Below are 576,716 nucleotides of genomic sequence, written 5' to 3' on the forward strand. Positions count from 1 at the left end.
GAAGAGTCAGGATTGGCCGCATCTCGCCATACATCATCCGCGCATTTATGATATTAGGAGTGGTAAATAATAATTTATATCTGTGGTCATACTTGAGATACACACGTCAAACTTTTGGATTTGGATCTAATGTGTCATATAAACAGCTTTATTACAATTTCATTGAATTTGTAAATATGCATTTCAAGATTGCACGTTTCCCTAAAATTTCAATTTTTGAAGTATCTAGTGAAGATCTGAATTTGAATGTGCCCACAGAGGTGCAAATATAATCCGTCTTCAAGTACAAAAATCTCAATGTTTTATCAGGAGTTCTTTATAAACTGTATGATGTAAAGTTCGCCATTCTTGCAAAGTGGGAGAAAAACTACACTTTTTAGTGAATTTTCCTTATTATAAGAAAATGCAATGAAGAATAATTTTCAGATGACACTTATTAAATAGTAGATCCTTGAAGTTTTTCAATGAGATGTATTTGACTTTTCTCCTCCTACAGAGTACAATTTTACAAGTAGAGGGCTCTATATTTCTGTAATGGATAGTAGATTCTCATTGGGCAATTGGTTATAGGCACATGAGTTCCATCACTGTTGTTATTTTTGTTTTCTAGACTGTTATCTACTACTACTTTCTTTCTAATAGTTTTCTATTTTTTAATTTTTTTTTTTAAAACAAACACTATACATAAACCAGTATTTCTGCACACCGAAATACAGTAGCTCCTAATGGGAATCAAATGTAAAACAGCTCACATGAATGCACAGAGTGCTGGCTATTTATCTGAATGGAGCTCTTGAAGATGAAATGCCCCTTTAAAAGCTGCGAGTACTCTAAGCGAGGGAAGAAAGGTTTGGTTAAATCCGGTGTTTTACATTACAAAATTTACTGTAAATTAAAGCAATTCAATTGCTCATCAAACCTAGTGATTGTTCGAAGAAAAATCCTTAATAGCCCATGTCAATCAAGGATTACAGTGCCACTTTATGATATCTAGTGTTGTTGAAGAAATATTTTTCTATTTTTTTTAAAATAATATGTAGTCTGAAAGAACCTGTTGCAAGTAAATGTTATACAGAGATAAGTGTATGTGGAATATTCATAACATCTAAAGATTAATAGAAATCACTCAGAATTGCACTCTCTGAGAATTCATTTATCACCTAAGAAGGTTCTATAAATTTTAGTGAGCAATAAATTAAACAGAAAATAAGGCATATTATTAACAATGGGTTCTGCTTGATCGTTACGCATATTATTGAATATGTGCCTTCCATTATGCTTCTGCATCATTTCTTACTTTGTTCTAGAGAATCCATTTATCTTGCAAGGAGAAGAGGAAGAAACACTGTGCATCAGATTTTGGAGTAAATGAAAATTTATCCTTAATCCAGAGAGAAGAAAGGAAGGAGAACATATTAAGGTAAGAAATTTCCTTTAATCTCTTTCCTACATTCCCCTTCCCTCTTCATTAGTTGATTTGATTTCTCTTCTCTTCCTCTCTTGACGTTGGTGGATTAATTTTCCACTTATTCTCCTCTCTCTCTCTCTCTTTCTCCCCTCCCCTTGAAAGACTCAATTCTTCCTATCTCCACTGTGCAATTGGTGGATTCTCTTCCTCCAATCTCCTTCCATTGTTGTAGAAGACTTAGTACAACAACTAAAATAGATGAAAAATTAACCATCTTCAAAATCTTCCCTTCCAGTGTACTCCCTTTTTACATTACCATCTCAGTGGTGGAGCACATTCAGTAATTTATTTATGGTTCCTATTGCAGTTCGCAAGTTTGAGAGCTTAGTTTTTGATGTTATATATGAGTGCCCCTTCATCAACTGCATTGCATCATCACTTATCCTTGTTTCGCCAAAACTGACACAAATGTGACTAATGGAAATTACAAACAAAATACACATTCCGCCTATCTTTCTCTTCTACTTGAAGACTCAGTTCTTCCTATCTCATTCTCCTTTCCTTGGATGATGAAGCTTTTCCTCAACTTCTTCCCCTCAGTGGTTTTTCTTCCTCCTATATACCATGCTTCTCCTCGAACCATTCAGTTCTATTTTACTATGTTACTCCATGTTGCAGTTACATCCTCCTACATCTCTCCTTCCTCCTAACAGGAACCAGTTCTTCTTATATTCAACTTTCACCATTGTGATTCCATTTCGCTATCTCTTTACTATCTCTTTGGAAGATTCAGTTTTTCTCATCTCCCCTCTTCATCTTGCTGGATTCTCACTCATCCTGAGAGAAGGGAGAAAAATTTAAGGAAGGCAATCCACCAAGGAAACACAGGGAGATAGGAACAATGTATTCCTTCAGAGACAAGGAATGAAAATTGACGGAATATAATCCACCAAAATGAAGTAGGGGAGATAGGAAGAATGTTGTTCTCCAGAAACAAGGAATGAAAATTGCAGTAGGGAAGATAGGAAAAATGCAGTCCTCCAGAGAGAAGCGACTAAAATTAAAAGGTGATAATCTGGCAGGGGGAAGAGAGAGAGAGATATAGAAAGAGTGGACTCCTCCAGAGAGAAAGAGGTGGGGCAATTAAGGGAAGATCCAGCAAGGGGAGGAGACAGAGAGATTGGAAGAATAGACTGCTGGAGAGAGAATGGAGGAAATTAAAGGAAGATAATCCACCAAGGGGAAGAGATGGAGATACTGAGAATGTAAAAAGAGGAACATTGAAGAAATATAAATTAACAAGTAGAAAGGAGAGAGAGAGATAGGAAGAATGTTGTTCTCCGGAAAAATTGAAAGAAGTTATTACATCAAAATGAAGAAGGAGATATAGGAAGAATGGACTCCTCCAGAGAGAAGGGAGGAAAATTGAGGGAAGGTAATACACGATGGGGAGGAGAAAGAGAGATAAGAGAAAATGGACTTCTGTAGAAAGGAGGAAGGAAAATTGAAGGAAGATTATCCATCATGAGGAAGAGAGGGCATTAGAAGAAATGGACTCCTCCAGAGAGAAAGGGGGTGCAGTTAATGGAAGAACCACCAAGGGGAGCAGAGAAATAAATTGGAAAAATGGACTCAACCAGAGAAGGAAGGAAAAGTGAAGGAAAGTAATTCAACAAGGGTAAGAGAGGGAGATGGAAAGAATGGAATCCACCAGAGAGAAGGGAGCAAAATTAACAGCTGATAATTCACTAAGGGGAAGAGAAGAGACAGAGATAAGATGAATGGGCTCCTCTAGAGAGAAGGAAGGAAAATTAAATGAAGGTAATATACCAATGGGAGGGAGGTAGGAAGAATTGTCAGAGAGAATGGAGGAAAGTAAAAGGAACATAATCCACAAAGGGGAAGAGGAAGAGATACTATGGAAGGACTCCTCCAGAGAGAAGGAAGGAAATTTGAATAAAAATAATTCATAAGGGAATAAGAGAGGGAAAGAAAGAATTCATTCCTCCAGATAGAGGGGAGGAACATTGAAGGAAGTTAATCCACCAAAGAGAAGAGAAAAAGATAGGAAGAATGAACTCATGCAGAGAGAAGGGAGGAAAATTAAAGGAAGATAATCCATCAAAGGAAAGAGAGTGAGATAGGAAGATAAGACTCCTCCAAAAAGAAGGAAGGAAAATTGAGGGAAGATAATCTATAAAAGGGAGGGGAGAGAGAGAGGTAGAAAAATGGACACTACTACAGAGGAGGAAGGAAAATTAAAGGAAGATCATCCAGCAAGGGGAAGAGAGAGAGATAGGAAAATGAACTTCTCCAGAGAGAAAGTGGAGGTTCAATTAATGGAAGATCCACCAAGGAGAGGAGAGAGAAAGAGATAGGAAAAATGGACTCATCCAGAGAGAAGGAAGGAAAATTGAAGGATGGTATTCCAAAAGGGGAAGAGAGGGAGATGAAAAGAATGGACTCCTCCATAGAGAAGGGAGGAAAATTAATGGATTATAATTCACTAAGGGGAAGAAAGAGAGATATAGGAAAAAGGATGAAAAGTTAAAGGAAGATAATCCACAAGAGGGGAAGAGCAGGAGTTACAAAGAATTCACTCCTCCAGAGAGAAGGGAGGAATCTTAAATGAAGTTAATTGACCAAGGGAAGAGAGGCAGATAGGAAGAATGCACTTCTCCAAAGAGAATGGAAGAAAATTGCAGGAAGATAATACACCAATGGAAACAGAAATAGAGAGGAAGAATGAATTTCTCCACAGAGAAGGAGGGAACAGTAAAGGAAGATAATCTCCCAAGGGTAAGAGAAAGAGTTAGAGAAGAATGGAATCTACCAGGGAGAAGGGAGGAATACTAAAGGAAGATAATCCAGTAAGGGGAGGAGAGGCAGATAAGGCGAATGGACTCCTCCAGAGATAAAGTAGGAAAATTGAAGGAAGATAATCTAGCAAGGGAATTGCTCCTCCAGGGAGAAAGTGGAGGAGCAATTAATGGAAGATCCACCAAGAGGAATAGGGGATAAAGGCAAGATGAAGTGATTTAACTAAGGAGGAATATGGGAGAAAATAGAAATTAAAAAGTGAAGTCAATCACTTACCTCAAAAGGTTTTCCTTCCTCTCCTGGTCCATTGGAAGCAGGGCATCTGCTTTTCTCCTGCTTTTCCCTTGAGGCCAACAGATCCTCTGTAACAAAATTTGAATAAATACAGAAGCATAATAGGAAGCATATAAGTAAAATATACTGCATAAACAAGTAGCATACTGTGTATTAATTGAAGGTTGTTACAATTAATGTACTTTTAAAAGTAGATAAGGATAATGCTATCCCATGAAACCACAAACACGTAATGTCGTTAAAAAGTTATGTTTTTGATTGATGTGTATCCACAACTTATTTCAACCATTTATCTCATAAAGAAAGTGTAAAAAAATCATTTTAATGGAGAATTCTCAAGAAATAGCTATATTGAGCATTATCAGAATGTACTATTCAATAATTTTTATTTTAGGCATCAGGCCCCTGTGGTGGAGTTAGCACATCATGCTATGATGCCAGGGGTCCCAGGTTCGAATCTCAGCCTGTGCATGGTTGTTTGTTGTGACTGCCCATTCATCAATTTTTCATCATATCATCACTCATCCCTCTTCGCAAATTAACCAAAAGTGGCACAAAAGGCGAAGTAAAGCAAATCAATCAATATTATTTTATGCTGAATACTAGAAACTATAAAGACTGGGAGGCATGACTAGTATTAAATCTTTGTAAATATGCAGCAGAAGTATTACTTTCTTTATCTTGTTGTATGCAATATTGCTTGAATTGTAAAAATTACCTTTTAATTTGCAGCTGTTTTGGGCAATTAAATAATTTTTTGGATGTAAAGTTCTGGTACAACAGATGCTCCCTTCATCATACATACATATATTCTTAATTTGATCATCTATATACACCACATTTGTTTAAGAAGTAAGCTGATGTACTAAAGCACAACATATATTTGGTTTGGTAAATATATAATCTATCATGAATTGTCCCCTCAAAATTTTGAGAAATGCCAGAAAATACTAGATTACCTTGTGAAAAAATTACAGAAAGGATATCAGGAATCATCTAAGTTGATGAAATTAATATTAATAATGCATATTTTCCTTATTTTCTGTCCTTTTTCTTGCTTTTTAGGCAATGAATAATGATAATTGATGAAGTGACTCTCAGAATGAAATACTCGGTCATGCAAGATTTCAAACCAGGAAATCATTTCTTTTTTTGAGTAATCGAATGACGAAAATACTGGAGATGCCAGAAATGTTTACCTTTGAAAGCAATATAATGGTGGACATCCTGATTTCCAAACTCAGTGTGTTATTGACAATCTTCAACCACAATGGAAGTCCAATGTTTACATTTTTCAGGTAAGTAAGGTGAAAGAACTCAAAATGTTGGAAAATGTAAAGTTACAGGAACATTTTATCAGTTTCAAAGGAATTAGTTAAAAGTACTGAAATTGCAAGAAACACTTTACTTTCGAGGAATTGTAAGTCTAACTAGTTACTTTTAAAAGTAAGTAAACAGTTGCTTTTTTGCAATAGAAGTAATATTGTCAACAGTTACTAATACAGTTACTTTACAACACTCAAATTGTTTATTTGTAATTTTGGGGATAAGAGCTGAATTTGGCAACTCTGTTTCCAATTATTTGCCTTCTCTGGACACAAAGGTGAAAAGATTTTAATGGAATCATCTATGACAAGAAATTGGGCTTCATTTCCATACCAAATTTAGAACATCCACACTTTATTTCAATTCAACATATCTTATTGTACAGAATAAGTTACTTTTCAAAATGAGTATCGGGTAACTGTAACTTACTTACTTTTTGAACCAAATAACTGTAATTGCAACTTAGTTACATTTAAAAAGTAACATTCCAAACATTTCATTTTTATAGGATGCTGCTCTCATGACACCTTGCAAATTGAGTGAATATATGAGAAAAAATAAAGCCCAAAGATGTAAAATGTAAAAATGCATTATGATCACAGTTGAAATTATTATTTCTATTGTAAACATAGCATGATTTTAAATCTTAACCTCTTATCACTGCTTCTCTCAAACAGTGAGTTTCTTTGTGAGAGTGCCTTCCTTAAAATAACTTAATCATGTATTAATATTTGTTCTAAAAATTATATAATTCATGTGTAAAATTTGGACTGAAATTGACATAGTACAAAAACATATGCTTGAGGAAGACAGACAAGAGGAGAGAGAGAGAGAGAGAGAGAGAGAGTTAAAGAGGCCAGAAAGAGAGGGTAGGAGGTTACCCAGTTAATTTCAAGTGTAATAATTACTTCCTACCATCTCAGGTAACAAATGATGAATCCATTAACTTAAAAATGTTTTGCAGCATAACGTCATACCATGCCATTGACTCAAGTTCGAGTTCTGTACAAGTCTTCATTTTTTACTTTTTTTCAACAGAACAGTCTACCAAAATGAAACATATTATGCTCTACTATTTATCACACTCTAATGTGTGGAAATGTTTTAGTATCATTATCAGCAAGGATTGATAAATGCATATGTATCATTTTATTAACATGGTCATGAGAAAAAAAAATATATTTCTTAGATTTATATTTTGGAGTTTTTCTTTAGAACATGTATCACAATTGAGATTTTCATTTTTTGGGGGTAAAAACTTTAACTCTGAATGGATTACATGCTGATGGAATCTTTTCAATTTAATGTCATCACCTGTTATTCTACTCACTAACAGGTCATGCAGTCTCCAGCTTCTACTCCAAGCATCTTCCTTCAAATTACTGTATCAACTTCTTTGTCAAATCATCCAAACATGTTTTTCTGTTCATCCTCCACCCACAGTAGTATCGCCGTTACCTTGTAATCAAGGGGTCCCAGGTTCGATACCCAGTGGAGGCACATAATGGTTCTGTTTCCAGTTTTAAACTGTAGGTCCAGTCCCAATTGGCCTTACTGTGCACAAAGTGGACTTAAAACACAAAATCAATCAATCAAACCCAAACCACCTCCAAATAACACTCTATTACCATTCTCAATATTATTTGTTTCTCTTTCAACACATGTCCTATCCAGTTTCTTTTCCTTCTACCAATCACAAAGACTATCTTTACTCTTAAATTGCTTCAAGTATTTGTTCATTTCACACTTTATTGATCCATTGAATTCTTCCCATCCTCCACAAAATACACATCACAAATGTTTCTAGTCTTTCTGTCTCCCATCTTCACTTTCCATCTTTTCAATCCATACAACAATACACTCCACAAAAGCACTTAATAGTGCTTTCTTAATTCCAGGTCCACATTAGATCATATAAACGCTTCTGGAGTACCCCAAGAAAGTTGCTTAGATCACTTCTGTTATGAATATGAGTGTTATTTAATTTACTTGCATTAAAAAATTAAATCTGTAAAGGCCAACACTTGATCAAGTAAACATGGTATAAAAATTTATTCTGAGATATCATTAAATATTCTCAGAAAATGTGGTTGAAATCCTTATTCTACCTATTGTAAAAGTTGCAGGTACAGATATACAAATAAGCCAAACTTACAAATATCTGGGTGTAATGTACAATAATTTGGTATGCAAAAGAGCTTTTGGAGTATTGCACTTTCTTCCAGCTTAAATATTTTCTGCCAACTAGTCTTGTATTCAACCTGTTCAAATACTTATTTTTTCTGCATTTAGATTTTTGTGATTCTATCTACTCTGATTAATCAGATGAAATGTAAAAAATGCCTGCAATGACTTTAGAATGCCTTTCTTTGCATTATGTATGAAAGGACCATTCAACTCCTTTCTCCTTAAATTAATAGATTCAATACAACATATGCAGCTGTTATGCTGGTCTTCCACTATGTCACACATTGATCAGTGGGATCAGTGTGGCACCATAGCTTTCCTATGTGCTGACATGGCCTGATTCTCCATTCAGTATATTCAGTATATAAATTGTCACCCTGAGCCATGTCTGATCTATTGGGCAGCTGCTCATAAGAAATGTATGACAGACAATCTGTTGTTTTTTATTATGTAATGTCCGATTTATGGCATGAGTGCCCTAATATAGAAGCTTATCCTATAATAATTATTTTTTGAAAGAAACTCCTGCATTTTTTAAACTTCTTTCCAACTCCCACATTATCAATAATAGATTTAGAAGAGATGTTAATTTATTTACTACCGAAATATCTATTCCAAATCTTTCACAATTGTCTTTACATGTCTGTGGAATAAATTATTCCCCACTCTCCCTCAATTTTCAAAAAATTATTCATATAATACATGAAGTATATTCCAATGTACATTAATAGTTGATTCAATGGTTCAAACTTATTTTTCACCACAATTAAATGTACTATATATTTAACTGTTGAAAGCTCATGGGTTGACCACAAAACATACTCAGCCATTAAGTGTTTTCATTCTTGTTCATAACTTCTCCTTTCTTTATTTTTATCTGTTCTCTTGAATGTAGGGAAAGTGACATTAAAAGTAGATATGTTTACCTATAGTCGGCCAATGGTCCCCTACGGGACCATCAAAAATGTAGGCCTAGTCTGCCGATGGTCCCATACGGGACCATTGTGCCTATTTAAAAAATTCATTTGCTTTTAGGACCTTCATACTTGTATGTGACATTGTAAACACTGACAGATGTTCATATAAAACTTTGAAATGTCATGTGGAAGAAAACTCACTCACCCACCCAGGACCCTTCCCCCCCCCCCCCCAACTCCAAAGTTACGTATGGAAGCCGGCGCAAATTTTAAATTCGTACACTTATTTGGCAAAAAATGTTATAGCTTGTAGACTATTTGACCAATCTACTTTGTTAACTTTGTTTTTTGCAGCTAGAACATCAGGGCATGCAACCGTGCAGAAATCAAAACACCAAAGTCAATAAGAGGGGTTGGGTGGGCCGTGGCCCTCAACTTTCAATGAAGAAATCATAAAAATGGGATGTTTGCCCCCTCTTCCCCCACAATTTTGGAAAGGGGAGGCAAACTTTAGCCTTATTTTCAAAGAATGGTCCTTTCTCAACCGAATGAAAGTCATTTCATGTTCCTGGGTTCATTACATTATAGAATATGTGAAAAATTCCCCATTTTTATGATTTTCTTCATTAAAAGTTGGGGACTGCAGCCCAGCCAACCCCTCTTATTGGCTTTAGCATTTTGATTTCTGCACGGTTGCATGTCCTGATGTTTAACTGCAAAACAAAAGTTACTCGAAGTAGATTGGTCAAAGAGTCTACGAGTTATAACATTTTTTGTCAAATAAGTATACGAATTTGAAATTCGCCCCAAAGGCTTTGGCGAAACCGGGGTTACTTTCTGACGATCCCCTCGGCAGAGTAAAGATTTAAATTATAGGCTAAGCCTCACAGCTTTCACTTTCCATAGTTGTAAAAGAGCCAAATTATATTTTTGCCTGGAAAGAAGCTACAGAGTCCTCCACACCTACAAAACCAACCTTGGACAAGTCATGTGCTTCTTCCAATGTCATTCTGTGTTCCCATCATTAGAGTTAAGTTGTTAGCATCTGTCTTACGCTCATTGTGCACTGTAAGCTGAGATATTTGATGACTTCGTTGAACTCATTTTCCCTCCACAGGGACAGATATTTATATTTGTCTGCTGTTTCTATGGTAGCATTATCTACAACAATCAAATTGATTATTTATAACAGTTGGGCTGAAAAGTTCGTAGGCTGACTCATAGATGGCATTACTAGAATTAAATCCATGTGATTTTTACTTAGTACTAACCTTCAAAAGATACGTGTATAAATTTCACAGCTGCCGGATAATTAGTTTGTAAGATATAGCATTGTGAGTGAAGCAGCTTTTGTTATTGTGAAAAAATTAATAAAAAAGAATTTCTTGTGTTAATAAAGCATTGCTTTTTGGCGAAAAAAAAATACTGTTGAAGCCAAGGCTTGGCTTGATAAACATTATTCGGACTCTGCACCAGGAAAATCAACCGTTGAGAAGTGGTTTGCTAAATTTAAACGAGGCGAAATGAGCATCGAAGACGATGCACGCAGTGGACGCCCCAAAGAGGCTGTTACCGACGAAAACATCAAAAAAGTCCACAAAATAATTTTAATTGATCGTAAAGTGAAGTTGATCGAGATAGCTGAGATTATTACATAGCGTTGTTGGAGCATTTAAAGGATGAAATCACGAAAAAACGGCCCCATTTGAAGAAGAAAAAAGTTTTGTTTCATCAAGACAATGCACCGTGTCACAAATCAATGAAAACGATGGCAAAATTATATGAATTAGACTACGAATTGCTTCCCCATCCACCATATTCTCCAGATCTGGCCCCCAGTGACTTTTTCCTGTTTGCAGACCTTAAAAGAATGCTTGCTGGAAAGAAATTTAGCACTGATGAAGAGGTAATCCCCGAAACTGAGGCCTATTTTGAGGCTAAAGAGAAATCGTACTATAAAAATGGCATCGAAAAATTGTATGACCGCTATAATCGTTGTATCGCCCTCAAAGGCAACTATATTGAATAATAAAATCGAATTTTGTCAAAAAATATTTTTTACTATGTTAGCCTACGAACTTTTCAGCCCAACTGTTATAACAAGCAACTCACCCAATCGACAACGATAATCAATTGAAATTGATTCTATTTAAAGATAAAAGAATGCTTATAAGACATGAAACAGAACTCAAAGAGATGATTAATGTGGAAAAATATTACAAAGCTTTAATATAACCTAGTTAAAGAACACTCCCTTACGGTGCCAGCCTACTGTATTAAATAACCAATCTCATTTTTTGGGACACGTGCTGCATTTATAAACCAATAACAAAAATCAAATATTTCCAAGGGTACATCTTTCTACAAGTAAATGTATTTTATATGAAGGGCCTTTAGTAATATTATTGCAGAATTGCCCAAAATTTGAAGAGTCAACACTGTTTGGAATATACATATTAAAAGACTGAATGAACAGAATGTCTCTCTAATATTTGAATGAAGGTCAGCTTTTCTAATATGAGAATGGTTTTGCATCATAATCCCCTGTGTTGTTGACTTAAGATGAATTCTTGAGAAAGTCTTCAGGAGTTAAAACTTTGTGTGTGTGTGTGCATATATTGGCGACCAAATACTATGTTATTGTATGTCCATCTTCGCTAACTTTCCAGGAGAGTTGATTAAAGTTCGACATTTATGGATTTTGAATGCACTACAAGATTTGTGCAACATTTTATCATTGTTGATAATAGGTGCTGAAAAACAAAGTGTTTGTCTAAATGTATCATGAAACGTCAAAATAAACAAAATTTTTGGAGATAACACAAAAGAGCACAGTAATACATACCTTGAGCTTAACATGTGGAGATACAACAATTGCTTTTAGCAAAATAGTGATACCATTTATGATGAAGTTAAAAGGTCCCATACAGTCTTACAAGTCAGAATCATCGATTACCATTTAACATTAAACAGTTTAGTCTATGTTCAAGTATACATGCCTGTTTTAATATTTCGGAAGAATTGTTTTTGAATAATATCTCTATCAATAAGATACATAATTTTCAACATGCTCATCATATCATTTTTTCTCTTATGAAAATCAAATAGTTTCAATTTTAGCACAGCAATCTCAGCAGAGGGGCATGTAATATTCTGAGAAGTACACTCACTGACGAATCTTTTTCTTTTCCCGAACTCAGAATTAAATGAAAACTTACACATAACAAAATTTGTTTCTGGTTGTAGAAGATAGCGTAGGCGTTTCAGTTGATAAAGGACCTCCACAATATTTGTATAATTTTGGAACACACTGAAAATCCAAGATTTCAAACTTACGCAATTGTAAAAATATGAAACTTTTTTTTTTTTATCTTATTGTCTTCATTATGTATTCTAAGCAGAGAAGTGAAACTCTATATTTCATTTTGAGCCATTTATTTTTCTTGGACACTATGAGCAGAATCTACTTCTTCTAGATTAGAATGCCCTGGTTCTGAAAATTTCTGATGACTCTCCAAAATTGTTGAATTCCTTTCGAGAAAGTACTTTAGAACAAAACTCATGATAGAGTACTTGTATTGTGAAGTACAAGTGTCAGACCACAGAACAAACCTTTTAATGTTTGGATGTTTTCAAGAATCATAGATAAAAGTTTGACAACTGCACTTGCAATATGATTGGCAGATCTCCCACACATTCTTTCATGTTACAAAGCACAATATGTGTTGTTGCCAACAGAACAGGGTTCTGTTACATGTCACATTTTTCTCCCTCTTACAATAAAAATTGAACACTGATGCTTGTGGAAGGCCTATAACATTATGCAAATTAAAAGTAACAAAACATGTTTTTGACACTCTCATGATTTCTATTTTCCCTTTCTAATTGGCCCGATACATTTCTAGCTTCCTGTTCAGTGAATGCCTACCTTCCTTCAATTTTCTTTAACAACCTTATGTTAAACTCAATGTTGAACATTTTTCTGTAAATACACAACCTCAATGAATTTTCTATGTGTTCACAGCAAAATTAAAACATTTTCATCACAGTTAAAAGTTCTTCTAGAGACTGTTGTTTTGTGTCTGAGTGGCAATAATGAGATTCAATGAATGGAAATATATTGATGCTTACTTGGTTGCATGACCCTTCTTGATAAATGTATCTGTATTCTTTCCTCCATGAATACCTACACATTTGCTTATCCTTCAGAGCAAGGAGAAGCAAGGAGAAGTGAATGAAGAATGGTGAATTCTTCATTCACTTTTGTCTAAAGTTTAAGGGAAAAAAAATCTTGCACATTTTCTTTGAATTTGTCACTGAAAGGAAGGAACAATTGAAAGTCAACTCCTTCTGCTGTGTTCGTTTGCTGTTTGTTTGTGGGATTTCACTTGTCTATTACCATACTGATTATAAAATGTCATTATGTTTTTTAAAAAACAAATACGTATTCTGCTTATGCTAAATGGTATATTGTCATAACTACAAAAACCTTATTTATAATAATATAAAAATTGTTCTATGATGTCACATATCCTACATATTTATGTTACTCATCATACAAAGTATTGCTACTTTGTAATATGTCACATGTATCAAGTCTTAACTTGTAAGATGTTTTCTAAGAGCCATAAATCTTCACACACTGAAAATGTGGTCTAACAACAGAACACCAAAGAAAGTATCATGTCAAATGGTACAAAATGACTGTATTGATTGGCAATGAAGATTCAAAATATCATCCTACTCAGCTTACTTCATGCAGAAGCTGCAGTGGAGGAAGAAGGCAAAATAGATCTGAAGCAACTTGATTCCACAATGCAACAAAGCTCTGTATGTATGTCATTGATCAAATGGTGAGGAAATACACCACTGACACCATCAATAGACAAGCCATATCATTTTAATATTCTGCATATTGCAGCCATCACTGCATGTATCCTTTACACCCAGGAAGACTTTCATTTGGAAGCTGGGAGAAGTATTTCTGAAGAAGCCACAAGGAAAAATAGGGGAGAGGAAGCATATTAGAAATGATAATGTTGGAATCGGCAACAATACAAAGAAGAAGGTAGCAATATCAAGTAGGTGGATTCAATAAGAATTAAAGTTTAAATGCAATGCATGTCATGTGGAATAGCTGTATAAGGATCATGTTCCAGGGAAGATAAGGTTCTGTGCTTCAAGTGTGTGTAGAAAGCAACCCATTTTATATTATAGTATCCTAAAATGTATGTAAAATGATGTCGCTACTCTACATAGAAGAAAAATAAATATAATTTGTGTGGCTTCTGGATATTTTGTGTCTGTTTTGTGCTTGTGCAGCAGAAAAAAATGTTCTTTGTTTCTTGTGTGTGTAACTAGCAAATATTGTATCATATTAGAGGTATATTATGTCACAATGTTATTCTAATAAGAGAGTGTTATGTCAGGTAATATTACATGGAGGTCAAATTGACTGCTTCCTGTAACTCTAGGGTGGTAAATTTTTTCATACTTCTAGTGAAGTCACCTTTATGCACAAATAGCCTAAATAGAACTGGACCTACATTTTAAAATGGGATCTGAACTGTGTGACTCCACCATTAATTGAACCAAGGACCTTTTGATTACAAGGCAAGGCATGCCATGCCATCAGAGAGGCCCCTCAAGAAGTGTGCCATGGAACAAACAATGGTAATCAGATGACATAAGAATTAGGCCATATACTGGGTAGTATTTCCAAGCTATAGAAGTCCTGCATTTTCTTCTAGCCCAAACATGACTTGTAGCATTGGACATTGTCACACTGCATGAGGACATTATATTGAGTCACCAATGGTGGATAACACTGAAGCAGAATATTCAACTGGATGAGAAGAGTTGGAATCATTTGTAATTCTGTTGTAGGATGCACTATCCATTCAGCTTATATCCTGTAGATTAGTGTTTGGAAAGTTACTTTTAAAAAGGTAACTAGTTACAGTTACAGCTACTTGCTTAAAAAAATAACAGTTACAGTTACGTGTTTTAAGAAGTAACTCAGTTACAGTTACATGTAGTTACTTTTTGCTGGAAATTTTCTTGCAACCAAATTACACAAATCGATCAGTAATTGTAATAAAATATTTTCTGAAGACTTACATGTATTTTACTTATGTTACTGGTACATAATATAAGTCTTTGTATATTTATATTTATTCCAAAGTAAAGTGTTCTCCTGTGCTTTGCGTGATGCCATCATGGCATATAGGGGTGTGGAGTTAGAGCCCCACACTTTTTTGATCATGGTCGAAGGTGGGGCTGATGAGTACAGCACAACATCCCTGGCATGCTTTACCCCCCCCCCCCCCCCTCCAGGATTTCCTCCAGATACCCACTTTAATACGATGCTGGGTGGGTGCTGGAGATGCTTCAATAGGTGGAACAATCTCGATTCTCCCCCACCAAGGATCAAACCCGGGGTCTCTCGCATGGTAGTCAGGCACCCAAATGACTATTTTTTTAAGGAATATCCTATGCCATAGTATCCCCTGTTGTTCACATCCTCTCAACTTTTACGTATGCCAATTTTCTGTTTTCTATATTCTCATTGGAACAAGCACAAACATCCATGTCTGAAATGAACTAGAATCTGGAACTCCTGACATATAGTGTGTTGTGCTAACCACTCTGCCACGGAGGTTGATCTGAGCTACTGCAACTTAAATATTTGTATTTTTTGTATATTGTTGTTCTTAAGGAATGTCCGTTAAAGTAGGGGAGATTATACAAACTGTATATTCACTCATGTAGAATATATTCTAAGAAGGGAGGTCTGCTTCACATAAAGGGCGTGTCTGAGAGAAATGAATTTGTTGTATAATTTCAAGGGTTTATGAACCAGAAAATGATAAAAATTATAATGTAGTAGCCAGTGGCGGCGAATGGGTTCCTAATATTGCTTAAATATGTCTGTATTATATAGTGACGCAACCACAGGGGGCAGGGGGGTCATTGTGACCCCCACCAACCTTTGATGGAAGTCAATTCTAGGGGGGCAAGGAGAACAAACATTGATGGCCAAGGGCACCTGCAGTGGGGCACAGAGGAGAATTTTCCCCTTCAATTTCAAATTTTATGCAAATAAAAATACATTTTGTAAAATTTTCTTGCTTGCTTCTCTCGCATTATCTGCTTTTCTCATTTTCGTCAAGTTCAGAACTGTAGCTAGGAGCAGCGAGAGTTGGCCATGGGCGCCCAATGATCTAAATGAAATAAAGTTGTGAAAGAGAGAATGCCTTAGCGCCCCCTGATATTATTTGCTCCTTATTAGGGGCAAATTTGGGGGGGGTGTCAAACATTGACCACCAAGGCCACCTGCAGCGAGGAGCAATTACCACCTACGATTTAAATTTTTATGCAAATAAAAATTCACACATTTTGTAAAATTTTCTTGCTTGCTTCGTTCGCATTATCTCCTTTTCTCGTTTTCGCCAAGTTCACAGCTGTAGCTAGGGGCGGTGGGAGTCGACCATGGGCACCGAATGATCTAAAAAAAGTTGTAAAAGAGAGAATGCCATGGCATCTAGCGAAATTATTTGTGCCCTATTAAATCAATATTATTTTCTATTTTTCAAAAATTGGATCTAGAAATTTTCTTGCTCACTTCGATCACAATATCCTTGTTCTCTGTAATGTGCAACGTACTCCAGTTGGACACCAGTCATCAGAAAGTTACTCCGCTACTCCTTTAGTAGGGAACATGAGAATCTTTGCAAATCATCAGGGCTTGCTGGGCAGAAAAGAAACACAACACAATATTCAAAGTTATAATTAGTTTTATAAGCACTTATATTTAATATCGTATGTGTACTTACAAGCAAGGCACTGATTTGCTTACGTTTCTGCCTGAAGAGGAACAATTCTATATCATATTAAATCACATCACAATCACTACAGACACTTGCATATAGAATTAACGTTGGACAAGACAAACATAAATACACGAAAGTTTCTGTACTTAATTATTATTTCGAGTATAGCCAGAATGAAACGAAAATAGTTACCATGACATTTTTCCGGCATTAACTGTTACCACGTTCTTGTTGATTCCTCACCTTCACCTGTTTTTCAAACTCAGTCTGTCGTCAGGTGAGAAACATTCAGGTGTGTTCACTTCCTCTGCTGAGATGAGAAAGTGACGTCAACACGAACAGATTATGACGTATTTATAAACATCTACACAAATTCCAAACAATAACTGTATCAATCTAACTATAATTATCTGTGACAACTTGAACATTATTTGAAGTAACAAACATTTTAAAAATCTTAACGTCTTACAAATATAAAACCTTAAACTCTCAGGTTCGTTACAAATGTAATGTATTTAAATAACATGTGTTGTATATTTGTCTTGAATAAGCTTTCAATACGTACACAATTTAGTGTTAGCTTGTTGCATATGTATTTTCTTATTTTATGTTGCTCTGTGTTGCATATATGTAAAACATATGTTGTACATGAAAGTTACACGTATATCTTCTGCATGCATTTATCATTCATTTTCTGTCATTTAAAAATACAGCTTTTGTCCATGATTTCCATTATTACCTAATTCGAAATTGACGGTGTTGAAAAAATATTTCAAATCGTTTGTTCAAAACAAATGGTTTAGTACAGACTTCTACCCCCTTTAATCGTAATTTATGAGGATAATAACTACTACTACTAGTAATAATAATAATGTCATCATTATTATTATTATTATTATTATTATTGGTATTGGTACGTTTATCCTGGTACTTGCCCCCCACCCCACCCCAGATAAAAATTTGTGGTTGCACCTCTGGTATTATACGTATTTTTCCACAAATTTTGCCTGACAAAATAATTTGAGTAATTAATTCGGCATAAACGGAGGGGGCAAATATTCTACCTTTTGAGGGGGGGAGTGCGTCATGAGCCTTGAGGGGGATGGGCACCTCTGGAGCTAACCACTCTATTAGGAGGATGGCATGTTGTACTTTAAACACTCGTTTCAAACAAACGAATACTTCTCTCTCTTTCTCTCTCTCTCTCTCTCTCTCTCTCTCTCTCTCTCTCTCTCTCTCCCTCTCTCTTTTTCTCTCTCTCTCTCTCACACTCTCTAGCTGTCTCTCTCTCACACTCTCTAGCTCTCTCTCTCTCTCACTCTCATGCTCGTTTTTGAAAAATCAAATTAATTAGTTATTCATATTTGTGTTATTCTGTTATTGATTTTAAATGTTTCCCCTTTTCATTGTTGACTATCTCAGCATGAAATGGCCATCTGTGCATTATCTGGAATTTGCTCAATAAATAAATAAGTAGCCTTGTTTTTGCTTTCTACTTCATTTCTTACCATACATACATTTCTGACAATAGGTTAAAAATTCACAACAATAAATTAACAACCTACAAGACAACAATAGGTATAACTGAGACAACAGAGTAAAATGGTGCAAGGTGGAAGTCAGTGCTTCTTTAATACAATTCAATCTGGCTTGGAAATTCAAAAGTATTCAACGCTTAGAGTACAAAGTGCACGTCCTTTTGCAGGAGCAGTTCAACAACGGACACAAAGTGAAGCCCTGAAATATCGTCACTTAGAAGTAAAACCAACGAAGCATTGCAAAGTGATGGAACTACAAGGTCCAAGAAAGGGTACATTCAGGTGATTCAATTAAGTATTGCATATGCTCGAAATTATATGACTTAGATTCGAATTAGCAAAATCGAGAATTATAAAATGCTTTTCAATTTTCGGGTTTCAAGTGAAAACAGTGATACATATTCACATATTTAAAAAGCCAGATATTGTGAAAACAGTGCTTAGATAAAGAGTAATATGTTTGATGATTCGCAGAAATATTCCGACATGTGCATTCAGGGAAATTTTAACACACTTCTCATATTACATCAGTCTAAGAGAGGTCTACATTTCTAGCTACTGTGTATCATCAGTATTTTTTACTTTTTATGGAAAATAAATAAAACAAACTGCAAAGTGATATCGAAGTAGTATCACATCATAAGTTAAAATGTCTTACACGTATTTGTAATAATATATAACAGTGCTGGCCATAAACTCTTATTTTTTTCTATTAACTTGCATAATAAGTATCTCTGGAGAAAATTCGAATTTCAATAGCAGATTCGGCCATCAGCCTAAAGTTAGGCAACACATATAACACATTTGCAGTGAAGTTAGTATTGCAGGATCTAGATGCTCACTTGTATTGGCGGTGACTGTACAGTGGGGTGTAAACATTACCAAGCAAATTGTCCATCTCACCATACTTCTTCTCATTGTTTTAGTCAATGAGAGCTTCAAGATTTGAAACCAAAAGCAGCTGACAAACTCTGTACCCAACTATGTAAGAGGCCATGCTTAAAAACGTGTGGTCCCGGTGCAAATCAAACTCGGGCTTGGTTGTTTGTGAATGTCCATTCATCAATTTCATCATTTCATCACTCATCCCCATCTTTGCAAATTAGCCAAGAGGCACAAAACGCAAAGTAAAATAAACTAAATCAATCAATCAATTAAAAATGCGCATCATGCACGGGAAAATTTAATGAAAATAGCCGTGGAAAAATTGCCCAGAAATACTTGTGCATCAGACTGTACATGAACGAAGGTGATGTTCAAAGTCATTGAAGGAATTTCTGATTGTCTAATATTTTTTTTAAAACAATAAAGCACCATTTGAACTGGTTAAACTGACTGTTTCAACAAGGTGACTTGTAATTGTGTATTATATAGATAGTAATTATAGGGTGGCTCAAAAGGATGCGAAAGTTTTGAATGGAGATTAAAAAAAGGAGAGCACATACCTTTGAAACATTTAGTGAAGCCAGTGAATAGTACATAGCATGCCATTGTTGAATTTGATACCGTTAAGTTATTTCTTGAAGATAACATCTGATAGATGACCACCTTCTCTGCTGAGACATTCCTGAAGCCTGTGAGAGACATTTTGCATTGTGAGAGATGTAACATTGCAACAGGAATCCTGGCAATTTTCTCTAGTATTTGTGTCTTAGGGTCTTCTGTCATAGCACGCTCGCGTTTGAGATGATGCCACAGAATGAAATAACATGCTGAAGTTATGCTGGTGGCCAAGCAATGTCACCGTTCCTTGAAATATGCATTGACGGCAAAGGCACGATGCACATCACTACACTGCTCCATGATTACTAAATGAGAAGCTGTTGTGAGCAGCTCTGTATATGCCTTTCAGTGCTACCAGGGTTGCCAGGACACGATTCAAAATTTCCCGTTCTTTTGAGTCACCCGGTATAGTTCAAGAACCTACTTAAAGACTGCCAGAATACAAATAACGTGTTCAGCTGATACTTTATGTATCCTGCGATCACTTCATCAATCAGTTTTATTTACACGAAGGATGCTCTGCAAACTAAGAAGCATGTCTGAAAAGATGGTGCAGTGTGAATGAAAACAAGAATTGGAATCTTCTATTTTTGGAGGAATTTAGCACCGCTAGAAGATAAGATTTGGTTTAAATCTCTTCTCTTCTATTGTCTGATCAGAAAATAACAATGTACATGTTGTGTATTTTCTAGTTTTTGAGAAATAGCAACTCAGTAATAGATGATATTCAGCAAACGAATTCCCCCACAATTCATTGCACCATATTTCGGGCAAACAGATAAGATCCCACATTGAAAACATGTCTGGTAAGCATTGTGCTTTTTGGTCTTTGTCGAAGTGATTGAAGATATGATTATTGTGATCATATACAGGGTGATTCAAAAGTCTCCTGACATTTTAATCAGAAAACATTTAATTGACAAAATTGATAGTATTGCTGAAAAGTACTCTAGAACAGAAGACAAACTGAGTACACTTCAATGTGGTGGCCCTGTAAGTCTAAGCATAGCACCCACCTCTTTTGCGTAGACCGGAACACATTCTCCAACATATTTTGGATGATCTGCCCTGTTGTTGCAGCTACTCCATGCATTTTGGTGTTGATCTTTACTTGGTACATCCTAGACTTAATGAAACCCAGACAAAAAAGGCTAGGGGAGTCAGGTCTGAGAGCGAGCTGCCCAAAGTCTTGGTGAGCCATGACCAACCCAGCTATTGGGGAGGTAGTCCCAATCGATTCTGGCAAAATGGGGTGGTGCACCATCTTGCTTGAAAAGAATAGTGTCCTTCATCCCATCCTGAACACCATTCATTAGCCATTCTGGAAAATGTCACGAGAAGTTTGAATCACCCTGTACATGTACTTTTTACCTGTTCTGAAGTTCTACAGAAACGGTGAAAAGTGAGTAAATAGGTCAAAAACAAATTTTCTGGCTGTACTTTTCTTAACACTAAAATCTGTTTGCCCGATTTCTTCCCAGAGTACATTGCGTGATGACGTCACGTTGAATATCATCCATTTTAAATTAAATCAGCATTCATTTTCATTCACAGGGAACATCTATCTCATATTCACGGTAAAGTCATGCATATTTGTTTATTTGGTCATCTGTTTAATTTAATAATTCTTCCTCATTGTCACGATTTGCGCAAAGAATTAGAAAAATTGACACTGAAAAAACAAAAAACAATTAACAAATAACAAAACGTTATTATTTTCTGATCAGGTATAAAATTTTGGGCTCTGCAGTTCCCGATTTTGTACAGGTATAAAGCATAAGGGAACTTTATATACATACGAGCATCCACCAGCGGGCTTTGATTTAGCATTGGTTTTTCATAAAATACAGGTAGATGAAATTGTATGTCAGCCGACTATGCTTTTCAATAATGCAATAAAAGCAAAAGGTGGAGAAGGAAAAATGTTATTATTTTTTTTATTATTTACAAAGTTTTGAGATTTGGAGTGCACGTACAAAGGAAGAAGCTAACATTATTGAGATAATAGCAACGTGTTATAAAATTCATTGTGGGTTCAGGGCTGTAGTCTAACGTACACAGCGGTATACGCACTACACCCTCTGCTAGCTTGTCTCTTCTGTTACAATGCGTATATCTTCTTCTTTCTTCTCGTTGATATCTATGCATGTCACTTGGTCAACACTCCAGTAAGGTTATGATTAGGGAAAGGATTTTAATGTGCAAAATTATGGTTGGGAAAGGGGAAACAAAGGTTCTGATAAGTTATCAAAAAGGTGCAAGAAAGAGGTGTTGATAAAATGCTTTTATCCAAGGGTCTCTTTTTCTGTGCCTTCCGTATAGGTGCTTTTCACCTACGTCACAAACTGTTGCATTGTGGGATCGAGCAGCCATGATTGTGGCCGGTTCTCATAAACATACGGAATTCATGCGAGCAAGTGGGAGATTTCAACCTTGTTTACGATGGTACTCTGCCGTATTCAGTTGCTTAACAGAAACTCAACGTTCATCCTCTAATTTTCCGAGAAAGAACAGAATGTGCACTTCATGGCATGGAAATCGATAATTATTGATCAGTAGATACTGCGTCGTTTGGTTGGCAAGAATATATCGTGCCAACAATAATGAACAAAGCAAATATTACAGTGTGTGCAGTGAACATTTCCTCTCAGCTAAGTTTTTTATGTGCCACCTTTATCTGTGACCTTTAGTACAAATGGATCGAACTGGTGTGTTTAATCATACTTGCAATAGTGTTTCTTTGTTGTTGTTTTTTTTGGTAGAAAGGTACTGATGCTTCCGATAAGTTTGATGATAAAAATGATAATATTCAAAGTTTAATTCATCTTGATAATTGTACTTTTGTACTTGATTATTTATTATATTTTGTTCGTTAAAGCAAACTGTTACTAATTGTTATTCGATCCATGAGAAAATGTGCCAGTAGTAGGCTTTTGAGTACTGTCAGAAAAAAAAACCACTGCTATCAAAGTATTCCAAATTGATTGATTGGTTTGGTTTATTTTACTTCACTGTTATTCCAGTTTTGGCTAATTATGAAGACGAGGCAGAGTGATGATATGTTGAAACTGATAAAAGCAAATGTTATCAGAATACCATGCTGAGCAAACTTATCAGAACACCCATGCTCAGGCTGTTATTCAAACCCAGGATCCCTGGCATCCTAGCGTGCTGTGTTAGCCACTCTGCCATGGAGGCCAGTATATCAATATTGTTAAAGCAAGGAGTTAAATTACTGTTTTTGAGCAACTCAACATTTTAGGTTACAACACTTGAAAAACCTTAAATTGAAACAGACGATAATGGCAGAGCCTTGAAAATATTAGTAAATCTCTACTGGATGTAAATATTTCAAGCCAAATCCAAATCAATAATAAACGAAAACAAATTGATTCCACATAGCTGGGTCAAATCATTAAACACACGTGAACTACAGTTGGCCAAAGGTTTAGGCCTCTTTTCATTTTGTTATTGTCCAGTTCATATGGATCTACACTGCAAAATTTCGCAATTTCTCCATTTTTTTTTTTTTGTGTTGACTGCGCAAAGAGCTTGAACATGAAAAATTACCACCATTTCCAGATGGCACAACATTGTCATTAATTGTGTGCAATGTCACCGAAATTTTACAGAGTATTAACAACAGGGGCCTCCCCCATGGCGCAGTGGTAGCGTCATTGTCTTGTAATCAAGGGGTCCCGTGTTCGATACCCGGTGGAGGCACAAGTGGTTCGGATCCCACTTTAAACTGTAGGTCCAGTCCCGATTAGCCTTACTGTGCATAAAGTGGACTTAAAACACCAACTCAAACCAAATTATTAACAACAAACGTACAGTTGGCTCAGGTGTAACAAACGCTACATACAAAGAGAATGGATCCCATTCTCCTATGTGGTGGATATTTTATTGCAGATGACAAACAACTCGGCCGAAAACATGGCGGTGGTACCAATTCTGACATCACATGAAATGCACCTAATGTTGAAATTTGTGTTTCTCTCGTGTGTCTGCTCTTGGGAAATGTTGGGGCTACAATGATTATATTATACCATTTTAAAGCTCTCATCCTGCTCTACAAGAAGAGTGAAAATCATTTATTTTTCTGTCCATTTTTTTAGCAAAGCATGAAAAAAAGGAAGAAAGAATGTGCTGAAGCATCAAAGAGGGGCTAAAAGGAGAATAAATGTGCTAATTTCAAGAAAAGGTGCTAAAAGGTGCAACAAACATTGTTCATTTTACTTGATTTATGTCCTAAACGTATAAATGTATGAGACGATCAGTGTGAAAACAGCTATATTTTTGGAAAGATGGTGCACCTTAAAATCCATTCCCTTTATATGATACTCAAGTGTCAAGTTTTGTGAGTAGCTTGTGGCTTCAGTGTGAAATTTCCTTAAGTAATGTTCTTCTCTCTATTTGTCAAAACCATTGCTGAGGACTGTAGATAGGTACTCTTATAATTAAATGCAACAATTGCCGTCTGTTGTATTTCAGTTTTAAACAATGAGAGAATGAGAGAAAAGAGAACTGTTGCTATTTTTGTTCATTCTTGTTTTCTTACATAAGTATATTTTCAAGATTTTCACTTTTGGTCCAAGTAGCCGTATTATTTTTTAACACGTTATGCCAACTAATAATATCAACTAGCAATATCAACAAGAAAATTCAATATAATAACATGTTGCACTTAGGCTGAAAATTACTACTGTAGTCTTTATGATTAAATGCAATCATTAGAATACGCATTCATATTTTTGTTATTTCAATAATACCTGCTCTATTGCGATATGCCTCTCTCATGCCAATTATGGGTATATGATAGTCATCAGTATTCTACCAAAAATTACATTCTTTTCAGAAGTTCAATGATTTCTGACATATATTTAATTTAAGATAACCCAAAATAAATGGGAACATGGTCTTCACTTAAAATTTCACGAAATTTAGCATATACCATGTGAAAATTTTGGGATTACAGCATTGTTTGTGTATTTTTAGTCATTTTGCTGACAATTAGCACAAACATAATAGAATATTGACTACACAGTGCAGAATGATTTACACCAGTACTTATTATAAACCCAAATACATAATTTTCCTTTTGACACACAGCATGTAACAAACATTACACACAAGTACAGAAACAGTTGCTGTATAGGGAGATACCTATCATGCCAACTGTATTGTAAGAAAACTGTGTTCAGTTCAGAGAAAATAGAATAATAACCAGCTGTTGATACATATTAAAAGAAAATTGACAATTGATAAACAGTGTAAAACATACAGTATAAAAGATTGTCTAGGTACAAATTATTCAATATAGACAAATTGGGACTAGACCTACTAAAATTGAATAAGAGATAAGGATTTATGCAGAGGCAAATAACTTCATGGTGCAACCCAGCATTTTAAGATATTAACTATGATATACTTCTATACCAAAGAAACGCCATACATGTATATGTAAGACGATGTGATTCAAATGAAGGGGGATCACAAATAAAGATGCAGGTCCATGGTGAAACTGAATGAGGAACATTCGGTTGCGATATCACAACAGAATCGGCCAACCACCAAATTGTATTTGGATTGAATTGTATACATTCCTCCGAACAGACACATACACAGAATCCTTGTTTGATATCAAACTAGCATGACTTTTAAATAATCAATTACAAGAAGAGATAACGAAAGAAAACATTATAATTTTCTTATCAGGTACAAACATTTTGGGCTCTGCAGTGCCAGAATGCTGCTTACAATTAACAATGTCCTTGAAGTAATAAGCAGAAAGTATCGAGATTAAATGTTATCATTCTCTGGTTATGTATAAAACTTATGGCCCTGCAGTGCTAGAACATCATTTTAGATTGAAAATGCTTTTTTAATAATGTATAAAAGCAGAAGGACATGAAATTAAACATTATAATGTTCTGGTTAAGTAGAAAACTTGAGCCCTTCAATGCCTGAACATCATTTTAGATTAACGATGCCTTTGAAATAATGCCATATAAGCAGTAGGTAATGAAATAAAAAGTTATAACTCTCTAGTTAGGTACTAAAATTGGGTTCATGCAGTGCTTGGACATCCTTTGATTAACAATGTATTTTTTTAAAAAAATAATGCCATAAGCAGTAGGAAAAGAAATAAAAAGTTAGGCTTGTTAACTACAAAAATTTAGGGCCTGCAGGGCAAGAATGTCGTTTCATCTTAACAATGTTTATCTTAAATAATGCATAAAAGCAATAGGTAAGGAAATAGAATGAATATTATTATTACAGCATTTTTGTGTCTAAAATATCTGTAGTACATATTGTGATTACAAATAGAGCTGTATCAATAATGTAGTTTTTTCCTTTCTTTATTCTATTCTAATATGAACACTTTTTCACAATAAATATATGTGAATAAAATATAAAATAATATTATAAAATTTTTTGGAATTGCTATGCACTGTGTGGTGTCACATATTGCACAACTTTAGCAACAATACAGGCTAGACTATGTTAGTTAAATATCATTGTTGATCAAAGGAGCAACTTACATAGCAAGTTTCATTGTTATAGGTGGTGAGATACTATGGAGATACAACTCCCAGAAGAATATTTATGAGATAAATGAAATCATTAGAGTTTACTGTTTACAAGTTATGAAGAAAGTGCTAATAATGCAGACAACGTACATCTCATGAGGGGAACCCATAATATCATCAGAAGTAGAATGCAGTCAGCACTTGATTACTTAAAGGTTGGTGTAGCATATGTATTGAACGTACTGGAGCTATATTCTCAGCAGAATATTTTTAAAATTATTTTTGAGAAAAAGTACAAACTACAGTTCTAGTAGTTCAGGGTGGTGTGAAGCTAATTGGCACATTTCAAATTGGAATTCTGCACTGGCGCAATAGCTAGTCATGGTTCACAGTAATGGTAGAGGAGAGGATGCCATTTCATATAGTCAGTTACAATGGAACATTGCAACTAAGTGGTAAATGTGTTTGTAGTTATTATGAAACCAGGTCTGTGACAGGAGTGCAGAGTATCTTTAGATGGAAGTTCAATGTTGATCGACATGGTCATGTACTGTCTCTGAATGCCATATTGACCTGGGTGAAGAAATTTTATAAACGTATCATGGCTATTAAAAACTAAAACAAACCATTGTTCATGAAGTTGTAGCTATTGATGAGGTGCAGGTGTGGCAACTTCCAGACATGCTTGCAACAGCATTGATGTAAAGAATGGTTATCTGTCTGATATGTGTCTGATATGGTTTTCAACAAAATAAGCTTGTAATCTGTAAGTAATAAATAGCATACTTTGACGTATTAATAGATTCTATAGCTTCTTTTGCCATTTCCATATATTATCTATGACCATTTGAAATGTGACAGTTGGCTCCGCGCCACCTTATATAATTTGCATGAGAAGTTAATCGACATTTTCTGCTTAATGTTATACTTATATTGGATCATTTATTATTAAATATCATAAAATAGTCTTCTGTAAGTAGCAGAACATACAGATTGAATTGGAAAGTTCCATCACAATGCTATTGCATAGTTTTCACTAACTGATTAATAATCTTCTTAAAGATACTGGAAATACAAACAGAAAATATATATTGCACCAGAAATCCTGGGTTCAATGTTAATAGGGGGAAAGAACGAGAAAATTTGCTGGAGAATTGTTATAAAATATGCTTCTAATTATGTAGACAAATTTCTTAATTCTGCAATATATTCAGTGCATTGAATAGAGTTTTATTTTCTTTTTCAAAATCACCTTGTTTAATTAAAATTTTAGTAATACCTGTTTATCATCACATATAACTGACAGATAGAACACACCTATATGAAAATTTAAACAGAGATGAACTAAAGTATCATGGACAAGTTTTGATTTACATGCCCAAAGAAGAAAATACTTAACATAAATGAATCAATAGGGAACCAACATTTTGATTGCAACATATCTGCACTTGCATTTCCCTATACAGTAACTAGCACAATAAAGAAGTTTTAAATAAACATATTCTTGAATTTAGATAAAATATGTTATTCACAAACCAAATATAAAAAAATTCCACAATATGTTTTTTTTATGTAATTGACTTCAATATTTTCAAAGCTATACACTAGCGTTATCAGAATTAGATTGAGAACAGGTTTGCAACATGTGATGTGTGAGAACATTTTCACACTAGAACAGTGGGAGGGTTCAAAATGACCCTTAGCCTTACTATTTCTTTAATAACTATCCTATTTTTCTTATTTCCCCCTAAAAATTTTGTGACTTTTCATAATTATTTGTCCTTTTTGAAATGGTATATTGAATCTACAAAATACCTATAATTTATTTTTATGAAATTTCATCTTATACCCTAGGACAGTGGTAGGGTAAATTTGACCCCTGTAAAGTTTAATTTGTACTTGCTGCAATATCAGTGTAAAGTTGTGGTTTCAGTATCATCCTGTCTTGAGCATATACCCACTTGTCATAATTTACATCCATGTCATCATTTAGGTAGTGTCATTGGACTGGGAAGAAGGAAGGACACCTCCGAACATGGCATGTCAAGTAGCAGTTTCTTGTGATGAAATGTTGTGTATCTGGAGTGTTCTGTTGTTGATGTTTATAACTTTAATTTTTAATCAAAATGCATCATAGACCACCTAAACACTTTGATTGTAATACATAAGGCACTAAAAATAATATAAAATAAAATTATGTTCCCATTCCAAAAAAAAAAAATAGAATTTTAGAATGAGGGGTCAAAATGACGTTTTTCTGCTGTTCTGGAGCTATTGGATCCTTTGCCGTTCTAGTGATAATGAAAACATGGTTTCAGCAGCAACTTTAGAATATCTCATTTCTTTTTCAACTATCATGAAAAGTGGCAAACTTTATATGTAAGTGTATTACTGCATCTTTCAATCCAATATGTGTAATTTTATTGTAATTTTGTCATTGTGTGTTGTATTTCTGCAACTTGTGGCTAATTGAGATATCCGAATGACTGATGATTAGATAGAAAATGTGAAGGGACACTCACAAGGAATACCCATGCCTAGACTGGGACTGAAACCAATAAAGTTTAGCTAATGAGATCAAAGGTCGACTGTTTAATGCACTTGGAAACGGAGTCAGGCCCAATGTGTAGGAGCAGACATTAATTGCATAATGCTACTTTATTTTACTTTTATTGCTTTACATTCCTTGTCTACTTCTGTGCACCAGTTAATTGTAATGATATAGATGTGTGATGAATCAACAAATAGATGTATGAACAAAGAACTGAGATTGAAACCTGACCATAATATAACCGTTTCGTGACTATCCACATATCAGAATTAATGAGAAACAGACAAAAATAAATAAATGCTCTTCTCAGCTTCATATTCACGTAGAATACAATGAACGGGGATTCTGATCTAGAATTACATTATTATTACTGCAAGAACTGTTGTAATTAATTTTCACATGAATTAGTAAATTAAGACAGTGTTTCAATTTAATAAGGGTACACATATAGCATTGTCAAGAGTGCAAATACAAATATTTTTCAAATAGCAATGCAACCTGAATGCAAGAAAATTTATTGAAGTTTAAATATCATCATTGGAAGTGTGGCTTGGTGTGATACATCTTCCTTGATGATCCAAAAGCATCCATTATGTTTCTAATATCAATGTATTTATTTGCTATATCGCTGATTTGATCCCTGAGGGGATTCAATTGTTTTAGTATTGACCTAGCATTGAGAAGGCAATTGGGAAGCTACTTGAAAGAAATGCAAAATTATAGTAAAAATAACTTTAATTAATAGAGTAATCACAAGAACATCAAAACCTAAATGTTAGAAGATCAGTCTCTCATTGGGTGATAAGTTATATATAAAGCTCAATCACAGTTTTATCTGTGTTTTTTGACTGGAATCTACTACTTCTTCCTTTCCAGTATTATCTCCTTTGTCTTCTGAAATAGAGTACACACTGTACAGTATTTCCGTACACTGAAATACTGTAGCACCCAATAGAGATAGAGCCTAGAACAGCTCACATAAAAGACAAACTACACACATGCACACAATGGCTATTTAGTTGCATCAGAGAGCTCTTGAAGATCAAATACTCTTTAGAATGCTGTCAGTACTCTAAGTGAGGAACAAGAGATTGGGTGTAATGACAAAATTTGCATTTAAGAAATTCAATCGCACATCAAACCTAGTGCATATTGGGACAAGAATATCCCACAATTTAGGTCAAGCAAGCATGGCTCTGCCACTTCAAGAAATCTGCTTTTATGAAGACATAAATTCCCAATTTCTATATATGTTTTTCATTATATTTAGAAATATGTAATATGCAAAAGCCTGTTTCAAGTAAATTCTATGCACATATAAGATTATGTATAATATACGTAAAGTCTAAAGAGAAATAGAAATCACTCACAATTGCCCTCAATGGGAATCCATTAATCACTTAAAGAGGTTCTGATCATTAAACATATGGGTCAATTTATTCTTCCCGTTGTGCATCTGCATCATTTCTTACTTTGTTCTAGAGGATCCATTAAACATGCAAGAAGGAGTGGAAGTGACACACTGCATCAGATCTTGGAGTAAATAAACAGTCTCCCTACATCCACTGAGCTAATATGTGAAGAAGAACATATTGAGGTAAGACATTTCCTTTGCTGTCTCTTTCTTATTTTCCTCTTCCCTTTTCTTTAGTAGATTTGCTTTCTCCTCTCTTCCTCCTTTCTCTTTGGTAAATTTATTTCCTCCTATTCCTCTCTTCCTTGACTCTGTTCTTCCTATTTGCCCTTTACCATTGGTGGATACACTTCCACCATTCTCCTTCCATTCTCATTGGAGGACTCAGTACAACTATTATTGATGAAAAGTTAACCATCTTCAAAATCTTTCCCTTGAGTGGAAAGCTGGGTGGCCGAGGACATTAATGGTTGATATATGATTTTACCATGAAGACTCCAAGTTTGAGTGAGAGCCTGAGATTGACTGTTCTTTGTGAATGCCTCTTCATCAATTACATCTCATGAACATCATGATCTTCATCATAGCCAAAACTTTCAAAATGTGACTAACAAAAATGCCAAACAAAATACAAACATTCCACCTATCTCTTTCCCTTCTGCTTGGGAGACATCATTCTCCTTATCTACTTCCCATCTCCTTGAAGGACTTACTTCTTCTTATTACATTCTCCTTTCCTTGGAGAATTAACTTTATCACATCCCAACTTCTTCCTCTTAGTAGTCTTACTACTTCCTTTATCTTTTACTTCTCCTTGAAGGAATCAGTTCTTCTTTATTCCCCTTCTCATTGTTGCTATTCATTCATCCCATATCTCTCCTTTCTTCTTCCAGAAACCAGTTTCTCTTATCTACTACTTTCCCAATCATGATTCCATTTTCCTATCTCCTTCCTGTCTCCTTGGAGGAATCAGTTCTTCCCATTTACCATTTTTTTATTCGTGGATCCCTTCCTCCTCTCACTTTCCATACTATTTGTAGGACTCAGAAAATCTCATATCCTTCCCTTATACTTGGTGGATTTATTTCACTCTATTCTACTTCCTCACCTAACTCAGGTTATCCTAATTTCTTTTATACCTCCAATTTCCAGTGTATATTTCCTTCCTGTAATCTCCTTCATTCTCCTTGGAAGACTGAGTCCTTCCCTTGGTCTTCCCTTGTATTTGTTTGACTCATATTCTGATATCTCTCTCGTATTTCTCCACAATACTTCCTGTAATATCTTATTTCTTTGAATCAATTTTTATTCTACTTGCAGGACAGAAATCTTACTACTTTGTCTATTCCACTTCGTTCATTGTTTTCCTTTTGTAACCTCGCACCTTTTCTGTGGTAGTTTCCCTTTCTTCTATCAATTCCAATTCTCCTTGTAGGGTTCAGTTCTTTCTATGTCTCCTCTTCTACTTGGGGATTTGCTTTCTTTTTCAACTCTGTTGATCTTAACTTCCTCTAATACACTTGGTGTATTTATTTCATTCCATCTCTCTTCATCTCTTTCCCCTCTTCCACTTGGTGCATTCTGTTTGTATTTTCTTCCTTCATTCTGCATGGAGGATTCAATTCTTCCTATTTTCCTCTTTTCACCTATGTGCAATTCCCTCCTTGTATTTCTGTATCTTCTCCATGCAAGAATCACTTCTTCCTAAATCCTTTCCCTGTCCTTTGTGAATTTACTTCATACCACCTCTTTCCTTCTCCTCCCATTTCTAATGGTGAATTTACTTCCTCCCACCTTTCCTTTGAGAGTTTCCTTCTTCTTAAATCTGCCTCATTTCTTCGGTGGAATCCATTCCTCATATTTTCCTCTGTTCTCTTTGGCAAATCACTTATCTTATATCATTCCATAGTCCCTAGTAAAACTTCATGTGGCCTTCCTTCTCCTGGAAGGATTCAGTTTTCATTATTCCAGTCAATGTTTCTTGTGCACTTACTTCATTTTCATCGATTTCCTTCTATATCCTTGTATTGTCCTTGAGAAACTTAGTCCTCCATGTGCCCTTCCCTTGTCATTGGTGATTTACTTCCTGCTATTTCACTCTCCCTTCTGATGTATTTCAATTCCTTCTATCTCTTCAGTGATGAATTCTCTTCCTTCTACCATCTTCTGTTTTCGATGGAAGACTCACTGTCTATGGTCGAGTTGCTTCATCTCATTCATTCTCCTGGAAGTCTCAGTTCTTCCTCTCTCTCTCCCTCCTCTATACTTGGTGGATTTACTTCATTCCATCTGTCTACTACAGGTGGTGGACATTGAAACTGAAACACTGCCCTTTATGGAACACGTCTCTGGAGGACTTGCCTGCACCACCTGTTTGTCATGTACAGCGTAGTGAGCTTTTGAGCAAATAGGTGTGTGTCTGTCAGTTACATTGGCCCAGTAGAAACTGGACTTTTTGTCGAATATTTGGTTTTGCACAGTAGAATGGAGGACATATCATAATTCCAAAGAGAGAAAATTGTTGGTGCTTGTCTCATCGCTGCATCAATAATGTATACTCTAAACATTTGAAGAGCATCAAGAGCCAGAGTATAATGGCTCATGACAGCATACCAGAATGAAGGACGAACCACACACAGGAGGAGAAAATGTCGGGCAAAGTGGAAGATGTCTAACAGGGATGTCAGGGTGTTGAAGAGTATTGTCTCCAAAAAGCATAAAACCAACAGTGCAAGTTACCAAAAACCAACTGTCGAGAACTTCATAGGGCAAACATCCATGACAGAGCTGCCACACTGAAACTCTTGGTCACTGGCACAAATGTCAAAAAGCAATTTTACTGGTGCCAGCAGCACAAATCGTGGACGTTAGACAACCTGAAACGTGTCATGTTCTCAGATGAGCCAACGTTCACTGTTTTTCTGACATCTGGAAGAGTTTACATGTAGAGAAGTTCATCCGAAGCATACCAACCACACTGTTTAGTGCCCAGAATGAAAGATATGGGGAGAGGTTGATTTATGATGGTATGGAGTGCAATATCGTGGCAGTCTTTGGGACCACTGATTGTTCTAAAGGGACAGGTCACTGCCAACACCATATTAATGAAGATTTGTGTCTGCGTTACAGCTTTATCAGTTTCCATGACCAACATCTGTACTCTTCCAGGCCTTCATTCTCCATTTCTCATGATTTCCCTCATTGATGGAATTTTCCTGATATATATTTCGCTTCTTCTTGAAGGATTACGTTCATCCTATCTTCCCCTCTTCTCCATGGTTGCTTACATTTTTCCAATGCCCTTCCCTTCTGCTTTGAGTACTCCTGTGCTCCTATTTCTCATTCTTGCAATTGCAAGACTTTCTTTCTTCTCTAACCATCCATACCACATGGAGTATCCATACCTCTTCCACTTGGTGGATTCTTGTAATTCTTGTAAATCTTTAACCTTCCATTAACCTTCCTTCCATAACTGATATGACTTAGTTCTTCCTATAGCTCCATTTTTACTAGTTGGATTCATTTTATTCTATCGCATTATATTCTCCATGCAAGACTCAGCATTCTGTCATCTTTTCCTTCAAGGACACAGCTCCTCCTATCCACTTGGTGGATTTCTTTCCTCCTGTCATCTTCCATTATGATTACACAATTCAGTTCTTCTTATATCCCCTCTTCCACTTAATAGATTCTGTTCCAACTCTCAGCTTCCATTCTCAATCGAGTATTCAATTCTTCGTATCTCCCATACTTCGATTGGTAGATTATTTTCTCATCTTCCATTCTCCATAAAATAGTCATTTTCCAACAGCCTCTCTTCGATTTGGTAGATGGCTTTCCCCCTCTCAAAATTCCATTCCCAACGGATACCTTAGTTCTTCATTTCTACCCTTTTCCATTTGATTATTCTCATCACCTTTTCTTCTCTTTGAAGGATGTTCTTACTATCTCATTGTCTTGTCTTTGAATATCTTCCTCTTATTTCTCCATCTTCTCCTTGGAAGCATCAGTTCTTCTTGTCTCCCTCTTCTTATCTTCTTTGACTCATTTCCTCCTATATCAGACAATTTTCCTTGGAGGGCCCAATTGTTCCTCTCTATCACCAGGTGGATTGTCTTCCTCTTTTTGCTTCCGTTGTATAGCTTAACAAATTAATTCATGTACGGCAAAAAGCTGTTTGTATAGTAACATAATCTGTGTAAAAATACTGTAAGCTTTAGTGTAACCCTTCTTCAAATAATAAATAATAATAATAATAATTGCAAGGTTTCAAATTTTCTTCACAGGAAGCAAAATGTGCAGAGGAATTGTTTCTTATTGTGGAAAAAACTAGTTTCCCACTACAACACTTTCTTTCATTCATTTCTCATTCAAATGGAAGGGGATAGATAGGAAATATGGTGTCATCCACTGAAAATGGCAGATATGATGAAGAAGAAAATACACCAGGTACAAGGTAGGAGATAAGTAGAACCGAGTCCTTCATTGAGAATGGAAGGTAATAGAAGCAAAATAATCTGACAAATTGAAGGGGGATAATGGCAGGTGATAGAAGAATCCCCAAATGGAAGAGAGGAGACAGGAAGAATTTCGTACTCCATGTAGAGTGGCAGGAGGAGTGAGAGGAGGAAGAAAATCCACCAAGGGGAAAAGGGGAGACAGAAAATTCTGAGTCCTCCAAGAAGATGGAAGAGGGATGAGATGGAGTTAGGCATTAGAAAAGAAGAGGTGGAGGAGTTTGTTCCTTCTGACATTTCTCTTCCACTTGATGGTTTCTTTTCCTCCTCTCACCTTTCGTTATCCATGGTAGACTCATTCTATGTCTTCTCTTCAACTTGGTGAAGGACTTTCCTCAAAGAGAAGGGAGGCTGATAGCAGAAGACCATGGCTCAAGGAGAAAGGTTTCATGATAAATAAGCAGCTCTTGCTCCTAGAAAGTGTGTGTGTGAAATAGAGAGAGAGAGAGATTATGATTTTCTCGAAGTTGGAGAAGAGGAGGAGGTAGGGGAAAATATATCCTCAAAACAGAAGGAAGGGAACTATAAAGAGGATGCAAGTCTTTCAGAAAGATGAGAAGGAAAACCACTCAAGGAAGAGGAGTTTGAAAGGATATCAGTTCACTAAGGACAAAGAAAGATCATGAGATAAAGCACTCATCCAAGGAGAAGACAAATAAGTAGTAATAGAATGGCGATGAAAATAGTAGATAGCAATCCTACAATAAGAAATAAGAGATAGATAATAGAAAGATAATTTCAAAAGGACAGAGGATAAGGATGTGAAGAGACAACAGGAAAACTTAGCAAAATAGGAAGAATGAAGTCCTCAAGGAAGATGGGAGGATCTACTGAATCTAGGCAAGTCTTCCAAGTATTATTGCAGGATGAAACAAGGATATAGAATATTTCCTAGTAGTAGAAAGGAAGAAGATAAAAAGAGGCAAGTTCTCCAAAGTAAATGGAGGGAGATATGAGGAGGCAAGTCCTCAAAGGACCAGTGGAGAATGTTGAAGAAGAGAGGGGTATAGTAAGTGGCAATTCCTCCGAGGAGAAAAAAAGAGAGCAGAAGTAAAGTTCCACAAGGGGAATGGATGAAGGTAAAATAAAACAAGCCCTCTGAAGAGAACAGAGCATGATAGGAAGATGCAAGTCTTTAACCCATGAGCGGAAATTTGATGAAATAAATGATGGTGCACATTTGGAACACCCATACGCAGGCTTCAGTGGCAAGTTAAAAAGTGAAGCACATAATCAACTTGACCATTGAGTAGGCTAAATATAGAAGGGAGGTTAATGAGAAGCGTGTTGTCAAAAGAGAGGAGAAGGAGAAGAATATTCCATTACTCAAGGAAAGAGGGACCGAATATGATGACAGTTAAATAAGTAGCTAGGAAAATGCAAATCTTTAAATGTGAAAGAAGAAAGAAAGAAAAATATTTTCATGCAGATGGAAGGATACAGAAAGAAGCAAGTTCTAGAAGGAAGAGGAGAGAAAGAGAGGAAGGAGACCAATTCACCAAGGGAGAGAAAGGAGATAGAAAGATCTGACTTCTTCAAGGAGAAGACAGAACAATTAGGGAAGATAATCCACCAAGGAAAGGGAGGGAGAGGGGAAGAACTGAGTTCACAAAGGAGAAGGGAGAGCGGTAAAAGAAAGCCAATCCACTAAGAAGGAAGGGAGAAAATTAAAAGGAAAATGTAAAGTCAATCACTTACCTCAAAGGTTGTTCTTCCCTTCCTGATCCAGTCGAATCAGGGTATCTGTTATTGCTATGGTCTCTCTCTATGTGGCTGTGATGTTGCAAGTAATTTTTCACTTTCTTCAAGATCTCATTCACAGATGCTTCTCATTATGAGACCAACAGATTCTCTACTACAAAATCTGAAATAATACAGAAGCAGAATGGGAAACATAAAGTAAAATACACTAGCTATACTAGAATGTATTGTTTGAAATACAGGGTATCCGGGCTTCAGGTAAACGAAAATAACATGCTATAAGTTTCAAACGAATTGATAGAAATGTGCAAGCAAATACTCATTCGATAAGAATTATCTTCAAGATTTTATAGCCAACATGGCAACACTGCAACTGCCATGCTGCACGCTGCATGATGGGAAAAAGTAAAATCGTTAGGTATCGGAGCACGCTTGCTTGCTTTGTTATTCATGATGTGGACCCCACAGTGAAAAGTGCAGTGTGTGCTTTGGCTAGCTGAATTGAAATCTGTTACACATGTTCAGCAGCGTGTCAGAATGGAATGGAATGTGGATCCTCCCACAAGCAAAACCATTTATGAGTGGGACAAGACTCTAAAGGAAATCTGCAGTTTGCTGTCTCAGGCAGGAAAGTATCTGAAGAAGGGAGTAACTGAAGAGACTGTTGAACGTGTGTGGGACTCGTTATTCAGGAGTCCATGGAAGTCGGTAAGACAGGCAAGTAGAGAACTAGGGATTCCTCATTCAACAGTACACGATATTGTCCACAAACGTCTACATTTGCGTGCGTGCAAAGTGCAACTGCTTCAATACTGTAAGCCAGACGATCCACAGAAGAGAAGAAAGAGACTTTGCTGTGACAATGCTGACCCAGATTGAAGAAGATGAAAATTTTCTTCATAAGGTGTTTTTTAATCATGAGTCCATTTAGTCAACGTCTTGTGGTAAGGTAAATTGGTATACTTGTTGTGTGTGGTTTAGTGAGAATCCTCACCAGCTGATGGAATATGAAATTTATACACCGAAAATTAATGTCTGGTTAGGACTGCATAAAAATGGCATGGTAGGACCTTTCTTCTCTTTAGAGCCTACAGCGACTGGACAGGTCTACCTAGACATGTTGGAGAACTTCGTACTTCCTGAGATACCTCCTGATTTTCTTTTCCAACAGAATGGGGCCCCTCCTCACTATCACAGAGACGTCAGAGCATTGCTCAATCGGACATCTCCGGAACAGTGAATTGGATGAGGCATGCCAATACCTTGGCTCCAAGGATTCCCAGATTTGCCGCCATTAGACTTTTTCCTTGGAGATTTATTAAGGACATTGTGTACCAAACAAAAATTCGAAATGTGGCTGATTTGAGAGAACGTATCAATAATGCAGTTCAGCTTATAATGCCCCAAACACTTGTCAATACGTGGCAAGAGGTAGATTATAGTTTTGATATCTGTAGAGCTACAAATGGTTCTCATATTGAGATTTATTGACACATTAACACTTTCAGCTATTCTTCTACGATTATGAACAGTTCATACATAGTAGTTTCCTTTCGTTATTTGTAACTTGTGACATGAAAATCATTTCATTCATAACATGGCTGCTTAAGAAATTCTACTCTTTTCATTTGTATACCTAACGATTTTGCGATTTCCCATCATACAGCATGCAGCGTGGCAGTTGCAGTGCTGCCATGTTGGCTATAAAATCTTGATGATATTTCCTATCGAATGAGTATTTGCTTGTACATTTCTATCAATTCGTTTGAAACTTATAGCATGTTCTTTTTGTTTACCTGAAGCCTGTTGTTACAATTAATGTATTGTATTGTAAGGGCAGTAAGAGGTAAAGCTATCCCCTGATCTGGTATCATGAAAAAAATATTATATGATTGATGTGTATCTATCAACTCATTTCAAGCATTTATCTCATGAATTAAGTTTAAAAAACATCCAATTTGAGGGAAAATTCTCAAGTGCTAACTGTATCGAGCATTATCAGATGTACCATTTAATAATTTATCTTATGCTAAATATCAGAAAACAAAGAGCCATGACTAGTACAAAATCATTGTAAAAAGGAAAATTAATTATTTGACTTTTTATTTTGTTGAATGCAAATATTGCTTTAATTGTAGAAATTACCTTTCAGTTTGTGGTTGTTATGGGCAAGTAAATACTTTTTTGAAGTAGGTTTGAGGACAAGACATGCTCCTTGCACCACACATATATTCTAATGTGATCAACTGTAAAAACACTCCACTTGTTTAAGAAGAAATATCTGGTAGTGTCATTTTAATGCAAAGAAGCCCAATTTAAATAACTTCTGTGAAGGAAAAGCTCTCATAAATTGTCCCTACAAAATTTTGGTTAATGTCACATTCTCAGAGTATACTAAATTAACTTCTACCCAAAAAAATAGCGAAACGTCTAAGTTTCACTTCGCGAAAGTATCCTAGAATATCAAGTTCTGCATAGAGGTTAGTTGCAAGCCTCTAAAAACTGCCAAATCCACTTTGGTTTCTACAGCTGAGTGTCTCCTATGAAAGCAGTACAGGCCACTGGTTGTTACTAGGTATCAGCAGCAACCAGTGAAAGTGTACCTAAATGCTACTCTCTGAGGCAATACGTGATTAGTTGTCACAGACTCTCACCCTTCATTGTCATTTTTTCACCCCCTTTTTGAATCTAAGAGAAATAAAGCCACTCCAGTGTTTCAGTTGAAAAACTCCTAGATAATTTGGCAAAGGAAAGGAAAATTGATACAACATAAAATGAAATGAAATGCATGAGAAGAGTGTAAATAATTAAATCATGAAACCAAAAGTTTGTGGTATGTGCATTATTGTGTGCACTTTAAAATATGGGGGTAGGAGAGTGAAGAAAATGTGCACAATTTGCAACTTTTTTGATAATTATAAAATCTATTGTGAATTGTCCCCTCGAAATTTTTATCATTGTCAGAATTTACTAAATTACCTTACATGCCCCCCCCCCTCCAAATGCAGAAAGGATATAGAGAATTATCTATGTAGATTTAATCGATATTGATAATTTATAGTTTCCTAATTTTATGTTACCTATCTGGCCCTTTAGGCAATGAATGATGATTAAGTGATGTTGCTGAAGTGACTCAGAAAGAATATCCCATGCCCTGGCCAAGTCTCAAACCATGGATTTCAGCAGTAAGATCAGGGTTTGGCCACCGAATGCCATTAGCTCCTGAAGCTACACAAAAACAATTACAATTACTGTAGTTGAAAGGTGATATCCTAAAATGAAATTTTTAAGCAATTCAATTGGAACAATACTGAAGATGCAGAAAATGTTTACCTCTGTAAGAAATATAATTGAAGAAATTCTGAATTTCAACCCCTATGTGTTATTGGCAAATCTGTAGCTACAGTGGAAACTCAAATTTACATTTTTCAGGGAACTAATGTGAAAGAACTAAAAATTTTGGAAAGTGTGAAATCCAGGAACATTCTATCAGTGTTATTTTAAAAGTAACCAGTTTCAAATAATACAGTTGCAAGTAACAGTTGAGTAATTGTAAGTGTAACTAGCTATTTTTAAAAGTAACTAGCTTTAACTCTAACCAGTTACTTTTTGCAATAGAAGTAACATTATCAACAGTTACTTTGCAACACTTAAATTGTTAACTTGTAATTGGGGGAAGAGTTCAATTTGGCAACACTGTTACCAACTATTTGTCTTCTCTGGATATGAAGGTGAAAGGATTTTCATGGCATTGCCTATGACAAGGATGATTGCAAACCAAATTTAGAACATCCACACTTTACTTCAATTCATCATATCTTATTACACAGAAAACGTCTGTGTTTTTGGTGAATTGCTACATTGAGTTGGAGCATGGTTGTCAAGCTAGAATAGAATGGGCCTTGTTGAACTTCGAGTGGAAGATACAAGCAGGTGCAAGTGGAATTGATTTCATTACACACAAGGTATTGTGGATGGCATACAAGCAATCCTTCGAATTAAACATTCAAGAAAAACTGATGCCTTCATCCATCAGTTTTTACTTGTTGTAATGATATAAATATCTAAACACTTACATCATATAAAGCACATGTATTTCTTCATATATTTATTTTATTACAATCACCAATTGTGTGATTTGCTTGCAAGAAAATTTCGAGTAGAAAGTAACTGTAATTTTGAAGTAACTGAGTTACCTTTCAAAGTGAATAACTCTAAGTCCGTCACTTTTTGAATCAAGTAACTGCAAATGGCACTCAGTTACATTTTGAAAGTAACTTGATGAACACTGATCTTTATAGCATTTTGCTCTACTGAGATCATGCTAATTGAATGTATAATGAGGAAGAATATAAATGCCGAGAATGAAATGAGAGTAGGACTCCAAACAGGAGCATATATATGTAAAGATAAGGATGGAGGACTGCTAAACAATGACCAGGATATTTTAACCAGATGGCAGGAACATTTTAATGAATTTTTGAATGACCAGAACCAGAATGAGAATGAAAGGAAGCAAGAACAGAAACAGGATAGGGAAGAAAATCAGAATACCAAGAACCTCCAATTGAATGAATGGGGAAAAGATGGGCCTAGCCTTGAAGATGTTTGGAGTGCCATTGCAAAGCTGAACAACAACAGAGGACCAGGATCCAACAAAATAACAGCTGAGATGATGAACCTTTATGAAGTGAGTTCATGGGAAGCATGCAAAAGCTACTAGATAGAATATGGAAGGATGAAGAAATCCCATTACAATGGGGACTCTTCTATGCATCAAGGGCTTTCCTCAAGACCTGACAAGAATCCTCTGGTGACAGTGTTAAACTGTCGAAATGTTATCAAGCTTATGGGTTGGTGTAACTGACGATATTAATTGTTTGCGGCATCGAGGTTAACCCCCGGTCCCCCGAAAGTAGACAGAAATGAGTTAAGTGAAATCCGTGATATCCTCAAGTCTCTCCAAATTTCGAACGAGGCTATTATGAATGAAATCAAGGAAATGAAAGATAGTGTCACCAAGCTGGTCACAAGCATGGAACAGGATATGGATAATTTGCTAGATGAAGTGAGTGACTTACAGGGATATTCTAAGTTTTTAGAATGGCATGTTGAGGACCAAGAGAAGATCGAGAAGGCAAAATCTCATGTTTCATGGCATCGAGGAAGAAGATCGCGAATTGTATGCCATGACCGAGGCAAAAATCTGGTAACTGATCAAAGGAAAGCTAAAAGTGTCCCTCGGTGAGCTCTATCTCGATCTTGTGCATCGTCTCGGAAACATGGAAACAAGAACAGACCTGTGATATGCAAATTTCTGTCAGACAAAAAGAAAAAGGAAGTGTTATGCAACAGCAAAGAACTGAAAGGAAGCTGTGTGTATTTGGAGCAGGACTACTCTGCAAAGGTTTGAGAAGAATGGAAGAAGCTGCAGTACCACATGATCGAGGCCAGGAAACAAGGAAAGTATGCGTATCTGCGGTTTCGGTACCTGTTCATTGACGATAGGCATTACACACTCGGCGACCTGGAGAGCATGCAACTGGACGAAATACCTGGAATTTCACCTAACCTTTCCGTGCCTCCGTCGGAGGCCGTGACAGCAGCTGGAGCAGCTGGAGCAGCAGGAGGGCAGGGACCGAAGCAACGTTCGCCATCCACATTCACCCTCTCCTCCCGTCGGGACCCGAGGGTAAGGAACAACAATAGGGAGAGAGGTCATTCCATCCTATGATGGACAGGCAGTTAATGGTCATCCCCAGAAAAAGGGTAAGAGATGGTGAGTAAAGCATTATTTAATCTAGCATTTCAAAATACCCGAGAACTCCGTACGAAAATCAGGACTTTCTCTTAAAGCGTTTTTGCCAACAACCATGCTGCAGTGTCTGTAGTAGAAAGCTGGCTGGTACCAGGCATCAGGGACAGTGAACTGTTTGATGACAGATATGGATGGCGTAACTAGATGTGACCGGGAAACAAAAACCTTGGGGAAAAAGAATGGAGGGGGGTTATTTTAGGAATACAAAACAAATTCAGATCAACCACAATATAATTACCTGAAATACCAATTGAATGTGTCCTCGGAAAAACTGTAATTAACAATATTATGTCTCTGTTTATATGCATAGTATATTTCCCACCTTTGTGTACTACAGAGGTTGTTCGCTTTATATCCGACCATTGTCGATTCGGTTCTGCCACCTGGCATATCATGCTGGAACTATGGGTCTACTGGCGGAAGCAGTGTTGTGTCTGACCTTGTAGGTATGAATGAGTGTTGGTAGTGTATGTTATCAAATGGCACCGAAAAACAACCGGTATTGGGAGGGTTACGTAATGGCCCTTTTCCATGCTAAGTTTTCATATGTATGCATTGTGAAACAGTGTCGGGAGAATGGGTTAACACTCAGGGTTAAGCTATTGTGGCCCGTTACACACAACAGGCTCTACTTGCGAAACATTCACCCACGAAAACCACCAGGAGAAGGGCTGGGGGTCCAATAGAACATGATCGGTGGTGGCGGTGCGGTATCTCTTAAGGTGAGTACCCGTCAAAACTGTTCAGATATAAAGCAAACAACCTTACTGTATTTCAATTTATGAAGCGTTTTATGAAGCGATTTATTCTGTCTGTGTTCCCAGTTCACACATACTCCTCGTAGGTGATTTTAACTTGCCGGAAGTAAAAGGTTCTAATTATGATTTCAGCAAAGGCTCGCAAAAATCTAAAATTCTCTCTAACTTTATGTCTTACTATAATTTAAGTAGTGTAAACAATGTGTTAAACACCAACAACAAAACACTAGATTTAGTTCTGACTAACATCCAAAATGTGTCGGTCTGTAGAGAAACTAAAACGTTAGTACCAGAGGATGAACATCACTCCCAACTTAGCATAGAATTCTTTGTTTCAAAACACGTTAAAGCAAATAAAGATAAAACAATCACTATACGTAATTTCCAAAAAGCAAACTTTGAAGTAATGTACCTTGAAATTGCTACCATCAACTGGGAAGAAATATCCAATCAAAAGAATGTAAATGACACTCTTGATATTTTATATAAAAATTTTGATAAAGTTTTCGAAGTCACCATCCCGTACAGAAACAAATCTATAACATCACCCTATCCTAGTTGGTTCACCAGTGGCATAATTAAAAACATTAAAAGCAAATCCCACCACCATAAGAAATGGAAACGCAGAATTGGTAATATCAACTATCATCGTGTACAGTTTGAAACTCTCCACAAAATAACGAAAAGGCAAATTGAAAAAGCTTACAGGAATTACATATCAGAAACAGAAAATTATATAAAACTCGATTTTAGACACTTCTGGTCCTTCGTCCAAAATAAAGGAAGGAAAAATACGTCCATGCCCCTCAAATACAATGACACTACACTAGACGATGATGAGGCAATTACGAATGCCTTTGTTCATCATTTTCTTTCCACCTATAAGAGCACACCCGCGAATTACGACTGCAATTTAATCGAAGACCACGAAAAGATAGACTAGACGTAGGTGAAGCATTTGTACTAAACGCAGTCAGTATTGAAGATGTTGAAAAGGCAATATAAAAGTTAAAACCAAAGATATCTTGTGGCTCTGTCGCCCTATGTGTTAAAAGGTTGTGCAAGCTTATTAGCCCTATCCTTAATGAAAATATTCAATTTTTCCCTAGCTACTTCTGTATTTCCCACGAAGTGGAAAACATCTACAGTGCATCCAGTACCCAAAAATAGTGGCACCGATAACATTGAAGAGCATAGGCCCATAGCTTTATTGTCTACACTACCGACAAAAAGTTTAAGACCACCAGGAAAATGTGCCAAAAATCAGTAGAAATGAATGTATTTCATAATTAATGTACAAGAAACATATGTAAGAATCTGCTTGGCAATGTACAAACATAGGTACATCCACTATACATACTATTGTCACATTCACATTCACAGTAACAAATGGTGCAGAATAAATTATCTTAATCTGAACATAGAAAAATGCTGCACGATGACTTACTCATGCAACAGAAAGCAAATTGAATTCAATTACAAAATAAATAACACAAAAATAACTGTTGTATACACATATAATTTAGCGTTGACATGTTTTATGTTTATTTACATTTCTGCACAATAATATTTCTTATAAAACTGTAAATTTACAAACTCAAAGCAAGAAATGTAGAACACTGTAATTTGGCATTTCCCCTGTTGTGTTTAATAATAAATAAATAAATATTAAAATTGCATGTTCAAAGTATTGGTAAATGGGCAATGCTTTACAACATTCATTTTGCCATTGAAAAATTTAATTTTTCTAAATAAACTACAAGAGTTCTCAACACATTAGAAACCAACCTTCTACAAATCATGTGTTGCCTGCATTCGACTTTTGAAGCTGGACTGGGACATCTTCATTAGAGTCAAATTGTTGTCACTCTTCTCAATATCTCTGTACTGTAATATGAGAAAGGTGATGATTTCATTGATCCCATTCATACTGAGAGGAAGTTGAGATTCTCTGCTATCTCCATAGCAATCTTAGCATCCATAACAATAGAACACATTGCTTACCTAAAAATTAATTCCTCTGATCAACAATCAAATTCAAATTGTATTATACCTAGTTGAATGTAATTATCACGTGTATATACTGCAAATAGAAAATGAAAATAAACTACAATAAAATACTCTATTTCATCCAGTACTGCCTGCTGGTAGTGTTAAAGAAACAGTTCTACTTTTCATGTTAAACTTAACATAGATCCATTAGACATTTTTGAACTCTCTATATTTGGTTTGTATAATCAAAATGTCCATCAGCTATTCATTGATATTAAAAAAGCATATGATTCAGTCATAAGAGATAAATTATATAATATATTAGTCAAGTTTGGAATACCTAAGAAGCTTGTTAATATGATAAAAGTATGCACCAGTGAAGCAGAAAAAAAAATGTGTCAATGTTAATATGTCTAACAAATTTACAATTCATGGTGGGTTAAAAGAAGGAGATGCATTATCTCCATTCTCTTTAATTTTGCCTTAGAATATGCTGTAAGGAAGGTAAAAGAAACTAAAGAAGGACTAAAATTAAACGGTGTGATTCAGCTGTTTGCATATGCAGATGATGTAGACTTACTGGGGGATCATGTAAATCAATTAAGAATATGACGTAATGCTAAAATATTTTTCAAAGCAGCTAAAGAGATATGTTTGGAAGTTAGCAAAGAGAAAACTAAATATATGCTTACAGGCCAAAACCAAGTGTTAGGTAATAATCAAAATCAAATTATTGATATCAACTCATTTGAAAGAGTTTCCAATTTCAAGTACTTAGGAGTAATACTAAGAAATGAAAATGAAATTAAAGAGGAAATAAAAAGTAGGCTTCATTCAGAAGTAGGCTTAATTCAGGAAATACATGTTACTTCTCTCTTCATAAACTTTTGTCTTCTTGTTTAATATCTAACAAACTAAAAGTTAAAATACACAAAACAGTAATTTTGCCTGTAATATTATATGGATGCGAAACTTGATCCCTTACATTGAAAGAGGAACATGAATTGAGAGTATCTGAAAATAATATCCTTAGGAAAATATTTGGACCTAAAAGGGATGAGGAGACATGTGAGTGGAGAAGGTTACATAATTTAGAACTACATAATTTGTATTCATATCCAGATATTATTAGAATGATTAAATCAAGAAGACTTAGGTGGGCAGGCCATGTGGCATGAATGGGAGAGGAAAGAAGTGTTTACAGGATTCCTTTTGGGAAACCTGATGGTAAGAGACCAGTAAGAAGGAAACCAAGACGAAGATGGAGGGATAATGTTGAGATGGACCTATAGGAAATTGGTAGGGATGGAAAATAGTATATAGATCTTGCTCAGGATAGGGACAGATGGAAGGTTTGTGTTGCTGCAGCCATGAACCTTTGGGTTCAAGAAGGCTAGAGAGTTAGTTAGTTAGTATAGTTGGTTCAACTTGCCCTGCGCCTGTTCAACCATTGGTGGCTCATGACTTTTCAAAGATGCATGCTACAGACGATGTTCTTTCTTGCATTTACAATGACCCCCCCCCACACACACACACACACACACACATACACATATACATTCGCCAGGAACCACTAGCATAAGCAGGATTTTTTTTCTGAGGGTGCTGGGATTATAAAAGTTGGTATCACATAGCTGCTTTCTAGGTATGGACAGAATAAACTATAAAATATTTTGGGATCACCACTTTTAACCTTAATTTTAAAAGTTGTACAAAGAAGAAACGGTAATTGGAGATCATTGTAAGGGGAGTTTGTATTTACCACATTGTTTGTTTTGCAAAAGGTGTTTGATCATTGTGTGATAAGTTTCTCGCATTTTGTTTTGGCCCAAACACTGAAGTGCTACATAACCATTAGGAAAGAGATTTATAGTATTTATAAATAGTGATTTAGATCAAATATCAAATTTAAATATTCAAATATACATTTTATGTAGCATATTGCATTTTTGGAAGCTCAAAATGCATGGATTATACTTTAATATTTGCAATCTATTCAGCTTATCACCAAAATAGATTAAATTCCGAGCTATATAGTCAATTTGTGTTCCAACGCTTTACAACTGGTGCTAATATATATTACACATTAGAAATATTTCACAAATGTACACTAATAATGTAAGGAAAGTGTAGGAATGACATTACAAGTTGGCCTTCTGAGAGAGACAAGAAGGTTGATGCAGGCTTTCTTCTTATACTGAGATGGCAGCACTTACTGTGCAGTGGATTTGTATAGCATGCTAGCAGATTGTCTTCCCAAGCTGAGACCTTATCTCTCAAGTAAGAACCAAGAGGCATGGTGTGGAAGTATTCATGTTTGCCACAAGGTTGGTAAAATGTTCTATGAAGTCAATAGCACGTTATGGTATTCGTTATTGTAGTTTAACAGCATGCAGAAAATACATAGCTGACCCTCTTAACGTCAGGAGTTTCATTTCACTTCAGTGTTTTATTGAACTTCTTAAATCTATTACATTTGTCCTTTTCTTTTTTTTTCATTTCAGCAAATTGAATAACATGATATGGCATGGTAGCATGTATTAAGCAGCTGTCACTGTTTTCAACCTGCAGCAAGGCTCCAACAAATTCAAATATTCTAGTACATATTTTTATAGGTGGGAATATGTCTCCTGCATGTGACACCATTTCATGTCAAGATCAACATCACAGCAATCAAACACAAATGTAAAAATTGCATTTGCTTTTTTCTTAACACAGATGACACACTTTATTGGGTGGTTGGGTTACTGTCTTCTATGATATGAATGTTCAAGTGTTCAAGTCAAACGAGAACTTGATTTTTCATAATAAATGAACACTTTTAAACTTCTAGAAAATACTTATTTCTCGTTGTAATTATCCTTTATGCAAATACACACTTACCACAGACTTTCAGTAGTGCTTGGATACGAGAGGCATAGAAATATTTCTCAATATATTGGAACATGGTTGGACTGCTGTCTTCAATTTTTGTCACTGCTGAAATGCTAGCCTCCGAGGAACCTCTTTCAGGATGGAAATGTGTGAAAATAATTTGGAGCAAGACCAGTACTACATTAATGGGGTGTGTGGCAGTAGCTCCCAGTTGAGTTCCTGTAGTGTACAAATTGTGGTGTGAGCAGTATGTGGTCATGCATTATCTTGCAGCAACAGAAAGCCTATTAGTGATGAGACCAGACTGTTCTTGTGATTGTGTTCAAACTGTCCACAGAAAGTTGCTTCTCTTTTGCAAGTTAGTGACATTATTCATAGATATCAGGCATGAATATTCATGGGAACAAGTGCAGCAGGCCCTGAACCACCTTGACTGGTATCAGCTTGAACTAATATATGGCCATCTCTAAACCAATTGCACCATTTCTTCTATGAGTATCACTCACTTTTGTTCACAAGAAATTTCATCATAACATTCCATTCCATGTTTGTACTCACAGGCTTGTCTACTATCTTGTTTTAATAACGCGTATTGCCTGCAATGTTAATACTCCATGCAGTAAAAGTAGGCAGTCTACTATAACTTAAGTCTTATATATACTTCTGGCTGTGTTCTGTTATTCTGAAAATTGAAAAGTCCTTGTTTGACTTAAATGTCCATTGTAGATAGATTATTGAATATAGCATTGTATAATTAAAAAGTGTGGACTTTTGGAAGAGGGGATGAGCAACCAGGTTAGTGTGGACTAATGTGCCTCAGTCCCTGGAAGACAACTCAAGATTTAGTATTTAAAACTGAACTGATATTTGATCAGATTGGGACACATGGAATGGTGTTGTTTGGTTTTCCAAAGCTTGGGTGAAATTGAGAGATAAGAACAGGGAGTGGATCACACACTGAAATTTTGAATCTTGAAGGAGGGTGTCATTTTCTATGGAGATATTTGGTGATGAAAAGTCTCAGTTTCATAAATCATTTTCTACATGGTTATTGTAAAATTTTGGAGCGTTAGAATGGTTTAGGTATGACCTCTTTGGTGTGAATCAATGATAGCTGTTAAAGTATAGATACTGAACATGATTGGCAGGCTTAATGTGAATGAATGTCTTTGAGGACACCATTCTTCTTTATGTTAATGTTTGATGAAGGTGAACTCTCCTGAAAATGCTTTCAAGTTAAATTGACTATGATAAACTTGTTAAGTTCATTAAGGTGGAAACAGTGGCAGCGATCGGGGGGCTGTTGCCTCCCACTTTATGCTGCTTTTGCCTCCGCACTATGCTAAACCTTATCTTCAAAGATAAATATACTGTCTTTGCCCCCCACCATTTTGGCACCTTGCACCCCCCCCTCCCCCAGTTTTGGCACCCAATCGCCACCACTGGGTGGACATGTTCTCTCCATGTGACCAGGGGAAAAGTTTTGTTATTTATAAGGCAGAGAGTGATAATGGTTGAGTGGAAGAGTTGCTGTTCTGTCTCCCATTACTATATAATAGTAAATAAAACTACTGACTGCCGACCTCAGTCCCACCTACAAGGGTCCCGGATTCAAATCCTGCTCGGGCTTGGTTGTTTCTGAATGTCAATTCATCAATTTCATCATTTCATCACTCATCCCCATCTTTGAAAATTAGCCAAGAGGCACAGAACATGAATTAAAATAAACTCAACCAATCAATCAATCAATTCCACCTGATCCTACTCACCCGAGATGGGAGATCATCCAATTAGTTACAGGGTGATGTGATAAACCTAAGTAGTTGTTGCATGTTTCCATGACCTGGCCTGGCCCATTACTATCTGGTATGGAAGTGTTATTCTTGAAACCTCAGATTGTTAGATGTGAAAACTATGTAACTCAGATGGATGTGCAAAGAAGTTATTGATTTTTGGGATTAGGGGTGAATAGTTCTAAACCTATATCTGCTCTCAATGAAAATTAATAGCCAATGCATGTTAAAGAGAAATGACAAGCAGCAAGCGATTACTCAAAATGTATGGGTTTCACCAATTAGAAAACAACCACAGATTTGTTATTTGTCATCATACGGATAAGGAAAATTACTATCAACATGAACTGGCCATCTATATTTATTAACTATAAACAGGCATTTGAAATTCAAGACAGGAAAGAATTAAATATAACTATTCAAAATACAGACAACAAGCAGGAACTAGTGAGATTATTAATGATGACAAGAAATTCCAAAAAAGCAAAAGGGAACTTGATAATGATGGGACATAAGAATTTGTATTCAACAGAGAAGTGGAACAAGATGGTGGATTATCACTTGTAATATCCTAGCTTCACACATTGTACTAAAAGTTCCCCATCAATGCTTCAAGGAAGCAGAATTTTCAATAAAAAATGTCACATAAGTGTATGTACTGATAACATGATACATGAAAAGAGCAATAGAAATACATGAGCAAATTGTAGGAATGTATATAACTGTAAATGAAGAGAAATCTAAACATATGTCAATGTCAGTATCAGAAACCAGCCACAGGATTTCAAGAAGATGTGAAAACCTTTAAAGGGTAAACGGTTTTAAAATATGCGATATTTGAATAGATATATGTGTGTATGTGTGGAAAGAGAGGCTCAATACTAAATTAAAATTCAATTAAATATTTTTTCCTTTCAATTTTCCAATTTTACACATTTATTCATATCATGGAAAAATTACATCATTATCTGCCAACAACATAATTAACTACATATCTGCAATAGAATATATCTCCACACAATTATCCTATTATCTGCTTTTCTAAAGAAATGTCCTCACTATAATTCCTAATGCATCGTCAGACCTAGGAACAGAATTCAATAGGTCAATGGTATTACTATGTGTGAAAATTATATAACACAAAGGTATTAAAAGAGTAAGATTATATTAATGAACATTAAATTGATTAAACTAATTTGATATCGATAGAGTTCTAACAATGGTAACAATGAATGAAACATTGAGTCACAATTTTGTAACTATGAAACATGACTTTGGAACTAAGAAAACTGCTAAAGGCAAGTAGAAAAGAACAAAACAAATATTGATAAAAAATGTCAATGGCTGTATGAAAACATTTCCATGCACATTGATGATGGAGAAAATTCATCTATGCCAAGGTATGTGTAATAAATTTAGGCAAATACAAATCATGTAAAATTTAGTTTTAATCTGGGAAAATACCAAAATTACTTACTTTGTAGTTTGAAAGCTTGAAAGCAAAAAGTCTGTCTCTGTAACCTTCCCAAACATATTTACACACCTTATGCTGCTTTCCTCAGCTATTCTGGTGTTATTGTTAAAATGAAAACTTCGCAACCCCATAACTATGAATTAAAGTTGAAATGTGCGTATGAACTAGCAATAATCATTGTCTACATCAATGAAAGATTCTGCCTACTTGCACAGTCATACATGCACACCCAAATAAAGCTATGAACCAATTAACTTTTAATGTTCTTATTCATTGAGAGCCATCTCCTTCAAAATATCAAATATTACCATGCCACTTCACATTCCATTTGCTTCCTTACTTCACAGTGTCTGTTGTTGGTCTCTTGCAGAGACTGAGACTCAACTCCCTTCAGTGTGTTTTCCAAGGGCTCTCTCAGCACACAAAATTTGTGAGCAACTACCCCCAATCATGCACCGACACCTGTCTCTTCATCATAGTGTTGCAACTTACATATAGATTTTTCCTCCTCTCAGAAAAGGAAAATTAGATGGTACAAATCTCTATAACAAAGAGAAAAAACTGTTGGTGTTTTGTTTGAATGTAAAATATAAGAACATTGCCAGTAGAGAGCAACTGACAGTCAAACCGGGGTTCAAAATTTACTATGTGCCTTGGTAAAAGTCAAGGGAGGGAAGAGACAAACTGTACATGATGAAAAAGTTCCATAAAATGAGAAATACGTTGGCCATTGTGAAAACTTTGTCACATGTAAAAACCTATTTCATATCATGTACCTATAAATCTGAAAAAACGAAGGGAAAATTTGCTTTTTAAATTTCAGACAGCATAAAGTTCAGTGAGTTTAGATGAACAAATGATGTGATATATTATGGAATTATAAATTTGTTTCTGTACCATGCTTTATTAAACAAAAATTAACTTGTGTAGTGAACTTACAGCATTGAACCTCTTATGAATAACCATAAATATTTCAAAACTCATTTTCAGCCAAGGACCAGAATTGTGTCTTTTACCTGCATGAAATTTTAATAACAGGCACCCATGCTAAATCAATAAGTCATAGGTCTGAAAGAAATACTATGGTGGATGCCACTAGAAATTTTGACCTTAAAGGTTATATCAAGGTCATATTGTGACTAAAAAGCATAAAATCTCAAGGTCATCCAAATGTAATCATGGAATATATCAAATGAAAGATATTTTTAAGTCAGAGTATTCATCTCAGAAGTAGCAGATCTAGCTCAAAGTTAATTAATGTAAATTTATATACACTGTAGTCCTATGTAGTAGACCAGTCATAAAGCAAAAAGGCATTTAAAAGAAAAATAACTGCATTGAATGTTAATAATGGGCACCATGCTAAATGAATCAATCATAGGTCTGACAGAAATATTAGGATGGGTGCTTCTAAAAATTTGACCTTGTACGTCATTTCATAGTCATATAGTGGCCCAAAAATATCAAATATCAAGGTCATCCAAATATAGTAGTGGAATATATCAAACGGAAGGTATGGATGAGACACACTGTTTGGTGCTATTTTTAAGTCAGAATATTGATCTCAGAAGTGGCTCATATAGGGCAAAGCTTGCCCTGTCAGACCTATTACACATTGACTAATATTTCATTCAGGTATTTTTTTCTTTACAGTCTACTCAGAGAAAAATACCTCTATTTTAATGTAGTGTTTGTTTATAATCCCAAGAATTAATATACTAATGTATCATCTCAAGTAATAAAATATATTTTAAAGAAACTTTTGTCCATGCAATCTATAACTGACACAAATAGTCTTCGTTTGGATGGATTACAACAATCTCTCTAGAATCGCAGCACACATTTCATATTGATTTTGAAGCAGGCGCATTTTGCAGTTTTGCACTTCGTTTTGCAAGTGCAGGTCACAAGTTCGAGGCAGGGCAATGGTGGAGGAGGTAGCCTGGTCCAGTGAGATATGAGATAGCCTGACTTCCTTTTTCAAGCATCAGCAGGCAATATTACAACCATATTTTTCATCTCTGCTTAAAGCCAAATCTTGGACTGGTAATTGGCACGTTGCACATGAAGCTCCAGAGCATCACGTGTTAGAGAAGCACTTCCAGGGCTGTCCTGGCCTTTTCAAGAACATGTTCAATCTTGCAATGTTAACTGTTTGCTGCCCTGGACTTCCATAGAGGTTGCAAGCAAACTCTTTAAATAGGCCAAGCTCACCACCATGACAAATCCTTCTACAAGGTATTTTTTTTTTTTTGTTTAAATTTTCCAGCAGGTTATTTTTTTAATATCCTGAATGAATAGGTTGCCAGAAACGTACGTACGTAATGCTTCAGATGCATGAAGAATCAACACTGTGTCAGCTTCTTCATGATTCCCATTACGTTTGAGGTCATCTTTGTCTCTCCTGATTGATTTTGCCTCACTGTGGTCCATGAATCTGCCTCCAGTCACTACTTCGAATTCTCCGGGAAAATCTTTGGTTTTCTCAATGATCATTTCAGAGGAAATGTGCTAGATCTGTCTTGTTCTTATCCATAACAACAAATTGACTCCAGACCTGAGGCAGTGAAATGTGTGGTCCATCTATCAGCTTTCGAATAGGCTTCTTCTTGTTCACTACTTTTGATCTGACACCAATTTGATTGAGTTTTAGTCAGATAATGATTAAATACAATGTCAACTCATGTAGTTTTATCTCCAAAGTAAAGTATCATTGAACAAATAAAAGCAGCAGCATGATCTCCAAATGTCTTACATCCAAGAGGCTTGCCTATGCCTATCAATGAGAAAACAAGTCTTCATGTCAGAAAGATTATGTAGGTACTGGAATAGTTTGAAATTTGTTAATCAAAACAGCAACAGTTCTGCTTTGATGAATTTATTTCTCCTCCAGAGTTTGCCAAGGAGAATGGGATTGGTGATATTTCATGTTTATCACTTCCACTGTTCTACCCCAATCACTGTATTCAAATACATTGAAAAAATTTCCATCTGTCTTAATAGTCTTTTGCTTCTGCTTAATTACATTTCTTGCTATGTAGATATTTGCAAATGCTTTGGAATAGATTTTGGGAAGTGTGTTATGAAATTGTACTTTTTTATCCGCTAATCGTTCTGTCACTATATATAAATTTAACCTGATTAATTTTGAGCTAGATGAGCTACTTCTGAGATCAATATTCTGACTTAAAAACAGCACCAAACAGTTTGCTTCGTCCATACCTTCCGTTTGATATATTACATGACTATATTTGGATGACCTTGAGATTTGATCTTGTTAGGCTACTATATGACCTTGAAATAACCTTCATGGTCAAAATTTTTAGTGGCACCCATTCTAATATTTCTGTCAGACCTAGGATTAATTGATTTAGCAGGGATGCCTATTAATAACATTCCATGCAGTTATTTTTTTTTTAAATGCCGTTTTGCTTCATGGCTGGTATACTATATAAATTTTACCTGATTAAATTTCAGATAGATCTGCTACTTCTGAGATCAATATTCTGACTGAAATATAGCACCAAACAGTTTGTCTCGTCCACATCTTTCAATTGATGTACTCCACGACTATATTTGGATGTCATTGAGATTTGACCTCTTTGGGTCACAATATGTCCTTGAAATAACCTTTAAGCTCAAAATTTTTAGTGGCATCCACGCTTGTATTTTGTTCAGACCTATGATTTATTGATTTAGCATGGATGCCTGTTATTAACATTCCATGCAGGTGAAAGTTTATTTAAAGATTTTTTTGCTTCTTGGCTGGTCTACTATAAAGCATTTTTGGAGATTAGATTTTATGTAAAATAGATAGATTTATTTCATCCATGAATCATTCTTTGCTCTTACATACTCTGTGATATCAGACATGTCAATTTGTGTTTACGATACCATAAATATTACAATATAGCAATTCAGTGAAATGCAATATATGGAGACAGTAAAATACAGTGGGGTATAATATATTGTGCAGGAATACTGCAAGGGAAATGTTACCAATTTGTGTTTTCAATACTTTGATATTACAATTCAATAATACAATGCATGTTACAGTGGATATTAATTAAATATCATTAAATGAAACATATATAATGTAATGAAACATTGCAATTAGAAATGTCACCTTATACTAGTTATAGCAGAATAGTTGGAGAAACTGCTTCCTCTGGAAGCTTTTACCATATGGTTCAGCCTTCAATGGGAAGCGTAATGCAAACCAGCGGCAGCAAGTGCAAAATGTTCTGCTCTAGATTTACCCTGCAATGGTGAACCGATAGAAAGTCTTCATGCAGTGTGAAAATTTCCCATGCTAAAGGGCTGCTTGGTCTGAAAGAAAATTCAGGACTTTGATAGCCTGGAAATACTACCACACCCAGCCTATAGCCTTGACTTTCTGCCATCTGATTATCACGGTTTTGTTCCATTACATGCTTCTTGATGTGCATCCCTGATCACTTTGTGGTACTGTCATTATCTTGTAATCAAGGGGTCATAGGTTCGATACACAGTGAAAAAAAACAGTGATTTGTATCCCATTTTAAATTATCGGTCGAGTTATCTGGAGGTCGCTTTACAACTAGGCATTTAACCTTCCTGAAGGTGCTTTTTACACCCCTATTTTAACTCTCATGTAAACATTTTGGATAAAGGAATTTTCCCCCTTATTCATTGAAGGGTGCAAAATAGCCATATATGCCGATACATCCAAAAAAAATGTCTTCTTCATTCATTCATTTTCTGAGGAACTGGTTTATCTTAAATTAACCCTTAACCGGTGACGACCCATTTTGTGTCATAGATAGTGATGTGGAGTCTCACAGACTCCTGTATAATAGTTTGACTCCTGTCAAAACTGGTTCTTTTCTGATGTAAACAGCAATTCCTAAGGTTTTTTTTACTTATTCATGAATATGTTCTGTGCTAACTTGATAAAAAATAGTAACAGGTGCATTTGTGACATAGCATATTGTAAGGAGACGTCACTGAAAAAGAAACAAAATTTAGGTAATTTTTTTATATATATCAGATAATCAAGAAGGATAAGAAAAGTAAAGATTGAGATCCTGTTAGACTAATCAAAGAGCAACTTATTTTCAGAAAAAACAACTATAATGTCAAGCATGACAAAAACCACAATACATAAAAATTAAAAGAAAAAGTTAGTCTTTTTTTTTTTTGCATAACAATGTTTGCTTTGATTGACTGACTGATTCGGTGTTTTAAGTCCACTTTATGCACAGTAAGGCTAATTAGGACTGGATCTTCAGTTTAAAGTGGGATCCGAACCACTTGTGCCTCCACTGGGTATCAAATACGGGACGCATTGATTACAAAGTAATGATGTAACCATTCCGCCATCAGGGAGGCCACACTCTTTGCAAATTCTAGAACAGCAATCATACAAATTGGCTTTTTGCACTCACAATTAAGAAGGATAAGAAAAGTAAACATTGAGATCCTATTAGACTAATCAAAGAACAACTTATTTTTAGAAAAAAGAAAACCATAATGTCATGCATGACAAAAAGTTTCAATTTCACAGTCAGAATCACAACCTGCATCTCTGTCTTCAGATTCTAGGCTCTTATACCAAGCCAGAGCTACTTCCTCAAAGCCAGGATCCCGTTACATGAACGCTATATGATGTACTTGCTCTAGAAGCCATTCTAAACAAACCAAAAGCAAATGCAACCGATTTGCAAGACACTCCGTTAACTGTGACGTGGAGTCTCATAGACTCTGATCTGCTGTTTTCATCAAAACAGCTGAACGAACACTGCTGGTAATAACATGTAGACCCACTATCCCCATTCCTAGGAAGGTACAAGGTCACGTGTTGCCGCCAGTGAAACAGTTTAAGAGTTATTGAAACAATTTCTTCTTGAGGAGTCTCCCAGACTCCACGTCACCGTTTACCGATTAATGTGCAGGAGTGAGTACATTCTCATATCTTGAAAATATGGGCCTCACACAGATATTACATGGAAGATTCTGTTCATATTAAATTCTGTTCATTTCCAACTGTATTGCAGTGCACAAAATAACATTCCAAACATACCACATACAGAACAAATATTTTCACATTTTAAGAAAGAGAAATTTAGAAATGGACACAATATCAATTAATCTTTAATGGAAAATAAACATATATTACAAGCCTGTGCCTTCAAAGCAGCTTGTGTGAAGAAGATCTACATGTAGGAGCATATTCTAACCCTTTTGATGTACTTTAATGTGACTCATTGTTCGATTAGGTGGTTTTCACTGATATATCCCTGTGAATTTTACTTTTTTCAAATTCCCTAAGATTTCCAGGTTTTCCAGTTTTTTCTAGGTGTGTGGGAATCCTGATTTATTCTTTAAACATGTGTGTTCTAAAAGAAATGAGTGGTTATTTAATACAGCTGATTAACAAAACTTGTTCTTTAACTAGGATATATTTAAGCTGTGTAAGTTTTTCCACACTCAACATCTCTATGAGTCCTGCCTTCATGAATTAATTTTTTGCTTTATGTAAATAGAACAAATTTCAGTTATTATTATTGGATGAGTTAATTGTTACTTAAATAATGAGTTTGATTGTTGCAGATAATGGTACTATAGAGACAACAGACAAACACAAATACTGTCCCTAAGGATGAAAAATGATTTCAACAAAATTATCCATTTCCTCGGCTTTCAGTGTACAATGAGGATAAGAAGGCCATCTAATGAAGAGAATCGATAATGCCATTCGAAGAATCACATGACTTTTTGAAGGTTAGTTTTATGTGTGTTAAGCACTTTGCATACGCAGCAAAGTGAAAAGCTTTGCTTGTAATTTAAACATATCTACTTCAGAAGCACTCTTCCTATGTTCAGGAGAATACATACAAGGCCTGTTCAAATAAAACCGTGTGTGTATCAACTCGTTGAAGAAAACTGACAGTGTTGGTGCCTAGCAGTGTCCTTAGTTATTAATTTGGTCCAGTTTCAAAGCCATTGCTAAACTGCAGTACTGCAGTAGACAGCTTTGAGTGCAGATGTATTTAGTGCACACCGCAATTTTCAGTTACCCTATTATGAAGTAACTGGAAGGGAAGAGCAACGAGTATGTGTGAAATTGCAGAAAACTTTCAGAGACGTACGGGATGTTACATGAAGCCTATGGTGAGGAATGTTTCAGTTGAACACAGTGTTACGAATGGTACAGACTTTTCAGATCAGGTTGAATCTCCGTTGATAATGACGAATGAGAAGATCCCATATTAAAGTGATGTTGATCATGTTCTTCGACTGGAAGGGGATCCAAGTTTGTGCCGGTTGGTTTCACAGTGAATGCAGCATTCTTCTTTAATGTCATGCAATAATTTCAAGAAAAGGTGCAGCACAATAGGCCACAGATGCAATAGATCAAGTCCTGAATGGTTTGTCACGATAATGCGTGTGCTCAATCCTCACTCATTGTCCGGGAGTTTTTGGCAAGGTATCAGACACCAGTTGTCCCTCAATCGGCCTACTTTACTGATCTTGCACCAGCCTATTCCCAAAGTTGAAATCAACCCTCTAAAGTCACAGATTACAGACAATGGAAGAGATCAAGGGGAATTCACTATAGGACCAACAGGCCATTCCAAATCTGGAGTTCAAGCAGGCATTCCTCAATTGGAAGAAATGCAGGGAGCAGTGTGTGCACAGTGGAGGGGAGTACTTTGAAGGAGACAGGTTGGAATAGCTTGTGAATATTACCATTTTCTCAATTTTGTAAAAGTTCTGTTTCTTCTTGAACAGCCCTTGTATAAGAACAGATAAAAGTAAAGACAAAACATATTAAAAACAAGACAGTAAACACTTAGTGACTGATTTGATTGATTGAATAGTTGTTTTAAGTCCACTATATTCACAGAAAGGCTAATCTTAAAAGCTACAAAACGTAGTAAAAAAAATTCAGAACAAATGTCACGACAGAAATATACACTCACAATCACATATACTAACACATATAGAAACATTTGTAACATATTGAAATGTAAGAGGGGATATAAAAAGTAATTGAGTAATTTTCTTACAGCCAAACGGAAATGTATTCACAAAAACTGAAATATACATTTTGAAGGTTAAACTTTTCCACATAACATCCATTCACATTTATACATTTGTCCCACTGTGACACCAATTTTTCTATGCCCATGCAGTAGAAATCGTTCAGCTGGATGCGTAACCAACGAAGAACACCTGTCATAACTTCCGTGTTGCAGCCTAAGTGTTTACTGGTAAGGTGTTCCTTCAGTGGGCCGAACAGGTGAATGTCTGATGGGGCCAGGTCTGGATGCTTGAGAATTTCCCAATGCCAGGAATTGACTTTTTGCATCACTGATGCAGCCAGCATTGTCATGGAGAATTATGACTTCCTCTTTCACTTTCGTTCAGGCGTGTAATGAAAAACCCAGTATTTGTACCCCGTAACAATGCGGTGGAGGAATGCATTTCCAGCCCTATGGTACTGGAGCAAATGCTCAAGGCTGTGTCCCATATGGTCCTCCATATGCTGTGGTGTGAGCTGTGTACTGACCCATCTCAATGACACTTTGCAATACCCAAGTTCATAATGAAAGATGGAGTATGCACTGCCATATGAAATGCCCACTGCATGCATCCACTGTTGTTTGGATTGTTGACTGCCGGTCCTCCTGAATCAATGCCTCCTCAGCATCAACGTTGCTCTGTGTGTGGGATGTGCGAGGCCATCCAGAATGGGGTTTATCGAAGACATTTACAGGTCTGTGTTGAACTTTGCACACCAGTTACAGACATTTGTGAATGTCATGCATGTGTCACCATATACTGCACACAACTCACGATAGATTTCAGATGGTATCTTTAACTGTCACCACAGAAATCCAGTCACACTCTGCAGCTTTACTGTGTCGAACGTCTCAAGCGTAGTTGCCATTTTGAAACAACTGCCTCATGGCATGCATAAGGTACACACACCTTCCATCTTGTGGAAAGGTGGCACAATACATGTACTTCCAAATGTATATTTCAGGTTTTGTGAATACATTTCTTTTTGGTTGTAAAAAATTTACTCAATTACTTTTTGATATCCCCTCGTATTTTGGAATATGACTTACATTTCTGTGCACTTTTCAATAACTAATTATAGTACATTTAAAGTATTTCCAACTGTGAAGATTCTACTTATATGTAATCCATTTACAGCTTAAGTTTTCTACAAGGACTACAATTTATAATTGTGAATGATATTATAAGGACAAACTCAAAGTTAAAATCTAAGAAATGCAATTCCCATGATGACTGTACTGATAATGATCATATGCTTTTATCAGTTCTCATTGATAATGGTACCCAAACATTTCCACAACTTAGAGTGTGGTAAATATTGAAACATAATATCATTAAATTTTGGTGAATTGTCCTGTGGTATAAATAAATATTAAATGCAGGCTTTGTGAAACTCAAACTTAACTAAATAGCATGATCTGCTACAAACAGATTTAAAATATTGCATTCTTCACTTGGCATCTCAAATGAGTTCTTAGTGGTTATCAATAGTTAAATTTTGATTATTACCTAACACTTGGTTTCGGGTTGTAAGCATATGTAGCAAATAAGTAACATATGAATTATCAATGTTGATGATTTTCTGGTGTTCTGACAATTTTTTTTAAATATTAATTTATTTTTTGACAAGATAATTAAGCATACTCTCAGTATTTGACATTAATCACAATTTTGAGGGGACAAAGCATGGGAGATTTTGACTTTATCAAAATAGTTGTAAATTGTGCACACTTTCTTCCCTTATCTAACCCACATATATTGAAGGGCACTGTGGAAACAGTAATTTAGATGCCATAAAATGTCTTTCAAAAGCAAAATGTCTTCTGGTTTCACAACTTATTATTTACACACTTCTCATGTTTCTCTCTTCCGTTCTTTTCCTTTGGAAAACTACATATTGGGTTCTACAACTAAAATATTGGGGTGTCTTTGCTCCCCTCTTGGATCCAAAATGTGGGTGAAAAGGTGAAAAATGGACAATGAAACTAATCACTTCCTCCATCATCGGGTAGCATTTAGGCACACTCTCACTGGTTGCTTATGATGGCTATTAAAAATCAGTGGCACATAGTGCTGTGACAGGAACAGCTCAGCTGTGGAAACTAGAGTTTGTATTTTATTGTTTCGAGGCCTGAAACTAAACCATTAACAAAACTTGATATTCTAACATACTTTTCTAAAGTATAAAATAAAGCAATTAGTTGCACCAAGAAAAGCAGTTATTTGATCATGATAACTGCATATTAAGAGAATTCAAGCAATACTTGCATACAACAGGATAAGAAAGTACTTATTACAATGATTTACAAAGATCTTACACTAGTTGTGTTTCTCTGGTTTTATAGTTTGTGATTTTGAACATCAAGAAATAAATTATTCAATTGTACTTTCTGGTAATGATCAACATAACTAAATTTTAATGAACTATTTTCCCTCAAACTGAATCTTTCTTACACTTACTTTATGAGATAAATGGTTGAAATGAGTTGATGGACACATACCAATCACATACAGATTCTAGTTTTTTTTTTATCTAACACTATATTTAATGTGTCCTTAAAGACATGTTAAAATACACAGGGGAAAATTTTCCACTTTTATGTTTACCAAGACAATACATTAACTGTAACCACTTACATTTAAAAAAATGTAAACTACTTGATTGGCGATTACATTGTATTTTATGTTTCGTGTTCTATTTCTGTATTAATTCAAATTTTACAGGGGTAGACCTTTCAGTAAGGCATCCAAAAGCCAACCTCATTTCTATGTATTACACCCCAGTAACTGCTTTTTGCAGGCCAACAAGTGTCTGGCACCTACACCCATGATGAAGATAATCCTTTGTGCAGTTATTTTGTCCTGTGTTTGTTCCCTTGTATGCTGAGTGCATCTTTACAATCTCAGCTTTAAAATTAGGTTAGGAGATTTTGGTCTTCTGAAATAGTATAGTTTAGTTCTTGTTAAGTAATAAATAGAGATTGAGATATTGATTATATTTTTAGGTAATGAGGTATTGAATATATATTTAGACATTGAGTAAAAATGTTCTGACCAAATATAGTTATTTTCTTTTTAGAAGTCTATCCTCAATTATGATTTAGTTAAGGAGCTTATCCCAATATTCCATAATGGGTAAAAACAGCCTACGTGCTGATCTACCCATAATATAAAATTCATGGACCTCCCAAAGAGAAAGAGGAGAAATTTCTGTGCATCAGTTCTGGGAGTGAGCAAAAAGTTATTTGCCACAACATAGACAATCAGTGAGCTTAGAGAGTCACAATAGTTTCAAAAGATGCTCTACTTCAACAGTACCAAGAGGGGAAAAACAAACTGTTACGGTAAGTGATTCAATTCATTTTCTCCTTTCTATTTTCTTCTTTCCTTCTCCTAAGTACATTCACTTTGTTGTCTCTTCTCCTTGCTGCACTCTACTCTCTCTGTCTCCCCCTTCCACATGATGGATTAATCATCCTTTAAATTTCCTCACTTCTCTTTGGTGAAGTCCATTCTTTCTATCTCCCTTCTCCTTCTTGGTAAGTGATTTCCTTCTGTGTTCCTTCTGCTTAGAGAACTTGCTTCCTTTTGTCTCCTTCTATCACCTTGGAATTAGTTAATCTCTTTCTGTTATGACAACATGCTTCTTATTACTCTCCCCTCTGTAATAAGCCTGCTCAGAAGGCGAGTGTATTTAGTAGTCGACTTTCTACGTTGTCACCAAAGTTCCAAGCGAGTGTACTTTCATTTATTTTATCAAATTACTACTCATCGTCTTCATTGCAATTCGCCAAAACGAGCAGCGCATGTTCCTCTCTATCTATCTCTCATTTTTTTTTTTATCTCTCTCCTTCTCCTTAGTGTATTTACAGTCCATTGTGTTCATCTCCTCTTCTTGGAGGACACATTATTTTATATCAGCTTTCATTCTCCAGCAAATACATGTTTCTTCCTATCTTTCTTTGATTCCTTTTACTTCCATCCATTCTCCTTCTTGAACTCTACAACTGCTGTCTCTTCTTATATTTTTGAATTAATTGCCACTTACTATATCCCTCTCTTCTCCTATGATCTCTCCTTGTACTTTGAGGACTTGCCACCTCATATCTCCCTCCCTTTACCTTGGCAAATTTTCCTCCATCTATATCCTTCCCTTCTACTCCTAGGTAATATTCCTTGTTTTACCCTCGCATTCTACTTCGAAGACTCTCCTGGGTTCACTTGTTCCTATGTTCCTCCAATATAATTTCGAGGACTTACTTGTTGCTATTTCCCTCAGTATTTTTGGCTTCTCTTATCTTCACCCCTTGTGGTTGAGATTTTTTTTCCTCCTCTCTCTTTCTCTCGCTTATTTCTCAGTAGGATTGTCACCTACTATTTTCTCCGCCCTCAATGAAAAACTGGTTTGATTTTAATTTTCTGTCTTCTACTTGGATGATTGCTCCTCTTTATATCTTTCTTTGTCATTGGGGAATCTGCATCCTTTTCTTCCCTTTTATACTTTTATATTTCTCCTCATTTGCTTCTTTTTCTATAGAACTTGCATCGTTTTCATATTTCCCTTCCTTCTCCTTCGAGAATATGTTTCTCCTTACTTCCTTCTTCCCCTCCTAGTTGTAGAATATCATATCTCCCTATCCGTTTCTTCCTTCATAGAAAAAACTACTACTTATCGCCAACCCTTATTCTTGGAACACTTATCTCCTGCTATCTCCTTCCCTTCTCTTTCAGGAAGGAAATTCACCAAGTTGAAGAGGCGATGTAGGAAGAAATGAGTCCTCTATGGAGAAAGGAAGGTGAGTGATGGAAAGGAATTCACAAATGGAAGATGGAACATTGGGAGTACTGAGTCCTTTCTCCTCTATTCAACAATGGAAAGTACGAGGGTCGTTCAAGTCAATCGGGGACTTTTTTTTTTAAGAAATAGAAGAACAAATTTCAAAGTGTGGTAACTGGATTTATTTTTCCACATAACCTCCTGCTACAGTTATACACTTATCCCAGCATTTAACTAACGCCTGGAATGATTCGGCATAGAAAGATTTATCATTACTGCGGAATCATTGTAGGACAGCATTCTTCACTTCATCATCAGTGTTGAAATCTTTTCCTGCAAGGAATTCCTTCAGGGGTCGAAACAGGTGAAATTCACTTGGCTGTAAGTCAGGACTATAGGGGGTGGGGGTGGTAATATTCCCCAGCCGATTTCCTGGAATGTGCATTGAGCGGTATGCGGTCATGCATTGTCTTGCAAAAAGAGAACACCCTTTGTGATGAAACCCGGACGTTTCTTCCGTAAACTCTTATGCACATCACGCAGAACACAGCAGTAATACTCACTGTTGATCGTGACACCATGGGGTAAAAAATCAACGTGAATAATACCCTGTTTATCCTAAAAGACACATTCCACGCGCTATATGTTCCCAGGAATGACTGCCGTGGGCTGTGATCCACCACGACCGGGATCGTCAGTAATAGAGATACGGCCATCTTTGAAGCGCTTACACCATTCAAATGTCTTATTGCGACAGAGTGTCTCATGACCGTACTGAACCTGAAGTCTTCTGTAAATTTCAGCAGCTTTTCTGTCCTCGTTCACTAAAAACTTCATCACAACACGCTGTTCCATGTAGACGTTCACACTGTTGTCTGCCATCTTGAATAACGGTCTATGCAGAAGCGTGGGATATGAGCGCCGCCTACCAGTAACAGCACACAGTTGCCAGTTCCTACTGCATACAAAACCTCCAGCCTAGGCATCTATTTAAACCTGAAAAAAAATAAGTCCCCGATTGACTTGAACGCCCCTCGTAGGAGGAAAGTAATCCATTAAGTGGATGAAAGAGGACAGGAAACACTGAATCCTCAAAGGAGAAATGAAGGTGGTAGAAGGAAGATTTTAAGAGGGGAGATAAGAAAATCTGAGTCCACCATGAATAATGGCAGGTGACAGAAGGAATACAATCAATCCACTACATGGAAAATGGAAGATAGGAAGAACTTAGTCTTCTTTATCATCATCCTCCATTTGTAATCCATTCCTTCATCTCACCTCTCTTCCTTCTCCTTGGAGAACTCAGCATTTCCTGTCTCCTCTTTTCCCCTTGGTGGATCCCTATCCTTCTATCTTCTTCCATTTTCCATGGATTATTCATTTCTTTCTATTTCCTTTCCTTGTCGATAGTGGATTAAACTCCTCCTATCTTCCCTCTCCTTGGTCATTTAAGTTCTTGATATAATCCTTCCTTAAAGTGCTGGTTTTCCTTCCTTTCATCATTTTTCATTCTCCATGGAGAACTCACTTCTCCTCTACACATCCATTGTCACGGTTTTTTCCTATCTCATTCACAATCCTGGTATATCACAGTTCCTTATCTATTCTTCCACTATGATTGGTGGATTTACTTCAGTTCATCTCTCACTTTCTTTTTGCAGGACTAGATTTTCCTTATCTCGCCCTCCCTCTTATCCTCTTCCTTTCTCCTCCTTGGAGTACCAAGATTTTCCTATCTCCTCTCCTGAACTTCATGTATTTCCTCCATTTCTTCCTATCACTCAACTCCCTCCTCCTCTCACTCCACTCACTCCTCCTGTCACTCCATTCACTCTTCCTGTCACTCTACATGGAGGACACAATTCTTCCTGTCTCCCCTCTTCCACTTGGAGATTTTCCTTCTTCTATCACCAATCATTGTCATTCTTCAATTTGGCAGATTCCCTTTCTTCCTTTTCTTTCCATTCTCAATGAAGGATTGATTATCTTCTACATATCTCCCCTCTTGAATCTGGTGTATTCTCTTCTTTTTGTATCTCCCATTCGCAATGGATGACGACACAGTTCTTCAGCAAATACTTTAAGTACTTTCTTCCACTTGGTAGAAATCCACCAAGAGATAATTTGGAGATAGCAAAAAATGAATTCTCAAACTACAGGGTGGCTCAAAAAGTCACTTAACACCCCCCGTACAAGGCCACTGCAGCGCACAAGATGGAAATGGTGAAGACCAATCTTTATCAGGCCATGGGGGAACCACATTGAAGCCACCACGCAGTCGGCGACCATCTGGATGTTCGCCATCTTGAATTCAATGTCAGAATTTTAAATGGGTACGGGGTGATATGAGATATCAAATCAGGCTAGAATTTCACGAGAAATGCAATGGTGAAGGTTTTTTCGATGTATCTTTAATCTGTAAAAAGTTATGACTGAATTCTTGTACCAATTTGCTCCTTTTCAAGGTGTTAGAAAAATGCCTTAAAATTTGTTTAGCGCATCGGTAATGGATCGAGATCAAAGTGATGTCTAGGGAGAGAAGTTCGCATGCCATTGCACAAGATTTTAATTGGATACGTCCACAAAGAGCTGCGCATTATGAATGGTTGTCGCGAACAATTTACAGTGTGATGCTTCAGTTGAATTAAAAGTCCTTCACAGTGACAAGGCTAATGTTTATGTTCATAAGGAAGTTCACCAACAGAATATTCGATGCTTTTTATCTGATAACTCATTTTTAACAGATCAAAGCTGAATGGTTAATGCTGGTAAGTTAATGGTGTGGCATGCTGTGTGGAACACGATTGGTTAGTCAATTTTCCATCAACGGATCCTTAAATGCTTAGGGCTACTTGGATTTGTTAAATAAACAGGTTTTTTCATCCTTGCTTATGGAAGAATGTACTTTTTACAGAGTTTTTTTCAATAGGGAGGAACACCAGAACGCTATGGGAACGTTGTGAAGCAGTTTCTGTCCAAAGTTAATTATCAGATAAAAAGCATCGAATATTCTGTTTTTGAACTTCCTTATGAACATAAACATTAGCCTTGTCAATGTGAAGGACTTTTAATTCATTGGAAGCGTCACACTGTAAATTGTTCACGACAACCATTCACAATGGGCAGCTCTTCATAGATGTATCCGATTAAAATCATGTGCAATGCATGTGAACTTCTCTCCCTAGACATCACTTTGATCTCGATCCATTACCGATGCGCTAAACAAATTGTAAGGCATTTTTCTAACACCTCGAAAAGGAGCAAATTGGTACAAGAATTCAGTCATAACTTTTCACAGGTTAAAGATACATCGAAAAAACCTTCACCATTGCATTTCTCGTGAAGTTCTAGCCTGATTTGATATATCATATCACCCCCTTCCCATTTAAAATTCTGAAGTTGAATTCAAGATGGCGGACATCAAAATGGCCACCGACTGCGTGGTGGCGTCAATGTGGTTCCCCCTTGGTCTGATAAAGATTGGTCTTCACCATTTCCATGTTGCGCACTGCAGTGGCCTTGTACTTTTTTGAGCCACCCTGTACATCAAGAGAGAGATAGGAAGAACATAATCCATCAAGGAGAAGGAGAAGATATGAGAGGAAAGGAATCAAAAGAACTGAGTCTTTCATGGACAATGGAAGAGGGGAAGAGAAGAATACATTAGCGGATAATGATAGATGGGAAAAATTTAATCCTTCATGGAGAATGAAGGCTGTAAGGTTTAACCGAAACTGCCAGATTGAAATGACTGTGTCATCTATGGAGAATGAAAGACGAATTGATTAAAGTACCAAGTAGAAGAGATGAGATAGAAGGAACTAATTTTTCCACAGAGAATGGAAGGTAAGAGGACAGGAATTAGCAAGTTGAGGAGGAGAGATATGAAGAACTAATCCTCAAAACAGAAAGAAAAGTGATAGAATAAAAGAAAGCCATCAAGTTGAAGAGGGGTATAGATAGAAATCAGTCCTACATGTAGAATTGAAGGTGAGATGAGAAAAGGAAATCACCAAGCAGAAGAAAGAAATAGAAATAACTAAGGCCTCCATGCAGAATTGAAAATGAGAGGAGGAAAGGAATTCTTTAGAGGGAGAGGTGAGATAGCAAAAACTGAGTCCTTTGTGGAAAGTTGAAGCTGGGAGGTAAATCGGAATCCACCAAGTGGAAGAATTGGCTTGGGTTAGGTCATGTTAGCATAGATACCAAGGATGGAGTCTTTCATGGAGAATAGAAAGTAAGAGGAGGAGCAAAGGAAACCACCAAGTAATGGACAGAATATAAGAAGAACTGTGTCATAACAGATAGAGATTGGAAGGTTAAGAAATTAAATAAATTCACTAAGTGGAAGAGATGACATAGGAGTAGACGAGTATTGCTTGGAGAAAGCAATATGATATGAGCAAATGAATTGACCAAGTAGAAGGGAGGGGGAATTGAGTCCTTCCTGGAAAATGGACCTCAGAGAATGAATGAGATACACCTAGTTGGAGGATGGAGTTAGGAATAACTGACAAAGGAGGTTATCTAAGTGTCCCCCTCCGATTTCCATGAAATGTGGCAGGTGTATAGAGGGGTCCAAAGGAAGAAATACGTGTGTTTTTGTTTCAGCTAAAAAGACTGTTTTAGGGGGTAAAACCCTCCTCAAATGTCAAGATGAAAACAAATTGAAGTGGGGATCTGATCCCTATATCCCCCTTCGATTTCCATTAAAATTGGCAGGTGTATACAGGGGCCCAATGGAAGAAATACATGTTTTTTGTTTCAGCTAAAAAACAGTTTTAGGCAGCACCCCCCCCCCCCTTCAAATGTCAAGATGAGGACAATTTGAAGTGGGGATCTGACCCCTGTGTCCCCCTTGTATCCTTGGCTATGGATATCAGCTATATGATATCAAGGTCATGTTTGATAGGGTTATGGTTCCTGTGTACGGCTATTTTGACACTCCGTTACCCTGCTCTGGTCCATCTATTGTTGTGCCCATGCCTATCCGGGAACAACGGTGTCTATGAATTCGGCATCTCTCTACAATTGCACTGCCTTTGGTACCGACAATCCTACAGTTCTGTGCTGTGTGTGTTCGAATTATATGTGAGTGTTCTTCCTATGCCAGATTTACGTGGTTTCGGGGTCAGATTACCACTTCAATTTGTCCTCATCTTGACATTTGAGGGGGTGGGTTTGCCCCCTAAAACTGCATTTTAGCTGAAACAAAAGACATGTTTTTCTTCCTTTGCCCCCCTCTATACACCTGCCAAGTTTAATAGAAATCAGAGGGGGACACAGGGATCAGATCCCCACTTCAATTTGTTCACATCTTGACATTTGAGGGGGTTTTGCCCCTAAAACAGTTTTTTAGACAAAACAAAAAAACATACATTTCTTCCTTTGGGCCCCTCTATACACCTGCCACGTTTCATGGAAATCGGAGGGGGACACTTAGATAACCTCCCTTGTGAGTCCTTCATAGACATCTGAATGTGATTGGAGGAAATATATCCCCTATGTGGAAGAGGGGAGATAGAAAGAACTGAATCCTCCATGGAGAATGGAAGACTATAGAATAAAGTAAATCTAGGAAATGGAAGTACAAATAGAAAGAAAAGTACTCCAAACAGAAGAGAAGAAGATAGGAAAAGATGAAGCAGGGAACATTGTAAGAACTTAATCCTTCAATTAAAAGAGGAATAGAACACAGGAGGAAATTATTTCACCAAGTAGAGAAATTGTAACAAAAGTAGAGTGAAGTGCTGCAAGAATAGTGGAGCAATGAAATGAAGTAAATCCACCAAGGATAGTGGAAGGAGAGACAGGGATCATGAGGAAAACTGAGTCCTCGCAGAAGGAAGGGGATAGAAAGTTGCACGAAGGACTAGGGAAGGATATAGGAAGAACTGAGTCAATCGAGGATAACAGAAGAAAAGATGAGGAAGGAATTCCACTAACAAGAAAAAGCGTAGATAGGAGGATTGATACTCTCCAAGGAGACATGGGATGAAGTAAATCAACCATGAAAGTGGAAGGAGAGATGCTCCAGGAAGAAGAAAGATGGTAGGAGGAATTAAATTCATGAAGGATGAAGAACACGATATAGGCAAAAGGGAATTCTGTGGGAGATATGAGGAGGTAATTACACTTAAGGGGAGAGGGAAAGTTAGAATGTCCTCTGAGAAGAATGAAAGAGATGGAAGGAAGCAAATCTACCAAATAAAATAGAAGGAGAGAAGACATACTATTTCCTCTCAAGAGAAGATAGATATTATTTATCTATTTCAGTTGTTGCATTGAGTCCTCCAATGAGGAAGGATGTAGATTGGAGGAAGAGTATCCACCAATGGCAGAGGGAGATACGATGAACTGAGTCGAGAAACGGAGGAATTGGAGGAAATAAATCCACCAAGGGGAAGGGAGGAAAAGAGGAGGAAGCAAATCCACTAAAGAAGAGGGAACAGGGAAAATAACAAAAAGAGAGTGTATAGGAAATGTCTTACCTCAACATGTTCTTCTCCCATCTTGACTCAGTGATGGAGGGCAACTGTTTAGTTACTCCAAGATCTGATACACTGTGTTTCTTTCACTTCTTCTTGCCGTGTAAATGGATTCTCTAGAACAAAGTAAGAAATGATGTAAGAGCTTAACAGGAAGCATAAATCAAATCATATTGGTGACGATCAAGCAGAATGCATTGTTATTAATACGTATTTTTTTCAGTTTTAAATTATTGGCCTCTGAATTTTTCAGAATCTTCTTGAGTGGTTAATGGATTCTCAGTGAGGGGAATTCTGTTTGATTTCTATTCCTCTTTAAACTTTATGTATATTTCAAAATCTTATCTATGCATAAAATTTACTTACAGTATTTTTCAACTACATATTTCTAATTTCTAACTTCATGTAAAAACAGAGAATTTCTGTCGCCATAACATCAGATTTCTTAAGTGGCATGGTCATGGAGGATTTTTCTCCCAAAATCACTAGGTTTGATGGGAATTTGAATTGTTTTAATGGACAGTAAATTTTGTCATATTGAGCACCAGGTTACATCAAACCTCACTTCTCTCACTTAGAGTACTGACAGCATTTTAAAGAGTATTTTATCTTTATGAGTTCCCATGCAGATAATTGGCCAGCACTCTCACCTCTCATGTGAGTTGTTCTATGATTTCAGTCCCAATTGAAAGCTACAATATATTGGTGTACAGAAGTACTGCACAGTATATACTGTATTTCAGAAGACAATGGGGAAACTACTGGAAAGGAAGAAGTAGTAGATATCAGTCTAGAAAACCAAAATAATAACAGTGATGGAACTTGGGGTGCTGATAACTCATCACTAGAACCCAGATATGTATGTAATATCATATTCTATTCCTTTCTAAATACATACCTTGAACGGAAGAATGTCAACGAATAATATAACTGACATGATTTTGCATAAGTTTTATGTTCCATATTTTTACATATTTGCAGGATATTGCATATTTTACATATTTGCTAATTTGGTTTACATAAAACAACATATTTCAATATTTTTTTTCCTATCTTTATTCATTTTCCAATATTTTCGATCTCTGAAACATGACAAAGAAAATTTGTAGCTCATGTGATATATTTTTTAATCAATGAGATGCATAGTGCTCACAGTCACCTAAAATTGACTGTCAAGTCGAAAGACAGGCTGAAGATCAAAAAAATCCATGGACTGTTATTTATCAAAAGATGCTGGAGTAACCCCCCCCCCCCTTTCTGGCTACATATTTTCATTTTGCTTTTGAGTTTAGGCAAAACTTGGCATTGGTGGACAATAAAGCAATGTTCCTGTACGTAGCGAGTTACACAATATGTTCACTTGTACAAAGTTACAAAGTACAAAAAGTACCAAAGTAGCTATGTTTCAGTCGATTGTTCTTTCCGTAGATGCCTTTTTATTTACAATTTGTTTCGAACATTACAAAGAGTTCTCTTACATATTTACATATTCTACAATAATTTACAATGTGAAAAGTAATTAATAGTTGACAAAATTGGTTTCTTAAATATGTACACGTTGCTGTGAATTTTTGAGTTTATAAAGCTTGATACAAATTTTAATTTGAACAACGTATGTCCTTCAAATTATGTTGAATATGTTCAAATAAAATAAATAACTAGCAGAATTCTTTAATTTGCTTTGATACTCGATTATTTTTAATATTACATATTCTTGATACTACATATGTTGCTACATATCCTTTTGATAAAACATTTTTAGGTACATATTTTATCAATTATTGTTACATATTTATGTACATATTTTGTAAGAATCTGGAGTCTACTCATCACTCAGAGAGAAACTGGTCCTCAAATCTTTAGATATTGATGTTCAAGTGATTATTGTTTTATTCTATTAATGGAAGTTATTCTTACTTCCATTTTTTACATTACATTCTTCCTTTCAAGTAGTTTCCTAATTGTCTTCACAATACTAGGTCAACACTAAAACAATGGGACTCCAAACAGACATTGACTCTGGGACATAGTGAATAAATACATCAATATTACACACATAATGCATGTTTTTGGATCATTATGAAAGATGCAGAAAAATCAAATTATCCTTCCATTCAGGACATGCAACTACAAAAAAAATCTTGTATTGAAGTTGCATTCAGATTTGAAAAACATTTGTGTTCATACATTTGACACTAGTATATATATTTACTGTTATCTAATTTAATTGAAACACTTTTAATTTACTCATTCACGTGAAAATGAAATGAAACCGAGAAAAACACAAATGAAAGGTTGGCCATTACATTGTGACCCAAATGTTAATTGGTTGACTTTTGATCTCATAACCAAAGTCTCTGGGTTGAGTCCCAGCCTGTTTATGGGTGTACTTTGTCCCTTCATATATTTTGTCTAATGATCAGTCATCCTCATATCACAATTAGCCAAAAGTGACAGAAAAATGACATTAAAATAACAAAATTACAATTGCAATTACACATATTGGGTTGAAAGATACTGTAACATACTTCAAGACAAAGTTTGGCATATTTCATGATTGGGTAATGAAAAGAAACATTCTAAAATTACCCTCGAGCATTTCAGTGTTACCTGTATAACATTCAAATATAAAATTTAAGGTTCTAAACATGGGATTGGATTAACATATTCATAGTGAACTGATTTCATAGAATTATGAGGAACTTTGTGTCATCTGCTAACAATTAAAAAATAGAAAGATGATTAGTATAACATAAAAGTGAATGCATGAAAAGCATTAACAAAAATGTGTTACATGTGTGACACTTAAAATTTAGCAAAGTTTGACTTTCTTTGTCTGTGAATCCTATAGGATACATACACTAATATTTTTTAACTGAAATATACAAATTATGTTTATTCACAAACATTTAAACCCTAATCCAATTAAAAACAATAATTATACCCAGATTGATTCATTTTGTTATTTACGTGGAATAGGACCACTTTTCATGGAATGTCCCAAATACATATTGTGTAATCTTTGGTAATGTATGGCAAATTTAAATGCAGAAATGTTGCAGCCAAAATGTTGGTTCTGTTCTGATTCAAAGGTGTAACTTGGAAGTGGCAAGCAGGGGCACTTGGCCTTTCAAAATTATATGTTTATTAAAATTTAGAACTTAAAAGATAAGAGTGTTAACTTCTTGGGATCTGAGGAGCAAAGTGATAAATAGTAATATTTGTGATTTCACAAATGTAACAGTTATTTAGTAAATACTTCTGTATGCTACTTTCATGAGATGGAAAACTTTTTATTCTCTTCCCAAAATTAAGCCTCAAGTTAAAATCAGCTCCTCAAAATTAAGTCCCAAGTTACGACCATGTTCTGATTCATTTATCCATTCATTATCATTGGTTCATTTTTGTTTAATATTTTTGCAGGTGTGTTTTGTCCATTAATTTATATATAATGCGAAAGTGGTCATATTAACACAAATTGATTTTGGAAAAAAAAATGAAAGCAAATTCCATCACAAATCCCAAGCATATTTTCTTGTTCCTTTTTATCATTTAAATTTGAAAAGAAAATATCTGGTGTGATATAAATTTTCTGTTTGTACTTTTGGTTTCGAAGCATTTACACCAATTCATCCTTCCATGTAAAACCATGCAACTTCATTGTAATGGCAACCATCCAATGCAATATATATATGTTCTGCTATTTGTAGCAGACATGATATAATATAAATATGTAATCAAGGGGTTCTGGGTGCAGTACCCTGTGGAGGCATATGGCATGGTGCCTACTTTAAACTGTAGGTCCTGTCCCGATTAGCATTTCTGTGCATAAAGCAGACTTAAAACAACAAATCAATTAATCAATATAATATAAATATAACATTAAACATTAAAATGGTATGGAGTCAACTCAATTCTCATACAAATTATACTACTAGGATTGAGTTATGTACTTTTACTTTAAAACATGCATCTCCAGAGTATTCAATACACATGCTGCACAAACCTTTAAAATACCAAGTGTTGTCTGCATTCCACTGCTGATGGCATTTTAGGGTCCCTTCATTATGATTAGGTTATCTCCATTTTGACTCGTAAGCGATAGAACACTGATAATTTCAAGTCATTGATCTCATAAATAATCTCCTGGAATTGTGTAACCATAGTACCCTTACCAACCACAACAACGAAACTTGCTACATAAGTAAGTGTAACAATTAGCTTCTCTGGCATCACAAAGTTCTCTTCACTTTCAAAATATTTACTTAATATAATTGAATCTTTTATTCAGTTTCATTTCTAATGCAAGAGCGATCACATTAATATAGAAGAAAAAAAAGAAACTGAACCTACATTAGCGATACAGCTCCATTTGTATATTTACTAAAGAAGAAGAAACCAAAATTTCAAATGCAAGCTTACTGTGAAAAGAAATTTTTGCCATAACACAGTTCAATCACTTGTTTGTGGCACAACATTAAACAATTATCTGTTGTAAAACATATTATTTTAGAGAGCACAGGCACCATTGTGATTCTTTCTGATGATGTTTTAAGTGTACTCCAATTGCCGCACTCTTGGATTATATCAATTAGCTAAATTGAAATATGACAAGAAGAGGATAGACCATGGTAGAGACCGTAGTCTTTGTTAGCATATTCCCTTTTGTTTGTTTTGATTTATTTAGTGTTTGTTATTTAGTGTAGTGTCACTTTTCTGCCACTTTTGACTAATCACAATGATGAGGATGACTGATGATATTGACACTCATGGCGACCCTAGGGCAAAATACTCAAGTAGCCCCTCTGACCAGTTTATGCCATTATAGTGACTGGATCTACTAATACAAAAATAATGCAATTTCAGCATATGGGGTGGTAAACAAATATATTTATCTTGATTATGATTAAAGATATGTTTATTTATTTTCTTTTCTTTATAAATGTTAGAGACTAATAACAAAGAGTACCCACAGCAGGAACTCTATGGCAGTGTATCTCCACCACCAGGTCACCGAACCATGCTAGTTTCTCTTGAAGTTAGCAAATAACAGCCCAAGCTGGCAACCACCTCGAAAGATAACCTTTCATTCGGCGTTCACCATCGATAGCAGGAAATCCTTTTTGACCAATACTATTGAGAAAACGAAGCTGCTGAGAGGGGACTGTCATCTATGCAGTCTGCAAAATTTTATTTTAATTTTGAGTCTTTTTGAAATTTTAATCTCTCTATTAAATCTCTATGTACCTATGTGTACAGACCTCAGTGTCTGTACATCATGAAAAATAGAATTTTGTATTACTTCCTAGATGACTACAACTGCTTCCATCTCTTTGAAACAATTTAATTTTAATGGTTGTGTATTTCTTGAGTTAGAGCCAGGATGGTGGAGCGACTTGCAACCATCCATGAATGATGATTTTTCACTTGGGTTTGAGTTTGACTGTGATAACAGGAAATGTTTTTGCGATGGTGGTGGTGATTGATGAAGCGATCTAATCCAGGATGCACGTTGCTTCTTGCCTCCAAAATTTGGAAGTTGATAATTGGGAACCATGGTCAATTTAGTTTGTGCAGTAATTTTCATTAACAAAGATATTGAAATAGGAATATTCTGATTAATTGGAATTTCTCAGTGTCTGCAATTGGAACATGCCAATGAAAATCAGCACTTAGGATATTAGCTTAATAATATTGGCCAGAGGAAACTAAAAGATTCCATTTGAACCAGTCATTGTCATCCAATAAAGTTTTAAAAAATCAGAAAGTTATTTACGAGTAAAATTGATGTGATCAGACCATCGAAATTTTAAAAAAGTGAATTTAGTGGGCAATGGGCTCATGAAAGTTGAGAATCACTGCTCAATGCTAATAATAAGAGTGTGTGTAAAATGACAAATAAAATTGATAGCTACTGTGAAATACTGTGCATTCTTTACTCATAAACAAATTAAGGCAATCCACACTCATACTAGTCCTCCTCCGTAGTCGAGCGGGTTAAGGCATTCACTCGTCTTGAGATCGTTCGCTGCGGGACGGCGTAGGTTCGAATCCGGCTCTGGTCGGAATTTATTTGGCCTACGTATAGGGCCGGTGGCAACCCACCATCGTGAGGAAATTGGGGAGCTCCGAGTGAGTGAGCGTAATCCGGTCGAGACGACCTACTATAACGGCTGGGGATACGTCGGGCTGACCCCCCGACTATTCCAATACTGGTTGCAGATCTCCACGCTTAGAGGTGACGAAGGAAAGTGTAGGAAGGAGACCAGCAGTCGGTAGGTAAGCCAAGGCCCTTCATGGGCTGTCGCGCTAAGGATTATTATTATTATTAATCCACACTCGTACTGCGTAGATTGGTTTTTAGATTTTCAATTTGAAATTAATCTCTCTGCTAATGTGAGAGGGGCAGTAAGGTACATAAAAAATTCCTTGAATGCATAAGAATAACTGGAAGCACTCGTACTGCGTAAATTGGTTTTTATATTTTCAATTTGAGATCAATCTCTCTGCTAATGTGAGAGTGGCAGTAAGGTGCATAAAAAACCCTTGAGCACATAAGGATAACTGAAAATGAATGTGTCACAATGAGATCAGCAAGCTCTTTTACATAATTCATGTCCTTTGAAAGAACATCTAACTGATAATATTTCTGATTGAAATAAAGGCCTGCAAATGTCCTAGCATTTTTTAAAGTTCTCCACAAAACTCAGTGTCTGTTCATCATGAAAAAATAATGTTACATTACTTTCTAGATGTGTACAACAGCTTCCATTCCACTGAAACGATTGTCCAGTTGTAAGCAAATTTTGTTTATCAATGGGTAAAATATTGATAGGGTGAACCAGTTCCCTTGATTGGTAAGCCTTTGATCCTGCCAGAGTTTGTCAAAATGCTTCTTTAATTTCTTGATTTTTTGTCAGAAAATTCACTTAAAATTCCCCAATAGGCACAAATTTTCATCACTTCAACAAGTGAATCAAATCGAAGCTCAGACATTTCTAAGAAGGGAGTGTTCCCTAAGAGATTATATGCAGCCATAATATCAAGAGATTCTGCTTGTGTGCCTTATACATTATATTTAATTCTTCTGAAACTTTACATTGAACTGTAGATAATACATTTTAGCTGAAAAATTCAATTTAACCCTTACGGGAAATAGCCTCACTTCTTTCATTTGTCTTCCTGCTTGCTAAAGTATACAAGATAAAACTTTCACATAACAAAAACTTCTCTTTAAGAGCATACACAGCTTCTTATCTACCTGCCCATCATGTTGGATTATGCATTTTGAGAGTAGAGGTAGGCTTATTTCATGTTCAAAATTTTAGCTCTTGCCATCTTGTCAGAGTTCAATGGATACCAATGATGCTGATGAATTTGCCAGGACCATCCAAGTGATTTTTTGGTGGTTGTCATGTGGTCAGCTTCCAGTACCATTGCTGCTGTCTTCTGGCTTCCAAGACCAGAGGCTGCTATGATTGCTTTCAAGTAGCTCCCTCATCGTCCTTACGATGTTAGGTCAACACTGAATGTTTTAGCTCCCACCAGGAATTGAGCCCTGAACTGTTTGCACCAAAGGTAAGAGCTCGATGCAGAGGAGTGTTCAGCAATGTTAATTTGTTGTATGAATTTTCATTAACTTATCGCCTACATAGTCAAGTTACATATTCCTTAAAATAACTTCATGTAACGTACTGTAATGAATTAAGACTTTTGACCACTGATTTGCTTTTATTTCGATGTTTCAGACACTTGTTTTGTTTCCATTTTTCAAGGATTCCATGATATTGATGCAATGATCTGTATAATAATATACAGATGTGAGTTCCCATGAGAACACTGTCTAGGATTATTTAATGGTGGGTAAAGCTCCACCATATCCTTGCTGAGAATAGAGAACTATTGTGATCTTAAACAGGTGTTCTTCAATTACAAGCCAGATTAAGCTGTCGCTTACCTCCAACATTTCAACCCCATATATTGCTCTCATCATCAGGAAATGTTGAGTGCAGACCAGGTGTAAGTTTAAATAAGCATGCATAAGAGATAGAGCTTGAAATGCCCAAAATATTACATTGTAGTTGTCTGTTATTTAGTGGAAATATTGTGTTTGTTCCTTTCTTAACTTTGTAAATATTTATGATGTCACAGGCAACTAGTGTCAGATGGACAAATAGACTAACCTTGATGTGTCAACCTGCAAAATGTAACAAACTTAGATATTTATCAACAAGCTAAAAAATACGATAGCAACAAGTAATAGTAGTACAAAAAGTGTGGTAAATATTTCCAATGTATAAGTTCAAGTTTATTAATTGCTGTTAAGGAGTTCATAAAAAGATAAACCTTTTATTAAGGTGAAATAGTACATTTCGTTTACCATGCCTTGTGATTGCTAGAGTCTTTTTCCAATGACATGAGGAGTGAAGGGATAATTCCATGTTAGACTCAAAGTTTCATAACAAGCTTAGACTATTCCATGCTTAGACTGTATCCTGTGATTTGTTCACTCTAGATCCCAGTGTTTTCATTGGATGACTATGCTTTTACATAGAAGTGGATTCCAGAAGCGAGTGAGGGGAGTTCCATGTACCTGTAGAGGTTTGTTCTTTCTTGGACAATGACCATTGAGAACCTCACAAGATGCAGTCTAAGCTCCTCTGCAAGGTACCTTTATTAGGTAGGCCATTCCCGAGGTTCCGAGATTTTTTCCCATGATCCTGTGCGTGCTATGACATCATTAAGAGGACAGAATGGAACTTGTTTCATTAGCGTTTACGGAAGCTTGAAATAAATGGGTCGATTTTTTACTTATACACACCTTTTCTTGAATGCCAGTAGAATGAGAACAAATCAGCCTGTTTGTGCTCTTTCCACATGCAATAATAATAATAGAAGAAAATCGCCTGGAATACATCACTTCCCAAAAATACAAGTTGCTGCAGCAGGATTGATTCAATTTGTTCCTCCAATTTTCGGTCTTACTCAGTCGTGCAACGAGGGGGGGGGGCAATTCTAGGAGGGGCAAACATTGATGGCCAAGGGTGCTTGCAGGGGGAGCAATTGCCTCCTTCTATTTCAAATTTTATACAAATAAAAATAAATTTCATAAAATTTTCTTGCTCGTTTCGCTTGCAATGCCTGCTTTTCTCAGTCTTGTCAAGTTCAGAGCCGTAGCTAGGGGGCGGAGGGAGTCGGCCATGGGCGCCAAATTATCTAAAGTAAAAAATGTGAAAGAGAGAATGCCTTGGCGCCATGTGATGTTTTCAGATGCAATTATTGAATCTAAAAATTTTATTTCTTGCTTTGCCCGCAATATAATTGTTTTCTGTAATGTAATGTATTTAAATAATATGTTTTGTATATATGTATTGAATAAACTTTGAATAAGTACATAATTTAGTGTTAGCATCTTGCATATGTATTTTCTTATTTTATGTCGCTCGATGTTGCATATGTGTAAAACATATTTTGTACATGAAAGTTATAAATGTTATATGTACAAAAATATCTTCTGCATGCATTTATCATTCATTTTCTGCCATTCAAAAATAAAGTTTGTGTGCTTGTTTTCCATTATTAGCTAATGTAAAATTGCAGGTGTTGAAAAATATTTCAAATAGTTTGATCCAAATAAATGCTTTAGCACAGACATCTACGCCCCTGTTGCATAATTTATGAGGATAATAACGTCTTTGATACTACTACTACCACCCCTAGTAATAATATTAATAATAATAATGCCATTATTAATGTTGGTGTTATTATTATTACTATTATTATTATTGTTACGTTTATCCTCGTAATTGCCCTCTCCAGACAAAAAATTCGTGGTTGCACCTCTGGCCTTACTTCCACACTCTCCTTCCGTATCATCATGTATGCAACTTCAAAAACCATTACACAATCGCAACTCAGTTTCTAAGTATTGCTTCATTGAATATTGAGAGCAAGATAAGATTTATTAGCTTTGAAGTTCAAACATCGCCCGCGAAAATAATACTTTGAACATCTCATAGGTGGCCAACAGAAATTAACAATTGCACTGTGTTACTTTACATTACATGCCGTTGTTGAGAAATTGTGCTGAAAATGTAATGTACGACTTACAGGACAGACGTTTTGCCCTTGCACATCATTTCAATCTTCTCATCAATCAATGAGAACAACTGTCATGTAAATAATGCCCAAAGAAGCTATTCATTGTAAAACATACTTATCAAAGCAAGGAAAATTTTATCAATGATTTTTGTATTATCAATATAATATGTTGTATACACGTCTATTATACAGGGTGGGCCAAAAGTCCCTTACCACCCCTTGTAAAAATCGTTTTAGTGGAAATTGATGAATAACAACCATGTGTGACCACATTAGGCCTAGGGGGAAGTCATAAGGTGGGGGTGCCCTTGACGGCGGCCATCTTGAAAGCCGCCATCTTGGATACAAGTCCAGTTTTGTAAATGGGAAGGTAGGCATGTGATACATGATTTTAGGCTAGAATTTGATAAGGAAAACAATGGTGAAGTTGTAATGTTGAAATCTTCATTTGTTAAAAAGTTACAGGCATTCAAATGTTGGAATCACAACCTTCAATTTTTATTTGTTGCTGGTGCCTAAATCATGCCACTAACCACAGAGGAGAGGAAAGAGTTAATAAGGGCATGGGGTGGAAGGAGTGCAGGGGTTGTAGCACCTGAATTTAATGAACGGCACCCAGATCGACACCCTGTGTCTCATGTGAGTGATGCCAACCTCTTACAAACAAACCCAGGTCTGGAAGACCCACTACTGCAACAGACGAAGGCACAACCATAGAAGTGTTGGCATCTGTTGCAACATCACAACATCCCCACACCGCAGTACTCGTCGTCTCTCAGTGGCATGTGGTGTCAGCTGTACATCCATCAGATGCATCCTAAAGAAAAACAATTGGCATCCGTACAAATTGCAACTTCAACATTATTTATCAGAAGACGACCCAGATCGACGCCTGGAATTCTGTGACTGGTCAGTTGACCAACTTGAAGCAGATCCCACATTCGCCTCAAATATCCTGTTTTCCGACGAAGCGAATTTTTATGTGCAAGGAGAGGTCAACAAACAAAACTGTCGCTATTGGTCCGCTACCAATCCTCACTGGGTTGACCCCTGTAAATTGATAGGAGCTGGTAAAGTTATGGTGTATTGCGGCCTATGGGGTACCAAACTAATTGGTCCATTCGTAATTCCTGGTAACCTTAATGCTGATCATTATTTGGCAATGTTGCGTGATCTCATCCTGCCATCCGTGTTGTCCAAGGATGGCACATTTCCCTTATTTTTCCAACAGGATGGTGCACCTCCCCATTATGGATTAAACGTCTGTGATTATCTGCCTGAACAGTTTCCTGGATGGTCGATCGGGCATTGTGGTCCCATTGAGTGGCCGGCACGTTCACCCAATCTGACTCCATTAGATTTTTATTTGTGGGGTCATTTAAACGCCAAGGTATATGCCGAGAAGATCAGAAATGTTGCTCACCTGGAAGAAAGGATCTTTGCAGCCTGTGCTGATATTTTACCTGACACACTTAACAGGGTCATGGGCATTTGGGGTGAACGACTATGTACAGACGTGCGTGGCGCTGGAGGGCACTCATATAGAGCACCATATGTAAAAGTGTGATTCCAACATTTGAATGCCTGTAACTTTTTCACAAATGAAAATTTCAACATTACGACTTCACCATTGTTTTCCTTATCAAATTCTAGCCTAAAATCATGTATCACATGCCTACCTTCCCATTTACAAAACTGGACTTGTATCCAAGATGGCGGCTTTCAAAGATGGCCGCCGTCAAGGGCACCCCCACCTTATGACTTCCCCCTAGGCCTAATGTGGTCACACATGGTTGTTATTCATCAATTTCCACTAAAACGATTTTTACAAGGGGTGGTAAGGGACTTTTGGCCCACCCGAGAGAGAGAGATAGAGAGAGAGAGAGAGAGAGAGAGAGAGAGAGAGAGAGAGAGAGAGAGAGAGAGAGAGAGAGAGAGAAAACAAATTTCTTAATGTGTCAGTATTCTTGCAGCATGTATTCAAATATGTACTAATACAGGGCTAATGCCTACCTACCGACTGCCGGCCTCACTTCCACCTGCCGAGGCGGGAGATCATTCAACATGTTACGAGGTGATGTATGGTCAGCAGGACGACCCCCCAGTCATTATTGTAAGTTTCCATGACCGGATTATGCTACTCATTTGTAATTCTCCAATTTCTCACAATGGTGGGTGACCACCGATCCCATACACAGTCCGAAACCTCAGAAGGAAAGTTGTTACGCTTTCCCTAGGGGACTCGAACCTGCGTGTTCCGTAGCCAGAGCCCAAAGCATGACATCTTTGATCAAACGCTCAGTTAGTGTGGTTGGGTTGCTTGCCTTACGTTAAAAAATAAAAACACTTTTCAAATTCAGAAACATCTTATGTGTAAAAAGTACTAAATAAGCACATATTTAGGAAAATCATATCGTTTCTGTGAAAATATTGGAACATTTTGCTATTCCCCTGGAAGCTAGCCACAGATCCCAATGGCGGTGTGGCGCACACTTTGGGATTCACTGGTCTCGAGAATCTTCTAAATACTTGCTCCTACTTAGACTTCAGCTCATAAACAAGATTAAACAAATATAATACAGGGTGTCCCATGAACGGCGCAACTGGGAATTAAGAGTATCGTTACTTTGTAACCGAAACCTGTACATACATAAGTCATACACCAAATGTTAGCCCTGGCCAAGTAGATATTTTTAAACATAGAAACAACAAACGGGGTGCAGTGTTGTTCATGCAGTGTTGCCAAATGTAAGTGAAAGTGTAAATTTATTTTTCCACAAAGCATGGAAAATTGCATGTCAAACATTCGTACGGAAATTTGGACGTCAATTTCCACCTTGGGTAGGTGGACTATTTCGCCATCTATAGTTCAGAGAAGAAAACCGATCGTTTTCGCATATTGCCAATCCTGAAATGCCTCGTAAAGGCGTACTGGTCCAAATGGGTGTTTTAAAAAAATTATGAGGTACAGTGGCAACACTGTTGATGTTTGAAGGCAACAAAAGGTGTGTTTAGTGATGGTCTATGACATGAAAATACTGGAAACAGGAAAAAAGAAAATGAAAATTATGGTGATAAAAGTGTTACTTACCTACTCCTGGCAACCATGCAATGCGATAAAAGTGCCCACCGAACGAGAACAAAAGAATCAGTTAGTTGTGTACTCAGAACTGTTTGAGCCGTGCATTTCACATTGTTCGTAGGGGAAGATTAGAATTGTTCTGTGAAATGAAGTACTCTTTGGAAGAGAGGGTGTTCATTGTGGAACATTATTTTTGTTCAAAATCGTACACTAGTGTAAAAACTGTGTTTCGCGAGAAATATCCGAATAACAGTGTTCCAAAAAATTCGACGATATATCGACTTGTTTCCAGATTTCGTGAAACAGGATCAGTTAATGACAAACTCTACCACAGACAACCACCAGTTTTGACACAAGGTATGCTGCAGGATGTGGAGCAGAATATCACAATCTCCCAGGAAATCTGTTTGTAAACTTGCTGCACAGTCAGGTGTATCAAAAACAACAACTCACCGAGCGTTAAAACAAATGCACCTACGTGCATATAGGGTACAGGCTGTGCAAGCACTGAAGGAAGCAGACAAAGGTGCACGTGTAAGATACTGCCAGTGGTTTAGAAATTTTATTAGAGACAATGGTGTGAATATTTTGAATGATTTTTTTTTTTCATGGATGAAGCATGGTTCCACTTAAATGGATATGTCAACAGTCAAAATTCTCGACACTGGTCAAGTAACAATCCCCATTTGTTACATGAACAATCACTTCATCCACAAAAGATCGGTGTGTGGTGTGCGATTTCGCAGAGGAAAAGCAATCGGTCCATTCTTTTTCAACACAACAGTTGACGGAATAGTTTATCGTGACCTTATCACATAGTTTATTTCTCTGTTGGAACGTGATGAACGTGATTGTTGGTTTCAACAAGACTCCGCAACATGTCAAACGTCTAATGAAACTTTAGACATGTTGGCAGAGTTTTTTGGTGATCACATTAAAGCAAAAACTTATGGCCCAGTCGCTCCCTGGATCTGACATCTCCAGATTTTTTTCTGTGGGGTTATTTGAAACAAACAGTTTACATTAATAACCCAAGAACAGTTGATGATCTAAAAATAAACATTTGCACAGCCATTAACAATATAAACCAATCAACCTTGCATAAAGTTGCTTCCAACATGATAAAACGTGTTGATGAATGCCTCAGGGAAAATGGTTGTCATTTTCAACATCTTTTGTAAAGCTACACTGCCTGTTACGCACATTGCATAGTTGCCAGGAGTAGGTAAGTAACACTTTTTTCACCATAATTTTCATTTTCTTTTTTTCCTGTTTCCAGTATTTCCATGTCATAGACCATCACTAAACACACCTTTTGTTGCCTTCAAACATCAACAGTGTTGCCACTGTACCTCATAATTTTTTTAAAACACCCATTCGGACCAGTACGCCTTTACGAGGCATTTCAGGATTGGCTATATGCGAAAACGATCGGTTTTCTTCTCTGAACTATAGATGGCGAAATAGTCCACCTACCCAAGGTGGAAATTGACGTCCAAATTTCCGTACGAATGTTTGACATGCAATTTTCCATGCTTTGTGGAAAAATAAATTTAAACTTTCACTTACATTTGGCAACACTGCATGAACAACACTGCACCCCGTTTGTTGTTTCTATGTTTAAAAATATCTACTTGGCCAGGGCTAACATTTGGTGTATGACTTATGTATGTACAGGTTTCGGTTACAAAGTAACGATACTCTTAATTCCCAGTTGCGCCGTTCGTGGGACACCCTGTAGCTGCTGTTCAGGTTCTGTGAATTTATCTTTCATCTAGTTGTGAGCCAAATAATTTCTGCTGTGTACATTTTCACTCTTCAGCTCAAACAAATTAGAATACAAAATAGTTTTACCTAATGTCAAGGGGTGTGGCGGCAGTGCCAGAGGGGGCTGGCAGCCCTGCCGCTATGGGCCTGATACACAGGGGAGATGAGTTGGATGAACGCAGTTTGTGAATTCAAAACCTGCCTCTCTCTCGAGAGAAGATTGCATGTTTCAGATTACCATTACTTCTACAGTCAGGTCAAATTTAAGCAAAATATTCTTCATTAATGGTCAATTTCACAGATTTTGGTCTTGTGCCCATTACCAGTAACAGGAATGTCAGAGTAGTAATATTACATTATAGTATTATGTGCATCATATTCAGTGTATATTATTAGGAAACTTATTAAAAACGACTGACTTCATATGCCATTGTTGCAACGTTTATCCTTAGGAAGTAATTGTTTGTGTTACCATGGCTATGAGAGTGATTATACTTGATCTTTGTTCTCAAAGTGATCTATCTGTTGTGCTGCACTCCTCATTATGTGTTGAAACTCTTATTATGTGCACACAATTAATGTGGAACAGATGATCAGTGAACATTAGTTACTAATACTTTCACCACAGGACTTGTAGCAAAATCTACTCTCATTTCATCAATGAAGTCAGAAATAGGAGAGGAATAAGAATGTGTTGTTCCAATCACATTGTGATATCTTGTGTGCTACCACTGTCAAGTGTCCATGTTTTAGACAATGGCTACTAACTAGATTCTACAGCTCTACAGGCTTAGATGAAAATGACAAAGGAAGGAAATGTGCAGGTAAGATAATGACACATTTAATTGAATAGGAAATGTTATTGTCAGCATTAACTTCTTGTCACCATGTGCCTTCTTAGTAAGTTTATTTGCCACTAGTATTCATTTATTCCCAAACGTTCATGTTCTAAGTCAAAGGGCTACTATAAATGATTCATTCAAAACATTGTATTTTCCAAAGTATTGTGAATACAAATATGAATGATACATGAAAATATCTGAAAACTCCGTAACATCAAGTCGATTTCCGCCCATACATTTTGTAGCAATCCCCTGTCAATGGTCATCAAAGAAGCATTGATGTATTCCCTGAGCTCTACCAGGTTATAGTAGCCCTGTATTTGAAAATGTTCATTCCTACTCTGTCAGATGGGAGAACTGGTCACTTTTTGAAGGCTTGTCCGCACCATAATTCAAAGAAAACCAAGCAAATCTGGAATATCCCATTATGCTTGAAAAGTAAAACACCTTAAAATATAAATTTAAAAGAATTGCCATGATGATAAAAAAGCAGGTTCGTTATTTGGAGTAACAATATTAAAGATGATGGAAATATCCTAAACCTACTTTTCCTAAGCCTATTTCAGTTTATTGTCTGATATTTGGTTATTTTACGTCGCCTTTCTGTCACTTTTTACTAATCATGGCAAGGAGGGTGACTGATGATATTATGAAATCGATGAAGTGACACTCACGAACAATCAATCATCTCCAGACTGGAATTCGAACCTGGGATTCTTGGCATCATGGATTGCTGTGGTAACCACTCCATCACGAAGGTCCGCTCTTAGGCCTACCTGAATTGAAATTAGTTTATTCTGGGAATCTCAAGTTATGTTAACAAGAAAGTTATGTTTTATTTGGTACAATAATACAGAATCGTTTACAACAAACTCTTATTGCAATATAGACTGTGGCGTGCATAATGGGTGGTGGTGGTGGTGGTGGGGATAATAACCCCTCCCCCCCTTTCGCCCAGTAAAAAGAATGTCAAAGGTAGGAAAATATGGTGGCAAATAGATGGCTGCCTACTAAAAAAAAAAAGTGTATCTCCTCTCCCCTTTCGGAAGTCCTTGGTATGCCACTGTATATAGAGCTTTGTTTTAAGCCCACTTTATTCACAGGAAGCTAATCAAGACTGGGGACTTGCAGTTTAAAGTGGGAACCTAACAACTTGTACCTCAACCTTGCATCAAACCCGGGACCCCTTGATTACAAGGATGTGATGTTACCACTACGCTATGCATCAAAGAAAGAAAATTGAAAACTCTCCCACAACTTGTCAAGACATGGGCTGTTCCATTTGGAACAAAGAAAAGTAGGAGAAAGGTCGGTTCCACTTTCTCATAGGGGAGGAAGTGTGATAATTTACATTGACATTTCCTAATATTATAAAAATGATTTTCTCGAAAATGGGACAAGGCTCCAAAGTTTTCAATTTCCTGGTGTTAGTACATATATTCACCTACAAGTTGGTATACTTAGTGTATTTTTACCTTGATGCTGTTTTGAGATAGGCCTAATTCTAAACATGCGGATTTTGCAATTCTTGAGTATTCAAAGCATTATATCTGCTAACAGCATCAATAACAAAGTAATGTGCTATATCAGGTAGCTTGTCCTAATAGTGAGCTTCAATGACCAGTAAACAAATCTTTGGGGTAGTGTTTCTGAATCAAGATATTAAGGGTCGAAAACAGGAAAAAACTGCATTTTGGAGCCTCTTTCTTGCTGCATAACAATGGAAAGCAACAATGTCCCATCAAAACAATTGAATGTATGTAAGCAACCAGTCTTTTATTAACAGTTCATGAAAACAAAATTTTGGGATGTTGTTAATTTCCAAAGATACAGCACTATGAACTTACCCATGTTTCACTTTTCATGAAAAATGGGCAGTCTGACCTTGAATTTTGACATTTTCTACAGGGGAGAGAACAATTTTTCAAGGTCTCAAAATTACACAATATTAATTTCTCATGACCTACTTCAACATATAAAATAATGATGCCAATCAAAAAATACAACTATCCAAATATCCCTTTTTTGTTTGAATTTCAAAATAATGGCTCCTAATACTATAGCATATCCAAAATCCATTGTGTAGGAGGGTCATCATATGTATACCAGCCAAGGGGGAATATTTCACAGACCAGAGAATTTCCCCTAAAAAAAAAAATACTTGGAAAATGAACATCTCAGAACGACTCTTCTAGGTAGCACTATAAAGAGGTGTTCAAAATCCCCATCAAAGTTCATACTAGTGAGACAGAACATCCATTTGGCATTTGAACCCAAGACTTTCTGGGGACAACATATTTGATGTGATTTAATTTTTGTTATGTAGTATCGTTCTCCTGTCACCTTTGCCAAATGTGACAATGAGGATGACATATGAGTGATAATATGATGAAATTGATGAAGGGAAATTCATAAAGAACACATATGCCCAGACTGTGATTCTAACCTGATACTCTTGGTGTTGTAGGATGATATGCTAATCACTCTGCCACGAAAGTTGTCTGAAGACAAAACAAACAATGACAAAAAAAAAGCAAAGCTTTTTCATAACCCAAAAGGTGAATCCTTTGAAAGTAATTTGAGCACTACTAAATAAATTCAGAATAACTTTATTTAACTGTATTTTACTAACTAAAACCATTTTACTTTCTTATTTTGAGCCATGCTTAGGTCCTAATATTTATTATTGGCAAGAGCTAAAAACCTGATTTTCTGCTACAGTGAAATACTCTAGGTTAGTTAGTTTATGTCTGGACTATATCTGTCAGGAAGGTGGCATTACATGTATAACCAATTGTACATAATAGAATTTAAATGCCGTGGAATCTGTTTTTCCGAGAAGGAGATATTTAGACAAAGAGACTTAACTGAGAGTGGAGCTAAATACTAATTTACACAGAAATGCTAAATACCTATAGTTTAAAGTTTGACCCGAATCACTATTTGCCTCCACCAGGTATTGAATCTGGGACTCCTTGATTACAAGGTGAAGACATTATCACTACAACACCATTCTAATAATTAACATCAATTGCTTTTTCTGAAATGAAATTATGTGTGTGAAATATCTGTGGCATGTTCTGTAAATTTGGTCTCGTTTACTGCAAAAATTCATATTTATTGTAAATGTTTATTATATATTAATTAGATGTAATAGAAATGAAGCAGCAATGCATGCATGCAAGTAAAACCCAGCATGACATTTTCCAATTAGTTCCGATATTCAATATGAGTTTTAGACACTCTGTCAGAACAGATTGGTCAATGACAAGATAATTGACTACATGAAAAAAGTAGTGAAGGCATATTACTTGAATTAGTATAAATTCTGGGAAAAGTTACTGCAACTACACATTTGCAGAACAATACTCATGAATGTGAAAAATGAGAAAAAAGAACAAAATATTCCTAGACAAGAAGGTTCACACTGAACTGATGAATAAATGAGAGAAGCAATATCATGCACTACGTTGTGCCTGGCTTCTCATATTAAAATTTTAATAATTGCACTTTTAAATGACACATTCTTGCAGGAGATAATCAAGGTAAAATTTTCACCTGAGAAAGGTAGATTTTGGGGAACTTTCCATGTTTCTCCCATGATCATGTTTGTTATTTTGAGGCTTAGTGACAAAATATAATAGTCTTATTTTTTAAAAAAAATACTTAACCTCTTGACTACCAATATGTAATCGAGCCTGCATGCTCTCCTACCACTATGTAGCTGGTACTATTGGCCGAATAGGAAATATTCTTGCATGGTAATGGCCAAGAAAACATACGAATGCCTCTGGTTGGGAAGGACCGAAGTCTATGTGTTGCTGTGACAGCATTTGAGCACGTGACTATCGCAAGCAATGATCAAAGCATGCTCGTTACGCCATCTGTTGCTAATAGTACGTAACTGTGCTGTTGAGGAGACCTGTGTGTTTCAGGCATTACTTAGGCATTTTATTAGTTAGGCGTTTTTTTAGCAGGAAAATATGGAGGAGGGTAGTAGTTTGTTGGATTATGTTCCGGAAGAAGAGGAGAGTGATTGTAGTGACTGAATATTCAGATATATCCGATGTGGAAGACGGGTGAAATGGAAAACAACACAATATTCACGTTAGCCACACACTGTATTCAATTCTTCAATATATTTTTGATTCTTACAATTTTTTTTTTGTTTATTTGTTTTTCAACACCCCTTTACATGTGTCTGATGGGGGACTGAATAATGTTAATTCTGGGGTGATCTTCCTCGTAGTACACCCAATTGTCAACCTCATTTCCACGAGGTTCTGGCAACTGGTCCTATGGCCAGTATGATTTTGTGTGTGTTGTAATGTTTTTTGTCCTTGTGTATGCTGAGTGCCCGTTTACAGCCTCAGTTTTTACCGAAAGTCAAAATATTTTAATATTTTAGTAACTCGACATTGGAATTATGCTATTTTATATATGGAAAGAGGCTAGACCTCAGATAATGGGACAGGTGCAAAATAGCCTAAGTGCTGATGCACCCAAAATATTAAATTCTAAATTCAAATACAAAATAATGTTAATTCTAATAATTTGAATACAAAAATTATGGAATTAGCAACCAATGTGCTAGATTATTTGTTTGCACTATTACTGGGTGTCACCTAATGTTCTCTGCATAGCATGGTCATGGGATTCTGCTCTCCATTTTCAGACTGAAATTCAAGAGGTTAAAAGTGTTTGCAATTAAAGAACACATTTAGTGTACATATGTGTTTATTTAACACCTACAGAATGATAGCAAAATAACAGTAATTTCTTACTTTAAATTGCTAAATGATTTTGCAAGAAACATATTAAGTTTTGCAGCAGCTAATTTCAATTTGTCCAAAATGATCAAAATCAGTTTAAGACAAATGTACACTTATCTAATCAGAAAAAAATATTTTGGTGACACTCAAAGTGGTGTCAGGATTTGGTGCTCACATGGGTAATGTCTTAGGTGGTTCCCAAGTCACCTAAATCCTAACCTATCCTTGCATTTTTGGTTTACATTTTTCATATGATTTTGTAGTAGAATAATTTAAGTACATGACTAGAAAATCTATTAGAAAGTTCACCACTCATGAGCTACTATAACATAACCCCACAGCTCTACAGCACCTTGGCGGGCCTTGGCTTACCTACCGACTGCTGGTCTCCCTCCCACACTGTTCCGCCGTCACCTGTTATAGCGTGGAGGTCTCAGACCAGTGTTGGGGTGACGGGTGATCAGCCCGACGAACCCCCAGCCGTTGTTGTAGGTCTTCTTGACCGGGTTACGCTCACTCACTCGGAGCTTCCCAATTTCCTCACGATGGTGGGTTGCCACCGGCCCTATACATAGGCCGAATAAATTCCGACCAGAGCCGGATTCGAACCTACGCCGTCCCGCAGCGAACAATCTCAAGACGAGTGAACACCTTAACCCGCTCGACTACGGAGGAGGACCATGAGCTACTATACGATGCAGAATGTGAAAATATGTATACAGGGTGTCGCAAAAGTCTTTCAACAATGCTTGGGTGCTGGTAGATATCATAAAAACAAGTAACTTTTCCCTATAAAGTTTACCTCGAAAGTGCTTAGTTCCTGTGCTATAAGCACTTAAAAATCTATCCTGTACATATGCAACCCAACACAGCAAACGCTTGCTTTGACATAACTACCAGGAGCATGTGGCAGGGTTGCCACTAGCGTTTCTTGTTAAGAGAAACAACTTCAAAACAACAACTTGGGATTCTTGTCTGAGCAAAATCCAAAACCTTAATGATACTAAAGTGGAACCACAAGCATAACAACTTGCGCAGACCCACGACTCCTGTGCACCGTACCCCTGCAAGGAGGGGAGGGGGGAGAGTAGACCATGCTTCCTTATGGCCCGAGGTGGAGGGAAGAAGGGAAAGCTGCACGGGGACTTTTCGTCCCAAGGTTTTTTTCCTTGTGGTCGATCTATAGCGATGTTGTAAGAAGCATTGACAGTATTTATAAACTGACCAAGGCAAATAATGGACAGACTGAAATTCAAGATTACTCATTCTAAAATATCTCCATGATTGATTGATTTGGTTTCTTCTAATTCGCTTTTCTGCCACCTTTGGCTAATCGCGAAGATGATGATGATATGATGAAATAACAAATGACAACAACGTCTAGACCAGGAATTAAACCTAGACACCTGGTGCCGTAGCGAGCTGTGCTAACCACATCACTAAGGAGTGTTTCATGTATCATGCAATGTCAACAATTGCAAAGGACACCTGAGATAGGGGAAATCCACAAAGGTGGCTACTTTCTTACTTTTAATTTCTTTATATAAGAATATTTATAATATATAATACACATACACATATTTTCCTGAAAGTAACAAAAAAGTTCTATTAGAAAAGAAGTGGTGAATAAAGCTAAAATATAATTTTTCTAAATACAATACAACACATACAATACCAGGGACCTGTAACGTAACCCAACTTGTAACGCTGTCAAGTTACGAACGGAACTATGGATATGCGTTACAATGGCATTGGCGTTCCACACAGTACCGGACAGATTGGACCTACCTACAACCTGGGTAAATTAGGTGTACCGTTACTCAACGACCCATTCGTTTCAGGTACTGAGTGGAATGGGTCTCGGATGGAACGGGTACGATCGTACCCGTACATACTGTACCTGAACGGAAGCTACCGGGTACGAAATGGAACCACAAGTTGGTAACCGGTACTGAAGCACTATGAACAGCGCTTGTTATTAAAATACCGGTACATGGATAGAAATGGATGAAGCGGGTAATATTTGTAACAGGAAGTTATGGTAAGTATCAAAACACATACTGAGCGTATCCAAATTAAGTTTACTGTCAATCAAAATTCCACAGCAGCAAATGGAATACCGATAAATATACACTTCGTTGTTTAAAAAATTATTATAATAACTTTAGAAAAAAACTAATGCGTGATCTTTCTGGATAATTATTTATCCGAAAAATATGTATAAATACTATCTAGTTTATCTTTCATTAATTTGTTAATAATGGTATCAGCTATGCAAAAAGTTCGAAGACCTCACTCTGGCAAACTATTAACAATAGATACAATTAGTTTTTACAAGCTCATGTAGAATATACTAATTACAACGACCTGCGCAGAAGGTCGATATTCGTCCTTCAGGCAACCTGTTACTAGGAGGCATGTGCAGTAGGCCCCATTACTTTTAAAATAGATAGAGAAGTGAAATTGAGTTTGACGGTAGCTTATCCTAATTAGAGCACGAAAAATCAACAAGATTGTGGAAAACCGGAAGTTGATGGACGCCATATTGAAGAAAGTTACTTCTTAAGATAGAGACGTGAAATTCGGTTTGACGGTAGCTTATGCTAATTAGAGCATGAAAAATCAACATGATTGTGGAAAACCGGAAGTTGATGGACGCCATATTGAAAAAGTTACTTCTTAAGATAGAGAAGTGAAACTTGGCTTGGTGGTAGCTTATGGGAATTAGAACATGGCAAATCAACGTGATTCCGGAAAACCGGAAGTTCATGGATGCCATATTGAAAAATGTTATTTCTTAATATAAGGGAGTGAAATTCGGTTTGATGGTAGCTTGTGGGAATTAGAGCATGGCAAATCAACATGATTCTTGAAAACCAGAGGTTGATGGATGTCATATTTAAAAATGTTATTTCTTCAGATAGAGGACTAAAATTTGGTTTGGTGATATTATGGATATTACTGCATTGGAAATCAACATGATTATGGAAAACCGGACGTTAACAGAAAAATTTTACTTTAATATTCCTCTTTCCTTTGGTGATTGCTTATGTTAATTAGAACATGGTCAATTTATATGATATTATAAAACCGAAAGTCGATGGACGGCATAATGAAAAATGCATTTTATGAAGATGAAGAAGTAAAATTCGGTTAGATTATTGTGCTTGGTAACTCGAACATGGACAATGCATATGCTGTTGTAAAAGTGGAAGTTGATAGACGCCATGTTGAAAAAGAAATGCTTTTTTGTGTCGATTTAGTTTTCTTTATTAAATATTAAATATGAATTCCATCAACCGCAGGTTTTTCAGAATGATGTTGATTTGCCATGCTCTAATTCCCATAAGCTACCATGAAACCAAATTTCACTCCTCCATCTTAAGAAATAACATTTTTCAATATGGCGCCCATCAACTTTAGTTTTCCGAATCATGTTGATTTGCCATGCTCTAATTCTACCATCAAACCGAATCTCACTCCTATACCTTAGGAATCAACGTTTTTCAATATGGCGTCCATCAACTTCCGGTTTCCCACAATCATGTTGATTTGCCATACTGTAATTAGCATAAGCTACCGTCAAAGCGAATTTTACTTCTCTATCTTAAGAAGTGACATTTTTCAATATGGCGTCTAATTTCCAGTTTTACCAAAATCATATTGATTGGCAATGCCAGGTCAACCCGAATTTAAGATCTGTAACTTAGATGGTAACATTTCTCAATATGGCGTACATTAACTTTCCCTTTTTTCCACATGTATTAGTTGGTAATATTCTAATTACATAAACTATCATCATGTCGAACTCTCAATATTGCTTGAAAAGATTTTTTTTTAATATGTTGGCATCACCTTGCACCCTAATATTACATGTATTGGTTATATAAAAGTAACATTATTAATAACAAATCTTACGATTCCATATTTATTTTTATATATATATATATTGCCTACAACCTCCATTAATATTAGTTATTATCGATTTTTCAAGAATTCAACAATGAAAGTTTTAAAATGAAGAGTTACGTGACATATATTTTCTGATCCATTCAATACCCATTTGATTTGTTGAAAATACGTTTTGTTACAATTGTACCCGATCCCAAAGTTTCAGGTATACCCATCATGAATTTGTACCGGTATGATTCTAAGGAGAGGTACGTACCGTAACGGAACCGGCATTCAGAGAAGGAACAAGTTCAAGTTCTGGTATGGGTATTTTAACATTCCACTCTGTGTACCCAAAGCTGTCGTCCCCGAAGCACTCTCGGGTACGAATGGAACGGTATAACAGAAGCGTTACTGTTCGCCTTACCAAGAGGTTCTGGTATTTTTCTTGGAACGGTCCACGGCACTTGGGCCGGTATGCGGTACCCGGTACGGAAATAACGCAGAACGGTGACAAATACCAATGAATTGTGTTATGTTACAGGTCCCTGTAGAATACCAACCTTCAACAAAATATACGCTTCTTCCATTTTACTTATCTAGGCTATCTTCATTAGAGCCAAGTTGTTGCCATCCCTCTCGATCATATTGTTCTGTAAGTTGAGAAAGCTGAATGATTTTGCTACTCCCATTCATCATCAACTGGAGAGGCTTTTGGGGTTCTCCGCTGTCTCCATAGCAATCTTTGCATACACAACAATAGAACACATTACTTATGTAGCAATTAACTGCTCTGATCAATACTCATATTCATCTCGTATTAACCTAATTTAAGATAAATTGAAGCTAGTTAAACATGAAACATCATGCCTATGAACTGTAAATATTAAGTGGAAATAAACTGCCATAAAATGTCAATATGTTCTGTTGTACACCACAACTGCCAGCTGGTATTACTAAAGAAAGAGTTCTGTAGCTTTGGACGATGCATATTAAAATATCGGTATTTGTATGAACCTTTCCAAAGGTGAGAATATGTCTTCTGCATGAGGCCCACTTCATGTCAAGACCTTATTTACTGACAGACCGGTTCAAGTTTAATTTTTCACAAGACCCTTCAGAAAATTGCTATCATCCAAGTAAAGAGCTGCCACGTAAAAACAGTGTAACTGAAGTGTAAAAGTTTCTCCAAGATGGAAGGCATTACATAGCATGCAGATCAGAATGTAAATGACATTAGGTGTTGCATACATACACTTTTGGGTGAATGGGTTGCTGTCTTCTATGGTCTGAATGTACAAGGGTTGCTCAAGTCAAACTAGGAACTTGGATTAATGGAATACATTTGGACGTCTATAAGTGACTTTTGTTCTCGATGTAACCTTCCTCTACATTTCACTAGTGTTTACCAACAGTATAGAAATATGTGCCAGTATGTCAGACCATGATCAGACTGCTTGCTTAACCTCTTCATCACTGCTGAAATGCTGACATATGAGGAACTCTTTTAAGAGTGCAAATGGATGAAAATCGCTTGAAGCAAAATCAGGACTGCAAGGGGGTGTGAGACAGTAACTTCCAGCTGAGTTCCTGTGGGGTGCAAATTGTGTGGTGAGCACCTGTACTCGTGCTTAGTATTGTAGCAATATAATGAGTTTAGTGATGAAACCAGGCTGTTTTTTGAGATTGTGTTCAAACTTTCCACAGACAAATGCTTCTGTTCAGCAAGTTGGTGGCCATTGATATTCAAGGATGCACTCACTGAATAAATGGCCAAAAGTTTGAAAGCCTGTATGAAAAATAGTGGTTATGGAATGACTGCAGTGACCAGGATCATCTTGACCTGATATACAGCTGTCTGTCTTTAAACCATTATCACCAATCAAATATTTTACTGATGTTAAGAATCTGATCACCATACTGTGAATGAAGTCCTCTTTAAATGCTGGTCAGTTTATACATTCATAAACAATACATTTCATCGTAACATGCAATTCCTTGTTTTAACTTACAATCTTGTTTTACAAGTGACTCATGTTGCCCACGATGTTATCCCTGCATGCAGTAATGATTGACACTTGTTTCTTATAAGTAGAGTTATTTATATACACTACCGACAAAAAGTTTAAGACCACCATGAAAATCAGGCAAAAAATCAGTATGGAGTGTTGTATGGAACCAACGTTCCTGTCCAAGAAAGACGTGACAATGAAACACATGGAAAATGCAATGTAGTCTAGGATGAACCTCGCAAGACGCGAAACCAATATTTTGCCGAATGTGTAGCATGTGGTTGGCAAAATGGAAAGTGACAAAAACGTTGCTGAAGCTGGCAACATTGCAGCTGTGTGCGTAAAACCAGTCAGTACGGTAGCCAACCTCATGCGCATCCTTATCAGTGACTCAGGGTCAGTTGCTGTTCATGCAGGCGACATTGCTAGCCCATTATTGTGTGTGAAGTCTGCAAGGTAAGTGAAGCTGTGTGAAATGGCCCATCATCGTGGAGCACAGACGATTTCGGTTGAAAAGCGTGCTGTGATATGTGCGCTGAAAAATGAAGGTTATTCGGAACGCGAAATAGCAAGAAAACTGAATATTTCCAAAACTATTGTTCACTGTGCATTGGACAGATACCGTAAAACCAACAGACATGCTGACCGTGCACGTAGTGGAAGAGTTTGTGTAACGTCTGCAGCTGAAGATAGATATATTACAGTAACTAGCAAACGGAACAGGTGCGTAACAGCACCAGTCATCGCTGCTTCCCTGAATAACAGCAGAGTGACGCCTGTGCCTGTGTCAACGGGGAAGAATAGGTTCCGTGAAGAAGAGCTGCATGGCAGAGTAGCTGCTATAAAGCCATTGTTACGACGTGTGAACAAGACGAAACGATTGGCCTGGGCTAAAATGCAACAAGGTTGGACTGTGGATAACTGGAAACGGGTACTCTGGACCGTCGAATCCAAATATGAATTATTTGGCAGCAATAGGCGAAACTTTGTGCGTCAAAAGGTCGGAGAGAGAATGCAAGACGAGTGTCTTGTTTCCACAGTGAAACATGATGGTGGAATTTTAATGGTGTGGGGATGTCTTGCCGGAAACCATAGAGGGTACCTTCATAAAATTCAGGGAACATTGGTAAAAGAAGGGTATCATCAGATATTGGTGCACCATGCCATACACTCGGGTCGTCGTCTTGTTGGTAATGGGTTTATTTATTAACAAGATAATGATCCGAAACATACATCCAAATTGTGCATGCTGTATTTGAAACGCAAGGCAACAGAAGGGACATTAGTTATCATGACGTGATCACCACAGTCTGCTGATCTTTCACCAATTGAACTGCTATGGGACCAAATCGATAGAGACATCAGGAAGAAGGTACCCAGCAACACTCAACATCTATGGGAATTCATCAACGATGCCTTTCGTAACATTTAACCATCCTATCTGGACAAACTATTGGAGCGCATGCCACGTGTTTGCACTGCTGTCATTAAGGCCCATAGCGGACATATTGATGAAAGCAAAATATGAGGTGACATTAGTATGTATAGTGGAGTACCTATGTTTGTACATTTCCCAGCAGATTATTACATCTGTTTCTTGTACATTAATTACGAAATACATTCATTTCTACTGATTTTTGGCACTTTTTCCTGGTGGTCTTAAACTTTTTGTCGGTAGTGTACATGTGGGTGTGTTCCATTATTCTCAAAAATTGATAGTCTTGGTTTGACTTGAATGACTCTTGTGGATTTCTATAGACTTGTTGAAGCTGAGAGATAAAAATAGGAGGTCGATCACAAATTGAAATTTTGCGTTTTGTGGAAAGTCTGTATCATGCCTTTACAGAGATGTTTGTTGATGAAAAAAATCTCTGGTTCTTGTAAATGTTTTTGTATTATTGTGGTTTAAGTATGACCTTTCTGGGATGATGGAATAGCACCTGTTGAAGTGCATATATTGAAGATGATTAATAGTTAATATTAATGAATATGTTTGAGGACATCATTCTCATTTATGTTCATGATTGTTGTAGGGTGGAAATCACTATGCAAAACTTGTTACGTTCATTTTCAAGAAAGATGGTATGAGATCAGAGAAGGAATATGAAGCAGAGAGGGATGAATAGTTGAGATGTCTGAGTTGAAGAATTGTTCTCGTTTTCCATGACAATTTTTTTAATAGTACTGAAGCGTAGATCTTGAAATTGTAGAATGTTAGATGACAAACAATGAGAGTCAGATGGATGTTGAAAGAAGTTCTTGGTTTTGAGGGTTAGGGTTGTTGATTCAGAAAATAGTTCTGAACCTGTATCTGCTTTCAGTGCAAGTTAATAGCCAATCAGTGTTAACACATTGGGGTCTCATGACGGGCATAGCCCGCAGTGCACTTAAAGTCAATGTGGACGAACGACGGGCATAGCCCGTCCTGCGGTATGCAATCGCTTTGCCGATTGAACGATGGGCTATGCTCGTACTTCGTCTCATGCGCGTGTTCATTCAAGCGCCTCTGTTGAAATTCCGACCGCTAGGTGACTCATGTGCTATTTTTATCTTGCACCTGCAACTGTTTGTTGTCGGGTTGATATACTGTGCATTGTTTAGAATGGCGTCCTTAGATCCAGACTGCATAGAGAATTCCAAACACAGAGTTTGAAGTTAGCGACGATTTTGATGATGCAGATGAATTTGAAGATTTGGAAGGTAGGTTATATTCGTAATAATTATTGTCGACAATATAAACAGTGTTGCAAACTCTAGTATTTTATGAATGAAGTGAGAAGAGGTAATTTTTTTGGTCTATTCATCTTGCCTCTTCCTTGATTCTCCAACATGCACTGATGTTTCTTTAGTTTTTCCATTTATTATTTTGTATAGTGTATGTAAAATGACAATGTATTTTATTTATTTAGTTTATTTATTTATTTCTTTAATTTTTACAGATGACGCAGAACCAACTGATACATCGTCTGGTCCTATCCTGCAGCCACTTTTTCATACAAAAGATAATTACTTGTAATTTGTAATTATTTTTTGTTATGTGCACATAAGAAGTATTCTTATGCAAGATTCAAAAGATGTATTGATAGTTTATGTAGTTAATTATTGAAATTTCCAGATTACGAACTTAAAATATCTCTATATTAACATTTGTTACAATGTTGTACTTTTTTCTTCTTCACAAAACATTGCTGAAAAAAATATTAAAAAACGTCTGAAAATGAAAATAAAATTTAAGAAATTTTTGTTCATTGAAAAGAGGAAGTTTTGTAGATTTAAGAAATATGTGGTTTAATAAAAACAAATGAAAAATATTTTTTCTATGATTTTTTGAAAAGCAACCAAAAACCGCAGACCAGAGGTAACAATGCTGTATTATGAGGCCAGACCCGAATGTGTTAAAGAGAAATGAGAAGCATCAAGTGATTTCCAAAAATACATAGATTTCACCCTATTAGGGAAACAATGGATTAGTTATTTGTTATCAAACAGATAAGAAAAGACACTATTAACATGAACTTCTATATTTATCAACTATAAACAGGCATTTGAAGTCCTAAACAGCAAAGAGTTAAATAAATCTATTGGAAATATAGACAACAAACTAGTAAGATTATTATTAATTATTGCAAGGAACGCCACAAAAGCAATAATGATATCACTTAAGAATTATAAATCAACAGAGGAGTGGAAGAAGGTGATGGATTAGCAACAGACTAATCCTACCTTCACACATTGTACTAAACGTTATGCATCAAGGAGGCACAATTTCCAATAAAACATGTCACATACATACACTGATAACATGTACTATGAAAAGAGAAATATATGAGCTAAGGTGGACTTAAAACACCAAATCAATAAATCAGTCAAGAAATATGTGAGCAAATCAGAAGGAATGTCTACAACTGTAAATCTGAATTTAACTAAATATACGACTATGTCAGGATCAGAAAACAGCAACAGAATTTCAAGAAAGGGGGGAAATATTATAAGAATAAAGAGTTTAAAAAAATGGAACATGGGAAAGCATACATGTTTGTGTGTGTGTGTGTGTGTGTATGTGTGTGTCTGGAAGGGGGTGTTCAATATTTAAATAAATATCTTGCATTTTTTTCCAGTTTTACATATCAGATCATAGAAATTACTATTTAATTCTCTGTCAGTATCATAATTATCTACATATATGCAATAGAATATATCTAAATCCATTTCTTCTGTTACCTGCTTGTCTAAAAATGTCCTCACTATAATTCCTGATTCAAGATTACTCATCGTCAGTCCTTTGAACAGAATTTTTGAAGAGTAAAATGATACTCATAGATCATTGCAATTGAATAAATTATTTTGGAATCTTAGAGTTTTAATAATGGTAAAAATGATTGTAACAATGAATAGCAATTCTGTAACTATGAAACGTGACTCTTGCACTATGCCAAGGAAAGTATAATACATTTTTAATTTTAGGTAAGTACAAAACAGATTATGAGTATATAACAGGTGTGGCAGTGAAACGGGCGATTTTGAAACCCTGGAAATAGCAAGTTACGTAAGGAATCAGAAAACGGGAGTGGTGCCATCTGGACAACAAAACTTTGCCATTGACACTGATATCGGTGTTCAGTCGAAATGGCATCGTGAACCCGTGAACAACCCGGTTTTGCCGTAAAGGCGTGTGACAAAAACGCTGCGCGGCGACGTAGCTGCCGTTGTTTTTGTTTCAAAATCGCCCGTTTCACTGCCGCACCTGTTATATATACAAGTGGCAGATATTGCAACTGCAACACCTGGAATATTAATACCTTTATTAGTATAGTTTTGGATCATCTTGGGATCGCCAGAGCAGCAGCAACTTGTCTGGGGAAGGATCAATAGAGGTCTTGCACAGTGGTGAGAGAAATTTGCAGCCATTCCTCCTGAAGGACACCGATGGTTTCATGACATGTTGTTGGTGGAGAGGAAACGTTGCCACACCTGATCCTCTGAAAGAGCCCATAAGAGCTCAATAATGTTCAGGTCTAGCAACTGGGCAGGCCATGGCAGATTTTCAACTTCACGTTCATGCTCATCGAACTACTCTGTGACCTATTTAGCAGTGCATATCATTGAGTTATCACCCTGGAGTATTTGACCACCATATTCCTGGAATAATATTTGCAACATAGGGTGAAGATGCTCCTCCAGAATGGCCTTATAGTCCTTGGCAGTGACATGTCCCTCTAGAACAAGCAGTGGTCCCAAAGACTGCTACAATATTTCACACCACATCATCATGGATCCACCGCATGTTTCACTCTGGAGATTAAGCAGTCTGGTTGGTATGCTTTGGATGGACATCTCTACATGTAAACTCTTCCACATGTCAGAACAACAGTGAAGGTGAGCTCATCCAAGAACATGACATGTTTGAGGTCAGCTAACGTCCACGATTTGTGCTGCTGGAACCAATAAATCCACTATTTGGCATTGGTGCTAGTGATCAAGGGTTTCAGTGTAGCAACATTGCCATGGATGTTGGCCCTATGAAGTTCTTGATAGATGGTTTTGGTAGAAACAGGTTCAGTCAAGTATGTATTCAATTCTGCGGTGAATTTTTCAGTGGTGGTTTTACACTTTTTGGACACAATCCCCTCCAATACCCTGACGTCCCTGTCAGACAGCCTCTGCTGCTTCCCCCGACAGTTACTCCTCCTGGATTGGTTCCTCCTTCATTCTGGTATGATGCTATGACTCTTGATTCTTGCAGTCTCCATTACTAATGTACCGGCGACACGAGCACCAACAATTTGCTCTCGTTCAAATCCCATTCTACTTTGTGAAATTCAATATTCGATGTGCGCTCCAGCTACTACAGTGCCAATGTGACTGGCAGACACACTTATTTGCTCAAATACCTGCTACACTGTGCCTGATCAAAAGGTTGCGCAGGTGAGCACTCAAGTGGTGTGTTCTGTAATCATAACTATGTACTTTATCAGTTATTTTCTTTTATAGAATAACAAAACAGGGAAGTAAAGTTTGTCATCATTAATACACTGTAGCACAAAATTTACTACATTTTTGCATATATAATGGTAAAATGTTCTCCTTCAATTTGATGCAACTCTCTATCTCCTGACAAGACAAAGCTTGAGTGGGTTTCACTGTCCTTTGTTTTTTAATGTAACATGTGAAATTCGATGTTAATCTGGGAAAATGCAAAAAATTACATTATTTGTAGTTTAAAAGCCCAAAAGCAAAACAGTCTGTCTCGTTAACCTTTCAAAACATATTTACACACTTTTTTCTCCTTTCCTCAAACAAAGATATGAACATATTAATTTTTGATATACTAATTCATTAAGAAATATCAAATATTTGCAAGCCACTTCACATTCCATTTGTTTCCATATATCACCAGTGTTTTTGTTTGTTGTTAATCTCTTGTAGTGACTGAATTCCAAGGACTCTTTCGGTGGCTTTTCCAGCTGTGAGAAACTATCCCCAGTCATGCACTGACATTCCTATGTCATCATATAGTGTTACAACTCAGATATCATTGCGAATCGAGATTTTTAATCACTCAGAAATGGGAAATTCGATGGTGCAAATCTGCACAACAAGAAGGAAAAAACCTCTACAGCTGTCATTGAGTTTTCAAATCTGCTCAAACAGCGTGGATGTGAATGAAGCAACCAGCTGTTTACATTATTGTTACCCTGTTTCTGCATTGTAAAATGAAGAGTGCTGTCAAAACCTCCTTGCTTTCAACTTTATCCATGATAAATAGATGTACAATAAATGTGCATAAATAAATGAAGAACATTTTCATTACACTTCCGTTCAAAACATGGGACAATATCCAGTTCCTTGACATATTCAAGTGCATTGAACAAACAGGCATGAGCAATAGGGAAGCAGAAGGAGAAACAAATGACTATCCAGTTTATTATTTATCACAAGTTTGCTATGGTCTTTCTCATTTTAGTACAAATTAATCATCATCATCTCACCCTGTTCTGACAATACAATTTACATCATAAAAACACACGAGCTCTTGGTATCTTGCCTTGAATGTAAAAAAGTAGTAACCTTGTGAGTAGGGAGGAAGAAAGAGGAGGGGAAAACAAATGAGAGTGAAACTGGGGTTGAAAAATCACAACATGCCTTGGTATGATATGAAACTATTACATGTACCTACCCATCCGAATGAACAAAAAGGAAATTTCCTTTTTACAATTTCCGTAATGAGGTAATATTAATGGAAGTATGAATTTGTTTTTGTATCGAGCTTTCTTTAACAAAAATTAACTTCCATAATGAACTTACAACATTGAACCTCTTGCGAATAATCATAAATAAGTAAAAACTCATATTTAATTTTAACTGTGTACGTACAGAGATCAGATTTTATGTAATATATATATATATCCTTATGTATAGAAAATAGTGTTATTTAAAATATTTTCAATATTTCAAAAAAAAAAAAGACTACAATTTCTTGAAGGATGCCCCTCCCACACTACCCCTTCATCTGCTTTTCAGAAAAAAACATCAAAGGAGCTACAGCTTCATACATTGTAGTGTACTATGAAGAAACTGAGACAAATGAGACTATGTTTTCATCCCTATTAAAACAGTTAATGAACATCACAGGACCTTTTCCTTACTCTGGAAAATCAACTGATTCTCTTAAGCCCGGAACACTTGAATTGCTAATACAATTATCATCATATGTCTTCAAAACTAGGTGTGAGTAATTGGAGGATTGAAATCTCTTCTGGATGTGAGGCTGAAATGCACACCCATAGTCTCAAACCACTAGTCGCTGGTCTACATGGTCCTTAAAAGTAACAGAAAATTTGCAACACTTGCGTTTACATCAGTGGTTGATTCTGAAATTGCTTCATCCTCATAATTCTCTTCTACTTCTATAGTTAATTTGTGATGATTTGGATGAAAGATGTGTAAATGAAATTCGTGAATTGAAGCTAACATCTGTGTTGGAGTGGTTTCGTGTAATGCTCTTCGAAGCCAGTAGGTCATAAGTTTGAATCTTGGGTAAGCCATAGATTTATCATTGTATTTGTTCTATCGTCATTTCATGAGATCCTTATTCATCCTTATCATCACAATTAACCTAGACATGCTGAAAGTAATGTAAAATAATCCAAATTAAATAGAGATAAAATAGATATATCAGGATGAGTCATAAATTTGTAGCATTTTGTGGAACAGAGGCAGATGCTCCTCCAAACAGGTGTTAAATGTGTAGTAGAGTAAAGTGGGTACTGGTCATCATCTGTACACACCCATAGGCTTAACAATTGCGATTAAGATGTTTGAGGAATTTCCTTTTGTTTGTGTACCATTGCTTAAAAAATGGGTTGAACAGTGAAGGATATTTATAGCATAGCATCTGAAGGGATAGTGTATCCTACAAAAATAAATCTAACTCTTTTGGTCTGAAGATTCCAGTCTTATATATATTGCTTCGTAAAGAAACTGTCTGTTGTAACATTTCTTCCTTTTCCAACAAGGATTTCCATCAAGTGAAGTACAACATATTCTGCAACAGGCTGTTCTTCATCTTTACCCAAATAAAGGAAATCATTTATCAGGTACTTACTGTCAACATCAACTGCAAGCCAGAATTTAATGCTGAACTTGTCTGGTTTACTTGCCATGTATTTCAAAAATCTACACCTAACTTTTGTAGGAAATAGCTGTTCATCTACAGTGATGTATGCTCCTGGTATGTAATTTCTGCCACATTTTTCAATGAAACAATTCCATATTTCGGACACATGCTCAAACTTGTCACTCTTTATGCATTCGGACCTTGTTGTTTTATGATCAAAGCGCAGATATCGCATTATTTCACGGAAACTATCCCTAGCCATGGTTTCACGAAAATATGGTGGTGCCCAGGTACTGTCAAACAAACTGTCTAATTCAAGACTTTTTGCACAATGTGTTACGCGAGCATACAAAATTGCGATAAATGAATCAAGTTCCTGTAATGTAACAGACCAATCATTTCCTCCAGTTTGCCCATGAGCTTCTTCTTCAGTACAGGATTTTATGTGATGAAGAATCCTCTCATTCACAAAAAGACACCATGCACTTCAAACCTTTCCTTCAAGGATGTTTGGTTTAGTAAATCCTGACGGGCCAGGCTTTTCTTGTAAAACATTATGTGCTGGATGCCTACCAGGAACATTTACATCGGCATCCATTAAGTATATTCGCTTCCATCTTTAGCACTGTATTTCATTCCAGATAGAAAAGGAGACACTGTGGCTTTTCTTTTTGCTCCCGGTTGAACTGTAAAAACAAGTGCTGTTTAGTGTTCTTCATCTTCTGATGAATGGTTCGATTCAATGTCTTGTTCTAGTGGGAAAAAAACGGGATCCTCTTCACTTTCACCTCCATCAGAATTGTCAGCATCTATGTCCTGAATTGAGTCTAAATACTTTGATATATCTTCAGCTGATAGTCCGCGTTAAGCCATATTTAGAGCACAATAATCACTCATGTGTGTGAGAAACAAATATCAAGAACAGACGAGAAACAAATATCAAAAACAGACGAGAAACAAAAACAGTGTTTGCAAAGTTTCACAACTCCCTATTTGGCTCAAACAAAGAGATTGAACATTTACCCGTAAGCTGCTGCCACCTAGTGATAAATCTAATAAATGACACACCAGGTGGAAGTAGCTTGAAGGCGAATTTTGTAATACATCTCCCGAAAGGAGGTTTGCCTTTTTGTGTTTACCTTTGCATAAAAAATGGAGGGTAATGCACACCGGTCATTTTGACCGCTCCCGCGGTTGGAGGTGTTTCGATGAATAACTACATAATAAATTTATTATTTTTAATTTTTAATTCAAAAATATATTCTCAACATAAAAAGGACAGAAGTCAAGGAATTTCAGATGATTCAAAGAGATATTAACGTCTTAACAGCAATTTGAAATTCAACAGCTGTCAAAATGACCGCTTCCGCGGTTCTAGTGTTAATCAGCCACTTATGTCTGACATTAATAAATAGAATAATTCTTGCCTTCATCTGCCTTTGTTGTACTACAGCTTGAAATACTGATTGTTGGCAATATCGTAAACTTTGAAAACACAATAAAGCCCTCATATTTCTTTCAAGAGCGAGTGTATAAAGTAAAACAGCTCCCCTGTGCTTTGCATCATGTCATGAAGCCATATAAGGGGTGTTGAGTTAGGGCCCCACACTTTCTTGATCACGGCTGAAGGTGGGAGTGATGTGATCAGCACCATGCCCCTGGCTGCCTTTACCACTAAGCATTTCCTCCAGGTACCCACTTTATATGATGCTGGGTGGATGCCAGAGCCGCTTGAGCAGGTGGAAAAAAATCAAGGTTCTTTCCTGCCGGGGATCAAACCTGGGGTCTCTTGTATAGAAGTCAGATGTCCTAACGACTTAGCTACCATGGGTCAGTAAAGTAAACCATACAAAACTTTGATCACCGCACACCACAGTACGTTGCAGAGCAAGGATTTTCCATACCTGTCTTCCTTCCAAGTTGAAATAAAGTAGTTTATAGGTTGGTCTTAATAGCATTGGATTTTATTTAACCCTATAAAATAAGTAATCATGTTCAAATGTTCATCAACTTTTTAATGCTTGGTTAAACCGAAATCACGGATATTGATAACATCATACGACCAAATATTTTTCTGTGGTGCTTCTGAGACTGTTTTTTATTGCTACTGCAGTGGGGGATAACTCACAAGATCTGAATGAGCTATGTACAGTGGGATCCACCAGCCCTGGCCCAAAACCATGGTAACGGTTGAAGTTTTTGCTTGCGATGACGTGTGACCGGCCAAGTGAAGCCATCACTTCAATGTAAAGTCACGTGAAATGACAAAACGACAGTGTTGCAGTATGCAGATATTAAACACCAGAACAAGAACAATGTCTAGATGAGGATGTGTACTACAGGCTGTGGAAAAGGAGATGCGATAACCACTAACGCCGTCAAACGGTTGGGCGGGAACTTTACGTCACATACCATGAAGAAGTAATAGGGTCTGAGCTGATTATGTCCTTTGCGATTAGTCGCTTCATTAAATGATTTACTAAATCTCATCAATTTACATTGTCGAGTTTATTATTTGTGTTCTTTTTGGTTTAGGTTCAATATCTTCTCCGTAGAGAAAATTATGTTCATTTCTTTGTTTTCCTTGACCCTGTACATCCAGGGCCAAGGAAGTCAGTAATAAGGTGTGTTATATACAGTGTACACCAGGGCCGCCGCTAGTAATTTTGCCGGCCTGGGAGGTAGCGGAAGATGCCGCTCCCTCTCGAACCCCCCCCCCCCCCCTCCCGTCAGTACGTAGCAACGGTAAATTGAAAATTAATATATTCCTAAGTAAAACATCAAACTATAAAATAAATAATTTTATTATACTATTAACCAAAAAAGGATATCTCGCTCGACCACAGTTAAACACTAATTTTATATTAGACTTATTATTATACTTTATGAAAACTCTCCCTTTCTTTTAAATTTATCTTAAATGTAACAAGTATTAGGAAAGAAATGAAGGCTTGACTTCATATGTTTAACGTTGTAGGTCTGTGATACATGATTGGATTTTTAAAATGTGGGTGATCTAAGGTCTTAATTCTTTCCTGCGTTTTCCCCGCATAAAGCGGCTCTGGGGTTCACCCAGCCTCAAATGAATGGGTGTACCATGGGGGCAACCCTGGGAGGTAATGGATTTTTTTAAAACGACGATATGCTTGCAAGAAATCATCAAACACATCGTACATTAATATTTTGAAGGCATTTGCTCATTACATTACGTGGAATAAGAAGTCATACGTACCATATAACTAGTGAGCAAAGAAATGTAAAGCCACACAACTAGTTTGCAATACACCGAGCCTCATGTGCGACCATTTGGACAGTTTTATTGTCGCCAATTATTTGAAGGAGCGCATCATAGACCTCTCCCATTTGACATCTCAACAAAGTTAAGGCATATAGTGCTGATTACAAAAATATAAAAAAGTCAAGACAGCGTTTGTAATTCTTCTCCTTCGTGACCCTCACGGCCGGGTATGTGGCAGTCTTGATCAAGAAGGTGTACAACACTGGGAATTGTGGAGGAGTACCATAGAATTGAATTCGTAGTAGTAGCTGTGGTCATATAGATATCGCAATACTATACTTCACTTCACTGACCTGTAACACTGATCACAAACTTGCATATACACACAAATTTTAAAATTAAATACCAATCTGGCGGGCAAAACTATATAGTATCCACATTGTACGAGGGGGTGGGGAGACGATAACAGGGAGTGTATGATACAGGAAATGGTATCTTGGCTCTGTGTAGTATGTTAAAAAAGGGCGTGTCTGTGTTTGTTCCTTAACGTGCAATGGAAGAATAGATAATTTGGCGTTTGTTTGATTACTCTGCAATCACATGCAGGAGATTCATAACGTGATGTTCTTTTGATTGTATGAAAAAAAATACTGGTGACATTTTGAAGGATTCTATAGAGCACAAGTTTCAAATGTATTATACAAATTAGTAATAGTATTTTAAATATTTGTGGCAACGTGTTCAATTCACTGAAGTATTCTTAAAAATGTATACTACTATGTAAGACCATTACAGACACATTAACATTTATTTCATAGAACGTATAAGCGATATTAAAAAATACAATACTTCTGCAACTCAATTCTGCTTTATGGCCAAGTTACAAAGCAAAAAATTAAACCATTAAGCTAAACTCCTACAGCTGATCAAAATCTAATTACGGCTTCGCAGTAACGCAACTTAGCTTTGAACAAAACTTCGTGTATATGTTGTGCTTATAAAATACCGACACGAAAGTTGTATTAATCATTTTACACATCGGTAAGAAGCCACACTTGGTTTCTACTGCAGAAATTAAAGACTACACATCGAAAGGTGGAAAAAATCTGCCCTTGCATGTTGACCTGAGACTGCAGTGGCGTTCCCAGGATTTTCGAAAGGGAGGGGTTACGTACACTATTTTTGGTAGTCATCCCTCATTTTGCCATATTTTACTACATTTGACGTTCTTTCTTTTTAGGAATACTAGGCCAACGGGAAGGGTTATAACCCCCACCAACTTACCCTTGGGCACGCCACTGCCTGTGAGAATGAAATATTACTTTATGCCAAGTTTGCGTGAGAGCAAAGTTGTACAATATTACATTTCATGTTAGGCAGACTTTGATATATTCGCGGAAACATGTTGTGCACTGAAGAGAAAAATACAAGTGCATAGCCTAGTGTAAATATAGCGTACATAAATGCTCATTTGAACTTTTCTTTTCTGGTATACACAGTACATTATGTTCAACGTACTTGGAAGATGTATCTTGTAATAAATAATAATAACAAGTGGTGTGCGGTATCTAGAAAAGTCGGGACCGGGATCGGAAAGAAAAATTCTGTCCCGATCCCGACTTCAGCAAATGACTTCCCTACTTTTCTGGATCCCGAGCAGTTGGGAAATACCGAATGGTCATTTCAAAACGGTATTAATTCTTTTCTTTTCTACATTGCAAGTGCCTGGAACTTATCGGAAATTGTTAGTTTTCATTCCAGAAATACAAAGACAATCACTTAAGGTGAAAATGACGTGTAGAATTTGAAATTTCCAGAGCGTCGGAAAATGTCGAAATTTCCCGTCCCGAAAATTTCCCGACTAGTCGAGAAATTGCGAATATTTCCCGTCCCGAATGACGGGATTTAAAAAAAATTCCCGTTTCGATCAATAATATTCTGTCCCGCATAACAATAAGTACCTATCGATATTTATTTTCAATTTGTCTAAAGCCACAAAATGTAAATGGGTGGAAATGCTCATTTGTGTACTCGATTTCGTGTGTTCAGTTTCTGGTATGGTTTTCCTATCTGCATAGTGCAACACTAGCGCATAGATTTGGAATTCATTTCATTGATAAATTCACTTCTTACCGTCGTTTCGTCATCACGAGTAAACAACGGATTGGCCCAACCTATACTTCTAATAACCTTGGGATCCACTAGTATTACCATGCAAATTGTCCATCACCATGTTCGTGCACTTTATTTGACCCAATAAGAGCTTCAAGAATTAAAAGAAAACTCAAAACAAGCTGTTGACAACTTCTGTACCAGCATACATAAAAATCCATCGCTTAAAAATGCATATGGTGTAAGAGAATAATTATTGAAAATAGTCATGGACAATTTGCAGGGTAATACTAGTGGATCCCACAGAACATTCCTGGAACTTCCAGTCTCTCCCGGTTTTTGATTATAGGAGAAAAAGGTTACAGATAATCATAACAAAGAAATAAGAATCTACAATAATATCTTGTGTCATAAAACATTATTAATATAGTAAAATCTTTGGTTAGACTAAATTAGCTGTGATTTGTGATGAGTTTCTATCAGTCAGGAGATGAATGTTGCAGGAAGCTATTCACTCTAGTAGGAAGGAAGCACCATGGGACTGGCCTCATGTTGTATATTACAAGATGCCTGCCTGTGAAATTAGACTACCCGCACATGAATTTTATAGGATCGTGTAATGACTACATGAGTTTCTCACAAATGTTGCAATCAATGATGACAATGATGAGTACCAAATAAGAATATAAATTTGTGGTAATTATCATAAGACCTACAATTTCAGTTTTCTTGTATTGCACGATGCTTATTGAAATTAGTACTATTATAGTATGGGTGAGACACCTATAAATCATATATTTCACACTTTTTTACATTACTAACGTACTATTTTGGAATGTGGAACATTTCCTAAGGTGAAATAATGCATTTCTAACTAAGATAATGTCTATTTCTTACATTTACGGTACTTACTGTTACTTGTTATTTCGATTCTGTAACACATTATGACAGGCAATAGCATATTGGTTCAGGGCACATTGTGAGAGTGTTTTGTCGATTTATGCAGTGTTGCAACCTCGTTCACCGGAAAATACCTACTTTCATGCCCGGATTTGAAATTATGCTAATATGTCGCAAACCATTGACGTTAGCCCCACAAACCATTGACGTTAGCCCCAAAAACCATTGACGTTAGCCCCAAAAACCATTTTCCGTAAGGTTAGGTTAGGTTAGGTTAGGTTAAGTTAGGCAAGAATAGTTAAAAAAAAATACAAGTCATGTTCTAGTGAAAACACGGCGAGTTTGAAACACTGACTAAGGGGTTATGTCATCTTAACACATTGGAGCATTGTGCTCTCATGCAGAAAGCAAATGGCGGCAGCAGAAACAGCATGTTGGACAGAGATTTTCGCAGAAAACAACATGTATTTGCATTAAAATGGATCAAAACTACATTCACGAACTTCCACAATGCTACAGAAAATGATTTCCGTAAGTACTTTCTCCTGTAAATTTGAAGAAATCAGTCTCCCCTATACTTAAATGTTACCATGAAATTAACTAATGAAGTGTGTAATAGACAAGTAATCTGTAAGTAGATGAAAAAAATAAACAGAACTCATATTTTGTCCAGGACACGAATCTATAATATTCATTAAACATGAGTTGATCTCACAATGATCCCACCTGCAGAGTTGGAGAAAGATTGAAAGAAATGCTCAAATTGCATAAATACAAATTTGCAAAAGGCCACTCTGAGCTGAATGTCAAAAAATGTGATCTTTTTTCAAGAAGAGAAAATGTTCTCAATGAAATTTGAAGACTGACGTAACCCTCTTGACATTTTTTTAAAAATATACTATAACCTCAGCTTGTTGCAAACAAATTCTAAAAATAAATTGTCTGCCATGTGATTTAAGCTTACAGAAAAGGCAGACACCATCTTTGAATTCAGTCTTCAAGCGATTTTCATAGTGAGAGCAAGCAAAACTTTTACCTTGATTGAAGATGATATGGTAAGAAAATTACGGTAAGTTCAGCTTGTACCATCACATGTATAATTGGTTATATACATTGCAAATAATTTGTGTCAGTTGAATATCTACTACGTGATGAATATACAATAATACTGTAGACTTTATCCTCTATTTTTTTTATTCATGTCATATCTTGCCCTGAATGTTTTCTCACAACACATACATACATTTTACGACTGCACAAATGACAAATAAGTTTGCTATCCTTTCTTTTTCTTCTTTGCACAACATACAGAACATACATTACATCACTTCAGGCTCTTAATAATTGCAGCAAACAACAGAAACACATCAGATATATTACATTATATCCCACATACATTACATATACCATATTGTCATTCACTATTTTTCATTGATTAACTTTTTACACTGACGAGAGAGAATTTGTTTAAACACATTAGTGACACGCAAAATAGACTTTTGAAAGATCTCAACAGGATTATATATACTCTCTTTACCACCATTATTAACAACCAAATGCAGAAAACAATCATGTGAAATAATCCACAACATACAGTACATGAGATTCTAAAAGAACTAGTCACATCATTGCTGAAAATGGTCCCAAAATACACTAAATGAATTGAAACTATTATTACCACAGCGTACATAAAAGAAAAATTAATATAAAAGTGATTTGATTAACAACGAAATTACAGTATTGTCATATCGAGGCAGCTATATCCCATTTTCATCATATACATATAATATTCTGTTTATTTTTTATTTTGAGATCATATAGGCTGCCCGTTCTGCCGAAATGGCAGAGTTCAATGTGGAATGAGTATAATTTTAAAAAATCACAAATGCATCAATGCATTTGGAAGGTAAAATATACGTACTATAAAAGATATGGAGGACAATAGTCAAACTATCTACCTAATTACCCTGCAAGAAGGAACTGCATTCAGAAAAAGGAATATTTCTGCATTCCCTACACAAAGTACTATCTTACAAAAATATAATTTGCACAAATTAAACTTCTATTCACTAAAATAATATGAACAAATGAACATACACTTTTTGGCGCTTGTATTAAAATTTTGCTCTGATATGTAAACAATAAATAACTTCCTTGGAATTAAAAGTTTCTTAAAATTAAAAATGAGTGATTCTTATGATGGACCAAGTTATATTTTCCTTTTGTTTAAAAGAAAATGCCTCGAGTTGTGGATAAATAATTCATCTCTCATTTTCTTACACATTCGCTGGAGTCTCTTTTGCTACAACGATCATCAACTTCTGTAAGCACCTAGTTATCTTGACTGAAAGAGAAAAAAACAACAATATAATGACAATTACAACAGAAAACTACAAATTTCACGTAAGTAATTTTAAACCGCGTTTACCGCAACCACCATGAAGAAAACTACAATTTCTTATAACATTTATGTAATAAAGAAAACACCTTATCTTAATTCTATGATATAAGAACACAAGTAATACATGAAGTACTATTTGAAACTTCCAAGAATGTAAATATAGAAACAAATGTTCCAAACTTTTGCACTCAACTCAATTTTATGCACAAATAGATTAATCTATGCTGGATGACAGTTTGAAACCAATTAAACGTACCCAAAACTGCATGATATGAAATCTTGAGTATTGTCGAAGTTGTGTCAAAAGTTCTACTTCTAAATGAATTACACAAGAAAATAAATTAGTAATGTGCAGAAATACTAAAGCAATTAACCTAATTCACTCAGAACACATAGTATTACCACAACAATAGGCCACATTAATTTGCTATTCACATTAAGTCAGGTGTGTTTCATGGTATTCATGTTAGGTTTGGTTGCTTTAGTATTTCATACTTTCCATATTTTGTTTTTGTGACATCATTCATTGAGAAATGAGGCTTGTACTATAGTTGTGTGAAAAGTAAATCCCACACCAATATGCTTGGGAATTCAGAATGCGCCTTCCTGAGGTAGAGATGAAAGAAATTGTGAAGTGTCTTTATCCTCCATTCTCAGTCAAATTTTGTTTTGCATGTTCACAAAGTTCGGTCCTCTAATGTTAAGCAGAGGGCAGCCTTTGCCTCAGAACAATTCCAAAAAACTCGTAGAATGAAACTGCAATAGCAATTTATCTATGTTATTTACAGGACATAAAGCCAGGCAAACTAAGGCGTCAGGCTTTGGACTATGAGACATGCGTATTCGAGTATCCTAGGGGAAGCATAACAACTTTTCTCTTGAGATTTCAGCCAGTGTATGGGACCAGTGGCCACCCACCATCGTGAGGAAATTGGGGAGCTGCAAATGAGTAGCGTATCCAGACCATGGAAAACCACAACAATGACTGGAGGTTTGTTGTGCTGACCACACATAACCCAATAACTAGTTGGATGATCTACCCCCTCAGCAGGTGGGAGTGTGGCCAGCAGTCTGTAGGTAGGCCCTGGCCTTCAATGGCTGTTGTGCCATTGGTTATTATATTATTATTATTATTATTATTATTATAAGCCAAATCACTGGTGGTGCTCAACCTGCTGATCAATAATACTTCCAGAACATAAATCCTTCTCACAATACTTACTGGGATTTATAATGGCATCTCAAGAGGACTATCAAGTCAACAATGGTAAAATGCCAGAGTAAGCATTTGTATGTCTGAGAAACACAATAGATACATTTCTGGAACTTTTGGATAGCACTTCATATTATAACCACTAGAGTAACTAATTTATTAAAATATAAATGACACACTAGATCTAAGATCAAATATGCATCAACCGTCATCATACTGTGTGGTACAATACCATGCAGTGCTTATACAGAATTATGTGGGTGAATGATACAAGTCTAAATTACATATTTTAATGCATAGTGAAAGGGAAATGCTGTACTATGGAACTTTCCATTAAATTTGACGAAAAGACCAAAGACTGGAGGCAAAAGAGAAAACTAGTATAACATCACAGAAAAATGGAATATCATCAATAGGGAAGTTTTAACACCACTTGCCCACATTTAAATGCAATAATGGTAAGTCCTTACCTTTACATGTTCATTATTCATCTTGCTATGTGTGTCTTACGATTTGTTATTTTGCTTTATTTGGAATAAACGTCGTCGTTGTTTCTTATTTTGATTTTATTTTTGTTATTGAGTATTGCTTTCCTGCCATTCTTGTCTAACCACGAGGATGAATGATATGATGAAATTGATTAAGGGACATCTACAGAGAACACCAAATGTGCCCAGACCAGGATTCTACAAGTAGTTTCTCTTTTTTTCCATAATGTCTGCCAACTTAACAATTTGCAAGAAATGTCCCATGGCAGCTTTAACACATTCCCTCCCATAAATGACCAGTCGTTTTAAAGTATGTGCTTGTATTTGTCCGTAAACGACTAAGGTTGTTTAGCTGCAGGGTGCATTTTCTTCCCTCATGTTGACTGGTGAATGAAAAGGGGTGCACCGGGTGACTTTGGGGGAGATCTGATGCAGTACCCAAGAGCATGTCCAGGGTGCCAATTTACCGAGGGCTCCAGGGCAGCCCCAACATGTTCTTTGGAGGACCAATGGGGTGGGGTCATTGGTAGGAGACACCAGCAGGAACCCTCAAAGAGGTCAGATTCCTAACAGTCCGGCTAAAAAAAGTCAATGAAAAAGTGCCATTTGCAGCCTCCAGGGCGCCATTTTGAAAATCTCGAAAAATATAAGATGGTGGCCACATTCCTTTTAAAGTTTGGATTCAGAAAATGCCTGGGATGGCTTTTTAAATGCCCCTCCCAGAGCTGGGCTAGGATGTGTTAACTAACTTTCATTCCTTTCATTTGGGTCTTTCCATACATGTGTTTGACAACCATCATCTTCCTTGTTATTTTCTATACCCTGAAATAGTCCTTGTAATGTTCCATTTACTTAAACCTATAAATTATTTATTACATGAGCAAATGCAGCTGCAGATCTCAAATATCAAAAGTAGGTCGAAGATAACAGACATATCTCCACAAAAGCAGCACCAGCATCATTGACGCATTAGCTAGGACATGTACACACTTGATAAATAAAACTATTTAAATCTAAAACTGCATAAGCAAAACTTAAAATTTTAAAGTTGATAAGATGAAAATATTATGAAAATTTCATTAAACCTATTTCCAAATATATTTTTTTATAAGCATAAACAACATATCCTACAAGAAACCATAAATGGAAACATTCCATCAAGTTCTCATTCATATATTCAACAAAATCAAAAATAAATAAAATCAAGAAGCAATCAGTAAATTAATTCTCATTTTGTTTTGGTCTATTAACCATTGGGACTCACTGCATGACATAGTTTTTCTGATTGCATCTCAGCAGGCCACAGGGTATAATTAACATATATCAAAGTAGTTTGTAAAATGATGCAATTTGTAGTTTGTTGTAGAGTATGTTTTTACACTTATAGACAGTACCAGTGAGTGAGTGCCAAAACTGAAAGGGGGGGGGGGGGGGGCAAAGACAGTTTACATTCTCTTGGCAGACAAGACAAGCATTGAGAGGTTGTATTGCAGGAGCAAAAAGAGGGGGAGCAACTGCCAGCACTGCTTGTAAAGAAAATTTTCAGTCCGTTATGACATTATCTTATGTCACATTACTTGCAAATGCTCATTCTAATACAGTTTCCATCTTAATTCAAACCTAATATGTACCTTGCATGTTGTCGTTCTTTTTCAACTTCAATGTTTCTATCCAGTAGTATTAATAATAATAAAAAAAAGTAAAGTGAGTGCTCCCCTGTGTTTAGCATCAGGCCATGAAGGAGTATAGGGGGTGTGGGGGTAACGCCCCACACTTTCTTGATCCGGTCATGAGTGGGGGTGATGTGATCAGCATCATGCCCTTGACTGACATGTCGGTGTTAAAATGGTGAATAAAAACCTAAATTTGATTTAAAAACTATACAATAAGTATAGTTTTACAAAAGTTACATTTCACATCTAATAGAACATTCAGAGCATTAAGTTTATTCCTGTGTAAAGGAGTTCATTTTTTGCTTCTCAAATATTATACGAGAATTCATATATTTTCTATGATTTGCATCACTCACAGGATAATTCAGACCTCAGAAGGAGTCATGTTTGTAAATAAACCCCAAATTTCAGGTTTAAGAGCTTCTTTCGCATATTGCAGTTCATTTCGCATCATTTCGTGACAAAACATGATAGCAAAATGCACCTCACACCTTTCAAATGTAGGGCCTTTCTGATGGTGCAGTGGTGGCATCATTGCCTTGTAATCAAGGCATCCCAGGTTCGAACACGGTGGAGGCCCAAGTGGTTCGGATCTCACTTTAAACTGTAGGTCCAGTCCTGATTAGACTTACTGTGCATAAAGTGGACTTAAAAAAACAAATCAATCAATCAATCCAAAAAAAAAAACTTTCAAATGTATGAAAAATGAACACTACAATGTGTTACTTCACATTTTGAGTTTTCATGAAAAACGAAATATGCAACCATTGGGTTGACACCTGTCCCTTTACCAAACTGCAGTTTTGAAAATATCAGATACTGATCAACATACTAAAAGCTCATTGATTCATGAAACACCCTGTAGACCAAGTAATATCAGTCGCAACAGTCTTTCCAAATCTTTGAAAGAATATCCAGTCTCACCATTCTTGAGAACCCTCAATGCCATATTAATATTGCTGCGGAAAAAAGGTAGAAAACAATGGCTCATGATGGAAGAATTCCTACTTGTAACCTCATACAGTGTAATAGAGAAGTGCTGTGTTACTAGCAATGTGCTATTTTTTGTGCTGTGGGGAAGACCAGGAGTGGTTAACAGTTAATATCCTTGATATTGACCACAAAGCCAAAGTTGCTTATGTACGTAGTTTCATGGCGATTGAGTAAAGCATCAGAATTTCTGAAGGTATATGTAAGCCTCTAGGTATATAACTGATTGTAGAGTATGATATTATATGAGCTGGCATCAGCACGTTGTTACACTCCCACTTGATTCAATAATGCAATGTTTAAAATGTTAAAATGTACAAAAAATAGGTCTCATGTTATGAAATCATCATTAGTTTTGATTTAATGTTGTAATTTGTTCGAAAGGTTATTGACTAAACTGGAAATTACTTTCCGGGCATTGCTAGGAGATGAAAGTTGTGGATTTAAAGGTTGGTGTAAGCTGGTAAAAATGTAAGATTGCAATAGCATAATTACAGAAAAGTTTTCAAGTTTCTCTTTTGTTGATATTTGATTTGATTTAATTTTTGTTATTTAGTCACTCTTCTGCTGCATTTGGTTATAATGACAATGGTTGACTGATATAGTTTATTTTACTTTGCTTTCTAACATGTTTAGCTAATCATGAAGATGAGTATGAATGGTGATGACATAAAATGCTAATCGTAAACATATGTGGATGACAGGAACCACACAGACGTCACTAGTCTGAAAAATGCAGGCCAGGATGTAGTACTTAGAAATTAGGTTGACATTTTGGTGTAGATGGGATGGTCACCCCTTACACCCCTCATGAGAATTAGGATGAGAATTCAGAGATGTCCATTTCACTTTGGCCTCAGATGGCCCAGCATCTAAGCCCAAGGTCTGCCTCACACAGCCTCCGAGCCCAAGGTCAGCCTCACACAGCCTCCGAGCCCAAGGTCAGCCTCACACAGCCTCCGAGCCCAAGGTCAGCCTCCGAGCCCAAGGTCAGCCTCACACAGCCTCAGCCTCCAAGCTCAAGGTTTAGCCTCCCGTATCACATGGCCTCAGCCTCGCACAGCCTAAGCTTCTCTAGGTTCTTGAAGGCACAGGCTGAGGCCGGGTCTCGAGGCACTGGGCATGTCTGGTATTGATATGATTAAAATGAAGGGACAGTCACAAAGAACACCCATGCTGTGATTTGTCCCCTGGACTCCTGGCATTGTAGTGTGTTGTGCTAATGACTCCACCAAGGAAGGTCAGGGACTTTTGTTGATGTGTGTTATGACTGTTCACATATTATGCTAGTGTCATCAGTTTTGAAGGATGAGAATCGTAGAGTATGACAAAATTAGAGATTTGATGTAAGAAATTATGGGAAAGGGCCATTGTTAAAAGAATATTTATTTTGAAGACCTATAATAATAAAAAACACTTGTAGATTGTGGCAGTAGTTGTACTTAATCACCACACAATGTGACATGTGGGGCAAGTTGGCAACACTTCACACGAAGCTATATCACAACATTAGGAAGATATTTGCTTTGTTTACTAAAGCAAATTTTGGTCAATTTTAATAGTTTTATTCAATTTTAGTGATTGTTTATTTGAAGTAACAATAATTGTGCAAACCATCCCTGGTTTCCCCTAATGTATTCTTTATAAATGCACTTATAACAAATGTGTGGTGCAGGTGCAAGTTACCAAAAAAGTGAAGCCAGATCGATGTGTTAATAATAGTATCATGACATAATAGACAAATCAACATCAACTGTTATATGTTGAATCAGAAAGTGAAGTACAGCAATGCAAATCCTATTAATGCAGCTTTTAGCTGAGTAGAGCCAGAAATTATTTCCAAACTACAGCAGAAGCTGCAAAAATCATGAAGAAAAGCAGTGTCTAAAATTATTGGCATTATAGAGCATGTTACTTTATTGAACAAAATGTTCATACAATGACATTACAAGCATTCAACAATATGAGAGACTCCGTCATTCTGACAGAAAAATTGAACATAGACTTTTCATTTCAGGAAACTCATTATCTCTTATAAAATGGATTCAGTGAAATATTAGGTTTGTGATTAAGGATCTTTTATGTCTTTGTTCTCCTCCCATCTGTGATACGCAACCTGCCATATAATGCTCTGATAATGTTATATGGGATATATATTATTTACTGAAGTACCCTGTTTTCTTCATTTTCTATGTTCAAGTATTTTAAAGTGTTATATTTTCAAATATTCAAATTCATACTATCCACTTTTTTAAAAATAAGGAACTAATTTTATTATCCATACAACAATGAAATTGCAGTTCTGAGCATTTCTTAGTAAGTTTTATTAAGAAGGCAAAATTTTGAAAATAAAAACAATATTATGCATTGCCTGAATTTAGGCAATGTTTTTTTTTTAAATATTGATTATGTTATTCAATATTTCATTTAGATATTTTATTAGATTGTATAATTCAATTTTCAAATTTGTTATTAATCATCAAATGGTACTTAGTTCTAAACATACATTTAAGTTCCATTTTTTTTATCCCCCCCCCCCCCCCACACACAGTATTATTGATTTTAAAAATTATTTGTAAAATCTTTAAAATGCAAATGTGAGGTAAAAAGGCAAAGATGCCCATGCATATAGCACCGTGCCATGGAGGCACATCTGGGCGATGTGGGGGTAGGACCCCACACATTCTTGATTTTGACCATTTTGGAGGTGATGTAATCAGCACCATGCTCTGGCCACCTTTACCCCCCAGGGTTGCCAACTGGTACCCATTGATTTGAGGCTTTGTGAGCTCCAGAGCCACTTTATGCAGGGATAAGGCCAGAAAAATTCCAGCCTTATATCACCAACCCTGGGTATCAAACGCGGGTCTCCTACATAGCAGTCTGATGCGCTACTGACTAGACCACTGGGGCTCAAAAAAAAACATAAAAATGCAAATGTGGCAAGTCTTTTTATACCCTTACATATTTGAGCAGAAGATTACATCTTTTAAAAAAACAGTTATTGATGCAAGCTCATTCACAAAGACAATTCAGGTTATATTTTTTGCTTTAAAATAGAGAATTATTGATGATCTACCATCAAATTGTGCTTGCTGTGGATGACAATGTTTCATCAATTGATAAGTAAAAAAATGTGTACTCAATTCCTGTCAACCATAGGTAGCCAAATCAACATCAATAGATTTAATGAATGCTGCAATTTTTTATATGTTCATAAATGAGTAAATTAATATCAAAGTAGCATAGTAATTTCCTTAACAATAGAAAATTAATTACAACTGTTTAATAGTATTGGTTTAGTAAGTACTCGTTATACTTTAATATGCAGGTGAGATATATAGTGGTATACGCATACATAGCTTGTAATTTGTGTGGGCTTTGTTGTTAATTTATAAAAACATAGCAGTTAAGTGTTATATTAAATTTGGTGGAATTATTTGTTAAAATCATGGAAAAGTGGATTAAAATGTGATGTTGATTTGGGGTCTCACTTACAGATGGCATACTAATAGGAAACCAATAAATTATTATAAATTTTAAGTTCTTTAACAATTGTCTTCTAATTTGATTCATTCTTTGAATACATATACAAAATAAGATGATCCACGCCTGCAAGGTATTACCTACAAATTGAACGAACCATTCTCAACCAGTGGAAAGAATGTGTTGAAATTAAATGTTTATTGATTTATAAGAAATATTAACACCAAGTCTTGCTATTGAAGAAAGAGCTAGCAACGTTAGACAAGAGATTAGAAACCTGTTAGAAAATGGTCTTACTCACCATAAAACCAGTAATAAAAAAACAGAAATAAAATAAAATATTTTAGATATTCTCGAAACTTTTCTCACGCATGCTGTGCTTTTATGTACTATCATCATTACATGTTCTCCCCACTTTCTAGTTGCGTGCTTTACTAAAAAGTTATTAAAATATTTCTAATAAAATAATGTATATTAAACCTTTTAACAGGTCGCACGACCAGCATGAGTGTCTGTAGATATCGAGTTGCTGCATCTGGAAAGATTATAAAGAATAAAGAGAAAAATTCACGGACAAAAGCAGAACAAAACAAGAAAAAGAAATGCATGCCAACTTCATGAAAGTAAACACAGAAATAATACAAGAACACAAAGCATACAGTGTCACTTAAACAAGTAAAATTGTAGAAAGGAAATTATGGCAGGCTACTACAAAAACGAATAACTAGGAGAGGTTCAAGCAGTAGCAAGTCACACATATGCACTATCACATGCCAGGCTAACTAACGTACTCGCAGGCAATTCTACAAAACTTATAAAAACCTCTTTGGTAACTAAAATAGTTCAGTCTTAGTGCAAGGATCAATATGAATAGAAATAGTTAAACAAATAATATTAAGAAGAGTGTGAGAAACATGATGCATCAGTTTTGTGCATATTGGCAATGAAAAAGTTAGGTGCATAGTCCTTTCCATATACAATTCTTGCCTTTCTCAACTTTGATTTGTGTTCAGTTTCAGAAGTTAGGGGCATTACTAGGCTAAGTAACAACTGTGTCCACTAAAGGCTCAGTTGTTTCCGAAGCTCGCATCTTTGGAGGACGAATCTCTGTAGGGCAAACTATCAATAACTTCTGCAGGTTCCTAGTCAGGGCAGCTGGGGAAAAACCAGGACCTACATTAATACATTTTCTTCCAATCGTAAGAAGCAGATAACAAAGGCCTCATCAATTTTTGCACTAGTTTTACACTGCTGATCTGGGTTGGAAAATGAGGCAAACGAATAATAAAACAAGTAACAATTACTTAAATTGAACAAGGATTTAAAAGTAACAATTATGAATTAAAAAGTACATGTATACAAGTTAGAAAATTTCATTCCAAGGATATGAAACACTTCAAATAATATATATACCTTAACTTAAAACAAATATACTTAAACTCCTTCACTACCATTTAACCTGGTAAATTATTTGTATTTGTATCGTGCAATTTCTGCAAAAGAAACAAATTAGACTTAGGAAATCTTTGACATCCTGGAAGATTGGAATAAGCTGAAAAAAATGAAAAATGCATGTAGGAGGTTTTGCTTTAATAACTTATGAACCAAAATAAATGCTTACTAATTTGCCGGATTTCACATATCACACTGTCATAACTATGGAGTTGTACTTTGTAGTTTTCATGGAAATACTTCAGTTTCAAGTGGAAACCTTAATCACTTCTACAACAAACCAGAATTTTCAATAGAGCTAGAATTAATTAATTAACAGTAATTTGCAAATGATAATGGCATATGGGTACATTTGCAAGGCTGATATTTTTTAGTTCCCTTTAACTTGCATAGTTTTCTGAACCATTTCATTGTTAATTTTCTACATTAGTCTCTTGACGTTCCTCCTTAAATTCAAGAGGACATTTGAGAAACATGTCGCTCTATATTTTTTCTATATATCAAGAGCAACTATGGTTTACATGATTTATGCGTTGATCTTTTCTTCCAAAATTAATTCAGTACATAAATTTTCGTATAAGAACCAGAGAAACGTAACTCCAAAAAGACTCTTTTCAGCTTTGTTAAACTGACAATTTGGAGTCAGATTGGCATGTGTCCAATTTTAATCTTTAGCAGTAAGGTGGAGTCAGTATCTCCAATTAACTGACTTTTTGTAAGAGTCTGATGTATTCCTTAAGAAAACATTTTCCCCTCTCTCCTGTAAATTTGATAAATTGGATTTACATCCCCCTGGTTCTCACATGATGGAATTATAAAGATTCCTTCAACAGAGTATTTAATTTCTCATTGTTCACAAGTTACATTATTAAAAAGTTGATATTTCATTACGTTACGTGTCCCCAACTTCATAAAGTTATTCATTGGATTTTTCACACTCAGTATGGACCTTACAACAGTTACTGAAGTTCCATATATACCTCTATCCTCCATTTGATTCTTAGTAAGAAAGATCTAACAAGCATAGGCATGTGCACGGAGGGGGGTAATTGACCCCCCTAATAATGGTCATCATCCGCAGATTTTTTTTACAGAGGGACAAGCAGAGTATTTTTCCATGGAACATATTACCCTAATAATAGTGTTGCCCCCTCAAAAAATACCACTTGAATTTTAAATTATCGCATAAATATATATCAAATTATACGTGTTAAATATATACTTTTAGGTTGACATTTGATTTCTAAGGGGGAGGTGTGGCCATTCTTGCACCCCCCCCCCCCACGCTTTCCAGACGTCCTACATTATTGTGCTTTTACCTAGAAATTTAGTGGAGAGGAATCTTGTCTCCTTTATTAAATGATTAAGTATTTTCAAGCCCATTAAAGTTCAAAGCAACTGTCATGCAATCACAAGGGGCAATGGGGGCAAACATTGAGGTAAAAGAAAGTAAGACTAGTAGAATCTAAGAGTATCAGGACAAAAGGATTCTTACAATGAAATTAGTTTTCACGTCTTTCTTGCATTATTTCTTCCAGACGGCCAAGAGCACCTGCTGGGGGACACAGAGGGGCAATTGCCCCCTCCTCCTCTCAATATCAAATTTTATACAAATGAAAATACATTCAGTAATGTTTCTTGCTCACTTTGTTCACAATATCTGCTTTTCCTACAGTTTTGTCAAGTTCAGAACCATAGTTAGGAGGTGGCGGGAGTTGGGCCTGGGTGCCGAACAATCTAAATGAAAAAAATTATAGAAGAGAATGCCATGGCATTTTTGTGCTGTGTCAGTATTGTTTTCAGTTTGCAAAAATTTGGAGCTAAATGTTTTCTTGCTCACTTCGCTCGCAATTTTATTGTTTTCTGTAATGCATCGTAAATTACCAAAGGGAGAAGTTATAACTGCTAAGCACTTCAGACTCTTGCTGTTAAACAGTTTTGTCTTAATTGTATGAACACAATTGTTTGGAGGAAAAGGAGCATGGTACAATTTATTATTTATTTGTTACGCTGCCTCTATGTTGCTGCATTATACATATATAAATACAATTAAATTAAAACAGTGATAAAATGAGGTTTTTCTTTCCCAACTAAAATTTCATCAAGGCTTTTGCACCCTCCCCACCCCCCAATCAGAGGATCTGCACACACCTACGCTAACAAGATTCATGTACATGTGAGGTATATGTTGCGACAAGTGGTGCATTTTTCTGTTAACTGGCTTACCGCCAGTAAACCAACTCTTTCATATACAAGGTCTGGAGCATAAGTCATGGCAACTATATTTTTTCTCAAAGTTAAACGGTGGTATCACAATATGATCGCACGTCCCGGGGAAAGTGACACAGTATGTGAACACGTCACTAGATGGAAATGTGATGAATGGTTATTGTACAGATGGCAGTGGTAATTTATTGTTGAGGCTACAGGCTTTCCATGGCATGAAAGCATTCATGTATCAAAATAGCCATCCTAGGGGAAGAAATGCCAGAGTATGTCACAAGGAAACTGTGGGGAATGGTGTGCTAGTGTAGTATGCACCTCTTTTGTTCCTGTAAAGCTTGTATGCTTTGTGACTAGTAAAACATGTGGAACGATGATATCTTTAATGATATTTTGTTTGCTTCTCTATCCTAAGCCTGGTACACATCATCTACATTGTTCATATTTCCACAGTACCATACACTGCCCCCTTCCATTTGTATATTTTGGATTTTCGTGCCAGACCCACATTCTCGTGAAAATAAAATATTTGTCATGCCCTAATACATATAGAAATTGCTGGCAAATTTGAAGTTATCAGATTTCTGTTTCTGTTTAACTTTCATGCCTGAACAATATTTTACCTCTATTATATCTAATTAATAATATATAATAAATACATACGATAAATATGAATTGTTGCAATAAACCAGATCAAATTTTCTGAATATGCCACTGGTTGAGACTTAAGTCAAGGACCTTACTTTGTTACAAAATTCTGCTAAACTGTAAAATATAGGTGTTAACGAAAAATAACAAGATCCCTATTTGTTAGTACATATTAGTAAATATTTTATCAATCCGTTCCAGGAAAATTGAAAACGTTGTCACTGCTATAATGTTATTTGCTCTCAGGTATCATTGTTGCTTCCACATAACCAACTGACATGTCTATGGTTCCAAATTTGTCCGCTAAAAGACTAACCAACCAGGTCCATGTATTAACAATTAAATAAATGTTCTGTTGCAAATAGAAATTGTGAAGCAAAATAGAACTCTTAAGAACCATTTTCTGAATAGACATATAATGTTCAAGATGAAACAATGCAGTAGGACTGACTTTTCTCAGAGCATGGTAATTCCACACCTTACAAACATTCAGAACTCGCTGACCTTGTCATCATTAGGAAAAAATAAATTCAAAGAAGTAGAGACTCTTTTCAGTTATTAAATTCAATGATTTTTTATGTGAATACTCAACTATATGATATTACAAATTATCTTGCGCATAAAATTATTCTTGCAATTCTTTTTTATTTTTTTATTTCCGATGATATAAACAGCTGAAAGTGATAATTCCAACAATGGCGTTTACAAGTTATAGGAAACTGTATCTAAATGACTAACTAACTTTCTAGTCTTCTAAAACCCAAAGGTTTATGGCTGCAGCAACACAAACCTTCCATCTCTCCCTATCTTGGGCAAGATCAATCCAAAATGTCCATCCTTACCGATTCCCTTTAGGTCCATCTCAATGTTATCCCTCCATCTTCGTCTTGGCCTTCCTACAGGTCTCTTACTATCAGGTTTCCCAACAAGAATCTTGTAAACTCCTCTTTCCTCTCCCATTTGTGCCACATGGCCTGCCCACCTAAGTCTTCTTGATTTAATTATTCTAATAATATCTGGACATAAATACAAATTACGTACTTTTATATTATGTAACCTTCTCCACTCACCTGTTTGCTCATCCCTTTTAGGTCCAAATATTTTTTAAAAGGATTTTACTTTCAAATACTCTTAATTTATGTTCCTCTTCCAATGCAAGGGATCAAGTTCCGCATTGATATAATACTACAGGCAAAAATTAATGTTTTGTGTATTTTGACTTTTAGTTTCTTAGACATTGAATGAGAAGGTAAAAGTTGATGAAGAGAAAGTAACATGCATTTCCTGAATTAAGTTGGCTTTTTATTTCCTCTTTAGTATCATTTCCAGTCGTTAGCATTACTCCTAAGTGGAAACTGATTCAAACAAGTTGTTATCAATAATTACATTTGGATTATTACCTAACACTTTGTTTCGGCCTGTAAGCATATATTTAGTTTTATCCTTGCTAACTTCCAAACGTATCTCTTTAGCTGCCTTTAAAAATGTTTTAGCATTAGTCTTAATTATTTTTATATCATCCCCTAATAAGTCAAGGTACATCAAGTGCATATGGTAACAACCGAGTCAGACCATTTAATTTTAGTTCCTCTTACCTTCCTAAAAGCATTTTGCTAAGGTAAAATTAAAGAACAATGGAGATAACTTGTTTTAACACATCATGAATTGTAAATTTGACAGATATATTAATAAAAATTTTACTTTCCGTTTCATTATCGAATACTTTTATCATAAGAGACTGTACGCATTCAACAATAATTAAAGTTACCCTCTGAGATAAAGTATTTAATGTTATGTGCTGTGTACAATGAGGTTCTGGGTTCAAATTGCAGCATTAGTATGGATGGTAATAGTACATTAATAATTCATTAATTTCATTAGTTAACCATCAATTTAAATGTGAGAAGATATTAAATTGAAATAGAAATAAATACAAAGGAAAATAAAATATTCACTTTTATCAACTATACAAATGACAATACAAATTAGAAGTTGGTGAAATAAATCTAAACAGCTTGCCAAAAACTGAGGATCATATGATATTGTGAAGGCTTTCATCTCTTGTACCAGAAATATGCAAGATAAATAGTTGTAGGACATTTGGACTTTAGGACCTCTAACTCATGTTTTGAGTTAACTAACATTCTTTCTTTAAACATTGCTATGTAGTTTTGAAAACAGTGTCTTCTTTCTTGTACATGAGCACAATGCAGCTGTGATACTGATGACTAACATTAATTATGACTATATAGTTTCAGATATACGCAATCTTGATATTATATTCACATATTTACATTTTTCCAGCATAAAACAATTAAATTTACAATTCCATCAATAAGATAATTAATTAACAAGATTTGTTCTGTATTATAAATGTTATTAGGCATAGGTCCTTTAAAATGCAAATTTCAGGTTCCATTGTTTGAATTAATTTTCCACACTTCAGAAAGAAATCAACATACAATTGCAATATAACTCCCAATATTATTATTCATTAATATTATTCAAATCTGTTTCATATTAATATCATTTGTGGTAGAATTGTTTTAATGCCAATTAATGAGCTATTAAGAATCAATGCATTTCTGGGGGTATTGATATATATATATATATATATATATATATATATATATATATATAACTCCATCTCAAATTATGTTTTCAATGAATATCATTGGTAGGCATTACTTACATTTTTTTTTACAAAATATACTAGAAAGGTAAGAGCACCTGGAATAAATAAGGTGCAAGTGGAAATGATACTAGGAGCAGGAGTGATTGGTGTGCAGTGGTAGTACAGAGTGTTGAAAAAAGTGTTGCAAGAGAGAGAAGTGCCAAGAGATTGTACAAAGAGACTAATAGTTCCCATATTGATGAAGGGGGACAGAAAGGAATGTAAAAACTACTGAGGAATAACACTAATGTGCCACTCAGCAAAGATGTATGAGAAAATATTAGATTAGAGAAAAGAATAAGGGAAGTAACAGAGCTGAACATGAGAGAGGAACAGTATGGATTCAGAAGAAGCAGAACTTCAGTAGATCTGATATTCACCATAAGGCAATTAGAGGAAAGGCACTAAGAGTATGGAATTGATTTGATTATGGCATTCCTAGATGTAGACAAGGCATAAGATAGCATGGGCAGAACAAAGATTTGGAAAGCTCTAAGAGAGAAAGGAGTTGACGAAGAGATAGTGTGTAGAGTGCAGAGCACATATAAGGCCAACCAGAGCTGTGTGAAGACACCAGGAAGAACAGAGTGGTTCAGTATGAGTAAATGACTAAAACAGGTAAGTGCTCAATCCGCACTGCTCATCATAATTACAATGGATGCAATTAACGAAGAGGTGGGGAAGAAGATAGGAGAGGAAGAGATGAAGGCCCTGTTGTTCGCTGATGACTTAGTAATATGGAGAAACAGTAAAGAAGAAGTACAGAGACAGCTTGATATTTGGAATGAGGAAATTAGAAGAGCAGAAAATATTGAGATGCTAATAACAACAAGAAACAGAGCCAGAAATGTACAAAGAATAAAAGTGGACATATGTAGAAGAGTTGAGGAAAGGGAAGAGTTTCAAATATCTAGGAAGCATAATTGAGAGAAGTAGAAGAAGAGATGAGGACAAATGGGTGGTGGGCTCTATCAAAGCATTTGAAGATTAATATGGAACAGGGATGTCCCTACGAAATGCAAGAAGGTAATACACTTAGTGCTCACTGAATTGCGACCACCCCTCCAAACAACAAGGAATGATCGAGCAGCTGCTCAGATCACATGACCACCCCAACTGGAAGTATCGTGGTGAATGTAAAGACACAACGCACACGTTACAATGGGAGTTGGTCAGGATTTAACGTCATTCCAAAAGGGCACGACTGTGGGCACCCGATCATCAGGTGCGTCAATAACCCAGACAGCGACACTGGTTGGATGTGCCCATTCCAGTGTGGTGAAGATGTACAGAGAGTGTCAAGAAAATGGGGCAACGAGCACCAAGAGGTGACATGACGGGGATAGCATTGAGTCAAACAGCTCGTGACAACTGAACACACCATCAGCGCCCAGGAATTACGGGACCAATACAACAGTGGATGCACAACACCCATATCCTGCACAACTGTCTGGCGCATACTGACATGCATAAAGTTCCACAGCAGACAACCCACTCCTCATGAAGCATCACCACCAACTTCATCTCACTTTGGCTCATGAGCACACTGATTGGACCGTGGACAATTGTAAAAGGGTGTGTTGGTCTGACGAATCATGGTTTTTGCTACACCACTCTGACGGGCGTGTGTATGTGTGGCACCAACAGCACCAAACTATAGGCCCTTCCTGCATGATTAGTGCTGTACAGGCAGGTGGGGGTGGTTGTATGGTGTTGGGTTACTTCTGTTGCCATGGACTGCGACCATTGGTGTGTATGAATCACTGTGCGACATCTGTTGCATATAGGGAGGTGTTAGGGGACCACTTACACCCCACAATGCAACACTTCTACCCACACAGGGATGGCATATTCCAGGACGACAATGCACGGTACCACCGAGACAGGACTGTACTTGCTTGGCTGGAAGAACATTCCACAGAGATTCAGCATATGAATTGGCCCCCTAACTCGCCAGATCTTAACACATTGGGGTCTCACGATGGGCATAGCCCGCAGTGCACTTAAAGTCAATGTGGACGAACGACAGGCATAGCCCGTCCTGCGGTATGCAATCGCTTTGCAGATTGAACAACGGGCTATGCTCGTACTTCGTCTCATGTGCGTGTTCATTCAAGCCCCTCTGTTGAAATTCCGACCACTAGGTGACTCATGTGCTATTTTTATCTCACACCTGTGACTGTTTGTTGTCAGGTTGATGTACTGTGCATTGTTTAGAATGGCGGCGTTAGATCCAGACTGCATAGCGGAAATTCCGCCTCACAGTTTGAAGTTAGCAACGATTTTGATGATGCAGATGAATTTGAAGATTTGGAATTTAGGTTATATTCGTAATAATTAATTGTTGACAATATAAACAGTGTTGCAAACTCTAGTATTTTATGAATGAAGTGAGAAGAGGTAATTTTTTGGGTATATTCATCTTGCCTCTAGATTGATTCTCCTACATGCACTGATGTATTTTTAGTTTTTCCATTTATTATTTTGTATAGTGTATGTAAAATGAAAATTTATTTTATTTATTTAGTTTATTTGTTTAATTTTTACAAATGATGCAGAACCAACTGATACATCGTCTGGTCCTGTCCTGCAGCCACTTTTTCATACAAAAGATAATTACTTGTAATTTGTAATTATTTTTTGTTATGTGCACATAAGAAATATTCTTATGCAAGATTCAAAAGATGTATTGATAGTTTATGTAGTTAATTATTGAAATTTCCAGATTACGAACTTAAAATATCTCTATATTTACATTTGTTACAATGTTGTACTTTTTTCTTCTTCACAAAACATTACTGAAAAAATATTTAAAAAAAGTCTGAAAATGAAAATAATATTTAACAAATTTTTGTTCATTGAAAAGAGGAAGTTTTGTAGATTTAAGAAAAATGTTATAAATAAAAACAAATTAAAAATATCTTTTCTATGATTTTTTGAAAAACAACGAAAAACCGCAGACCAGAGGTAACAATGCTGTATTATGAGGCCAGACCCGAATGTGTTAATCCCATAGAGCATCTGTGGGATGTTGTGGAACAAGCTCTTCGAACCATGCATCCTGCACAAACGTCAGTTGGCTCGTTATGGAATGCCATCAGGAATATATGGTGTCAGATCCTCATGCAATCCATGCAATGTTGTGTCCAGGCCGTCTGCCAAGCCAAAGGTGAACCAACAAAGTATTAGGTAGGTGGTCTCAATTCAGTGAGCACTTGGTGTATATAACACATACAATGTACCAATAATTATGTATGGAGCAGAGACTTTGACAATGACAGAGAGAAACAAAAGAAAGATGCAGGCAGTGGAGATTAAATTCTTAAGGAGTATATTGAGGAAGACTAGAAGTGACAGAATAAGGAATGAGGAGATCCTACAGACAGTGGGTGTGATGAAGCTTCAAGACAGGATAGATTAGGCACAGATGAGATGGTTCAGACACATGAAGAGGATTGGTGCAGAAAGACTACCAGTGAGAGCTTACAATGCACAAGGAGTGGAAGTAAGGTCAAAGAGGAGACCAAGAGGTCAGTGGAAAGAGTAGATAGCGGAGAGTGTTAGGAGAAGAGGACAAGATTGGAACACCGTCGAAAGAGACTAGTGGTGGAAGATCAGAAAAAATGGACAGGATTGACTTCTAAGCCAACCCAGCCAGAGGCAGGAAATGGCAAAGGATGATGATGATGATGATGACTAGAAAAAGTAGGTTTTAATTAATAGTATAATGCATAATAAAAGTGGATATCTGAAATTATTATTCCAACAGTTTTCTTGTGCTTTTTATCATGACTTTCTTCAATTCTTTAAAAGATTGTTCTGCTGTGCAATAATAATATTACTCTCACATATCTATATATATATATATATATATATATATATATATATATATATATATATATATATATATATATATATATATATATATATATATATATATATATATATATATATATATATATATATATATATATATATATATATATAAGTAACATTGTGATCAAGATTCAAATTTTACTTTTAATTTTATTGGTACTTCATAGTTAAGGATGGCTTGTTCCTTTTCTATTACGTATTACCCCTTCTTTATCAATCATAACAAAAAAATCTAACCGAATTGAAGGAATTAACAATCCTTATGACTCTTTGCAGTAATAAAAAAGTATGTAAAGTAATTCACACTATTTCACATACAGGGGATGGACAAAAATATGGAAACACTTGCAAAAAAAGGGAATGCTGTAACTAATAAAGCGTAGGACTGCCTTTAGCATTCAAAACGGCCTACAGTCTCAGAGAAATGGACAAATACAAGTCCTGGATCGTTCAATGCAAAACGTGGTCACAATCCTCCTCAATGCCCTTCTGTCTCTGTAACTCAGTGTACATTTTCGTCCACGGATGTTTTTATCTGACAATGTATTCCCTTACACACTGTATGCCATCATGACCTTGGATATAGTCCCTCTCGATATGTCAATAACATGGCTACTTTCGTCACAGAGGCGCCTGCAAGGCAGGCACCAACAATTTACTCTCTATGAAACATTGTCAGCTCAGACATGATTCGGTATCAACTACACTGCATGCTGTCTACAGCGCACCTACCAGTCCGACAGGGTCCTATCTCATGGTGCAAAACAAACGAATGTCGCACCTAGTCAGATTTCAAGAAGAATAATTGTGTCAATTTCACACATTTCGATGTTGTAGTGTTTCCATATTTTTGTCCATCCCCTGTATTTTAATATCATAAAACCATTATTGAACCATATATACATGAACCAGTGCCATATATAGACACTGGATACAGGAATGTTTAAAAATATTTTGAACTTTATTGTCCCAAACATGAGCTTTTGCTTATTCACCTCATATGAACTTTTCTCTCTTTTCTCCAAGATGTTGAATAACTTCAAACTCAACCAAGGTAATTAATTCCTGCAAACTATTTTGTCCATCAAAACTATTATCTGATAGGTTATAATGGTAGTGAAGGAGTTTGTTCATTTAGGTTTATACATAAAATATCATAAATAAATACAGTGGAAATACTAAACATTAAAACACAAAACATAAAGAAGCTTTTCCCATAGGCACAACACGAAACTATGTTAATACAAACTTACCAAACACTTTCTGAACATCTCTGGGTTTGTTTCTCCAATAAACAAATATGAAGTAAACTGGTATTCCTGTTAATATCATTAGAAGCCCATATGCTAGAAAAGAAAATAATACAAATAAATGTACAACAATGTCCAGTAGGGCATAACATAATTAGTATATTTTATATACAGGATTAGGAAGAAAAATTCCTTGATTTTTTTTTTTAGTTTTTTTTGGTTTAAATGGAAATATCAATCATAGTAAAACTGTCACATAGGTATTGTATTTTGATAATGTTTTTTGTAATGTTTTGTTGTTTGAAACAAGTTAGATCATCTCTAAAAAATAAACCAAATAAAATATACAACTCTTGAGTATCATGAACACATACACATAAATTCTTCACTTTCATAAAATATCTCAATCTCTTGTGTGAGTGTGTGTGTGTATGCGTGTGAGTATTACATAATGTATTATAATAAATTGAAATTACATGTTTTATTGAAGAAATGTGCTTAAAAATAGATTTCAATAAAAAAATTTACCAACATCAATTGTGCGTTATTGCAAAGTTTACTGATAGTGACAACTGGTAATGTAGAGTTCCCACATATCTAGTGGTCAACACTTGCCTTTGGTGCAAGTGGTCCCAGGTTTGATTCCCAGTGGGAGCTCTAAAATTTCACTGTTGATTTGATTTTTGTTAGCATTAGTTTTCTGCAAATTTTAACTAATCTCAGCATTGAGGATGAGTGATGAAATTGCCTGAAGGGGCACTCACAAATAACATTCATACCCAGGCTGGGATTCAAACCTGGGACCCCTGGTATCATAGCACATTGTGCTAACCACTTCACCAAGGAGGTTGGTAAAATTTCACTGCTGACCCAGTGTCATGAGGACAATTGAGGAGCTACTTGAACGCAATGGTAGTGGATTCTGGTCTTGAAAGCCAGAAAACATCATCAATAGGACTCGATGTGATTACCATGCATCACCCAATCAAAGCTGCTTTGACTAAATTTTGCCCTCAATGGGCTGGGCTGTTTGTGACTTTTTATTTTAAATATCTGATAATGGACTAGTTTTACCTGCATTAAAATCACGACACACACACACAGAAAACAGCATGGAAACAAAAGGCCACAGCTAATGTTACAGAGCTATCTTATTTCCCGTTCTGTAGATAAAAATGGAACGATAGAAGAAAACTCACAAAAACTTGGCAGAAGCTGAACTGTATGTAATGTACTAATCTGTTACAAAATGTCAACAATTTCACGAAAACCCTGAATAAATCATGTATGTGTTTAATTAAGGTATACGAGCATAATTCCCCTACAAAGAGAAACTATTAAATATTATTAATTATGTTCCAATTATTCAGTGCCATCCTTACTGTACCCATTAATTAGTGCTTCAAGTGGTTTCAGTCAATAGCCAGAACACCAACCACAAATGAATAGACAAGTAATACTACTACTACTACTACTACTAACACCACTAATCTCTCTATATATAAAAATGGATGTATATGTGTGTGGGTGTGGGTGTGTGTGTTTGTTTGTTTGTTACGGCATAACTCTCAAACACCTGGAGCAATTTCAACCAAAGTTGGTACACATATCACTTGCAATCTGGAAATAATATTTTGGGGGTAAGACACCCCTGGCATGCATAGGGGTGGGGTGGGAAGGGGTGACATGTAAAAATAATCCAAAACGACCGATATTAAATTCCGCACGAACAGACATGCGTGACTATGCAATCCCGCACGACGATAGTGTTTCTCGGGTTGTCTAACATTCAGGCTGTGTTGCAAAAATGGCCGATATTAGTGTCAAATCCATAGTTTTCAGAGTCTCTAAGCTAATTGGTGATGTTCACGATGAAATAAAATTAGTTACATTTTACACTATAGTTAGAATTCATTATTTTCCTGGCTAATAGAAAGATTGGGATAAATAAATACCCGGGCAATGCCGGGAAATCAGCTACTTAATAATAATAATAATGATAATGATAATGATGATAATAATAATAATAATAATAATAATAATAAAAAATGCATATTGAATAATAGTAATGATTATTATCATTAATGCTGCTTTTTCTGGGAAGAAAGATTACAGTGCTCTTCAAGTTGTGTTTTGTTATTATTATTTGTGATTGTGTTTATCATAAAATCTACTCTAAATATTGTGGTATGTTCATAAATTATTGTGCATCCATGTTCACAGACACACACAAACACATCTCTTTCATTGAAAAAAATTGTTCTTAGTTTATTCTCACCAATAAACAGATGCCAGTACGGTGTACCATTACATACCACCAGAAAAAAAAACACTAATTATCATTATTATTGCATCCAAAGTTAATATATAAGCACAAGATCTATCATATCTGTCATTTTAGGAAATTAGGTTCTCATTTACATCTTAAATGAATAGCACTGCCAGAAATATAATTTTTCAAAATTTCCAGACCAACCAGTGACAGAGGATTAATTTGGTACAAGAACTTACAACTTACTCTTTACAAGAACTTACAACTTACTCTTTACCTCGTCTACTGTTTACAAGAATTAATGCAACCAAGGGTGGACATTTGCATAGCACATTAAAAAAAAAATAATGACTGTCCAATATCACAGCAGTACCAAACTGATTTGTCAGAATGGAATTCCAGTGACTTCTGGCTCACTTTCAATCCTGACGCGGCCCCCCGATGGCATAGTGGTAGCGTCGTTGCTGTGTAATCAAGGGGTTCTGGGTTTGATACCCGGTGGAGGCACATAGTGTTTCGGATCCCACTTTATGCTGTAGGTCCAGTCCCGATTAGCCTTACTGTTCACAAAGTGGATTTAAAACACCAACTCGCTCACTCAATCCTGACAAATACAATTAAGTAAAATTTACTTCACTTTCAAAGTCACTTCAACATAATCCCTTCCTTTCATTTCAATGATAATTGAACAGTGTATTGAGGAGATGCAGGTCAAACCTAAAAGTTACAGCTAAAATGGTGCATTACCTGTTTCTATAGGACTTGCAACCATGGGAAATATTGTAACAAATATGCTAGCAATGATGTAGATTACTGGGAAGAAAAGATTCACTCTGATTGGCCTCACTCTGTCTGGCTGCTTCCATCTCAACCATGGCAGGCAAAATACTGCTACTCCAATGCTCAACTGAAATCGGAAACAGAATTATATTGCTACATATTGAATGCACAAAAAACTTACATCATGAACATAGGTAAAAAAGGCAAATGTAAAGTTCCCCATGCCCCCACTATGCACCATGCCATGAGGCATATATAGAGGGATGTGGAGTTAGGGTCCCACACATTCTATCGATATCAGCCTTTTTGGAGGTGATGTAATGTGATCAGTACCATGACCAGCCACATTTACCCCACAGGGTTGCCCCCAGGCACACATTTAATTGAGGCTGGGTGAGTCCCAGAGCTGCTTTGTGCAGGATCAAGGCAGGAAAAGTTCCAACCTGAGAACACCCAACACAGGAATCATCCTGGGTCTTCCATGTGCCAGCCAGCCACCCTACTAAGTAATTTCTCAAACATTCTGTGAAAATAATTCTGCAATTTATGGGACATAAACCAGGATTTTCAGGAAGAGCAGCATTTCCACCATATAATTTCTCTGTTTTGATGCTATACATTGTTGTATGTTTGCTCCCATACACACACACCATCGCCACCATTCACAATTTGACAAGCCAGGTGAGAGAACTATATTTCTCTGTACCAACTATATCTTCGCTACACATATTCATATATATATTTTTGACTTAGAGGTCAGCACTGTAAGTGTTAAATATGAATTGGAAATTCTGCTTTTCTGAAAGGTTTGCAAACCTTTGGGTAAGAAAATACAAATAAAAACTCTCAGGTTAGCAGATTCACAACTTTACTGAATCTACATTCTCCCCCCCCCCCCATGCAATAAAATTAGTATTAATATATGTGAACTAAATATAATGAACATAAAGAGTAAATACATTCTATAAATTAGATCTGCACAATATTTACTTTTGAATGTACACCAATGTATTCTAAGACAGCTTTTACTGTTTCAATATCACACTTGCTGGTTAAAAATTAATATAAATATTTAAAACATAATGAAATATAATTTACAAGTTAATGCATAATCCTCACCAATAACTTCTTTTCTGCTATTTATATACTTATTGCATTCAGTGCTTCTACATAGTTTAAGTAAGTGTTCATTATTGAGAGTTCGGTTTAAAATTGGTAGAAATTATGCAATGAAGTTCATAATTCTTGTTTTGTTCAACAACATTATTTTTGGTAAAATAAATAGAAAAATAAGATTCAATCTTCCCCTGATAATGACCTGAGAAGAAATTGAAATCTTAGTATTAAAGTTTGTATCTGCATTCATGCCGTATCTTACATGTATTTAACCGATTTTAAGGCAATCATAGTGTCGTTTCCTTGTAATCAAGGGGTCCTGGATTTGATACCTGGTGGTTCGGATGCCACTTCAAGCCATAGGTCCAGGCCCAATTAGCCTTTCTGTGCATAATGTAGACTTAAACAAAGCCTGAAATCTATATTAAGGCAAGTGAAACATGAATACTGTCATAATTCTTGTTTCACAATAGTGGAAATAAGGACTTGACATTTCACTGTAACTAATTTCATTTGAGGTAGAAAGATTCCAATGTAGTTTATTTCTGTGTATTAAATTACATAACTAACAAATTAAAGTTGTATACAATTTATCCAGATATGAGACTTACCCATGTTGCAAAACCAACATAATTAATAAGTGCACCGATGTCAGATACTGTAAGGTACAGTAGTGATATGAGAGCCTGCAAAGAAGAAAAATGAGTTAATTTCAATTACATCAACTATTATATTTCACACTTTACTCTATTAACTGAGGAAACAAAAAAAATTGCTTCTGTTATGTAAAATTAATAAGGCTGACCCAATACCACTTTGAACCAACACCAAAGTTGATACCATACTGACTTCCACTTATACAGGTATTTGAAAATTGTAACAATTAAAAGCAATTTAAAGTATTTATATGCAGTACTAAAAAAAATGTTGGATATTGTGAAAACATTGTGAGTGGCCCCACAGTGCCTGTATCATCAACCAGTTCCTGAAGGAGCACTGCTTCCACCGGATGCCTTGACCAGCTTATTCCCCAACCTCAACTGCATCAAGAATGCATGGACACTCCTGAAGAAAGCTATCGTGAATCATCCCAACCCACCACAGACCTTCCGATAGCTCACCGAGGCTGCCATACAGGAATGGGGCCGCATTGCTCATGATAGGCTGGAGAACCTGGTGTGAAGCAAGCAACGTTGTAGAGAGAGGTGCATACATGTTAGGGAATGGCTCATTGGCTGAAGACCGGGAACAAATGCATCAGCGATGGCCATTGTTATTTCTGACGCTCATTCTGCACCTCAGTTGTTTAGGTTAATTTGTAACAGTGCTAGTGTATACTTTTTTCCTCTGGTTTCATGTAATAAAACACTTCACCTTTGCTTTCAAATAAACATTTTTACTTTCTGCCTCATTTCCTGGCATGCTCCATTCATTTCTGTAAGTATCACATTATGCAACATTTAGTTAGCACTGTATATTAATTACTGCTGACCCAATACTGGATCACGCCTAAGGCGTGACTCAAACCCGGGACCCCCGGCGTCATAACTCGATAGACTAATCTCTTCACCAAGGGGTCCGGCTGAAGCGCTGGAAGTATCTTCTTACAAGCATATTACACCGGTGAACTTCATTGGATCTGTAAACTCCGCTGACACAGGAATCAACAGGAAATCGTATGGAAATAAGTAAATCCAGCTATATGCTCTTTGCACAGTTAACAACAGGACCAAACTCGCCCAACGGCTTTAATGATTGGAAAGTTGAATCTCGCTTAAATAGATCGCAAGAACATTTCTCACCCCAGTTGTAATCAGAAACTTATCGAGTGAACAGTTGTTGCCTCCAATTTATGGTCTGATTTTATCAAAAGTGTTACCGTGAGGAGTGATGCGCTAATCTTCACCTCTAGATCTACAGGTAAATGAACATCCCTTTCTATTACATGTTGACCCTGCCAGACCAGTCAATCAAAGCGTTAAATATTGAATGTTAAAGTGTTCTCCTTATTTCTCCGGAGTGAGCTCCCTTACATGTAAAAGGTACCGCTTACATAAGTGAGTTGCTTTAGGCTGACACAGCCTAAGTTCTATCCCAAAAACCAGTTAGATGCTGGGTACCGATCCCAGTACCTCTCACTACTTTGAAGAAATACCCACGCCAAAGCTGACATTCTTACAGATTCTAGCTCACACCGATATCGCTTGAAAATTATAATAATAAAAAGTTCTTCAAGATATTAAAAAACAGCAGTGTGAATATTGCATTCTAATTGTAAGCATCAAAATATCAAATATTTCTTCAAAATATTCAAGAATTATGTGAGAATATTAAAACACTCTTGGTGCAAGAAAAAAAATGTAAACTTCCAATTTTTGCATAATTTCCAGGATAATTAGACTCCTCTAAAGTGTAGCGGAATTTTTTCAGACAACAAAAAATATCAAAATGTGGAAAAGTATCGGCCACACCAATAGAGGAGAAGGTCTAAATATGGGTGAAGGTTTGAATATGGGTTTTGGAGTTATCAGCCTTGCTGGGTGCTGCAGCTTGGCAGAGGCTATTGGAACTTGTTATCTGTCAAGCACAAAGGTTGCAGCCCCAATTTGCAAGAGAAAGTGGTGGTTACTTTCAGCCTTGGATGCTGTTATAGAATTGCGACCTCCGAAAACTTTTTGCAGGTATGTTTTAACTCAGTGTTTTCTGAATTCTCACCTGCTTTGTATAGGTTATGATAGCGGTACATAAAAATATGTGGGCTTTTATAATGTCATGATTTGTTTGAGAAATATGTACCACAGGAGCGAAAATAAATTGAAGAAGAAAAATATCATGATGGTCTAAATATGGGCTATGACATGAGGTCTAATGTTGAGATCACATTTTCAACAAGTATTTGGATGTTTTTCTAATTTCGATTTTTCCAATTCCGCGTGATTTTCAAAACAACAAATTTATTCATAAATATGAATTTTATAATGTTTTAGCGATAAATGACTTTTTTAAAATTTTAATTGCTTTTTGTGATATTGCCACTAGTAGCCCATATTTAGACCACAATTTTGAAGTACATTATTTTACCATTTTTTGGAAATTGCTTTTTTTTTAAAAAAAAATGGAGACCTTCTATAAATTAGCATGCTATTACATTTAAGTATATATTTCATAATATGCTGCATTTTAAAGGCAGGTGCTTGATATATTAATTTTTTTCCTCCAAAAATGACAACATAAAAAGGGAGGCCCATATTAGACATTTTCCTCTATACAGTATAAAATCTGATACGGGTACATTGGCATTGGGTCAGCCTAATTTTTATAAAAAAAGGTAAAGTGCACCCCTGTGCATAGCACCATGCCATGAAGGCATATAGGGGGTGTGGGGTAACGCCCCATAAATATAAATTAATATACAGTTGAACCTGAGTTATACATATGTCAAGGTGAAGAGAAAATAATATGTATAACTGAGAATTACTTACAAATCAGATTTAGATACCATTTCATATCATTATTAAATTATATTTTGCTGGGACCTACAGTAATTTATATATGAAACAGAATAATGCAGAACTGAGTTATATATAAAGCAGTTTACCAGGGTTTCGCTTTAAAATATTGATAATTTCACAAGTGAATGTACAGGAGTGAGGCAGTCAAATGGGAAGATTTAAAAAATTCACAAAAAAAAAAAGAGAGCAAATATTAGTTAATTTTTGAACATGAATATACTGTACATGAGTTAAAATTACTAGTGTACCTGAGAAATGTTCATTTTTTTTAATATGGTGTCAGTAAGATAGCATCCTAGGTGTTGCACACATTGTCGGGAGTCTCAGAGTAAATCTGCCCATGACGCTTCGTAGCATCTCCAACAGAATGTTGTGGATCTGTTGCCGAATTCACTCCTTCAAATTATCCCTGGTTCTTGGGAGGGTTGTCCTTGAATACTTTGGATTTGAGGTACCCCAAAGGAAAAAATCAGGAGCCGGCAAATCTACCGGAATATCACCGAATGTGCTGACAGGGTGGCTACAAACAAGCAGAAATGAAATTCCCTGACTTTCCCAGGTTTTCCAGGACAAAATTTACATTTTCCCCTGACAATTACAAACTAAACTAAATCGATGTTTTTACAAATAGAAATAATAAACTCTCACAGATCCACGTATGGTTTTGTTAAGTACCAATATTATCTTCTCTTAAATTGACTTAATTTCTCTATTCTCTATGATTTGAATTCAAACTGCAAAATAGTGAATTTGAAAAATTATTACAATTCACAAGCTAGGGAAGGATTACGGAATTTTGTCATACGCAGTAAGTTTAAAATAAAATACTTGATTATTCTTAAAGTTACGACTAAATGAGATAAGAGGGAAAAGTGAATGATTAAGAAATACAATTTGTAATTTATCAGTCTCCTTATTATATGTTGATATTTTCACTGAGGTTTGGAACCCTCTGCATGCAAGAACCATGAGTGCGGACAGCGGACTGCGCACTCATTTTTCAATGCATAAAGCTACTTCTCTCTTCTCTGTAAAGCAAACAACTTAACTCTTGTATATAAGTGAAACAATTGAATCAAACAAAATAAAGTGTCATATTTCCTTACATTATCGATGGGATTTCTGCTTCAGTACAGTATATCCAACTGAAGTACTGTGAAACTGACAACATGGAGTTATACCATTATTGCTGACGAAAAGAATATGTAGGTATTAGAAATTTAACGCAAGGAATTTATAGAATTGCATTGTATAGGTACCTGATTTAGCTAACCACATTAAAACAGGAACACTCTAATAATAAAAGCTTCTGAAAGTTCATATACGAGGGGAATCCTGAAAAAAGCTCCAATGGTGCCTATATGCACCACTGGTGGTCCCGCCAAGAAGCCAGGGCGAGAGAAATTTATCTCTCTCTCTCTCTCTCTCTCCCCCCCTCCTGCCATCGCTGGTTTCTGGCGCTGTGGTTGTGTTGCGCATAAAAGGGGCCTAAAAGTTGAGGCCGAAACTTACGAACGAGATTTCCTGTTCCCGTGCAGAGTTCCATAACGATATATTTAAATAAATAATAATAATAAAAAAAGTAAATGAAGACGAAATTCCCTGACATTTCCCTGACTTTTTTTGGCACCTCACATTCCCTGACTTTTCCCGGTTTTCCAGGTCTGTCGCCACCCTGGCTGATGAGACGACCATGAAATGCGAGTCTAAGCTAATCCATAGACACTCTGACAGTCCAGCTAGTTGCACCATCTTGCTGGAAGAGTGTTTCTTCATCTGGGTCATAGTCATCGAGGACAGGCAGGAAAAAGGTTACCAATATGTCAGCATAACGTCCAGCATTTCCAATCACAGTGTTACCACTCAAGGTCATGGCCCTCACTCTCATAATCCTCAACCATGCCCGCCAGCCACTCCTGAAATCTTCCCGTTTGACTGCCTCTCGCAACATCATGGGCGGATTTACTCAGACTCTGACAATGTGTGCAAAACCAAGGATACCATCTTACCGACACCATATTTAAAAAAAAATGAACATTTTTCAGGTACACTAACAATTTCAACTCATGTACAGTACATTCATGTTAAAAAATTAACTAATATTTGATATTTAAAAACACTACTGGTAAACAATGACATAATTGGCATAACAATGCAGACTCAAAACTCAGTTTAGTTTAGAAAAGTGTGCCACTGATTCTCTTCTTTTGTATGGTGTTTCATCACACTCCCTAAGAAGACACCAACAGTAGTCACCCATCATCGAAGGGTTAAACTGCCCTTGATAACATAACAATGTTCCATAGTAAGGATGCTGGTGAAAGCGCTCACCCTGCTCATAGCTTACAGAACCCAACTTTCCAGGAAGAAGTCAAGATGTGAATGTAAAAAGTGCATTTTAAGTGACATTCTACATCCCATGTTCTTGTAGTTCTCTAACAGATCAGTCACTAATGAAACATAGTTATCACATTTTCTGTTGCCAAGAAAGCCTGTAACAACTTCTTTGAAAGAGGGCCAAGCAGCTAATTCGAGATTTGTGAGCTTAGCATCAAAGGTTGGATCTTTAAACAATTTTCTGATTTGTGGTCCCACAAATATGCCTTCTTTCAGCTTTGCTTCACTAAATGTAGGAAATATGTGTTTCAAATAATTGAAGACCTCACCTTCTTTATACAGAGCTTTTACGAAGTTTTCATCAAGCCAAACTTGATATGAAGCGGAGGCAATATGATTTTACTCTGTTCAACCAATGGAGTGTTTTTCACATTTTTTCCCCAGTAACAAATGATTCTCTCTTAGGCCATTCCTTGACTTTATAATGATTCTTGGTGTCTCCGCTGTCCCACAGGCACAAAAAACAGCAGTATTTCGTGAACCCACCCTGTAAACCTGTAAGCCATGCAACAACTTTTAAATCATAGCAGAGTTACCATTGATGGTCTTTATATTTGATTGCCTCTAGTAGCAAAGCCATGTTTTCATACGTTTCTCTCATGTCTACTGCAAAAGCCAAAAGCACAGATGGCAATAGTTATGTTGTACACCTAACTGCATGATTAGACCATTGACATTTCTACATACACACATTCTATTCTGCATGTCGAAATATTCAGTGAAAGAGCTACTTCTTGCTCTAAAACTGGATATTTTTGTCCCTGGTGCTAGAAGGTTCCATTGTTGCAATCTCGATTCAAACAGTTGAGATTGCTGCTAGAAAGTTTTAGATCATGGACTAAATCATTCAGTTCCTTCAGTTCTATATGATGAGGCGAAGTGGACCGAGATTGAGGGAAGGAGTAGTCTTCTACAGTTTCAGAATCTTCTGATTCACTTGGTGTTGCGTCTGATGAAATGTTTTGCAAGTTACAGAGAGGAACAGGCAAGCCTTCACCATGGTGCACAGGCATATGCACTGAAGACACATTTACGCAATTTATTTTATGTCTAGTTTTGCTTGAATACCCTGCAATTTTTGTGAGGCAGAAGTAACAGTCTGAACTATGGTCTGTTGGTTCACACCACACCATTGGGACAGCGAATGACGCGGCTCGGCGCTTTCCTTTCAACCATTCTGTTAGAGTAGTGGTACAGGTTATGCAGGCAATTTGAGGTGCGAAATTTTTATCTTGATCACTAAGAGGACAATGAAAATATAGTCTATATGCTTTCTTAACTAAATCAGTGATTGGCTTTCTTTGCTATTTTGGAGTGAATTTCCCACACACGTAACAAAAATTGTTCTGGTGGTTTACACAACAACGACGTTTGCTAGTTGTCATTTCCACTAAGTTCTAAACACCACACACTGTCATGTATCGCACATGAAACACAACAGTGCAGATAAATACAAGCTGAGGTACCAACAACTCAACAACACACAGGTTCAGCTGAGGTATGTATGATAATAATTGCATCATTCATGTTTAAACACATCCTAGACCATAAAACCTCTGTTGGAGAACATCATGCCATCTAGTGAGTAAAATTTTAAACTCCTTCCACCCCTCCCATCTAGTGATTATATTTGGAACTTCTACCACTATAACACGTCTTCATATTATAAAAAGAATAGCAGACAAAGTATTAAAAAGACCAATAAAACATGTAAACAAAAGGACAAATCAGAGAATAGCCAAAGACATACGTAAAATTCTAAAAATCTAAATTACTCACAAACCTTACGTGCTAGAACATTTTAGGTGGCAGATTTGGATTCTAATCACAAAACTGCTGCTGCTTCTACCCTGAAGGTGAGAGTAACATTAGCTCAAAAGCTCAGAAACCTTTCCACAAATTATGGTCTATATCCCAAGAGAAGGTTCAAGACTTACTTCGGTATAAAAGGTTGTCAATGGCTAATGATCAATTAAGATTATATGCTACTTTTTTTTAAATATTCACAATTGACAAGAAGTGTCCAAATTCCCATACATGACTTTTTGTAATGGTCGTTTAAGCATCAAAAGTTCTGCATGAATCTACTACTGTATTAACAGAGAAAATCACAAACCATGACCAAAACAGCAGGAGTAGGAGTCATCCTGTGGATGTGGATCATTGTGAGAAGTTCGGGCATTTGCCCTTCGCATGCACCAGCATAGAAGAGCCTGAAAAGAATAAAGTTAGTTAAAAATACATATTTATTGAATGTAATAATACCATTTTATGTTCATTTTAGAATATTAGAATAATTATAGTTAAAAACACTAAACAATGAATAATGTCCAATTAACATTGCATGCTAATGTAGAACCACTGACACTAACATTCAGTGAACTACCATCCACTGATATTCACTTCCTTTTAGTGTAGGTAAAATCTACATTTATTTTAACATTTCCAGACAAGCCTGAAAATACTGAGTTTTCCCAGGTGACAGGTTTTTGCTACTTTTCAGAAAATCATAGGAAATGTTGTTAAGTGTGTTCTTATTTAATTTTTTTTTCTAAAATGTGCAACATTTCTTCTTTTAACAGATATTTAATACCTTACAATTTTATGTATTTTTTTATATTTATGATTTTTTCTGTAACATTTTTTAAAATTACAAAAAATAGAACATGCAGAAAATTTACTGAAAACATATTTTCAATAGGTAATATATAATTAATTAACGAAAATAACTGATAAACTTCATATTAGGATAGAAATCGCCACTGACTGCGAAATCCGAAGTGGAATCCTTGTAAAATATTTCCACAAGGTGCCTATGAATTATGTGATGCTATTCTCAAGAGTATAAAAGAAAGTGCAATGTAATTCGACATTAGTACAAGTAAAATTCATCAACAAAAAAAGTGACATCGAGCAGTTGGAATTTGAAAGAGGTTGTTACAACACATGTCACAATAGAATTTTATAATGAATGAGAGGCTATGCCCATCTCCCACCTTATTGGACAGAAATTGCATGATGGGCTATGCCCATCATTTGTCCAGAAAGGCTTAAGTTCCCATTCCCAAACTGGAAATTTCTACTGTTATCAGTAGACAAATTCTGTTTTCAAATGTCTTCTACTGTGTACTGTGAAATGTACTGAAATCCTATTGTAGATCTACTGTACAGCTACTTTACTCTACAGTACGACTACTGTACTGTGCAGTAGGGCTACTGTACTGAAAAAACAATGTGAATAATAATGCATAATACTTGCTACAATATATTATAAAATCATTTATTGACTCCAGAATAGACAAATTAATTCTTGACACTATATTTTCAGTGATTTTGAAGTGAAATGGAAAAACAGTACATGAACTGAATTTCTACTGTTTTTCTAATGAATACTACTGAAATCGGATATATCTTAATGAATAAGTTACTACAATTCTTTTTTTAAGAAATAACTCAACCTTAAAGCAGCTAGCAGTTTGAATACATGATCATATCAGTTGATTTTTATTCAGCATGGAATTTCCATGGTTATTATTATATCTGTGTAATGCAATTGCAGAAAGGATCCATTTTTTGATCAACGTAGTCAACAGTGTTTGATTGTTTTGATTTTTCAAACATTGAGGGTCAGGTCTTCATTTAAACTAATTTTTTTGCTGTTTTCTTGTGAATATAGAAAAAACAGTATGTCAACTTATGTATAAAAGAGTATGTTTTTCAAGTTTCTACAAGTGCGTTAACCACAATGAAGCTAAATACTTAAAAACGTGTTCACTTTATTTGATTTCTTTGTTGAGTGACACATTCCTAAGTAGCAAGTTCCACATGCTATACCATCAAATTGTTTTAGTTGTTTATATGATTTTTTCATTGCATTTTTAGTTGTATAGCTAAAATTTTTATTACTGGCAAGAGTACTGTTTTCAGACAACAATATACTGAACACAATAAAATGTTAGTTGTACAATTATATTACTGAAAAATTTAAGAGCACAGTTCAACTACTTAAGATGGAGGAAACAGTTGGACTACCAAAAACCGTAGAAAACATTAGCAATACAGTTCATCTACTGAAAACAGTAGAAACAGTTGGGCTACTAAAAACAGTAGAAAACATTAGCAGTAGAGTTCAGATTCTGAAAACAGTAGTCTACTAAAAACAGTAGAAGACAGTAGCATTACAGCTCATCTACTGAAAACAGTAGATGTTTCAAAACACCCATTGATCTATTGAAAACAGTAGCAGAATTTTCAGTACGGTAGGCAAGAGTTCCTATTCAAAGTGCAAGGAAGATCTGAATAACTGCAGTCAAAAGTTGCCACTAAGCGCAAACTGACCAACATACATGTGAAAGTGTCCGATGAAGCACAGACATCTAGTATGCATAGATTGTCCACATGGGATAGAACATGTACTGCAAATGCTACTTGCCTGAATTTGCAATATGACCTACTATGCTATCCTCTATATACTCAAATTCTAATGATGATATATTCTGACAAACCTGGAAGATGTTAGGAGAACACCATTAACTGCTCCGAATGTGGAGAGTGCAACAAAAACTGGAATGATCCATGCCATGTAACCATACAGTCTGTTAGCAAATGTCTGCAGAAAGAAAGAAAAGGAAGCATAAGATAAACAAAATCATTTCATATAAATAAATAATATGTATAAAACACATTCTACCTAAAGGTTGTATAAAATTCAAACATAACAACAAGTTTCACTTGTTGAACATTCTGAAAGTTTAATTTTTGTCTCAAAACCCTATCACCTGCACCATAATACTATTATATTTTCTTTTAACACATATATTTTCAGCTTCCAATAATAATGAATTACTTTATGCAAAATACTGTGGATTAGATACAATAAATTTCAAAATATAAAAGTAATGTAAAGCTGCCAATATCTATTTTATTTCTCTTCTCTGTTCACTGAATACAAATGCTCCAAAATGTATGCATGACTTTGGATTATTGGAAGAAATAATACACCAACTGCATACATATGGATACATATTATATGTTTATGAATTACTAGAAGGGATTTGTTCTCACCCCCACTCTTCTTGAAATTCTGATACCTATGAATGCACATGAGCTACACTTTCAATTACTTTGCCTTGGAAAGAGTGAAGTTGAATATGAAGTGATGTAGTCTAGATATGGTGGTGTAAGAATTTGAAAAATACACAACAAAAGCGCTGAATTTAATGGTCATCTTATGGTTGACAAGTGGAGACAAATTGTGTATTTTAAGATAGCGATAACATCCATCCAGAACCATAAGTAATTAGCAAGGCAGCTACTCACATAATCACGAGCAATATTTCATTTATAAATATACCCATAGTAACAGATAGCAACTGTGTGCATATAACTTCTTATAGCTATTAACATTCTAATCTTCATTTTATTTTATCTTTTTCAGTTTATTTTTGTATCATTGATTGTTCCAGCTGATTGTCATACATGTACTAAAGATAAAAGCTCAAACATTAGATTTCTATGTCCATTAATTTATACATGTAATCCTTTTGTTTCTTTTTTTATTCAATATATATTTCAATATATTCAATCAATATCGATCTATATTCTTGTATAACATTTTTACGTTGTAATACACCCAGACAAGGGTTTGTTGTAAGAGTAGCTCTTGAGGGAGAAACATGCCTGCTCTAATAAAGACAGCTTTATTATTATTATTATTATTATTATTATTAGAGAGTCTAAATGTTAATATTTATATAAACTGAAGGAAAAATGGGACTAGGCTACTATAGAACACAAAAGGACCATTTGGTCCAATATAAAGCTTTAAGATTAGAAAATGAAAATATCACATGAATAGGGAAACCTCAAATTAGGTTATTTAATACTGCTTAATTTACTGCCAATTGATTGTTGACTTTTGTCTGTCAGGCATTAAATTGCATTTAAAACAGTTTTAGATTTGTTTTGAGTTCACTTTTATGCACAGATAGGTTAATGGGGAATAGATCTTGTTAACCTTCCCCCTATGTCAGGGCAACACTGTTCTTTTTCCATATGGAAATATTTATTAATATGTTAATTAATTAGGTAATTACGTGTATAAAAATATGTGTATATGATAAGTGTAACTCAATTTATTATGCATTTTTAGGTTCATATATTCCATGTATAGAAACCATGTAGCAATCTTGTTCTTTCTTCGTGTTTCGAACGTCCAAGAAAAGGCAGGCGTTTTAGCTGTTAAAAATCAAAACTTTTGAAAGAAGGGCAGTTGGCAACAGCCACCAACCAAACATATAACTTATAAACTACCAGATGAGAGTGGGGGAGGTTGGCTGTTGTAACGGCAACTTGGAAGGAAGAGGCTGTTTCTCTTCAGTCAGCTTGGATCAGAGGACAGATCTCCTGCAACAGATGCTATAAGAGATTGGATTGCCAGGCAGGATAGTGCCTAGGTGTCTGATTTACAGGTAAAAGGTAGTTTGTACTGAATGTTTCTTTGAAGTAATTACGGTGCACCAGGTAGCCTAGTGCCTTGTCACTGTGGACTGTTAGAAAAATGTACACGTTGGCGACCTTGCGCCTGTTAAGATGTTTCTTGGGGTAACGCGAGTCTACCTTGTGACAAGCATACTCCCGATGAAATTCATGAAATGTAAAGCATCCAGGTACAAACAATAGAGATTTTCAACATCAAAATTAGAGTTTTGGCCCGATAATTAGAGAAATGAACGTTCGGATACGACTTGTATATATTTAAATTTACGTTAATTAAACTTTAGAAAATATCCAAAATTTCTATTTTTAATTTCACAGTTGCTGGACAAGGTCATTTTTCCCCCTGATCAAAAAAGTTTCGTAAAGGTTATCCATTATCTCTTGTTGTTTTGTAGTTAATTATATAATTATGTTGACTTGTTCCAACCCATGTGCATTGTCATACAAATAAAGATACCCCTAGACAAATCAGATACGAGTACGGAATGCACAGAACCTCGAGTGCAGAGGTAAAGTGTGGGGGCCAGTCAAGTAACAAGCTACAGTTTAAATTGGCATCGAACTACTATGTGTCTCTAGTGAATATCAAACCAAAAATGTATTTTACAAGGCGATGATATTACCACTATGCTATCAGGGTATAAATATGAAGTATACATAAAACTCAAGTCTTGTTTAGATATTGTGCTACAGATGGCAACCGAACATTCTTATCTGTAGCTAATGATCAAAAGAGTGATTCTAGATGGAATCATGGAAATTCCAAGGGAGAAGAGCTCTACAGAAAAATGAACGTCAAGGCTCCGGTACTCCTTTCTACACCAGGGTTGTATTTTCTAAATGACTTGTGGGATGGGATAATTTGCGACTTCTCATTTTTATGATGGGAAGGGAGTGGAGGGTGGTATTCTGTGGGAAAGGACAACAAGGACTTTCAACGTAGGAGTTACTTCATTTTTGGACTTACAAATTTAACTTCGACCCACAATTCAGTACCTGGCCTTGGTAAAAAGAGGTAAGTTACCTTCTTAGGTTTAATTTTAGCCTTCATTTTTGGTATCTTCATGTGTCAATGCAAAAAACAGTGAGAAATATTGTTGGGGGCAGGTGACTCCGGCCAATTTCTAACATGCCTTTAAAAGGGATTCTATAGATAAAGGCAGGGCTGCGGAAGTAGTAGGAGGCGGTAAGTCAATTACCCCAGGGGCGGAGCTCGGAATCGGTGGGAAATTTGGACTCAACAATTTCAAACGACAAAATCTCAACTTTAAACGGCTGTACAGTTGTAAATACTTCTTTCCACGCTCCAATTTCTTTTATTCACAATTAGGATCACATAATCTTCATAAAGCAAACCTTTTTTTGAAAATTCGAGGGTGTAGAATAGGGTACCCGACCCAATGGCAAAACTAAAAATATACATTTCACACATAAAACTTGATTTTGGTCACAGTAATTCACATTAATTACCACAAAGAACTGACAATTGTAGACAAGACTGGTACAGTGGGATCCATGAGTATTATTATGCAAATTGTCCATGACTATTTTCATTAATTTTTCTCTTACATCCTATGTGTTTTTAAGCAATGGCTTTTTGTGTATGCTGGTGCAGAAGTTGTCAACACTTGTTTTGAGTTTTCTTTTAATTCTTGAAGCTCTTATGGGTCAAATAATGTGCACGAACATGGTGATGGACGATTTGCATGGTAATACTCATGGATCTCACTGTACGGATCATTGCAAGAATACAATAACTTGAAACTTAAGCAGCACCTTAATTGTTCTCCCCAACCCACAGAAAAGTCCTTGCTTTTTATTCACATGGGCAGTTAAAAAAATACTCTAATCTACTACTAGTAGAAGCAGAGACTTTTCTGCATAGAACAGCATGATAAAGTAAAATATTAATAAATTTTAGTAGGCAAGAGGCATGATAATGAAAACTTCTTGTGAGTATATCACTTGGTTTCCACTTTACAAGTAATAAAATTTAGCAATATGCAAATTTTAGATAAATCTACACCATTAACAAATATATTTTGTAAACTGTACTCTCTCTGGAATCTGTGGAATAAGGCAGTGCATAATAGAAGAAAAGGGGTGAAAGAGAGTTGGCAGAACCAAGCAGTGTCTGCTGGTGCAAACGACTGATAGCTGCAGCTGTCTTTCCCTCTGTGCACTCACTTCCCAATTCATGCATTCATTGGTCAACCACTATCAAGTCACTACTTGCTCTGAGACTTGTTTTTGTTTGCTCACTCCAGATTTTCTCTAGGATGGAGTGTAAGAAAGATATATGATAGATAAGAAATCCAAAGCATACCACAGCCACTGCTTCTGATCCCAAAACTTCTTCTGGAGACAATGTTGTGTAGAAAGCCACATTTGTCAGTACGTACACAACTGTCACAAGAGTACACGAGATTGCAATTGCACGAGGTAGATTTCTGAAATAAGGAAGTAGAATTCATTAGGTAACACATAAAATGTACTCTTGAAATTCTACTTATCCATATGTCTTGTACGTAAATGTGTGTAGATGATAATTTCTTAACAAGACAGAGTTTTAGCAATTATTGCAGCAACAGATTAGAAGAAAAAGTAAAATGTTAAATGTTTAACTTTTATGTGCAAGACACTGAATACCTTTTAATTATCTATCATATGTTGTCATGACTGAAATTAATCTTTACCATATGTAAAATAAATCATAAAAACAAAAAAGTCTTGACATGAAACAATAGTTATCAACAAAACATTTAGACAATGTACTATTGTTTCTTCTACTTATTATTATTATTATTTATAACTTCCATCAACCTTACTTCCTGACTATTGAACTGACTACCGGTACGTGGAAAAAATACTTCCAAATGAAATAACTGATTAACGATGCAAAACATTATAACACAGTTATTTTTAGTGGTTTTTATTTCATCTGCAATGTTTCGTCACACTTCTGTAGGGTGACTAACCATGTGAGGTCTGTTGTATGTGTATCTAGGCTAAGCTTGAAAAAGTCCTGGGAAACCAGGACGAAACATCGCAGACAAAATAAAAATCACTAAAAATAACTGTGTTAGATTATTTTGCATCTACAAAAAGTGGTTAACCTTTAGAGAAAGAACATAACTGATTAACTTAAAAATATCTTCTACTGCACAGTTCAAGATTATCACCTTCCTCCTTAGCAATTCCCAGTTTCTGACTGGGTTGATAATAATAATAATAATATTAATATATAATAATAGATTTCCTTTATTAAGCAGGCGAAGTTCAGCTTAGGGCTGCTCTGTCACCTAACCCTTGTCAATGTAATGTTACATATATGATAACTGCATATGGAGAAGTAAGTTACATGTAAAATAATACATATACATCTGTAAGAAATACAAAATTAAATTGAGACACAAATGTGTACCTAAAAGTACAACAGACAATAATAATAATAAAATACAATTCCACATAGTAAGCCACGGTAGCTTAGTCGTCAGGGCATCTGACTACCAAGCGAGACCCTGGTTCGATCCCCAGCGGGGGGAACCAGGATATTTTCCACCTGTTTAAGTGGCTCCGGTGCCCACCATCGTACAAAGTGGGTACCTGGAGGAAACTCTGGGGGGTAAAGGTGGCCAGGTGTGTGATGCTGATCACATCACTCCCACCTTCAGCTGTGATCAAGAAAGTGTGGGGCCCTAACTCCACACACCCTATATGCCTTCATGGCATGGTGCAAAGCATAGGGGAGAACTTTAATTTTTTTTAAATGACTTGATACCTTCAGGTATGTGGCCTGAGTCTGCCATTGTTCCATTAACATCAAATCTTTTACTTAACTTCTGAAATATGTAGGTTTGATTATGTATGTGACGTTAGAAGGCAATGCATTCCTGCGGAAAAGGAGAAAGATTATTTGTAGGTCATGGTTGAATGGTGCATAAATTGAAATTATTTTGCTTACAGGCAACATATTCAAGAATATCCTTACGAGAAAGGTATTGCCGTTTACCTTCTGCTAATATACGTGATACAAAAGTCAATCTTCTGTTCTTACACTGCTTCCCTCTTTCCACTATTATGTCAGAAAGGCCTCCAGCAAGAGCATACACTATACATAGAGTGAGGAGTGAAAAGGGTGATCACAAGGTGATTATTCAACTAGAATCGTCACCCTTTTCACTCCTTACTCTTTGTATAGTGTATGCTCTTGCTGGAGGCCTTTCTGACAATTTCTTCTTCAATGCAAAAACCACCTCAACTCATATGATAATACAAGGTGTACACGATGGGGTTTAGATGCAATGTTAAAAATCAGAAAATAAAGTTACGACAATCCAGTCTTTTGTATTTGGCGTCATATACGCTCAAGTTTCAGTGTTTTTTTGTTTTTTTTTAGTTCGCACACGTCATGCTGGGCAGCGCTGTTGTCGCTTTTGTGAAAATGGCATCTTCTCACGAGAAAGCACATGCTTTCGGACAAGGGGCCCTATCCCCTGGCCACCACATAGCCCAGATATCACTCCTCTGGACTTCTTCCTCTGGGGTATGTTAAGGATACAGTTTACTCAACAAAGGTGCCAAACATGCATGCTTTGCATGACCGAATTGTTCCTGCAGTGCATGTGGCATGAAGTGGAATACCGGCTGGACATTCTTCGTGTCACTAAATGTGCTCACATAATAGTGTGGTAATTTTTTGTAAGAAACTTTTTGAGTTGCTCCTTTCAATAAAATTACCAAACAATGTGCAGGTGTGTTCGTTTAATTTCCCATCACTTCAAAATCCCGAAGGTTCATCGTGTACACCCTGTATATTTTGATCAGTTTTCAGCTTCACAAACTCCACTTTCTATTGAATATCCCCATTTCTTATTCTATCTCTTCTTGTCTTTATCACTATATAACTTGAGAGTTTCATCTTCACTCACAGGTTACACCGACTTCAACTACAGAAGGGTGATAAAAGTGCATTAAGACAAAAGTTCTTCAAAAAAACAGTTTGGAATTTCTATATTTCTAAGTTTGTGTCTGTGTTATTGACTGCACTTCAAACAATTTTGAGATTCTAGTGTCTATCTTCTGTTATCCTCTTCCACACCTGTATCTAAATTGCACTTTAGTGAAGAGGTTTTCTCAGGCAGTCAGCCAAGTGATTTCCGGATAGGCTTCCGAGCTTTCAACAGCTACCGTCACTCCCATCTTCAGGGATTCTCTCTTCTCACTTCAATCCCTGAAGATGAGAGTGACGTTAGCTCTCAAAAGCTCAGAAGCCTATCCGGAAATCACCTGGCTGATTGCCCAAGAAAAGCTCTTCATTATTCGCACCAGGAAAGCTTCAATAATTATTTGCACTTTAGTGGTTATGAAAATCAGTGGGGAAAGCACTGATGCTGAACTGCTGATAAGGTTCAAGCAAAAACCTGTTACTATTACATTATTTTCTTCCATTATTGTGTTCTGGACAGGTACAGAGACAGAACTGGGCAATCGTCAACCTAAAAATTCTTCTTCCCACTTAAACAAGTTCAAATATGAATATTAAAACTTAAGAAGAGTATATTCCGGTCTTCACTCTGTGTATATAGTTCTTGGGCTGAGTCCCTTAGCAGAGTGTTAGTACAGCACGCTATGACACCATTGCGTCCCAGGTTCCCCACGTGAGTTTAGCCCTGATACACACATTATTTCCCCATGGAGAACTACATGTGGAGATGGAGATTGGGAAGTCATTACTTATACGTTTCATTCATTCATTGTTTTCTGCCTAATTGGCAGGTTTTTCACTGCAATCCCCAGCTTTTCCTATTCTCCGCCTTATGCTTCGTAACAGCATACGACCCAGTTAATTTAATATCATCCGTAAGCTGATATCTCTTTCTTCCACAGACTTTTCTTCCTTCAACCATTCCCTCTAAGGCATCTCTTAGCAGGCAGTTGTCCTTCTTAGACACTGTCCTAACCAGTTTCTTTTCCTCTTCTTGATGGTCTCCAGTATAGATCTTTTTTCACCAACTCTTTTCAGTACGGCTTCGTTTCTTACCTTGTCTGTCCATTTTACACGCTCCATTTTTCACCATGTCCACATTTCAAAAGCTTCGAGTCGTTTCTCTTCATTTCTTCTCAACGTCCATATAGTGCTTATACGTAATAGCCCCTTAAATGAATGCAGTAACTAATTCAATTTAAAATATCTTATGAAACAATCTACCTTCAAATGAAGCACCTGATAAAGTCAATATAACTTCCAGTACACACAAAGAATAAAATCATTAATTGAGTCACAATTGGCTACTTGCTTTACAATGCAGTGTTGTAGTCCCAAATGTTTCACAAAGTATACACTAAGTTTCGTTAAACAGTAACTCTGGAATATGTTTATATTAATATATTCATGAAATCATTTCACTTCTATGAAAGCAGAAGAAATACCCACTGCAGCAGAAGATTAACTACAGGGTATACAGCATATACCACCGTATGGCCTCTACTACAACCCTGAGTATCTATCACGTCTATAAAGAAGAAAAATAAATATCTTACCTAACAGGATCTTTCAACTCTTCGATGATGAAGTTGAGGTAATTCCTGCAAGAGAAACAAATATTTATGCTACTTTATTTGTGTGGTGAAGGGATATCTTAATGAAATAATTTCAGTACATAATAAACTTATAATATGCAGTTTGTCTTGGTGACTAGCATAATTTTCTTTACAGAAAGAGAATACACACAGCCAGTGGCACCAACTTATATGGACCTGTGCAGTCCGAACACACCCAATAATTTGTTATTACATTATTATTATTATAACTAACTAACTCTCTAGCCTTCTTAAACCAGAAGGTTTATGGCTAAAGCAACACAAGCCTTCCATCTGTTCCTATCCTGGGCAAGATCAATCCAATCTATTCCATCCTTACTGATTTCCTTTGGGTAAATCTCAATGTTATCCCTCCATCTTAGTCTTGGCCTTCCAACAGGTTTCTTACAATCAGGTAATAATGAACCAACAAGAATCCTGTAAACTCCTATTTGTGCAACATGGCCTGCCTATTATTATTATTAAATAGTATATTTGTTACTGCAATTCATGGTGGATTGCATCTTGAATTCAGTAAATAACAGATTAGAACAGTGTGCATTAAAATAATGATAGATGAAAGTGAGAATATACGAGATACTTTTGTGAACTTACAGACCCTAACTCAAGTGTTTGAGCCCATCCAATGTTTTTCAAAAGTTGGTGCCCCTGCACATACCAAGTTCAAAAACACTTGAACATTCAAAATTATTGTTAAGGTAAAAATCAGAAGAAACATGATTGAAGAGGATTTAGCAATTATATTTGGAAGATCACTATAATTATCTTCATTATACCAATGCTTTCTATCATTGGCGTCACTTGGGACCTAACTTTGGGGGGACAGAATCGAACTTAGGGGGGGGGGGAATCAAAATTAATGCTTAACATTGGGAGGGGGGCAAAATTCAAAATATTTCCATCCCATAAAAATAGCATCCAAGACTAATTTGCTAAATAACTGTTATATTTGCAAAATCATAACAATTACTTTTGATTACTTTCCTCCTCAGGTCCCAGGAGGTTAGCAAAAGTACTTTTAATAAGTCTGGAAATTTGAGGGCAAGTGCCCCCTCCCTTTTTCCCAAAAAGTTAAACCTAAGCTTCTTATAAACTTTCATGCAGTAGAAAAGACGAATATGGAACAGAATAGTCATGGCAAAGACATTCTAAATCTGAGAGAAGGTTCTCAACAAGGAAAATTCAAAGGAAGAGAAAAAAATAATACGTTCAGAATTGTTAGTCTGAAGTATACTGTCTCTTGATACCATTGAAAGCCTGATACGAAACAGCAGCACATCTCAAAGAGGCAAAAGTTAAGCCTCTTATCTGTTGCAGCCACACTACCGGTTTGTAATTGGATGGTCTGTGTTTCAGAAACCAATACCAGGACAGAATGAGACAAGGCAGAAAAGAAATAATGCCAATTAAGCAGAACCTCAGAAAAAGTCTGTTTACTGAAGAAATCCTCTCTACTAATTAAGCAAGGCTTCATTTCTAATTAGAAGTGGGTTTTAACTGTAACAACGGAGAGCTCCAGAACTCTTTCGATTAACTTGTTTCAGAAGGAGCCTGTCAATGTAAGTGAAGCTCTGTACACTTTGTTTACATTTTTTGGCAAGTAGTATGTTTAAGAAAACAATGGCTACAAATTTCCTTTTATGTGAATAATGCACCTACATGACATAGCTAATCGTAACATTATATTATTGCTTACTGATAAGTTATGTGCAAATAAAAGCTCAAACCAGGTACCTAACCTGGGATTTTGGGGTCACGTGTCGATACTATACCACTGAGCTATCAAGTAAATTTTTCCCTCCCACAATTTTAAAAATGTATATCTCTTGGCAAGTCTGAATTCACCTTCTGTGGAAATTATCAGGGAGATAGATGTTGGCTTAATAGCTCTTTGATAGAGTATCAACCTGGAATGCAAAAAATACCTAGGTTTGTTTCTTGGTTGAGACGTAGTTTTCACAAGTTTTCAATAAATTATAATATCTAAAACTTGCATAAGTGAAGTAATTCTGTTTCAAATCTTGTAACTGTCCTGTACAATTATAACTATTACTAATACAGGGCACGTCTTTCCCAACAAGACCCTGGAAAATGCAAATATCTCAAAGGCAATGCATTTTATTTAGAGGATTCATACAAGTTGTGGACATTGAAACTGAAAAACCTGGAATGCAGACACTTGTCTCTATTAGTATGGTGTTGGGCTGGCTTTGGTGGCCAGAACAAAAGCAACACGTCTGGGGAAGGACTGATAGAGGTCCTGCACAGTGGCGAGAGGGATTTGCAGCCAGCCATTCCTCCTGAAGCACACCGAAGAGTTCACAACAAGTTGTTGGTTGCGGGAAGGTCGTGGCATGCAATCTTCCAAAAGACTCCATAAGGGCTTGATAATGTTCAGGTCCGGCGACTGGGCAGACCATGACAGATGTTCACCCTCACGTTTATGCTCATCGAACCCCTCTGTGATCTGTTTAGCAGTGTGTATTAGTGCGTAATCCTGGAACACTGCATCACCATCCAGGAACAATATTTGCAGATGGTCCTCCAGAATGGCCCTATTGTCCTTGACAGTGATATGTCCCTCTAGAACGATCAGTGATCCTAAAGACTGTCACAATATTGCACCCAGCACTATCATGGACCAGCTCCCATGTTTCACTCGAATGACCACTACAATGTACATTACCAATAGGTGGCGCAGGTGAGTCCTCCAGCAGCGTATTCCATAATCACCTGTGTTTCAGTTTAAATGCTCATCACCTGTATATGAATACATAGATAGCTTGATTCATGACAAACATGTCATTATTACAGAAGGCGTTGACACACCACTGTCTGGGCAGAGTCAAACTCGATGCTACACATTTTCAACGAAGACATGCTCCACTAATGTGTAACTCATTCCATTCCTCTGCATTAACCGCACACTAAGCAAAAATTGAAAAGTATCCTGAGCTGAAAGGAAGAGCATAAATGGCAATGATGTGGCACGTCATTATCATGGTGCCACTCACTGTTATGGCCACATATTTATACTGTCAGCTATTTCCTTCTTATCTCAAAGCATAAGGTACTTTTAACATGTTTCATGTTTGTATGTTTTCAACGAGCTGAGACATTCACATTTTCCAGGCTCTTGCAGTGAAAGAATCAACTGTAAGATTTTGAGCCAAAATAGAGGGTCCTTCACACAAACTCAAATCCAACATTACTAACACAAGGAAATGTTTCCAAATGAAAATAATGCATGTTTTGCACAGGAATAGTTTTCTCAATAATGCAACATTCATAAGTCCATTGTTATTGAGTATTTGATTTACTCAAAAACATTTGCATTTTCTATTACTTTGAATGAAAATTTAGTATGTACTCACCAACCGTTGTAAGCAAAAAGGCCCGAGTAAAATGAGAGAGCAATCTTGGTGACGTCAGTCTGAGTATTTTCAAAAGTGAAGTATTCTGTATGTCCTGCAAGAAAAATACATGGCATTAGTGACTTTCTCACCTCCCTAAATTTGTTCAGAAAGGCCACATTTATTGCAATTTGCCACTATATTTTCTGCTCGCCCACCAGCTTGAAAATCCTGAATAAACAATTACTTATAATTTATGCATATAAATGTAACCAAACTATCTATATTTGAGAGCTTCCCTTGGTTTGAATTTGTATTTGGTCTTTTACACCATGAGGATGATTGTAAAGTTACTCCTCTACATACTGTACACGATTCTTTAATACTACACATAAACCTTACTCATACTGAAATTTGAACAAAGTGGATACTCAAAGGGACTGGAATGGTAAGATTCTAGAATTAATTTAAATGAACACTTACAACAATTGGAACTTTGCACAATAATATTTAATTAATGAATTAATTGTCATAAATTGTTACGTTTCTACATATATTTTAAGCTTGTTTCCATGTTAGAAAAACACAAAAAGGTGCTGACCAAGACAATCTTTATTTCATTTTAGTATTTAGTCTGAAGATGATTCTTACACAGGGTCAAAACGTTACGTGTGAAATGTTCTTTTACGTAAATAAAGACTGCCTTGGTCAGCATATTTGTGTTCAACTATTTTAACTAATTGTTCTTGATTTTGGAATTACTATATGTACATAAAACAATTTAATTCTATGTTTTGATTTAGCTCCACATGTCAGTTTGCCCAAGTGCTCCTGACTGAACCAACAGACCCAAGCAGCCACTATATTTGGAACAGTTCTGAATTTAACAAGAACAAGTAATATAACATTGCAGATACTAATGAGGCATTCCATATCAAAGTGCTCGTGAGTGAACAATCTAAACTTGTCATTCGCATAAAAATTCAAGTATTATACATAATTAAGTTAGAAGGTAGAAGGTGTATTACATATTGTTCGTTTATTTTAACTTCTTGATTTACTCTTGTTTTGTATTGTGCACCCATGACAAAAAAAATCTCCTTCGACTGTTACATTGCCTCCTCAACTCCACTAGATTATTCAAAGGTCAATTAACTTCTCTCTTTGTCTTAAATAATTTATTTTTCAACATTTGACAATTCACAGAAATAAAATATAAGTATTTTATTAAGTAAAGAGGCAGTGTTTATGTCTGTCCCCCCCACCCCCGTGACACAAAATTGTTCACTTATAGTTACAAATCTGGGAAAGTATTTTAAGGGTAATTATGTTTAATCAACAGTGTTAAGTTTCATATTTCATTGCACAAAAACTAAGAAAAATGTTGCTTAACTATCAATAGAATAGTTATTGTTAGAACTGAGCCGATATCACCATTTGCCGATACCCACCGATACCGATACCGATACCGATACTTGTGTAATTCCAGTACAAAATAACAAAGGCTAGTTACCGAGTCATACTAACTCGTCACATCACTAGGCACGTATCTAGAAATATATAATTTGGGGAGCCAGTCGAGTCAAGTGTATCAGAAATATAATAATAAAAGTGTTTCTATTTAATACGTTAATATAAGTATTTGTAATAATGTGAAAATTATTTAATTAGTACTTAATTTCTCGGATGCGTATGAAATATTGTTGTATGTAACCACAGACTAAGAAACTGAGGAAATACAACGTTAACCCTATTTCGTTCTTTCTATCTTGACTAAAAAATATTGTTATTACATAAATAATAAAAAAAGCTACAAAATCAGAGATAAAACAGCAAATATTCATCATCTAGCTTACGCGTAGTTAAGGCCGCTAAAATTTGTGTAAAAACAACAGTCATGGCAAGAAAATTTATGTCAAAGAAGTAAAAAATTGAATATTTATTGAATAACAAAAAGAATGATGGTACGTCCATTTGATGAAAAGTAAAGTTCCTGATAAATAGTTTATGTACATTATTGTAAGTAGTGGTGTACATATATATTTAGAGGAGCCTCTCCGATGGTGTCGCCGTCGCCTTGTAATCAATAGATCGCGGGTTCGATACTCAGTGGAGGCACATAGTGGTTCGGGTCCCACTTAAAAATGTAGGCCCAGTCCCGATTAGCTTATCTTTCTTAGTACTGTCATTCAAAGTCGTATGTTCCCAATCTAATCTCGGCGGAAATCATTGATTGATTGATTGAGTTGCTTTATTTTACTTCGCTTTTTGTGCCACTTTTGGCTAATTTGCGAATTAGTGATGATGTATTGAAATTGATGAATGGACACTTCCAAACATCCATGCCCACGACGGGATTCGACTCTGGCGTCGTAGCGTGATGTGCTAACCACTCCGCCACGGGGGGCGGCTTTCAGCGGCAGTCAAGCGAAAGACAGAAGTGAAGAGGATAAGTATAAATTACTGATTCCCCTTTGAGCTTGAACGTAGATACAACAAAGCTAAGTTCACAGTGACCTTCATTCCTCTTTTCCAAGAACTCCGCAACTACCTGACCCGGCATTAGTGCGGCGGGGGGTTAGAAACATTCACCTATCTTACAACCACTATCTTCAAGCAAGAATTGGCAATGAATGGTTTATTTCCTACAGCGTTAACTAAGCAATTACATGCGTTCATGGTCACCTTTGGGTTCAGCCCATGCCTTTGATCTTGCCATCTGCTTCCCAGGAGGGTGGGAAGTGTTTCTAGGAAAATCTATGGAACTTTCTGTGCTGGTCTCCCAATCTGTCACAAGGAAGGGTGAACGAACTTTTAAAAATGACAAATGTTGAGACGATCTGTTGCCTTTGCCCGCTCTCTAGCCACTTAAAATCTTTGGTATCGGATGGTATCGGTAAAAGAAAATCAACCGATACTCACCGTATCGGCTCGGCTCTAGTTATTTTAATATATAAAATGTGACCCGTGTGTCCCACCATTGACAATGGATGTCCTAATATAATTTTGACAATGAGATGCAAACACAATTATCATGGAAAGTAATGATTCCCTTGTGTTACGATACTCCCAGAAAGTAATACATAATTGATACTTTTGTAACAACAAATCTTCCACATCAAAAGGTCCAACATCAGCCAAGCCCTTGATTGGATCTCAACCTGAGGCACTGGATTTTCTCTAATGAGAGAAGGGTATTCTGAGGTTGTCCAAAAGTCAAAACCAGTTCCTTCAGACTCATCTTGTGTCAAGTGGCTTCATGGACAATGCAGGAAATGGAGCACAACCATTGTGCAAAAAGCAACAGACCATAGAACCCTTCTGGCAATATGGTTTTATTTAATTGGCAAAGTTCAGACTTCTTTTTCCTCAATAACAAACCAAGTTCTTGTTAGCTTGGGGAGTAAATTCTTTCTCACAAGCTAATCGCTTTCGCCCATAGTCACACACTTCGGGAAATCCCATGCCAGGTTAGTACATATGACAAGAAGTTAGAGAATATCTTTAAGTAGCATCGTGGCCCAAAATGAAAAATTATTAAAATCTAACTCTAGGCAAATTACTTCACTTAGAAAAATTATAATGAACATAATAAACTGCCACTTTAATAGATAAAATAATAAAATTTGACATTATTTCAGCATGGTTTGGCACAACTGCTCACAAATACCATTCCAAGTTTTAATATCAAAATGCATTTGCATATATTAAGTGGAAGCTTGTATTCTCTAACACGTCTCACCTCATAGTCCCTGCACTAAAAACTCTCCATTCGAGGCCAGTTTCACAAGACGCGGAAAACTCAAAGAACATGTGATGGGATCTGAAAATGCTTTCGTGCTAATTGCAACAAGATTTTCCTCCCCTGAGAGCGCTTTTGCACTTCCAGCTACCGCCAAAGATTTCGAGAAAACTGCTGCTCCTTCACGGGAAATTTATCGTCGCCATTTATTAAGGCAGCGAAGGCTTCAAACAGAAAGCATAGGCATTTTTCAAGGCAGTAATTTGTGATTTCAATGATTTACTGCACACTTGAGAGATGGAGCAATCGTGTTTCTCCGAGGGAAATAAAACTCGCCTGGTTAGATTGATAGACAGTTAGACACTATACTCCTCCACACCTCTCTCTCCTTCTCTCTCTGTATGCGTATGAGAGGGTGCGCGTGTGTGTAACAAAGTCTTCGACACATAATGTGTTACATGTAGGGACCTAGATTTTTCGCAAACGCGATAATACCGAAAAAAAATAATTTCTGCAAGAAATTGTTTCTGAATGCGCAGTGACATGTTGTAAACACATTTTCATGCTCTCTAAATGGAGATTTTGGCATAAAATGCGAGTTGTGGTCATTTCGCGAATTTCAGCACTTTTTGTGATTAAACGAAGAAAATTACCGCGCAAATTCAACATTATTGTGTTTCAGGCTTTAAAGTATAATATTTATGCATGTACAGTACCAGAACTACAACTTTTGCATTGCGGTTCAATATTGGCATAACATTGCTAATTCTTTTCGAAGTACCATCCTCCCTAGGATGTACATTTAGCGTACGTATGAGACGTGAAATTACCATACATGTAAGCCAGGACCGTCGGTTGTCGACCTCCGTGGCGTAATGGTTAGCACTGCGCCCTACGATGCCAAGAGTCCCGGGTTGAAATCCTAGCCTGGGCCTGGGTGTTCTTTGTGACTGTCCCTTCATCAATTTCAATATATCATCACTCATCTTCATCGTCAGGATTAGTCAAAAGTGGCAGAATTGCGACGCTAAATAATAAAAATCAGGACCGCCGGTTGGAAACACTTCCTGGTTGAGATTTGGAAGCGCCAATGTTTGACAGAACTTTCGCCTGGAGAGTATGCAACGCGAGAAGCAAAGACGTAGGTCACGTACTCGCCGACTCAGCAAATCCAAGACGTCCGAGAAAACTTGTCAAGTGAGAGAACGCATCCGGCCGCTGTAAACAGAGAGCTTGTTGAGCCGAAAGATTATTCTGGTGTTTTATGTACTTAAACTCGTCATAAGTTTCAGCGTTCTTGGTAACGAAGTGCTGTAGATTTTTTATGCCCGATGGAGTTTTGAGCAAAAGATATCGACAGCAGTAACTGCACCAAGCGGCAGGGCAGAGTGACGAACAACAAGGTTCGATCACAGACAAGTTAATAGTACAGTAAACCCTCGTTAACACGAATCCCAAGGGACCGAGAAATCAAGAGTTCGTGTTAAAATAAATCCTGCTAACCGGAGACTCAAATTTTATTGTTGCAATACAGTTCTTTCTACACATTAACCATTTACAATACGTATTATGTATGTCATCATAGATTTGGCAATTCCATACTGTTCAGCAATTGTAGTTTTGTTCAATGCACCACGGTCTACTTCCTCTAAGATTTTCAGTTTTGTTTGCAGATCTATGCCTGTCTGCTTCCTCTTGGCCATGACTCCCGTCTTACTGCTTCCAACTTGATGTTACTCGTACTAGCTACGTTTTAAAGAATAGAAAACACATCTGAACACACAACTGAATTTGTTAGTTAAATACGTACAGTATAGGTCATCGTTGACGCGATGATTGCGATTGTCGAGCAATTGCACCCAAGTTTTAATCTTGATGTTACTCGTACTGGCTATGTTTTAAAAAATAGAAAAACACATTTGAACACATTGTTGATCTGAGTCTGTTGGTTACAATACTGTATAAGTTGATTGTTGACGAGATGATAGAGATTGTTAAGCGATTTCTTACATACCTAGCAGAGGGACGACAGAAAAAAAATATGAAAAACTTTGAAAGTTTGTGTTAAATGGAATCTATAAACGCAACGGACTAAAAAACAGTTCGTAATTCGTGGTAACCGAAATTAGCGTTAACCGATAAAACTTTCTACAAGATATAATACATCCCTGCCGGGACCAACATTTTGTTCATGTTAAGCGAGTATTTGTCTTAAGCGAGTTTGTGTTAACGAGGGTTTACTGTAACTTGTCTGTGGTTCGATCAGTCCGCCTCTTCTACCGTACCCTGCAAACAAGGAAAAAAAAGCTTATTTTTTTAATATGAATTTTATGTACAATTTTCAAAGGACATTAAATGTGACTACATTCCCCCCAAACACATATCCACTCATTTTATTCCAGCCGTTACTAACCTGGGTATAGGTGTTCTTTGTAAGCGTCCCTTCATGAATATGATCGTATCATCACTCATCCTCATCTTCGAGATTACCCAAAAGTGGCAGAAATGCAACTTGACGCGGAACTTAATGATGTGCGGGGCTTGGGACGGCTGCACACCAAATATTTAGGAATCTTTATCTTTGTATATCTTAAAAAATAGGATTGATACGAATGTTTATGAACATGGAAAAATTGCATCACCAAAAGATCAGGCAATGAATAAATGGATCGTAAATTGTATTGATTTCTATATTACGAAATTTCTTTCTCTTGCTGTATAGGTGGGTTTTATGTGACGTCAGGATGCGCAAAGCCGTCATGTTTGCTGCCAATTTTATTTGCCGTTTGCAAGGAAATATCCACCGCATAGTGTCCGTTACGATAGGCGTGCGCAGACCCTCTTACTAGGGGCGTCAAAAACCTTGATGAAAGTTCAATCGGGAAAGAAAAACTCAATCTTTTAGATCCAAATTTTTGCAAACTGAAAACAATATTAATTTAATAGGATCCCATAAATTTCATGGGGCGCAATTGCATTCACTTTTAGATTTTTATTATTTTGACCGTTCGGCGCCCTGGGCCAACTCCCGATAAAATTTCAAGTCGAGGGGCAATTGCCCCTCTGTGCTGCCCTGCAGGCACTCTTCGCCGTCTGGAAGAAATAATGCAAGAACGACGTGAAAAGTAATACCATCTTGAGTATCCTTTTTTCCAGCTACTCTTAAATTCTACTCTGTTTGGTTTCTTTTACTTTAATGTTTACCCTCTTGCCCCCAAGAATTGATTATCGCCAAGGTTGGGGGGGGGGGCATTTACAATAATTATTATAATGGGGATGCAGGAATGCGACAATTTCAAATTCAAATAGTGTTCTTTGAAATGGCAGCACTATTATCGGGGTAATATGCTCCATGGAAAAATACCTTGCTTGTCCCTCCGTGGAAAAAATCTGCGGACGTCCATGATTAAGGCTCTAATTCCCCCCCCCCCTCCCCCGTGCGCACACCTATGTCCGTTACATCTGCACCAACTGCACGTTCGTTTTAAATCACGAATGTCTGCGTTAATATCTCCCGCACCCCCCCCCCCCCCCCCGCTTGAAATCCGTAGGCTTACAAGAACTGGCCTCAATCATGGCTGCTCGAAGCCACAATGCAAAAACACACTAACACATTGCCATCTTTCGGTAAAATATGAAATTAAATCGTTGTCGATTTTTTCTTTGATCGTGTAGGAATTCAATTGCAAACCTTTCAAGGTTTCCAATAAGAACGTTGCTAAATGCCTTTGAAATGTCGATTTTCTTGAGTCCTGAGTGCTCTATTTCAATGTGGCAAATTGATTTGTAAATACAAAATGAAACACTGTGTTGAATTACTGGTGTCGCAAATTTTTTCACGTGTGCGTGCGAGGAAATTATAACCTCATAATGCTCGGAATTAACGAAATTCACGGTCGATACACACACTGTGACTATAGAACAGTTTTCTCTCGTAATAAATTTCGATAAACGGTCCCGACAGCCTCGGCAACTATCTGTAAATCACCCTTTCAAAGTTGAACCAACCAACCACTCCAGTGAGGTTTGTCTTTAGCCGACAGCAACACAACGTCAACTGGGTTGAGGTCTTCGTTAATCGTTCTTTATTGAGTCGCCAGATGGCGTCGAGGTGAGAGAAATGGAGCGTTCGACGGAAGTATTCCGGAGCAAATTGAATTCCTGCAAGACTCCGAGGGTAGAAGGGTGTGGGGGTAATGGAAGGAAGCTGAAGAATCTTTGACCTCATTCTGACGTCTACAGGCCTTTCTGCGACCCGAAGAAAAAGAAATAAATCGAAGCGAGTTCCTGAAATCTACTGCTCTTAACTGAAATGCTCGAGAACTTTTTCTATGCTTCTTTTTGGAATCGCGTCTCGTTCAAAATGGAACATCTTTACTTCCCTGTCAATAGTCTGTGCGTCAGAGAAAGAAATGTCACTTTGTTCTGCAAATAAAAGTGCATTCGAGACTTCTTTTTCAAAAAGCAGAAAAATTGGAAGCATTTGTTAAAATGTACTAAAATTAAATGAAATTTCAATTGTAGTAGAAAGTTATAATATGTTGCGGAATTAAATGCATCATGTCAAAATATCACAACGTGATAAATTGCATAACAAGGGAAACATCGGACCTTCCGACGGCAATCGCCAAGAAACTTGCAGGGGTGGGCAAACACTGGAACAAAACAACAGGTGTGACGTTTGGCATATCGCAATCGCTCGCAACCAGCGTTGGCAAAATTTGTGATTTTTAAAAGAAGCAAACCAAACAGTTTTTTAAACGTTTTAAACAGTGTTTTAATCAAGAACAAAAAACATGTTTCAAACCAATTAAACGTGTAAAACATAATGCCAAAAAGACTTATTTTATAAAGGAATCTGCTATTAACCCAAGGAAATACTGTTATTTCTCGTTGAAAAATATACACTTGACTCTTAAAACACCTATTTATGACTTTTAAAACACATTTTGATACTTGATGTTTGTTAGTTTGTGGTTATTTGCGTGTTTTCTAACTTTGCCCTTTTAATTCAATCTATGTCATTTTGTTCATTGTGCATATACCGTGCGTTCATTTCGATCTGCAGCCGAGAGATCGGGAGAAGCGTGGCAGGCGGCGCTGACGGAGATGCCGACATTTGCGGCCTGTAATGCCCGCTTATTTTTATAGACATATGCAGACATTTATATAAATATTGCAAAACGATCACTAACCTGTGTTATAACACGCAAAAGTTCTTCTGTAATTCATCCAAGTTCTGCTCTTATATACACAAAAAAATACGCTTTAGAAACGATGTTAAGAGCCACAGATAATAAAACATTTTAATCATAGTTTTGACCAGTAACGTCCTGCTTAAGTTTATATCCTTGAAAGAGTTTTGTGGCGATGGGGATCGTTTGGAGGTTTTGAATGTGCAACACTGTATCAAGATTACGCTGTAGAAGAAACCGTTAAAAGTCAATAGTGTTCGTGAGCTTCCTTGCAATCCGAAATCTCCGAGCTCGAGTTTTTTGTTCCTTCGCGACTAGATGAAGACAGAGCAGTGAATACGGGCGAGCAGATGTAAACCAAGAGCGTGTTAATTTCGTACTGTGCGCAAGAGTGTTATTCTTGGTTACTTGCAGTTACTTGTTTGTGTTATTGTAGTGTGTATGTGTGACGTGTCAGTGAGACGATTGGAATGCCAGCCGCAAGATTCACGTTAGAACAAAGATTTTTTTATGTATGACACGTACCTACGTGAAAACAAACTCGTGTCGAGACGTGTGTAGGTAATTTGTACAGAAATTCCCATGCGTTTCAACTCCACACAGAGATACGGTTAGACATCTTGTCCTTAAATTACGAGAAACTGTATCGTTAAATTTTAAAACACCTAAGCAAAAACGACGGATTCTAACCGAAGCAAAACTCGATGATATTGGTGCAGCGTTAGAACGTTCTCCAAACAAACCTCTACGCCGTGTTTCACAAGAGGTGGGCGTGTCAAAATCATCGGCACATACAGTCACTAAGCTACTAAAATTAAAACCATACTCTTATAACACAGGTTAGTGCTCGTTTTGCAATATTTATATAAATGTCTGCATATGTCCATAAAAATAAGCGGGCATTTCAGGCTGCAAATGTCGGCATCTCCGTCAGTGCCGCCCGCCACGCTTCTCCCGATCTCTCGGCTGCAGATCGAAATGGACGCACGGTAAATATGTTCAGTGGCTGAAAATGTACATTATATTAACAAAGAAACACATCCTGATGAATACCCGTGGTCCACGTATAAAACACCTGGCTGTTTTTTTACAAGTGTTTAAAACGTTTTTAAAATTGAAAAATGAAACAGTTATATTTCTCACTTAACATACTGCACATAGTTGTTAATGTTAATATTTAGTTTCATTCACGATAAAATGTTGCATAAAAACAAAAAAAAAAAACGTACGACTAGCTATCACGTGGACCGAGTGGGGCCTGGCAACTGTGGATTAGTTCAAGCTTCTCGAACAGCTACAAACGAGATTTAAGACAGACATAAATATGTATTTTAAGAAGTTAGTCAAGCGTTTACTTTACAAAAGGAACACAGTCCATCCTTGGATGATTAACAGATTCCTTATTAATCATTATTCTTAGAAAAGTCTTTTTGGCATTATGTTTTAGACATGTTTTTTTGGTTCTTGTCCCTTACATTCAAAGAGGAACATAAATTGAGAGTAATTGAAAATAAGATCCTTAGGAAAATATTTGGACCTAGAAGGGATGAGGAGACAGGTGAGTGGAGAAGGTTACATAATTTAGAACTACATAATTTATATTCATGTCCAGATATTATTAGAATGAATAAATCAAGAAGACTTAGGTGAGCAGGCCATGTGGCACGAATGGGAGAGGAAAGAGGAGTCTACAAGATTCTTGTTGGGAAACCTGATGGTAAGAGACCTGTAGGAAGGCCAAGACGAAGATGGAGGGACAACGTTGAGATGGACCTAAAGGAAATCGGTAGGGATGGAAAAGAGTATATAGATCTTGCTCAGGATAGGAACAGATGGAAGGCCTGTGTTGCTGCAGTCATGAACCTTTGGGTTTAAGAAGTCTAGAGAGTTAGTTAGTTAGTTAGTTTTTGGTTCTTGTTTAAAACATGTTTAAAAACTTATAATCGATTTTTAACACAAATTTTGCGAACCCTGATGCCAATCTCTCTTCAACGTGGTACACCCCGACTGTATTTTGCAGACTAACGAGGCTTTGCAGCCAGTATAATTCTCCGCGGGACTTGTGTTGTGTTCTATAGGCGGAGTTGAGGTTTTGCTTTGGGGGGGCGGACTCTGGGAGAAGCATATGATGTACCTGAGGGTTATTGAATATCCCCTAGTTTATAAGGGGTCCGGAAGCCTTCGCTCGGAAATTAAAAAAAAAGAACAACTTAAAAACACTGAGTTCTAGGCCTTTTAGATTTGAAAATGTTAAATTTCCTTGCTTAAGTAAACAAATGTTAATTAGTATATTAGTTGTAAGTTTTAAAACAAGCAAAACAGTACGATTATTGCATTTGAGTCATTCCATGCCAAATCAACACAGATATGTGCAATTTTTAACCTGACCATCTCCGATTTTCATGAAATTTGGGGAGTTGAAACTATGCATGGAACTTAGTAAGTATGAAAATTTTTAGTCTCGTGCGTCTTGTAATTGTTAAATTATTCAAGGTCAAAGTTAGCATAAATTGCCCTTTTTGAGCCCGCTTAGCTATACTAAATGTGCTGTAACTCCGCCACTATTTTGCCTAGGAAGCTCAAATAAAGCTTATTGTACAGGGAATTGAACAAACTTTCCAGTGATATATAGCAAGCCTACCTTTGGATAAAAATATAATTTTGTCACGTGACCTTGACTTTTGACCTTGAATATCTCAAAACATGTCATCACCAAAAGTCGTGGAAAAAATATGTTTGGTCCCTCATACCATACTCTAAAACATACCAAAAAATCATTCTGGGACTGCAATGGGATCAGAAGATACAAAATAATATGTGTAACTATGTGACTGATAAAAGCCCCATTACATGAACTATGAAGAGTTAAATGTCCCTTAACACACCCTACAAAATGTGAAGGAGTTATCCTGGGTATAATTGGTCATGAAAGAAATAGGTTAGGCACAGGGAGATCCCTAGCCGTGTGTGTCAAGCGCAGGTCCGGCATATTGTTGACCGCCATATTGAATTCAACGCAAAAATTTCAAAGGAAAGGGGGTGATGTGATATATCAAATGAGGCTAGAATTTCACAAGAAATGAAGTGACGAAGGTTTATCCAACATATATTTAACCAGCAAAAATTTATTACTGCATGCTTGTAACCATTTTCTCCTTTTCGAGGTGTTAAAAACAAAGCATTGGAATGCTCCTCACGTGTTAGGAACTCATCGAGATCACGCTGACATCTTGGGAGAGAAAGAAGTATACGCACCATTGCATATGATTTTAATCAGCTACATTCACCAAATAGTTGAATAGTGAAGAATATTGGGAAAAGTATCTCAAACAATTACGTGACACTTCCTTTGGAATGAAAAATTCTTCAGTGATGAGGCTAATTTTTATGTTCACGGTGAAGTTAATAAAAATAATATGCAATACCTGTGATTTGCTCAGTCGAATGGTTGTTGCTGGTAAGCTAATTATGTGGTATAATGTATGGCGAACGGAAATGGTTGGTCCATATTCAACAACAGAACCTTAAATGGTGAGGGCTTCTTGGATTTGTTAAGTGAACAGGTTTTTTCACCCTTGCTTACGGGATATGGCACTTTTCGAGAGTTTTGAAACAGGACAGAGTGTGACCACACTATGTGGACATTTTTGCAATTTCTTCATGGTAATTTTCTAGGTAGATTGATGGGCACACAGGGATCTATTAAAAGGCCTCAACATTCCCCAGATCTAACATCTTAGGAGGACTTTTACCTTCAGAAACATTTGAAGAGAATGGTGCATGCACTAAAAGTCCCTGATATTGACCATCTGAGAGAAGGCATAGTTGCTGCTTGTGATGTTGCACATGCTACATTGCCAAATGTTCTATGCGAGTGTGAGAGACGTCAACGAGTGTGTTCACAGGAACATTGACAACATTATAATGTGCATATATCGAAGTGAAAGATATGTGTATAACTTTTTGCTGGCGTAAGATACGTTGGAAAATCCTTCGTCACTTCATTTCTCGTGAAATTCTAGCCTCATTTGATATATCACATCACCCCTTTCCTTTGAAATTTTTGCGTTGAATTCAATATGGCGGTCAACAATATGCCGGACCTGCGCTTGACACACACGGCTAGGGATCTCCCTGTGCCTAACCTATTTCTTTCATGACCAATTATACCCAGGATAACTCCTTCACATTTTGTAGGGTGTGTTAAGGGACATTTAACTCTTCATAGTTCATGTAATGGGGCTTTTATCAGTCACATAGTTACACATATTATTTTGTATCTTCTGATCCCATTGCAGTCCCAGAATGATTTTTTGGTATGTTTTAGAGTATGGTATGAGGGACCAAACATATTATTTTCACGACTTTTGGTGATGACATGTTTTGAGATATTCAAGGTCAAAAGTCAAGGTCACGTGACAAAATTATATTTTTATCCAAAGGTAGGCTTGTTATATATCACTGGAAAGCTTATTCAATTCCGTGTACAATAAGCTTTATTTGAGCTTCCTAGGCAAAATAGTGGCGGAGTTACAGCACATTTAGTATAGCTAAGCGGGCTCAAAAAGGGCAATTTATGCTAACTTTGACCTTGAATAATTTAACAATTACAAGACGCACGAGACTAAAAATTTTCATACTTACTAAGTTCCATGCATAGTTTCAACTCCCCAAATTTCATGAAAATCGGAGATGGTCAGGTTAAAAATTGCACATATCTGTGTTGATTTGGCATGGAATGACTCATTTTGCATTTCATTAATTTTTTTTTGATACAATACTCGTATTACTTTAAAAAAGTTACGGTACAATAGTAAGCCTCAGAAATTTTAGAAAAATTACATTGAAAAGTTCTTTTGACGCCTCAACAATAACTGTTGACAACACAAACTCATTCTACGTTTTTCTTTCTTCAAACTGTACACATCAATCAAATCGTCTAAGTTATTTTTTAACAACATCTGATTCAGAGTACAAGATCATTAAATTGTTCAATCTCTCTTCACCCATTGTGCAACGCAACCAGTTGTGTATTCGCCTCATAGCAGAAAATGCCCTCTCACAAGTGGCACTAATTGATGGCAGGGTAAGCAATTTTCAGAAGAATGCTAAAATTTGTGTGTTTTTCTGTATGGTTAATCAAACTGTGTCCACTATCTTTAGAACAACATTCTTCAAGGGCGCACTTATCAAACTCAAACCTGAACTTCCATTACATTTCTTAAGATGGTCATTTTTGCCATCAACATTGTTGTGTCAATACCAGGAATGGAGTAAATCTCAATGAAACGTACAGCTCCTTCTTCATCCAGACGAACAAATCTTTCACTGGCTTCAGCAACTTCCGAAGTTTCACCACTAAATCTTCTTTTCAGGTCGTCAATCAAAATATCCAGCAATGGATAAAACAATCACACTTGTATTTTTTCTTCACTTTGAAATGTAGAAAGTGTTTCAGCAGATGTCTCTTCTCTGGTTCTCTGGCAAACTGAAGGACAAACCAGATAAACATCTAATTTGTTATTATTATTATTTATCTGTTGAGCACAGGATACATTTACCAATTATGATATCAGTCTAGGCCATTCTGGAGTTGTGCCTTCTTTCATCTCACCTCCACCTTCAAAAATATTTAGACCTAATTCTTTGTCAATACACTTTATTCCATTCCATTTTCTGTTCCAAGTGTTTTCGTTTCGCTGGGACTCAAGCTCCTTAATCATTCCGTTGGTTACACTGGAACTTTGAGCTATTGAGGTATCAACTTTCTGAAGGGACTTGGATAAAACATTTATGAGAGGGAAATATTCAGAAAATACTGATAAACATACAATGAAATCCAACGATTTTATAGCTGAAAGCAGGCCTTTGGATTCAGGCTTTTTAGAACGTCAAGATTTGCTGTATGGCTTCATAACAAAAATGTAGTAACTGAACTTAATCATGTGTTACTTTTTTAGTCTTTTAAGTAGGGGGGGGGGGCAAGGACCCTCATGGCCTCTCCAGAACTGCGCCTATGGTTCTATCCATCTGTGTTTGTTATTGTCCCCTCATCCATTTCATTTTATAACCATCCACCCTCATCTTCGCCATTAGCCAAAAGTGGCAGAAAAGACAAGTATACGCACAGAATGTAGTTCTTGTGTAGACGCACATCGCACATGACTCCTCGGGGATTCACGACTTACTTGTTCAAACCATCCGCTTGGAGAAATTTGAGAAAAAATACAGAGTCCTACATTTTGAGCGTCACATAATTTGAATCAAGAAAATATGTACTTCGGTCGAAAAAGGGAATAATCAAAGGAAACATCATGCATTAAAATTCAGTGGACTGCACTCCCACACCTCCAACATTTAAATTATTTTTGATTCAGTAACTAAAAAAAAAAGTACCAGATCAAAGATTGATACAGAACAAAGTTATTGAACCATAAACCACCCAAATGAAACTTCCGGAACCAGTTATCATAAGGACATTATGTTTCATATTATTTCAACTTATGTTAATTTCTGAATATGTGTTTGCCATTCCAGGTAATAATGCAATTGTTGAAAGAGTATTTTCATTCGTGTCAGCACAATGTAGTGATGAATGAAAGAAATTGCTCACAGTCTGTGAAAGGTTTGTATTGGTTCAGTATAATTTCAGTGTTCAGAGGCCCATGAGTATATTTTGACAATCTGAAATTTTAAGAAAAATTGGCTCCTCCGAGGAATATGACAGAAAACAGGCGTGGTAAGAAATATATTGTTTATTATTGATTATAAGTTTGGGAATTTTGTATCAAGAATTCCTTTAAAAATAATATTTTTTTTAAAAGTGAAAATGTGTATTTTCTTAGTATGTTTTAGTATGTTCTAGTAATGCGTGACTACGAATAATTTGTCCTACATTATAGGTAGGGACATTGAATTTTCGCGATGCGCGAAATCGCGAAATGTGAAAAAAGATGCAATTTTGAACATTCTGCACGTAACTACAGCCCCAATGATGAAATATGCATGAGTTTTATTCGCGAAGTAATGAGAAATTTGTGCTTTTCCACGAAATGAACGCTTTTTCGCGAAATAGTGAAATATCATCAAATTAAGTAGAAAACACGCAAAAACCGGCAATCGAGGTTGTGCGCGCAAACTGTCGATTTGTAACGAAACGTTTGCCTAAAGTTTCCTACCACTTGCAGCTGAAGAACGTTTTATCTTCGATCACATCAGGAAGACGCTGCAAATTGGGATTTCCCATACACATAATCTCAGTTCGAAAACTTCGCTCCCTGTCAAGCTGCATTCCTTTCTTCCCCCGAATGTCTACTCAACTTTCAGTTTCGTTGGCTTGCTAGCTGTAGCAGCGATAAGATTAGTCTGTTCCCGCACATCAAGGGAAACAATGGTGTCATTTGTTTTCAGTCATGAATGAATTTTGTTTATCATCATGTGATTTTCAACATGTGTTTGTGTATGTGCAGTAGTGATTATTTTATTTGTTGGACAGCAAGGATATCCTTTAAATACATACAATGAATAAATCACTTGAGATATGCAATTTAGAAATGAAGTGATTTTGTGTTGATGTTTTCTTTTTGGTTGGACAGCTAAGTACTTGTGTATGTGTACAGTACAAAAAATGAAGTAGTTTATCAATTTATAGATCTTTTGTATGTTGTCTCCTCTCATAATGAAAAAGTGTGTGCCTTTTTTTTCCACCGCTGGTATATACCGCTGATCTAACATTTTATTTACCGCTCTCCTCAGTTTTTATTTACCTTAAATTTGTCTCCCTAATTATAGGATAGGGTCCTATTTTTACCTTATAGTGATCTGCTAAACCTATCCTTTTTGTGTTTATATTTTGTTACAAATCAGAAAAAGGGGGGGAAAAAAGATCGCACAAAATTTAGCATTCATCGCCATTACATTTCATTGTAGATTTGTTCAAAATATTAAACTCATCGCTCTCCTTATATTTTTCCCGCTGGAGCATCTTTTCTCATGCGGTGGGCAGAAAGAAGCCAAACGAAAGGTTATTAAACTCAAGACAACGATCGCCTGACATACATCGTGATTCAAACAAGACAGCAGGAGTGAAAGTTTGCGTGTCAATATCCACATTACTTGGCCCTGCGTGAGGAAAAAGGAGAGAAACCCACTAAGAGCGGGTGAGTATCATATTACAATCTTCGATCTTGGCTGTCTTGGTTCGGGAGATCGCCTGTCAAAACAATTGGTCAAGACGCTGTAGAAATCTTATATATTATTATATATATTTGAACTTCTATGTTAGAGCCGTTGGCTGTACGCACTACATGCTCATTCACATTGGTTATTCTTTTGACACATGTTTGAAAATATGAAACAAAAACAAACAAACATATATATATATTGCACAATGCTGGTTCCACAGTCCACGTATTATAATCTAAGGTTACTTTGTGCGGTTTTTTCGCTCTTATTGGTATCCGCTATCGCCTTTCCTCGTCATTCTCTCACTTCCCACAAATATCTCCCCACTCGTTGCACTATCTCACTTATGATTCCTCTTCTATCTCCTACCACTTCCATTATTTCCCTCCCTGTTACGTTCTTAACCGACTTGTCTCGCAAATCACGCGTAGAGGAGCAGGCAGATAGCAGATGCTCGTCCGTCTCTCCCTCCCCGCACAAAGAGCATATCGTTTCCCCGGCTTCATTCTTCATTTTTACTTGTTTCTACCCCCAAGTCTGAACCATGCAAACCCTCCCCTTTCGTTTTTGCATACTAAATTTATGTATCTTGCTTCGCCCCATTCCCTTGATTTCAGTTGGTTCCTTAGTAAAGTATTCGTCTGGCAGTCGGCTAGTATTTCTTGTCTGTCTATGTCCAGCAGTCTCTCTCTGATTTGGTTCTCTACTTATGTATCTACCCTACCTCCCGTTTCCCACACCCACCCCATCCCAATTTACGATTGTTTCTTTTTAGCTTATTCAGTTTCGGGTGGCGTTCGTCTAGCAATGAGGGTGTACTCACAATGAATCCTGGGCTTCTCCGATGGCGCAGTGGTAGCGTCATCGCCTTGTAATCAAGGGGTCCCGGGTTCGATTCCCGGTGGAGGCACATAGTGGTTCGGATCCCACTTCAAACTGTAGGTCCAGTCCCGATTAGCTTTACTGTGCATAAAGTGGACTTAAAACAACACATCAATCCAATCACAATGAATCCGGTACAATGCTGTAAAGGTGAGAACGAACACCATCACATAAATATGGGGTGGCATAGAACCGAGCTGCTTTGGCTTTGTTTCACAGATAGGTACGAAATCGTTGTTGTTCGGTACATTTGCTTTACTTCTCTTTTCTACCGCTTTTGGCTAATTGCGAAGATAAAGATGTTTGACAAGATGAAATGGATGAAAGGACAAACACAAATGGACAGCAAACATCACAATTCCCACAAAGGACCCTGGCTGAGGGTTCAGTCGCCAAAGGCTCGCTCAGTGGCGGATGCAGAAGTTACAGTTGGGAGGGGCGAATTTCAGTCAAGCAGGCACGTATCTAAAATTTAATTTCGAGGGGAGGTTCGAACCAAGTGTCTCACGCGTAATAATAATAACAAATTAACAATAATAATGTTTATAATCATAATAAGATTAAAATGATTAAAATATAATTATTATTGTTATTATTGCATCAACATATAAAGAAAGACATGTATGTATTCTAGTAAATGTGTAGTTAAAATAACTAACAATTGTACAAAACCAGTTGTGCTACAAAAGAATATAAATATTTTTCTTATTTAATTTTGGATTTATTTTGGCTTTCGTGGGATCCGGATAATTAATTCTCTTTTTGTTTCTCTTTTTTTTTTTATCATAGTTCATATAAATAACGGAATCCAACAGAACCCATTAGAATGTATGGGTTCCTGGATATTTAACAATTCCAGGGTTGTTTACGGTTCAGGAATTGTAAATAAATTCAATTCCCGTCCGGGAGAGAAAATCAGCTAGTGTAAATGGGTTCCAGACCGTAAAGAACCTTTCTTTATGTTTAAAGTATTTCAATTCGGTCCAAGAACCTTTTTTTATGTTTACAGTATTTCAATTCGGTCCAAGAACCTTTTTTTATGTTTAAAGTATTTCAATTCGGTCCAAGAACCTTTTTTTATGTTTAAAGTATTTCAATTCCTTCCAAGAACCTTTTTTTATGTTTACAGTATTTCAATTCGGTCCAAGAACCTTTTTTTATGTTTAAAGTATTTCAATTCGGTCCAAGAACCTTTTTTATGTTTAAAGTATTTCAATTCGGTCCAAGAACATTTTTTTATGTTTAAAGTATTTCAATTCCTTCCAAGAACCTTTTTTTATGTTTACAGTATTTCAATTCGGTCCAAGAACCTTTTTTTATGTTTAAAGTATTTCAATTCGGTCTAAGAAATTTTTTTATGTTTAAAATATTTCAATTCGGTCCAAGAACCTTTTTTTATGTTTAAAGTATTTCAATTCGGTCCAAGAACCTTTTTTTATGTTTACAGTATTTCAATTCGGTCCAAGAACCTTTTTTTTATGTTTACAGTATTTCAATTCGGTCCAAGAACCTTTTTTTATGTTTAAAGTATTTCAATTCGGTCCAAGAACCTTTTTTTATGTTTAAAGTATTTCAATTCGGTCCAAGAACCTTTTTTTATGTTTACAGTATTTCAATTCGGTCCAAGAACCTTTTTTTATGTTTAAAGTATTTCAATTCGGTCCAAGAACCTTTTTTTATGTTTACAGTATTTCAATTCGGTCCAAGAACCTTTTTTTATGTTTAAAGTATTTCAATTCGGTCCAAGAACCTTTTTTTATGTTTACAGTATTTCAATTCGGTCCAAGAACCTTTTTTTATGTTTACAGTATTTCAATTCGGTCCAAGAACCTTTTTTTATGTTTACAGTATTTCAATTCGGTCCAAGAACCTTTTTTTATGTTTAAAGTATTTCAATTCGGTCCAAGAACCTTTTTTTATGTTTACAGTATTTCAATTCGGTCCAAGAACTTTTTCTTATGTTTAAAGTATTTCAATTCGGTCCAAGAACCTTTTTTTATGTTTAAAGTATTTCAATTCGGTCCAAGAACCTTTTTTTATGTTTACAGTATTTCAATTCGGTCCAAGAACCTTTTTTATGTTTACAGTATTTCAATTCGGTCCAAGAACCTTTTTTTATGTTTAAAGTATTTCAATTCGGTCCAAGAACCTTTTTTTATGTTTAAAGTATTTCAATTCGGTCCAAGAACCTTTTTTTATGTTTACAGTATTTCAATTCGGTCCAAGAACTTTTTCTTATGTTTAAAGTATTTCAATTCGGTCCAAGAACCTTTTTTTATGTTTAAAGTATTTCAATTCGGTCCAAGAACCTTTTTTTATGTTTACAGTATTTCAATTCGGTCCAAGAACCTTTTTTTATGTTTACAGTATTTCAATTCGGTCCAAGAACCTTTTTTTATGTTTACAGTATTTCAATTCGGTCCAAGAACCTTTTTTTATGTTTAAAGTATTTCAATTCTGTCCAAGAACCTTTTTTTATGTTTACAGTATTTCAATTCGGTCCAAGAACCTTTTTTATGTTTAAAGTATTTCAATTCGGTCCAAGAACCTTTTTTTATGTTTAAAGTATTTCAATTCGGTCCAAGAACTTTTTCTTATGTTTAAAGTATTTCAATTCGGTCCAAGAACCTTTTTTTATGTTTAAAGTATTTCAATTCGGTCCAAGAACCTTTTTTTATGTTTAAAGTATTTCAATTCGGTCCAAGAATCTTTTTTTATGTTTAAAGTATTTCAATTCGGTCCAAGAACCTTTTTTATGTTTAAAGTATTTCAATTCGGTCCAAGAACTTTTTCTTATGTTTAAAGTATTTCAATTCGGTCCAAGAACCTTTTTTTATGTTTAAAGTATTTCAATTCGGTCCAAGAACCTTTTTTTATGTTTAAAGTATTTCAATTCGGTCCAAGAACCTTTTTTTATGTTTACAGTATTTCAATTCGGTCCAAGAACCTTTTTTTATGTTTAAAGTATTTCAATTCGGTCCAAGAACCTTTTTTTATGTTTAAAGTATTTCAATTCGGTCCAAGACCCTTTTTTTATGTTTACAGTATTTCAATTCGGTCCAAGAACCTTTTTTTATGTTTACAGTATTTCAATTCGGTCCAAGAACCTTTTTTTATGTTTAAAGTATTTCAATTCGGTCCAAGAACCTTTTTTTATGTTTACAGTATTTCAATTCGGTCCAAGAACCTTTTTTATGTTTAAAGTATTTCAATTCGGTCCAAGAACCTTTTTTTATGTTTAAAGTATTTCAATTCGGTCCAAGAACCTTTTTTTATGTTTACAGTATTTCAATTCGGTCCAAGAACCTTTTTTTATGTTTACAGTATTTCAATTCGGTCCAAGAACCTTTTTTTATGTTTAAAGTATTTCAATTCTGTCCAAGAACCTTTTTTTATGTTTACAGTATTTCAATTCGGTCCAAGAACCTTTTTTTATGTTTACAGTATTTCAATTCGGTCCAAGAACCTTTTTTATGTTTAAAGTATTTCAATTCGGTCCAAGAACCTTTTTTTATGTTTAAAGTATTTCAATTCGGTCCAAGAACTTTTTCTTATGTTTAAAGTATTTCAATTCGGTCCAAGAACCTTTTTTTATGTTTAAAGTATTTCAATTCGGTCCAAGAACTTTTTCTTATGTTTAAAGTATTTCAATTCGGTCCAAGAACCTTTTTTTATGTTTAAAGTATTTCAATTCGGTCCAAGAACCTTTTTTTATGTTTAAAGTATTTCAATTCGGTCCAAGAACCTTTTTTTATGTTTAAAGTATTTCAATTCGGTCCAAGACCCTTTTTTTATGTTTACAGTATTTCAATTCGGTCCAAGAACCTTTTTTTATGTTTACAGTATTTCAATTCGGTCCAAGAACCTTTTTTTATGTTTAAAGTATTTCAATTCGGTCCAAGAACCTTTTTTTATGTTTACAGTATTTCAATTCGGTCCAAGAACCTTTTTTTATGTTTAAAGTATTTCAATTCGGTCCAAGAACCTTTTTTTATGTTTAAAGTATTTCAATTCGGTCCAAGAACCTTTTTTTATGTTTACAGTATTTCAATTCGGTCCAAGAACCTTTTTTTATGTTTACAGTATTTCAATTCGGTCCAAGAACCTTTTTTTATGTTTAAAGTATTTCAATTCTGTCCAAGAACCTTTTTTTATGTTTACAGTATTTCAATTCGGTCCAAGAACCTTTTTTTATGTTTACAGTATTTCAATTCGGTCCAAGAACCTTTTTTATGTTTAAAGTATTTCAATTCGGTCCAAGAACCTTTTTTTATGTTTAAAGTATTTCAATTCGGTCCAAGAACTTTTTCTTATGTTTAAAGTATTTCAATTCGGTCCAAGAACCTTTTTTTATGTTTAAAGTATTTCAATTCGGTCCAAGAACCTTTTTTTATGTTTAAAGTATTTCAATTCGGTCCAAGAATCTTTTTTTATGTTTAAAGTATTTCAATTCGGTCCAAGAACCTTTTTTTATGTTTAAAGTATTTCAATTCGGTCCAAGAACTTTTTCTTATGTTTAAAGTATTTCAATTCGGTCCAAGAACCTTTTTTTATGTTTACAGTATTTCAATTCGGTCCAAGAACTTTTTCTTATGTTTAAAGTATTTCAATTCGGTCCAAGAACCTTTTTTTATGTTTAAAGTATTTCAATTCGGTCCAAGAACCTTTTTTTATGTTTAAAGTATTTCAATTCGGTCCAAGAACTTTTTCTTATGTTTAAAGTATTTCAATTCGGTCCAAGAACCTTTTTTATGTTTAAAGTATTTCAATTCGGTCCAAGAACCTTTTTTTATGTTTAAAGTATTTCAATTCGGTCCAAGAACCTTTTTTTATGTTTACAGTATTTCAATTCGGTCCAAGAAACTTTTTTTATGTTTAAAGTATTTCAATTCGGTCCAAGAACCTTTTTTTATGTTTACAGTATTTCAATTCGGTCCAAGAACTTTTTCTTATGTTTAAAGTATTTCAATTCGGTCCAAGAACCTTTTTTTATGTTTAAAGTATTTCAATTCGGTCCAAGAACCTTTTTTTATGTTTACAGTATTTCAATTCGGTCCAAGAACCTTTTTTTATGTTTACAGTATTTCAATTCGGTCCAAGAACTTTTTCTTATGTTTAAAGTATTTCAATTCGGTCCAAGAACCTTTTTTTATGTTTAAAGTATTTCAATTCGGTCCAAGAACCTTTTTCTATGTTTACAGTATTTCAATTCGGTCCAAGAACCTTTTCTTATGTTTACAGTATTTCAATTCGGTCCAAGAACTTTTCTTATGTTTAAAGTATTTCAATTCGGTCCAAGAACCTTTTTTTATGTTTAAAGTATTTCAATTCGGTCCAAGAACCTTTTTTTATGTTTACAGTATTTCAATTCGGTCCAAGAACTTTTTCTTATGTTTAAAGTATTTCAATTCGGTCCAAGAACCTTTTTTTATGTTTAAAGTATTTCAATTCGGTCCAAGAACCTTTTTTTATGTTTACAGTATTTCAATTCGGTCCAAGAACTTTTTCTTATGTTTAAAGTATTTCAATTCGGTCCAAGAACCTTTTTTTATGTTTAAAGTATTTCAATTCGGTCCAAGAACCTTTTTTTATGTTTAAAGTATTTCAATTCGGTCCAAGAACTTTTTCTTGTGTTTAAAGTATTTCAATTCGGTCCAAGAACCTTTTTTTATGTTTAAAGTATTTCAATTCGGTCCAAGAACCTTTTTTTATGTTTAAAGTATTTCAATTCGGTCCAAGAACCTTTTTTTATGTTTACAGTATTTCAATTCGGTCCAAGAACCTTTTTTTATGTTTAAAGTATTTCAATTCGGTCCAAGAACCTTTTTTTTATGTTTAAAGTATTTCAATTCGGTCCAAGAACCTTTTTTTATGTTTAAAGTATTTCAATTCGGTCCAAGAACCTTTTTTTATGTTTACAGTATTTCAATTCGGTCCAAGAACTTTTTCTTATGTTTAAAGTATTTCAATTCGGTCCAAGAACCTTTTTTTATGTTTAAAGTATTTCAATTCGGTCCAAGAACCTTTTTTTATGTTTACAGTATTTCAATTCGGTCCAAGAACTTTTTCTTATGTTTAAAGTATTTCAATTCGGTCCAAGAACCTTTTTTTATGTTTAAAGTATTTCAATTCGGTCCAAGAACTTTTTCTTGTGTTTAAAGTATTTCAATTCGGTCCAAGAACCTTTTTTTATGTTTAAAGTATTTCAATTCGGTCCAAGAACCTTTTTTTATGTTTAAAGTATTTCAATTCGGTCCAAGAACCTTTTTTTATGTTTACAGTATTTCAATTCGGTCCAAGAACCTTTTTTTATGTTTAAAGTATTTCAATTCGGTCCAAGAACCTTTTTTTTATGTTTAAAGTATTTCAATTCGGTCCAAGAACCTTTTTTTATGTTTAAAGTATTTCAATTCGGTCCAAGAACCTTTTTTTATGTTTAAAGTATTTCAATTCGGTCCAAGAACCTTTTTTTATGTTTAAAGTATTTCAATTCGGTCCAAGAACCTTTTTTTATGTTTAAAGTATTTCAATTCGGTCCAAGAACCTTTTTTTATGTTTAAAGTATTTCAATTCGATCCAAGAACCTTTTTTTATGTTTAAAGTATTTCAATTCGGTCCAAGAACCTTTTTTATGTTTAAAGTATTTCAATTCGGTCCAAGAACTTTTTCTTATGTTTAAAGTATTTCAATTCGGTCCAAGAACCTTTTTTTATGTTTACAGTATTTCAATTCGGTCCAAGAACCTTTTTTTATGTTTAAAGTATTGCAATTCGGTCCAAGAACTTTTTCTTATGTTTAAAGTATTTCAATGCGGATTAATATAAATACGGTCCAGCAAAAGTTCTTTCCGCATCAATTTAAATACGGACCAGGAACCTTTTTTTGTTTTTTTTTCAATGAACCAATACGCAACTTGGACCGAATTCGAATTGTGAGAGGAAAAAGGTTGTCCTGTTGCGGAACACATTAGAATTTATGGGTTCTTGGACCTTTAACAATTCTGGTCTAGAACTAAAAACTAACTAACTCTCTAACCCTCTTAAACCCGAAGGTTCGTGGCTGCAGCAAGACAAGATCTTCCATCTGTCTCTATCCTGAGCAAGATCTATATACTCTTTTCCATCCCTACCGATTTCCTTTAGGTCCATCTCAACGTTCTCCCTCCATCTTCGTCTTGGTCTTCCTACAGGTCTCTTACCATCAGGTTTCCCAACAAGAATCCTGTAAACTCCTCTTTCCTCTACCATTCGTGCCACATGGCCTGCCCACCTAAGTCTTCTTGATTTAATTATTCTAATAATATCTGGACATGAATACAAATTATGCAGTTCTAAATTATGTAACCTTTCTGGTCTAGACACCGGAAAAAAGATAAGAAAAAAAGGTTGTGGGGTAACAAAGTCCACCAACGCCCCGCCGAAGGGTTAAGATTCGTTTTGTTGTTGTAATTCTTATGGAAGGGTAGTTCAAAGCAGACATTATTTTTTCTATCATGTTCCTTCAATGTCATTATAATTATTAACTGAATGAAATTACCTGTGTGAAATATATAATTTTAGGCTGGCGTTCTTTTCCTGATGGGCGTGGCTCCCTTTGTCCCCTTTCCGGACGTCCATGGTCGTAGGGGAACCTATAACTTGCTAGACTGAATCGCAAACATGATATTCCACTTAAGGTTTCCTCGTTCTTTCATGCGGAATGAGCTTTATATGACGAATTGCCTGCCAGCAGGCTGCGACGCAAGCATTCCAGGTACAGTCAGCGGCAATAAAAATTGGACACCTAGATCCTGAAATACTCGCTTCTCTACTTTGTGTGTGTGTTGCCTAAGGCTAAGGCGATGAGTGTATTTTAAAAGCAAATTTTCAGTGCCAAGTTCTGACACCGCCGTCGAGTTAGGCAACACACGCAACGCTGTGCAGGGAAGTCAGGATTTCAGGATCTATGTGTTCCGTTTTTATTGCCTGTGACTGTACCAACAAGACTGCAAATCGTTACGTAAATCTTCTAAATTTACATCGTCCTAAAAATGGAGACTGAACACTTGAGTCGAATCTTTCCAACACCTTCTTTATGCAAGGCCTGCGCAGAGACTATTCGCTTATATGCAATGTCATCAGTAGTGGTACTTGACCACAACACGGTATCAGCATTACAATGGCAAATGTCTCTAATCTGACATAGTGTTTTGGTGTCTGTGCACAAAATGTAAAACCCCATATTTCCGACCGTGATGCTGACCCATCGCCTACCACTGATGACGTTGCATGTCCGCGGAGAGTCTGCGTAGGCCTTACCTAAAAGAAGGCGTTGATCCTTCTCCCCGAAATCGTTAGCCTATTGATAATGCAGAATTCTGCGTTGAGTACAGACGTTAACTCAAACGTAACCTTTGAATTTTATTCCAAAACTTCAAAGGCATGTGCAAGAACTTGGATAAACACGATTACCAAATTGCCCCATAATACAGCATAGCAGACGTATACATTCGCGAACATGGTCAAGTTGCAAGTTTATTAAAATCTGATTTTAAATTCACATAAGTAAATAGAGTGAAAATAATCGCATATTTTTGTATTTGGTAATTCAACATAGTTTTTCTGCCCTTGAAATTAATCACGAAGAAAGGGTGAAAGATGGAATTGACGAAGTGACAACAACAAAGTCGAGACTCGAACTTAGGACTTTCCGCTGCGACAACGAGAGTAGAAAGAATACTGAATGTACTTTTAGTCAAGTAAATTCGAATATATATTTTATTTTACCTGATTAACAAATGACGTATACGAGGAGTACCAAAAAAAACGGAATAGCGCTGCGCTGGGCGGAGCATCCATAGTACGAATTTTTCCCGCTAGGCAAGCGTCGAACAACTCATTTTGAATTCAGTACACTCAGTGGCTTCGCTGGGGAAGGTTGTCTCTGGTCAGGGTGGTTTTTTTTTCTTGTTTTTTTCGTAAAAGCAGTTTCGCTCGCACCTAGTTTTTTGTTATGGCCGATGTAAGAGAACAGCATATGACTCTTGCCCCACGCCCCTTACTCACCTGACCTCGCTTCGTGCGACTTTTTTTGTTCTCCCTAATGAAGGGGGACATGAAGGGACAGCAATTTGACAACATAGAAGAGGTGAAGAAAAAAACGAGGAAGGAGCTGTCAGCCATCACAACAGATGAGTTTCCAAGAATGGAATCAAAGATTGGACAAATGTAGGGGGAGAACTTTGAAGGTGATAAGGTTGTTTTGTAAAAAAAAACATGGCTTTTTTTTAAAAAATCCCGTTTCTTTTGGGTAAACCCTCGTATGTCAATCCATATCAAATGGTACAAATGTTTTTTTTTTTTTTCAAAAATGACCTTCTCTGACAGTTGCGATAAATAACAACTCGCCTAAGAAAAACTATAAAAAGCTGGGGTAAAAATATTGTTTTCAGTACCTGTCAAGGTTAATTTTTTTATGTCCTGTACTTTTCTTTACCATCTCTAAGGTAAATGGCTAAAATTTATGGTGAAAAATAATACTCGCTTATTAACAAAAACAAACTTTAGGATTTTTTAGCAGGGAAGGACCGAACTATCAGAGTTCTACTTTTTTTTAGCGGAAAATATTTGAACTCCGATATTTTTTTTTTCAGTTATAGCTCTTTGAAAATGCTAGATTTTATTTTAAAAATTGAGACCCAACATCTCTGACGGTGGACATAAAGAAAATTCTATACTTACAACACAGAATGTATTGTGTGAGGGGTGTCTGTAAAAAAAAATAGTTTGATCTTCCATGGATAACAAAGTTACAACAGTTGGTGAAAAACAGTACAAAATTTACGTTATTTGTAACCATTAACGTAAATTTTGCTGTGTCTGACCAACTTGCCATTGTTGTAATTTTGTAATTCGTGAAATATCAAACATTATTATTTTTTAGAGAGTAACTGTAACTCAGTTAATTTTGAAAAGTAACTTTACGAGCACTGAATGTTAGTATACTGAAACCATTTAAACTGGCTTCTACTTTGATCATGTAATCGCAGTGGTCCAGAAGGTAGAGCGTACTGAATATCACGCGGGGAACATGGGTTCAATTCTCGGGATGGGTGGTTTATTTTCCGAAAGTGTCCCTACATAAAGCGACACCTGGACTCGCCGTTTCTAATCAATGGGTAACTGAGGGGTAAGTTACCCTGTGGGGTAAAAGCTGGCGGAGGGTGGTGCCAATCTCACCACTTCCACATAGTCAAAATGGAGAATGAAAAGAAACGTGCCTTCATGACACACTATAATACACTTAACGTTTTTGTACTCTGTTCCTGGAATCTGTGGAGAAAGGCCGCGCATAACCGTAAAGAAGGGGAGAAAGCGAGTGGGCCGCAAGAAGCAGTGCGTTGGTGCAAATGGCTGGTAACTGACACATCTTCCCCTCTCCCGCCCTCGAGACACTAATTGCGCAGAAGACTCGTTTTCTTTCGCTCGCTCAACAGGTTTTTGGGCCAGAGTATTCTGTATACACCCTGTTGCAGATATCTCTGAAACAAGGCCGCGCATAGCGGTAGGAGAGGGGGAATCGGTTGGGCAGAGCGAAGCATTGCACGCTGCTCGAAGATTGGTAGTTGCAGGCGCTTTCCCCCTCCACGCAATTCCGTTCCTCTAACGTGTTCATTGTTGAAGCATTCTCGCGTTAATACTTGCGCAGAAACTTGTTTTCGTTCGCCTGCTCCAGAGATAGGTGGGACAGAGTGTAGCTTAGTAAATAAGCTTTTAAAAAAATACATTATAACCAGATAGGTTATACTACTTTTTGTCTTAGTAATATCGGAGTAGTAAAGAGAGAAAGGAACTTGGATTAGGATCTGGCAACACTCGAGAGTGCCAATAGAGGACGGATCCCTTGTTCTATAAAACTAACTGTTGTTTCTTGTGACTTGACTAGTATTTTGCCTGTCCACGTGTGAGTTGTACTTTCCACCATTTACCTCCTACTCGCTGTTCCGAGGTAAAACAAATCCGGTAAGGTTTGATTGAATATCGCATGTGTTTGTGCCTGTATCTGGTTACAACATGTAAATGTTTGAGAAGAAAGATTTGAATCTCCCACCCTCTGTATTCGAACACTACGAAGCATCCAGCCACCAATGTAGTAAAAAGGTTTTGCCATGGGGTTAAATTGCCCGCCCAGACAGCGGCCCTGCATGTGGAGGAAAGGTAAGGAAACATTCGGGCTGAGGACGCAAAGATGAGACCCACGTGTGCAGCTGACAGCCGGTGGTTGCCGCTCACTTGAGAATTCAGAAGAGACGCCTCGTGGCAAGCGCCCCGACGCAGATCGTTAAAGCGTGGGATGCTCGAATTACCGTGACGCCTACGACGCGAGGGTGGATCGGGGAGATTTTCATTCCAGGAACACGGATGACGCAATAACTCAATACTTTGCACTCCAATGCTCAGTGTTTTCCTGTTTAATGGGGCACTGAAATCTCTCTTTCTTCAGCTGCGGGAGAAAGCACAAATAAGTTTATATACAGAGTGATTCAAAAGTCGTGCAACCCAAAATATCACGGCTGAAAAGATATTTACATCAGACTTTCTACATTATAAAGCCTCGCCTATTCATATATTTTTCAATGCTTAACATTTATCAGTTTACTCCATACAGGAAATTACATTAATTAATCAATGGCACGAATGGGAGAGGAAAGAAGAGTTTACAGGATTCTTGTTGAGAAACCTGATGGTAAGAGACTAAGACGAAGATGGAAGGATAACGTTGAGATGGACCTAAAGCAAGTCGGTAGGGATGGAAAAGATTGGATTGATCTTGCCCAGGATAGGAAGACATGGACGTTTTGTGATGCTGCAGCCATAGACATTCGGATTTTAGAATTCTAGAGAGTGAGTGGGCGAGTTAAACAATGGCGGAAGACAACGTTGAAATTTTTCCGGAATGCCATTTTTGGGTCAGAAACATACGTAAGAAATTCTCGAAGGTCATAATTAGACGCCCGATGACTGTTGCTATGTTAATCTGTCATTTGAGACCAAGATGGGTCATGTGCAGCATTGAATGGGTTTGCGACTGGCGATTATGTGGTTTCAACTAGACGATATATCGTTACGATATTTTCGCGATATATCATCACGATATTTTGGCGATATATATCATGTCAACGATATATCGTAAGGATATTTTGCGATAGATGTGGAGACGATGTATCGCCGATATCACGATACGGAAAAAATATCCTATCATATCGTGTGACGATATATAGCGATATAAAATTTCCGATATTGTCCATCCCTAGATGACGCGTTCAGTTATCCAAGAAATAACTGAAAAAGAACGAAGAGGGTAAACCAATCTTGCAAGGGATTTTCGTTCTTTGTTCAGTCTATGAAGGCTAATTGATCCGATTTCTTCTCAAAAATCAGGATGAATTCTGATCAACTGGTGAAGCTCGCTGATATTCGTAGAGACTTGAAGTGTGATATGGTCAGAAATCAATTGGCAAAGATCGGGACGCTAGAGATAAGAGTTTGCATGAAAATTGCACCTTACGCTTTCACTCCTGTGACGTCTATTCACCCTAGTTTAATCACGACTATGAGTAAGTGAATACGTGATGTAATTCATGATCTGGCATCTACAACGAATGCCTTATCTTGGATACGAAATCAGGGGCTCTACCTTCGAACACACACGCACATAGAAAAAAAGAGAATAAATGGCAATCATTTATTTTGTGTCTCTCTCTCTACGGCCCCCACCCACATCGGTTTGATTTGATTTTTTTTATTAACCGTCGCTTTTCTGCTAGTTTGGCTACTCGAGGCGATGAGGAGTAATATGATTAAACTGATCAAGGGGCACTCACAAAAAACATCCATTCTTACGCTGGGATTCGAATCCGAGACCCCTGGCGTCGTAGCGTGCTGTGCTAACGACTATATTAGTACACTGTGCACACACACACACACATACAATCCAAGCACATTCACTCCAGTCTCACCACTCTCTTCACCATCTATTAATGATTGATTTATTGATTGAGTTGGTGTTTTAAGTCCACTTTATGCACAGCAAGGCTAATTGGGACTGGACCTAAAGTTTAAAGTGGGATCCGAACCACTATGTGCCTCCACCGGGTATCGAACCCGGGACCCCTTGATTACAAGGTGACGACGCTACCACTGATCCATCAGGGAGGCCACCATCTATCAAAATAAGTCTAGTTCTTTTACATATATGTGGAAGCTCTAGAGGAATTTCCTCTCTTTCTGGCAAAAAGATTGTCCCCCCACGAGAAACACAATCTAAAAATCCCCAAACATAAAACCGCCACCTATAACAAGTCCTTCATTGTTACAGGGATAAGTGAATGGAATAAACTGCCTGCACCATTGACTAACATTATTTGCCATCAAAGTTTTAAGAAACAACTAAACAACTTACTATTGTCCCAACAACTACATTAACCTTCATATGTAAACAATTGCACCTGCACTTACACATCACGCAATGCATACCTAACACCTCCCCCTCCTCCCGCGCACACACAATGAACTACTGAAGACTTATTACTTATCTTTTATACTTATCAATTCAATGTATAATTTTATTATTGTATTATCATGATCAATGTGTTTTTTTTATTATTATTCATTTATTGTATCTTTGACAAGGGTTGGTTGTAAGAACGGCCCAGGAGGCCGAAACACTCCTGCTTATAAAGACCATTCTATTCTATTCTTGTAATTGCTATCCAATCGGATGAGAGAATGAAAAGCCACGTAATACGCGTACAACCAATGAATGAGCGTCGGCCACATGAACCAACCTGGGTATACGAGCAAAAATTATTACTTAAAACCTTAAAGGGGTGTAAAGATTCCCTGGAAAAAGGTTAAAAGTGCAAGTTGATAAAATGATTTGTACACGATAAACACAGCACATTAAAAAAATGCAAGAATAGTCTAAAAACTTCCTCAGAATCAGTGTAAGAGGCTCGCTCTTTTCAAAAAGCCTAAAACATCGGCTAAAACGCTGCCATCATCTCCCAGCATGAATGATAAATCAATGGTAAGGTAAAAAACTCTGTCAAAGTAAAATCGGCACATTCAAGAATATTCCCAACACTCAAAAGAACAATACATATCCGACACAGCGGAGGATCCAGGCCTTGCAGCAAATGACCATGCGCGAGACGGCTGTGTCCAATGACCAGAAATTAATAGAGATGAGTCATTCTGTAATGCTCTCATTAGCATTAGTACCACCCGATCAACAAGCAGCCAGTTCTAAAATATTTACGCCTATCTCTTTCGTGGCAATAGCCACGAACCTCTGCTGTTGATCCACACATATTTGAGGCATTTTCTTCACTTCGGCATAGTAGAGGTTAATTAAAGTAATCATTCACCATAAACATCAATTATTTCTTAGATTTCAAATAGTCTAATCTTTTTCTTACCAGCTTTCGGAGAGTTGCCATCGTCCTCATTCACATATGTATAATATTTTTAATCAGATTTAGATACTGTAAAATATTATCCCATCTGATCGTTATCGCCAGGCTAAAATATATTAGTAACTGCCGAAAGTAACTGCCTAAATTCCAATGCGCTGTTGTGGTAGGTCGTTTCGGTATGACGTACGGAGCTTTAAATTGCTTGAGACGGTAGACTGCTTCAGCTATATACAATGCCGTTGGTCTCATGGTTGATTTACAAATAACTCTCTTTCTTCGCAAAAGATGGCACTGGAGTTTCTCATAAGATGCTTCCTGTTGAAAATTTAATAGAATTTTCACTGAGGTGAATAGATATGGGAAAAACTGCTTAGCGGTAATCCCAAGTAAAATGTAAATAAATAAAAAATTCACTGAGGTGCCCAGCAGACAGGCCTAAGCCTCGAGAAATACGCGGAAAGATCAATCGAAGCGAAATGTCAAGCCAATTTCTGTCTGCCTGGAAACGCAAGAGTCCACACAATCTACTGCAGGCTTCCCTCCATGTGTGGGAACGGCCGCTTGGACGAGAGAGAGCTTAGTGAAACGTAAACGGTACAAGAACGAAGGCTTACAAGGAGAATGGAGGTGTGATGTTCAGCAACTTCAAGTGTATCCATAAAATGTTTAAAACCTCGCAGATACGCTCCTAGAATTCAACCAACGTGGTTCGTGGTCGACGCTTCGATCAAAAATCCGATACAGAGTGCATAGTCAATAGACATACTGTGTCGAAAAATACGATTGAGTAAGCAGAGTTTTCATCTCCACTTACTCGCATGTATCCGATTAGACTTGTAGATATTCTGTCAAGCATTCTGTGGCATGTCCTTTCGATGACAAAATTCAACTTTTACTTCATATATAACTACAAATGCAGTATTAGACCGCATAATCGTCGCAGATGTTTTGCCAATTCTTTTGCAAGTTCAAAATTTAAGATTTCGAACTTTTTATGGGTGTGTGTGTGTGAGTATTTTATCCTTAGTAAGTCGATAGAATAAATTCATATCAGGAATTGCAAATAAATGACATGTAGGCTAAGTGATAATATAACTAATTTTTAGGCGCGCAAGAAATTGTGCTAACTAAAAACAAAACCTCTTGGTCATTGTAGGCGTTCCCCCCTCCTCAACAATTTCTGGTTCCGCCCTTGGGCACGCTTGAGGCAACGTTCCGTTTCTCTCCCTTCTACGTAAGTTTCCATCACTTTCCATTGTATACGTTATTTGTTTTCCATCGTTTTCGTACCTTTGCTTTATTTCCCTTTGAGTTACTGAACACGTTCGCCGCTACATCCTTGCATCGCTGGCACACGCAGTTTCACAACACGAAGCGACGTCACCGCTGCGATTTAATGTTATGTTGGGTTGTCAGCATACAGGCGGCAAAAAGGGGATTATTTTTTAACGTTCGTAGCACCGAAACGACGCACCAACGACAAAAATATTACCGAGAAAATATGTTTGCTTGCATGTCCTCTATACGTTTCTCTGGTCCCTGGGCACCATTTTAATGACACCCTGTATATGGAGCTGAAAGTTGTAAATTGCGTCTCTTATTACGGACGATACCGACTGCAGCAGAAACTCTTGGGCGAAAGTATGCATTAAACTTGACTCAACAAAAGACGATCTATATCACACTTTTCGCCGCTCTACCTAGTCTTCTGTCGCATTGGAACCAACAGGTGACATTAAGCGTGTAATAAAGTTAGATGTTGTTACGTTAGACAGCCTAGCCTAGGCGTGATTGTGGTTTGGTGGTCCCCACCCCCGCACTACCAAGAAGCGACATTTTATGTGCGTCCTTCGATATTTTCTTATGCCATGATTTTTGATATTTACATTCTATATTTGTTTTTTAAATGAAGAAACAAAGTAAACTTATGCAGGTTATATTTATAGATTCGTAGTTTACATTTCATAAAAAAAATGTATATTTAAGAATATTTGCTTTACGTCTTACTGTCTGAAGAACATTTTTTTAAAACGTACTATTACTAAAGCTCTCGCCACGAAAACAGTCCAGTCAAGGTCACGCCACCTACCTACAGTGTTGCCAATAAGCAACAATTTCAACCGACGAAATCAACCGCATACGTGAACGCGTGAAGTGTCGACTGAGCAGCTTAGAAGTAGTGTGGCAACCCTGGAGGGCCAGGGGTGTGGAGGAGGCAAGGGGAAGTTCCGACCTTGACTGGACTGTTACCACTACGCCACCGGGGATGTCCAGAAAAAAGTTGTATATCGAAGATTTTTTACTTCCTTCCGCCTCCTGATATTTATCCTCATGACGTCAAAGGCGACACAAGTCAAGCTTAAGAAACACCATTGCACGAGAAAATGCACGAAGTAGGTTGGCTGTGAACTGTGGAAGCCAGACACGCTCCGAGCGACCCCTTTGCGGGGGATGGAGTTCTGGGTTTCTACTGCAACAAGTTAAATGCCCCGAGACGATCGCGAAAGATAAAAGTTGTAATTATCGAAGCTAATGCACTTACAAGTCTTCGTTGGGAGCTTTCCTTCGCGTTAATCAAGGCTTCCGGCGGGAAATTGGTTGACGACCACAGACCGAGTGTGTGGAGAGTGAGAATATGAGAGAGACTACTGCAAGAGGGTTTCTCCTGCAACATCACTTTTTACTATTCTCTCTTTGGGGACGTTAAAAACAGTGTGTTTCATAAATAATTGAGGTGTTGCAGAAATGTATTGCAAGTAAACTGTTGAACTTACGTTAATGAAACCAGTCCAGAACTATCTAGGAACGCAAACAGTTTGTGAGTGTATGTTTTGTTAAGATGAGTGTTCACATCCCTGCCGCTAGGCGACACTCAAATCACCCACATCACTCACAGTGTTTTGTTCAAGGTTTTGGTCCCCAAGATCACCGGACCTTGCATAGTGAGGCTTCCTTTGTGGGGTTTCATCAAATACAGGGTATTCGTCTCACCGATGCAGCCCTAAGGGAGCGTATCATCGCAGCGATACGAGGGTCACTATTTATATTTTGAGCCTTGGCAACACTGATTGAAGTTAGGCGCGATTTGACGTTTGTACGGAATCGTCTGGCATTATTGACCATAACGTACTTCAAATGTTTTGTCAATAGCTTCATTTGTGTTGTTTATGTTGCCTTGGAGATTGCGCGACAACAATAAAATGGAATTAACTCGTGAACATTTTCGTGTGATGATTTTTTACGATTTTCGACGTGGATTATCAAGACAAGAGTGCATCGATCAACTTACTTCCACATTTGGCGATGAAGCCCCATTCTTTGCTTTCTTTGCCACTGTGAAACGCTGGTATAACGAATTTAATCGTGGCCGCCATTCGCTCACCGACGAGATTCGCGAAGGTCGTCCAAAATCAGTTGTTGTTCAAGGAAACATTGATGCTGTGCAAAACCTAATACTGCAAGATCGTCATGTGACATACTGTGAGATTGAGGCAACCATAGGCATTAGTTCCACCAGCATATATAAAATATTACGTGATCATTTAGCTGTGAGAAAGGTATGTTCTCGTTGGATCCCACACAATTTGACAAAAACTCAAAAAGACGCTCGCGTCAATTGGTGCAAACAAATGCTCAATAAATACAATCGTGGTGCTTCAAAAGACGTATATAAGATTGTAACAGGTGACGAATCATGGATATATGCATATGAGCCGGAACGTAAACAGCAGTGGACTGTATGGGTGTTTCAAGATGAACCCAATCCAACAAAAGTTGTTCGCGCTCGAAGCACATCGAAACAAATGGTCATGTTGATGCGAGTGTGGCAAGAAGGAGACTATCGTGTCGATGTGTGCCGTGTCACCCGTGGTGCACACATTGAACATTTGTTGGTGTGCAAAGAAATTGCATGCGTTCCTCATTCGTTCTGAACTGGTTTCATTAACGTAAGTTCAATACTTTACTTGCAATAAATGTTTGTAGCTCCTCAATTATTTATGAAACACCCGGTACAATTCACATGCAAAAGTGCTAGCAAGTACAAATCAAAATATTGCTAAAAAAAAATACAAAACTGAACTCATGACAACGTTGTATCAGGGTCGGGGGCAGGGGTGTGTGAAGAAGGGATGTTTCCACACCCCTTCATTTTTTTCGCACCCCCTCCAGTACCCCTTTTTTTAAAATCTATGTTCAACCAAAAACGCTAACTCTTACAGTACCATCATGCCGTCACATTGAGCACCGAATGTTAGGTACTGAAGTGAGACCGCTGTTCTTGCTTCTCATTAGAAATATTCTCCGGTCATCCACGTACGTCATTGGCCTCCCTTGAACAAGCCGTTCATTTCAAATTTCGAAACATGTCGTTGTTCTGCTAACATCAAGCAAAAATGAAGTAAGTTGCTAGTATTCTTGAGTTTCATTGGCACATTGTCATAGATGCCTACTAAAAGTTGATTAGAATTTGATTTAGTGGCTAAAACATGCATTTATGTTTATTTTTTCTTTATTTTCAACACTGCACCCCTAAATTGCATTCCGCACCCCCTCAGCACCCGTTCATGATTAACCCTGGCACCACCGCTGCCTTGTATCATACGAAGTGCATTAAGGTTTGGGAACAGTAAAGAATAAAGTTATTTCTATACTCCGTCCCAGCTAACTGTGTAGCAGGCAAACGAAAACAAGGCTCTGCGCAAGTAGTGACGCGAGACGGCTCCACCAATGAACACGTGAGAGGAACGGAATTGCGTGGAGTGGGGGAAAGCTACTGCAGTTACCAGCAGAGTATACTGCTTCTCTCTGGCCAATAGATTTCCCTCGCTTCTCTGACGCTATGCGCGGCCTTGCTCCACAGTTAGCTGGGACAGGGTATAAGCCTTCAAACCCTTTAGATTAAAAATGTTCTGAAAGACTAATTTGCAGAATATCAGCCGTTACCTGATTGTGGGCTTGATACTGAAAATAAGAAATTCATACAACCTGATCAAAATATTGAAACTGTGCCATTGAATGTACAGTAACACTTTATTTTGCCTACCTCCGTGACGGAGTGGTTAGCACAGCGGTATGACGTCAAGGGTCCCGGGTTGGAATCCTGGTTTGGGTATAGGTCTTCATTGTGACGGTCACTTCAACAATTTCATCATATCATGATCACTCATTTTCAACTTTGAGATTAACCAATAATGGGAGAAGAGCTAAGTGAAATAAACCAATCAATCAACACTTTTTACTTTCTCGCGACTCCAAACAGGCAAACATGACAACACAAACACATACAATCATCTAATCCTACTGTAACATACTGCGAACTATACCCTGTCTCTACTATATGTGCAGCAAGCGAACGAAAGCAAGTCTCTGCGCAGGTAGTGACGCCTCCACCAATGAACACGTGAGAGCAAATTAAATGTGTGGAGGGAAAAACGTGACTACAGCCTTCGAGTGTACGGCTTCGCTCTTCCCACTCGACCCCCCCCCCCCCCCTCTTTGCCACTATGCGCGCGGCCTTGCTACTGATATAGATGGGACAGAGTATAAATCTTCATAATGAAGCAAACTTGGGTAGCGTAATATCAAGAAATCACGAGATTTTGACGCAACAAAGTGTTTCAACTATATATTACTCTCTCCTCCTACTTACTTGCCGGACACTGTTGCCGAGTGGTTAGCACATCGCGCTGCGACGCCAAGGGTCCCGGATTCGAATCCCGCTCGGGCTTGGTTGTTTGTGAATGTCCATTCATCAATTTCATCATTTCATCACTTATCCCCATCTTCGCAAATTAGCCAAGAGGCACAAAACGCAAAGTAAAATAAACTAAATCAATCAATCTCTCCTTCTACTTACTTAAACAATGACTTATTTTTCACGAGTCTTCAAATTAATATTGTGAATTTTGATTGGTTAACAAAAACAAATTTCTTCGCTCTCCAAATGCATACCAAGAGAAAGTAAAATAATATATATAACATTATAGTGCTTCCCCGATGACATAGTGGTAGCGCCGTCGCCTTGTAATCAAGGAGTCCAGGGTTCGATACCCGGTGGAGGCACATAGTGGTTTCGACCCCACTTTAAAACTGTAGGTCCAGTCCAAATTAGCCTTCCTGTGCATAACGTGGACTTGAAGACACCAAATCAATCAATCAATATATAATATTACAAAAATATAATAATAATAAATGTCGTTAATATGGAAGATAACAAAACAGTAGAAGAGTTTGGGCATTCTGCGGACAAGTTCGTTTGATACCATAGCCTACTTGGGCTAAAATTAAGCTATATTTTCATATCTTTTGGTGGATTTAGCTAATTCATAGGCGTAGCAAATTGTCTAATCATGCTACGAATTCTAAAATCCTCGTATTGTAAGATTATCTACATAACATCCCTGACTGTTGTGCATTTGCAGCTTGGGAGCGAGTCACAACTTCCGAAGCAGCCAATCAACAAGCGAGCTACTGAAGTCATTCCAACCCGGCAACAATCGCGGACCCTCGTCCTCACGCTCCTCGCTGTCGATAGACTCACTAGCTAGACTCTCGCAGTCAGCTAGAGCTGTTCCGAAAATATTCTGACTACCATGATGATTAACATTCTTGAATATCTAGCTTGGGAATATTCTACTCCCAGTGTCACGTGACCCCCTGTTGATTGGTTGAGAGTGTATTTAACTTATGCTTCAAACAACTCTACTGCCAGGTGGTTAGTCTTGAGAATGGTGCCAAGGTAGTTTTTTTTTTAGATATGAAAACTACTGACTACTTGATTACTAGTTATTTTGAGACAGTCTGCTTTGCTTATAAATTTTATATGTATTTTGACTATTTAGTATTAAGAAAAATAAATATTTTAATGTATCCTGTAGTATTGTTAGAACAGAGTTAAAAATTTAGATCAGACAGTAATATTGTGGTATAGTAATAGCAACTAAAATTGTAAACAAAAGTCTTCTCTGCAATAAGAATAACAGTACATAAAGTGTTGTCAGGCAGAGGCTTTTGGAATTCACATACAATTTTGATATTTGTTCTATCATCGACTACCACTTCTTTTATTTTAACAAACATTTGTCTGTGTGCCTTTAATTCACTAGGAGTGTAGTATACATCTATGTTTCCTTCAGTTACTTTCTTGTAAGCACTGTAAGCGTCATATAATTTAAGAAAATCATTTTGTGCTATGTCCAGATTATAATTTTCACGAGGGAAAATCTCATTACGTCCATTTTTAAGATAAATATTTTTAATCTTGCAATCATCAAATTTGCTGGAATCTTTTTCTTGACTGTTCTCTCTCCCAGTCTTTAACAACACAATTACAAAATGTGGCATATCATACTGTATACTACTGAATTGATTAGTGATGTCAAATTCGTAATGTCCACCAGAGGCTGGTTTTCGGACACACTGGTAGTAAAATCCAATAGGAACTTCTGGATTTTTCAGAATATTTGCTTTGTATTTGAGAGCATAATTAGTTTCGTATTCTACTACTGGTATTCTTAACTCCATGGTCATGATAATACACTTGGCTGCTTCAGGTAGGGTGTTGGGAAATGTTGTACCATCTGCATTTAAGGTACTGTAAAGCACAAGAGCATTATCATAATTGGCTGTCCTACGAAAAGTAATTCTCGAACCACCTTTCCATATGATGCCTTTGTAGTCTAAGAAGAAACCTGGCAGCAGACGCACGGGAAATAGTACTGCGTGGTTTTTGGTCAGAATTTTGGTTCCTGATTCAAATCCTCCTGCTTGGTAATATGTTCTATCTACTTTGGAAAATTTAAGTGTTCCTATGGCTGTAGAAGTAATACCAGGATAGTCTATTTATTCTATCTATCACAGTACCATGTTATATAATTTCTACTTGAGGGAACAAGTGTGGTACAAAATTATCTACTAGTTTTATGTTCGCACCAGGAGGAAATGCTTCATTATTTTCATTTTTTACTACTTCAAATTTAATATACAAGTCAGCCCTGTGAGGATGTATAGCGTGTTTTTTTAGAGTGATAAAACTTTGAATTGAAATAAAACACATAAAAAAATAAGTTTGAAGCCAATTGTGTTTCAGTCCAATTTTGAACCACTCTTTCAAGTAATTGGGGAAGTATGTCGTTAATAACACGAGTTATGTTGGCTTCCAAAGCGTCAATTGTTGCTGGTTTATCAGCATAAACCAGAGACTTTAGATATCCCAAAGAAAATAATCCAGTGGTGTTAGGTCACATGATCTTGGGAGGCCAATTCACTGACAGCAACGATATTTCGGAAGTGGTCTATACATTTGGCGAACAGAAAATTGATTTTGGAAATATATTTCCACAATTTGTAAACGTTGTTGAGGCGTCAGTCTTTCCATGATCATTTGCCAATGCTCACTGATATGAAATGACAAAACAACATGTCATCAAAACAAAACAAATGACAGCGATCCCTATCGGAAGTTCTATCACTCTTAAAAAAACACCCTTTACAAAACTGTCACACACATACACATCAAATTCAATTTCACTATTGGGTTCATTGAGATTAGCAAATGTACGACGATCGGGAGGAAAAGATTGTAATTCATAACTTTCAATATGCTCGATGTTAATGGTTATTTTATATATTAATTTCTATGATTGCTGTTGTGGAGGCATCTGCAAAATCTACTACTTGGCCTTTTTCGTTGGTTACTACTAACTCTTATGTGGTCTATACGATTGTGGGATACTGGAAAATAGATAGGTGAGGTTGGTGTGTAGGTGATAGGCTCCATGAACTCAGAATTTGGTTTGAAAGTTGCTATGATTCCAGTTTGTTTGTGACTACCTATGCTGCCATCAGAATTAGTAATCATTCCTTCTGATACATTACAATGAATATTCAAAGTCTCTATGGGCAAGAATTTTGGAATATTGTCACCTGTGTGTTTGATGGTAGGCTCAAGTTTTTGTATTATTCTCAAAACCTAGTAGTTTACCAAGTGTACCCAGATCAACTGTTTCACTTGCAGAAACTAATTTCACTCTATGTGTAACAGAGTTTTGTGATAGTAACACACCTCTAGGCAGATGAGCTTGTAATATTGATACATTATACTGACCAGGAGTAATAATATTTTTTTCATTTTCTACTGCAACCCTATTATTGTGTTCTGTGATATTAGGAATAAGATACATACTGTAGAAAGCACGTAGAGCTATAGATTTAGGATAGATAATATCATTGTGTAAGATAAGTTTTAGTATTGAAGTCTCACTAGTGAGATGGAATACTCCCATGATGCTTCAGGTGCCACAATGCTTTCTGAAAATCTTCAATTGATGCTTTATTTATTTCAGATAAGAAGGCCAGCATTGAAACACATAGGTGACCACAATTTACATCCTCAAAACCCTGGATACGATCGTCACAATAATAATGAAGGTACGCCACCGAAAGAATCAAAAACAAAAGCTATTTTAGGTTGTTTGTAATAACATATCCAGTAGGTGCCTTGATTTTTTGAAACTATCTAAATTGACTACACCACACTTTTTTATATGGTCCCTTGAAGGGTAAGGAATCTGACATGAAAACACCTTTGAAGTGTTTAATTCTCAGTAATTTAATCAAATTTTCAATTTCATAGTTGGATAATGGTTCTTTCTTCTTATATTTTCTCAAAGCATTAATACCCTTGCCTTCCTTCTCCATTGAGAGATTATGGCGTTCTTGCTCTTCTAGTTCAGCTTTGTTCTTCTTTGCGTCAATTACTGTTTTTGCTATAGCTGCACTACCTGCTGCTAGACTCCCCACAGCACCTAGAGCTGCTAAAATAGATGGAATACTGAATATGAAACCAAAAGTTTTTTTTTTTCTGGAACTCGGCAATCTTTTCAACTGAGGTGTACTAAGAGTTAATTTCATTCCATGACCCTTACTCAAAAAAGATTTTTTCTTCTCCTGTTGTTTTTTGGTGAGGAGACTGTCTAAGGATCCTAGACGTATTGCTGCTATTTTTTCACCTAATGAAGGATCTTTCCTGATTAGTCTTCCAAATGCTACTTGCTCCAATTTTTGATTAGCTTATGACGAGCACTAGGGTCATTGTGAGTATTGTAGGCAATGTCATGGTCTTTACAAGCTGTATCCAAAGGATTAATTCCTTTGTTTCCTTTCTCCAGTCTCTGTTCTAGTTTAGTCCCTGAACCACAGTATTGGTAACCAGCTAAGTGCATTTCGAAAGGAAGTTTGTTAATAATGTCATTAACTAAACCCTGACCTTTCCAGTATTTGGGAGGTAGAGTATTAATAATTTTAATTAGGTATTCTATGCCTTTACTGTCATTTACAATAAAATTGGCTAGTTTAGCACTAATCATATCCACAATGCCTATTTTTTCGTTATAGAATTTATTAATGCCAGCATTTTCCTCTCCTGCTATGACCAACAATCAATCTATGAGTTTTCTCACATCATCCACTCACACAAACTCTTTGAGTAGAGGTTTAATGCCACTACCAGTTTTAATTTGGTTCCATACAGGTTTAATCAAATTCTTGTATTTATCCCACTGATTTAACTCTATTCTGACTAGCATCGTTGTTTTGGTATAGAGCATCAGAAAATATTAAAATTTCTGAGTAACTCTGGTAATCTTCATCTGTATAATCACTAGGATGTTTCTTGGTGATGAGTTCCGACAGTCCCACAGTGCCAGGATATCTAGACCACCTATTTGCTCCACCGAAAATGACTTTTACGTCATCTGCTTGAAATGTAACTTTTGATTTTCCAATTTTCCAAACTACTTCCTCATTAGGTTCCATGCTTGGATATAATCCAAACACTTCATCTTTGTCAAATTTCCCAATACTCAGGTAATCTCTTCCCAAGGGATGAAATTCATTTCTTTCTGGTCGTTGGTAGGTGGTTGTTGGAGTACTAGAAGAGTATGAATACTGGATAGTGGTGTAGGAGGAAAATCTGCATAATTTCTAGCGGCAAGAGGCACTAGCTCATTCATGAGATTCTTATTTTGTTCTGTGACACCCTTAATTTATCTACCAAGACCACTGATAGCATCAATATAATTTGTTGATCCTGACGCTTGTGTTGTTCATAGTATCCTCTATTTTCCGATTTCCAGTCTTTAAATCTTTTGGCCAGATAGTCACAAAATTTCAGATTGTCTTCAATTTTATGTTTTGTCATTTTTGTGTATAGCTTATTTATAACGTCACAACGTATCTTATAATGACTCAACATTTATAACATTCTTAATTTTGTTTCTATATTTTCTATTGTTTGGTTTTTGAGTCGTATGAATTGTAGCAAATCCCAAATATTCTTTGTTCCAACCGGAAGAGCAGAAGTTTGAAAATTGACTGTGGTTTAAATCTCCTCCTACTTAGTCATTATATACATGATTAAGATTAGTGTGGTCCTGACGAAACAGACAAACAAGATTTGTATTATCACGAAGTAACTGTTTGGTAATATTAGAATAAGCCTGACCTAGATAAAAACAGTCTATTTCCCAGTGACGACCCTGAGTAAAAAAATTACGTACTTCATTTTGATTTTCTAAAATTACATCAAAGACTACAACTGAGTTTTCATAACAATTGTCAAGTGGTTTTATTTCTGATTTAAAGGTAGCTATGCCCAGTCTCTCATACAGTTTCATCAGCTGCTGGTATTTTGGTTGCTCCAAACTTTTTGAAAATATATACAAATGCCTGTTCTTCCAGTCTAACCAATTGGGAGCAAGCAGAAAATTATCAACAAGTAGTGTAGTTTTTCCACAACCAGATGGACCTACAACGAGGCATCTGAGATTGTCAGAGAGCAGCTCACCATTTTTCTTTCTAGTTTCAAGTAAATCAGGCAAACTTCTTACCACATTCCATGTTGTTTTCATAGAATTATTTGGTCTGTGGTAATCCAACTTTTTTTCTGGAAGTCCCAGCCAGTTCATATTTTTCTACGTAATACTTTCTCAATAAGATATGTATCTGGGTATTTAGTATTGCTAAGTTCCTCTTCATAAAATCTTCAATTCAATATATCATTGCAATTGTCTTTTATTATATATGTATACCTGGTCCCTGGTAAGACTTCAACCACAAAGAACAACTATGTACTCCAATTTTTAGTAAAACCCTTTTTTCAAAATGGTGTTTAAATTTGCTAACCGTTGCTTGATCTCCTATTTTGTACTTCGGTTTCTTGGTTGTATGTTGATATTTGGGACAGTTAACAGTGGAAATCAAGTATGCCTCATTAAATTTCGTTACCTCAGCAGGCTTCATGGTTCAATGTATAGAATTAATGCAATTATGAACAACATGAGATAAAATTGTTACCCACCTATAGTTATTCTGCAAACTAAACTGTTTCCACATATGATTTTTTAATGTCCTGTTGAATCTCTCAATCAAATCACTAAGTAGAATAATGTGTAATATCATGCTGGACCATTAATTTGGTGAATGCGGAATTGTAAAATTATTTTCCTATTTCTGTCTGTCAATGATGAGGTATTCTGTCTTGTTCAAAAACAAACTTAAGGCCTCAGTGGCACAAGCTCCTTTTTTAGATTTCAGGGGAATAGCCCAAGCATTTTACTAAAAGTGTCTATTACAGTAAGCAAATACTTAAAACCATGATTTCTCTTAAGATTTTTCAAATTTCCTGTGTTCATTTCAATCAAATCTGCCTGCCATAGATCATCAATTCCTTTTGTTACCACAGATAGTCGTTTGTAGTTACGACGAGCTGGTCTGTGTAGTTCAATAACTATATCTTGTCTAGACATTGTGAAAATTACATAAAATAGTACAATTGTTTGACTTCAAATAATAATTGGTCACCAGTTTCAACATAAAAAAAAAACAATTGTTTATCTTCTGTATATAATATTTATTGGTAGTATTATCCCAAGATGCTATTGGTATTTGAAGTGCTCTGAACACACCATCTTTTCTTTATATAGTGAGAAGTGGCACCTCAGAATGTTTTCCCTTTATCAAATATCCGAACTTCAGTAATTGAATAGTACCATTGAGGAAAAACTCATGAGTCTGCGAGTAAGGATATAAATCATAAATATTACCAGCCTTAACATATGTCCAGTGCCCTCTAGTATTTGGAATACTGTGAAGTCTGACAATCTCAACAAAGAATGACTGACTAGATTCTACTTCATCCAATTTGTTCAGCAGTGGTTCTGAGTGTTCCCCTACAGTACGAACAATCTCATCATAGCTGGGTTTGATTTTCACATCAACATTCAGTTGTTTAAATTGTTCTTTTAAATCATAAAGCTGTGTGGCGAAGTTCGATAAGACTGATTCTTGATTTGTTTCTATAGTCCCAATTTGTAGCTTAATATTTGAAATAATTTGCTACAAACTCTCCACAAGCCTCAATTTGGAGCTTTGGCTAGAGAGATCATGTACTTGGCTTCTGATTTTTATAAATAATGAGTGAAGTTTACTGACAATTTAGTTGGTGGGCAAAGTGGCAATAGTTTCTTGAATTTGTGCAATTTCCACCTGAATATTTTTGATATCTTCAGATTTGAGTATTCTATTTACTGCTCTTTTCACAGCTCTTAGTTCCTGAGAAGTAGGTAAGCTAGCTACAGTATTCTGGAGTGTCGTCAGAGCTTCTTTCACTGCATCTAATTCAGTACCATCAGCTACAGTGTTGAAGACATTTTGGAGTTGTATTATATCATTTTGTCTAGGTGTTGATTGTTGAAGTGTTTCTAATTTGTTTTGTATGTCATCTATCAAATGATGAAAATGAGATAATTCAGATTCAGTGTTCAGATATTCCAGCTTAGTAATTTGTTGTTCGACTACACTCAGAGTTTCAGTAATACCAGGTAATTTTGATTCCAGTATTTCCTGGACACTCATTAGTTCATTTTTCATAGTTGCTAAGGTATCTTCAATGTGGGCTATGCTACTTTCAATTTCCCCAAAATCCTCGTAAGTTTCAAGCTGGAGTTTGATGTTAGTTACATTACGAGCAATGTCATTAAGTTCACTGGAGAAGGGTAGATTAATTATAAAATTTTCCAAAATTTGAAGTTTGGCTTGAACTTAATTTATAGCTGTGTGCACCTCATCTGTTTGGAGTTCAATCTTTGTATTTTCCAATGTAGGAATCTCAAAGCATTGAAACAGCTCACGTAAATCAGAAATTATACTATCATAATCTTCTTGAGTTTTGATACTCTGGATGATTGCTTTAAGTTCTGTACGAATACTGTTTGTTTGATTATTTGATTGTTCTTTCAGTTGTTCTACATTAGTAGTCTGAACTTGTCTGAATTTCTCATCCTCATTTTTTAATTTGCCTACACTCTCTTCTACGTTTTGAAGATTGTTCATTGAGGCCAAATTAGTGTATTTTTGCAGTAAGGATTTGAGTTCAGCATCAATTTTGAGAATAGGATCCAGACACTGAGAATGGAGGCTAGCTATCTCAGATTGGAGACTCGAGTTGAGAGTTTCCTGTAGATCAGTACGTAATTTTTTGAGTAATATCAAGTACAAGAATTTCTTCACTGTGATCATTGTGTTTTGTATGACCAAAATATCATTAGGCATTTTGGTAATTGTTATTTATTCCAGGATAAGTGATTTTCAACTCCAAAAACAGAGGTATAAGTTTATCATAATCTCCCAGCAACTCTATATACAGACGATCATTTGCAGATATATGTGGTAATAGTATTCATCTTATCATATTTAATACAATAGATATTACTCCCAGTAATTTTTTTATCTCACCCTTGTTCTCAGGATTTATAGTAAATTGAAGTATCCCACCAATGGAGAATTTATAATAATTTAGATTATTATTAAAAATATAAAATATTTTACCAGTATCATCATTATATTCTGTTACATTCCTGTTCAAGTGGATAATTGGTAGTACATTTAGTTTAGACAAGATATTAGTGAGATTTCGTGGGACTATCTGAACAGGCATTTCCATAGCTTGTTTTCTAAACCCAAACAGATTCATGGTTATCTTATTGGCAAATATTACATTGGTTGTTATCTCCTAGGTAATGTATGTATTTCACAGGAGAGAATCTGTTTCTTGTCATCCTCTGACTCCAGGGCAATTTTTCTTATTTTATTTGTAGTTAATATATGAGATTCTCTTCTCCTCCCTCAGTTTAGGAGACTTAGTTCTGAGACAGTTGTAATAATCATCAAAAGAGAGTTTATTCTACCTACTCCCTTGGATTTTTTAATAATGTCTCTTTGATCTAATTGCATACATCTTTGCTCATAATCCAATAAATTTCTTAATAATATCATTACTTTTTCATCTTTTAGTTTGCCTGGCACCTTTTTATTGTTGGAAGGAATATCATAAGTAGGAGGGTATGAATATGTATCAAAATAATCAAACAACTTAGGATGTTTTAATTCTTCATATAGATTAGGGGTCTTGATATGATATATAAAACTATCTGTGTCCATATACAGCAGAGAAAGGTCATATTTATAACAAGGCTTCATTGTATCATAGTGAAGCTCCAACATGTAAAGCTTAGACATATCCAGAACTGCAGGTCCCACATAGATAGATTTGTTAAATTTGAACCATGGCTTCTCCATTTGAAAAACTAACAAATCTTTATGATATATTGTTCTTAATTTAAATTTTGTATCTGCCACTAATTTATTACACTTTTTTGGATCAGAGACTAGTCCTACATTATGCTTCCTAATATTCTCCATAGTCTTACCATAGACACCACTATTCATTAATTTATAGAAATCCTTATAAAATATATAGTAGCAAGTGTTCTGTGTCTTGTGTTAGTTTCAATATAAGGCCTCAACCACTCTGAATGCTTGAATCGGAGGACTCTTCGAATTTGCACTATATGAACCTTTTTCTCTATTAAAAATGTGAGATTCTTATAGTGTATAACATATCTCTCTTTATATTCTAGAGTCATCAGAAGCTTCTTCTGTTTTGATTCAGGTGGACGCTTAAACTCAGAAGCTGGTGGCAATTCAGAAAATATATTATGCAACTCATGAAGGAAATCAAGATCCACCTCAGCAAAAAAAAACATACTTAGTATCATCAAAATTTTGTATGTCTATTGATGTAGTATTTATCCACTCAAAACCACCATAGGGGTTTCTGCATCATTGAATAACTACACAAATTATTCACATCAACATAGAATATATAGCTAGAAGGTTCATTTAGATTATATTATTATGTCATGTGTGTATTGTTGGCCCTTGCATATCTTTGTGTGCGTTGTACTATGCCCCACGTATAGCTTTTCCTATAAAAAGAGACATATCCACATCTAAAATCAGTTCCAGCTCAATTTGTGTTTTTAGAAACGTAGCTGACCAAGCTAACCCTGGCAGACTGTAAAATTCTGCAGGGTCCAATTTATAGATATTCATAGACAATTTTCTAAAAGCTTGGAATACGTCAGCAAGAATTGTCATATCTAACTTTAGATAAGCATCATAGTAGTTTCCCAGTGTCTTACACCCTAATTTCTTTGACATTAGTTGTGCATGATGGTAATCTTTATCTGTAATATTATTTTTTCTGAGTTGGCTGTAGAATTTCTTGAGAGAAGGAAGAGATTCATCATTAAACATAGTATGGTCAGTTAGATATTCATATGCATAGACCAATTTTTGTCTAATATGTTCTATGCCTAATCCAGGAAAACTATTAGTTGTAATTTGGTACTGATCATCAGATAATTTGTTGGCAAGAGCATCCAGGTCAGCAGAGAAAAATCTCATAGAGTCTAGAAATCTCATCTTAATTGTGCCACCAACAGGAATCTTCACTGTTTTGCTGAGACTGATATATGTCTCTTGATTTTCTGCTAGGACTTCTATATTTTCTGTATCATAACTGAGATGTTTCGACAAATGGTGGAAATCATAACCACTGCCATTATGGAAGAATATAGGGACAAACCTGTTTCTCTATACTTTGAGATTGCAATTATTGCATAAGGGCCGAAGATTTTCTCCTGTGAAATGGTTATGATTATGATTTTTTTATTTTTCATTTGTAGAATATGTATTACACTGTGGGCAAATCTCAGTAGCATCATATAATTGCTCTTCAGCAGCAGATAATGATACTCTTGGTTTTGACACAGATAATACCATACCAATTTCTCTTACTTCTATTATTTTTTGAAAAAGTGTTTGACAGGATTAGGTTTTTTGTATACATAAGGCTCATTAGGTTTTAATGAATTTCGCCACACAACTATGTAACCATAACTACAGATCTCATGGAGCTGATAAGGTGTAGTAGAAGATATTTCAGGATCAGGATCTGGATAGTTGAATGATTTGAGTAATGCCACAAAATCTGCTATTATTATAGCTGGATGCACCAACAAGGCCTTGTGTTGTTTGAATTTCTCAAGTTCTTTTGATTTGGGCATAATCATACGCACAGGCTTGTTCTCAGCACAGTATTGTTTGTGTTCTTTAAGTTTCTTGTCAGCAATTTCTGGATTATTGAATTTCACATATTTCCGTTGAACTTGATTATCAAATATGACAAATCTTGATTTCCCCATGATGTTTAGTTACTTGGCTTCTAACCAGACGAGAAAGATGACGAATTAGACAGTAATGGACATGCTTATCATCTGAAATAAGTAACAAATTAATAACAATAGCATTATCATTATTAATATTACTTATTCTGAGAGGATATACAAAATTATTTTCTGTATAGGCATACACATTGATTGCCAAGAAAAATTATTTTGCCTGCTTTTCAAATTTTGTTATATCAGATATAGAAACAGGATACTGTATACCTGACATAGTATGCTTAAACTTTGTCTCACACTGTATATAATGATGAACTAGCTCTGGATTATATTTCCTATCAACTGGGTAAAGTTTTGCCAAAACACACCACAGAAAACACTTGCTATCTTTATTTTCTATATTGACCACTGCTTTCTTGTTCTGAATATCTGCTGGTAGAAGGGCATAAGTAGAAGCAGAGAGGGGTGAGAATTGACTTTTTTTCAGTTTTAGTTTATGTGGGAATCCACATAATTTCCTACCAGATCCTTTGGCCTCAAATTCCTCATGTTTTGTAAGCAACGTATGTATCCATAAGCTGGGCATAGATTTGTTCCAAATTATCTATATCACTCAAATATAGTGTCTTGAGTCTTGGAACAATGGTGATGTGTATGACATGTTTCATCAGGTTTCTCATATTCAGAGGATAGAGTAGTATTAAACTTAATAGAGCTATTATTAAGATTATTTCTCAGGAATTCTATTATTGAAGATTTTATTTTCTTCAAGAAATTGTTGATATCACAGTGTAGCTCTGATTCAAAAGCGTAATCATTGAGACGACCACCAAAAGCTGTTGCAATAGGTGTAGTCAAAAATCTACTTCGTTTTGGTTCAGGACCATTAGTTAGATCTATATCTGCTTTTCATTTTCTTGGATTAGTTGATGGTTGAAATTCACAACTCTTCTTATGTCTGCTCATATAAGGTATACTAATACGATTTCCACAATAGGGACAGGTTTGGGTTGGTAATTTAGTATTTTTTTAGTTGACCAGTACATATTGCCAAGTGTTTCGACAAATTTGTTTTGGATGTGAATTTACACATTTGGGGCATTTAGTTTCAGCCATTGTTTTTATTTGGTATTTATATATAAATTTTTCTGGATATATTACAACTCTGGAGGGTGTCGATATTTCAATCTCACTTAAATATAATATATTTAGCACAAATACTTTTAAAAATTGAATAGAAACAAATGTTTGCTTAAGTGTATCAAGAATAGTAAATTATTTTGGGTAATAGTTGCTATATATAGATTTTGCTGGAGACAAGTTTATGCTTAATTATGTCAAAAATAGTAAAATATTTTGGGTATTGGTTATTATATGTAGATTATGCTGGAGACAAGTCTATGCCACAGTGTATCAAAAATAGTAAATTATTTTGGGTATTGGTATTTATATATAGATTATGCTGGAGACAAGTCTATGGCTAAGTGTATCAAAAATAGTAAATTATTATGGGTATTGGTATTTATATATAGATTTTGCTGGAGACAAGTCTATGCCTAAGTATATCAAAAATATTTTTTTATTGTTATTTGTTTGCCAGAAGTGGGCATGGGCAGAAAATTCATGAGCTTATAACATCTACAAGAGAGGAGGAAAAAAAGAAAAAGAATAAGAATTCTAATATCTATAAATACACTCGCAAACAATCAACAGGGGGGTCACGTGACACTGGGAGTAGAATATTCCCAAGCTAGATATTCAAGAATGTTAATCATCATGGTTGTCGTGTATTCACACGCAGAGGTTAATTGATTCACACACGTAGGTACTTCACAGTATAAAGATAAAAACGAGGATACAAAATAACGATTTAATACTAAACTTACAATAACCATTTCTAAGATTGCTGAACTCCCAATTTTATCAATACCAACTTTACAAACAATTGAATATCGATTCAGATATTATGCACACTTAACATTCCCCCTCTTTCTTATTTGACTTAGTTATATTTCAGTCTATCAGGCGGTTTTCTCTGTCGAGAGGACCTCCTACACTGCTGCTGCTGTTGTCGCTGATATGGCCTGCAGGAATCATCCAAGTACGATGTAGACGGTTTGTCATTTGGCGTAGAAGCTTCCGGCGCCACAGAACCACTGTTATTGCTTCCACTTTTTCCTGTAATGAATAATCTTCATCGCAGAAAACTGATCCGCCGTCCTGACCTGTATCTGGTCCACGAATTCGTTCATCATTATCCTCCTCCTTCTTCTGACTTCCAAAATGATACCTATCTTTCTTGTCTTGCATCCATTTTAACTGATCTTCATGCACGACCCGGTTTCTACCTTAAACATTCACCAGCCATGTAACTTTGCTTTTCGGTGCCATAATTTTTCCCTTGACATACCTCATAGCATTCCTCTTGTCCTTAAATGGTAACATAACCCATACAAAATTGAATCTTTGGTTCACCTTTTCATCTGCTTCTGCTTTATCCCTTTCAGTTTTGATCTATTATTTCTTCCATTTGGGCATGAAATTCATTCCTGAGAATGTAGGAAAATATCATTTGCTGTGGCGTTTTGCCACCTGATGCGTTATATTCGCTTCTCAAAGCTACCAACACTCTCTGCAACAATTCTTCAACGTTGACATGCGTATTCTTATTCAATTGCTCCCGTACAGCACAGTCTAGCTTTGTTTTCACTGCCTGCTCGACCTGACCATTGCTTTCAGGATGGTACGCAGGAGAATGGTACAAATTGACGTGACGTTCATCACAGAATGTTTTAAATTCTGAAGATGAGAATGGGGGACCATTATCTACCACAATACACTTTGGTAGCCCAAAAATAGCAAAATGTTTAATTAGATAACGCTTTACTTCTTTATATGAAGTAGACGAAACACTATCACAATCTACCCATTTGCTGTAGGCATCTACTATTATAATATAAGTAATACTTCTATACACAAAAAAATCCCTATGCATCCTTTCCCACGGATGTCTGCATTCAGTCCATGGACTATAGTTCTTAGTACTTGTATTTGGTTTGACTGCCGCACAAACTTCACATTTATTTACATACTCTTTAATAGCCTTATCTATTCCTGGCCACCAATATATATCTCTCTCTGAGCATTACTTTCATTTTTACAATACCACAATGATCTTCATGGGCTCTCTGAATAATGTAATTTCCCGCTCCTTTGGGAACAACCAGTCTCCGACCCCAATACAGTAACTCATCCGTAATCCTTAATTCTGCCTGTCTTCTCTTGTACGCCAACAGTTCCTTCAATTCATCTCCTTTGAACCCTTTCACATCTTGTGGCCATCCATTCTTGCAATAAGATTTCGTTAACTTAAGAATTTCATCTCGTTTCAAATACGTCAAAATTGCCTGTTTTGCATTCGGCGTAAGCGTAACCTGGTACACAAATTCTTCTTGCCTAGGATCATCATCATGTACGTCAGGAAGAGGCAACCTTGTTAACATGTCTGCAAGTTCAACCTTTTTAGTACATATTAGTTTATATGTGAAAGAATCAAAAAATAAGCACCACTTTTGAATGCGTGGCGACGCCATAATAGGAATTGGTTTTTCCATAGCTAACAATTGCTTAGCTGGCATTGAATCTGTCCATATTTCAAACGATCTACCTTGAACGTATTTTTGGAATTTCCTCACTGCATATACGATACATAAAGCTTCCTTTTCATGCATAGGATACTTAACCTCATGCTTATTTAACGTACATGAAATACATTCAATCGAACGCAATTCCCCTTGTACTTTATGGCATAATTGCGAACCTAATCCATTTTGAGATGCGTCACACTGTATAATAACTTCTTTATTCTGGTCGTATGGAACAAGGACCTTGACATTTTGCCTCAAATTGGCGCTGACAATCATTTGTCCATTGCCATCGCACATTTTTCTTCAATATATTGTAAAGATCTGACAAGATAACTGACAGACTAGGCACACACCTTCTGTAAAAATGAATACCTCCAAGGAAAGCCTTTAACTGTTTGGTATTGAATTGAATTGATTTGTTGTTTTAAGTCCACTTTATGCACAGTAAGGCTAATCGGGACTGGACCTACAGTTTAAAGTGGGATCCGAACCACTATGTGCCTCCACCGGGAATCGAACCCGGGACTCCTTGATTACAAGGCGACGACGCTACCACTGCGCCATCGGGGAGGCCTTTAACTGTTTGGTGTTGCAAGGCTTTCGACATTGTATCAATGCATGCAGCTTCTTTTCAGAAGGATGTATTCCTTCTTTACTTAAAGTATATCCTAAATAATCAATTTTGTTTTTGAAGAATGAACACTTGCTCCAATTAACCTTAACATTGTACTCATTCAAACGGTTTAAAACTTCAAGTGTTCTGGATACTGCTTGTTCTATACTCTTGCTAACAATAAGTAAGTCATCTTGGTATGGAATGACAAAATTTAATCCCTGTAGTATGCCTTCAATAGTTCTTTGAAATATTTGTGATGCGATCCGTACACCAAATGGCAATCTAGTATGTTGTACCAATCCCCATGGGGTATTCATTACTAGTAACTGTTTGGCTTGATCATCAAGTTTTATTTGAAGGTAAGCACTCCTGAGATCCAAGGTAACAAATACATCACATCCATTAACTTTTGGAAACACTTCGTCTATCCTGGGCAATGGATAAGTTACGTTTTCAACATATTTATTCACAGTGTTCTTGAAATCGCAGCAAAGCCTCAAATTACCATCATTCTTACACACAACGACCATAGGACTCGCCCAATCACTTGAGTCAATCTTTTCTAGAATGTATTGCTCAATCAATTTGTCTAATTCAGACTTAACTTTGTCACGTAAACCATACGGAACGTTATAAAATTTCTTAAAAATTGGTGTAATGCCTTGTTTCATTGGAATCGTGGCGGTAAAATGTTTAATTGACTGCGACAAATCATTATCGAATAACCCTTTATATTCGTGCCTAATAAATTTTATTAATCCTTTCACATCACAAGATGCAATCAGATTTTCACACTTAACCATCTGTGATTTAATCAAGGTTTGCCCATGCACAATTTTCAACTTGTCAGCTGTTAACACAGACGAAGTATTAGTCGTATCCTTCGACTTAACCAAAGTTTGGCCTTGAACAAATTTCAACTTGTCAGATGTTAACATAGACGAAACACGAGTCTTGTCTTCATACACTTCCAACGATGGCCTAAGTTGAGATAGATTAATGTGACAATCAGGCAATAAATGCTTAATCCATTGTCTTCCCATGCGTGGATATTTTAAATCACATGCGACTACATATAAGTCTAGTATTTTATCTACATGTTCATAACGAACTCTTACAGCAACCTTTCCTACTAAGGGCAAAGTCATATTGCTAGCACATCGTAAAACACAGTTAGCTTCCAGATATTGCAAACCATGTAGTTGACTGTCACAAAATGTTTTACTTGCAATCGAAACTTGTGAACCTGTATCTATTTCGAAGTTCAACATAGAATCATTAATATTGAGAGCAATTAAATATACGGACGAAGAAACAAACTTACTAGTAGCTTTATCACAATGAGCTATTTTCATAGGCAATGAAGAATGGTCAGATTTAAGATATGGTTGCCACGAAACTGAACTTTCATTACAGTGGGACAAACTATACTCAATCGATCTTTCTTGCATAAATTTACTTTCTCCATTTACTTCCATAGTAATCATTCCAATCTTTAATTCATTTACATCTAACACCTCACTGTCCATATCATCCGAAGAAACAGGTTCAACAGCCTTTACAGCGTTAGCCTTGTACTTGCTATAAGGTTTAGTACTAGGCCTATTAGTTTCTTTATTGCGCTGTAACTTGAAACACTGGGAAACATCGTGACCGAATTTCTTACAGTATCTACAATGGTTGAAATATCGTTGCTTTCTTTCCCGTTCATTTTTACTTCCCTCATTATCCGATTGATTTTGTCTGAACCTAAGATTGGATCCACTTGACACAGTATTTTGGAATTTCCAGCTATCCTGTTTTGGATTAGAATTGGCACCGGAGTTCAAACGCGTATCGCCCTTGTACTTATTTACCTTTGCGCGGTTAGTGTTCACAAAATTTACATTGGACTGGACGTAATACTCCTTCATATTTGCTTCTAATTTTTCCATCTGCTTAGCTACCTCAAAAGCTTTGTGAAATTCCATTACATTGTCAGCAATGAGTTTCTTACGAATAGTGTTAGATCTGATTCCGCTAATTAGTGAATCAAATAAAGCAATGGAAATAAACTCACCATAACCACACTGCTCTCCGATCTTTCTTAATCTTCTTACAAAATCTTCTATTTGTTCGTCTTCTTCTTGCACACATTTTCTAAGCTTTAACCTTTGCACAATATAGTTGCTTGACTATAATAAGATTTTAATCTTTGTGCAATTTCCTGATAGGATTTATCATGAGGCAATGTAGGTGCAAATAATTCACGCAGAACTTCATAGGGCTTGTTTCCAATGACAGATATTAATCTAGGAACTTTCTTGTCCACTGGAATAGCTTGTGTTTGACAATAATTATCAAAGCGCTCCAAATACGCTACTATCGATCCATCTTGGGGATGATATTTATCAAAACCAGCTACTAAAGCCATTATACATTTACACTATAACACAAAGCTTAGAAGTGAAATATACTTATCGTCGATTTCTAACTAAATTCTCGTCGCCATGTATAGATCTCTGTCGTGTATTCACACGCAGAGGTTAATTGATTCACACCAGTAGCGTACGCAGGATTTCATCAAGGGGGGGGTGTTATTTCGAAAACTTTCTACAAATTCACATTACCATTGTTTTATTATACTTTAATTAATTAATTAATAATAATAATTAATTAATAATTCTCATAATTAATTAATTCGTTTAATTACTACTAATGCAGCTGCTATTTATGAAAGAAATAGAACAAAATTACATTTCTTTTGTTTCTTTGTTACAAAATAATTGTCTAGTCAACCGTTATTTGTCCATAAAAAGAAGCAAATATATTGGATTTATTGAAATAATCGAAATATGAAACTCATTCAAGGAGCCGCGCTGGTCTAGTCTGACAACTTCTTGGGATATCCGGGTTCGATTCCCGGAATTGGTTGCAATTTATCCAGCCTTGTCTCCGCACCCAGCTTCATAGCAATGGGTACCTGAGAGCAACCCTGGGGGATGAAGGCTGCCGGAGCATGGTGCTGATCACATCACCTGCAAAATAGTTCGAGATCGAGAATTTTTGGGACCCACCACACCACTACGTGTGCCTTCATGGCACGGTGCTATATGCACAGGGAAATTTACATTTATGGAACTCCCCCAGGATGATGATGAAGCGCGAGAACGTGTTGCTAAATTCCACTGAGTCTATGTTTTCGTTGAAAAGTAAGTTTATAGACATTCCAACACATTTATCACTTCTAGGTAATTCACAAAGCACTTCTTCAACATTATTTAATGATGTGGATGTAGACTCAGCATAACTTGCGAGTTCACAAGGGGATGTGAAATCAGTACCGGGAAGAACGTTTGCAATAAGGTCGGCACACTGCGACGAAACAAGGAATTTTTACAATTCTCGCGAGAGTCACTGCGCGACTTTGCAAAAAAATTGCAAAATTGAACTTTGCGTCCGCTTAGATTGTGTTTGGAATGTTGTGTTTTTCTTCATGCTGCATGGGAATAATAATTCAAATTATTATTATTATTACTGTCGCAGATCTTTGACTGTGATAAATTAGCCATTTTTAATTTTTTTTCTACAGCATTTTCCATAATATTTCAAAAGCTCAAGGGGGGGGTTTAAACCCGGTAACCCCCCCCTTGCGTACGCCACTGATTCACACACGTAGGTACTTCACAGTATAAAGATAAAAACGAGGATACAAAATAACGATTTAATACTAAACTCACAATAACCATTTCTAAGATGGCTGAACTCCCAATTTTATCAATAACAACTTTACAAACAATTGAATATCGATTCAGATATTATGCACACTTAACAATGGTACGAGGATTTTAGAATTCGTAGCATGATTAGACAATTTGCTACACTTATGAATTAGCTAAATCCATCAAAAGATATGAAAATATAGGTTAATTTTAGCCCAAGTAGCCTATGGTATCAAACGAACTTGTCCGCAAAATGCCCAATCTCTTCTACTCAAAACTTGTCCGGGAGACCGGGAGAGTGAGTTCGATTACGGGAGGTTTGGCAACACTAGGTGCATTTCAAAAATAAAAGTTGACGGTTCACAACAAATGGTTCGTAAGTGTGTGTTTTGGACATCACATGTGCAGAAGTTCCGATTTATTAAGCGAGAGACTGTGAAATATTTTAATTTGGCCAATTTGGTTTTATACAGGGTAATTCAAAATGAATGGTACAACTTTACACAGTTATTATGACGTTACTATTTATGATAGAAATTCAGACAAGGCATCAATATAAAGAAGAACTCTGGAAGTTTTACTCACATGACTCACATTATAAAGATTCAACATGGGAACCACGTGTAACGCGGAAAACGTCCAAACGATAATCAAGTACTTGCTCTGCACGACACAGCAAGTCGTTGTCAATGGTTTCGAAGGCACTAACAATTCTCAGTTGTAACTTTGGCAAATCTTTCGGAAGGGTGAAACACAGTGGCGGTCCCTCCATGGAACAGAGGGAACAGGCTGTTCCCTCCTACTTATCGCCCATTGAAGCTATTTTAATTATCTATATTAACATAATAAGGACACTTCTTTCTCCCGAAATCAACACTCCGAAGAAAACTTTCACCGTGACTGGACGTTTGTTTACTTCACCTACCCTCGTCGTTCCACCCTCTAGTGCCTGACGCCGAGTATTTCCGACCACGCGCGAAGGTAAACGATCCTCATGGTCCCACTTCCCAGCCACCTCCCCCTCTACGGAAGCTGAACTCTATAGCTGTTCCGTACGAGAGACAGCGAATTCGTTTTCCTTCGAGTTTTTGCTATGTGCTTAAGTTTAATTGCGTCGTAGTGATAGTTTTGAGTGTAGTAAGTCTATAGTTTCCTAATCTCATTGCAAAATTGCGTCTGACATTCATAACGAACTGGAAAAATCTTCTACAGTTAATCGTCTGCTAAATGCCTTGGCTAAATGTTGCGAAATAGCTTCCGAGGGAACAGCTCGCATCCACCTGTTCCAACAGCCCCAAGACCAGGCGCACTCAGAGGCAGGACAAGAAAGCGAATGTTGCGAGCGTAGGGTTGAGAATGTTGTATGATCGACAGGCTGAAGACGAAACCTTTTAGTTCATTGAAATTTACAGAAAAGACAGCAAACCAAGACCTACCCTAACCGAATTAAAACCAAAAACGAAATCGTACACAGGCATTTTATAAAAAGTTACTACAACTCTGTAAAATGATTAACTGGATACTCTTCCAGTGGCAAATTATTGTTGTCCTTGTTTGTTCACGAGAAGGGAGTTTAGAACAGTTCGGATTTTGTCACAATTTCTACAAATCTAGCGGACGTCATGAAAAAACTCGGCCATCTGAATGCCATTATTGCATTGAGGACGTTCGAATTACAAGAATGCTCAACTCTACAAAAAAGTGAACTTAATCTACAAATAAAGAGATGAAACAGGTTTCGACAAAACATTTTTTCTCTCTGATCACTCATAAATTGCTTTTATTATTATTTTCTTTGTTGCGCATTAACAATTTTGTTTTTAATGTTATTTTTACATTATAGTATCATATTTGCTTTAACATTGTTATTGTCCAAATTTTAACGTCCTTCATGTATGTTACTTCTGACAATTTGTAACATATGTATCGTATGTCAGGAGGTCAGGGGGGATTATGGCGCAGGTTGCGCCAACAAAAATATGGGGGGGGGGTCCCCTTCAAATAATATAAAATTCAACATATATATCTTTTTCCAAAATATATGTAAAAATTTTACACCTTAAATGCACCATATTTACTCCATTAGATGAAGAAAAGAAAGTGTTTAAGGGTATTCTCGAAGGGAGGGGGGAGAAATATCCAACTCTTACATATTAGGCTTTAATTGACACGGGGGTTCTGGGCGGATTGTGAATTAAACTTTGGGGGGAACAGTATCCAACTCTAGGTCTTAGATTCTTGGGGGTATTTTAGTTAGAGGGGGATTGAGCATTAAATTGAGGGGGTATCCAATTCTTATGTATTACTATTGTCTTAGACAGACTATTGCGGAAATTCATGTGTGGAGACTGAGAATTAATTTTTTGGAGGAGGCGTAATCAACTCTTCAATATCAACAGTAAGTCTAAAATTGGCATGGAAATTTTGGTGAAATCTCAGATTGTCAAGAGATTTCTGTAGTGGAGAGAGAGTTCGAAAATTAAATTTTGGAGACTGCATTTAGCGATATGATATCCACACGTTTTCGACCCGAACGTGCCAAAGGGGAAGCTGAAAAAGACTAAATATCTCCGGATCTTAAGAAAGTATTGACATCCCATTAAATTAATATTCTTGAAAGCCTTCAAAGGAATGGATTTAAAGATTTTCTTGCTCGCTTCGATCGCAATGATATGTTACTAGGATGCGTGTTTGGCGCTTGAATGAGGTGAACGTGAAGTTTATAAACTATTGCTGCATTACAAGACAAGATATATTCTCGATTATGATGAACGATTTTAGGGGTGGTCTTGGGTGATGGACACCCCTGTTTAGGGAGGAGGGGCAGATCAAGTATGGTGTTCAGTAAAGCTAAAAAAGAAGTTACTTTCAGTAGACACGCTGTCGTAATTAAATACGTTGTGGGGATTACGATATGGTTTAAGGGCACAAATTATATGATTTGGAGGGGATGCGCCATTACCCCTGTATTTAGTTCATTTCAATAAGGGTTGAATTTTACTTGGTCTACTGTATTATATTACCACGGGTATGGGAGGGGAGGGGCCAAGTGCAGGTCACCTGTTCCCCTGTCTGATTTAGCACCGCACGCCACTGGTGAAACATATGCATTAGTACCGAAAAGCATGCGGAAATGTCTTTGCACCATTGTGATTGAATCAGTTCTCGATAGCCACAACACACAATTTGATGTCTACTGGTCATTAGCCATTTTGCGACACGGGCGATTCTGGTGGAGCATCGGCTAAGCAGAATAAGCCCACTAAGTGGGAATAAAACTTCTAGAGTTTCTCTTTATATTGGTGCCTTGTCTGATTTTCTATCATACATAGTAAGGTCATAATAATTGTGTAAAGTTGTACCATTCACTTTGAATTACCCCGTATAATTATTTATTTTCGTTGGCTCACACCATTAGTCAGATCAACTAAACTATCCACTGAGAGGCGATTTATTGGAATGATATTTAGTTGCAAAGATCGAATTTCCAGTCTTCCCTAAACAAGACAGACGTATATCTTCGCAGTTGTCTTTTGGTGACTTGTGTTTTTTCTTCTTCCTTTCAGGAGGAGCCAGTTTCGCATCCACCTGCGACCAATAGCGACCTCCCGTAGTGCATTATGGGACTGAGGGCGCAAAGGTGAAGGCTGTCTGGCGAGCTGCCAGAGACTCTCTTTGTGGTTCTGAATGTGAAGACCCAACAACAGTTGATGCACGCACACCTTCTTTCCCCACGCCTCATCTTGCTTGAAAACATTTTGGCAGCCTGTCATACTTTCTCGATTTATAACTTCTCAGACAGTACGATTCATCAATGACGTGTTTTGTGCCACGAGGGTTCCAAGTTCAATCCCCTCGAACTGCATGGTAATGAATTTCACAGTACGTTTGTCAAACATGTCGGAATACGATGGATGAACAACCAGCGCTTTAAACCTAGGATTGTGCCTCCCAGGTGGCGTACTGGTAGCGTCATCATCTTGTGATCAAGGGGTCCCTGGTTCAATACTCTGTGCAGGCACAGGGTGGTTCGGTTCCAATTTTAACCTGTAGGTCCAGTCCCGATTTGCCTTTCCGTGCATAAAGTGGACTTAGAAACAAAGTTAATAAATCAAAACTAGGATATTAAAAAATATGATCGTTTGAGAACAGAAAATATATCGTAACTCAAAAAACGTTAAAAATTTGCAAAGTATTTTTTTCCGCTACTTGCAATTTTCGTAATTTAGGTGCTTTATTGTTGTGGGTTGGCGCGTTAAAGAATAATAAACATAACAATTTCGCATGTCTGTACTTTTCTTTACATAGTTATTTTTAATAATTGACTTTTTAAACCATGATATCACACTTTTTGATATGGTAAATTGAAAATGATCCTTTGTTTTATATGTGGCTTTCATGCATGCGCGTGCACTCCGGTACAACAAGGCCAGAAGTGCTGGCACATTGTACAACTGTTACAAAATTACATCTTTCACTTTTGGTTTTTCATTATTTATTCCGTGTTGGTTACCTCAACAGAATCAACCTGCAAGCCTCCAAGGTTCGTTCTTTTCCGATATGGGGCCATCAACACCCTCTAGTGGCGTGTTGACAAAACAACTGCGTACATCACCCTGGCCAGCTTGTAACCTGTGATGCCAGCAAGGGCCCGAAAAATCAACAAGCGACCTTGAAGGATCCAACGGGAGAATACGTAATGTGGAGGGAAATTTTATTTCCCAATCGGCAAGGACTGAAAGAAAGCCAGAGTGCCATCGGTTCAGTCTGTTGATGTCCTGAGTGTTGCGAACTGCACAATTAAGTGTCCAAGTGTACTGTATACTATCAGCGATGTAGCATATCCACCAAGCTAGTTAAAATTTATATTCATAAATAAACTATAAGTTTCAAAACACAGGAGAAACACAAAAATATGATTGCTGACATACGGATGACATATTCTAACGTTTTAGAGCGTTCGGTGTATTAAAGCTAACATGTGCATGGACACATCCGCCAAATAGAGTTGGTAAAACTCGCTGGTCGCGGTCACACTTTTTTCAAGCGCTTTCCGAGGTTAAAAGTTACTGTTTTTCGGGCGGACGAATTTATATTTGTATGCTTCAAAAACTTTAGTATTGCCATTGTTTACTATTTACTACGGAAAGAACCACGTGGTGCCAAAGTGGATTTGTGAATATTGCAATGTGTGAAAATCTTGAAAATTGTTTCAATCATCCGCGATCGTCTGTTGTATTAAATGCGTTTGACAACAGACCAACTGAAATTCGAAAAAAAAAAAAAAATGAACAACTGCGCCAGGCCATTCATCTTTCCCCTTAGAGACGTCAAGGAAACTATATCAGGTAGAGTGCTCGTTTTTTCAATATAACGTACCATGTAGATGCAATGAATTCTTGGTTTTCTTAATTTTTCGGGGCCTGCTTCCCCAACGGAAAAGGTCACTGCACGCCACTGGTTTCATGTGACGTCAGGATGAGCACAGTTGCCATGTTTGCGGCCAATTTTATTTGTCCTTTGCAAGAAAATATCCACCACGAAGCGTTCGATACATCTGCACCAACTACACGTTTGTTTTAAATCACGAATGTCTATGTCGGTATCTCCCTCCTGCCCGCTTGAATTCCGTACGCTTACAAGATATTGTAGTGCCACCCCAAATTATTATATTATTATTATTATATTTTGTGGCTTTTCCTTTTCTTTTATCATTTAGAAATTTGTAGGATTTCCTTTTTCTTCAAAGTCGCACCCAGTCCCTTGCTTGGCATGACGAGAGGGAAAACCGCGCCTCTGGGCAAGTCACACTGGCTAGGGTGTTCTTTTTGTTGTTTTTCTTCTTTTTTGTGTGTATTAGTGTGTGTGTGTGTGTGTTAGAACCACTGGAAAAGGCTACAAAAAAACAGCAACATTGCAGGGACACAGAGGAAGTTTTAGCGTCTTTGGGGAAGGACAGGACAAAAGGAGATAGAGGTGACAGCAGTGAGGGTGTATAGGAGAAGCTCTGGAAAAACTCGGTTTATGTGCGTACAGGGATGCAGGGCGGTGCTTTGGAGGAGACAAGTAGGCGAAGTGCGATTGGTGGACAGATGACAGCACCGTGCAGCGAGAGGAACTGTGTTTTGATCTTGTGTAAATTGAATTACTTCCGTGTGTTTACTGAACAATACTTAAAACAAATCACACCATGTCGCCGGAACATCAGCTTCAACAAAAGGTAAGGGATCCAGACAAACATTTACTTATGGCCATAAGTTACATAACGGTTACTTATAACTTATGTTTGTGTTGTATGAGCTATGCCGGATTATTATATATATTTTCTTATAATCAATAATATTCTTTTCATGTTCAGAGCAAAATCCATGTTAGTTAAATATTGCCCCCCACAATATGGCCTCAATCATGGCTGCTCGATGCCACGAGGCAACAGTTTGTGGTGTACGTGAAATACACCCATAAATTAATCGAGAAGAATAGTTATTAAACATTTATCTTCTGTTTCACTACCGCAAGCCCTAGGACTTTCATAAGTACAATAATTCTAATTTTGAAAGAGTTGTAACAAAAATAAAGTAAGGGAGGAATGATGTCTGATCAATACAAATAAAGTATACGTTGGTAAATTATTCGAAAAAACATAGTGTATGTGACTTTTTTTCTGGAATATTTGAGAGTTTCTTGTTCATCGACAACCCTAGCAGAATTACTCTCACGCAGCCAGAAAAAAAGCATATTGTAGAATTTTAATTTTTGTGTTATGAACCCACGGTAGCTGGGCAGGGGCGTCGCCACTGGGTTGGCGAGGGTGGGTTAGTCTCTGCCCACTCAAATAGATTAAATACATGATATACGTGGGTTGTAAATAAAGTAGTGGCAACACTGTCAGGAAAAGGTGGCAACAACGTGCATGTGCTATCAGGCGGTGAGCAATGTCAGTTTGGGCCCATGTCGATGTGTGGAGTGCTAAAAGTGGTGGTACAGCGAGTGCTGTGGTGTATGTACGACGTTGAAATAAACACCATTTTCTGTACTGCTCTAAAACATGTTTACAAAAGTAGAACATTGATTGTGGATCAAAATCCACGTTGCCTGTGGCAAAAAAACGCACGACAATGTAATCAAGACTTGCATGAAGCCTGTAGCAACAATACCTAGCCCTATCTGATGGTTGTATAATGGGTAAGTGCATTTCTTAGGAGGTTGCGATTCGTCCGTGAGAACAACCTCAACATGAGGAAAATTGCATCATGCTGGGTTCCCGATATTGTCACCATTGTGCAACCATCAGGTAAGGCTAGTTATTGTTGCTTCAGGCTTCATGCAAGTTTTGATCACATTCTTGTTCATTTTTGCCATGATCAAGCCTGGATTTTGATCCACAATCACTGCTCTACCTTTGTAAACATGTTGTAGAGAAGTACAGAAAATGGTGTTCATTTCAACCTCCCACATACACAACGGCACTCGCTGCACCGACCACTTTTGACACTCCACAGATCAGCATGGCTCCAAACTGACATTGGTCACTGTCTGATAGCACATGCACGGTGTCATTACCTTTTCCTGACAGCGTTACCACTGCTTTATTTACAACCCAAGTATATTATTTAGATCATGCAAAACAACAATAGGGTGACCAGGTTTTCTGAATCGATAAGCAACCATAGATGCGTACGAGGGGAACTGCAGCTATCAGTAAAAGAGCACAGGATCAAGAGCACCCACCCCGCCCCCATCTTTGGCAAAGGAAAAGTCTTGCATGTCTCCTGAAATTTTACCCCAATTCTGTTTAATCTGTTTTCTTCTTGATTTGATTTTTGTTATTTAACGTCACCTCCCTGTCACTTTTGGCTAATTGCATCAATGGATATGAGTGATGATATGATTAAATTCATGAATCGACACTCGCAGAGAACATCCATGTCCAGGCTGGATTTGATCCCAGAACCTGGTGTCTTAGCGTTCAACCACTCCGCCATGGAGATCCTCCCTTTATTTATACTTCTCTTCTCATTCTCTCTTTTTCGTTCCTCATTTTGCTTATCATTTTAATTTTACAGATTAACCTTCCTATCTCTCTCGTTCTTACTTTTCTTGTGCGTTTCCTTACTTTCTTACCATAAAACATCCACACACTGTGAAATAATATTAAAATATTAATCAATACTGAGAATTTTTTTGTCTCTTGCCACAGCTCCAGTTATGATCTCATCAATGAATCAAGCAAGCAAATCCTCAGAATTGGGTTATTTTTCAATTTTCCAAGCGCCTCTGCATATACTTTTAGTCACGCTCGGTACCTTGCATATTATATCATGATGAGATTGCATGCACTATCTGCTTCTAAGCAATAAATATAAGCTTTACAGTAAGACCAAGCTCGCGAGCGAAGCGATCGTGAAACATTTTAGATCTACAAGTATGTCTTTGCAAACTAACAATACTATTCATTAAAAGGCACTGACAGTTTCACAGAGGTAATCAATCAATTCGTCTGGATGTTTTGCAGGACATTTCGCAGGACGCTGTTGAAAAATAGGGCATATTTGTATTTTTGGAGTAGCATCGCAGACCGCAGGACATGACCCTCAAAAAAAGGACTGTCCTGCGAAAATTAGGACATTATTTTGAAATCATGTTCATATGTTTTTGTTGTGTATGTCACTTTATATCTTAGTGTAAATGCTATGTGTTTTTTTTATTATTGCAAAATTAAATTTAAAAACTAAAATATTGTAGCAAGAAAAAAAAAGTAAAACTATTTTCCTGCGATTTGTGTTAGCATTTATGTAAATAATTAAATAAAACTTAAATATTGTAAATATTCGTTATTTTTATGGGTTCGTCAACACTAAGGTTATTTGCACCCGTCACATGTCCTTTCTTTACAGGTCTGTTGCGGACATTAAACACACCCATGCCCTCGCCGGGACTCGAACCCGAGACCTCCGGACCTCCGAGGCCACCCAACACGCTCGGCTACCGAGGCCGACATAAAACTGTTAGGTTGGCCTCTTAATGTAAATATACTTTTCAATAAAAGTGTTAAATGTTATCTAAAAATCAAATGAGCAGACACAAAAGACATAGCGAGACTTTGAAACATTTTGTAAACATTTTTCATGTTACATTTCATTTGCATGAGGAATATATACCTGGTTAAAACTGCTATACGAAGACGTATTTTTTTATTATTAAAAAAGGGGAGTGAGTCATTCATTAGTTTATGCCAGTGATCAGAACCCCTCCCCCAAATAATTTTGACAAGTCGGCGCTGCTGCTGGTCACCCTGACTAACAAGCTAGTAAATAATTATAGTAAAAAGCACACAGAGCGGCCTTAACAATTGACTAACATAACTCAGTTTAAAAATGAAGAACGTTTCTAGTCAAAAGTTCGCTTCCTTTGATGAACGTGCGAAATATAAACATGTAAACAAAACTTGGTTGTTCCGCGGTTATAGCCTGACAAGTTAAGTCCCGATATGCGCAGATCGCTAGCGGAGCACTTCCTATTACGTCATCCTCCCCACCACTCTTCTACGTACTTGTCTGGCCTTGAGACTACGAATGGTGCCAACTCAGCAAAATTAAGCTAAAACAAATATGACAAACGATTTTTACTGTGTAGATTGTCGGTGCCGGCTCATATCAGTTTATCAGTGGTTCATTTGATTTAATCCGGTCTTTGAAAATGCCTGCGGTCCGCGGATCGTAAACTGTAGTATTACGCACACGCGTTAACGTTTATAACGAAGAGAAACTACTGGACGAATTACTTCATTTTCTGAATGCGACATCGAGCAGTGGCCTGGTTTTTTTTAAAGCCGAGTGGGGTGGGCTTTATTTTGTTTATCGTACAATAATCACTACGAGAAGGCAATCTGATAACACGCTTGCCTGTGTTCTTTTTTAAAGCACTGAAATGTTGTTGCTCTTTACTCTTGGCTGCATATTTTTGAAATGCAAAAATCAAATCATGCCGGGTCCAACGAAATCCACAATCTGCTCTGGAAAGCCTCTTAGAGGACAGGCCACAGAAATTGTATACAATGTTGCAACATATTTGCGAAATCAAAAAGAGTTACATAAACTTAAGTATAATGTTGTCGAGTCCACAATCGTTGCCACGGGCGTATCTAAATGGATGGTTTCTCAAGTTTTAAAAGAATTGGATTGATTTGTTGTTGTAAGTCCACTTTATGCACAGTAAGGCTAATCGGGACTGGACGTACAGTTTAAAGTGGGATCCGAACCACTATGTGCTTCCACCGGGAATCGAACCCAGGATCCCTTGATTACAAGGCGACGACGCTACCACTGCACCATCGGGGAGCTCAAGTTTTAAAAGAAGGAAAAGAGTCGTTGGCGAAAGGTGAGCTGAAGTTCTGTACTCCGACAGGTAGAAAACAGCCCAGGAAAAAGCGAATCCAAATTTCGTTGAAAACCCTGAGACCATTCCGTTCCCTCCAGGCTGCAACACTGCAAACCAACGTCGCTGCTGAGAATGGAGTGGGGAAATGTGGTGTGAGCTGCGCAACAGCTATTTGCGGCGTCTTGTTTTTAAACTTGTCAAGTTATAGGAGATGTCGCAGTGCTTTTCGTCAATCTGTTTCCATTCATTCTTTATGATTGTTTTGTTCTCTTGTGTTTCTTGGAGCAGCGGCGTCCTTGATAATTTGTTTTCCTTTCTTGGTCTTCATTTACAATTGAACAAATAGATTTTAACAGCCGCGGTTCATTCGCAACGTTTTATTCTTAGAGTGCTCGAGCAGTTTGCAGGATTCGTGCCATGGTGGTGTGAGTTTATGTATTATACACGCACATTTTTTTTGCTTTTATTTGGAGAAAATTCGTATGTAAATCAACGCTGTTTTCTGACTGCCAATGTGTGAAGATGAAATTCAATTAGTCTGGTGTTGTCATAGACGCCTATTTCGGGGAGGCAGATATGATATATATTTACACACATAAAGTATTGTTTATGCCAGCCTTGCCCTCCCCAACTTTATTTAAAGTTGCCGCCTCTCGTGTAGTGCAAGCAGATAAAGATAAGACATTTGTTCCCGTAAGACATTGCGCAGAGCAGACAATCTGTAAATATGGACGAGCAATTTGAAGAATGTTGTAGGAGAATTACTGCTTTGTGCTTTAATTAAAAATTAAAAAAAGAAAAGTATGGACTAGATTGGTTCGAAAAAATATGGTAACCAATGCGTATCAAACAAACTTTTTAATTACAGGGTGGCCACTCTAGGACCTTGATAAAATTCAAGTGTAATTCCCGGTTTTCAAGGCGAACTTTCTAAAAATTCAAGGGTACAAGAATATGTTTTCTCTGTTTCAACCTTACGTATTACCGCCTCTCACCACCCACACATAGACATATATAATAATATATATATAATATAAAGGGTCCGTGTGATTCCAATTAATCCAAAAATTCTAATTTAATTTAATTAAACGGTATATCCAATCCAATCCAATATATATAAAGCCCCAATCCCACCACTGACTGACTCACTGACATAAATGTTCTCCATGAAGGAAGCCCGGAGGCGAAAAACACCCGATTACGACCCCCCATGAAATTGTCCCAAAAGGCCGAGAAAATTCAAAAATCGCTCAATTGGCCCTTTCTTAAGGGTGAAAATGCCCTTTTCTCACGTCCTTAGCAACCGTTGCCACGGACATTTTTTGCAGCACACATTGTTTCCTTCAAATCTTAATTGTCGAGATACATTATATTTCTCACAGATCTATAGCACACAGATGAATGAACTCATGGTTTTGAAAAGGTGCCTGAAACAAGGGTGACATCTACATAATAAGGAGTTTCAGCCCAGATACAATTACGTATATATTGTTGTACTAAATGCGTAAATATCTACATCGTGCTTATTTTAATTAAATGTTTAGGGGTATAATGACATGCAATTCCTTAGAGCTTGCCGTGCCTGTTGTTGTCCATGGAAACTGACGTTGCTAGGGAACTTAAAGAAAGTTTATTTTCACCCCGAAAACTACTGTTAGGGAATTATGCTAGACTTTTCGAATTTCAAAACATGAGCGTTAGAATTTATAACAGAGGAGAGGTAGGAATTTGATGGGAATGGAGGAAAACAATTATTTCTCAATTACGTTTACAAATGTGAAAATGAAAAAATACGTAAATACTGCTTTCCAAAATGGTGTAGCTATTCAATTCGTTGATATGAAATTTCTAACTATTTTGAAACGGACAATATTTACCCGGTATATTATTAAGAAAATAAACAATAATATGTTGAATATTTGTACAATATTAGAGCACAGACATAAAGTTATTTTCTAAACTTTTCAAATTAGCTAACTTATACACTTGTTCCCCTTCATCCAATACAACATGCATATATTTTCAGTCATTAAGATCATTGAGGAACTCCATCTATAACGTGATTGCCTCCACAACGTGGCCGAAGGTCACGCATGCTACATTTGCCATTTCACATACTCAGACTTGAAATACGTCTACAAACACAAGTCCCACATGTTACGGGATATACTAATCTACGAGAAATTGTTAATTGTATAAGAATTTCACACACTAATTTACCTAATCGACTTCAAGATATCTTGCAATAATCTTCCGTCTCTCATAGATTGCTTTGCAAATGACACTAACAAAGCAAACGGATTGAGAGAATTCTGTTTTATTTTCCAGCCAGATTTCTTTTCTTTTCCTTCTTCGATAAAAATAAAGGCTCAACTGTAAAAACTTGCCTCAGGGCATTAATAAATATGTATAAATTCAATGGGATTGGGATTAATAAAAGTTGCCATTTTTCACGTCTACGGAGAAAAATTCACGTACAATTCACGCATAATTCCCGGAATTCAAGGAATTCCCGGCGAGTAGCCACCACAAATTAACTCCCGTATGCATATTCATACATGAGATTCGCAGGATTCATTCACAAATTTTTAAAAAAATCAAACATTTCGGATAAATGAGTGGTATATCCGATTATTTTAGACAAGATAGTAAAAAGTCTCAACTTGGTAATGCCATCCATAAAAGTCATTCTGATGCCAGAGTAGAGGAATTTTGAGGTATTTCATCGGTTAAAGTTGAGTGATTCAGAAGATAGGATCGAAGGAGACGTATCGGTAATTCAGGGTGGCTAGCCTAGGATCTTGATAAAATTTAAGTACAATTTACGGTTTTCAAGGCGAAATTTCCAAAACTTCAAGGGTACAAGAAGATGTTTTCTCTATGTCAACCTTAGGATTCATTCAATTAAACGGTATATACAGGGTGCTTCAAGAAGACTTTTACAAACTTTGAGGGCTGGTTCCTCAAACCGAAACAAGAAAAAAAGTTCATATAAACATATGTTCGAAAATGCTTAGTTCCTCAGTTATTAATGAATGTTTACGTTCAACGCATTTCAAGGTACAATCCACGATTTGCCCTTGCAAATAAGAAGCATGTGGTTTATGCATGATGGGGCTCCAGCACCAGTCGCATTGTTCGAGATACACTGGCCGATATTTACCATGACAGATGGATAGGTAGGGGGAGGACCAGTTCCATAGTCTCCACGTTCCTCCGACCTCAATCCTTTGAATTTCTATCTATGGGGCCACCTAAAACAATTGGTTTATGCAGTTGACATTCCTAATGCAGACACACTTCATCAACGTGTCATGGAAGCCTGCAAGACCGTTCGACACCGTGTGGGAGTATGTGAAAGGGTGTGCCGGTCAATAACCCGACGAGTGCATGCCTTTGTGGAAGCAACAGGATGCCATTTTGAACATTTATTATGAGTTTTTGAGTAATTACAGTTTCAACACTTGCTAAAAAGCTGACAATGTCTAACAGATGTGTCATTATGTTCTTTCATTAATAACTGAGAAACTAAGGATTTTCGGACATGTGTTTATAGGCACAGCAAGTGCATCTCGAACCAGCCCTCAAATTCGTAAAAGTATTTTTGTAACACCCTGTACATTTAATTTAAGGTGCGGAGTTTACGTTTGCCATTTCACATTCTCAGACTCGAAATACACCTACAAGCACAAGTCACAAATGTTATGAGGGTACACTAATCTACAAAAAAATGTTAATTGTATAAGAAGTTCACACTCTAATTTACCTAATCAACTTCAAGATATCTTGCAATAATTTTCCATCCGTCATAGATTGTTCTAGCAAAAGGATTCAGTTATTCTGTTTTACTTTCCAGCCAGCTCTTTTTTCTTTTCTTAAACTGTGAAAAACTTGCCTCAGGGCATTAATAAATATGTACAAATTCTGCGAATCTTATGTGTGAAAATGGATACCAGAGTTCATTCAAAAGCTTGTTCAGTACGCATTGATTACCATATTTTCTTTCGAGCCAATTTCTAGTCCATACTTTTCTCTTTTAATTTTAAATAACAGCAGTAACCCTCCTACAACGTTCATCAAATCGATCGTCCATCTTTTTAGATTGACTGCTCTGCGCAATGTCTTGTGGGAACAAAAGTCTATCGACAAGTACGGTAACAAGTATCGTGTGAGGCGAGAACTAGCAAATGGTTAGCCAGTACAGCGCCAACTAGAGCATTCCTACTGCAAATCAATTTCCGTGAGATTCGGCCTTTACTGCGTCGTTCTTCAAAACTGCGAGGGTCCGAAGAATGTTCTTCTGCCGACAGTTCAACGTCCAGCTGAACCCTGTGTATATTGCAAGACAAGACCTATTTTCTTGGAAAAAGAACCTTAGGCGCGAACGAAAACTCTTACGTTTACTTTTCAAACGAATCACCCATTTTCATGATCGATAACTATTGAAGAAATCAGAGACTTGGATTCTGAATTGGAAAGGTTATTTTACCCAACTGAGCACCAAAAAGTGACCAAAGTCGAACCCTCACTTCGTTTATCGATGATATATTTTTAATATTAAAGTTATAAATGTTTTTGCATTGTTAAAATACTCTCTAATAAGTTGCCAAAGAGCTCCCTGTGTCAGAATCCACTTTAGGAAATACTGCCAAGAGCATTTTCAAAAGTTGCATTTTGAATTATCATTCAAATGAATGATTGATATCATTCAATTATCAATCGAATGATACTTTAAAGTAGAAAATGTAAAACATTTTCATATGATGTTCTTTTTAAACATAATTATATTTGAGTACTTATACGTAAAATCATATTATAGTAGAGTGGATAACCTCGTTCTGCTCTGGCAGTCGGCCGACGAACAGACACATTTCCTGTGTCTCTTCAGGAACAAGGTGAGCCACTTTTGTCCAGCCAAACTCTCTCTCTTAAGAGGATGGTCATAATTGTTCCGTTTTGATATGACATGCGTCTTAAATCTGAACGCGTTAGACCAAAAACAACGTTCTCTCCATCGCTAAACAAAATTTAACAAATTCCTCCTTTAGCCACCCCGCCCCCAAATATTGATGGCGTGGTTTGCACCATGATCTCTCTACCCTGCTTGGAGGAAACTTTACATATACGTATATCACTTTCTCTCACCCTCTCTCTTTAGCCTGGTGAAACACCTATGTCCCCCTTGTATCCCCCCACATAAACTTTCAGGATATAATAAATACACACACAGATACACAGATAGGGCCCCTATTCTCCCACTGGATATGTTTGAATTTCTAGACTCAATGAGAGGTGTTTGAATCTTATACTGAGGGTCTCACAATGGCATTGTCCAGAAGTTAAGCTGCAAGTCATATTTTCCTTCGCAGACCAGTTCGTTTGAAATAAGTCATGAGTAGGGAAAGGAACTTTAGGTAAATAAATGTTTTTTCTGCGATAAGATAGAGACCCTCATTTTTGCCAAAATTCTGATCATAGCCTTATATGTCAACACAGCAAATTTTATTTTACATAAAAACACATATTTTCCAGTTTTCCGTATGTAAATACATATTTTGCGAATTTTCATTTTAAATACATAAAATCGCTCATTGACTTCATCTAACTCGAAATCCTCGAAGGAAAAATGTTTATTCTCCACACCTCTTTCATATCGAAAGTGTTAGGTTTGTTTTGTCTTTGAACACGCTCGCTGGCAGACTTTTGGCGCCTCGCCTACGATCCTATTGGGAGAAAATAGCTGTAAGTAGCTGGGGCTGGCTACACGTAACGATAGCAAGGCTTTTTAATGAAGCAATGCAGCTATTGTGGCCGGAAGGCATAAAATTTGACAATGTTCTTCTCTTGACAGATGCTGCAGCTTACATGCAGTAGGCCTTGCTGTTAGCTACCCCAAAATGGTGCACGTTAAATGTGTGACTCATGCGTTGCATAGAATATGTGAAAACATAAGAGCTCTTTATCCCAATGTCGATGAACTGGTTTCAAATGGGAAGAAGGTTTTTATCAAGTCGCCTAGAAGAATAGACATTTTTAAACAAAAATGTCCTGAAGTTCCCCTTCCCCCTACACCTGTAGTTACGCGATGGGGCCTTAAAAGTCGAATTGGCATACATCTCAAGAAACCTGTCCTTTCTCTCCAATTCCATACGAAAGCTTGAATCGTCCGCGTATAGTAGAAACGAAACTGAAAGAATTCACTGGATCTAACGCACGAGTGAAATGTCTATATGTAGAGAATTTTTTTTGGAAAAAACAAGGTTTTCAAACTTTGTGCCAAATTGCACGTGTTTTGGAAAGTGAAGTAGAGGAAGAGGAAGCTTTGGAAAACTTCAGCGTTAGTGACATTTCGTGCTTCAAATATGCAAGAATTTTTTCTTGTGCCGTGGAGCCATCTTTCTCACAATATAATATGCTTTTTAGAGATAATCGTCACAGATTTACAATGGAGAATTTGGAAGAAAAAACTATGGTGATCCACTGCAACTATTCCAAAAAATAGCTCGCTAAGAGGTAATCATTTAGAAACTGATTTCAGGTGTTTAAAATGCATGTTATAGTTTGTTTTTGTTACCAAATGTTTTTATTTTTGTCACATATTTTCCTGTTTTTATCACATATTTTCAACATTTATGACACATAAAAAATAAATATTTCTGAGTTTTTTAGCACATAAAGTTCCGTTCCCTAGTCATGAGCCTTGTAGGAATCGTGGCTACGCTCTGGTGTCGATAAATTAAAGAGCGAGGCTTCAGGTGCAACAAGCCACGAATCCCAGCATCTTTCTGCGCAGTGTTGCAACGCGCATGCGCGGCGTCCAGCCCCACGCCACGTGGTAGTGTGATGGAGAGCGCTCACCACTGGAATCGTAGTAAGAGTTGACAACGCGTATTGATTACACAGATTTCTACTGCAAGTTCCTCGGATTTGGTTTCATTTGAACTGACTCTTAGCTTTCTTTACACATTGTATACGGATAAGGCAAAATTGGGATTATGGCCTCCTCAACCAACCACTCCTGCGGCACCCCACTGGATACTGGATACGACGGTCGATCAATCTCCTCAAGTTTGTTGAACTGAAAGACAATTAAAAAATTTCGAAATGTGTAGTTAAAATGTTTATTAATTTTCTTTGAAAGTCCTCAAGTCCACTTCGTTGCTATGGACTGGTTGCCCGTCGCTATGGAAACCTCCGTTTTGTTTATCTTGATTGCATCGTTGCTAGTGTACTCAGTCCAGGTGGCTTCTTAACGCCTCGATGATGCTTGAAATTGCGTCAACCTGCTATAATTTTATTGTTGCAAGATTGTTTCATACAGGTGGGCTGTAGATCATTATAAGCATTGAAGCTTAACCGATCTGAACAAACCTTTCTGGCGCTGTTGTCAAATTTTCAGCTGCAAGAGAGCGGAGGGGCCGTGGGCGATACAATCGATTGACTGAATTAAAATTTTAAGGTGCATCGGTATCAATGGCTAGTAAGCACTCTTCAAATTACCTTAAAGTTTTAAAACGAGTGCAAGGAGCCCATTGACACAGGTTAGAAATGCAAGGTTGTAAAGAGACCTGCACGGGACGTATACAACACATTAGATTCTAATAATTGGAAGATAAAGCTAGTCTATAAACCTTTTCAGAAACAATGTAAGAGACCCGATCTTCTCAATAAACAAAAAACGTTTGTTAAAACAGAGACATCGTCTCCCAACATGGATGACTTACATACATGACAGCTGAGGGCAAAGTTGTTAAATATCCAGGAATCCATAAATTCTAATGGGTTAAATTTGGTTCCGCTTCAGGACCGGAACCTTTTTTCTCGCACAATTTAAATTCGGTACAAGTTGCGTATTGTTACATTGAAAAAAGGTTCCTGGACCGAATTTAAATTCATTCCGGAAAAAAGGTTCCTGGGCCGAATTGAAATTCATTCTGGAAAAAAAAGGTTCCTGGACCGAATTGAAATTCATTCTGGAAAAAAAAAAGTTCCTGGACCGAATTGAAATTCATTCCGGAAAAAAAAGGTTCCTGGACCGTATTTAAATTAATCCGGAAAAAAGGTTCCTGGACCGTATTTAAATTGATCCGGAAAAAAGGTTCCTGGACCGTATTTAAATTGATCCGGAAAAAAGGTTCCTGGACCGTATTTAAATTAATCCGGAAAAAAAGGTTCCTGGACCGTATTTAAATTAATCCGGAAAAAAAGGTTCCTGGACCGTATTTAAATTGATCCGGAAAAAAAGGTTCCTGGACCGTATTTAAATTAATCCGGAAAAAAGGTTCCTGGACCGTATTTAAATTAATCCGGAAAAAAGGTTCCTGGACCGTATTTAAATTAATCCGGAAAAAAGGTTCCTGGACCGTATTTAAATTAATCCGGAAAAAAAGGTTCCTGGACCGTATTTAAATTGATCCGGAAAAAAAGGTTCCTGGACCGTATTTAAATTAATCCGGAAAAAAAGGTTCCTGGACCGTATTTAAATTGATCCGGAAAAAAAGGTTCCTGGACCGTATTTAAATTGATCCGGAAAAAAGGTTTCTGGACCTAATTGAAATGCTTTAAATATGAAAAGGTTATACACTGTCTAGAACTCATTTACGTTTGCTGATTTTCTCTCCCAGTCCGGAATTGAATTTATTTACAATTCCTAGACCAGGGTTGACCGATCAAAAGTTGCCTTCTAAAAATGTCCACGAGTACGTTTTACATTGGAATGTCACACTGCGGTTGTAGAAAACGTAGCGCAGGGAAAAAATCAAAACTCTCTTGTTCTCTCATGGGCCAGGTTTAAAAACTCCCCTTGTCGAAGAATGACGCAATGGACTATATTAGTATGGCGATACATTGAGTTCACACAAACCCGTCACGTTTTGCTCCGGCATCCAATCCAGGAAGGGCAGCCGTCGAAGATGTAACGTGAGGCTGCTGTGTTCCCAGCAGATATTATAAGGAACGGCAGTGCTGCTACAACCAAGTGAAGGAAACGGGCGCGAGGGAATGGGGCTATATGGAGAGTGGTAACGTGACTGTAGCGTTTGCGTTTCGCCCATTTCTACCTTGTACACTGGCGAACTTTAAAAAAATGTCTCCTTCCTCTTAGTTAGATTGGAAGGTAGTTGGAAACACTTCATTACTCCTGTATTGGATAAAAAAGTGGGGGAAGTCAGTTGCAGACAAGGCCATCACTACCTTATGCGTACGTAAACTTGTTTCCGGAAAGCTTTCTGTTGGAGTATTGTCAGGCATGATCGGGGCAGTTTGTGGAAGATTTTTGTGTTCCTACCCCCCCCCCCCTCTCTCTCTCTCTGTGTGAGTATGTGTGTGTGCGTGCGCACGCGCACGCCGACACCCGTTTATTTCTAAGTTTGTCGTATTTTTATTGCATCGACTAATTGCTCTTATGGCTGGGAACGAACCAGGTTAGCAATGGACAAATAAAAAAGTATAAAAAATACCAAAATTCCTGGCATGAGTAGTTAGTAGTAGTAAAGATTAGGTAAAGTTCCTCGTCCGTATAGCAACGTGCCATGAAGGCACATTTAGTGAATGTGGTAGTAGGGTACCGCATATTCTCGAGCTCAGCCATTTTGGAGGTGATACGATCAGCACCACGCTCCAGTCGCCTTTTTTTCGCCAGGGTTGTAGTAGAAATGAGAAAATAGAAATGTTTGCATTCTGCGTATGTGACAGTATTCTTTGGATATTGTCCCCGAAATATCTGTTAACATCCTAACCCGCAGTTTTGTTCAGGAGTTCCTGAGAAGTAATGAACATATCACAGAATGCGCACTAGTTTAGCTCACGTTTCTTGGGGGGAGGGGGGAGAATGATATACAAATTTATTCTACGAATGCTTACGTCATTGTGACAATGGAGTATATTTTGCAGACTAACGAGGATCTGGCGTCTAGACACAAGGTCAGTATAATGGTCTGTGAAGTTTGGGCTGTGTCCTACGTTTGTGATTGCCTTTCACAAATTTCGTCTTAACACACCTTTCATCGTTATCTATGTGATTACTCAAAAGTGGAAGAAAAGCGAAGTAAAATAAATCAATCAATTGGTCATTGTGTCCCTGCGTTTTTCAATATTTCTTCCTGAACGAAAATTAATGTTTCACCGATGAAATGCATCACTATAGTCATGTGAATTATCATCTTCTGTAATCATAGTGTGCTTAATCATTCCTTAAAGCATAGACTTTAACGCTGTTGTCCTTAGTGTAAACGATCTTAACTGTGTGGAAGTTTTTATGTAGGCAAAAAAATGGTTAAGAGTAAATCCGAATTGATTGTTAGAAATTTAAAATATTATAACTCTGACGTGACGCATAATAACTGTTCTTAGTTGGCTGTCAAGGAACGATTTATCCTAACTAAAAAGGATTCCGGCCTCCGTGGTAGAGTAGTTAACACAGCTTGCTTAAACACCGCCTTGGCATTGTGTTCGTTCGGTGTTCATTGTGACTGTCCCGTCATCAATTTCATCATTTCATCGCTCATCCTCATCGTCGCGTTTAGCCAAAAGTGGCAGAAAAGCGAAGTAAAATAAACCAAATCAAACATAAATAAGAATCTGAAGGGAAAAATATTCCATTACAAAAAATAAAATATATAAATATACAGTAATTACTTTGTTGACACTGCAGTTTTTTTTGACAGTGTGTAGCTGTCTTAGGGTCGTATGTTCGAATTAGCTGACCTCAAAATATACGAAGAGCGAACGATTAATGGAAATGGGGATGCACATTTCTATTACTTTAGTAAGCGTTCAGTCGTAAATCCTGTGGACACAGTGTGATTTTCGTGCAAGGAAGGGTTCCTGGCACATCAACTAGGTTGACGTTTACTTATAACATTACGAGGGTATGGATTTCTCTCAACAAGTGCAACACATGTTTATGGCCATGGAAATTATTTATACAATTTGTTTGAGTAACGTCGTTTTCTACCTCTTGAAATTAATGGTGACTGGAGATGAAAAGACACACGTGGCAGATTGTAACGTGCTTTGAAGACAGAAGTCTTAAGTTCGAACCATGATTAACACATGTTTTCCCCATCACATTCATGTTATCAATTGGTCAATCATTCTCATCGCCACGGATAAACCAAGAGGCAAAAAGAGGCAAATATATCCTAAATAGAAAATAATACAGAAAAGGGGCAAGCAAATGCACATATCGTGAAGATTCGAGGTTGTGTGACGCAGAACGGAAATGTGTAACTATTATCGCATGAGCACGTTCAATTATATTAGGGCAGAACCATATATCACACAATACAGGTGAAATTGTTGTAGGTTGACGTGAATTGTTAATCTGCCTAAACTCTTCAAATACTCTAATATCAGTTTTTTGTTCCACTTATTATTTCAATTTCGAGGGTCTTCATGACCGATTGCTTTGCATACTGTTCTATGAAACCGGAGACCCTATGTTCGATTGATTGATTGATTGATTTGCTTTATTTCACTTCGCTTCTTGTGCCACTTTTGGCTAAGTTGCAAATATGGGGGAGGCCTCCCCGATGGCGCAGTGGTAGCTTCGTCGCCTTGTGATCAAGAGTTCCCGGGTTCGATACCCGGTGGAGGCACATAGTGGTTCGGATCCCACTTTAAACTGTAGGTCCAGTCCCCTTACTATGCATAAAGTGGACTTCAAACACAAACTCAATCAAATACGGGGATGACTGACGATATGATGAAATTGATGAATGGACACTCACAAATCCATGCCCAGGCCAGGATTCGAATGCGGGACGCCTGGCGTCGTAGCGTGATGTGATAACCACTCTGTCTCTGGAGCCGGAATCTATTTTCGAAGCGTGGGTAATATTTAAGAGCTTATTGTGTTTGTTCATTTTTTCTGGTCACTCCAACATTCGTCCTTATCGTTGAAAGTAAACAAGAGGGATATAATATGGTCGTAAAAATAGCAAAGTTACCACATATGCCTGTCACGTGCCGAAAGAAACGACCTTCTTTGCTCGTTTTATTTTTATTGTTTTAGAGCTAATGACAAAAGAGAGAAAAGAAACGAAAAAATTAACAACCTATTTTCATTCATGAAGGAAATATCTCGCCAGCTCAGAACCTGATTTCTTGAAAGCTCAAAATGGACAACAAATATTTCTTCCGAGGTCGAATGACCACAAAAAGAAAGACTGTGCTAATTCCTTGATGACTCGTGGTTAACATTGCTCTTCTGTGTGGTGTTCACGACTGACAGGTGCAGCTCTTCCTTATCTTGCATAGAGTTTCGGCATTGACGCTGGAGTGTTTCCAATTCAATATCGGTTTTTGTTTGTTGCTTCCAGTCTAAGTAAGAGGAAGGAGACCTTTTTTAAAAGTTCGCCAGTGTACCTTAGATTCTCGGAACAGCCAGCACCTGGATTAGTCTTTCATGCTCACAAGTGGATAATTGTTTATCGACAGGTCCGTATTCGATCCAAGTTGCGTATTGTTTCATTTCAATACGGAACTTGGACCCTATTTAAACTTATTCGAAAAAAATGTTCCTGGACCGTATTTAAATTGATCCTGGACCGTATTTAAATTGATCGGGGAAAAGGTTCCTGGACCGAATTGAAATAATTTAGAGATAAAAAGGTTCTTTACGGTCCAGAACCCATTTACTCTTGCTGGTTTTCTCTCCTGGACCGGAATTGAATTTTATTTAAAATTCCTGGACCTTTAACAACCCTGGCAGAGGGTCCAACCCTTGCAGCAAATAACCATGGATGAGACGGCTGTGGCCAATTCGAAGACGAGTTAGAATGACCTAAAGTGCATAAACTGCTAATGATGCTCCTCTGGTGCTGAAAATACAAACAAATGGTATTTTTATCAGTTGCTGTACCGTGTGATGCATCAGAAAATTGGGGCCTCCCCGATGGCGCAGTGTGAACATCTTCGCCTTGTAATCAAGGGACCCGGGATTCGATACCCGGTGGAGGCACATAGTGTAAGGATATCACTTTAAACTGCAGTTCAGGTCCTGATTAGCCTTTCTGCGCAGAAACTGGACTTAAAAAGAAACAAGCTCTTTCTGTCTGTAGGCAATCTGGGACAGATATCTGTAACAAATGGTCAAGAAATGTTATAGTGAACAAAAAAAATATTAAATACAGAAGATTAATTAGTAGAGAAATTCTGCACCTCTACTTATCAGCTATCATTCTTTCTTTCTTCCTTGTTTATCTCTTCTACCTCGCTTTACATTTTTTTTTTTTGTAAGCTCCTAATTCAACTGGGGTAATACGATCCTGTGATTCTCCACGTAGACCTTTAATCTTTTGATTAGCTCGCCTTTATTTCGTCTCTACTATTTCCTTCTATCTTCTACGAGTTTTTGTAAATTATACATGAAATAATACATGAAGCACGAAAAACATACGAGATGGGTCAGTGCTCGGTGTTCACAATTGAAACAATTCTTCCATACGTGTAATATATAATACTATAAAGTATGTATTTATGCAATGCAATTGATTTGTACCTAATACCATGTTTATAGGAAACTTTATTCCTCTCAATTGAATACTTATCGGCTTTTTAAAATGTGAAGTGATACATTGTTTGCATCTCACGCAGCCGCCATTACAACTGCACTCGTGACCTAGAGCTCGCTTCTGATTGGTTATGCTACGAAAAATGCCATAAGATTTTTCACTTTGCACGGTAGCATTTTCGTGATGGCATAAATGTTAAGAAAAATGCTAAGGAATACGCTTTCGTCTAAAGGACGTATTTAGGGGGGTCCAGGGGGTCTGGACCCCCGAAAAATGTATCAAGTACTAAAATTAAATAATGAAAAATATATTAGTTTAGCCGTTATGTATAATTTCCTCTGAACTTATTGGAAGACAAGGATTACATTGGGATGATAGGGCTTTGACGGACACCAAGGACGTATTTAGGGGGTTCGGACCCCCCCCCCACCCCACACACACGCACACCCGAAAGACTTATTAAGTAAGTAAATTAAATAATGAAAATATACTCGTTTAGAATTTGTTGTATAATTTCCTCCTTAACTTATTGGAAGGCAAGGATTGTATTGGGATCATACGGCATTGAGGGACAGGAAGGACGTATTTAGGAGGGGTCCAGGGGTCCCCGAAAGACTTACCAAGTACTAAAATTAAGTAATGAAAATATTAGCATTTGTTGCATAATCGATTGTTATTAATTTCCTCTGAACTTCTTTTAATCAGAAACTTACTTTTCTCCAACTACATGTGACATCATTTTTGTTACTCCATAAATATTCATTATTCATCTTTTGATTTGGTATTTTAAGTCCACTTTGTGCACAGGAAGGCTAATCGGGACTGGACCTACAGTTTAAAGTGGGATCCGAACCACTATGTGCCTCTACCGGGTATCGAACCCGGGACCCCTTGATTACAAGGCAACGACGCTACCACTGCGCCATCGAGGAGGCACAATTATTATTCATCTATTTGACATTAATTTCATTGCCAGGGCACTTGTTTTTATGTCAATTATTCCGATCTTAACTAAATGTAAGCTACGTAATGAATATGCGCTGTTATATATCTATTTTTATAGCTACAGTCTTTTTACCTAATCGTGTAATAATAATATAGCTAATATTAATTTATGTATTGTAATTAGTATGAATTTGATTTAATATAATTATTTTAATTTAAACATTATTATTATTATTATTATTATTATTCCTGCGACACTTGTTTCGGACCCCTGCCCCCCCCCCAAAAAAAAACATTTCTAGATACGTGCCTGCTAGCTACTGATTTCAACCTTTGGCCATGCACGGTCAGTTGCTTTCTGTCCTCTTCTACAGCCAACGCCTGAAAACGCACACGCAAGTGTTTTAGGAAGATGTTCACGCGATTCAGCAAGTTCTGTGTCTCAATGCCTGTCGTCGGAGACCTTGACTTTGGCTCTGGAGTTTATACATGGAATGCAAATAAATTGAGGGAGTGTGTGGGTGTCGGCAGTGTTTCCAACTAGGGTCAATTTCACTAGGTTTTCTATGGTGAAAAAGACCGGTCCCCCGGGTGCTAATGCACTTTACATCATTCCGTGTCCTGCAAACAATTCTTTTATTGACTTTTGTCCTTTTCACCGGATCTTCTCCATATGACGTTCCTTGTATTGTGGAATGGCTCCCACATCCCTCATTGTCGCTCACATCCCACGTGCTTTTCTCTCTCTCTCTGATGTCATTGATATCTTCCACGTATACAAGTATGTATTAGTGCACGGGATTCACACTGAGTCCCGGAAATGTTTTATACTCTTCATTTAATTTTGATGTTATTATAGTGTCGCCAACGAGACAAGAGACGGGTCAAAAGAATACAGGGTGATCGAGAATGATTGCCGGGATTTTAAACTGTTATTATAAAAGAAGTATTTAATGGATATACACGTGTGGCGTCTTAAAATGTTCAGAAAAGTTTATTAAAGTTTTAGACTTAGCTTAGTACACTTCGATACGGGCACCATTTGAAGCTCTGGTGATGTCTAGACGGTATTCAATCTCCTGTCACGTCTTCTGAATCGTGTCCAGAGTTACAGTTGCAATTGCTGCAGCGACCCTCTCTTTAAGGTGCTTCCGGGCATGCACCATTTTAAACCTCACGGTCACACAAGGTCACACGAAACTTTAAACTTTTCTGAACATTTTAAGACGCCACACGTGTATATCCATGAAATACTTATTTTATAATAACAGTTTAAAATCCCGGCAATCATTCTCGATGACCCTGTATTTCTAGCCGAAAGGAGACTGCAGTTTCACGAGACGAGACAGACCAAAGTCTCGTCCCGTTTTCAAGACGAGACACGAGACGGGACAAGCGAATATCTTCGAGACGATATGAGACAGACCAAAGTCTCGTCCCGTTTTCAAGACGAGACACGAGACGAGACAAGCGAATACTTTCGAGACGGGATGGGACAGAACAAAGTCTCGTGTCATTTTCGAGAAGAGACAAGCGAATATTTTGGAGACAAGACTGTATTTTCACGAGACAAGACAGGACTAAAGTATCGTCTCGTTTTCGAGACGAGATACAACACGAGTAAATGCGAATATATTCGAGATGAAACATGAGACGAGACACATCAAAGTTTCATTTCCGAAAGGAGATATGATATGGTGCGGACAACAAAGTTAGTAATAAGTTGTGTTTTATACCGCGTATATTGATGCAATTGTAGGTTGAATTGTATCATCTGTAAATATGCTGCATAAAGAAACAAATTGCCGGAGTAATAAGTGAAGTGAGTGTACAAGTGAATCTTTTCGCCACGAAACACGGGATGAGAGAGCATTTTCACGAGACCAAACAGGTCAAACCAAACTCTCGTCTTGTCCGATGAGCAACACTATTTCCAACCTGAATTAAAGAAGTAGTCCAGACAAGAAATACACTGCCGATGTGGATCTGTAAACTTTTCGCAAGTAACGCTTTTAGTTTCACTACATCAACAATGAATTGTGTAAAACACTTTAACCCCGACTAAGTTTGTTTTGAGTTCATTTTATACTAAGATAGGCTAATAGGGACTGGACGTCCAGTTTAAAGTGGAATCAGAACCACTTTGTAATGTGCCCACACCGAGGATCGAAAGCGGAACCCACTTGATTACAAGGAGACGACATTAACACTGTGCCATCGGGGAGGTATACTTCATCACCGGTCTTCGTGACACAGTGGTCAGTGAAACGAGCTATGAATGTAAAGGTTCTCCATACTCATCGCTCATCATCATAATAACCCAAGATGATTTCATCTGCGCTGTTTTCAGGCCTTCAAGACCGAAGCCACTACTCATCCTTGATACGTTCATAGACTGTATTATTATACTATTAAACGTATTATTATATTTATTAATAATAACTTAAGACTCAGCCGTGAACGATGAGTCTCGGTGAAGTACACAGACTCCTCTCAGGTACAGGGATAGTGTTAGGCAAAAATAATATTCACAGCACAGAGAAATAAAACCACATTGCTGCAGTAGATAAATTAAAAGGTTTTATTCTTTATATATGGCAATTATAATGCGAATATACTTGAGATGAAGGCGAGGATTTCGCTTTGCCGATGAAATGACTCAACTAAAACGCATAAACTCAATGCGTGGCTATCGGCATGATTATGATGCACATAGATCTAGCTCGCGCCCCGAACTACCACACCAAGAGATATCCAATAATAACCGAGCCAATATTTGCTTTTTAGGTTTTTAGTCCAAATTAATCGATTCATTAGGCTAGCTTTATTTCTTAACGAATAATGGTTGCAGTATTGTGCATAGCATCAATGCATGGCTATCGGCGTACCTATGATCACATAGGCCTAGCTTGCGCCCCGAACTACCATACCAAGATGTATGCACAACACCGAGGAGTTCTTTTTAATTTTAAAAACTTCGTCGACCCGTGGTGAAAGTGTGTTATTTCTTACGCGATATCCTTGCTTTTATACTATTTCTAGAACACAGATTCAAGTACAGATGAATCACTCACTATTTACAAAAATATGCTACCAACAAAACTGACATCTACACATGTTTAGAAATACAAATTCGTATGGTGCACTCTCGCAAACATGAAGATACATTAAACTACTCATAATAGAGCATAAAATACAATAAACATTAAACAAAAGATATACATTAGAAACAAGGTGCAATATTACATATAATAACAACGAAATTACTCTCTTTGGCAAAAATAAATATATTAGTGACATATTTTCTACTGGTGACGTCACATAAAAATATGGATCATATCATCCTTTCAAGTAGCTCAATTGTGCTCTCGATGCTGGGCTAACACCGACATTTTGGAGCTCCCACAGGGGATCGAGCCCGCAGCCGCTTTCACCAAAGGTGGGAGAGTTAGTCATGTTACCAAGGGTGACGTTGAATGATTGTAGCAAAGAAATAAAATAAATTAGTAATATGCTCAAGATATTACCGTCAAACTAATAGCTATAAATTGAACGAACTAACGAAGTATTGTCTTAAGTCCACTTTAAGCACAGAGACTAATAGGGACTGGACCTTCAGTTAAAGCGCGATGTGAACCACTATGTCCTTCCACCGGATATCGAAGCAGGGACCCCCTGATTACAAGGCAACGACGTTAACCACTACGCCATCAAAGAGACCCATGATAAAAAAAATCATTATATTGGAAAAAAAGACAAATGCACAGGGACCTAGGTCAATTGATTGGTATATCGATTTGGTTTACTATACCTCACTTTTCTGCCACTTTTGGCTAATCGCGAAGACGAGAATGAAAAATATGATAAAATTGCTGAAGGAACACTTTAAAAGAGCATCCATGCCTACGCCAAGATTCGAACATGAGACTGGCACCTACATCAACAGTCATTTTTCCTTTCCGTCTAGCCACGGTGTATACTGGGCGAGTGATCATTTCCCAAGACACACAACTGTCAACCTCCCTTCCACTTAGTACACCCTAGACTGCATTTTGCAGGCTAGCGAGACACTGGCGCCTGGACTCACAGCCAGTATAATCTTCTGTGGTACTAGTGTGGTGTCGTTTATGTATGTTTGTGGTTTAATCTTGTCATCACTCATTTGTTACGTTCCTGGTAACTCTTCTTACCCTTTACTCCTGTAGTCGTGGACACGATGACTATAATGGTCTACAATGAAACCTATCTCAGGGTAGGTTTATTAAGACTCAAACCAAGGTTTGTAAATTTTTTAGATAAATGTTTATTTAATCACCTGAACACTTACAACGAGTAGGTAGGTGACTCGTAACTGGAACTTAAAGATCAGCTTCTTGAATATAAAATAATACTTACTGGAAGGTCAACACTAAGGTTGCCCAAATCTAGGTTTTACAGAAGAGCGTCTTAAACCTATTTCACTTCTACCTAGATTTGGAGTTATCACCTGAGATTGCCAATTTAGGTTTTACAAAAGAGCGGCTTAAACCTATTTCACTTCTAACTAAATTGTCATCCCATTCGACCAACCTAGGGTTTACAGAGGAGCGGCTTAAACCTGTTTCACCTCTTCCTAGGTTGGATCGTTCCTATTTGGCCAGTCTAGGTTTTACAGAAAAGCGGCTTAAACCTATTTCACTTCTTCCTAGACTGACACCAGAACAGACCTCCTTTCCAGGCCGAAACGCATCGAATTTTTACCCAAGTTTCCAGTCTCGAACACCGTCCTTTAGGTAATTTCCAGATACAATATTCTGAATTATAACAAAGATATTTGCAAAATACATAGTTTGGCTTTGAATAATTTACAAGGAAAGTTTACATATTCATTTGAGTTAACAATTATTTATTTAACGTTGATAAAATGTTACATTTTGGAAAATAGCTATACAAATTTAAATGTTCCGCCATTATCTAATCACAATTAGGTTACTTCATTAACACGAATAATCTTTGATTTGCGAGTATACATTTACATCATAATAAATGCATGTTACCTTAAACGAGCTGACTTCATTAGATTGCTACATAAAGGTTAATACATTTGATCAAGAGCGCCCTGATTGGTGCGTTCACGTTTGCGTCACAACTGAGCCATACAACATGTTAATTTATAGACAATATTAAGAAATCAGCGTGACACTATATATTTTTTCCTTTTAACATGTACATTCACAATTATGATGGAAAGTTACAAAATGTGCAAGGTCGTACCACATTCTTATATTCGCGATTAACGTAAAGGAGCAGAAAAGCGAAGTAAAATTAATTAAAGTAAAATTAATTAATCAATCAACTTTCTAGACACGCTTAGTAAATGTTGAGGATAATTTAATTTATCTAAACTCGCATGGAACCTTAATGCATGGAACCTCTAAGTGCTTCATAATATTTTATGTCCAGCAGACAGTAAGTTGCTGATCATCTCTCTACATGAAGAGGAGGCTTTCATCTTGATTACAGCCAGGCAAATTAACCAGATCAAGTGCATGGAGACACGTGAGCGTGCAGACACGTTCTCAGGGTCACGCGAGGAGTGGCATCTCTTTCTGTCACAACTGCCTGGAAACAGACCTGCGTTGGCCTTGTCCTGGCAGAAATACTTGGTGTTCAAAACCATAACTACTCGCATGTTTCTCCTCGGGTTGCCATCGAGAAGAGACCACACGAGTATTGGCATATTCTCGGTCTCGCCTCGATGTGACGATGAGGATGAATGATGATATGATGAGATGGATGAAGGGACAATCAGGGCCTCACTTTTTAATCTGGTTAAGGAGATTATGTAGTCCTCAGAGACACGGAATTTTATCTTTGGTAAGGGGCTTGGCTCCCTAATAATGTGACGGGTGCAAGTAGCCTAAGCGCTCACACGCCCAAAATTTTAATTTCCATCAATCAATCTTCCATGGACACCGGTAACAAATAAACAAAGTTCATTGTTAGTTAGTAATATTACTATTACTACTACTTACCATAACCCCACAGCTCTACAGCACCTTGGCGGGCCTTGGCTTACCTACCGACTGCTGGTCTCCCTCCCACACTGTTCCGCCGTCACCTGTTATAGCGTGGAGGTCTCAGACCAGTGTTGGGGTGACGGGTGATCAGCCCGACGAACCCCCAGCCGTTATTGTAGGTCTTCTCGACCGGGTTACGCTCACTCACTCGGAGCTTCCCAATTTCCTCACGATGGTGGGTTGCCACCGGCCCTATACGTAGACCGAATAAATTCCGACCAGAGCCGGATTCGAACCTACGCCGTCCCGCAGCGAACGATCTCAAGACGAGTGAACGCCTTAACCCGCTCGACTACGGAGGAGGACTATTACTACTACTACTACTTTTAATAATAATAATAATAATAATAATTAAATAACTTAACATTATTATTATTATATGTTATTACAGGTATCTAACAACAATACGTTGTTCAATAGTCAATACCAGCCACAATATGTATGATTAAGTAGGATTAAAGAGGCATCCGCTAGTAGCATTCGCTACACACTCTACATAATTAATTCTGAGGTCAAAACCAAAAAGTTCAATATGTCAAATTAAAGATAATACTTTACGCTACAATTTTTGTTTGGGACATTCTCTTCTCAGATGCCTAGTTTATTAGTAATTTAATGATAAACAAAATTATTAGTAATAAATACGAATTCGTTCTACTAATAAGGGTTGCTAATATCGAAAAACCTAAGACAACATTAAATAAAGACCACATCTTAAGCTTTCGTTTAAAGAAAAAAAAAAGAACATTGAAATCGGACCATTAGTTTTAGAGATATAGTAGTTTCTTTTCGGAAGTCAACATCGGCCATCTTGGATTGGCCGCCATTTCTATTAGCTACCAATTTGAGATGGCAATCATGGTTTCTTGGTATCCTTACACACCCATATGTCTGTGGTATAAAGGAAAATTAGTACCCCCAAATTATACCAAATTCTTGATTTTGGCCACCTGGCCCATAGACTAATATATTTCGAATAGATGAATGCGAGGAAGAGAAGAATAAAGCAAGTTGAAGGAAATAGGGGTAGAAAACGCGAGAGACAAAGCAGCTGAAAGATAACAACAACAGAGTGAGTAGGAAGAGAAATAGAAAGAATGGAACAGATAAAAAGAAATAAAAATAAGAGAAGAGCGGTAGAAGCGGAGAGAGACAAGAGAAATCGGAGAGAGACAAGAGAAAAAGAAAGAGGATGATAAAATTAAAGAAAGGATCTCTATCTCTGTCTGTCTCTCTCTTTTGTCTCTCTCTCTCCCTCTCTCATTGTCTCTATCTTTCTCTCTCTTTGTCTGTCTCCCTCTCTCTCTTTCTCTCTCTCTCGTTCTGTCTGACTCCCTCTCTCTCTTTGTATCTCTCTCTCTGTCTGTCTGCCTCTCTCTCTCTCTCTCTCTCTCTTTGTTTCTGTCTGTCTGCCTCTCTCTCTCTCTCTCTTTGTTTCTGTCTGTCTGTTTTCTCTCTCTCTCTTTCTGCCTCTCTCTCTGTCTTTCTCTCTGTCCCTCTCTCTGTCTGTCTGTCTGTTGTCTGTCTGCCTCTCTCTCTCTTTGTCTGTCTCTCTGTTTTTTCTCTCTCTCTTTCTGCCTCTCTCTCTGTCTTTCTCTCTGTCCCTCTCTCTCTCTCTCTGTCTTTCTCTCTGTCCCTCTCTCTCTGTCTGTCTGTCTGTCTGTCTGTCTGTCTCTCTCTCTCTCTCTCTCTCTCTCTCTCTCTCTCTCTCTCATTCTTACAGGGTGTAAGGGATAACCTTTTCGAAAGGCGCCCAAATATGAACCTGTCTCCCATGTAGTACGCACTAGACTGCATTATTGCAGGCTAACAAGGCTCTGACGTCCCACAGCCAGTATAATTCTCTGTGGCGCTTGAGTGTCCGTGATTGTTTCCATTCATCTCATCTTATCACAATTCATCCTCATCTTCGCCATTAGGTAAAAGTGGAAGAAAGCGAGGTAAAAGAAACTAATTCAATCAATTAATCAATCAATGTTTCCCCAATGACTTTGTGTTAACTCTGTCCATTTGCAATAAAAGGGTACCGGGTTCGATCCTCGGTAGAGACTCTTGCACTTTAAACTGTATGCTCAGTCTTGCAATCTACCTAAACATAATCTACGCTAAATCAAACTTTAAAAATAAATGCACAGCAAAATGGCACGTGCCAACTTCCGTGGCAGAATGGTTATCACAGCGGCTACGATGCCAGTGGTCCCGGGTTCGAATACCGACCTGGACATGAGTGTTTCTTGTGAGTATCCCTTCATCGTGTCGATTACCGTAAGTGGAAGAAAAGCGACGCTAATTAACAAAAATCAAACAGGCAAAGTAGCCGCGGTAGCTCAGTCGTTAGGGCGTCTGACTACCATTCGAGAGACCCGGGTTCGATCGCCGGCGGGGGAGAACCTGGATTTATTCCACCGGCGCCCACCCAGCGTCGTATAAAATGGGTACCTGGATGGGAAACTCACGCCCACCATCGGCCGTGATAAAGAAAGGGTTCGGCCCTAACTCCACACCCCCTGTACACCTTCATGGCATGGTGCAAAGCAGAGGGGGAGCACTTTACTTTCAAACAGGCAAAGAATTAAAAAAAAGACACGCGTATCTTAACAATGGACAAGAGACACCTTCAAATTCGCGACATAAAACACAAAAACTACGCGCCATAACTGCCTCCTGAAAACATTAAAATTCTCGTAAAACCACTGTCAATTCGCAGCCAAGGAAAACCATTATCAAAGATGGCAACCCTGACACCAGATTTCCGGATAAACGTGTTTGCCCAGGCGTTTGTGACCTTCGCTGGTCGTTGTGTATTTTACTGCACTTGCATCCCATATTTAGTGGCTGGCCGAAGGTGCGGAACAATCACATATGTTATGTGAAGAGAGGGACTGGATAAAATATATGGTATTCCTCAACGGGGAAAAAAAATCAGCGACATATGGCTACGACACAGTGTTTCCATGCAAGAGGGTACAATATAGCTGGTTCAAGTTCGAAGTATGTGTGGATTCAATGTTGAAACCAGCAGCGTGACTTGGAGCCTAACTTTTTGAGGATCTACATTGATTTGCTTTATTTTACTTCGCTTTTTGTGCCACTTTTGGCTAATTTGCGAAGATGGGGATGAGTGATTATGTGATGAAATTGATGAATGGGCACTCAAACATTCATACCCAAGCCAGGATTCGAACCCCTGTCGTCGTAGCGCGATGTCCTAACCACTCAGCCACGGGAGCCGGCTAGAGGGTCTAGAACATATACTTCAGGAGGTGGACACAATACCTTTAGCTTTCAAATGTTAATAGAGTGGACTCTTCAATTCGAATTAACAAAAACATTAATTAATTAAAAAAAGCAATAAAACAAAAGAACTGTTCGACTTTGCGAACAACGTACCCTGACTAATCATAACTGACAACTGAGGGCAGATGAGAAGAGTCAATACCTGCAAAGAAAAACTCTCTCTTCCCTATGGATATCACTGGATTGCTGCCTTCGATTTATCCCAACAAAAGGTTCGAAACTTCAATTTACATATGAATATTTAACATTGGTTTGAATTAGATAGGATTTTCAAGGTGAATAAACTTCTGTGCGAATTATCGAATAATTCGAATAATTGAAGTTCGAACTAAAAACCAGAGTTGTTAAAGGTCCAGGAATCTTAAATAAATTCAATTCCGGTCCAGGAGAGAAAATCAGCAAGCGTAAATGGCTTCTGGGTCGTAAAGAACCTTTTTATATGTGAAGTATTTCAATTCGGTCCAGGAACCTTCTTTCCGGATCAATTTAAATACGGTCCACGAACTTTTCTTGCGGATGAATATAAATACGGTCCAGGAACCTTTTATTCCGGATCAGTTTAAATAGGGTCCAAGTTCCGTATTGAAATGAAACAATACGCAACTTCAAACGAATTTGAATTGTTCGAGAAAAAAGGTGCCGGTCCTTTTACGGAACTCAACAGAACCCATTGGTTCCTGGACCATTAAAAACCCTGTTTAAAACACTCCACTGTAAACCTAAATATCTGCGAGAGAGCGACACACTGCCCCTAAATTAGACTATACTTGAAATTATTGTGTGTTACATTCGAATCGACAGGTGAATCGGGTCGGGTACCCTATTCTACACCCTCGAATTTTGAATTTTTTTTTCTTTCATTATGAAGGTTATGTGATCCTATTTATGAATAAAAAAACATTGGAGCGCGGAAAGAAGTATTTACGACTGTACAGCCGTTTAAAGTGGCGATTTTGTCGTTTGCAATAGTTCGGACGTATTTTTAACTATGTTCGCCGCGCTTTCTTTTTTCGATGAATTTAGGGGTGAAATGAGTGCTAATGGAACCTAACCTAACAGGCCTAACCTAACCTTGTGTGAATGGTTTGTGGGGCTATCCGTGGATGGTTTTTGGGGCTACGAGTGAAAGGTTTCCGGGCGTTATCGCACATTTACCAAGGCATGTTAGAAATTAGCCGAAGTCAAATGCCCCAACACTATTTCTCACTGTTTTCCGCATCGACACATGAAGATACAAAAAATGAAGGCTAAAATTAAACCAAAGAAGGTAACTTACCTCTTTTTACCAAGGCCAGGTATTGAATTGTGGGTCGAAGTTCAATTTGTAAGTCCAAAAATGAAGTAACTCTTACGTTGAAAGTCCTTGTTGGCCTTTTCCACAGAATACCAACCTCCACTCCCTTCCCATCATAAAAATTAGAAGTCGCAAATTATCCCTTCCCACAAGTCATTTAGAAAAAACAACCCTCCCCTTTACGGCATGCAGTTGCCAAAAAAATATTATTATTTCCAATTTCTGAAGTCGCATAAATGAAATCGAATGTCTGAAATGTCCAATCCGCCAATATATCACACAGAGAACATATCGCAATCGCAAATGTTCCTATTGCACAAGTCAATCATAAGAAGAAAAAGAAAGAAATCAGACGTGAGCCTGTGACATAAATTGATCATCCGAAATCTTCAGACTTGCGCCTGTGACATGAATGCATCATTCGCCATCATAAAGTTGTGAAAAACCTTTTTGACGTTACGCAAGGAATTTTAATTTCATAAAAAACGTAAGTTTCGTAGCACGTAGACCTAAATAATTACTTTTCGCGCTATTTAGAAACATCGTTTATTATGAAGAACTAATTTTTGTAACGAGAATATTTGAAATGTGCGAAAAATCGAGGGTGTAGAAAAGTGTACCCGAGCCGGTGAATCTATACGATTCATACATTTTATTAAGAACAAAGGTAATTACTCTCAATTCTTAACTATCAGAATTACAGCCGGAAGCAGTCACTAGGAACTACAAGTATTGCTGAGTAAAGGCATTACATCAATTTTAGTAGGACACCAGGTAAACAACTTACGGGAAGTAAAGAAGTGTATCGACCTGGTATTTACAACAGCAATCCTTGGAGAATAAATAGTGTGTATTCTGATAGGGACCAGATCAGATCAGAACAAGAGCATATCAATAAGACACTACGAGAGAGACAGTGGTCAGTCTTCGCACGGCAGTCGGTATGACTGTTGGAGGTTTGACACCAAGGTATACTTACTTCGACGCTAGTAAGACCAAGTCTAGCTTCTTCTACCATTCTGCGAGACTTCGGAGAACTTCAGCTTCTAGTTGAAATAGGTATTTTCCGAAACATCATGCCGAGACAATCTTAGTGAGACCTAAAATCCAATTAGTGTGTATTGTGTATTCATTTGCCATTCTATGCTATTCAGGTACCACCTCTCGCATCAGGATTTATCGCCAAGTGAGTATGAAAAGTGCTATCGCAACTCAAGGGACATCTGAAAGTCCCAAGTTAAGATCCCCAGGTTCCTAAGGGAACGATAAGGAATGATGAACTTTTCTCAATGTTACCCGCTATAGTACTGCCAGTCTAATGTTTTCACGCCAGTGTGACAGAATTTCCACAGAGTGCAATAGTCTGTGTTACTGAAAAGAAAATGATATCATCACATATAATGTACGAAATGAATGAATTTGTTTAGCATGAATATTGTTTTTAGGAGAGTTAAAAATAGATAACTCAAACTATCAACATTAATTCAAACTGCCATGGCTCAAACAAGCTGTCAATCGCTTTCAAAGCAATAAAAGTACAAATAAAATCTAATTCCATAGAACTATAAGGAAGACGGATGTATTGGAACTTTAGGAAATTGAATTATTAAGGAATGAATGTTTAATATAGTTACTAAATCACATATTGGGGATTTTAAATACATCTTGATATTAACATTCACAAAGTGCAATACACGAACATGTGAGTTTTATGTAACTATAACTATTAAAGGTAATAAAATAAAGCTATACGAGGATGAGCTGACTTCAATAGCAACTTTTCAATAGAAAGTTTTGCTTTCGCCTCACAGTTAGTCAACACACACAACATATTGTAGCGAAGCCAGTATTTAAGGATCTAAGTGTACCATTTATATTGCTAGTGACTGTACATAAATAATTAATGGAATTTTACATAATAGATAAAAACAAAAAATAATGTACGTATGTTAAGGGGTGCAGTACACTAGCTCACAAAAATGTGAAAGTGTGCGCTCGTAGTATATGAAAGGTGCCACGAGCGCACAACATCCAATGCTGCGTTGCCACATCTATGATTGTGTAATGGCTGGCCTGTGTAGAGAATCATTTAATTGCATAAAAAGTAGGGCTGAGCGGATACCACTTTGAACCGATACCGGTACCGATTCCGATACTCTTACCGATTCCCACCGATACATATTCTTGTAAAATTGCAATAATTAAAATTTGTTCAAAATATTGACCAATATTAGTGTGTAAATATTCTTCTCCAATTATATGCATATTTTTACGAAGAAATTTGCTTTACAATATTCAAGAATTACATTCAGAATATTAAAATACATATCATGTAGTCGAAACAGATAGTTTTTTGTGTAAAGTTGGTGCAAAATAAATAGAAAGTTTGCATTTTGCATAATTTCCAGGATAATTAGACCCCGTGAAAGACCAACATGCCGGAAAGTATTGACTGGTATCGGTTAATGAATTTCAACCGACACTTCCCGATACCACTGGTATCGGTATCGGCTCAGCCATAATAAAAAGTCAAATATCAAGAAGTATTACACATGTTTATTATAACAAAACTTTCATGAATACGGATACAATGAATGACTTTGTTTGTAACTTATTTGTTAACGCTGAAAAAATACCCCATAGCTTTAAGGAAGGTTAGGTTAGGTTAGGTTCGCGGTCCGCGTTCTTTTGAGGGACTCCAGCTAGGGTCCCTTGAAAGGCAAAAAAAGTTGACACAATGTGGCAACATCGCCTTGGATTTTGTGCGCTCGTGGTATACATTTTTAACCACAATCGCACGCAGCCATTTGTTTGTGCGCTCCCGGTCTACAGCGATATTACGTATTGCAACACAGCGCAGACCTCCATAGTGGTTCGGATCCCACTTTAAACTGTAGGTCCAGTCCCAATTAGCCTTACTGTGCATAAAGTGGACTTAAAAAACACCAATTCATTCCATAGTAGAGGGGTTAGGCGCCAGGAGTCGAATCCCGGCCTCGCATATTTCTTTTTTGTGCCCTTAATAATTTCATCCCATCCATCACTCGTCCTCATCTTCGTGATCAGCCAAAAGTGTCAGAAAAGTGTAGTAAAATAATGCAAATTAATCAAACAGTGTAACGCAGAATTAATCTGGACTAAATAAAGAAAAACGCAGAAACATAACTTTATTGAGCCTTTGGGAGACGTCGTTTCAACCTAAATCTCCAGAACTAACTTGTTAGCTTCTTAAAATTAATTTGCATTTGTAAATTTCCGGTTCATGCATTACTTCCATTTGTACGAAAGTTAAATCAAGGAGACTTGGTGGGCAGGCCATGTGGCACGAATCGGATAAGAAAGCTTGTTGGGAAACCTGATGGTAAGAGACCTGTAGGAAGCCCAAGACGAAGATGGAGGGATAACGTTGAGATGGACCTGAATGAAATCAGTAAGGATGTAAAAGATTGGATTGATCTTGCACAAATAGGGACATTCGGGTTTAAGAAGGCTAGAGAGATATAACTTGACAAGTTTAAAAACAAGACGCTGCAAATAGCTGTTGCGCAGCTCACACAACATTTCCCCACTCCATTCTCTGCATGGACGTTGGTTCGCAGTGTTGCAACCTGGAGGGAGCGGAATGGTCTGAGGATTTTCAACGACATTTGTATTCGCTTTACCTGGGCTGTTTTCTACCTGTCGGAGTACAGAACTTCAGCTCACCTTTCGCCAACGACTCTTTTCCTTCTTTTAAAACTTGAACTCCCCGATGGCGCAGTGGTAGCGTCGTCGCCTTGTAAGCAAGGGATCCCGGGTTCGATTCCCGGTGGAGGCACACAGTGGTTCGGATCCCACTTTAAACTGTACGTCCAGTCCCGATTAACCTTACTGTGCATAAAGTGGACTTAAAACAACAAATCAATCCAATTCTTTTAAAACTTGAGAAACCATCCATTTAGATACTCCCGTTGCGGCGCTTGTGGACTCGACAACATTATACTTAAGTTTATGTAACTCCTTCTGATTTCGCAAATATGTTGCAACATTGTAAACAATTTCTCTGGCCTGTTCTCTAAGGGGCTTTCCATAGCAAATTGTGGATTTCGTTGGACCCGGGATGATTTGATTTTTGCATTTCAAAAATATGCAGCCAAGAGTAAAGAGTAAGAACATTTCAGTGCTTTAAAAAAGAACACAGGCAAGCGTGTTATCAGATTGCCTTCTCGTAGTGATTGTTGTACGATAAACAAAAGAACCCCCACCCCACTCGGCTTTAAAAAAAACAGCCCACTGCTGGATGTCGAATTGAAAAAATGAAGTCATTCGCCCAGTAGTTTCTCTTCGTTATAAACGTTAACGCGCGTGCGTAATACCACAGTTTACGATCCGCGCACAGCACGCATTTTCAAAGACCGGATTAAATTAAATGAACCACTGATAAACTGATATGAGCCGGCACTGACAATCTACACAGTAAAAATAGTTTGTCATATTTGTTTTAGCTTAATTTTGCTGAGTTGGCATCACTCGTAGTCTCAAGGCCAGACCAAGTAGAAGTGTTGGGGAGGATGACGTAATAGGAAGTGCTCCGCAGCGATCTGCGCATATCGGGACTTGTCAGGCTATAGTTATTGTGCGAAACTTATATTATATTAGCTTATTTGTTTTTGTTCAACAACTAAACATGACCATCAACGATTGTGCAAGGCTTGGTACATGTAAATTACTGACGACTTGAAACGCAGAAGTACTTGTATATATCTCAACTACACGTGTAGTGCTGTAAAGATAGCTCTAAACACTTTAGTAAACGGTTAAGCGAAATGAAAGGTCAAAACTACATTTTTAGCACAAGCACATAAAATTCGATATTAAATTACCAGATAGGCGGTAATAAGCGAAAACGTGTGACCCCCAGAGTAGCATATCTGCGCAAACTCCATTGATGGTGAGTGAGGTAGTAACTGTTGTGGCAATACAGTTACGAGAAGGCTTCCTCATGTTGCAGATGACAATTGCTGAACAAATATTCGCAGATTTGAAGTCCTTGAACTAATTTTGGCGGCACTTGGCAACTAGGAAGACGTTTTAGAGTTCTGTACATAACAGTGCCTTACTCAAACTAATGATCAAACTTTGAACGTTACTCTATTGTACCGGCTGCTCACGCCTGCCAATTTATGTATTGTTACGCAGAAGTTATGCAAGTTGGTATTGGATGTCATGTGTTAGCTGCACAAGTCTTATGGAGAAGATAGACTATCAACTTTTCCTCTTGACTCGTAGTAAAATGCTCTGTATAAAAAAGGCTAAACGGGGCGATTTGATGCACTTTTCTTTAGCTATTTTTGCTTCTATGTACACTAAGTTGATAAATTTGGAAAATTCATGGGCTTGTATCCATGTGGTTTATACAACTACCAGTGGCGGCGATTAGGGGGACGAGGGGGGCAGTTTCCCCCACATTTTTGCTACTTTTACCCATTTTTACTGTTCTTGCCCCCCCCCCAGATTTGGAACCCAACCGCCGCCATTGACAACTACAATTTTCCATTACGCTAAATTTATTATATGAAATGTGTTTATTCAAGTACTCTTTCGGCAACTGATAGTATTAGAATGTTTCCGTATGATATTTTGGATGCTTGTAATATTGCTTTGTAATTAAGTGTTACCGAGTGTCAGGATTAATCATCTAAGGGCGCTGAACGAAATTTGAAATTTAGGAGATACGATGTTGAAAATAAAGAAAACACAAAACGTGATTGCATGTTTTAGCCACTAAATCAAATACTAATCAATCAAGTATTAGTAGGAGTCTATGATAGCATGCCAATGACACTGTAGAATACTAGCGACTGGTTCCATTTTTTACTTGATTTTAGCACAACGAGAGATTTTTGGAAATGGGAAAGAAACAGCTTGTTCAAGGAAGCCCAATGGCATAACGGAGGATTTTTTCCAGGAAAAGGCAAGCAAGGTATTTTTCCAATGTGGGAAGGAGGGGGTGGCAAACGAGGCATATTTTCCACCCTAATAGTGTTGCTCTCTTAAAAACACTCCATCAGTTTGAAGTTACTTGCAACGCTCTTAAAATAATTAACAGACTGTAATGAAATTATTATACAATTTTAGATTGACAGATTGGCAGCCATTTTCCAGGGCAGACCGTGGCCCCTCTTGACCCCCTTCTGGACGTCAATGATATCTGTACTACATCTTACAATCCAAGAAAGTGATCATATAATGTAAACGTTCAGACATACGTTACAGTCTTATTGATTTATGTGATCTATTGATCTATAAATCATCTTTGCCTTTAAAAACACACTTTTTGAATCTTCTATCATTGTAAGATTAAGTGACTTCGGTTGAACATAGATTCTGAAAAACGGGTGCTGAAGGGGGTGCGGTACTGATTAAGGAGTACGCAAGCACCCCCTTAGCACACCCCTGACTCCTCCCCAGCGGAGTGTGCAACATTGTACCGCGCAAAAACATGGATGCTACGGAAATAAAATGAAAAGTGACTAGAAGCCAGTGGCGTAAATAGAACCTATAATTCACAAAAGTTTCTCTGCGCTGACTTCCAACCTTCAAACGAGATTTGTAAATAATTTGACATGACATAACAGAGAAAATCCAATATTGCCACTTACTTTTCAATACCCGAAGCCGAGGACGCATCCGCCAAAAAATCGTTCATCAAAATCCCCCCCCCCCCCAACAGAATTGTTTATCATAACCCCCGCCCAACACACACAAATTTAGTTTGATATACATACAATAATTGATTTTTGTTAATGTCAATAATTTTATTTCATTTTTTAAAGAAAATGAATTTTCGATACGTATGTTTAAGACAACGAAATCTGACAGTATTTTACAATTATCCAGTCAGTCGTAGCACAGGAACACATACAAGCGGGACAAATCGTGCCTGATATCATCCAACGCTAAGACTGAAGTCCGCATGTCGGAAGTTCCGAACCACCTCAAAGAAAACACCAGACATTGTTTACCACTGGCCGAGATCTCAACAATCGAAAGGCGCACGAAATTCGAATCCTTTCATTGGAGTTGAAATGAAAAGACTAAAGAAAGAAAAAGCAAGGCTCACTTCCACGTTTGCTAACACAAAACGTACAAAATTGCTCAGGCTCACTACCATTGTTAAAGTGCTGAACCTTATTCTTATATCTGCTTGAGTAACCTTGTATTAATGCAAACAGCAGCTCCCCCTCCCCCATTTCCAAAACCGATTTCAAAGACATAAGAAGTTGTGTTTCATTTCAACCCCATTGCCGCGATCACTCATAGGTAGGAGGTAGAAAAACTAATAACCATAATTAAAAATCAATAACAAGCCAATCAAACGAAACAATCCCCCATTTCTGTGTGAAGACATATAGAATTGGTAGGGAAGATATAAAATTTTGTCCCGTCAAAAAATTCCCATGGCGCAGGTGCGTAATGAATCCCCCTATGGGCACTCCCGGGAAGAATGGTTAACAGAGAAAGGATTGGATGAAGACGATATCAGATTATATTAAATTATGTAGATCGTACACTGATATGAGGCATACTAGACCAAAGGCCAACTTTTACAACACTATTCACCAAGCTTAATTTATTGATTGATTTGCTTTATTTTACTTTGCCTTTCTGCACCTTTTTGGCTAATCGCGAAGATGGGAATATATGATGAAATTGATGAATGGACACACTCAAACAGCCATCCCTAGGCCGGGATTCGAAACTGGGACCCCTGGCGTTGTAGCGCGATGTTCACAAGCCTAATGTACAAAAGTGTATTAAGATAGAAGTTCTCTGTAAAGAAGATTTTTCTCGTATTTACGCTTTATACAATTCTTTCTCTTATATCTACGGGTCTACAAAAATAAATACACAATTTTTATTTTGACGTTTCAGGAGAACACACGCTCCCTTCATCATACATTTATTTTTAGTTTGATTAAAGATACAGTAATAACAATGGTTATTTATTTTTAACAAAAAAGCATCAGTTGTTGACTACTGTAGGTATTGCGAATTCTAACTTTCCACTTCAAAAAGTTTGGAAAACATTGCTTAAGTTGCATCTTCTCAAGAACTTGATTCTCTGAAGTGTTGTGTGAATCTTGATTTGATTGATGAGTGGACACTCACAAACATCCAGGATTCGAACCTGGGACCCCTGGCGTCGTAGCGCGATGTGCTAACCACTCCGCCACAAGGGCCGGCTCAAATTCATTTATATTATTATAAATAAATCCGATTAAGAAAGCTAAGCCACTGTAAATATATTTTCAAGTTTCACATGAAATCAATATTGTGCAGCCTGTTTAAAAGTATTGACACAATGCTGCCAGAGGAATGATCAACATGTGGAAATAACGGTCACTCGCTATCGACAGAAGATCGTATGGTTGCCGATTTACCAGAAACCCTCTATTTACTATCGCATCTTTGCTGTTACGTATGGCCTACACTGACACTGGACTATCTTCCGCAAAGTCATTGAAACACAAGCAGCGGACGCTTTATCATCCGACAAGTGGAAAAACAACATTTGTACAGAGAACTTCACATGCCGAAAAACGCTACTAGCTAACAATTCTCGGAAAGCGACTTTCGCAACTTGTAAGGAAGTTGTTTGTTTGTTTACGAGGGCAGATGCAGATACAAGGACGTGCAAGGAAACCGGAAACTAGTAAAGCGCGTTCTCTTTGGATGTAGTAAAATGAATTAGAATACATTTTCTAAATTAACAATTTAACATCAGTTACTTATTTGTTTTATGAATACGTATTGTTTAGTTCATTTTGTAGCCTTTCCCTCTATGTTTTTCGTTGTTTTCTGCAGAAGTAACAGTCAATTTTTTTTTTTTTGCCGGCTTTATAAACGGTATGTCGTTTGTCTATGTCACCTATTAACGAGCATCCGGGCCTCCCCGGTGGAATCATTGTCTTGTAATTAAGGGGTCCCGGGTTCGAATCCTGGCCTGGGCATGGATGTTTGTCAGTGTCCATTCATCAATTTCATCATATCATGCATCACTCATCCCCATCTTCGCAAATTAGCAAAAATGGCACAAGAAGCAAAGCAAAAATAAAAGCAAATCAAATCAATCAAGGGGTCCCAGGTTCGATACCCGGTGGAGGCGCATAGCGGTTCGGATCCAACTTTAGACTGTAGGTCCAGTCCCGATTAGCCTTACTGTGCATAAAGTAGACTTAAAACACTAAACAATCAATCAACCTTTCGCGGAGAACAACGAGACGTTTCAAGTCTACCCTGATGTGGGATAGTCATTTAATCTTTTGATGAATTATCGTAAACATCCACACTACCTGTCACCCAGCACTCAATACAACTCAATGATACTACTTCCACACAATCTACACTCACAAAGAAAACATGGATGAGGGGGGGGGGGAGGAAGGGGGAGGAGAGACGGTATTAATCTTGAAAACTTTTCTCCATTTACACTATCGAAATCATACATTTTTATCAGCTTATATGATCATTCAAATAAACACCTATCGTCTAGCAACCTGAAAAAATCACTTTCAGGTTAGGCAATAATCATTCTGCTGAATACCAATTGCGTCAAAATAAACTTCAAATCATCATAATAAAAAAGTATTGCTGTTACATTAACAAATGTCGCATTATTGAATCACATTGCCGGACACTGTGGCCGAGTGGTTAGCACATCGCGCTGCGACGCCAAGGGTCCCAGGTTCGAATCCTGGTCGGGCTTGGTTGTTTGTGAATGTCCATTCATGAATTTAATCACTCATCCCATCTTCGCAAATTAGCCAAGAGGCACAAAACGCGAAGTAAAATAAACTAAAACAATCAATCAATATTGAATCACATTGGGGCGTAACAATTTATAGTTTAGAAAGTAATAACTAATAACAAAAGTGATTACAAGCAACGAAAATAACGCACAAGTTTTCACAAAAAACAGATGAAAACAGCAGGAACAGAATGAAAATTATATTTAACATCTGTCGCAAAATATTTCACGGCTGCCATATAAATAGTATACTCTTTGCAACAAAGTCCAGTTTAAGCCCAGCTGTCGTCAGCACCAGATTCAATTTTGTGTCTCGAACATTGAGTTGCCCTCTAGGGAGAATCAATGAGGACAAGCATTTGCTACGGATTTACCCGAAGCGCCGAAATGGACATCACTGCCTGTTTTTGTCTCGATTGAACGCTATTTACGACATTCTGCGAAACTCAATATTGCCAGACCTCCTCCTTCCATCGTGTCTACGCCCACAGTCTCCCATGATTGCAGAACGGAAATTCCAACTAAAAGACACAATTTGTGAAAAAGTCTTCGACGTATCTTCGCTTCGTTGTATTGCCTGCTATAAAGAAACGTTCCGAGAAAAGTAGCTACAAGCTTCTTTCGTTACAACTCAGCATAACTAGGGAAAAAATAAACTTATTGGATATATGAAGTTCAGTTTGGTGAACTGAAATATGTCCATTGGTATGTCTGTCCTTGTCAATTAATCGTTAAGACATGTGAAAAGATAGTAATGGGCAACTAAGGCAAGAAATCACATCAACACTTCGAAATGTTTTTAATTCGTGAACTGCAGCCGGACTATAAAAAAACTGACTGGATAAATAGCGGATTAAGACAGAAAACTACTGCTGCCATCCTGCTACCGTAAAAGAATGACCGTGACCCTTTCTAATCGCGACGATGAGGATAAAAAATATGATTAATTTGTTTAAGCGAAAGTCACAAAAAACACCCATGTCCAGGCCGGGATTCGAACTCGAGACCCCCCTGTGCTAACCGTTTAGGCACGGGGATCGGCAGTAAAACCGTTGTGTATAGTTTCCTTTAAAAAATGTTGACTAGCAGACTCTTTAATTTAACGAAATTTTACTGTAATTCCTGCTATTTTATGTTGCTTTTCTATAATCTTGTAAGTATTGTGTACATAGATGTTAATTTCGTATTTTCTTTTCTGATATATAAAGTACGTATATAATGTTCAACGTAATTGGTAGCTGTTGACGGATCAAGGTGGGTGCTATTGATGCTGCAGCATTAGGCCCATTCCTGAAATAGGCCCAGATGAAAACAGACGAGAATTTTCCGAAAGTTGAACAGTTTTCATTTGCTATATAAACCTGAAAATAAATCTTAGAATGAAATTTGGAGCCCCAATTTCGGACGCCTAGACACAGTTACTATTATTCTTTGCGCTGTGACGTAACTATAACGTCGTTGTGTTCATTGTTCACCGAAGATTTCAAGTTAATGCAATCAATTTTACGGTAAACAGTTTATTTAGGAATTTGGCTGCATTTTTTCAATATCTTTGCGATTGTTGCCACTTTATTATTGTTCGGTAAGTGCGACGTAGTAAAATTTTCACCTTGAAAGTTAGTTGTGCAGAAAAAATTGACGGGATTTCATTGTTTCAGCATCAGGTCCATTTTCATCTTAATCCGGCCCTGGCTGTATCCTGTGTTGAACTAATAAGTAATAATAATAACAATAATAATAAAAAACTAGTCACAGTTCTCAAAACGCTAAGAATGGTACTTGCATCGGATCACACTAAGTTATTCATACATTTCATAAATCGCCTTAAGAATACTATTCGTTTTGTGGTTCAACGGGAAATGCTCATTGGAACTTTTTTTTATGTCAGGTGAGAAGTTTTATGCTGTTCTGCGTTTTGCAGATAAGATACAGCACAGAAAAAACCTTTTACGTTTTCTGCATCTGCGATTTCCGCTCGAAACATTTGTGGTTACACATACTCAGCAAACATTCAGACATACGTTGGATCTGGCTCGCGCAAGTGTTTGTTTAAGCCTATTTCCTGGATCGGCATCTGGCAATCTCAGGCAGCTTCATGCGGATGTTAAAAAAGCGTCAATGAAGTGCAAGTGCAATTTTCACTTGCAGAAGGAATTGAGATTTTAGTTTTGATATTTCGAAAGGGGGGAAGTGTTATTTTTTCAGTAGTCTGCCTATACACAGAGAAAAATGTTTGTTTGGATTGACCAAAAAAATGGTAGTGGTGAACAAATCGTTTGTTTAAATAGGCATCAACCAAACAATTGTTCATCAGTACCAAAAGATTTGGTCAAGTTCTATTTGTTTGTCGTAAACAATTTTTTGGTTACCAAAACCAAATATTATTTTGGTAAATATAACAAAATGTAGCCCATTTGTTTAGGAAAACCAAACAATTTAGTCAAAATTACCAAATGATTTGTTAAATAATTTATTTATTTATGTTGTAATGTGGCTAATTTTAGCTAGGGTGGATAGTTTGTAGAAACTAACTGATCTCAAAATACACATTCAGAATAGAAAGTTTGCATGAACTAACCAATTTTAGAGCGTGCTTGTTTTTCCACGGGACACTTACCTTCGACTTATATAGTCCAGAATCAAAAGGTTGCTCATGGGAGATTCACTTTTATTCACTGCAGTACATTTTCTTCTTTAATTTGTAGCTTTGATGTTCACATATCTTTCTAAGAATGTTAAAGCACAATTTTTCACTATGATTACAATCAAACGTACCATTATTTGTTGTACAAAAACTTATGTTTCTTGTACATATTTTGATAGAACCATCTAGCGGCCGGTGTAGGAAACTCAGTATAAAGTAAGTATATTCTGAGCTTTTTTTCAGAATATTAGGTTGCACAGCAACATAAAGACTCGCTTCGAGTAATTATCTATATACATGAGTTTCAATTTTCGACAAAAGATTTTCATTCTACACTCGACGAAACTGGACAATCGTTATTTCACATTCGGAAGCACGCTCACGCACATATAGTAAATTTAACCAAACGTTTTGTTTCTCTTTACTTACATATGTATCATTTTGTTTACGAGTACCATATTTTGTCTGACCAAATTTTTTGGTATTCTTAAACAAAATTATTTAGTAATTACAAGCAACATTTGGTTATGGGAAACAAAAAGCATAACCAAACAGCTCAACCAAACTTTTTTGTTAATTCCTAACAAACCAGTTTTTTCTGTGTACTTTGTCATTTTTTTTTTCAGAATTTAAATGTTATTTCTTTTCGAGATGCTGAGTCAAAGTGTGGGTTCTAACACCCACGAACCCCTCTTGGGCACGCCACTGTACGAGCTGATCTTTGAGTGGGGAGAAGGGGCACTCGCTACAAACTTCAGTATACTCTGTCCCAGGGATCTCTGGAGCGAGCGAACGAAAGCAAGTCTCTTCGCAAGTACTGACTCGAGAGGGCTCGACCAATGAACACGTGCGAGGGAACGGGATTGCGTAGAGCGGCAACACGACTGCAGCTACCAGCCTTTGCAGCAGCGTGTACTGCTTCGCTCCGTCCACTATAATGGAGCCGTCGTACGAACAGGTGTCCATTCCGTATCACGCCGAAGGCGTGACTCGAACCCGCGACCCCGGACGTCATAACTCGATAGATTAATCTTTTCACCAAGGAGTCCGGCTGAAGCGCTGGAAAGAGCTTCTTACAAGCACATAAGACCGGCAATCTTCAGCGGATCTTAACACTCCGCTGACACGGGATTCTACCGGAAATCGTTGAAATAACGAAACTTAAGCCTTATGCAAGAAAGGCAGTTAACGATAAGACCCAGACTCGCCAACGACTTTAACGATCGGAAACTTGAATCTCCCATATAGTTCGAGAGACCATTTCTCACCCAGTTGTAATTAAAAAGTTATCGCGTGAACAGTTGTTGCCTCCATGTTAAGGGATCGATTGATACGCAAAAGAGTTACTGCGGGGAATGGTGCGCTATCGAAGTTTCATTTCATCAAAGTTTCTCTACTCAATCAACGAAACCATCATCTCTACAAGACACCAGAGGTAGACGAACATTCCTTTATTCCTTTTCTATTATTTTCATGACTCCGCCAGACCAGTCAACCGAAGTGTTAAAATCCAATGTTTAAGTGTTCTCCTTATTTCACAGGGGTGAGCCCCGTTGCTTGTTTACGTGTTACCTTCGTTTCTCAGGGGTGGTACCCCAAGCCATAATCGTACCTCTCACATAAGCGAGTTGCTTCAGGCTGGCACAGCCTAAGTTCGATCCCAATACCCGAGGTATTTTATACGTTTTATACGATCACAGCGCAGAACTGTTATTTTGACAAAATCCTGTTTCCTGCTGGCTGTTTAGGGGGGGGGGGGGAATTTTAATGTTGACGCTTGTTGCCCAAGGAGTAGGCCTAATTGGCCACGAGTTCATTCGTAGGTAACTGAAGCAACCAAGGGTCACTGCCATAAAGGCGGTTCCCGCGACGGCTGAAAGGGACCGTAACTTCTTCCCCTTCTCTACCATTATGCGCGGCCTTGCTGCCCAGTTTCCAGGGATAGAGAGAGTATAGTGACCGGGCAATAGTCTCCTCTCGAGAGAGATCGAGTCCTGTGCGGCGGCTCCAACAAGCAGCTATACCCTGTTCCAGCTAACTGTGGAGCAAAGCCGCGCATAGTGGCCAGTGCCCAGGGCGAAGCAGTACACGCAGCTGGAAGGCTGGTAATGACAGTCGCTTTCTCCCCTCCACGCAATCTCATTCCCTCTCACGTGCTTATTGGTGGAGCTGTCTTGCGCAGACACTTGTTTTCGTTCGCCTGCTCCAGAGTTAGCTGCGACAGAGTATAGAAATACAAAAGTTTCTGTATCTACCTCACACATTTCATAAGTACAGTCACGGACACACCGACATTGACTTTCAATGGGATCATTACGCCCCAAAACCGTCCGTGATTGTACAAGCGTAAACACAATATTCTTGAATTCCACTTACCGTATCCCAGCTGCACCATTCCCGTGACGATGATGACAATCAGCGCCAGGAGCTTGGCGTAGGTGAAGATGTCCTGTACACGGGTCGCCCATTTTACGTCCCAACAGTTGACGAACGTTAGGACCACTGCGAAGGAGAAATTAAAAGGCATTAGGAAATTTGACCGCACACCATTACCACAAAAACTGAAATATCAAGAGTTTCTCACGAAAATATTCAAAATTTACATCAAAATATTAGAATACCTGCTATGTAATCTTTCAAAAATTTGCACATGACATTGGTACAAAATCAATGGAAACTTAAAATTTTTCATAATTTTCAGGATAATTCGACGAAAGTATCGCGTGGCAAAGATCTGAGGAAAAGAATAATGAGATGCCTTTTATGGAGTGTAGCTCTCTATAGTGCGGAAACATGGACACTGAGAACAAGGGAGAAAAAGCCACTGGAAGCTCTGGAAATGTGGCTATTTAGACGAATAAAAGGGGTGAAATGGACAGGAAAAGTGAGAAATGGAACAGTGCTAGAAATAGTCGGGGAAAAGAGATCAATGCTGGAGAAAATCATGGAGAGAAAAAGTATCCTAAAGGATGCTATTGAAGGGATGGTCAAGGGAAATAAAATCCGGGGAAGAAGAAGATTCTAAATGATTAATGACGTCAAAATAAGCGTCAGAGCTGAGAATCGAACAGCATGGAGGTTGCAAGGAAACCTACCCCTCAGCAGAAAACAATGAATGAATGTGATACTTACATAAGGAAATGGGGTTGCCAAGAAATGATACCCCCCCCCCAAAAAAAATTAACAGTAAAGTCGAAGTGTTTTACATAAAACAAGAAGGAAAAAATATACGCAGTGGTATTGTTACAAATCGAACCAAGCCAACCAAGGTGTATACTCCGTCCCAGCTAACTGTGGAGCAGGCAAACGAAAACAAGGCTCTGCGCAAGTAGTGACGCGAGACGGCTCCACCAATTAACACTTGAGAGGAACGGAATTGCGTGGAATGGGGGAAAGCGACTGAGTCACCATCAGTGTCTACTGCTTCGCTTTGGAGTAGTTGTATTGATGATATAACCAGGACAACAAATGATGAGCTCCTCAGATTGAATTTGTCCATACTTAAAACAATGGCAAATCGGGCATATGCCCCAATCGGCCAAGTGTGGAACCCTGTATAATCCAAGATTTTTGTAAAAATGCCCTGACACTATAGTGTACAAATGATGAGGGGCCTCAGATTGATTTGCCCATACTTACAAAAGTTGCATTAGCCAGATTTTTGTCCATAAACTTGTCAAAAATTGATATTTTTTTGGCTACACCAGAAATTAAGCCACCCTCACCCATACCTATACATATTTACTTCAGGTTTAAGTTTAATTGGATACCAGGTTCAAATTGTTTATCTAATATTAAAACAATGTAATATGCAGAGACCCTCTAGAATTGCTCCGTGACTCTCTCATTTCTTACATCATAAACATATGATTTTTCACCTATCAGAATAACACTACATATGGTGTCATCAGGTAATGCCTCATGGAATTCACAGATAATTTTAATATTTGTTCTGTCATTCACCACAACCTGTTTTCTTTTTGAAGTGTTAATTACAAACATGGGTCTCTGTGCCTTGAATTCATCAGGTGTGTAATACATGTCAGTATTGCCAATTGTAGAAAACAGTAAACAAAATTTGCTTGTTTTAGAGATATTCCAAAAATATATATATTTGATAAGCAACAACAACAGGGCCATCTATGTGCAAATGTCTGAACTCGGTGAACACTTGGGAACAAGTCAATATGTCAATATTTTTAACTTTTTTTGCCAGTAATAGGGAATGGTAGTAAGCATTAGACAAAGTACTTTGGAGCCGAATATGCCTTTCTTAAGACGTCGTATATTGCTAAAATATTTTCAATTCACATATTTCTCATACCGCCGTATCTTGTTCTATTAGGCCTCTTCAAGAAAATTGCCAATTAGTGAAAATTAATTGAGCACAACAGCAAAAGAGGTGCTAATAGGGCAAGCATACAATGATATGGGGATATGTGAATTGTTGGTTTCTTCGATTCAGATAAATGGATCGAATTGAAACTGGGATATTTTGCATTTTTTTTTTATACAAAATCTGATATTTGTTACATCCAGCTTGTTTGTTGTAATCTATTCATATTTAGAGTCAGGCTTATATCTGTCCAAGTTGTTATATAAAATCAATACACATGGCATTAGGTCAGTGCCTTCTGGGACATGCATGTTTGTGCAGGTATTTGTGCTAGGTCAGTGCCTCTGAAGGCCGCTGCTTTCTTGTAGATCAATATTTATTTTCTTCTTGTGCATGCAACCTTCTTTTACAACCTGTCATAAGATAAGCATAAAGATTAGATTTAAAAACCCAGGAAATTTTATATAAATACCAAAGCCAAAAATATTATTACACATACATACATACACACATACACACACACACAAAGCACAGTGCTGAACCCAACTGATATTTTTATCCAGCATAGAGTTTTGAATTGAAGCCCAGAAAATATATATAATAAACCAATAACAAAAAATGCCGAATCAAAAATATTGCATTCAGTGTAATAAGAATATATCCAGCCCCAATTGGGCCAGACACCAAAAGATTTGTAACCCGGACAAATGCAGAACTCCCATTAAAATATGCCCCAAATGCAATAAAATATTTAGCAAGGCATATTTCAATAGACATGTGGGCTCTTGTTCTGTACAGTCATCAATATTGCCCCCACAACCATCCACTTCTGGTCTGAAAAGGAGGCATGAAGCACCTCTTAATGCCAGAGCAGCAAAGCAGCCACGCTATGAACCCATCCATAGCAGTTTTAATGCCCAACTTAGGGATTATCGGTTTGTATCAGAGCCAAGATGTGGTATTCAGAATTTTTTGAGCAGTGTAAATCCTGATCTGCAGGCAATTCTAAATGCACAAAATGGCCCTTATAAGCTGTCCCTCAAATTGTATACTCAATATAAGAAACCAAATGGCACAAAATTTACACAGCCCCACAAAACAGAAACTGTACCGGTATATTCAAATGCAAATTCAGACACAATAATAAGCAGTTTAATAGATCAATTGAACATTAAACACTCTGAATTTGCGGCAAAAGAGTCTGGATGGAGCCTATGCGGCTCTCCACACAAGTTATATGTTAATATTTCTGAATTCAGCCCATTACAAGGATCTACATATCTGCCATTACCTGCCAATATTAAAAACAAAACAGCCGTGGTTAATATTGAAAATAATGATGAGAAATGTTTTTTGTGGTGTATTTTAGCTGCTTTGTATCCAGTTTCAAGGCATCCTGAAAGAATAAGTTATTACAAACAACATGTACATTTTTTTGACGATGCAATGGAGGGTTTGGAATATCCAATGTTAGTTCAGAATATTGATAAATTTGAAAAAAAGGCCCGGGATATGAATGGCAAACAATTATCTATTAATGTATTTATTTGTTCCACTGGCAATTGCTCGATAGAACCTCTCAGAATCAGTACAATTGATGATGAATCTGCTATTCCGATTGATTTGCTCTTAATTGAAGGGGATGGCAAATATCATTATACTCTGATACATAATCTTGAAGCTTTAGTGAGAACACAACTAGACAAATCTAATAGAATATTTAAGTTGTGCAGAAGATGTTTAACTGTACTTGATGGTCAAAAAATGGTAAATAGGGTTCGGGAAGAAAATGCAGAAATTGCAAAAAACAAGTTAATTGAGCATCTGAAATACTGTGGGAACCATAAACCTGTTCATATGGTGATGCCCAATCCAAGTGAAAAAGCAAAATTCAAAAAGTTTGAAGCCTTGTTGGAACACCCAGCATATATTGCCTGTGATTTTGAATCAATCCTCAAATCTCTTGCATCCTGCAATCCAGATCCTGAAGAATCTTCAATTACACCATACCAGCTACATGAACCTTCCAGCTTTTGTTATGTGGTTGTACAGGATGGTGTTGTTACCAAAGAATATTCATACTTGGGACCAGATGCCATCAAAATATTTGCACATAGAATAGAAAATGAGTGCCGTGACATAGCATCTAATATTTTATTAAAATCAAAACCCATGTTGCCTTTAACAGAGAAACAGATTGAAGATTTCAACAATGCAGAAAAATGCCCGGTATGTGATTGTGAATTTTCAGATACAAATATCAAGGTACATCACCATTCTCATACAGATGGTAAATTCTTAATGGCCCTGTGTAATAGCTGTAATATTAAGATCAAGAGACCAAGATTTGTCCCCATATTTTGCCATGGAGCATCCAATTATGATTTCCATCATCTGATCAGATATGAGGGGTTTGACAAGCAGAATTTAAATATTTTAGCTGAAAATAATGAAAAATATATATCTATTAGCAAAATAATTAAAGTTAATGGTGCTCCTATTCACATAAGATTTCTTGATTCTTACAGAATTTTATCTGCTAGCCTGGCTACACTGGCCACTCAATTATCTGATGATCAATTCAAAATTACAAGTGCATTGTTTCCAAATCTGGACCTGAAATTAATTAGGCGGAAGGGTGTATATCCATATGATTATGTTACAGATTTTTCTAAATTTGATGAGTGCTCCCTGCCTCCACAACATGAGTTTTACAGCAGAATCAGAGGATCTGGAATCACTGATGATGATTATCACCATGCCCAATTGATGTGGAACAATTTAAAATGCAAGAGATTTGGTGATTATCACATGGCATATTTGAAACTTGATGTGACCATCTTAGCTGATATATTGCAGGCATTCAGAAAATCTTCTATGCAAAATTATAAACTGGACCCAGTGTATTTTTACAGTGCCCCGGGCCTAGCATGGGATGCAATGTTTTTAAACACTAAAAAGAAATTGGATCTGATCCAAGATCAAGATATGTATCTGTTTATGGAGGAATATATAAGAGGAGGGATGGTGCAATGTTCCCAGAGATATGCCAGAGCAAATAACAAATATATGCCTGATTATGATCCAGCACGGCCATCAAATTATATGGTGTATGTAGATGCCAACAGCCTCTATGGTCATGCCATGATGCAAATACTGCCATATGCAGGGCTTGAGTGGGTTGAAGATTTCAATATTGAGGATCTTAAGAACTTTGATGATCGTGACTGTGGCCTCTTCTTAGAGGTTGATCTGATAATTCCAAAAAATTTCCACAACAAATTTTCTGATCTGCCCCCAATTCCTGAGGTTCAGTGCTCACCTGGCTCTAAACAGAAGAAGCTCATGATGACACTGGAGTCAAAACAAGGCTATGTCATATATTACAAAAACCTCCAGTTCCTGATGAAACATGGTGTTCAAGTAACCAAAGTTAGAAACGTTTTGAGGTTCAGGCACTCAGAATGGTTGAAACCATACATTAATACAAATACAGAGCTTCGAACATCTGCAAAGAGCCAATTTGATAAGGCCTTGTTTAAATTGATGGTCAATTCTGTATATGGCAAAACAATTGAAAATGTCAGAAAACATACCGATGTTAAAATAATTACTGACCCCAGCCTGAGCAAAAAATTGGTTGCAAAGCCTAATTTCAATTATAGAAGAATTTATGATGAAAATATGGCACTTTTCAACATGAAAAAAACAAAGATTAAGTTTGATAAACCTATTTATGTAGGGGCTGCAATATTGGATTTGGCCAAATTACATATGTTAACATTGTTTTATGATGTGTTGAAACCTTTTTATGGTGATAATATAAAATTGATGTACATGGACACGGATAGTTTTATTCTTGATATTAAAACAGAAGATGTTTATCAAGATATGGCACAGCCTGAATTGTTTAAATATTTTGATACCAGTGAATTGCCAGGCCATTTGAATATTCAACCCCACAACAAAAAAGTGCCTGGCAAGTTAAAAGATGAGACACTTGGTGATGTTATTGTGGAATTTGCTGGGTTAAGTGCCAAGATGTATAGTTTTAAAACATGTAGTGGTGTTGCTGCCAAAAAGGCCAAGGGTATTGGCAAAATAGCCGTGGAAAAAGAGCTCCAATTTGAAGATTATAAAAATTGCATCAAATCCCAGAGTTTAATCAGAACATCAGAATCCAAAATCCAGAGTGTGGATCACTTATTGACTTCAAATGTTGTAAGAAAAGTGGCTCTGGACCCACATGATGATAAGAGATGCATTTTATCATGTGGCATACATACTTTACCATGGGGTCATTGTGATTTGAAAAATGGCAATCAATGCCCAATTACAGAGCATGATTTGAAATAAATAAACATGCCTATGAACTTATTTGGGTTCAAAAAACGGGCTATTATGGAGCTGCCAACACCACAAGCCTCTTGTGATATGCAGTCTAAACTGAGTGGCTTGTTAATTATTCACCTGAACAGCATATTTACAGATGTTGATGATGAAACAGGCAAAATATTGTACATATTTAACAACAATTTAAATCATTACCAATTACCTGTAGGTGGGCAATTGCAATTTATTACAACCCCTGAGGGTGATGTTAAAATTTCAGTAGGGAGAAATATTTATAGAATTAAGCACTCAAACATGGTTTCTGGCACTGTTTATACTGTTTCTGCTGGTGATTGCTTATATATTGAGGTCCCTGGATCTTATGACAAGCTTATACCCTTTTTTATAGAATTAAGAATCAGATATTCAATAATAAATAACCACTAAACAAAATGCCTAATGATATATTTGGCCATACAAGGCATGAAGATCACAGTGATGAGATTTTGATGCTTGATGTCAGAGTCAAGAAATTAAGAAGTGATTTACAAGCTTTACAAACCACACTTAATGCCAGTCTTCAATTAGAAATTACAAATTTGCAATCACAATGCATGGACCCTCTTCTTAAAATTGATTCTGAACTCAAATTGCTGCTTCAGAAATATACTGATTTGGCGACATTGGATAATTTTCAAAGTTTGGAAGAGGCTGTAGCAGCTCTTCAAGCCAAATTTAAGACCCAAGCTAACAACTCTGAGCAATTGAAACATCAATTGGAAGAGCAGATAAATAATGTCCAGGCACAGCTCCAAACAATTGTCAAAAGCATAAAATCACAAGAAGATTTTGATCTAGTGATTTCTACTCTAAAAGAACAGATTCAGTCACTCCAAATACCTAATCTGGACCCTCTGAACAATGCCATAGCCGAGGTTAAAGAAAAAATTGAGACACTTGAAAATTTTATGAACAACTTGCCATCTTCTGATGCTTTGAATGCAATAACTCGGAGTGTTGCAAATATTAAGCTGCAACTTGAAACATATGAAGATTTTGGAAAAATTCAAAGTTCCATAACCCATCTTGAAGGTACAATAGCAGCAGTGCAAAGTGATTTGGCAAATGTACTAGAATCCAGATTGCCTGGGATTGTAGATACCCTTGTCAGTGTCCAGCAACAAATCACAAAGCTTGAAAACCTCAACACTGAATCTGAACTATCTCATTTTCATCATTTGATAGATGATATCCAAACAAAACTTGAAATTTTACAACAATCCACACCCTCTCAGGCAGATATAGCTTTGCTCCAAAATGCTATGCAAAATGTGGCTGATGCTTCTGAATTACACAATGTAAAATTGGCAATTGAATTTTTGCAAAATACAGTATCAAATCTTCCTACATCACAGGAACTTAAAAATATTAAGAGGGCAGTGAATAGGATATTGAAATCAGAAGATATCAAGAATATCCAGGCAGAGATCAAACATCTCACTCAGACAGTTGCCACTCTACCAACAAATCAACATATTAATGAATTGCATGCCCTGTTTGAGGATATCAGAAGACAGGTCCATGATCTTACAGCTCAAAATTCAAAATTGGCAGTTGTTGAAAATTTGCAACAAATTGTAGCTAATATCAAGCAACAGCTAGGGACCATGGAATCCAATCAAGCAAATGCTCTGTCTGTTTTTGCCACCCAGCTTCAAGATATTGTGCAACAATACAAAAAACTTGCTGTTGACATAAGAATCAAGCCTGGGCACGATGAGATTGTTAGGACTATCAATGAGCACCTTGAATCTGTAACAAGCAGATTGCTCACAGCAGAAAAGGAAATAACAGGCATAATCGAGAATCCAAAACATTCAGTAATTCTTGAATTGTACAGCATCCCCAACAAAGAATATGATTCTCCATTTACACCAGGAGGCAAAATATATATGCTGTCCCCTGCACAATTTTATTACCAGTTTTTTGTTGGGGGCACATTGAGACCAATCAAAATCAAATATTGGCTTCAACCACAGGCACACCACTACCCCACCTTATCAATAACAAATGCTGATAACAAAGTGAAAATCACCAGTGTAGAATTGGAGGATTTTACAGACCCCAATACATTAGAAACAGCATATGTTGAAGATGATGGCTCTCTGGAATTTAAAATACAAATTGGAGACAAATTATATTTAGAAAATCCTGCAGTATCAGCTGCTGAACACCCTATAGTTGCAATATTCTTGTTTTCATATTATGTCTAGACAAATTATTGTTGATGAATTACACAGACAGGCCAGACATAATTTTAAGAGACTGCCAGTAGTCACAAAGGGCATAGATGATTTATGGCAGGGGGACTTGATTGAAATAGCAAGTGGACAGTTGAAAAACTTAGACAAAATCAACAAGGGCTACAAGTATCTACTCACTGTAATAGACACATTTTCAAAATTTGCCTGGGCTGTGCCACTCAAATCCAAGACTGGAAAATGTGTTACAGAAGCTTTTAGGACAATCATCAATCAGAGTGGAAGATCCCCGCGCTATTTGCAAACAGATAATGGCAAAGAATTTTATAATTCAGTGTTTCAACAATTTATTAAAAGCCAGGCAATACAACATTATTCGAGTTACAGTGACCTCAAGGCCTCAATTGTAGAGAGATTCAACAGAACCTTAAAAAATCTTATGTATAAACAATTTACACTTCAAGGTAATTATAAATGGATTAATATTCTTCCAGAACTTCTACAAAAGTATAACAACTCTGTCCATTCCACAATCAACATGAAACCCTCTGAAGTAACTTCATCTGATGAGCAAAAATTGATCAGCACTGTTTATTATCCTAGATACCAGCCAACAATAAGAAAGGCCAAATACAAGGTGGGTGATCAAGTAAGAATCAGCAAATATAAGCACTTATTCAAGAGAGGCTTTACAAGAAACTGGAGCACTGAATTATTTACAGTGGTTCAAGTTAAACCCGGGACCCTTAACACATATATAATAAAGGATCACCGAGGAGAAATTCTCAAAGGCAGGTTCTATGAACAAGAGCTCAGCAAAACTAAACAGCCTGACACATATCTCATAGAAAAAATTATCCGCAGAAAAGGCAAAAAGTTACTTGTCAAATGGCTAGGACTCCCAGAACACAGCTGGATCGATGCAAACAAAAAATAATAATATGAACACCTGGGATGTTATAAAGAGGCTGCCAGAACCTGAACAACAGAATAAGAGAAATGGCAAGTTGCTGCCTGATAATATTAGGTGTCTTATTGTTGGGCCATCTGCTTGTGGTAAAACTACACTAATGGTTGATAATTTTTTATTGGCACCCAACTGGTTAGACTGGAAAAACAGGCACTTGTATATCTTCTCTAAGAGCTTGGAACAATTAAAATATCAGCAGCTGATGAAGCTATATGATGGATTGGATATTGCCACTTTTGAACCAGATGTTAAGCTACTTGATGAATGTCTCGATAATTCTGTTGTTGTGTTTGATGACATTATATTGGATAATCAAAACAAGGTTAGAAACTTCTTTACACAGGGCCGGCACAAAAACATTGATTGTTTCTACCTGGCACAGACTTTTTCAAAAATACCCAAGCAACTGATCCGGGACAACAGCAATTTTATATGTGTGTTTCATCAAGACCATACCAACCTCAAACACATACATGATGAATATGTAGGTGGGGACCTGAGCTACAATGATTTTTCCAAGTTTTGCAGCAAGTGCTGGAACCAGGACAGTTATGGGTTTGTCACAATTGATATGACAAGAACACCCAATAGTGGCAAATACAGAAATAAAATTAACAATTTTCTAGACGTAGAGACGTATATAAATAAACATGAAAAGGCCAATTATTGATGATCTTAAATTAAGAGATTATCTTGTAAAAAGATTTAAGGGATGGAAATCAGAGAACCGTGGAATTTATGAAAAACACAAACAAACAGAACAGCCTGTAATTGATGCTATTAATAATTTAGGTAAAAATATCAAAACTGTTACAGATCAAAATCAAAATTTGCTCACAGAGCTTGTACCTGTAGCTGCTAGGAACATATTAGATTATCCATTCACCCCACTTTCCAGTATTCATACACCTAGTCCTATTGCTCCTAGAAGAATTGAGGCTAGTCAGGATCCTATTGAATTGGGTCTTCTTGCTCAAAAATATTTAACCACACCTAAAGACAATAAAGATGAGGTGTTTGGCTTATATGCTGACACAGAGCTTGATGGTAGCATCATACATAGAATTGGCAATTTCAGAGTAACATTTATGGGAGATGATATAATTGTATATTCAGAATCTCGACTTGGAGAAAAAGGTGCTTTTGTTAAGTACTCCGGAACACCTGGATTGTGGGAACTCATGACTAGGAAAAGGCCTGGCAGCTATACAGATCAGGATTATGAGGATTACAAAGAAATATTAATAAAATCAGATGCTCTATACCAGAACAATGATCCCACACAAAATAGGGTTAAGTCGAGCAGTGGAGCAAAATACAACAACTTAATCAAGCCCATATGGTCACAAATTAAGACTGGCAGTGGAATCAAACAATACAACACCCTGCCCAAAGAATTTGTGTGGGTTGATGATGTCAGGAAACTTGTAGATAGGTTATTGGTGATAGCTGGGGAGGAAAATGCTGGGAACCACAATTTTTACAATGAGAAGGTTGGAATTATGGACATGATAAGCACCAAATTGTCTAATTTTATAGTGAATGACACTAAGGGGATTGGATATCTTATAAAAATTATTAATACTCTACCACCTAAATTTTGGAATATTTCTGAGGGTCGGGGCCTTGTTAATGACATTATAAACAAGCTGCCATTTGAACTACATATTCCAGGCTATCAATATTGTGGTCCAGGCACAAAATTAGATCATAGATTAAACAGAGGGGATCCTGGTGTTAATCCTTTAGATGCTGCTTGTAGAGACCATGATATTGCATACAACACACATTCTGATCTTGACAAGAGACATGTTGCAGACAAGAAATTAGAAGAGGCTGCATTTGGTAGATTTGTAAGCAAAGATGCTTCTTTGAGTGAAAAAATAGCAGCATTGGGAACCACCATAGCTATGAGCACCAAACAAAAACTGGGGTGGGGGTTGTGAATATGTATATAATAAACCTACAATGAAGGCCAAGGGTGTTATGTATCAAGTACCTTATGCAGGTCTCAAATCTCTTAAAACTATTGACAGTCTTTTGACCAAAAAGCAGCGCAAGAAAAAAAATTCTTGTATTGCAAAGGGGCATGGTATGAAATTGTTGCTTAGTACCCCCCAATTAAAAAAATTACAGCAATCAAGAAAAAAATCACATGTGGGGGGATTTATATTTACCATCCCTGCCATCTTAGCTGCTCTCGGGGCTGTGGGGAGCTTGGCTGGGGGTTCAGCCGCCATAGCAAAAACAGTAATAGATGCCAAGAAAAATAGGGCAGAATTAGATGAGCAGAAGCGCCATAACCTGGCCATTGAGAAACAAGGCAAAGGTGTTAAGAGAGCCATGAATAAGTTTAAAAAAAACAAGAGCCGCTTACAAACCAAGATATTGAAGCTTTAATCAAGCCATTGGGCATCAAACATTTTAGAGGTGTGTACATGTCTGATTCTTTGCCAGAGCAACCACTCAACAAAGAGTGTGGCATTGTTAATTTGGATGAGTACAAAAATCAAGGCACTCACTGGATTTGTTATCTTAAATATTTAAAAAAATGAGGCATTTGTGTTTGATTCATTTGGAGGTGTTCCACCTGAAAATTTAATAAAATATCTAAATTCAGCTAATCTTTATTACAATAATGCCCGTGTTCAAAATTTCAAAGATGTTAATTGTGGACATTTGTGTTTATCAGTTCTTAGATATATGTCTCAAATAAATAAACCATCAATTGAAGATTTTCAAAAAGCCTTGTGGTATCTGAAACATCATGGGGGTATTTCATCTCACCAGCCAAAATTCAATATTGAAACTCAAATTGCATGATGACATAGTATATCCCAAAACAATAGCTCTCAGGGCATTTTATGGCATGTACCTAATCCCTAATATTACACACCACAACAACACAATTGCAGTTGGTGATGAAAAAATTGTCATCACTCCAGGGCAATATAATCTATCCACTCTAAATGCTCAATTACCCAGAGGTGTAGTGTTAAGTCAAAATTCTGTCACTCACAGAGTAGAAATTGTATCTGCTACAGAAACAGTGGATCTGGGTACCATAGGAGAGCTGTTGGGATTTGAGAACAAAACAAAACTTGAACCAGGCATCAAACACACTGCTATGAATATACCTAAATTCTTGGCTATAGAAACTCTGAATATTCACTGTAATGTGGCTGAGGGTATGATCACCAAATCAAATGGCATAGGCACTCACAAACAAACTGGCATCATTGCAACATTCAAACCTAATTCTGAATTCATGGAGCCTATCATCTACAATCCATCCCCAACATTATATTTTCCTGTGTGTCATAATAGAATAGATAATATTGAATTGATTGTCACTAATGAAAAAGAAGAATTAGTTGATTTTGCTGGAGCCACAACAACTGCAATCATAGAGATTAACATTTAAATAAAAATACATACAAGAAGAAAATGGAAAATATTGAGAGTTATGAGCTACAATCATTCCCCCCAAACAGGAGGACATTTGCAAATTTAAATCAACCCAACACAGAGGTTGAGGTTGATCTTGATGTAGGGGATGGATTTATACACCCCCACAGAGCAGATTTATACATCAAATTTGATGTTGTAAAGCTCGATGGAACAGATTATCCGGCAAATTCAAATATAAGACTTGTAGACAATTTTGTGCCGCATCTTTTCTCTGAAATTGAGGTCAGAAAACATGGCGTTGTTATAAACAGAGTGGATTATCCCGGCATTACCTCCACAGCTTTGGCCACATTAAAATTATCCAAAACCGAGGCTTCATACTACAAAATAGGTGGATTTGAGGCTGGTGATAAGATATTATCTAAAAACCACACTGTGCTGTTCCCTATGCGCCTATTGCCAGGATTCTTCTCAGATTACAAAGATATTATGTGGAAGGGTGGGTTAAGAATCACATTTAGAAGAGCTGCCAATGATAATAATGCTCTGATGAGGTACAGTGCAATAAACTATACAGGGGAAGCTCTGCCCAATACCCTACCAGATGCAGGCAAATGCATTATTCAGACTATGGAGTTAAGAATCCCTGTTGTTGAATACGATGCCAGTTATGCTCTTAAATACAAAGCTGATATAATAAAAAATCCACAGATTCCTCTGCAATTTTATACATATCAATGCGTACAGAAGCCCGCAACTGGTACTTATTATGAGTTTGATGCTACAAATTCATTCTCCAGCATACAATTTGACATGCCTGATTTTGTAGTGGTACTGTTTCAGACTGGAAGAAACAATAATCAGGAAAAAAATTCAAGTAAATTTGATAACTGCAACATCAAGAACATATATCTTAAAAATGGCAGAAATGAGGTCTTTCCTAGAGAAAATTACAATTTAGACATGTCCAAGAATGATTTCCTCAAATTATATGAGGCCTTTTCGGCATTCAAGAGGGTCACTACTGGCAATACTGACATGTATTACACACCTGATGAATTCAAGGCACAGAGACCCATGTTTGTAATTAACACTTCAAAAAGAAAACAGGTTGTGGTGAATGACAGAACAAATATTAAAATTATCTGTGAATTCCATGAGGCATTACCTGATGACACCATATGTAGTGTTATTCTGATAGGTGAAAAATCATATGTTTATGATGTAAGAAATGAGAGAGTCACGGAGCAATTCTAGAGGGTCTCTGCATATTACATTGTTTTAATATTAGATAAACAATTTGAACCTGGTATCCAATTAAACTTAAACCTGAAGTAAATATGTATAGGTATGGGTGAGGGTGGCTTAATTTCTGGTGTAGCCAAAAAAATATCAATTTTTGACAAGTTTATGGACAAAAATCTGGCTAATGCAACTTTTGTAAGTATGGGCAAATCAATCTGAGGCCCCTCATCATTTGTACACTATAGTGTCAGGGCATTTTTACAAAAATCTTGGATTATACAGGGTTCCACACTTGGCCGATTGGGGCATATGCCCGATTTGCCATTGTTTTAAGTATGGACAAATTCAATCTGAGGAGCTCATCATTTGTTGTCCTGGTTATATCATCAATACAACTACTCTTTGGCCAATAGATTTCCCTCGCTTCTCTGACGCTATGCGCTGCCTTGCTCCACAGTTAGCTGGGACAGGGCATATATGAGTGTGAGCAGTCCCAAAGGCCATCTCGGTTGCGCTGGTTAATGGTCTTCAGGAACCAAAGGGACTCCCCGAGCACGTATGCAGTTGCAACTCTCTACACGGACGTGGCATGCCTCGTACCAGGTTGTCCATTGTATGCTGAGGAATACGGTCCATTCCTGTATGGCTGCCTTGGTGAGTTATCTCAGGGGTATGTGGTGGGCTGAGACGATTGACGGATCTCTTCAGGAGCGTCCATGCACTTTCGATGCAGTTGAGGTTGTGGAATAAGCTGAACATGGATGGGATGAATTTTGTGCTACTGCAGCAATAGGTGATAAGGACACGGTGTTACCACACAATGTCACAATTTGAAACATTTTTCTATTTTTCTGTACTGTACACTATATAGCCAAAACTCACCAGACACCCGTGAACGTGGCGGTAGTGTCATGGTCTGGGGCTGGTTTTTCCTGGTTTGGGCTCGGGCCATTAGCTTGGGTCAACAGTTGGGAATGGGCACTTTACTCTATCAGCACTATAATGCAACTGCCCATAAAGCAGGATCCATTGCATCGGGGTTTGAGGACAATCGGATGGTTGTGCTTAGCCGGCCCGCTCAAAGCCCTGACTTGAACCCCATAATAGAACATCACTGGGATGAACTGAAGCGTCGGTTGCTTGCCAGACCCACTCCACGAAAAACCACCCATGAACTATTCACGATGCTACAGGACGAATGGGAAAAAAATCCACCAGCAATAGCCTATACCAGAACTTAGTGGAAAGTTTGCCCGAAGAGTAAATGCTGTAATAATAGCGAAAGAAGGTCCGACATCTTATTAGTTACCTGGCTGGTGTCTTTGGAATGAACCGCACTGGGTGTCCGGTGACTTTTGGCTATGTAGTGTAATTTACGACATCTTCTAATATTATCCGCCAAATCATAATTTAGGTTCATTTGGTGGTAACCCCTTCAAAACTTAACCTTCCCCCTCCGCCATACGCACAAATCACTGAAAATTCTGAATTTACCTCTCTGTAAAGTTATTAGATCCGCTACCTATGCATCGTAAAAACTATGCTATTGCTTGAAGTTCGTTGTCAAATTGCTGTTTTATAATTCGCACCCACTCTAAGGTAGCCTGTTATTTACGCCGTACTTGCAAAAGAGAAGTCTCGTTTGCACGTGTGGGCTGCAGAGAAAGCAGCGATACTGTAGCGTTGAGAGAGAGCAAGGTAGGAGACTTCGTCGGTCACGTTCGCGAAGAAGCAAACCTCTCGTCATATGATTCGTGCAGCGGGGAATTGGAATCATGGCAGAATGAACAGGGGGTGGTTGAATGATAATGAGGTCGCCATAATACCTCTCAATTAGGGATGGAAAAATCAGGATAAAAAATTATCGGATAATTTTCTATCCGAATTTCGCATATCGGATAATTTTCTATCCGGATTTCGAAAATCCGGATATCGGATAATTTTATATCCAGACTTCGAATATCCGGATATCGGATAATTTTCTATCCAGATTTCGAATATCCGAATATCGGATAATTTTCTATCCGGATTTCGAATATCCGAATATCGGATAATTTCCTATCCGAATTTCGAATATCGGATAATTTTCTATTCAAATTTCGAATATCGGAAAATTTTCTATTCGGACTTCAAAAATCCAGATATCGGATTTGCTGATATCCGGATTGTCCGGATATTCAGATTATCCGAATTGTACGGATATCCAAATTTGTGCATTATCAGGACAGTTTTATCGTTTTCCGCTTTACGGGCTGTCCACATTTTCTTTTTTTCGGTAATTTTCATATTTCACTGTGCGGTCTACGTGGCGGAGTTGTTAGCACAGCGCGCTACGATTCCAACAGTCTCGGTTCGAATTCCGGCCAGGACTGTCCATAAAATTCCACCACATTCATCCTCATATTCGAGATTAGCCAACTGTTGAAGAAAAGCGAAGTAAAATAAACTAAATCAATCAATCAATCGCATTTCACTGTGTGGATTTTCTACAAATCCTTTAACAAATCTGTTCTATCTGGATTATCCGTTGCATCCGAAACGGATATCGGATAATTTGAAATCCGGATATCCGTTATGCTGACAGTAACCGTAAGAAATCGTTTTGGTCTTTGCTTTACGTTTTGTCCATGTGAATAATTTACGTCACCTCTAGGTCAATCGCGAGGATGATTGATTGATTGAGTTGGGGTTTTGAGTCCACTTTATGCACAGGAAGACTAATCGGGACTGGACCTACAGTTCAAAGTGAGATCCGAACCACTGTATGCCTCCACCGGGTATCGAACCTTGGACCCCTTGATTACAAGGCGACGACGCTACCACTGCGCCACCGGGGAGGCCCAATCTCAAGAATGAGGATGAATAGTGAAATCTTCTAATAAATTAGAAACTTAAAATACGCTAAAGATGAATACAGATATAGGACTTTCCTATTAGACCAGATTAAGAAAACCAAGGCACGGCGTTTTTCTTTCCCTACCTAAGCAGCGTCTATTTCGATCCCGTTACTGTCCGAAATACTTCGTTTACAGAAACTGAAGTGCAAGATTAATGATTTGGTGTTCTTCAGGCCATTCCGGCGGCCACATTTAACCCTTGTGGAGAGAAAAACGAAGCTTAATTGAAAGGGCTACAGACCACGGGTTCCGTTCTCTACTTCGTAACGACTGAGCAAAAAAGGCACTCCTCTGAAATGATGCTAAGTGAATTGAAGAAAGAAAGAAAATTCCTGAAACTAGAAACGAGTTTCTACCATCGAACATTTTAAATGTCGGTAATTTGATTGATCGAGTTGGTTTATCTTATTTCGCTTTTCTACCAGTTTGCCTAATCGCGAAGATGGGAATGAGTGTGATACAGTTACTCACAATGTTATTTGTACAGATGAATTGTGAGAAGGAAAATAAAACAAAAATTATAATAAGCCTTAGTGCATTAGGTATAATTAGTGTTGCTCACGGGACGGGACATGTCCCGTCTCGTCTCGAAAACGAGACGAGACACGAGACGGGACAAGCCTTTTGAAATTCGAGACGGGACGAGACGGAATGCCTTTCTCGTCTCGTTTTCGAGACGAGACACGAGACGGGACGGGACGGCTCTTGAAAAGTCTCGTCTCGTCTCGAATGTCTCGAAAAAATAAAGGCAAAATTTTTAATCTGTTGCAAATACTTGTTTGCTTGGCATAAAGTATTACAATTAGAAACGTTGATAAGCGTGTGTTAAGTCAAAATAAGAAGACTATTCTAGAGAGAGGCATGAATGAATACCTAAACTTATTTCCTATACTCTTTCGAAACACAGCGTTACTCCCCTTTTTTTAAAAAAAAAAAAAAAAAAATATTCCAGGTTAATAACTTTATGTTACGATAGTACTCCAGATACTAATACAATTCTGAATAACATCAAGTAAAAGGGCAGGTAGAGAAGGTGGAAGGAGGGGCCAAAAGATCGTGGAATGTCTGCGTCCGAGGTTTATCTTGTAAAAATAGTCTCAGCTCTATAGGTTGGAAAGATAAACGGACCGACGGATAGGGTTTATTATTATTATTATTTTATTATTATTATTATTTAATTTTTACATCAAAGGGTGTACAGAAGTGAATGTTATTAGGAAGTAGGAAAAGCACTGTAGGAAACATGGCAGTACAAATTGATAAGGAGTTGTTGGGAAAGTTATTAAGGAGTCCAAGTTATAAGCAAGACTAAGAGAAGGAGATAATTAGGGACAAATAATCTTGCATTATCCCACTCCGAACAGCTGAGAGCTAAAGAGGAGGAGAAAATACGGGAAATATGGAAAGAAGTAATTTGGTGATTTTAGTGTTTACAGGGAACCACGACAAGATTTTACCACATGATTATTTGCACGGGTTGCGAAATTATTAGATTGATTGATTTAGTTTATTTTACTTCGCGTTTTGTGCCTCTTGGCTAATTTGCGAAGATGGGGATGAGTGATGAAATGATGAAATTGATGAATGGACATTCACAAACAACCAAGCACGACCGGGATTCGAACCCGGGACCCTTGGCGTCGCAGGGTGAGAGGCTAACCACTCGGCCACAGGGTCGGGCTCGAAATTATTAGAATGTTATGGAAATTTCGGATATGTCTTTGTTGAGAAAATTCTTGTTGTTTCCCTCAGGCATTCTGCAGGTGCTTGGATTCGATTTCTTTTACGTCCGTTTGAAGATTATTTCCAATGTTTTTTTTTATTTCTTTATTTCTTATTTAAGGAGAATACTATTCCTTGGATTGTAATAACGAAATACTGAGACTGATATAGAATAGATTTCAAATGAAGGGAGTGCACTAAGTTCTGTATAATCGTCGTAGAAGGAAACTTTGTTCTATGAAGGGACTAAAAATTTGAGCCAACAACAGCACATTTCTTTCTTACACTCTCAATATTATACGATTTTTCTTGTTTTTCTCAGAATTGTGCAAAAGTGACTCAGGTCCCTTTCTGCAATAAGCCATTCATATGTAGTATCTACTGTCTACATTTTCACTCGTTATTAAACACATTTGACAAAGTAGTTTTATCGAACTTCAGACGGAAGCTGACAGTAATGTCAGGCTGGCGGGAGCTTGTTTACGACCAGGGTGTATTCCGAGACTATTTCTCGCCGTTCCCCACTGACAAAGGTTTCGCTTTGAACAATGGACACCGTTGTTTCAGGGGGCAAACACCAAACATAGGGCGAGATTGACCTGCAGGAGCGGGTACGTGCCATAAATCCAGGCCTAAAGTAGGAATGAAAGTTGATGCAAGGGAGGGGCAATAAAAATTCTGTAATTTGTTTTGCTTGCTGACAGGAAGTTTTGCAGGAAAAGCTGAAAAGGAAAACGGCAGACTTTGAATGAAAGAGGGACAGTGAACACAAGTTCTTTGTGTTATTCGCCGACACACAAGCTTCCATTTAGAAGGTGAGGTTATAAGCAGCGAAGTTATTAGAGGGTTGGAAGCAGTGACGACGCCAGAGGGTTCAGGGGAACGCCCCATGTCAGACACTTCGCCCCCCCCCACCCGGCCCCCAACTGAAGTTAATTAAATATCGAATAATAAGAGAGTTCATTTATAAGAGTATGACGATTTTCACCTTTTCAAAGTGGTGTATTCTGCATGATATCACTTTCCTGCTTATAATACCAACTTGATTAACAAATATTAATTTGTTTCGTCCAAGATTCGAGCGCCGACCTGGGCATAGGTGATTTCTCATTCATTTATGTCCTGTAATAGCCGAGATTAACCTAAGTTTTAACCAGTCTTAAGAACTGGGAAAAAGTGTTGAATGTGGATGATTTTAAAACATCACGAATATTTTCACGACCACAAGACATCATCTATAGTACGGGCAAATTAATCTAATCGTGGTCGTTAGTGACAACGCTAATTATTAAAAGACATTCAAAGTTGATTCAAGATTTGGTTGGTTGGTTGATTTGGTGTTTTAAGTCCACTTTATTCACAGTAAGGCTAATCGGGACTGGACCTACAATTTAAAAGTGCCTCCACTGGGTATCGAACCCGGGACCAAAGGTGATCGAAGAAAAACCGACACTATATGTCAGTTGTTGTGGATTCATCGCGGTTTCTTACTATTCAGGGACTTGAATTTCGAGATGATGAGTCTCAGGCAAACCTTAACAAAGGGAATTTCTTCGATACTCTTGAAGCTAATGAGGGGATATTGTTTGGAAATTTATTGAACGTGAACCTTAAAATGCAAATTACACTTAAAATTCGATTCAAAACATATCGCGGGCAGGTTAAAGAACGCTTATTAGGATTTTCCACTCTTCAATCATTAGATGCAGGTTCGCTCTTTCTCGTACATATCAAAATCGAAGAACATCTTCCCACGAACTCCATAGGTGCCTGTAATTGGGTAGCACAGACATACGTTGGAGTGGTAGAGTAAGAGTAAGTATTGCCAGGGTCAGAATATTTCTTGAATTATGAGATAACTGTAACCTTTGTCTGATTTTTTATCCTGTGATAACGTTTCCCTGAAAGGAGAAACACAAATTTTGCCCAAAACTCTTCAGCGTTACGAAGATGGTTGTCCTTAAAATCTTTGAAAAGGCTTGCTCGAAACAGGATGCTGGATGCAAACTGCCCCATTTGGCTCTTCTTGCCATTGAGAAGAAATGTCAAGTACTGGACGTACCAAAGGTGCACAATGTGTTGTCCAAAGCACATAGAGCAGAATTCTCCTACAGGAGAATTGCACTTCACTAAGTGCCTCACATTATTTCTGATACTTAAGAAGATTAATTTCTTCCAACGTCACGTTTATTTTGCAAGAAAATTAAACTCTTAGAAGCATTATTTTCATCATTTATATTATTATCTTATAACTTAAATATTTATATCAGTAGTTTCATCTCAAGAAAGACGATGAATTATAAAATTATGAATGTCTTTCAATACTGAAATAGGCCACTAGAGACAACGCAACTTACCAATAAAAAAGAATTAATGTCTTTATTAAAACGAATCATGTGGAGATAAACTCGTAATCAAGAAGTAAATTTAGGCAGTAAACGTCCACTCTAAATAAAAGACACACACAAAACACCATACATGAATATAATAATAATAATTATTATTATTATAATTATTATTATATAAGTATATATATGTGTAGTGTTTTCGGGCGTTTTAATGTGACTGCCCCATTACAATATTTTGTTGCCAGCCTTCCGCCCCCCCCCCCAGTCAAATTTCCTTGGCGCCGTCACTGGTTGGAAGTAAATTTATTAGGACGAGGAAAGTAACATTAGCTGTTGACAGTGTTGCACCAAAGGACGTGATGTGTGCTACTGTTTGTATAAATGATAGGAAATTTAAGCAAAAATTTATAATTGTTGAGACTTGAGAGTTGTTTCCTTCATTTGATCGTAGGAAGAGGTTTTCTGAGACAGAGTGGGATTATTTTACACATACATGGAAAAGGGTGGTTGTTTAAAGATAGAGACGTATTCAGTTCAGATAAAACGAGAATTTAGCCTTACTGTTATGAAAAGAAATAACGCAGTACGGGGAAATAATAACTTCACATTTTTCGCACCTGGTGGGATGCAACACAAGAGTATTGCAGGAAGTCTATGAACGAGGATGAAGAAGGATATGTGAAATTTGACTTACCTGCGGGTGAATTAGTTTATTCTAATATTCTTAAGGTTGATATTGTTTCTTTTTGTTTTTTTTTAAGTCCACTTGATTCGCAAATAGGCTAAATCGCGAACCGACCTACAGTTTAAAGTGCGATCCGATCCACTTTGTGCCTCCATTGAGTATCGACGCGAGGACCCTTCATCACAAGACATCGACGTTATTACTACGCCATCGGGGAGGCACCCAATTTACACAAATATGTTGATTCCAATAACACGTTATATGCATAATCTGATAATGATGCACTTTTGGTGCATCTAAACATATATTTTTTTTTAACTATAGCATGTCTAAAAGAATCATTGAAGTTGGGATTTTTATAACTTCAGGAGGCACGGCTCTGTAAATGTGCGATATAAAATATATGTGGTGGTTTTGTCACGTTTCTTCGCTTCGTAAAACATACACTTTTGCAGGAAAGGCTTCTTGCATCCTCCTGGGGCCTTGCTCTAGCTAAACAAAAAATATATTTGTTTAGCATAATCGAGGGTTACATATTCCTGCCGAACTTACTAGAAAACAAGGATTCTATTAGGATCATACTGCTTTGAATGACAGTATCAATGAAGTTTTATGTACGCTACTACTTATAATAATGAGCATAAAATTTTAATCAGGAACTTTATTTTTCGTCAACTGGATGTAACATCTTTTTTTTTGTTATTCAGCAAATATTCAATTCATCACCTTTTTTGACATTAATTTTCTTGCCAGGACAGCTGTTTTTATGCAGATTTGGACGATCTTAACTACACGTAAGCTAGATATTAGCTAATATTTGTGCTGTTATATTACTATTCTTCTACCATCTTTGTAACATGTCATGCAATAACAATAATAGAATTGATTAATTTACATATTCAAGTGAATAGACCTATGAAGTATATTAATGCATTAATTAAAACATTTGCTTAATTGTTGTTAATGTTATTATTATCATTTTTTCTGAAACACTTGGCAGAGACACCCTCCCCCGACATATATTTCTAAATGCGTGCTTGCCGAAGGATAAATTAGATCAAGCGGTGGTGGTACCGGACTTAGAGGCTAAAGGGAAAACAAAGAAGTATGCATAAGCTGAGCATAAGAAACAGCACAATATCACAAAGAAACACTTTTTGAAACGTATGTCATAGAAGATGTTTAACAATATTAAGAACAATAAATGCTTTCTATTTATAATATACTAAATATTGAAATTTTAAATAGTCTTTTGTGTTCGTACTAAACATTTAAAAACTTTTTTGTTGCTCCCCAGCGCCAAGCTTAGAATTTAAAGAAAAGATGTACATTTTCATAGTGCACGGAAGTTCGACATTCAGAAAGAAAGAAGGTCTATTGGAAAACATTTCAAGACTTCCAAAAGGTATAGCAGTAATGAAAAAGAGCACTCACTTATACCGTGTTTGTTACAACCTGTCCGGCTTCCCGCGGTAGCTGATCGCTGGCTTTTCTAGCATAAACCAAGCGGTGTTGCTGCTGAAGACCGGCTGACTCCATGCTGGGGAAAGCCAAAGCCAGGCAGGAAATTAAAATACGCAACGTGGCAACAACGTCTACGTAAGCTCCTCTCTTCTGGCTTCCATTCGCTCCTCGCTGCCCAGCAGACGACTTTTCTCGTTTCTCATTGGCACCAAAACTGTCGAGCGATCGCTAGCGCGGGAAACGGGACAGGTTCTAACAAACTTGGTATAAATGGACGATGGATAGACAGTTGTATGAAGCGAGAAAAACCACAAGGTAGATTTCATAAGATACCTAGCAATCAGTAACCAACAAACTGCATTTTTAATATTAATGTCCTCATGATTAACGAACCTTATTTATTCTCACCACTCAATGGGTAAAATATTTGGAGCTTTATCCCACTTTCCGGAAAAATATTGTGTTTCTGCTACTTTTGACTTTTGTTGGCATGATATCCCGGATCACTTTTTCGAGACGAGACGGGACAAAACGAGACGGGACGAGACGAGACGAGACAGAACCCTTCGAGACGGGACACGAGACGGGACAAACGAATATTTTCGAGACGAGACACGAGACGAGACAGGATTTTCACGAGACGGGACGGGACAGACCAAAGTCTCGTCTCGTCTCGTCTCGTGGGCAACACTAGGTATAATCCCTACATGTAGTTACAACACGTATGGTGATTTATTTACAACCGTTTGTTTCACCACAAATTTATAAATAACAAAAGAAATTACATTTTAGCACAAACACGCTATTCTGACGTCACATTTCTGTTCGTACTCTTGCAATGTAAACAGAAAAACAAGCAAAAAATGTTACAAAATGAAACAGTTTGATAGGCAGATGCATAACCCTTGGCCTAAATGACTGCTTGACATTTCCTGTGCATAGAAGCGACCAAGGTCTTGCAGGTGTCTGGGCTGATTCCCTCCCACTCTAAAGCGACGGTCCTCTTCAGATCTTCTGATTTGCACTCGTGTTTATGGACACGTTTCTTCAAAAATGTCCATAAATGCTCAATCGGATTCAGTTCTGAACTTCGAATTAGTGTTTTCAACTGCTTTGCAACATTCAAAACCAACCAGTCCCTGTTGAGTTGAGCAGTTGCTGTCGTTATCCTGCTGGAACGTGAACACACGTGGCAATACCATTTGCTGGGCACTTTTTTTCACATTATTATTCAGGATATTATTTCGGACATGTTTGTCCGTGATTGCACCAACGACTTGCATCTTCCCAACTTCTTCAGTCGACATACAGGCCCAGATCATAATGGATAATCATGTTTTACCGTAGGCGTTGTATTGGCAACATTGTCCTGCGTATTTGCCTTCCTCCACACTCTGGTCACACCATCTGATCCGTGCAGGTTTATGTTGGTTTAATCGGAAAAGATCACGTTGTCCCAAAACTCCTGATCCTTATGTAAAATGCTCTTTATGAAATCCGACTCTGTCGATACGTTTGCCCTGCACGAACAACATTGTGAGTAACTGTATCATGAAATTGATGACGGGACACTCACATGCCCAGGTCGGGGTTCGAATCGTAGCGGTAACCACTCCGCCACGTAGGCCACACTAAATGTCGATACAACATAGTCAAATATTAGACTAACGTAGCAATGAATGTAAATGAATTATTTGCACAACAGCAAGGAACACTGTCGTCTTAATATTCAAGAGATCCAGGATTCGATCCCACGCAGTTACCTCTGATCCTACTTAAACTCTACGTCCTGTACCAATTAGATTCTCTCAGTAGACTTCAAACGACAAAACTGTTTAGAACTTAAACGAGAGCAGACATAAGTGAAATCATAACATGAAATCACATTAGAGAATCTTTTCATTAAAAACTAACAATGTAAATAGACAGCGGACCGAAAAATACACTGAGTGTCCGCGATGAAACAGGCATAAGTCTTCTCCTCGCCTTAAGTTGCTAGTGCCTTTCTCCCCATATGACGCACAATATTCTCTATACATGTGCATCATGTGTGCAGGCACATGGTTGCAGACACTTTGAGACCTCTTAGAGGTCATTGTAACAAACATTTCCTGACAATATATAGATTTTTTTGTGTGACTCCTCGTATAGACGCTACGAGCCATCAAAATAGTGCATTGTAACTTCAATGTGTGCAACCAAGCTGCACGGTATAAGGTAAAGAGTGATGGAAACGAGTAAATATGTTCTTGGAGTGCCTGCATAAGTGGCACAATGTTACGTTGGTTTATGCGAAATTTTAAAGCTTATTTACTGAATTCTCGAACGGTTGATTGGTTCATTTGGTTTCCATTATTTCGCTTTTCTCTCACATTCGATTAATCGCGAAGATGAGGATGAATGATGATGAAATTGATGAAGGACAATAACAAAGAACACCCATGCCCAGGCTGGGATTTCAACCCGAGAATTTTCGAACGAGGGTATGAATTCTCGGCCTCGCCCCTCTTTTACAGAGATCTGTCTCACTCTCCTCTCGATTTTAAAATTACTGTCTCGGTAGAACTTCTAGCTGAATGAACTTTAAAGATGGTTCTAAAGGTTTACGTGTTGAAGTGCAATTATAGCATTACATGTAAGATCCGATGCATGCTTCATCTGCTTGTATAGAGAAACCGCCACAAGGAAAGAAGCAGTATACTAAGGACGTCCAATTAAAACTCATAATTGAAGATGCCATGTCATTCTTCAGAGTTAACTTGTTCAAGAGGAAAGACGGAGCCACAAGGAAGTGGCCTCTATTGATACGTAGTCTCTTTGGAAGAATATGCACTTGTAAATATTCGATACTTGACTGCACTTACCTGTAGTCCTCTGCTAGAGGAAGGTAACTGAAGAACCCCCTGGGGCGCCCATCGCTGTAGGGCGCCAAAATTTCACGCAAGACAATGATAAAGAAATGAAGTTTTAAAAAATAATAAAACAAATTGCAGAAATTATTTTCGGGGTACTATAATTATTGTCACAGACTTAATTTTACTTTTTTTTAAGGAAACTGTAATTGTAAGATTTCGTATATAATTGCATTTTTAAAGAACGATGTTTGTAATTAGCTGTTTATTTCTTACGTGAAAGTTTGCTGTTGTGGTCAAATACATCTATCCATAATACGAGCAGAATTTAAAAATGAACACATAAATATCAACTACCCTGGTCAAGTTGGGCTCAAAAGTATGGGACAGCCCCCGTGGAGGAGTGGTTAGCAGATCGCGCTACGACGCCAGGGGTTCCGGGTTCGAATCCCGGCCGTTGCATGGATGTTTGTGAGTGTTCATTCATCAGTTTCATCATGTCATCACTCATCCCCATCTTCGCAAATTAGCCAAAAGTGGAACAAAGAGCGAAGTAAAATAAAGCCAATAAATCAAACAAAAGTAGGGCTGTGGCAACAACGCGACTGGATTCCACACAGGAGCCAAGTGGAATACGCTGACAGGGGTGAGAACCTCTTGGAGCGGTTTAATTCTTGCAGACGGAAGCACGTTCAGCTCCCACAGTTTGGATAAGCTGTATGTGTGGAGGTAGCACAATGAAGAGTTAAACATGGTGGTTGGAGCACGATGTTTTAGGGCTGCCTGTCATCCATTTGCATGATGAAGATCCCGCGAACAAAGGAACACTATAAAACAATATATACTTTTTGCACACTCTCAAGAAACTGCTTTTGTACACAAAGTATACACTTCTATAGGGCTGCATAGTCTGCCTTTTACCTACCCACTGCCCGCTTGCCCGCGAGGATAGGTATGCCTGCTCGCCTGCCCACGGCAACGAGTCGACTTGCGCCTTTACCCGGGTTTTTGGTCTTCAAGGCGCTCTGCGCTTACAAGGTAACTGGGCATTCAACAAGACCCGGGCGCCTGCAAAACCTGCTGGAAGGAAACAGCCCTCCGGCAGCGTGTCGCTCCAGGTGTTTAATCACCATGTGGATGGCTGCAGCCAGTGTTGCCTACTTACGAAGCTCCTAAATCCTACGAAGTCCTAGGAGGAGCTTCTTCTCCAAGGAGAATTTATATACTTAGCAATTTCAGTTCAGCGTAAGCAGTTTTTATCTTATTGCCAGGAAATGCACGCAGTATTACAGCTTCATTTATCTAAATAAATGATCGAGCAAACAAAAATCTCCTCACTGAAAACTAATTGTTTTTCATTGCATGGTGCCTTAACCAGGCACGCAGTGGCGCAACCAGAGGGGGCAGGATGCATCGCTCACAACCTTGGACGGAAAGTAAGTCTAGCGGAGGGGTCAGGGTGGGGGTCAAACATTAAAGTACAAGAAAAAACAGGCTAGCAGAATTTAAGAGTAGCAGGGCTAAAGGGTACTCAAGATGGAATTAATTTTCATATTTTTCTTGCATTTTCATTCCAGACGGCCAACGGCACCTGGAAGGGGGGGGGGGGGGAAATGGAGGGGTAATTGCAACCCCTTGATTTCAAATTTTATAAAACTAGAAATATATTATAAAATATTATACAGTTTCATCAAGTTCAATGCCGTAGCAAAGGGGTAGCGGGAGTCGGCCCTGAGCGCCGAACGATCTAAGTGAGAAAAGTTTTAAAACAGAGAATGCTATGGCGGCCCGTGATATCATTTGCTATTAATGTTGGTTTGTTACGAGTTGGATGAATTGATTATGTAATACGTCGCTCCATGTGAAAAGAAAATATTGTAGATGGAAATTTTACATGCCATATGTATGTACATTCGGAATGCATTTATCATGCACTTTCTTTCTTTCAAAAACAGTTTGTGTGCTTGTTTTCCATTATTAGCTAATGTGAAATTGACGTGTCGAAAAAAAATATTTCTAATCCTCTGTTTCAACACAAATACGTGAGAACGGACTTCTACCTCCTTTTTGCGTGCTATTTTTGCGTGATTTATGAGGATAATAATGCCTTTCATGCTACTTTATTACTATTATTGTGATTGTTGTTCTTAGCACGTTTATCCAAGTACTTGAAACCCCCCTCCCCAAACGAGGGTAACGGCAATGCCCCTGGCTGGCTACGGCCCTGGTGTTCGCAGTAGAACAGTGTGTTGTTCGACTCGCGACCTCGGCGTCGAACGTGACATGTTTCAGTCCTGCCCTATATCACTATACATACGTATATTGGTTGTTTACGACATATACTTATGGATCCTGTGCCACGGAAAACCTATTTCAATGTGTGTGTGTGTGGGGGGGGAGCAACATTCGTAAATCTCATTTCATTGGTGATGTGGCTTACGAAGCTTCGAGTTCCCTTTTTTAAGTAGTGAAAATCTATTGCAGTTGGCAACACCGCAGAACGGTGTGGGCCCGGTGCAGTTTCTACTCGAAGCAACTACGTCATGCAGAGGGAGGGGTCTGCAGTTGATGGAAAGAACGAACTGAGACCTACTAGGTATCGTAAGACTGCGGGTACCCGGCGGGTCTACAATGCCTGCCAGGAACGATCTGGGCAGGTGGTCAGACAAGCTGCTCAAGCGAGGGTGTTGCGAAGGTTGCATGACATTTCAGGAGCGATGTCTCGCGAACGGGTCTGCTCCAGGTCTTGTGCAGGCCTCTGGTTGCCACCAAACACTTGCGGAATTTACTTTCCGAAACATGTCAAAAATTAGTTTCGAGAGTAACTGACAAAACTAGTGGGGAGTATGTTCCATACGCCGAAAGAAAACTAAAGGGAGCTCATGCTCAGAGCGTAATAATTTTAGTTTTTGTTTTTTTATTTCGTTTGTTTTTCTGTGTTAGAGTCAATTTGTGGGGTATGAGAAACGTTACTATGGTTTCTGTTAAGATTCATTAATAAGTAGAATGTTTTCTTACATGCCAAGAAGTATTGCCTGCGTTATTGGAAATCCCTGGCTATGCGAAAAATCCGGGATAGAAAAATACAGGGCGAACGTTGCCATGGCGCCTGAAAAATTTCACCTGGTGCCTGAATTTTTAAATTCAGTTCTTTTGTTACGTGCCGGAATGAGCGAAGCCAACGATAAACATATGGGGAAATAGTTGGTGAAAACGACGATAGATGGCAGCACAAGCGGAAAACCGGAAAGTAAATTATTAATAAATTAGGAGGAACTAGAAATTGATCAAAAGCAAATAAAAAAAATAAAAGGGAATGAGTAGTGATTAAGTGGTTGTAAAGAAAGGATAAAAAACGTAAAGGAATAAAGGAAACTCAATGATCGACATAATCAACATACATGGTACATATAGAAGATTAAGGAAGTTGAGCAGTCAATTCAAAATCTGGGTCTCTTCCTCTAGCTTCTTGCTAGAGTTTTATTTGTTACCCTGGTGGCGCTATATCCATATTTGTCGCCCCAAAGCACGAAGGCTGCGCTACATACATTTGTCGCACTGGGCCAACGGCAGCGCTGGCATAACCGCGATCCTTAGTTGTCACTTCGGTCGTTACCTTGGTGGCGCTATATCCATATTTGTCGCCCCAAAGCATATCGAGTAGCAATAGAAACGACAAGGAGAAATAAATGGTTATTATTCGAAGAAAGAAGAAAATGATATTTCCCTAAAAGAAGAAAGAAGATGCATCTTTCAATAACAAAGAAAAGAAGAAGATAATCTTTCCATAAGAAGGAAGAAAATTTTGTACTAAGAATTCATGCATACAGTCTTTGTATCGTAGAAGTCTCAGAATATATATTTTCTTATTTGTATCCATTGGCATATATCTCCGCTGTTTGATTCGCATTCCACGAAAATAACCCATAACCCCAGAGATTACATTACTGAGTGTTACCAAAATACAGGTGGCACTTTTTTTCTTAATATTTCGAGTTTGCTTACAGAAATTGCCATCGCCTTGTTTTGTTTTTTTTAATATCGAGAACAATATGTGTGTTTTCTGTTACACGTGTTCCACTGTTACTAGCCGAATGTTAAAATCTGGTATAGTCGATATGGTATAGACGGCCATGTATTAGAATGTATTGCATAGTTAGTTGTTCATGCTGTTACCCGTTGAGCCTTCTTTAGGAAAGCCTCTCCAGTGCAAGAAATAATTACATGTAATCAAAGCTTATATTAATTAATGAATTAAATGTTTTAAAATCACATTTCATAGCTTACCTTAGTTGAATTCATGCCTTTCTTAGCCCGTATTTGAAACAAGAATAACGGGCTGGCGCCTGAAATATTTTTAGTTTTGTCTGTCTGCGAATAATCTGCAAGTGTGTGTGTAGACATAAATTACTTGTACTTACTTTTAGGATTACATACTCTCGTAATCAGCAAAACATATTCAACTAATGGTCTTCAAGTGCAAAAAACAAAAATTGTGTTTCATTTACTCGTCCTTGGAACTTAAACAGACACCTCTTCATGCGTTTAGCCACCTGTTTTAAGGATGGTGGAGGATCTCAGACGTACAGCGGACGTAGCAATCTAGCAAAGCCTAGTGATTGTTTTTTATTCATTAATTGATTTGGTGTTTTAAGTCCACTTTATGCACAGTAAGGCTAATCGGGACTGGACCTACAGTTTAAAGTTGGATCCGAACCACTATGTGCCTCTACCGGGTATCGAACCCAGGACCCCTTGATTCGAATGGTGAAATTGTAGATATATTTAATACCGAAAACTATTGTTTTCTGTGACTTACAGGCCGTAAGTTACAGCAACTATTATTATTATTATTATTATTATTATTATTTGAAATAGGGTTACATTTAAGAGCCCGTATCACCGCTGGTGACGATACCTAAAAAATAGGTTCTTGCGTCGACGTTCTGTGCTCGAACAGTCAAGTGTGTGGCATTTAAATTTTACTGAGTTAAAGATCAAATATGAAGTTAGTTATGTCGCGCAGCCTTTTTTTAAATATATTATTTATTACGTAGTTTTCCTTATCTCAATTTCGTAAAATTCACTTGCTCGCCAATTGTATGTAATAACTTAAATCAACATTTTAAAGCGCAAGAAAGCTTCAACTGTTCTTCTACAGCAAAGAAATGAAACTGATCTTACATAATTTTCTTTAGAATGTCTGTAGTTCGTCGACGTACAGAGCAATGTATGTAAATTTTAACTTTGACGTTTCTAAGCTGGTCGCGCTAGCCGTTTCCCCCTCTGTACCGCTCGCGCTCAACCCCAGGGGTCCCGGGTTCGAATTCCGGCTTGGCCGCGGATGTTTGTGAGTGTCCATTCATCAATTTCATCATATCATCACTTATTCCCTTCTTCGCAAATTGGCTAAAAGTGGCACAAAAAGCGAAGTAAAATAAAGGAAATCAATCAACTTTCTGGATATACGACAAATAACACTATTTCTGTATAAGGAATTTTAGGCGTGCTCAGATCCTCCGATTATGGGGAGCAAGGGCCTTGATAAGAGTTCAGCTGACGAAATAAAGCCTTCATTCCATCTCACTGTTTTTATTACATTGATGGAAACAAAACAGGGTCGTGTGTGTCCCGACGCATCTAAAATCACTTTATTAGATGAATTTCAACTTCAGTGGCACCATTGTTCTCTGCTGGCGCTTTATTTTCCATCTCTGCCGTTCAAAGACTATTGTACGTATAAACGTGGTTTAGTACCGCAAATTCAAAAGAACTACACATAATTTATTCATGTGCAATATATGGGCAATTTATTCTGCAGACACATACAGATAATACAACTAAAGAATAAAATATGTGGAGGTGTTAATAAGAAATTTGCTAGTGGGAGAGTCCAATTACATAGGAAGTAATACACTACCCTTTCCTTACGTAGTTACTTGGAACTTTCGTAGGTTTGAAAATAGTATTTACTTTTATTTCTATAAAAGCATAATGTTGTTTAAGAACTGTTATTAGATTCTTCTGCACTAAATTTCTAAGTGAGGCTATTAAGGGGCAACTTCTCCCTTCCCCCCCATTTACTCACCGTATGCAAAGAGTGTGAATACTTTTTTGCTGAAATGGGAAAGTGAACCACAGCAAGAAACTAATAATATACGTCTGTTTTTATGAACAGCTGCAGAATTACCTACAAACTTGTTGAAATTCACAGTTTTGCTAGCTTGTACTCATTGGACGAAATACATACAGCCAGGGACGGAGCTACAAGGAGGTCAGGAGGGATGAAACCCCAACAACATATCTAAGCTCCCTGTAGCCCCCAGATTTTTATAGTACGGTAGACGCCTTTCGATCGAAAATTAAAGAAGTAGAAGTTATCTTACGTAATATTTTCCATTATAAAACTTCCCTTAGGGCAAGGCCATTGCTATGTTCAAGTACATTTCCTGCTTTTATAAGATCGCAAGATTATTACAACGTGTTGTACGTAAAATCGTGGTTGGAGGTGGCAGCTGCAGATCTGCATGGATCAACAACGGACATTGATTATTTAATACGTACTAAGTAATTGTTAAATCACAAGTCTCCAAACTTGCCAAAAAAATTTACAGATACTCTGCTGCCTATCTGGTAGGTGGATGTGTTCAGAGGCTGTGGGATTGCTGTTTGGTTGTTGGAGGGTCAAACAATGATAATACGATGCCTACGAAGTTAAATGATAACAATTATTATCCTATGTAAATCATGTCACTATTTTTGGAGCGAGTGTTAAAAATTATTTTTTATAAGTTGGAGGATGTTACCAATTGTATTGTGAAGGTAACACTGAGAGAACAAACATATTTTCAGTGCAAATTCACCTACACTAGGAGACAAAAGCATTGACTATCAATATCATTGACATAAATGAATGGATACAGTTGCAGCTCTCGCACTGGGCAGATGTGATTAGTAGTGAAAATAACTACCAATAGTTTTATATATGTTTCACATCTGATTCTTCTCCATGGAATAGAAATTGGCCACTCGGCATAAATTATTTTCCAACGTCATAAATAATAATTTATTAACATGATGACCTAGGCTTACAAGGAATAAAACTGCCAAAGCTTGCTGATTTTTGCACTAAATTGCAATGTTTAGTTGCACAGAGGCTAATCGGGACAAAACCTACAGCCTATAGTGGAATCCGAGCCACTTAATTAACCGTGGATCGAACTCGTGACCCGTCGATTACAAAGCATCATTATTACCGCTAACCGAGGCGGGAAGGTTCACTTATAATCTTTCTAATTATTAACATTTAAGAGTTAGTTAGTTTCTTTAGTCTTTTAATTCCTTAATGTCGTATTTTTGCCTCTCGGATGTTTTCAATAACGATGTAACGATGAAAGGATTGAGAAAACATCGCTGACAATTATGTTCATTGCAAATACTCGAATGACAAACTACAATCAGAAAAGCTGCCCCCCGTGGCGGAGTGATTCAGTTCTTTTTCACATGCATGCTCGGATCCGGAGAGATAGTTCGCAACTATGAATAAGAGGAGTGTACAGTTAACAGAATCAAGCATATCTGGAAACTAGTAAGCTGCGTGAAAACTGACATACGTGTATTTCAGGATAACTATGATAGATATGAACAAGAAACTGTATTAGCCTTATCTGCGGATGTTTGAAAAGTCCTGTAGTAAATTCACAAATTCGTCGTTCCGGTTCAATATGAGTAATATGCATTGGCTGTAAATAGTTTTAATTGTATCAAAAATGCTAAAAGTACACATTTTACTAACTACACGACTTTCCCAATGATCCCAAATGGCTAACTTGGATTGATATTCATGTGCATTAGCACTGGCCTCCGTGGTGAAGTGGTTAGCACATCCGGGAGTTCGAATCCCGGCATGGATGCTCTTTGTGAGTGTCCGTTCATCAGTTTCATCATACAATTCATCCTCAGGCGGAGCACAAAGCATGACGCCTTAGGTTGTAAGACACGTTTTTATTACGTTAAGAAAAGAAAGAACATCAAAATCATCTCACTTAGGATAATTCACCAACTGCAGAAAACACAATAGAATGTCTTCCGCCTGTTCTGCACATGTGTCGCAACAGGGTGAATAGCTATGCACTACTACAAAACATCGTCATTATTTCCCTAGTTTACAGCACCATACAGGAGAGATATCCTGCTACTCGATGTTATAAACTATTCCATATATGTTGGTCAGAGGCGTGCGCACGGGCGGGGGGGGGGGGTTGATTGCCCCTAATCACGGACGTTCGCAGATTTTTCCACAAAGGGACAAGAAAGGTATTTTTTCATTGGGCATATTACCCCGATACTAGTACTGTCCTCTCAAAAAACACCACTTGAATTTGAAATTATCGCATTCCTGCGTTCCCATTACATAATAATTAATGTAAATTACTATGACTGAAATCTAATTATACTTGTGAAATATATACTTTTAGGTTGACCTTCGTTTTCAAGGTGTGGTCATCCTTGCCCCCCTTCCAGACGTTCCATGCCCCTATATTATTATACTTTCACCTAGAAATTTAGTGGAGAGCAATATTGTCGATGTTATTAAACAATATTATACTCTAAAAGGAAATGGCGCAACCACAATGGGACAGGGGGCATTGCTTATGCCTTTTTCCAACCTTGGACGGAAATCATTGAATTAAAAGAAAGCAAGACTAGCAGAATCTACTAGTAGCAGGACAAAAGGATACTCAAGACGGAATTAGTTTTCACGTCCATCTTCATTATTTCTTCCAGACGGTCAGGATCACTTGCAGAGGGTTACAGAGGGACAATTGTCCCCTCGACTTTAAATTTTATACAAATAAAAATACGTTTCTTAAAATTTTCTTTCTCGCTTCGCTCGGGGTACCTGCTTTTCTTGCAGTCTTGTCAACTTCCGTGCCGTAGCTAGGAAGTAGCGGGAGTTGGCACTGGGCGCCGAACAATCTGATTGAGAAAAATTGTAAAAAAGAATGCCATGCCGTCCCATGAATTTTTTTGCGCCCTATTAAATCAATACTGTTTTCAACTTTCAAAAATTTGGATCGAAAAATTTTCTTGCTCGCTTCGCTCGCAATTTCTTTTCTCCAATACATTGTAAATTACCAGAAAGAAAGTAAGAACGAATAAGTAATTCATACAGTTGCTGCTATAACAGCTTGGTTTGGAGGAAAACGAGCGCTCACATTTCAGAGACAATCTATATAAATTTTGCTGTTGGTTTGTTAAGGGGCGGATGAATAGATTACGTAATGTATTTAAATAATATGTTAATACCTAGGTATATATATAATATACACACTCGCGCGCGCAAACACACACACATATATATATCACATCAATGCAAAAAACTAAAACAGTGAGATAAAATGAGGTTTTTCTTTGCCGATCTGACTTAATTTTCAAGGTTTTTGCTCCCCCCCTTATCAGAGGGTCTGCGCACGCCTATGATGTTGGTACCTTCTTCTAATAATAAAAACAAGTTAAAATAACAGTAATATTAAATTAATAATATTAAAATATTAATTAATATTGTTATCACATGAATGGGAAAAGATGGCATAAGAATAGGAATATAACAGCACGTATTCATTATGTAGCTCATGAATAGTTAAGATCGCTTCAATTTGTATAAAAACAACTGACCTGGCAAGGTGATTGTGAAACAGATAAGGAATTGAATATTTATTGAATAACGATAAAGGATGTTAGATCCATTTGACGAAAAGTAAAGCTCTTAATTTAATATTTAAGCATATTACTTAGGTAGTGGTGTGTATAAATCTTCTTTGATACAGTCATCCAAAGTTGTATGACCCCAATGTAATCCTTCCCTTACAATAAGTTTGACGGAAATACACCTATCTCGATTATACGACAGATGCTAAACAAAACAAGCATATTTACATAATTTAATTTTAGTAAGTCTCTCGTGGAAGATTCGGACTCCCTGGACACCCCGCCTCCCCTAAATAGTCCTTGGCTCTATTACATGTAAGTTGTATTGCGATGTTCGTCAATGTGTGTTTTTCTTCTTTCAGACACTCGGAACATGTGTTGTCCTGTCACAGAAACCCTCTCGGCTCGGAGTTATAAACGTTCGGGCTCAAAAGAAAGGTCTATTATGGTCAGAGCCTGACCTTCCCCGCGGGGGGGAGTAGCGGACAGGGAACCTTGTCTTCTGTTTCTTTCGACACAGCAACCCTCCCACCAGTAAAGTCTCAAACGGCCTATCATGCAATGGATTTGCGTTCGAAGGGGGAAATGGAATCAATAATGGCAAGACTAGGAAGAACATTTGACATCTGTCCGGTGCGTTTTTCGAGTGACGCTGATACGGGCTCTTAAGCTTACAGTATATTTTACACTGATTAGATAACTATAAAAACAGCCTTTTGTCCTGAATGAATTAATTTTAAGAATACAGTTATGCAAATTGTATACTATAGATAACTATACAGAATATGGAAAGTACAAATGTATGTAATTTAAAAAAACATAAGTAGTAGTAGTAGTAATAGTAATGTAATAATAATAAAAACAAAAATAAAAATAATAAAAACAATAATAATAATAATAATAATAATAATAATAATAATAATAATAATAAAAAGGTTTCTGTGACTCCCCGATAGAAAAAATCCTGCCGGCGCTCTTGGATGTAAGGGGCGACCTTTTGAAAAGGCACCTCACTTCCACGTAGTACAACGCGGTAACCGCAGTCCTACAGGCCAACGAGGCTGTGGCGTCCGGACTTACAGCCAGCATAATCTTCTGCAGGGTTGTGTTGTCCTGCGTCTCATTATGTGTGTTGATCGCCCCCTTACGGCGTCAGATAAGGACATCTTGGTCCTCAGAAACAGACGTTGATTTTAGCTAGGATAAGGGGCTTAACCCCGTACATTATCACGGGTGTAGAATTGCATAAGTGCTGAGGCACCCAACATTTTCAACTCGATCAATGAAGCCAAACATTCCAAACTGTGTGTGTGAACGTGGACGAAGGGCATAATAATCAGTTTAGTCAATTGGGGCTTTCGGCAACATATGTAGTTTCCGCCAATACATTCAATTGAATCTGAATTTCAACCGTATTTGGTTCACTTTCCGTACATGTGAATAAAAATACGCGGGACCAGCTGTTGCCGATGTAGACTATACTGCGTTATCTAATCTCTTTGGAAGATAGGATCCAAAACGCCAATAAGAACATTATTATATTATATATGTTCAATTCTATGGACAGATGGCCAATGTTTGGTGCGGTCCATATGTGATATGTTTTCACAAGAAATGACGCCTTTAAGAGTACAGCAATCTTCAATTTCAGATGCAACATAATCCACTCAAACCAGTGGCGGAGCAAAAGTGGAAAAAATTTGGGGGAATTACCCCAATCGCTGCCACTGGCTACTACTGGTCGAGTTTTGGTCGAACCCGCAATTTTAGATTAAATTTCTACATCTATGTTGTTTCAATTTTTTTAAAAAAAACTGTATATTAGAATCGAGACGAGACTCAGACTAAAATCGAATTATCTGCTACTACCAGGCAGTTGCGAATTAACGGGGGGTATGTCATGGATTACCCCAACAGAAAATTTTATCCCAGGCAGAAGAAAATTATTTTTATTTTTGCCAAAATATGATTGAAAGGATATAGTATGTCATGTCTTAGATATGCAACAAACACATTTTCGAAGTCATTCATGTCAAATATTTCCCTGTCGAAAAGTGTGCATCCTTCTCCATTTAATAAGGGCGCCATTCTGCAACTGAAACTGTTACAATAGCTCATTGTGTATGCCAATTTGTTTTTTTTTTTTGTTTTTTTTTTTGGAATGTAAATATACTGGTTTCTAAATTACGTTTAAATGTTATCATAAGATTTAATGACCTTGGTTAGAACTAATTTTGTAAGGTACTTAGAATACAAGACAATAGTATAGTTTACTGACTGTCTACAAATTTGTATAAACATATATATTGAAATGTGACTCGTTTATTAACTTAACGCCTCTACCTTCCTCGGAAAGTCAAACAAAAGTAGGTGAGGCGCCGATACCGCTTTGAACCGATGCCGATGCCCTCACCAATTCCTACCGATATATGATCCATAAGAAAAGGTGCCGCTAGTAGGGATGAGTGATGACATGATGAAACTGATGAATGAACACTCACAACACATCCATGCAAAGGCCGGGATTCGAACCCGGGACCCCTGGCGCGATGTGCTAACCACTCCGCCACTGTCCCATACTTTTGAGCCCAACTTGATCGGTATTTGATATTTATGTGTTCATTTTTATATCCTGTTCGTATTATGGATAGATGTATTTGACCACAACAGCAAACTTTCACATAAGAATAAATATCTAATTACAAACATCGTTCTTTAAAAATATAAATATTTATATGAAATCTTACAATTGATTGATTTCGTTTATTTTACTTCGCTTTTCTGCCAGTTTTGGCTAATCGTGAAGACGAGGCTGAGTGATGATATGTTGAAACTGATAAAGCGGAAACTCAGAAAGAACACCCATGCTCAGGCTGGGATCGACCCATGGCATCGTAGTGCGCTGTGTTAACCATTCTGCCGGTATGTTCCATATTGTTAAAGCAAGGAGTGAAATTACTGTTTTCGAGCACCTCAACATTCTGCATTACAGCGCTTCAACAAACCTTAAAAGGAAACAGAGACGATAATTGCGGAGCCTTGGAATTTAAAGTTAATCTGTACTGGATGTAAATATTTCAAGCAGAATCCTAACCACTAATAAATACGAAAATAAATCAGGGAGTCGTAACGTACCCAATTTGCGTTACACGGTACGTTCCATTTTGTAGGAGGAAGAGTATGGTTCAACTGCTGGTACCCATGTAACGTAACGAAATGCAATATCTTATAGAGTGACGTTACAAGGAACGTAACAAAATGTATTATGGTAGATATTAACGTTATAAAGGAACGGAACGAAATGAGCACATTGGAACATAACGTAATATGCAATATGGTATATACTACCGTTACAAGGACCGTAGTAACGAAATGCAATATGGTATATACTAGCGTTACAAGGACCGTAGTAACGAAATGCAACATGGTAGTAAATAACGGTACATAGGAACGTAATGAATGCAATCCTCCGTAACGGAATGAAGTGAAAGGCAATATGGTCAATTAACGTTACATAGGAATGTAACAAAATGTAAACCACTGTAGCGGAACGGAACAAAATGCAGTTGGGTACATACCATCTGCATAAGGAACGTAAATACATTCAGTATGTTAGATGTTAACGTTACAAGGAAAGAACAATTCACAAATGTTAGGTAGTAACGTTATAGGCGCGTGACGAATATAATCTATTTAACATCAAGGAAGAAAAAGGAATAGCCCAAGTCTCTTACCTTTCAGTATATCGTATGGGATTAATGTGTAATAGCCGTTAAAAATATGGTTGTTTGTAAAAAAATGAATTTCAACCAGGGTTGATAAAGGGTCAGGAATTTTAAATCAATTCAATTCCGGTTCAGCAGGGAATATTAGCAAGCATAAATGGATCTGGACCGTAAAGAGCCTTTTTATGTTTAAAATATTTCAATTCGTTCCAGGAACCTTTTTTCCGGATCAATTGAAATACGGCACAGGGACCTTCTTTCCGGATCAATTTAAAGACTGTCTAAGTTCCATATTGAAATGAAAGAATACGCAACTTGGACCGAATTAAAACTGTGCGATAAAGAAGGTTCCGGTCTTGTTGCGGAACCCAATAGAACCCATTAGAATTTATGGGTTCGTGGACGTTTAACAATCCTGATTTGAAAATTACATTTTTGGCTCGAAATTGAATACAGCTTCCAACTAGTGTAGAAATGAGTAGTCATAGACGTGCGCACGGGGTGCAAAGGGGGGGGGGCACATGCCCCACCCCCTAATCATTGACGTCTGCCGATATTTTCGACGCAGGGACAAGCAAGGTATTTTTCCATGGGGCATATTAACCAGATAATAGTGTTGCCCCCTCAAGAAACACCACTTGAATTCGAAATTATCGCATTCCTGCATTCCCATTATAATAATTAATGTACATTACTATGACTGGGATCAAATTATACGCGTGAAATATATACTTTTAGCTGACATTCGTTTCTTAAAGGGGAGATGTGGCCATCCTCGCCCCCTTTCAGATTTCCATGCTCCTATATTATTATACTTTAATCCAGAAATTTAGGGTTGAGGAATCTTATCACCGGTTATTAAACCATATTATGCTCTTGAAGAAAATTAAGTATTTTCAAGCAGATGAAAGTTCACAAAGCAACAACGGCGGAAGAAGGTGCAGTGGCGCAACCACAGGGTGCAGGGGAGATTAGCTCTCAAACTTGTACGGAAATCAATTCTAGGGGGTTAGGGGGCAAACATTGAACTATAGAAAGAAAGGTTGCAGAATCTAAGAGTAGCAAGACAAAAGGATACTGAAGATGGATTTAGTTTTCACGTCTGTCGTGCACTATTTCTTCCAGACGGTCAAGAGCACCTGCAAGGAGGCACAGAGGAGCAATTTCCCCCTCTTGATTTCTATCTTTATACAAATATAAATAAAGTTATATAAACTTGGACAGTTGCTGCTGCTTACGGCGTACGTTTTGCCCGTGTAAGGTAATATATAGATGTATTATTAATTTTTGAAACCCCACCGTTCATTTATAAACACACTGTATATGAGTCATTGTGAATTCGAGTCAATTAAAACATTTTGCGTTGTTGGGAGATTATCTATTAGGATAAAATTTGGACATAATGAATCTAAGTAGAGAAAATGCAACTTGTATATCAAAATTGCCATGTCCAACTGATCTCCGAAAGTAGTGTTTAGCACGTCACATTTCAAGTATATTGTAATAATCTTCAATTAGGCCAAACGTTAACGAACAAAACAACATTTATTTAACTTATAACTTCATGTTATATAAACTACATGAAATACATTTAACAAAGACAAAAGACAAAATACAATCTCTCTCCAATTCGACTTGTTCACAGTATCTCTTCTAAAATTTTTATCTTTTTCTTAACTTCCATCATATATGATTGATTGATTTGAGTCCACTTTATGCACAGTTAGGCTAATCAGGACTGGACCTACAGTTTAAAGTGAAATCCCAATCACTTGTGCCTCCACCGGGTATCGAACCCGGGACCCCTTCATTACAAGGCGATGACGCTACCACTGCGCCATCGGGGAGGCCATTTCAAGTATAGTCCATGATTGTATATAGTAGTATATGAACGAGATGTGTCCCTCCATTCAAACAATACGTGGCTTGTCCCTATAAGTGTGTCACTTATAAATTAAGTTTCCGAAAGCAGGTATTATGCATGAACAGAACAAAATATACTCGTGAGAAATTACAAAAATTATAAGTAAGTTCGTGGCGGGAGTTATTGACGGTTTTCCCCACAACCTATCCGCTTTAGGTTCCGGGTTCGAGTCCTGGTCTGTAAATATCTTTTTTAGGTGTCTCTTCATTAATTTAATCTAATTATCATCCATCTTCATAGTTTCGATTAATTATAAAAGTCACATAAAAGCGAAGCAAAATAAGAACAAATAAAAATAATTGCAAAATGATTACAATGTCAGAAGTGCATTTGAAAAATAAAATGCGGACAGAAGATTCATTTTCAAACAGGTATTTGGGTAGAATTGTGTAGACAGACAGCATGCTCCCGAAAGTTGCCAATCCACGTGTAGCATGACCTTCGATACTGGGGTTGTGCTTTTTCAGGAAAGTTTGCTCGACGCTCCTCAAGCGTCTTATCAAGAATGCCTCGGTGTTTGCAGCATTACCAACTTATTTTCCGTCGGGAAAATTTTGTTTCTCCTATTTAATCTGCGGTTGACTCTACAATACAGCATATTAATCAAGATACAACAACTGAATTACGGCGAAGTAGGTTAGAAACCCTGCGTGCTCAAGAGCAGCTTCGATAAGGCACCTGAATTGTTTCGAGCTGAACCAGGAAATGGGCGATGTTTATTCCCCAAGGCCATTCTGTAAAACTAATGCCACAAGAAGTTTTCTGTGTGGATTTGTGAGCATGAAATTGTAGGTTGATGATAGTACTACAAGACGTCAAGTGGATTTATTTTTCTGTTTCGTTATTTTATATAGCTTTCCTACCTATATAGTTTGAATAACTAATTAATCATTTCATAAGCAGACAAACACGAAGAAGCCGATCCCGTGGCAAATTGGTTAGCGTAATAAACTGCGAAGTCTAATGTCGGATTAGATTGATTGATTTAGTTTATTTTACTTCGCGTTTTGTGCCTCTAGGCTAATTTGCGAAGATGGGGATGAGTGATGAAATGATGAAATTGATGAACAAACAACCAAGCCCGACCGGGATTCGAACCCGGGAGATGTCGGATTAGAGCCTGGACTAGAAAATATGGATGGGTTGGGTCATTGTCTTTATACCACTTCCATCACCTATCACATCCTTTATCATCGCGATTAACCGAAAGTGGTAGACGCGAAATAAAAATAGAACCTTTGCATGGAAGTCCGAAAGAGAGGCAAAGGGGGAGGGGGGGGTGCACGACCCACCTGGAAAATGAAAGTCAACCAAAAATTATATATATATCTCACACAATTCCATTTCAACTGCAATAATATATGTTAATTATTGCATGAACATAACTAGCTAACTAACTAACTAACTCTCTAGCCTTCTTAAACCCGAAGGTTCATGGCTGCAGAACACAGGCCTTCCATCTGTCCCTATCCTGAGCAAGATCTATATACTCTTTTCCATCCCTACCGATTTCCTTTAGGTCTATCTCAACGTTGTCCCTCCATCTTCGTCTTAACCTTCCTAAAGGTCTCTTACCATCAGGTTTCCATCAAGAATCCTATAAACTCCTCTTTCCTCTCCCATTCGTGCCACATGGCCTGCCCACCTAAGTCTTCTTGATTTAATTATTCTAATTATCTCCTCATCCCTTTTAGGTCCAAATATTTTCCTAAGGATCTTATTTTCAAATAAGATGAATATGATAACTTCAAATTAAAGCAATGTTTTTTGAGGAGACAACACTGTTATGCACCTTGTTTGCCTCCCTCCCCCCGGAAAAACTACCTTGCTTGCCCCTCTTTGGAAAAAATCCTGCAGACGTCCATGAACCTTTAGTATCGACTTCGGAGTATAAAGCATTGATTCTTCAATGTATAGAGCGGCAATATACCGCGACAGCCTCTTACAGAGTATTTGCCAGGAAATATCAACACGAGAACAGGGATAGGAATTCCTCTTATTTTAGATTTTCTCAAACTAATTTCAAGTATCTGGTGAAAATTCTTTCTATTTGGTATGCAAATAAAGGTTTTAAATTTGAATGGGCGTATTAATTTTCTGGGTTTTTCCTAGAGACGATATGAAGCACTGCGGATACGAAGGGCGAACTCAACAAAGTGCATTGTGAGGGAAATGCGTTTCAAGTTGTCAGGCACAATTCGAGCTCCACAAAAACTTGGTAACTGTAGATCGGAATGTTTCATGCGTGATTTTCAAAGATTTTATGGAGTTTGCACTGTGCCTGGCAACTTGAAACGCATTTCCATCACAATGCACTTTGTTGAGTTCGCCCTTCGTATCCGCAATGCCTCATATTTTCAATTACTTTGAAGCATTTTGGACCATTTTTTATTTTTATAAGCAACTGCATTAATTGATAGAATGATCTTAAACATGAAACTAATTGTTTTTTCCAATGATTGACTGTTTTCTTTGCCTTTCATTACGCCAGGTCACTCAGCCGCTATCTTTGTTGTGAGCCTAGATTAAGTGTGATTGGAGCTTATCCTATATGCTTTCTTCATACAACATGGCTGTCGGCTACATGTTTGACATCTTAACACAACTTCTTTGAAATATCGCTCATGAAATGTATTTCACCTATCGTCCTACGGGAATCAGAGGAACGTAACTACAAAAATTCTGTTTTCAGTTTCGTTATAAAAAAAAATCCTCTGAAGAGTATTTGGAGAAAATCGACATTTTCCACTTCTAATTCTTATCTGTAAGGCGGAGTCACGTTTAAGAGTCATATTCCTAAGAATACATTATTTCCTCTCCTATTAATTTGATAAATTAGAGTTAAGTCGCTCTGGTTCTCACACACGCTATCAGCCCCTATTTTCCAAAATTTGGCACGTTAGGTATTACGCCAGATGTGTCATTTGGGTATGATGCATTTTTGTTATATGCCTGTGGAGATTCGAACAGTGTTCTCGGCTTGCGAGCCAGGTTATATCGGCGTCAGCGTCCAACGTTTGGAGCGCATACATTGCTCTAAGCAGGATGCTCTCTACCTTATGATGGGACACTTTTTTACCCATGAAAGTTATTGTCCGTGGCCTGCAAGCAAAGTTCTTGCAACAAACTGCCTCGAGAGAATTATGCGTAGGCTATGTGTGACTTTTCTGTTTCTCAGACCACGTGTGACTACCTACAAATTATGTGAAACAATAACATAAACAACTTCCCATGTGAGTATGAGAAAACACTTGCATTCTAGCCGGGTTCGATTCCTGTGATTCGAATTCCACTTTAAACTGTAGCCCCACTCCAAATTAGCCTATCTGTGCATACAAGTGAACTTAAAACAAGACAAACTTTCATTCTAACCTCAGTCACTTATGGGAGCTGCTTAGAAGTAGTAGTGTTGACTGCCATGACTAAAATTTCTGGATCCAAGTTCACTTCCTCTCAACGATTTTATTTGTTGTTTTAAGTCCCCTTTATGCACAGTAAGGCTAATCGGGACTGGACCTACAATTTAAAGTGGGATCCGAACCACTTGTGCCTCCACCGGGTATCGAACCCGGGACCCCTCTCTCGACGATTTGACTGAGTCTGCACTCCTGCTCTATACTCCGCTGTCTATGCAATGTAGTTTTAAAAGTTGTTAACTGAGGTATCCTAGTCACTAATTCCACCGCTGCCACCGGTTAGTCAAGGTATGACTCATCATCAGCCAGGCTCGGGCGAAATGCAACTCATTAAACCGTCGCGGACGAACTGTGGTATTTTTCTAGGAATTTCGCTTTCGGACCAAACGCTACTGAACGTACAGCAGTCCCAGTGCCTGCTCCAAGTTGCACAGCTGCTTTCGGAGCCCTTGGTTTGGGAAGGGGATGGGGGTGAGGAAAGGGTCTTTATTTTTCATACTGAAGCTCGTTCATTTCGTTCTCCTATTTATCTTGGTTGAATTTTCTGAGATACGGAATCTACCTCATTTTCCTTTTCATTTTGTTTTATTGCGTCACCCACGGTACTCTTACATGTACTTAACATTTTTAATTTCCCTGTACCTGCACCCTTTGGTTAGGTAAAAATAAATAGCTGCAGTTCGTCAAATGTTGTATTTTTGTTTTTGTTGCCCATTTTTCTCGTACTTCAGTCAGGGGCAATGGAGCTACTGGTAACAGACGTAGTTAGGAAATAGCATGAATTGTTTCTTCCCCGCACTGTAGTTGACCGATAAAAGAACTATGTAAAGTCTCGTTTCTATTACCACAAATTTTACCGCGCAACATGATACGCGGCATGCGACGCTGCATGTGCCAAGCATTTGTTGAAATGGAAACTGTCTGCAACATGCCGCGGCGCAAGTGCCGGGGACAAAATTGCCCCAAACGATTAAGACGCACAACGTGCGCGGCGGACAATGGAAACAGCCTGCAGCAAGTTCCTGGAGCATACGAACTATTTATTTATTTATTTATTTATTTATTTTATTTATTTTACCTAAAGTTTCAGATACAGTACTGAATGACCATTTTACACTGAAACAGTAACAACAGGAAAACAACAATAACAACAACAACAAAATAGAGTACAAGATGGCACTGAAAACAAATCAAAATTATACATATGTCATTAACAATTTTCTAAAACTTTTTTCTGAAACTTTTTTCTGTAGAAACAGACGACGCGACTACAATCTGTGGTCCAACAAGATTTAATAACAATGCAAAATCACTTGCAGTCATTCTTACAAAGTTTTCGTATCCACTTTGAAGACGTAAGTCTGTCATCAACGAGTTAATTTTTTGCTAGAAAACTTCTAATCCACCATCTAGGTTGTTTTCGCCTCTTTTTTTAGAAATTCATGATACGCGCCTGCCATAACCACAAAACCCGCCATAGCTTTATTGTTCATCTTTACCCAAGTTAAATCACCACCAAATTATTACAATACAAGAGAAGGAACAGTGACTACTCTAAAGCACTGCACAACGCTACACTGCGATCCTGCACTCCAGTGTTGTTGCGGACGTATTTTGAAGAAGTAGTTTTGAATTGGAAGCAGTACGAGTACACTAAATGACGCGCAACATGCGCCGGCACATGTTGCACGTCATGAGTCTGGAACTTGTCTGAATGGAAACGTAGCTTAACAGAAACAGAAGGCTTTCACGATTTGTCTGAATATTAAAGTGATCTCTTCTTTCACACCCAAACATAAATAACTATTTTCAGATTTGAAACCGTAACAGGGGTGTAAGGGGTGACCTTCCACGTAGTACACCCAATCGTCAACTTCATTCCACGTAGTACACCCTGGACTGCTCATAGCAGACTAACGAGGCTCTGGCGACTGACCCTATGGCCAGTATAATTCTGTGTGTTCTGTTTTTTGTCATGTGTGCTGAGTGCTCCTTTAGAGCCTCAGCTTTTAACCTAAGTCAGAATATTTTAATATTTCAGTTATTCGATATTACAGTTACGTTATTTGTTATGGTAAGGGGCTGGACCCCGTATAACGTGGCGGTTGCAAAATAGCCTAAGTGCTGACGCACCCAAAATTAAAAAAGAAAAAATGTAACAGGGAATATAGCTTTAATAAATGCCTATAAATATTTCACTATCGTTTATATTTATGTACATGTTGTTAATTTCGAAATATTGTGGCCCGACCCTGTGGCCGAGCGGTTAGCACATCGCGCTGCGACGCCAAGGGTCCCGGGTTCGAATCCTGGTCGGGCTTGGTTGTTTGTGAATGTCCATTCATCAATTTCATCCTTTCATCACTCATCCTCATCTTCGCAAATTAGCCAAGAGGCACAAAACGCGAAGTAAAATAAACTAAATCAATCAATCAATCAATCGAAATATTGTGAAGAAATGCAGCAAAATGCTACATATTCGATTACTAATTTGAGCCACTATACATGTTATGTTTTTATTTCATGAACAATGCGACACCACAGGTCCCGAGTTCAGATCCCAGCCTGTGTATTGTTTTCATTATTTTCTTCGTGATGTCCTTTCATCAATTTTGTCATTGCATCACCCATCCTCGTCTTCGCGATTAGCCAAAAGTGGCAGAAAACCAAAGTTAAATATAACAAATCAAATCAAACATTACTTGCAAGACAAGAATGGATAGGTTATTTTGAAGCTTCTGTTATTAAAAGCAAATTGTGTGTAGCTTTCCTAGACAGAAGTTTCAAACACAGAAAGTGATTGATTGGATAAGGGCTGTGGATTCCTACTCGAGCAGAAAATATATATGTTTCAATTTATTACTTACAACAATAGCAAACTGATTTCCCGCTAAATCAAAGAAAACTTGCATTCACAGTTACAAATTGACGTGTTGAATGACCTTAACTACAGATTTCTCTCACTCCAATTCTGATTAATCGAACAGCACACCACAACGTGGGTCATTAAATATTTCCAACTTACTCTCGAGTTCCTCAACTAAAAATAAATTGACTGCGAGACAAAAACTCCTCTCCGATAACACATTATATGCAGAGTATACGTAAGTTGAAATTCCATCATAATAATTTGAATTCTTCAAGTAGTAGCTACAAATATAATTTTTCATGCATATTTTCTTAGCAGAATATGAAGTTTCTCACTTCAGAAGGATAACATATACACAGTATTTCACAAGCGTTTTTAGTTCGAGCTAGTCGTAGGCCTAATATGAATATAAACGTGACTTCATTACTTAGTTTAAAAAAGTGCCAGGCAATCAAAATTCGAGGGTATGCCTGAAATTATTTGTAGTATCTCATGTGTCAAGGGGGCTTTATAAGTAGTAGTAGTAGAAACGTAATTATACTGCATGTTGCAACTGAAACCGTAGCCTCGAAGACCGAAGTCGTTGAGTGGTCCACTCATACACTCGGTACCAAACATTCCAAGTTCGAGTAGACACCTGGGCATGGCTGTTTTTTTTTGTAAGCATCCCTTCATAGATTTAATATGATCATCATTCATCTTCATCGTCGCGATTATCTACAAGTGGCAGAAAAGCTATATAAAACAAGAATAATACAAAAGTATAACAAACAAAAGAGGATAAAAGGATGAACTGAGTTAATGATAGGAAGTTTTATGAAATTACTGTTTCTTGAAGAATCCTGTCCTTTGTTACGATTGTATTTCTCAGTCACACGTTGCTCAATGTTCACGTCGACTGTCGTCCTTACGTACTTGAAAATTACTTTCATGTCTGCCTATGCTCTTCTTTCAAACGTGGTAGGTGGGCGCTCTGTCTGTTTCTACACCAAAAAGTTTAATGAACCTCCTGTCCAAGAAGACAAGAATTACTGAAAGTAATTTTCAAAATTGTAAGCGGATGAGGGCCCTTGTAAATGATAAAATATACTGTCCTTTTATTCGCTTAGTTTTGAGAATCACTTCCCATACAATTCTTGCCTTCTTGAGAGTCCAATGGCCCTGTCTAGCCACAAACCAGTTGCACAAACGCGGTTTCGTTTGTTTCGTACAACAATTCCATCTAACGTTTCGTTTCTACGTAGTTTCTACTTGCTAAAAGTGCCTTTCATATCGCCCCAGGGCGTTGTCTACTCGGCTGCTTCGTGACCGAAGGTCACGTGTACAGAGTTTGAGGATTCACATTTTCCGATTTTGCGTGGTGCTGCTGCTGCTACGAGCGAACACAAGGGAAAAAACCTTGGACGAAAAGTCCCCGCACAGCTCTTCTACTCTTCAGCTCGGCCCATAAGGAAGAACGGTCAACTCTCCCCCTCCCCTCCACGTGGTAGTACAGTGCACAGGAGTTGCGGGTCTGCACAGGTTTCTTTCCTTGTGGTTCAGTTCGCCTTATCAAGGTCGTGCAGCAAATAATTATTTTTCGTCTTCCGATAGGAAAAAGCTTGCCTCTCGCTTACGTGGATGAACGCGTAGCACAGATGATTCCTTGGTTGGTCCTTTATGTTTCGTCCTTCAGCAATTTAATCTAAGCATGAATCATTCTCATCGCCAAACATACTGTATTTTTTAATTGATGTAACACATGTAAACTGAAAGAGAGAGAGAGAGAGAGAGAGCGAGAGAGAGAGAGAGAGAGAGAGAGAGAGAGAGAGAGAGAGAGAGAGAAAGATATACATAAACGTTTTCTTACAACAAACGTTTGTTTTCTATCGTATAAAGTGAACGCACATGTTAAAATTCATCTTGCATACATAATCAAATTAGAACAAATCCACGTAAAGTGATTTAGTATGCAGAAAATAAATATATTTGTGATAAATACATAGTTAATCAGTAAATTCCAATAACCAGAACTTCTGTCACGCTGAATCTTGTTTACGGATGTTTTCAAACGTTTTGTTTTACAATTTCATTTTTTCACTGACATCCAAAACGAAAATACGTATTATAATTTAATGACTTTCAAAATGTCAAAATGCTGTAATGTTAGTATGCTGCCGATCATAATTGTGAGGCTTCTTCGAAAACGCCTTCGATAACGGTATTTGCTATTCGTAACGGATATGTGTATCACTTTTTTGAAACAGACTTTTGTGAAGGGAAAGAACTGTAACGTTACAAAAGTAACGAGCACAATTATACGAGAGACCTATGTTATTCTCTCCGGAACACGGCATCGGACACGTTATTGCACATCTGAACGTCTGTATGATACCAGCTATAAATAACGTTGTTTCTTTGAAGCAAAGAGTGTAACGTTTTTACAGTCGTGACCTCAATTAAGTTACTGGTTAATTGTAACGTTACTATCACTTTCCACACACACTAAAGTTACTAGTCAATCGTGACGAACTTGTTTCTTACCCTGTAACGTTACTGGTTGCCGGCAATGGATGTAACGTTAAAGCGTCACCTAACGACCTACTGATTTACAGATCAGTTATGGTTCGGTACCGTTATGCACACCTGTAACGTAATGTTCATATACCTGAGGTAACGTTTCTGTTCACGAAAAAAGTTATTCTGTTTCTGGTTGTAACGTAACGGAAACCGTAATTGAAAATACCGTTCCATTTCGTTACGTTACGACTCCCTGAAATAAATTGATTCCACGTAGCTGGGTCAAGTAAATAAACACAGGTGAACTACAGTTGGCCAAAGGTTTAGGCCCCTTTTCATTTAGCTATCGTCCAGTTCATGTGGATCTACACCGCAAAACTTCCGCTTTTTCTCCATATATTTTTCTGTCGACTGCGCAAAGAGTTCGAACATATGAAATATTACCGCTATTTCCAGATGGCACGACATTGTCATTAATGTTATGCAATGTTACCGACATTTTACACAGTACTAACAAACGTGCAGTTGACGCAGGTGTAACGAACGCTACGTGGTGGGTATTTCCTTGCAGACGACAAACAACTTGGACGCGAACATGTCGACGGTGCGAATCCTGACGTCACATAAAACCCACCCACACCACACTCAACTAAACGGCTTAATTGTTCGCGGGGGTTGCAATTCAATCGCAAAACGCTTTTATCGATTCGCAGGCAGCGCGGTAGACACACTTCTGTCTCCGGCTGCAGTTTCGGCTGATGTAACCCTTTCGGCACATTGCCTCAGGTCATGCTGTGACAGTGTTGCAATCTTACAAAAGCGCAAAACCGCCGCTCTCCTTTTGGAGCAAACATTGACATGTGTGTAAGCCAGAGGCTACGGAAAAAATGTGTCTCTCTCTAAGAGCTAAACTGGTTTAACTCTATTTTTGGTGAAAATTTCTTTTTCTGGATTTTTAAATCGGGTGTCGTTTACTTTGCGTCGCTTTTCTGCCACTTTTGGCTTGTTGTGGCGATGAAGATGAGTGATTGATTTGGTTTACTGTAGTTTGCAAGCGAAGGATGAGTGATGATATAATGAAATTCACGAAGGGACACTCACAAAATAAACAACCATGTCGAGATTCGAACCAGGGACCCTTGAGTAGCGCGCTTCGCTGACCGCTCCGCCACTGGGATCGGCAATGATGAAGATGAGTGATAAGACGAAATTGATGAAGGTACACTCACAGAGAACACGAGTGCCCTGGCCGGGATTGAAAGTGGGTATATACTTCGGTATAGCGAGTCCGAAAGCGAATACTTCACGGGTGGTTGTTAACACAAATTTCCCTATTTTCTTTTAATTTCGGATTTGTTTCTTTTCGCATCTAATTCTAATGTGTTCTTTTTTTATAGTATTACGTTTCGCTTTGGGAAACGTTTTCATTTCAACCGTATTGCTGTTAATTTTTTGAGTTTCCTATATCCTTGTTTCATTTAGCGATTATTACCTTCCTTGCTTATAATCTATACCCATATTCTGTGGGAAATCCTATCGTGATTCAGTACATCTGTGGTCATTTGCAAAATCTACGGCAATAATAATAATAATATTAAGACCTACATTTTCGTGAAGTTATCACAGAACTTTAGCATGTAATGTTAATTAGACATTATTCATTGTTTAGTGCATTAAATTCCTATTCTAAAATGCCGGACCCTGTGGCCGAGATGTTAGCACATCGCGCTGCGACGCCAAGAGTCCCGGGTTCGAATCCCGCTCGGGCTTGGTTGTTTGTGATTGTATCATTCATCAATTTCATTATTTCATCCCTATCTTCGCAAATTAGCCAAGAGACACAAAACGCGAAGTAAAATAAACTCAATCAATCAATCAGTCCTATTCTAAAACTTCTCTCTCGTGTTCAGGCGATCAATTTTCTTTTTGATGGTTTGGAATCGAACCAACGACACACTTGTGACTTCACTACAAAACTGGTGCGCCAAGCAACTATTTCAGATTTCTTTCCTACAAATACAGAGAACGTCGTACTTGTAATATTTATATTCGCGCAGTACAAACGGCAAAAATAATAGTAGGCAAATTGTCCATCAATATGTTCATTTATCCATGTGAGTGTGAGCAGCGAAGCAGTACATGCTGCTGCGAAGGCTGGGAACTGCAGTCGCTTCCCCCTTCCAAACAATCAAGTTCCTCTCACGTGTTCATTGGTGGAGCCTTCCCGCGTCTCTACTTGCGCACAGACTTGTTTTCATTCGCTTGCTCCAGAGACATTCTGGACAGAGTATAGTTCCACTGCTTCCAAAACATAGAAGGCATCTAAAAGAAATTAGAACGAAAATAGATGGTTAATTTGTTTAGCATTATCTATGCTGTACGTAGCACTGCACGGACCCATTTTGTAGAAAATCTTTCGTAGCCTTCTTGCGCTCGATTTTATTCACAAATTTAAAATTGTACATTCATGTACTTGGGTTGTAACGATTCCATTTAAGGTTAATTGGATTGTTAAAAGCCAGAAGTGTCCATCCTTGACAGTACACTCGCAACAGCAAGTTTCAAAATCTAATATGTGCGAACATCTTCTCCAATAATTTTATCTTGTTTCCAAAAAAATAAAAATAACCAAAAATTGTTATGATCAATTTTTAGATAGCGATTATAGTCAAGTGGCAGAAAAGTGACGCAAAATAATTACAAAAGCCTGTCAATTTTCCTAACTTATTGTACATTCCTTTCGATTTCTCCATTTTAAATGCGTTCCGTGACATTTAATAATAATTATGTCAAACTATTTTCAGAAAAATTTAAGAGAAATTCTAGTTTCATCTCTTCCTCGTCGCCGACTATAGCCGCGACGGCCTGGCATCCGGCGCGACGGCCGCTTTCCTGTTGCCGCGTTTACCTACGAAGGAACTTTTGGTCAAAGAGCCAATTAGGTCTACTGTTTGGACAAGAAGCGGCAACATTAAAAACCCTCCTCCCCGAAGCAGCCAGCAGGGAAACAGGATTTTGTCAAAATAACCGTTCTGCACTGTCTGCAAATGGACACCGGTTAGTACGGTGTCCATTTAGTAGAATAAGATACCAGTACTTCTAGTGGAATCGATCTGCAGTTTGCAACGCTGGAGTGAAGCAGGGCTACCGCAATGACTCAATGGAAAGCGTACGCCAAGGGGGAGGGGCCATTCGGCACGAACGGCAAGCAGGCAGTCTCTGTCTCGCACGTGAGGTTCTCTTCTTGTTATTCGGAAACAAAAGACTAGAGGAAGCGAGCTCGCCAGAATTCCAGTTCCGCATCTTGCAAGTGAATCATGTAAATTTGGGAAAGAACACAAAATCACTGGTATTTTCCAAAGGGTCAGTCGGAAACGTACTGGACTGATTTATCTGCGGAGGGGGTTAAATTATCCAAATTATTCACTGACGTCATCGAAATACATGTTAAGGGGAGACAGTGGCGAATTCGTAAGTTACAGTTGGGAGGAACGTATTTAACTCTGATACTTCACCTCAACGAGAATAAATTCTAACCTACAATGGTTTATAAAAAACAACCCAGTTGAGACTACTTTATACGTAACTCAGTTCTGCGTAATTCCGTTTTATACGTAAATTACTGTAGGTCCAGGCAAAATATAATTTAAAAACGTGTTTATTAAACCTTATTTGTACGTAATGCATATATATGTAACTCGGTGTTATATGTATTAATTTTCATAAAATACAGTTGAGTTGTCACAGAAGTAACAGTTTTCAGTTACTACTGTTTGGCCATGGGGAACAGAAAGAGGAAAAGTTGACCAGAAAGTAAAATTTATAAAGGAAGTGGACGCTAATCGGCATAAAATTAAAACTGAAATATCTGCAGATTTAGGCATCGCTTATACCACCCTTTGCAGTCATTAGTAAAAAAATGCTATTTTAGACGATTTTTTTTAAAAAACAATTGGTTGAATTTAAGAACTGAACTTTTAGATTCGTTAATTTAATACTTTATGACAGAAATAGCCTGTATTGCGTATATCTTGTTCCTCAAAATAGATACAACTACAGTATTTTAATAAAGATATGACATGGTACCTACATCTGAATGGTATGTAATACTCAGTCGTATGTATTACTCCCTCTTAGCACTGGCATACGTATAACCCAGGTTCAACTGTATACATCGTACTGCAAACGGGAACTAAGCTGACTTGAATGTTCTACAGAGAGTATTGTTTCATGTTGGTTGGAGTATTGTTTTGCGAAAACAGGGCTGGAATAGATGGTTATTATTGTATGGTGTTGGCATAATTACTCCCATTGCCACAGTAAACTGAAAGATCAGACGAGAAGTAAAGTGAAAAAACAAAGAAAACAAAAACCTATTATCTGAAGCAGTCTCGTGTTCGATCCCCTTTTGAGGCATGTTGCATAGTCTGTAGACCCATAGCTTTACGCTGACCTTGAGTTTGCACGTGGTTGTGAAGTGTTGTGGTTTTCTGCAGTCTAATACCTACAATACAATATACCTACTATTTAAACAAAGGAATTTTTATGTACTACTCTTACATCATTACGAAGTCTTGTAGATAAGTTAGAATGCTTTTTGCAGCAGAATTCCCAGATGTTCCTGTTTCACACAGAGACAGTGTTCGGATACTTGTGAACAAATTTAGGGAAACAGGGTATGTTCTTGATAAGGGAAGGGTAATACGGCGTGATTACTGGGGAGAAACTAGACGACGTTGGAGCACAATCGGAACATACTCCTCAAAAATCCCTCCGGCGCCTTGCACAGGAAACTGATATTTCCATGACAGCTGCGTAGCGAGCTGCCGAGCTTTTAAACCTGAAGCTAGACATTAGAAGAATTGAAAGAAAATATCAGGAGAAAAATTGAAGCAATTTTGGAAGAGGAACTGACACGTGTTAGTAAAAATGTTCTTAAAAATGCCATAAATGTGTGAATGCAGGAGAATAACATTTGCAACACCTCTTGTAACAAGGTACGTGCCCATTTTGTTTGTAACTCAATGTAATTGTACGAGATCGGTTCCAGTTACGCGGTTGTTGCATCCAGTTTGCCGGCAAACGCGCTGTCGGTTCTAGGTGCGCTAGCCGCCGCTCCACGGGCGACTTGAACATGAAAAGCACCAGGCATATTAGCAAATCCAAAAACCTGGCAGTTGGGAGGGGCGATCGCCCCTGTGGCCCTTCCCGTGGATCCGCGCTCAGATTGAGAGAGCCTCCTGCTAGGTATTTAAACACGAACTAACATTTTGAGCTGGGGGAGGATTTAAATACAATGGCTGCTGAACGACAATGAGGTCAATGTCGAAAATTTTATGGGGCTCTCATCGGGAATCACCAATCGATCCCGGAATCGCTGCACCAAAGGCGAGAGCGCTAAACATTTTTCTTTTCAATTGATTTCAATTCTTACTATTTATATCAATGTTGATATAAATATCTACATAAATATATAAGTTTGCAGGACATCTAAATATTTAACAAAACATTGTGACATTGAGATTCTTTCCACCTTTGAGATACATGGTATGTAGAGTGATGCTTGGGTAAAACTTTTTACTACACATATAGTATATTGTGTGGGCTATTAACCATACAACTGCATTACGTTTCTTTACCGGGAAATATTGAAAATCAGGTAATAGATACATTTTTGGTTGAAAGCATTCCGGCGCTTTTGGCAAGGCACATAGTGAGAAAAGCCCAAATTTCCGGAATGCCATTGGATTTAGTTGGGCGACGTTTGTTTATTTCCACCTCTCCACGTTTTTTACACTTATTCGTTGGTAATCTTTTTGTGTCATTTAGTCTGACATTTGTTGGATCACGTATCAGTGTGTACCACAAATTTCATCATTTGGCTAAGCGGAAACCCATGTTGTTGTTTTTCTTTATCTGCCATAATTGTAATCTTTTCTACGCCATGTAAAATCTGGAAATTTCAGCAAGGCGCTAACTCCTATTATTAACGATGTCCATGAGGTAAAATAATTGTGCTTCATAATTCACTATGTGGTAGATCTAGCGAACACACAAACAAACAAAAGTCTTAATTATATGTTGTGGAAAAGTTCTGATAATCATTGCTATGTAAAACATTCTATACGATTCCCTTGTTCGGTTAGCCATAGAATATGCATCTGTAACGCGGCAGCGGACAATATATATGCACTAGAAGTAGCAATTGTAACGACCCTGCGTGGTCGCCACATTTAACGACCCTGCGTGGTCGCCATATTATATTTTGTTAAGAAGAATGCATGCTATATGTCCCTGCGAGGCGTACGCTTTTAGTTTAAATGTGTTAACGGATCCACCTCTACGATAATTAGTTTCGCTTATTATTTGACCCTGCGTGGTCGCTGTATTCTGTAAATGCTAACGGATCCACCTCTATGTTTATTAGTTTCGCTTATTATTAGACCCTGCGTGGTTGCTGTATTCAGTAAATGTTATTAATTATTGTCATTTACACTGTTCAACTCGTTGTTTAGAATTGCAGAGTCCTGCGAGGCTCATTATTAATTGTATTGTCTGAATGCACACAGTTTTACTTTATATTAACGCGTGCATCTAGTGATTTTCCCACTAGTGTTTTCTTAATGTCACTTCTTGGATGTTTCTCAGTACGAAGGTTGCTATATGTAAAAAAATGAGTTAGCAACGCGTACTTGTAGTTAAAATTTTCACCACCATGCGCCACCGCGAGTATAAATCCCAGCGCAGTGAGACCGAAGTTCAGTTGGCTCCCTGATGTCAACAGGCAAACATCCAGGGTTAACTGGCCTCCCAGCCTGAGAACTAGAAGCCATCCCAGAAGGAAGGACGGAGAAAGAAGAAAGAAGAAGAAGAGCCTAGCAGCAACCTACCTACCTGGTCCGCTCGCTTAGGCTGATAGGTGCCCAGGTTCTACCTGCCCGGCTTGTCTGGGAGCACCCGGACCTTCCTCTTCTAACCTGCCGTCCCTTCATAGGAGACACCGGTTGGCTTGCCAACTCCCAGCTAACGCCGGGGTGTCGCGGCATCCTTTAATCCTTTAACCCTGCGCCCGTTATTCGGGAGTACCGATTGGTTTCGGCCAATTCCCGGCTGTGGTTGGGGTACTACGCACAACCTACTCTCTTTTACAGGGGAACCCGTGACGTCACCGGTGACCAAGGCCCTAAATAAAATTAGGTCCCCATACTCCCCCTGGCGCCTCACAGCGAGGAATAAATTGGATGTTCCCTGCCCCCCTTATCTCTTGGTGAACGTGCGTGGAACAGGTAAAAGCACGTGTGTGGTACAAGTAAATGCACGAGCGTGGTAAAGGTTTCAGGTAAAGACACGTGTGTAAGTGTGCAAACGGACACCCTTGTGTTGAGACTATAATAAACATATATAAATATATATATACTAAGCTGGTATAGTCATTCCTTACACCCAGCAAGCCCTAAGATATTTCTGAGTCCATGTTCTGCGGCTGACAAAAAGTTAGCGCATATGGGTAGACTTTTGCCGTCCTACTAATTAAAGTGTTTAGAGTGTGGTAATTGTGTGTAAGTGTGTGACGGACGTTGCACAATGATTAAGTCAAAACTATTTGGTACAAATAACACAAACATACCTTTTACAGAACTCCAAATTGTAAATCTTACCTGATTTCTCATAACTTGAAAGTAGTTGTAATTACAAATTTAAGAGCATTCCACATAAAATTGTACGTAAGATTTGATTGATTTATTTTGGTGTATTTTACTTCGCTTTTCTGCCACCTTTGTCTAATCGCGACGATGAGGATGAGTGATATGATGAAATTGATCAAGGAACACCACAAAGAACACTCATGACTAGGCCGGCATTCGAACCCGCGACCCCGGAGCGTCGTAGCGCGCTGTGATAAAAACACTGCCACGGAGGTCGGTGTAAGACAAAGTAGTGTTGCAAAGCCCATTTCCGAAATACCAATCACGTGAAAGTGGACGCCAATCACTTCAGGGGCCTGCAACACTGCTGCGACTGTTTGTCTTTTAGGGTCGTAAAAAGGACAGGGGGGATATTTGAGATCTGCCGGAAAAGAACACACACACGCACCTCGCTAACAGAATACTAACAACCCTAAGTAAACCATCCCACTCTTAGCTCCCGAAGGACGGAATGCCATTAGGAGATTCAGAATCCTCCGGCTCCTGGCGACAAAGGCCTCCTCTCCATTTCGCCGGAAGAAAGAGAAACCATCTTTGATCTGTGGAACGAACTTAACGACATCGCCGCGTGATCCGCTGCTCTCGCACAATGCGGAGAAAATCGGATTCCGAGTCAAAGGCAAGGAAGTGGACGTCCGGCTGGATTCATTCTGATTGGCCCGCCTTCTGCTGGGCTGCTCGTTTATTTACACTAAGATGGATTAAGAGCCATTTCGCTCATTGGATATCACGTAACTTCATTAGCCCCTTAAGAACAAGCAGGCGATGTGAAAGACTAACATGTACCGGTAATACGGTTGCAATCTATTGATGAAGGGCCAGGCTCCAAGAAAGATCCGAGCCTCTATATGTTTTTTTTTATAACATCGAGAGTCACTCACTCTTCGGGACATTACCCCCGAACAGTCGTCACTCCAGACCAGGAAGAGGAATAGCAACGAATTCCGCTATTTCAGCTGAACAGTACTCATTTATATCAATGATTTGAAGAGAAAGCCAAATTTCAATACAGCGACGTTCACACAAATTAAGAAGGAAATAATTCAAATATTTAAGGGCAGCCACTTGGTGAGCATGCCTATTCAAATACTATTAGAACGTAAGCAAAAGCTAGATGAACCAGTTCATGCTTTTATTATATCCATGAAAGATCTATTCCTCCAGTACTTTCCCCGAGTCACGAACCCCCAAATCCTCAGTTATGTTGTTCAAGGGCTCTTCTCCAAACACATCAAGGTAATGGGAAACAAAGAGTTCAATGATACTGACGAGCTAATAGCTCACTTACAAAACCAAGAAAGACAAGAAATGTTAATCCAAGCTAGGCAAAATGAAGAACAATCAGAAGCTAGGAAAATCCTAGAAGCCGCTAAATTACTTCAAGGGACATACACGCCTTCTCCTCTCCTTCCGCCGCACCAATTCAACGTCAACGTTGCTCTAGAATGAATGAATGTTCTGATGTTGACATTTACTTATTGTTTTGGATGGCGAAGTTAAAGCACAAGCCTTTTCTTCCACTTAAAGTGAGGAGATACAGCTACGCACCATGTGTGCATTTATTTGAATATCGTCGGATGAGCAATGCTACTGAAGAAAAACGTGGGAGTACAAGAGAATATGAATTTCTCCACATGTGGCAGGTCGAAGCGTTTTTCAAAGTTGATTATTAAGATTGATACGACCTGTAAAAAATATGACGAATATCACTTTTCGGAATTCCATGTATTCCTTATAGGGAATGAACTTCAACATCAAGTTACGGCTAATCAAATGGGAGTTTCGACTTTTCTGCTGGGCAATCACTTCTTCAAACTGCCCTCTTCCCGTTGATATTATTTTCTATTCCATCGGAAGTTTGATATTCCCAAGATAACAAATCAAAAAATACTCCCATATGCCCACTGCATTTCTCCTTGCCTCCTGGCAGTGTTGCGAAACCTGGTGCGCATAAAAGAGCTAAATTTCACTTTAATGGAGTAAAAACTGATTTCAAGGAGCTAGATTTACGAAATGCTTCCTAGAGTAATGTTATTTGTCAAAGGGTTGGGGCGCTGCTATTACCGTTAACTCTAAGTTGAAGACAATTTATTCTTAGTTTTCACCATCTAGATCAGGCGGCATCACCCATCTCATGGTCGTACGAAATCGAAAATAAAGGATTCCCTGATAATAATATTATGCCAATTTCACGTCAAACCGGCCTTACAAAAAAAAGTAGCTGGGTATATAAGAGGGGATGAGGCAACGCACCCAATATAACAATATCACGTCACGTGCAAAATGTATAAATATGGCAAAAGTTGGTCTATGTGGGCCGGAATCGTGGTGGTATCATAGTGAGGCACGGAGGCGGGCGCCCCAGTTCACAGGCAAACGAGTGCACGAAAGAGCCAGATTTGGCTCCAAGAGAGCTAAGTTGACAACACTGAATCGGAGGGAAAAGCCGGGCGGAAACTGTATCGCATGCCCTTAACCATCTCTACTTGCTACGGGACGCGCGCACGTTCGAGTCGCCTGGGGGAAACGTGAAAACTTATCTCCTTAGATTTTGGCCTGTGTGTGAGACCGGTGGCCACCCACCATCGTGAGGAAATTTAGGAGCTGCGAATGAGTAGCGTAACCCGGTCATGGAAAGTTACAACAACGACTGGGAGTCAGGGTTGGCCCGGGTGGGCCCAGCCTAGTTTTACCCACGGTTTTTCTTTCAGACAAACTCACCTTGAAAAAACACACTCAAAATGTGTTGTTTTTTTTTTCTAGAAAATGTAAATTATTGCTTTAAATAATTGTGAGGTTCTAGAATTGTCAACAGTTTGAGAAAACTTGTAAAATAAAAGCTTAGCCAAGCTTATAATACTCAATATAATTAATGTGGTACAAGTCACAGTGGGATTTTTCAGGATATTTTTCTCAAATCATGCTAGAAATAGACTTTTAACAAGAAATAATACGAACATATATCCAAGAAACAAGAAATTCACACGGGTCTGAAATATTTAGATAAAACATTAAACGAACAAAGCTTATATTGTATTCTCGCGGCCATAAGCCGCACTTTTTTCCCCCGAAAAGTGGGCCAAAAAAATGGGGTGTGGCTTATACACGCGAATGATAAGAAAAGCATGTGCGGCTTATACACACGAATGAGAAAATGTTTGTGGCTTATACACGCGAATGAAAGAAAGTGCAGCTACTGCTAGGATACTAAAATACGTACGTTGATTTGTTATCTTTATCACATAACGGATTCATTAACAGCAAATCCAACAACAATGCATCTGTAGCAGGCTTTGCAACAATATGATATCTTATCTTTAAATTTTTTTGCAACAGTATGATAATATCTTATCTTTGAACACGAATTATCCTTACTGTCGTATTGACCTGGAAACCATTCAGTAAAGTGAAGTTGTTAAAGAAGGTTGTGGGCCTGAGGTCAAGGTTGGTACTATCAAAGGGAGGATATGTCTGGCAGAAGAATCAGCTACGATGCTGATTTTAAACTTCATGCTGAAGGAAACGGCAACAGATCTGCAGCGCGATATTGCGATGTGGACGAGTCTAACATTCGTCGATGCAGAAATCAGAAGGAACAACTTGCTGCAACAAGTGGCAAGAGAAAGACATTTCGTGGAAGAGGAGCCAAATTTCCACAGGTAGAAGTAGTTTTGGCCTTTGTAAATGAGAGAAGAAATGCTGGCTATGCTGTAATCGTAGACATGATACGTTTTCAAGCTCATGAAGTAGCTCCAAAGTTAGACATCAGTCGTCAAGATTTCCGAGCTAGTGCGGGATGGTGTTCACGTTTTATGCGTAGGAAAAGTTTATCGCTTCGCCGTAGGACAATTGCGCAACGTTTCCCTGCAGACTTTGATCAGAAAATTGTTAAATTTCACAAATACGTGATTCGAATGCGAAAGTCCAATGATTACACTGATAAACAATGAAATACTCCTTTAAATAAAACTAAGTGATCTTTATGTATTCAGATGTGCTGATAACGAATATCGCATCCGTTTTCCTGTATCACCTAAAGTTTTTGCAGAACACCCACATTTTATAGTTTTATGGTTTCAGGTCTCCGCACCCTGCTCCGCATACGGCTTAACGTTTGGTTCCTAGCAAATGAATAAGAACCTTTTAGTGACCTTGTGTGTTTATGACTGGCACTTAATATTTCGTGGAGGAAACATCTGGCAGTAGAGTAATTTCCTGTTTCTCTGTTAAAATTTGTTCTTTTGTGAGTTAGTCGAGTCAACTTCCTTTCCGATAACTTAGGGAGTAGCCGTATATTATGTTTGTGTATGTTCGTGAAATTGTGAATGTAATATTGTGTATAGTGAAGTGAAGTGTAAGTTTTATTTTAACAAAACGATCAGAGCATTCATAATTGTTTTTTTTTTTTAAAGAAATATATTATAACTCAATTAATGAGTTCTTCACGTCACGCAAATGTGTGAATAACCTGAACTTGTTTTGTTATGTTTGCGGGGAATTTACTCCGAAGTCACTGATAAATACTATCATTCCTATAGTGAAAAAAGCATATGATTTGTATTTTGGAAGTAAAGTAGACGAGGGAAAAAGCTGGGCACCAGGTAAAATTTGTTGTAATTGTTAGCGAACTTTACGTGGTTGGCTTAATGGCACTCACAAATCAATGCCGTTCGGAAACCCTGTAATATGGACAGAACAGAAAGATCATACTACGGATTGTTACTTCTGTTTAACAAACATAGTGGGATATAGTTCAAAATCAAAACATTCTATATTTTATCCTGATGTTCCTTCAGCCTAGAAACCTATGAGTCATGATTTTATACCAATTCCTAAGCCTCCTAAAGAATGGACAGTGGATGAAACAGAACCAAGCAGTGCTTCTCCAGATGACGAACCTGGACCTTCATATTCAAACACCGATCCAAATTTTCCTGATCCAAATATATCGGAAACGCCAACAATCAGTGACACATTTTTTTCTGTTAGTAATGAGTTAACGTACTGCAATGATGCAGAAGACCTGCAAGAACTTGGAAGGAGTCACAACCCAAACGATTAATCTAAGAATAGTTTAAAAATAGTATTGTTGCATAATGGGAATATATACCCATCATTACCCCTTGCCTATTCTTCCACCATGAAGGAAACATATGAAAATAGGATACAATATTAAAAATGATAAATTATGAAAAATATGGTTGGCAGATATGCGGAGACCTCAAAATGATTGGTATACTGTTAGGCATGCAGTCTGGGTTTACAATATTTTGTTGCTTTCTTTGCGAATGGGACAGCCGGGCAAAAGATAAACATTACAACATTGTGGATTGGCCCATACAAAAAAAACTTAATTCCTGGAGAGAAGAGGGTTAGGAATCACCCTCTACTTGAGACAAACAAGATTTTGTTACCACCGCTGCATATAAAGTTAGGGTTGATGAAATATTTTCTTAAGGCTTTGGATAAACACGGTGAGGGTTTTGGGTACTTGAGAAAAACATTTCCTAAACTCAATGATAGTAAGTAGTTAAAAGAAGGCATATTCATTGGCCCGCAAATCCGTGAGATCATTCATGATTACAACTTTGTGGAATTGCTTACAGAAAAAGAGAAATGCGCATGGTTAGCTTTCAGACAAGTATGCTGTAATTTTCTTGGAAATGTGAAATCTGACAACTACAAGGAACTTGTTAGGAACTTGTTGAAGTGTTATCAGCGCATAGGGTACAATATGTCCTTGAAAATTCACTTTTTACTTTCACATTTGGACTTTTCCCCCCCCCCCCTAACTTGGGCGCAGTTAGTGACGAATGCTACCAGAGATTTCACCAGGATATTTCTGTCATGGAGAAACGATATGCAGGAAAATCGGTACAGAACATGTTAGCAGACTACTGTTGGAACCTCAAGGAAGAGGTTTCTGGTGGCAGTTACAAACGGCAGAGTTCAAGAAAGAAATTTTGAAAATGTGAGTAAAAATGTGTTTTTTTCCTTTTTTTGCATGAAATTTCTTAATTGAACAGTCAAAATCGGTCCTAAATATATTTTTAATTTTTTTTTATATTTCATAGTTATTCACTTCAATATTTAAATCTTATTTCATGACCAAACAAACAAAAATAATTTCAAATTTCGATGTATTATTACAAAGGGAATTAAATTTTTATTAAAAACAAAAAATGAAAATCCAGGGAAAACGATAGGTGATACAGCATTTCTACTTTCAGATTTGGATTCAGCGGGGTCGATTTATAAATAATCACCTATTTTCGTTCAAAGGAGCAAAAAAAAGTTTAAATTTGTTCATCAGTGTTATAGCTTGTCTCAGATTGGCAACGCGAATGAAACACCTTTTTACTGGGACATGCCTATGTCCAGCACAGTTGCACAGTTACACCGTATGGATCAAGGCCACGGGTGGAGACAAACAACTATGCACTGTAATGTTGGATGTTCTCGCGGATGGAAGGAAACTGCCACCGTATGTTGTGCTGAAGCGTAAGAATGTGCCAATGGAGGCATTTCCGCCGGGTATTATACGTGCCCAGCAGAAAGGATGGATGGAAGAAGAACTGGTATTGGACTGGATAGGCAAAGTGTGGAATAGAAGGTCTGGTGCATTGCTGAAGCAAAAGAGTTTGCTGGTGTGGGACAGCTTTCGTGGTCACCTAACAGACGTACAAAATTCCAACAGTTGAAAACGGATGTAGCTGTGATTCCTGGGGGGTCTAACGTCTGTACTGCAGCCCCTAGACGTTTGTATAATTCGCTCGTTTAAAGCTGCGTTCCGGCATCTGTATAATGACTGGATTAGTGCAGGAAACTACGAGCTTACAGCAACAGGAACTTTGATTGATTTGTTGTTTTAAGTCCACTTTATGCACAGTAAGGCTAATCGGGACTGGACCTACAGTTTAAAGTGGGATCCGAACCACTTGTGCCTCCACCGGGTATCGAACCCGGGACACCTTGATTACAAGGCGACAACGCTACCACTGCGCCATCGGGGAGGCAGCAACAGGAAAGATCAAACGTCCGACTGTCAAGCAAGTGTGTGAATGGATTCTGGCAGCATGGGAAAGTGTAAAATCGGAGACAACTGTGAAGGTTTTTCTGAAATGCGGCATATCCAATGCCCTAGATGGTACCCAGGATGAAATGTTGTGGGATGATGATGCTAGTGATGAAGATGAAAATACCTCTTGTGCAGAAAATATTTCAACGGGTAGCAGCAACAACAGTGTATAAGGGCTTTGATGACAAACTGAATGATACGGTATTAATATGTAGATCATTGCGCTAAAATAAAGGTTAAAATACTTTTAAAATACTTACTTGAAATTGGCTACCTACGCAAAAAAAGTCAATCGTGCTGCTTATACACGAGAAATTTTATTTTCCTGAAATCTAAGGCCAAAAACAGGGGATGCGGCTTATACACGCGCGCGGCTAATAGACGCGAGAATACGGTCATTTGAAATGTGGTAGCACTTTAGATATCAGTCACTTCCATATGTGGGCAAGTCACATAGTTTCACTTGTGACGATCAACTTTTACAATAAATTTTTCCATGTATAAAACATTACAAAGGAGAATTGAGTACATTTTATTGAAATGTTGTTGAAGTAGAATAAAGTTAACTGTGGTATAATTAAATCAAACACTTTTCACATTATTCATTTCATTTCTCAAAATTTAGTATGTGTGCAAATGTTCTTGCACTGAGACAGTGACCTCTCCCTCCCTCCAGTTCAGTGCATTGATTGAACGTAATGGGTTGCTTGCCCATGTAGGATAAATGTTATTTGTGGTTAGGAGCTCTATACCCAAGAAGTCTAGCACTCTCATAATCTATCAGAATTACTTTTTTTCTTAAAAATAGGGGGTGTGGGGTACTCAAGTAAATACAATTCATACATATACTTTCATATTTTGACCATTTTTGATATTTTCAAACCTTTTCAGAGACTACAATTTTGAGCTTCGTGCATAAAACTTTCAGGAGCATTGTGACAATACTTGCACTATAAATTCACAATAAATTTATTGAAAGATAATGCACGATTTAGGAGGAGCATGGGTGGGGTGGATGGGCAAAGAAAGACAAGTTATCTATTTAATGACCATTATAACATGTTTCTGCAGATACAAAACTTGACAGACTGCAATGGTATTACATGTGAGTGAAATTGAACAATGTGCTTCAAGATGGTGAATGAAAAACTGATTTTCCTCATGTTGCAAGCACGCTCTATACCATGCCCTTTTTTCCCCAAAACTGTCTGTCTACAATGCATTTTCGGGGGAAAAGAAACTAACTCGGATATTGTAGATAATCCGTCGGTCCGCAACTTGTGGTACAATAGGTGCAGCGCTAGACAATGTATATGATGCAGGGTTGTCAAAGGTCCAGGTATTTTAAATAAGTTTATAACGATAAAATCTTGCTAATTATCAGGTAAATCAATTAATCATCGTAATAAGCAATAATATGCATTGGATTGTGGCTGTTTACCGAGAGTTGGACGGCGGAGAGCGAAGGACTAGCCTGTTTCCCGAGAGAAGAGGCCGAGCCTCGGGTAAAGAAATATAAAAATACAACTTTATTACCAATGGTCAGATTCAACTGAAATTAAAGACAGCCCAGCAGCAGATTATCATCGACGAAATCCCCAAAGCAGAATTTGATAGGAGACAAATTAAGCCCGATATTAAAGGTTAAACAGCTAGACTGGATAACAATAGCTACAGACTCCATGGCACTGTCTTCGGAACGAACGTGCAGGTTACAATAGGCCCGATCTTAGGCTAACCTCTCTTCGAGGTGCTTTTTGAAAGGGTCAAAGAACTCCAAATATACGGGCGAAAATAGCAGGACAAGAGTCTACGACTTGAGGACAATTTAGCAACGCTTGGACAGAGAGGGTACAGTAACGAACCTTTTGAATAGCAAATAAATAGACGAGCAGAGAAGCGGAAGACACAGTTTTACTCGGGTTTTCTTCGACGCGCTATCAACCAGTTTTACTCAGATTTTCTTCGGCGTGTTATCGTACACAATCTTTCGCGAACCACCCGCTTAAAGTATCCGCTTTGTGTGTCGCACCGTTCCGTGTTGTGTTATTTCGCACGTGTCTGTGTACTATCAATATGGAGTAGAGACAGAGAAAGGCCCTGCTGGGGGGCGTCCGACCCAGTTGCCACCTAGGAAGATGCGGAGATCCTATCTTATCGCCCGGAAACTATCTATTGACCACACCGCAAACATCCACGACTTCACCACGACGACTTCAGACAGAGCCGACAAAGGTAAGCCGGAATGGACGTGAAAATGATAAGCTTCGTTCGCCCCGTCGTGACATCCAATGAACTCGCTTTAATTACATAAAAAATCTCGAACAGACATTGCTTATTACGGTGATTAAATTGCACCAACTATAATTTTAACATGTAAAACCGTACAGCGTTCAATTATCCATTCATCCAAAGTATTTAACATTCAGATTGTACGACGCTATAAATTGTCAATATAATTATATATCAGTGATCCTCGTTAACCTCAAAATTAACAATATATAGATTAACATTCATTCAACTACAACAACATAAAAGGAGTAGTGTTTTGTAGTGCAGGTTAAGCTCCTACCGGAACATGTTTTTCCGTAAATGCAAAAGTAAATGTCAAATTAAGAACAGTTTAAATTAATGTAGCTAACTTTAAACATGCCGCCGAACTATTATTGTATTAATTACTCATGTATTTTGGATTGCCGAGATATGAATGTGTGAGTGAAAGGGGCAATGATGTAATGTTTATGCATGTGCTCTTTTATAGAAATTACAGTATATATATAGAACTAACCCTGTAGTGTGATTTGTTCTACCCTATGTAATCTCTTGGGCTCCAACTGATGGCACTTACCCTGGGACAAAAGGTAAATAGGTTCTTAATGATTGCCTTTTGTTTATTTGTTTAATTGTTTTGTGGGTTTGACCTTACCCTTGTAACGTAGAATCAGAATGACGTCAGGCACGTTAAATAAGTAGACGTCGCGTTACGTCAAAAGATGGCGCCCGAACATGCGACATGTAGGTTCGACGAGTAATTCCGAACAAGTGACATGTATATTCGATGAGTAATTCCGAACATGCGACATGTAGGTTCGACGAGTAATCCCGAACATTCGACGTGTAGGTCCGAGTAGGCCCGAAGTTTAAATAAGTGTCGATAGTTGGAAGGAAGTTATTAATAGTCGCAAAAATGAGTTTATTGTGCCATAATTATTCAGCTATAGAGCTATGTGCCTACATGCCTTCGACAGGAACCAAGAGATTGATAGAGGTAGAAAATCAAATATTAATCACTTATTGCAGTTAAAAAAATACCACGCAGGACGCCTAGAGTATGAAGCGTTTAGTTCTTTGTGTTGCTATAATCAGTAATTTTCTAGTTTAGAGTATTTAAGTGTATTTACGCATAGTTAGCATGTGAATTGAGTATTTAATTGTTTGTGCAATATATATAGTGGGCGTGAAGTAACAATGGTTAAAGTAATTTACATAGCGAGAGATTTTGGATTGTTATGCGGCGATAAGGATAAAGCATCGATCGAGGATGGTAAGGGGGGAGACGCAAAACCCCGTAGGGTCTATTTATGAAAAAGAAAAGAGAAATTTATATCTCGCTGCGAGAACGCATCGAATCCAAGGAAGAAGAGAGAGAGAATAACGACCGAGGAGAAGGGTGATGGAGAGAATAACTCGACAAAGGAAGAAGATTGAAGAAATGGACAATCCAAAGGAAGGAGAGGAAGTGACGTTACTGGAAGGCGACCAGGGAGGAGAAAGCAACCGTGCTCCGGAGAATACCGTTATCCCTGAAAGTGAGCAGCCAACGGCAGTGTTACCAACCCAAGGCACCATGGATGTTCAAGCGATAATGGCGCTCTTCACTACGATGATGAAGCAACAAGAAGAAGAGAAAGAACGTCGAAAAGAGGAGAAAGAAAGGAAGAGAAAATTGGAAGAAGAAGAGAAAGAGGAGAAGAGAAAATTGGAAGAAGAAGAGAAAGAAAGGAAGAGGAAATTGGAAGAAGAAGAGAAAGAAAGGAAGAGGAAATTGGAAGAAGAAGAGAAAGAACGTCGAAAAGAGGAGAAAGAAAGGAAGAGAAAATTGGAAGAAGAAGAGAAAGAGGAAAAGAGAAAATTGGAAGAAGAAGAGAAAGAAAGGAAGAGGAAATTGGAAGAAGAAGAGAAAGAAAGGAAGAGGAAATTGGAAGAAGAAGAGAAAGAGAAGAAGAGAAAATTGGAAGAAGAAGAGAAAGAAAAGCAAAAAGAATTGCGAAGAAGAGAGAAAGAACAACAACACCGAGAGATGATGGATCAGTTTCTACAAGCATTAAAAAAGAATGATGAGAAAATAGAAAAAGCCCAAGAAGAGTGTGTTGAAAGACATCGTGATAACTCGAAAGACATTGAGAACCTGGAAAAAACAGTGGAAACTGAAGTCAGGCAGATCCATGAACACCTGGCACACCTGGGAGAGAAGATAGAAGAAAAGAAGAATGACGTAGAAAAGAGAATGGAAGAGGAATTCCGAATGGTTGATCGTCGACTTGCAGCGGATTCCAGAATGGTGGAAGAAAGATTTGGACAAATCGAAACAAAGATGACCTCAGAAGAACAGCAATGGAGGAAGATAAAAAACATGACGCAAGACTTACGCCAAGACGTCACACGAATCAAAGAAACGATGCAGAGAGAGACTTCTTCAATCGTTATTAAGTCACCACGAACAAGGAACGAGGAAGACCAGCGAGAAACAACACCCCTGGCGACATCAGCGCAGGAACCATCTCGATCGGGGAGTCAGTCCACCGGCGATGACGTAATGGAGCAGGATAGCAGTTGCTCGCGAGTCCACTCCGTGGTACAGACCAGTGTAGCCACCTCGGAAATAGGCAGGCGTGCCATCTTCTCGAAGTTTTCACTGGACAACTTTATGATTTTCGACCAAGAGAAGACAGAAACTTTGCCATCCACGTTTCTTCAAGAATTCAAAAGAGATTGCATTTTTTATGGGATTCACGAAGAGGATCACCTGAAGCTAATCCAGAAACTTCTTCGCGGTTCCGCACGCATTTGGTTAGACCACCAGGTACCAGCGTTCAAGACCTTTAGCACCTTCGAAAAAGCTTTCATTGAACAATTTCAGTGCAGATCATTGGTAGAGAGGAAGGTTACCCAGTTAAGAAACAAGCGGTACGACATCAACGGAAAGCTCACATACAAACAGTTTTTCTGGCAGAGGGTGAATGAATTCCGTTCGCTTAAGCCCGGAACCGAAGTGATAGAAATCCTCACGGCCATCAGAGCTATGTACCCGAGCTACGTACAGAGACAGCTTACAGGAGATGTGTTAGAAAATTTTGACCGAATGTCGCTTATCCTTGAAGACATGGATTTGCTGAAGGAGAACGAAAAACATCGATGGGAAGATCAATCAAGCAGAAGAGGGAATAATAATTTTGATAGGAAGAGAGGAGAAAATTTTCCACGAGTGCAAATGGCGACTACACGCAATACCTACAATGGACGTCGACAACAATTCAATCGACAAGAACAATCGCAGTACAGTCCTCCAAGACAGCGAGACAGGGATACCAAACGCTCGAATCGAGGAAACTACCGTGGAGGTGGACAGAACACAAACGCAGGTTACCGAGGGCGTGGCGACATACAATTTTCACGCGGGGAGGAAGACAATCGTATGGAAGAAGGCAGAACACAAGCTATTCATTTAGTAAGAACCGCCTACAACAATGAGAAGCAAGAGACTGACGAACAATGGCCTCAACCATCAACGAGTAGGGGACTCAATCCCAACGCGCCAGATTACCAGTCAGGTACTCGTCGGGATAACAGCCACGGCGCAAGAGCGGAAAACTAACACCTTCCGACGACGGCTCGGCTCGTGTCGGCGGAGAATACTGAACATCGAAAGAGCCTTTAAACTTGTAAATTATTCCGCATACTAGTGTAAATAATTTAACACAATTATGATAGTATTATTAATATTCAAAAAACTGAGAACTTATATATATATATATATATCTATATACCTATCAATATCTGAGCATATATCATGTTAGGTTAATGCCAACATTAATAACATATTATTTATATTCTTATTACCCAGAATTGATATTATTTAGTAAACAAACATGTATTTTAAAAGGTTTGAATTGATGATAAGAAATATTTTATGTAGTAAGTCAATAATTTTGAACTATATCTCAAAGAGTGAATTTTCATCATAACTTAGAGTGTGAATGTAGTAAGTTTACATATGTACATGCATACATAATAGGATAATTCTCATAAGTGTTAGCAAGGTGTTTGTTTAAATGATCAATGTTACAGAGTCAAGAACTGCAAATGAATGTTGAGTAATCCTGCAATTTTATGTTTGGTTAATATTAAATGTAATGATGTAAAATTAATTAAAAAGTGCAATGTAATCTGTAGAGAAAGACAACTATATTCCAGGGTTCGAGTCCCTATTCGAGCGCCTATGTGTAATAATTAGGCAAGATTTAACGTTAATTATTAATTGTGTTTTGATGAATTTCCCCTTCGCATATAATCTTAAGCTCAGAAAAAATTCATGTGTAAGGAGAGGGGAATGTTATAACGATAAAATCTTGCTAATTATCAGGTAAATCAATTAATCATCGTAATAAGCAATAATATGCATTGGATTGTGGCTGTTCACCGAGAGTTGGACGGCGGAGAGCGAAGGACTAGCCTGTTTCCCGAGAGAAGAGGCCGAGCCTCGGGTAAAGAAATATAAAAATACAACTTTATTACCAATGGTCAGATTCAACTGAAATTAAAGACAGCCCAGCAGCAGATTATCATCGACGAAATCCCCAAAGCAGAATTTGATAGGAGACAAATTAAGCCCGATATTAAAGGTTAAACAGCTAGACTGGATAACAATAGCTACAGACTCCATGGCACTGTCTTCGGAACGAACGTGCAGGTTACAATAGGCCCGATCTTAGGCTAACCTCTCTTCGAGGTGCTTTTTGAAAGGGTCAAAGAACTCCAAATATACGGGCGAAAATAGCAGGACAAGAGTCTACGACTTGAGGACAATTTAGCAACGCTTGGACAGAGAGGGTACAGTAACGAACCTTTTGAATAGCAAATAAATAGACGAGCAGAGAAGCGGAAGACACAGTTTTACTCGGGTTTTCTTCGACGCGCTATCAACCAGTTTTACTCAGATTTTCTTCGGCGTGTTATCGTACACAATCTTTCGCGAACCACCCGCTTAAAGTATCCGCTTTGTGTGTCGCACCGTTCCGTGTTGTGTTATTTCGCACGTGTCTGTGTACTATCAATATGGAGTAGAGACAGAGAAAGGCCCTGCTGGGGGGCGTCCGACCCAGTTGCCACCTAGGAAGATGCGGGGTTCCTATCTTATCGCCCGGAAACTATCTATTGACCACACCGCAAACATCCACGACTTCACCACGACGACTTCAGACAGAGCCGACAAAGGTAAGCCGGAATGGACGTGAAAATGATAAGCTTCGTTCGCCCCGTCGTGACATCCAATGAACTCGCTTTAATTACATAAAAAATCTCGAACAGACATTGCTTATTACGGTGATTAAATTGCACCAACTATAATTTTAACATGTAAAACCGTACAGCGTTCAATTATCCATTCATCCAAAGTATTTAACATTCAGATTGTACGACGCTATAAATTGTCAATATAATTATATATCAGTGATCCTCGTTAACCTCAAAATTAACAATATATAGATTAACATTCATTCAACTACAACAACATAAAAGGAGTAGTGTTTTTGTAGTGCAGGTTAAGCTCCTACCGGAACATGTTTTTTCGTAAATGCAAAAGTAAATGTCAAATTAAGAACAGTTTAAATTAATGTAGCTAACTTTAAACATGCCGCCGAACTATTATTGTATTAATTACTCATGTATTTTGGATTGCCGAGATATGAATGTGTGAGTGAAAGGGGCAATGATGTAATGTTTATGCATGTGCTCTTTTATAGAAATTACAGTATATATATAGAACTAACCCTGTAGTGTGATTTGTTCTACCCTATGTAATCTCTTGGGCTCCAACTGATGGCACTTACCCTGGGACAAAAGGTAAATAGGTTCTTAATGATTGCCTTTTGTTTATTTGTTTAATTGTTTTGTGGGTTTGACCTTACCCTTGTAACGTAGAATCAGAATGACGTCAGGCACGTTAAATAAGTAGACGTCGCGTTACGTCAAAAGATGGCGCCCGAACATGCGACATGTAGGTTCGACGAGTAATTCCGAACAAGTGACATGTATATTCGACGAGTAATTCCGAACATGCGACATGTAGGTTCGACGAGTAATCCCGAACATTCGACGTGTAGGTCCGAGTAGGCCCGAAGTTTAAATAAGTGTCGATAGTTGGAAGGAAGTTATTAATAGTCGCAAAAATGAGTTTATTGTGCCATAATTATTCAGCTATAGAGCTATGTGCCTACATGCCTTCGACAGGAACCAAGAGATTGATAGAGGTAGAAAATCAAATATTAATCACTTATTGCAGTTAAAAAAATACCACGCAGGACGCCTAGAGTATGAAGCGTTTAGTTCTTTGTGTTGCTATAATCAGTAATTTTCTAGTTTAGAGTATTTAAGTGTATTTACGCATAGTTAGCATGTGAATTGAGTATTTAATTGTTTGTGCAATATATATAGTGGGCGTGAAGTAACAATGGTTAAAGTAATTTACATAGCGAGAGATTTTGGATTGTTATGCGGCGATAAGGATAAAGCATCGATCGAGGATGGTAAGGGGGGAGACGCAAAACCCCGTAGGGTCTATTTATGAAAAAGAAAAGAGAAATTTATATCTCGCTGCGAGAACGCATCGAATCCAAGGAAGAAGAGAGAGAGAATAACGACCGAGGAGAAGGGTGATGGAGAGAATAACTCGACAAAGGAAGAAGATTGAAGAAATGGACAATCCAAAGGAAGGAGAGGAAGTGACGTTACTGGAAGGCGACCAGGGAGGAGAAAGCAACCGTGCTCCGGAGAATACCGTTATCCCTGAAAGTGAGCAGCCAACGGCAGTGTTACCAACCCAAGGCACCATGGATGTTCAAGCGATAATGGCGCTCTTCACTACGATGATGAAGCAACAAGAAGAAGAGAAAGAACGTCGAAAAGAGGAGAAAGAAAGGAAGAGAAAATTGGAAGAAGAAGAGAAAGAGGAGAAGAGAAAATTGGAAGAAGAAGAGAAAGAAAGGAAGAGGAAATTGGAAGAAAAAGAGAAAGAAAGGAAGAGGAAATTGGAAGAAGAACAGAAAGAACGTCGAAAAGAGGAGAAAGAAAGGAAGAGAAAATTGGAAGAAGAAGAGAAAGAGGAAAAGAGAAAATTGGAAGAAGAAGAGAAAGAAAGGAAGAGGAAATTGGAAGAAGAAGAGAAAGAAAGGAAGAGGAAATTGGAAGAAGAAGAGAAAGAGAAGAAGAGAAAATTGGAAGAAGAAGAGAAAGAAAAGCAAAAAGAATTGCGAAGAAGAGAGAAAGAACAACAACACCGAGAGATGATGGATCAGTTTCTACAAGCATTAAAAAAGAATGATGAGAAAATAGAAAAAGCCCAAGAAGAGTGTGTTGAAAGACATCGTGATAACTCGAAAGACATTGAGAACCTGGAAAAAACAGTGGAAACTGAAGTCAGGCAGATCCATGAACACCTGGCACACCTGGGAGAGAAGATAGAAGAAAAGAAGAATGACGTAGAAAAGAGAATGGAAGAGGAATTCCGAATGGTTGATCGTCGACTTGCAGCGGATTCCAGAATGGTGGAAGAAAGATTTGGACAAATCGAAACAAAGATGACCTCAGAAGAACAGCAATGGAGGAAGATAAAAAACATGACGCAAGACTTACGCCAAGACGTCACACGAATCAAAGAAACGATGCAGAGAGAGACTTCTTCAATCGTTATTAAGTCACCACGAACAAGGAACGAGGAAGACCAGCGAGAAACAACACCCCTGGCGACATCAGCGCAGGAACCATCTCGATCGGGGAGTCAGTCCACCGGCGATGACGTAATGGAGCAGGATAGCAGTTGCTCGCGAGTCCACTCCGTGGTACAGACCAGTGTAGCCACCTCGGAAATAGGCAGGCGTGCCATCTTCTCGAAGTTTTCACTGGACAACTTTATGATTTTCGACCAAGAGAAGACAGAAACTTTGCCATCCACGTTTCTTCAAGAATTCAAAAGAGATTGCATTTTTTATGGGATTCACGAAGAGGATCACCTGAAGCTAATCCAGAAACTTCTTCGCGGTTCCGCACGCATTTGGTTAGACCACCAGGTACCAGCGTTCAAGACCTTTAGCACCTTCGAAAAAGCTTTCATTGAACAATTTCAGTGCAGATCATTGGTAGAGAGGAAGGTTACCCAGTTAAGAAACAAGCGGTACGACATCAACGGAAAGCTCACATACAAACAGTTTTTCTGGCAGAGGGTGAATGAATTCCGTTCGCTTAAGCCCGGAACCGAAGTGATAGAAATCCTCACGGCCATCAGAGCTATGTACCCGAGCTACGTACAGAGACAGCTTACAGGAGATGTGTTAGAAAATTTTGACCGAATGTCGCTTATCCTTGAAGACATGGATTTGCTGAAGGTGAACGAAAAACATCGACGGGAAGATCAATCAAGCAGAAGAGGGAATAATAATTTTGATAGGAAGAGAGGAGAAAATTTTCCACGAGTGCAAATGGCGACTACACGCAATACCTACAATGGACGTCGACAACAATTCAATCGACAAGAACAATCGCAGTACAGTCCTCCAAGACAGCGAGACAGGGATACCAAACGCTCGAATCGAGGAAACTACCGTGGAGGCGGACAGAACACAAACGCAGGTTACCGAGGGCGTGGCGACATACAATTTTCACGCGGGGAGGAAGACAATCGTATGGAAGAAGGCAGAACACAAGCTATTCATTTAGTAAGAACCGCCTACAACAATGAGAAGCAAGAGACTGACGAACAATGGCCTCAACCATTAACGAGTAGGGGACTCAATCCCAACGCGCCAGATTACCAGTCAGGTACTCGTCGGGATAACAGCCACGGCGCAAGAGCGGAAAACTAACACCTTCCGACGACAGCTCGGCTCGTGTCGGCGGAGAATACTGAACATCGAAAGAGCCTTTAAACTTGTAAATTATTCCGCATACTAGTGTAAATAATTTAACACAATTATGATAGTATTATTAATATTCAAAAAACTGAGAACTTATATATATATACATATCTATATACCTATCAATATCTGAGCATATATCATGTTAGGTTAATGCCAACATTAATAACATATTATTTATATTCTTATTACCCAGAATTGATATTATTTAGTAAACAAACATGTATTTTAAAAGGTTTGAATTGATGATAAGAAATATTTTATGTAGTAAGTCAATAATTTTGAACTATATCTCAAAGAGTGAATTTTCATCATAACTTAGAGTGTGAATGTAGTAAGTTTACATATGTACATGCATACATAATAGGATAATTCTCATAAGTGTTAGCAAGGTGTTTGTTTAAATGATCAATGTTACAGAGTCAAGAACTGCAAATGAATGTTGAGTAATCCTGCAATTTTATGTTTGGTTAATATTAAATGTAATGATGTAAAATTAATTAAAAAGTGCAATGTAATCTGTAGAGAAAGACAACTATATTCTAGGGTTCGAGTCCCTATTCGAGCGCCTATGTGTAATAATTAGGCAAGATTTAACGTTAATTATTAATTGTGTTTTGATGAATTTCCCCTTCGCATATAATCTTAAGCTCAGAAAAAATTCATGTGTAAGGAGAGGGGAATGTTATAACGATAAAATCTTGCTAATTATCAGGTAAATCAATTAATCATCGTAATAAGCAATAATATGCATTGGATTGTGGCTGTTCACCGAGAGTTGGACGGCGGAGAGCGAAGGACTAGCCTGTTTCCCGAGAGAAGAGGCCGAGCCTCGGGTAAAGAAATATAAAAATACAACTTTATTACCAATGGTCAGATTCAACTGAAATTAAAGACAGCCCAGCAGCAGATTATCATCGACGAAATCCCCAAAGCAGAATTTGATAGGAGACAAATTAAGCCCGATATTAAAGGTTAAACAGCTAGACTGGATAACAATAGCTACAGACTCCATGGCACTGTCTTCGGAACGAACGTGCAGGTTACAATAGGCCCGATCTTAGGCTAACCTCTCTTCGAGGTGCTTTTTGAAAGGGTCAAAGAACTCCAAATATACGGGCGAAAATAGCAGGACAAGAGTCTACGACTTGAGGACAATTTAGCAACGCTTGGACAGAGAGGGTACAGTAACGAACCTTTTGAATAGCAAATAAATAGACGAGCAGAGAAGCGGAAGACACAGTTTTACTCGGGTTTTCTTCGACGCGCTATCAACCAGTTTTACTCAGATTTTCTTCGGCGTGTTATCGTACACAATCTTTCGCGAACCACCCGCTTAAAGTATCCGCTTTGTGTGTCGCACCGTTCCGTGTTGTGTTATTTCGCACGTGTCTGTGTACTATCAATATGGAGTAGAGACAGAGAAAGGCCCTGCTGGGGGGCGTCCGACCCAGTTGCCACCTAGGAAGATGCGGAGATCCTATCTTATCGCCCGGAAGCTATCTATTGACCACACCGCAAACATCCACGACTTCACCACGACGACTTCAGACAGAGCCGACAAAGGTAAGCCGGAATGGACGTGAAAATGATAAGCTTCGTTCGCCCCGTCGTGACATCCAATGAACTCGCTTTAATTACATAAAAAATCTCGAACAGACATTGCTTATTACGGTGATTAAATTGCACCAACTATAATTTTAACATGTAAAACCGTACAGCGTTCAATTATCCATTCATCCAAAGTATTTAACATTCAGATTGTACGACGCTATAAATTGTCAATATAATTATATATCAGTGATCCTCGTTAACCTCAAAATTAACAATATATAGATTAACATTCATTCAACTACAACAACATAAAAGGAGTAGTGTTTTTGTAGTGCAGGTTAAGCTCCTACCGGAACATGTTTTTCCGTAAATGCAAAAGTAAATGTCAAATTAAGAACAGTTTAAATTAATGTAGCTAACTTTAAACATGCCGCCGAACTATTATTGTATTAATTACTCATGTATTTTGGATTGCCGAGATATGAATGTGTGAGTGAAAGGGGTAATGATGTAATGTTTATGCATGTGCTCTTTTATAGAAATTACAGTATATATATAGAACTAACCCTGTAGTGTGATTTGTTCTACCCTATGTAATCTCTTGGGCTCCAACTGATGGCACTTACCCTGGGACAAAAGGTAAATAGGTTCTTAATGATTGCCTTTTGTTTATTTGTTTAATTGTTTTGTGGGTTTGACCTTACCCTTGTAACGTAGAATCAGAATGACGTCAGGCACGTTAAATAAGTAGACGTCGCGTTACGTCAAAAGATGGCGCCCGAACATGCGACATGTAGGTTCGACGAGTAATTCCGAACAAGTGACATGTATATTCGACGAGTAATTCCGAACATGCGACATGTAGGTTCGACGAGTAATCCCGAACATTCGACGTGTAGGTCCGAGTAGGCCCGAAGTTTAAATAAGTGTCGATAGTTGGAAGGAAGTTATTAATAGTCGCAAAAATGAGTTTATTGTGCCATAATTATTCAGCTATAGAGCTATGTGCCTACATGCCTTCGACAGGAACCAAGAGATTGATAGAGGTAGAAAATCAAATATTAATCACTTATTGCAGTTAAAAAAATACCACGCAGGACGCCTAGAGTATGAAGCGTTTAGTTCTTTGTGTTGCTATAATCAGTAATTTTCTAGTTTAGAGTATTTAAGTGTATTTACGCATAGTTAGCATGTGAATTGAGTATTTAATTGTTTGTGCAATATATATAGTGGGCGTGAAGTAACAATGGTTAAAGTAATTTACATAGCGAGAGATTTTGGATTGTTATGCGGCGATAAGGATAAAGCATCGATCGAGGATGGTAAGGGGGGAGACGCAAAACCCCGTAGGGTCTATTTATGAAAAAGAAAAGAGAAATTTATATCTCGCTGCGAGAACGCATCGAATCCAAGGAAGAAGAGAGAGAGAATAACGACCGAGGAGAAGGGTGATGGAGAGAATAACTCGACAAAGGAAGAAGATTGAAGAAATGGACAATCCAAAGGAAGGAGAGGAAGTGACGTTACTGGAAGGCGACCAGGGAGGAGAAAGCAACCGTGCTCCGGAGAATACCGTTATCCCTGAAAGTGAGCAGCCAACGGCAGTGTTACCAACCCAAGGCACCATGGATGTTCAAGCGATAATGGCGCTCTTCACTACGATGATGAAGCAACAAGAAGAAGAGAAAGAACGTCGAAAAGAGGAGAAAGAAAGGAAGAGAAAATTGGAAGAAGAAGAGAAAGAGGAGAAGAGAAAATTGGAAGAAGAAGAGAAAGAAAGGAAGAGGAAATTGGAAGAAAAAGAGAAAGAAAGGAAGAGGAAATTGGAAGAAGAACAGAAAGAACGTCGAAAAGAGGAGAAAGAAAGGAAGAGAAAATTGGAAGAAGAAGAGAAAGAGGAAAAGAGAAAATTGGAAGAAGAAGAGAAAGAAAGGAAGAGGAAATTGGAAGAAGAAGAGAAAGAAAGGAAGAGGAAATTGGAAGAAGAAGAGAAAGAGAAGAAAAGAAAATTGGAAGAAGAAGAGAAAGAAAAGCAAAAAGAATTGCGAAGAAGAGAGAAAGAACAACAACACCGAGAGATGATGGATCAGTTTCTACAAGCATTAAAAAAGAATGATGAGAAAATAGAAAAAGCCCAAGAAGAGTGTGTTGAAAGACATCGTGATAACTCGAAAGACATTGAGAACCTGGAAAAAACAGTGGAAACTGAAGTCAGGCAGATCCATGAACACCTGGCACACCTGGGAGAGAAGATAGAAGAAAAGAAGAATGACGTAGAAAAGAGAATGGAAGAGGAATTCCGAATGGTTGATCGTCGACTTGCAGCGGATTCCAGAATGGTGGAAGAAAGATTTGGACAAATCGAAACAAAGATGACCTCAGAAGAACAGCAATGGAGGAAAATAAAAAACATGACGCAAGACTTACGCCAAGACGTCACACGAATCAAAGAAACGATGCAGAGAGAGACTTCTTCAATCGTTATTAAGTCACCACGAACAAGGAACGAGGAAGACCAGCGAGAAACAACACCCCTGGCGACATCAGCGCAGGAACCATCTCGATCGGGGAGTCAGTCCACCGGCGATGACGTAATGGAGCAGGATAGCAGTTGCTCGCGAGTCCACTCCGTGGTACAGACCAGTGTAGCCACCTCGGAAATAGGCAGGCGTGCCATCTTCTCGAAGTTTTCACTGGACAACTTTATGATTTTCGACCAAGAGAAGACAGAAACTTTGCCATCCACGTTTCTTCAAGAATTCAAAAGAGATTGCATTTTTTATGGGATTCACGAAGAGGATCACCTGAAGCTAATCCAGAAACTTCTTCGCGGTTCCGCACGCATTTGGTTAGACCACCAGGTACCAGCGTTCAAGACCTTTAGCACCTTCGAAAAAGCTTTCATTGAACAATTTCAGTGCAGATCATTGGTAGAGAGGAAGGTTACCCAGTTAAGAAACAAGCGGTACGACATCAACGGAAAGCTCACATACAAACAGTTTTTCTGGCAGAGGGTGAATGAATTCCGTTCGCTTAAGCCCGGAACCGAAGTGATAGAAATCCTCACGGCCATCAGAGCTATGTACCCGAGCTACGTACAGAGACAGCTTACAGGAGATGTGTTAGAAAATTTTGACCGAATGTCGCTTATCCTTGAAGACATGGATTTGCTGAAGGAGAACGAAAAACATCGATGGGAAGATCAATCAAGCAGAAGAGGGAATAATAATTTTGATAGGAAGAGAGGAGAAAATTTTCCACGAGTGCAAATGGCGACTACACGCAATACCTACAATGGACGTCGACAACAATTCAATCGACAAGAACAATCGCAGTACAGTCCTCCAAGACAGCGAGACAGGGATACCAAACGCTCGAATCGAGGAAACTACCGTGGAGGCGGACAGAACACAAACGCAGGTTACCGAGGGCGTGGCGACATACAATTTTCACGCGGGGAGGAAGACAATCGTATGGAAGAAGGCAGAACACAAGCTATTCATTTAGTAAGAACCGCCTACAACAATGAGAAGCAAGAGACTGACGAACAATGGCCTCAACCATCAACGAGTAGGGGACTCAATCCCAACGCGCCAGATTACCAGTCAGGTACTCGTCGGGATAACAGCCACGGCGCAAGAGCGGAAAACTAACACCTTCCGACGACAGCTCGGCTCGTGTCGGCGGAGAATACTGAACATCGAAAGAGCCTTTAAACTTGTAAATTATTCCGCATACTAGTGTAAATAATTTAACACAATTATGATAGTATTATTAATATTCAAAAAACTGAGAACTTATATATATATACATATCTATATACCTATCAATATCTGAGCATATATCATGTTAGGTTAATGCCAACATTAATAACATATTATTTATATTCTTATTACCCAGAATTGATATTATTTAGTAAAGAAACATGTATTTTAAAAGGTTTGAATTGATGATAAGAAATATTTTATGTAGTAAGTCAATAATTTTGAACTATATCTCAAAGAGTGAATTTTCATCATAACTTAGAGTGTGAATGTAGTAAGTTTACATATGTACATGCATACATAATAGGATAATTCTCATAAGTGTTAGCAAGGTGTTTGTTTAAATGATCAATGTTACAGAGTCAAGAACTGCAAATGAATGTTGAGTAATCCTGCAATTTTATGTTTGGTTAATATTAAATGTAATGATGTAAAATTAATTAAAAAGTGCAATGTAATCTGTAGAGAAAGACAACTATATTCTAGGGTTCGAGTCCCTATTCGAGCGCCTATGTGTAATAATTAGGCAAGATTTAACGTTAATTATTAATTGTGTTTTGATGAATTTCCCCTTCGCATATAATCTTAAGCTCAGAAAAAATTCATGTGTAAGGAGAGGGGAATGTTATAACGATAAAATCTTGCTAATTATCAGGTAAATCAATTAATCATCGTAATAAGCAATAATATGCATTGGATTGTGGCTGTTCACCGAGAGTTGGACGGCGGAGAGCGAAGGACTAGCCTGTTTCCCGAGAGAAGAGGCCGAGCCTCGGGTAAAGAAATATAAAAATACAACTTTATTACCAATGGTCAGATTCAACTGAAATTAAAGACAGCCCAGCAGCAGATTATCATCGACGAAATCCCCAAAGCAGAATTTGATAGGAGACAAATTAAGCCCGATATTAAAGGTTAAACAGCTAGACTGGATAACAATAGCTACAGACTCCATGGCACTGTCTTCGGAACGAACGTGCAGGTTACAATAGGCCCGATCTTAGGCTAACCTCTCTTCGAGGTGCTTTTTGAAAGGGTCAAAGAACTCCAAATATACGGGCGAAAATAGCAGGACAAGAGTCTACGACTTGAGGACAATTTAGCAACGCTTGGACAGAGAGGGTACAGTAACGAACCTTTTGAATAGCAAATAAATAGACGAGCAGAGAAGCGGAAGACACAGTTTTACTCGGGTTTTCTTCGACGCGCTATCAACCAGTTTTACTCAGATTTTCTTCGGCGTGTTATCGTACACAATCTTTCGCGAACCACCCGCTTAAAGTATCCGCTTTGTGTGTCGCACCGTTCCGTGTTGTGTTATTTCGCACGTGTCTGTGTACTATCAATATGGAGTAGAGACAGAGAAAGGCCCTGCTGGGGGGCGTCCGACCCAGTTGCCACCTAGGAAGATGCGGAGATCCTATCTTATCGCCCGGAAACTATCTATTGACCACACCGCAAACATCCACGACTTCACCACGACGACTTCAGACAGAGCCGACAAAGGTAAGCCGGAATGGACGTGAAAATGATAAGCTTCGTTCGCCCCGTCGTGACATCCAATGAACTCGCTTTAATTACATAAAAAATCTCGAACAGACATTGCTTATTACGGTGATTAAATTGCACCAACTATAATTTTAACATGTAAAACCGTACAGCGTTCAATTATCCATTCATCCAAAGTATTTAACATTCAGATTGTACGACGCTATAAATTGTCAATATAATTATATATCAGTGATCCTCGTTAACCTCAAAATTAACAATATATAGATTAACATTCATTCAACTACAACAACATAAAAGGAGTAGTGTTTTTGTAGTGCAGGTTAAGCTCCTACCGGAACATGTTTTTCCGTAAATGCAAAAGTAAATGTCAAATTAAGAACAGTTTAAATTAATGTAGCTAACTTTAAACATGCCGCCGAACTATTATTGTATTAATTACTCATGTATTTTGGATTGCCGAGATATGAATGTGTGAGTGAAAGGGGCAATGATGTAATGTTTATGCATGTGCTCCTTTATAGAAATTACAGTATATATATAGAACTAACCCTGTAGTGTGATTTGTTCTACCCTATGTAATCTCTTGGGCTCCAACTGATGGCACTTACCCTGGGACAAAAGGTAAATAGGTTCTTAATGATTGCCTTTTGTTTATTTGTTTAATTGTTTTGTGGGTTTGACCTTACCCTTGTAACGTAGAATCAGAATGACGTCAGGCACGTTAAATAAGTAGACGTCGCGTTACGTCAAAAGATGGCGCCCGAACATGCGACATGTAGGTTCGACGAGTAATTCCGAACAAGTGACATGTATATTCGACGAGTAATTCCGAACATGCGACATGTAGGTTCGACGAGTAATCCCGAACATTCGACGTGTAGGTCCGAGTAGGCCCGAAGTTTAAATAAGTGTCGATAGTTGGAAGGAAGTTATTAATAGTCGCAAAAATGAGTTTATTGTGCCATAATTATTCAGCTATAGAGCTATGTGCCTACATGCCTTCGACAGGAACCAAGAGATTGATAGAGGTAGAAAATCAAATATTAATCACTTATTGCAGTTAAAAAAATACCACGCAGGACGCCTAGAGTATGAAGCGTTTAGTTCTTTGTGTTGCTATAATCAGTAATTTTCTAGTTTAGAGTATTTAAGTGTATTTACGCATAGTTAGCATGTGAATTGAGTATTTAATTGTTTGTGCAATATATATAGTGGGCGTGAAGTAACAATGGTTAAAGTAATTTACATAGCGAGAGATTTTGGATTGTTATGCGGCGATAAGGATAAAGCATCGATCGAGGATGGTAAGGGGGGAGACGCAAAACCCCGTAGGGTCTATTTATGAAAAAGAAAAGAGAAATTTATATCTCGCTGCGAGAACGCATCGAATCCAAGGAAGAAGAGAGAGAGAATAACGACCGAGGAGAAGGGTGATGGAGAGAATAACTCGACAAAGGAAGAAGATTGAAGAAATGGACAATCCAAAGGAAGGAGAGGAAGTGACGTTACTGGAAGGCGACCAGGGAGGAGAAAGCAACCGTGCTCCGGAGAATACCGTTATCCCTGAAAGTGAGCAGCCAACGGCAGTGTTACCAACCCAAGGCACCATGGATGTTCAAGCGATAATGGCGCTCTTCACTACGATGATGAAGCAACAAGAAGAAGAGAAAGAACGTCGAAAAGAGGAGAAAGAAAGGAAGAGAAAATTGGAAGAAGAAGAGAAAGAGGAGAAGAGAAAATTGGAAGAAGAAGAGAAAGAAAGGAAGAGGAAATTGGAAGAAAAAGAGAAAGAAAGGAAGAGGAAATTGGAAGAAGAACAGAAAGAACGTCGAAAAGAGGAGAAAGAAAGGAAGAGAAAATTGGAAGAAGAAGAGAAAGAGGAAAAGAGAAAATTGGAAGAAGAAGAGAAAGAAAGGAAGAGGAAATTGGAAGAAGAAGAGAAAGAAAGGAAGAGGAAATTGGAAGAAGAAGAGAAAGAGAAGAAGAGAAAATTGGAAGAAGAAGAGAAAGAAAAGCAAAAAGAATTGCGAAGAAGAGAGAAAGAACAACAACACCGAGAGATGATGGATCAGTTTCTACAAGCATTAAAAAAGAATGATGAGAAAATAGAAAAAGCCCAAGAAGAGTGTGTTGAAAGACATCGTGATAACTCGAAAGACATTGAGAACCTGGAAAAAACAGTGGAAACTGAAGTCAGGCAGATCCATGAACACCTGGCACACCTGGGAGAGAAGATAGAAGAAAAGAAGAATGACGTAGAAAAGAGAATGGAAGAGGAATTCCGAATGGTTGATCGTCGACTTGCAGCGGATTCCAGAATGGTGGAAGAAAGATTTGGACAAATCGAAACAAAGATGACCTCAGAAGAACAGCAATGGAGGAAGATAAAAAACATGACGCAAGACTTACGCCAAGACGTCACACGAATCAAAGAAACGATGCAGAGAGAGACTTCTTCAATCGTTATTAAGTCACCACGAACAAGGAACGAGGAAGACCAGCGAGAAACAACACCCCTGGCGACATCAGCGCAGGAACCATCTCGATCGGGGAGTCAGTCCACCGGCGATGACGTAATGGAGCAGGATAGCAGTTGCTCGCGAGTCCACTCCGTGGTACAGACCAGTGTAGCCACCTCGGAAATAGGCAGGCGTGCCATCTTCTCGAAGGTTTCACTGGACAACTTTATGATTTTCGACCAAGAGAAGACAGAAACTTTGCCATCCACGTTTCTTCAAGAATTCAAAAGAGATTGCATTTTTTATGGGATTCACGAAGAGGATCACCTGAAGCTAATCCAGAAACTTCTTCGCGGTTCCGCACGCATTTGGTTAGACCACCAGGTACCAGCGTTCAAGACCTTTAGCACCTTCGAAAAAGCTTTCATTGAACAATTTCAGTGCAGATCATTGGTAGAGAGGAAGGTTACCCAGTTAAGAAACAAGCGGTACGACATCAACGGAAAGCTCACATACAAACAGTTTTTCTGGCAGAGGGTGAATGAATTCCGTTCGCTTAAGCCCGGAACCGAAGTGATAGAAATCCTCACGGCCATCAGAGCTATGTACCCGAGCTACGTACAGAGACAGCTTACAGGAGATGTGTTAGAAAATTTTGACCGAATGTCGCTTATCCTTGAAGACATGGATTTGCTGAAGGAGAACGAAAAACATCGACGGGAAGATCAATCAAGCAGAAGAGGGAATAATAATTTTGATAGGAAGAGAGGAGAAAATTTTCCACGAGTGCAAATGGCGACTACACGCAATACCTACAATGGACGTCGACAACAATTCAATCGACAAGAACAATCGCAGTACAGTCCTCCAAGACAGCGAGACAGGGATACCAAACGCTCGAATCGAGGAAACTACCGTGGAGGCGGACAGAACACAAACGCAGGTTACCGAGGGCGTGGCGACATACAATTTTCACGCGGGGAGGAAGACAATCGTATGGAAGAAGGCAGAACACAAGCTATTCATTTAGTAAGAACCGCCTACAACAATGAGAAGCAAGAGACTGACGAACAATGGCCTCAACCATCAACGAGTAGGGGACTCAATCCCAACGCGCCAGATTACCAGTCAGGTACTCGTCGGGATAACAGCCACGGCGCAAGAGCGGAAAACTAACACCTTCCGACGACAGCTCGGCTCGTGTCGGCGGAGAATACTGAACATCGAAAGAGCCTTTAAACTTGTAAATTATTCCGCATACTAGTGTAAATAATTTAACACAATTATGATAGTATTATTAATATTCAAAAAACTGAGAACTTATATATATATACATATCTATATACCTATCAATATCTGAGCATATATCATGTTAGGTTAATGCCAACATTAATAACATATTATTTATATTCTTATTACCCAGAATTGATATTATTTAGTAAAGAAACATGTATTTTAAAAGGTTTGAATTGATGATAAGAAATATTTTATGTAGTAAGTCAATAATTTTGAACTATATCTCAAAGAGTGAATTTTCATCATAACTTAGAGTGTGAATGTAGTAAGTTTACATATGTACATGCATACATAATAGGATAATTCTCATAAGTGTTAGCAAGGTGTTTGTTTAAATGATCAATGTTACAGAGTCAAGAACTGCAAATGAATGTTGAGTAATCCTGCAATTTTATGTTTGGTTAATATTAAATGTAATGATGTAAAATTAATTAAAAAGTGCAATGTAATCTGTAGAGAAAGACAACTATATTCTAGGGTTCGAGTCCCTATTCGAGCGCCTATGTGTAATAATTAGGCAAGATTTAACGTTAATTATTAATTGTGTTTTGATGAATTTCCCCTTCGCATATAATCTTAAGCTCAGAAAAAATTCATGTGTAAGGAGAGGGGAATGTTATAACGATAAAATCTTGCTAATTATTAGGTAAATCAATTAATCATCGTAATAAGCAATAATATGCATTGGATTGTGGCTGTTCACCGAGAGTTGGACGGCGGAGAGCGATGGACTAGCCTGTTTCCCGAGAGAAGAGGCCGAGCCTCGGGTAAAGAAATATAAAAATACAACTTTATTACCAATGGTCAGATTCAACTGAAATTAAAGACAGCCCAGCAGCAGATTATCATCGACGAAATCCCCAAAGCAGAATTTGATAGGAGACAAATTAAGCCCGATATTAAAGGTTAAACAGCTAGACTGGATAACAATAGCTACAGACTCCATGGCACTGTCTTCGGAACGAACGTGCAGGTTACAATAGGCCCGATCTTAGGCTAACCTCTCTTCGAGGTGCTTTTTGAAAGGGTCAAAGAACTCCAAATATACGGGCGAAAATAGCAGGACAAGAGTCTACGACTTGAGGACAATTTAGCAACGCTTGGACAGAGAGGGTACAGTAACGAACCTTTTGAATAGCAAATAAATAGACGAGCAGAGAAGCGGAAGACACAGTTTTACTCGGGTTTTCTTCGACGCGCTATCAACCAGTTTTACTCAGATTTTCTTCGGCGTGTTATCGTACACAATCTTTCGCGAACCACCCGCTTAAAGTATCCGCTTTGTGTGTCGCACCGTTCCGTGTTGTGTTATTTCGCACGTGTCTGTGTACTATCAATATGGAGTAGAGACAGAGAAAGGCCCTGCTGGGGGGCGTCCGACCCAGTTGCCACCTAGGAAGATGCGGAGATCCTATCTTATCGCCCGGAAGCTATCTATTGACCACACCGCAAACATCCACGACTTCACCACGACGACTTCAGACAGAGCCGACAAAGGTAAGCCGGAATGGACGTGAAAATGATAAGCTTCGTTCGCCCCGTCGTGACATCCAATGAACTCGCTTTAATTACATAAAAAATCTCGAACAGACATTGCTTATTACGGTGATTAAATTGCACCAACTATAATTTTAACATGTAAAACCGTACAGCGTTCAATTATCCATTCATCCAAAGTATTTAACATTCAGATTGTACGACGCTATAAATTGTCAATATAATTATATATCAGTGATCCTCGTTAACCTCAAAATTAACAATATATAGATTAACATTCATTCAACTACAACAACATAAAAGGAGTAGTGTTTTTGTAGTGCAGGTTAAGCTCCTACCGGAACATGTTTTTCCGTAAATGCAAAAGTAAATGTCAAATTAAGAACAGTTTAAATTAATGTAGCTAACTTTAAACATGCCGCCGAACTATTATTGTATTAATTACTCATGTATTTTGGATTGCCGAGATATGAATGTGTGAGTGAAAGGGGTAATGATGTAATGTTTATGCATGTGCTCTTTTATAGAAATTACAGTATATATATAGAACTAACCCTGTAGTGTGATTTGTTCTACCCTATGTAATCTCTTGGGCTCCAACTGATGGCACTTACCCTGGGACAAAAGGTAAATAGGTTCTTAATGATTGCCTTTTGTTTATTTGTTTAATTGTTTTGTGGGTTTGACCTTACCCTTGTAACGTAGAATCAGAATGACGTCAGGCACGTTAAATAAGTAGACGTCGCGTTACGTCAAAAGATGGCGCCCGAACATGCGACATGTAGGTTCGACGAGTAATTCCGAACAAGTGACATGTATATTCGACGAGTAATTCCGAACATGCGACATGTAGGTTCGACGAGTAATCCCGAACATTCGACGTGTAGGTCCGAGTAGGCCCGAAGTTTAAATAAGTGTCGATAGTTGGAAGGAAGTTATTAATAGTCGCAAAAATGAGTTTATTGTGCCATAATTATTCAGCTATAGAGCTATGTGCCTACATGCCTTCGACAGGAACCAAGAGATTGATAGAGGTAGAAAATCAAATATTAATCACTTATTGCAGTTAAAAAAATACCACGCAGGACGCCTAGAGTATGAAGCGTTTAGTTCTTTGTGTTGCTATAATCAGTAATTTTCTAGTTTAGAGTATTTAAGTGTATTTACGCATAGTTAGCATGTGAATTGAGTATTTAATTGTTTGTGCAATATATATAGTGGGCGTGAAGTAACAATGGTTAAAGTAATTTACATAGCGAGAGATTTTGGATTGTTATGCGGCGATAAGGATAAAGCATCGATCGAGGATGGTAAGGGGGGAGACGCAAAACCCCGTAGGGTCTATTTATGAAAAAGAAAAGAGAAATTTATATCTCGCTGCGAGAACGCATCGAATCCAAGGAAGAAGAGAGAGAGAATAACGACCGAGGAGAAGGGTGATGGAGAGAATAACTCGACAAAGGAAGAAGATTGAAGAAATGGACAATCCAAAGGAAGGAGAGGAAGTGACGTTACTGGAAGGCGACCAGGGAGGAGAAAGCAACCGTGCTCCGGAGAATACCGTTATCCCTGAAAGTGAGCAGCCAACGGCAGTGTTACCAACCCAAGGCACCATGGATGTTCAAGCGATAATGGCGCTCTTCACTACGATGATGAAGCAACAAGAAGAAGAGAAAGAACGTCGAAAAGAGGAGAAAGAAAGGAAGAGAAAATTGGAAGAAGAAGAGAAAGAGGAGAAGAGAAAATTGGAAGAAGAAGAGAAAGAAAGGAAGAGGAAATTGGAAGAAAAAGAGAAAGAAAGGAAGAGGAAATTGGAAGAAGAACAGAAAGAACGTCGAAAAGAGGAGAAAGAAAGGAAGAGAAAATTGGAAGAAGAAGAGAAAGAGGAAAAGAGAAAATTGGAAGAAGAAGAGAAAGAAAGGAAGAGGAAATTGGAAGAAGAAGAGAAAGAAAGGAAGAGGAAATTGGAAGAAGAAGAGAAAGAGAAGAAGAGAAAATTGGAAGAAGAAGAGAAAGAAAAGCAAAAAGAATTGCGAAGAAGAGAGAAAGAACAACAACACCGAGAGATGATGGATCAGTTTCTACAAGCATTAAAAAAGAATGATGAGAAAATAGAAAAAGCCCAAGAAGAGTGTGTTGAAAGACATCGTGATAACTCGAAAGACATTGAGAACCTGGAAAAAACAGTGGAAACTGAAGTCAGGCAGATCCATGAACACCTGGCACACCTGGGAGAGAAGATAGAAGAAAAGAAGAATGACGTAGAAAAGAGAATGGAAGAGGAATTCCGAATGGTTGATCGTCGACTTGCAGCGGATTCCAGAATGGTGGAAGAAAGATTTGGACAAATCGAAACAAAGATGACCTCAGAAGAACAGCAATGGAGGAAGATAAAAAACATGACGCAAGACTTACGCCAAGACGTCACACGAATCAAAGAAACGATGCAGAGAGAGACTTCTTCAATCGTTATTAAGTCACCACGAACAAGGAACGAGGAAGACCAGCGAGAAACAACACCCCTGGCGACATCAGCGCAGGAACCATCTCGATCGGGGAGTCAGTCCACCGGCGATGACGTAATGGAGCAGGATAGCAGTTGCTCGCGAGTCCACTCCGTGGTACAGACCAGTGTAGCCACCTCGGAAATAGGCAGGCGTGCCATCTTCTCGAAGTTTTCACTGGACAACTTTATGATTTTCGACCAAGAGAAGACAGAAACTTTGCCATCCACGTTTCTTCAAGAATTCAAAAGAGATTGCATTTTTTATGGGATTCACGAAGAGGATCACCTGAAGCTAATCCAGAAACTTCTTCGCGGTTCCGCACGCATTTGGTTAGACCACCAGGTACCAGCGTTCAAGACCTTTAGCACCTTCGAAAAAGCTTTCATTGAACAATTTCAGTGCAGATCATTGGTAGAGAGGAAGGTTACCCAGTTAAGAAACAAGCGGTACGACATCAACGGAAAGCTCACATACAAACAGTTTTTCTGGCAGAGGGTGAATGAATTCCGTTCGCTTAAGCCCGGAACCGAAGTGATAGAAATCCTCACGGCCATCAGAGCTATGTACCCGAGCTACGTACAGAGACAGCTTACAGGAGATGTGTTAGAAAATTTTGACCGAATGTCGCTTATCCTTGAAGACATGGATTTGCTGAAGGAGAACGAAAAACATCGATGGGAAGATCAATCAAGCAGAAGAGGGAATAATAATTTTGATAGGAAGAGAGGAGAAAATTTTCCACGAGTGCAAATGGCGACTACACGCAATACCTACAATGGACGTCGACAACAATTCAATCGACAAGAACAATCGCAGTACAGTCCTCCAAGACAGCGAGACAGGGATACCAAACGCTCGAATCGAGGAAACTACCGTGGAGGCGGACAGAACACAAACGCAGGTTACCGAGGGCGTGGCGACATACAATTTTCACGCGGGGAGGAAGACAATCGTATGGAAGAAGGCAGAACACAAGCTATTCATTTAGTAAGAACCGCCTACAACAATGAGAAGCAAGAGACTGACGAACAATGGCCTCAACCATCAACGAGTAGGGGACTCAATCCCAACGCGCCAGATTACCAGTCAGGTACTCGTCGGGATAACAGCCACGGCGCAAGAGCGGAAAACTAACACCTTCCGACGACAGCTCGGCTCGTGTCGGCGGAGAATACTGAACATCGAAAGAGCCTTTAAACTTGTAAATTATTCCGCATACTAGTGTAAATAATTTAACACAATTATGATAGTATTATTAATATTCAAAAAACTGAGAACTTATATATATATACATATCTATATACCTATCAATATCTGAGCATATATCATGTTAGGTTAATGCCAACATTAATAACATATTATTTATATTCTTATTACCCAGAATTGATATTATTTAGTAAAGAAACATGTATTTTAAAAGGTTTGAATTGATGATAAGAAATATTTTATGTAGTAAGTCAATAATTTTGAACTATATCTCAAAGAGTGAATTTTCATCATAACTTAGAGTGTGAATGTAGTAAGTTTACATATGTACATGCATACATAATAGGATAATTCTCATAAGTGTTAGCAAGGTGTTTGTTTAAATGATCAATGTTACAGAGTCAAGAACTGCAAATGAATGTTGAGTAATCCTGCAATTTTATGTTTGGTTAATATTAAATGTAATGATGTAAAATTAATTAAAAAGTGCAATGTAATCTGTAGAGAAAGACAACTATATTCTAGGGTTCGAGTCCCTATTCGAGCGCCTATGTGTAATAATTAGGCAAGATTTAACGTTAATTATTAATTGTGTTTTGATGAATTTCCCCTTCGCATATAATCTTAAGCTCAGAAAAAATTCATGTGTAAGGAGAGGGGAATGTTATAACGATAAAATCTTGCTAATTATCAGGTAAATCAATTAATCATCGTAATAAGCAATAATATGCATTGGATTGTGGCTGTTCACCGAGAGTTGGACGGCGGAGAGCGAAGGACTAGCCTGTTTCCCGAGAGAAGAGGCCGAGCCTCGGGTAAAGAAATATAAAAATACAACTTTATTACCAATGGTCAGATTCAACTGAAATTAAAGACAGCCCAGCAGCAGATTATCATCGACGAAATCCCCAAAGCAGAATTTGATAGGAGACAAATTAAGCCCGATATTAAAGGTTAAACAGCTAGACTGGATAACAATAGCTACAGACTCCATGGCACTGTCTTCGGAACGAACGTGCAGGTTACAATAGGCCCGATCTTAGGCTAACCTCTCTTCGAGGTGCTTTTTGAAAGGGTCAAAGAACTCCAAATATACGGGCGAAAATAGCAGGACAAGAGTCTACGACTTGAGGACAATTTAGCAACGCTTGGACAGAGAGGGTACAGTAACGAACCTTTTGAATAGCAAATAAATAGACGAGCAGAGAAGCGGAAGACACAGTTTTACTCGGGTTTTCTTCGACGCGCTATCAACCAGTTTTACTCAGATTTTCTTCGGCGTGTTATCGTACACAATCTTTCGCGAACCACCCGCTTAAAGTATCCGCTTTGTGTGTCGCACCGTTCCGTGTTGTGTTATTTCGCACGTGTCTGTGTACTATCAATATGGAGTAGAGACAGAGAAAGGCCCTGCTGGGGGGCGTCCGACCCAGTTGCCACCTAGGAAGATGCGGAGATCCTATCTTATCGCCCGGAAACTATCTATTGACCACACCGCAAACATCCACGACTTCACCACGACGACTTCAGACAGAGCCGACAAAGGTAAGCCGGAATGGACGTGAAAATGATAAGCTTCGTTCGCCCCGTCGTGACATCCAATGAACTCGCTTTAATTACATAAAAAATCTCGAACAGACATTGCTTATTACGGTGATTAAATTGCACCAACTATAATTTTAACATGTAAAACCGTACAGCGTTCAATTATCCATTCATCCAAAGTATTTAACATTCAGATTGTACGACGCTATAAATTGTCAATATAATTATATATCAGTGATCCTCGTTAACCTCAAAATTAACAATATATAGATTAACATTCATTCAACTACAACAACATAAAAGGAGTAGTGTTTTTGTAGTGCAGGTTAAGCTCCTACCGGAACATGTTTTTCCGTAAATGCAAAAGTAAATGTCAAATTAAGAACAGTTTAAATTAATGTAGCTAACTTTAAACATGCCGCCGAACTATTATTGTATTAATTACTCATGTATTTTGGATTGCCGAGATATGAATGTGTGAGTGAAAGGGGCAATGATGTAATGTTTATGCATGTGCTCTTTTATAGAAATTACAGTATATATATAGAACTAACCCTGTAGTGTGATTTGTTCTACCCTATGTAATCTCTTGGGCTCCAACTGATGGCACTTACCCTGGGACAAAAGGTAAATAGGTTCTTAATGATTGCCTTTTGTTTATTTGTTTAATTGTTTTGTGGGTTTGACCTTACCCTTGTAACGTAGAATCAGAATGACGTCAGGCACGTTAAATAAGTAGACGTCGCGTTACGTCAAAAGATGGCGCCCGAACATGCGACATGTAGGTTCGACGAGTAATTCCGAACAAGTGACATGTATATTCGACGAGTAATTCCGAACATGCGACATGTAGGTTCGACGAGTAATCCCGAACATTCGACGTGTAGGTCCGAGTAGGCCCGAAGTTTAAATAAGTGTCGATAGTTGGAAGGAAGTTATTAATAGTCGCAAAAATGAGTTTATTGTGCCATAATTATTCAGCTATAGAGCTATGTGCCTACATGCCTTCGACAGGAACCAAGAGATTGATAGAGGTAGAAAATCAAATATTAATCACTTATTGCAGTTAAAAAAATACCACGCAGGACGCCTAGAGTATGAAGCGTTTAGTTCTTTGTGTTGCTATAATCAGTAATTTTCTAGTTTAGAGTATTTAAGTGTATTTACGCATAGTTAGCATGTGAATTGAGTATTTAATTGTTTGTGCAATATATATAGTGGGCGTGAAGTAACAATGGTTAAAGTAATTTACATAGCGAGAGATTTTGGATTGTTATGCGGCGATAAGGATAAAGCATCGATCGAGGATGGTAAGGGGGGAGACGCAAAACCCCGTAGGGTCTATTTATGAAAAAGAAAAGAGAAATTTATATCTCGCTGCGAGAACGCATCGAATCCAAGGAAGAAGAGAGAGAGAATAACGACCGAGGAGAAGGGTGATGGAGAGAATAACTCGACAAAGGAAGAAGATTGAAGAAATGGACAATCCAAAGGAAGGAGAGGAAGTGACGTTACTGGAAGGCGACCAGGGAGGAGAAAGCAACCGTGCTCCGGAGAATACCGTTATCCCTGAAAGTGAGCAGCCAACGGCAGTGTTACCAACCCAAGGCACCATGGATGTTCAAGCGATAATGGCGCTCTTCACTACGATGATGAAGCAACAAGAAGAAGAGAAAGAACGTCGAAAAGAGGAGAAAGAAAGGAAGAGAAAATTGGAAGAAGAAGAGAAAGAGGAGAAGAGAAAATTGGAAGAAGAAGAGAAAGAAAGGAAGAGGAAATTGGAAGAAAAAGAGAAAGAAAGGAAGAGGAAATTGGAAGAAGAACAGAAAGAACGTCGAAAAGAGGAGAAAGAAAGGAAGAGAAAATTGGAAGAAGAAGAGAAAGAGGAAAAGAGAAAATTGGAAGAAGAAGAGAAAGAAAGGAAGAGGAAATTGGAAGAAGAAGAGAAAGAAAGGAAGAGGAAATTGGAAGAAGAAGAGAAAGAGAAGAAAAGAAAATTGGAAGAAGAGAAAGAAAAGCAAAAAGAATTGCGAAGAAGAGAGAAAGAACAACAACACCGAGAGATGATGGATCAGTTTCTACAAGCATTAAAAAAGAATGATGAGAAAATAGAAAAAGCCCAAGAAGAGTGTGTTGAAAGACATCGTGATAACTCGAAAGACATTGAGAACCTGGAAAAAACAGTGGAAACTGAAGTCAGGCAGATCCATGAACACCTGGCACACCTGGGAGAGAAGATAGAAGAAAAGAAGAATGACGTAGAAAAGAGAATGGAAGAGGAATTCCGAATGGTTGATCGTCGACTTGCAGCGGATTCCAGAATGGTGGAAGAAAGATTTGGACAAATCGAAACAAAGATGACCTCAGAAGAACAGCAATGGAGGAAGATAAAAAACATGACGCAAGACTTACGCCAAGACGTCACACGAATCAAAGAAACGATGCAGAGAGAGACTTCTTCAATCGTTATTAAGTCACCACGAACAAGGAACGAGGAAGACCAGCGAGAAACAACACCCCTGGCGACATCAGCGCAGGAACCATCTCGATCGGGGAGTCAGTCCACCGGCGATGACGTAATGGAGCAGGATAGCAGTTGCTCGCGAGTCCACTCCGTGGTACAGACCAGTGTAGCCACCTCGGAAATAGGCAGGCGTGCCATCTTCTCGAAGTTTTCACTGGACAACTTTATGATTTTCGACCAAGAGAAGACAGAAACTTTGCCATCCACGTTTCTTCAAGAATTCAAAAGAGATTGCATTTTTTATGGGATTCACGAAGAGGATCACCTGAAGCTAATCCAGAAACTTCTTCGCGGTTCCGCACGCATTTGGTTAGACCACCAGGTACCAGCGTTCAAGACCTTTAGCACCTTCGAAAAAGCTTTCATTGAACAATTTCAGTGCAGATCATTGGTAGAGAGGAAGGTTACCCAGTTAAGAAACAAGCGGTACGACATCAACGGAAAGCTCACATACAAACAGTTTTTCTGGCAGAGGGTGAATGAATTCCGTTCGCTTAAGCCCGGAACCGAAGTGATAGAAATCCTCACGGCCATCAGAGCTATGTACCCGAGCTACGTACAGAGACAGCTTACAGGAGATGTGTTAGAAAATTTTGACCGAATGTCGCTTATCCTTGAAGACATGGATTTGCTGAAGGAGAACGAAAAACATCGATGGGAAGATCAATCAAGCAGAAGAGGGAATAATAATTTTGATAGGAAGAGAGGAGAAAATTTTCCACGAGTGCAAATGGCGACTACACGCAATACCTACAATGGACGTCGACAACAATTCAATCGACAAGAACAATCGCAGTACAGTCCTCCAAGACAGCGAGACAGGGATACCAAACGCTCGAATCGAGGAAACTACCGTGGAGGCGGACAGAACACAAACGCAGGTTACCGAGGGCGTGGCGACATACAATTTTCACGCGGGGAGGAAGACAATCGTATGGAAGAAGGCAGAACACAAGCTATTCATTTAGTAAGAACCGCCTACAACAATGAGAAGCAAGAGACTGACGAACAATGGCCTCAACCATCAACGAGTAGGGGACTCAATCCCAACGCGCCAGATTACCAGTCAGGTACTCGTCGGGATAACAGCCACGGCGCAAGAGCGGAAAACTAACACCTTCCGACGACAGCTCGGCTCGTGTCGGCGGAGAATACTGAACATCGAAAGAGCCTTTAAACTTGTAAATTATTCCGCATACTAGTGTAAATAATTTAACACAATTATGATAGTATTATTAATATTCAAAAAACTGAGAACTTATATATATATATACATATCTATATACCTATCAATATCTGAGCATATATCATGTTAGGTTAATGCCAACATTAATAACATATTATTTATATTCTTATTACCCAGAATTGATATTATTTAGTAAAGAAACATGTATTTTAAAAGGTTTGAATTGATGATAAGAAATATTTTATGTAGTAAGTCAATAATTTTGAACTATATCTCAAAGAGTGAATTTTCATCATAACTTAGAGTGTGAATGTAGTAAGTTTACATATGTACATGCATACATAATAGGATAATTCTCATAAGTGTTAGCAAGGTGTTTGTTTAAATGATCAATGTTACAGAGTCAAGAACTGCAAATGAATGTTGAGTAATCCTGCAATTTTATGTTTGGTTAATATTAAATGTAATGATGTAAAATTAATTAAAAAGTGCAATGTAATCTGTAGAGAAAGACAACTATATTCTAGGGTTCGAGTCCCTATTCGAGCGCCTATGTGTAATAATTAGGCAAGATTTAACGTTAATTATTAATTGTGTTTTGATGAATTTCCCCTTCGCATATAATCTTAAGCTCAGAAAAAATTCATGTGTAAGGAGAGGGGAATGTTATAACGATAAAATCTTGCTAATTATCAGGTAAATCAATTAATCATCGTAATAAGCAATAATATGCATTGGATTGTGGCTGTTCACCGAGAGTTGGACGGCGGAGAGCGAAGGACTAGCCTGTTTCCCGAGAGAAGAGGCCGAACCTCGGGTAAAGAAATATAAAAATACAACTTTATTACCAATGGTCAGATTCAACTGAAATTAAAGACAGCCCAGCAGCAGATTATCATCGACGAAATCCCCAAAGCAGAATTTGATAGGAGACAAATTAAGCCCGATATTAAAGGTTAAACAGCTAGACTGGATAACAATAGCTACAGACTCCATGGCACTGTCTTCGGAACGAACGTGCAGGTTACAATAGGCCCGATCTTAGGCTAACCTCTCTTCGAGGTGCTTTTTGAAAGGGTCAAAGAACTTCAAATATACGGGCGAAAATAGCAGGACAAGAGTCTACGACTTGAGGACAATTTAGCAACGCTTGGACAGAGAGGGTACAGTAACGAACCTTTTGAATAGCAAATAAATAGACGAGCAGAGAAGCGGAAGACACAGTTTTACTCGGGTTTTCTTCGACGCGCTATCAACCAGTTTTACTCAGATTTTCTTCGGCGTGTTATCGTACACAATCTTTCGCGAACCACCCGCTTAAAGTATCCGCTTTGTGTGTCGCACCGTTCCGTGTTGTGTTATTTCGCACGTGTCTGTGTACTATCAATATGGAGTAGAGACAGAGAAAGGCCCTGCTGGGGGGCGTCCGACCCAGTTGCCACCTAGGAAGATGCGGAGATCCTATCTTATCGCCCGGAAGCTATCTATTGACCACACCGCAAACATCCACGACTTCACCACGACGACTTCAGACAGAGCCGACAAAGGTAAGCCGGAATGGACGTGAAAATGATAAGCTTCGTTCGCCCCGTCGTGACATCCAATGAACTCGCTTTAATTACATAAAAAATCTCGAACAGACATTGCTTATTACGGTGATTAAATTGCACCAACTATAATTTTAACATGTAAAACCGTACAGCGTTCAATTATCCATTCATCCAAAGTATTTAACATTCAGATTGTACGACGCTATAAATTGTCAATATAATTATATATCAGTGATTCTCGTTAACCTCAAAATTAACAATATATAGATTAACATTCATTCAACTACAACAACATAAAAGGAGTAGTGTTTTTGTAGTGCAGGTTAAGCTCCTACCGGAACATGTTTTTCCGTAAATGCAAAAGTAAATGTCAAATTAAGAACAGTTTAAATTAATGTAGCTAACTTTAAACATGCCGCCGAACTATTATTGTATTAATTACTCATGTATTTTGGATTGCCGAGATATGAATGTGTGAGTGAAAGTTTGAGTGAAAGGGGCAATGATGTAATGTTTATGCATGTGCTCTTTTATAGAAATTACAGTATATATATAGAACTAACCCTGTAGTGTGATTTGTTCAACCCTATGTAATCTCTTGGGCTCCAACTGATGGCACTTACCCTGGGACAAAAGGTAAATAGGTTCTTAATGATTGCCTTTTGTTTATTTGTTTAATTGTTTTGTGGGTTTGACCTTACCCTTGTAACGTAGAATCAGAATGACGTCAGGCACGTTAAATAAGTAGACGTCGCGTTACGTCAAAAGTTTAATTCCGGTCCAGGAGAGAAAATGAGCAAGTGTAAATGCGTTCTGGACCCTAAAGAACCCTTTTATCTGTAAAGTATTTCAATTCGGTCCACGAACAGTTTTCCGGATCAATTTAAATACGGTCCAGGAACATTTTTTTTCCGGATGAATTTAAATACGGTCCACCAATCTTCCTTCCGGCTCGTTTAAAATACGGCCCAGGGACTTTTTTTTAAAATTCAACAATACGCAACTTGGACCGAATTTAAATTGTGCGAGAGAAAAGGTTCCGGTCCTGCAGCGGAACACAATAGAACCGATTGGAATTTATGGGTTCCTGGACCTCTAACAACCCTGGTAAGATGTCCAATTACACTGCATGCCAAAAATTGATCAAATGGAATAAAGTTTATTTTCTGTTGATACTAAAACATGGATAAACAGGGTCAAATATTTGGATTTAAAATGAGAAACCGACGACATTGCCCAATCCCGCTTCTGTGTTTCATTTCCGCAACCTCTATTTGGGCCAACTGGATAACGTAGTGGTTAACACTGTTACCGCGTTTCAAGGATTCCCGAGTTCGTGCTTCGGTGAAGGATTCTGAAACATTTGCCAGTTTTTTGTAGATTTTACTCTTTCGCCATTGCTACTCTACGAGTGGATTCGTTACACATGCGACTGGGGAGATTCTCTTCATTGTTACTTCGAACAATTACTGGCGTCTGTGAGCTGCTACTTCTTTATATTTCGATTATTTCAAGTAAATTTCCTCTATATTGTATAAATCATGTTGATGAGGATAAACCGATGAAATGTATGATAGAACAAACAATAAATGATACACCCAAGATCAGTGGCAGCGATTAGGAGGGGGGGCGTGGAGGGGCAGTTGCTCCACAATTTTTGCCACTTTTGCCCACGCACTGCGCTAAACCTTGTCTACTAAGGAAAAGTAAATTGTCCTTGCCCCCAGTTTTGGAACGCCACTAACGAATCTGTGATACTTGGTTTCATAGCGAATTACTCTGGTGAACTACGCTTGCAGTGAGCTCTCTCATGAATAATTCTCCGAATGTAAGTGATAATATTTTTTTGGGCGGGGAAGGGGGGAACGCGATGTTAATTGGACATTATCCATTGTCTAACTTACACTCTAGCCTTCTTAAACCCGAAGGTTTATGACTGCAGCAACACAAACCTTCCATCTGTTCCTATCCTGGACAAGATCAATCCAATCTTTTCCAACCTTAATAATCCTTATCCATTGTCTAATGCTTTAAATCAGTGGTTCTCAAATTGTGCTACGCGTACCCCCAGGGGAACTACTTGAAGGGTATTTTCCAATCAGCTCGGAAAGTGGTTTTTAATCCGTGGTGTACCTACAAAACAAGTACCGAGATAGACTCAATTTCGAGCCGAATATGCGCTTGAAAGTTTCAAGTGCACAACCAGACTTCAAGAAACTGTCGGGCAATTGCAGGCACGTCTAAAAACTCTGAGGATTTACAATAAAACTCTAAAATGTGCTTGACAGTTTGTTTACCGAACTTATTTTTGTTCCTTACTGTTTCTCTCAATAACTCTGGAAAATATATATGAACATTAATGTTCTTTTTATATACTATCTTAGCATGCATGTCTTTCACATTTTATTTTTTCTAACTAATCATTGTAAACGTAGGAACACTGAATGAAATAATACACGTAGGATTCTCATTTTTATTTGTTTGCCATCTGTCCACACACAGCCCGAATGCCATTTTGCTCTATTGCTGATACAGGCCACCAACATATAAAAAACGCCTTGTAGTCAAGTGGTCCTGGGTTCGATACCCGGTAGAGGCACATAGTGGTTCGGATCCCACTTTAAACTGTAGGTCCAGTTCCGATTAGCATTACTGTGCATGAAGTGGACATAAAACCCCAACTCAATGAATCAACATATCAAAAAGTCCCACAGATAAGGCAGTCAAAAAAGTCCCCAAAACCCACTATTCGAAAAAAACTTGTGGTGGGGGTACATTACATGTTTAGTTACAACTAAAGAGTACATACAATGAAAAACGTTGGAGAACCGCTGCTTTAAACTGTACTTATTGTAAGGTTCACTGGTTTTCACTTTACTCCAAATGTAATGGGCTAAGAAACTATTACAAATCTGGATCGCCTTAGGGAGTAAAGTCATAAGTGTGTCGTGGGTTCGATCCTCACTGCCGGCAAAAACAAATTTGTTGAACTGAAGACGAGACAACAGGTGTTCTCTCGAAACATAGTGTTAAGTCAGTTTTAGACGAAAACATTTCCTTTAACATTTTTGCTAGCATAAATGCTATGTAAATGCTTCCAAAAATCATATAACAGAGAGTACTTTACACGAAAGCATTTTACGGAACATTTCGGTTAACTGTTTCATTACAACGTTCATACAATACATACAGCACGAAAGACACGTGGAGTTACACCGTCAATGCTGAGTGCACGGTGTTCACAATTGAAAAAGCTAATATATTCTTCCATATGTGTACAGTAAAGTATGTATTTAAGCAGCGCCATTCTTCTCTACCTAAAACCGTTTAATACGAAGCGATATTCCTCTCGGTTGAATAGTTATCGTCGTTTAGAAGTGTGAAGTGATACCTTGTTTACATCTCACGCGACCGCCATTACATGTGCACTCGTGACCATGAGGTCGCTTCTGATTGGTTATGCTACGAAAAATGCTACGGAAATAGAGCCGGTTCTATCCTTGAGAAATGCCACGAAATATGCCATGGCACCTGAAATGCCATAACATGTCTCACTTTACACGGTACCATTGTGATCATGGCATAAATGTTAAGAAAAATGCTAAAGGTAAATGCTTTCGTCTAAGGCGGGCCTTAGAATGAGTTTTAGTAATAAAAAGCACTAGACAATGTAAATAAAAAGTAGGCTTAATTCAGGAAATGCATGTTACTTCTCTCTTCATAAACTTTTGTCTTCTCGTTTAATATCTAAGAAACTAAAAGTTAAAATATACAAAACCGTAATTTTGCCTGTAGTATTATATGGGTGTGAAACTTGGTCCCTTACATTGAAAGAGGAACATAAATTGAGAGTATTTGAAAATAAGATCCTTAGGAAAATCTTTGGACCTAAAAGGGATGAGGAGACAGGCGAGTGGAGAAGGTTACATAATTTAGAACTACATAATTTGTATTCATGTCCAGATATTATTAGAATAATTAAATCAAGAAGACTTAGCGGGCAGGCCATGTGGCACGAATGGGAGAGGAAAGAGGAGTTTACAGGATTCTTGTTGGGAAACCTGATGGTAAGAGACCAGTAGGAAGGCCAAGACGAAGATGGAGGGACAACGTTGAGATGGACCTAAGGGAAATCGGTAGGGATGGAAAAGAGTATATAGATCTTGCTCAAGATAGGGACAGATGGAAGGCCTGTGTTGCTGCAGCCATGAACCTTCGGGTTTAAGAAGGCTAGAGAGTTAGTTAGTTAGTTAAACAATGTAAATATACAATAAACATTGCATGTTCTGTTATCAAGTCTGATTGAGTGATTGACTGAATTAAGTTATTTTATGTCGCTTTTCTTCCACATTTGGTTAATCGCGACTATGAGGATGAGTGATGTAATATGATGGAATTAATGAAGGGACACTCACAAAGGTCGTGATTCGAACCCGGGAACCCTGGTGTCGCTGTGCTAACCATTCAGTCAAGGAGGTCGGCTCTTAACTCTGGCACTACCAAAATAATAATAATAAGATTAATAATAATAGTAAAGGGCTTATGGAGAATATGCAAAAGGTGAACTGCTATTGCCGTTGTAGATTCAAGATTCTTGTACGGTGAGTGTGCCAAAAATAATCAGGAAAGAGGTATTTTGCCTCTAAAAATAACCACTTGAAGCATTTTCGCGGAAAAGGCCTTTCTTCTGCTGAACAAAAGTAGCGTCCCATTTTACTCTTCCACCTGGTGCCACAAAAAGGAAAGACAAACAAAGCAACTGAGGTTTCCAAGGCAGCACCACGTAGCAATGTTGCCAACCACTTTCAGGAATCCCAGAATTGAGCTTCTCGTTACAAACCATATCTGATTGATCTCAAAACAAAATATTCGAAGTTTCGACTTCCACATCACAAAACGAGATGTTAATATTCTGAACTATATATCAAATTATTGCAGTAAATTTATATCTTCGTGTTTCAAGAGAGTTGTTTTAAGTCCACTTTTCGACGACCTTCGTGGCGGAGTGGTTAACACGGCGCGCTACGAAGTCAGGGGTCTCGGGTTCGAATCACGGCCTGAGCATGGATGTACCTTCATCAATTTCATCATATATCATCATATAATCGCTCATTCTCGTCTTCGCGATTAGCCAAAAGTGGCAGAAAAGCGAAGTAAAATAAATCAATCACTCACTTTTTTCGACTATTTGTAGTTTTTAACGTTGCGTGCACTATACTGAGAGAAAATACAGGGTCTCCTAGAATTAATTTATTAGATTTAGCAACGCAAATAGTTTATGCACATGTACTGCACAGTCCGCAGGCAGGTCACGAGGCGGGGAATGAGAGTCCAAAATAATTGCTCCCATGCAGTAGTCAACAATTAGGCCTTTCTCAATCAATATTTAGGGATCCCGGGTGCGATACCCGGTGGAGGCACATAGTGGTTCGGATTCCACTTTTAAAACTGTACGTCCAGTTCCGATTAGCCTTACTCTGCATAAAGTGGACTTAAAACACTAAATCAACCAACCAATCAATCGTGGGGCTTCTTCGATGGCGTAGTGGTAATGTCATTGCATTGTAATCAAAGGATCCGAGTTCTATTCCCGGTGGAGGCACATAGTGGTTCGGATCCCACTTTAAACTGTAAGTACAGTCCCAGTTAACTTATCTGTGCATAAAACTGGACTTTAAAAAAAATAGTAAACCTACAAGTTGAATTTATGATGATGTATAAGATTGTAGGATCCACTGTATTATTTTATAATTTTGTGTAACCAATTTTGACATAGTGATGTACTTGGTTGTCAAATCGTGGTCAACACTTAAATAAATATTATTATTATATCCTTGAAGAGACTTTTCTACTCGTTCCACCAGATGAGTGCATAACCAGCACAACTATTTTTCATTATATTTATTATATTTTTACATTTCATAAAGTTAGTCTACTGAAATGCAAAGATATTCTATTTTGTTATTAACTTTTACACTCCACGTTCAAGAGAAAGTTTTAAGGTTAGGTGGAAGTTTTATTAAACGTTAATGTTGTGTGACCTTTCTCGTGAAAGTCTAATTCTTGGAATTTTGAAAACTGTGAAACCATTTATTCTTTGGATTAAATGACAGAATAGGACCAACAAAACCTGGTTCCTGTATGTCACACTCAGTTTTTTCGATCTACAGTCGTTTATACTTTGGTTATTCTGTTCGAATCCTAACTTACTGAACTTTATTTATGTTATTAACAATACAAATAACAAGCGCTCTGTCTTTTTGTAAACTTGATATCAACTATGTCAATTTCCAGGGAAAGAGAGGACGGGGTGGTCGACTGACCAGTTCAGCTCCCCACCCGGAGCCCTTACACCTTGTCTACATTCCAAAAACCTTCTCACCATTGTTATAGTTGGTAACCCTACATGGTAGAGGCAGAACTTGCTACCTCAGGTAAAAAAAAAAAAAAGTTGCAACCATTGCCAGGTAGGGAAGCCCTGACGTGAGCTGTTTGCAACGTCTTTTGTTCTTTTTGTTTTGGAGAATTTTCGGGAGGATCTTTTGTTGTGCTTCTCCGTAAACCCACTTCGTTCCCAAGTGGCAGGTATTTGTATACACAATGGCGTTCTTTTGGACGATAGCATCGGAAACTCAAGGTAAGCGTAGTGGTTTCACCATTGTTAACAGTGTTGCAAACTCAACCACAATTTTGCTTACAAAGTCGGAAGCCAAAATCCATTATTCAACTGAGAAGAAACACACAGTTTTTTTTTTTTCGGGAAGAGGGGGATCATCCCTCCTCGAAACAAATCGTCAGTTCCAGAAGATTTGACGAATATCCGTGCGTAACTTCTTGCATGTTCATGGTTAAGCAAAACTGACCCTGAGCGTCGAAGTTACCAGCGAATGACTAACGGGAAGGCTCATACGGACACTGCAAAATCAAGCATGCACAAAAAAAAAACTAAAAAGAAACTCGTCCTACACCCCATTAACGCAGATCTAGATGCATATGCCACTCATCAGAGCCAATGAAAACAGACATTCGACCTTCACCACACAAGTGGCGACGTATTTAGTGGCAAATGGAAAAACTCAGAACACGACCACCATTGCAATATGCTCTTCTCATAGTCACGCCTAATTGCTTTCTTTTTTATTGGATGGCCAATTTCCCAACAGCAGCAGGCTTGCGGATCGTAGTGGAGTTTTATTCTATGGACGAGAAGAGCTATATATGACTGGGGGTACATCCAGCTCCTAATATTTCACGAAAATCTGTTTCTGAAGCAGCTGATAGCACCAAACTTAACCTCCCCTACCCAAATGTACATGCCTTATTTTCACAATTACAATTCTAATAATGCCTACGTTGTTGGGTTGGAGGCCAGGCTTAGGGCTTCTATGCAACCCATTTTCGCGACGTGTTATCAGCTGCATGTGCTTCTCACCCGACCTACTTGTGTCGACATTACCTTTTCACAAAACTGCCAATCAGTGGCGGCGATTGGGTTCCACAACTAGGGGGGCAAGGTGCCAACACTGAGGGGAGGGGGGAGGCTCTGGCGTCTGGTCCTATGACAAGTATAATCATATGTAGGGCTGTGTGTGTTTTCATTAAGTTCTCATTTCTCCCACTTTGGTTAATCACGAAGATGAGGATGAATGATGCTAGGATGAAATTGATGAAGGAACATACAAGCAACACCCATTTCCAGGCCAGGATTCGAATCCGGGAAACCTGGCGCCGTAGCGCGGTGTGCTAACAACTCCCACAAGGAGGCCGGCAATTGTGTGTTGTCCTGTTTTTTGTCAATGTATGTACCACTTTAAAACCTCAGCATTTAACCTGGGTAAGAGTTTAGTCGTCAGAGAGATATACTTATTGTACCAGGTGGTCAGAATTAAAGTTACCCAACTCAGAGCCCTCTGTAGCCTGTTTGAGGCATCGTAGAACTCTAAAATTTGGTGGATCCATTATGCAGACCATGGGGAAGAGGATGGCGATAAATGCTATTTTTATCGCCATCCTCTTTCCCATGGTCTGTATAGTGGATTCACAAAATTTCAGAGTTCTACGATGCCTCAAACAGGCTACAGAGGGCTCTGAGTTGGGTAACTTTAATTCTGGCCACCCGGTAGTGCTGGTGAGGGATTTGACGGCAGTATAATGTGACTGGTGACAATAGCCTAAGTGCTGCCGCACCTACAATTTTCTTTTCAATCGATCAATCAATAATGAAGCAATTCCGAAGGAGTTTAAGCAAGTGCCACTTCGGACGAATAGTTTAGTTTCGTTTCCTGCGTATCTGTTTAATTTTACGTGATTTCAAATACTAGTCATAGCACATCGCGCTACGACGACAGTAGTCCCGAATTCGAATCCTGGCCTGGGCATGGGTGTTCTTGTGTCTCATCATCAATTTCATCACTCATCATCTCGATTAGCCTAAAGAGGCAGAAAGGCGACGCTAAATAACAAAACTCACATCAAATCTATTAGGTACAAATATATTTAAGGTTTAATTTTCAAAAACTCTAATTTTGCATGTCTTTGCAAATCCATAGTCACCGAGATTGTTTACCTTCAAGCCATTACTAATTCGTAGGCCTTCTCAATAATGAAAAATACATTGATACTGCAGGTTCCTGAAATAGCCTATCCTCGCAGGCAACTGTGCTCTCCGCGGATATAAATCTAAATAGAAACTGACGGATCTTGGCGGACCAAAGACTACGTGTAGGCATTGAAACAGGAATAACAGGTTTCACCTTCTTGTTCAGCGTTTGGACGCCCACGAAATAATAGGTTCGAACAGCGCTGTTCAAAGAAAAGCATATCTCTATACACAGGTAACCGGTTCCTGGGGGATTGGGCGTTGCTTTGGCACTACTTAGCGCCCGTAAATAAAGCCGTGTGTGATTAACTCCGAATTGGCAGCATTGCGCTTACAAGTCGAACTGTCGTCACTTGTCTGAATAAACGAGCCTCGTGGAGGAAGTTGGTTTGCTTGACACGGTTGCCAACCAAGATCTATAATCGCTAGCGCACTATACGCAGAATATTTATTGACGGATATCTGGGGCAATCGAATGCTATCAGAAACATACAATGAGGATAGTCAATGAAAAAACTAGAGTTCATTCATTGTATCAACAGGTGTGCAATCACAGCGGAAAACGGTTATTTTGACAAAATCCCGTTTCCCTGCTGGCTGCTTCGGGGAGGAGGGATTTTAATGTTGCCGCGTCTTGCCCAAGCAGTAGGTCTAATTGGTTGTTTGACCGCGATTTCCTTCGTAGGTAAACGCGGCAACAGAGGGTCACTGCCATAAAGGCCGGCTGAAAGTGCGCCTCCACTATAACGTATACTGCTTTTCCGGATTCTCTGGAGTAGCGACGCGCAGAGGGGAAAGCTTGTGGGCGGGCCCAGACTAGGTGGGGAAGGGTGCGGGATGATGCAACGAAGTGCTGCGCGGTGTAACGGCCGTAAAGCAAAACGCTTTCTGCTGCCAATTTCTTCTTTTATTCTTAACAATGGCCAGTGTATTGTTTTACACAAATAACAAATAATATTGCACGTTTATTTGTCTTTTGATGCTACGAAGAACAGAAAAAAATTAAAGCAAATTTAAACATACATTTTCAAAAAACATCCAAATAACCACAAACTATGAAACATCATGTATCAAAATGTGTTTTAAACAAGTCTGAAAAACATGTTTCAAACACTTTGTTTTAATAAAAAAAAAAAAAAAAAAACAAAGCCATGTGTTTAAACTTTTCAAACAAGTTGTTCTCGAACACATTCAACACTATGAGGCGCTCTCCTGAATGCAGAGTTCCCCTAGACTTGCGAGCTGACATGTTTACTACGGAACTACTGGACCGCGAATGAGCCCCCTCCGCGCGTTCATTGAACGAGGCGCACACCCTTCAACATGCGCACAGAACGCGTTCGCGTTCTCTTACTCCAGAGAATCCGGGAAAGAAATATAGGTGTCAGCACAATAGTTGTCTCCTCACGCTTTTAATGGTCAATTGTTTTCCCGTTTAAATGCATGATGAATTTGATGCTGAACGTGCTGCTATTATATTAATTCGCAAGTTTAATTTTATCTTAACCTCAAATTATGTCGAAACATGACAAATTAATAATCAGTGCTGTAATTTTGAGATTAAAAAAAAATATCTTCAACAACAGAAAATATATCGAAACTAAACAAAAAAAAAATGAAAATGTGCACAGTATTTGTTCACGTCATTTCCAATTTAAATGCTTTACTGTTGCCAGACCGTTAAAGAATAATACTTAATAATTCCGTACGACTATATTTTTTTTTAATAGTGCTATTAAAAACTGACTTTTATATTACATGACGTCAAACCTTTCGTTCGACATAGAGATCTTCTGTTTTATGTAATGCATTTATCGAGAAAAATAGTTCGCAACCTCTGGAGTGTTTTTATTTACAGGATTTATAATTTTGATTTTTGTTGTAACAAAAAAAATAGAGAACGAAAGTAGAAAGAACCGACAAACAATTTTTCAAGAATTTGCACAGAAGTGCAAACGAGTCCTTGTATGGAAGCTTTAGATAAGACAATTACGTAATTGGTGTAATATCTTCAAGTTTGTCACGGATCTAATTGCAAGTCGTTCTTAGTTGTAGTAAAATTAGTAAAATGTAAAGTTTCGTTGTAGAGAAGTGAAATAAATTTAAATTTGTACTATATACATAGGTAATGTAGATAGTACAAATTTAAATTTATTTCACTTCTCTACAACGAAACTTTTAAATGTCTTGTAGTTTTATAATTTGTTCATTACCATCAACACATGATTATTCATTAATATAAATGTAATTAATATTATAACATACTAGCTGATTGCCCGGCGTTGTCCAGGTATTTATTTATTCAATCTTCTATTAGACAGGAATATAATGAATTCTAACTATAGTGTAAAATGAACTTAGAGTTGAACGTCATTGGGAGTGTCACTATTCATCTCAGTGACCTCGAGAACTATGGATTCCACACTAATATCGTTCGTTTTCCATTATTTTTACACGTCACCCCCTTCCCACCCCCTCCCCTAGGGGTGCCAGGGGTGTCTTACCCCCGCAGTATTTCTTTCAAAATTGCAAGTGATACGTGTACCAAGTTTGGTTGAAAGTTCGCGAGTTATGCCGGAACAAACACACACATATACACACATACTACATCCATTTTTTATATATACAGAAGAAGATAGATTCAAAGTATACCTTCTTTTTTCTAAATAATGCATTCTTTAATAGGTTTGCTCCCATCTAGAATAGTGTCTTCATTCCATTCATATTACTGACACTTATAAATCGGCATCTTCTACGATCTGCTAGCCCCAGTTAGCTTCCCCCCCCCCCAAGTGGACGGACGAAAATCCATTCCGCTTTGCTGGTTAGAACGTAAAATCGACAGACTAAATCAGTTTAGTAAATCTGAGTTGAGGCTTTCCCTGCCATTTCCACCGTCCTTCCGCGCTGTCACGTCTCGTCTTCAGCAGGACTTGTAATCAACACCGATCATTTACAGCAAGTTTTTCTTATGTTGAGAAGATCAAGCTGCTTGTTAATAGGTCGTCAGAGCCATCTAGCGTACGTGACGGAAATAAAGATAATCTCTTACATTCAAAGGTAGAGGGAAATAGGATTGTCGGGAGTGACAACTGTCATTTCGATCGCAGGAGTGGAGCAAACGTTTGAATACTGAGTTCGTGGTGTGCTGAATTCGGAGATTAGTTTCATAATTTTATGCAATAATAGACTACACGTCAAAAATAGACCAATTTGCCATAAAATTCAATTTTGGTCCCAGAAAATGTAGGCTTTGACGTTGAAAAACAGTTTCAGGCCATTTGTGAGAGTAATACAGGGATTTTCTTATGGCTCTTGTTGCTTATTTTATTCATAATTGCCTATTTCGCAGATAACTGTCGACGTTTATCAATTTTAAGTGCCTATTTTGTATTTTTCGATGTTTTTTTGCCTCTATTATGAATCGACCCTCATCCTGGTTATAAACCCTTATCCTTCTTTACTTCCCAAATAACGATGTGACCAAGGAGAGTAAATAATATAGCGTACAAAAACCCTACGGTTCTTATTGGGGATCCAATCTCAGGCTATGTGAGAGCCTAGGGCTAGGGGTATTGGCAGCGAGAGGTGCACGTACAGTATAGCTTGAGATAACACCCCAGAGAAACAACGGTAACACGTACACAAGCCCCTATGAAATCAGAACAATTCAAATATTCGATATTAACACTTCGAGGTTGACTGGTCTGTCAGGGGGGTGTGACAACAATAGAAAATGAGATAAGGGAATTTTCGTTTACTTGTAGATCTAGATGTGAAGACACGGTCACTGAAATGGACCTTCAATAGCGCACCATTCCCCGCGGTAACTCTCTCACGTATCAATCGATAAAATCAGCCCATAACGTGGATAAATTTCTGAGTGCAACTGGGCTGAGAAATGGTTTCCCGAACTATTTATGGTGGATTCGAATTTCTGATCGTTAAAACCGTTGACGAGACCCTGTTTGTCGCCAACGGTGTTTTTAGCATTAAGCTGCGTTTACTATATTTGCTTTATACGATTTCCCGTAGAATTCATGTCAAAGGATTTTTCAGATCCACTGAAGGTCGTTGGTGTGATTTGCTTTTAAGAAGCTCTTTTCCAGCGCTTAAGCGGGATCCCTTTAATACGCACGGCCCGCATAGAGAACTGTGGTTCTGCCGAATATGTTTTGTTGAAGTTTGTGTTTTCTCTCGCGGGTTTTATGTATCTGCTCAAGAAGAGTGAAAATCATTTATTTTTCTGTCCAATTTTATAACAAAACATGAAAGAAAAGGAAGGAAAAAGGTTCCGAAGCATCAAAAAGGGGGTTAAAAGGTGATAAATGTGCTAATCTCACGAAAACTTGCAACATTTTACTTGATTTCATGTCCTACAATACATCTCAAACGATCGGTATGAAAACAGCTATATTTTTGGAAAGGTGTTGCACCTTAAAATCCTTTCCCTAGTGATTATACCGTGCGTCCATTTCGATCTGCAGCCGAGAGATCGGGAGAAGCGTGGCGGGCGGCACTGACGGAGATGCCGACATTTGCGGCCTGAAATGCCCGCTTATTTTTATGGACATATGCAGACATTTATATAAATATTGCAAAACGAGCACTAACCTGTGTTATAAGAGTATGGTTTTAATTTTAGTAGCTTAGTGACTGTATGTGCCGATGATTTTGACACGCCCACCTCTTGTGAAACACGGCGTAGAGGTTTGTTTGGAGAACGTTCTAACGCTGCACCAATATCATCGAGTTTTGCTTCGGTTAGAATCCGTAGTTTTTGCTTAGGTGTTTTAAAATTTAACGATACAGTTTCTCGTAATTTAAGGACAAGATGTCTAACCGTATCTCTGTGTGGAGTTGAAACGCATGGGAATTTCTGTACAAATTACCTACACACGTCTCGACACGAGTTTGTTTTCACGTAGGTACGTGTCATACATAAAAAAATCTTTGTTCTAACGTGAATCTTGCGGCTGGCATTCCAATCGTCTCACTGACACGTCACACATACACACTACAATAACACAAACAAGTAACTGCAAGTAACCAAGAATAACACTCTTGCGCACAGTACGAAATTAACACGCTCTTGGTTTACATTGCTCGCCACTATATTTACAATTCTGTCTTCATCTAGTCGCGAAGGAACAAAAAACTCGAGCTCGGAGATTTCGGATTGCAAGGAAGCTCACGAACGCTATTGACTTTTAACGGTTTCTTCTACAGCGTAATCTTGATACAGTGTTGCACATTCAAAATCTCCAAACTATCCCCATCGGCACAAAACTCTTCTAAACTTAAGCAGGACGTAACTGGTCAAAACTATGATTAAAATGTTTTATTATCTGTGGCTCTTAACATCGTTTCTAAAGCGTATTTATTTGTGCATATAAGAGCAGAACTTGGATGAATTACAGAAGAACTTTTGCGTGTTATAACACAAGTTAGTGATCGTTTTGCAATATTTATATAAATGTCTGCATATGTCTATAAAAATAAGCGGGCATTACAGGCCGCAAATGTCGGCATCTCCGTCAGCGCCGCCCGCCACGCTTCTCCCGATCTCTCGGCTGCAGATCGAAATGAACGCACGGTATATATAGACCTATCAACATTCTGGTTCTTAACATGATCAGGCAGATAGCAAAAAGCAACGAAAAGCTAGATTTGGCTATTTGTAAAAAATCAGTACGGGTGGAGAATCCCAAAATTCATAAAAAGTACATGAATTGTTTTATTATTTTTCATTGTATATTTGTGTTATCCGATATCTTAAGAACTTTGGACGAAGGGGTGTATTTGGCCATCTGTTACGTTAACTAAGCGTCAATATCAATAGCGAACGCACACGGGAAGATAAATAGAGATTTAGCTAATCAGGGTGACTACCTTGTCAAATTATGAAAATACAACGTAATTATAAATTTTCTAGTACATATATTTTTTCTAAGTTCAAATCTCAATATTCGATAATGTACAATAATCGAATTAAACAGTATGATGTAAATCACACAATGTAATATCCGTTTATTTTCACGACATTTAAACATTATTAAAGGCTTAACCCAACAAAATAATAGAAGCTGAACTACAATAAATTCCCAAATATGATTTGACACGTTCATATACAAAATACTCAAGAAATCTTGGTTGCACTTTCCAATCTCAACACACAAATACAGATTGAGTTTCCCGAAAATCAAATTGCTCCATCAATTCACCTTTGTGTATCCCTTTTATCAGAATTCAAGGAACTAGTGGACTGGAAGATCTGAACCTGCGGTCTCATGTTACAGAACAGAATGTCAATGTAACAGAGCTCGGCAGATAACGGATTTCTCATCCTTTTACTACGAGTCCAGGCATTTAGGCTCTTAATGGGATCTCAGAATTATTTAACGTTAACAAGAATCTGCGCTACAGCGAACCTCTTCTTAATTTATGGTAATTTTGCATTACAACATCCATATCTTATTCTTCTTTAGGTTATCGCATAACCTGACTTTCAGTAGCCCACAGATAAGACAAATTTGTACACACTGCTCCACTTATCTACCAGGAAAACCACATTTCCTCCGCTACTCTCGTGAAATGCTAATTTGCTTTCTCGAAATTACGAGGTGTACTGGTAACATTGGTCGTGTCAGAGGGCTGTACCAGGTGTGTCTGACATGTATTTATGTATTACAAACGACTTCAAAGACATGCATCGCACCGGACGGTCCGTTCAGTTCGATGAGGAGCGACCGAATCAGCTTATTCACGAAGATCCACGCCAAACGGCGAGGGAATTGGCAGAGATAATGGAATGCTCCCGCAGTACCATAGAGCGTCACCTTCACTCGATGGGAAAGGTTCAAAAGTTGGGCGCATGGGTTCCGCATGCTTTGAACGACAACAAAAATCAACGAGCCGGTTTGCTTGCCCGTCATCGGTCAACTCATGGACACAAGCAGCGATTCCTCCACCGAATTGTTACCGGCGACGAAAAATGGTGCCTGTACGTCAATATGAAGCAGCGCAAAGAATGGCTTAGCCCCGACAAACGGGCGACACCGCAAGCAAAACAAGATCTTCACCCGCGCAAAACAATGTTGTTCGTATGGTGGGACTGGGAAGGCATGATCCACTACGAATGGCTTGATCGGAACCAAACAGTGAATGCGGAACTTTACGTCCAACAAATGCAACGACTCAACAACGCTATCCAGCAAAAACGACCTGATCGGCGACATGGCGTTCTTCTGCAACACGACAACGCCCGCCCTCACACCGCCAATATGACCAAGGAAGCCATTCGAACGTTTGGCTGGGAAGTGCTACCACATCCTCCGTATTCTCCCGACTTAGCGCCTTCGGATTTCGATCTGTTCCGATCCCTCTCGAATGCATTGCGTGGTGTTTCGTTCAATAATGACGTGGAATTGCAGGCTTGGCTGGACGATTTCTTCAAGTCGAAACCAGGTGATTTCTACAGTCGAGGCATTGAACAGCTTGTTGAACGTTTGGAAGAAGTTGTAAACAACAACGGAGAATACATTATTGATTGATTTGTTGTTCATTTCTTGTTTATTTTTGTGGAAACCTAAACTTACAAAAAAAAAACTCCAGAACTTATGGGCCAACCCAATATATATCGAAAATCCAGGACAGAAGTTCCGTCTACCCCTCTTCCCTTTAATTCGAATAATGTTGATTTTAAAACTGAACTTCAAACTTTCCTAACATAAACACAACCGAATGTTTACAGAATTTATACTGTTCCCCTGATATAGCAAGCATAACTTTCTAAAGAAATCAGTTTTGCTACTAAGCACAAACTATTTATAACAGAGTTTCGAGTTTGGGCTTACTAGGTAAACTATTTTTAAATTTAAAGAATTCCTACTGATAAGTACCAGGCAAATCCCAAACGTACTGTTGAATTGTGTACAATGATAAAAACATGAAAACACGATCATCAAGTTTGCCATTTGGGATCAATCGAAAACTGGATTGAGCTTGCACTTGAACGAGTTAAAAATGAGAACATAGATAGCATCTAAAGTTCAAATCACCAACCCTGAGACCTTCTGTAAACAAAACCACCTGCATGCAGAAAGCATTGCAACTCATAGAAGTAAAATAATCCACTTTAAACCCAATGCTCTTTCTTTCGTACTTGTTGCTTCACCTTTATGGTTAGTTGCTTCACCTTTATGGTTAACTCTTTGCACCAGTAATCATTTCCCATAAATTTGGCTTATTTCTTGCATGTGAATTTAATATATATTACTTGCATTTTTTTGGACAAAATTATATAGCATGGTAATGTTTATTTCTAAGGTTTGATATAGATAGGAGTGTATTTGAAATTTGTTTGTAGATTTTATGGAAATTGTATCTTATGTAAATAAAATATATAATAGGCATAAACAGCCATATGCAATGCTGTAAGTCCAATAAATATATTGATGATGATGATGAAATCAAGACAAAGAAAGTTCGTAAATTTATTGAGGTTGGAAACTTTGACAAGCATCCTAATAACAATTTTTGTTCCGCCAAATATAGTGCACTTCGTAAAATAATTTGGTGACAAGGCAAGATTAAGTGTGAATATTTTGTAGGAATATGCATTGTAACTTTCAATGAGCTTAGAGATTTGTGTACATAATGATATTTTATAACATTGGTTATTTGTTTAAAAATAATCATGTGAACAGCAAGGAAGTAGTGCAACATGGTGAGTTCTATGAGTGCGGGAAGGTTTACGTGTTCTCCGAGCTTGTTTTCCAAGCACCAGCAAGGACAGCCTTTGAAAAGGGGCGAGAAACAGATTGTACTCAATATTTATGTAACGTTCTGACAGTGGTATCCTGAGAAACCAGTAATCAGCTGACACGGAGTGATACATCGAAAAGGTGAGAGTGTTTGTTTACAGAAGGTCTCAGGGTTGGTGATTTATGATTTACACTATAGAAGCGGTATCGCTCTCTTTACATCTATTTCATTGGTCACCACAACGACGTCATTTTTTTTGCGTACTCACATCATCAAGAACACGATATTGCACTTGGTTTTAAAATCGAACACACTTCTCGCATGTCGTTCTTGCCACGAGATTGCATGACCATCGATTTTTTTATATCTTTTGACGGGAGTAACGTCAATTTTCAAGGGTTTACCGGAATGAACGTGTGAAGAAGGATTTGTTAACATTTTCAAACGCTAATACCTGTAACTCTCGACAAGTGTTACGGTATACTAACCTTGTGACGTTCTCTCTTGTTTGAGCGTTTGGACGATTGAAAACCCGAATAATAAAAATGTTTATCAATGTGTTATGACATCGTGGTAAACTGGCGATTTATTTCTATACTTTGCAAGTATGGTTACGACTAACCTGCTACTACTAGCTTGTTGCCATAGACTGACATTTAATATATGTATATGTTCGACGTTAGACGTTAGAATTTTTTTTTTTTTTTTTTTACTTTTGTAGAATTTATTATTGACAATTTTAATAGCATTTGGTAATTTTTCTTATGCTACGTAACATGTTTGTTGTTTGCTGACTCCTAACTTCGTGCTTTGTCGTTGGCAGAACTGCGTGGGTGATGTCCACATAATTATACCAGGGATAACGGATTCTTCGGTCGTCTCTGATTATACCTTGCTGTAATCGCTGAGTGTAATCTTTATGTTCCCAAAATAACATAATTAAAGGAAAAATTTAGTTTTGGACCACTATTTCAATAAACTTTATTGGTTATGACTTCCAAATGGCATTATTTCAAATTTACGTACAATGATAGTACTTTCAATGCTTCTAGAGAGTCATAATGGATACCAAATTCCATTTTAAATAACTACTTTGTCAAATAATTCACCAATCTTTCAAACTTGCACCTGTCACGAGTCGATCGGGAACACGTTTACTTATTTTTTTTTAAGAGACAACAAATCGCTACAAAACTCAACAAGCTCTCAAACAGGATTAAACTACGAAGCGACCCAACATGCGTAAAAAACACAGTCAGTATTTGTGAAACACCAGAAGTCTTAGCAAATATCAAATATATGGCATCTAAATGAGACACAGCTAGGGGCGGCAACTTTTCAAAAAGATTGAGTGGCCTCAAGCACTTGAATAATTTCACAAATATCATATAAATCCTTCCTTCCAAGAATATTATGATTTTAATGCCCACTAACAATGTATCCTAACTTTTCTGATATCTATTATTTAATGATTTCAATAATCACTCCACCACGAATCACGCCAACAAATATAATAATAGTAATAATAGCACGACAAATTATTGTGTGGACTAAGGCCGCACTGTACACAGCCAGTGGAGGAACGTTGTGGTTCGGATCCCACTTTAAACAAGAGATGGTCATTTTCGTTCAACCGCCCTCACCCTCACGGTTCGCCCTCACCACCTCACCAACATATGCCCTCACGAATCTCCTTTCACCCTCACGGATTGTCCTCGCCTTCACCCTCACCCTCACACACCCTCACTCTCACAGATTGACTTCGCCCTCACCCTCACGACTCGTCTTTCAACCTCACGCTCACACGCCCTCACCCTCACGGATCAATTTCGCCCTCACACACACATCACGTCCCTGACCGCCTTTACACCCCAGGTACCCATGTCATTCGACGCTGGATGGGGGCCGGGATCGAACCCGGCAACTTTAGCATGGTAGTCAGACGCGTTATCGACTGAGTCACCGCGGCCACCAATATATATATATAGCAATTAGGCTACAGAGGCTTTCACTCCGTACAGTATATTTTATTGTAAGTTACAAGTTTTACATACTGTTATAAGATTAACATCAACTTATTAAATAAATTCATAGGTTTCCTTTTCCAAACTATAAGATACATCTAGACACATCGTGGATAAAATACGTATATTGACAGGAGCATTTAAAATATGTTTACCAGTTCTAGTCCCTTATTTGGTAATAAACTTGACAGAAGACGATTGCGTAGCATTATAGTGTTAAAACAAGTTGTAATAGCCCACAGGAACTCCATCCTTGGTTTTAAAGTTCAATTATCTAATATTGCCCTCGCTTTGGTTGACTGCTGTTGGTTAGTGGTTATTAAAAGTTGCATTGAAGGTGTAAAGTTGTTAAAATGATCCTTTCATACAATATATGGTTAATTTCTTGCAAGTGTTTCTCGCCACAGTGTTTCCTACGTAAAGGAAAAACCTTAGCATTTGATTGTTCTAACGTGTGTTTGTAATAGTTAAAGGCCAGTGGTGTACATAAATAACTTTAGATGTTGAATAACGGAGAAGAATATCGTGAATAATTTTCAATTAATAAGTTTTATTGCTCTTCCCTTTTTGATAACTATCCTTCTCGTTTAAACACAAATAGATAATATTTTAAACGTAATATGAGAGCTAATAGACATATCGTTCAGTACTCATTTCAATTTGTACAGTAATTCTCTAACAATGCTCTCCAGTGTGATTATATAAAGTTTACCTATGGCAAATGGTCATTTTTATTCATATAGCATCTGTTGTTTCGTCAACATTGGAATTAAGCTTATTTTCAAGTGAAAGAGTATGTATTGTGCAATCGAATGGAAGGAGTGAAAACATGTTAATCTAATTGTGCTATGATGACAGTATATTTATAAATAGTTTCCATTACTTAAAATCTATTATGGTCAAATATTCACGTAATATGCCCTGCTTTCAAATACAAAATACGTTACTTAAAAATGTACTTACAAAATTACTATTTGCGTATCTTGAAGGAACCAACAGAACGAATATGGCCATGAAACTTACCTGTAAAGAAATAAAAAGATGCCATTAAAAATACAGAAATAAATTATTATATAATAATACAAATTAATTATTAGGATATGTACAACATTATTTCGTCTAATTTTTTGGTGTATTCCTTTATGGTTTAGCCACATTGGTTCGTAGGGTATTCTTTGTGCTAGGGTTTTACCGTTTTTTTGCTTTGATGTGGGTTGGAGTTCTTCACAAAATGGCAAGAAACGACATTTGTTTCTCAATAGGCGTTCTAATGGTAATCCAACTTAACATATAGCCTAATCTAAAGGTCGAATCACATGGAACTGGATTTCCAGCAGGAATGCCTTAGTTGGTGCTGAACTGGCTACCTGGGTGGAAATCATGGCCGTCCGGCTGGCTGCTTGACTGGTTTTGAGGACTAGGGCATGTTCTAATTACAACTGGCTTTCCTCGACTGGATTCTTTGGAACAGCCAATCAGAGCGAAGTTTGCCCATGTGAAGATAATCTGTGAATTTGGAAAAGAAAAGTTTTTGGCTGTGGCTTCCGATGTTGATTGTTTTTGTTCGCTTCTCCATAAAAGAAAAAGTAACAGATTATGTGCAGTCGTATTCAGTTCATTAATACCTATCAATAGGTATTTAGGTGTTTACGTAAAACGATAAGAGTTGTATGTGACAAATATGATTAGTCGATAATGATTGGATTGGATTGATTTGGTGCACAGTAAGGCTAATCGGGACTGGACCTACAGTTTAAAGTGGGATCCGAACCACTATGTGCCTCCACCGGGTATCGAACCCGGGACCCCTTGATTACAAGGCGACGACGCTACCACTGCGCCATCGGGGAGGCCGTAGCCGATAATGAAAATCCTTATTACTAGAAGTGTATTAAATGTTTGATGTATTTAGTTGAACAAAATATTTATGAAAAAAATCTTGCGAATCTCATGTATGATTATGCATACCCGAATTCATTAAAATCTTGTTCAGTACGCATTGATTATCACATTTTCATTCGAGCCAATTTCTAGTCAATACTTTTCTTTTCTAATTTTTAATAACAGCAATAATTCTCCTACAACGTTCATCAAATCGATCGTCCATCTTTTTAGATTGACTGCTCTGCGCAATGTCTTGTGGGAACAAAAGTCTATCAACAAGTACGGCAACAAGTATCGTGTGAGGCGGAAACTAGCAGATGGGTAGCCAGTTCAGCGCCAACTAGAGCATTCCTACTGCAAATCCATTTCCGTGAGATTCGGCCTTGACATAATAGTGGGAAATTCATTAAACAAAAACCGTTTAAATTATATTCTTGAGAAATCAGTGCACATCACCAGCACATGTTCGTTGAATATTTCGTATGGTCCCATTTGTGCGAAGGCACCACTAGATTATCGCCCTCCGCATTAATTCGTACAATGCTATACAGTGTGTCAAGGCCGTGACCTAGACGTCATGTAATCAAATTAGTTGAATATCTTTGACGAACACCACTATTGAACTTCCACCCGTAAATTACGTAAACGGTCCAAATGAAAAAAAGAATAACAAAACGCTTAAACACAAATGGATGCTCAAGTGAAGCTAATCACAATATTATCATCCTCTAAAGCTTCTACTCAGAGTCGTTTGTTTTTAAGTGTCGTATACGCCAGCCATTGAACTTCAGACTAAGCAAGTGTTTGAAAGTGGATTCCTGTATAAGAACTGCGTCATCATATGCTTTTCGTGACGTCACACTCTCAGGTCCAGGTAGAAAAAAACACTGAAATTTAAGTGGAAGAGGTATCTTTGCCAAAGTCAGTTTCAGATTCTACAGATAACCTGTTATTTCCTTCAGAGCTGATATGAGAAATATCCAGAGGAAACTATAACGTGTATCTTCTTAGTAGCTAAAGTTCTTGGTAAAATATTTAATAACCACTATTCAGCGCTAAGTGGATTTGATTTTGATTTTGAATTTAAAATTTTGGGTGCGTCAGCACTAAGGCTATTTTGCACCCATCACATTATACGGGGTTCAGCCCCTTATCGTTACACATAACAACTCGAACGTTGCATAACTAAAATCATAAAATATTAAAATCTTCTGACTTTCGTTAAAAGCTGAGGCTGTAAAGGAGTACTCAGCACAAATAAGGACAAAACACAGGACAACACAAAACAAAATTATACTGGCCACGGGGCCAGTCGCCAGAGCCTCGTTAGTCTGCAGTCCAGGGTGTACTACGTGGAAGTGAGTGCACTACGTGAAAGGAGCACCCCTTACACCCCAGCGATAAGTGGAGGCGAGAGGAACACGGGCCCCTATAAATCCGCCTGAGACAAAATTATAAGTATATCCAAACTCCTATCCTGTACTAACAAATGGATTTCTGTAAAATGTTGCAAAATAAATTTAAGATAGTATTTTTTTTAAAAAAAATTGCTTGGATTAGCATCTCCAACCAATGTAATTTATTTATTTATTAATTTATTGAACTCAACAGGTACATACCTAATTACAGAGCCCATATAATGAATACATAGTGAATACAGTTACATATATAATATAGAAATAGAAGAAAAATATAATAAAAATATATTTTAAATTATTATTTTATTATATATATATAATAATTATAATATAACAATGTTAAAATAATAATTTAGGGGATATGGACTCCTGAAACACTAAGTACTAAAATTAAATAATCAAAATCTACTTGTTTAGAATTTATTGTACAGTCGAGGGTTATTTATGTCCACCGAACTTACTGGAAGGCAAGAATTAGATTGGGATCATACGGCTTTGAATGACAGCATCACTGAAGATTTATGCGTACTACCACCAAAGATATCTTATCTGTGCTACTACTTGTCACAATATGCCTAAAATATTAATAACGAACTTTACTTTTTGGGAACTGGATCAATATCCATTTTTGTTATTCAATAAATATTCAATTCTTAATCTTTTTGGCATTAAATTTCATTGCCAGGACAGTTGTTTTTATACGAAATTAGCGATCTTAACTACACGTAAGATAGAAAATGAATACTTGCTGTTATATCTCTATTCTTACATAGTATTTTTACTTATCCATGTAATAATGCAATACAATCAGGGTGCGAAATCATTTAAGACTGGTGGGGCAGGAAGATCTTAATCTACAAACGCCTCTCCCCCACAAACATACATAAATTAGAAGATATATATATATTTATAATGTTATTAAAGGAAAAATTAATTAATAAATTAAAAATATAGTATTATTATTAATTACAAAGAAATTAATTTGTTACTTTTATATATATCAGATATTATAAAGTAGCAAACTAATTCCTTTACTAACTGGTTAAAGATGTTAATAAATTATGAAATACTAGTTCAAGTGGTTAATAAAAGTTTAAGTTTTTTTGAGTTCTTGCTTTATGTTAATATAAATCAATTAGATTTCATAGTTATTATTATTTTGCATTCTTGTTTTACTTTTATTGTGCGTATTCATGTAGATTTGTTAATGATCTCTTGAGAGAGAAAAAGCATTGATCACTTAGAACTACACTAATTTGTGTGTGTGTTCGATATTTCTTAGTAAAGTATATTTGAAATTAAAAGTAATTCCTTATCTATTGTTTGTTGTAACAAAAACTCCTCCTCGGAAATTCTTGGTGGGGGAAATCCCCCCATCCCCCAGGATTTCGCACCCTGTATACAATGTTAATTATTTCTAAGACACTTGGTTCGGACGTCCCCCACCCGACATCCTTTTCCATGCGTGTCTGTCTCCAAACTGTTAGAATTGCTTCATTCGCGGTTCATCCTATGATCATCCTACCAAATGACCTTCCCCCCTGCCCCTTTGAAATGTGCATTTGCCCTCAGAAGGGAGGTTACTGCATTGTTATCTTGCAGAGAACGTAAAAATGGTTTCTTTGGAGAGGCTTGTAAACAAACACATCTCCTCCATCCAATGGCGTCACAGCGCGCGTGAAAATTCCTTTCGTGCCCCCGAGCGCAGCTTGGTTCTTCTGCACGACGTGCGCGGTGCCCAGAGTTGCCAACTGCACAAAAATTATACGGCCAGTTGTCATAAAAAAAATGTATATAAAGGAAAACCGTGCCAAGGGCAGATTGTAGCTACCATAAAACTTCTTTCTCCCTGTCTCCTCTGATTACAGACTTCATTCATGTGTGCGTTGTAGATTTCAGTACCTTCTTACCTACTAGACAAGGCGGTTAACTATTTATGTGGAAATTACCAGAAAAAGGCAATTTGGCCCGTTCTTACCCCTCCATGACTAACGGACAATTTTGTAATCGTTGAAACTCTTATGTATATAATATTTAAACGAAAGAAATATCTAACAAAAGCAATTTGTTACGATTGTAAAAATAAATTTAAAAATCGAAAATTTCGACTCTAAATTTTGGTAATCAATGCGTCCCGGTGAAAATTTGGTTATTGTGCTTAAATTGTTTCGTGCCAATATTTTATATTCATAGCATAAGCCATCTATGCTTTTGAATTTCGACTGGACAAGCCCAGGCACCAGGCGACTCGTTTGATGAGAGAAGGACTTTCAACCTTAGTAAAACCTAGTACGAAAAATAGTCAAACAGCTAGACTAACTGACTAACAAACCGAACGTTTCTCTGTACTCTTAATACGATTTCGTGCAAACTGAATACAAAATCATCTATTTTGGCGTAATGAGTGTTGAAAAGTGACATGTAGCCATTATCTTATTATTATCGTCTGTATCCTTCCATTATCATTATCGTCGAATTGACATGGCATTGTTGCAGAAAAAAAAATCTCCCCTAACTCACCATTGCATGAAAAACCTGTAGTTTTAAACCATAGAACAGTTTGTGTCTTACCCCTTGTAAAACAAGTACATATTCAACCAGAATGATATTTTCTATTTGCATATGCAATTTCACGATCAATTCCAAATAAACTAGGAGGTGTACTGGTACTAGTCTTATCTATTATAATTTTATTACATAAGTAGGGTGACCATAATATTTTGATCCAAAAGCGGGACATCCAAAGAAGATCACTTTACAAAATTCTGAGAAATTCATTAGGCCTAATTATAAAATTATTGATATTATGAAGGTATAATTATTATTATTATTATTTATTAAAGGATGGATCACATAAATGATACATCATAAACGTCAAAAGTTTTCAGCTAATTATTATTTGATTTGGGATATTTTACTTCGCTTTTTTGTGCCACTTTTGGCTAATTTGCGAAGATGGGGATGAGTGATGAAATTGATGAATGGACACTCACAAACATCCATGCCCAGGCCAGGATTCAAACCCGGGACCCCGGAAGCTAATTATTATAATATCTGTATGAATTACATAGTGTTTGTTTCTCATGGACGTCCGCAGGATTTTTCCCAGGGAGGGGCAAGGAAGGATTTTTTTTGCAGGGGAACTAACAAGGCACATTTTCCCCAATAATAGTGTTTTCCCTCAAAAAACATTGCTTAAATTGTAATTTATCATATTCATGCAATAATTAAGACATATTATTGTGGCTGAAATGAAATTATATGTGTGAAATATATATTTTTTGTTAACTTTCATTTTCCATGGGGCGCCACGGCCCCCTTGTCCCCCCTTGTCATTTTTATCAGTGTAGCGATATCCTTCAAGTTCGAAATAGGACTGAGTCGATACCGATAAATTGGTCTGGTAAGTATCGGCTGGATTTTGTATACCGATACCAGCCGATACATTTCTGGGAATTTGATTATCCAAAGGGCTCGCAAAAATGCCACGTGTCACTTCCACGAAATCTATCCTGGAAGTTATGCAAAATTCGAAGTTTCCATTTATTTTGCATCAATACTATTGGGTTGATGCGTAAGTTTGTAGCATTTGTGTTTGGTATGGCAATACTGCTGTGTTGGGAGTTTGTTTATCGTTTAACGTTCGTCAATTGGAGTGGCACTGTTATGCTTGTGAATACGCATTGAATTCTGCAAGTTTGAAGGAAGGCAGTGTTATTTTTGGGCTAAAGAACAACAAGTGTCAGGTGCAAAAAAGAAACACTTGCGACATATTCTTCTGTCTGGGTTTAACAGAGGAACAACGCAGCAGAGGCGGCTGAAAACATTTGTGCCGCGTACGGGGATAATGCCAACATGTAAAGCTTATAGCAGGGGAAGAAAATGTTTTGTTTTTTTTTTCATTTCGAAGAGAGGAAGCAATTTTGACTTGAGTGATGGTTCTACACCTTCAGGAAGACCGTCGGGCTTTAACGAAGACCATTTAAACGCTGTAATCCACGAAGATCCACGTCAGTCGACCTTAGAATTAGCAAATGTGACCATTCAATCATCGTACATTTGCATTACATGGGTAAGGTTCAGGATACCGCACGCTTTGAGTGAAAACAACACTAATCAGCGAGTAGGCCAGGAGTGCTACTCCAACACAATAATGCACGCCCACGCTCCGCAAACGTGGCAGAAGCTGCTATCCAAGAGCTTGCTTAGAAGGTTATTCCACATCCTCCTTACATCCCCGATCTTGCGCCCTCGGATTTTCATATTTTCAGCTCTCGATCCACCAATCTTCAAGGAATCGAAAATGCTCTTCAAACTGACGACGTCCTTAACCCCAAATCAGTTTATTTCTTCTGGCGTGGAATCGAAACACTGTCCCAGCGTTAGTAGGCAGTCACAGACAATGAAGGAAATTATATTACTGATTAATTTCTGTCTTTTGTTCATTTCAAATGAGTATGAAATAAATAATAAAAAAAAACTTTGTCACGGCGAAACAAACGCTACGAACGTATGCATCAACACAATATGTGAAAAAAAAACTTACTTTTGTGATGACGTAACAGGTATTTTAATATTCTGATGTAATTCTTCAATATTTTGAAACAAAATACTGGTAAATTGATGCTAATAGCAATTAATTAATATTTTGAACAAGTTTTAATTGTTACGTTTTTTCAGCCATCGGTATTGGCATGATTATCAGTTCTAAGTGGTATCGGCTCAGCCGTAGTAAATAGCAGGTGAATATATAAATGTACGAGGGGAGAGTGAAAAGTTTTGAGCCTCACAGGGAAGTGGTGTTTGCGTTACAGTTTCACATTATGATTTCTCTACATAATCACATAATCTCTATAATCAACTCCCATATCAATGCACTCATGCATTCTGTGCTGCAATTTGTTTACAGTCATCTGGTAGAATGATTTGTCCGGAGTCTCACAACACTGAATGACCGCCTTCGTCCGTGTGGAAGTGACATCCTCGAAGTGAATTCTTCATAGCAGGGAAAATATGAAAATCTGACGGTGCCAGGTCGGGGGGATAAGGTGGATGGGAAAGTGAGGTGAAGCCACACTCGACCAAGCAGCCTGTGCAGTGAGGCCTTTCCGACAGAGGTACCAAATCACGGCCCTGTCGGCCACTCTCTTCTCCGACACTTCATTCATTTTCAAACTGACAAAAAATAGAGGAAAACGCGTGAATTTCATAAAAGTTCGCAAAGTGTCCTAAAACTCAAACCTTACATCCTCCAAAATTTTAACTAGCCAGCATCACTCCTTCCATGCGAGGCTCAAAACTTTTCACTCCCTCCTCGTAGTTCATTTTGAACAGACCTCCGTGGTGGAGTCGTTAGCACAGTACACTACGACGCCACGACTCTCGGGTTCGAATCCCTCCCGGGCTCTGTGTTCTTTGTGAGTGTTGCATCATAAACTGCATCTTATTTTGGGTCATCACCCTGTATTTCTAATAACTGGGAATGTAAACATCAGCTTCACGTACGTTAATTGAAACAATATTGAGTTTGATTTCTGTTCGACTTTTACTTTTGGATTGTAGGAATTAATTTGTTTATCAAAATCTGTTATGAAGGATTACTTAACCTACCCTGCCTTAGCCTAATGCCAGGGTTTCTCAACCTGGGAGTCACGACCCCTTGGGGGTCGCGAGAGGTCTTCATGGGGGTCGCGAAAGGAGGCGAAAAATATAAATGTAATTAGGGTCTGGTAGCGGAAAAAATCTTTTATTTTAAATTATTTTGAATTTATTTTGATAGACATATTTTTTTATTTTTATACTTATGGTTAAATATAGCAAAAAAAATATTAAACATTTTTTTTAACAGATGTTCCAGAACATCCAGGTCTTTGAAGGAACTTTTTGATTTTTCATTAATAGCACAGAATTCAAATCACGACGCTAAAGTACACAATATCACAAGTCAACCGACAACACTGCAACGCCCGTGTATTAGCTACGTTTGTGCACACAAAACTAGCAACGCAGACGGAAGAACTGACTGTACTCAATGATAGATGCCATTACTAGAGCCCGGAAGTTTGGCAAAATGCCTCTTTTTATCTACTGCATATATTGATAAAATTTTTCCGGATATACGGTTTTTATGTTGTTTCGAATGTTTTAGAAGCCTTTTCATTTTGCCTATTTTGCCTATTTGGGACCCCACTGCCTATTTTCAATTATAATGCCTTTTTTTGCATTTTTCAATGAAATTTGACCATTTTTTTTAAAAAAAAGATGTATATAAATTATTTTTCTCCCAAAAAAACGTTGTTGGCATTTATTTTTCTTCCGTTGATTAAGTGAATAATTTTCGCCTTATTTAATTAATATTGAACTCACACATGTTTCAACATTGCTGAAGGAGAAAAGTGTGAGAAAAAAGTATTTCCTGCTGAGTTAAGATATTGCCTTTCGGTTAACATTTCCTAGTGCATGATTGACTGCTGAAAACCTGTTGCAGAACACCTGCACAATTACGTCATCACGTCCAGCATCCATGTCAGGAGGTTATTGACAAGAAACAGACAGCACTAATGCCCAAGGGCCTTTGCATGGATTCCAAAATCAAGTTCTCTATCTTTAGTTTAGTTCTGCACTTTGGAGGGAAAGGATTTGTAGTTGTCATCATGCCGAAATTTAGTGTGCCATTAAGTGGTAAGTTACATGGTTACGTGCGTGAATTTGGTGAAAGCACATTTTCAACAGACGGTACTATTCTTCTCTGCAAGATATGTGAAGAAACAACCAACCATGAGAAAAAATACTTTATATCTCAGCATGTGTCAACAGCCAAGCATAAATCTGCAGCTGCTAAAATGATCGGACAGAAGAAGATATCCCTAACTTCAACAGTGGGTACTTCATCCAACAGGCAATCTCAGTTTTCTCTTGAATTGTGCAGCGCTTTCATGGAAGCAGGAACACCTTTCTGGAAAGTGGAAAACAAGTCACTGAGGAAATTCCTGGAGAAATACACTAAAGAAACGGTGCCGTCGGAATCTACGCTGCGGAAAACATATTTAAGCGTCTACTACGAAGAAGCTCTGCAAAGAATTCGTGCTGAAGTTGGTGAAAAGAAGAACTGGATTTCAATAGACGAAAGTACTGACGGTATGGGACGCTACATAGCCAACGTCATCATAGGAACTATGGAACCAACATACGGAGAATCCTCGTCATTTCTTCTCACGTCAGAACAACTAGAGAGAGCCAATGGTTCGTCAATAGCTCAGTTATTCTCAAATTCCCTACTTCTGCTCTGGCCAGATGGTGTACATCATGATGACATTTTACTTTTATCAGTGATGCAGCTCCCTATATAAAGAAGGCTGCCATAGCATTGAAAATTCTCTTCCCGAACATGCTTCATATCACATGTGTAGCCCACGCAGTGCACAGAATCGCCGAAGAAGTTAGAGTGTTGCATCCAGAAGTGGACAGGTTGATTTCAAACAGAAAGAAAATATTTATGAAGTCTCCATCTCGAACCCGAAAATTTCAGGAAGTTGCGCCTGAGCTTAGTTTACCTTCACAACCAGTCTTGACGAGATGGGGAACCTGGATATCAGCAGCTATATATTATGCTAACAACCTTGAAAAAATCAGTGAGGTGATCGATGCTCTTCCAGAAAATGAAGCGGCTTCAATTCGTGAAGTGGAAAAAAAAAACTCCTGTGCTATTCAGAACTGAAGAATGAACTGTCGTTTATTTTTGCACATTATGGTGCATTGCCAGAGACATCCATGAAAATCTTCGAGGAATCTATGCAGCAGATGATGGACGTGCCAAGAGAAAAGAGGTCAGCTGTTGCGGAAAAGTGCAAACGGGTAGTGAGTGCAAATGAGGACTTGAAACTATTGAAAACTATTCTAAAAGGTGAAAATGCTGTTACCGAAATAAGTCCAGCTACATTAGCTTATTTTATGTATGCTCCAATAACTTCTGTCGAAGTAGAAAGATCATTTTCTATTATGAAAAACATTATCTCTGACAGACGACTATCAATGAATGTTGAGAACTTAAAAAAACACCTTGTAGTTATGTGCAATCAAGACGGAGAAAATTGAAATGCTCTTTCCAATGTAGATTTTAACATTTTGCCAGAATTTTTTTTTAAAAAAGTGACTTCCAAATCTGCCTTTTTTCGGTTTATTTTGCCTTTTTTTCATTTTCAGTGCCTATTTTCCACATAATAAATGCCTTTTTGCCTGCCTATTTTAACGAAAATAAATGCCTGAACTTCCGGGCTCGCTTGAACAATAAAGAACCCGGAACGGGAAGGGGAAAAGTCTGCAATCTCTAACAATGGTAAATCTTGACATTGTTTTGGAGAAGCGTTGAGGTTGCAGCAGCTATATTTGTAAACAATTGACAATTGATTGTTTTCTCGGCGGTGCCAAGGTAATTACAAAGGCTAAGCACCAATTCGCAATAGCTGTCCTGTCTTTGTTAATAAATCAACAAAGGAGAAATGATTTCGTCGACAATTGGAAAGGGATTGGTTTCGTTTGGGATCCTTTGTTGTATATGTGCTTACACACATTATTACAAAGCAGAAGTTATATATGGGGTGTGATGGCAAGAGGATGATAGGAAATGGGTTGAGAACCACTTCCCTAATCTAACACAACTCCGGATCCCATTGGCATCCCACTTTTAAATTTTGTACAGTTATTGAGTAATGGTGTATGTGCGACATATTTTTCTTTAAAGTATAGAAAAGACCCGTTTTTAAGCAAATGACTATGAAAATTTTCTTTACATCACCTTCAATTGTTTCTTTTTACTCTGACACAGGCAGGTAATATCTCGTATGAAAGAAGAGACCTTCATGTCCTTTCCAACGCCGGTAGAATCACTTCTATAGGTGCCCTGATTGCCGAAATATGGAAATTTAAAGTTAAGAAGATGTTTAAAAATTGGTCAAAATGCCACAGTTTGCAACACTGTAATTTCGGAAATACAAAAGGTATGGATCTGCAACTTTGTATATTTTTCTACCTCAGGTGGCCCTTCCAGTATGCCAAATTTCAAATGAATCAAAAAATGTAAGGTTCAGGATCTTGTTGATTTCACAAGGAATTAATGACCCAATGTGCTACTCGAGAACCTTCATGGACACGAGCTGTCTGCTTTTCTGGATGCCAGACACCAGACATGGAAGCAATTTGTTCGAGCGACGAGGCCGTTCACCTGTCCCGACGGTTGATGGTCGCATTGTTGATAGAAGAGGAACGCCCTGTGAAATCAACCCACTGTCGATTTTTAACAATCCGTGCGTCTCGCGTGAGAATCGTTGGTTACCTCGCCACACCCAGATCCGTGACGAGGAACATGTGGGAAGGGGTTTCATTGTTTTACGTCGCACTCACAAAATTACTTTTCCTTATTGGATTTCGGGAGGGCCGTTCGGACATAAATAAACGCACCAAAATATGCTGTGAAGTTCTCGGAGACTTGTACACTGCTGGCGGGCCACGTGGCGTGGGATACTTGTTGAAATATTACAGAAGACAGTCAACACAACATGTTGCACATAAATTCACAAGACATCCATCTATTCAGACAAGCAACGGTGAGACAATAGCTGAAGCTTCAATTTGCTGGTGGAGATTATGTCAAAATATATTTCCTTCAGGAAATAATTGGAAGTAAATGCATTTCTTGTAAGGCAGTTAATGTATATAAAGGACGGAATATAATTAGATTTTCTTTTTAAAATGTAAGCATGTATTTTTTATTAGTAGAGTGGGTTTTACCGATTTGGCATTTAATTCCTGTGCATTAAACATAGGCTTTAATGTTTTAAAATTAGTTTCATGTTTCGAGCCTATGCATTTTATAGTGCCTATAAGTACAGCGTGTAACAAAAGTCCGGGAACACTCTAAATAAAATTATTGTAGCCAAACGAGTAGCATTATAAAGTAACAAAGTACATCATTTGAAAGAGTAAAGTTGTAAATTTTTTCAACAACACTCACTTTACAAACACTCTATGTGGGAACCATGTGTGACCCGACAAATGTCGACGCGATGATCAAACTCTTGCCACACACGGCCCAACATGTCTTCCGAGACTGTGGCTGTTACTTGTTCAATTCTCCTTTAAAGTTCTACAACATCACGTGGAAGAGGAGGGACATACACATGGTCCTTTACATAACCTCATTGAAAAAAAGAAAAAAAAATCATCCGTTACACACTCTGTTTTGTCAAATTCTAGCACGCAGAAAGCCTTCTCAGCTCCAGAAAGCGCCATGTTGATTATGACACCACATAGCGACCATATATGGAACTACACGTAACACCTCCAATGAGGAAAAAACTTAAAACTTTACTCTTTGAAATGATGTACTTTGTCACTTTGTAATGCTACTCGTTTGACTACAATAATTTTTTTAAAGTGTTCCCGGACTTTTGTTACAAGCTGTATATATTTTGAAGGTTAGTGCCTACTTCACACAATCTTGCCGAAAATTGCCTCTCTCTCTCTCTCTCTCTCTCTCTCTCTCTCTCTCTCTCTCTCCAAAGTGCACTGTAGCAAGCAATATTTTGTTTTGCGATGCGAGGGTCCCTTCATCAGTTGCATTATCATCGTTACGATTAGTCAAGAGTAAAAGAAAAGGGGCGCAAAATTAAGAATACTACAACCGAATATAAGGAATTAAAGTCAATAAGTGTGCAATTAAGAAAATCAGTAGCATGTTCATGCATCCTTTAAGTTTCTTTTCGTCATTGCTTAGGTCCATTAGCCTGTCTATTGTACAGTGGATCCATGAGTATTACCGTGCAAATTGTCCAGCACCATGTTCGTGCACTTTATTTGACCCAATAAGAGCTAAGAGCTTTAAGAATTGAAAGAAAACTCAAAACAAGTTGTTGACAACTTCTGCACCAGCATACAAAAAAATCCATCGCTTAAAAACACATAGGATGTCGGAGAAAAAGACAATGAAAATACTCATGGATAATTTGCACGGTAAAACTCATGGATCCCACTGTACATACGTACAAGTTTTTAGTGCCTATATATCCACACACTAATTGTTATTGCAATTACCTTTATTTGTTTTAAATACACACGGTATCTTGCCCATAATTAATATAAGGTAATATTCTCATTTTAAAAATAAAATCCTATACACAATCCACCAAAGTTAATGCATAAATTATACTAATGGGATGGCATAACTTACATATCGTGGGTGGCCGAAAGCATTGTCAGATAGTGCGCTGGGAAGCAGTTTATAAATACATAGTTTTATTCAACTTTCTGTTCCCATTTCCTTCAATATGTACACCAGTGTCATGAACGAGACAGGAAAACATTAAGTCTTGTCTCCATTTTACAGAGCTCCGTTTCCTTATTGCTCTCGAAAAGTTTTGACTCCTTCTGGACTGGAATTTTCAGACGAGAACGACCAAGCACCAGATGAATGAGTTTCAAGTACGAAATGAGGAATCATTCTAACGGTTTACATCCCTTCTGCAATGCCATACCAGTCGGTCCGGTTTCTTCTTTGTGCTAATCATTGCTTGCATAGGGAAGACTGGTGTGTGGACGTACTATATATACCTTGCAGCTGCTCAATGCCAGAATTGAGGTGGACCTTCATGCCTTCTTCGAGTCATTTTTTTTCTTTATTTTTAACGGTTTCTTCCTACTATGCATTCCATACAAAGTTCCCATGCAGTGATTTACGTTGCTTTTCTGCCACTTTCGGTTAACCGCGACGATGGGGATATACGGTGATAATATGAAATGGATGAATGAGCAATCACAAACATACATGGACGACACAACACAAGCTTTGATTGGTTGATTTGGTTTACGCGATTTCCTGTCACTCTTGGCTAATCGCGAAGATGAGATCAACAGTTGGGGAATAAGGAGTTACAGTTGGAAGGGGCCAATTTCAGTAGCGTGCCTCACCTCACCAATAATCCATTCTGACCTACACTTTCACTGTTTTACATGAACAATATATCGTACTGTAAACAGGAACCATTGATTGAATTGGTGTTTTAGGCACACTTTATGGACCTACAGTTTAAAGTGGGATCCGAAACACTGTGCCATGAGCCTCCACCGGGTATCGAACCCAGGATCCCTTGATTACAAGGCGACGACGCTACCACTGCGCCATCGGGGAGGCCCCGTAAACAGGAACCAAGCTGACTTCCATGCTCCGTAGTTTAGATTACTGTCTTGCAAAGATAAGGATCCAGGGAAGGAATATATAGTTATTATTATATGTTGTCATCATAATTCCTCCCATTGCCACCGTAAACTGATCGATCAGATATGAGGAATAAAGTAAATAAACAAAGAAAAGAAAAACCTATCATTTCAATTATCTCCAATAACGGCTGAGGGTTCGACGTGCTGACCACACGTCACCTCATTACCGGTTGAAGATCTTCACACCTCTAGGTAGGTACTTGGCGGCGATTGGGTTTCAAAATCGGGGGACAAGGTGGCAAAACTGGGGGGGGGGGGGGCAAAGACAGTATATTTCCCTTTGTAGATAAGGTTTAGCATAGTGCGGGGACAAAAGTGGCGAAACGTGTGGGGAGAGCATGTTACGGGAAGTTGAGTGATTTTGAATCCAGCCTCAACATTTCACCTGTGGCGGCGATGGAGATGAGATGCCAGGAACGCTTTTAATTTTTGCAAACGATAATGTATAGTGGAATCACAGCGAAAAAGACTTGCGCAGAACCGCACCGCGCTCGCGGGTGTGGGGGAGGGCAGGGAGGAGGAGCCTTCAGCTCGGTCCGAGTCGGTGTTGCCAGGCCTATTGCTATGGAACCACCAAGAGCTTCTCATCTTACTTGGGCATGGAGGGAAGAGGTAGAGCGGAGCAGTGGAACTCCACTCAGCCATGAAAAGTGCTGTTTAAAATAATAATAATTACCATTATTACTATTATTATTTTATTACTGTTATTACAATACTAGTTTTAGATGATTGTATTTTATCCCAGCCCAAAATCTATTTCTATTCTGGTTATTTTACATCGCTTTTGTGCCTCTACGTTTAAGACGGTCGCCACCCGCCCCTAACCTAAAAGTATATATTATTTCAGGCATACCTATAAGTTGATTTCAGTCATAGTAATTTACATCAGATATTATAATGGGGATGCAGGAACGTGATAATTTCAAACTCAAGTGGTGTTTTTTTGAGGGGGCACTATTACGGGGTAACATGTCTCTTTTACCCCGTGGAAGAAAATCTGCGGCCGTCCAAGATTAGGGATCGTCTGGTTTAACCAAGAAACAATCTCCCGATATTTTCAAGACTGACCTGGCAACACTGCACCACTTAAGCCCCGAGAACGGCAAGGAAGATCCGCGAACGCTTTTGACCGAAGGTTCTTCTCCTTCTGGTCGATCTATAGTTACCTTGGGTATCGTCAGATTAGTTCGACGTTGTGTTTTAATTCTTGACCTTCGAATTCCCGCAAGCAAACTCAATGAACAATTGCCTGCTGTCTAGGTATTTGCAATAGTTTAATAGAGTTACGTAGCCACAAAACTATTGCTAATATCTAAAGAACAGAGAAAGCAAACCACATGAAGATTCCCGTGAATGCTTTGCAAGGAATTGTAAGCAGGTGTAATTTTCTAGAATTTGAAATACCATATCGGTTTTTCAAAAGGGGAGGACATTTCGCAAAAGGCTTTCATGGCGTAGGTCATAGGCCCAGTGAAAACCTTAATTCGCTATTCCACTATAAGTCTTTTCCACTCTTACGGCGGCCGGTCCTAGTTCTGGCAAGGGAAGTAGGGAGCGGGAATTACGCCGCGGACCAACCAGACAACAGCGGTGGCGGCTAGAGACTCGACGCGGCGGGAAGAAGTACTACGTGAACCTCGATCTATTGGCTGCTGCGTTTCTTATCGTGCTGGATTGGTCGCTTCTCCGCTCCCCTTGCCAGCATTAAGATCGGGCCGCTGTAACAGTAGAAAAGACCCTTAGTTTATGTGGGAAAAGTTCTCATAAATCAACATGTGGTCCTATCATAAATTAATATTCTACGTTTGTATAACACAGCAAATAAAATATGATCAGGGTGGCTACTCTGAGACTTTGATAAAATTCAAGTGAAAAGTTTTTAAGGCGAACTTTCCAAAAATTCAAGGGTACAGCCTTACGTGGTAACGCGTCTCACCACCCACACACACGCATACATACACGAATATATTATCTATATAAAGTGTCTGTGTGATTCCAATCTATCCAAAAACTAATTCAATTCAATTAAACGGTATATATATTTAAAATATTTAATTTAAGGTGGGGAGTTTGCATTTGCCATTCCACATACTCAGACTCGAAATAAACACAAGTCACAAATGTTAGGGAATATATTAATCTACGTCAAATTGTTAATTGTATACGAATTTCAAAATCAACTTCAAGATATCTTGCAATAATCTTTCATCTGTCAGATAGATTGTTCTGCAAAGGACACTAACAAAGCAAACGAACTAAGAGAGTTCTGTTTTATTTTCCACGCAGCTTTCTTTCAGTTTCCTTCATCATTAAAAATTAAAGCTAAACCGTGAAAAACTTGCCTCAGGGCATTAATAAATATGTATAAATTCAATGGGATTTGGATTAATAAAAGTTGCAATTTTTCACATCTACGGAGAAAAATTCACGTAGAATTCACCCATAATTCCCGGAGCCAAAAATTCACGCAAAATTCCCGGAATTCCCGGTGAGTAGCCAGCCTGATTTTACGTGATTTTTACTATATTTTTTCATTATATTCATTGATAATGTTATTCATATATCAGTATCAAATTGTAATTGGTGGCAAATTGCCCACTTCCTCGATGTTTAGCAAATACTTAGGCACATGTTGCCTGCGGTTGGTGACAAAATTTGGACCTGCTAATGTTGCCAGCTAAGGAGTTATGCCTCTAAATTGGCACTTTTCACTTAACCCATATGATCGCCACAGACTTCCGCTATAGATTAAATTGTAGAATTTCCTGTATGCAGTACACTGATAACGTTAAGCATCGAGAATGTGTGGGGCTTTATAATGCTGAAATCCCGGTGTAAATATCTATTACGGTTTTCATGTTGTAAGCGATCCAAGTTTGGGTTGCGCGACTTTTCAAACACACTGTAGTTTCGTGGTAAAATATACGCCATCCATAAAAACCTACATTTCAAAATTTAAACGAGACCCGTGATTGAACTTGCTCATTTCCCTGCATCATGTTTCAATTCGCAATTGCTTGTATGATAAACGTCGTCTAAATTCTTGGCCATGCGGTATGCAGCTTATTTTGCAGGAATCTGTAGCATCACATCCCTCAATCCGAGTGCCAACTCCCTGTCTCTGCGGGGGTGGATCAGGACATTGCACCCCTGACCCAGTGTGGAGGGAGCCACAACGAAAAATCAATGATCTCGTTTGGAAAGATGGAGCTCCCAAAAGGATTTTCTAATATTGAAATCGAATGTCTTTTGTACTGTTTGCTCACGTACCTGAAAATCAAAATGCGAACTCGAGTCTATAACCAATGGTAATGCAAACTAACTGGCTCTCATGTTTAATGCATTTTCTGTCCAGCATGTTTTGGGCTTGTCTTTCTTCGTCAGTTTCAACTAATAATCGTTTAGTTTCATCAAGATTCCCAGAGATAGAAAAAGTGATGGAAAATTAAAATATAATAAAGCAATGGCGGATTAAGAACCGTATCAGGAGGTGTGTGTTGGGGGGAGGTTGATTTTAGTAATCAATTCCTCGCTTAATTCAAAATGTATTGTTAGTTTTAAAGAAGTTACTTCAAAGGAGGCGGTTGACATTTTTCAGGTAGGAAAACTACCCCCCCCCCTTCCTAGTCTTCTTACTAAAAACACTATTTTGTCCCTTGAGTTTATTCACAAGTCCACTTTATGCACAGAAAAGCTAATTTTAATTTGGACCATCCATGTATATTAACATGCTGTAACTAGTAATAATTCCACTAAGAGGACCTCCCCGATGGCGCATTGGTAGCGTCGTCGCCTTGTAATCAAGTGGTCTCGGGTTCGATACCCGGTGGAGGCACAAGTGGTTCGGATCCCGCTTTAAACTGTAGGTCCAATCTCGATTAGCCTTACTGTGCATAAAATGGACTTAAAACATTAACTCAACAATTCTACTAAGACTTGGACACCTTCTAAGCTACCACCTATGGCAGGAGTGATAGTAGGAAGCGGGCAAACTATGCGAGATATTCAAGAAAACGTATTTAATATAATTGTATCACCCACAATAACTGAAAGGTAAAAACAGGTACATCAGGGAATATAGGCATTTTCTGGACAAACTACCATTATTGGAGACGCAGGGTGGCATTTCAACGTTGTGATGAGGGGGCATTTGCCCTCCAGGTTACCGCGTCCTCCTTGTGGGCGCAACATTTATCCTGGGGACTCTACATATACCGTGCGTCCAGTTCCTTGCGAGGCCAAAAGATTGGGAGAATTATGACGGGCGGCGCTAGCAGAGATGCCGACATTTTCGACCAGTAACGTCCCGCTTAAGTTTACCCTCGGAAGCGTTTTGCTTGCACCGGAATCGTTTGGATGTTTCGAATGTGCAACACTGTATCAAGATTACGTTGCAGATTGTTTGCATTCTGAAATCTCCGAGCTTGGGTTGTTATTTCCTTCGCGACTACAGGTGCCCTGGACAGAGCTGCGAATGGAGCGAGGAACAGACCTTGAAGCAAGAGCGTGTTAATTTCGTACTGTGTGAAAGAGTGTGGTTTTTGGTTCACTTGCCGTGCTACTTCTTTGTGTAATTGCAGTGTGTGTGTGTGTGTGTGTGTTTGTTGTGTGTAAGTGAGGCGATTGAAATACCGGCCGTTAGTGCTCGTTTTGCTATGTTAATATAAATATCTGCATGCTAAAATGTCCATAAAAATAAGCGGAACGTTACTGGTCGAAAATGTCGACATCTCAGCGAGCGCCGCCCATCAAACTTCTCTCGATCTCTCGGCCTCGCAAGGAACGTGACGCACGGTACAAATAAGGGCGCCCGCAGGGAGGGGCAAGGGTGGCACTTTCAACCCCTTAGATTTCTGGAAAGAGTTAATGTTATTCGAATGGTGAAATTGTATCGATATTTTATAACACAAAATGTTTTTTGTGACTTTCAGGCCGTAAGGTACAGCAACTGTTATTATTATTATTTGAAGTACGGTTTACATTTAAGCTTATAGTCTATTTGACAGATTCTAACTATAAAAAACAGTTATGCAAATTCTATATAGCTAAGCTAGATATACAGAATATCGAAATTACAAATGAACGTAATTTTTTTAAAAAAAACAAGTAGTAGTAAAAAAAAATAATAGCAACAATAAAAGGAGTAATAATAGCAATAACAACAATAATAATATATTTTAAAAAAGTTTCAATGTTCCTGCCGTCCCTGAGAAAAAATCCTGCCAGCGCCCTTGTATACAATATAAATAATGATGCCTCGAAAGAAGTAATAGGTATCCACTTCTCTATCTCATTGGAAGATTTCAAATATCATATTGGGAAAGAGACCATTTGCATAAGATAAAGTAAAATTTCTAACAGCTTACTTGACCTTGGCTGTTTGCAACAATGAACGGAGCTCCGTGGAGGAGCACAGAGCGCTGCGGCGCCAGAGGTCCAATGCTTGGACATGAGTGTTCTTTGCGAGTGTCTCTTTATTAATTACATCATATCACTCATCCGCATCGCCGCTAAACAAAAATCAAACCAAATAAAGTTTGCAACACTGAGTGTGACAGTGCGTGTCACTGACTCGAGGTATCCAAAACACAGGCGTCCGCACACCTGAACACCATCACTCCAGCAACGTAGGTCCATCAAGCAATATAGCTTCCGGTGTATTCGTGGAAGAACATTTCCCGCGCAAAACTTTTGCGTCACGCACAAGAACAGCTGTTTCCAAGGACTTGTTTGGAAATATCCCTATTTTGTGACTTCCAGTAATTTTTACACTGGCGGCTGTGTGTCTTTAAGTGGCAGACTTTCGAATTTCGATATCGCCACCAACGTTGGTCAAGATTGTTCTTCGTGTCTTTTCATCAGTTTTAGCCTAACTAATCGTTATCGTCGCGATTAGCCTAAAGTGGCAGAGAAGTAACGAAAAATAAGAAATAACGAAATGTGTTTATAATATGGAAGGTTGTCAAGGAAATGTGACATTTCGATTAGTTGTTAATTGATTTGTTTTATTTAACTTCGCATTTCTGACCCTTTTGTCTAATTGCGACGATGAGGATTAGCAATATGATAAAATTGATGAGAGGATACTCACAAAGAACACCTATGTCCAGTCCGGGATTCGAACCCGGGACCCTTGCCGTCGTTGCGAGGTGCGCAAACCACTCCGTCACGAAGGTCGACCATTCTGCCACGGAGATAGACAAGTAACATTAAGACAATGGCGAATTTGATGTATGTGATATAAGCTGAAGTTTCATAAATTTGTGTACGTGTACGTAAGTAATTTAGCAATAGACACTGTCCTTTTCTTGATTGTGCTAAAACAGCCTGAAAGCCTATATGCGGCATTGGGAGCAAATGATGAAAACTGATTATATGTCAATGTATACTGTATGTTCAAATGATGCTAAAATCTACGTCCTTGCGAATTATGGTAAGCAAGCTCAAAAAATGCTACTTTCATTTTCCATATTTTACATGCATTAGCATCTGGCGCATATTTTAGTAATTTGTACAAATATCTTCAATATTTTTCAAATATTTATCGACAAACGTATATTTTATATTCTGGGCATTGCTATATGTTATCTTCGTGTGTTAAATACCGAAGGTTTTATATTTAAATATACTCCCATTACTTCATGCGATACTGAACGCAGTTTCAGTCAATTTAATTTAATCTTCTTTTAATTCGTGACAATTTCACACTTTCCTCTTTTCTAATGCCACATTCTCCATTCAATGACAATCTTCATATACAGAGTGAACCAAAAGTAGGTGGACAGTCTATGATAAGCTAATGTTCTACAAGAGTAGAAGAAACAGTGGGTCTAGCGAAAAATCTGGCATTGCCAGGGGGGGCTTTTATAGAAACCATAGGGGTATTTTCAACGACGGACCCGTCCATTTTTTGCGATTTTTCACTCCTAGGCTGAGTGTCTAAAATGAAAACCGGGTTCATTTTCGGGTACCTTGGGCCTTGGCCTAAAACTTCAGGATAAGTATTTCGACGTGGTTGCCATGGCAACGGGGCACCGGACCAACCAAAAAATGGCCTTTCGAGAGTGGATTTTGGAAAGGCGCTGGGGAATTGTTACGAAAATGGCGGCGATCGAAAGGGTATCCCATACAAGTGCGAAAAATCGAGTACGAACCGAATCGGTCCCGGGGCCTGGCTACAGGGCCCCAAAAAGTTCCAAGAAATGCGTTTTTTGCGTGGCCACCGGTGCCGAAAACATGGGTCGCTGTGGGAATTTTTGGCGCGAGAACAGTGACAGATGGAGCATATTCACTTGCAGATTTTAAAAAGGGAAGGTTTCGGGCTACCACGTGGTTCCTTTTTTGTTTTTCTTATACGGCCATTACTAACGGAGCAGCGCCATTTTGAATTTGGCTTTTTCGAATTTCAAAGTCACGTGACAGTAGGTGGAATAGATTTGTGTTAGGGTTATACTATAACAATGGTGTTCATTTTAACTATGATGTTTGTTTTCACATTCCCCAAAAGTCTACAAGAAGAGCCTCAGCAGAATTGAGAATTTCACAAACCTCTATTATACGAATCCTGAAATCTATTGGATTGAAAGCATATCATTGACTGTCCACCTACTTTTGGTTCGCTCTGTATACTGAGGAAACTGAAATGCATTCCTTGCTGTGGAAAAATAATATCTTGCCACACAATGCTACTAAATTCTGCCCAAAACTATTTTCTTTCACGTTATCAGTTTATCACAATCAAACTTCTAAGTTATTTAGTACATTTCAATTCCATTATTTCAAAATAACTTCTTAATAAAAATATTGAGAAATTAGTTTATTATAGTTTCGTTATTACTGGGAGAAATTAGCACAAGCAAAAAAGAACGAATATTTATGTTTAAATTTCATGTTTTGACTTCATAAAAATCAGTGGTATCTGTGCTTTACATTTTCTGTAGTGTTCTTCCTCATTCATATTTGTACTATCGTGGCAAACATAAAATGAATATGATAAAAGAAAGATATTACAAGTTCGACTGGTTTACGAGTGCAGTAGAAACAAAACACGATGTTTTAAAGGGAAAAGTAGTGTGGGGTAAAAAGCTTCCTCGTCCCACTCTGCGATCTACCAGCTTTCAACTCACGGTTTCGCCAATAAGTATCGAATGACGGTTGAATCTAACGGTCAATATTCAACTCAAACACTTGAAGTCAGAGCAGATACAAAGGTCAATGCCTAGCATGACGGAACAGATCGATTTATCAAAGTGTTCTCGTTTTCACAGGGGGAAAAGCTATGTAAGGCCTCTGAACATGTTGTGGTTAATGATATGAGAGTGGAAAAAAAGTTCGTGTTGATAAAACCAGTTGGAGGCGTCGAGAACGAACAAGGAAAGGATATTTAAGGTTCTCCTTTAGCCCTTGCACATAATTCCCATTCGTTCTGTCAAACATATACTTTCTGGTAACAGCTGTTCGTTTAAGATTTAACCGAAGAAATCTTGTATTCGTTAACCCTTGAACCCCTGTGTGAAGGTCTTTCTATGCGCGTGTGCAGTGTTACCAACTACCGTTGTTTTTCCTTCAAGTATATACAGGGTAGGCAAAATGTAAGTGCACATTTTCCTACTTTCCAGTGCATTTGTATTTTCTGCGTTACGTTCGTAAGCCGTTGGTGAAGATTTCGCTCGTTCAGTTTATTTTTCTTCACGTTGTTTCATGACAGCATGATAACTTATTTCATTGTTTGATGTTGCCTTCCCGATGGCGCAGTGGTATAGTGGAACCACAAGCAAAACAACTTGCGTAGACCCGCGACTCCTGTGCACCCTATTCCTGCGGGGAGGGGAGGGGAAGAGTGGACCATGCTTCCTTATATATATATACATGCAGAAGGCACAAGACGAGGCCGACAGAGCCTCGCTAGTCTGCAAAATGTAGTCCAGGATATACTACGCGAATGGGAGGGAGACATTTGGGTATCTTCAGAAAGAGTATTCCCTGCATCCCTTATTTCCGTTTACGTACTGAGTAAGGCCACTCAGATTTAACAAGAATGGGAAAATTAGAAAACAAATGTATACTGTAATTCTTAATTACCTTACACTGTACATAATAACAATTTATTTTTTAGATTGTTGAGCACAGATACAGACAGCGCATCCTATATGTCATAATCAGGAAACGGATTTATCTATGTATATAAAAATGTATGTATCTATGTCTGTATGTTCATTCCGGCATAACTCTCGAACTCCTGAAGCGATTTCAACCAAACTTGGTACACATATCACATACAATCTGGAAAGAAATACTGTGAGGCTAAGACACCCCTGGCACCCATAGGGGTGGGGTGGGAAGAGACATGTAACAATATCGGAAACGAACGACATTAGTGTGGAATCCTTAGTTTTCGCGGGCGCTAAGATGAATAGTAACACTCCCAATACCGTTCAACTCCAATACACCTCTTGCACCCCTAGGGGGGGGGGTGGAAAGGGGGTGACATGTAAAAATATCGAAAACTACCAATATTAGTGTGGAATCCTTAGTTTTCGGGGTCGCTATGATATATAGTGGCACTCCCAATGCCGTGTAACTCCAAGAAAACTCTGGCACCCCTAGGGGTGGGGGTAGGAAGGGGGTGACATGTAAAACGACCGATATTAGTGTGGAATCCATAGTTTACGGGGTCGCTAAAATGAATAGTGACACTCCCAATGCCGTTCGAGTCCACGTTCATTTTACCCTATAGTTAGAATTCATTATTTTTCTGTCTAATAGAAGATTGGAACAAATAAATACCCGGGCAACGCCGGGTAATCAGCTAGTATGTAAATATACAATGTATATATGAAGCTGAAATCAGATATATTTTGTAATATTTTTGCGCAGCATGGCATGTAGAATTCAAATATTCAGTTTTTATTTTCCATATTTGTACCTATATTACGTTTTGGCTCATATTTTACATATTTTATTTATTTTTACATATTATTTCCATATTTCAGAACCTTTCTCAACTTATATTCCATATTCCCGCAATAACTACATATACCCGTGTGACCAAAATAGTTGGGTGAATTTCTTGCGAATAGCTAATAAAGTACGAAGCGATGTTAAACAAACGAAACTTTACGACTTTTACCCTTCTGACTGCGTTAATTACAAGTTTTCTGTCATCCGAACATTAATGTTTTTTTTCCACCTCCCAACGGTTTGCTTTTGCTATTGTAACAGTTGAAATTCCTGTTTATTTACAATTTGTCAACAATAGAGAATAAGGAGTCAAGCACTGCCTTGTGGCACACGTAGGTTACGGGATTCGCTTCTGGTTTCTCTTCAAGACAGTCACGATAATACAATGCCGAGAGAAGCGCAATCTATTGTTTTAAAACTCAAAAGGATTAAGTATGTAGTGTCTTCCTATTATTAAAAAGTTGTTTTTTTTTACAATTTTAACTTCATATTTAAATCCATATCTTGGTCAAAATAACTAAATATGTATTTACATATTTTTACTACATACAAATCCGTTTCCCATGGTCGCAATAATAATTTAAATCGTTTATAATGTGACGTGGTGATCAATTTACTTTAGCAGAAGTATGCCTGAAAATTGAATTACTACCTTGCAGAAAATAAATATAGGAAAGTATTACAGTTTATAGAGGCATGTCCAGGCAGACGAAAATTCAACTCTTAGGTACTTGAAAAGAGAATCAGTGATTGAAGGAGCATCAAATTCTAACCCCAAATCCCAGAGGTTGGTAATGCAAAGTGCTGCGTTTTACAAGAACCTTTATGAGGAATTTGCGCGCCGCAAAAATTACGCAAATCCCCAAGCATTTACATTTATATTCCATGATCTGCTGGAAACACAAAGTGAATCGTGTACTATTTTTATTCGTGTTCTACGAATTCTGATTGCGTGACAGGTGTACGGCGCAAAAATGAAAAGTTTAGAGAGATCACGCAGTTGCAAGAGAATTCACTTGATATTATGTGCAATATTTAGTAGAAGTATGAAAGACTGTTAGTATTTGAAAAGCGTCGTAATTAAAAAAAGTGCGCTGGAGGTAGACCACGCGGTATTCGTGGGGCTAGATGATGACGAAGGTGTCTGACACTCGCCAGCCTGTCTTCTCAACTGATCACCGCGCGCCAGTCACTGACCTAGCATTGGAACAAGGGTCTACCATTTCTGTAGTGGCTGATCCGAAAAATATAAGTTGATTCGCTGCTTGCACTTGCACGTGAGAAACAGAGTTGCCTTCCCAACCATAGTTGGCCAGGTATTTGAGGTTGCCAACCCAGGAGAATTATCCTAAATATTGTAGCGCGCTCGGAGCAGTCGGGAATTATGCGAACTACACACTTCCTACTGATTTATACATGCAACAGTAGTGCCACTGTTCCCAGGCCAGAGGTACAAATATAATGGAGGATTAGTACAGTGATTTTATGACATTATATTGATAGCGCGCATATAGTACTACGCAGGGTTTGTTTCTATTACGCACTTGTATTTTATGGTAATTTTGGGACAGTAAGGTTAGGAAATGAGTGACTAATCCTACCAAAAGTTCCAGGGAAGGCCGGGCGACCGCTAGGGCGTCGCACTCCTGGGAGGAGGGGGTAAATCTGGCCACTTCCTTATGAAGTTTTAAAATAATAAAAAAATAGTTGGATTTTGAGTAGGAAAAAAATATTTGTTATTTATCGTCACTTTTCTTCAACTTTTAGCTAGTCTCGACGATGAGTAATGTTAATACGAAATTGATGAAGGTTCACTTGAAAAGAACCCCCATGCATCAGATGTCAAAATTACAGTCAACCTCACTTCCACGTACCCTGGTAAGAGGAATCTTGTAGGTGAAGAAAAAATAGGATTTCTTATCATTGTGATTATATTTACATTTAAATATTAAAATAAACAATTCAAAATCAATATTGGTACAGATAACCAACTCTAACAAATGTAATATATTTACAATACAAGGCTGTACCTCTACAGGTAGTATTAACTGAATCCTTATCATTACAACTTCTCATAATTACTATTATGAACTGAAGGTTGTACAGTCGAGGATGTGTCGGCAGAGATATAAGTGCTGGCCGATTTGTGGAGGAGGTCTGTGCGATTTACTATAAAGTGGAACACTTCTTCTTTACTACGTGATTACTGATTATTATTGTAAAACTATATCATTGTTTGAGAAAGAGAAAAAGAGAGGCATGTCAAGTAATACTAAACCTTACTTTTTTTAAACACTAATATTATTTTAATTACGTTAATGGTAGTTTCTACATTATTATTATTTTTTCAGGAAACATTAGGAGGTGCTCAGGCGCCCATAATACCCCCTGTGTCCACGCCTGATCCCAGGCAGGTAAATACTTATTAGGAACTGAACAAAGAAACAAAACGTTGTGTCTCTTCTACCTTCTTGTTGGTAAACACTTCAAATGCAACAACTGACACATTCGCTGACAAAGGAAGTATGCACGACACCCCTAAATCAAAACTCGCACATAACTGTCTCTATGTCGCCTGACAACAACCCAACGATAAGTGCAAGGTCTCGAAAGTGTGTGTGTGTGTGTGTGTGTGTGCGTATATGTAGCCTTGACATTCGTTACATATTGTTTGTGTTCTCCACTCGAGGTATGAATAGTACCGTTGTTCAGTCTCGGATGAATTCAAGAAGGAGATTAAAGAGACTGAAGAACTCTCTTCAAAGCCTTAGCAACACAGGACAAAATTGTTAGTTTGAAGATGTTCGAGTGGAGTGTCGACACCGATAACGGCACCAAAGATTATATCAACATACTTGGATGTGTGTATGGTGTAGTGATCTTGTACGAGATAAGATCTGTAATGTAAAATCCATTACAACAATCATTGTCAGACTCAAACTTTATCTAGAGTTATTGAACCATTAAGTACAGATACTGATTTCCACGGCTGTTACTAATTAGCCTAGTATGAGTACTCATAATCTCCATATAATTTACAATAATAAATAAATATCTCTACCACTTATCAATCCCGGTCATATATATTTTCATTTTTTTTAATTTAAGATGCTTAAAGTCCACCATCTTGTAGCGCGCAGGCCAGCGGCGCGGGGGGCGAAGGGGGACGTCGCCCCAGACGCTGAGGCAAAGAGGGTGCTAAAGGAGAAAAAGGTTGGCAAAGAAGAAACGTTGCGACACACTGCGAAAGCACTAGCGCTCTATTACATTAATATTGTCAGTTCGCAAAGAAATTGATTGATTGATTTGCTTTATATTACTACGCTTTTTGTGCCACTTTTGGCTAATTTACGAAGATGGGGATGAGTGTTGACTAGACCTCGGAGTTTAGTTTTTTTACCTATTTTTTTCCTTAGCAGGTATATAAGAAATAACAAGTTACGTCAGCGTTTCATTAAAAAAACGAAAAAATGATGAAGTTTTATAGTGCCTAAAATAACCTATTTTGCTTGTTAGAACCTATTGTAGGTTTATGCGCCTAAATCAAAACTTTTTTTAGGTTTATATATATATATATATATATATATATATATTAAGGTTTATCTGGATTTTTATGTCATACAAAGGTATTTGCTCGGTTTGGTACCGAAATAATCAATGACTAACGTGTTTGAAACATATTTTCTGTCGATTTCCCTCCCTTTTTTTCCACGCAGCTGTCTTTTCCTTTTCTTCTTCGATAAAAATAAAATCTAAACTGTGAAAAGCGTCAGGGCATTTAAAAAAATGTATAAATTCAAAGAGATGTGGATTAATAAAAGTTGCAATTTTTCACATCTATGCAGAAAAATTCACGCAGCCCAAGGAATTCCCGGTGACTAGCCACCCTGCTATTGTGCAGCAAATCATAGATACTTGATTCATTCTTTAGATCACAAGTAATTTTTGAAAACAACACAAATATAGGATTATAATAATTTGTGGATAATTTTAAAAATGATGTATGCAAATGAAAATTTGGTTAGAAAATTAATATTTCGTTGTTACATATAGCTATTAAAATTTCTTACGGTTCTTTTGAAATTTTGTTTTTGAATATGTACCAAATCAGTATTTTTCAGGAGTTTTGAATCATTTTAAGTTTCTTTTGCAACTTCGAACCATTTTATATTTCTTTTGCAACTTCAGGATTTCTCGTACCTAGTTTAATATTTTTAGAACCTATTTTAGGATTTTTAGAACCTATTTTGGGATTTTTAGCCTATTTTAGGAACCGAGGTCTAGTGATTTCTGATGAAATTGATGAATGGACACTCGCAAACATCCATGCCAAAGCCAGGATTCGAACCCGAGTCCCTTGGCGTCGTAGCGCGAAGTGCTAACCACTCCACCACGGGGGGCTGGCTTTTAATATGTTGATAATTGCTTATTATATATTACATAAGTTTTTAAACCAGAATTTAAGTCAATTATATTTAAAGACTGGTTTATGCACGCCACTGGTCGTTCCCCATCGCACCCTTCTGACGATCGGGTCTCCTCCCCGGTTGGACGAGGGAGCCTAAGCGAGTGCCTTGCGGGGTCAGTTCCACGCCTGCAAACAGCGTTGGCGGGAGAAAACTGCTTCTTTCTTTCTGGTTCTGTTCCGTGAATGGCAGCGGCAGTGTTGCTACATGAAGGGAAATTTCCATTGGTGAAGGGAAATACAGGTTCGATTTTCGGTGAAAGGGTAAAATTTATGAACAATACAGAAATTGCTTGAAAATGTGAGGTTGTCGGGCTCCTTTCTTCTTTTATTTGCTTGCCTACATTGGCGTTTTATTCTACCTAACAAGGACGCCCGCAGGGAGGGCCAGGGGGGGCACTCCCCCCCTGATATTTCTAGAAAGATTTAATGTAATTCGAATAGTGAAATTGTAGCGATAATTTATAAAAAAACAAATATTGTTTTCTGTGACTTACAGGAAGAAAGTTACAGCAACTATTATGATTATTATTATTACTTTAAGCAGGGTTACATTTAAACTTACAGTCTACTTTACATTGATTATTTAACTATAAAAACAGCTTTTTCTCCTACAGGAATTAATATGTTAAGTATACAGTTATGCAAGTTGTATATAGATTCACAGAATATGGAAATTACAAATGTATGTAATTTTAAAAACATAGAAAGTAGTAGTAGTGGTAATAATAATAATAACCATAAAAATAATAGCAAGAATAATAAAGTAATAATAATAAAGAAAATAAATATAATAATAATAGTTTCTGATAGAAGTTAGGAAAAAGATAAAGGATTTAAGAAGATATACTGTGAACAAGTCTAGTTGGGTAGAGATTGTCTTAATTGTAATGATCTTCAATTAGGCAAAACGTCAACGAACAAAACAACATTTATTTTACTTATAACTTCATGTTATAAAAACTACATGAAAGACATTCAACAAAGACAAAATACAATCTCTACCCAACTAGACTTGTTCACAGTATATCTTCTTAAATCCTTTATCTTTTTCCTAACTTCTATCAGTTTCTATGACTCTGCCTCCCCTGAGAGAATATCCTGCAGGCGCACTTTGTATCTAATTCATATAGATAGGAGGCGGATAATAAATACATAGAATAAATAAGAATTGTAGCGGTAAAGCAGGTTAAATTTTCAGGATACGCCACTGATGGTCCAACATAGAAATAGCTATTATAAGTACTTATTAATGTAGCTTACGCAATAACACTTCGTCGTATAGTTAGTTCTATTCGTAATACGAAACAGATGAAAATATCATTTTTGTAACAGTGTAAACGTACAAATATATTATATTAACGATTCCCTGTATACTGTAATAATTGTACTCAGGATACTGCATTATATCTCATTGTAAATTACCCAACAGGACAGAGAAATCAATAATACCAAATGGATATTTGGAAACTTTTGCCTGTTATAGAGGAGTGAGCTCACTTGAGACAATATTAATATGTTTGTTGTTACTGTCTTATGGGGTCGGGAGTTGTTCCTTGCAAATATTAAAAATAAGTGTAAGTTGGAAAAACATTTGCCCCGAGCGGGGGACGGGGCAGGAGCGGAGCCGAATTCGGTGTAGGTGGCGCTAAAATCTATTCTCGCCAAGGGGTCAGAAATCTTCATACTCCATCCCAGAAGACTGAAGCGAGCAAACGAAAACAAGTCACCTGCGTAAGTGGTGACTCCAGAGGGTTCGACTACTGAACATGAGAGAGGCAATGGGATTGCATGGATGGGACAACGCAATTGCAGCTACCAGCCGTTTGCAGCAGCGAGAAGTGCTTTGCTCCGCCCACTCGCTTTCTCCCCTTCTCTGCCGTTATGCGTGGCATTGCTCCACAGATGCCTGGAACAGACGGCAGTACTGGCGCAGACCGATATTCTTAAAATAAACATAAACCAGTTGCTCTAGGTTTCTATATACTATAAGAACCTCTGCACAGCAACTAAAATTCTGGCAGTTACTGTAGCCACAATATATGCAATTTGGACCCCCACTTCCATTCTAAACCACGAACAACATTTCGAATCTTTTATTGCCAAAGCATATGGAAACAGATGTCCTAATACTGCTATAACTTCAGCATTATAAGCTATAAAAGTACACTGTAAACACAGTTGTAAAAATGCTCCATAAAGCCTTCCCCTTGAACACTGCAACATGTCATTACGGCAAACAGAATGGGAGGAGGGACTTGAGCCCCACACAGTCACGATCTCGACCTTTGCGAAAGTGGTGCGATCAGAATCACGCGCCGACTGCCTTTACCCCTCAGTATTGCCTCCAGGTAACCATTTATCAGAGGGTTGGTGAACTCCAGAGCCGCTTTATGCAGAGACACTTCCGTAATTCGTAAACATATTTCTACTTACTTTGCCCGCGATGTTACTGCATTTGAAACTTCATTGTTGTTTTCCCAGCAAACTATTTTCACGGAACTCCATCTTTCCCAAAAGGTTATTGCTGTCAGAGATCTCCAGGCACCAGACCGGAAACTTGAGTCTTTTAACATGGGTCAACTTGAAGCCAAAAATTTCGAAGCCAGGGGATACTATCATGGTGGCGAGCATACCTTCATATTCCTACTTGTAACAACTATTTTGAATATTGTGCGTCATTGCACCACACACGATTGTAATTTTTAAGTAAGCAGTATATAACTCTTCATATTACACTCCACAAGTGAGTACAAATAGTTTCTTCATAAAAATGAAAACTTAACAAGCTGTAATGTGCATCTCCGCCATATTTCTACCCCCCAGCGAGAGAGATGTGTGGCTTCAAACAAAAGTGCATCATTTAAATTAGAGGTCTGCGATTGCTGCTGGCACCCCTATTTTGACACTGAACAAGTCCAGTTGGCGATGCGCACTTCTGTCCATGGTTTCGGCTAAGGCAGCAGGACTGTAATCAGGCATCGTTAAGTCAGAAACGAAACTGGTGTACAGCGGAAGTCTTTAAAATACCATATCTTATCTGTTCCTTATAAAGTATTAGTTACTTCAGTAAAGACAAGCATCTAATTAAAAGTGAAGGTGTGCCTCACTTTAGACATGCAGAGAGCAATTTAATGCGACTTTTCGTAATTTCCATGCTAGCTTCCTACATGCAGAGCTTTCCATTTCATTCATTTGAAATTAAAACTAGTCACTTAAGTTAAACGGCGTGTATGATTTGAAGCCGTGTAACCTTGACGCTTCTAACCGAGTAACGGAGTGGAGCTTTGGGCGTTGTTGATATAATGAATAATATTATGAATGGTGGAACACATTTTGTTGAAAATGGTAGACAGCAGGCGCATGTCCAAGGGTAAAGACAAGGGGACCTTGCCCTACTCAAACTATGAAATGTTTTATTTCGAAATTATAAAAAACAACTAAAAGTGGTTTTGTTTCAGGTTTTGCTAGAATTTCGATTTGTCCTTACATAATATAATGAATGGATTCGTTTTATGTGTAGAGAGAAGCAAGGACCAGAAGTCTGCAGTGTGGAAAATTTAGTTTAAAAAGAACACATATGATGATGTTCTTTTGAACCACACGTTTCGTACTCTATAGCTACAAAAAAATTACGTTATTGAAACGAAGACCTCTTTACATGAGGTCTGGCCACAGGCGTAATTTGGTGGGAGGGAGGAGGGCACAACTTTCTGATTTATTAACTTTCTTAACTTCCTGGGATCTGAGGAGCAAATTATTATTTGTGATTTCACAAATGTAAAACCGCTTCAGCAAATAATCCTAGACGTTATTTTTATGGAATAGAAAAACTTTCTAGTCTGCGCCCCGACCCCCAAAGTTAAGCCCCAAGTTTGATTTTGTCCCCCCATAAAATAAGGCCCAAATTACGCCCGTGGGTCTGTCTACAGTTTACTTGAAAGGTGAAAATAAACTGAATAATTTTAACATTAGAAAGACAAAGCATAAATACAAAGAGTTATCCCCCCTTTCTTACCACATGATGTGCTTGGCACCCTCAATACAGTAAAACCTCGTTATTCCGGACAGGCAAAAGGCCCAAAAGAAAGCAGAATGCAAGGATTTAAATGTGGCTAGAAGTCAACAAGAGAACTTCCCATAGAAAAGGCTGTCAACCACTTTGTACTGTACTGTATAGTGTATTTAGGCCTATGCCCTTTAAATACACCATAATAAACTTGTTTCGTTGCTATAAACGGAGTTGTTTTAATGCACTTTCTACTGTTCTTTTCGGTTATTTCAGTTAATCCGGACTTTTCGTTAAACCGATCAACTTATCCCCACATTAGTCCGGATTAAATAGGTTTTGCTGTACCTTCAAATGGTCTTGAACTGTAGAGGGAGTGATACTGTCTGGGTTGAATAGCTGTCCAGTTGACAAATTATTTGGTATTATGTTATCCTCGTAGTCGATTGACGAAGCATTAGCTTTAACGTAAGCAAATTTGCCTTTGCACACTACCTTAAATCTGTTTATACGAATTCCCCTAGTTCATATAGAGTATCAGGAAATGATGAATACCAGTTCCACATTCATTATGTATTGAAAAAAAAAATACTGAATGCGAGTTTAATAATGCTATCAAGAAATTGAAACCTAAAAAAACAGCAGGTCCAGATGGCATTTCGCCTTACGTATTAAAGGGATGTGCCGAGGTCTTGAAAAAACCTTTACTGGTGATATTTAGTTTAATATTCGAATTACATACCTTTCCAAATATGTGGAAATTAACATGCGTGTGCGCAATTTTGAAATCTGGAGATAGTAGTAACATGGAAAATTATAGACCAGTTGAAATCCTCAGTGCTCCAGTTAAACTACTAGAACAAATTTTACATACTAGAATTTTTAATCACGTAAAAAGTTACATATATAGTAACCAACATGGATTCTTTCCTCGTAGATCCATTGTAACAAATTTAGTAAATTTCATTCAAGATGTTTATAATGCAATTCATAATCGGTCAAGTATTCACACTATTTACATGGATTTCTCCAAAGCTTTTGATAAATTAAATCACGATGTATTGCTATGTAAACTTGCAAACTTTGGTTTTACGAGTGATATGTTATCTCTTATTATTTCGTATCTTCACAATCGGAAACAATATGTGACTTACAAACAATCAGATTTACATCAATACGTTGTAAATTCTGGAGTCCCCCAAGGTTCGAACCTTGGTCCACTTCTGTTTATTATATTTATAAACGATTTGCTACTTCTCATGTACGCAGACGATGTTAAACTGTATAAATAAATTGATTGTACTCAAGATATGTTAGATCTTCAGAATGATATAAATTTACTCTATGATTGGAGTATGGATAACGATCTAAGGTTTAATATTAAAAAATGTACCTTTATGGTATTTTCGATGAATAAACACCCATATGAGTATTCATACAGAATTAGTAATGAAAAGCTGGAAAAAGTGTACTCTGTCAAAGATCTTTGTGTTGTTGTCGATTGTAATTTATCCTTTGAGGAACATATTTCGAATATTGTCAAGGATTCATATAGACGACTAGGATTTCTCATGAGAAGCTCAAAGAGCCTAAATAATTAAAATGTCATTATGCTATTGTATAACAGTATGATAAGAAGTAAACTCGAATATGCGTCGGTTGTATGGTCTCCTGGGTTTATATTATAAAAATAGAATAGAGTAAATTCAAAAAAGATTTCTACGATACGTATAGTACAAGAAGGATCAAGTATCTGCTTACGAGATGAAATTATCTTATAAGTATTTATTCAAAGAGTTTTGTTATGTAAGCCTCAGTACTAGGAGAGAATTAGCACAACAAATATTTCTTTACAAAACAGTTAATGGAATTCTGGATAATAGTAACTCTCTTCATCAGTTTAAATTTAATGCTAGAAAATCTAATCTTCGGATGCGACACCTTTTCCTCTGTGATATCCCGAGAACAGAAAAATACAAATCATCACCTTTATTCAGACTTTCTTCTGCATATAATAATATTTCTACAAAGCATGAAAATCTGGATTTTAGTCTGCCACTTAAAACCAATTTTTGAAAAAGACTAGATATACATATGTGAATGCATTCTACTGTGCATTATTTTCCACTATTCTGAAATTATTTTACCTTCTATGCTATTTTTTTAATTTTTTTCCGTTCAATACTGTAAAGGCTATGTTCTGAATAATGAATATACAGTATATGTATATGGTTGGATGTATATATGTTTCTTTCCTGTAGTACTTCACTTATTATCTTGTGTGTCTAAATTCGTTTGTGTGTGTGTTTATATGTAATCTACATTCTTATATGTTTATTATTTGAATATATGTAAGCTTTCCTGTAATTGGAGATTCTCTCTGTAGGAAGCAAACGAATAAATAAATAAAATATAATAAAATAAATAAAACAACCATGAAAGGAAAGGAGGATGACAAAAATGTTTCTCAGCCAATGATCCAAAGCAATATGTGTAGAACACCAAATTGCTGCTTCAAATGTAACTATGAACGTTAAATTATGTCAAAACTTTTTTTTGTCTGTTACTAATACTATCAGAAACAAATTATGTATTAGCCTATTTTAATTGCCAATAATAAAACTCTACCTAAAAATCAAAAGAGTAAAGTCGTCAAAATGACTACGCCTTAGCTTTAGCGTTCCTGATTTTCCACGTTAGCTCTCTAGGGTTAAAGGATATCAGCACATCTATCTCCCCCCAAAAAAACACACACACACACACACACACACACACACGTTCGCGTCAATTCTACATCTCACTTCTTTTCAGCCTGCCATCTTGCGGATCATGGGGAACTAACTTCTACAGTGAGTCATGTGACGCTTGTTAGATGCGCTAAACTCAATCTCAGACGAAACAGACTTTAGCATAGAGAAAGAGTCTTCTCCCTGGATGACAGGTGGGTGGGACTCTACAGGCGAAATGAACATCGAAGGAAAGTAAGATTTGGGTTACCCCCACAATACTGTAATGTTGAAATTGAAAGAAGAGTGGAATTTTAAAGCGACATCAAAGTATTCTCTTCTTCTTCCTCTTGCAGGTCTCCAAAGCCCATTCGACTACAAAAGTTGATCATTACATCGGCGACAGTGGCGGTGATTAGGAAGGGGCGAGGGGGGTAGTTGCCCTTACAGTTTTTACCACTTTTGGCCCCGCACTACGAGGGAAAGTAAACTGTCTTTGCCCCCAGTTTTGGAACCCAATTGTCGCCACTGATCGGCGATATGGTCGTCCAAAATGTATTTTACCTTTTGGCCTGTAATTTAACTCCACTGACACCCTGTCCCTTCAGGATTTCGCTTCCTGTTGGGAACGTCCCTGCATCAACAATTTTATTATTATTATTATTCAAACGTGTGTAATTCTTAGGTTTTGTCTTGTACATTCTACAACAAAAGTCACAAAGGTTGAGACATTTGTGGTTTGGAAGGCCAAAGTTTCTTTGCATTTGTGCCAGTTTTGAATAATTGCAAAGGTCATGACGAATGGTGATAATAGGATTTAGATAAGGGGCCAATGACAAACACACATGGACAGCACACAACATAAGTCACATGGTTCCAGACGCCACAGCCTCGTTAGTCTGCAAAATGCAGTCCATGCTGTACTACGTTCATAGAAAATTAATGTCAACTTAAAATTATATATTCCAGATGTATTATTTCATTACAGTCACAGAAATTCAGGTTAATTATGAGAAGGACATTTCTGAACATGATAACTTTAAACTGAATGAGTGTGGCAACATTATTATGGTAGAAACGTGCCTAGTTAGTTCCTTCTGGAAACAAATGCATGGCTGGAAAAATATACTGCGGACGTCAGACTTCAGACTGGACAAAGTGCATCGTTTCCATGTTTCGCCGAGATATTTCCTATTCGCAACAAAATGCAAGACAAACACCGTAAATTGTTTTGGCAACACTGCATCTGCTGACGAGTCTGGAGTCACATCGCAAGCGTACTTTGCACCGTCTACATTCCTTTCGAGCATCTGTGGTCATTTCTAGGTGCAGCGGCCACACCATGATGCACGGTTGTCTGGGTCAGTAAAATAAACATTCACCCTTTGACTCTTGGTTAGTGAGGGGGGAATCACTGGAAATCAATACTATTCGGTACAATAGAAGCTTACGTTGATTTTTACGGTTTGGTTTATTTTACTTCTCTTTCGAGTACCTTTTGGTGGATTCTGACTTAGCTGACTAACTAGTGGCGAGACACAGAAGCATATTTTAGTAGAGTGTATGAATAACTCGAGAGATGTGTGTGTCGTCCCAGTCGAATCTGGTCATGTTCACATTGAGAAACAGTACTGCAGCATCTGCGCATACATCAATATGTGCCAAGTATAAAATTCGAACAATCTGGAAGAAATGTTTGTCAATTTTGATATCAAAATTAAATTTTTGTAACCACTTTCGGCATTTGAAAAATATTTAAAGGAGGTGTGTAATTTCCAAGTGTAATACATTTATGTAGATATTGTAAAAGTCTAAATTGCATGATGTGATTATACAAAACAAAAGAGATACTTGTAAATATCGGTGAAGTTACCTTGGCATCAACAACTTTTATGCATTAAAAGGGACCCTTCTGTATCAGGTTGTCGTAAGGCTGGTGTCACGGGTTAACCCTGAAGGAGGACTATCCCTACCTTCGGGCGAATTTGCTTTTTCCTTGGGATAGTTCCTCATAAACCTCCGCTTTCGAGCTAAGGTTCCTGCGATACTAACAAACCGTTGTCCGTTACAGATTTGCAAGCAGATCTTTATCAGTAAGGCTAATTTGGACTGGACCTACAGTTTTAAAGTGGGATCCGAACCCCTATGTGCCTCCACCGGGTATCGAACCCGGGACCCCTTGATTACAAGGCGAAGACGCTACCACCGCGCCAACGGGGAGGCCCTACGTGTTGTTGTAATTGTGCAAAAGAACAATAAATACGACATTATTGCAAGAAATTTCAATAAGCTTTCATTCCAAACTAAAGACAGGTATAAATCCGACACCGTGACTAGTCAGGGCCTGGTCATCTGTTACCCTAAATGAGAAGTTCGATTTGGGTAACCCAGCTGTGACCAGTCACAGGCCCTAAAGGACCAGTGGAGGTGCGTGCTATGTGGATATTTTTCATTATTTAATCCCATCAAGTTTCGCTAAAAATTATAATACAAAATCCATTAATTAATCACACGAACCTAAAAACAACTAAAAATATGATCAGAGTTGGAAACAGTGCTCGGTGGCTGGTGAAATTTAGAGCAGGTAGGGTTGCTACGTGAACTCAGCTGTTATCGAATGTTTGAGTTCCCTTGTATGCAAAGAGCATTCACAGATCAAGCAAATGCATCCAGGGCTTTCTGTAAAGATAACAGAGCACTAATATTTACGCAGTGAAGTATTCGCTTTCCTTATTTGCATGCAGACTTCAAATTTGCAAGCATAAATGAAGTACAGAGTGTTTCAAATAATTAGTGACCATAATACTGATCGGTTATGATGACCTAAAAAATTACAAGAAATAACCTAAAAATAATTTTCGTTCTGAAAACGAAAGCTTGATTTTTTTTTTCAGAAATTACAAGGGAGTAGTTGAATAATTCGATAAAACCCGTTGTTTGGTTGTTTAAACTACTGAAGCAAAGGGATAAAAGCAATTAACTGCTAATATAGTTTTCTTTATTTTTAATTCAAGGTTACATTAAATACACAGCAATGTTTTTCTGTATGTCATTCATCTTATTCAGAGTAGAACTTTCACGACACAGTAGTCGGCCAGCATCTTTATCTTTCACGTGCATCAGATTATAATTTTTTAAATATTGTGACTAATTTCACTTAAAAACCAGAGATTAAAGCGATAATAGTGGCCACCACGGTAACCTCAAAGCAGGCTTCACACAAAAGTATTTTAAGTTTGGTGTAGGAAAAAATAATTTAACACAATAAATGATTTAATGCTTTGCCAGACATTTCAGTTAAAATAACATTGTACTTTTCCATTGACCCTATTAATGGCGAACCTACTAAAAGGACCATGTCAGGAAATATTAATATATACGTTATGCTATTTAATTCACGAAACAACATAGGAAGAGGGAAAAAGCATCAAAAATTAAGAAAAATGAAATAAAAACAGCAAAAATACTGAAAAATGGCGTAAAAGCCAAAATAGGCCAAAAATGCCCCCCAAAAAAAGAAAAAAAAGCAAATTAAAAATAATATTTTCTGGTTCCAACTGAAGGAAAACTGACTGATACCAGGTTTAGCATTGTTTTCAAGGCTAAAAAAATATATGACTTGTCATCAACTTCCTAGCCCTAGTTACAACATAACAAGCAAATTTCAAGAGATATATATTTACACGATTTCTGCTTTATCAAGCCTTTCATTTCTGGTTTATTCGATGCAGGAAACTACAAATTAATTTATGGCTCAGGGCAGAAATCATATTAAGATCATGTTTTTTTTTTTATTGATTTACGTAGCTTTTCTGCCACTTTTGGCTAATCGCGATGATGGGGATGAACGATAAGATCAAACAGATGGACAGGAAGCAACACAGGCCCCACAGAGAATCATATTGACTGCAGATCCAGGCGCCACAGCATCGTTAGTCCGCAACAATGCAGTTCAGGGCGTACTAAGTGGAAGTGAGGCTTCCACTTAAGTGGTTTCTGGAAAGGCCACTCCGTATACTTCTATTGGATTAAAAATTATAGATACTCGAGTTTGGACTCCAATTAAGTATTAACCAGTAGACCTACATAAAAGCGAGTTACATCAAAATTTTGCTTATTCAATTCTGCGTTAATCTATGCTAGCCAATTATTTTTCGAGTATGGCTTCTATTTTTTATCGTCGGGAGAACAAAAAAGGGCAGTTTCTTTTAGTTTTGCAAACGGTCGCTGTCTTTGAAATTCTGTAAATATAAAACGGGTGTCCGATCATTATGAAAGTTTTGTAGGGTGCAGGCAGAAATGTTCTAAACACAGCTATTAATTTTCAGGTTTTCGACATTTCAAAAAAAAAAAAAAAAAAAAAAAAAAAAAAAAAAAAAAAAAAACAGTTATTTTCAATTTTGCCAAACAACTTTTTCTTGGTATTGGGTAGTCCTACAAATACAATATTGGTCTTCTGTTGAAGACCCTTGCATCTGTTTTTAAAATGCATTATCATTGTCAATTCACATTGCGAAACAGATTTTATACAGATTTTTATTCAGCGGAGTGAAGGTGTTCGCGGAACGTGGCAACAATGAACACACCGATGTCCGTTGAACCGCGGAAACTGCCGGCACGCGCTGCGAATCAATGCTGTCCCATTTTCAAAATACCATAACTGATTTATTGTTCACAGAAATCACATGCAATAAACAAATGTTAGGCACGTTATAGTCTTGGATTTACATTTCAGATCTTAATTTTTAAATATTACGAATAGCATTTGTTACGCTGTTGAGATCGGGGAGGGTACGAGGAAGGTTCGGAATTTAACGGCAGTTAAGCAGAACTTTCGATATTGGGCTGATCCAAATCCATGCAAAATCTTCGAACTGCCACTACGCAGTCCTAAGGTCAGTCTGATGCCATTGCAGGCCAGGAAATTATCGGCCCCTACTATCTAGAGGACTGTAAGGCTTGATTAACATCTACGCTCAAGCAACACTCAGGTCACTGTCCCCTAACGCTCCGCTCACGGTCAGGGGGTATACACACGCGCGGTCAAGCTTCGCTCCGGTCAAGGTACGATCAACGTGAGTCTGGTGTTGGTTTCTTCACAGAGTACACCGATTTTTCTGTATAAAAAGCCTGACGATTGTGCTAAGTACAATGTTTAAGATATTTTCAACAACGGACTTGGCTGTTACAGCACTGGCATTAATTAGAAGAAAATAACAAAGAAGAAAATGAATTGCGAAAAAGGGGACTGATTGATTTGGTTGATTTACTTCGCTTTTCTGCCAGTTTTGACTAATTGCGAAAATGAGGATGCGTTCCGATATGACGAAATGGATGAAGGGACATCACAAAGAACATCCATTTCCAGGCCGGGATTCGAATTCGGGACACCTGGCGCCGTAGCGCGCTGTGCTAACCACTCGGCCACGGATTTATTTATTTATTTACTTTACTTCGCTTTTTGTGCCACATTTGTCTACTTTGCGAAGATGAGGATGGGTGATATCATGAAATTGATGAATGGGCACTCACAAACACCCATGCTGGGATTCGAACCCGGGACCACTCGGCCACGGAGGTCGTCTTTTAAAATATAATACTGTTTATTGATATACTTTCGGTTTCAAATCCGCAAACTTTATTTGCAGCTACAATGTGCAAAACTGTAAATGTCAACAGTGGTAAACACTACTCTGTCGGTCTAGGTTTGGCATGAACATTTTCGGGCTCATTGTTTCATATCGACATTGTTCACAATTTATTTTACCAGAAAGTTTCCTAAACAACATGTGACAGATAAATATCAGGTTCTAAGCCTAGTTTCAAGCTCCCGATTGTTACCCACATCGTGTGAAAAGCCTTCTTCGTCGACTTTGATTCGGAGCTAGATATCAAGAACGATCTTTTCCCTTTGCAGAGCTTTGACGAACACCTGATTTCCCTTTGCACACACACAAATCACAATTTTGTTGTACGGAAAAATATGACCGTCAACAGGTTAGCTTTTTGATTTATGGATTTTAATTCATTCAAAAATGGTGATTACAACTAGTGCTCATGGATCATATTAGTGGTTAGTTTCCTTGATTTTTTTTCATTGGCTATAATTGTAATTTGGTTGTATAGGTCAGTTTTTTCTTAAATTTCTTTTACTCGGGTTCATGAAATCGCATATTTTGACCGACGTTTTACAAACAAAATTGAGAGAAACGTATTTTGGGATTTTCTTGCGCAATGTCCCCATCAATCAGTTTTATCTATACTCGCTTTTCTTTGTGTTTCAATAGGTCTTTGACTTCTGCTCGCCCATTTTCTACGCACAAAACTGGGTTACGTATTCTCTGCAACGGGGCTGAAGACTGCTACTGAACCGTGGATTGAGCGCTATATACTTTGGGTTGAGCGATACAGATGTTCACATCAACGATTAAGCTTCGGCAAAGTCAAGCTCCGCTCCCTCACACTCCAGTCAAATATTGTTTCCACCTGATCGTGACCGAAGTGCGAGCTGAGCGTGCGTAACTCCCAACGTTACACCACCATGCAATAGCAACCTCCTTCCTGCCTGAGGTGGAGGCCCTGTGGCTTCAACAGGACGGAGCCACGCTACATACAGGACGTCTGTCCGTACTGCTTTCCCCGGGCGACTTCTCTCCAAGTCGGTGGCCCTCATCCCCGACCTCGCTGCACCAGACTTCATTTTGTGGAGTATCTGAAGGCTAAGGTCTATGCTCGTAAGTACCCTCCCTGATCTCAACAGCCTCAAAAATGAGATTCGTGAGGAAATTGCTGATGTTACGCCAGACACTCTGCATCGAGAAATGGCCAGTGTACAGTCAACGGCAAAGATAATGGTAGGCAAATTGTCCATCGCTATTTTCATTACTTTTTCCTTCTACATTCTCTGTTGTTTTAAGGAATGAAACTATGTTGGTTCAAAGCAGGCACTGTTCTCTGCTTATTGATTCAATTCATTGTCATCACATTGTGTAATAGCCCGAATAAAAATGCCTACTGTTTCTTTGCCGTTGGGTGGAAGAGCAGTCAGACATGTGGATATTGGACTCCATTTCTGGGGCCTGTAACGAACTATCAATTCACACGTTCATCAGCTTTGTATCCAATAGGACTCGAGCGGAAAGTGTACCGGAGAGAGGTCGGTCTGACGCTCGAACTAGGCAACACAGCCCGGTTGACGTTGCCACGCGATGCGCGGGAACCAGCAACTTTTGTCCCTCTCTCGCTTTGCTTTTCTCATATTTGGCAACAGCGCAATTCTGCCCAGCTGCCTATTTTCATGGTCGTGCGTTTAGTTACGCCAAACGGAACGGACATACTTCGGCTCTTCGGCACCCATTCCCTCTGTAAACCTTCGCTTCATCAATGAAGAAGAAACCAAAGTTTATGAGCGCACCATTTGCTTGTATTTAACAGTCACTCAGGCGCGGAGCGTCCATGTAAGCCGTGTAAGCCGGGCTTACACTTTATTAGTTCTAGTAAAATGTATGTAATTATATGGCAAAATTCGTAAAAACTTCAAAGTTCATCTCGGCCCGATACCAGTCTTCGAGATCCTGTTTGTTAGATTGCAACACTTCAGCACCAGATGGCACATGAGAACTCCCGCCTTTTGCTTGGGGAAAGTTGTAAGCCGTCTGAATGTTGCCTTACAAATTTCTGACCGCGAAGGAGCAGTGCCTACCGTCGCCCACCGTATCTCGAAGGAGAAGAGCAAGGAATATAGGGAGAAGAGCTCGTCGAAACCCTAGGTGTGTAAACCTACTGGCAGAGGCTTACAACAGCGTTGCAAACCTCATGTTTAGAAAAAGTGTTGTTCATTTACGTCCGCAGTATTTCTTTCCACCAGGGAGGATTAAGCAAAGTATTTTTTTCAGGGGTTAGGGTAAACTAGGTATATTTCCCTTCTCAAAATATACTAATTCAATTTGAAGTTAACATTTTTCTGCAACGCCCTTACAATAATTAACAATTTGATGTGACTGAAATGAAATTATATGTGTGAAAATGGTTGACATTCATTTTTCAGGAAGTGTCTCCTCCCCTTGCCCCTTCTGGACATCCATGGTGTCGTTTAAACTCCGAAATTATGCTACATACTACTAAATTGTTCTGGGATTTTCATATTATAAATATTAATTTATAACAAAAACAAATATAAATTCGAATGGTTCAACCAACGGCATCGTTATGTGAAAAGTTTGAGAAAATTCAACCACAACGAAAAGCGGCCCTGTTGTTTTATTTATATCTCCAACTTACAAACGACTTTTTAAACTTGTGCGAGATTTAGCACCATTATGCTTGGGTTGGCTTCACTGAATACGCGCCAGCGAGACACAGGTCCTGCAAGAGGAGGGGCTCCAACGTTGTCGGGTATGAATGATTGACTGCAAAGGAAATTTGAGCCGGTGGTGCTTCAAGGAGGTTTTTTTTCCCAGGAACAGGGAATTCTGAAGCAAAAAACTAACAGGAAGGGGAAAAGGAGAAATCTAGAAACGAGCGGGATACGGGAAAACTAGATACACATTGATGTGCCAAATTCTTGTTGTTTCTGTTTTTCGCTTATAGGAGAGCATAAACATTAGACATATTAAGACTCTGTTTTCCGTTTATGTTTGAACTCAGCTGGTAATAATTGAGCTAAAAAGTGAAACAAATATTAATGAAAACTGAAGATTGAACCAATTTTACAAATTTCATGTCAAATGTGAACCAAATATTATTAATTACGTAGTCCGTGATTCAAACACTCTTCGAACAACGTACGAAAAGCCTGTTTATGATCTTTTAGGTGCTAGATTTGCTTTTACACTATCCTAAGAAAGCACTTACATGTCCTTTGATAGAAATTTCTGGATATATCCCTACAATTTGTGAACTTTTCTTTTATATTGTATTTTTTTTTTTACTAAATATAGGGAATTTTAAGGCAAGAGAGGGAATTTATTTATATCCGAAAGGGATATTCCCCTCACAGTCAGAAAGATCACTGCTTTAAGCAGTGGCCGATTTTGGATCTGGTTTCTTTTTGTTTCCCCCTTCTTGCTGTGTGTTTGTTAAAGTCTCGAGGTATTGCTTTTGCGAATTCCATCTATTGAAAAGCGGACTGTCGTCCCTGTACTGTGGTGTGATACAGTAGTGAAGTGCATTATGGAATAAAATTAGTGTGATTGTGCGGTGGTGTGGAGAACTTGTTGAAGACGCCGTTGTGCAGCAAGGATTTTGCTGCCAAGAATAAACTTGTGGATATAGGTAGGCCCACCCCTTCCTTCTCTAGCGCCGATTTTGCGATTCATGATACGGAGCTGATACTTGGTTATGCGGTTGTAAAAAGTATTCAGCACTTTTCTGTTTCCGTTTGTTTATTATTATTCATTTTATCTAACTTTGCATATTTTTTATCGATACGTTACTCATTGTGATAGGAATAACACTGACTTAATTATCAGATATCCAGAATTTTTAATTTGGTGAAAAATTCCAGGGAACTGTTCTGAAAAAATTGGGGGGGGGGGGGTTGATGTGTGTAGGTAAATCACTAACCATGTCAGCCCAAAAATAAGCACAACGAGAAATAGCCTTCGTCATGCTAGGCTTACACTGTTGGAAAGGTCAAGCTCCGCCACTGCAGTCACTAATATAAGAAAGCAGCTGATATGATCGACCGAATCACCCACTTGGATTGCCGACACGCGAGCTCATCGATCCGCTTACAGCAAACGTCTGGAGTTCGTCTGATCCCCCCACCTGTTGATTCCAACGTGGTGAGTGTATACTATAACCATGTTTCACATGCACTCAGTTCTTGCTTGTCTACCTACATTGAACTGTGGCACGTTTCGTGAGCTTACACTAGCTTCTGTAGTTGGATTTGCTGCTTCCCTTTTCTTTACGTAAGGCAAAGACTTCACCGACTATCACGTTTGTGGTAGGGATGGCCAGAAAAATCTGGAATACAGATTCCGGAAAATTTGAAATCCGCATTGGAAATATGTACTATCCGGATTTCGGAAGCAATCCGGATTTAGTTTGGAATTAGTTGCAAACATATTAAGTAGGCTTGGTTACGTGCTGTTGAACTTATTATTTGAAACAAAATAAGCGTGAGCCAGGGAGGATGGGTCGAATTCGAAATCCGGATCCTCAGATTTTACTATCCGGATTCCGGATTTTAGAAAAAATCGGATTTGGTCCTCCCTTGTTTGAGGACCGTTCGCCTTGCCACCCGGTGCCTGCACATATAACCTATGTAAACGATCAATCAAATCACAGTACACGTCGAATGATTTATTCACATCCTCCACAAAGAGTGAGTGACGCCACTAGTCGTCTATCGAAACTCAAGAATCTGGACACAACAGCGCATTGTAACAGGTGGCGCTGGTGTGAAGGAAAAAGCTCGTATCAATCTTTTGTAAGCAAAACTAAGCCCCGAGACAGGTTAAGTTTGCAGCAGGTTTAATGTATTAATCCACACGAGAACGGTGCTAAGAAACTTCCGTACCAGTCTTGCCTCAATCGCATATCGTAGACAGTGAGAAAATCGACAGTATTGCATCGGAACTATTTTCCGCGCGCACGTTTGGGTCTATACATGCGAAAAATTGCTGCAAACTTAACCTGTCGCGGGACTTAGTACAACTTTCATGCAGCCATTGTTGCTAACAAAAAAGCAACTTAGTCCGATTACTATTATTATTATTATTATTAATGTATGCTATATAGCTGCTCATCATTATATTACTTATTGTTTACTGCAGTAGAGTTACACCAACCTCTTACGTACAGGGAGTCTCCCCGGGGCCCCCAATCAGGGTTGTTAAAGGTCCAGGAATTTTTAATAAATTCAATTCCGGTCCAGGAGAGAAAATCAGCAAGCGTAGATGGGTTCTGGACCGTAAAGAACCTTTTTATTAGTAAAGTATTTAAATTCGGTCCAGGAACCTTTTTCTGCTGAACTTAAATACGGTCCAGGAACCTTTTTTCCGGATCAATTTAAATAGGTCCAGGAATATTTTTTTCCATGAAACATTACGCGACATGGATCGAATTTTAATTGTGCGAGAAAAAAGGCTCCCTTCGTGTTACGGAACCCAATAGAGACCATTAGAATGTATGGATTTCTGGATCTTTAACAATCCCAGGGTTGTTAATTTCCCAGGAATTGTAAATAAATTCAATTCCCGTCTAGAAGAGAAAATCAGCAAGTGTAAATGGGTTCTCGACCGTAAGAACCTTTTCATGTTTAAAGTATTTCAATTCGATCCAGGAACCTCTTATCATGATGAATTTAAATACGGTCCAGAAACCTTTTTCCCGGCTCAATTTAAATACGATCAATAAAACAATACGCAACTTGGACAGAATTTAAATTGTGCAAAAAAAAAAAAAGTTCCGGTCCTGCAGCGGAACCCAATAGAACCCATCCGCTAGCTGCCTATCAAGCGTTTTTTTTTTCTTAACTTAATAACACTCATTTATAAGTGTGTGATGAACTTGAAGTCGAACGGCATTAGGAGTGTCACTATTCGTCTTAGCGACCCAGAAAACTATGGATTCCACACTAATATCGGTCTTTTTCGATTATTTTTGCATGTCACCCCCTCCCACCCACACCCCTAGGTGTGCCAGCGGTGTCTTACCCCCACAGTATTTCTTTCCAGATTGTAAGTCATGCGTGTACCAAGTTTGGTTAAAATCGCTCCAGGCGTTCGAAAGTTATGCCGGAACAAACACACACACATCCATTTTTATATATTAGACTCGCGTACTTTCGACGTGGCCTTTGGCCACGTCTTGTACGCTCGCATGCGTGACCTTCGGCCACGTTGTGGGCGTAATCATATTATAGATGGGGTAAAATGTCTGCATGTTTTATTGGTTGAAGCCAAACAAGTGTATAAGTTCGCTAATTTGAAAAGTTTAGAGAGTAGCTTTATGTCTGTATGGGCTCTAATAAGGTACAAATATTCAAAATATTATTGTCTATTTTGCTAATAATACACTGAGTAAGTAATAACAGTTTCAAGATAATTAGTTGGATGTGTTGCATAAACGAATTCAATAGCGACATTAAATTGGAAATGAAATATTTACGTCTTTTGTCATTTTCACATTTTTTAAAAAAAATTGGATAATAATTGTTTTCTGTCATTCTCCTCAAATTCCTGCCTTGCCTCTGTAATAAATTCATATACTCATGTTTTGAAATACGAAAAGTCCAACATAATTCCCTTACAGTAGTTTACGGGGTGAATATAAACGTTCTTTAAGTTCCCTAGCAACGTCCGTTTCCATGGACAACAACAAGCACGGCAAGCTCTAAGGAATTGCATGTCATTATACCCCCTAAACATTTAATTAAAACAAGCACGATGTAGATATTTACGCATTGAGTATAACGTAATTGTATCTGGGCTGAAACTCCTTATTATGTAGATGTCACCCTTGTTTCAGGCACCTTTTCAAAGCCAGGAGTTCATTCATCTGTGTGCTATTGATCTGTGAGAAATATAATGTATCTCGACAATTAAGAATTGAAGAAAACAATGTGAGCAAAAAAGAAAAGCCTTGGAAACGGTTGCTAGGAACGTGAGAAAAGGGCATTTTCACCCTTAAGGAAGGGCCGATTGAGAGATTTTTGAATTTTCTCGGCCTTTTGGGACGATTTCATGGGGGGTCGTAATCGGGCGTTTTTCGCCTCCGGGGCTTCCTTCATGGAGAACATTTATGTCAGTGAGTGAGTGGTGGGATTGGGGCTATATATATATTGGATACATGCTGTTGTATCTCCAATCTCTATTCTTATACAGTCTTTTTACCTATTCGTGTAATAATAACAATATATTATTTTGTATATTTTAATTAGTATTAAATTTATTTAATATAATTACAATGTAATCATTTAATTTAAACATTATTATTATTGTTATTATTATTGTTATTATTATTATTCCTGAGACACTTGGTTCGGACCTCTCCCCAAAATATATTTCTAGATACGTGCCTGGCTACATGAATCGTTTTACAACGGATAGATTTTTGCCTACCACTTTTCTGATTCACTAATGAACAAGGTCCCCCACCCCTCCGCCCTCAGATTTTTGGATATAGTTAATGGAATTCGAATGGTGAAATTGTAGCAATATTTACAACAAAATATATTGTTTTTTGTGACTTACAGGCTACAAGTTACAGCAATTGTTATTATTATTATTATTATTATTTGATGTAGGGTTACATTTCAGCTTAGGCCTACAGTTTATTTTACACTGGTTTTACTATAAAAAATAGCTCTTGTCCTGCAAGAATAAATGTTAAGCGTACAGTTATGCAAATTATATGCAGATATACAGAGCATGGAAATTTGAAGTGCATGTTATTCTTAGAAAAAGCAAGTAGTAGTAATGAAAATAATAATAAAAGAAGTAAAATCCGTAATAATAATAACCAAAGTAATAGCAATAATAATAATAATAATAAAAGTTTGTATGGCTGTGCCCCTGAGAAAAAAATACCTTCTGGCACCCTTGCTAATGAATGATGAATTTATTTAAAATACGGAAGCAAAACAACAGGGATTTGGCAAGGATTTGAACCTGGCACCTTTAATAGCTATATCGTCGACTCATACACAAGAAGATGTTCTCTGGACTTAGTAGTTATCTGCGACATGAAGACAAAATACTTATCTACAACTGTGGCGTTTCTTGTGATGTAAGAGAAAATGGACGATTTATGTATTTAGTAGCAGGACAACATCACTCCTGGCCCTCTTAATCACTTGTAAACAAAGCTTTTACCCTTCGAAGTCGGAAAGGTACCAGTGGAAGTTTCCAAACTTAAATATTTACACGCGGTTGAAGGCACGCATTTTTGTTCAATCTCTTACTACGAGTCCACTACCAGTTACCGGAAGCGGATGTGGAGAAGATGATAAAGCAATCTCTTAACACGTTGCGTGGCCCAATGCACCGTACCAAAATCTACCTATAGTATGGCGTGTTACATTAGTAGGAAGTGAGTTGAGTTGATTTTAAGTTTTAAGTCCAATTTATGCACAGAAGGCCAATCGGGACTAGGCCGACATTTTAAAGTGTGATCCGAACCACTAAGTGCATCCACCGGGCTGCATTTGAATGAAACAATATCATGGTGTCCGTTGTAGATACAAATAAACTCCTTTCTATTTCATTCATGGACTGAAACAGCTCAATTAACAAGTGTTATGCATGCACATAAGATTTGAAAAGAAGATTAAGTAATGGCATCTTCTAAAGTTTCACACTCCTCACAAGAAGTTTGGAATATTGTTATATTAGGCACAACAAGTTTTTGGATATTATTATATTAGGCAATAGGTGATAGGCAAGGTGGTATATGTCGGCCAAAAGACGAGAACGTCCACCAGACAGATACCATGTGTTGTTGCATTCCAACGCCGTCTCTATCACCTATTGCGTAACGTAACAATATTCCAAACTTTTTTTGAGGAGTGTATATCAAGTAACACACACAAAAATAATAAGTTACACCACGATCAAAACTTACGAACGGAATAGAAAACCAAGAACCTTCGGTACGTAAAACTGATACGTTATCACTAGGCCACTTGGCAGTCGGGCTACATCTTTCCCTTCTGTGGATAGCTCCGGAACTTTGAAGCGCATTTTCTCTGAAATGGTTGACTAGTGCGGCTGGCACTAACCATAAGGTACCCTACCACTACACGAAATCCTATCCCAAACTATTTCCCAAGCCGTAGCCTCTTCTTCAAGTCAAGTCAATATCTTGGCGGGTTGTGTTTGTATTCGAGTGTCACCCATTGTTAGGCTCTGACTCATTATCTTAATTGTACTGATAACATGGCAGGATTTTCTTTATGTAGTCCTCTCCGTAACTGTCGGGGCTTGGATTTCCATATCCCCCCCATGGCAGGATAAAGTGTAGCAGTTCTTAATAGTTTTAGATGTTCTTTTATTTGTAGTCCATCTTTGGCAGCATATGTGTGTGTCGCCGTGGATTTTGCAATCCAATTAGATAATACGAAATATAAAAATTAATTGTTTATTAATTGCAATATTGTTTGCATGGTGATTGTATAGGATACATGCACTTTAGACTAAATAACAAAAATCTGATTTTTCAGACCTCTGATAAATTTTGGTTACTGGCCTCGCCCTGACTTGACACCCTAGTTTTGGATGTCTTTTAAGCTTGTTCTACTAAGGGGATTAAGGAAGGGGACCGACCATCTTCAAATATTTGTTGTTTTATGTTAAGGGTACACACAGCATCGGTGTTAACTCGTGCCCATTACAATTTTAGTAATCTACATATATTTCTCAAGCACAGCAGCAATCACAAACAGAAATTCATGACCTTACAGATAAGAAAATTAGCGCTTATAAAGAGGCGTGCTGCTGACGTCAGAAGTTTAGTTTGGCGTTTGTGTTATCGTCTGATACAAATAGTTACAAAAAAGATGAAAGGTCAAAGCAGAGAGAACATATTGACATGTTAGGTTCAGCGAGAAAATGTAGGATTGTTTCTTAGCGCTCTGGATTGGAAAAACAATAGAAAAAGTAATTGATAAAATGCTATTGTTTCATAAATCGAAAAGCATTCTGAAGTATTTAAAAGGTTGCCGTGATTGTTGACTAAATAATATTAATGTTGATTCGAAAATCATTGTACAACTTGTACATTATCAGCATTGTTTCTAGGATTTTACTCGAATACTGTACCAGACGAGTTCTCTGCAGTAATCACGTCGCCGAATGAGGCACTTCATTTGCCAGAACTGCCGAGCCATCCCTTGAAAGCAGTAGCGTACGCAGGATTTCCATTTCGATGCCGGCTGTGGTTATAAAGGTTGATATTACATACCTGCGTTCTTGGGGGGATTCACAACAAAATATTTAATAAATATTCCTCATCAGCTACCCCTGCGTACTCCACTGCTTGAAAGGAGAGTAGACTGTTGCATGTGTATAGTGTTTCTCCAACACCACCCCTTGCTGGAGCTTGTGCGATATGGAAGCTGTTTTTATTGCTTGATTAGTGCAGGTGAGGATTGTGGGAGTTTGCTTTCGAATCCGATGTGCGTGTACAAACACTGAAGACAAACATAAATAGTAAACAGCCAAAACATCGTGTGCAAAATCATTTCTCTGCACACCACGAGAGACAGGCCCGTAACCAGGAATTTGAGGGAGGGACCAGATCCGAATATATATATATATATATATATATATATATATATATATATATATATATATATATATATATATGAGAGAGAGAGAGAGAGAGAGGCCTCCCGATGGTGTAGTGGTAGCGTCGTCGCCTTGTAATCAAGGGGTTCCGGGTTCGATACCCGGTGGAGGCACAAGTGGATCGGATCCCACTTTAAACTGTAGGTCAAGTCCCAATTGGCCTTACTGTGCATAAAGTGGACTTCAAACACCAATTAAATCAATCTATTTTTCCTGTGTGAATCTTGATATGGCCTCCCTACTTCTCTCATTTATGTATGTGTCCCTTCCCTGATACCCTTCAATTGCCCTGTATGTACTTAGTTTTGTACAGTCATGGACAACCCTGGGTTGTAACGATTCCATTGAAAGTTAGTGGAATTGTTATAACCCATAAGTGTCCGTGACTGTATAGGGGATATCTTACTTATCCCTTTAAATTAAGAAGATCGATTAATTTGCTTTATTTTACTTCGCTTTTTGTGACACTTTTGGCTCATTTGCGAATATGGGGATGAGTTATGATATGATAAAATTGATGAATCGGCACTCACAAACATCCATGCTCAGGCCAGGATTCGAACCCGGGACTGCTGTCGTCGTAGCGCGATGTGCTAACCACTTCGCCACGGTGGCCGGCTAAATTAAGAAGAAATTTATCATATCCCATACTTTATTAGTTGAACGAGATATTACATTAATTGATTTGATTTATTTGTTGTATTTAACTTCGCTTTTCTTCCACTTTTGGTTAATCGCGGTGATGAGGATGAATTGTGATAAGATGAAGCAGACGAATGGACAACCATAAACACACATGGCCAGATCACAAAACCACAAAAAATCTCCACGTAAGATTGTACTGGCTGTGAGACCAGACGCCATAGCCTCGTTAGTCTGATAAATGCAGTCCAGGGTGTACTACGTGGAATATAGTCTGACAGTGGGTTGGTAGATTATGGTATTTTGTTAAATTCATGAGACAATTATTGAAAATATGGATCAAAATCCGTTTTCCCTCCAAAATTCGTTTTCCCTCTGTAATCCGTTATCCTTCAAGAACCTGTTTTGCCTCCGAAATCCGGATTCCCTCCGATATTCGGATTCCCTCTGAAATCCGGATAGTATATTTTCCGAACCCGGATTTCAAATTTTGCGGAATCCGGATTCTTTTGCCATCCCTAATTAAGACCCGACCTTGAAACGCAAGGTTAAGCCTGCTTTTGTCCTTTGCAAAGCAGCAGAACGTTACAACCATGATCGACATAAGATAAAACTGTGTTTATGTCCGAGTTGAAAAACAGCGATAACGGTGTTTGTAACTGGAAGAAAAGAGCATTCATCGTGTTGTGTCTAAGGCTGATTTCAAACGCACCGACTTCCCGCCATCCGCCTTACAGGAGACACGCGCGTGAAATAGAAATACCGAATGTTTGTTCCTTGTGGATGTTTTCAGACACATCAGTCACTGTTGCCAATTTGGCTTGTTTGGAACCAGACCTGGTTATTTTTCGCAATCCTCTGGTTCCTAAACGCTTCCAAGTAGCCAATTTTCTTCCGCCCTACAACAATCGTTTTACATTCACAAAGCCACTCCAATTTGTTTAGAGCGGTCACATGTCGTCACACACGAGTCATCACGCCGAGCGAGAAATTGTAGCGCGAGAAATAATGAAAAATTACTTCCTCGAACTCGTTCCAGTGTATGAAACTGTGACGAAAATTTTTAAATACTCCATTAAAAACAAAATGAAGGAATACTTTTAGGCAGAGGTGGAAAAATACAGGGGACCCAGTCGCCATGGGGCCGGAAAATTTTCACCTGGAGCCCAAATTTTCAAATTCAGTTCTAAATATATACACAAACGCACACTTGCATGCAAGGTGTTACCGTGACCTTGACTCAAACTAACAGGGTGGATGGAAACTGCCCCAAGTACCAATATGAGATAAGGAACCCCGATCAGTAAACACGTTATTTAAAAGTTATAAATGAAAACTAGTTGTGGCCAGGCCTGTACCCAAGGGGGGTGGGGAGTGGGACAAGGGGGCCATGCCCCTCCCTCGAGCCATGAAATATTTTGATGCAAACCTACAAAATTAACATAGATAATTTTTAAGATTTTGCAAGAATTTAGATTTTCTTCTTGTATAAAGAATGGGTTGGTTGTCTCTTTAGAGAAGCAGACTGCAGACGTCTGGAGTCTACTATATTTAGTAATTTTAGTTATATAACCATTTATGCGAAGCTACTAAATGTCGTGACAGTTCACCAAATTAACTCCCTGTTTTGACTTTGTTCGAACTGCAGTCTTGATGAGGAAAATGTCTTATTTTTGTGGTTAATTCACATTCAGACATGTTCTTCATTATAAGGATAATTCCATAGCGTTGGTGGTCACATTCAGGGTACGAATTCCCATGGCGGAAGGGGGATCTCCCACCTTCCCACCAACGATCTTGTTCTATTAAATTTTCCGAGGGTAAGAGTTTATGTTATAACAACAAAGATAAGCAATGAGTTTGGACTTAAAACAAACGAGGAGAAACAAAGAATGATGTCTGCCTGTGTGTAAATGTTGCATACATATTTCGTTCTCTCTCTCTCTCTCTCTCTCTCGAGCTGGTAAACAGCACGGGATAGAAACGTACTTCTACATTCATAGATAAGATTTTAAAATTATATCAAATTGGACTAGTAAGAAATGGAGCCGTAGCTGCGAAGGTGGTTGTCACCCTAGGCCCCTGGAACATAGACATTAGACCGACCTGTTATTTCTTCATTTCTCACCACCTTTCGTCGGGAATAAAGCATAGCGCCTGGGGATGTTAATTTAATAGGAAACTAATGTCTTCTTAAAGTTTCTCATTTTTTGTCCCTCCACCTAGTTATCTTTAATTTGCAATCGAATTTGCAGATGTGAACAATAACACACACTGCTGGTATGGGATGCACAACCGACTGTCCTTTTATTAGCCACATTTCTTGAATGCTAAGTTTTCTTTTCATGGGATTCAACGGAAGAGAGTAAGTACATAAAATTTCTACAATGTCTAAGTATGTCAGCTACATCTAGGTAGAGGGGTGCAGGGGGTGCGAAAATTATTCTCGTCCTGGTCGCTGAAATCTCTAGCTACAACTCTTATAAAGAAATATTTCCTTGCGATAACACAATAAAAGTATGAAAATTTAATTATCATTTTTAATAAAAAACAATAATTAAATAATATGTAACACTTATTAAAAACATTTTACCTATCTGCTAACTTCTTGACATTTTATACCAGTCGTTAAAGGAATTAATTTGCTAGTTTATAAATGTAGCAAATTAATTTGTTTATATATGTTTAAATATATATTAATTAATTAATTAATTATACTGATTCATTAATTAATAATTGATGACAGTGAAATAAGACAACAGAAAGATTCGGCTTGTAGATATAATACGGACATTACTGTAGTGTGTCGTAGCACTGTATGATGAAAACATTGCAGTTATTGTTAGAATTGTCGACCGCGTCGATGCAGACACGACAGCGTTGCAAGAAGCTCTTTCGCATTCGAACATCCCCGGAGTCGTTCTGATGATATCACAGGCAGCAGGTCCTCTTCACTCTCTAGAGTGCCTCGTATATAATACTTTTGGCATGACCCCTACAAGAAAAATCGAGTGGGTTCAGATCAGGAGAACGAGCTGGCCAAGAAACAACGTCATCGTCCAATCCACTGTCGAGGTCGCCATTTTGAACAATTATTGTAACGTTTTCGTCGTAGACTGCTGCGATACACTGTAGTAACGTCCGTATTAAATCTAGGAGCCGCATCTTTCAGTCGTCATATTCCACTCTCATCGGCAGCCACAACTAGTTTTGGCTTATAACTTTATAATAGTGTTTTTCCGCACCGGGGTTCCTTATCTCAAATCGGTACTTGCGTCAGTCTTCATCCACCCTGCCAATTTGAATCAAGGTCACGGAAACACACTGTATAGCTATTTTTAATATTTAAGAGTTCATCTACGGAAATTCCCCATTGCCTTTTCTTTTAAGCAACGAGCAGCTACATGTATTTATTTCTTCATGTTTGTGTGTTTTCTGCATAACATCCCATTACAAATTGTTGTACCGAATTTTAAAATCTGCAGTGTTATGGTCGAGTCTGCCATATATTAAGCTATATTACATAATTATTCATGCTGTTGCGGATTGAGCCTTCTTCAGGAAGGTCACTCCGGCGCAAGAATTAATTATTTTAATCCAATATTATATTAATTAATAAATTAAATGTTTCAAGTTTGTGTTTCAAAATGTGCAGCTTTATCTTATTTGGTTGGATTCATGGCTTTCTCAGACAGTTAAAAAAAAAAAAAAAAAAAACAGGCTCCTGAGAAAAAGGGGCTGACGTCTGATTTCTTTTTAGTTTTTTATACCCCTGCTTTTAGGCATATTTGGTAGGAGAGTGTGCTAAAATAAAAACGCTGATTTGGGGAGAACTAACACCAAAAAGTAAGAAAAATAACAACTTTTGGAAAAAAATTAACGCCAAAAAATCGAAGTCCCTAATAATAAGCTACAAATGTACACCGAAGCAAAACCTTAGAACGTCTCACTACAGGTGCGAATAATTCAGAATGGTCCCTTTCAAAACTTAAATGCGTGTGCTAAATTTCGCATGTTCAAATCCACTTTGTATTTTGGTTATAGAGTATACCACGTTATGCAAAGCACTTCTTTCGCGCAAGCAAGCCATTGCACTTTTTTATACATATACAATTCCAGTCGATTTATTTTCACCGGAAGCTTTGATAACATTCCTCATGAGCGCTTGAAGTCTCTCACTCAAAGTGCTAAATTCCAAAGAGCCTCGAAGATTCACAATGAACCCAATATCACGGACACATTCCACAGGGCAAAAGAATGTACTCCCATTGCAACAACACCGAACAGCGATCTACAAAAAATCCTTTTCATTAATGATAAGAGAAAGGCATGCACTGTCAATTATTCCATAGTCCGGAGCAGGGGCTCACACGGCCCCCCTCGATCCAATCCGTTATCTTTCGTGACGTCGCACAACAGTCTTACTACCTTGTGTTCTGACGTCAGACGAGGAATGCATACGAGGTTAGGTTAAGTTCCATTAGCATAAATACAATAAAAAATTATTATTTAGGCTAAGAGAACTAAACATAGGTAGCCTAACCTAACAACGTACGCATTTAGCCTAAAATTGAAAAGCTTTCTCCAGTGACGTCAGAACACAAGGTTGCTCAATTGTTGTGCGATAAGTGAGACCCCCTTCACGTGACCGTTCTCCTGCAGGAATGGGGCAATAAGGGACTTCCAAGTAAGTCCCTCCGTGATACCAGCCAACAATACAGACCTATTGTTACCAACCGCATTATAGTCAGGGTGCGAAACCACTGAAAGCTGGTGGAGGGAGGAAGTACTTTAATTTATCAAGTTGACCGCCATGAGCACATCGTGAAACCCATGAATGGTACCACTTTCACTGTTCGTTTTGCTCGAAAATTGAAGAGAAAATTTCAATTTAAAAAAAAAATGGTAGGTAGTTTAATATTGGGATGATATGCTTTATGCTAGAGTAATGTTTCATTTAAAATAAATGTAATTTTAACATTTTCGAAATAGACAACGAACAATCTGACAAATCCTTGTAATCAACACTATTAACCATATTATGACCTGATGAAAGCTACATTGTATGACTGGGTCTGCACCGTGTTACAGAAATGACGTAGGCTATACGTAATTCCAACAGTGTAGTAACTGTTGATAGTTTGTTACATAAAAATAAATGTTTATTATTATTTTACGACGTTACCTTAATAGTCACTACCTAAAGGTCATACTTCTAAAAACAAAAGTGTTGAGGCAGCAATCCCAACCTTATAAATATACTGCCAGAACTCCTGGCGTCAGCAGGCCGATTATCAATGTGAGCACCAAATCTGATGACAGGTATTTTACAATAGTCCATGCCGACGACCTTTTATTTTGAACAAGAACAAGAAATAGATATCCATCTGGATAATTTTCATTTAGCAAATTTGTTCCAACATTGGTTTCCGTCAAAACATAAATGAATAGACAAGTAACTACTACTACTACCAATAATAATAATAATACATGCGTATTAAAATAGCAATGTTTATTATTATTTTTATTATTGCATTCAAAGTAAATATACCTATAATTCCGCCGCCGTACTAACAGGTGTGCAATCACAGAGCAGAACGGTTATTTTGACATAGTCCTGCTTCCCTACTGGCTGCTTTGTGGAGGGGGAATTTTAACGTTGTCGGCTCTTGCTAAAGCGGTGGGCCTAATTGGCTGTTTGACCGCGAGTTCCTTCGCAGGTAGACGCGGCAACAGAGGGTCACTGCCATAAAGGCTGTCTCCGCGCCGGTTCCTGGCATGGCGGAACTGTTGGTATAAACACAAGATTTGTCACGTCTGTTATATTTGGAAATTAGATTCTCATTTACATCGTAAACTAATAGTACTTGCCAAAATATATATATTTCCGGAAATAGTGAATATTCGTAACTTATAACTCATGAATAAAATATTTACTTCCATTTGTAAATTACCAGGAATTGAGGTGAATGAAATCATGTAGAAACAATTACATTATTTAAACTTTAATGCCTGGCGTCTACTGACTGCTCGCTTACTGACAAGGACCAATGTTAGTACAAAACCTTCTCTTCATCAATCGTTTGCAAGAATTAATGTAACAAAGGATGGACTTTTGTATAGTGTATTAAATAAAATGAATGCCCAATGTCGTAGCACCGAGTTCAGGCACCAAAATTATTTGCCAGAACAGAGTTCCGGTGTGTTGCTCTCAGGGATATTGATGGCAAGTGGATGGCAACACTGCGGAGCACTGACCACGTGGAATGTGCACTGAAAACGATCATGGAAGCGAGGTGAAATGTGCGCCATAAAAGTGGCGACGGAGGGGACGTTTACACAACACGTACCTTGGACGTTTACTGTTTTTGAAAGAGCTGATAATGATTTAGGAGGATGTCCAGCGGCTAAAAAGAGCAGATTGTTGCGTTTCTCCGGCTTTAGTCAGGTTAAAATGGCCCTTCGCTCTCTTTAGAACAATAAAGTTCAAACGGTCTACAGAGACCACCTCAGAGATGGGGAGAAATACAGCAGGGTTGTTAAAGGTCCAGGAATTTTAAATAAATTCAATTCCGGTCCAGGAGAGAAAAATCAGCAAGCGTAAATGGGTTCTGGACCGTAAAGAACCTATTTATCTGCAATTCGGGCCAGGGACCTTTTTCCGGATCAATTTAAAGACGGCCTGGGAACAGTTTTTCAATGAAACAATACGCAACTTGGCCCAAATTTAAATTGTGCGAGAAAAAAAGTTCCGGTCCAGTTGCGAAACCCAATAGAACCCATTAGAATCTATGGGTTCCTGGACCTTAAACAACCCTGAAATGTCGAACTTATGTTACACAATCTTAGGGAACCTCACTACAAACATAGTTTCTCTCATTCGGCACCAAGAACTGCATTCACAAATATTCGTTTTAAATACTTCGCATTTTACAAGAAAGACTGAAGGAACTTATGATAATGTTAAATTGAGTAACCTTTCTTCTATTACAATTGTGTAAATTTAGACGTCCTCTTTTTCCCGGACGTATCCTACATTTTAGCATCATGTCCGGCGTCCGGGAGGAATTTGGGAAAAAATCACAAATGTTCTACAATTTGAGCGTCTCATAATTTGAATTAACACCATACGTGATTCAGTTGAACAAAGAGAAATGAAGTTACAAGTCTATGGACTGCACTTCAAAGCTCAACAGTGAAATTTATTTTGATTCAGACATTGCAAAAAAAAGTGTTGTGCTAGAACAAAGACTGAAGCTACAATCAGCAAAGTACTGGGGCCAGCCACATTCTGTCGAGTATTTTCATTAATATCAGTACAATGGACTAATGCGAGTAATACATTTGTTATAGAGTCTACTGGTTTAATTTTATTTCAAAACGTTTGACTGTTCCAACTTCGAGAAAAGAAAACTTCGAGAAAAATTGGCTCGTCTGAAAAGTATAACTGAAATCATGTGTAGTTAAGAAGTGTATTGGTTGGTATTGATTACAAAATTGAGAATTATGTACTCATGAAATCATTAAGAAAACATTTTTTTCGTAAAATGTGTCAATTTTACATTATTATTTAAAAATGCACTCATCGCAATATTAGGATTAGAAAATATTATAAATTTTCATTAACTCCTAATGTTCGGACGCTAATCGAAGCAAGTTTTCTTTCCAACCAAGTTTTTCAATGCTTCAAAGTGCAGGCACTAAAGAGAAAAATAAGTGACAACTGACAAACAAGCTACGAAATTGTGTCGAAATTAATTACCATCGTTAAGTTTAAAAACTACAGTATTTGCATAATCCCATCCACAATAAAAACGCGCCAGTACGTTTTCCGTGAACCATTTATTGCAAACGGAAAGCATTTCATAACCGCAGTGAATAGTTCCCATTGAGGAACAAGTAGTGTATATATAGCCCAAGCAAAAATACTTCAGTCTGACGTTTCTTATGACTTGAAGATAATTAATTTAGCAAGTTGGCTCTCGCTGTAATCTGCGAACTGCGCATTGCACGGTGCTATAATTGACCGATAGAATGATTTGCTTTATATCAGCTTTTTTATGCAACTTTTGGCTAATCGCGACGCTGAGGATGAGTGATCACGCCATGAAATTGATGAAGGGACACTCACACTCATGTGCAGACGAAAGATTCGAACCCAGGACCTCTGGCGTCGTAGTGTCCTGTGCTAACCACTCCGCCACGGAGGGCGGTGCACCATACAATGAAAGGCTTGGAAGAGGATGTGGATACAACACATTCTGAATCTCGGTTACACTAGAGGTGATGTGGTTAGCATCATTCTCTGGGAGCCTGTACTCCCTCCCAAAGTAACCGTTGATTAAAAACCATTAAGCTCTGGAGCAGGCACACAGAACCTCAAGGCCAGTAAGCAGGAGAGGAGTGGGGGTGCCGCTTGCAGTGCGAGGCACACCCGCTTCCACTCCAAAAGTAATTTCTAAGAACTCTAAACCTGGCCATCCTAACCTGACAATTCCTGACCTATAATTACGCTTAGGTCTAACAGTGCACATGTGCGTGATTAGGTTAGAAGGACCGCACAAGACCCTTGCGTTGAGAGATACAGAATACTGCGGGAGAATGCGCCCTTCTTTTCAATGAACAACCTCCTGTTTCTTATGCCACACTGCACTATTACTCACGCATCAAGAACGTATTTATGGGGGGGGGGGGGCAGGGAGTCCGTCTTTCTTACAGAACTACAGTACGTACCAGCTGCTCTCTCAGCAATTCACATTTGCATTAGATACTTCTATCACAAATGGGGCACTTCATCTCAAATCATAAATTTAGTAAAAAATGTGGCACATTAGAATAACAAATTTAGCTGAAAAATATTGTAACGCTATTAAGCCTTGTTTCCATGTTTAGTAAAACACTAAAATTTAGTGTTTATGAAAAAGTGTGTTAAAGGATCACATGACAAATGACCAAAAATTAAATATTTTCTGTTTATGTTGATTTGTTACAATGTTACATGCTAAGAAACAACACGGTTTTTGGTAAGGACAATTTTCAAACCACTACAAATCAAAAACCGAAAATGATAAGAGACTTAAGGCTCGGCTGTATCCTTAACAACCGAATGGTGATTATTTTTTTTCAAATTTTCATCTCCATTCGAAGAAGCGCTGTTATATTCCAAAATATGAAAAATTACGTACATCTGCTTAGAATTTCATCTAGAGCATTGACGTGAATTTTTATGCAGTTTTCTTTTACTGTTGTCTAGATATTATCAAAAGTTTAATAGACTTACGTAATCGCGAAAATTTTGATAATATCTAGACAACAGTAAAAGAAAACTACATGACAATTCACGTCACTGCTCTAGAAGGAATTCTAAGCGTATGCAATTTTTCATATTTTGGAATATCGTAGCTGTTCTTCGAATGAAAGAAAAAGTTTTAAAAATTCTCCATTCTGCTGCCAATGGTCCAGTCGAGCCTTAAGGGTGATCCTTGACCAAGAAAGATTGTTGAAAAACATGTCGTCAGTTACAAGCAACAGCACACATGTATCGTTTCCAGGGTGAAATCGGTTAAAACTCGAAACAAATGCAGCTGGTAACCAATAACTATCAAGTTCAGCCATAAAGCACCACATTACAACATAAACTGGCTCGTGCGTAACATTCCATGCAGTATCCAAATAAAATATGCAAATTCTTGCTGAAACCTCAAGGTTTCTCCATCATTCCACTGCACATAACTGCTTCACGAGTTGGCGGAGAGTGAGTGCACCGAGTTTGTGAGTGGAAATCATGGAAGCATTACGAAAATACAACGCCCTAATTTTAACCGACTGTAGTACCGCACGTATTTAATGCATTCCAAAGATTTATACAACAATGAGTACACATAGGTATGGAGTTTTGTCTGTGCAATCAGTAAATTTCTATGTGTGTCCCACGAGTAGCACGGAGAATGTCGAGACGATACTTAATTTCTCTCCAGGTTGCCTGCAGCATCTGTGGCGTAACTGTCTCAATAGCACCGCGAATCCTCTCACGAAGCTGTTCCACAGTTGTCACTTTTGTTGCATAGACCGTGTCCTTAACATACCCCACAGGAAGAAATCCAGAGAAGTAATGTCAGGCGACCGGGGTGGCCAAGCAATTGGAACACCTCTCCCAATCCATTTTTGTGGGAATTCCTCATTCAATATGTTCCGGACTGCCAAATGTCAGTGTGGAGGTGCTCCATTCTGATGGAAAAGCAGGTTTTGATGTCGATGTGTTCTGAGGGAACGCAAAATTGTTTAACATATCGAGATATGTTTCACTTTTCACCACCTGGAACGATACAAAATAAACTAATCCTTACTATTCATTACCTATTTAAAATTTCCACAGCTAAGCTACCATGTACCACCTACCACCTGTTTTTGCCTGTATATTATGTTTAATATAAGAATTTTAAGTTAGGGCGTTTCAATTCGGACACCCGGTACTTCCAGTCTCTTGCAGCATTTAATGAAGAAAATTTAAATATTAGCTATTCACTGGTTATCCAACTTCTAACCAATGAGGGAAATTCTCATAGGATTAAGATTTAAGCAGTCTTTTAATACACTCGTTTTATCTTCATATCTACATTAGTTGTCGCACTGACATCCAAGCGGGAAACCTGGATTCGATTTCCGGGGTGGGTCATCTAAGGTCGGAATTTTTCCAGTTTGTCCCGCGTAAAGCGGCTCTGCGGCTCATTCAGCCTCGAATCAATGCGTACTTGAGGGGGCAAAGGCGGCCGGAGAGTGGTGCTGATCTCCACGGGAAACTTTATATGTATCTGCATTAGTTGTAGAAAAACAAATGTGTATCGAAATTGACGTCGTGGCCTTGTAAGCAAGAGTTTCGGGTTCGATACCCCGTGGATTCTCATACTGGCTCAGATCCAAACTAGATCAAGTCCCGATTAACCTTATATGTGAATAAAGTGAACTTAATTTTTTTTAAAAAATCTCCATCGGGTATCAAACCCCTTCATTACAGGGCGACGATATTCCACTACGTCATCGTCGAGGCCTGAAAGTCTCGAACCTTAAGTCTTGGTCTCGTCTCGAGTTTACATATCTCGTTTATGGTCTCGTATCGACAAGTCTCGAACGATCTAGTTGATAGGGATTCTTTCCTCTCATAGGCCCAAGGACTGACCAATGAAAATTTTTCTTTTTGCAGGTTTATCATTTATTTTGTGTATTTTAGTTCTGGTTCCATATGCCGATAGATAACAAGAGCCGACGGACAGACAGATATGTTCCTCGGAAAGGAACACTTTTCCACGGCACCAAACCAGTCTTGCTCGCAGGAATAATGAATTGCAAATAGTAAACAGTTTTCATATCAATGTATTAAAAAGTATTAACATAGCTTATATTCTGCCTCTTTCAACTTTTAATTTTAATTTTACTGCTTTCTAGAAAATGGAAAGCGACAGAAGTAAGGTTGAAAGTACGTGGGTAAACGTAACGTTGCAGTTAAGGGTCAAAACTTATCAGTCTGCAATAAGACCGTTTTCCTACAAGCTTCACGGAGCAATTAGCTAACGTCGTATCTGCTAGCGTTTTCGTCATGCGATTAAGACACGTAGTGTAAGAAACTCTTTGTGCGTTTTCTGCAATCAACAACAGGTGGTGAGAATAAAAATTGCCATACACATTGCCGGCAGGGGGGGTATGCCCCCTCCCGAAAAACTCAACAAGTACTAAAATAAAATAATGAAAATGTACTTTTAGTATAATCGATGGTTATTTATTTTCTATAAACTTGAAAGGCAAGGATTATCACAATGGGATCCTTCTGCATTGAAGGACAGTAGCCAAGATGATTTATGCACTTATGAAAATATGCTTAAATATTAATCAGGAACATCCGTTGTTTATTATTGAATAAATATTCAATTCTTAATCTATTTCACATTAATTTCTTGTTTTTGTACAAATTTACCGATCTTAAGTACACGCTAACTAGATAGCCTAATAAATATATGCTGTTATATTTGTATTATTATACCATCTTTTTAAGTATTCATGTAATAATAAAAATGCAATATCAATAAATTGTCAATCATTGTCAATTCACATTTCGGAACCGATTTTATACAGATTTTTATTCAGCGGAGTAAAGATCTACGCGGAACGTGGCAACACTGAACACACCGATGTCCGTTGAACCCTGGAAAGTGGGGTGGTGCCTGCGAGTAAGGGAGAATTCACACCGAACAGACACGCGACATGCATGATGCGACACGCTGCAAGAGACACGTGTCGCTTGCAAGCGAACACTCGGTAATCGATTGAACCGAAGAAACACTGAAGCTGCACGTGTTGCATGTCGCTTACGTGCCTCTCGGACTGTGCCGTTTTCTCAATACCATGCATATCGCGTTGCCTCAGTTTGTTGTTCGCGAATGCGCAGTGAATACGTCACCCCAATGAGCTATTTTCAGAGAGCCCAACCGGAGGCCTTACAACATCCTTGAACCTTTAATTTGTTCATACAATAAAGTATCGATATGTACAATGTTTCAAGATTTAAACACAATGTTCTATTCGCTTTATCAAGTTTTTTGATCCAATTATCGGCTATAATTTGCCCTCAACATCGTGTAAAAAGGCCGTGTTGTGGCCATTTAGGGCGTGACTGTTTTAACTTTAAAAAATCTAGCACATGGAGGCACTTGAGTCCAAAATACCGGTAAATCAGTCAACGTGGTAACGTACTCTAGTGCATAGTTTCTCAACCGCCGGGCCCTCGTATGAACTATACTAATTTGCGAAAGGTTCTGATGAAATTAGTTGACAAATAACACAATCCTAATACCATATTTGAGTTGTGTTTTCGTTCCTTAAGTCCGTTTGATGCAGAAATAAACTAATCAGGACTGGACCTACAGTTTAAAGTGGAACCTGCTCTACTATATGCCTCCACTGGGTATCGAACCCGGGATCACTTAATTACAAGGAGACGACCTTACCGCTTCGTAATTCATATTTTTATATTTGTCAGCAATCCTACACGTAATCCAACTACGTATTATTACTCTTCTTGATCATGCTAGAATTTATTTATCCATATTTAATTTCATGGGAACGTGTTAATTCATGCATACAATCTTAAATACTGGAAAGGTATTTACGAGGAAAATTCTTGAGCTAAGGGCATTGACTTAAAAAATAAAATACCGGTACATGAAGGTTGAGAACCATTTGTCTAGCGTTTCGGTCTTCGGTTTATCCAGGCTGGAAAGTATAGCGTACATAGTTTGAGGTCAGTGCCTATTTATCCGTTTCTCATGCACAACATGCATCTCCCGAGTTTCAATAACTTGCACAAATTTTAAAACGCGATTTACATGTAACAATGTATCATGTTACGTTTTTTTTCGGGTGACTAATAAGCTGATTAAGGTAATTATATCGGTACCATCATGCGGACTGAGCAAAGAAACAAGTGTCGCGTGCATCTTCTCTTCGGTGCGAAACTCTCGCGTCGCGTGTTGCATGTCGAGTGTCTCTTGGGTGTGAATTTTCCCTAAATGCTTGCCCAATCTGGAGCTCGAATCCTGAACATTCTGAGACATGACTATGCGTCAACGCGCCACCAAACGCTTATTAACTGGTTTACGAAAACTAAATGTAGCGGATTTGTACTGCCTCTTGGCGGTGAAGTTCGTCCTGTTAATATGAATAATTTATATAGGGCTAAGGTATGTATTTCCACATCAACTAAAAAAATGGCAGTTCAAAACTGTCCACCTTTTTAAAGTACACTTGTGATTTACTTGGTGTTACTGATCAGTTTCTTTGATAAGAAGAGAATTAGAAAATGTCTAACAAGTTACATAAATTTTAACGTAAATTGTCTCCATAGACAAGGATTTCACAGACTAGTCACCTTAATGGAAGTAAATCACTGATCAATAGGTATTATTTACATTTTAATTTCCACGAGAAATCTAGAATTATATTACGTGAATCATAGGTGCCACCCCCCTCAAAAACCAAGGCCCCCCCATCATGTCATAATCCCCATAAAGGATTTAATTACGACAGCATGTACCCTACTATCATATTACTGAAAGTTACTTTCTAAAGTTTTACTGAACACTACTTGATCTGCTACCTTAAATCTTCCTTTTCTTAACCTAAAGAATTGAATATGGCACGCATAGAAACAAAAGTAACTTTGAACCAGCTAAAGTAAATGAATTACTAGCGAAATATATTTTGATTTCCCCTCCCTGCCTCATCGCACATATTGTAGCATGGTGCCAAGGTGTGAATTTATTTTTACACATATTTTAGAAAAATCTATACATTCTGAATTGTATATTATTTCATGGAAAAACTCATCCCCAAATTTTGATGGCACGATCTTTTTTACATATATATTTTTACAGGTAGATTTTAATTAGCAACTTTTAGCAGATATTTTCTTGGAAGAGTGACTTCGGTGTTTCAACCGTTCACAACACTGACCTTCGTGTATATATATTCTTCTGCGGTGGTTCATAGGGTATAAAATCCTGGGGGGACAGGGGGGATTTCACCCCACCAAACATCTTGCGCTAAAAATTCCCCCCAACCAAAAATGTCTGGGGGCGGAGAGTTTTTTATTATTAATAACAACAAAGATAAGCAATTAGTTTTGAGTTTAAATATACTGTACTAATGTTAATATCAAAAACATGCATGTGAGTGTTGCATGTTTTCCCACTCTCTCTCTTCTTTTCAAGTGATCATTAACAGATCTAAACCATTAACAATATGTAGAATAAAAGTAAAACGATTAATTTGCTTTATTTTACTTCGCTTTTTTGCCACTTTTGGCTAATCGCTAAGATAAAAATAAAACGAGAATGCAAGACAGATAAAAGCATGAAATCTAAATGATTTATATTAATGGGAAGCAAAAACATATATGTACTAAAACCATTTCAATTATTTGGTAATTTATTAACATTTTTGACCAGTTGGTAAAAGAATTATTTTGGTGATTTATAAATATGATACATACGTACAAGAGGGCCCGCAGGATTTTTTTTTTCTCAAGGGGCAGAGTAATGGAAACTTTCATTATTATTTATAAATTTTATTATTATTGCTATTGTTACTGCTATTATTATTATTACATTACCACCACTACTACTATTTATGTTTTTTAAAAAATTACATACACTAATAATTTCCATATTCTGTAGCTATATCTATATACAATTTGCATAACTGCATACTTAACATTAATTCATGTAGGACAAAAAGCTGTTTTTTAGAGTTAGATATTCAGTGCAAAATAGACTAAGCTTAAATGTAGCCCTACGTTTAATAATAATAATAATTGTTGCTGTAACTTACGGCCAGTAAGCAGGCCCGTATCTAGAGGGGGCAGGGGGGACAACTGCCCACTGAGAGCCTGGTTTGCCCCCCTGTGAAAAATACAGAACACAGTCCTACGTGGAATTCTCACTAATCTTTATAATTACATCATGTGTTACTCTAGCAACATAATAAAGACACTTTTTGATTTTGTGATTTATTAGGGTGTGTGGGATTCCGTATAATGTCTTATCAGGATTGGGGGAAAAATTCCCTTCCAGATTCAGACTTCGGGAAATGATTTCGCAATTTTCAGTATCTAGAACAGTTGTGACATTTTGAGTAGTCTTGTATTACAGGTGCCTAATGTGTTCGATGTTTTTCTTGGATGTGTTGCTATGAACTTGGAACTGCTTACATTTTTGTTTCCCAAGTCTACCTTTTGGTAATAGTGATTCATGTGGTAGAGAGAGGGAATGGATATTTGATTGTTGTTACTTAGCGTTGTTTTTCTGCCACTTCTAGCTAATCACAACAATGAGTGATGACGTAAAATTGATGAAGATACACTCATAACAGTGCCGCAACCGCAGGGGGGCAGGGCCTTTAAGAATAGCAGGACAATAGCAGGAGAATTTAAGAATAGCAGGACAATTGTATACGCATGATGGAATTAGTTTTTACGTGTTCCTTGCATTATTCTTCCAGACGGCCAAGGGCACCTGCAAGGGGCAATTGCCCCTACCCCTCGATTTGAAATTTTATACACATAAAAATACATTTCGTAAAATTTTCTTGCTCGCTTCGTTCGCAATGTCTCCTGTAGTCCAAGTTCAGAGACATAGCTATGGGGTGGCGGGAGTCGGCCCTGGGACCCAAACGTTCTATATGAAAAAAAGTGTTAAGGAGGATGACATGGCGCCCCGTAAAATTATTTGCGCCCTATTAAAACAATTTCTTTCTATGAAACTTAATATGAAATATTAATGATGACACTGTAATCCAAGAAGTCATTGATCAATCAAGGGATTCCTATTTGTTTGTCAGGTATCAAAACATGTATTTCAACTATAATATAATACAATTCACACAATATTTTGCAAAATGGTTAACGTAACCAGTAGGCAAACATTGTCTGTAGTGATGCAAGGGTCTCCCCTTTGAAGGAAATAAGAGTCCGTGGTGGACTAAGGGACCCATATTTTAATGTTTTAGCAAGTACAAAAGAAATGTATTAGAAATGTTTACACAATTCATCAAAGTGTAGATAATACATATGTAACCATTATTATTTAATTAATTCGATTTTCCTTGCATAACACAACACAATCGTGTTGTTGGATTCTCGTTGATTTCTTTGTGCGTAAAAATCTTGCATACTGGAAACTAGAGGGAATCATTATGAAGCATGATTTATAAAGGGCTCCCTTAATCTGTTCTGCAGAGAGGCATATTAATCGTCTTTGAACATTATCGACCTGTAAATATCAATTAGATACAGTCCTTATTAGCCTATTTGTGTTAAACTTTATATTCTTTGGCAATCTGGAAAGGTCGTTATCTAAATATTGTTCGTTGTATGTAGTTTCAAGATATCATGCTACAATTTCATCATTCAAATTACATTAACTCTTTCCAGAAATTTCACATGCATACGTATAAAAGTAACAAATGGATTATTGTATACATACATTTAACCACATACATATTAAATATTTAGTGATGTACTTTCATATGTAATAATAAATATGTTTAACACACAATAATTCATACGTGTGTGTAAATTAGCATCTATCTTCCGCCCACGCAGTCTCCGCAACGATTTCGCACCTTGGTGGTTCTCAGCCAATACTAGACCGCAACGCGGTAAATTCATTTTTCGAAAAGTCGATTCCCCAATCCCAACAACAATAATAAATATACTTTTATTATTTTCTGTCCCACGTTATGAAATAGTTATATGTAACTTGAAATTACTTGTAACGAGGCGAAAATTATCTAGAATTTTATTATTTTCATCATAAGCAAGTTCTTAAAAATCGTATTCTGTTGTTCCCACAACAGGATCCAAAACTTAAGTATTATACAAATTAATCACAAATTTTCCCAAGAACGAAAAATTCTCACATTTTCCACTTTCCAAAATACAGAACTTATGGCATAATCGTGAAGTGTAGAGTTCGATTATATCTCGGCTTGTTGAAAAATATAAAAATTAGGTTTAAATTTGCTGTCACTACTGGATCTAATTAAACATTCACGGCCCGGTACCGTGGCGCGGCCCGGCAGTTGAGAAGCACTGACTGCCCTTATTACGTAAAGTGCATTCAGGTGGCATTTTTATTTTAAAATCGCCAGTTCGAGTAGATGATCGTGTTGTTGTGCTGAGAGTAAATTTCTCCTGAACGTTTACACTCATTAATATCAGTTGGTAAATAAAGGGAAGAACATGTAACGAGATCCATTCAAAAGAGAAAATCGAAGTAGCGTAAAGTATACCCGTGCAAATGTCAAATCCACGTGCAGCTGTGTGCAGCAAGATGTTCGGTTCGTGGCTGCTACGCTACTGCCATCTGTTGGTAGCAAGCAAAGTCTCAATTTGGTAGCCGGTACCTTTGAGTTTTATCGTACAAGAGCACGTGTTTCAAATCGACAAGCTTGTTTACGACGATCACTAATAATAAATATCCAAAGGTTGTAGTTCAAAGACGCAGTTTGTCCTCCGCATTGTGTTTTCGATCGGAACCTTATTGACGATTCTGTTACGTCATTCGCTGGCATCGTGAACAGTAAGCTACACTGCAAATACACGTGTGCGAATTTAAACATGCAGGTACAGTGGAAAATATGATAGCTACAAGGTACTTACATATGCAGCACACAGCAAGGAGCCTCGTAGCTTCGTCCGGGGGATCGCACTCGGGGAAAAACGGTTTCAAAATGTAGAGACTGAATGTTAGAGCAACGACTGCCTGAGAACAGGGCCGGACAATCATGCATTCTATCCACAGTCGAATAAATGCCAGAAAAGGACCGAAGCACTCCATGATGTAGGCATAGTCGGCCCCGGTTTTGGTGATCATGCACCCCAGCTCGGCGTAACAGTAAGCGCCTACCATGGAAAATATGCCGGATGATAACCATACCACCAGGGCCATATTGACGCTTCCAGTCTCTTTGATCACCCCCGTTGGGGACACGAAAATCCCGGAACCGATTATGCTCCCGACGATGACGGTTATCCCGTTGAGGAGACTCATTTTGGGCTTGAGGCAGATCGCGTCGTCGTCATCTTTCTTGGCGTCGTTGCCCTTCAAGGGCACCTCGGAGTACTTGCCCTTTTCAGCCGGCATGGTGGTGAGCGATACGGGACGCGGCACTTACTCGCTGGCGCCTTCGATTACACTGGACAGAGGTAAACGGCAGTTCCTTCTTGGTTCCTTCTTTCGCCTGTAGATGGCAGGCAGGGACATCTTCCGTCGAATCAATACTCTCGCTCGCGGCTTTGGCGCGTGCGTAGAAATCTCCTCCAGGAGTTAATGCACTAATGCTAATGACAATTTATGATGTGAATAAGCAATCAATCGTTTCATTTGTGGACGAATATATCATTCAGATCAGGATTAGAAATCAGTGAAGACTCTGCCGGCCCCCGTGGCGGAGTGGTTAGCTCATCGCGTTAAGATGCTAGGGGACACGGGTTCGAATCCCGGCCTGGGCATATATACATATCAGCGGCGTGCATTCAGGATACGCAAGGTACTCACTGCGTACCCACAACAACTAAGAAAAAATAAACATTTTCTCGTCTTCCCCGAACATGAAAATTCAACAATTATCGCTCCGAAAGCAGTTCCACTGCAAGAAATTCCGATTTCCGCACGAACACGCTGCTGCCTTCCTGAAGGCAGTCCCGAATGATCCCGATTGTGACCGACACCCACCCGATCCGCGTTCCTGCCGATTTCCGCAGAAAGACGCTGTTTCTTCTGCTTGGTACCCTAGAAATTCGGAAGGTAACCCCATTGGCTCATATCAGCCCGACCACGTGTTTGGGTCTGCCCGCGCTTACCCTCTCTCCCACTTCTTTCCGGGTTCTAAGCATCGAGGGTACCCAAGATTTTGACAGCGTATGCAGTGTTGACAGTAGTCAACACATTTTTTTCTGGAATACTTAGCTTACTAGCATTTAGCAGCCACGCGTAGATAGATCACTGTTGGGTTGCAATAAAAATACATTATAAAAAGTGATACAGGAATCAGAGAGGAGGGCAAGAATATGTAGTGGTGGAAGATCATATTTGATATACGCGTAAACTATCACATTTAAAATATTTATGTGAGGTTAAAGTTACACTAGCAAGGTTTTTTTTTTCGTATAGGGAGGTGAGGACCAGAATGGACTGTCACTGTGTCGAGGGGAAAATATGTGAACAATTTGCAAGTTTCGAACAATTCTCAGAATATGAGAGTATCTGTTTATCTCCTTTCGGGATCAACATTTCCTTTGAGTTCCATAGCATGGGTGTTGATTGTTGACCCAACGATATGAATGAATGATAAAAGAAAAACATAATAAAACACAATGCTTACAATGGGATTAGAATGAGCCCCCCCTTCTTCCGCCAGACATTGCAAAGTGATGTACGGTAGTTTAGCTTTTGAAGTGTTCTGGGATGTATGCTGACATATTTTCTACTTGTCCTTAATTATCTCCCTTCTACAAAATACTTTGTCGACTGGCAACTCCGATTCATTCGTCCACAAGAACGCGTGGTTTTCGGGCATAGCGGACCGGACACAACGTACTGTGGGAGGTTGACTTTTGCTTTCTTCTGTCGTGTGAAATTTGCAGCGAGTGTTTCGTTCATATTATTTACATTACAGGATCTCTATTGTTTGTCGGTGCTGTGAAGTGATAAAATAGGGGGACCGGGAGTTATTGATGACATACTGGAGAAGGGATTTTCGGAATTTACGAAAAAAGTGTAAACAATCCGAAATGGAAGGTCTGTTCCTGATTTGGAAAAATTGTTTCAGGCAGGAGTTGTGAAGGATGGTAAGCAGTATATTAGTCATTTTGATTTTTGAGAAGAAGAAAAAATATCTCTACAGAGTGATTGACTGAGTAGAAAAACAGTGAAACTTTATTGTTGGCCTTATTCGTTGGTTTCCTCTTCGAAAGATGTTGTGAAATAGTACAGGATACTGAGATTTATCAAATTTATTACATGAAATTTGAAAGGACGGAAAATGATTGAGCCATTTCCTTCCCGTTCAATGTTCATCGCACTGCATGAAGGAAATAATCAAAGTTGAATTGTTGGACTCTACGTAGCTACTATCAGAATATATTTGCGAATATAAAATATCATACATATATTTTACCTCGTTACATTTGGATATTGATACAAGGATGAGAAATTTCCCATTATAAAATTGTAGAAAAAGTTATTTTATGAATAACATGATGGCCAGGGAGGGGGGGGGGGTTCTGGCCCCCATAATTCATTTCGGTTGGCCACTTGTTGCGTACCCTAGTTTAAATGTCACCGCACGCCACTGATACATATAGACTCTTATTCTGGCAGTACGCCGTACCGGCACCTTTTTTACAAGTGAGAATAGAATTAATAATATTTTACTTTAACCAAAGAAATGATTGTGTTTGTGTGTGTAGCTACATGAATTCACGATAATTTGTGAACATACCACAACATTTTGAGTAGTTATTATGATGAACACAATAACAAACCAACGTTAGTAGTACCGGAACCTTTTCTCCTAGAAAATAGCATATATGTGTGTATATATACATACATACATACATACATATATATATATATATATATATATATATATATATATATATATATATATATATATATATATATATGCATGTATGTATCCATATATGACATATTTATATCGCAAAATGTTTCCTCTATTAGCTGGTTAAGGATGTCAATATATTAGAAAATAGTTCAAATGGCTTTCTTATGTGAATTTTTGTTTAGTTCTTTTCCATTCTATTAACGTAAGTCAATGAAGAGTTCATACTTATAATTATCGTGCATTCTTGTTTAATTGTAAATAGAATTGGTGTAGATTTGTCAGTTGTGTCTTGAAAGATAGATTGATATCCTGGATTGATTAGTTTTACTTCTCTTTCCTCCCACTTTTGACTAATCACCAGTGGCGTAGCGCAGTTCTATGTGCCCCCCGCAAGTAAAATATCGGGGTCCCCTTCAGTAAAAAAAAATTATGGAGAATACTATAATGTGTACATACCATGGAAAATGCCAGAGGGGTGAACGGATGTGCAATAGTTAGTTAGTCCCTCCACGCACACACAGTTATAAAGTTGGATAGTTGAAGCATTTGCCACTTTATCTGAATAGGGGCGTAAAAGAAATTAACTTTTGCCCCAAATACCTGCCGTTCACCGTTTTTTATATCGATTTATCAGTGTAGTAACGCCTGAAAAATAACTCGGGATATACATCTCTGATAAATTACTGAAAGAGAAAATTGGAAAAAAAATGCTTTTACTTCAATGCAGTGGCGTTGACAGGATTATCTTCTTGGAGACAATGAAGAGGCGGCTTCATGCGGTCAAATATGTAGTGCATGATATTTTGTATTCTTAGCTTGATTTCTTTTTTTAAAAAAACAAATAGGTTGCATATATACAACGAAAATGTCGCTCACATTAGCCTAACTAATACTAACAAATATATGAAGTAAGTTTACCATTTCAGTTTTGGGGGTTGAACTGGGCCTTTAGATTGTCGATGTTGACCCAAGGTCAGTTGGAATAGAGAGAAATAGTAGCGGACTTCAGTCTTGAGAGACCGGTAATTGAGCTGTGATGGGAATTTATACAAAATGTTCATAAGGAAAAAGTATTAGTTTGTGGAGATTTCAATGTTGATTTTCTAAAAGACTGCCTTGAGCGAAACAGTTTGTTGACACTAACTTTATCGTATAATTTGAACTATTTAATTACAAAACCTACCAGAATAACAGCTAATTCCGAAACTGCAATTGACAATGTTCTCACAAATCTCGATCACGGTGACATCTCATATGACATTAAGAACGGTCTCTCTGATCACACATGCCAAATCATGAACGTAAAAACTACACATGTTACCAAACAACCTATTATGCATGAAAATATAATATATCGTCAAAGAAATATGTACAAATTTAAATCTTTGACAGAAATAGAATCTTGGAGCCAAATATATGTAAGTCAAATAGACAGTGATGAAAAGTTCACATTTTTTACAAATACAATCTACAATATTTTTGACAAAGCTTTCCCTAAAAGAAAAATACAAGCCAAAACTGGAAGGAGAAAGCAATGGAGAGAGAGGTAAAACAATATAGCAAAATAAAAGGATCCCTAATAAGTCAAAGTCAACGCACTCCCATAAATAAATCAGTAAATAAATTTTACATAAATTACTATAAAAAGATGCCAAACAAAAATATTATGCGAACAAAATTGTGTCTTCAAACAACAAAAGCAAAGCAATGTGGGACGTTGTAAATGAAAATAATGTTATGAAAGAAAAAATAACAATATAAAATTATGCACAAATGATATTGAAATAGACGATCCATTTGTAGTGTGTGAAACATTTAACAAATACTTCACCGAATTAGGAGATAACTTAGTAACAAATATAAATAAAGCAAAAAACCCATTGCAACTTTTGTGTAACTCTAAACCGCGCACTCTAGAAAGCATGTTTTTAACACCAACCACAACAAATGAAATATCGAAAGAGATATGTAATTTAAAAGACTCAAAGGCTGTAGGAGACGAATTTCCAATCAGAGTAATAAAATAAATCAAGGAGTTGTTAGCACCCATTTTAGAATATCTCTTTAATGACTGTATCGCGAATGGTATCTTTCCTACTAAGCTAAAAATAGCAAAAGTCAACCCAGTATTTAAAAATGGAAATAAAAACCTGGTTCAAAATTACAGACCGATTTCATTACTACCTGTGCTAAGCAAAATTCTAGAAAAGGTACTAAAACGTCGCCTTCTACAGTTCCTTAATAAACACAACATACTATCAAAAGAACAACATGGATTTATTGAAAATAAAAGCACAGCAAGTGCAACACATACATTAATCGAAAACATCTTGCAAGGTATAAACGATAAAAAATTAGTTCTCGGAATATTTTACGACTTGACAAAAGCCTTTGATTTAGTAAACCACAAAATATTAATTTCTAAAATGGAACACTATGGGATAAGGGGTAACGCGCTTGAAATTATGAAATCATACTTATCAAACAGAATGCAATGTGTTGAAATTAGCCACGAAAGAGAAGGAAACGTAAGAAAATAAAAATCCACTCGAAAGACATTAAAATATGGAGTTCCCCAAGGATCAATATTAGGCCCACTACTTTTTCTTTTGTACATAAATGATTTTCCATTAAATATATAGAATACAAAGATTTTGTTGTACGCAGACGATACTAGCGCAATAATAAAGGGAAATTATGTGAACGAGTTAGAAGCCAACATTGAAAAAACAATGGAAGAAATGAAATCTTGGTTTGACAGAAACAAATTACGTGCTATTTCACCCTAAACAAAACAATAAAATTAAAGATGTAGTAAAGAATAGCCATCTTCCAGTAATATTAGTTAGAGAAACAAAAAAAAATTTAGTAGTTACTATAAATGAAAATCTAAATTGCTGAAACCACTTAAAAATACTTGTTAAAAAACTAAATTCCAAAATATTTGCACTGAGGATATTAAAGCAAACACTTCAAACAAATTCACTAATTCAGGTATATAATGCAATGTTTCATTCACTAATAAATTATGCAATAGAATTTTTGGGGAACTCACCGGCAAGTTTAGAAGCATTTAGAATACAAAAGCAAGCCATTAGGATTATAGCAGGTATAAAGCCTAGGGAATCGTGCAAAACGTTGTTTAAGAAATTCAAAATATTAACTCTCCCTTCACTGTACATATATGAAATGTCATTATATGCGAGAAAAAATATTGCTCTGAGAAGTTCAATAGAACACACATATAACACCCGAAATAAACAGCTCTTAAAGCCTTACTTCACCAGGCTAACATTAGTACAAGAAGGACCCCAACAGATGGCAATTAAAATATTCAACCACTTACCAAATGATATAAAGGCAGAAAGTATGATAAGTTTCAAAAACAAGTTAAAGAAATTATTAGTTAATAAGGAATATTAGCGTTAGTAAATATCTAGATTGTAAATTATAGAAATATTGTAATTATATATATATATTTTTATTATTATTGAAAATGCGTCACTCAATGAAAAACCGGCCAAAAGGTTGTTGCAACACGGACACGGAATTTTAATGTTACTGAACCTCGATATTATTAATCGTTATTTTTATGACATTCTATTCGATATATCATACATTTTCTAGACATTTTTATTAAACAAGACCTGCTTAAAAAAATACATCAACACTACAGCAAATGTTGGTGGGACGCAGCGAGCTTGGTATCCCCCTCCCACATAGTTAAGAAAATTTTCGTAAAGCATTCCCCTAGCTAGGATAATTTGCATCAGCATCCCCCACCTACTGCAATGTCTCCATGTTGATCCGCATAGGCATTCTCTCTCCTATTCCCAAACTCGATCAAACATATTCGCGGCTAAAAATTTACACTTCGACTATTTTAGATCATCATAAAATCATAGCAGACTGGAAAAGAAAAACTTGTTCGACAGAATGTTTTAACACAGAAGAGAATGAACTTCAGAAAATAGCCCAAAACAATGATCACTCATGCACTGTGCAGCATGGGAGATGGGAAACTAACTAGCCCCTAGTGCAAGAGAATAATTGCCCCTGGGCCCCATCTCCTACTGAGTTTTAGGGCCCCTTGGAAGTTCAAAGAAGAATCAACTACCTTGTGACACTTTAGCTAAGAATCGACAATAAAGTGTATCACTTGGCAGGTATGGATAATATAGGAAATGCACATTAACTCTTATTTGAATATGAAAAATCTTGGAGCCCCTTCAAAATATTTGGTGGGAAGTTACATTTTAAACACCACACTTAAAACTAATATTAGTACTACAAGTCTATCAATTACGAAGTTTGATTACTTATTGCATGGTTCAAGAACTGTATTGAGAACTGTAGACAATTTGCCCCTCTATACGTTTACGACAAACTATGTATGAAGGTATTAGTGTTCTTTTCGCTATCGTTGGCTATCTGTAAGTAAATTGATTGATTCAGCATTTCGGAGAGGACCCACGTGTCAAGATGCCCGGGGCCCCTCTGGCTGAGTCAGTACACTCTGCTTCTTAACGCAGGCATTGTCTTATGATATTGTACTGGGAATCCACTCGACCACATCCAACATTTTAAAAATTAATAATAATGAACACGGAGTCGTGAAAGTTACTTATGCTGCCCGTTGACTCGTACAGCCACGGACACTTTTGGGTTGTTACAACCCTATTGAAAGATCATTAGAGTAAGTCCTCGATGTCTGACCACAAGCGCCTTCCGTATAGACAACCCAACCAACATTACAATTCTGCGCCTTGTTGTATACCAGTCGCGGGTATACATCTTAGTAAATTGAGCAGTGATGCCAAAGAGAAATACGAGATTGAAGATTTGTCGAACGTAATGTCTCGTGTTCTCGAGATGGAATAATACTCGGTCCACTTGATGTTTGCTTATTTAATGCTGTTTGGGAAAGAATCTGACGGACTTGTTTTATATTTTCACTTCTTGCATTACTGTAAAATCTATATTTTACAATTATATTAATGGATTGGACGTAAACAATACTCGGAAAAAAATGCACACCACTCTTCTCTCACACACGCACCTGAAAACAAAGACACAAAGCTAAGTTTTAACTTCCAAGTGACTGTCCAATTGACTTAAATGGAGAAGCACGACAAGTGAAACGGGATTTTTCACAGAAAGAATGCGTCTATTTTTGACATACGTGACTTCTGTTAGTAGACAATGAAACAATTATGAGAGAATGAAGATGGGTTTTCTTCTTCAGGTGTTGAGGAAGGAAACAGACTGACTGGAAAACAGGAAAACGTAATGTTATCGGTAGAGTGTTGGTTAGGGTGACCAGACATCCTGATTTTCGCAGGACAGTCCTTTTTTAGAGGGCCTTGTCCCGCGGACTGCGACGCTACTCCAGAAAAAAACAAATATGCCTTATTTTTTAACAGCGTCCTGCAAAATCTCCAGAAGAATTGTTTACCTCTATTTTGCAATTTTCGTATGTATCGCCTGTGAAACTGTTAGAGCCTTTTAAGTTAATAGTACAGTATTGTAAGTTTTCAAATAATTATTGTAGATTTAAAAAATCCGCACTCGCTTCCTTCTTCTTGCTGTAAAGCTTATATTTGTTGCTTAGAAGAAGATATTGCATGCAGTCTGTTCATTAAATGATATGCAAGATACCAAGTGATGACTAAAAGTGTATGCAGGGGCGCTTTGAAAATTGAAAATATCCCAATTCTGTGGATTTTTATGTTTGATGCATTGGTGAGATGATTACTACAGCTGCGGCAAGAGATAAAAATATTCTCAGTATTTATTAAAATTTTAATATTATTTCACAATGTATGGATGTTTTATGGTAAGAAAGTAAGGAAACACGCAAAAGAAACAATAAGAACGAGAGAGATAGGAAGGTTAATCTGTAAAATTAAAATGATAAGCAAGAGGAGGAACAAAAAAGAGAGAAATTAAAAAGGCAATAGATAAAAAAACAAGAGAAGTCCTTCGTGGCTGAGTGGTTGAATGCTAGGACGCCAGAGATCCTGGGGTCGAATCCCGGTCTGGGCAAGGATGTTCTCTGTGAGTGTCCATTCATGAATTTAATCATATCATCACTCATATCCATTGATGCAATTACCCAGAAGTGACAGGGAGGTGACGTTAAATAACAAAAATCAAATCAAGAAGATAACAGATTAAACTGAATTGTGTAATATTTCAGAAGACATGTAAGCAGCATGACTTTTCCTTTATAAAAGGGCCCGACCCTGTGGCCGAGTGGTTAGCTCATCGCGCTGCGACGCCAAGGGTCCAGGGTTCGAATCCCGGTCGGGCTTGGTTGTTTGATGAATGTCCATTCATCAATTTCATCATTTCATCACTCATCCCCATCTTCGCAAATTAGCCAAGAGGCACAAAACGCGAAGTAAAATAAAGTAAAATCAATCGACCAATCAAACCTTTATAAAAGAGAGGGGGTGCACTAGACCCTGTGTTCTTTTAGTTATAGATGCAATTCTCCCAGTACGCATCCATGGATGTCCTGCTTTTCGTTTCAGAAAATCTGGTCACCCTAGTGTTGGTTAATGGGCAGAGCATTCATCAGCGCGACATAGGTTCGATCTCGATCTCAAAAGTTTTTGTTCTTTTCTATCAGTGAAGAAGTTTGTAATATTGATTTCCACGCATTTTTAAGAAAGGACACACATCAAATTTGATCATTTAATCCTTTGTTTCTCCCCTGTTTTCACGACATCAAAATTCAGAAATAAACAGTACTTTTTCACTGTTCCACTCTTAGTTGTTACATTGTAGGGCAGAAGTGAAGTTGCGTCGATCAGAGATCTGATGAACCAAGTCAAAAGGCAAATGTGTTTTTAGTGACGACTTACAGAAACGTTTGCCCGCCTTCAGAGCTGGAAGAAACAACTCGGAGGCAGAATGTCTTATCTGTCCACAGGCACGTTTGTTTCAGTTGCTAATAAAGATAAGTTGGTAAGGATGTCGAATCGACCATTTCTAATAGAAATATCTGTAATACGTCGTTGGAGAAGGTATGAATCAAGGATTCCACAAATGTAGGATTTATGGTGTGGAAAAGTGGCGGCGATTGGGTTCCAAAACCGGAGGAGCAAGGTGCCAAAGCTGCGGGTCAAATAGAGTATATTTCCCTTTGTAGATAAGGTTTAGCATAGTGCCGGAAAAGTTTGGGGGCAACTACCCACCCCCTAATCGCCGTCACTCGTGAGAAAACAATTGGAAGTGAGGAAAAAACGTTGTATTAAGTTTCCATTATAAATAGAACTTAATGAGCCTAATTCACGTGCAGATGTTAGGTTAAATGCCTAAGTTGTTAGATTAGCCTAGTAAGGTTTAGTTCTCTTAGCATAAATAATACATTTACAGTGTATTTATGCTAACAGAACCTAACCTAAGAACGTTATCCTAACGTTGTGCGAATAGGGGGACCTGTGAAATTAAACTCGCCAAGAAACAAAAGAACACCTAAATTGTTATTAAGAAAAACAACCTAAATTAACGAAAATAATTTGCAGTTATAAAAATAGAAACTTCAATAACCAAAACTAAATGAAGATCATATATACGGATGAAAACACGAAATAAAGAAAGTTGAATTCTAGTGGAAATTTGCATTCATATCCAAGTTAAAAACCAAAGTTAGACCTTAAAATTCTGTATGATTACAACATGGAGTTCAGGAAAGCAGTTATGGTAAGTAATATAAGAAAGTTATTATTATTGTACAGAACAGGAACTTCTAAGTGAAAAATGCATAGTGCAAATTCGAAGCACGAATTAAGTACTATGAGTGAACATATTATTTTCTTACGCCGAAACGGTAAAACACAAGCGTCGCTTTTGCAGTATAGTCGGTAAGTTTATTTCAGTAGGTTATAGTCTAAATACATTAAATGCAACCGTACAATACTACCGGCATAGTAAATAAACACTAGCATATTCAGACATTTGCCTACAATGAGGCCTATTATTAGTTACACTGAAATCGTGTAAAATTATTTTACAGAAATGTGTGATCTACAAGCTCACCAAAACAGCAGTTAATACAAAACTCGTGTTCGTAGTACTGCACATAAAAATGTCCTCTTTTGTAGACTGTGAAATCTAAAAATGCCCTCTTTTATCAAGTTTGTCATCTGGTAACAAAGCGACTCAAATAAAAAAAATACAGAAAATGCAAGACACACCAGGTTACACATGTTATATCTTGGGAATTAGCAATCCGAAAAGTCCATCGCACCTAATATATAAAACTGAGGGTTTGGATCCCACTTTAAACTGTAGGTCCAGTCCCGATTAACCTTACTGTGCATAAAGTGCACTTGAAGCACCAACAGAAGAAGTAGATCCATCTCCCCACTCTCACAGTGAAACAAATTAAAGGTCATTTCTACTCTTACGGCGGCCGATCCTAGTGCTGGCTGGGGAAATGGGGAGCGGGGAAGCGACCAATCCAGCAAGATAAGAAACGCAGCAGCCTGTAGAACGAGGTTCACGTAGTACATTTTCCCGCCGCGTCGTGTCTCACGGCGCACTGGTCTGCTGCTTAATCCCCCCTCCCCACTTTCCTCGCCAGAACTAGGACCGGCCGCTGTAAGAGTGGAAGAGACCTATAGTTTCAGAATTGTACAATAAACAGATGTTCACACCTCCTTCACAGGCTGGCATTTCACTCATTTTGGACATAGCGAATATAAATTTGTGAGGCAAATTCTTATATCTGAGTTCCATCTTCATCAAAGATATTCTTCTCTAACTGATTATCTCTGAAACTTTTCACTTTTTTCACTCTTCTACCATTTTCATTGACAGTGCCATCAGCTTGATTTGGGTTATATCTTCAGCAGACCTTTTTACCCCTTAGGTAGTACGTCAGAGGAACACGGACTGTTTCATCTGGTAGCGGGTATCCACTGTAGGAATCAGGATATGACGAAATACTTTGATCCATTTTCTTTCATGAGATTTTGAAATCATGTACTGTGAGGATGCTTGAAAGGAGTTCTGCGCATACTGCTTTGCGTAACTCGAAGTTTGCCTTATTCGGGGCCTTCAATTTCATCGATGAAATATCATTTTCAGTACAACTTTCCTATTAGATAAAGATGTTCTTACTACATATCACATTGAAAATTACTAAAAAAGTGAACAAATAATATCAAAAGTACATTTGAAAAGTTTTATCAGGCGATGATTTTAGGTAAAAAAATTTTCTTTGCTGAAGTTAACAAACAAACAAATATTATACAGGAAAGAGGAGCACTTAAGAATAAATTGAACATTTCTTATTCTGTGAAAGCCTTACGGGATCAGAGTTATGTGTACGTAAATTTTAAATAGAAGTGTTGCTTAAAAAAATAGCACTTTTCTCAAATATAGATGCAGGTGTGCCAAAATCTATTCTAGCCATAAATACGAAGAAAGTCACTGATGCTTTGGTTACGCCAACTGGCTTAAAATTAGATTTCTCTAATCTCTAATTTTCATAGCAGTGAGATAATTACCTAGTATTGGATTTGAACGAAGTCGGCCAAGCCGTTACGTATTGAGGACTTATAACCTACCCTACCAGAACTTTTGAAAATACCCTTAGATGGTGACGAGAGACTCTATGGAATCAGGGGTCATTTGCCTTTTGCCTTAAGAGAAAACGAAATAACATAACCATAATTATAGACGCATGATACTGATCCCTTGAGCAATAAATAAAATAAAACTATTAAAATCCATTTTCAAAACAACCTTATACACATGGGCGTAACGAAACATTATGTAGAGGTTATTAGCCAAAGATGTAACTTACAGAACAGAAAATCACGGGAATGTTAATGTGGTTATGTTTCAACATATTTAAATGCAGAGCATATGACTTGCTAATAATAGTCGCACACATTCATGAAGATTATACACTTAAGAATCTATCGTCGCGTGAAAATGACAGTTGAAAGTGATGTAGAAGAATATTGTGTTACCATCAAAATGAGGATATTTTTTTCTGGTGGATACTTGCTAATATTATGCGTCATTACCAAACATTACTCGCCCTCCTAGTTAAGGGGCACGTATTTACAAAATTTCTTCAGGCAAAATAAAATAGAATATTGTTTTAACAATATTTTGATTGATGGAAAACAACGTTCGGTGCAAAAAGAAATGGTGTTGCACCAGAAGCCGTTCGGTGCTGTTTGTTACCCCTCAACTTTGCATATCTTTAAATGATCAGTCAATTACTCTTCTAAAATTAACAATAAATAGTCAATGAATATAAGAATAAATGCCGACAACTTCGCCTAACTAACGAACTAAAGAGATGGGTCTCCGTTTCTCCTTTCCTCGAGAGAAGGTTATTCCGCCACTAGCTTCAAGACACCAATGTGTCCTTTAACACAGAAAAAGAAAAGATTGCAAGGGAAACGTAGAGAGTAAAACTTACGAGAATAACGATTCCACAAAAGGTTGTTCTATGGTAACAAATTCAAACATCTGTAAGTTACGAATAACCACGCCTCTGCCAGCGGTGATGTTCGATGTGGTGGCCACGAGCATAGGCTATGGCTCTACATCGCAGTTTTCACTGCAGCCAGCTGGTGCTAGGTACAGTGATGTCCAGTTTATTCCACTCCTCCTGGCAGGCTTTCCAGAGACCGTCCACTGTTCGCGGTCGTCTGTGCCCAAGGGCCTCTTTCAATAACCCAAATACACAGAAATCCATTGGCAATGCATCAGGTGATTTAACAGGGTGTCGCTGTAAGGGATGGAATGCATTCCCGTTTATCTCTCCATATCCTCCAAAAATTGGTGGGTTGAAGCGCACGTACGGCTTGAAGCCTTATCCTGATGCAGCCAGACCTTAGTGGAATCTGCACCAGTGGCGGATTAAAGACGTTCTCTCGGAGGAGGCGGACACCCGTTTACGGCGCCCCACCCCCTCGAACTTTCGGCGCCCAGTATACTACCCTAACAAACTACTGTCCTACCATATATGTACGTCGTAACTAATACGTAAAACGTTGTAATCCCAGTCGTGTGTCATGTTTTCACCCCCTCTCCCTAGCCAGCCATGGTATTTCTTGCGCTATGAGGGCGGTTACAACTCTGAATTGCATGCTAAAGTCAGAAAATCCACATCGTGTGGCTGAGGTTTATTGGAAAATGTTGCATTTTACAGGAAAGCAAGTAATGAATTTGTATTTTAACACATATCGAACAATCAAGATATAATATAATTGGTACCACACCAATTTCCAACAATTATCTGTTATGAAAAACTCAATATGCTGACCAAGGCAGAAATTTATTTTATTATAAAACATAAACTAAACGGAACGTTTCAACCTTCTAGCAAGGTCTTCTTCACACTCTGTACCAAGTATAAATGTAACAAGGTACAAAACAGGACGTTATATATACACAAAAATACTTCCCTCCAGACTATTAGAAAGTTGTTCTGGAACATTCTAGCAGGTGGCTTTCCCTTGTCAACAGTACTTTCACCTGAAAGTGAATGTGGTTGGACTCTTTTTCTCACGCTCTATTTCCTTCATTCTTCATCCTTCTTCTCTCCTCTTTCTCTCTTGTCCTTTCCACTCTTTCTAACACCTTCTTCCATTCTTTGTTTATCTTCAGTCCCCCATTCCAGTTCATTGTGTCTTCTTTACCTTTCTTCTCTATTTAATTAGACAGTGCTAAACCAATACCTTTTTTTTTTTTTACAACATAGTCTCTATCTGAAATATGAAACTTATTATTAGGATATCCAAGAATCTCAATACTGTTGTGGTAAATTCTTCTAAATGTATATGTAACCGGCATGCCATATTAATGTGTACACATGAATTCTTACTTTAGGTTAGTAGAATTACTGAGGAACATGCTAGACATTTCTTAAAACTAATTGTGAAACCATTGTTCGTCATCTGATATGCTTCAGCGTCCCTTGAACAACAACAGCAAGCAGAGTATCGCTTACAGTGAATATCGTCTCACTGACATTGCACGTTGGCATCACAGTCCCACAGTAACACTTAATTTTGTGTTTTTATCTTTACTAGTTTTTGAGCAATTGATGTATGTTGATTAGTTTCGATTATTTTATTCAACATTGTAATAAGAAGGTTAATCATATTTAAAATTCTAATGGTTTCGAAGATATTCCATCTTTAAACAAATTGGAATTAATGACTATGAAATGTCCAATTCAATCTGATAGATCTTCAATTTTAGATTTAGATTTTAGCATCTGCAGCTTCCTAGATAACCACAGTTCTCTTTTGATCGATTATTCCCACTCAAGGCCATACTAATAGACAAATAGACAAGAAGATAGCATAAGCCTACTTTTGTTCATCTTTTGCTCAAAAATGCCCTTAAAAAGAAGGAGATACAGGCTCAATTATGTGCTACTTAAACCATAAAATAACACATGTTCTGCTTGACATATTCTATGCACTTGCAGTGATACTTTAACAAGTCAGAATATACACTAGACAGAAATATTGCAAGTTGACATGGGCGTCGGGATGGGGAGGTCGCTCCTCCCCCATGAAGATTGACATCGTTTATTTCAATTTACAAAAAAGCAGAAAGCTTGTTAATCTTATTTTAATAAGAATTCAGTTAGTTAGTATTTGAACAGAATAACCGAAGCGAAAACTGTGTATGTCGAGAAAATTGAGTATAAAATACAGGATCCAGGTTATTTTCCATATTCTATTACTTAATCCAATGAAAAAATTGTTCCACAGTATTCAAAATTCCAAAAATTAGAGTTATATGTGAGACGTCAAACCATACACTTAAGCATTATGACTAACTTTTATTTTATCCTGAATGAGGTATGTTAAAGTTAATAACTAAACAGTCATATTGCGTATCGATCTTCATCCTGGTTGTAAGATCTTAGCCCCTCTTTAGACGAGATAATTTTCCTTACTATTTATGCCATGACCTAAATGTTACTGTGTAAAGTGAAAAATCTTATGGCATTTCAGGTGCCATGGCATATTTTATGACGTTTCTCAAGGATAGAACCCGTCCTATTTCCGTAGCATTTTTCGTAGCATAACCAATCAGAAGCAACCTCTAGGTCACGAGTGCATCTGTAATGGCGGCCGCGCGAAATGTAAGCAATGCATGACTTCACATTTTTAAAAGCCGATAACTATTCAACCGAGAGGAATAACGTTTCGTATAAAATGTTATTAGGTACAAAACAATGGCGCTGCTTAAATACATACTTTACAACGTTTACTGCACACGTATGGAAGAATATTAGTTGTTTCAAATGTAAACACAGTGCACTCACCATAGATGGTGTAACTCGACGTGCCTTTCATGCTGTATATGTTATACATTGTAATCGCAAAAGCTAGCCGAAAAGTTACACCAAATGCTCGCGTGTAAAGTACTATAGACTACTTTTTGATGTATGGAATTCAAGAAGATAATGAAGAAAGAATTATGCTGGATATACACTCATCTGGTGAATAGAGTTGAAAAGCCTCCCAAGCATATAATAATAATAAATTTGGAAAATGGCTTAATTTTATTAATTTATAATACAAGTAATTATTATTGTATGCAGGTGACATGGTCCTGTTAGCAGAAAATGAAAGAACCATAAATCCCATGCTAGCAGAAATGAATGCCCACTGTGAACAGATCGGGAAGAAAATAAATGTGAATAAAACTAAAGCAATGGTGATCGGGAGAAAGCAGAGGAAGGCAAATGTGAGTATCAGAGGAAATAGAATCGATCAAGTAGGCAACTTTGAATATCTTGGATGCATCATAAGCAGCAGGGGCGTCGCCACAGGGTGGGCGAGAGTGGGTTTAGCCCACCTGTCTGTCCACCCAAATAGAATTAATACATGATATACGTTATTTAGAGATAACAAAGGTAAAAAGCCACTAGAGAATTATAGTATAAAGCACATATAATGTTTTTAGTATTTTGTTTTCCTTTCATTAACATGCGATGTATAAACACGTAAACAAAAAGTTATTATTCTGCGGTTAGGAGATACCGATGTGCTTTTCATTTTGATTTGGTGTTTTAAGTCCACTTTATGCACAGTAAGGCTAATCGGGACTCGACTTACAGTTTAAAGTGGGATTCGAACCATTATATGCCTCCACCGGGTATCGAACACGGGACCCCTTGATTACAAGGCGACGACTCTTCCACTTTCTTTTCTCTTTTTTTAATGTTCTTTATTTTATGCAGTAGTGACTACCACTGCGCTATCGGAGAAACCTCGAAGTGCTTTTCGCCAAATCGGTTTTCATTCTTGACGATTGTTGTTTTGTTCTCTTGCGTTTCTTGGAGCAGCGGCGTCTTTGATAATTTTTGTTTCCCTTTGTTGGACTTCATTAACAATTTAACCAATCGATTTTAACAGCCGTGGTTCATTCACAATGTTTCATTCTTAGTGTGCGCGAGCAGTTGGGGCATGGTGGTGTGAGTTTACGTATTATACCCGCATTTTTTTCTTTCTTTTATTTGGAGAAAATTCGTGTGTAAATCAACGCTCTAGTGTGTCTGTGTGAGGAAAGTCTAGTATAGTCAGTGACGTGCACTGAGGAGTAGCTAGTCTAGCAGAGATAGATAAATAAATCTCACATGTCAAATATATTCAAATCACAATATTTATTGTCTTGTTAAAGCCAAAGGTCATATGCAACACTTTCTTTTCCACGCGCTTCTCGTCCATCGGTGTTCTCCGCGGGCAAAGCTGGCTGGATACCCTAGCTCGCTCTTCTTCCACCTGACCAGTTTCCAGGTAGAAACGGCCGGCCGAAGGAAAAGGAAGATTTCTGCCTCTACCTCCCTTGCCCCCTCGCACCCGCTGCAATGGTTGAAAGCCCATGCTTTCAGGTCCCCTAGTCTATCTCCTATAGGACAGATAGGGGATTGGTTTCTCATAGATTTTTTTTGTAATTCCTCTAAAGAACTCGGGGTAAAATTTTCTGCTGTACTTATGTTCTCTGTATTTACACAACCTTTTACACGTTGTACAATATGTATGTATAATATGGGATGTAGTTTTATTATTTACGAAATGGGAACGTGTTATGTGCAGACAATAATCTTATGCTTTCTTTATTTTTTATTTTTTCAAGTATGGAATATATAATGATTAAATTACAAATATGTGTTCGGGCTCTCTCTCACTCTCGTTTTAGTAGTGTTTTAAATTAAATATACTACTCTTGGCCTTTAACAGTCATAAAAACGGATGTATTTATTTGGGCATATTGTTGTTGGTTTGGTTTATTTTACTTCGCTTTTCTGCCACATTTGGTTATCGAGAAAATGAGGATATGTGATGATATAATGAAATTGATGAAGGGACCTTATATGAACAATCCAGGCCAGGTTTCGATCCCGTGATGAGTGCGCATTCTTTTCCTATGGGTTGTACTCTGCAGTGAATAATGAAATAATTTGGAAAGAAAAATGTATCTCAGAACTCAAAAAGCCAAATGAATATAATTGAAGAAACTACAAAAAAGTGTGTTTTGTTACCTGATTTGTTTCTGTGCACAAAGTGTACTTAAAACACTAAATCAACCAACCGTGGGGGTTTATCACAGCGCGCTACGACACCAGGAGTTCCGAGTTTGAACCCCTACCTGGACGTGGGTGTTCTTTGTGTGTGTCCCTTCATTAATTTTATCGTATCATCTTCGCACTTAACCAAATGTGACAAAATAGCGACGCCAAGTAACAAAAATGAAATCAAATCATTGATTGATTGCTTGATTTGGTTTATTTTACTTCGCTTTTCCGCCACTTTTGGCTAATCGCGAAGATGATACGATAAAATTGATGAAGGGACACACACAAAGAATACCCATGGCCAAGCCGAGATTCGAACCCAGGATCTCTGGTTTAGTCAAATCAAATCATTTTTTTTATTTTCGAATGTGGGTGGGGGTTAGTTGTACTTTTTTTTAGTACTCTTTCATCATTTTGCAATCTTTTCCTGTTATTGACATTCCTTTTTTTTTAGGAATATGGGTGTGATCCACACCAACCCCTCCCACTTGAGTACACCACTGACTGCTACCCCAAGTGTCGACGTCACCGCACGTCACTGAGTATAGTGCAAGCAGATCGAGAGAGCTTAACATGTCTGGTAAACGAGTTAGTATATATCATAATTTTACACAAGATATAACAAGTCTAAACTTGATAATGCCATCCATAAAAGCAGGCACGTAGCCAGGGGGAGGGCTAAGGGGGCTGAAGCCATCCCCGAAATTCTACAAATATCTAAACATAATAATTTGTAATATACAGAGAAATTCATCTTCAGGGCTTCTACCCGGCCCCCACTTTTTCGCCTTTAGATGGTGGCTTCTGATAAGGGATGAGCCCCTCCCGAAATAAAATGCTGGCTACGGACCTGCATAAAAGTTATTCTGATGCCAGTGTAGAATATTGATTGATTTGGTGTTTTAAGTCCACTTTATGCACAGTAAGGCCAATGGGGACTGCACCTACAGTTTAAAGTGGGATCCGAACCACTATGTGCCTCCATCGGGTATCGAACCCGGGTCCCCTTAATTACAAGGCGACGACGCTACCACTGCGCCATCGGGGAGGCCACCAGCGTAGAATAATTTGAAGGTATTTCACAAAACGAAGTTGAAAGTGACACCGTTTCTTTGACCGTAATTTAACTCTGCCTTTGGGTGGAGCAAGCGGGGCGACTGCTCTGGGAGCACCAAAATGGTCAAATTATACTTTTAACACAAGTAGTGTAATTGATGATATTATAAGGACAACAAATGATGAGCCCCTCCCAGGCAGATTTGGCTACACTTAAAACTAGCTCAACATGCCCATATGAGCTTTTTGCTCAAGTGTAGCACCCTGTCTAATCCAAGATTTTTGTAAAAATGCCCTCGGGAATTTCCCGAAACTACAGTGTACAAATGATGAGCCCCTTCAGATTGATTTGGCTACACTTACAAAATCTACATCTGTCAGATTGTTGTCCATAAGCTTGTTAAAAATATGCCCCTTTTGATATTGTTTTGGATACACTTGACATTAAGCCAAGATGCTCATAAAACCCACACCCACCCACACCCACCCACACCCACACATATTTGTCCACTTCCGGCCCACTTGTGCCTTATTTCTGGTTTATTTCTATTGCATCATGCTGTGCAACAAATTATTATCTAATATTATGCAATAAATTATTAGGCATGTGTTGTTTTCTGATTGGTTAATTATGACATAATGTGATGATGTGTTATATTCTGATTGCTTCATTGTTTCAGAAGTTTTAATCCGTGCTTAGGGTATATAAAGAGATTTTGAATTACATATCAGCCAGTATTGTGAGAGTGGCTGAGGAGTACAGATGTGTTGTTACAGTGCTTTTCATACTACAGGCCTGTTTGGTTTAATATATAACATTTCTTATTATTCATATTAAATATATTTCTGGTATATTGAACAAAAGGGCTTATATTTTGTATAAACAATCTGATATTTGTTACATCCAGCTTGTTTGTTGTAATCCACTCATATTTAGAGTCAGGCTATATCTGTCCCAGCCTGTTATACAAAAATCAATACATAACACAGTGTTAGGTCATTGCCTTTCTAGGACATGCATGTCTGTGCAGGTATTTGTGCTAGGTCAGTGTAGATCAATATTTATTCTCTTTTTCCACTTGTAGGCTATTAGCTTTACAACCTGTCATAGTAAGCATAGAGTTTTGATTTAAAACCCCAAAAAATTTTATATAATAAACCGAGGATAAAAATTAATAATATTAACATATTAAATATATACAAGAAATATACAAAGCACACAGCTGAACAAAATATATATATATATTAAGTACAAAATTTTGAATTGAACCCCAGGAAATTTTATATAATAAACCAACAACAAAAATGCCAAATCAAAAATATTGCAATCAGTGTAATAAAAATATATCCAGCCCCAATTTAGCTAGGCACCAAAAAAATTGTGACCCAGGCAAATATAGAACTCCCACAAAAATATGCCCCAAATGCCATAAAATATTTAGCAAGGCATATTTCAATAGACATGTAGGCTCTTGTTCTGCACAGTCATCAACATTGCCCCCACAACCATCTACATCTGGTCTGAAAAGGAAGCATGAAGCACCTGTTAATGCTAGAACAGCAAAGCAGCCACGCTATGCACCACCTATCCATAGCAGTTTTAATGGCCAACTTAGGGATTACCGGTTTGTATCAGAGCAAAAATGTGGTATTAAGAATTTTTTGAACAGTGTAAATCCTGATGTGCAGGCAATTCTAAATGCACAAAATGGCTCTTATAAGCTGTCCCTCAAATTGTTTACACAATATAAGAAACCAAATGGCACAAAATTTACACAGCCCCACATAACAGAAACTGTACCGGTATATTCAAATACAAATTTAGACAAAATAATAAGCAGTTTAATAGATCAATTGAATATTAAACATTCTGAATTTGCTGGAAAAGAGTCAGGATGGAGCCTATGCGGATCTCCACACAAGTTATATATTAATATTTCTGAATTCAGCCCATTACAAGGATCTACATATCTGCCATTACCTGCCAATATTAAAAACAAACAGAAAATAATGATGATAAATGCTTTTTGTGGTGTATTTTAGTTGCTTTGTTTCCAGTTTTAAGGCATCCTGAGAGAATAAGTTATTATAAACAGCATGAACACATATTTGATGAAGCAATGAAGGGCTTAGAATATCCAATGTCTGTTCAGAATATTGATAAATTTGAAAAAAGGGCCAGAAATATCAATGGTAAACAATTATCTATTAATGTATTTACTTGTTCTACTGGCCGTGGCAATTGCTTGATAGAACCTCTCAGAATCAGTACACTTGATGATGAATCTGCTATTCCGATTGATTTGCTCTTAATTGAAGGGGATGGCACACACCATTACACTCTGATACATAATCTTGAAGCTTTAGAAAGAAAACAACTAGACAAATTTAATAGAATATTTAAGTTGTGCAGAAGATGTTTAACTGTATTTGATGGTCAAAAAATGGTGAATGGGGTTCGGGAAGTGAATTCAGAAATTGCTAAAAACAAGTTACTTGAGCATCTGAAATACTGTGGCAACCATAAACCTGTTCATATGGTGATGCCAATGCCAAGCGAAAATGTCAAATTCAAAAGGTTTGAGGCCTTGTTGGAACACCCAGCATATATAGTCTGTGATTTTGAATCAAATCTCAAACCTCTTGCATTCTGTAGCCCAGACCCTGAGGAATCTTCAATTACATCATATCAATTACATGAACCTTCCAGCTTTTGTTATATAATTATACGGGATGGTGTAGCTAGTGAACCACACTTATACATGGGACCAGATGCCATCAAAAAATTTGCACATAGAATAGAAAATGAGTGCCGTGATATAGCATCTAATGTCTTATTAAAATCAAAACCCATGTTGCCTTTAACAGAGAAACAGATTGAAGATTTCAACAATGCAGGAAAATGCCCGGTATGTGATTCTGAATTTTCAGATACAAATATCAAGGTGAAACACCATTCCCATACAGATGGTAAATTTTTAATCGCCCTGTGTAATAGCTGTAATATTAAGATCCTGAGACCAAAATTTGTCCCTATATTTTGCCATGGCGCATCCAATTATGATTTTCATCATTTGATCAGGTACGAGGGGTTTGACAAGCAGAATTTAAATATTTTAGCTGAAAATGATGAGAAATATATAGCTATTAGCAAAATAATTAAAGTTAATGGTATTTCTATTCACTTAAGATTTCTTGATTCATACAGAATTCTGTCTGCTAGCCTGGCTACACTGGCCACTCAATTATCTGATGATCAATTCAAAATCACATGTGCTTTGTTTCCAAATCAGTACCTGAAATTAATTAGGCGGAAGGGTGTATACCCATATGATTATATTACAGATTTTTCTAAATTTGATGAGTGTTCTCTGCCACCACAACAAGAGTTTTACAGCAAAATCAGAGGATCTGGAATCACTGATGAAGATTATCACCATGCCCAATTGATGTGGAACAATTTAAAATGCCAGACATTTGGTGATTATCACAAGGCATATTTGAAACTTGATGTGACCCTCTTAGCTGATATACTGCAGGCATTCAGAAAATCTTCCATGCAAAATTATAAGCTGGATCCAATGTATTTTTACAGTGCGCCAGGCCTAGCATGGTCTGCAATGTTTTTGAACACTAAAATGCAATTGGATCTGATCCAAGATCAAGATATGTATCTGTTTATGGAGCAATGTATAAGAGGAGGCATGGTGCAATGCTCTCAGAGATATGCCAGAGCAAATAACAAATATATTCCTGATTATGATCCAGCACTGCCATCAAATTATATACTTTATGTGGATGCAAATAGCTTGTATGGTCACGCTATGATGGATAAACTGCCATATGCAGGGCTTGAGTGGGTTGAAGATTTCAATATTGAAGATCTTAAGGATTTTGATGACAGTAACTATGGCCTGTTCTTAGAAGTTGATCTGACAATTCCAGATAATTTACACAACACATTTTCTGATCTGCCCCCAATTCCTGAGGTTAAGTGTTCACCTGGCTCTAAACAGAAGAAATTGATGATGACTCTGCAGCCAAAACAGGGCTATGTCATATATTACAAAAACCTCCAGTTCCTGATGCATCATGGTGTTCAAGTGACCAAAATTGGCAAAGTTTTGAGGTTCAGGCACTCAAGATGTTTGAAGCCATATATTGATACAAACACAGAGCTTCGAACATCTGCAATGAGCCAATTTGATAAGACCTTGTTTAAATTGATGGTCAATTCTGTGTATGGCAAAACAATAGAAAATGTCAGAAAACATATTGATGTTAAAATAATTACTGACCCCACCCGGAGCAAAAAATTGATAGCAAAGCCCAACTTCAATTACAGAAGAATTTATGATGAACATATGGCACTTTTTAACATGAAAAAAAACAAAGATTAAGTTTGATAAGCCTATTTATGTAGGGGCTGTAATATTGGAATTGGCCAAATTACATATGTTAAAATTGTATTATGATGTGTTGAAGCCTTTTTATAAGGATCGTGTAAAACTGATGTACATGACACAGATAGTTTTGTTCTTGATATTCAGACAGAAGATGTTTATCAAGATATGTCCCAGCCTGAATTGTTTAAATACTTTGATACCAGTGAACATTCAAAAATTCAACACCACAACAAAAAGGTGCCTGGCAAGTTAAAAGATGAGACACTTGGTGATGTTATTGTGGCATTTGCTGGGTTAAGGGCCAAGATGTACAGTTTTGAAACATGTAGTGGTGTTGTTGCCAAAAAAGCCAAGGGCATTGGCAGAGTGACTGTAGACAAAGAGCTTGAATTTGAAGATTACAAAAATTGCCTCAAATCATGTAGCACAATCAGAACATCAGAATCCAGAATTCAGAGTGTGGATCACTTGTTGACTACAAATGTTGTAAGAAAAGTGGCTCTGGACCCACATGATGATAAGAGATGCATTTTATCATGTGGCATACATACTCTACCATGGGGTCATTGTGATTTGAAAAATGGCAATCAATGTCCAATTACAGAGCATGATTTGAAATAAATAAACATGCCTATGAACTTATTTGGGTTCAAAAAACAGGCTGTTATGGACCTGCCAACACCAGCACCCTCTTCTGATATAATATCTAAACTAAGTGCTTTGTTAATTATTCATCTGAACAGCATACTTACAGATGTTGATGATGAAACAGGTAAAACATTGTACATATTTAACAATAATTTAAATTATTACCAATTGCCTGTAGGTGGTCAATTACAATTTATTACAACTCCTGAGGGTGTTGTCAAAGTTTCAGTAGGGAGAAATATTTACAGGATAAAGCACTCAAACATGATTTCTGGCACTGTTTATACTGTTTCTGCTGGTGACTGCTTATATATTGAGGTCCCGGGATCCTATGACAAGCTTATACCTTTTTATATAGAATTAAGAATCAGGTATTCAATAATAAATAACCACTAAATCAAAATGCCTAATGATATATTTGGCCATACAAGACATGAAGATCACAGTGATGAGATTCTGATGCTTGATGTCAGAGTAAAAAAATTAAGAAGTGATTTACAAGCTTTATAAACCACACTCAATGCCAGTCTTCAATTAGAAATTACAAATTTACAATCACAATGCATGGACCCTCTTCTTAAAATTGATTCTGAACTCAAATTATTGCTTCAGAAATATACTGATTTGGCCACATTGGATAATTTTCAAAGTTTAGAAGAAGCTGTAGCAGCTCTTCAAGCCAAATTTAAGACCCAGGCCACCAACTCTGAGCAATTGAAACAACAATTGGAAGAACAGATTAATAATGTCCAGGCACAGCTCCAAACAATTGTCAAAAGCATAAAATCACAAGAAGATTTTGATCAAGTGATTTCCACTCTAAAGGAACAGATTCAGTCACTCCAGATAACAAATCTGGATCCTCTGAACAATGCCATAGCCGAGGTTAAAGAAAAAATTGAGACACTTGAAAATTTTATGAACAACTTGCCATCTTCTGAAGCTTTGAGTGCAATAACTCGGAGTGTTGCCAACATCAAGCTGCAACTTGAAACATATGAAGATTTTGGAAAAATTCAAAGTACCATAATCCATCTTGAGGGTACAATAGCAGCAGTGCAAAGTGATTTGACAAATGTACAAGAAACTCTAGAATCCCGCTTGCCTGGTATTGTAGACACCCTTGTCAGTGTCCAGCAACAGATCACAAAACTTGAAAACCTCAACACTGAATCTGAGCTATCTCATTTTCATCACTTGATCGATGATATCCAAACAAAGCTTGAAATTTTACAACAATCAACACCCACTCAGGCAGATATAGCCCTGCTCCAAGATGCTATGCGTGGTGTTGTTGATGCTTCTGAATTAAATGATGTGAAATTGGCAGTTGAATCTTTGCAAAATACTGTATCAAATCTGCCTACATCACAAGAACTTAAAAATATTAAGAGAGCTGTGAATCGCATATTGAAATCAGAAGATATCAAGAATATCCAAACAGAGATCAAACAACTCACTCAGACAGTGGCCACTCTACCAACCAATCAACATATTAATGAACTGCATGCCCTGTTTGAGGATATCAGAAGACAAGTCCATGATCTTACTGCTCAAAATTCAAAATTGGCAGTTGTTGAAAATTTACAGCAAATTGTAGCTAATATCAAGCAACAGCTAGGAAGCATGGAATCCAACCAAGCAAATGCTCTGTCTGTTTTTGCCACCCAGCTTCAAGAGATTGTGCAACAATACAAGAAACTTGTTGTGAACATAAAAATTAAGCCAGGCCATGATGATGTTGTTAGGACTATCAATGAGCACCTTGAATCTGTAACAAGTAGATTGCTTACAGCAGAAAAAGAAATAACCGGCATAATTGAAAATCCTAAACATACAGTAATTCTTGAATTGTACAGTATCCCCAACAAAGAATATGATTCACCATTTACACCAGGTGGCAAAATATATATGCTGTCCCCTGCACAATTTTATTATCAGTTTTTTGTTGGGGGCACACTGAGGCCAATCAAGATCAAATATTGGCTTCAACCACAGGCACACCACTACCCTACCTTATCAATAACAAATGCTGACAACAAACCAAAAATCACCAGTGTAGAGTTAGAGGATTTTACAGATCCCAATACATTAGAAACATCTTATGTTGAAGACAATGGCTCTCTGGAATTTAAAATACATATAGGAGACAAACTGTATTTAGAAAATCCTGTAGTATCAGCTGCTGAACACCCTATAGTTGCAATATTCTTGTTTACATACTATGTCTAGACAAATTATTGTTGATGAATTACACAGACAAGCCAGACATAATTATAAGAGACTGCCAGTAGTCACAAAAGGCATAGATGATTTATGGCAGTGCGACTTGGTTGAGTTGGCAAGTGGACAGCTGAAAAACAGACAAAATCAACAAGGGCTACAAGTATCTTCTCACTGTCATAGATACATTTTCAAAATTTGCCTGGGCTGTGCCACTCAAAACCAAGACTGGAAAATGTGTTACAGAAGCCTTCAGGACAATCATCAATCAGAGTGGAAGATCCCCGCGCTATTTGCAAACAGATAATGGCAAAGAATTTTATAATTCTGTGTTCCAACAATTTATTAAAAGCCAGTCAATACAACATTACTCGAGTTACAGTGATCTCAAGGCCTCAATTGTAGAGAGATTCAACAAAACCCTAAAAAATCATATGTATAAACAATTTACACTTCAAGGTAATTATAAATGGATTAATATTCTTCCAGAACTTCTACATAAATATAACAACTCGGTCCATTCCACAATCAACATGAAACCCTCTGAAGTGACTTCATCTGATGAGCAAAAATTGATCAGTACTGTTTATTATCCTAGATACCAGCCAACAACAAGAAAAGCCAAATACAAGGTGGGTGATCAAGTAAGAATCAGCAAATATAAGTACTTATTCAAAAGAGGCTTTACAAGAAACTGGAGCACTGAATTATTTACAGTGGTTCAAGTTAAACCTGGGACCCTTAACACATATATAATAAAAGACCACCGAGGAGAAATTCTCAAAGGCAGGTTCTATGAAGAAGAACTCAGCAAAACTAAACAGCCTGACACATATCTCATAGAAAAAATCATCCGCAGAAAAGGCAACAAGTTATTTGTCAAATGGCTAGGACTCCCAGAACACAGCTGGATCGAGGCAAACAAAGTGATAATATGAACACCTGGGATGTTATAAAGAGGCTGCCAGAACCTGAACAGCAGATTAAGAGAAATGGCAAGTTGCTCCCTGATAATATTAGATGTCTTATTGTTGGGCCATCGGCTTGTGGTAAAACTACACTAATGATTGATATTTTTTTTATTGGCACCCAACTGGCTAGAGTGGAAAAACAGGCACTTGTATGTCTTCTCTAAGAGCTTGGAACAATTAAAATATCAGAAGCTGATGAAGCTATATGATGGATTGGATATAGCCATTTTTGAACCAGATGTTAAGCCACTCCATGAATGTCTCGATAATTCTGTTGTTGTGTTTGATGATATTATACTGGATAATCAAAACAAGGTTAGAAACTTCTTTACACAGGGCCGACACAAAAACATTGATTGCTTCTACCTTACACAGACTTTTTCTAAAATACCGAAGCAGCTGATCCGAGACAACAGCAATTTTATATGTGTGTTTCATCAAGACCATACCAACCTCAAACACATACATGATGAATATGTAGGTGGGGACTTGAGCTACAATGATTTTTCCAAGTTTTGCAGTAGGTGCTGGAACCAGGACAGTTATGGGTTTGTCACAATTGATATGACAAGAAAACCCAATAGTGGCAAATACAGAAATAAAATCAACAATTTTCTAGACATTGAAACATATATAAATAAACATGAAAAGGCCAATCATTGATGATCTTAAATTAAGAGATTATCTTGTAAAAAGATTTAACGGATGGAAATCAGAGAACCGAGGAATCTATGAAAAACACAAACAAACAGAACAGCCTATTATTGATGCTATTGGTGAATTAGGTAAAAATATCAAAACTGTTACAGAGCAAAATCAAAATTTGATCACAGAGCTTTTACCTGTAGCTGCAAGAAACATATTAGATTATCCATTCACCCCACTTTCTAGTATTCATACACCTAGTCCTGTTGGTCCTTGAAGAATTGAAGCTACTCAGGATCCTATTGAATTGGGTCTTCTTGCTCAAAAATATTTAAGCACACCTAAAGACAACAAAGATGAGGTCTTTGGCTTATATGCTGACACAGAGCGTGATGGTAACATCATACATAGAATTGGCAATTTCAGAGTAACATTTATGGGAGATGATCTGATTGTATATTCAGAATCTCATCTTGGAGAAAAAGGTGGTTTTGTTAAATATCCTGGAACACCTGGATTGTGGAAACTGATGACTAGGAAGAGACCTGGCAGCTATACAGATCAAGATTATGAGCATTACAAAGAAATATTAATAAAATCAGATGCTCTATACCAGAACAATGATCCCACACAAAAAAGAGTCAAGTCTAGCAGTGGAGCAAAATACAACAATTTAATCAAGCCCATATGGTCACAAATCAAGACAGGTAGTGGAATCAAACAATACAACACCCTGCCTAAAGAATTTGTGTGGGTTGATGATGTCAGGAAACTTGTAGATAGGTTGCTGGTGATACCTGGGGAGGAAAATGCTGGCAACCACAATTTTTACAATGAAAAGGTTGGAATTATGGACATGATAAGCACCAAATTGTCTAATTTTATAGTGAATGACACTAAGGGGATTGGATATCTTATAAAAATTATTAATACTCTACCACCCAAATTTTGGAATATCTCTGAGGGTCGGGGGTTGGTTAATGACATTATAAACAAGCTGCCATTTGAACTACACATTCCAGGCTATCAGTATTGTGGTCCAGGCACAAAATTGGACCATAGATTAAACAGAGGTGATTATGGTGTTAATCCCCTAGATGCTGCTTGTAGAGACCATGACATAGCATACAACACACATTCTGATCTTGACAAGAGACATGTTGCAGACAAGAAATTAGAAGAGGCTGCATTTGGTAAATTTGTAAGCAAAGATGCTTCTTTGAGTGAAAAAATAGCAGCATTGGGAACTACCATAGCTATGAACACCAAACAAAAACTGGGGTGGGGGTTGTGAATATATATATAATAAACCTACAATGAAGGCCAAGAGTGTTATGTATCAGATACCTTATGCAGGTCTTAAATCTCTTAAAACTATTGATAGCCTTTTAACCAAAAAGCAGCGCAAGAAAAAAAGTTCTTGTCTTGCGAAGGGCCATGGTATGAAATTGTTACTTAGCACCCCTCAATTAAAAAAATTACAGCAATCCAGAAAAAAATTGCATACAGGGGGCTTCATATTTACTATCCCGGCCATCTTAGCAGCACTTGGGGCTGTTGGGAGCTTGGCTGGGGGATCAGCTGCCATAGCAAAAACAGTAATAGATGCCAAGAAGAATAGGGCAGAATTAGATGAATTGAAGCGCCATAACCTGGCCATGGAGAAACAAGGCAAAGGTGTTAAGAGAGCCATGAATAAGTTTAAAAAAACAAGAGCCGCTTACAAACCAAGATATTGAAGCTTTAATCAAGCCACTGGGCATCAAAAATTTTAGAGGTGTGTACATGTCTGATTCTTTACCAGAACAACCACTCAACAAAGAGTGTGGTATTGTTAATTTGGATAAGTACAAAAATCAGGGCACTCACTGGATCTGTTATGTTAAATATTTAAAAGATGAGGCATTTGTGTTTGATTCATTTGGAGGTGTTCCACCTGAAAATTTAGTAAAATATCTAAAATCAGCTAATCTTTATTACAATAATGCCCGTGTTCAAAACTTCAAAGATGTTAATTGTGGACATTTGTGTTTATCTGTTCTTAGATATATGTCTCAAATAAATAAACCATCAATTGAAAATTTTCAAAAGGCCCTGTGGTATCTGAAAAATCATGGGGGTATTCCATCTCACCAGCCAAAATTCAATATTGAAACTGAAATTACATGATGATATAGTGTATCCCAAAACAATAGCTCTCAGAGCATTTTATGGCATGTACTTGATCCCTAATATCACACACCACAACAACACAATTGCAGTTGGTGATCAAAAAATTGTCATCACTCCAGGGCAGTATAATCTGTCCACTTTAAATGCTCAATTACCCAGAGGTGTAGTGTTAAGTCAAAATTCTGTCACTCACAGAGTAGAGATTGTATCTGCTACAGAAACAGTGGATCTGGGTACTATAGGAGAGCTGTTAGGCTTTGAGAACAACACAAAACTTGAAGCGGCCATCAAACACACTGCTATTAATATACCTAAATTCTTAGCCATAGAGACTCTGAATATTCACTGTAATGTGGCCGAGGGTATGATCACCAAATCAAATGGCATAGGCACTCACAAACAAACTGGCATCATTGCAACATTCAAGCCTTACTCTGAATTTATGGAGCCCATCATCTACAATCCATCACCAACATTATATTTTCCTGTGTACCATAATAGAATAGATTACATTGAGTTGATGGTCACTAATGAAAAAGAAGAATTAGTTGATTTTGCTGGAGCCACAACAACTGCAATCATAGAGATTAATATTTAAATAAAAATACATACAAAAAAATGGAAAATATTGAGAGTTATGAGCTACAATCATTCCCCCCAAACAGGAGGACATTTGCAAATTTAAATCAACCCAACACAGAGATTGAGGTTGATCTTGATGTAGGGGATGGCTTTATACACCCTCACAGAGCAGATCTATACATCAAATTTGATGCTGTAAAGCTCGATGGTACAGATTATCCGGCAAATTCAAACATAAGATTGGTGGATAATTTTGTGCCACATCTATTCTCTGAAATTGAGATCAGAAAACATGGTGTTGTTATAAACAGAGTAGATTATCCGGGTATTACCTCCACAGCTTTGGCCACACTAAAATTATCCAAAACCGAGGCTTCTTACTACAAAATAGGTGGATTTGAGGCTGGTGATAAAATTATATCTAAGAGCCACACAGTGCTGTTCCCCATGCGCCTGTTGCCAGGATTCTTCTCAGATTACAAAGATATTATGTGGAAGGGTGGTTTAAGAATCACATTTAGAAGATCTGCCAATGATAATAATGCTTTGATGAGGTACAGTGCATTAAACTCTACAGGGGAAGCTCTGCCTAATACCCTACCTGATGAAGGCAAATGCATTATTCAGACTATGGAGCTAAGAATCCCGGTTGTTGAATATGAGGCCAGTTATGCTCTTAAATACAAAGCAGATATAATAAAAAATCCACAAGTATTTTTACAATTTTATACATATCAATGTGTACAGAAACCTGCCACTGGTACCTATTATGAGTTTGATGCTACAAATTCATTCTCCAGTATACAATATTACATGCCAGATTTTGTGGTGGTACTGTTTCAGACTGGAAGACACAATAATCAGGAAAAAAAATTCAAGTAAATTTGATAACTGCAACATCAAGAACATATATCTTAAAAATGGCAGAAATGAGGTATTTCCTAGAGAAAATTATAATTTAGACATGTCCAAGGATGATTTCCTCAAATTATATGAAGCATTTACAGCATATAAAAGGGTCACTACTGGCAATACTGACATGTATGACACACCAGATGAATTCAAAGCACAGAGACCCATGTTTGTCATCAACACTTCAAAAAGAAAACAAGTTGTGGTTAATGACAGGACAAACATTAAAATTATCTGTGAATTCCACGATACACTCCCTGATGACACCATATGTAGTGTTATTCTCATAGGTGAAAAATCATATGTTTATGATGTAAGAAATGAGAGAGTCACAGAGCAATTCTAGAAGGCCTCTGCATATTACATTGTTTTAATATTAGATAAACAAATTAAACCTGGTATCCAATTAAACTTAAACCGGAAGTAAATATGTGTGGGTGGGTGAGGGTTTTATGAGGATTTTGGCTTAATTTCAGGTGTATCCAAAACAATATCAAAAAAGGCATATTTTTAACAAGCTTATGGACAACAATCTGGCTGATGCAACTTTTGTAAGTGTAGCCAAATCAATCTGAGGGGGCTCATCATTTGTACACTGTAGTTTCGGGAAATTCCCGAGGGCATTTTTACAAAAATCTTGGATTAGACAGGGTGCTACACTTGAGCAAAAAGCTCATATGGGCATGTTGAGCTAGTTTTAAGTGTAGCCAAATCTGCTTGAGGGGGGCTCATCATTTGTTGTCCTTATAATATCATCAATTACACTACTAACACATATAAAAACAATGAGAAAACAAACACAAATAATAAAAAATATTGAATACATTTGGTTAAAATAAAATGGTTATTACAGAATTATATTTACTATTCCAGTAAATGTGACAAAATGAGTTTTGGAAAATTAAATCCTTTTTTAATGTTATTAGTAGGAAATGATTTTTTCCGTCCTTGAGTTGCTAGTGTAAAGCTTCGTTTGTCTTGTAAAAGCATACAGAAGCTTTTAGGTAACAGTATGGTATAGTGAAAACACATTTCTTTAAATTTACAGGAGAAACTACTTACGGAACTGAGTTCCTGTAGAGTTTTGGAAGCTTGTGGAAGTGTTTTCTCCCTTCGTTCAATTTATTCGGCCGGTAAATGATGTATTTTTCGACATTAATGTATCTCTGATGCACGATAGCTCTTGCCACCATTACCGTCGACTACGTGAATGAAATGTTCCGTGCGTTCGATTATGTAACCCCCTGTTAGTGTAGCAACTACGCAGAAGTTTTACAAGATGACGTGAAGAGGTTGCATTGTGAATTTTGTTTTCTATGTTTACCTAATCTAACTGAACCTAACCCAGTGGCGTGGGGTGGGATTTTTAAAAGTGTTACCGGTGTTACCGGTTATCAGTAGGAGACTTGGGCGCCTCCCCACCTGCCCCTCCCACCAATGTCTTCCAAGTAGTTCATATAATATTATTCTGGTACGTCTGCAATTCAATACTAGATTTTGGTAAAGTTATTAATCAGGAAAAAAAATGTTGACATAAGGACTGAAGTGAAATCGCAAACATTGGTTGTTTACACAATAATACGTAATTTGATACTTACAGAAACATCGAAGGCTAATTATAGAGCAGATCAATCCGACGACTCTTCTTTGAAAATAGTTATATGATGCTGTGGTCCCGGGGTTCGAATCCTGGCTTGGGCATGGACGTTTGTGATGTCTATTCATCCATTTCATCATATCATCACTCATCCCCATCTTCGCAAATTAGCTAAAAGTGTCACAAGCGAAGCAAAATCAATGAAACCAAATCAAAAAAGTTCTATGATGCTGTCATAAGGTGAAGTTTTTCATTGGAATTTGAATTTTTGGGTGTCTCATGGTCATGGTCCATGTTATCCACACCTGAATTCCACACGTTTTTTTTACCCGAAAATAGAGTACATGGCCAACAAAAGAGTTTCGACAACTGCGCACATCCGCATTACCACGGATAGTTGTTATACCACGAAACATTGAAACGTCGGTCATATCCAGCAGACGACTTGGTTTTTAAATCATTCAAAATAGGCTTTGGCCTTCCTTTCGCCACAATTTCGCTTATTTCTGCAAAAGAACGAACCGAAAGATTCCTTCAAGATATCTTCTATCGCACGATTACACACACTGTTCAGATAGGATGAACCCGCCACCTCGGAACTCGGAGCAAGCTCCATTAATTAATTGACAATGCTCGAAAACAAGATAAAGACGAAAGACAACACTCACAAATCTCTCGCACTGCACAGTCCCTCCCACAAACTGTTGTTTACTTTTGTAACATAACACGTGAAGCACCCTCCTTGCCCCCTCCCCTCTCAGAATCGGCGCTTCCCCAATATTTCCTTAGGAACCTGCAAGATGTCCCGTTCTACTGCTGTTGCCATCTTAGTTCTTTTGAAACCAGATTTGCCCAAATCGCGAAACTTTTCGTTTCAAATAAGACGTATGTAGAGTAGATGTATTCTTGATCTGTTTCCTAACTACTCCCACTCCCATGTTTCGCTAAATCCACTGAAATCTCATTTCTGACACCACTACTATTACGTATACAGGGTGGGCTAAAAGTCCCTTACCACCCCTTGTAAAAATCGTTTTAGTGGAAATTGATGAATAACAACCATGTGTTACCACATTAGGCCTAGGGGGAAGTCATAAGGTGGGGGTGCCCTTGACGGCGGCCATCTTGAAAGCCGCCATCTTGGATACAAGTCCAGTTTTGTAAATGGGAAGGTAGGCATGCGATACATGATTTTAGGCTAGAATTTGATAAGGAAAACAATGGTGAAGTCGTAATGTTGAAATCTTCATTTGTTAAAAAGTTACAGGCATTCAAATGTTGGAATCACACCTTCATTTTTTATTTGTTGCAGGTGCCTAAATCATGCCACTAACCACAGAGGAGAGGAAAGAGTTAATAAGGGCATGGGGTGGAAGGAGTGCAAGGGTTGTAGCAGCTGAATTTAATGAACGACACCCAGATCGACATCCTGTGTCTCATGTGAGTGTTGCCAACCTCTTCCAGAAATTCATGGATACTGGTTCATTAGCGGACAAACCCAGGTCTGGAAGACCCACTACTGCAACAGACGAAGGCACAACCATAGCAGTGTTGGCATCTGTTGCAACATCACCACACCGCAATACTCGTCGCCTCTCAGCGGCATGTGGTGTCAGCCGTACATCCATCAGACGCATCCTAAAGAAAAACAATTGGCATCCGTACAAATTGCAACTTCAACATTATTTATCAGAAGACGACCCAGATCGACGCCTGGAATTCTGTGACTGGGCAGTTGCCCAACTTGAAGCAGATCCCACATTCGCCTCAAAAATCCTGTTTTCCGACTAAGCGAATTTTTATGTGCAAGGAGAGGTCAACAAACAAAACTGTCGCTATTGGTCCGCTACCAATCCTCACTGGGTTGACCCCTGTAAATTGGTAGGAGCTGGTAAAGTTATGGTGTGGTGCGGCCTATGGGGTACCAAACTAATTGGTCCATTCGTCATTCCTGGTAACCTTAATGCTGATCATTATTTGGCAATGTTGCGTGATCTCATCCTGCCGTCCGTGTTGTCCGAGGATGGCACATTTCCCTTATTTTTCCAACAGGATTGTGCACCTCCCCATTATGGATTAAACGTCCGTGATTATCTGCATGAACAATTTCCTGGACGGTGGATCGGGCGTCGTGGTCCCATTGAGTGGCCGGCACGTTCACCCGATCTGGCGCCATTGGATTTTTATTTGTGGGGTCATTTAAAGGCCAAGATATACGCCGAGAAGATCAGGAATGTTGCTCACCTGGAAGAAAGGATCTTTGCAGCCTGTGCTGATATTTTACCTGACACACTTAGCAGGGTCATGGACAATTGGGGTGAACGACTACACACGTGCGTGACGCTGGAGGGTGCTCACGTAGAGCACGTAGAGCACCATATGTAAAAGTGTGATTCCAACATTTGAATGCCTGTAACTTTTTAACAAATGAAGATTTCAACATTACGACTTCACCATTGTTTTCCTTATCAAATTCTAGCCTAAAATCACGTATCGCATGCCTACCTTCCCATTTACAAAACTGGACTTGTATCCAAGATGGCGGCTTTCAAGATGGCCGCCGTCAAGGGCACCCCCACCTTATGACTTCCCCCTAGGCCTAATGTGGTAACACATGGTTGTTATTCATCAATTTCCACTAAAACGATTTTTACAAGGGGTAGTAAGGGACTTTTGGCCCACCCTGTAGTTTACGTCCTTTGCTACCTTTAAGGGAGAATTCACACCGAAGAAACACGCGACACGCGACACGCGACACGAGTGTTTCACACCGAAGAGACAAGATGCACGCGGCAAGCGACACTTGGTTTCTTTCCTCAGTTTGCATGATGGTACCGATATAATAGCATTAATCAGTTTATTAGTCACCCGAAAATAACGTAACAAGAGACATTGTTACATGTAAATTGCGTTGTAAAATTTGTGCAAGTTATTGAAACTTGGAAGAGGCATGTTGTGCACGAGAAAACTGAGAAATAATATGCACTGAAATGAAAATGTATACGCTAGACTTTTCAGCCTGAATAAAGCGAATACCTAAACACCAGAGAAATGGTTCTAAACCTTCTTGAAACCATGTCACGGTAATCTTTTTAAGTCAATGCCCTTAGCCGAAGAATTTTCCTCGTAAATCTTTACAGTATTGAAGATTTTATGCATGAATTAACATGTACCTATGAAATTAAATATTGATAAATAAATTCTAGCATAATCATAAGAGTAATAATAGTTTGATTACGTGTGTATATTTGTTGACAAATATAAAAATATGGAAGACAAAGTGGTAACGTCGTCTCCTTGTAATTAAGTGATCCCGGGTTCGATAACCGGGGAGGCACCGGGCAGATTCAGTTCTGATTAGTCTATTTGTGCATAAAATGGACGTAAAAAACGAAAACTCACAACTCAAATATGATATTGGGATTATGATAGTTGTCAACCAGTTTCAGCAGAACATTTCACAGCCCAGTATAGTTGATACGAGGGCACGGTATCGGGTCGGGGCCCGGTGGTTGAAAAACAATGCACTAGAGTACTTTACCATGTTCACTAATATAGTTTGGACTAAAGTGCCTCCATAAGCTGACTTTTTCAAATAAAATCAGTCAGGTAAATGGCCAAAACACGGCCTCTTTTCACGATTTTCAACATTACAAATTTCAGCCTATAGATAACTGCATCAAAAAACTTGATAAATCGAAATGAAAGTTGTGTTTAAATCTGAAAACATTGTTAAAAAATTGTACATATCGATACTTTATTATATCAACAAATTAGAGGATCAAACATAATGCCGGTTGGGCTCTCTTCTAGAGTCTAAATACAGCTCGTTGGAATGCGCATGCGCGAACAACAAACTGAAGCAACACGATTATTGAGAAAACGGCACAGTCCGAGAGGCACGTAAGCGACACGCGACACGTGCATCTTGCCGTGTCTCTTCGGTTCGAAAGGTTGCATTGATTACTGAGTGTTGGCTTCCAAGCGACACGTGTTTCGTGTTGCATGTTGCGTGTCGCGTGTTGCGTGTTTCTTCGGTGTGAATTCTCCCTTAGGCTTTCGCTTTATAGGATAATCGTGACGATGAGGATGCATGGTGAATTATTGAAACAAAATTATTATTTCTTTGTGTATTTAATTATTAATTTTTATAATTATGTAAGTAAAATAATAACAACGAACATTGAAATAACCATTTCTTGCTGAGGATTCGAACCTGCGACACCTGACTCTTCAGATCGTGCTAAGATAACAATCGGGAAATTATGCTTGTAACTAATGTTTTCACCCAAAAACAGTTCTACCATCTCAAAAACAATGCTTCAATCCGAAATTATCGCATTCCTGCGACAACGTATGTCAATCTCAATCGGCCCTTTCAACAATTATCACAAATTCCTGTAACCGAAATAATATTATATGTGTGAAATATAGAATTTTAGGTTGACATTTTTAGAAGGACAGCGGACCCCTTGATCATACCCATCCCTCTCCTCTCCTTCTCGCTCGTGATGTCGAAGAAGGACAAAGAGGACTTTCGTAATCGCTGATATTTAGAGTAAATACAAAATATCACTTGGTAGTTTGATTTTCCCACAGTGTGATTTGATTTTTTTAAATTTTGATTTGGTGATTAAGTCCACTTCATGCACAGTAATGCTAATCGGGACAGTTTAAAGTTGGAGCCGAACCACTTGTTCCTCCACCGGGTATCGAACCCGGGATCTCTTGATTATAAGGCGGCGACGCTACCACTGCGCCATCGTTCCCCAGTGTGACTGGACACCTTCAGAGTAAGATAGACCCGATTAGGCGACTTAGCTATTTTCTGTCAATTGAATATGGCAACACTGGTCTGTATCCGGTAAGGATCACCGGCAACTGCGCCGGCTAAACAGGCATGCAAAAAACTCCCCTCCTCCTCCCGCGGTCAGTCTTTGCCGCAACGCGAAGTCTTCCTTGCGTGGGCTCAGGGCCCTTCCCTCATGTTGCCTGAGGAGGGTACCGGATCAGTCCTCCTCTTCGCTTTTGGCGGTGTCAGAAAAAATGTCAGTCTGCAATGTTTACTTTACGACAATATTACCAGTTTATGTACGTAATAATATTTTAAGACGGGTTCTTCAACTTTATATTTTGGTGTTACCTGGGGTAACAGCAGCTACATGCACGCCACGCCTCTCTAACCTAACCCTCCGTGAATGGTTTGTGGATCAATTTTCACTTAAAAACCTTCTGTGAATAGTTTGTGCGGCAATTTTTCGGTTAATAAGTTTGGAAAGACTGCATATCAGCTGACGATAGACAACGTGAGTCAAGATTTGCCCGCCATATTGTGTGTAACGAAAGCGAATTAGCAACGAACAATAAATACTTGTAATGTGAAAAATTACGCCTTTTTTCAGTGAAAATGCAAAATTCCACGTTCAAAAATGTTCCGCTATGCATAACAGGTAAGTACAAATGTAAATAATTAGGAAATAAACGAGTGAAATGTGTTTTCACTTTACCATACTGTTAACAAGCTTTTATTTAACTGATGAAAGCGTATTTCACTTTATTTTTATAAAGTTGTTTTTTTTACAAAATACAGGAAATTTATATGCTGGATTTTTTAACATTAATAAAAATTGAATGCAAAATGTTTGTAATGATTGCATTATAGGTATGAATTTGAACCATGAACAAGAATGATCCAGTACAGCACAACGTTGATTGGGAAGGGGGGGGGGGGGCGCATGAAATGCCGCTCCACCTTGAAAAAATCCTAGGGGCGGTCCTGCTGGTCATGACCACCAAACTAGAAGCACCTACAAATGTTTTATCCACCCTCGAGCCCACCCTAAAAAAAAATTCTGGCGACGCCACTACAAAAGTAAGAATAGCAATGGCGAAGGAAGCCTTCAATAGAAAGAAACATATTTTCTGTGGATCTATGAACAAAGAACTGAGGAAAAGACTTACGGAATGCTTTGTATGGAGTACAGCTTTCTATTGTGCGGAAACGTGGACACTGAGAACAAAGGAGAAAAAGCGACTGGAAGTTCTGGAAATGTGGTTGTCGAGACGAATGGAACGGGTGAAATGGGCAGAAAAAGTGAGAAATGAGACAGTGCTAGAAAGAGTTGCGGAAAATAGATGAATGCTGGAGAAAATCATGAAGAGAAAAAAGATTGGTTGGGCCAGTGGATGAGGAGAAACTGTATCCTACGGGATGCTATTGAAGGGATGGTCGAGGGACAGATGATCTGGGGAAGAAGAAGATTCTAAATGATTGACGACATCAAAATGAATGGGTCATATGCTGCTACAAAGCGATGAGCTGAAGATCGAACAGCGCTGAGCTTGCAAGGAAAGACCTGCCCTTAGGCAGAAAACAATGTTGTTGATTTGGTTTTTTTGAAGTCCACGTTATGCACAGTAAGGCTAATCGGGACTGGACCTACAGTTTAAAGTGGGATCCGAACCACTTGTGCCTCCACCGGGTATCGAACCCGGGACCCCTTGATTACAAGGCGACGACGCTACCACTGCGCCATCGGGGAGGCACTACAGAAAACAATGAATGAATGAATTAATAATAATGATAACTATGATGATGATAATAATATTAATAATAATTAATAAACAAATAACTCTCTAGCCTTCTTAAACCCGAAGGTAACAGCAACACAAGCCTTCCATCTGCCACTATCCTGGGCAAGCTCAATCCAATCTTTTCCATCCTTACCGTGACATGTCCTTTCCCATTTAACAAACGTTTATTGTTATTAATTACCTTTTCTCTTGTACAAATGTTTATTGTTCTTTAATCTTAATTTCTGTAATTTACCTATCACTGATAATGTCAGGATAGTGACTAACCTGTATATACTTATCTGTAAGGGCTGTTACCATGGCAATTACGAGTGTCTTTTGTCTGGACTTGGAAGTTCGGGCTCGTTTTTTTTAATAGAGTGATCAAGTTGAATTATAAGAAGTTTAATTTCTTTGAGTGACATGGATTATATGTTAGGCATATAAGTATTTAGTTTGTAAAGAAGTAAAAGACTTCCTTTTTCTTAGTGCAAACTTAACTAACTTTGATTTTTATTTGGTTTGAACAACGAAGAGATATATTACTCCATACCCTGAGAGGCATCACGTGTATGCTTTCGAGTCTTTCATGTGAATTTATTATTTGCTCTGGTAGTTAAATCATGTTCTTTTGACCAAAGAACGTGTCAACCGATTTCCTTTAGGTCCATCTCAGCGTTATCCCTCCATATTTGTCTTGGCCTTTCTAAAGGTCTCTTACCATCAGGTTGCCAACAAGAATCCTGTAAAACGCCTCCCCGATGGCGTAGTGGTTAACGTCGTCGCCTTGCAATCAAGGGATCCCGGGTACTTCGGTGAGGCACATGGTGGTAAGGATTCCACTTTAAACTGTAGGTCCAGTCCCGAATTGCAGCCTTCCTGTGCATGAAGTGGACTTAAAACAACAAATCATATCATATTATAAGAATCCTGTAATTTCTTCTCCCATTCGTGCCTCATAGCCTGCCCACCTAAAATTTTCTTGATTTAGTTATACTAATAATATCTGGACATGAGTACAATTTATAAAGTTCTAAATTATGTAACCTTCTCCATTCACCTGTCTCTTCATCCCTTTTAGGTCCAAATATTTTTGTAAGGCTTATATTTTCAAATACTCTTAATTTATGTACTTTATTTTTTATTATTATTGGAATATTGTTATATTAGACACAAAGGTTTAGAATATTTTAATATTAGGCAATAGATGATAGGCACGGTAGCATATGTTGGCAAAAATACAAGAACATCCAGCAGACAGACAACAGATACCATGTGTTCAGTGGCGTATACTAAGTCCAAGATCTGGGCTATCTCACTATGTCACGTGGTCCTAGGCTATGAATAGAAATAAATTTACCAACTCCTAAGAAATCAGGTTGCCAACTGATAAGAAATCGGGTTGCCAACTCGTAAGAAAGGAGGTTACTAACTCATAAGAAATCGGGTTACCAACTCATAGGTTATCAGGTTGCCATTCATTGGAAATCAGGTTACCAACTCATAAGAAATCAGGTTGCCAACTCATAAGAAATCGGGTTGCCAACTCGTAAGAAAGGAGGTTACTAACTCATAAGAAATCAGGTTACCAACTCATAGGAAATCAGGTTGCCATTCATTGGAAATCAGGTTACCAACTCATAAGAAATCAGGTTGCCAACTCCAGAATCAGCATCATCATCTCACTTATATGAATGATAATATTTACAATTTCTGATCGATTTTTCTCCTGAATTTTATTCTCTAGGCTTCAGGCTTCGCAGATAGCCTAGGTAGCCTAGAAAATACGCTCCTGCATGTGTTGTTGCTTTTCAAGGCTGTGCCTATCACCTAATGCGTAATATAATAATATTCCGAGTTTTTTGTGAGGAGTGTACTACTATGCAAGTTTTATTAGTGGCCTGACACCCTCTCCCACGCAAAAATTTCTGGCGACGCCTATGCTAGTCGATATTAAGGTATCTTGGTTTTGAAATTAGAAAAGAGAGAGAGAGAGAGAGAGAGAGACTGACTTACAAATGGACTGCGAAACTGTGAATTAGTTAGAAGACCTTTGAACTATGATAGAGTTTAACCCATCAACTTTCTGCTAGAAATACACCCGTATTTCCCTTCTAAAGTTCATTCGATTGATGTTAAGGTCTGGAGGTAAGTAACTTTTGAAGACGGCGCTCCACTTTCGTCTCAATTTATGAACACTTCTCCTGTTTTCGTAACATTTGGAATTGAAAGAAATGGGAACGTGTTCTTGCCAATTTCTCAACGAACGTGAGCTTTCGACTTACTCAGAGCTCTTAAATCTCCATGATCAGGCCAATGAACTGGGAGGAGTATCATCACTAAAGGATCCCTAATCAAAATCAATGTTTGTATTCAGGGCTCGAAATGGAACACTCTTCTTTCACGTTAACATGATGTTGTAATTTTTGTATCTGGTTATTAAAGGGACGAGATAACTTCTAGTGAAATGATGTGCTGTATTACAATTAATAGAGGAAAAGGTCTAAATATGGGCCCCCCTTTATATGTTGTCATTTTCGGAGGGAAAAAATAATATATCAAGCACCTGCCTTTAAAATGAATATCTATGAAATATATACTTAAATGAAATAGCATGTTAAAGTATAGAAGGTATCCATTTTTTTTTTAAAAAAAAACGCAAATTCCAAAAAATGGTAAAATGATGTATTTCAAAATTGTGTTTTACATATAGGCTACTAGTGGCAATATCACAAAACACAATTAAAATTAAAAAAAACAGTCATTTATCGCTAAAACATTATAAAATTCATATTTATGAATAATCTGTTGTTTTGAAAATCACGCGGAATGCGAAAAATCAAAATTAAGAAAAACATCCAAATATTTGTTGAAAATGTGATCTCAACATTAGACCTCATGTCGTAGCCCATATTTAGACCATCACGCTTTTTTTCTTCTTCAATTTATTTTCGCTCTCTGTGGTACATATTTCACAAACAAATCATGGCATTATAAAAGCCCACATTTGTTTTATGTACCGCTAATGTCATAACTTGTACAAAGCAGATGAGAATTCAGAAAACGCTGTGTTAAAACATACCTCCAAAAAGTTTTCGGAGGTCGCAATTCTGTAACAGCGTCCAAGGCCGAAACTAACCACCACTTTCTCTTGCGAATTGGCGCCGCAACCTTTGTCCTTGACAGATAACCAGTTCCCATAGCCTCTGCCAAACTGCAGCACCCGGGAGCGCTGATAACTTCAAAACCCATATTTAAACCTTCTCCCATATTTAGACCTTCTTCTCTAGTAGTTAATATCGAAACGATCCGTAGTATCTTTTAATTATTATGGACAACGAACTCCAACTTCCAATCATTCAACCATCGTTTTCCAATCAGGAAATATTCAGAAACATCACAGGAATGCAGTGTCAGACAGCACTGAAGCTCTTCCTGGTCATCAGCGGTATAAACATGCAAACGGACGAAACCAGGAAGAGGCTACAGACCTGACTGTGCATTTGTTTAGTAAATTGAATTGCAATAAATGTCTGGGAGGCAGAGAGTTCGGGGCCAGTTCGAATTGAGTTATTGAGGAGGAAGTTGCGATTGAATAGAGAGAGAGGAGGAGGTTTTAGGGAGATCTACGTACAGTCAGACTCTACGTACAGTCACAGGCATAACCTCTCACGGCAGATCTACAGTTGCAGTACAGAGACAGGTATATCCTTACATTACCCATGCTGATCCAGTCTTTAGGGGTGTGAAACTCAAGTGTCATGTGTTGGCATTCAAGTGTGTAAATTTAGTACCTCTAGCGCCTTACCATCAAGCTCACCACGAGCAGAGAGTGCTTTACCATCAAGGATGAATGATGATTAGTGAGCTACATTCCCAATAGACGCCCCCCCCCATACCAGAGGGTATGAGACCATATTAAGATATTTACATAAACATAAAATAGTATCAGATATATTTGACACGAGTCTTATGGAATTTTCTTCTCTTTTTAACATTTAAATAGACGGAAATCGTGGGTAGTAGTCATTTCGCCCGAGTGGGGAAACTTTCTGAAATAAATGTACACATCCTCAATACTATTGTCCTAATATTTCTTATTAAAAACTAATTTATGAAGGTGAAGACTATTTCCATATTGTTGATTGATTGATTTGGTGTTTTAAGTCCACTTTATGTACAGTAAGGCTAATCGGGACTGGACCTTCAGTTTAAAGTTGGATACGAAACACTTGTGCCTCCACCGGGTATCGAACCCGGGACCCCTATATTACAAGGCGACGACGCTACCTACCACTGTGCCATCGGGGAGGCCCTTATTTCCATATTGTAATTTCGCGTATGATAAGGGAATGGATTTATTGTTTAATTGATTAATTGATTGATTTGGTGTTTTAAGTCCACTTTATGCACAGTAAGGCTAATCTGGACTGGACCTACAGTTTAAAGTAGGATCCGAACAACTATGTGCCTCCACCGGGTATCGAACCCGGGACCTCTTGATTGCAATTAATTGACTTTAAATTTGACTTCAGGGTTAATCTGTCAGAACAATCCAATCAATAAGACATGACAAATGATGATAATAATAATAATAATAATAATAATAATAATAATAATAATAATAATAATAATAATTAGCAATTAAAGTGAAAGGGAAAATGAATGAAATGAAACATAGACTCCATCAAGAGGCAACAACGCACTTCCACGTAGAGGGGAAGCTTATACTGAAAAGGAAAATGTAGTGAAATTTCAAGAAATTAAACGAACCGAGATGACCCCTTGCCATTTGCTGACGAGACAGAACGGACGGTTCCAGATATTCAGGAACCGGAACGTCGTTCCGATCCGCTGCGGTACATTTCGAGTCTTGTATCATAATGAACTATAAAAGCTGGAACAACATAGCACAGAATTTCCAGATTCAAATCAAGGCCAAACCAAAACAAACAGTTTAGCACAAGTAGGATGATCGATACTGAATTAACATTGAAATGGGTCGCCACTGGAAATAAAAAGCGAGGTTTATAACATTAGTACCACGACAATAAAGTTGATACACACCATTAGATTGCAATTGTTTCGATAACGAATGTACCCCCCTCCCTCAAAACTGAGAAATAGAATCCTATATCAATCTAGTTTCGTAGTGCCCCGTCCCCCCCTCCGTAGTTGCAGTACTCTAGATTTTACATGTCACAAGTCCAACAAGAATTCAACATCGTTAATGCATGGAAAATAAAAATTAATAAAATAAATAAACAATTTAATTTTAGACAAAGGAGGATTTGCCACTAGGCTAGTCCAGAGGGCCCCACAACACTGAAACGCTGAAGGCAGTGGCGTGCCCAGGATTTTCGAAAGAGAGGGCTTATATATACTTTTTTCTTGGTAGTCAGCCCTCATTTTGTCACATTTTCCTACCTTTGGTGTTCTTTTTTTAGGAATACTAGGCGAAAGGGAGGGTTATAACCCCCATCAACCCCCCTTGGGCACGCCACTGGCTGAAGGAGCAGAAGTGACAAATACCATCAACTATTAAAATTCCTTAATATTGTGATAACAGCAAAATAAAACAACATGTAGTTTTACTACTTTTTTCACGAAAAAAGGTAGAAAGTAGGAATTTCTACCGTTTAAATAACTTATTTCATCCCAAACGTATTTTCAGTACATTATTTTAACCGGAGTGCAAGCCTCTCGACTGCAAAGGAATGTAAACATTTTGAATGCCAACAATTGAAAGTCAAGTGCAGGTATATTGACGAATCAAATCAAATCAACACCCTTGTTTCTCATATCGCGGCTAGTTTGGCTACCGTAATGTAGTGTCGTTTTATTTTCCTTTTGTGCGTGTGCGGTATTAGTGTTGTGTGGCTCAATGCATTGTGCAAGTGGAGCTTATAAACGAAAAGTGAAAAAAGAGAAGAAATTTTAGGTGAGAGTTCTTTTGTTAAATCCAAGTGTATATTGTGTATTGATTTATGGAAGATTATAGAATAATGAATAATAATAATAATAATGTGTCTATATTTTAAATTTTACAAGTGTTATTAACACATATCATACAATTAGTGGAAGTGAAGTACCATTACAAAAAAATGTCAATTATTTATTATTAATAATAATATCGGCAGGACCCAAAAAGAGAATAGCCCAGGAGCCCAAATTTTATAAATCCTCCTGACGTTTGCTACACGTTTGCATGCGGTGCATCTGTGCATGCATCAATTGTGGGAAAAAGGACAGCTTTCTCTGCGACGACACTAATGAGCATGTCTACATTCTATTTTTTTCATATAGAAGTATTTGGTTTGAGTTGGTGTTTTAAGTCCACTTTATGCACAGTAAGGCTAATCTCGCAAAATCTGTTTTTTATTATTATTATTATTTTCGTCAAGTTCAGAGCTGTAGCTAGGGAGCGGCGGGAGTCGGCCATGGGCGCCGGATAATCTAAATGAAAATAAAAAAGTTCTAAAGAGAGAATGCCATGGCATCCAGTGAAATTATTTGCGCCCCATTAAATCAATATTGTCTTCAATTGCAAAAGTTGGATCTAAAAATGTTCTTGCCTCGCTTCGCTCGCAATCTACTTGTTTTCTGTAATGTAATATATTTAAATAATATATGTTGTATATTTGTATTGAATACGTACACAATTTAGTGTTAGCTTCTTGAATATGTATTTTCTTATTTTACATCGCTCCATGTTGCATATGTGTAAAACATGTTGTACATGAAAGTTACACATGTATCTTCGGAATGCATTTATCATTCATTTTCTGTTATTCAAAAATAGTTTGTGTGCTTGTTTCCCATTATTAGCTAATGTGAAATTGACGGTGTTGAAAAAATATTTCAAATCGTTTGTTCCAAACAAATGCTGTAGCACAGACTTCTACTCCCTTTTTGCGTAATTTATGAGAATAATAACGTCTTTCATGCTACTTGATTGTTACTATTATTATTGGTACGTTTATTTTGGTACTTGACCCCCTCCCCCCCCAGACAAAAATTCGTGGTTGCACCTGTGGTATTATATTGTTCCGCAAATTTTGTCTGACCAAATTAATTTGAGTAATTAATTCGGCTTAGACAGGGGGGATGTTCTTTGTTTTTGTGGGGGAGTGCGTCATGGGCCTTGGGAGGGGATGGGCACCCCTGATGTGTTGCAGCATGCTGTACTTCCTGTATCATCATTTTAGAAAATTTTGTCAAAGGAAAAATAATTCCTGTAGGTAAGATTTGAAAATTATTGGAAAGAAATGCTTTTTTGGTTGTGTGTGTGGGGCAGAGGAAACAGTTTTCTTTTCGCGGTTTTTTTTGTTGGACTTCTTTCTACTTTTTTCCTTAGCAAATCTTGGCATTACATATCTCAAAACTCACAACTGAAACTGCAAGCGAAATCTGTAGGATAGCCGAAGTTGGCAAAAAGCCAAAATACCTACTTATTTTTTAAAACATTTTTTCAGAAAAAAGTAAATTTTCTTTCTCCGGTTGAGAATGAAAAATATAATGTAGAGCCGGGGATGAAAAAAGTAGAAGGGGGAAATTCCCTGGCTTCCCCCTCCCCTTTCAATTCGAACACTGATTACACCGCCAGGAGGTCCATCAGTCGAACTCGGCAGAACACGATCGTAGAAAAGTTCGGTAGAAACCGGATTCAATGTACTTGCGAAAACTAGTCTTCATTTATTTCAGCAAGAAGCTTTCCAGATTTCACCTCATGCACTGATTTTTCTAACTCGTAGGACCCCCCCCCCCCAGCCTTTTATGGATTGCACTATTTGTCCCACAGTGAAGGTGTATAACAAAAACAACTTTAGTCCCAGAACAGCACTTTCATTTCTTCGATTAAATTATTGCAATAAACATTTCATTAGCTCAAATTACGCAATATAACCTGCTGTTTATTCATCACACAAATCTTTCGTATTAAAAATAAGCTTGTGGTACGTGAAGAAATGTACCATAGGAATTCATTTCCTTTCTGTTATTTGTCCTATAGTGAACGCATACCTCTTTACAATATATTCGTAGATTATAAAATTAATATTTCTTTTGGGTGAAAACTGATTTTAGGTTCTTAACAGAGACAGCTTAATATGAACTCACTCCCTGTACGTAATCATTTCTTCAATAATGAACAATGTAATTTTTTAAAAATTGTGTGTTCATTACTTTGCTCTTTGGTATATGGCGTGTGACTAACCGTAAGATCATGAACTTCTAGTCAGATGACAAACAGCTGTTGAGTTGATTCATGATTGTAATTGCAGAATATTGTTCAATGTAATAGAGGATCCATAATAAGAGCGAAACCATTTTTAAAACCAGTGCAGAACAGGAATAAAATGACTAAAGCTTTTTAATGCAAGTTAAAACGTAAGTATTTGCAGGTGTGTAATGACACACACACGCACATTGATCAATTTTGTAACTGGACAATGAGTTGTTGAATTTTTTGATTGAGAAATTTGCGAGTTGACGAGAAGGAAAAGTTTCAAAACACATTGTTACTTGTATATTCTCACACAGACAATGTAAAACAAGTGTGTGTTTTGAACATCAGACAACCTATATCCACAGAGAAGTATCGCATCTCTCCCATATCAGTGTTTTTATTTCTTTCGAAAAAAGCAATGTCGCACAAGAATAGACGCAACGTTTGTCAGAATGTTCTTTTTCATGGCTGAGAATAAAAAGTTATACATGTTCGGATCGCGTACTTAAATGAATGTGTTAAGCTGGGTAGGTTTGTGCTGCTTTTAGCATTTTAATTTTGGCTGGCCGAATTTAAGGAAGATTTCATACAAACGACATGCAACCCAGATTTTCACCAATCGAACGCAGGCTTTTGCAACTTGCCATACCGCTGTGATGTGAAACGTTGCTGTTCACTTCTGTGTAAAACCTCCTTTAGGGTTAACCCTGTCTGACAAGGGTATCAAGTGGGAAAAACAATACAGAACATTGCTTTGAAAGGGGCCACAAAATAAAATCGGTAAAAATTTACTATCCTTCGGACACCTCTAATTTTTTCGTTTCGTCAATTTTTGACATTCGTACTTATGTTTCTGCTTCGCGGAACATTCCTGAAGGTGTATCAACGTTGTTTTGATGAAATTTGAACTATGTTTCCTAACCTAACAGAACTAACCTATCGACCCGCCAATGGCTCGTGGGGCTAGCTATTCTCCGTCGGAGAATTAATTTTCAACGAACAACATGAATTTCAGCTATGAAACATTCCCACATCACACAGAACACCTTCCCGATGTTCGACAATGCTACAGGAACTTATTACGGTAAGTAGTTTCTTCTGTAAAAATAAATAAATGTGTCCGAAGGATAGTAAACTAGTACCCCTGTTATGCATAACGGAACATTTTTGAACATGGGATTTTGCTTTTTTCATTGAAAAAAAGCGTAATTTTTCACATTACAAGTATTTATTGTTTGTTGTTAATTCGCTTTCGTTACACACAATTTGGCGGGCAAATCTTGACTCACGTTGTCTATCGTCAGCTGATATGCAATGTTTCCAAACTTATTAACTGAAAAATGCCGCACAAACGTTTCACAGAAGGTTTTTAAGCGAAAATTGATCCACAAACCATTCACGGAAGGTTAGGTTCAGTTAGGTTAGGAAAACCTAGAAAATTAAATTGAAAAAAAAAAACGCTTACACGTCATCTTGTAAAACTACCGCGTGGTTGCTACACTAACAGGGGTTTACATAATCGAACGCACGGAACATTTGATTCACATAGTGGACGGTAATGATGGCAAGAGGTATCGTGCATCGGAGATACATTAATGTTGAAAAATACATGATTTACCAGCCGAATAAATTGAATGAAGGGAGAAAACACTTCCATGAGCTTCCAAAAGTCTACAGAAACTCAGTTCCGTAAGTAGTTTCTCCTGTAAATTTGAAGAAATGTATTTTCACTATACCATACTGTTACCCTAATTTCCTCTCACTTCACATAGGCTATATGCAACATTTGTTTTTTGCCCAAGTTCCAATTGTTCACTTCCAAATTTATCACGGTACACAAGCATTTGTTATATGGCTCTATTTTTAATTATGTCTGTTAAGACATACTTCAGAGTTTTACTTACTGCATGCAGGCCTCCCTGATGGCATAGTGGTAACATCTTCTAATAAAAGGGTCCCAGGTTCCATACCCGGTGGACACATACAGTGGTTCAGATCTCACTTTGAACTGTAGTTCCAGTCCTGATTAACCTTTCTGTGCATAAAGCAGACTTAAAACGAACACTCAACTAAACTTACTGTGCGTTTTCTGGAGAAGAAGTTTTTCCTTCCATGACATGGATTTGTCAATAATATCTATTGCTGTGATCATACACTCCCTTAGGGCTGTGGTGTCACATGGCATCGGTGAGCGGAATACCCTGTCTTTGATGAAACCCCACGAACAAGAAGTCACACTGTGTAAGGACTGTTGACTTTAGGGACCAAAGCATTGCACATTGAGTAATGTGGGTGATTTGAGTGTCGCCTAGCGGCAGGGATATGAACTCACAGCTTAATAAAACATACACGCACAAACTGTTTGTGTTCCTCGATCATTCTGGACTGGTTTCATTAACATAAAGTCAATAATTTTTGTAACCCCTCAATTATTTATGAAACACCCAGTTATGCACATGTGTTTTGTACAGGTCAAATTCTATACATCCTATCAACAAATAACGAAAAAGGTTTTTTTTATTACAACTTCATTTTTGGTGCATAACGATTTTTCCACTGCTTTCTTATGTAGGCTAGGCAGTTCATGTTTGGTGCTCATAGCCAGGCGTAGACAAATCTAAAAATAATTCAGGTGCCAGCCTCTTTTTCTCGGGACCCAGCTTTTTTCCCCCAAAATGCAACTTAATGAAAGTCCTGAATGCAACTAAGACAAGCTATGAAATGTAATCTTAAAACATTTAATTTGTTAAATAATACAAGCTTGTATTAACGCAATTAAATTATTTTACCGGAGTGGCCTTTCTAAAGAAGGTTCACTAGAAACAGCATTAATAACTATTCAATACATTCTATGGTAGCATTGTCGCCTTGTAATCAAGGGTCCTGGGTTCGATACCCAGTGGAGGGTTGAACCTCACTTTAAAACTGTAGGTCAGTCCTAATTAGCATTACTGTGCATAAAGTGGACTTAAAACACCAACTCAATTAACCAATCAATATACAGTATTATAATATATGGCTGACTATCATATCGGGGAAGATTTTAAAATTCAGCTAGCAGCAGTGCAAAAATTTATAATGGCATGTTCATTATTCTGATTTAATTATACACATCAGTGGCATGCGGTTCTAAATCAGTCAGGGGAACAGGTGATCTGCATTTGCCCCCTCTCCTCCCATACCTGTTGTAATATAATACAGTAGACCAAGTAAAATGCAACCCTTGTTGACAATATAAATTACAATTTTACTTACGTTTTTTGCGAGTGACGAAGCTATGACTTTATGAATTGCATATAAAACACCGAAACCTGAAGAAGAGAGAAGTTATCTCTCGAAACGTCGTAATTGAAGAAAACGTATTAATACTCGCAAAAAACGTAAGTAAAATTGTAATTTATATTGTTAATCTTGTGAGTAATTCACACATAGTAAATATGAACGTAAACTCTTGTTGAAATGAACCAAATAAACATACGATACATATGTTACAAATTGTCAGAAATTACATACATGAAGCACGTTAAAATTATGACAATACCAATGTTAAAGCAAATATGATATAATGTAAAGAAAACATTAAAAACAAAATTGTTGATGTGCATAAAAGAAAAAAATAGGGTAACAGTATGGTATAGGGAAAACACATTTCACGCGTTCATTTCGTCATTTTTTACATTCGTACTTACCTATTATGCATTGCGAAACATTGTTTAAGGTGGAATTTTGCTTTTTTCACGAAAATATCTTGAATTTTCCATATATGGAGTAATTATTCTTTGTTCCTCTCACACACAATATGGTGGAGAAATCTTGACTAGTGTTGTCGATGATCAGTGGGTTTGCAGTGTTGCAACCTTCTTCACCGAAAAATACCTACTTTTGTGTTATTCATTTTGTATTTTTTGCCAGGTTCGAAAACCCTACAAACCATGCACGGATAGCCCCACGAACCATGCATGTGTAGATCCACACACCATTCACGGATAGCCCTACAAACCAATCATAAATACACAAACCATTCATAAATAGCCCCACGAACCATTCATAAATAGCCCCACACACCATTCATGGATAGCCTCACAAACCATTCTAATAGCCCCACAAACCATTCATAAATAGCCCCACGAACCATGCACCCAAGGTTACAGTCGGCCCGTGATAAGAAGCGGTGTGCAATCAGAACGTGACCAAATTCTGTCCTCTTGTTGGCTGCCATGTGGCTGGGGTTTTTCTGGGTTGCTACGTTCGCACAAACAGGCAGACAGGCTAATCAGCTGTTGGCAAGCTCGGGAAAAAATAAAACGTCACGCGAAATTAAGCATGTACATATCAGTATGCTAATATATGTTATTTCTGTCGTAAAGTGATAAATTAATGAATCTAGAAGTTTGAATCTGAAGTTCCTTATAGGTTAACGTTAACTTCCCGTGTGAATTTAATTTTCTGGCAAGCATGAAACATTTGCTGCTCTACACAACAACCGAAAACCTTCACTGAAAGAACCTCTGTTGTGTTTTTATTATGGTACATTGCAAGCATCAGCTACGGACATCTTTTACTTGTGTTGTATCGTATCACAATTACCTACAAAAAAAATGCATCTTGTGTTATGAACAACTGTGGCAAATCGTTCTCCTTTGATTTCATGCTGCCTCTATTTGCCTTCTTTGTCACAATGTGGCGTTCGTCTTTTTAGCAACTAGATACCGACCGCAGCTATGCCCGCCTATTGTTTTTGTATACAAAACTCACCCTTTGTTTTGTAATGACATGGAATTTATACTTCTGTGACATTGTTGAAGCTTCAGAACGTACAAATGAAATGTATTTCTTGAAATTTAGTGCGAATTACGTATAAACAAATTACGTACAACTTTGTTTCGTTAACACGTTTTTAAATTATATTATGTGGAACCTACAAAAATTTACCTCTAAAACAGAATTTCACAGAACTGAGTTACTGTATTACGGAAAAGAATTTATCAAGAACAAATCAATTGTGTGTGAATTGATTGATTGATTGATTGAGTTGGTGTTTTAAAGTCCACTTTATGCACACTATGGCTACGGCTAATCTGGAATGGACCTAGAGTTGGAAGTGCGATCTGAACCACTATGTGCCTCGACAGGGTATCGAGCCCAGGACTACTTGATTACAAGGCGACGACGCTTACCCTACCACTCTACCATCGGGGAGCCACATGTGGGTGTGTGAAGTGAGATAATTTGGGAACCTACATGAGAATACAGGCTCTGGCAATACAGAGTTCAATAAATTACAACGAAACGCTTGGCAATTGCTCGATTTCCTTAACATTAATGATGCATTTAGTGCATGTGTTATTAATGCTTCGAGCTACCTGTATGTAAAAACATAAAAAATGAATGAAAGAACAGGAGTAGTATCAAAATCATTTCTCTTCCCTGTGTACCAATTACTTTCTTTCTTGTTTCCGACATTGCAGTACAATTTCTCCAAACAACTCTTACAAACACACACACGAATGCCTGCTCACTCACAAAAGTATTCAATACAGAAATCAGACTGAATATTAAAAAAAAGAACGCACTTCACTTAGCCAAAAGCTCTCCGCCTATTAACGTTGTTCCTTCTAATATGAACAGAGTCGGAATGAGAACAATTGGAAGTGTCCCGTTGTTGACTGTTGAACCAGATGTTTAAATCCTATACGTTTCTGTGGACTCGCGAAAATCCAGAAGTAGGTCAATCCGGCAACAGCGCGTCGCTACCTGAGTGGGTGGTTCCACGCCGGTTGTTAGCGCGTCCCGACTGTAGGTTAGGTTCTGTGAGGTTAGGCAAACATAGTTAAAATTGTCATGTTCTCGTAAAACAGTGGCAAGTTTGGAAACACTGACCAGGAGTTACGTCATTGAACGCATGGAACATTTGGTTCTTGTAGTCGAACGTAATTGAGACAAGAGCTTTTGTGCATCGGAGAAACATTAATGTTGAAAAATACGTGATTTACCTGCCGAATAAGTTGAACGAAGGGAGAAAACACTTCCATGAGCTTTCAAAAGTCTACAGAAACTCAGTTCCGCAAGTTGTTTCTCCTGTAAATTTGAAGAAATGTGTTTTTCCTATACCATACTGTTACCAAAATTAGGTAAGAATATACAATACCGAACCCATCCGTAATTTCTATCCTACTTCTTATACTCACGAAATACGTAGTCCCGATGAAGTATCTGAGGTTACCATGTGGGGGTGACGTGTTGAAATTGTTAATTGACGTGTAAAAGTTGTAAAATAAGCTTTTCAATTACCACGATCATTCTCCAAATAAAAGCATGGAAACCATCTTTGTTCAATGTAGCGTTCACTTGTTCAGATCTGCGTGGTGTGAGGAAGGTAGGGAATAAAGTTCTTTCTTTTGTAAGTTTTTTTTAGCCACTTTTTGTTGGGTACATGGCATTCATTCATATTTCGCATAGTCAATAATTTAGGACACTTAATCACGATTGTGTAGTTAAAATTTGTCGCTCAAGTGCTACGAAACTGACATTTTTTACGGTGCCATTCACGCATAGCCTCACAAACCATTCACGGTAAGATTAGGTTAGGCAAACGTAGTTAAAATTTGGGGTCGTAGTAATATCAGGAATGTATCTTTCATTCTTTAAGTATTGGAGACACAAAATCTTCCGGTAAATAATGAGCAATCGTGCATTGTCTGTTCCGATCACTGACCACTCAATTTAGCTTATTTTGCAATTTCTACACGTGAGCCAGACATTTTAACTTCAAATTCGTTAGGAGGCCTCAATTAGTGAGTATGCAAAATATTACGAAGATCGGGGAGGTGTCCGGTATTGTAAATTCGCTCCAAAAATTAATAAAAGCAGTTTATGAGTGATCAGAGAAAAATAATGTTTTGTCGAAACCTGTTTCATTTCTCTATTTGTAGATTGTTTACTTTTTTTTTTTTTTGTAGAGTTCAGCATTGGCTAATTCTAACGTCCTCAATGCAATAATGGCAATCAGATGGCCGAGTTTTTTTCGTGACGTCTGCCAATATTTGTAGAAATTGCACAATTTGTCACATGACAAAACCCGAACTGTTCAAAACTCCCTTCTCGGGAACAAACAAGGACAACAATAATTTGCCACTCGAAGAGTATCCAGTTAATCATTTTACAGAGTTGTAGTAACTTGTTTGAAAATGCCTTGTGTACAATATCGTTTTAGTTTTTAATTTGGTTAGGATAGGTATTGGTTTGTTGTCTTTTCTGTAAAGTTCAATGAACTAAAAGCTTTCGTCTTCAGTTGGTCGATCATACAACATTCGCAACCCTATGCTTCCAACATTCGCTTTCTTGTCCTGCCACTGTGCGCATCTTGGGGCTGGTGGACAGGGACGTCGTTAAGGGGGGGCACGGGGGAGCACTGGCCCCCCGAAACGTTCACGTGGCCCCGGCAAACTGTTCTACATTTTGCTGAAAATTTTACTTTCATGACAAATATTGCAAAATAGTTTTTCAGTAATTTTTTGTTTCAGTTAGAAACACTGTTCTTAATTTGAGTGGCACGAACCCAAAACCACATTTCTTTCTCGTTTTCCTGGTTCTAGCTATAGTGGATGTCAGTGTAGGAACCTAGAACTTCGTTGTTTCTCGAAATTTTGAGGGAGCGGTCTTTCCACCCCTAGCAGTCGCAGGTCAACAACAGGCAGGGTTGGGCGTTTAGTGTTGCCGTTGCGTCCAAACAATGTTTTGAGCTTGGTAGATTGAAGAACGACCGCTTGTGCAGCGGTAAACCACATATATGCAAACAGTTACAACTGGTCCCGAATCAGAGCGCAATACAAGCTAAATAAGTATAATGGTGGCAGGATGCCTCATATCTCCGGGTAAGTAGTATTATTCGCACCAAATATCTATTCTACTATTGAAACAGTCTAAAACACGCAACGTGTTAAAAGTAATTATCTTCACAAACTGTACGATTTCTCGAGTCGCATATTTTTCTCGATATCGTGAAGACCGATTTTGAGAATCCTCCTTAACAAACGATGCCTCCCCGATTGCGCAGTGATAGCATTGTTGCCTTGTAATCGGGGGGTCCCGGGTTCGATACATGGGTGGAGGTACACAGTGGTCCGGATCTTACTTTAAACTGTAGGTCCAGTCCTGATTAGCCTTACTGTGCATAAATTGGACTAAAAACACAAACTCAACTCAACTCCTTAACAAACTTTTCGAAGAATCGAAAATTTAAACAAGAACAAGTAAATACATTTTTGTAATTTTGAAGTAAATTATTATTATTATTGTTATTATTTTGGGTATTTTTGGTTCGTATGAATCTGCCTCACACAGTAAGCTTATTTTGTTGAGTCAAGTACAATAACAAACCCTTGCAATAAGTCACTGGAAAGACATGTGAGGTTGCACATATATTTAAGCATTTATAAATAGCTAATAACCTGTGGTTCGACAGCCCTGGAAGGGCCTTGGTCTATCTCCCGACTGCCAGTCCTTCCCACAATCCTACCTAAAAATTTAGAGGTGTGGAGATCTTTAACCAGTAATGGGGTGACGTGGGGTCAACACGTCGAACTCCCAATCGTTATAAGGGATATCCGTAAAGAATAATTATATTCTTGTGGTAAGGAGTCATTGTCATTTAACAAACTTTATTAATTTTTTCCATCAGCATTATTTAAAATGTAGTGACATACTGAACTTGCCAACTTAACAAAGGCACATTGCTTGCTAAATGAGGCATTTTCCTTGTGTTGCAGAGCAGGTTCAGTTTTTGGAGTATTGCAATGTTTTACACAGTCCGTTCGAAGAATTTTGAGAATATTGATGTTTTGTCAAAGGGACCACCCCCGAATAGATTAGATTAGATATATTTTCTTTTTGTGCAAGCCATAGGCTGTACGCACTACATATTTTTGATTTTTCTACACTATTTTGTTACATTTAGTTTTCGTTTAAGCTGTCTCTTACTTTTTTTCCCTATATACACATTCTTCCCCTCCCTCGGTAGTTCTTCTTCCAGTCTTTCTCCTCACTTCTCTTTTCCTGCACTCTCACCAAAACACGCATACATTTTGCTTTACACACACTTACACTATAAAGATGGCTCGTCTGGAGCATGATCACTCATTTCGTTGCCTTCTCTAATAGCTTTCCCCCGCCATTCTCTTACTTCTCCCAGGTATTTCCCCACTTGCTGCCCCGCTTCTTTTATCTTTATTCTGTCGTCTACCACTTCTATCACCTCCCTACCTGTTAAGTTTTTCATCCATTTGTCCCTTAGGTCACGTGTAGAATGAAAGTTCAGTAGGATATGCTTGTCCGTCTCCTCCCCATTGCACAAAGGACATATCGTTTCCCCTGCTTCGTTTCTCTTTCTTAGTTGTTTCCATCCCCCTAATCTGAACCATGCCAGCGCGCCTCTTTCATTTTTTCCCACCACCTGGATATATTTCGCTTTCCCCCATTCTCTTACTCTTAGCTGTTCCCTGATTGAGGTCTTTGTTTGGCAGTCTGCTATTATTTCTTGTCTGTCTATGTCGAGTAACCTGTCCCTGATTTGATTTTCTGTTGAGATGCCCCCCCTTCCTCCCTCTTCCCATACCCAACCCATTCCGCTATTATATAAGAGATTTTTCACTTCCAGGCCCCAGCTGTAAACGTTATCCTCTCTTGTCTGTATTTCCAAACATTGTCCCCTCAGCGTAGTTTGACCCTCTTGTGATAATCGCATCCAATATTTAACAACCCTCATCCGTGCTTGTACCGCGTCTCTGTTCAGTCCCAATTCCTTAAGAATCCCACAGTTGGCCGTGCCTCTGCTTACGCCCATTACTCTCTTATAAAATTCTGTTTGTGTGCCAATTATTGTGTTGTCCCCCTTTAACCCCCACAGTTCTATTCCATAGTTTAATGTACCTAACACTATTGATGAATAGAGGTTTTGAATGACCGGGAAAGGCATTCCTTCCTTTCTGGGAAGTCGGGGACCTTTTGAAAACACACTTTCGCTTCATGCACACCAGGGGGCCTAAGCCAGGTCACCCCTTCCCACAAAATCTTTTCTTCATCTGGCTCTGGTTATCGGCCGCGCCGAAACGCACTGCAGGTAGCTAGGACTTTCTGGGTTAATTACTTTATGGTTCAGCATGGACATATGCTTTTTGAATTGCAAGAGACAAAATTCTACTGTTTGTCCCTTTTCTGGCAGGAGATGAATGACAAAGATGTCGCGGTTCCTTCAGGTTCCCACACTCAACCCTTGTGCTCATAACCTGCAATGAAGGGAAAGGACATAATAAGCCTTTGTAATGTACCAATTTTATATCCTTCCTTGGTAACTTTCCACTCATTTTCAAGAAACATCTGCTTCTTTTTGCCCTACTGTGTTGATTGGTCGACAATTGATGACTATCAGCTAGTTCGAAGAACAGTTTGATCCAAGCAGTTGTTTCGTAGTTAGCTTCTGTAAACCTGAGATTCCGGTAGGATCACGGGGTGCTTGAGATCTCATTTTCATGATTTGCGAGTGAAATTTCGATTGATTTGGTTCATTTTACTTCGCTCTTCTGCCACATTTGGCTAATTGCGAAGATGGGGATGAGTGATGATATGATTAAATTCATCAATGGACACAACAAACACCCATGCTCAGTCCGGAATTCGAACCCGGCACACCTGGCATCGTAGCACAATGTGCTAACCACTCCGCCACGGGGGAAAGGCGAAGTGAAATTTCGAATGTGAAGCTGCCAGCTTGTTTTCCTCTCGAAAAAGGTGAAGTAGGATCGACTGATCAACCAAATGTCCAACACATTAACTTTCTAATTTCACAGGAGACCGCGTTTGACTCCCAGGGCGGTTGATCTCACATGTGATGAAGAATAAGTCACATTTCAATTAAGGAAGGAAACGAGGTATGTAGTCGACATTTTATAGTAGTGTGCATGCTCTAGAAATAATACGTTTCAAAATTCTGCATATTTTTTGATTTTTCTTCATTTAGCCTCCACCAGGGTTGTCAAAGGTCCATCTACCCATAACTTCTATGGGTTTTATTGGGTTCCGTTGCAGGACCGGAACCTTTCTTCTCGCACAATTTAAATTCGGTCCTAGTAGTGTATTGTTCCATTAAAAAAAGTTACTGGATCGTATTTAAATTGATCCGGAAAAAAATCCTGCACCGAATTTTAATTGATCCTTGAAAAAAGGTTCTTGGACAGTGTTTAAATTCAGCCGCAAAACAAGGTTCCTGGACCGCATTTAAATTTTACCGAAAAAAGGGTTCCTGCACCGTATTTAAATTCATGCGGAAAAAAGGTTCCTGGACCGAATTGACGCCTAGAACCCATTTACACTTGCTGATTTTCTCTCCCGGATGTGAAATGAATTTATTTACAATACCTGGACCATTAACAACCCTGGGATTGTTAAAGATTAGGGAACGCATACATTCTAATCCCATTATAGGACCGGAACCTATTCTCTCGCACAATCTAAATTCGTACCAAATTGCGAATTGTTTCATTTCAATACGGAACTTTGACCCTATTTAAACTGATCCGGAAAAAATGTTCCTTGACCATATTTAAATTCATCAAGAAATAAGGTTCCTGGACCGAATTGAAATTCATCTGGGAAGAATATTCCTGGACCGAATTGAAAACTTTACAAATGAAAAGGTTCATTACGGTCCAGAACCCATTTACGCTTGCTGCTTTTCTCTACTGGACCGGAATTGGGTTTATTTAAAATTCCTGGACCTTTAACAACCCCCGCATCCACCCGCAAATGCAGTGGCTGCTGCTTAGGCGGAAAAGTTGACTAGACATACAAATAAAATTTATCCAAAAGTATATAGTGAATAATAGTTGCTTACATAATAATATAATGAAATACGGAGAGCCAAATTACTTATGAAGCATTTTCTGTTATTTGTCTATCCTAGTGGGAGCAAAAATCTTTTGCCCTTGCTGGTGAACTCGGTTCCTGCAAATTCAATACGGCATTTTCTAATTTACATTTCTATTTAGGCCGACAACTTCGTGTGGAGTGTTTAGCAGGTTACGCTACGAAGCAGAATGTCCCGTGTTCGAATCCTGGCCTGAGAATGTGTCTTCTTTGTGATGGTCCTTTCATCAAGTTAATCTTAACTCATTCTCATCTTCACGATTAGCCAAAAAGTGTCAGAAAAGTGAAGTAAAATGAACCAAGTCAATCAATAATTTATATTTCGTTATTTTACGCCGCTTTTCTACCTTTTGTGTTAAATGCGACGATGAGACTGAATGATGATCCGAAGGAATAGCGATGCCAGACATGATGCATCCACACCTGTCCAAGGTCCGAACCTTGGACCTCTGGTTTCGTAGTGTGTCATTCTCATGGTTCGGGAGTGGAATCCTTTGAATTTAAAACTATAAAAGTAGGGTGAAACAAAACAACATTGTACTGTGCAAAAAAGCCATGTCTAGGTCCTCTAAAGAAAAGTATAGTTATTCAGTAAAATTAATTTTGAAGGACAAAGCCTCCGAAGTGTTTTTCCATTCGGTGACGCGTGGTCATCACATCGAGTCGCATCTAGCTTTGAGAGTGGAATTCGCTTACATATTGATTTCAAGTAGCTTCTCAATTGTCCTCACGATGTTAGGCCATCACAGAAATTTTGGAGTTTCTACCAGGGATCGAACCTTGAAAGACTAGAGCGCAATAATTTCAGCGCACGAAAATTTTGTTGTCTCTATTGCCATCATATATTCAGTTTTGCACGCGCAAAGAAGATTACTTTTAAGAAACTAGATGTGAGCATAAAATTTCGTATATATCGTCATCATTCTCCAATGTGAACAATACGACGCCACAAAAGACTCGTGCATGTCCCATAGAATAGTGGTTAAGGGTGTCGCCTTGCACTAAAGGCTACCAGATTCGATTCTGGTATAAACAATATACATGGGATGACTATCTTGAACTCATTACACAAACATTTCATTTTCGCACCGTTGTCATAATTGTACACCTGATTCCAGCACCCTTTTATATCTAAACTCACGGAAGAGAGTTTTCTCTACTTCTCAATTTTCTTCGAGCAAATTTACAAATCTAAGGAGTAACGACTAATGCCATTGTTCTTGGTATCTCAAATCTGACATAAGAGAAAATACATGGTTTTTTAAAGACTGTCTAGATGCCATTAAGTTAATGCGTTCATTGTGTATTTAGATTCCCGAATAATGGCCGTGGATTTTGCGAGTCTATATTCGTAAATTTTAGGGGGCTACAGAAGAATATAATGTTCTTTTTCAACAATATATATATATATATATATATATATATATATATATATATATATATATATATATATATATATATATAAAGCACACACACATACTGTACATATATGTAGGCCTATATGGTATATTAATAGTTTGTTAGTTTTTAATGGTTTGATAGAAAAAAATCTTAAGTTTTTGGCCCCCCCGAACTGATGAACGTCCCTGCTGGTGGAACAGGTGGATTCGGAAGCTATTTCGCAGTGTTTAGCCAAGGCATTTAGCAGACGATTAGACTTTGTGTCGCTCCTGTCAACACATGCCTTTTAAGCACTAAACTATTCAGTCTATATTATAAAAATCTATGTTGTTAAGAATTAGTGTTGAATCTTTTCTCTAAAGATTGTTAGATTTCTTTCCAAAAAATGTTATTGTTAATGTTACAATAGGTAATGAATTGTTTAACGTAAATCAGGAAAAAATGCTGAAACTATGGAAATATAAAACAACTATGTAGTAACCATGGTAAATTGTAAACAAAATTATGATATAAAGAGCTAGACTTTTGTAAGCCTACGGGACATTCTCCTGGTCGCCGAAAGGCTGATGGTTCAGGGGACGTTGGGTAATATCTTGCTTCAATCTTCGGATTGGCTGGTGTACTTGTGCTCCATTTGGCAGATATTCCACAAACCCAACCCTGCATCATCAAAAAGACCAGGGCTATAAACCTAGGTACTACTAATAGGTTTAGGCCTACAAGTTGTATCGGGTGAACTGTCTGAAAAAAGTGTTTGTATATCATCGGAAGTTTAAATAAATCTCCTAGTAAGAGATCTGGATGATCTTTTATTCCTAACCAATATAGGATAATTAAAAATAAATCCTGCAGCACAGACCACTCGAGGGCTTGGTCCTACTAACCCTAAGAAGCCTTTGAGAAGTCCGATAAAAGGGTTATAACCAGACTAACATAAAGCCCTAAAGGCAGTAGGTGCGTGTCAACTGTAGAAGATTTTTACAGTTCGTTATGACTGGCAGATGAAATTTTGCAATGAGATTAGGAAACTATAGACTTACTACACTCAAAACTATCACTACGACACAATTAAACTTTATCACATAGAGCAAAAACTATTTCGCTATGTCTCTCCTAGGGAACAACTAGAAACTTCAGCTTCTGTGGTGGGAAGTGGCACCATGAGGATCGTTTACCTTTTCACGTGGTTGGAAATACTTAACGTCAGACAGCAGAGGGTGGGACAACGAGGGTAGGTGAAGGAAACAAACGTCCAGGCACGGTGAAAGTTTTTCTTCGGCGTATTGATTTCGGAAGAAAGAAGTGTTCTTATTATTATGTTATAGATAATTTAAATAGCTAAAAAGGGCGATAAGTAGAAGGGAACAGCCTGTTCCATGGAGGGACCGCCAATGATACACTTGGTACAGAAAACACACAAACATAAAAAAACACAAACTGCACCAGTTATTTAAAAAATATATATATATTTTCGTAAGTGAAATCGAAATGTAAAATTCATATGGCAGGTGAAAATTTTAAGGTGCCCTGTATTTTTCTACTCCTGCTCATAGCATTATAATTATGCTCCGATACATACACGACTTTTTTAAATTGTAAGTTGGAAATTTGGATAAACTGATCTGTGTACCCTAAAGATGCAGAAAGTATTAATTTAGTAGCAAATTATATACTGTATGAAGTTGTGCTTGTAATTTCAGTAGATAGGCAGATCAGGTTTAATGCTCTTTACATTATACAGGGTGTTTACAAGCTTGGAAAATCTGGAAAAGTTAGGTAATTTTTTCATTTTGTGGAAAATTCATGGAAATGTCAGGGAAATTTATCATGTTTCTGGAAAAATCACTATTTTTGTTGACATGCATTAAATGTATGTTCTTGAACAAAGAAGAGAAGGACAAGCAAGAAATTTTCAGTTTGTTGTGGACAAGCTATACTATAGTGTGATACACCGAGTATTACTGGCAATTATAGAAATTGCATGTTAAATACTCTGGGAAAGGGGCATATGTTGGGAACATTTTCAACTAGAAAATTACTACTGCAAGTGGCTATTGGTATTTACAACTTATTTTTTTACATTTCTTGATTTTAGGATTAATATGTGAATTTTTTCAGTACATTGTACTATAAGTATGTATTATTTGTGCCATAATTGATTATCATTAGTCAACATGTGGCAAGTATTACATAAAAACTCAATACCCTGATGCACCTATATCCAACACTCAATTCCTCTTCAGTTTTGCTTCTCGTTATCACTTCTTTTAAGTTTGTTAAGTGGGATTCTAGGTGTGATGTTTTGCAAAAATTTAGTGTCCTTACACAACTGTGTAAAAACATAATTAACCCTAATGACTTAGCTTGTGCTTAGCTTATTCTGATCCTCTTCTACCGATTGGTGTCGAGGTTTTACAGAGAGCTGGCCATCTGCCACGATCTTCTGCCAACTTTCTTCCTTCACTCCACGAGATGTTTTTCCTGCTCAAGATATCCTTCATTCCCTCATTCCATGTCCTACGTGGTCTTCCTTTCGGTCTTTTCACATCCATCCCATACCTCTTTAGGTATTTGATGTTCAGGCATTCTGCTGAGGTGTCCAAACCATCTGAGTTGTGCTTACTCAACATCCTGATATATTGGTTTTGTGTTTAATGTTATTCTGATTGTTTGATTTCTGATTTTGTCCCTTCTGGTCTTTCCCATTGTTCTCCTCAAATACTTCATTTCTACTGTTTGTAACTTTCATTGCCTTACCTAATGACTTGATCTGGAAAATTTTTGTTCTTGGACTGGAAAATGTGGAAAAATCAGGAAATATTGTTTTTACGAAATTTTAGACACCCTGAATTACATTCCTACATGTTTAGAGTAGGTAGGTTAGAATTATAAAATTTGATTCCATGCTTTCCTTTCGTGTAAATATATATACACCATTATTCATGTTGAAAAAGTAAGCAACCTATTTTTTAAGATATAATTATTTGTGGGACTTGAAGACAAGCAAATTTGTTACTTTAAATTTTGTGTTTTGCAAATCATGAATGAATGGGAATCATCTCCGAATAGTATTGAAGGTAACAGTTCCAAATGTTTATGATTTTTCACAGGTTTTATAGGAGTATAGGAAGTGCTTCAGATACTGATAATGATCGTGGGAGTAAGTTTGTAGCTTGAACAAACTAATTAGCACAGTTAAAAGCTTCACTAAGTATTAGTTACCAGGGAAATTATCAATGGAAATGTTGCTTGCATGACCAAGTGTTCTTGGCTTGCTGTCAACTCTGACACGAGTTTTTGTGAATTTTCCTGCAAGGTCGAAAAGGATTTCATGCTTGAGACCAGATATTCTGTGATTAGGTGTTTAAAACATTTAGGGACGTTATTTTTATTTTAATGCTAAGAGCTCAAAATCTGATCTGTCTAACCTAACAACAAAAGCATTTAGTGAAGAAATCTGCCAACTTTCTTCCTTCACAGGTCTAATTGGAGGATGATGAAAAAAAAGGAATTTACACAAGGAATACTTACAGGAAGCCCCTGCAACAGGGTTGAATATTTAGGCGCAAAAGAATGTTTTTCTAGTTGACATGTAAAATACATTAAAAAAAAATACGTTAAACAATACTGAGTGACCCCACTCACATGAAGTAAATGGCAGCAGCAGTCCATATCCAAACCAATAGTAAATGACTGGCTGCTCGTAAACAAAGAATCATGTGGAAACACACGGAAGGGAAAAAAATGTTTTTTCAGAAAATGAGCATTAAGTAATCACTAAAACTGGGGTATGTGCTAACAGACATATTTAGAAATTGAACCATGTAAAAAAATGCCTGTGCAACATAATAAAAAAGGAATTAAACAATCGGAACTTGGGCCATATTTACAATAGAATACTTATGCATTATTATTCTTTAAGAGACAGCAGGTATGGCTATGTATAGGGTTACCAGATCGCTACAAAGGAAAAATAGGACACAAGTACCAAAAAAAAATCATGATTTCTTAATTCAGAATTCCCAAACATGTAATGAATACTACACAATACACTTCTTACTACTTGTTTTAAATGATACTTCTCAGAGGAGCCAATTTTTATCAACATTTCAGGTTTAGTCAAAATATATTTATGAGAGACTGAACTGTCAAAAAAACTCTGAAAGTATACTGAACCACACTACCAAACCTTTTTTACAGACATTTTAAAACAAATATTTCTCTTGTGACACACTTGTGCTGATGGTAATGAAAGTGCTCTCTCATTATAACCTGGAATGGTAAATAAAATATTCAGCAATTACTGTAACTTGAAATGGTTACTGAAGTTTCATCTAGGGTAGTTTTAAGTTCTCTATACCCCCTGCTTTACAATCAAAATATCGAAACACCTTGTTCCAGCAGTATAAACCCCAAAACAAGAAATTCCACTCAGGCACTGAACAGTGACATCATCAGAATGTGGCCCCAAAATTTTGTTTGTGGCATCCCTTTTTGTTCTAGCAGAAACTTTTCTTTTCCTTTCGGGCAATGACTGAATCAAAATAAATTTTGCTATTGAGTTTGGGAGCGCAGTCCATAGACTTGTAATTTGCATGATTTCCCTTTGTTTAACTGAAATACATGTTTTCCCAATTAATATTATATGATGCTAAAAATGTAGGCCATGTACGATATTTTTTCAAATTCCTTCCAGACGCCGGACCGAGGCTAAAATGTAGGCCATGTCCGGGATGTCTGGTAACCCTAACTATGTATCTCTGGATGTAGACTGTTTAGTATGGCTGTGTACAAGTATCACATAGCATTAATTAACATGCCATTTGTCCAAAACTAAAGAAGATATTTCAGTTCTGCCTTTTTTGTTCACTTACAGTATATACATATTAAGGTATGACATATTTAAATTCCAATTGAATAGGAGCATTGTATGTGTGTCAAATGTTATTTTTTGTAACTAATGTGAATGCATTTTAAGGTGTTGACTTTTCAAACACAGACAAGATCATAGTATGAGAACTGTTCGTCACAGAGAGATGAAGCTAGTGGAATTGCTAGGACCTTCCCAGGAAGTAAAATGCTGATATTTTTTTCTAGATACAGGTCTAATTGGAGGATGATGAAAAAAAAGGAATTTACACAAGGAATACTTACAGGAAGCCCCTGCAACAGGGTTGAATATTTAGGCGCAAAAGAATGTTTTTCTAGTTGACATGTAAAATACATAAAAAAAATACGTTAAACAATACTAAGTGGCCACCAGTCCATTACATTGGCTGAGATTTCAGGACAAAAGTTGTTACAAACAGGAGACTCGAACGAGCACGTAGCCCAAGTCCAAAGCCTGTTGCCTTAGACTGCACAGCCACGTGGTGCGGGACTTGCTTTTTACATTCTTCTATTATTTATTTTTTATTAGTTAACTGCATGCCATTTAAAAGAAAAGAAGCGGTGTAGTTTATGAATTGAATGCAGATTACACTAGCCTACACCTTAAAGAATTTCATACACAAAATTACTTGAATTTTTCATAATTGGAGGGTGCTAAGTATGAATATGGGGATGAAAATTTTTACTTCGCTCTAGTTTTTAGAGATTTCAATGGTATTTCTATTATTTAATTGATTGATTCATTTGTTTTATTTTTCTTCACTTTTAAGCTGCTTTGTTAATCACAAAGAAGGGAATGTTTGGTGATAATTAAGGAACGGATTTTAAGTTGCAGCACCTTTCCAAAAATATAGCTGTTTTCATACCAATCATTTGAGATATGTATTTTAAAACATGCAATCATGTAAAATGAACACACTTTGTTGCACCTTTTCATGGAATTATCACATTTATCCCCTTTTTACCCCCTTTGATGCTTCAGTACCTTTTTCTTCCTTTTCTTTCATGTTTTGTTAAAAAATTGGACAAAGAAAAAATATTTTCACTTTTCTTGAGCAGCTACATAAAATGTTAGTCTCATTTTGCATAGCAGAACGAGAGCTATAAAATGGTATAAATATAGTCCTTGCAGCCTCAATAGTTCCCAAGAAAATGTAGCAAAAGCTGCAAGTGAAAACACAAACATCAACAAAACCTATTTTGCAGAACCACAGTTCTCTATGCAGTCCGTGCACATTATATACAGAAGGTGCAGAAAATGAGAGCATCGAATGAAGGCATTTTATCAGCCCCTTTTTTACACCTTTTTGAAAATATTTTCAGAAACTTCCCCCCCCCCCCCCACCACCATTCCCGACCATAATTTGCACCTTAAGATCCATTCCCTATTGATAATGTATGATTGATGAAGGGACAACCACAAATATATAGGGATGAGCCAACCAAGCCCCACAGAGAATTATACTGGCTATGAGTCCAGATGCCAGAGCCTCGCTAGTCTGCAAATTGCAGTACAGGGTGTACTTCGTGGAAAGGAGGTTGACATTTGAGTGTGTTGAGAAAGGATCACCCATTACACAGAGTTGGCCCAGATGGGCCCAGTCCAGTTTTCCCCACACTGTTTTTTTCAGTAAAACCCACCTCGAAAAAACCCACTCAATTTTTTTTTGTCAGAAAATGTTGTAAATTATTGCTTTAAATAATTGTGAGGTTCTAGAATTTTCAACAGTTTGAGAAAGTTTTAAAATAAAGGCTTAGCCAAGCTATAATACTCTAAATAATTAATGTGATACAAGTCTCAGTGGGCTTGTTATGTATATTTTTCTCAAATCATGCTAGAAATGGATTTTAAACATAAATAATTTGAACATATATCCAAGAAACAAAAAATCAAAAGGGTCTGAAATATTTAGATAAAACATTGAACGAACAAAGCTTATAATTTTGAAATGTGGTAGCACTTTAGATACGTATCAGTCACTTTCATATGTGAGCAAGCCACATAGTTTCACCTGTGATGATCAACTTTTACAGTAATTTTTTCCATGTATAAAACATTACAAAGGAGAATTGAGTGCATTTGATTCAAATGTCGTCAAAGTAGAATAAAGTTAATTGTGGTATAATTAAATCAAACACTTTTCAAATGATTAATTTCATTTCTCAAAATTTAATATGTGTGCAAATGTTTTTCATGTTCTGTTTTCTTTCTTTCCAATGCCTTGCACTGAGATAGTGCCCCCTCCCTGCAGTTCAATGCATTAATTGAACGTAATGGGTTGCTTGCCCATGCAGGATAAATGTTCTTTGTGGTTAGGAGCTCTATACCCAAGAAGTCGAGCACACTCATAATCTACCACAATTTCAATTTTTTCTTAAAATAGGGGGTGTGAGGTACTCAAGAAAATACAATGCATACGTATACTTCCATATTTTAACATTTTCAAACCATTTTGTAGACTAAAATTTCGAGCTTTGTGCATAAAACTTTCAGGAGCATTGTGACATTACTTGCACTGTAAATTGACAATAAAATTATCAAAGCATAATGCACGATTTATTAGGAACATAGGTGGGGTGGATGGGCAAAGATAGACAAGTCATCTATTTAGTGACCATGATAACATGTTTCTGCAGCTAGAAAACTTGACTGCAATGGTATTACATGCGAGTCAAATTGGACAATGTGTTTCAAGATGTGCATACGTATGTTAGGGGCAAATTGGGGTCACTAAGGTTTTGTCCATGGGAACTGTTATTTTCATAGCAACCAGATATTTTGGAGGATGGATACGGTATTCCATTTGGATGAAATCAGCCAAGACAATTAAATATGTCAAGACTTTTAATTTTGGCATGGTTAATACACGGAGAAGATATTTAACACTACCGTACGTAAAATTTACGTATGCTTTGCACTCAAATCCCTCCCCTACCTCACACCCACTCACCCCTCCACCTATTGTGCCTTGGGCATTCTGTCAGATGCAAGGCAACACTGTGGTAAGGAGGGTGCAAGCACTGAATGTCTTGATTTTGTATGTTGTGCACTGTACGTCAATTTTACGCTCTAGTAAAATGAAAAAAATCTTTCACATAATTTTGACATTCGTAAATTCGATTTTCAAAAACAAAAGTTTAGAAGCATGCACTATTTCTTATAAAACTTTAAAATTACATTCATTCCTATTTACAGTGTTATAAATATTATTATTGTTTGTTTTCATTGTTTGAACTTTTCGCCTTCATTCTTATGTACATACAGGCTTGTCAATCAAGACATTCTTTTAAAATATTCTACGTATGTTTAATATGAGGGTCACTATTTATATTTTGAGCCTAACAATGAAAAAACAGGAATTTGGTATTGAAAACTGCTTTATTGTTTTTCGAAGTATTCTCCTTTATGCTCAATACACTTTTGCATTCGTTTGAACCATTTGTCAAAGCAGTTTTTCCAATCTTCTTGAGACACCTCCATAATATGGTTTTTGAACGCATCAACGGCATCTTCCGCTGATGAAAATCGTTGTCCACGCAATTTATTCTTGACATTCGGGAAGAAGAAGAAGTCGTTGGGTGCCAAATCATGACTGTACGGCGGATGACCCATCTATTCGATTTTTTGACTGTTCATAAAGTCGGTTGTTAGACGAGATGTGTGACAGCTGGCATTGTCTTGATGAAGAATGATCCGACGGCGTTTGTTTGTTTTCCGTATTTGACCGAAGACCTCTGGCAAACAAATTGTTGTGTACCATTCAGAGTTGACCGTTCTACGTTCCTCTAAAGGCACAGTTGCCACATGACCAGTTTTCCCGAAAAAACAGGCGACCATTTGTTTCGATGTGCTTCGAGCGCGAACAACTTTTGTTGGATTGGGTTCATCTTGAAACACCCATACAGTCGACTGCTGTTTACATTCCGGCTCATATGCATATATCCATGATTCGTCACCTGTTACAATCTTATATACGTCTTTTGAAGCACCACGATTGTATTTATTGAGCATTTGTTTGCACCAATTGACGCGAGCGTCTTTTTGAGTTTTTGTCAAATTGTGTGGGATCCAACGAGAACATACCTTTCTCACAGCTAAATGATCATGTAATATTTTATATATGCTGGTGGAACTAATGCCTATGGTTGCCTCAATCTCACAGTATGTCAGATGACGATCTTGCAGTATTAGGTTTTGCACAGCATCAATGTTTTCTTGAACAACAACTGATTTTGGACGACCTTCGCGAATCTCGTCGGTGAGCGAATGGCGGCCACGATTAATTTCGTTATACCAGCGTTTCACAGTGGCAAAGGATGGGGCTTCATCGCCAAATGTGGAAGTAAGTTGATGGATGCACTCTTGTCTTGATAATTCACGTCGAAAATTGTAAAAAATCATCGCACGAAAATGTTCACGAGTTAATTCCATTTTATTGTTGTCGCGCAATCTCCAAGGCAACATAAACAACACAAATGAAGCTATTGACAAAACATGCAAACGTCAAATCGTGCCTAACTTCAATCAGTGTTGCCAAGGCTCAAAATATAAATAGTGACCCTCGTAAGACCATGTTTATACATTTTTAAATGAAGAATAAAACACCAATATAAGGAAAAAATAATGTTAAAACCGAATAGTCATTTTGTTTTCATGATGTTCAGGTTCTGTTGAAAATCAATTTCTTCATGTACGTAAAATTTACGTAGCGCTAGTTACAATGTAATATGGGGACACAATATTGTTCTAGAGTTAAGCTTGAAACATCCACAAAAAAAAACAACAAAAAAACATGGGAACACAACTGTGATATATCTACTGTGAACAAACTGTATTGAAGCAGACTTAAAAGTGTGTGTGCAGCTATCGTGTGGTGTATAGTAGGTAGAGGTAAAGTTCCCCTTGCATATAGTACCGTGCCATGAAGGCACATTCAGAGAATATGGGGCTAGGGCCCCACATATTCTCAATTTTGGCCATTTTGAAGGTGATTTGATCACAACCAAGCTCTGGCTGCCTTTACCCTCTGGGATCCTTGATATTGATTTAAGGCTGGGTGAGTCCCAGAGCTGCTTTATGCAGGGACAAGACTGGAAAGATTCTGACCTTAAATCACCCACCCCTAGAATCGAACCTTGGTCTTCTGTATGGCAGTCAGACAGCATGTTGGCTTTTTTTTTACGTTTGTAATAATAGTAATACCCCTAAGCAGTAGTATCCCACATTTTCTCTCTATTTTCACACACATCAATTTTCTCTGTTCTCATTGGGACAAACACAAACGTCCACGTCCAAACCAGGATTTGAACCTGGAACCCCTGGCATTGGAGGTCGACTAAACCACCACATCTATCAAGTATTAGTATCGTATTGCAATGCGGAACCCTGCGAACTGATAACAGATCTACTGTTACCCCATCCAGGAAGAGTAGAATCAAACTGTTGGTAAAATATTTCAGAACATAGTATTTTAGATAATTTAATCATTTGTCTCACACTGTGGCTGTGTAGTCTACGGGTCAAGCTTTGGACTCTGGCTATAAGATGCATGCAGGTTTGAGTCTCGTGGAGGAAAAGTAACAGCTTTTCTCCTGATATTTTGGCCTGTGTATGAGACTGGTAAACACTCACCATCATGATTAATTCATAATTAGGAGAAGAGAGACATGGTAGTAGATAAATACGGAGAAACTAGTACTCACTTTATCTGCGAAACTGTTTTTTTCTTCTTTGTTCTATTAATTTCAGTGGCCACTACCACCATCCTCATTGGAACTTGTTGTGCAAGCATGCCAAGCAAGAGTACAACAAGTTCCAACGAGGATGGTAACAGTGGCCACTGAAAGTAATAGAACAAAGAAGAAAAAAATAGTTTCACGGATAAAGTGAGTACAAGTTTCTCTGTATTTATCAAGATTAAATTGGGGAGCTACGAATTAGTAGCGTAACCCGGTCATGAAAATCTACGATGACGACTGGGGGTTTGCCATACTGACCACATGTCACCCCGTAACTGGTTGATGATCTCCCACCTCAGAGTAGGATCAGATAGGAGTGTGGCTAGCAGTTGGTAGGTAGGCCTGGACCCTCAATGGTCCATTGCGGCATGGGTTATTTATGTTTTTAGTTTAATCATTTCAAGGTGTGAGACTTGATTGGCAATTCTTAACTATGTTAACAGAAAATATTAAACAGTTTTTGATTCAGTGAACTAAAACAATACATATTGAATGTTCCAATAAATTACTATCACGGAAAATATCTATTTCATTTTTAAAATATGAGGGCAATTCGGAAAGAAACCTCCGTTTGCGCATGTGTGAGAAATAGCCGTGGATAGCGACGTCAGTCCTGTGGTGCTGTGCGCAGTAGTTCAGTGGCAGTGGAAGGAGAAAGTTTTGTTGCAGTTGACTCGTCCACTATATCAATTGAAAATGAACACTCCAATAGAAAATTCCGCCAAATGTGAAGTGCGTGCAGTAATACAATTTCTGTGTGCGAAAAAAACTTTCGGCAGCTGCGATTCATCGCGAACTGTGTAATGTTTATGGACCAAACGTGGCGAGTGAAGGTGTCGTACGTGAATGGTGTCGCATGTTGGAGCAATTCCATTGGGATGTTTTTGATCATCCTCCCTATATCCCAGATTTGGTGCCGAGCTACTACCACCTCTTCAGGCACATGAAACAGTGGCTTGCGTTGCACCGCTTCAACAATGACAATGTGCTTCACGATGCTGTTAGAGGGTGGCTTCATTCCAAGGCGGGAGTTTTTGCAGAAGGAATTTTAAGCCTTGAAAAACGTTATGACACGTGCACCAATTTGAATGGTGATTATGTCGAAAAGTAATGTAATGTTGTACTTTTCTCATGTGTATAATAAAAGTTCTGTATCTACGAGTGTATGTCATTGATAACCAAACGACTTTTTTTTTTTCTGAAATGCCCTTGTATATACGTATATATTTATAAACATGTATATATATATATCTATAAATAACCTAAAAAGCAAAACAGTTTTGTCTGTTTTTGTTTTATCTGAAAAAAAAAACATCCGAGAAACCCACCCTGCCGTTACAGCCCTCCAATTGTTCAAATGTGTCATATATTGTGTTGCAATGTTCTCCCGCAGAAATCTCAGAGTTATAAATGGATTCACATTGCACTTAAAAACATTTTTCTTGATATTGAAAATTAAGCGCTGCTAATAGTTTTTGCACAGGTCTATCACTTATGTCACAGACACGAGTGGTGTTTAGTTTACTGTGAATATTGTACAGGGTCAGGCAGAAACAATGTACCAGTTTATTATAGTTCCTACAGTAACACTACGTAGGGAATGTAAAGGACGAGAGTGGTAATTGATAAATAACATAATGCCATTTTATGACACAATAATTATTTTTTAAAATCACATCTGTGAGATAACCACCATCCTTTGTGATGAACTGACGGACTCGACGAACGAAAGTGTCCATTACTTTCACCAGCATTTCAGGTGAAATTGCCTTGTCCTCTTCACTGATGCGACGCTTCAGAATCTCCAAGTTGGGGACACGTGATGTACCCCCACAGAAAGAAATCGTAAGCACTCAGATCTGGGGATTTCGCTGGCCACGGTATGTCCCCAAAACGTTAGATGATTCTGCCCGCGAACACCATACGTAACGTTGTCATCGTGTCTCCAGCGGTATGCGCAGTTGCACCTTGCTGGAAATAAACTGATGACAAATCAACGCCCTGTCTCTGTAATTCAATAATCAGGAAAGTCGTCAGTAGGCCTCTGTAACATTTCGAATTGACTGTGACTGCATTTCCGTTATGATCCTCAAAAAAGTAGGGTCCAATAATCCTGGAAGCCGAAACACCGCACCTAACCGTGACCTTTTCACTATGGAGTGGTTTTTCGTGAAGTTCCCGTGGATTCACATTACTCCAGTATCGCATGTTTTGTTTGTTGACATGGCCTGTCAGTTCAAAGTGTGCCTCATCCGACATAATCAGGTGGGGAAGAATGTCCCTATTCTCCAATAGGTCGATAAGGTCTGTACTTAATTGTTTCCGGGAGGCATAGTCACGCTCGGATAACTTATGGGTCACCTGTATTTTGTACGGATGATAACTTAAATTGCTGTGGAGAATGTGGTGCACACTTCTGTCTGACAAGTGTAAAACTGCAGCATGTTTGTTTACTGAACACCTAGGACTCCTGTTAATAGCATTCCGTACCCTCTCAATGTTTTCTGGTGTCCGCACTGTCCTCGGCTTTCCCGGTGGCTTCTTATTCTTGGCACTTGCGGTAGCATGAAACTGATCAACCCACCTTCGAATTGTGTGCCATTCTGGTACTTTTCCATGTCTCCCAATGTTGAATTGCTGTCGAAACTTCCGCTGCGTAGCTACCACACTTGTCACCACTTTTGAAATATGCTTCAATCACAAAAGCGCGATGCATCTTGGTCCAACGCTCTATTGTAACAAAAATGGCATCCTTCCTGCTACTCACTACCCTGCTCGGTTTTATGCTCACTGCGGGGCTGTACGAGCTACCAACAATTGAAAGTGGTAGATTGTTTCTGCCGGACCCTTTATTTCTCAACTTTACATTTCTTTGAAATAAAAAGTGAATATACTACATGTACAGAGACTGTGATGATAATCGTGGCCCAAATTTTGATTGTTTAACTCTGAATTTATCTTGTGGCATAGACATTTTTACATGGTTAGATTTCTAATTATGTCTGGTAACATATATTTGAGAGTATCAAGGATTACTTACTGCTCATTTTCGGGAGAAAAGATTTTCCCCCTCCATATTACTACATGATTTTTTGTGTGCAAGCAATCACTTGTTTACTGTCATCTTGGATATAGTCTGCTGCTGCCATCTGCTTCACGTGTGAGGGATACGCTAAATGCACAGCCATGAAAATAGGCAGCTGGGAAGAATTGCACTGGCACCAGATGTGGGAAAAGCAAAGCGAGATCGGGACAAAAGTTGCTAGTTCCCGTGCACTGCGTTACAACATCCGACCTCTCTCCGGGGCACATTTGTGTCATCCCTGACCTTTTGAGCAATTACTGTCCGTTTGTATCCCATGAATTACAAGGACCAACTCTAAAACAAAATCTTTAATTCTCGTAATTCATTCTCTTAAACCTCTGAAGACATGGGGTTGTGCTCCGATGTGGCAACATCTTGAACTTCTGCCACCTGCCTAATTTCATGGCCGTGTGTTTAAATATTTTTGTTGTTATGCTAAATAGGGCTCTTAGCACTAAAATAGCACCCCTAAAGGCTTTAAATACCTAATTACGTAATATCTGATCTCGAGTATGAAACCCTCTTCGAGCATCATATGAAAATTAGCAAGTTGGCCGAAAACCAAGAGTGCCTGTTCACGCAAGATACATCAAATCTTAGTTTTTCCAAACTTCGCAATTGTTCCTACAAAAATTACACAATACCATTAATATTTTTTTACAGAAATGCTTTTTCTAGTAAACAGCCCTGTAAAAGATTTGAACAGTTTGATTATAATAATAAAAACTTAAACTGCATATATGAACCTACTGTGGAAATGCTTGTTTAGTGTGTTAATGAAACTATAATAATTTCAGTAACTTTTTTCTTCCAGTGAAAATAAACCATTCTGGATGTACTCAATAATTGTGACTTGAAATATTTTTATAGTCTTTGCAGCTGAATTTTGGTATTTTATTTAATGATAGTTTACAAAATATCAGGTGCCATGTTTCTTTACAGTTTGAACATAATGACATTATATTTAGTATCATTCACGTGATAAAAATTATTCCATTTTAAATCGAGAAATAGAAGTGTGTTTACAGTTTACATATTACATTTCATTTTGTATGAGCTTCACACCATATTTTGTTTCCTTTTGTTTTCTTTCTTAGAACCTAATAAACACCATTCAATGATTACAAGATTAATGTACATTCACGAAAAGGGATTCTGATATCTACAAAATCCTTATGTACATTATTCTATAAATTATTTATTTAAAGTGATTTAAATCAATACACCTTGCTATATTATAAGTATATACATCTTGTGTACTTAACTAAAAGCAGATTTTTGTTAGTTTACTAAGCACATCTAATGTCTTCATTGTTTTTTTGAACTCTGTACATCAAATTAAGAAATGGCTATTTTGTTTCTGAAGTTAAGGAGAAGTTAAATTTGAAAGCAGCTAAGATGGTAGTACACGCTAGTCAGCCGCTTCTAATGTCCATTTGCACCAACGTTGCACAAACTCGGGAGTTTGAAGATCCACAGGACAGGGTAACCCTCGGGTCAGGATCATTTTCCATTCCACCAATCTGAAAAGCGTAGCAGACCACATGAGTCACGAAATCCTGGCTTTACTCTAGGATAATAGCTAGCCTCAAAGCAAGTGCCTAAACGTTATACGTGATTGGGTACCTGTTTTGAGAAGGCGTGGTTCTAATCATCATGTGGCTTAATGACGGACAGAAGACAAAGGATGGAGCTGGGTCATTGGTATCTCTGCAAACGGTGACAAGCGATTGCCAGGAGAAAAATTCAAGCTCATTATAAAGATGGGGGAAAAATATTTACGTCAATTTAGTTTGATATATTATTGCAGCTTGCAATCATAGTTTTACAGTGATATTTGTAGTAATTTCAATATACCTAGGTATTCATCTATTTTCATGACCGTATTATAGCTATACTCTTCCACTTTCTATGGCTAGTCTGTGCTTATGTTTATATGGCATCGCAATTGTATTGTATTGAACCTGCAATTTTACAAGCTCTGTACTGCAGAATGTGCATAGTAAACATCTACCATCTATATGTATATTTATCAACAGACTATATATTTCTCGCTTTCCATATCCATAGTTTGAGTCTATTACTTCTATTTTACATTTATTTAGTTTTAAAATTCTGAAGTGATATATTAAAGATTTCAGAGAGCAGCCATCACTGCACTGCGTGTGGGTTAACTCTTGCTATTACTCGCTGATCTAGGAAAGTAAAGTTGACTGTTCTTTTGCTCCCAGATTATCCGACTTTTCTCTTGGTGCAACTGATTCGTGGGTTAACTGAGTTTACTCTTACTCCCAGGTAAATTGGCGTTGGTGCAAACGGGCATAAGAAAAAGCTCTTCAAAGTTTCAAATCTTTCCATGCCTCATGAGGTAAGGATGTTCTCTGACTAACAAGTGGCCTGGTGGTAGCATATCAGTTTCAAATGTTCTGGGTTCAATTCCCACTTGATTTCCCATACTTTTTTTTTTATTATAACTTTTCTTTTTTATTAACAATCTAGCAACGAACCTTCTGCACATGTCGGTCTACTTTCAACACAACTTGGCATGGTGGTAGGGATGCACCACTGGTACAAACTATATTTTTTCATTCACTTTGGTCTACTGTAGTGAATGTAGGGACCACTACAGTAGATATTGAGGAGCAGGGTCCTATCTGTAGTAGTACATTACCAAATGGAAGTAATCATGGTGTACGTACATGCTGAATGGACATTTGAAAGCAATGTAAAATTGTTATAGGAATCGTTTACAAGTTTTTTCAGAAATCTTGCTTGTAACGGGAAGAAGCCAGGAAGAACTTTATCTTCATGCAAGTACAAGAACTGACAGCAGAAGCTTGTGGGATTTCTGAGAAGTATATGCCATTTCATGATAATAAAATAACTTTTAATAAATCTGGCATTCTTGTTGGGACAGACACCCTTTATAAACGGAAACACACACACACACAAAAAAAAAAAATGAATTGTGTGATTTTAACAAAGATGTGGTCCACAGGACCATTTTAGAGTACTACAACTGAGGAGAATACCCTACAGTTAGAAAAATTCAAGCTGATCTCTGTAATAAAATTAATTATTCAAATTGAGAAACCTCACACCTTTGACTTCTGAATGTCCTCGGTTTTGAGTTTATAAGAAATGCAACAATGGGGAAAAATTGTTATTGGAATGCAGTGACAATAACATATCGTGAACCAAGTTTTTGCGAACTGTGCATTTATTGTGTACTGAGGACAATGGACCTGGATGAAACCTGTATTTCACAAAATCCGTAAGTAAATGAAGCTATGCAAATGTCACGGGTAGTACTCAGATGACTGGAAGATCACTGAGCTAAAAAACTCGTTCAAATAAAACATAAAATATAACTGACATGCCAGGCTAAAGATGCGCTATGTATTTTTAAAATTCATTTCAATATTTTAGTACAAAGTTCCTCACTGGAAGTCTTTGCATGATCAATAGAAACATAAGTCAGCGAGTAAGGATATTTTACATTACACTTGGAACATTTTACTTTTCTTACTTGAAATACTTATATGTTGTGTGTAAAATATCTACTGTAGGCATCTGTGAACCTTCAGAATGTTTCCCTATCTTTTTACAACCTCCTGTGTCACTCCTTCTAGAATTTTGTACACATTGAAACAAATAAATTAAATCTCCTTGTGAATTTCATAGAATCATATTTTTATTTTTTCCACAATGGCCAAGTAGGTATTTAAATTTTTTAAAAGTCCATTCCCTGTTCTTTATGTTAAGTACTATTCTGCATCATTTTTTTCAGAATTATTATTAATAGTTAAAGTTGTTGCCTACTCTTAATGCTAGGTGGGGTTCGTTTTTCCTGGTAACACTATAGGTAGGTGGCGTGACCTTGACTGGTCTAATTTCGTATGGAAATGGGCACTTTTAGACACTATAAAATTTACACATAAAATTTTTTATACCCTGTAACATGCAGGGTGATCACTAAAAAACATGCAAAAAGGAAATCGGAAATAGATGATGCACCACTGAACAATTTGAGATCAGGGACTTTGGATTGAAGAAGCTAGTGCAACCACGACCATGTTCAGCTGTAGCATGTACTAGGAATGACAAATTAATGACATGTATGGACACTGCTGATATACAATAAGAAGCAAGTTTGTTGACATTAATTTACACATGTGAGTTACATGCTTGACATTTGGAAAGGAGTGTCATATCGTTGATGAATATGTGTTAACATTGTACTGTTAGGTAGCTCACAACATTCATTCAAAATGACGGCTGCCAACCACAATGCAAGCATGACACCAGTATACGAGATTCTGTCACACCATCTAAAATATTCCTGGTGTATTATTACAAATTGCACAACAGGTTACGACTAATTGTGGCAACTAATTCCATGTCTGTGCCCACTGCATTCTCATAAACAAGTGATTTGAGAAAATCCCCACATGAAAAATTGAGTTGATTCAGGTCAGGGAATAGAGCCAATCCAGTGAGCATAGAAAGTAGTATGCAGTGGTTGCGGAAATGGGCACTGAAGTGAGGTGGTACTCCATATCTCGGTGTGCTGGCTTCTCTGACCCTAGGTTGCTATCTCAAATTGTTCAGTGATGCATCACCTACCTCCTGTTTCCTCTTGGCAAGCTTGTACTGAACCACCCTGTATATACTAAGACACTACAAATTCATTCACGTGAGTGAAACAGGCATTTAGGGCAGTATTCCTCCCATGAAGGTAAGTCTGTTAACAGGGTACTCACCAGGAATTCCTTGAATTCCAGGAATTATGTGTGAATTCTGCATGAATTTTTCTCCGTAGATATGACAAATTACAACTTTTATTAATCCAAATCCGATTGAATTTATACATATTTATTAATGCCCTGAGGCAAGTTTTTCAGTTTAGCTTTAATTTTTGACAATGGAAAATAAAACAGAATTCTCTCAATCCGTGTACTTTGTTAGTGTCCCTTGCAGAACAATCTATTTGGCAGACAGAAGATTATTGCAAGATAAGATAAGATATCTTTCAAGTTGATTAAGTAGATTTAAATATGAAATTCTTGTGTGCAATTAACAATTTTTAGTACATTAATGTATCCCATAATGTTTGTGACTTGTGTTTGTAGATGTATTTCGAGTATGAGTATGTGAAAGGCATATGTAAACTTCCCACCTTAAATTACATATTTTAAATATACGAGATACCACTTAATTGAATTAAATTAGAATTTTTGGATACATTGGAATCGCACAGACCATTTATATTGTTAATATATTTGTAAGTATGTGTGTGGGTGGTGAATGACGGTAATACGTGAAGTTGAAATAGAGAAAACATCTACTTGTACCCTTGAATTTTTTGAAAGTTCACATTCAAAAACCAACTAACTAACTCTCTAGCCTTCTTAAACCTGAAGGTTCATGGCTGCAGCAACACAGGCCTTCCATCTTTCCCTATCTTGAGCAAGTTCTATATACTCTTTTCCATCCCTACCGATTTCCCTTAGGTCCATCTCAACGTTGTCCCTCCATCTTCGTCTTGGCCTTCCTACAGGTCTCTTACCATCAGGTTTCCCATCAAGAATCCTGTAAACTCCTCTTTCCTCTCCCATTCGTGCCACATGACCTGCCCACATAAGTCGTCTTGATTTAATTATTCTAATAATATCTGGACATGAATACAAATTATGTAGTTCTAAATTATGTAACCTTCTCCACTCACCTGTCTCCTCATCCCTTTTAGGTCCAAATATTTTCCTAAGGATCTTATTTTCAAATACTCTCAATTTATGTTCCTGTTTCAATGTAAGGGACCAAGTTTCACATCCATATAATACTACAGGCAAAATTACTGTTTTGTATATTTTAACTTTTAGTTTCTTAGATATTAAACGAGAAGACAAAAGTTTATGAAGAGAGAAGTAACATTCATTTCCTGAATTAAGCCTACTTTTTATTTCCTCTTTAATATAATTTTCATTTGTTAATATTACTCCTAAGTATTTGAATTTGGAAACTGGTTCAAACGAGTTATCAATAATTAGATTTTGATTATTACCTAACACTTGGTTTCGGCCTGTAAGCATATATTTAGTTTTCTCTTTGTTAACTTCCAAACCTATCTCTTCAAAAACCAGGAATTATATTTGAATTTTATCATGGCCACCCTGATTAAGACCCCGTGGCCATTTCAGGTACAAGGAGCAATGGAGTGGTTGTTTGGGAGAAAGAAGGCTGGTGGTATCCCACTACAGGAAGACTATGGGAGAAATAAGGCTGGTGGTATCCCACTACAGGAAGACTACCCCAGAAGTATCAGTGGTCAAGACGAAGCAGGAGAGAGTGGCTTCGTTTTAGTGAATGCGCCAGCGGGTGTAGCTGGCCAAGTGAGAGAGACTGTGCAGCTTCCCTATTTGCCATCACCAATGCCAACAAGCCAAGAAGTTCCTACTGGACGTGCCAACAACGAATCAAACGATTCTATGCAGATGAACATGCTGCACGGTGTGCCATTCTGTTTGTCAAAGGTTGTCGAACTCATTAGCAAGTTAGACATGCCTGTTAACCAACTGGCCGAATTCAAATCGAAAGTGTCTGACATTAACCAGAATAGAATTGATTATGATTTCATGTTGGAACGGACTGTGATCCGAGACTAATGTCTGCTTTATGTGAATTCTAATTTTTTCTTTTTTTTTTTTCTTCCTTGTTATTTTTCAACTGGTGAATTTATAGTGTTATGATGTGGTCAATAATGTTGAAAAGAAGAGTTCAAAATTAAGCAGGTGAAAGCTTTTTTTCTTTCTTTAAAATTTATGTGGAGCATTTGATGTATCAGAATGAATATACTTGAAATGCAAGGTGATATTTTAAACTATTTTGGTAGCATTGAACCATCATAAAATATTTTTTTATTGTAAATTTCACTAGGCTGTGATATATTTTGTAAAAAATATTTTCATAAATTTAATAGCTTCTAGTGAATGAATGTGTCATTAATGTAAGCAAATGTTTCCAACTCGTGATGATGAAAAAGTTCACTTAGGATAATTAACAATGTGGTTTCTGGAAACATTTGCAGGATTTTGAAAAAAATGCTCCCCCTCAAAAAAAAAAAAAGATACGAAAAAAATGTGTTCTATAATGTAGGTAGTATTTTATTGTAGTTATAATGAATTTCCGCTGAGTGAAAAAGAACATCAGAACTGTTCCACAGTGTAATACAGTGATATATTTTTTTTAGTATGCTTGCTCATTTACATTCAAATACCAATTCAAATATAAATCTGCAGATGATATTTTGATTGGCAATTTGTTACCATCAAGAGTAAGAGCTAAGATTCTGTGTTGTTCATATATTCACAGAACTTCTGATATGACCTTGACTGCATTATGATTATATGTGACCTGGAATTAAGGAAACAGTAGGACATATGCATGATGGTCACTTTAAATCAGCCAATCTCTGATATACACGATTGATTAATTGTTTTGGTGTTTTAAGTCCACTTTATGCACAGTAAGGCTAATTGGGACTGGACCTACGGTTTAAAGTGGGATCCAAACCACTATGTGCCTCCACCGGGTATCGAACCCTGGACCCCTTGATTACAAGGCGACGACGCTACCACTGTGCCATCGGAGTAGAAGCAGATGTAAATATTTTCTCAGGAAACTCCAGATATGGAAAACCTTTTATAATTAGCATTCATTTGGCTGATTTTCTTTTTTTTTCTCTGTGTGGAAGCTACATGTATAATAAGTAATTAACAAAATTACAATCTGTCTCATTTAAGTGCTCCTTTTCTTCAAATTTGCTAATATTGTGCCTGTAAATGTGAGCTCATTAATATAATTGTATGAAATGTGGGTTGTGTGTGCATTGTAAAAGGCAAGAAGGATGATTATTGTAGATATCTGCATGTATTATTGCCATTGCACAATACTTTTTAAGCTTTTCAAACTTAATAGTGAAGATAGAAATGGCTAATGAAAGTAATGAGAGGCAGACAATCATAAACTGGCGATGTATAGATATATATCTGTTCGGTAAACTTAGAAAATTGGCTAATGCTGATGAAGTATTGATTAATGTGTCTCATACCTACTAAAATGCTATTCTGTTAGTAAACAATGTAGAAATCTATTATATTTGTGTGGGGGCAGGTGCTACACACAGTTATGAAGCGCTAATTATGAAGGCAATACGTTTAATGATGTTGATTTGTTTTTATATTTAGACATTTTCAAATTACTGAATATCCAACATCAACAGCCATCCCAAGTCACTACTGATCCCTAAGCTAAAGTTCACATAACCACATCCAATAAAACATAATTCGCCACTTACATGTGGTTTCCAAGCTCTTTACTAATTCTGACATGTTGCCAGATTTTTCCTCAGGGGTGTCAAAAAATCACATTAACGCTTAGCGGACTGACCTGAAAATAGTGTTTTTTTTTGTTTGTGTAATTTATTTTATTTGGATTTTCAAAGACACCTTAGGGATTTTTTTCCTAAATCATTAATTGCCATACATTTCTGAAATCTACAAACCATCTCTCCCCCCCCCCTCGATATGTGTTCCATTTTATATAAATTTTCTCACATTTATGAATGCTTTCCTCTAACAGTTTTTGAATGTAACATTGTGATAAAGTTATTGAAAATATATCTTCAATGTGTAGTACAGAAATAATTAATAAAAATAACCCAGACACTAAATACGCTATTTCTTCTACTGAATTGAAATTGCCACTAACTTTGAAATCTGAAGTACAATCCTCGTAGGAATTTCCACAGCATGTCCATTTTCAAGAATATAAACAAAAGCTCAACGTAATTCAACATAAGCACAAGTAAAACTCAGTAGCAATAACAACAATACACATGCCTGTTCTTCATTCACAATGGATGTTTAACTATGCCCAGTGCCCATCTTATTCCATGGTAGTAATATTCATCCAGAATAAGTTAAAAAGGATAAAAATTGAATAAAAAGTGGTTAAAGGGACAAAAGACAAGATTCAATCTGCACCTATATCGTTGCCATCTGCTGTCTTGCGTTAAAGATGCATGTCACTATCCATCATGCACCACTGGCCTTCCCATATTGTAAGGCAATATAGTCAGCTGCCTTAAAATGTTGATATATTTTTATACATTTATGAGAAGTGAGCAAGCTGATTGATGGTAAATTCTCTAGGGGTCCCAGGTTTGACACTCAGTGGAGTCACATTACACAGTGGATACGATCCGACTTTAAACTGTAGGCCCAGTCCTGATTAGCCTATCTGTGCATGAAGTGGACTTAAAACACCAATTCAAACATACAAACAACTCAGGATGTAAAGGAAGTGGTTAGTGTTAGTTTTCTACCTATTTATAAGCATTTATGCCTAGAAAACTCAAAAGTAGAGCTGAAATAAAATGTTTTACAAGTACCTTTCACTCCATCAACATCTCAATTTTGTCTTGTATTCAAGGGGTCCTGGGTTCGATTCCCGGTGGAGGCACATTGCATTGCACGTACTTTAAACTGTAGGTCCAGTCCCTATTAGCTTTTCTGTGCATAAAGTTGACTTAAAAACAAAACTCAAGCTCACATCTCAAGTGAATTGCTAAAATTCACAACACACAATCAGGTGATTGGAACAAAAATATGTTTTTTTAACGTGCTTAATTTATTTGATGAAGATTATTAGTTCTGATTGAAACAGAGAACAAAACAGTTATATTTCTTCTCAAGTCAAATCTTGGAAAATATATGAGTCACCAACAGGTTGAACACAGCACAAAAAAATAAGAGTAATATTTATATTTTGCTAATTTCTCTTGAAACATGATTTTTCAATAACCTTCAGAAATTATTTTTATTATTATGCGTATGTTATATAGGATTAATTCCTATCCGTTTTCAGGTACATAAAGTTGAAACCAATTTTTCGTAGGTTTTTAGGATTAGTGCATACTAGTATCCAGGAGCTCAGTAGCTTAGTACAGGGTGACTACTCACTGGGAATTCCTTGAATTCTGGGAATTATGCATGAATTCTTGGGTCCGGGGATTAAGGCTGAATTCTGCGTGAATTTTTTTCCGTGGGCATGAAAAATTGCAATTTTTATTAATCCAAATACCATTGATTATATACATATTTTTTAATGCCCTGAGACAGGTTTTTCAGTTTAGCTTTTATTTGTATCGAGGAAGGAAAAGAAAACTGTGTGGAAAATAAAACAGAATTCTCTCAATACCTTTACTTGTCAGTGTCCTTTGTAGAACAATCTGTCTGATAGACAATTATTGCAAAAAAAGATATCTTGAAGTTGATTAGGTAAATATGAGTTTGACATTCTTACACAATTAACAATTTCTCGTAGATTAGTATATCCTGTAACACATATGACTTGTGTTTGTAGATTTATTTCGACTCGGAATATGTGAAGTGACAAATATAAATTCTGCACCTTATATATATACTGTTTAATCGAATTAGAATTTTTGGATACATCGAAATCACACAGTCCCTTTATATTGTTAATATAATTGTGTGTGTATGTGTGTTGGTGGTGAGGGGCTGTAATGCGAAAGGTTAAAACATCTGATTTTACCTTTGAATTTTGGAAAGTTCACTTAGAAAACCGGGAATTATATTAAATTTTATCATGGCCCTAGCGTGGGCAACCTGTAGTAGTGTGATATTGCTATAAAAACAAATCCGAGGCATTTTGATTGGTTATTATTACCAGAGTAAGGGTGCAGAACATTATTGCTTGAAACAAAAACCTGGATCCTACCTTAAACTGAGGGACCAGTCCCAATCAACCTTTCAATGCATAAAGTGGACTTCAAAAACAAACAGAAACCTAACAAATTGTACACAATCATGGCAATGGTAAATGAAAAATTTATTCCGTAGTATAATTTAGTAATATAATTAGTAATATAATTTATAATTTAGTATTTATTCCCTAAATATTATTGGTGGCTGCAAATTGTAATCTGTGGAGGATACAAGGTACACGTTCAATGACAAGTTATTTTGAATCTTGATTTCCAGTTTTTCCTGACATCTGAAATGGCCCATAAAGACTTAATTTTAGCTCCAAATTTACATTCATTAATGAAGTTTGTCGCAAGAGGAATGAGCTTTACTATGTTGATCAAATACAGTGTGTCCCAAATTAGTGTTTACATTCTTTGAATGTTAATAATAGGAACACTAATAATAGCGAGTATAAAGTTTTTGTGTGTTACATACCTTAAAGGTATAGATGTTCAAAATAGCCCCCATTGGTACATCGTCTGCAACACTGAACAGATCGATAAAAGCAGATATGTTTTCCATGGGAAGGAAAGTACAGCTCAATCACATCTCTCATGTCATCATGGCTTTGTGGTGTACATATTGTTCTTCACAGTTCCCCACAGGTAAAAATGTAATGGTGTTAAATCTGAAGATCTGGGTGGATAACACTTCTTATTGTTTCTCAAAACAAAATCTGCTTACATCTGTCATTTTTGTGTACACTGGTGGACTGTGAAGGATCTGAAAACAACAGAATACCTACATGCACTCATACACACTAAACATAGACATTGCAGCTTCAAATACAAAAAGGTCCAGTCATCTTCAATAATTTGTCTGTTATTAACATTCAAAGAGTGTATAAACATTATTCTGGGACACACTGTGTTGACAGAGGTAGTCCTGGCTAAAGATGGTGAGGGTAAAGAGCCTGCTCTTCCTTAGGGACTTCCCTTAGAAGAATTAAAAATAATATATCCTAATTCTGCATAATAATTGTTCATTTACATTGGAAAAACAAGGATTTCATTACCATAAAAAGTCTTGGAGAAAGTTGTGCTACTATGGAACATAAGTAATTAGTAATATCACATGTTCGAATATGAAGCTTGGTGTATAAAATGTCATCATTTATCCTCCTCCTTTTTTTTTAATGAGATAGTTTTATTTTCATTGCTCTCTATAGTACATCATAACAAACAAGAAAGTGTATTCATGCTAAACTATTTAGTAGCTGCATACATATGTTTATTACCAAAGCAAATTTGTTACTCAACAATGATGGAAGGGTTTGTTGTAAATAACACAAAATTGTTCAGTGGTTTCACATTGTTTTGTTGCTTTAGGTTGTGCTCCACTTGAGAGAAAGCAAATGTGTAAGCATAATATTAATATTAAAAATACTAATTTAACAATGTAATGCTTTCTGGTCATTCATTTTTGTGATGCTCGAGTTGTTTGGAAATTGAGTACATAGTCTAAGCTTGTGTTATGTGCCTTTTGTTATTAATTAAATGAAGTGGAGTAAGTGATGCATGGATAACTATAATGTATAATAAATATAATTGGAAGAAAAAAGACTGCATTCGGTTTGCACATGTAGAAGTAATTTTTTCCACTTGTGGAATGAAATAATATACATTTGTGCTTGTACATACTTGAACATGAAATACAATACTTTATTTTTAAACAGCTTTTTCTTTTTATATGTATTTATTGTGTATAAAACTTTGAGGTTTTACAATAAAGTATTATGTGCATGGAATGTGATTAGTCACACCAATGCCAAAACCAGTGGCATATTCTGAAAATTCGACCTGTTTACAGCAATAATTCTTATTTATTGTATGTATTTATTATATATTAATTAGATAGAATATAAATCAGATATCAATAAAGCATGAAAGTAAAACAAAACAGAAGTCCGACAACGCCAGATTTGCCAGCAACTATTACATATGCGAAAAAGTTGGTTTACCGGTGGTAAACCACAGTGGCACAGGCACGTTTTTCATTTGGGAAGGGGGTACAAAATTCAGCCTCCCCCTCTCCCTCCCCCTATCAATCTCTCTCTCTCTCTCTCTCTCTCTCTCTCTCTCTCTCTCTCTCTCTCTCTCTCTCTCTCTCTCTCTCTCTCTCTCTCTCTCTCTCTCTGCATACAAAGGGAGTGATGGGGCTACAGCCCCTCCAAAATTTTGAGAAAATCACATCAAATGGAAACAGTGAAAAACTCGGGGAAAAACAGACTAGTAAATACAAACTCCCTTAAAATGATCCCCAAATCCAATTGACATTTTTCAGAGTAGAAAATTATCCACCTTTGCAATTCCAGCTCCTCACGAAAAAATCCTGCGTACGCCAGTGTGTTTGTGTGAATTATATATATATGTAGTAATGTATGAATGTATCTTATGTATGGATCAAATCTAAGCATCACAATGCCCTTGACAAAGCAACTCGAACCTACAGGACTAGCCACAGTCATATGTCTGTTCAGGTGATTTGTATAATTTTCGTATAGTTTGGTTTTAGATTTTAAATTTGAAGAATTTGATTTGTGTTCAATTCGTATCAAAATTAGATTTGATACAATTAACATACAATTATAATAAGCATACTTACTATGTAGGTAAAACATTGTATGAGAGGTTTAAATTAATATACACTTGTGTTTCTGGGGAACTATTGGCAAACAGTAAACCCAAGTCCATCACTCCCTCTGAAAAATCAAAGATTGTAACCTTTTTCAATGTCTAGGAAACATCGTTGCTTCATTTCAACTAGGAACGTTATCAAGATGAGATCAGTCAAGACTCCTGTGTGATGAGGTCATTCTTGTTATTGCATGTGCTTGTTCTTGTGTCAATCTCTACTCAGAAGTTTGTCAAAAACTTATTCTAGATTCACTTTATGCTCAGATAGGCAAATCGGGACTGATATCTACAATTTAAATAGAAATAGAAAAATCTGTAAATAATTTGTCTGATAAAATTGACAATTTTCAATGCATTTATATGCGTTAAAATGGGAAAAATATAAATTCTGTTGATAGTGATGGAATATGAAGTTATATTTGATATAATTTCATAGGTAGTAAATTTTTCACAATTTCTTGTGAGAATATTGTGGAATAATTTAGCATAGGAAACCTCTATTTGAAAAATTGAAAGGAAAGAAGGTCAGTTGTATACTCTTCTGAAGCAGATACATGTATCTTATCAATCAGTAGACTACTACTTTAGAAAACTGTACCCCCCTCCTTATAATAAGGGGCATTAGCCTGCAACATGATTTCCTGAAACTGGACATTATCTTATTCCATATCTCACGCTCCTTTTAAACAATTTTCATCTCAAAATGATTTCCAAGAGCACAGATGAAGTGAACTAACTTAGGTTACCACAATATACAATAATAGATTTTCAGTGGTTTGATTTTTCTTTTTAAGGAAGGTAATGTGTGAACAATATAAACTTTGTGTTGAGGTATTAGAAAATAGGTTCTTTTTACAGCAGCACCTTGTGCTTTTAAAATTATTATAGGGGATACAACTCAGGCCTACGGTTTAGGGGGTACTGTACCCTCTTCAAAAATGGGCTACAATGTACCCCTGTACTCCCCCCCCATTCTTGCGCCACTGGTAAACCAGATAACATAGGAGAATATACCACTGGCCAAAATCACGAATGTGCAAATTTTGACTTCACTTAAGTGAAGTTTCTATCTTTTGTTGATAGATTCCTATACGCGTACTAACTTGCATGACGTAATACGTAGTCATAGGTAGGTACATATTTTATCAATGGCAACATTTATCCAAATGTAAAATCTGTATTTTTCCAGGAAATTTAATATTAAAATGTTTTTTTCTCAAAGTTCTAAGATTTAGCATATGCGTGGTTTTGGCATTGGTGTGAAGATATAATAAATTTACATGATCTAAATGCTGGTGTAAAATAACTGGCAATGTGCATAATTTGTACAATCATTGTGTATGTAATTTATAATAGTAGACTGCTCAGCAAGGACCAATGAGTCTTACTGAAGCACACAGGCTCCTTTCAGGTACGATGACAGTATTTAGGCACAGGTGCATACACATACAAGGATGATTCTAATAAAAAACCTTAAATGTGCAATAAAACTACAAAAAGTTGTACGATTGATTTGTAAGTTGGCAGGAGTTATCCTTGTGGTTGAAAGAATGACCAACAGGTGGCAACATCATGCTGTAACACTGAAGAAGAAAGCAGCATCTGCAAAATGGCCACCCCATTGTTGACATGCACCACGCTATAACAGCGATCTGTGATGCATTTTTTGAGTAGTGAAGGTGTTAAACCACTTGAAATTCATCGCAGGATGAAAGCGCAGTATGGTGATTTGTGTGCGTCCCTGCAGCAAGTGTAAGAGTGGTGTAGAAAGTTTAAAAGTGGGGTATCTTCTGTGGAGGATGGCGACCTGGCCAGGCACACCGCGTAGTGACGAACGAAAACATCGCCACAGTGGAAGAGTTTGTGAAGGAAAACAGGCGTATTATTGTGAATGAAATAGCCACTATTTTGGATATTAGTGTTGGTTCAGCACACAATGTTGTCCATGATGTGCTGCAATTCAATAAAGTGTCTGCGAGATGGGTGCCACGTCAGTTGACTGCTGAATTGAAAGACCGTCGCGTCGATGCCTGTGAGGAACTTTTGCGTTATTTCCAGGTCGAAGGTGATGGATTTCTGGAAAGAAATGTTACAGGAGATGAAACCTGGGTGCACTATCGCCAACCTGAAACAAAAACATTGAGCAAGGAATGGCACCATAGCTCGTCGCCAAAACCCAAAAAATTCTGCACGCAACCATCAGCAGGAATAGTCATGCTCAGTCTCTTCTGGGATGCAAATGGGGTAATTTTTTAACATTACATGGAAAAAAGAGTAACAGTGACCAGCACTTCTTATGCAGATCTGCTCCAAAATCACCTTCGCCCTGCAATCAGGAGTAAAAGACGAGAACTTCTGACTTCAGGTGTATTGTTACTGCATGACAATGCCCGACCACATACTGCCCATTTAACGGTTGCGACAATCGAGGATATGAAATTAATTTGAATGTCTCGCACACCCACCTTATTCACCAGACCACGTCCCCAGAGACTTTCATGTGTTCAGACGGCTCAAAGAGGCGATGGGAGGCAAGCATTTCAGAAGCGACGAAGAGGTGAAAACCACGGTGCACGAGTGGCTACAGTCACAACCAAAATAATTCTTCTCACAAGGTATCCGTGCACTTTCGAAGCGCTGGAATACTGAAATACTTAGAGTTATGGATCTCGATCGATTGATCCCTTATTTAGTCCTGCAGACCGAGGGAAAGGGGGAGGGGTTGGATCAGTATCGCAGTCACTGTTTGCAATGCTACTCAACTCCAGGTGCGGTTCTACCCTTAGGTCACACGGTCACGTGCCCCTCCACCAATTATGTATTTTAAAATAACAATTTACACTTGTTTGCAAAGGCATCCCGTGAATGCTACAAGTCTTCATGTGATCATTTTTATTGTGTGTTAGTAAAATAATCATGTTCTTTTGCCTGAAGGAACGTGTCAATGGTTACATATATATGTCAGGTCTGGCATGTAAAGTTAGCCAATATACGACAATAAGTAAATGAATAAATATGTAAATTGACACGATCTCTCAAAATCAGAGCCCGTTAATTAACAGTTACTACGTAATGTATGATAAAGTTTCTGCCAGAATAAGATTCAATAAGGAGATTGATTTCATTGTATGGAAAGTCCTCTCTTCCAAAAACATTTTTAAGCTGAAATTTTTTGATAGTCAAAGCGAAATCTTGGAACATTAGCAACTGCCTCACTCATACTGCACTTTTGTCCAACGTCGGTCCAACATCACCTTGGACAAAAAATGCTATGTGGAGAAGAACTTAAATTGTGGTTAATTTCATTTCAGCTACCAGTTCTAATTTTCGAGACATTAGTTTTGCTTTGGCACTGGAGTGAACAATTCGATACCTCATTATTACTCACAAAAATAGAACATATATGAAATTTAGTGGATTAAATGAAGTATCAAGATTCTATATAATGGATTTTTTAATGTCTTTATCGATCTGTCTGTTCTTATGCCAAGGAGAATCTAAAAATTGACAATAACAATTCTGGGAGACCTTTTACAGCCTCGGCTTCTAACCTAGGTAAGGACCTTTTAGTCCTCAGAGATAGTATAGTTTCATTTCTTCTTAATTAATGAATGAATTAATTAGTTTTAAAAATCGAGTAAGGACGTTTTTAACAGATATATTTTATTTTCTTGTCTGTTAGGCAAGTCCTCAATTTTGTTTTAGTTAAGAGGCTTATCCCCGTATTGCGTGAGGGGAAAAATTACCTATATGCCAATACTACAAAATCAACCAATCTCTCACGAGTCCGCGAACTCTCTGATTCTACCTCCTATATATAATTTTCAATAGAAGTCGAATAATTCATCAATATCTATATTTACTTCCCTGTAGCATTTAAAACTTATTTTTAAGGGCGGTGGACAATAATTAATAATAGTACTTTATTGCAGTTCAAGGAAAATAGTATTTTGAAGAAGTTGTACTTTAATTTTGGTTAATAAAACGTCTTCACAAACCTACTGCCAAGCTGGAGCCGGAACATTGGTATTTGTTGTGTGAGAAGTAATGGAAAATAACTTCCTCAAAAATTATTTCCAGCATATTAGAAACTAATAGGCATAGGCCATGTTACCAACAATTTAAATTAAAAACATTCCTGTTTTCTTCTGTGCAAATGTTTTTTTATTCAAATGCTGTAACAATACCTTCTTGTTGTCGGCTGGACCGACCACGAAAGTGCAGTCGCTCCATAGCTGTTTTGACATCAGATCCCTGCATCTGGGAATTGTCCTTGACCCTTGCAAAATCATACTGATAATCTTCAGATTCTCTGGAAATGATTGATACATTTTAGCGTTAAGGGAAGATAAAGTTAAACTTCTCATTTTGTAGTTTGGAATTTATTAAGAATCTGTTCTAAAACTGATTCCCAAAATGTACACATTCACTCCCACACACATACACAACACACACAGCGCCTTTATTTTCTATTTTTAAAGAAGTTTAGTTTTAAATTTTTCCCCTGAACGAATAACTGCTTTTACACAAAATAATGTTGACATTTCCGCTTAAATTAAACACGGATATTACTTGTGTCTGTATAGGTCCAAACTAAGCTTCATTTCCTACATAATTGCCAACTGTATTCGAACAATTTTAACTTTATCTTCCGTTAGGAAACTTTTAGGACAAATTAAAGATAAAAATGTAGTTCTATTAAAAATATTTCAGCTTAGTCTGCGTTTAAGAATCAAAGAATCAATGTAACCTTTCAAAACATTGTAAAAATACATTACAAAATCCTATTTCAATATTTCCAAACATACATGATCCATCCACCATTCATTCATGCCTCGATATGTGCATCCATTAATCCATGCATTCATACATGTATCCCAACATGCTTCCATCCATCAATGCATATATAAGAATCCCGCCTTCCATTCATTCATCCACACAATTTATCCTGCATAGTTATACAACCTGTAATGCACAGGATGCGTGTCATGAGAAGGAAAATAGAACACGAAAACGTTTAAAAAGAAGAAAGGATTTTAAATAATGTTGTGTCTTGTGCAGTAGTTGTGCTGTGTAGTGTGTTTGGGTTTGTCTTGTGTATTAGCTGTGGTGTCTAGTGTGTTTGTGTTTGTCTTGTGTAGTAGTTGTGGTGTGCTTGTATGTGGGTTTGTCTTATGTAGTAGGTGTGCTGTCTAGTGTGGTTGGGATTGTCTTGTGTAGTAGTTGTGCTGTCTAGTGTGTTTGTGTTTATCTTGTGTAGTAGTTATGCTGTTTAATGTGTTTCTGTTTGTCTTGTGTACTATCGGTGGTGTGTATGTATGTGTCTTGTGTTGTAATTGTGCTGTCTAGTATGTTTGTGTAGTAATTGTGCTGTCTAGTATGTTTGTGTTTGTCTTGTGTAGTAGTTGTGGTGTGTAGTTTGTTTATGTTTATATTGTGTAGTAGTTGTGGTTTGTTTGTGTTTATATTGTGTTATAGATGTGATGGGTTTGTGTGTGTCTTGTGTAGTAGTTGTGCTGTCTAATGTGTTTGTGTTCATCTTGTGTAATAATTGTGCTGTCTAATGTGTTTGTGTTTGTCTTGTGTAGTAGTTCCTCCATTCATATTGGGGGTTAGGCGTAGAGCTGACAACTCTGCACTGTAAAAAAAAGAATGTCAAGAAACAGCAATATAAGGCCATGGATGTTCCCAAGGTAAAATATTCCGGAGGTAAAATAGTCCCCCGTTCGGATCTCCGGGTGGGGACTACTTTGGGAGGTCCCAGGACTAAGGATAAGATCTACATTAGGAATAAGGATATTAAATTAGGCACCTGGTATGTTCTGAGCCTTTACCGGCCTGGGGCATTTCAGTGTACAGTTAATGAGATAGTTAAGTATAAATTAGATGTAGTAGCTGTCCAGGAAGTTAGGTGGCCAGGAGAAGGGAATTGTAAAACTAAAAATTATACTTTTTTCTATGGTGGTACTGAAAATCATAATTTTGGAACAGGCTTTTTCATAAATAATAGAATTATCTCGGCTCTTAAAACAGTAGAATTTATTAATGATAGGATATCATATGCAGTTTTACAGGGTAGGTGGTGTAAAATTATTTTAATAAACATACATGCACCAATGGAAGATAAAGATGATAATACTAAAGATGATTTTTATACAGAGTTAGAACAGGTGTTTGATAAATTTTCTCAGTATGATATGAAAATTCTGTTAGGTGACTGTAATGCACAGATTGGCAAAGAAGAGACATTTAAACCCACAATTGGTAAAGAAAGTCTTCATGAATTGAGTAATGATAATGGTATAAGACTGATTACTTTTGCAACCTCAAAGAATTTAATTGTGAAAAGTACCACTTTTAAACATAAAGATATCCATAAATATACCTGGTCTTCTCCAGATGGTAAAACTCATAATCAGATAGATCATATTCTCATCGATAAGAGAAGGCATACTAGTATAATTGACGTTGGTACACATAGAGGTGCTGACTGTGCCAGTGACCATTATTTAGTAATTGCTAAATTAAGAGAAAGACTTTCAGTGATAAATCATAAGCAACAAAATCTAAAAGTTCTAAAATTTGATACAGGAAAGTTTACTGATGAAAGATTATCAAATTAAACTGTCAAATAGATTTGATGTTTTGCAGGATTTAAATGATGATGAAAATATAAATGAAACAGACGTAAATAAGAATTGGGAGCGCACACGTAATGCAATAGAATCAGCAGCTAAAGAAAGTATAGGATACCATAAACCGAGAAAAAGTAAGCCATGGTTTGATAATGAATGTCATAATCTAATAGAAATAAGAAATCAGGCTAGACTTAGGTGGTTAAATAACTCTGATGATACAAATCTAAACAATTATAATAGAATAAAGCGAGAAGTTAACCGCACGTTTAGAAGTAAAAAAAGAGATTACTTGAAAAGCAAAATTAACGAAATTGAAACATACAGCAAAAATAAAAATATCAGAGATTTATATAAAGGTGTAAATAAGTTTAAAAAGGGGTGGCAACCTAAAGTAAACTTGATAAAAGATAAAGACGGTGATTTTCTAGCTGACCCAAGCAATATTCTAAATAGATGGAAGAACTACTTTAATGACCTTTTAAATGTCCATGTAGGAGATAAATCAGAAGTAAATGAAGTCCACACAGCAGAACCTTTAGTTCCTGAACCTAACTTGACTGAAGTTAAAAATGCTATTAAAAGGCTAAAGAATAACAAAGCACCTGGCATTGATTTAATACCAGCTGAGTTAATTAAATATGGTGGAAATTCATTAATATGTCAAATTCATAAATTAATTTGTTTAATATGGAATAAAGAAGAAATCCCTCAACAGTGGAAAGAATCCATAATTGTTCCTGTGTTTAAAAAAGGTGATAAAATGAACTGCAATAATTACCGTGGAATTTCTCTACTCTCAACAGTATATAAAATATTATCTAACATTCTTTTAACAAGACTAACCCCATATGCTAATGAAATTATAGGTGATTATATCAATGTGGATTTAAACGTAACAGATCAACTACAGATCAAATTTTTCACATCAGACAGACACTTGAAAAAAGGTGGGAATATAATCAAAATGTCCATCAGCTATTCATTGATTTCAAAAAAGCATATGATTCGGTCAAAAGAGATAAATTATATAATATATTAGTAGAGTTTGGAATACCTAAGAAGCTTGTTAGTATGATAAAAGTATGCACCAGTGAAACAGAAAGTAAAATTCGTGTGGGTATTAATTTGTCTGACAAATTTATAATTCATGATGGGTTAAAACAAGGAGATGCATTATCTCCATTGCTCTTTAATTTTACCTTAGAATATGCTGTTAGGAAGGTAAAAGAAACTAAAGAAGGACTAAAATTAAATGGTGTGACTCAGTTGTTAGCATATGCAGATGATGTAGACTTAGCGGGGGATGATGTGAATACAATTAAGAATAATGCTAAAATATTTTTCAAAACTGCTAAAAAGATAGGTTTGGAAGTTAACAAAGAGAAAACTAAATATATGCTTACAGGCCGAAACCAAGTGTTAGGTTATAATCAAAATCTAATTATTGATATCAACTCGTTTGAACCAGTTTCCAAATTCAAATACTTAGGAGTAATATTAACAAATGAAAATTATATTAAAGAGGAAATAAAAAGTAGGCTTAATTCAGGAAATGCATGTTACTTCTCTCTTCATAAACTTTTGTCTTCTCGTTTAATATCTAAGAAACTAAAAGTTAAAATATACAAAACAGTAATTTTGCCTGTAGTATTATATGGATGTGAAACTTGGTCCCTTACATTGAAAGAGGAACATAAATTGAGAGTATTTAAAAATAAGATCCTTAGGAAAATCTTTGGACCTAAAAGGGATGAGGAGACAGGTGAGTGGAGAAGGTTACATAATTTAGAACTACAAATTTGTATTCATGTCAAGATATTATTAGAATAATTAAATCAAGAAGACTTAGGTGGGCAGGCCATGTGGCACGAATGGGAGAGGAAAGAGGAGTTTACAGGATTCTTGTTGGGAAACTTAATGGTAAGAGACATGTAGGAAGGCCAAGACGAAGATGGAGGGACAACGTTGAGATGGACCTAAGGGAAATCGGTAGGGATGGAAAAGAGTATATAGAACTTGCTCAAGATAGGGAAAGATGAAAGGCCTGTGTTGCTGCAGCCATGAACCTTCGGGTTTAAGAAGGCTAGGGAGTTAGTTAGTTGCAACGCTTGTATTTTTTCGCTTTTCCGCACGGATTTTTCATCTGAGCGAAGACTGCTACAATGGATTGGACGAAACTTGGCAACATAGCAAGGGTCACATTTTTCTATCCCCACTGAACTTTCATCAAGGCTTTGCCCCCCTAATCAGAGGGTCTGCTCACGCCTATGCTTGATGATCGTTGTAGAGTTTTAAGACATAATGATTGATTGATTTAGTTTATTTTACTTCGCGTTTTGTGCCTCTTGGCTAATTTGCGAAGATGGGGATGAGTGATGATATGATGAAATTGATGAATGGACATTCACAAACAACCAAGCCCGACCGGGATTCGAACCCGGGACCCTTGGCGCCGCAGCGCGATGTGCTAACCACTCGGCCACAGGGTCGGGCTTAAGACATAATGAGCTTGTGTACAATATATACATATATTATCACGTATATATGGATGCGATTATATTTTGTGACGAATTTGACTGGACTTTGCGTGGTCATGACAAAACAGAGGACCAGTGATTTATCCACACCCCCCTAACACCCCCCAACACCCTCCCAAATTTTGACGAACACCCCCCCAAGCAGAAAAGTGGAACACCCCCCCTGCAGGGGGGGTGTAAATATGGATTTTTATATCAACAATAGAATGACAATACTTCAACATAAAGGAACAATTTGTAGCTCTACAAGAAGCGAAGTCCAATGGACCTTTCGATCAACTACAACCAAAGTGTCAAAGAAGGAGGGTGGAATGTTCAGCATGGTGATTTCCTGGAAACACCAGCTCCCTTGACAAGGCTTCGCTAGGGAAGGGACACTGCCATCTGGAAAATGTCAAACTGACCGCTAACCCTCCTTCCAAGGAGCACTTACCGCACACAGTGTTGACAGTTCAGCGTTTTAATACCTAAATAAATATTTCTTAAATACGTTACAGGTTTGTAAATTCAACTCCTGAGTCAATGAAATTTACATTTCGTTTCATTTTCCTTTCAATTCTTTCCATGGGCGTCCGGAAGGACCCCGCCCCCCGGAAAATGAAAGTCAACCAGAAATGATATATTTTTCACATATAATTTTATTTCAACCATAATAATATGCGTTAATTATTGCATGAATGGGATAAATTCAAATTTAAGCAATGTTTTTTGAGGGAACAATACTATTATTGAGGAAAATGTCCCTTGTTTGCCCTTCCCCTGTAAAAAAATACCTTGTCTCTTGCTGGAAAAATCCTGCGGACGACCATGATTCTTGCATGTGAAAAATGTACGATAAAAGTAAGGGAAGAAATTCAAAGATACAGGTTTGACTCTTGTAGTCAATTGTGCTACTATGGTTAGCAACACTATTTTCTGTAACTTGGGCGAGATGGATGATTTTGGAGTGATAGAGAAGAGAAGAGTCAAATGCCTTAGGTCAGTCTCAGTGTAGCATCTCAGTTCGTGTGTTGTCGTTCTACTTAGTGTAACAATGTCTAAAACTTTACTGCAAAATTGGCTGAAGAAGATAGAGAAATTGAAACCAGACAAAAAGAAACCGAAAGTGGCGAGTAGAAAAGCAGTGACACTATATGTAGGCATAATTTCTTCCAAAGGATATTCGTAAAGTACCCCCGGGTTCGATACCCTGCGGAGGCACATAGTGGTTCGGATCCCACTTTAAACTGTAGGTCCAGACTTAAAACAGCAAATCAACGAACCATTCATAAAGTACCAATATAAAATTTACTGAACGAGTATTCGATATAAAACGGCAAGAATTTCATGAAGAACCTAAGTGATTCATTCACGTAGAACCTAAGTGATTCATTCACATCTATAGTTGATGTGTGTGACAATTTTTGTGGCCCTAAGAGTTCTTACCTTTGTAAAAGAAATTATATTTTATAAGAAATTAGAAAGAGAGTTGTAAAAAAAGGGGGGGGGTTGTCACGCGGGGTTTGCCTGGGTGCAAAGGACAAATGGGCTAACAAACAAGCAAAACAGATATAAATAGAAAAGCGTTAACGTCGTAGTGCCCTGTGAAATTACTGGCACCCTATTAAAGTTATTGTTAGTTTGCAAAGACATAGATTTAGTAAAAATTGTCTTCCTCTTTTTATCTAGTCTGTTCCCTGACATAATGACTTATTAATTTTCTTTCCAACTTTTCAGAGGAAGCAAAGGAAGTATAAGGAATTAAACATAAAAATAAATTTTATTTACATTAAGTCCCAAATTTATATCTGACCATAGACGCACCAGTGGGGGCACGACGGTGCATGCCACTGTCTGCTGGAAAACATGGAGAGAGAAAAATTTCGCTTGTTTCATTGTGCTCTTTGTGTTGGAAAGTGAAATAAATGCTATTCAATTTTTAAATAATTTAAAATAAAGCATTACCTCAAATTAGAAGTGAAAATTCCTTGCCTTCCATTTGCACCTAACATGCCATGCGTTTATTTGCACATGTTATTTAGTTTTCTTTTAAGGCAAAGACGCACAATTCCCTCGAGTCTCTCCTTCAGTATTTGAAAGATAAACTCTCAACAGCACCAAGCATATTTTCCAATGTTTTGTAAGGGTAAAAATACTTCAATATGAAATTTCTTGACCGATTTAATTCAAAAGCAAGGTGTCTATCAATTGCTTGCTTGATTGAGTTCGTGTTTTAAGTCCACTTTATGCACAGTAAGGCTAATCGGGACTGGACTTACAGTTTAAAGTGGGATCAGAACCACTATGTGCCTCCACCGGGTATCGAACCCGGGACCCCTTGATTACAAGGCGACAACGCTACCATTGTGCCATGTGGGAGGCCCCAGGTGTCTATCAAACGTGCATAGAGTTTCATTATAGCATTTCAGTTTGTGAATCATTGTTTAAACAGAGATTTGAAAACAGCGGCAGCATTTGGAACTTACTCGCAACATAGAACTATTAAAATTATATATATGCATATTTTCTAACTGTAGCTAGAACAGGAGGGGGCAGGGGGCATGTGCAGAGGTAAAGAGGACACCGAACGAGCAAAGTAAGATTGTAAGATACTGTGAAATGAAAGTATTGTTGCTATGTTTAATTAATAATATGCATTATAAGTTTGCAAATAAATAGTTCTAAAAATTTTCTTGCTCGCTTCGCTCGCATTCTAGACATTTATTTAAGAGTCATATTATATATGCAGATACATGTACTTATTACTACTACTTCAGACAGGCAAGAGCGCACGCACCCATGCAACGCATTCTCACCGATATTTCATCGATGAATTGGGCACCCCTCGAGATAATATCTGAGTTACACCTACGATAAGAAAAGAACAATACAAATACAGTAAAAAAAATATTGCGCAAGTGTTCCTAATCTCTTTATAACTAGCTTAAGAATTGCATGAAATGATCCCTAGTAATAATATGCTTAAAATTTGTGTTTTTCAATGTCATCTCTTGTGTTTATCTGATTGATTAAATCAAGTAATGAACTGTAGACTGAAATGTTAACATTGTCACAAATATATATTTTCCATCTTTTCCAGCATTTGACATTTCTTTTCTTCTGAAATGTTACGTGAAGGGAAGGGGGGGGGGTTAATATCTGGAAACATCTATGAACAAATTGATTAGGGCAAACATTTTAAAACTGTCCAAAATGTGTACTTAACATTCCCAAACTTACACCCCCCAAATGTTTCCAACACCCCCCAAGGGAAAAATCCTGGATAAACCCCTGCAGAGGAGGACTCATTAACTGCACCGCGACCCTCGATTATGTTTTGGAAGACCATTTAGATGGCCGCATTCAATTCACTATGACGACCAAGTATCATAGTTTACGTTTTGCAGGAGACCGTGTAGATGTCGCAGCAGGCGGAATCGTACATGTGGGACATCTGGCGAGTGAAGTTAGAACTACTTGACGACCAAAGAAAGAAATCGTTCGAAACGGTACGCTGTGTGCAAGGTAGATAGAGATTAGGTAAAGCCATCCGAAGATTGCCGATCTTGCACGAACGCGTGACGTCACCAGAGAGGGAATGAGCTCGGCTGAAGCAGACGGCCCCTAGCATTTATATGGGAGATTCAGAGAGCGAAAGTATATTATTACTTTTAGGGGGGGGGGATATTAATTGTCATCCTCCAAGATGGTATTGAGGCATCCTTTTAATGATTAGTAACATAATTGAAAACGCGCTACTTTTAAAAGGGGGCAAAGTACAAGTGAAAAAATGTATTTTGAAAATCCATATTCCTGAAACTTTCTGACCGATGCGCTACAAAGAAAGTTGCGTGTTCTCCTTTAGAATTTCGTCATTTTACAAATCGTAATATAATTTTAACAAAAACGTGGCATGCTAAAGAAGAATTAAAGAGTTTTAAAAATTATTGATTAATAGACTTAGTTTATTTTACTTCGCTTATCTGTCACATATGGCTAATCGCAACGATGAGGATGCGTGATGATATGATGAAATTGAAGAAAGGAAAGTAGACCCATGCCCGGGCGGGGATTCGAACCTGGGGGCCCTTGGCATCGTAAAGCGTTGTGCTAATCACTTCGCCACGGAGGTCAGCATTACAAGGAAATAAACAGAAAATGGCATCTATGTTTTAATATGCGAGAAACATTTGCGAGGAGGTTATTGAAGTAACAAATAATTATTACTAGACGTTGTGATGAAAATTAATAATATATCTGAAATATCGAGAGTTGACCTTGCACTCTCTAAATGTACTTTTAGGGTTACGCAAAACCTTTACTCAAAATTGATAGTGTAAATTTATAAGCTATTAAAATTTAAAACTTATTCCTGTTCGAAAAAAGAAACTGCCAAGTCAAATTAATATTTCGTATAAATACATATATTTTTATTTCATGAGGCCAGGACAGTATTTGGAGGGGACGGTGGCTTGGGAAGGCTATAGCCCCGGATCACGATCTGCAAAGGGGCTTCAGTGGGAAAACATCGTGCGAAATGATTCTTTTGAAATGGCTCAAGAATACAAAGATATAAGTGGACATTTGAAAAGCTTAGTCTAAAACTTGCAACTGAAATCGTACATATGTGTGGGGGGTGGCTATGTGAGGTAAGACAGTGGTGAGTGGAATATGATTCACAATACAAAAATTAAAATAAATATGTGGGAACAATAGAAATCAAAATATGTTGTAGCTAGTGACGGCGCAATAGAAAAGATGGAGGGGTAAATCATATTTTCCCGGGGCAATCATGTTTATTATTCCGTTACATACGACACAAAAATGCATATTTTGGCTAAAAGAGCATTCATTCATTTATTTATTTTTGTCGTTATACTGGGGGCAGATAAGAGAGAGAGAGAGAAATTGTCCTGCCCCCTCCCCCCCCCCGTAGAGTGGTCACTGCCTATAGCTATGCTGGAGAAGAATGTGCTAATTAATACGTTATTAAATAAAACAGATACTTTTAAAACTTTTAATCAAATTATTTGTGAACTATGATTTAAATTTAGAGAGAGCACATACTTGTTTAATTTAATTTGGATGAGTTAACTTCTGAAGCTTGCCATTTCCGAGCCTTCTTCCGGTGTAACTGCACTGCCCTTTGAGCCCTAGCTGCTGCGTTCAGGTGGCGGAACGAGCAGAATACTAATTAAAACAAATATGTGACAAATATATATATAAAAAAATAACGTGTTGAAGCTATTGGCGGCGCCAAAGAAAGACAGAAGAGAAACGTGGAGAGTGCAGTGATATTTTACGGGAAGCAGTCACGTTTATTACACCCTTACATTTACATATAATATTAAAATGTTCTGCTTTTAGATCTCGCACAATGCCTTTTCCACAAAAATGGGCAATCCCGCATTTTTTATAACAATCTTGTCTTTTCGTTTACTTGCGCAATTACCGACTGGAAATGCAATGATATTTTAGATTTCTTCCGTTAGTTTTCTGATAATAGTTTTCACAGCTTTCCATAGCATTTAGGCATGAATTCAGTTGACAAGAACAAAATAATCTTATTTTGAAACATACAGCAAAAAGAAATCCAACGCACTTAAGTTAAAACTCCCTTACATTGGAAGCTTGAGAGAACAAAACAGGGGTTCCTTCGTATCACGATTTCTTGAAAACCATTTTACACATTTGAATCAACTTTGTGATAAATTGATTAGAAAGGATGAATCTTAACAGTAAAAGTTGTAACTTTTCCCCTGCTACTATATTTTAGAAGATATTCGTTGTCAAATATCTCAATATTTGCATAAGGAACCAGCCTTTTCCGTGCCGAGCTTCTCGACGATGACGTAATGCATCCACGGACAACTGCGCATACGATCTGCGCCGCCGAACGTGCACCCCCTGCGCTGTGTGTTGTGGTGTTTGTTGATTGTTTGGGCTTAGTTATTCGCTTTTCTGCTACTTTCGACTAATTGCGAATGCGAGGATGAGTGATGATATGATGAAATTGATGAAGGGACACTCGCAAGGAACACCCGTACCCAGTCCGGTGTTGTAGTCGGCTATATGTGTGCAGTGGCGGATTAAAGACGTTCTCTCGGAGGGGTCGAACACCAATTACGCCCCCCCCCCGAACTTTTGGCGCCCAGCACAATTTCCTCACAAACTATGGTCCTACCATATATGTCGTAAAATCACTGTCGTGACTGAAATGTTCGAGACACAGCTGTGAGTCTTTTTTTTTGCCCCCCCCCCCCCAAGCCATATTATTTCTTGCGCTATGAGGGAGGTTACAATTATGAATTCCTTGCTTATAATGTTTTCAAGTCAGAAAAATCAACATCTTGTGGCTGATTTTATTGAAAGAAGTTTGCATTGTACAGCAAAGCAAGTAATGAATGCGTATTTAACCAGTGGTCAGAAGTAGCGCGCTACTTGTAGCGTCGCTACAGTAGCTAGCTACAAAATTTGTAGCTGTAGCTGTAGCGAAGCTACATTTTGAAAATTGTAGTTGTAGCGGTAGCGAAGCTACAAAATTCCTGTAATTGTAGCGAAAACTTCGCTACAGCTACATTTTTTCTCAGCATTTTGAGGTGAATTTTGAATGTGTCAACAGCGTCAAAAATAATTCAACAATAATGCTTACTTTTGTAGGAAGTTAATAAATACAAAGTCTATTACATGGAAATACAGATTATCTAGATTGTAGATTAAATATATCTGCATGTTATTTAATTAGTATCTAAATAATTCTAATATCGAGATAACTAGCTGACATATATGAATATATTCCAGCTAACAGTTACGCTTTTTTGAGCTGCATCGCTATTTTGGGGAGAAACATGCCTCGTTTGGTGCACTGCTGGAATAAAGTGCCTCGTTTGAATCACCCCCGGAACAAATCCTGTGGATATCCATTGTGTAAGAGACACCAAAATGCCATTAATTGCTGTGTAAAACACAACTTGCAGTGCAAAAACGAGCGATGGATTTTCCACTGCACCGACAAAGGAATAGTGCCAGCAATAAATGGCTCAGTACGTTAACAGCATTGATCATTGTCAGTATATAGGATCTCACCAGCAAGAAATTATTGTTACAAGAATGATAGAGTTTCTGGACTTACAATTATTTTCGCGATAATATTTGTTAACAAATTTTAAAATTACAATACGTTTAGAACACTCGGGTATACACGACAGTTTCCTCAATATATTGTATCATATTGTAAAAAGTACATACGAGTTATTGACTTTCCTGCAGAAACGACAATTTTCTTTAGTTAATATACATAGTTTTCAAATTTATGTATTTTTCCTACTTTTGCGTCACTTTTCTGTAACTTTTGCTAATCATGACATCATCATCATCATCATCCTTCGCCGTTTCCTGCCTCTGACTGGGTCGGCATAGAAGTCAAGCCTCTCCATTTGTTCCTGGTGTTCCACCACTCCTCTCTTTCCACGGTGTTCCAATCTTGTCCTCTTCTCCTAACACTCTCCACTATCTGCTCTTTCCACAGACATCTTGGTCTCCCCCTTGGCCTTATTCCCACTCGTTGTGCATTATAATCTCTTACTGGTAGTCTTTCTGCATCCATCCTCTTCATGTGCCCGAACCATCTCATCTGTGCCTGATCTATCCTGTCCTGAAGCTTCACCACATCCACTGTCTGTCAGATCTCCTCACTCCTTATTCTATCCCTTCTAGTCTTCTCCCATAGACTCCTTAAAATTTTCATCTTCACTGCCTGCATCTTTTTTTGTCTCTCTATGTCACGTAATTATTGGCACATAGTATGAGTTATATATATTACCTTCTTGCATTTCATAGGTACATTCCTGTTCCATATTAATCTTTGAACGCTTTGATATAGTCCACCACCCATTTATCCTCTTCTGTTTACCTCTTCAACTTTTCTCAATCATGACAATGAGGAAAATTTAATTATTCTCTTATCTATAGTCGCTTTCTGCCACTTTCGGCTAATTGTGAGAACAAGGAAGAATGATGAATGATGTGTGTGGGGAATGGAGGAGCAGGAGGACCCCATCCTCCCAACTTGACGTCTTTTCTAGTTTTTGTTTTGAGTCCATTTTATGCATAGATAAGCTGATCGAGACTGGATCCGAGCCACTATGTGCCTCCGCTGGGTATCGAACCTGGAGCCCTTTTGTAAACAAAGGGCCCCAGGTACTTTTCATTCAAAATGATGCCTTCATATCAGTCTATTATAAAATGAAACATTTATTCTCAAGAAAAATATGTTGATGTGAACATAAATACGTAATCCTACCAAATTTCATTTGTGTATAGTTGTAATCATTAATTTGGGTAACACCCTAATTGCAATATTCATATATCAAATTTGAATTGAAATGTCACTTGCATAGGTACGTTATTCTAAAAAACTATAGTAAAAATAAGTAACTGAAATAGTACTGCTATCAAAATTATCGAATGGCGGGAATCATGATAATAAATAACAGAATCTATTTAACAGTAGAAGGGGATTTTTTTAATATCCACATGGTTGTTTTTAAGTTTCTTTATGCAGAAGTAGCGCAAAAAGTAGCGAAGTAGCGAGTAGCGAACAGGAGTAGCGTAGCGAGCTACTTTTTGGAAAATGTAGTTGTAGCTGTAGCGAAGCTACATTTTGGAAGAGTAGCTGTAGCTGTAGCGAAGCTACTTTTAAAATGTAGCGTTCTGATCACTGTATTTAACACATATCGAACAATCAAGATACAAAGAAGTAACAATATTCTATTCAGCATAACATAATTGTTTGAAAGACTAAAACATTCACTTGCGTGCTTTGGCATGAGCAAAATGTTTCACAGCCTGTTCAACGTTTAGCTGTTCCGTTTACCTGTGCCCATTGTTCAAAATTGACATGCTTGTTTATCTTTCCCGAGGAGCACTATTCCGCAGATAATATTTTATTGGCTGAAGTTTCGAAAGTGCGCTTTCTACACAGGCCACAGTTACGGGTAAAGTGAGGAAATCAAACACGTAGTAAATTAATCCGGGAAAGAAGTGTAATAGTCGTGAAAGTAGTGAAGTCGAAAATGGTCTCCAGTTTTGTGATCAGAGGCGTACCAAAGTGGGGTTGATGGGAGACATAAACCCCCTTTGACCCAGTATTTCTAAAAAAGAACGTACACTCCCTTTCGAAAATCCTGGGCACGCCACTGATTGTGATATCTTCCATTGTATAGTGTCTGAATGTATTGGTTGTACAAGATTAGAAGTAACGTCGCTGGTACACTTTTCAAGTTGGGTTTTTTGATAAATCAGGAGCCAGGACAATAAACGATTTTGTTAACGGCCCGCAAAGTCTCTATTTAATCTTGCGGCGTCCTGCTGTAAATAAGTTTAACACAAGCCTGTGTTACTTAATAAGTGATAAATAAGTGATACATTATTGTTTTCTTCAATTTCATCTTTATTTAACTGTAGAACTAAGAAATAAAGGAATATTCATTGTAATTTTTTTTTAAAAAGTTGGATGGGTGTCCACGGCCCCAAAGTTTGAAGCACCGCTTGCACCTCCAGTGTTTATAGCACTGTATAAAATACTACAACGTTTGCTGAACACACGAATCATTCTAAGTTGTTTAACTTCAATAAAATAAAAGACTAATAGATATCTCAAAAATCACAACTAATTGATATTTTATTACAATAGATGTGACTGTCAGGAACAGTGGAGCAGCTTAACCAATGTCTTGTTCCAACAGGAAAGAAAAGAACTGCTGTGTCACCTCCCATAGTTGCTAATTTTTAGCTCTTGGGTATTTCATAAAATGCCTCACTGTTTGATATATGTCATTCCAACTTTGCAAATTTATAAATATCTAAAAAAAAAAAAAAAAAAGCCCTTGTGAGAGGCGCAGAAGAAGAATGATCGGCTCCCCAAGTCTTTAATTTCCTCTTGCAGAAAGCTCCTGAGATTGATAGTTGTTGTTACCCTAAATGTTTTCATCACCTGTCTCTCATCACCTCATACCTGTCGTCGCCCCCATCTCCTCCATAACTGTAGTTCTTCGGAAGATACCACAATATTTGCGTTGTTGCATTTCAACCGTGCATATTATTGAATAAATAAAATAAGGCCCTTAAGGGTCTGCCGTCCCTCGAAAATGAGGCGCCATTTATTCCGCTCTTGTATGATCCTTAATTGACATTTGTGTTATATTTAATTCAAACTGTGTTAATTATTTATTTATCAATATAAGTAAATATAAAGTAGCTCCCCGGTGGAAGTCGCCCATGACGCCCCCTCAAGGAGCTTGGAGGGGGCCGTCGGCCCCCCGCCCCTCCTTTTAATCCGCCCTTGTATGTGTGGTGTAGGGATGTCCACAATATCAGGATTTCCCTTATTACGATATCCGGATAGAACAGATTATGCGAAGGGTTTGAAGAAAATCCGTACAGTGTGGTGTGGAACGAAGAATAAAAGAACATGTGGAAAGCCCGTAAAACGGATAAACGATAATATCGGGATAATTAGGATAATCCGAATTTCGGATATGCGAACAATTCGGATGTCAAAGTATGCGATATCCGGTCTATTTGAAATCAGGATAGAAAATTACCCGGATTTGGCCATTCCTAGTATGGTGTCCTTTATTCTACATTCGATCACAATATCTTAAGCTCATAATTAAATTTTCTCAATCGCGATAAGCCGGCCACCGTGGCGGAGGGGTTAGCACAGACCTCTACGTCGCTAGGGGTCTTGGATCCGAATCCCGGCCTGGCCATGAGTGTTCTTTGTGAGTGTCCCTTCATCAATTTCATATCATTACTCACCAGGCCTGTACCCAGGGGAGGGGCCATGAGGGCATGCCCCCCTCGAAAATGAAATCTTTAAATATGAACATATAAAAAGCTACGAAAATAACAAATTTGTAAAAAAAACATCACTTTTGTCCTTGCATACATGACTGTGTTGTGTAGAGAGGTAGGCTTCAGAAGTCTGCTGCCTGCACTGCAATATTTGGTAGTTTTAGTTTTATGACCATTGATGCAAGGCTACCAGGAGTGGCGGCGATTAAGGGGCATGAGGGACAGTTGCCCCGACATTTCTCCACTTATGCCTCTGCACAATGCTTGTCTACCAAGACTTGGTTGAGGCATATAATTGTTCTCATCCCACTTGAAACTATATATCCAGTCTCGATTAGCCCAATTGTACCTAAAACAAAAACTGAAACTCGTCTACCTAGAGAAAGAAAATTGTCCTTGTCTTATGCCCTCTTTTAAAACGTCCTGGGTAGCTGCATAAGCAACATATACAAAAATAAAGAAAAAAATTCAATGCAAGACAATATGAATATGGATTTTTAATTATATATATATATATATATATATATATATATATATATATATATATATATATATATATATATATATATATATATATATATATATATATATAATTGTTAATTGAAAGAAAGAATTAATTGTTGTCTTAAGACTCAATAAAACATTACAAGTATTTTGTAATCTGATTACATACATACACACACACATTTTTAAATCTGGCCCCTCCCTCGAAAAAATTCTGCGTACGGCCCTGTTACTCATCCTCATCTTCGCAACTATCCAATCGTGACAGAAATGCGTAGTAAAATAAACCAAATCAATCAATCAAGCAACACAGTAAAACCACAGATAAAGATAATATATAACTTTGTCTGTGGTAAAACGAGAATTGTCCGTATAAACCTAGTTTTTACGCATATGAAATGGTGAAATAGCGAGGATTTGTTTGTTTCTCGTGAGCATTTTGTGTTTGATATTTTGTACATTTCTCGATATTTTAAAATATTTTTTTACGTGTATGTAGCGAAACACATTGCGTGCATAGGAAGTTTTCAGCTACGTGAGTATTAGATGATTCGGTAATATTCTGCCAAACAGTCATTGAACTTTTAAACTTGTATTTTAATTCTTCAAGATTAGGCACGCACAGGAGATGTATTATGTATAATTTTTTTTAGCGAAAAATGCAGGCTCGACCAGCACTCGAACCTGGATCTCTGACATACCGTGCCATTGCTCTATCACTTTTTTTTTATTTTCAGCAGATCAATTTACATGCAGTACAAAACTGAGCTCTAATATCACGGAAAGTTAAATTTCAAAAATACCATTAAGAAAGTTTGGCCGTAAGTCGTGGGTACATTATGCAGTTGCATTTTTATTTTGAACTGTTCATGAAAGTCCAGTTTTGTATATTTACACTATACAAACCATACATAGTGTCCTATCAGCCACTGTACACTTCGCATTTTTGTTCTCGGCTAGTAGGAGAAGGTAGGCAACACAATATTATGCACTGTGAAACTATGTGGGCGAGTTCTACAAATCTTTCCTAACATTATGCATAAATACTTCCATGTTTCTCGTGTCCTTACACACTCACTTTTAAACAATGACTGAAGGTTCCTGCTGTTTGTTTATTCCACACACAGGTTTTATTTTACAAAGTTCAGTTTCCGTCATAACAATGTATTGATTGTATTAACGGTGATAGATGCCTCGCATGCACTGTGGACCATATTGCTTTCCAGTTGTTTCAAGGAAAACGTTTTACAGACTGGGAGTACAGTGGTGGAAGAACGTTCTTCCCCATAAGACTTGAATGGCAGTAAATAATGCCGGAAAGGTAGGCAACACACATTGCATCTTTAGGTGATCGGGTGATTCTGTCTGTCTCAAGAGCAACTCGTCTTTCATGCAAAAGCCAACAGGCACAGGAAATGTAGGAAAGTCACGTGACTTGTCAGGTGGAATGTTGTTCGTCAGAAAATCGCCTTTTCTCAAGCCAGGTCGCAGAACCGACAAGAGCTACACGTTATATCTCCGAAAATGATTCGCCTAAAAACGTTGAACGAAACGCTAAAACAATTCTTGCCTTAATTACATAGGCTACTATACTATATGTGCCGCAGTAACTCAGTCGTTAGGGCGTTTTATTACCATGCGAGAGATCTGGGTTCGATCACCGACGGGGGAGAATCGGGACCCTATCGGGTTCACCTATTCAAGCTGCTCCGGTGCCCACCCAGCGTCGTATAAAGTGGGTACCTGGAGAAAACTCTGGGGAAAGGGGGGGTAAGGCGGCCAGGGTCGTGGTGCTGATCACATCATTCCCACCTTCGGCCTGATGAAGAAAGCTTGGGGCCCTAATTCCACACCCCGTATACACCTTCATGGCTTGGTGCAAAGCACAAGGTAACACTTTGCTTTTTAATTTACTATACATCCCGATTTTGTCGGAAGTGAACTTGCCAATCTCTAAGTGGGCTTTCTTCCAAGTTCCGTAGGGATGTGAATAAGCTCCAATTTTTCTTGACACAATTCATACATGTTATATTTTCTTATAAGAACAACAGCCGATATATTTTGTATGCGTGTTTGTGTGTGTGTGTGTGGGGGGGGGGGGTATAATCCAAACATGTGAGGTGATCCTTTTCCCACTACTCCATTCTCAGACATAAATCTCAATTCCACACACTGAAAATGTAGCACTTTCTACATCTTATCATTCGAATATCTAGTAGCAAAGTAATGTGTGGAAAGAGAAAAAATAACGATTTGTAACGGCACTCTGGAAATTTCGTAGTTTATTTTTTTTCAATTTGAACTGACATTCATAATATTCATTAACAATTCCAATATTAACTAAAGAATAGCTTAGTCGTTCTGCTACTTTCAATTCTTCATTACCGTAGTCACCGTAACTCTCTCTCTCTCTCTCTCTCTCTCTTATCCTTCTTAAGCGGAGTAATAGCAGAGTCGCCTTGTAATTAATCAAAGAGACACATAGTGATGCGGATCCCACTTTAAACTGTAGATGCAGTCTCTATTAGCCTTACTGTGCATAAAGTGGACTTAAAATACCAAATGAAAATAAAAAACAAAATCACCGTAACTCTCTACAAAGCCAGAGGATCCAGGTTCGAAACCTGTTGAGGCTTAGATGTAGCGTTGCATTCGTATCATTACCCAACGTCTTCAACGTCGCGATTATCGCAAGAGGTAAAAATGCGACACAAAAAAACACAAACAGAAGCTTGGAATCAATCTGAATATTGGTTACGTTGGATGCGTGGGAGAATTGTCTTAAAAATCACTTCCTGTGATGCAATAGGTTTTTTGATTAGAGATATTTGTATAATACATATCGTTGTTGCGAACAATAAGTAGTTTCACGTTCACCACACTCTTCGGTTGTTTAGAAATCGTAAGGAAGAAGGATCTCTAAATTTCCGCTTTCACATGTCAAAGAAACTTGAACATAAGTTCAGTGTAGGTCACAAAAGAGATTTACATATTGTTATGATATCTTTTAAACGCCACGAAATCTAATTCCAATAAATTCCTGTAAATGTTCATCATTAGTCTGGCGAAAAAAAAGTAACGAAGATTTCCATGTTTCCTTGAGCAGAGATAAGGCAAGTTTAGAGCCGTACCTAGGAGTCGGCGGGAGTTAACCCTGGACGCAAAACGATCTAAACGAAAAAAAATTGTAATAGAGAATAATATGGCGCTCCATGAAATTTTTTCGGCATAATAAATCAATATTGTTTTTATTTTGCAAAAATTTGGATCTGAAAATTTATTGCTCGCTTCGCTCGCAATTTGTTTTCTGTGATGCATTTTAAATTACCGAGGAGAGAAGTACTGCTGCTAAAAGGTTTTACTCTTAAGTGCATGAACAATTGTTGGGAGGAAAAGGAACGTGCACATTTCAGATACAATTTATATGATTTTTTACTGTTGGTATATATGTATGTGTGTGTGTGTGTGTTGTATATATATGTATGTATGTATGTATGTATGTATATGTGTGTGGGGGAGGGGTGTATATATAAACACACCCATCAATGCAATAAAATTTAAACAAGTGAGATGAAATTACGTTATTCTTTTCCGGCCTGAAATATCATCAAGGCTATCTCCCCTAATCAGAGGGTCTGCGCACGCCTATGACGGGGACTGACACTTTACGTAGGTGTAGACACGCTTCGTACAATTTGATGATATCGCGATTACGTAATGGATGTGCAGCCACTTAACTGAACCCCCAAAAATTCCCATTTTATTACTAAATTCTAAATTAGCATAATATCACATAGTTTACCTATTCATAATATGCGCCGCTTTGGTGCACTTTGTGGATTGTTTGGTTGGTTGTTTTTTTTTTAAAATTAATGTTGCATTAATCAACATCAGGTTATTCGCGGCAGGCAAAGTGGAGGGAAAATTACAATGAAGCAGAACGAGGGAGCGCTTGGTTCCCGATTAATGAAACTTTGTCTACATGCAACTGAGTCACTGCGTTAAATAGATGAAAATGTAATTTCTTAATTTCTTAATTTTGCTTATTTTATATTGGTTTTCTAGCACTTGCGTCAACAAAGGCGATGAGGATGATTAATGAAGTAATGAAATGGTTGATAGGACATGATGATCCATGCCTTACACAAAATTCTAAGTTGGGACTAATGAATAGCGATTCGTCTTATCATTTGTCAAGTAGTTGTTTTTAACTCCATCCTTTTTCAAGGACTTCTAGGTTCACAGCATGTGTGTTGCGCGATGATGATTCGACGAAAACCACCATTTCAGTGAACTTTCTTGACAATGAAAGCAGGCGTGCCGCAAGGATCGATATTAGGCCCCCTCCTCTTCACCCTTTACACTGCAGATTTGCAGCAAGTCATAAAATTCTTCACTCCACAGTTTTACGCAGACGATACCCAGTTATATTTCTCAGATCATTACGCTTCGTTGGAACATAAGCTTCAGTCACTAAATTCTGACTTGAACATCGTCAGTAACTGGTGTGTATCTAACGGTCTTAAAATAAATCCAGAAAAATCCACTTTCATGATCATTGGTTCTAATTATTCAAGGTCGTTAATTAAAAATATTAAGATCGAGCTCAAAATAAACAATTTGCCCATTGTCAGGAATAACACTGCTAAAAATCTTGGTCTGATTTTTGACGAAATTTTTGATTGGACAGAACATGTAAAGACGCAATGTAGGAAAGCTTATGGAACACTTAGGAATCTGAATCGTTTCCGTGACTTCCTCCCTGCGGAATGCAAGCTAAGACTCATCCAAGCATTAATCTACCCTTTGTTCGACTATTGTGATAATGTTTACGGCCCTCAACTCTCGCAAAAGCTCAGTAAAAAAATACAAATGGTGCAAAATGCCTGCTTCCGATACATTTTTCAAGCAAAAAGATCCGATCATATTCTTCCATTCTTAAATAATAATCAGGTTGTTACCATGGCAAACAGAAGGAAGTTGCACTATCTCTGTTTTATACGCCGCATACTGACAGAAGGTAAACCGCAGTACCTGTTTGAGAAGATGCATTCCCGTAGGGAAATCCATCAGTATGTTACCCGCAAGCGGAACAACTTCGATTTACCCCATCACTCTACCACGGCCTACAAATCATCTTTCTCCTTTTCGGCTCCCAAAGCATGGAATGCATTGCCTGCAAATATCGCTAGTGTAAACAACCCATTATATTTCAAAGGCAAAATAAAAGATCTGCTGTTAATGGAACAATGGCAGAGTCGGGGCACATACTGAAGGTATCAAGTCACTCACTAAAAGGAATTGTATTATTATTACTATTGTCTTTTGTATTTCTAGTTACACTTTTTTTGTATGCAACTAATTCCAACTAATTTTTTTCTTTCTTCATTTTTTAATTTTTTAATTTTTTTTATTTGTATTATTATTATTATTATTATTATTTTTACGTTTAGCTTACTGCTCCATAAGTTTATAATAATCTCATATGTCATATGACAAGGGTTAAGTGGCAGAGCAGCCCTTGGCTGAACCTCGCCCGCTGAATAAAGAAAATTTATTATTATTATTATTATTATTTCCTTACAAGTAGCTGGGTCTCACGGCACCCAGCTGCTGTTTGTTATGGCTGGGCCTTGGGGTATGACTCACGCTGCTGTCAATACTCAAATCCAGGTCCGCCAGGCCAACCTAAGCGACAATTTTGTTATTTGGGTTGCATAGACAAGAAGCTTTAAGATGTTACGATATCGTAGGTCTCGTGGCCCAAGAACTACTTTCTCTGACTGTACATGATTACATCGTTGTTTATAAAGAGATTTACAGTAGGTACTTTTGGGTCGTTTGTTTGTATTAACAAATAACACAGTTCTATAAGGGAGTCTTGCATATATTTATAATGAGCTGGGATACCATTGTTAGCCACATATAGGTGCGATAAGTTCAACATTACTTAGGATATCTCTAAAGATCGTACTTGCTAAGCTTGATGGATGATTCAGTACCATTGCAATGTCTGTTTGAATTAGGGTTACCAGATCGCTATAAGGGAAATGTAGGACATAATGTTTCAAAATGTAGGACTTTAAGCCAAAATGTAGGACACAAAACTTTCACAATAAATAATACATATTTGTAGAACACGTTAGAAAGTAATTAAAAATTTACACTTTTTAATTTTTTTTAAAGATTTCTTAATGAATTCTTAAGTGCATATTTTCATACTAAAGAATACACCTCTTACTATAAGTTTTAACTGGTGCTTCTCAGAGGCAGTGTGCAAATTAACGGAGAGGTGCTGGGGATTCCCCACCCCTCCACACACAGAAATCTTTCCATGTGAAAAGAAAATTATGTTTATCCCTGCCAGGAATGTTTTTATTCCCCTCAAAGAAAATGGAATTGAAAGCATATAGTATACCCTTTCTCAACCCTAGTTCGATGGGGGAAAGGGGGGGGGGGTTGTCAGCCCCACCACGTCTATTTTTAAGATTTTTAAAATCAAAATATTGAATATGAATGGAAAGCAAGTTGTTCCATCAATATAAACCCCAAGGCAAGAAATCCCCCTCAGGTACTGAACAGTGATATCAGAATGGGGACCCAAAACTTTGTTCATTAATTGCTTCCATTTTTCTTCTAGCAGGACAAACTTTTATTTTTCTGGTGTAATGACGGAATCAAAATTAAATTCACTTTTGGGATTGGGTGTGCAGTTCATAGACTTGTAGCTTGCATGATTTGTCCTTGTTCAACTGAAACACGTATTTTACTCATTTATATTATGTGACGCTCAAAATGTAGGACATTTATTATATTTTTCAAATTCCTCCCGGACGCCGGACATAGCTAGAATTGATCTCCAGAGGGGGCTCACGGGGTATCAGGGGTGCTTTGCAAGCAAAGTGAATTTTTTCAAAAATTTAACAGTATTAAATGAAGATGTGTGTTTCCAGATTTTTCCGCGGCGCCCTGGTCAGAATGTAAGCCTATCTAGCACTTGCAACGCCCTATCAGTGGGGTTAGGTTGCTTGCATTAGTTAAAAAAAATATATATACACATATTTCAAATTCAGAAACATTTTTACATGTAAAAAGTACTAAATAAGCAAATATTTGGAACAAATAACGTACAATATTCAATCACATTGCCTACAGTACATTTCACCCCCGACCGAAGCAATGGTACTCCGTTTCGTCCCGAAACTTGGGAGCTGTTGACGTTTGATGCAGATGCGATGGGAATTTGCATGATGACATCAAAGTCACAGATTTTTGTCTAAACGGGAGGTTGCAACAGGGAGAGTGAAGGTACAGATAAAAAGCCCCCCCCCCCCTATGAAAGAACTTACAAAGACTAGCTTCTAAATATTTGCAGCTACTTAGGCTTCTGCTCATAAACAAGATGACCGAATGTAATAGCTGCTGTTCATGTTCTATTGATTTATCCTTAAAGTTGTGAGTTGTCTGCATTTTCACTCTTCACTGAAAACAAATTACACAAAATAGTTTTACCTAATGTCAAGGGGGGCTGATGTTAGTGCCATGGGGGCTGACAGTAGGTCCAGGGGAGCTGGGTGAAATGTAGGACATGTCCGGAAAAAACCGGACGTCTGGTAACCCTTGTTTGAATTCGTAGTGCCTTACATTTTGACTCGATGTGCGTGAGGTTCAGACTAGGGATGGCCAAATCCGAATTATTTAAAATCCGGAATCCGGATAGTAAAAACGGCGGAATCCGGATTTCGGAGGGAATCCAGATATCGGATAAAATCCGGATTTCGGAGGGCATTTGTGATCAGTGTTGTTGCAGTATTGTACACACAACGGTTCTTAGTTTCGGCCAAACATGCCCACATTTCTCGATGGCTCCTTATCTGTCGTAGCAGTTGC

At 37.6% G+C, this 576,716-nt stretch overlaps 3 protein-coding genes across 5 annotated transcripts; 2 read left to right on the plus strand and 1 right to left on the minus strand.

Moving 5' to 3' along the window:
* Positions 1-113,067: 113,067 nt before the first annotated feature.
* LOC146002806 (Y+L amino acid transporter 2) lies at positions 113,068-459,819 on the minus strand. Of its 3 annotated transcripts, none has more exons than XR_014443761.1 (12): positions 459,255-459,819; positions 269,128-269,253; positions 160,843-160,936; positions 157,409-157,453; positions 153,192-153,315; positions 148,873-148,976; positions 146,484-146,580; positions 139,070-139,144; positions 137,310-137,469; positions 134,294-134,386; positions 123,155-123,322; positions 113,068-114,260 (listed from the first exon to the last, which is right to left on the minus strand). XR_014443761.1 is itself a non-coding variant. In XM_083140761.1 (12 exons), the coding sequence occupies exons 1-12, from the start codon at positions 459,736-459,738 to the stop codon at positions 114,248-114,250; spliced, it is 1,470 nt and encodes a 489-aa protein (XP_082996887.1). In that variant the 5' UTR covers positions 459,739-459,819; the 3' UTR covers positions 113,071-114,247. The 3 variants fall into 3 exon arrangements, 2 of the variants coding, with proteins under 2 accessions (XP_082996888.1, XP_082996887.1); XM_083140761.1 differs by lacking the exon at positions 123,155-123,322 and adding an exon at positions 122,648-122,702 and having other exon boundaries at positions 113,071-114,260; XM_083140762.1 differs by lacking the exon at positions 123,155-123,322 and having other exon boundaries at positions 113,070-114,260.
* A 34,513-nt stretch (positions 459,820-494,332) lies between these two features.
* Positions 494,333-494,800, plus strand: LOC146002945 (uncharacterized). The gene has a single exon (XM_083141103.1). The coding sequence runs from the start codon at positions 494,333-494,335 to the stop codon at positions 494,798-494,800; it is 468 nt and encodes a 155-aa protein (XP_082997229.1).
* A 12,915-nt stretch (positions 494,801-507,715) lies between these two features.
* On the plus strand, positions 507,716-541,714 carry LOC146002807 (uncharacterized). Its single transcript, XM_083140763.1, has 2 exons — positions 507,716-507,970; positions 541,044-541,714. Exon 2 carries the CDS (start codon positions 541,056-541,058, stop codon positions 541,506-541,508), a length of 453 nt encoding a protein of 150 aa, XP_082996889.1. The 5' UTR covers positions 507,716-507,970; positions 541,044-541,055; the 3' UTR covers positions 541,509-541,714.
* The last annotated feature ends 35,002 nt before the right edge of the window (positions 541,715-576,716 follow it).

The sequence above is a fragment of the Lepisma saccharinum genome, chromosome 19, assembly GCF_977018435.1.
Source record: "Lepisma saccharinum chromosome 19, izLepSacc3.1, whole genome shotgun sequence".
Taxonomy (NCBI): Eukaryota; Metazoa; Arthropoda; class Insecta; order Zygentoma; family Lepismatidae; genus Lepisma; species Lepisma saccharinum.

Excerpts from the sequence above, each read along its gene's own strand:
- LOC146002806 (XM_083140762.1), bottom strand. The coding sequence starts at position 459,738 with ATGCCGGCTGAAAAGGGCAAGTACTCCGAGGTGCCCTTGAAGGGCAAC. Across the intron at positions 269,254-459,254 it reads CCTTGCTGTGTGCTGCATAT|TGGTCCTAACGTTCGTCAAC; the intron begins GTAAGTACCTTG and ends TCTCCTTCGCAG. Across the intron at positions 157,454-160,842 it reads CTTTTTGCTTACAACGGTTG|GAATTACCTCAACTTCATCA; the intron begins GTGAGTACATAC and ends TTTCTCTTGCAG.
- LOC146002945 (XM_083141103.1), top strand. The coding sequence starts at position 494,333 with ATGCCACTAACCACAGAGGAGAGGAAAGAGTTAATAAGGGCATGGGGT.
- LOC146002807 (XM_083140763.1), top strand. The coding sequence starts at position 541,056 with ATGGAGTGGTTGTTTGGGAGAAAGAAGGCTGGTGGTATCCCACTACAG.